The sequence below is a fragment of the Phyllostomus hastatus genome, unplaced genomic scaffold, assembly GCF_019186645.2.
Source record: "Phyllostomus hastatus isolate PE091 unplaced genomic scaffold, TTU_PhHast_1.1 phas_contig_58, whole genome shotgun sequence".
NCBI lineage: Eukaryota > Metazoa > Chordata > Mammalia > Chiroptera > Phyllostomidae > Phyllostomus > Phyllostomus hastatus.
The window spans coordinates 41822099-42362303 of record NW_025333916.1 but is presented as its reverse complement, the minus strand read 5'-3'; the positions used below and the strand labels follow the sequence as shown (position 1 = coordinate 42362303).

Sequence of the window (540205 nt, the reverse complement as noted above, 5' to 3'; positions counted from 1 at the left end):
GTTAAAGTTTCAAGATTACATTGAAAAGGCGAATTCCCTCTAAATCAGGGAAAGATCAACCTGAGACTCCACTGGCAACTAGCACATATCATGATAACTTCAGACGCCCCTTTGGTGACAGATTCACAGACTAGGCATGTGGGTAGAATTTTGGAGACACAGGAGGCAGCCCCCAGACCCAGACCCAGACCCCGACGATGGGCTGTGATTGGCCTTGAAACACACAATCTCTCCCGCAGTCCCTTCACTCGGGCTGCTGAAGTCCCAGCCTAACAAACACACACCTGAACTTCTCAAGCAAACCTGTTCCTGGCAGGTTCTCCTGCGTGTGTTCTGACCAGCGTGCCTGGAGAAGGCCATCAAACCAGAGAAGTGCAGGCACTTCTTCCCACTTTTCAGAGTAAGGAGGGGCACTCTTCCAACTTTGCTGACCAAAGAAACGTTCTCCCAACACAGCTGTTTGGGGTTTTTTAATTGCACGGTGCTCTGCTGATAGATAATTAGAAAGGCGTGGTGCCCGTGAGGGTATCACGTCAAGGACCACGAAAAAAACAGGTGTGACTTTCTCAATGTTGAGTGATTGCTTCAGACAAATAGAATCTAAAACACAGATGGCAAACATAAGGCCCATGGGCCAAGTCCAGCCCTTCACCTTGTTTTATCCAGCGGCAGCACCAAGCTCCTTGCCCCTAGTTAAGTAGTTACGTTTATACAGCCCTAAAATTACATTCGGCCCTTTGAAGGCAACCTCAAGGCTGATGTGGCCCCCGGTGGAAATGAGTTTGACACCCCTGGTCTAAAACTATAGGGGCATAAAGGCATTCTTAATGTAAATGCCAAGCAGTGAGTTTGGGCAGTCTGAAGCAGTCCGGAGGGAGGGTTTTCTCTGCACAAGCACGGGTCCGGGCAGCTCCCTCAGGGGCCTCCCTGCTCCTCTGAGGGGCATAGGCGAGGTGGTTCTAAACACACAGCTGCATGTGCTCTGCCCCCAATTAGTGCGATCTCCGTGGCCCCGGGCGTCCGCGAGACGCCCAAGAATTGAGCAGAAAGAACCAGGCGAGGCTGCTCCAGGAAAGCTTTCATAGGGTCTGCCGGCTGCATGGCTCGGGACGTGTTGAGGGGTTTGAACGTTGGCAGGAACCCCTCACCTGTTTGGAATTCTTTAATTTGGGCCCAGAAAGCCGCTGGTTTACATCACTGCGTACACAGAAAGCCAGACGCAACCCCTCGCTGCTTACCTCAGGCTCATCCACTACCAAAGGTCCTCTTCTGGGTGCGCGCGCGCGCGCGCGTGTGTGTGTGTGTGTGTGTGTGTGTGTGTGTGTGTGTTGCGTTTCAGCACTAGCAGGCGGTTTGGCTTCGGAAATGTCCAAGGGTGAGCCACACCTTCAGAAAGGGAAGAATTTAGAGTTGGGCTAGGTGCATATCCTGGGTGAGGCCAAGTCAAGTTTCGCTAAAAGTAAATGCACTTTTTCACTCCTGGAGTCTCCCAGGAAACAGACACGGGAGGGGCAGGGGCAGAGGCCTGTGGTGAGGGAGGCTCCTCTCCACCACAGTCCCAGCCCCTCCGCTGAGCATCCTCTGGGCCCTGGGTGCTTCCCAGCCAGGGCCGGCTCTGTGCTCCTCCCAAGCAGACTTTTCTGGATCGCTCTCAGGTTTAGGATAGCTGTTCTATCCCCAAATCTCAAAATTACTCAGGGATGTTTTAGAGTAAGAAGTGAAAACAGCCAACAGCTCCCTCCCCTCCGAACCATTCTTCATTTGGGGTCTTTTCTATGGGAACAAAGGGGTGGGAGGAGAGTAACTTTTTATGTGCCCTCAGGTTCTAGAAGCACGATGATTTAAAGACACAATAGTTCTCTATTTTTTTTACTCCAAGCTGAAGTGGGAGAATGAGAATCTGTTGAAAAATAGGAAATATGTGTCCTGTGGTCATTAAATTACATGACCTTGAGAAATATTTTCTCGTATTTAAAAATCTTTCTACTCCAGTAACTCTAATGTGCCCCCAGCTGGCCTGGTTTCTGGCCTCTCAGTTCACAGGTGAGCTGACTTCTAAACTTACGATGGAGTCTCCAAAGTGATGCACAGTCCAGGAAAAGGGGTCTTTGATGACCAACGTCCTGCCCCTTTTTTGAGGGGTGTGGGTAGCCTAAATTGCAATGGGCAGGACTTTCCAAGACACGGTGACTCATTGAGACATCTGTTTTGCACGTGCAGCCGATTCCCTAAAAGCAGCTGCCCCCCACTGCCTGCCTGCTGCACAGCCCCCCACCCCACCTGTGCGGCTCTTTCATGGAAGGCATTTGAGCCACAGAAGAGCGTGTTTGAGCGACGTCTTTGGTAAACACACGCGATCCTCCTCTGTGTGGTTGAGTCTCTGTTTGTGCCATTTGCTGCAGCAGAGCAGCCTGTGACCCGTCAGCTGACCTGACCACACATCACACAGGACGCAGAGGAAGTCTGAGCACAGGCGCACCACAGCCCGGCTGCCTGCCCCGTAAAGGCTGCTCGTCTGAAATGAATGGCGCGATGTTCCAAATTGAGGAACTGTATTATGGAACCAAAGTAACCCCCTTCGAAGTTGGAAAAGGTGGGACATTATGTAGTTTGCTGTCCAATCTCAACACGGAAGATTAATGCAGAGAGGTGGTGAGATGTAGTTTTGAGTTCATTTGCTTCTGCAGAAGGGAGGCTAAAACTGTTGGCCACTGCCGTCAGTGTGCTCAGAACAGCACCGAAGGTGGGCCTCCCAAGTCATTTTTTCAATTACTTTTGCCAAGTCCAAGTAGTTCTGAAAGGACCTTTTTCTCTGCTTCATTTGTAATCCACCAGGGTCTCCCGACTGCACAAGATGCAGGCACTTTCACAGGCCGAGGTCAGCTCCACGCAAATGCAGCACGGTTCCTGAGACAGGGTACCTCTTTTCAGGTTGGGGAACTTAAAGTGAACTTTGCTAACGAAACCTGACAGCAGCTCCTGCAGCCCGTGTACAACAAAAGCGCACAAGAGCTAGGAGCCTGTTTGCTCTCCAGAAGTGTACCTGGTCTCAGGTTAAAGAAGCAGGGAGGTGGAGGCAGACCGGCCAAAAACAGTTGTACCGTTCACAGTCTGGCTTCGTGGAAATTCAGTGGCATGTTGAAACTGGTCATTTACTTTAAGATTTAGAGGTAGATGTTCCCAACCACAAGCCAGGGACAAGAAATGGTGCCTTTGGAGTTGGGAAACATTGCAGCCAGGGGGATTCTGGTTACCTGAAGCATGGGGCCGTGAACACGGGGGACTCACAGTTTCGATGAACCTGCTATTGAAGGCGAACTCCAAAACACCCTGGTCTGACAAAGGGAGTTACAGGGTACACATACACACCACTCAGCACCCGCAGCACGGACCAGTCCCCACGACGCAGGCCCGTTCCCCGGGGGGCCACAGCCACAGGCTGGTGGGGCACATACACAGCTCCTCGGGTCCACGATCTAAAGCTGGAATGACCAAGGAACTAGCTGTAGAGCTTCAGAAGTTTTGACAGAGCCACATGTGGGACTCTGGGCAAGCCAACACTCATTCATTCAAGGAACACTTCCGTGCCGGAGGCCACAGACTCACAGCAGCCCTTCCACGTCACTCACACCTCTCTGACCTCACGGTGGTCACCTGCCTGTCCAGTGAGAGACGGGCTTGGGCCACCCTTCCTCAGGCTCCTTCCTGGGCCAACATCCTGTGGATGATGCAGGGTGTAGAACCTGGTACAGGATCCCACAATGGAAAAATACAATTACCTCATTCTTCATTTCAGATCTGATCATCAGCAGTTATCCAGATTTTTTTAAAATAAAGTTAAGCCCACTGGGAGTCAGGCTGCATGTGCTTGGCTGTCCATTCACAGGCTTTTCAGTTTCACCAAAAAAAACAAACAAACAAAAAACAACCTGTGTCTTTAATTTAAACTGTTGAAACCAAACACGTTAAAATATTTGTGCAGCCTTTAACACAGACCGCAGAGGTCAATGTGAGATGTAAGGTGCATTTAAGCAAGTACTGTGTATGTAATTAACAGATGTAAGTTTCTGCATTGTTAAGAGCATTTGTATATGCTTTTCTTTTTTAAGTTTTTGGGGGATTCATGCTCACCTGTTGTTAAGTAGCTTTCATACTCTAATTTTAGTTTAAGTAAAGCTTCAACAGTTGGCATACAATTGGGATCGCTTTTCTTCATTTTCTTATTCTAACCATTAGTCTGTTTACACATCCCACATCACATGGTTGCTGACTTCAATTTCATTTTTTTTTTGGTCACCAAATAGGAGATATTAAAATTTCATCCTTTGCCTTGGTAGCTAAACTAGCCATTGGGATAGTTCTCTAAACTACCAGTCTCACTTAAATATGACTTATTTCTTCAAATTTTACTCTGCATCAGATTGACCTTTTTACTTCCCATAACTACAGTCATATTGAAAGTACCACTCGGAAGCCAACTTCTCTACAACCTCCCAAAAAGGGTTACCGAATGCAGGCAGGTGTTAGGGAAGCCAGAAGAGCAGAACCCGAAAGCCCACATCTGAGAGACTGTCTTTATCAACCTTTATGCTTTTAACCAAAAGCATTCCCTGACTCGCTTCCGATGGCCTGTTTTCTTTTGAGCTGCTCTAAATTATGTCTTTGACTTAAAATCCCAGGTCTCAGCCCCACCCCTACGATGCTTCCCTTTGCCTCCAATACTACCATGGTCTCGAATTCTGAAAGTCATCTGTCCTTCCGCCCACGGCTCTTGGGCTACGGCTGTCTTCCTGTCCAGCTGTAATGCCAGGCTGCAGAGCCTGCTGGCCTCCAACCACGCATTCTCCCCACAGCAGCAGGACCACCAGGGCAGACCTGCACCCTTCCCACACCCCCTGCTGACAGCCCAGAGGAATCGCTGTATCATGCACCCAGAAATCTACTCCATGATGCCCCACCCCCACCAGTGGGCTCCCACTACCCCCACCTGTTCTCCCTCCTAGTATCTCTCACTTCACCCCTCCTCTGCATCCTCTGCAGTCCCGCTGGCTCAGCTCGGGGGCTCTTGGGTGCTTTGAATCCAAAGTCTAACACAGAATGAACAGATATACTGATTATCATTCAAATTTGCGGTATGCCACACGCCTAAGTTCTTCCTCTCATTCACATGAAAAAGCTGTCTTGCTTTGAAGGCAGGTGGCTGAGAAACTCTGGCTGTGGACTGCTCTGGTCACCCCCAGGCCCCCAGGCCCCCAGGCCCCGGGCCCTGTTAGGACAGAAGCTGCCAAGTTCATGCAGGATGGACTAAAAAAGCACTTTCTTCCCCAGATCTGGCCATGCCACGTCCTGACTCAGCTCTGGTCTTCCTGTCCCCCACCCGCTGCCACTGCCCAGATTCAGCACAGCCTTCCTCCCCCTGCAACTGTTTCTAAAAGCTGTTTAATTCCGCCTTCTTTGGAAAAGAAGAGCAATGGCCCCCATTCCCGGGCCCCAGGCCTGCTCCCACCTTAGTTGGGAATCCAGTTCTACCTGCAGCCAGGTGACCTCCTCTGGGCCTGTTTCCAATTCCAAATGCACATGGTGATCCCCGGGGCTGCTTTCCCAGCCCTGACTTGTTCCTGAGCTTCAAAACAGTCACCTCCCAACGTCTCCGAGTGGGGGCCAGAGAGGCCTTGGCCTCCAGCCCCTCCGGGCACACTTCTCTCCCACCCCTCCCAGGCTTTCTCCTGACAGACAAATCTCATCACTGCCACCCCCCCCACCCCCAGAAACCTACTCCATGCCCCGCCTTCCTCCTCATATCTCTCACTCCCATCCCTCCCTCTGTCCTCTGATGACCAGGTGCTCCTGGTCACCTGGGGCCTGGGATCTGCAGGAGCCTTCTCCAGACTCACGTCCCCCTGGACTGTGAAGTCAACAAGTCCTGGAATCTCACCTTGCACCACCCGCACAACCATTTCCGGCAGTCTGCCCCCTCCCCCGACCTGCCTTTCTAGGCTGGCCCTTCCTCTCGGTTCCGGGCTGCCACCAGGAGGGCCGATCACTGACATGAGCGGGCACCAGGCTGAGCCTGGGCTACAGGCAGCAAATGGGAGCCCAGCCAGAGGGGAGGAGGGCGCTCTCCCACAGAGAGAAGCAGCCAGACAAAATGGGGATCCTGCTGCCGCCCAGCCTCCTGCTGCAGGCATCTCAACGCCCAGCCCCATTCCCAGAGCTTCTCCTTGGCTCTCCTGTTCCTCACCCACCACGAGGGCATAAAGAGACCAGGAGGAGATATTCAGAAAGAGAATCTGTAGACATGGTTTTTGGAGGAGGAGCCCTCTCTTCCCGGGGGCGTGTGCCCGTGTGTGTGTGTGTGTGTGTGTGTGTGTGTATGGCAGGGGATGTCCCTCAATACCTTAGGCCTAGTGATAGGGCTTGGCAGGAGACCCGCAGAGAGCTTGAAATGGGCCCTACTGCAAGGGGATGGCAGGAGAGGGGACACAGGCTGATTGGCACGCACCAAGTCTGATAGGGCCGAGGGTGCTAATGTCTTGCCCATGAACCTGGACCACACAGGTCAACAACCTGACTGGGATCGTCTCAGGTCTGGAGCAGGTCAACAGAGCGCAGAGAGAGAAGCTGGAGGTACCACTGGAGCTGCATTTAGGAGAGTGAAACTTGGCTTGGCCCCGCCCAATATATCCAAACCCAACTCTAAAAGCTTCAGATTCTGAAGGTGTCAGTCACCCCCAGACATTTCCAAAGCCAAACCACCCGCTAGTGCTGAAATGCAACACAAAACACGCAGAACAGAGAGGAGGATCTTGGGTACTAGATGAGTCCAACGTACACAGCGAGCAGGCAAGCCTCCCGGGAGCTGCGAGGGTGGAAGTGGTGAGTCAGAGGAAAGAGCACCGCCGTGATGAGGGGGCTGCCGCTGAGACGCCTTGACATGGGGGCAGGAGGTGGGAACCAGGGGGTCTCCAAAGATCCCTGGAAGAGCCCCAGGCAAGAATGAGGGAATGAGAACTGGCCAGGCCCCAGCAGGGAGGCTGGTTTAGGGCAGCAGCCATCATGACTAAGACTTTCACCACCCTGCCCTCCCACCCTGCCTCCTCCTTCCTGCCACAACCCCGGAGGCCAGACCGGGACTTAGCAATTAGTCATGGCTTTGATTCCTACACGAGATTATTACAACTGGAATAGCATTTGGCAGCTTAAAAGTGATTATCAAGCCTCTTTATGATCCGAGCGTGCTGGGAAAAGTCACGGGATACCCTACGTTGAGTTTTCATCCAAGAGCTGGGGAAATGTTGAATACATCTGAACTGTGGAAAGCCAAAGTTTTGTGACTCTACCCCTGGAGAAATGCCAGTTCAGCTCACAAAGGTTGGACAAGGCAGGAGTGGGCCCGGCGGGGGGGACAGAGTGGGGAGGGCAGGGCTCACTCATCCTGGCACCCCCGAGTCTGGAACTGCGCTGCTCAGAGCGAGCATTCCTCGGTGAATGAATGAAGGCATTCACACGTTCCTTGCCGGAACACACTCTGACCCTAGGTCACCTGCACATCAGCCCTCCCTCCTATAACCTTCTCATCTCCAACCCCTCTTTCTGATGAAGGTCCAGCCCTCTGGGACCTAAGACACCCTGAGCCAGTTCTTGTCACTTGCAACCCAAAGGGCTCGACGAGGATCCCTGACCACCCCTCTCCTACAGACAGGAAAATGGAAAGTATTCCCACATATGCCTGTCTCTTCAGAAGCTGTAACAGATGAGCGAAGGACATGAGCAGATGGCGCCCAGAAAGTGACCCACGAATGACTTCTACAGATGCAAACAGGCTCAGCCTTGCTCCAGCACAGGAATGCAAACTGCAAGTCAAGCTAGCAACACAGCCCACATCAAAGAGTCGGTTAGAGCTCCGCATGGGCAAAGGCCTACGGTACCCGGTACCCGGCACTCCTACTCCCCAGCGGAAATGCCAATTGATTCTTCTTCAGAGGAAAATGCGGCACGATGTTCCAGCACACTCAGCTAAGAGATTACTATCATGGGCAAGTAACATAAGCAAAGCAATGGAGGAAAGAAATACAAGGGACCAGTGTATCCAAGAAAAATGTTTACCATTACTAGGATCAAAACCCAGTTAAAACATGACATCTTTCTCTTTCCACTTTTTTTCTTGCTGAATTGTCCAAGTTAAAAATTAGGGGAGCCCTACTGTCCCCTGGGGACAATGAGGCAGGCTCTCCAGTACCTGCTGCTGACAGTGAAATTCCTGCAACTTTTTTGGAGGATACTTTGGAAATCTATTTCAAGAGCCTTAACCATGATCAACTCAGAGATGCATAAAGATTCACAAATAAGAAGGCTCGTTATAGCACTGCTTATAATTGTGAAAACTGGAAATACTCAGTGATATAATTATGTAATGTTTCTTACAGATTTTTAAAAAACCTTTAGCAGTCATAGTTTCTCGCCATGTCACCCAATTAGGATGCGACCGTGTGAATAAGCTGACAATGATGACGGGTGTGCACGCTTTTTACTTTCTCAGCACTCTGGCATTTTGAGCAGTGCCTTTCCTAAGTGAACAGCACCGTATGTCACAAGAGCATTTCATCTGCCCTAAACTGCATTGTAGTGCTTGACTCGGGGAGATGGTACTACAAGAGTATCTGGAAGGCATTGTCCTAGGTCGTAAGAAATATTCTACATCGTCACAATATGAATGTAAAGGAGTGCCACCGTCACCAGACTTCACAGCCACCCTTGAGGATGGAGGGAAGGGCAGAAGAACCCTCACTCAGCTCCAGGGAGCTGGGGGTGAACGTCTCACCCAGAGCTCTCCCACCCAAGGGCCGGTTCTGTTCTGCCTCTCCGGGGCTGTCCTGGAGGCCAGACGTCTGGAATCAACCCTCCAGGTCCAGAAAGTCAGAAGGTCATTACCAGGCCACTCACACTGAGCCCAGATAAGAGGCGGGGGTCAGAGCGGTGGGGAGGGGAGGCAATTCAGAGAACCTGCAGAAAGAATGCCCAGGTTTCGAGCAAGACAGAGATGGTAGTGAAAATGTCACACACACACACACACAATACAGTTGGTGTTTTCCTGACCTACTGGTGGTTGGGAACGTATTCCCAAGGGCTTCCCTAGGACCCACAGCCTGCATCCGTTTTCCCACTTCCTCGGGCGGCGGAAGGCCACGAGAACTGCCAGCAATGCTGCCCTTGGAACTGGAGCGCCCCGATTCAGGCAAGCCAAGGGGCAAGTAGGTTCTATCTGATACTTCGTTTACCAGCCCATCTGAACGAGGCAGAGGAGGAAGATTGTTGGTGCTGTTTATCGCAGGAAGGCCTTTTTCTGCCCACTGCCAAGCTGGCACTGCCTTCTGACACCCAACCCAAGCCCTGGTTCTCCAGGAGCCCAGCGCCATTTTGCAAAGACTCCGAGACTCAGCAGTTCCTCTGCTACCGGGCAGGCAGGTCCCTGCCGGCTCTTCCTTCATTGCCTGCCCCCAAGAACACTTCTGAGAGCCCACAGTCTCCCCCATCTTCAGATCACTAACTTCGTTCACTGGCAGGCTGATCCACGGGCAATGCACAGAGGTTCCTGCAATCACACTCCTGGGTGCATCTCCATTGGTCGAAGTTTTGAACCCCAAAGAATGCTACATGGACCGCAGGCCTCTCCTTGGCGGACAGTGGGGACAGCTGGGTCTGGACTGTGGCCGCAGCTCCACCTTGCAGGCCCAGACGATCTTCCTATACGTCTCTCAAGTGCTTGCACGTCACTCCACCCCGACCCCCATCTGAGACAGACTGTGTGGTGCAGATGAAGACAGATGGAGGGAGGCCAAGTGGCCGGCCTGGGCTCACCCTAACAGCGGGTGCTGGGACTGCTACTGGCCCCAGACCCAAGTCCAGCACCAGGCACCTAATTTGGGGGAAGGGGGGGCACTTCCAATGGGTTTATGGCTGTGAAGTCGTCAGGAACCCCGGGCCTGTCGCGGTGTTGAAAGTTACAGCACTGGACCCCAGTCCCCCCACGTCCTCAAAGGCAGGCACTGAACCACAGCAACACAGCCAGCCTCCTGAGTTTTCCTTTTCTTGGTTTATTTTCACTTTTTTTCTTTTTTACAATCCTCGGTGGCCAGGCTTCCTTAAAGGGGATTAACAGCAAGCCCTGAGGTGTCTGGGCCTCCATGATGATGAGACTAAACAAGTCACAGAGGACATTCTCACCCCGAGCCGGGGGTCCGGCACAGGTGCAGGTGGGAGGCAAGGCCTCCCTTTTCAGAGCAGGATAATTTTTTAACAAATGTGGACATTCTACATTGTAAACAGACTTGGCTAAAAGAGCCAAGAGGAGCAGGGCCCGGTTCACGCCCTGTGTTCCTGCTGCTCCCTCTCCCTTCCCAGTCCGGCCTACAGGGGGCAGCATCCCCAGGGCAGCAGCCTGGAAGGTTTCCTCTCCAAACTCACATTACAGAAAGCAGAAGATGCTAAAGCGCAGGTGACACCACCAAAACATTTTTATAAAAACAATGGAGACAAGAAGATAACCCATTAAATACATTCATTTTGGCTTAGTCCCCATAGCTAAATACTCGGACGCAACCAAAGCCAACCGTGGGCTGCTGTGGCTCCTGAAAGGCAGGGGCGCCGTATTTTAGCACCATTATATGAAGGCATTCTTCAATACATACAGCTCTTCAAGTTAAATACAAAGTTACTTTGAAGTTCATAATTTCAGTTCAACCACCAGGAAAATGACTGCCAAGCCCAAGATATTTCAAGCCCCGGACTGTTTTTATTCATTACTCGTATTTTGGCAATTTCACCCCTGACTCAGTCTTACACCGAAGAAATCAACAAGACTGAGCTAAAACTCCAGTCAGTGTTCTTCATTAATAGCTCTATTAGTAAGCATTCAAAATTTAAACACACATGTGGCTATAAGGCGTGGGAACAGAGACATATACAATTAACGGTCTGTTGACAGGTCACTGAAATACAGTGAGTACATTTCCACCCTGTATAGTTCAACGATACACCCCAACCACTCCACCATTCCCAGTCCTCCATCCCGAAGTTCCCTCCACATTCTGACGGGTCCCTGCTGTGGCGCCTCCTGCACTTCAGCAAGTCACCATGCAGCTGCAGACCCGCACACATGGCTGCACGCACACACAGTGCTCACGCCCCTCCTGCGCATGGCCAGCCCACCCTGCCCCCAATGTTACTGCCACCAGGGGCTCTGGGCAGGCAAACCAGCTGAGTCGTGTGCTTTTCACGGCTCCAAAGGCTTGGAAACAAAATAATACAAGCCTTAAAACCAATTGCCCGTCTGTATCCTCCGTGCCAATTAGCACTGGCTCCCTGGTCTCTCCACTCCCTCGGAAGAGATCACCAGTGAGGGTCCCCAAAAGTGCTGAGCAATGACACATTACGCTTCTGTCCCGTGGGGACTTCACGTACCCCAGGAAAAGGAGTTTGCAGAATCCAAGCACAGAAATCCTTCCACGCTTTCAGATTTTCATCCTTTTCAAACTTAAGCCCAGGAGGTCTGTCGGGCATCTGTTGTTTCGTTTCTAAGTGCTGTTTTTCACCTAAAATCAGTCCTTTTTCTGCCCACTCCTCACAGTTCTGTGGGCCGTGTTTAAATTGCTTGACCTCATTCCCTGCCTCTGCTCAACTGTTTGGGGGCTCCAGGCCTTTCACACACATTTCAGACTCACTCCACACATGCAGGGTTCCTGCTCTACTGCTTTTTAAGTGGTCACAAATCTCTTTGAAAAGGCATTTATTTTTGTGTGAGCCTACAAGTGAGATTCCCTGGAGGTTTATACTTCAGAAAACACTTTCTGACTTTCAACGGGCAGCACCTGCGAAGTATTGCTTAAGAAAGAGAGAAAGAAAATAATCTAACTTTATTTTAACATCAAAAAGGAGACACAGCCGAGAACTCTACTGGAGCCCTAATACGTGCTGGGACGGTAAGCCTGCTAGGCCATTAAATGCCACACAGCACATCAGAGTCATTATCTGGAAGACCTTCAGAAACTACACTATGCACTCACAGGGAAAACGGCACCTTGGGGAGAGGGTTAGAGCAGGAGGAATAGCACAGCCCCTTAGGAAAAAAAAAACCCAAAACCAAGCACGCAGCTTGGAAAGGTCTTTTCTCTCATCAGAGGTGTTCAACTCAAGTGGCCTGACATTCCACCTGGTAAGATCTAGAATTGGAGGGGAAAGACTAATGGAAGATGATAAAGGCAATGTCTGTTTTCCTTCAAGTGCCATCAGGCATTAACTGAATACCTGATAGTACGATAAAAAGTGAATGGCTACATAAAGAAAGCAGGGTCAGTCTTGTTCTGTGCGTTTACGACATTTTCAGGTTGAAAGGAGAAGAAACTGCAGTATTTTGGATGAGATTCCACCTACGCCCATATGGCAAGGGCAAGACAACACACTGGCCTCTTGTTCTCAGCCGCATTCGCTGATCTGTGTGTGAGTGGAGTGAACGGATGCGGTACATGCAAAAGTAGCGGAGCGGGTGAAGAGGGGAACCAGAAAAAGCTCTGAAGGAGCAATGTTAATTTCATGCAACCTGTTGGATGGAAATCCTTTCAGTCTTAAATGTACCTACTCAAAGGGGTAAGTCACGCCTGGTTAAGGTGATCATCTTCCTGCCAAAATCAATCGTAAGGTACAAAACCTCTGAACTCTTGCTACTCTGGGGTTGAAAGTAAGCACAGTATAGTTCCTACTAACTTTCCTCCTAGAATAGTTTTATTATTTTAGAGATCCCAGAATCCATTTTGGTCTCAATTCAATGTCTAATCTCCCCATGTCACCTGACCAGCCCGAGACCAGGAATGAGAAATGGAATTAGGACTCTGGGTAACCGAAGGTGCATGTTGCAAGAAAGAAACGTTATTTGTCAAGGTGGCCAATCCTCTGTTTCCTGAGGACTGTTGCACTGAAAGCTGTGCTTCTCTTTGGCTCTGACCCCTCTGAGCCTGAACGACAGTCTGAAAGGAGAGTCCAATGTGGGGCCTTGGGACAGAAATTATTTTGAACTCATTCTTTCACATTTATCAGTGTGGTGGTGAAGACCACAATTTCTGCACACACACTATCATCAGTGGAAAATGAGTTCTTGTGTTCTCAAAAGAGAATTTCTTGAGACCTGCACAGGAGGATGTGGTTCTGTGGTGAACTTTTAAGGGGGTTTACCCTTACACCATGTACCATACACAATTAAGGGGGTTCTCCTGACTTCCCAATGTCTAATTCCCTTTTGCTCCCCTTTCCCAGCTAAATACCGATGGTGACAGTGGAGACTGCAATTTCTGCACACACTCTAACAATAACACACATAGGAAGAAGAGAAAAGTATAAAATGTAAACACCTAAGTTGCCCAGAAGTCCAAGTCAAGTTCACTGAGATTAGACTATTTTCAAAACTCAAAGACAGACAATCATGAGTGTTATTATCAGGAGTGTCACTATATTCAATAGTGGGTTTGAACAAACGGTCACATGAACAGAGACCCCTGCTGCCTTGTTCAACCTGACGTTTGAAGTTACGCTTTTAAAAATATTTAAGAATGAATGGTATGTATTTCCTGTTACGTCACAAATACTAAAATGCAGCATCGAAGCCAACAAGAAGTCACTCTGATTACTTGAATTTGGCTTCTAGGCACCTCCTGTCCAAGGCACCACTGCATGTCACAGTGAAAAACACAAGCCTCTGCACTCACACACATTTGGAGCGGAGTCCGACCCAGTGAGGCGGCATCACCAAACCGCGGTGCTCACAGATGAGGTATCTGGGAAAGCACTAACGTAACAGTCTGCATAGTTCTGTGTGTTGAGTTTTCTCCACTAAGAATTTTAATTTTTAAGTGAAAGCAAAGCTTAGGTTAAAAAAAAAGAAGACTGTCCCTCTGAAAGAAAACAATTAGTTTATAAATGTTATTGTATTGGACCAAATAAAGCTTTAAGTTATTCTAAACTAAAGATCAGTACTTCGGGGCAGCACCCCCTCCACAAAGGCTGAGCCAATTCGGGTGCTGCTGGCACTGCCCTGAGGAGCGACGTGTCTGGCTCCTGAGGACAGTGCCCGCGGCCCCGTCTCCCGCGATGGTTCGGGCCCTGAGGCTGACCGTGCTCAGCCAGGCTGCCCGCGGCCCTGCAGCCAGCGCTCGTAGCCTGGACCACTGCCTCCCTCAGGCCTCCCGAACCCAGTCCAGGGCAGATGCAGCTCAGCCACACCTTTGCGCCCAGTTTTAGTACATGCTCCTGCCTAAGCTAACTCATAAGAAACTTCAGGCACTCTGCTGTTACTTGTTCCCTACCAGCAGAGGAGTTTCATGAATTTGGCAAAAAAAAGGCACGAAAAGGGCACAGGAAGACCCAGACCCAGCTCACCCCACCCCTTAAGTCAGATGAGGGGCTGCAGTCATTCGCCCTCGGTCTCCTCCTCTAAAGCAGCAGGTGCCTCTGAGCGCTGTTCTGACCATAACGGTGAACCTACGGGCTGCAGAATAATACACAGCTCCCGACACGAGAGCTCAGTCAGCCACAGGCAGTGCTGCCCCGGCTCACAGAGCGCCACGTGCACCCCACACCAGACCTGGTGTGTCCACTGCCTCAGGCACCTGTCATGTCCTCCCTCCTATCCCAGCACCTCCTCCAGCCTTTAAACAATTCACTTTGGGGCTCAATTCTTAACCTTCTATTAAACGATCTGTCTAGAATTGATTTAATTGGTATGTAAATCCAAACCACGGCTTGATGGGACTAGCAGAGGATGTTCAGCCTGTGCCATTAAAAGACCCTGTCCCAGAATCAGACCGAGTAAGCAGACTGTGTAGCAAGATTGCCACAGAGACCCGCTACCACCGAAACAAAAAAAAATTACTATCTTAAAAAAAAAATCAAAAGCCAGCTGACTATTAGAGAAAGTTTGATTTGAGATATAAAGAACATATTCCTCTCTAAAATAAGTCTCTTTTTACAAAAGTATTTGTTTTATGGAAAAGATACAGTATGCACCTTCCAACAAATGTGCTCTGAAGGCATCCAGGACAACATATTGCTTCATAATGAGGGAAAAACTCAGTTAACTCATTATCAAAGCTAATCTTCAGAACTCCTCAGGCCAGCTTGGTTCACGGGGCGTAAGAGCTCCCATAAGTCACTCCAGGAGACCAGCAGGCCGAGGCCCGAGCCGAGGAGCTGCCTGCACACCGTGGCCCCAAGGCCAGACTGTCTGGGTGCGAGGCCCTCACAGACTCGTCTCCTCACACACTCGGACGGGGATGTTGTAGTGCCGATCGTCCTCGGTGATCAGGGTCACCACTGGCCAGTCCCTGGGTGGGTCTGTGGGGTAGACTGTGATGAACTCTTCAGTGCCGTACTTGGAGAGCCGGTACACCCGGATGGTGTGGCGCACAGCATAGGCGAGAAGGAACATTTCAACCTGGGGGAGCAGAGCAAATGGGTGAGTACAGGGCAGCCATCCTGAAAGACGCCATTTACTACCTGCTCGATGCCAGGTGTCCCAGGCAGTGCACAGCACCACTAAGCCACAACCTTTCTTCCTCTCCACAGGCCCAGCCCCAATCCTCTTTCGTATGGTCATTATAAGCAAACAGGTCACTGAGAATGGATCACATGTCTGATGAGGGACTTATAACCAAAATTTATAAAGAGCTCTTGCAACTCAACAATAAGCCAAAAAATGGCCAGTTTACAAACTGGGCAAGGGATCTGAACAGGCAGTTCTCCCAAGAAGACACGCAAATGGGCCGCATGCACGAGAGAAGTCATCGGGGCAGAACCAACACCACAGGGAGGAGCCCCACATGCCCTCCAGAGCAGCTGGGAGGAGCGAGACTGACAGTGCATGGGAACAGCTGCTCCCCAGGTGTGTGCTTTTCTTGTGGGGTGATGAAATATTCTGGAACTTGATACAGGTGGTAGTCATACAACATTGTAAATGCACCAGAGGCCCCTGAGCTGTACACTTTAAAATGGTTACTTGTATGTTATGTGAGCTCTGCCTCAATAAAAAAGCAGCGTTGGCAAAGATGTGGAGAAATGAGGCTTTGAAACATTGCTAGTAGGAATGACAAATGATACAGTTGCTTTAAGAAACAGTTTGAAAGGAAAAAGGACTCACAGACATGGACAACAGTGTGGTGATTGCTGGGAAGGAGGGTATAAGGGGATTAAATGGTAATGGAAAAAAATATAATGAACATTATATAAAAAATTAAAAAATAAAAAAGTTTGGCAGTTCCTTAAAATTTTAAACAAAGAACTACCATATGACCCAGCAATTCCTAAGAATATACCAAGAGTACTGAAAACATGTCCACACAAAAAACTTGTGCATGAATGTTCACAGCAGGGTTATTCATAATAGCTAAACAACCCAAATGCCCATCAACTGATGAATGGATGAATAAAATGTAAAATGTCCACACAACAGTATTTGTCAACAAAAAGGAATGAAGAACTGACCCATGACGTAACATGCGTGGACCCTGGAAACATTAAGCTATGAAAGAAACCACTCACAAGACCCACATAATATATGGCTGCATTTATATGAAGTGCCCATAGCGGGCAAGTCCATGGGCACAGAAAGCAGACTGCGGCTGCCCAGGACTAGGGAGAGTGGGGGAGGAGTGCCCAAGGGCATGAGGCTTCTTTCGGGGGTGACAAAACGGTCTAAAATTAGACTATTGCGAGGGCAGCAAAACTCTGTAAACACACCAAACACCACTGAGTTGCACACTTTAAAAGGGTAAACGTCATGGTAAGTAAATCATATCTCAATAAAGCTGTTTTTCTTTTTTTTTTTTTAATGGCCTCTCCATGACAGCAGACCTCATGGAGACCCAGGAAGGACTAAGTTCAGTCTAATATGCAAAACACGCTCTACCAGGTTTTTCACTGCAAGGTGTTCACTACCCATTCAGAAGACGCAGGTAACCTACATTACAAGTACAGGCAATTTTTAAAATAATTATCTTCGGTCCTGCCTGACCCAACATGATCATCATCTTTGTTCTTCCCTACAGACCGGGAAAAGGCAAGCCAAAAAGTCGGCCATGAAGTCAGAGGGTAGCATTTTGGAAGGACAGCATCACTGCTACTTCACTGGTTAGCTATTCAAAAACAAAAACAAAACAAAACAAAAACTAAGCCTTCTGGGGCAATGTAATGAACTCACAGAAGACAGACACTTTGGCTCATGGGACAGCACTGCACTGGGTCTCTGTGTAAAACTCCGAACTTAGCTTTTCCGTAAAAGGTCCGAGAGCAGGCTGTGCTCTGCTGGCTAAGGTGACTCCGTTTCTATTTTAAAGGACACCAGCTCATACAGCTACAGCTGCCAAGATGAGACAAGGCCCTTCAGATGCCTCTTCCGAGTGCTCTCGTACGTGTAGACTACCAGAGCCACAACCACCGGTCCCATCCACCGCGCTGCGGAAGCAGGCCCAGGCTGACATAACCGTGGTGGTTCTGAAACAGGTCCCCAGTTCTTTTTCATGCCCTTCCCTTAAGTGTGAGGTCAGTTGGTGACTTGCTAACAAATGTAATACAGTGAAAGTGATTGATTGTGCGTAACTTCCCGGATTAGATCACAAAAGGCAATGTGGCTTCTTCCTCACTCCCTTCTTGAATCACTGTCTGAGAGAAGCCAGTGGCCGTGTTGTGAGGACACTCAAGCAGCCCTGTCCAGAGAAAGCCGAACTGAACAAGGAACCACCACTACCCACCAGGGAGGCACTGAGGCCTCCCGCCAATAGCCAGGTGAGGGAGCCAATCTGGGCATAGGTCCTCCAGCCCTGGTGGAGGCCTCAGCTAACTGCAACCACCTGAGACCCCAAGCCAGAACCACCCAACTAGGCTGTTTCTGAGTTGCTGACCCCAAAAAACTGTGAGATAATGTTTGATAGTTAAAGCTGATGTTTTGGACTAATACACTCCGAAAGGTATAACTCACCTGTTCAAGGCCACCAGTGTGTCCCACCTGGTTTAGATGGTTCCTCAGTAGCTGTCCAGGGTCATTTGATGTGTCCCGAGCAAACAGAAGCACAGAGAAAAATGGCACTTCCTTTCCCTTCTCTTTATCATCATAGAGTTCAATGGCTCTGTTTAGCATTAGAAATTTTACAGCTTCATAAAGGCTATATTCTTCCTCTTCGTTTGTGAACAGTTCATCACAAGCCGTCTGCCTTGCTTCGGCAGTTCTCAGTTCAGCCAGGCCCACCCACTGCAATAAAAAAGTTACAGAATAATTACATGTTTGTTCCAAAAGTCCCTGGTATACTTCCATACTACTAGCACAAAATCATTTTCAAAAGTAGGCAAGCATGGGTCACGGACCCATGCTCACAACGTTCAAGTTCGGGCTCACACAAAGGCACCACTCTTCAGACCACACAAACTCCTCCTTCAGCTCTCGCCCCACTGATGTGAGACACAAGCACAATGCGCCGAGCAGAACCGCTGGGACCGGGAATGACAATTTTGAATCCCTAACATTCCAGGCAGTGAGGCCGAGCCAGTCAATCAGAAACACTCATGGAAGAGCGCACGTGCACGTGTGTGGGGCCGGGGTGTGAAGGTGTGAAGGACAGCCGGGATTACCCCGCTCTGTGAGGGGCTCCCTGGTGCAGTGACCCCGACATCGCAAGCCAACCCTGAAGATGGGCAAGGAAGATTATGGGGTCTCCCGAATACTAGTTTATAAACTTAACCTTACAACCTCTTAAAAATATACATGAGTTTCAAATGAATAAATCCATTCAGGAAGTTCTTATTGACTCCTGACTGAGAACAGAGCAATGCTAGGTATTCAGCTAAAATAGGCAAACTCCTTCCATGCACAATAAAACCCCATAAATACACGTACTTTTAAGTAAATGAGAATAAAAGATGCTGACGTAAAACCAGTCCTTATGAATCACCAGTAACTACTACTCCTGTGAAACACCATTAAAATTGTACATTAAGAGTGAATCTCATGGCAATGGCTGGAGGCACAGGGCTCCCCAATATTTGGGTGGACAGCTGGAACGCCTCACACTTTTCCAGAAGTCGATCCAGTTGCCAGTCAAGAGGAAGGCCCTAAGTCGGAGTCAGGCTGGGAGAGCCGACCGCTGGGCCCGCGCTGTCCCACGTGTAACCACGGCGGTAGCACTCGGGCCGTTGTGAGAAGTAAACACACAGGGCATTTAGTGCACGGCCTGGTCCACAGGAAGTGTTAGTAATGCTGGCTCAGACTGTTAACGAATAACTTTCGTGTTATTTTAAATTGAAATCACTTCAACGTTCCCCAAAATGAGGATGTAGTGACAGCAGACAATTTCCTGAGAACGTAAGAGAGAGAAAAAGGAAACCGTCACCAGTGCTGCTGAGCTGAAGAGCCTTCCCGCTCTCTCACCCCCACGGGGCCAGGGCGCTGCCCTCGACCGCCCCGGACCCGGGAGTGGGTGGCACGGGCTCCAGCCCCCACAACTGCCGCGCTCTGCTCAACGGGCAAGAACAACAGACTCCCCGTGTCCTCCTCTTCCTCCCACTCCTCCCTTGCTAGCGTTCCTTTGACATGCATTTTCCAGTCAGCACTTTGTAAGTACAGACTAGGTTCCAGGAAGGCAGGGTCCTCAGTTCATTCATCGGCAAGGTATTCCTGAATGCCTACTATGTGTCAGGCTCGGGTCTAGGCAGCCTTTCACGGAGCTGAAAGTCTAAGGGGGGTGGTGGCATGAATTCCCATCGCTGATGTTACTGTAAGAAACACGGACCAAATGTATCCCTGAAACTTGCCAGTATGACTTACCACAAAGACTACATTTGTTATGGCTTCCTTTTAAGAAAGTTAAACAATTCATTAAACATAGCATTTCCTCCAAGAATACACGATTTTGATATTTCTCAGTTTTACCAAAGACCTCACCAGAAGAGTTTGTGTTCAGCCAAAACTATTTTGCTTAGAAACAAGCCAAGAGTGTTTGGTAATCCCCTCGGTGAGGACTAAGGAGGGGTCTGCTGGGGCGATTAGGAGCGGGAGCGGCGCGCTTCTCAGGGGAAGGAGGGTACATGTTCCAAACCTTCTTCCTCAGCAGAGTGAGGGACTCCTTAATTTTATCAACCAGGTCCTCGTTCTTCCCCTCAAATTTCAGTCCAAGTTTCCACTGCTTGATCCAGCTGTATTTGCTTACGAGTTTTTCCGGTAACTGGAGTATCGAGAAACAGAGAGAGAAAAAATGTTAAGCTTCCATAAAGTTCATTGCACAGTCCAAGCCATAAGAAACCATGAAGCCTCCAAACCTACCTTCATTTACAGGACTGATCCCTGCAAATCTGTCCTGTGGGTTTAGAACGGATCCCCTAAAGCTGGAAGGCAGGCGCTCAGAAAGTCCCACCCTGGGAGGACTGCTGGAGTGAAATGGTGGTTTGGGTTGAGATACAAGGGCACAACCCACCCCGCCCGGCAACAGCAGCCAGGAGCGCTACACAGCACCTGGTGCGAGTCCCTGAAGGAGCGTCTACACAGAAGCCCCTTGGCTCACTGGCAGCCTGCCCAGTACCCCCCAGTGCCTGACTCTGGAAGGCACTGCTGGGCATGTCACATGGTCCAGGATAAAGCATAAACCTGCTCCCTTCCTGATTAGGAAAATAAAACCTAATTTTGATATTAACACACATACTCAAAGTTTTAACATTCAATGAAACAATTATCTAGTTCAAATGCTTAATCAATACAGTAAGATTTAAAAAAAAATACAGCCAAGAACAAGAAGTGGGGGTTTAGGGAGCTGTGATGGCCCAGCTCACTGAAGAAGCAACAGTGGAACCCGTACTTTGCCTGCTTCCCTTTCTTTTCCTGGAGCATCTGTTCCTTTCCCCTAATCGTCAGTGGAATGTGGAGTCTGAAAGGCAAGCTGGGACACAACTCGACGGGTGACAGCATGGGACTCAGACTCTCCCAGCAGCCCTGGGTGTGTCCACGGAAAAAACTCATATAATTAGGTTGGGAACAGGCATGTCCTGTCACTGCTATAAAATTTAGAAAGGGAAAAAAAGTTTACATTCCAAGTCAAAAGATCATTAAAGAATAATTCTTACACTATCCTAGGAGGAGCACGAGGTTGTTGAACAGTTATAAATAGTTTTAAACGAGACCATATGTTCAGTTCTTCTGGAATCCAAGACCCTGAAGACCTTTTATAAACAGCAGTTCCAGTTTTACCTTCTTAATCTAAAGCAATCATGTAAAACGAAGGCGGTTTCAGGTCCGCAAAAAACAAAACCACAAGAGGGATGTGAATTCCTCTTCAGGTTACCACAGTGAAGCTGACCCACGCTCACTCACTAAGGGGGGAGGGGCTTATCATGATGACAAATGACCACCCTCTCGAGAGCCACCCAGCTCCGTGCCCACACTGTCCTGCATTTCACCAGCATGTGGACAGCTCTGCTGCAAACCTTCAATTAGGTTTTCAGATTTATCGCCAGAACCTAAAATGCCCTCAAGTGGTAGCCAGCTGAAATCACAGCCGGGCACAGGGAAGTGCACGTGAGCAGAAAATTCCCGGCTACACAGCTGTGAGCTGGGAATCGAGAAAAGGGAAGCCCAGAAGCCCCTCTGAGCATCACAGGACACTGTGCAGGTATCTAAAAAACAGGCACAGCATTCAACTGAATTACTCCGGAGACCCCAAAGATCTAACTACACAGCTTTACACAGGTGTGCTGATTGCATACGGGCTGATAAAATGGATAATCAAAGGATGGACAGGTAGTATCTTCCACCCACTTGTCCTGGTTTTGCACTTTGAGGGTGTGTGATCCCTCATTCACCTAAGAGACCTCTAATTAGCTTAGCTGGCCGCCAGTTTTCTCCAAAAGTCCTCCTTATTCTAGCTTCCTTAAACTTCAAACACCCCAGCTCCTCTGGCTGTTCCCAAGGGAGATGAATCATCTTGGTCATACTCCCATCTGTCCCGAGGATGCAGGCACAGAGCTGCACTTGCTCCTTGAGAGGGGAGCTGACCAGCCCAGTTCAAGGCAGGGCTGTCACTGTATTTCAGAAGTGCCCCTTTTAAAACAGAGCTTCCCTATCCACTGCCGACCATCGCATCAGGTGGGCTCACATGGGGACTGCAATCAATTAAGATGCTGATCCCTGTTTTTGCCCCCTCACAAGTTGCTGGTAGTGCGGATCTCCCACAGCCAGCACTTTCGGTTTTGTTTTTCCTTTAAAAAAAATATAAACACCCTGGCTTGTGTGGTTCAGTGAATTCAGTGCTGGCCTGCAAAGCAAAGGGTCGCTAGTTCGAATCCCAGTCAGGGCACATGCCTGGATTGCAGGCCAGGTCCCCAGTGTGGGGCACATGAGAGGCAGCCACATATTGATGTTTCTCTCCCTCTTTCCCCTCTCCCTTCTCCTCTAAAAATAATAAAATCTTTATGTATATATATATATATATATATATGGGCACAGACTTTTGATTTTCTTCCAATTAATGTCATATAGTCAGTTCCGCTCAATCCAAACCCTTTGGGGATATTCTATCATCTAACCTATTATGTGACCTCATCTGAAGTGGGTCATGGACATTTGACACAATAATACATGACTTCCTTGGGAATCACTACCACATGCCAATTTAAAGCACTGGAGAAGGCCTAGCACGGGACACGGCCCCTGCTGAAAGCCCCTGACCTTCACCTCCCCAGGAAGCCTTCCCCAGAGTGACATCAACCTTCCCTCTTCTAGGCTACTGTTCAACCACCTGCTAAGCAAATTCTCCTAACACTATGCAGAGGGCACTGGTTTCTTGGACTAGTGCTAGGATTACAGAAAGCTGCACCCTAAAACCCCAGCAGACTCAATATACATGGGTCTGATAAATGGGTGTATATTGTATAATACACCAGCCCATTCATGCAGATACCCTGAAGTCAAACTGCTCCTAAGTGCTTTTTATAAACTCTAAACACCTGCTAATTCACAGCTCAATTGTTCAAATGAATTTTATCATTTTTCTCTTCTGGGAAATACTATTTTTGGTCACTCTACTATGCAAAATCACCACAACCACACAAAACCAAACGAACCCACACGCTGACATCATTCAGCAGAGAGGGCTATCACAGCGCATGGGCAGAAAAGGGAAGTCTTTCTCACAAAAACGATGGGAAACATTGTGGACTCAAACCTGCAGTGGCAGCGTACCAGCGTGAGCTCCGGAGCCTGCAGCCAGGAGGGCGGCGCTGCCGGCTGGCTCATGGCCTGGAACAGCGTGGCCCTCAGCGCACAGTAATTATCTCCGCGGACTTGCCTGATGGAGGTGAACTTCTGAGATACCTCTTCGTAGCCCTGGGTGAAAGCATCAAAGACTTCAGAATGGTTGTTATAGACTTCAGGGGGAGTTTTATTCCTGTGGAAAAACATGCCCCGTTCCCTGAAAGACTGGAAACAAGACTGGCTGAGTCCCTTGTGTAAGACATTCTAATTCCTTCTTTATTAATCAAAAGACATTAACAGATGCTAATACTGTACAAAATATTGGTGTACATTAACAGATGCAACACACTAGAACATACAAAGTAATACACCAAGTATTATCGAAACACCAACCACTCCCAAAGCTGGAGTTACACGTCCCTTTCTGAGCAACTGTCACAATACTTAGGTATTGATCGACATTCTGTAGGGTTTAATCAGTGTTTAAATTGACCCTAAACCTTAATGAAGAGACAGAAAAGGAGAGATGTATTAAATGTGTATCTCCATAAACACCACCCCCCCCAAATTTCCATGGCACATTGTAAAGTCTACATACGCCCTGGCCAGGTAGGTAGCTTAGTTGGTGAGAGTGTTGCCCCAATATGCCAAGGCTGCAGATCCAACCCCAGGTCGGGGCATATGTACATGAAGCAACCAATGAATGCATAAATAAGTAGAACAACAAATCAATCTCTCTCTGAATAAATTAATTAAAATTTTAAAGCCTGCATGCTAGGAGATATCTGGATAATTCTGTTAGACCTTTTTTAAAAAGTGGATTTAACTGTCACTCTTGTTCAGTCTGGAGGTGAAAGGAGGAAATGAAAATGTTCAGTAACAGACTCATCACTCAGAAATAGCCATCCAGCTGGAACATTTTGAAGCATACTCCCAAAAAGGACACCATAAAATCCTAGCGACCTGGTCCTCAGGCACCCTGATGACCTGACTTCTCTGGCTGGACACTGCTCAGACATCAGAGTCAACTTCACTGCCTCCCCCAAGTAGCTTGCTTCCATCCTGTCCATCCTTCCACTTGTCCTGCTCTTCTTGCCTGCTTCCTGCCTGCACTGCTTCCTGCCTGCACTTACCCAGAGGGAGAAGCGCCACTCTCACCCTGCACACTGTCAACCTGTGGACTGGACCCTCAGTAGCAGTTGTCTTCAAGGTTCAAGCCACAGGACAATGTCCTCAGTAGATATGAAAGTACTTCTTTGTAACAATAAACTTTTGAGAGTCCCATTTTTATGGAGTGGTGCACTCACTGTAACAGATATGGTCTGACAAGCTGACTCATGTCTGCTAACGAGCATCTCTTCCCTGTGGGGGACCCCCAGTTACCCTGAAAACTCACTGATGGCTAGGTCAACAGCAACTGCACCTCTCCAAATGCATAAATTACTCATGCTATTTCAGAAGTGAAGCAAACTTTTAAAACTAAATTTGGATTTATACACACCTCCAAAAGAATATCCAAAACAAAAAGAGACAAAAACAAGGACGGAAGAAAGAACTGAGATCCAAGCTGTGTCAGGCCCTGAGATGCTCTAATGACTGCCATAGGTCCTGCTGTGACGTTTCTCTAACTGATGTGCCTTTGGCACTTTGGTCACTGAAAAGTCCAACCACAGGGCCCAATCTTTCTCTTGAAATAAAATGATGGAGGAGTAATTTCAGCATGTGTCCCAAAATTGGGATATCTGGGAACTTAGGAGTCATCTTCAGCTGTGGAGCTTTAGGTGCCCGTTGTGGGAAGAGATCCTTTAAAGAGACTGAGGTCCTACAATAAAATTGTAAGTCAGCGAGAGCTTTCGTGGGGAGATGAGAAAATGCAGGCACACCTCAGAGGCAGTGCAGGTTCAGTCCCAGACCACCACAATAACGTGAGTTCTCAAAAAGCCAGTCACAGGAATATTTTGGTTTTCCAGAGCATATAAATCTTTACACTATTCCATAGTCTATTAAATGTGCTATATAGCATACTGTCTAAAAAGCAATGTACATAATTTTTTTAAAAAAAACCCCACAAATTGGTAGCTTACAAAACAGTCATGGGGAGGTAAAGTATAGCAGAGGGAATATAGTGAATGATATTATAATAATTGTGTATGATGACAGCTGGGCACAGGAGATATGAGAAACACTGTGTAAAGTGTATGATTATCTAACCTCTATGCTGTACACCTGAAACCAATACAAAGCAATAATGAATTAAGCTATAACTGAAAGTTAAAAATTTTTTAAACAGAATAAAACAACATTTTATTGCTAAAAAAAATGCTAACCATCATCTGAGCCTGCTGGAATCATGGCATTGATACACTGGCTAGATGCAGGGTTGCCACAACACTTCGATTTGCAAAAAATGCAATAAAGCAAAGCACAGTAAAAGGAGGTGTGCCTGTACAGCTTAGACACCTGGTCTACTGGTTGTCCAGTTTGATACCGGGATGGAGGTTGGTAGAAAATCTACACATGGCTGACACCCATATTTAGCAGATGGCCTCACAAGTCTAAATGTACTTAACCTCTGGCAGGATCTGAGGGCCCCTGGTGTTTCACGACTGAGTTCTCTAACAAGGGACTAAGACGCGAAGAGCTGACAGTCCAGACCGGCAGCGAGCAGAGCTGCCATTTGCTCTCAGAGCTTGAAAAGTGGCAGCCACACTCTGAGAAAGATCAGCCCCTTTCCGGGCAGGCCTGGGCAGCACAGGGGCCTGCTGGAAGAGGTGCGCTGCTGTCTACAAAAACAAGCCGAGGAAAGGAACACATGTATTCAAATATTTAAAATCCTAAACAGTACAGTTATAAACAAAAAACATATTAGAACATTTCCATCAAAGATGATATATCAATATCTGTGCATTCGAATTCATAATGTAAATAAACCCAAGAGAAAATGAACAAAGGATATGACACAGTTTACAAGAGGTGGTGGAAGTGTTAGATTGAAATTGTCATTTTTTTTAAATTACTGATTTCAGAGAGAGAGGAAGGAGAGTGGAGAGAAATATTGATGTGAGAAACATCAATCAGTTGCCTCCCATATGTGCCCCAATCAGGGATTGAACCCCCATACCAGGTATTATGCCCTAACTGGGGCTTGAGCTCACAACCACTGGTGTACTGGATGATGCTCCAACCAGCTGAAGCACCCGGCCAGGGCGAAACTATCATTTTTGCAGCTCAGAAAAGTCAAAACGTAGCAATTTTGCATGGTTCACACTACTAAGGAACACAGGATTCAGGGGGCATTCAAGGGCCACCAAGACGGTGTGCTGCTTAGCTAAGCTGAGCAGTGGGAGTGAGTCAAGGGGTCTGACCTGAGCAATGACCCAACCCAGTTACAACAGGACCACATCAAGGGACTCCCGAATGTCCCACAGCCTTGGAGACTCCCTTAGGGTCACCGATCTGTGTGATGGCATTGGGAGAGGGCAGCTCCTGGGCTGCCCTAAATGAAGGCAGGAGCTCCAGATCCCTGGGTGGGATGGACCAGGCCCCCACTGGAGGGCATGAAACCAAACCCGGGGGGGACAGTAGGGACAGGAAATCTTACCTCACTAGGCCAGAAGGGCACTCCCACATGACCCCACGGGCATGGCTGGCCCGACTCTAAAGAGCACAGTCATTTCTGTGGTTTTCAAGGAAATCATGCCACTGAAAAACGGATGCTGATTCTATTTTAATACCATGACCCGAAAAAAGTCCCCTATCTTTGGAATCTGTTTCCTCATCTCTAAATTCAGAACACCAGTATTTACAGAGTATAATTAACAGTTTCATAATTAACATCTAAAAATATAAAAGGATACACTGAATAGTTACCTATGATGGACTGACAGACCTGAAATACATGCATCTAGGCATCATACCTTTTTCATACATGTAGCATTTTGCGTATTTCCCCTCCACTCTTTCTTGCAGTAGTCCATGATATCCACTTCGGGAGCTACACTTAATCTAGGTTCTGCGAGAGAGTCAAACAAAAGGGGAGAGGAGGAAAGAGTGAAACAAAGCATAATCAGAACAATGGTACTGCTCTACGTGGGAATTACTTTTCTCTCACTTCATTCCAAAAAAATCCGGGATCCCACTACTGCCTACCACCACCTGGTCCGGACCACTATCCCTCACTCCTAGGTAACTACAGATGAGCCCCCCAGCGGGTCTCCCTGATCTCTACATGGCAGCCGGACTGATGCTTGTAACCTAGGTTGGACGATACCTACCACTTCTGGGTTCCAAGCACTCCCAGAGCCTCCCATCTCAGCTGGAGCGGAACTGATGTCCTTACTGCCTACAGCGGCCCCGGGCCTGGCCCCTCACTGCCTCTCTGGCCTCAGCTCCCACCACTCCCCGCGCTGCCAACTCCTGGTCCACCTGTAGCCTCCTCCAACACACCTAGCTCTTCCCCAGTACCTGCTCCCACACTGCATGCAGGTGTCCGCTGCTCACCTCTGACACCCTTCTATCATAATATCACACACCTTCATGCTATATTCCTTTTACACTGTTTTGTTCTCTTCTTGGCATTGATTGAAATCCAAAATATTTCTTTTTCGGTATCCCCCTGCCTAGCCTTGCCTCCACACCCACACCCACACATGGACATGGTAAAACATGAGCTTCTAGAGGGCAGGGGCTTGTTTTGCTTCCTGTCTGTGTCCTCAGCACCTGCGACTGGTCGGACACAGGTGTCCATGAATACTGTTTTGATCAATTAAACATGCAACAGTCTGAGCTATAATACATTTAATGACTTGTAATTAGTTTTTCCCACCCATTCTACAAAGAGTTAACACTTCTGTAACAAAACATATACTTGTTTTTATTAATTCATAACCTGTCCTGATCCCCCAAAACTACAAATTATTAGTAATGGGGCTTTCAACGTTAGCTGAACCACAGATCTCACCTGACTCTCAAACACCTCCCCAAAATTAAAAACACAGACTATGATCAGATAAATGATACAGTGGGAGAATGGCCTTTGGACTTTCCTTGTTGCTTGGGGTCTGATTCTGTGGCCTATGCACATGCAGATACACACGTACCGGCATGTCTATGTGTGTGGTTTAGGAAGAAAGGGAAGTGCATTCTCAGGCATATCTTGACTTCCTTTTTAAATTACTGAAGTAAATGTTAGCAAAGAAATCAGGATATAAACATAGAAGTACCTTACAACATATCTACTCCAGAAGAAATGGTACATAAAATAACAATATTATATTCAGCTCAATTCAACAAATATTTACTGAGTGTTAACACACGTCAAGCACTGAGCAAGGAATACGAAGGCAGTAAGACCCAGGTTCTGTCCGGAACGGGTCTGAAGACCACTGAAGAAGAAGGAACCAGGCGCTCACAAGCCGGGGTGATGGGTGCTGGGATGAGTGATGGAGCAGCACAATCGAGGAGCCCCTACGCCCTTCTTGCAGCCCAGGTGAATCAATTTGTTTGATGTTAAATATTAAGAGCTGCCTACTTTTTAAAAGTCTCATGGTGAATTCCTTGATAAGGAAAATAAACCTTGTGTGTAAAGGGGGAAATACTACATATACAGAAAATGCAGATTTATCTGTGGCATTAAGTCAGGATTGGCTTAGAAGTGAACCAGATCCCTGAACCACTCATTATACAGAGACCACAAATTCCACTGCTGCACGGCCAATCTTCAAATAAAGACGGATCATTACTGAAATTCAAGGAACATTTTTTGAGTGTCTACTTAGTAGACAGAAGGGTTGCCTTGTATCTGCCCTTCCACTCACCTCCCCCAAAACCACGAGGAACCACTAATATCCAGAATCGAGGACATTTACTGGGCCATGTCCCACCAGGGGGCCCATGCTTCCTGTGCAGGAGGGGCCTCCTGGGAAGAAAGTCCAGCCTTCCCACTCTGCTCGATTGCAGCCCTCATTCCCGCACATGCCAGGACAAGACCTGGCCCCTGGACAGGGGTGGCAGGCCCACCACCTCGGGACTGAGGGAGGAGGCAGGGGGCCTCACCTGCCCAGAAGGCAGCCATAGGCCACAATCCTGTGCTGAGCCAGATGCGTGAGGTGAGAGGGGGAGGAGATGGGGTACACCCTGCATAGCTGCTGGCACCGAATGGCACTTTCATTCCCATTCCACTGCTCTTTTTTGAGAAGGGGGCTCCAACAGCCACTGCACGCCATCCTCTAGGCCATGGGTGGGAGGCACAGGAGCAGCTTGGAGTGTACACAGCTCCTTTCTTTGTTTAATTGCAACTACATAGACTCTATCAGGGAAGAACATTTCTAATGGGAAAAAGGGGGACAGGGCTGAAAAACAGAGTGGTAACCAGGAGACAAAGTAAACAAAAGGTCTGGTTCTTAACCACCATGTGGTGACAAAGATAAGGATGAAACCCGTGAAAGATGGGATGTGGAAGACGAGCCCCTCCAGAAAGCTGAGGCTCGACAATAAACTGAAAGACCAGGTAAAACTGGGGGGAAAGGGCAAGAATTGCAAACCTTTTTTATAATGAGCCAGACAGAAAATAACGTAGGCTTTGGGGTCCATGAAGTTTCTGTCACAAATACTCAACTTTATCATGCCCAAAAGCTACCCTGGACAATCTGTAAACTAGGAAGACCCAATAAAACTTTGTTTACAAAACCAGGGGGCACATCAATTTGGTTAGGGAGCCATAACATGCTGACTCCTGGAGAAGGTGAAAAAAACCTTTTCACTAACAAAGAGAGAACTTAGGAAAACTTTGTCTTGACCTGGGCTCCGAGGTCAGGGAGAGGAAATCTCCCCTGAGAGTTCTTACCCACCGGCTGGCTCTCACACAGGGACAGGCGTGAATTCAGACTAGCCACAAGACCCTGGAAACACGAGTGTAGATATTCACAGCAAGTGGCCCAAGGGAGGGTGACCTCTGGGTGCCTGGCAGAAACAAGGCCAAATTCTCTTGCACTCAAGCCAAGGCGCACAAACTCCATACAGATACACAAGAGCTGAGCTTATAATTCAAACTTTGAAGAAGCAAGAAATAAGCAAAAAAATATTATAACAATTGGCATAAAAAGACCTACCAGGATTTTCAGAAAATGGAATTAGCAGACCTAGAAAAGCATGTTTAAAATGATTAAAGAAATAAACAAAAATAAAATAAAAAACATTAGCATAGAAAAATAAACTATCAAAAATGACTAGGCAAATTTTGGGTGAAAAAAAAACAGGACGTTTCCAAAACAGAAAGAAAGAGCAAACAGATCTGAATAAGCTGTCCAGAATGCAACAGAGGCTACATCATAAAATATACATACGAAAGCACGTGTCACTGGGAACCTCGGATGACAGAATGAGGGCTCACAAGCATCTAATTAGAGTTCCATTTTTTTTTCTCATTTTAAATACAGTTGTTCTATTGGTTTACACACTCATTAGTCAGTATTTTTTAAAGTATATTTTATTGATTATGCTATTACAGTTTTCCCAATTTTTCCCCCGATTCCCCCTCCGCCCTCCCTTGAGCATTCCTCCCCCTTAGTTCACATCCATGGGATGTACATATAAGTTCTTTGAATTCTCTGTTTCTTGTATCATTCTTAACCACTCCCCATCTATTTAATGTCTACCAATTATGCGTCTTATTCCCTGTACCTTCTTCGTCCCATTCTTCCCCACCCCCACTGAAAACCCTCCATGTGATGTCCACTTCTCTGATTCTGCTCCTGTTCCAGATGTTTGCTTAGTTGTTTTCATTGTTTTTCTTTTTTTTAGGTTCAGTTGTTGAGAGTTGTGAGTTTGTTGTCATTTTCCTGTTCATAGTTTTTGATCTTCTTCAATTTCTTAGATAAGTCCCTTTAACATTTCATATAATAAGGGTTTGGTGATGATGAACTCCTTTAACTTGACCTTATCTGGGAAGCACTTTATCTGCCCTTCCACTCTAAATGATACCTTTGCTTGGATACAGTAATCTTGGGCGTAGGAGTAAATACAGAGAACTGGGAAAAGGCAATATTCACAAAGATAATGACTGAGAATTTTCCCAAATTGAAAACTAGGTACCCAGGGATGCAAACAGAAAAAAATCACATGTAATGTTTAAAAAAAATACATACTTCAAGATATCAAGAAGAAAATCCCAAGACAACGAGAAAAAAAGAGGGAAAAGACAGATTATCTACCAAGGATTAGTCTGATTGCAGTGTTTTTACTATAACAGAAACCAGAAGACAATGCAATAAATCTTTAAAAAGATTAGAGAAACAACTACTCATCTGGAGTTATTCAAGAAAGTGAAATAAAGAAATTTGCAGACAAACAGAGCTTCTTCCCCTCACACCCACACAGAGGCTTTCCCAAAGGATGTTATGTCAGGATGGCAATAAATGAACCCGAAGGGCCAAGATGCAAGAAGGAATATAAATGGGTCCACTTTATCTCAGACTACTACGGGAAGTGACGAGGCCCACTGAAAAACTGAATCACCTGCAGGGGGCTATACTAGTGGACAGAGAGGAACCGCCGTAGAGCCTTCAGAGCGAAAAAGAAAGCGAGAGGTCTCTGCGAATGTAGCAGGAACACAGCGCAGCCAAGCAGATTTCCCGCTCAGGAGCATGACTAGTGAGGACTCTGCAGCAGAACTGAGTTTTGTGCAACTGCGGCAATGGAAGCCAAGCATCCTTGGGTCCTCTGCCGTTTCACGGAGGACCAGAGCCATGTAGTGCAGGGACGCACCTGACCGACCACTGCAAAGAGCCTTCCCGTGGCCACCAGTGAGGACCACCAATGCCTCATTGAAGACGACTTGGAAATTACCAACAAAATCCCACTTTGTATTGTTTCTTCCTTATTACACATACGATAATACTTTTTTACCCTGCAGGGGTAATACTTGTTAACCATGCAAGGGTGTCCAACCCGTGGCCCATGGGGCGCACGCAGCCCAGGATGACTATGAATGCAGCCCCACACAAAATAGTAAATTTGCTTGAAACCTTTTGTTTGCCCATCAGTTTTCGTTAGTGTTTGTGTATTTAATGTGTGGCCAAAGACAACTCTTCTTCCAATATAGCCCAGAGATGCCAAAAGGTTGTACACCCCTGCAAAAAGTAAACAGAAGCTAGTTCTCAAAATGAACCAGTAGAACACACAGATTACACAGGTAAAAAGAGAGAAAATGGCACTTGTGCATCATCTGTGCTGCATCACTAACTGAAGCATTCTCCACAAGGCTAGCTGGAGAAGCCAGGAGACACTTCACACAGCCCTGCCAAGCCGTGCAGACAGTGGAGGAGGCCAGGATGGAATGCCTCACCCTAGTGGCGCTGACTGGTTGGGTGGGAGGAGCTGGCGTGACTGAGCAGAAACATGGACATGAAATCGTGAAATGATGACAGAACCAATGCTACCGATCCCACGACCACTCTTCCTTACAAGTCCATCAAATTCATGTGGCCATGTGATGCAAAGACACGTTTCTCAGCAAGTCCTCCTACTCGATGAACGGTGCACTGCAAATCCAGACCCTCCCTCCAAGAGTGTACAGCAATCAAAAACTGAGAGAGGGTGGTGTCGAGAGATTGAACAAATGTGCACAGATGTGAAAACGACGTGAGTGTAAAGAACACAGGGAAAATATTAATGCTTTATTAAAATGATAAAAACCTCAGGAAACAGCATTCACCAAACAGACTTTAGCAAAATGAATAATCATTGCAGGTAAGACCATATGCATGTCTCCCGGGAAGTACATCTTAATATTTTATGACACTGGATATACCAATTTAACAGCATTTTCTATCACAAACAGTAAGAATTCTATAAATAAAACAATTCCAAACGTACCTGGTAACCCTCTTTCATGTATAGGTAATTCTTTCTCCTTTTTTATTTCATCATCAGAGCGATATATGTCCTCCTCACTGAAATTACACCAAATGAGACATTTCAAAAATTTGTTGCGCTGACATTTTCCCTCTTATCACCAAGTGCAGGTGCTTAAAAATTGACAAGACAGTTAAAGTTTAATTTTTTCATATGACATAATGACAACCTGATCAAATATGGGTCTTTCATCTTAGATGCTCACGTTCCTGTCATTCCACTTCAGAGTGGAAATAAACAAGACCTTTTCCATCACTCGACTCGCCTGGCCCTGGGCTACTTGTGCCTCGTTTGTATATGAAAGCATCTCAGCATGTGTCTTATCAATGAAGCAGTGTCACAATTCTATCAAGTTCCAAGAATAGATATAGTGCTATTAAAAGTATTCTATAAGAATGCAGGCCAATGGCCCACTTTAATGTCACAAGCAAATTTAACAATAGCTACTCTAAAAACAACCATAGGCAAACATCAATTATTAAGCCCCCAAAGCTAAAAAAACCTCCCAAGGCTCCTCCTCTGTGACCCCCATATTCAAGCAGCCACTGGATGTCTGTGGAGCATGTCCCTACTGTCTATGTCCCTTGTCTATGTCCCTACTGTCCCACATACTTCTACTGCTACCATTACCACGGACTCGGTCGGTACTCACACAGCAGCTCCCAAAGGGTCTCTCGTCTCACTCAGTGAACTTACAAGAACCTACTCAGTACCGGAAGGGAGAAAACTCCACTGGGTGGAGCTAGACAAGCATGAAGTGTTCTTGCTTCTGGTTTTGGGGACTTCTGGTTTTTAGGATGCCTTCTCTCCCCTCAACACACACCACGTGACAATGATGGGAAACAGAACCACTATCTTTGCTGAAGCCACAAGACATGCACAAGTCCAAAACTGGACCAAGGAGCAGTAAGTCAGTGCTGGAGGACCAGGAAGCCTCGCTGCCTATGGAAGGGCATCCGCAGAAGGCAAAACCAGCGAACCCTGCAGATCCCCAGAAAGGCTCAGGAAGTGGAGGTGCTAAGTACCTCAGAAGGTACAGAGACACCCAGAGCTGAAAACAAGGAAACTGGCTGATGTAAACCCAAGGAGTTAGCAAGTCCTCAATTCCTTACACTCCGTCCCGATGACAGCACGTCCCCATCCTCACACAAGACGGGACGCTCCAGGCACAATGGAACACAGGAAGGAGTTAACAGGATCAATAGATAATAAGGAATTCAGTGAGCAACTGAAACACTCCCATCCCCAATTCCCTTAGCTCCCCTGACCCCCACCCCGTTCCTTGTCTATGGCCTCGTACAGCTGGGGGAAAAGAGGAAGGGGTGAGAGGGAGAAAGAGAGATAAGGTAGGGGCACTAAGAGAGGTGGCAAATCTAACATCCCTGCCTCTCCCCACCCCACTGAAACCTTCAATGACTCCCAAAGCAGGAAAGGCTAAAATCTGGACCTCACCCACCAGCCTAGCCAGTATTCCCTGGCTTCCCTACACACACCCGCACCAGTCCCAGGTTTCTCAACCTTGAGCTTTCATGCCTGTGGTTGGCTCTGCCTATTCCCTCTGCCCAATGGGCACAGGGCATCACACAGCAGGACACGAACCACCTGGTGACCCTGCTGTGGACTGCCACTGCTGGAGTGGCGACCCCAAGTTAGGAAGTCAGGGTTTAACCACTCCTCACACCAGCCCTTATTAGCTGTGTGTATGAGCATGGAACTAAGGTAACTACACCTCTCAGCCTACATTTAACCACTGGAAGGGAACCCTCCTCAAAAGATTGTTGTAAGGAGATCCATGTAAAAGTTAGCACTCAAAAGTTAGCTCTTCCTATGAATTCTCATACTATACCCACTGGTGCAAAGTATTAATAAACAATTTGCTCAATGACCATTCTCATCCCTCTTTTTTCTCTAAAACAGAGGTAAGGGTGTGTGTGCGCCTATCTTTTTAATATTCTGGGGTTGAGGGGTCATATTAGGGAAAAGGTACTTTCCATGTACTCTGGCTCCAGTCAGATTTCAAGTAAAAGGTGTGATGTCACCCATGAAGCCTGTGCCAGAGTTCAAGGCAAACAGAAACCAGATTCGCAGAGACTATACATCAAACACCTAAAATAAAAAGTGACTAAATGTGTTGGTTCTCCATTCACTAACTTAATGACATCTTTCAGCTACCTTGATAGTTTTGTCAAATATGAGAGAAATTCTGACCCTATAAGACAGACATTCGAGTGAGTCACTTCTGAAGCACTACCAGAAGCACAACTTCGGGCCAGTGCTTCCCTAACCGTGGCCTCCGTCTTCTCACCTTCAAAACGAGACGACTGGACAAGATCTACATTCTGTGTGGTCTACATCAGCGATTTTAAAGCCTTTTCCATCTCCTGGCACACATGAACTAATGACTAAAATTCTGTGGAACAGCAAAAAATATGTTTGCCGATCTGACAAAAATATAGGTATAAATTTTGATCCATTCACACCAGACAGCTACTTTTGTGTCGGCTGATGGCATTTTTTTTAAATTTATTTCACAATCTAAGGGGAAAGAGGTCAGTGCCCCTGTCTAAATAGTCAGGTATTGCATGTTTTAAAATTCTTGTGGCACACCAGTTGAAAATTGCTGATCTGCATGATTCCTTTCCCAGTTCTTACTTCTAAAAGAGGAGGAACCTATTATATGTCAAACATTCTATCGCAAGCGGATTCTGTGGCTATACTGCATGCACATTTGGCTCTACTTCGTCCTCTTCCTTTTCAATCTACAAAATAATCAAAGTGCAATCTCAACACCAGTGCCCAGACGAAGTTCTCTGAACAAACATTTCTCAGTACAGCCACAGGCACGAATTCCCACAAAGGCCAACAGGAGAGGAACGGAAAGAAATCAAAGGGAAGACAGAAACAGAAAGTGAGGTTATTGGAAATTTAAAAAGCAGTGTTTCGTGATATACAAAAGAAGCAAAACAGAAATTGATGAATGGGTCCCAGAGTATATTCAAATTACTTTAGCCACAACTAGATTTCTTTCAGACCGTGTGCACAAAATGTTTGCTAACTTCCAAGGCCACCCCCAAAAATTGTACTATGGCCTTTAAAGTCCACCTAAAAAATTATCCTAAAGTTGTACTTCTTTGGGGAGAAAATAAGTTTTAACAATAAAGCTCAATCAATATGGTGAAAAAAGAAAAGTTTAGAGAAAAATGAGATAGTCATCCAACATAAGAACAATCAACTAAAGAGAGATGTATGAGAACAAGAAAAATTAATTTTACTTCAGAAAATACTTCAGTCAATAAACTTTTGTTTTAACATTTCTTTTTTTAAACCATCACCTGAGGATATGTTTATTGCTTTTGAGAGAGAGAGACACTGATTTGTTGTTCCATTTATTTATGAATCCATTGGCTGCTTCTTTTTTTAACAGGTTTTATTTATTTATTTATTTTTAGAGAGGGGAAGGGAGGGAGAAAGAAAGGAAGAGAAACATCAATGTGTGGTTGCCTCTCACGGACCCCCTATTGGGGACCTGGTCCACAACCCCAGCATGTGCCCTGACTGGGAATAGAACCAGCGACCCTTTGGTTCACAGGCCAGCACTGAGCCACACCAGCCAGGGCTCACTGGTTGCTTCTTGTATGTGCCCTGACCAGGGACTGAACCTGCAACCGTGGCATATTGGGACAATGCTCTAATCAACTGAGCTACTCGGCCAGGGCAATGCTGCGTTCTAAATTACAACCTTCCTCTTGCTCTGTTCAAAGACCTGCATAACAGTGGAATTTTGAAAACTTAATTTAAAAAAGCTTACTACATATAGACAAAATTACACTATTCCTAAGAACAAAAGCTAAGCTAAAAACACAGAGCTCACTGAAGCAGAAGATATTTCTATGAAGCCAATTTTTCAATTTGATACAAGTAAAGATGTCATACGAAAGAAGTCAATGCTGCAAAGCTAACAAGACAGCATTCTTTTTTTGTTTTGTTTTTGTTTTGTTTTGTTTTATTTTATTTTAATCATTGTTCAAGTACAGTTTTCTCCTTTTTACTCCCATTCCAGCCAGCATTCTAATCACACACCATTATGAACCAAGTTGCACCAACTTCCCCTCACTTGTCTAAAAAAATCAAACTGAGTATGACTTTGTTCAGCTCTCTGGACTTGAACACTGCAGTTCATGCTTAACTTGGCCCTGTCCTAGGAAACTAATGGCCCAGGCAGTGGTGGTGAGACGTGTCAACCACTGTGACACTGATGCACCTTACCACACAGGAAGAGCGAAGACCACTCAACCCAGCCTTTCCACACCGCTTACCGGTTCTTAAGACGGTTGAACAACACATCAAATGCAGGAAAGTACCGGCACCCAGGCCAAAATTCCACCTCCCTCCTGAAACTGGACTTTCCACGACTGGCTCATGCTATTCCATGTGACTTCCAAAGGTATCTGGGGACAACCCAGAACCCTCAACAATGAGGTTTGACTCTCAGAGACACCCAGGCTCTGAACCTGGAAGCAGGCTCTGAACCTGGAAGCAGGCTCTACATCTAGGCGGGGGAAATAGTGGGAGGGAGTAGCTGTTACTCCATCAACTATAGATCCTAGGAGCTCCTGAAGTGTGAGGAGGGTAGAACAACACATTGGCACAATAGTGTATTTAGCAACAACCAGGAACAACGGTTTAACAATTTGTTGTTCACAGACCTTTTGCGAATCCACAGCTTTCATCAGAAGCTCGGCCCAGAAAAATATAAATACACACAGAATTTTGCCTTGAATTTCAGATATGCCCCCACCCGCCAACCCACGGTCAGCCTATGGACCCCAGACTCAAGCCCTGGCCCAGTATCAGGCAGACAGAGAAAGGCCATGGAGCCGTCTCACTTCTCAATTTCCTAAGCACGTCTGGCCTGACCACCAACGATGTTTTAAGACCATCTTGGTCAGCAGGGACTATAGTATGGATTAGCTTAGCTAAGAGCAAGAAGTGGATATAGCATAGGTTTCAAATGAGGAATGGAGATAAAGTATAAGAGACCTGCTGATACAAGCAATGAGGAAGCTTCAAAAAAAGTTCAATTGAATCTGGCCAGATCTAAGGTATCTTTAAACACTAAGTTACCTTGTGAGCCATCCTCAGGGCTGTCGGGGGGATGCCGATCAACCACAACTCTCACATGAGGTAAGGAGTAAAGAAAGGAAGGAAGGAGAGGGGAGACAGATAGAGGGAAGATTTAGAAAGTAGCTCATCCACGTGGTTATTAAGTCATTTCTCTCCCTTGCTAAATACAGTGAGCTTAGTCCACAGCAGAGATATTCAACCTGTTTCACCTCATAGTACATGCAACCGAATTACTAAAATGCCATGGCACACCAAAAAATACATTTGCTAATCTGACAAAAAAATAGGTATAATTTTGATTCATTCACACGGGATGGCTATTGTTGTGTTGGCTGTTGTCATTTTTTTATTGGGTAATCAAAGGGGAAAGAAGTCAGTACCCTTGACTAAATGGTCAGTTATTGCATGTTTTTTGTGGTCTTTGTTGCTGTTTTTAATCTTCACCCAAGAATATTTTTTATTACTGATTTTAGGGAGAGGGAAGGGGAGAGGGAGGGGGAGAGAGAGACAGAAATGCAGATTGGCTGCCTCCTGCATGTACCCCAATGGGGGATCAAACCCCCAACCTAGGTATGTGCCCTGATTGGGAATCAAACCCACAACATTGTGGTGCACAGGACGATGCTCCAACCAACTGAATCACCTGGCCAGGGCAGGTATTGAATGTTATAAGAATTCTTGCAGCACACTGGTTGAAAATCACTAGTCTGGAGGAATCCGTGTGTTACAGTACTGCCTGGGAAATGGTCCATCCCTTCCCATACCCATCACCACACTGTGATTCTTTGGAGATGTGATTCATCTCCAAAGAATCACAGCCCATATGATTAATGGCTACCAAGTTGGGCTATGGTTTATGTTAATAATTACTGTCTTTTGAATGCATTAAAAATGACTTCAGGGTATCCCATCTGAAGTTTATGGTATTTCATACATTCAGGTGTGAAAATTTTACTCAATTCCTGTGCAGGCCAAACCCAATTCTTTGAGTGAGAAGAACAGACTTGGCTCCAATGACAGAAAAACACATGTTAAAAATTACTTTAGGTTGTAATTCAGGTATTACACTATTTATTTAAATCTATACCCAACTATTAGGCCGCATATTTCATCATGTAAGAATTGATGTGCACACATTATACTGCAAAGTATAAAATAAGCAGTTTACATGATACAGGAAGCAGTTTCTCCAGCCCTTAAGAAAAGATCACAGAGCAAAGAGAGTGTCTTGCTGCCTACATAACAGGCAAGAAGATTCAAAATACAAGAAGAGAGGTTCAGAATTTGTTGACACCTGAAGTAATCTTCACCTCCCTTCCCTGCCCTCTCTTATGCTCTTATGAGAGTTAAAGGAGAATGAGGTCATCAAAGACAATGAGAGCAGGGAAAAAGGAAATTAAGCCCTAAATAAACCGCAAACTGAAACATCTATTCCAGAAAAGAAAAATCTTAAGTTCACTGTCACAAATCACATCCCTCTGCCTGCACTGCTGAGGAAGCCAGAAAAAGAGGAGAGGAGATTCCTACCCAGACACCAGGGAACTTGGCCCTGAACCTCCTCCCTGTGTCTCCCTGATCAAACTGGACCTATCCATCCACAACTTGGTGTCATAATGTGTAAAATGACACATCTAGGCTGTTTTTTTTAGATTCCTTTCATCACTAAGTCCATAATCCTACTGACAGCAGACAGAAGAGGCCACAAAACCTTTTCATCAGGGAGAAGTGCTTCTTCCGCAACATGACCCATTTCCCCAGGTACTCCGACTCAGGGAACCACATCCAGCAGGAGAAGCTGCCGAATAACTGCATACTTTGAGAAATGTAATTCTGATGTCATAGTTTCTGCATCACGCTACATGGAACTGTTCAGGTGGAGGCTGAGCAGCACCATCCAAGGGCCAGGGCCCTCAGGTAGGGACAAAAGTGAAGCAGTAGCAGTTAGTGGGGTAGGGGCTGTGAGGGGGGAGGGGCAGAGGCAGAAGGGGCTCAGCCTACTTTACCAGCTGGAGTCTGAGGTATGTCTCCAACTTGGGGAGCAAAACTGGAGCCACAGGTCACATCAGCTCACACATGAGCCTGCTCAGTGGTTTCCACTGAGTAAAATAAAATGCTACTGTTGAAAAAATCAGGGCAGTCCACACAACAGTCAGGGTAGCTGGATTTCTTTAAATACAGAAAAGTCTGCCACCGCAATCTGAAACTTAGCAGACCTAACCTGAACAGAGGTGGGCGCTGCTTTCCAGGAACGCCTGTCTAGCTTTACTCAAGTTACCTGCCTCACTCCTGGGGGCCGGAGTTTGAGATACCCTGCTCTAAATACTTCCCAGTGGCCATTTAAGCATGGACCATGACATCCCAAAGGGTATGGTGCTCAATAAATGAGAATGTCATAGCCCACAGTAAAGCAGCATGCAAAGAAGAGTTATAATACACTTTCTGCATAGCAGGCCTGCAATGGGCCCCTTTTAAGGAAATGCAAAGCTAAAAAAAAAAGCACATTTAAGTGCACCTTACAATTCAATTTTCCAGCCAATTAATCTATCTGTCAAACTGGTTATCTGAATGCTTTCCTCAATTTTGCAACTCAAAGGTATTTGTATGGGCCTAGAACTTGGAAAGTGTAGAAAAAGTTTCAGCCTTCAAGTTTATGTTCTGCTTCCACACCCACCCCCTTGCAGAAACTATAAAGGCTTCCGATTTATGCCTTTATGCCGCCTTCTTCACAGTTCTGCAAGGAACTGGCTAACCGGCACAGCACGGCCTTCCGTATTTAACAATAAAGAGGGAGACGGGGTATCTGGTGAAGTCGTTAACAAGCCAAACAGATTTGGGTCAGACTCCGTCCAAAATCTATCCAACAGGTGGGACCATCATCAAGCGACGACTTGCCTCCCCAGAACACACGTGCTGCGTGGCTGAATTTTCCTACTCGGTTGAAGGGAAAATCCACTGGGTGTTAGTTATAATACTCTTCGAGGTTTTGTTTCCCAAGCAGCCGGAGCTTTCTTGGGCTTTAGAGGTATGGAGATAGCCAAAACAGGGAGGAAGAGGCACTAGGTAACCATAATTGTGAGAGAGACCTTCCCGAAAAACATCAGTACTCGGACCCTGGTCACAAGTGTCTTTAAACTCCTCTCTGTCCCCAACTAGCTTGCTTAGAATCAAGGGTACAAAGGATCCTCTGCCGGCTACTCCCTAGTCCACCCCGCGCCCAGGCTTCCAGAGGGAACTGAACCCGGGGCCCCACGCCACCCCCGCAGCGCTCCGCAACTCACTGCTCCGCCTGGCTCAACACCACGACTCTGGCGGGGCCGGGGGGCGCGGCCCCCGCCTCCCGCACCAGCTTCTCCGCACCGCTTGCGCCTGGCCATGCTCCAGGCTGGGGCATGGTCCCCCGACTCATGGGGCAACCTGCGATGGCAGGAGGTCAGCACCTCCGAGCGATCCAGGGCCCTTATCGTCAGAGCGCCCGACAGAAGAAGCAACCGCCGCCGCTGGCGCCGCCTGCTCGGTTCCGAGAGCGCACAGAGCGCTTCCGCGCACGTCACTGCTGCCCGCCCTGTGGCCTCTGACCCTCGCCGAGGGGGGCGCGGCCGGGACTGGTTGTCTGTGGACTGGAAGTCTGTGCCTGCGCATGCGTGGGCTGGGCTGTGGGCGTGGAGGCGTCAGGGACGGCTTCGTCACTGCGCATGCTCCGCCCCTTCTAGCCATCATTTTTCCGCGAATTTGCAGTGCTCTCTGCTTGTCCTCGATGTTTTGGGCATCCTGCGGCATTAGAGGAGGGAAGGAGTCGTTGTGTGGCGGGACTCCTCAATTAGGAGGACCAGAAAAATCTGCCTGAGGGGTAAAGGGCGCTAACGTGTTTGGTCACCACGCAGTGTCACTCTGGTCTTCCGAGTGTCGCTCTACACCGACCTGGGTTTCCTCAACTATGAAGAGAGGGACGTGGGCAGACTGAGGGATGCACGGCTTGCCTGCCTTTTCTTGACAGTTCCTTCAAGATCCGCCTTCTCCCCCTCCCCCAGCCCAGAGGGCTTTGGCCTTGGAGTTCCGGTCACTCCCCTCCAAGACAGCGGGAAAGGCAAACCTCTTCCACTGGACAGTTGAGCAAATGCAGCAGTGTGTGTTCTTGGGATGTATTCTTTCAGAGAGAAATTTTGATTTAAGAAGAACAAGAACAAAGGGAAAATATTAACAGACTTCAAAGATCTGAAAGTGAAAATGATTCATCACTGGGAAGGGAATAGAGGAGTAGCCTCTAAAGATGAGCAGTGGTCATGGGTGCAAGGGGCATTGCTGAGCGATCAGTGCAGAACCGGGTAGAGAAGGAGGGAAGGGCATGGCAATTCAGAAACCTGCAAGCATTTGGGGGCAAAACAAGTAGGTAGCAGGGGATTTTGTTGAAAGATGAAACTGGAAGAAGGATATTGGAGATCAGAACATGAAAAGCCACCTTAGGCTGACTAGGGAGCTTGTGCTTGATCCTTGTTGCAAGACAGGAAGGATGTCATTTTGGAATATCACTCTGTAGTTAGAAGATTGGAAAAGGGCGAGACTGGGAGATTAATCAGTTTAGGGAGATTAATGGTAGTGGGCACGAAAGGGAGAAGCTGGATGGAAAGAATATTTGCATTTTGAGGCAAAGAACTATGGGGTTTTTTTCCCTTTAATTTTACTTGAAATTGTAGTAAATGCCCATGCTTAAAAAATCAAAGAAAAGAATATATGGATTATATTTTATGGATATTAAAAGTGTGGGATAATATTTGGATGAATAGTGTCCCCCAAAAGTCATATCCACCTGGAACCTCAATGTGACCTTGTTTGGAAATAGGTTCTTTGCAGATTTAATCAATTAAGATGAGGCACTGCTGGATTAGTCTGGGCCCTAAATCTAATGACTGGTGTCCTTATAAAAGGAGAGCATGCAGAGATATGTAGACACAGAGGTAATAGAGACACATGGAGATGGAAGAAGATATTGGAGTGGGTAGCTTCAAGCCAAGAAATACCAAGAGCCAGTAGGAACTAGGAAGAGAGAAGGAAAGTTTACGCCAAAGAAACACAGCCCTGCTGACAACTTGAGTTTGGGTAGGTAGTCTCCAGAACTGCAAGAGAGTAAATTTCTGTTGTTTTGAGCCACTCAGTTTGTGCTACTTCTCTATAGCATCCGGAGGAAACTAATTACAGGGATCAAGATAAAGGATTATAAAGTGGTATTGGGCTGAATTTATAGTTCCTTTCATCACTTGACTTCCATCCACCCAAGAATGTCTACACTAAATGAAGTGCCAGAACTGCCTAAGATATTGTAGAGGAATCCATCCAAAGTCATGGGGACATTGGAATAGTAGAGTGTATTTTTTATGTAAGACCTGCTCACCCATCCCAGGAGGGTTCAGAGGACATTACCTTTCACCATGACATTGAAAACTAAATTTGTGAGGGGAGCCCCAGCATCCTTGAAGAAAAATGCAATTGCTGTTCTCTGGAGTCAGATATACGCTAAAGTAGAAACTTCTACCATCAAACTGGATTCCTAAAAGCAGTGCGGATTATGGGATCCCAGGTTGGCATGAACCAAGGGTGTTACTAAGTTGCCAAACACTAGGTGGGCGTGGTTACTGCAATGGACAGCTGAACTAAAGCAGTAATCAGAAATGTTGCAGTTTCTAGACTTGAGTCAGTTTATACACCCAGAACTCTTTGAATGAAGGGAAGGCACAGAGCAAGTGCCTTGCTACATTATCAAAAATGTAAAATGTTATTCTTGTCCCCAGGTTTCCCCAGAGGGTCCTGTGGCCATCTACCAGGGCGACTGTTCAGTGAGGGAAAAGAACTAGTTGGACTTTGGAGGGATTAGAACACAAGGCTCTAATCTGACACTAATTCATGGAAACCCCAAACATCATTGTGCCTCCCTATCACAGTAGGGGCTTAGGGAAATCAAGAGTTCAATGGAGCTTTAGCTCAGGTTCATCTCACATCAGGCCCGGGGCGGGGGAGAGGGGGGTGTCTGAACACATCCTGTGGTTATCTCCCCAGCTCCAGAATGCATGATTAAAAGAGACGTGCTCAGCCACTAGCAGAATCCCCATATTTGTTCCCTGACCTGTAAAGTGAAGGTAGGAAAGGCCAAATGGAAGCCACTAGAACTGTTTCTACATAAAAAAAAAAAAAAAGTAAACCAAAAGCAATACCACATTCATGGAGGAATTGTAAAGACTAGCACCACCATCAAGGACTTGAAAATTGCAGAGGTTGTGCTACCCACCATGCCTGTCTTCAGCTCACCTATTTGGCATGTTCAGAAGACAGCTGGACCTTGGATAACGACAGAGGATTTTTGTAAATCTAATTATGTGGTGATTCCAGTTGCACTGTTTTTCCAGATGTGGTTTCCTTGCTTAAGCAAATCAACACATTCCCTATTACCTGGTACACAGCTATTGATTTGGCAAATGCTTTTTTCCTCTATACTTGTTGAAAAAGACTGCCGGAAGGAATTTAATTCAACTGGCAAGGCCTGCAGTACATTCTCACTGTTCAAACACAGTACAGAGCAACCCTTTGGCCTTGCATCATGATTTAGTCTGCAGGGACCTCCATCCCTCTCTTCTTTCCCTTTCACAGAACATCACACTGCTCTGTCAGATTGATGATGATATGCTGATTAGTCCTGGTAGATAGGAAGTAAAAAATCACTGTACACACATTGATAAGATACTTGCATACTTGAGGATGGGAAATAAATCCCCTAAAATTCAAGTGCCTTCTAACTCAGTGAAATTTCTAGGGGCCCAATGGTGTGGAGTATATCAAGGAAAGGAATAAGTGTCTCTATTTGGCCCCTACTACTACTACTTTAAAAAAGGCACGACAACTAGTGAGAGAAGAGAAAGCTGCAACAGCTCCAGGCTGCTCTGCCACTTGAGTCACATAATCCAGTAGATTTAATGGTGCTTGAAGTGTCAGTGGTACAAAGAGCTGCTATTTTTAGTCTTTGGCAAACACCTAGAAGTGAATTACAATGCACACCCTTAGGATTTTGGAGCAAAGCCCTGTGGATAACTCCTCTACTTTTGAGAAACAGCTTTTGGCTTCCTACCGGGCTGCAGAGGACACTGAATGCTTACCCATGAGCTACCAACTTACCATGTGACCTGAGCTCAGTGAAATATCATGTTAATAGATTGTAACTTTGATGTGATCTGGTGAAAATGACGCTGCCTTTCTGTGATCTTCCCCAAAACCATAATCCCAGGATAACTATGAGAAAAACGTCAGACAAAGGACACATTCCATTAAAGAGGCACCCTGAAAAATGTTTGACTAGCACTCTTTAAAACTGTGAAGGTCATCAAAAACAAAAAAAGTCTGAGGAACTACCACACTCAAGAGCAGCCTAAGGAGACATGACAACTAAATGTGTTGTGATGTCCTGGATGGGATCCTGGAGCAGAAAGGGGTATTAGGTTAAAAGAAGTCTGAATGAACTATTGCCGTTAGTTATTGGATATTAGGTGTAAAAAATGTACCATATTAATGTAGGAAGTTAATAATAGGGCAAACTGGGTGCAGGGTCCATAGAAGCCCTATACTATCTCCTGCATTTTTCTGTGAATCTAAAACTATTTTTAAAAATAATGCCTATTAGGAAAAGATCAAACTCAAATGGCCATGGTACAGTGTTAAACCAAGAGTTTCCAAAATAATGAATATCTAGTTATACTGTTCTTATTTTGAGCTTCAATGGAAAGTTTTAAATTTAAATGTTAATTATTTCATCTTTAATCTTTTAAAATGTCTACTGTGTATATGTTTTACTGCATATATAGTACACAAGTGCACAGGTACATGTGTGCATTTTAATATATGTATATTGGAACATACTAACATTTTTATTAAGATTACAAAAATAAATTATTAGAGAACAAATACAGTAAACTAAATAAGGCGAAAACTAAATTAGGCTTTCTTAGTGGAAATTGTGAGAAGCCCATGAACTGTAATATAATTACAACGAATAGCCTATTCATATGTCAAGATGAATAAATAACAAAAAATTTATAAGTTAAGTAACAACCCATAAAATAACATTGCTAGAGACAATTCCACTTACTCTCCAGCTTCTTTTTAGAATTACATATTCCTAAATTAGATAACTGAAAGTTATATGATGTTATTATACTTTGTAAGTCCTTAGACTTGTTAACTTACATTTTGAATCATCTCAAACTAATAGAGCTACTTCAGTGCACAGAATAGATAATGCACGAAAGACTCGGAGTCCCTCTTCTTTGAACACTCTAGCCGTCACTTACAGACACTGTTCGTGAAGGACACTGCTGAACCATCAGAGTGCTCGTGTCGTTCGTTTGTCTGCTTGATTTTCAATTCTCTGTAAGGACCTTAGTACAAGTGAGGTGCACATCTCCCTTCTTCATACCTTAAATCTCATATTTTACAGCAACGTCAAGACACCCTATTTTTTGCTTTATGGAATTTCCAACTGTCCCAGCAATAAAAAAATAGATTTCAAATGTATTCTGTGTACCAATTTTCAGGTATTCACAGGAAAGCTACTTTTTGGTCTGTGATTTCACAGGTTTGCATACTGCACTCAAGCTTGAAAGGAAGCATGGCTAGTTTCACCCAGAAACGAACTGTTCTAGAAACGTCCGTGTGTTTATTTGGAAGACCTTCTTGATTGTGGGATGTTCACTATTGTCAAACACAAGGGGGACCTACTATGTCTTTGCAGTTCTGAGACTCTAAGATATAACTTTAGAGAGGAAAAAAATAGGAGAAATAGTTTATAAGAAAAAATATCTGGCAGTAATTTAGTTTCCTGGAAACCCCCAAAACTGTCCCTAACAGTTTTCTTTGTGATGCCTCTAGGGCTGAGTTATCCAATACTGAGCACCTGAAATGGAGCTGGTCAGAATTAAGGTTTGTTGTTTGTCTGAAATGCTACAGGATTTCAAGGGCTAAAATCCCTTGATTTACTAAATCCCCTGATTTACTTAAAAACAGAGAGTATAAATTATCCCATTTTTAATTTTTTATATTGAGTGAGTGTTGAAATGATCTGTTGGAAATATTGCATCATATACAACATTAATCTCATGTGTTTCTTTTAGCTTTTAAAAATATAATACTAGGAAATTTAAAATTACCTATTGGCTTACATTGTATTTCCACTGGATGGTGCTGTTCTAGAGTACCAAACAAGGGGACAATTTATTTTTTATGCTTTATTTATTGCCATTTTATTCTTTTTTTAAATTTTATTTTAATCATTGTTCAAGTACAGTTTCCTGTCCTATACTCCCATTCCAGCCCACCCACCCATCCCTCGCCACCTCCCTCCCATTTCCAACCCCCATAGTTTTTGCCCATGTGTCCGTTATATTTGTTCCTGTAAACCCTTCCCATTCTCCCCTGAAATTCCCTCCCCTCTCCCCTCTGGTCACTGTCAGACTGTCCTCTATTTCAGTGTCTTTGACTATATTTTTCTTGTTTGTTTGTTTGCTTTGTTGTTTAGGTTCCTGTTAAAGGTGAGATCATATGGTATTTGTCTTTAACTGCCTGGCTTATTTCACTTAGCATAATGCTTTCCAGCTCCATCCATGCTGTTGCAAAGGGTAGGAGCTCCTTCTCTCTTTCTGCTGCATAGAATTCCATTGTATAAATGTATAGTCTTCTGACCCACTCATTTACTGATGGGCACCTAGGTTGCTTCCAGCACTTAGCTATTGTAACTTGTGCTGCTATGAACATTGGGGTGCATAGGTTCTTTTGGATTGGTGTTTCAGGGTTCTTAGGATATAGTCCCAGCATTGGAATTGCTGGGTCAAAAGGAAGGTTCATTTTTAGTTTTCTGAGGAAGTTCCATACTGTTTTCCATAGTGGTTGTACCAGTCTGCAGTCCCACCAACAGTGTACTAGGGTCCCCTTTTCTCCACAATCTCTCCAACACTTGTTGTCCATTGCTTTGTTTATGATGGCCATTCTGACTAGTGTGAAGTGGTATCTCATTGTGGTTTTAATTTGCATCTCTCTGATGGCTAGCGATATTGAATATCTTTGCATGTGTCTCTGGATCCTCTGTATGTCCTCCTTGGAGAAGTGTCTATTCAAGTCCTTTGCCCATTTTTTTCATTGGGTTACTTGTCTTTTTTAGAGTGGAGTCATGTAAGTTCTTTATATATTTTGGAGATTAAACCTTTGTATCTGAGGTATCATTGGCAAATATATTTTCCCATACAGTTGGTTCTCTTTTTATTTTAATACTGTTTTCTTTTGCCGTGTAGAAGCTTTTTATTTTGATGAGGTCCCACTTATTTATTCTTTACTTTATGTCCCTTCCTCTAGGGGACATGTCAGTAAAAATATTTCTGTGTGAAATATCTGAGATTTTCCTGCCTATGTTCTACAAGGGGACATTTTAAATCTTGCTTTCAGAGAAGCCTCCGAACATAAGACACCAAAAACTTGCATTCAGTCTTCATGTCTTTCCTTTTCTTCTCTCAAGAGAGGAGATTTTGTATTTAAATTGAGTATTTGGTGGATATGTAAATTCTGATACATTGTAGAGTTGGGTTATAATAATGATGGCAACTTCACTCAAAGAAAGCATTTCTCCATTGAGGGAGAGTCTCAAGAGAACGAAGTAAAATAACGGTGAGAAATATCAGTGGCATCTTCTGTCATCCAGATGACACTCAGGCAGGGCTGTTTGCCTGCCTTACTTAGCAATCAGGCTTAGCAGGAGTGTTTGTCAGTGAGATGATTGTGTTGGGGTACTTCCCAGAACCGAGAAAGTGACTGACTCTTGAGTGGATGGATAATCAATTCTTTTGTAGGTCAGGTGGATTCTAATTCATTGCTTTCAACAGATTTGAAGGAGAACCAGAAGTGGTTTGTTGATGACTTAAAATAGTATTTAATGGGAGATTACTATGCTACTTTTGGCATGCAATTCAGAAGTTGAAAGAATTGACTTGAATTATTTAGTTATAACAAAACTCTTTTCATCCACTTTTGAGAACAGTGTTTCTCAGTGTTTGTATCTGTAAAACCCAAAATACAAATAAATTTGAGATTAAATCTTATCTCTAACAAAAAATAACATTCCCCAGTAGATTTTGAAAGGGTTGTATGTATCTAATAAAATTTTACTATGTGAAATAATGTATAATATTTATAATGTAGTGATTCAAGTTTTACTATTAATAATTATAGTAAATAAAAATTTAAGTAATTTTGAGTAAAAATACTTTCAAACATAAAAATATGCTGCATTAAATAAAATTCTGGGAGTGGAAATAAGATTTCAATGAAAAAAGCAATGATGCAAAATTAGTCTGTTTTTATGAATGACAGTGATGTTCTAATAAACATTATTTAGACTCTAGTGGAAACTAAGTCAGGTGATGATTTTATTTTAAAATGTCAATATTTATTTATAACGCAATAGAAATTACATCCTTAAAAACTACTTTTCTATTGGAAAATTTTAGATATCAACTTTCAAGTATGGAAAATTTCCCAGTTTTTCAAAACTCTTTTAGAGGAGAAGGTAAGTAAAAATACTCAGATTACTGCCTTAAATGGCAATTAGTCAAAATTCCTTTTTTTATAGATGTGGCAACTGAAGACCAGAAGTTCTGTGCATGAACCAGAAATCCAAGCCGCACTCAGTCACTGGTTCTGCAGCTCTGTTCTGGCTCCCACGCAGACAAGGCCCACGGATTTTGTGAGGAAGTCCACATGCATCAGTGATGACATATCTCCAAGTAGAGGTCATCTCTCTGAAACGTATTTGGGTTTAGAGTTGCTGTCTAGCATCTGGTGGCAGCCCATTACCACCGTCTCTTCCACTGTCAGGATTCTTTCTAAAGCACAGGTGGCAAACACAAGGCCCGTGGGCCGAATCTGGCCCTCCACCTTGTTTTATCCCACCCAGCACCTTGTTTCTACCCAGTGGCAGCACTGAGCTCTTTGCCCTCAGTTAAGGAGTACTGTATTTTTAGGACTATAAGACACACCGGATGATACGATGTACATAGGTTTTAGAGGAGGAAAATAGGAAAAAATATTTTGAAGCAAAAAATGTGGTAAGATATTTGATAACATAAATAACACAGGCCGCCTCCACCACCCCAACAGTGAGCCAGGTAAGCTACATTCTACTATAAGACACAAACCCCTTTTCCTCCCAGATTTTGGGGGGAAAGTGTGTCTTATAGTCCAAAAAATACAGTAGTTACGTTTATACAGTCCTAAAATTACATTCAGCCCTTTGAAGGCAACTGCGAGGCTAATGTGGCCCACGATGAAAATGAGTTTGACACCTCTGTAAAGCAATCATTCAGAAACATGAGGTGTTCATACATCTACCTTGGCAAGTTGAGATGTCATTTATCTGTCGATTTCCCTACTCAGGCTGGAAGCACCTTGAGGGAGGTACCTCTGCACTGTCTTGGCTCGGGCAGGGCTGCCATAACAAAATACCACAGTCTGGGGGCTTACATGGTTCTGGAAGCTGGAAGCCTGAGACGAGAGTGACGGCAGGGTTGGTTCTGTGAGAGCCCTCTTCCCGGCCTGCAGGCCTTCTCACTGGGCATGCCTGCCGAGGGACAGTGAGGTCTCCATTCTTCTTCTTCTCATAAGGACACTAATGCTATTGGGTCAGGGCCCTCCCCTGTGACCTCATGTAACTTAATTACCTCCATAAAGAGCCTATCTCCACTTACTATTGCATTATGGGTTAGGGCTTCAACATATAGATTTTAGTGGGACATAAATATTCAGTTCATAACACTCATAAATCTTTATGTACTTTTTTCCTAAGCCAATGGGTGGTACCAGTGATCATTAACAAATTTTTGGTGAATGACTTAATATTAATTTTTAATACTGGTATCATAATGGCAATGTAGTATAACAAAGACAAAACTAGCTATATGACCCTGGGCAAGCCATTTAACCTCTCTGAGCCTCAGTTTTTTCAGATATAAAATCTAGATAGTAATGCTTATCCGGTAGATATGTTATGAGGATTAAGGAGCTGTGTCATGGGCCTGGAATAGTGGTATGAAAAAATTGCTGTATCTAATACTTTCGCATAACATATTCAAGTTTATAAAGCACTTTTGTTATACCCCACCCTACAGAGTCAAGGCCTGAATGCCTCAGACACTTGTGGTGCCAAGCCTAGCAATCTGCTCACTATGCCAAGTGACCTGAGACCTCACAGAAAGTGCTGGTTTTAAGATAACCGTGGATGTCACTAGGTCATAACTTCTGTTTTATGAAATGAAGTAATTCACTGAATTGGTCCAGCCCTCAGGGCAACCCAAAGGCCAGGTTAAGAAATCTGCCTGATAGGGAGAGAAAAATGTTAGGTGTTTTAATAGCTGTTTTAAGCAGTTACTTGCAATTTCCTTAAATAAATTACTTTTTAGAGTATTTGTAGTCAAAGCTTTGTGGATAAGTCCAATCATGGACACTAGATGGCATCATAAGAACCTCTCCTGGACCAACCAGTTCCTGCAGGTCCAAAGCTCTTCCCCACCATTTACAGCCTGAAGATTCTGGGCACAGACTAGAATATAGAAAACTTAGAGAAATGCCCTTCCTTTTCTGTGTAGAGTCCATAAGATTTTTTTTCTAAGAGGCTGGTCTTCTACTGTGCATAGTACACAGAGGAACAAGGCTCTTATAGCAAACTACAGGGCGTGACACAAATAATGCCCTTTTTATTACAAAACCTTTTATTATAAAATAATACACATGTAATTCTTAACATAACAATATCACACTCAAGCACATCATAAGACATTTGAGGTGAAATGTTCAAATTAAAACTATAAATTATTACACCCATATTATTACCCTACCAACTACACTCAAGCAGGCGTTCGGGACACTTGACCTGAGTCCTAATGCTGATGTGAAACAGCTGGTTTTCTTGGAGAAAGTCTATTTCCCTCCCTGTGTGCATCTCATCGGGTTCCTGGGAGGACCATGCGAAGTCATGCATGAGAGCTGCCAAGTGCTAATTAAAAACCAAGGTTCTTCCACCTCTGTGGCCCTCCTCTCCCTGGGAGGCGCCTGCCTTGCCCCAGCTCAGGGCCCTGCTCACCCAGCCCCTGCCCACGCTTTACTAACTCCAAGATCACTCTCAACATTTATAAAGGACTCTGACACCAGACCTGTTCATTTCAACATTCACTCGAACAACTGAAACTCAGTCTTTGTGTCCTCCACACCAGTCATGTTCAACCTCTCTTCAGCAGCTCAGTTCAATGGTTACATCCTAGGTCTTTTCATCTTCTGGAAGCAAGCCCCCTTAAAATCATCAGCTTTACCTCCCACTCTAGGTCAGAAGTCACCTCTCCTCCCCCTCTCGAACTTGCTCCTCAAGTTCATCGGGACTTCTAGCTCTTTCACTTCTTCCTTCTCTCCTGTTCATCAGCCTCCACTTCTGTACACACAGAACCCTGTGTTTACTGAGGGGGAGGGGCACAGGCTCAGAATGGAAGTAATCCCTCTGAGAGTCAGGCTTGGGTATTTTAGGTTGATAAGAACATCCTCTCATACGAGAATCAAGAGAGATGATCAATGAAATGAGATTTGTAAAATATATTTTTATCTTTTGCATCTTGCATGTCTATGACCTTTCCCTGTGACCCAGAGGGATCTATCTGGGGGACAAGCAGACGAATGGGTAGACTAGAATGATTAGAATAAAAATGTACCCAGAGGAAGGGTGTAGTTTACCTCCAAAATAGGTAATTTAGACTCAAAGTTAAAGGACTGAGGGAAGTAGGGCTTAGAGATTATGCCAAAATACAGTTTGGAACAACAATATGGAAAGAGCCAGGTACACCTTCCCCATTTGAGCCCTCCGTAACCAGGGAGGATCCTGAGGGCCACAGAGGAGGAGTCTGAGCAGGGCACACCCTCGGAGGAAAAACTCCACGTCCACCTAAGCCTGAAACCAAGGTGTGGCCCTTAACTCCCAGTGCAGGAGGTATAGCAAGGAAATCCACAGCATGTATTAAGATACTTAGTCCTCAAAAATGCCACAAAACCATTATTACCAACATGAAAACAACACCATTTTACTGAATAGGAAGCAAGTGACAGAGTCAGGATTCTAACCAGGCCAGCTGGCTTCAAAGGCCATGCTTCTAACCATCATACACACAGCCTTTCAATAAGCACCAGCTCCCTACACTCAATCCAACCCTTTCTCTGTTAAAATCCACATTAAGAAGCACAGTTCAAAAAGATAGGCTACCATGTGCTTCATGCTATTACCATTTAAAGTCTAAACTCAACTGGACCTTAGGTCCTGCTCCATGACTTGTTTGCTCTCAGTCTGCTCCCTTCCCCCATTCCTGCAATGGACCTCCTAAACCTCCACCATTTCCTGCCCGCCTTACTCGTAGCAATGAACTTGCCTGTGATTCACAGACAGAATCAGTGCCACTAAGAGTGGACACACTCAGCTTCTCTCCTTCTCCCAACTAATGTATCTTCAAGGGCACCCTCTCATCTCTCTTTCCAACCAGTTTCGGTGGAAGAGACAGATGTCTGTCTGTCTATCCTCCTGTTTCAGACCATTCCCTCCTTTGCCCTTTCCCCTCCTTCAGGATTTCCATTGAGTATCTCTTTTCCAATATCTTTAATCAGCCCTCTCTCTGATGGGCTCTTTCAGCATTTAAACAAAGTAAGATCTTACGCTCCCTTCACATTCTTTCCATCCATAATTGTCCCAGACATCAGAAATTTCCAAGTACTAGTCTTTGAACTCTTCCTAACAAGTGATGAAATTTCACAAATTTATTAGAAAAATGAGAAACCTAAGGATAACATAGGGGGTTTCTCATTAAACAAAGGCAATTAAATTTAAATAATTTTCTTTTCTTCTGACAATATACCCTTTCAGAAGCATGAAGACTGTGCATGAGCAAGAAAAAAAGACCTCTTTGCTGTGTTAAGATATGGATGTTTGAGACTTCTTTGTTATTTACATAATCTAGACCAGAAGTTCTCAAACTCTTTGGTCTCTGGAAAACCTCTATACTCTTTGCACTCTTAAAAACTATTAAGGGGACTTCCAGCCAAGATAGAGGCATGGGTAGATACACCGTGCCTCCTCACACAACCAAAAGAAGGACAACAACACATTTAAAAACAAAAAACAGCCAGAACTGCCAGAAAATTGAACTGTGTGGAAGTCTGACAACCAAGGAGTTAAAGAAGAAACACTTATCCAGACTGGTAGAAGGTGTGGAGATGGGCAGCCCAAGTGGAGAGGACATGCGGCGAGGCAGTGGCTGGAAGACTAGAGCAGGCAAAGTTGCAGCTGGTAGACTAGGTGAGGCGGCGGCTGGTGAAGTGGGTGATCCCATATTTGCGTGCAGATAAACTGGAAGGAAAAACTGGGGAGCGAGACAGACCATGCAAACCAGGGTTCTAGTGTGGGGAAATAAAGCCTCAAAGCCTCTAACTAAAAACACCTGTGGGGGTTGAGGCAGCAGCAGGAGAAACTCCCAGCCTCACAGGAGAGTTTGTTGGGGAGACCCACAGGGTACTAGAATGTACACACACTCACCCACCTGGGAATCAGCACCAGAAGGGCCCAATTTGCTTGTGGGTAGGTGGGGACTGAAAACTGGCAGAGAGCAGAGCAAGTGGCACTGTTCCCTCTCAAACCCCTCTTCCGCATGCAGTATCACAACATATAGGTTGCCCCACCCTGGGGAACACCTAAGGCTCCTCCCCTCACTACATAATAGGTGTGACAAGACAAAAAAAATGGCCCAAATAAAATAACAGATCAAAGCTCCAGAAAAAAATGCAACTAAGTGATGAAGAGATAGCCAACCTATCAGATGCAGAATTCAAAACACTGGTAATCAGGATGCTCGCAGAAATGATTGAGTATGGTTGCAAAATAGAGGAAAAAGTAAAGGCTATGAAAAGTTAAATAAAGAAAAATGTACAGGGAACCAACAGTGAAGGGAAGAAAACTGGAACTCAAATTAACGGTTTGGACCAGAAGGAAGAAATAAACATTCAACCAAAATAGAATGAAGAAACAAGAATTCAAAAAATGAGGAGAGGCTTAGGAACCTCCGGGACAACTTTAATCATTCCAATATCCAAATCATAGGGGTGCCAGAAGGAGAAGAGGAAGAGCAAGAAACTGAAAACTTATTTGAAGACATAATGAAGGAGAACTTCCCCAATCTGGCCAAGGAAATAGACTTCCAGGAAGTCCAGGAAGCTCAGAGAGTCCCAAAAAAGTTGGACCCAAGGAAGTACACATCAAAGCACATCATAATTACATTACCCAAGATTAAACGTAAGGAGAGAATCTTAAAAGCAGCAAGAGAAAAGGAGTTCCCTACAAAGGAATGCCCATAAGACTCTCAGCTGATTTCTCAAAAGAAACCTTGCAGGCAAGAAGGGGCTAGAAAGAAGTATTTGAAGTCATGAAAGGCAAGGACCTACATCCAAGATTACTCTATCCAGCAAAGCTATCATTTGGAATAGAAGGGCAGATAAAGTGCTTCCCAGATAAGGTCAGGTTAAAGGAGTTCATCATCACCAAGCCCTTATTATTATATGAAATGTTAAAAGGACTTACCTAAGTAAAAGAATAAGATCAAAACTATGAACAGTAAAATGACAACAAACTCACAACTATCAACAACCAAACATAAAAAAAACAAAAGCAAAAATGATCTAAGCAAAAAACTCTAAGAGGAATAGAATCCCAGAAATGGAGATCACATGGAGGTTATCAGTGGGGAGGGGAGAGGAATGGGAGAAAAGGTACAGGGAATAAGTAGCATAAATGTTAGATACAAAATAGACAGTGGAAGGTTAAGGATAGTATAAGAAATGTAGAAGCCAAAGAACTTATATGTACGACCCATGGACATGAACTAAGGTGGGGAAGTAATGCAGGGCAGAGGGGAATAAATGGGGGAAATGGGACCACTGTAATAGCATAATCAATAAAATATATTTTTAAAAACTATTAAGGACCTGTATTAACTATATTTTTTTTTCTTTCTGTATTAGGAGGTCCTAATGGGCCTCCTTTCTTGATGCTCTGGCATTTGGGACCATGCTGGCCCAGGAGAGATGGCCCCTCCAAGGACTAGGTAGTTCCTGAAGATAAATTACTCACCTATGAACACATGTTCATATGCACACTAACCAATCTTCTAGAGATCACAGTGACATCAAAAATAGGACATAGTTCTTATGTATTTATTTTAAAAAGTAAGTCTACACAGGAATTATTTAGATAAAATGTAAAAAGTATTTCAGATGTCCCTAAGTCTTATGACATTAAAGTACTAGGGCAAAATATATTGAAAGCTATATAAACTAGGTGGAAATTTCAGATATTTGTAATTGAAACTATTATATCACTCTAATTTCTGCCCAACAAAATAAACATTAAAATAAATGTTACTAAATGTCATCTACTATTATGAACAAATTAAAATTTAAATATTTGAATGATTCTCCAGTTATATTGATAGCAATTATTAATTTAAGCAGGAGGAAAAGCATTCTTTTAACTTAAGCTCATAGTGGAGAACTGTCAATATGGGAGAGATGTATTGAATATTTTCAGCTCAGGGCCATGAGAGTTAGGAGATATTTTTTCAACTCAAGGGTAGGTGTTGGATAAATATTGTATCTGGAACTTTTTAAGAGAATAAAACTGATTTCATTTAACTCACTAGATTCTTTTTCTCATTTTGCTTTTCACCAATGGGAAAAACTCTTTTGCAGAAGGTAATAATTTCCAATTAAAGTAGTTTAATCTTTCTCTGATTGTATAAAAGGGATTATTTTCTTGCCAAACAATAGAATTGAAAACAAGAACTTAATAGTTTTAAGGATAGAAAAGAGTTCTGGGCTCCCATTTATTTCTTTCCTGGCTATCATTTTCAAGCAGTGTAATGAGAAAAACACAGTGGTTGAGGTACACCTCTTCTTCTGCAGATACCACATATCCTATGTCACTCAGTTTCACAAACAGGTCTTTTACTAGAAAACCACTAAAATTTTTCTTTCATATAATATTTCCCAACAATTATGTTGTAAATGAATCCCCTGCTTCATAATGAAGCTACTCAGATGAATATTGGAATTCTTATTACATTCTGTGAATAAACCCTGGGAGAGTTGCTGAGGGGGGGATTGGGAAGAATCAGAGAAGGATCACTGGTTTGAAAATAGTCCTTCACATATCAAGAAAGTGAAAAGACAACACACACAATAAGAGAAAATATTTGCAAATGGTATATTTAATACCATTTAATGGTATATTTAATGGGGACTTGCATCTGAAATGCAAAAAGAACTTTTCACCATAACAATAGAAAGAAAAATCACACAACTTTAAAAAAATAGGCAAAAGATTTAAATAGGCCTTTTTCCAAAGAAGAGAACAAATGGCCAGTAAGTGCAGGAAAAGATGCTCAACATCATTAGGCATTAAGGAAATGCTAGTGCAAGTCAAAGCCACAAGATAAAACTTCACACCCACTAGGGTGACTAAAATTAAGAAGAAAGACAATAACAAAGGTTGATAAGGGACATAGAGAAATTTGAATCTTCATACATTGCTTGTTGAAATGTAAAATAGTGCAGCTGCTTGGTATTTAGCAGTTCCTCAAATAATAAAAAGATTATGTTGCCCAGCAACTCTACTCCTAGCTATATACCAAAGGGAACTGAAATCAAATGTCCACAGAAAAAATTCTGCATATCAGTGTTCCTAGCAGAATAGCCAAAATATAGAAACAACTTAAATGTTCATCAGCTAATGAATTAATGAATAAAATGGTATATCCATTCAATGGGTTATCGTTTGTCAATAAAAATTAATAAAATACTGATACATATTACAACATGGATAATTCTCAAAAACATTATGCTACATGAAAGAAGCCAGTCCTGAAAGGCCACATATTGTATGATTCCGTTTATATAAAAGTCCAGAATTGGCAAATCTGTACAGACAGTAAGTAGATTCCTAGTTGCTAGAGGCTGAGGGGATTGGTGTCTCTTTTTAGTAGTAAAAAATGTTCTAAAATTACATAATGATGATAATTCCACAACTTTGTGAATATACTAAAATCTGCTAAATTGCATACCTTAATAAGGTAAATTTAATGCTATGTCAATAATAACTGAACAAAGCTATAATTTAAAAAGAGTCCTTAAAATGTTTGAAAGGTTTTATTTATTTTAATCATTGTTCAAGTACAGTTTCCTGTCCTATACTCCCATTCCAGCCCACCCACCCAACCCTCCCCACTTCCCTCCCATTACCACCGCCCCTAGTTTTTGTCCCTGTGTCCTTTAAATTTGTTCCTGTAAACCCTTCCCATTCTCCCCTGAAATTCCCTCCCTTCTCCCCTCTGTTCACTATCAGCCTGTCCTCTATTTAAGTGTCTTTGGTTATATTTCGCTTGTTTCTTTGTTTTATTGTTTAGGTTCCTGTTAAAGGTGAGATCATATGGTATTTGTCTTTAACTGCCTGGCTTATTTCACTTAGCATAATGCTTTCCAGCTCCATCCATGCTGTTGCAAAGGGTAGAAGGTCCTTCTTTCTTTCTGCTGCATAGGATTCCATTGTGTAAATGTACCATAGTTTTTTGATCCATTCATTTACTAATGGGCATCTAGGTTGCTTCCAGCACCTAGCTATTGTAAATTGTGCTGCTATGAACATCGGGGTGCAAAGGTTCTTTTGTATTGGTGTTTTAGTGTTCTTAGGATATAGTCCCAGCAGTGGAATTGCTGGGTCAAAAGGAAGGTCCATTTTCCGTTTTCTGAGGAAGTTCCATACTGCTTTCCATAAGCGCTTGAAAGTTTTTTATAAGTATAGCATTTATTAATACTATTGCCATTGGAAGTAAAAACCTAGAAGAAAATGTGTGGGAAAATTGGTGAAGGACATCCTCTGACCTATTTTCAACATGTCAGATTCAGCACCAGGGATAGCTCCCTGGCCATTGACGTCCTTTCAGACAGCAGGTCCTGCAAGTTTTTTCTTTCTTTTTTCATTGTTTATCTTTTATTGTTTATGCTATGACAGATGTCCCATTTCCCCCCTTCATCCCTCTCCATCCCCCAACTTTCATGGTCAAGTCACATTTCTACTATAAACTTTTCTTCTTTTCAACACTGCCATATACTATGGAAGCCATGATTATACATTTTGTGAAAATTTGACCAGGAGACTAAAGATCTGCCACATTAATCTACTTAGAAAATTACATGAATTGGTAAGTACCAAGCATTTACTCAGCATGAGATCTTAGACAAGTCATTTGCCTCTCTTAGTTTTATTTCCTTATCCAAAACGTGTGAATAATTACACATGCATGATAACTAAGACAATATTTGTGGCATAAGTCATGTTTTGCATTAATGAAAGGTAGTATCCCTGAACTCTTAATAACATCACCATTGGTAATAGAAGCCTTGAAGAACATATGTACAAAAATTGGTGAAGGCAACCCTCTGACATATTTACACCATGCCAAGTTCAGCACCGGGCACAGCTGAAGTCACCCCATTGCATTGGTAAGCAATTCATTTTTTTCTGGGGCACATAATACTTTGTGAAACCTGGACTAGTATCCTGGATAGACTCAGGCTTAAGATTCTGTTAAGAGTCTTCATGGAAAGAATCATTTTCTTCAGCATGCTTCAGATGGGAGCAAATTGCTAAGACATAACCCTGGGTCTGGCCAGATAATGGGTCTATTTCTAAGGATGAAGAAAGGGTTAAAAGCCATTTTTCTAATTCTTTACCTATTTAAATTTAGTAAGTGAATGAATGAATGAATTCAAAGATGAACTTCAGCTGAAGTGTGACCCCTACACATGTACCTATACTATCAATCCTGTCATAACACAATTTACATGTAAAGTGGATGTTGTTTTTAACCCTATATAACTTGTATAAAGGAATACTATAAGATTTAACACTTCAAAATAAGATATTATATAGCAAAGTTTCACAAATGTGTGAACAGCAAAATTGTGTCAAGCCATGTAAACTTGTGAGTTCACCTGTATGACTGCAAATTTGGTGGGCCAGATGATCTACAAAGATCACTATAAATACGTAGGGTTCCACTTCAGTGTTTTTCATTACTCTCATTCTTACTCAACTGGTTCAACTTTAATTGTCATACAGTAATCATGCTCATGTTTGAATATCAAAATAACTAGCATAGGCTGCTCTGAATGCTGCCAAATACCATAAAGCCAGATGTTGCTTCCTTAAAAAGAATTTAAAAAAACATAAAAAATGATTATTGATTTTTAAAGGGAACTGAGTGGAAGGCAGCCCTTTGATCTCTGGACGTCCATTATTTCCTTTGTTCTGGCTTAAGTAAAAATGTTGTATAAAAGTCAGAGTTCATTTCCTTAGGAACCCTGGGGTTTGTTAACACAAAAGTCATAAATAGTACTTCTCTTCCTGAAGAAAGAAAATGCATCATTTTGAGTAGGCACAAACAGGATCCCCTAACATTCTGAGAAGCTGGGAGATGGATCTTGAGTCCAAATGTTTCCAAAAACCAAAAGCTTCCCATTTCCATTCCATAATGATTCTTTAATTTAATCCTTACCTTTTCCTTCAGTCAATAGCTAGTCTGCTTTTGTGGTCCACAGAATCTCAACAGTCTGCTTCTTTGCGTTAATGATTTCCCCACACTTCCCATCTGCCTACATTCCTCTGCAAGGTTTGAATGTGCCACATCATTTCATATCACTCAGCAACATTTATTATGTTTAGAATACCTTCTTCCCCAAATTCATTAATGTATTTTCTTTCTGGTCAGTCTTAGAGCCCCATTAGAAAAAAAAATAGTTAATACATATTTACAGGAACACAAGAGACTGCAAATAAAAATTATATTGAAAAAATACCTATAAATAAGTCCACAACACCAACTGCTATATCAGTTTCCTTCAGGCTAAAGGCAAGCCATATTATACCTATTATGTTGGGTTTAGGAGCATAAATTCCTTTTCCACAGATTTATGGTGCAACAAACTTGCCCTCTTCAGTGTGGACCCCAGACTCAGAAGTACAGCTGGGTGATACATTGAAGGTGGGCTCTGTATTCTGGGGACACTGAACCATGTGCACATCTCCCCCTGGGGCTTCTCTTTCATTTGCAGTACCAAGGAAGGTATGTTCTGGTCACCCAATGTCCATCAACCCTTCCCAAGAACACCCTAAATTCTTTTGGGGAGGTAGCCCCTCCTCTTTATGTACATGCAATCTCTGTCTAACTGTGATTACAGGAAGCAGCCGTCCTGCTACCAAGACCCTGAGGGGTCCTGAGCACTTCCCAGCAGATCCTGGTGTATCCAGAGAGTGGACAAATGATGAGTCAGGTGCTCCCTTCCAGGACTGAGACACTTGAACCAGTGAGATATAGGTTTGAAGCAAGACTGGAGTTCATTTATTTACTCCAGTGGAAGCCACCTGACCAGACTGTTCCTGTATGGACCATCCCTGGAGTTCCTGCTCCCTCCCTGAGGGAGCTGTCTCGGTTCCAAGACTAATTTTCTGGTCTTCCTAATAATTTTCTTCCCCGTAAGTCAACCAAAGTCCATTACTGCTACTTGCAAGCAAAGAACCTTGACCAGTTCATTTCTTATTTCTAGTGGAGTTTCTCGCCATGTTTAATGACTACTTACAACAATAGCCAGTGTTGCATGCTATTACCAGATAAAGTGCTAGAGCATTGCCAGGCTGAACTGTCTGGGAAGAATTACTACACAAAAGAACTTTGCTTTCCACTCCACAAAACTGGAGATTAAAAGAACTATAAAATACCATATAAAAGAAAACATCGCCAATATTGCCATGGATTCTTTTTGACACTTTTGTGCACATTGTACCATGTGTATGTTTTCATTTTGCCACTCTCCTCCTATTTTAGCCTCACTTTTCCCTCTTACTGCCCATAAATATGCAAATGTTAACAGCCAATATTTATTTTTCCACACTTTCCCCATTCTCAGACTATCATGGATGTATGTATGTGTCGATGGGAGGGGCAGGGAGAGAGAGAGGTTTTAGTTCCTGTTTCCTATACATTGAACAAAACGGAATCATACTGTATTATACAACTCTGCGTGTTGCTGTTTCCACTTCACAATACATCATTACATTCCCTGTGTCAGTTGGGTCTAATTCACTCTTTTTCAAGGGTTTATAGCCCTCTATATTTAATGGCTGGGATTAAATCTACCATATCGCTGTTTGTCTTTATTCATCCCATCTGTTCTCTGCTTACCTTTCCCCCTATTTCCTGCAATTTGGTTTGCTAGCTATACCTGTACATTTTAGTTTTTAGTGGTTGTGCTCATGTTTATAATGTATATCCTGAACTCATCAGGTCTACTTTGAGTAATAATACTGAATGTTTTATAATAACCTTCTAATGGTACACTTCCATTTTCTCCTCTATCCTTTGTGCTGTTGTTGTCATACATTTTGTTTCTGTGTAAGTTATGAACCCCAAAGTATGTTTGCTATTCTTGCTTTTTGTAGGTAATCACTTTTAGAAGACAGTTTAAAATGAAAATAAAATAAATTCATATTTGCCCATGTGTTTACCATTTCTTGTGTTCTCCGTTCCTTTGTGTGGATCCAGTTTGTCTGATTTTATTTTTTCCTGCTTAAAGACCTTCCTTTAACATTACCTACAGTGATTAAAGGGCAAATTCCCTCAGCTTTTGTTTATCGTCAAAAGCCTGTATTTCACTTTAAATTTTAGAGGAGGTTTGCTGGATGTATTGTTCTTTGTTGACAGTATTGGCTTCGTTCTGTTCTTTTCTTTCTGCAACGTAACAGTGACACACCATTGTCTCCCAGCTGCGTCATACCGGAGACGCAATCTGCCCTAATTTTTTTTATCTTTGCTCCTCTGTACCTCAAGTATCTTTTCCCTGGTTGATGTTAAGATTTTCTTCTCTTTATAACTGTTTTTCAGGGATTTGATATGACATGTTTTGATGTGATTTTTTTGTGTGTATGTTTATACTTCTTGAGGTTCATTAAGGTTCTCAGATATGTGGATTCATAGTTTTTATTAAATGTGGAGTTTTTTCAGTCATTATTTCTTTATTTTTCTGTCTCCCTCTCTTCCTTTCCAGCCAACACACACTTTTCTGGGACTCTAATTACACATATGATAAACCAACTGTTTTTATCCACAGGTCATTGAGATCTCATTTATTATTTCCCATCTTTTTTTTTTTCTGTTACAGGCTGAATAATTTGTATGGTTGCATCTTCTAGTTAACTGATCTTTTCTCTTTCCAAGTCTGAGCTGCTGTTAATTCCCACCCAGTGTATTTTTTCCATTTTAGGTATTTTAATTTTCATCTCTATAAGTTCCATTTGGTTCTTTTGGTATCTTCACTATCATTCCTAATTTTATTCATATTATTTTAAGACCCTTAAATACAGGGCCCAGCAGAAGGAAGGCCTGCTTGAGTGTGGTTGGTACAGTAATAATATGGGTATAATAATCTATAATTTTAATTTGAACATTTTACCTAAAGTACCATGTGGTGTGCTTGAGTGTGATTTTGTTATGTCACAATTACACACTTATGCTTTTGTAATAAAAGATTTTGTAGAAAAGAGGCATTATTTGTGCCAGGCCCTGTATATTATGCATGTTTGTAATAGCTATTCCAAGGACTCTATGCTAATTCTATATCTCTGTCATTGGCGGGTCTTTTTCTATTGACTTTTTTCCCTCTGGGTCATGGGTCAAGTTATTCTGATTCTTGGCATTCCAGTAATTTTTTATTGGATGCTGAACATCCTGTTAAGTTATTGAGTATCTTAACTTTGCTATCTTCCTCTAAAGAGCGTAGGGTATGTTCTAGACGGCAGCTACATTACTAGAAGATTAGATTGGTTTGATTCTTTCAAGCCTTCTTTTTAAATTGTTTATGGGTAGGTCTGGAGTAGCCTCTATTCTGAGCTAGTTTAGCCCTAAGACTAAGGTGTGACCCTCTGGGTCTCTTGAAGAGTCACTTTGGAAACTGGGTCTCCTGAAGGCATAATGTGGAAAGTCCCTCGCTTGACCTTGGCAAAAAGATTCATACAATCTTCTCTCAGTGTTGGTAAAGCTGGAGACGAAAGAGTTGTTGTGAGGAAACGTGGAACATAAGGTTGGCTACAGCTGTATAGATGGACCAAACATATGGCTAGTGCTTAGAAACAGAATGCTCCTGTAAAGAAAGGTATCTGTCCGACAGTCAATCATTAATCACAAGGTCAGTAATTCAGCGTGATACTTGATCCTCTTTACACATAAGGATTTGACAGCTTTCTGGCCTGCCACGTGTCAGTGATGCTGAACTTCCTGGTCCCTGCTGGGATACAGTGACACTGAAGATTGCATTAATCTAACTATGCATCTTCTTTCCAACCATCAACCTACAAATAGAACTCTGAGGTGTTGTTATACTTTTGAGGAGAGTGTTTCTCATCATGTGTCTTTGCATACATTCCTTTACAAACCTCTTTAAATAGTTTTATGGAAAGGCACTCCTTTCTAGTTCATATTTAAAAAGAAACTAAAATGGTAATGGAAAAACATAGTAAAGATTACATATTTTTTAAAAATAAACTTTTTATCCATTTGAAAATAATTTTGGTTACAATCCCTGCTCCTTATTCAACACAATAATTGACTGTGAAAATCTCAGTATTTGGAGGTGATTTAGAGATAAAGTGGGGGACATGGCTTTGGAACCAACTGAAATTATTTCACTGTATTTATTTAATTTTTCCTGAGTTGAAGTAACTAACTATGGGTACAGCACCAAAAATATCTGTTTTATAAGGCACTTGTTTCTTCCCACATGGATATTCAGCTGAGGTTAGAATGAAGCTTTAAGTCTGACTGTCTTATTACTGTGGTTTGTACAGCATTGTTCAACACATTTACCCATTCACTAGGTCTTTCTGATCATCAGCTTGTAAGAAATATTTCCTCTTTTCCATATTTATTTTTAAGCCATGCTGCCCTAACTGTGGCTTGCTAAGTTGCACTGATAACCTTTGAAATGTAGAAGTTTAATGTCTCCAACACAGGTTGGTCCAGAGAGAGATTTAGTGTACTACTCATTTATAATACCAAACTATCTCTTCTGTTTTCCCTGAGGTTCTTCCCAAGGCTTACCACTGTTTTTATTTACTTAATTTATAGAAAACCACAAATGCAATCTGACCAATATTATTAACAACCACTAGGTTTAACTTTCTAAAGGTTTGGCTGCTCTGCTCTGTTCCCTGGCCCCAGGCTGTACCTCAACAATTAAAATATCCTCTAGAAATCATAATAGGCACGGGGAAAACAGTATCTCCTTACAGTAAACACAAAACTAACCTGTAAGGGAGCTATTGGGAATTCTGTGCAGAAGTTTCCACACAATCAGATTTGACCTTTGTGCTTATTATGCTTCAGAGTGGAGGAGCCAATTTCCACTGCTGGTCAGAATTTACTACCCATGGCACAAAGAAAACAACACATTAAGGAAATCGTCATGGAACCTGGAGGAAGCAGACAATGCCAAGTCCACCTTTGCCACAGGAAGTTCAAGTCCGGGAGCCAGAATGCTTGATAGAGCTAACCAACTGCAGGCCCAAGATGTGGCTGGAAATGCACCTAGGTAATGGGTGGAGGACAAAGAAGAACTGTAATTCACTTTTTATCAAAACGCTGCAGAACTCACAGCACTGTGGCTTGCATTGTACAAACAGCATATGTGTACCTTTTTGGCTCTTTGCCTTATCCACAGCAACAAAACTGCACATGAAGGGATTAACCTGTGCACCCATATCCTTTTCTTTTTATCTTCCACCCCGACCCCTGAGAAGAGTACTTCGTGAGGGCAACTTTGTGTGATTGCTACCCTCACTGCCACCTCAGATCGGCCTTTGTTCTTCTCCAGTGACCTCATCAGCATTTCTTTCAGTGAGGACAGTGATTGGATGGTTACCAACCTTAACTGTTCACTACATTCTTCATCCATCACTGAAGGTCACTGCTGTGTGACTCTCCACACGTAGTACATGTGGTTTGAGGCACATCTTGCTCGTGCCCTCTTCCCAGGACTTTGAATCTGTGCTACCGGCCACCAGGCAGGCCCTGACCACAGATGACTGGATAGAGTTGAGAATGTAGTTCAAAGGCCACAGGTGGGCCGAGCTAATCAGACTCTACTTCTCAGGAATTTGAACTGATGACCTAAGATGCAGTTTTCTTCCACGGTAGGAGCTGCCTTCTATACCAGGAGGATGAAGAGTAGGGGACAGAGGTGGGCAGCAACAAAGAGAGTGCAGGAGAGAGAGAACATGTAGAGTGAGGCTGGGAAATCTTGAGCAATGAGACCAGTGGTCACATGGACCGTGAGAGACGACGCATCTGGGAAACTTAATTCTTGGCTCTCTAGGTCATAGCAACTTCCCACCCTGTCACTCTGTGGGATTCTCCCTAACAAATGCACCTGAATGGTTTTCCCTCTCCCCACACCCTACACTGCTTGAATAGAATCTAAGGTATGTTAGAAACTTATTTCTTGCATTTCTGGCACGACTAACTTAAGCTCAGGCAATATTTCACACTAATCATAAAGCAGCAACCTAAGCTTGTAAGCATTTGTTGTGCACACAATGAAGCCCACACAGAATTGGAATTCATGGGCTTGCCCAAAGCTTTCTTACTCTGGACATTTGGCCTGTGCCCTGTGTTCAGTCCGCCGTCCGAGGCCAGCAGAGGCCAAGTACAGCATTTGTCTTTCAGAGGCGTGAAGACTGTCAGGAGGATGACAGTCTTCCTCCTGACACCCCCGGGGGGATGGATGTGTCTGGGTTCATACAGTCTGGGGGAGAAGAGACCACTGCATGCCTCCTGTTGTTTAAGAACTCCCTCCTCCCCTACTTGCTGCCAAAAGGTGTTTTCCCCTGTGTTGGTGATAAGCTTATCTGGGACTTCATTTTTCCTGATTTCAGCTGTGCACCTTGGGTGTTTCCTTGTTTTTGGCTTTGACATCTATTTGAGGTGGACCCAAGTGTTCCTGCTATAGCCCTTCCAATTCAGTTTGCCTGTGCCCTCGCTTCCTGTTTGTCATGCCAGCCTGACCCTACGCTGCAGTCTCCAACCTGGGACCCGCAGGGAGGCTCCGTGGCATCCAGACCAGGGTCAGGCCTCTTCCACAGGCAGTGGAATGCGGCACGTGTGTTCCCTGGACACCTTAAGGTTCTTTCTGTTCTTTCTTAGGAGTCCCTGACCCCAATAAATGTTTTTCAGGAGCCATCTTTGTTTAAGAACCTGCTTCTGGGTGAACTCAATGTCCTTGGTTAATTTTAACCTTGCTAGAGATACAATGTCAGCAAAAGTTGGTTTGACCTCTAATACCTATTGTAGCTACTCCGTAGGTCGCACTGACTTGATGAATATGCCAAGACATCACAAATTTCAGGAAGCTCCTCTCCCAGGACTACACCTAAAAACTTGCTCTCTTCAAGTCCCAGATCAACAAAAATAAATTCCAGGGGAAAATAATCACATTCTTAGATACTTTGTTTAAGTAACAGCTGAACTTGGCTGTCATAAACTTGCCATTCAGAATTCAAATGATATCTGTATGACCACTGTCATTGTCACAGTGACATAAGGTGTATATCCCTTCCCACAGGAGCTTGAAATCCAGTAAAAAGGTAAAATGTGGTGATGAAGAGTTTTGTAACACACAAAGAACTGATATAAAAGTGAGATTCTTGCTGACTTCTGCTAAGAGAATGTAGAAATCCGTGAAGGCCTTCCCACATCAGTAGAGTCCTACTGCAAATGCAAGCTGACCCGAGGACCTCTGCCCAGCAGGACTTTTACACAAGTGTGGGCCTCAAACAAATAGCCAGATGCTTCTCCAGAAAAATGGGTTTATTTGGGAACCACGAGGCATCACAGTTCAGGACGTACTTCTAATGGTGAACATGTGCAAGTCCAGGGAAACGAAGGAGAGGCATGCCCTTTTTTGAACTTGGGAGGGGGGCTCTTGTAATTGAAGGGTCCATTGGAGGAAACTGTACTTGGAACCGTGGTGACTTTTCATCGGCCGAGTTTCGGCTGTCTCCCATTGGCTGAGCTGTTACTGGGTGAAGAGGAATCTGTTCTTGCCCCTGCTGGGTGCTGGAGATGCAAAGTACCTACCTGTCTTCCTGTTGGGGTCAGCGGTCTGTGTTGAGTGACCTATACGTGAGTTCTCTCTTCTTGCCTCCTGACTCCACTTTAAATGAGGTTTCTGTTGATTCATCTTCACACAAGTCAGGAAAAGGTAGCCCCACTGGTACAGGACTTGGTCAGTGACCTGATCCTCGTTGGTAGAAAAAGACACCCCTCCCACGGGGGCAATGACATTCTCTCGCTCAAGGGCCAAGGTTGGAAGGGCAGGTCCCAGCCCCCGCTCACTTCCTCAGTCAAGTGCCCTGAGCCAGGCACACACTGCACAGCTCCTCCCAGCAGCCTTGTCTGGACAAGAAAGGAAGGAGGGAGACACCGAGGGAGGAGGGAAGAAGCTGCCCTCCCACCTCCTGCACCAAACCCCAGACAAATAGCCTCGGAATCTATCGGTTCGTGCCTGAAACTCCTGCTTCAGTGCCGCTGAAGAGTGCTCTACAGACCAGCGTGACGCTGAGAACTCTTTCACCAGTCTTCACAAACACATACGGAAACTGAGGGAGGGTTTAAAAACTGTCACAGCAGTTTGATCTTGGTGCAACACTTTCATTGTATTTTACAAAAGTGCCAGTCTGCAAGGGTTGGGAAATTTTAAAACACTTGTTCACAACCGCAGATAGTTTTAAAAGCACTGCTCTGCCACAACTAATTTTCAGAGAGAAAAAGCCATTTTACATCCTGCTCTAAACAGAGGATCACATGGTGTTTCCTTTTCCTGTACAACACATAGAGGATCTTTCAATTTGCTTGCCCCTAAGAAATACAGTAGGGACGGGTGGAAGCTCAACTACTGACAGAGCTGGTCTCATGAGCACGCTGAAGTGTTCCAGTATCACCTTGTGAAATACAAACTGGGTGGGAAAATTAGTGTCTCTCATTTACCATTAGCTGGTTAATGAACTAAACGTCTACCACATAGACACTGGTGCTGAGTTTTTCTTTTAATCTATCTAGCATGTTTAATTGTAGCTAAAAGTAGCTTCTGATAAGACATAAACGTTTATCTTTCCTATTTACCTATGACATGAATGTTTTATAACAAACATCATTTTCAATGTGCATCATTTCACCTCTGCTCCTTTTTAAGGGAATCCAAAATGTGTCTATTTGGAATCCCAGAAAGTTCCGGAACATTCGAGCAGCCTTTCAGGTTTCCGCCCCAGCTGTTAGTTCGCACCAGCTGCTTCCCTGCACCTGTCCTCGGGGTCCTTTCCCACGAAGCTCCGTCCAACAGACAAGCCGGCCCCCAAGGGAAGTCCATGCGTGGTGGACAAAAGCCGAGATCTGACAGGTACAGGGAGTAGATCCCAGGTTGCTTCCCTGATTTTGTCTTTGGGGGTGGCAGTATGGCAAGAAATGGGACCAGGAGAGTCTCCAACTTCTGTGATTGCCCTTAGAAACTTGTATGATAAGGCAATGGAGGAAAGTTACCCACTGTCCATGAAGCCTCCTGGCATTCGTGATCGGACCCTTGTCCCACCTTTTCTAACGTGTGGGGGAGCAAAACGAGATTGTAAACCGCTCTGCTGATACTTAGTTTTAATTACTCTCAGTTTGGTTCCTTTTAGATATTCTGTCTGAGGTTTTATAAGTTAGGAACAAGTAAATATGCTTTGTTTGCAAATATGCTATTTCAGTGGAAAAATATTTCTGTACTTCAGGAATGCTTCCCTGTTCAAACACATTCCGGGTTTACGTAAACTACCTGTCCAGAAAGCCTTTTATAACCCATCTAGACTAAGCTGAAAATATGTAAAGCAAACCCTTTTTAATTTTAGAAAACTCTCTTGATTAAACTTTCCAAATTATTATTAAAAATAGGTGACACTGGTGGCATTAACATGACTTAAAAAGCAATCTAAGACCCGATGACATTGAATATAAGGACCAAGAGACCAATTATATACAGAGATTGTTTTTATAAACCGAGAGTGTTATTTTACATCCCACACACAGTCCCATTGTCCACGATGGCTGAACCACGCTTGCCACGCCGCTCTCGTCTGCTCGCACACACCCTGTGACCTCCATAGGAAGACGCGCAGCACAGCTCTGGCTGTGCTGCGGTGCACTTTGGTCTGGGGGCTGTGAACGTGTGGGTGAGCGGCTTCTCCGTCGGCCATGAACCATGTGGACATGGAGCATCAGTGTGGTCCGCCAAGTGTTTGTTCTCTTGGCCCACGGGAGTACGGCAGGGTTAGTGCTAAAGTGAACTTGGGGCAGACCCATCTATTTTGAACAAATAAAACAAAGGTGATTGTACTGTTTGGACCCACTTAACTTTGTGTCTGACTATAAAAACATTGTGATAAAAATGGAATTTGAAGAAAACAATAGTACAGAGAAAAGTATACCTGAGTGTGGCCAATACTTAGGTAATGCACCATCATTCAGTTCGTGACAGGAAACCCAATGGACGGTTGAAGTTTTAGATCCATAAAACTATAGATTTTATTTTAATAGCAAACTACAGAAATGATCCCTGAAAGTACAGTCTTTAGATTTTATTTTAAAATTTTACACAGCAACAAGCATTATGCAGTGTGAAACACATTCTTATAAAAAGATTACACAGCTTTAGCAACTTGCCATTTAAAACTAAGATGACTGAATTAGTCCTCCTTTTCTCAAATTTGCACAGGTTTTCACATGTCAGGTTAGATATCAACCTAAAAAGATTCACCTTCTTTCATGTGGAATTCCCAACATTTTCAGAGTACTCAAAATCAAATAGTTTCCTCCCCAAGACCAACCAGCTTAGACAAAAGTAAGCTGGTCTTTCTCTGGTCTCACTGAAATCTGAGGAAATCACCTGATCTACGACAACAACAAATATTTCCGCCCAAAGCTCATCCACAGGGAAGGCCTCGGAAATGTGCCGTGAAGGCCCCCCGAGGGAGCGCTCCTGCCCTGGCCTGGTCTGGCCGAGGGCTCTCCTTGCGCTAGCGAAGGCCCAGGGGTCAAGGCTGTGAAGGTCCACAGCCAGGCAATTCAAGTCTCCTGGCGGCCCTGAGTTAGCATGGTCTCCTGGGAGAAGCTTTCAAATGAGCGCGCCCCTAGGATGAAGCCAGAAGCCACCCGTGGTTATTTCTTTACTTTACAGATGAAGTGAAACCTGATTTGCCTGATCCATTCATTCGGTCACCTAAACCTCCCTCACATTGGACATCCGCACTGGGGATCGTTTAAGTCGGAAAGAAATACTCAGATGAGAAGGGCATGGCATAAAGATGAGGTGAAAAGGAAAAGAAAAAAAATCCAGTTACCAGGCGGGGAAATTCCACTTGCCTCCTAGTAAAGTCAGTCTTGAAGAGGACAAAGTTCTGAGGGTGGGCGGTGGCGATGGTCGCACAACAGCATGAAGGCACCTGACACCACTGGGCCGCGTATTTACAGATGGTCACAATGCTATGCTTTATGGGAAGTATATTTTACCACAATAAGGAAAACCAGTCCTGTACTGATACTCATACAACTCCTCAGGATGGACACACATGCCCAAATTTCGAGAGAAACATTCTAAAATCAGAAAAAAGACAAGGGTGTATGTTTTCCTTTTTCCTATAATTCTCTTCTCACTGAAAACAAGTGAGGTTATAAATATACTTAATGTTGGTGTAACATGGCAATTCCCCTCCATCGCTGTCATTTTAAAGTGGTGCTAATTTATTTGCAGTCCCTTAGAATTAGTTTGTTACAGTCCATATACAACTAATTTTTTTAAAAAATAACAAAACACCTAATATCTCCTCCTGTAAAATCTTCTGTTTTGATGCCTTTCTCAAAATAGCAACTATTTAAAGGTCTTCTTTACTTTTTCCTTTCATGGCATTAGAATGTCCTGTTTTCACAAGTTAACCTTGCCCCTCTGTTTAAAGAATTCTCGCCCCACCCTGCCCTGTCCCTACACAGTTAAGGGTACACAGAACGGGTTGATCCGTCACAGAGATACAGGCTGCCGGTCCCCGTGAAAGAGTTCTCCCTTTCAGTCTCGGACTGACGTGGAAATAATTACACTGGGTAAGGAGATGAAAGATGAGTGGAAATACACAAAAGCCAGGCAAGTACCTGGACGGCCGCACTGGAGCCAGAAGTCCAGAGTGGCAATTCTAGGAGTATCAGTCACAGCCTGCCACAGGCTCTCATTGTGTGTGGTTGTGAAGCGAAGGGTCGAGTTCATTTTTCTAGGTCACATCAAGGGGATAACTTCCAACAGTGTCCATTAAATGATGGGGTTGTGCAAGGCCACAGACACTTCCAAGCAGAACAGGACAGTAGAGGTTAATTAAGAACTCTCATTTTGTTTATGTGGTCTCAAGGTAATGCAAGGCCCCTTGGTCTAAGCTCACTACTCTCCAACCAGAAGACAAAATGACGGCAGGTGTAATACAATGCATGGACACCTGGCTTCCGTAGTGCATACAGGTGATTACCCCCATTGAAAAGTCTGAATATTATTTTCGTACACCACAGCGTTTAACATACCTCTTTTTGGTTGTAATTTTATTTATTTTTTAGAGAGAGAAGGGAAGGAGAAAGAGAGAACCATCAATGTGCAAGAGAAACATCTACAGACTGCCTCTCCCGGCCTGTAACTCGGGCATGTGGCCTGACCGGGAATCAAACCAACAACATCTTGGTTCACAAGCAGGCACTCAAACCACTGAGCCACACTGGCCAGGAAAACATACCTCTTTTTTAATTTATAGTAGAAACTATATGAAAAAAGTGAGAAAACGCCAGCCTCAAACATGTTAAGGAAGCCATTTCTCAGGAGGGATTTGTAACTTAAAAGTTATTTTGTATTTATTGAAATTCACAACAGATTTAGTAAAGTACCTCCAAAATGAAGATTATCAGAATAAACTAGAAAAGTATTTCCAAAATAAAGATAACCAAAACTTAGTTCACCTGAGTATTGTCTATCATTGCTGTAACACATTACCACGAACTTAGCGACTTAACACGAATTTGTTCTCTCACAGTCCTGGGGGTCCGAGGTCTCACCCAGGTCTCCCTGGGCTGGACTCACAGCGTTGGTAGGGCCGTGTTCCCTCCTGGCGGCTCCAGGAGAGAATCCATTCCCTTGCCTTTTCCCGCTTCCAGAGGCCACTCCCATTCCTTGGCTGTGGCTCCTTCCTCCCTGGTCAACGTCAGCACGTTGCGTCCCTCTGTACTGTCCTTCCAGATTTCCCATTTCCCTCTGACTATGACACGCTTCCAATCCCCCTTCCTCGTTCACGGACCCTTGTGATTACATTGCATTCACCTGAAAAACCCAGAACAATCTCCCTAAAACAAGGTGAACAGATTAGTACCTTAATTCTACCTGCAACTTGATTCTCCTTTGCCATTTAACCAACAACATATTCACAGGTTCTGTGGATTAGGATGTAACATATTTCTGAGCGGGGAGGGGGGGGGGCAGGCATGACTCTACCTCCCACACATTAAATACATGTGTCAATACACCACAGGTTAATTTTTTTGTGACAGTTCAATAGTTGTCATTCATTTGCCTCAAACTACAGAATTTATCTGTTTCATCTATAGAAAATGTATTAAGCTGGCCAGATGTAATAACAAAAAATGTAAAGAGATATAAAACAAACTGTACATTACAAAGTAGTGGTTATCTGTGTATGTGTTTATATGTGTATATATAAAACTATACATGTATACATTGGGGCATGAGTATATATGTGTACATACACTGCCCTGCCCCCCATAATTTTATAGTTAATCAAGTGGTTTTAGAAAAGTCAAGATACCATAAAGATTCCTGGGAAGGTCATGCTTATAAAATAAGACTATGTTTATGAGGATCCAAAATCAACCAAAGGCAAGATTCTTAATGAAGAATATAAAAGCTAGACACAAATTCATTCTTTCTAGGTTAGTCTTTTTTCCTACTTGTCTTCTCCATGTTTTCCTGTTGTTTTCGTCCAAATTAAATGTTCTCATGCTCTTAAAAGCCCCCAGGTGTGGAGGGACCCCAGCTCTTATGAACAAGGTCAAACCGCGCACCCACAAATGTATTAGTGCAACTGCTCTGGAGGAAACCACTGAGAAACAAAGAAAGGCCGTGTGTGTGCCGCTGCGTCCAGTGTACCTGGCATTCTGGAGAAGGTCCTACTTCCTTCAGTGGCTACACCACCAGCTTTGGTTTTCCCGGAACACTGCACTTGCCAGCATGACCACTGTCACTGGCGGGTATCTGGTCCACGCCAGACTTAAAAGACGGGAATGTGGTAATGGCGGTCATTCTCGGTCAGCAGGGAGATCTCAGGCCACTCCCTGAGTGGCTCCTCTGGGTAGCAGACTTCAAAGTCCCTGGAGTTAAACTTGAACAGTCTGAACACTTTTATCTTGACTTCAAGTGCATACCCAAGTATAAACATATCAATCTGGGAAAGAGATGAAAGAGAGGTCACAATACACATTTCAAACTCCTGCCCTCCCACCAGTGGGGGGAGCATGTTCTTCGTCGTCAGCTTGTGAAATAATGTACTTCTCTGCAGACCCGCGCATGACCCACAGAGTGGCCATGGGCCAAGAACAAGTGTGCACTACATGGAAGGCAGGGGACCAGCGGAGGAACATCTCTCAAGACTAGTCCAAAGAAATCACAGGGAAAGCTATGTGGACAAAAACTAATAAAAAAATTAAGGAATGCTTATAATAAAAAGTACACTGTTTTCCCTTCTGGCTGGTGTGGCTCGGCTGGTTGGAGTGTAATCGAGTAAACCGAAATGTCACGGGTTTGAGTCCAGGTCAGGGCGCATGCCTAGGTTGTGGGTTCGGTTCCCTGTGGGGCACGATCCATGTCTCTCTCCTTCCCTTCTCCTCTCTCCAAAATCAATGAGCATGTCCTCGGGTGAGGATAAACAAAATGTGTTTAATTTTAAAAACTACACTGTTTTCCAACCAGTTTTATATCATTTTAAATCAATTTGTGTAAAAAGTTAAGATGATTTTGTATACCTCCTAGGAAAGCAAAACAAAACAAAACAAAAACCCTTTGGGGGACATAAAAGCATTTTCTGGGTTTTAAAAAAACTGAAATAATTTCTATTTATCTGCAGTAAGTAACCAAATGCTTTCCCAAACCTTATCTCACTTTCCAAGTGGGATTTCTCCTGGTTAACCTCTGCTGTGGGAGACCCTATTGTCAACTGAGAAGCAGCGTGCAAGGTCAGAAAGACAGCCCAGCAAGGGTGTCCTTCAGCCACAGGGGTGAGACACACGGCAACCAGCTTGGAGCGGTGAGGCTGTTACTCTTCTCTGCTGCATTTCTGGGGCTATAACGTCAACCCACCGCTCTGCGAGCGCAGCCAGTCTCACCACTGCGGAACGCAAAGACCGAGCCCCTGCGTGTTCCAGGATTGCCAAGATAATCCTTGATCAAACACACACGATTCTCCCCACCCCCCACCATACCTGCTCTAGTCCACACGTGTCGCCTACAGAATTTAGGTGATTCATCATGAAGCTCAAAGGATCAGACGATGTTTCCCGGGAAAACAGGAGTCTGAAAAGACTGGGAATGACCTTTTTCGTCTTCATTTGTTCATAAGCTTCAGTGACTTGATAAAGCATGATGAACTTCAAAGCTTCATACAGTTTGTATTCCAAAATGGCATCAGAGAAAAGGATGTTGCACATACTTCCTCTCTTGTGATAGTCTTTAATCCCACTGAATTCAGTCCACTAAAAACACAGACGGAACAGTAAAATTTTGAAGGGTAAGGATGAATACGTATACCCCTGCATAACGTTTAAAGTGCATACAATACTTATAACATAAAACAAAGGTTAATAGAGGAAAATAGAACTTTCACTTTTCATTTTATATCTTTTGACATGGACTTTTTAAAACATAAGCATACATTACTTTTACAATAACAAACTAGCTTCAATAAAATGTTTTTTCACAAAAGTACCACCCTCCAGGGAAACCACTAAGCAAGTCGGTTTTCTTCCACTGCCAATGACGGCTGCGCTGCACAAAGGTCGCTACGGCGCCCAGCAGTGCTGGCCCGCCCTCTGGAACGCCTGCTGAGTGCCAGGCACAGTGTAGGGCACACTGTGTGTGTATTAACTCACTGAATCCTCACAGGAACCATGCAGGGTCGATACTATGTACAGTTCCGTTTTACAGATGAGAAAACTATGGCCCAGAAAGGTTATGGTGCTTCCCAAGGAGGATTCATTCCAACAATCCAAAATCTGTTTTTACTAAAAGACCGGAAAATCTCTGCTGAGTCAAATTATAACATCTCTGCTGTTGCCAAGTTACTAACAGGGCACATTCCAGAAGAGCATTTCTGAGTGCCTTGTCTGGAACTTGCACCCCATTTCTCTGGGGAAACAAAGGTACGTGCTTGTTAAGGTTTCTGGGCCAGCCCTGCAAAGGGCCTCTTAGTCCGCGAAGGACCGAACTATCGGATTGTGTAGAACAACACTGCTCTCATTCATCGCTTGAAGGAGTATGAAGATCAAGGGGAAGGAATCTCAGGCACTTGAAGCAGTGTTTCTGCCTGCACTCCCTACGCAGCTAACATAGAGTGATGTGCCTGACACGGGAGAAAAGTGGTGAAGTGTGGGACGGGTGCTTTCGTTCCCAGCCTTTCACCCCAGCTGCCAAACTCTCACCTGTGTCTTCAATAATTCCACACATTTACGCAATTTTCCAAACACATTGGAACCTGTATACTTCTCAGGACCAAAACTGTATTGCTGGATCCAATTACAACCTTGTGAAAAGAGCAGTTTCTCAGGAAGCTTGAAAAAGAAGATGCCAACAGTGATTAGTGTCTCAACATTTATTATGCACAATTTGGAATGTGTCAAAGCACATAATCTCACCTCATTTAGCAATCTTCATTTATTTTTAAATTTTTAAAAAATTTTTTAATTTACTTATTTTTAGACAGCAGGGAAAGGAGGGAGAAAGAAAAGAGAGAGAAACATCAATGGGTGGTTGCCTCTCGCATGGCCCCCACCAGGGACCTGGCTTGAAACCCAGGCACGTGCCCTGACTGGGAATCGAACCAACGACCCTTTGGTTCAAAGGCTGGCAGCACTCAATCTACTGAGCCACACCAACCAGGGCCAATCTTCATTTAAAAAGACTATAACCTCAGTAAAGGAAAAATATATAGTCATTTTCTTTTAGACTTCTGGATTCTGTGATTTGGATCATACTCTTAATTCATAATTTCATAACTGGTAAAAACTTAAATATAAGATTAAGTCCATAGAAACAACCTTTTGGGATATAACATTTCCCAAACTACCTAGATATAGGTACTACTTAGATATAATAATTTCTACCCTTTAGAAATTATCTTTAACCAGACAATGTGAAAGCAACACAGCACATCCGGGAACAGGCGGGTTTGGGGATGGTGCTTGTTAGGGCTCAAACCCAGCTGTGTAAATCACCTGCTGGGAAGTTACTCAACCAGCAGGTCATTTCATGGCTCAGCTGCATCCTCCACTATAAATCAAGGACAGTTTTATAGGACTCGGGTTGGGGTTGAATAAGATCACAGCGTACGTAAGAATCTGATCCACCATAGGCATCCAATGCATTTCCCACCAGATTCACCATGTGCAACCCAGGCTCCCAGGGGCAGTCTCTGTCCTCAGCCATGAGCAGCTGGGCTGGCACACTGAATACACCTGACAAGCATTTGTGAGATAAAATAAAACTAATAAAAACATCTCTAGATTAAAAATGATAAGGAAATAGAACATGAGAGCTATCTATATAAGCATACACTTCATATTTCTTTGCTCCTCCAACTTAAATGTACATCCTACATTAGGATACTGCATTCAAAATAAAAATTCAGGTTAGCACCAAGAATGTATTGGTTTACACTGTTAAGAAAATGAAAAACAAGGAAAGGACTGGAAGAAAATATCTGTAAATCACATATATGATAAAGCACTTGCATTCAAGATATATAAAGAATTCTCCAAACTCAATCAATAACAAAAACAAGACAATAAAAATATGGGCAAAAGATTTGAACAGACACTTCTCCAAAAAGAACATAAGGATAGCAAATAAGCAGAGGAAAAGATGCTCAACATCGTAACTCACCAGGGGAATGCAAACTAAAAGCACAATGATACTAATGCACACCTATCAGAATGGCAGAAACAAAAACAAAGGTGAAAATAAATGAACAAAAAACCTGACAATCCCAGGGTGCTGGTGAGAATGTGGAGCAACTGGAACCCTGACACATTTGTGGTGCGAATGCATCGTGGTACAGACATTTGGAAAATGGTTTGGCAGTTTCTTATAAAGTAAGCATACACCTGCCATAAGACCCAGTGATCCCACCAGAAAGGAATGAAAACTTATGTGCACACAAAATCCTGTATGGGAACATTTATAACAGCTTCATTCATAGTATTAACTGTCACATTGCTGTCAAGCAACACCACTCAACAATAAAAAGGAATGAACAACATATTCACGGACCACCTGGGTGAACTGCAAATTCATTATGCTAAGTGAAAGACCTCACTTCAAAAGGCTGCACTCGGGATGGTTCCATTTAGATAGCATTCTGGAAAAGGCAACAGCACAGGGACACATGACCCATCAGTGGTTGCAGGAGACGGGAGTGAGAGGAGGACTGACTGTGGTGGAAAATGAGGGGGTATGTGGGGTGGTAGGCACACATCGCGTTTGTCAAAACTCAGATAACTACAGAGTACAAAAGTGAGTTTCAGTAGACTGCCTTCCCTGGAACTGGCAGAGAGCATTAAAGATGATGCCAGGAAAAGACGATGGCATTAACACGCATTAACACGATGGGTCTGACCATCTTTCTGGGACGGTCTGTGGACAAACTGACATGGGAGTCAGAGGGCCTGGTCAGCAGTCCTCTCCGAGTTCAGCCTCGGGACCCCTGCGTACAGAGCTGCCCACGGCAAACCCAGAGCGGCAGGGTTACTGTTGTCACCAAGGGGACTCTCAAGTGTTTCTGGTGGGGGGACATACCTTAACGATGTCTTTCTCCTTCATCCAGGATGGAAAAGAAAGGCCCTGGCTGAATATCTGGAACAACACAGATCTCAGTGCATCATAGTTGTCTCTCTTCACTTGTCGGACACATTTAATGTGACACCGCCAGAACAGCTCCTCGTAAGCCTATTTAGCACAAAAACAGAAAGCTGCTCTTTAATTCTATTGGATAAGAAATAGGGAAAGTGATTTCAATGTACTATCTAATGAGGTGTGCTTCTACATAAAGCAGACAACAGAAATAAAACAATTCTAAATTATGAATTGGACCACATGTCATTTCATGTCATCGTGTGTGTGGAGAGACGAGGGTCCCGTGCTACCCTACACGGTAAGTTCCTGGAGCTCAGCCCAGGGAATGTCACTGTGGGGAGATCACGGGTACGGCTCGGTCACAGTGGGAAATACTGTGCACTTCAAAACCATGCTAAGGACTATTTTAAATGTAATATACCCCCCTTTTTTTTTTCCTTTGCTAGTGACAAGTTTGGGCAGCACTGCTGGGAATATTTCCCAAGACTGATCCAATGGAAAACTCTAAAAATCCTCAAAATATTTTTATCAAGGGGCCAAATCCCTTCAAGGACAGAAGTCACCCACACAGTCACAGAGGTTTGGTCGGCCTGGCCAGCAGAGAGCCGAAAGGAGCTGATTCCCGTTTTCTGAACTCACAGACTGAACTTCACCCCAGTCGTCGTAGGCACTGGCTCTGGGCAAAAGGCCCAAAGCCAATGTCTAGCAGCTGTTTGGCTTTTAAATTAGCGCCACAGTTGTCCCTTATGTCACATTCAGTTTCAGTTAGTCTCTGGGTCCATAAAACAGAGTGGAATGTTTGTTTACACACAAATTCTCCATCCTCCATGACCTTTACAAACCTTCCTCATCAGCTTGGCACGGGGTGTCTCCCCTTTCCACTCCCTTGCGCAATAGCTGAGTAAGTCGACTTCCGCCTCCACGCTGAGGTTCCCTGAATCAAAAATAGAGGGTAGTTAATTTTCCCTTTCTTCTTCCTTCCTCTTGAACCCTCTCTGCATCTTAAAAACAAGGACAGATGCACACAAAAATACTTACTTTTGAATTTTCTTTGCAGATATCCACTCCACCTGAAATAAAAAGGAAACAATAACACCAAAAATACTACCTTCACGACAAGAATGTTTTAGATATTCCAAGGATGACGCAGCCACCCACCATTTCAGCCGGTGGCCTAGGTGTAAATTCAGCCGTCGGAAGTAGCAGAGGGTGGCCAGCAGCAGCGAGACTGCCAGCATCACGGAGCCCTTCGCTATTCCCCACACAGTATCTAAGGCTTGGCTGGTGACGAGTGTCCAGGAGTGAACTTGGTCATTTCCTACAAAAATTTAATTGAAAAAAAATCACGTCACAATTACACAAGTCTGCTTTGTTTAAGGGGGAAAAAGATACAATGGATAACTATCTGCAAAGGGTCTATGGTTGATTTATATAAACATATTAAAAGCATTCAAAAATGCCATCTGAAAATTAAAGAAATGCCTCGTTCCAATATAATCAGGGCCACATATAAGAATATCTTTGTCCCCAAAATCCAAGAGGAAGAGTGAACATAAAGAATGTAGGTTTCGCAATCCCTCCAACCTGAACTCAAAGCCTGCTTCTCCTACTCACCTAGCTGTGTGCCTGTTGGGAACCCACTTCTCCTATCCTGACTTGTCTCAGCTGTGAAGTGGGTAAAATCCTGACCTCGCTGAGGAAAGACAGAATGAAATGATTTATGAACCAGCACCATGCCCTGTGCTGAGTATCTGCTGAATCCAGAAACGATGCCGCCCCATCCCCTTCTGCCCACTTTGGTATTTTTTTTTTTTTAAGTATATCCCTTAGTTCACATCCATGGGTTGTACATGTAAGTTCTTTGGCTTCTCCATTTCCCATACTATTCTTAACCTCCCCCTGTCTATTTTGTGGTTACCAATCACACTTTTTTTCTGAAGTTTTTTTTTAAAGATTTTATTTATTTATTTTTAGAGAGGGAAGGGAGAGAGGGAGAGAGAGAGAGACAGAGAAACATCAATGTGTGGTTGGTGGGGGCCGTGGCCTGCAACCCAGGCATGTGCCCTGACAGGGAATTGAACCTGCGACACTTTGGTCCGCAGCCCACGCTGAATCCACTGAGCTACACCTGCCAGGGCCCAATTATGCTTCTTATTCCCTGTACCTTTTCCCCCATTCTCCCCCTTCCACCTCCCCACTGATAACCCTCCATGTGATCTTCATCTCTGTGATTCTGTTCCTGTTCTAGTTGTTTGCTTTCTAGTTGTTTTTTAAGGTTCAGTTGTTGATAATTGTGAGTTTGTTGTCACTTCACTGTTCATAGTTTTGATCTTCTTTTTTGTAGATAAGTCCCTTCAACACTTCATACACGGGCCATAACACATGGCATCACCTTACCACACGGAACCAGCGACTCAAACAGCAGGCACACAGACATCGTTTCCAGCAAGTGGCCCCTTAAAAGAACAGTCATGAGACAGAGATGGATGTGCTGCGGGTGGTGCACGCTCTCATTCCTGATTCGACAGGGGGGAAGTGATCAGGCCTGAAGAACCCAAACTGGGTACTTGCGATATTTTACTAAGGCAGGAGATTCCTAACGGTATTATGTTTGGGCGTGGAACCATGCTGAAGCACAAATGAGGAAGAGGACTTCTGGGGTTCACCGTGAAACAGTGTCCTCCACAGCGCAGGGTTTAGTAAAATCCCCATGACTAATGCAGTAAAAGCCTCATCCATTTGGAATCTACACTTTTAGTATTTTTTTAAAGAGAAAAATACTTTAATGCAGAGCATTTTTTATTATCTTTGATGTGTATTTACACTTTCAGTAAAGAATTTACCAGGAGATAAAGAAATGGAAAAAGTTACTAGCAAATAAAAATGCCTATTTTTTATATCATTACTTAAAAAGACATTTTCAAACACAGGTGTTTATTGTTTAGGATTAGCTATTTATTATAGACTTATTCCCACCTAGCAATTTAGTAATATATTTTATAAATTGTTTAAAAATGTAGAGCCATACTGCCTTTACACCTATGATTTAGACTCTTATTAATTCAGTCTGGTTTCCCAACTTTGAAAATTCTCACATATGCACATATTTTTAGTAAGTCCTTAAAGTCACAGAAGAACTAGAACATGGTCTATGATACATGATTTCTCCTATTGCAGTCACAGACATTTTCTAGAAACATGCAAAATTGCGCAAGACAGTACAGTTTGTTTTCTTCATATTGATGTCATATCAAATTACAAGTTGACCATCTTTTCATATCACTACGTATAGATCCACATTGTTCTCTCTGAAGATTGCTATAGTACTTTGTACTGTAACACTGCAGTACAAAGATAGACCATCACTGCTGTAATCACGGCCTAATTACTAACCATTGCTTGCTTCCACTTTCCACTTACGAACATGGCTGAGACAAGTATTTTCCACCAGCTCATGTGTGTGGCTCATGGTGGCTCTTAGGACAATTTCAGCAAGGGGATACTCTGGGTCTAAGGGTTTGCACATTTTTAGTGTTGACGGATGTTGACACAGTGCCTTCCAAAACAACACTGGACACTCCCCCCTGGGGCGCTGGAGCACCCGTTTCCCTGAATCCCACACCAGTTACGGACTCTCACTGCAGCCTGCAGTTCTGAGCAACATGCTCTCATTTCTTCCTTTGTGAAGGGCCTTCCAGAGCTTCTGTCTGCTTTCCACTGGGTGGGGCTCACCTGTATGGGGACTTGAGGGCCCCAGTCTCTACACTGGGGCCTGGCTGCCACCCTTGGTGGGGCACTGCTCTCACTGGTCACGGACTCCCTCTGACCCGCTGCATTCCTCTAAGTCGACATCTGGCCACTAGGGCATTTGATTTGAGACCCCAAATGAGGGCCTTCTCCGCAGCTGCACAGGGAGGACCCACTGCAGACCATGGCTCTCCCTGCTCTAACACACACACATGCACGCACACATGCACACTTCCCCAGCCTGCTGCCCTTATCCTCAAAATGAAACCCTGCCCACAGCCCGAGAAAGGGTGGTAGTATCAACTTAGCAGGAAAAAAGCGACATGAGGCTCAATACGCCCTTTCCAGGCACACCTAGAACAGAAGCCTGAACTCCCGGATCGCATGGACCTGACACAAGAGCCCCTTCTGGGCAGGTACTCCAACTACAAATCGCAGCCAGTCCCGAGGGGCCCCCAGATGATGTTATCAGGACAGGGCTTCTAAGTCAAAGGAGAGGAAGTACTGTACAATGTTTTAGTAGGAACAGGTATGGCTTCATTGATCATTAAAACAGTTACAGTTGAAGTTTGGCTATGTGCCAGCTCCCGTGCCAAGAGTTTCACAGGGATTATCTCATTTGCTCCGGAGCTCCAGGGTGTGGGTCCCATCCGGCGCTGCACACACGCTGGGTGAGGGCCTTCACCTCCGAGGCCTCTGTTCCCTAACCCAGAGATGGCCCAGTGAGGGCCAAGTGGTGTCCGCCTCTCAGAGCTGTTGTGGGATTGGAGGGTGTAACGGGAAGACAGGTATAAGGCTGTCGGGAGTACTGTAAGCACCCAACAAGTGGTCATAATTATTTTTATTGCTATTACTCTAATCACCCCATTTTTTAAAATGAGAAAACTGTGAGGGACAGGGATGAAACCAGTGGTCAAGCCAGAATTCAGAGACAGGGTGACATGGTGCCAGCAGCTGCACGTCTCGTCTCCGGGCTATCCTGCCTTTGAATTATGTAGCTGAGGAAATCTTTAAATCAGTGTTGCTAGATTAGGTATAGAATAAAGCCTTTAAAAAGAGAATTTTTATTTTTTATTTTTTTTTAGAATTTATTTATTTATTTTTAGAGAGGGAATGGAAGGAGAAAGAGAGAGAGAGAGAGAGAGAGAGAGAGAGAAACATCAATGTGTGGTTGCTGGGGGTCATGGCCTGCAACCTAGGCATGTGCCCTGACTGGGAATCGAACCTGCGATGCCTGGTTCACAGCCCGCACTCAATCCACTGAGCTAAACCAGCCAGGGCTAAAAAGAGAATTTAAAAAAATTTTCCTGCATGTGTCAATAACTGGATGACAACTCAAAAAAAGCAAACAGAGCCCTGGCTGGTGTGGTTCAGTGGATTGAGTGCTGGCCTGTGAACACAAGGGTTGCCGGTTCGATTCCCAGTCAAGGCACGTGCCTGAGTTGTGAGCCAGATCCCGAGTGGGGGTTGCGTGAGAGGCAACCACACATTGATGTTTCTCACCCTCTCCTTCTCCCTCCTTTCTCCTCTCTAAAAATAAATAAATAAAATCTTTAAAAGAAAAAAGACTTAAAAAGAAAGAAAGCACACAGAGAACGCCATAAATTAGGAGCCTAGCAAAACACTATCACGATCACAACTCTGATAATCCTGTGAGTCAAATCTCACTTCCCCAAGCACTACTGAGAGTGAATCAAACTTTCCGTGTCGGAGTCTTCACCAGGGTCCCCCTGCTGCCGGCCTGCCCAGGAGAACTCAGCACTGGTCTGCCCGCCTTCCCCTCCCCCTGCGCTGGGGAAGCCCTGGCCTCACAGGGGGCTGGCCTCATGGGATGCCGACTGGACTGGTCAGAAGGAAAAGAAGGTTCCCCCACGAGGGAGTCAATCATTCAACATAATGAAAAGAGGTACCAGAACAAGGGAAACAAGCAAAAAGAGGGTGGGTGGCAGGAGGTTTTGGACGTGGAGAATCTCCAGAAAGTGAGGGTTACAAGAAGACGCAGTAAACAGAAGCAATTGCCAGGAATTACAAATTTGACCTTCTTTAATGTTCATCAAGTGACAAAAAATGAAATTTCTTTTTTAATACTTTCGGACTGGACCACTGGGGTGGTGGCTGAAGGAGGTTCTATGTAAGCACCGTGCATTTCTATTATTTTAGAAAGTGGATTAACTCGGTCTCACTCATTTCCCCAATCATCACCACCCAAACATTCCCAGAGACCCCAATCCAGACTCCCAGAAGTAACACTTCAGATATCTTTGAATAATTACCCCACAACCTCCTGAAATCAACAGCATGACTATTTGAAACTAAAGTCTGATCTGTGATTCTCTCAGACTATATATGGCAGATGAGACCACTGACTAGAAGCAAAAAAAAATTTAAAAAGCCACTGTTTTTTGTGGTAGAATTCTACTTAGATTTTTTTCCGTTCTCTAAAATGTACCAAAGCTGAAATAATTCAAACATTCAAACAGGAAACCAAAAAGAAAAAAAAACCCAAAAACAAAACTAAAAGACACTGAAGATCCGGAAACCGGGTGAGTACCCGGACAGCAGATCCGCCGGGAGCCCCGGAGCCCCGGAGCCCCTGGCTCACCCCCACGGAATCCCGTCCGTGTGTGGTTGGCCTCCCAACGTGCACTGTTGTTCCAGGTCCTTTTCTACCCCCATCTCCCCACGGTCCGCCACACTGTCTTCCCCACTTCCTTTCCCAGCCGTATGCAGCACAGCAGTGCATGGGGCTTTCTCCCTGCACAGCTACACTGTCACCTGCGTCTAGCATGGGGACTTTCTCCAGAAGCAGAGATGGTGGACAGAAGGATGCCCAGTGCACCATGAAGGGGAAAATAATAAGGCCTGAGCTAAAAGGCAATTTAATTTCGATGTCTGAGACAGCAGAGCCAATGAAGATATATAGGCATACATTAAAATCATCTTGTTAAGAAAATTTAAGGTAAAAAATACCAGCTTTAATGTAATAAATACAACAGGTATTTCTACCTGCTGCAGTGCCATGTTACGGTGAATCACCAGATGAAAGACAGAGAGGCCAAGAGACACGGGTGGAAACAAGCCGAGAGAGCGGCTGCGGAAGGCAGCCATCCCCAGACAGCGGTGCCCTCCCTGCGGCCAGAGCAGTGGAAGGGTGGGGGTGGGGTGCAGCGGGGAGGGCCCAGACCGGCAGAGGTGCTAGGTGAACTTTTCACACTTTCTGAGCTGTGCTGTGGAATGCTACTTACTCCCTCTGAAAAGGTGAATGTGGCTTTTGGGTAGTTCTGATCCGGGAGGGAGGTGCTGCAGGGAGGGGCAGGCTGAGGCCAGGTGGGACAGTGGGCAGAGAAGGGCCCGCAAAGCCCCTCTTTCCTCTCCCCTCACCCTCTGCTTATCCTTCTTCCCACGGGCGCCGGACGCCGGGCTGGCAGTGAAGCGACGTGGAAGACACACAGCCTGCCCTCAGGGAGCTCGTGCTCCAGGGGCACGATGCCCTCCCGTCGGGAAAGGCTACTGGTCAGCTCGTCCCAGGCCCACAGGGCCACGGCCTGCGCTCCCCGGGCTCAGCCCGTTTTGGTGTGGGCACCTGGCCAGCACACAGAATAACACAAGGCCCTGTGATGCCCCGGTGGCCAGCAGACCTCCCTTCCACAGTGGGTCACCGCTCTCAGAGGTTAGTGCTGAAAACTCAGAGGCTCCAGAACAAAGCAAAACATCACCCATTAGTCCAAACAAAGAAACCAAGCAATATGCAAACTGAATGACAGACACGCAGAACAAATCCTATTAAGTCATCAAGGTTTCTAAATAATTGAGAGCACTGGAAGACCACTGGAGAATGCTAAAGAGTCAGCACGGCCCTGGCCGGGGGGCTCGGTTGGTCAGAGTGTCGTCCCGTACACCAGTGCACAAAAACACGGCAGGTTCGATCCCCAGTCAGGGCCTGTTATCTAGGTAGTGCATTCGGTCCCCAGTCGGGGTGTGCACAGGAGGCAGCCAGTCGATGTTTCTCACATCAATGTTTCTCTCCCTCTCTCACTTCCTTCCTCTCTCTCTCAAATCAGTAAAAAAATATCCTTGAGTAAGGATTTAAAAAAAATAATAGCAATAACAAAGGGTCAGCACAGCAGTGTGAGAATGGGTTTTAAGCAGTCTTGGTTCTTTAAAAAACATAGGTCAATTATTTTATGTCAGTTATGGGGGAAATATTTAGAAAAAAATATCCTCTTAATAAATCTTTGAAATGGTGAAGTCAAAAGACTTCCTTTGCTTTTGTATGTCAGGTATCAGTTCTGGCTCAATTAAGAAACGAGTCTTCCACTTAGTGAAATACTACAACCAACAACTACAAGATCAGTTATCACTGAGGAAGAGAACCACCGAGTGAAAGGTTTTTATCTGGAAAGTCACGACCAGTAAGGCACTCAGCTGCAGCCCTGTCGTGCAGCATTCTTAAGTGTTCAGCACACCCCCCGAGGGACCGGGCTCCTGCGAAACTAGGAGTGTCAGTGACACGACAGGAAACTGCTCCTTGCCCAGCGCCCAAGCGAACTGTGTGTGTATTTAATAACATCATAACTCAGGTGTGTTTTTGGTGTTTTTTTTTTTCATTTACTGGGCACATCTTTAGGAGTATTAAATGCAAGCCATCATGTTAAAAGGTATAAGTTTGTTTTTCTAATCGTATGGAGAGGTTTTAAAACCCGCCCAATTATTAAAACACAAAAGCTGTAGGTGGGATAAGCTTAGGTGGAAAAGCGAGCTGGAATTCCTCCCTGGGAAACCCCAGAGCCCGAGGATCACTTTGCCCAGGCAGGCTCCCGGGCTGGGTAGAGACAACTGGTTTGGCAAGACGGGCCCAGGGCTCTGTCTTCACTCTGCCGTGTTCTAGCTGCAGGACCTCCTCGGACAAATTACGTGGCCTCAGTGATCCCCAAAAGCCTCCCCAGTGGCGGAGAACAGCAGTGACGACAGAGAGCTGGAACGCAATGCACACAGTGAGCCCCGAGAGAGTGCTCACAACCGAGAAGGTCCTGCCGCAGTCTCTCCGCCACCTAGTCTGGGGCCGCCGGTTGCATACCTCTCCTGGGGTGGGGGGACTCACTCCCTTTTGGGGGAACCCATTTCCTTTTCTGGAACGTTTCTCTCCGTCCCGATCAAAATCTATTATTATTCTATGAATACAGATCAAGCTCCTCTGGCAGGCAAGGCACCGTGCCAAGAGCTGATGCTACAGCTGTGAACGCAACAGACTGGAATGTTCTGGCATCGATTCTCAGGTGGACGCTCCAGGTGCGTCTGGATCACAGTCAAGGATGGCCCAGGAGAAAGGGATGTGGCTCTGTCAGCAGGGGTAACATGGGCACCTGGCCTAGACCTGCGTCAGATGAGGGGCAGAGCTGGAACCACAGGATGGACAAGAGCCCGTGGGGCCAGGAAAGTGAGGGGAGGCCAGCCGGGCTCAGATCGGCAGGACCTTTAGATGCTGTGGGAGACGCTGATGCTCAGCTGAGGAGCAAGCAAGAGGCTTCTGTGATCAGATCTGTAACCAGAATTTAAATCGTTATTACTTGGGTCATGAGGCACTTCTGATTCCTCCTCTGTAGGATAACCTTTTATATCTCTCACAGAATCACAGAATGCTTCAGGCTAAAGGTGCTGGATTTCCACTTGCTTTCCAAGGCCTGATTCTTACCAGCCTCTCCGCAGAAGAACTCCCTCAACCAGGTGCCCCCTCTGCCCTCTGTCTACACTGCAGGCAGGTGTACTCAGGACGTGTCCCCGACTGGCCTGAAGGCACCTCTAAGGTGAAAGCTGCCTCTTCATTCACTGTGCACCTGGACATCGGATGAGCTGTCACGCACATCTTTGACATGAAGAAACGAAGCCCAGAGAAAGCAAGAAGTCTGAATTTGAACCCACGTGTTCTGACTCAAGGTCAGCGTGCCCTCTAAATTAACCACATACATAACTGCCTCCACTGAGTGATTCTCATCAAGCATTCAAAACAATGAACGAGTGGGAGCGTAGATACCATTTCCACCGTGCCTGTTTCCCTTCCAGATTAAACACTCTCTCCACCAGTTCTCACATGACATGGCTGGCACTATCTCAGTCTCTTCTCTCTTCACTGTGTCTTCACCGTCCCAGTCACTCTTCTCTGAACCCCATTCCACACTCACGTTAGACCCCTCATCAGAATACAATGTCCCGAGTGCAGCCCGACCAGAAGAGTGATCAATGTCATGACCACTTCTTCATTCTTGATCAGCGGTCAGCAAGTTCTCTGGGTAGGGTCAGAGAGGAAGAATTTCAGGCCTCGCCCGCCATCTGGTCTCTCCCCGACTCCTCGAACCTGCCCTGAGAGCGTGAACGCAGCCAGCAGACAACACGCAGCGGGGCTGAGTTCCAAGAGAACTTACGAACACTGAGATCTGAATTCCATATAAGTTGCACATGTCAGGAAATGGTAATCTTCTTTTGATTTCTTCCCAACTATTAAAAAATGTAAAACTATTCTCAGGTTGTAGGTCATATAATGAAAAAAAAACAAACCCAAAAGCTGAGTGGGACTGACATGGCCCAGGGGCTGTGGTTTGCCGAACCTCATTCTGGATGATACATTCCAGTTGATGTATCACCTGTGATTGTGTTGGAATTATAGAGCCGAGGAATAAACGCGCCATCAACTCACATTCAGCCTGCCGTCAACTGAAAGCCTTCAGACCTGTTGCTGGAGTGTGTCGCTCCCACTTCGGAGGAAAGAGCGGGGAGAGGAGCCTTCATCCCGGCATCCTCCCATTTCCAGGCAGAAGGCTTTCCTGGAGCTCTGGCGCTGCCCTTCACCTCCTGCCCCCACCCAGGGTCTCACTTTACTCCTTCCCCAGGGAGACACGTGACATGACGGAGAAGTTCAGGAGAGTCTGCCCAGCTCAGCTCCTCCTCTCCAGGTCTGCCCGCCTTCAGGGAGGTGCCCTCGGGCCTGTGTCTCCCTGGGAGAGAGGCCTGGCCTTTTATGGTTAACTTCAGCTCCGCACTGCTAGCAAGGCCCTCTGGCCACACAACTTAGACCTATGGATTTTATCAGTGAGCTTACATTTAAAAATCTCTGACTCCTGTGTCTACCTTTCAGTTCATTCAGAACCTGGCAAGGGAAGCAAGGTTGTGTGCAAGTTCTGTGTGCTGTGGACCCAGGTGCTGATGTGTCTTCCTGCTACATTTTATGTCACTGGATGGGGCTCACTGCTCCAACCTGCCATCGCCTGTGTGGTTCTCTCTCTCTGTCTCTTCTTAGATGTTTAAGATTAAGCTTGTCTTCTATATCCTAATACAATCATTCATGAACATGTGACAAAAGAGAACTAAAGGGACATTCTGGGACAAGCCACTCTCCACTTTCACCCTGTGGTGACTTTTCCACTCATCAGAATCATTTGGGCTCCGTCGCTAATGGTCACTAGTCCTTCCCGTTAGCTCCCCTCCCCCCGGTGCCGTCTTCCCCCTGTGGCAGTGGTGAGTTTTCTGGGGAGGTGGGGGCAGCAGGGAATGGGGTTGCTTTGTTTTGTGTTTATACTCAATGGATGTGTTCTGTCTTATTTAAAAATCTTTGTGGTTTTTGTTACTTGTAGGAAAAACCCAAACTCTGGCAGCCAGTGTCCACGGTGCGAGGGAAAGGACACACCACCCAGTGCTGCATTCTAGCCAGAGGCCTCCAGATGTTCTTCTGGAACCAGGCACCTTGCCTTGGAACCAGATGAGGAGTCAGCACGTGCCCACTGCCGAAGGAAGCACATGGCTGAAGCCTCCCCGTCCTCTACCCCAAATCTTTCCCTCTCTTTCCTCCCACAAACCCATCTGTCTTTACATGACCCTTGAAGTCTCCTCTCCTAAAGAGCAACCAGTGACATCAAAACAAACTCATCAAGTGTTAGAGAGCTTTGTACTCAAAGTCTATGCACCAGAAACATCCACACCACCTGGGCACTTAGACGTACAGATCCTCAGGCAGAGTCCGTGTCCACAAGAGCCTGCACCTACAAGACCCCCACAAACCCTCGGCGACGCCCAGGCACACGGAGTCTGAGGGGCACAGTCTCTCAGAGCCGAGAATCGCCCTGCCCTGGCTCCCCTGCGAATTTTCCCACGTGAAGGGCTGGGGCCCAGTCAGCCCTTTTAAGTTCCCCCGTGATCCTAGGATGTTGCCGGGGCTGAAAAACGCCACTCCAGGGTAAGGGTTTCCTCCACATTTGGCCGTTGCTGTTATCTCCACTGTACTATCACATGCCACTTAAATTCTCAAAGTACAGTTAAGAGAAATCATGCCAGATAAAGGAAAGTCTCACTAATGTTATCCAACTAGACGTAAGTATGGCCTATGCTTTGCACCTCTCTCCTTTGGTCCACGAGAGGGGCTACTTTTCGCAGTCAGTGGTTGTCTTCTTTGGCTGGCCAGCCATGCTTCTGTACAGAGGAACTTTGCTGAAATTCACAATAAAGGAACCCAACTATTAACGTGACCTTCAGGGAGGGTGACCAACTCATCCAAGCTGGCCTGGGACTTTCCCAGGGTTAGCACTGAGGGTTCCATGTCCCAGGACATTCCTCAGTCCCAGACAAACCAGGACGGGTGGTTGCCCTGCCCCCAGGGTATTTGGGGTCCCCCACCTCCAGGGTTCTTGGGGTCTAATCCGGGCTCCCCAGTACCTTCTCACCTCTTCCCCTTCCCCTTCCCCGAGATTACTGGCCGTTCCCCTGTCCCTCATGCCTGCCGCCACTGCCACGCCCCCATCCTCTGCCTCTCAGCTCAAACGTCACTTCCTCAGGCAAAGCTTCTCGGACCCTTTCCCAGCCCCCAGGACTGACCAAATCCCCGCCACGCTCTCCCACGGCACACGGTGTCCCTTCCCACCACAGCACTCATCACGGTTTATACAAGCATGTTTGTGTTTGGTTCGTGTCTGCCTCCCTTTGTAGGTAAACGTCGTCAGGACTGGAATTGTGTCTGTTTTCTCTCTGCTTTCTCGGTGCCTCGGCACACTACAGACCATTAATAAATATTTGTTGAATAAATAAAAGGAACCCGTGTCATCAGGATCTAGTCCAGGATCTAGACTGCCTGCCAGCAGCCATCCTCTCTTCTTCCACAGAAACAGAATCCTGACTTGTGGCTGGATGCACAGCTCCATCCCACCCTCTGTGGGTGCTAGGTACAGCCGCGTGAGTGAATTCTGGCTAGGAGGTATGACTGGCGATTTTCAGAAGGCTCTGTTGAGAGGGGTATATTCCTTGCCCTTGCTCCTCCAGACTAAGCTGGGATGTAAGTGTGGTGATAGGATGTTCATCCTGGATGAGGAAGCAGCTGTGGGCACGGAAGCCACGCAGGGTAGAAACAAAGTGGAAGGAGTCTGGGCCTCTGACACCGTGGAGCCCGCCACAGCCCTGGGGAGCCACCTCCAAGCTCTGACCTGGGAGAACCTGATTCACTTATTTGAAATTGTTCGGTTATTCTACTATACCTGGTCCTCACCAACAGCCTTGATCTTGGTGGTCCCTCCTGACTTTTAACACGTATGTCAGAAACAGTGAGCCACCAGTGTGGTTTCTCTTCCCTTAATTCCACGCACGTAAATGTAAAGTAGGAAATGAGACTGCAAAGCGGTCACCTTGTGGGCTGGTTTCAAGGTAGCGGAGTCAGCAGACACCAGGGAGTCAGGAATGCAGGGTCTCGTCCTGGAGAGCTGAGCGACTCTGGACCACAGCTTCCTCCCCTCTGGGCCAGCATCCAGGGGCCGGGCCATTAACCCCTACTTGCCTCTACAGGCCTCTTAATGTTAACGCGTTTCAGAATTACTCTGGAGGTAATCACGTTGGGGCACAAGGCACTGGGTTTGAAGTAGTTGTGAAACAAATGAAGTTCAACTAAACTTAAAACATTGCTCAAAACTGGCACCACAGGAAATATGCCCAGAGCACGTACAGTACGTACTGGAGGCACTGACCTGCCAATACTCCACCCTTTAGCAGTGCAAACTTAGTTCTGCAGCTCTACTATGTCAGTTAACGTGAACTACAGTTGTTTTGGTAAAATCCTCACCAGAGGACATTTTTTCATTGCTTTTAGAGAAAGGGGGAGAGAGAGATAGAAACACTGATGGGAGAAACACCAATTGGTCACCACCTCATATGCGCCCCGAGTGGTTACTGTACCTGCAACCTGGGTATGTGCCCTGATCGGGAATCGAACTCATGACCTTTTGGTCTACAGGACAATGTGCCAACTAACTGAGCCATACCAGCCATGGCCTGATCCACAGTTTTGATAAAGAGCCTTTTCCACAAGGGCTTCCATGGAGGTGACCAGTTTCTAAAAAAGTGGCAAGAAAACAAGGAAGACAGAGAAGACTGAAACAAAGGCAAGAGGGGGAACTGGACCTTCACCTGCTACAGGCTCCACATTGTGAATGAATCAGTCACTGAGGTGTAAGTGGGGAAGAATGCTGGGATATTAAAGCATGATAAAATGACAGGACAGGGTAGGACAGCAAGCACTGCTGTATGGGTCCCAACAGGGCTATCAGCCGAGTACTCAGAACTGAGTTTGGAGATATACCATGAACAAACCATGGGAAAAAGTGCCCTAATAAACTCCCTCTCAGTTCGGGTGATTCTTTTCCCTGTTTTAGATTCCAGAGGAAGGAACCGACCTGCCTGAGTGTCCCACACTGCAGGTGCAAAATGGAGAGACCCAACATTTAGACTAATAATTCCATGGGCTACACTTGGGTTTCCAGGGGAGCAGCCAAACTAATCCTTAGCTACAAACTGAACTCCAAGTTCATTTTCTAAATGCCAAGTCAAATGACAAAGAGCTGATCTTGTCCACTGCCATCAGAGCCACCCAGCCCTTCGTGTCCAGATGGTGACTGACTATACTCAGCCCACGCAGGCACTGGCTTGCCTCTCTTCCACTTCCCCTTTCCTACCAGCCGTTCTGCTTCCTCTGCAGCACTTCGACCTGTCCTAGCAGTCGATTTGGAAGACAGAGCATTCAGTTCTCCTGTCACTCTGGAGATCTCACAGGGGAGCTGAGGCCTTCTTGTCACCAGTCAGCAAATGTGCCTATGATGTGCCAGGTGTTACTCTAAGACCTACAGACACACTCTCTGTTTACCTGACAAGAAAGAAGCTAGTTCACTTCTCTTACACCTGGGAGATTAAATGCTCCAGGGAATACTCCTTGTCCTGGCTTAGAGAAGGAGACCCAAATTGTTCCAAGCATGCACCCTGATGAGCTCCCACCACCAGCTCCCCAGCCCACCTCTGTTCCTGAGCCACCTGGGACCTGGTCTGTGTGCACTAAGTCTCTGCCACACCTGGAGAGAGCAGGGAGTCCATGCCCACTGTGATGGGGACGAGAGAGGGCAGTCTACCTCTCTTTTCTTGGCCCTTGACATTGAATGAGATTCTGCTTCTCTCTCAATCTGGGGAGGTCTCTCTTGAGAAACTGACTTCCAATTACTTTATCACCCATCCCCCACAAGACTAACCCTATATTCATTAAAAAACCAATAACAGGATATGCAGAAAAAGACTTGATGTTATTTTAAGTTACTATGTATCTATCACTCAATAATTCCATATAGACTCAAAGTCATAATCCCCTGGTAAATCAATGATGAAAGACTTTATTAAATTCTGAACTCAGGATTTATTGAGGATAGCATTTTATATGCTATGGTTTCTGCAATTTGGGTTTATTACCTGGGAACCCCAGTACTAACAGACAATAGTACTTAGTCTCCCAGAAAAGAACATGGAATGTTTCATCATCCGTCCATTTTAAACATGATGCTACCTGTCTACTCTGGCTCCAGTCACACGAGACAGCAGAAAAATGGAGCATGCCTAGAACAAAAGATCACCGGCACAATGAGTGCAGAAACAAAAACTGTTGATTCACTATGAAGTGACATCTAAGTGTTCTTCCATTAAACTAATTACAAATTAATGAATGTGCACACAATCTCAATTTTCAGAAAGGATTGTGCTAAGTGACTGAGTATTTACCAGAGGATTCAAGTGGACAAGAGAAAAAGGCCAAATTCACTAGTCCAGTAACTCCTCCAAAAGTTACAGAGAGACCTAAATAGCCATGTATAAGGAGCTGTGCATGTAGAAGTTTTGGCTTAATAATGATAACTTTTCATAATCTCTCTTCACCTATACCTCAGACCTGAGACTCATCTTGAGCGACAACAATGGTATAAAGATGATAGCCCAATTTAATTTGGAACAGCTGAGTGTGAGGAGGTTCCCTGGGGAACTAGGGCGCTCCCAGGAACGAGCTTGCGCTGTCTCAGGAGACAGAAGCTGGCAGATAACCCGCTGAGGTAGAATCCCACTGCCTGAGTTTGAATCCTGCCGCCTCTTCCTTTAGCTGGGAACTTTGAGCAAATTCTGGAACCACTCCGCGCGTCAGTGTCGCGCTTGGAAAGGTTACGTACGACTATCTGTGGGCAGTGCCTCCCTGTCCAGCACCACAAAGAGAACTCAAATGCCCAGCCGTTGTGGCGGGGACAACACTGGACGCCACAGGCACACAGGACAGTACCCACCCACTCCAGGGCAAAGGTCATTTCAATTCAATAACTGTGCCAATTAAGGATTTTGACCTAGCTCAAACATGTGGTGTCAAAAGTTACATTTTATTTGATATTTAACCTATCTATCAGAAATGTTAAAAGTAGAAGTATAAAGTGGGGATAAATAGGCTGGCAAAAATATCAACTATGGAGCATTTAAAGCATTCTGTTGTGTGTTAATTGCAATGTTTTTTCCTAAGCCCTCAAACTGTCTTTTAAAGAAGGAAAATATTTCTCTTTAAGGTTACAACTAGCACATGAAGAACCACAGCTCTCCCCTTTGGCACACACTGCCTAGCCAGGGCCCCCTCTGCTCCTTATTCAGCTCCTTGACAGCAATAGCTTTGAGAGCACTAAAAGAAGGTTCTAGAACAAGCAAACAATTCTAAGCACCCTTTGCAGCCTGTGTTGAGGAGGGAATGTCTGCGCCCTCCCATCCTCATAACTGCGCTTGCTGCTGACCAGCCACTGGGTTCCGATTTGCCCTCTCCCTTTGACACAGAAGCACTCACCAGGTAAACTCACCTGCCTACCTAGTGTGGTACCTGTGACTCCCCATGGGGACCGGTTGGACTGCTTATGGCAGGTCAGAAGCATCTGCTTCATACATACAGTCAGTCACCCTTGAGTGGCTTTGGAATAACAGGACCCATGATATTAAGGAATACACTTTTTAACTAGCAGGAAAGTCTGGGTAAGAAGTTGGAAGGAGGGGTTTTGTACCAGTTCATATGTGACTCAATTTCCCAAAAAGAGGATTGAAAATAACAACTACCTCATGTATAAGGCAATGATAATAACAGCAGCTAACCTGGGTACCTACTGTGGTCCATGCACGGTTCTCAGTACTTTATAGGCAATAAATGAGCTAACACATAAGCAGCACTCAAAAACACTAGTCATTACCATTATTTCTAAACTTTTGTTGAGCATTAGGCCCTTCTCTCTGAACAAAATCTTACCTAGAACAGCATATCAAACAAGAGATGGGGAGCAGAGGTGTTCCACATATAGCTGGAGTGGGGGGATCTGGCCGATGGGTCTCCCATTCCACACTGGGCATTCCGCCCCTGGGGGCCACCACAGAGTCCTGTGGCTCCCAAGAACATCACTGAAGACCCAAGAGTCTCGGGTCTCCCCTCACATTTCTACCAAACAAGTGGACAGTGAGTTAGCAATGGTAAATAAGAACCACAGCTCACTGAAAAAGAAATAGTAAAAATGGCTACCAAAAACCTCTGTCCACCTCTGCCCGATCTGCGAGTTTTCTCCTGCTATTCTGTTTGCTTTTTATTGTCAAGTATTCCTTGCTATCATTTGCTATTTTCTCAAAAGCAAATCTTGGTCTCTCTCTTACCAAAAGAGTTAGGGTAGGTTAAAAAGCTGTGGCATCTTAGCTTTGGCAAGTGATTTTAAACTCCACCACCCCAAAAAAACATCACTGGCAAAGAAAGGAAACTATGCTCCTAAGTCCCTGGAGGTTGTTTGGGAGAGAAAAGTTTTCCATAACCTGATCCTTGAAACACATTCTTCCACCACCGCACACAAACTGCAGACGCCACAGGCTGGAACAAAGAATTCTTGCTGGGTTCACAATGTGGGCACACCTTGAACTTGGTGTATTGGAAGGAAAAACTCCTGGTGATTATGTTAAGCCCAGAACAGGCACCTTTCCACCTCCCAGAGCAGCTTTTTCCAGCTGTGCCCCTACCCCCATTTCCAACTTTGCTTTCTCTGCCAAAATAAAGCAGGGAGAAGGGAAGAAAATAATCTAATAAAAAGTTCAAATGAATACACCCACAGGAAGTATTTGGCTAATTCCATAATAATCCAAGGTGCAGAAAGGTTTGAAAATGAGTTCATTCTCCAAGCTTTTGAGAGTGGGAGGATCACTCTCAATTACAGAGTTCTAGAGTGGAAGGGCCTTAGGGATCGGCCTTATGGAAGTCCCGAGTGGTTGTGGCTTGTAGGCATGCAGTGCTGGGCAACACGATGTCTAAAACGCATGTCCTGATCTCAGAGGGTGCCGCTTCCACTACACCCAGCAGCAAAACCCCCAACTATTTTCTGTGTGGATCAACACTCCTGCTGGGAACCAAGAATGGCAATTAATAAGTAGACCTGGCATCTGCCAACTTCCCATAAATACTGCAGTACCTAGAGTCCAAAACTCTGTGTGTGCAAACAGACATGCTCCCCAAATTCACTGTGGGCTCACACCCCTCGGGTGGTCACCAGAGTTACAGAAAGGGAATGTGTTCAAAGATGAGAAGCAATTATGCTCATCTTCTTGGAGCTAGGACTCCAAGGCACAACTGAAGGATGGCAAGGAAAAAACCCTCACTTCTAAGGTGGGGAGGACCCAGCTGCCAAAGCAGAGGGTGAAGACGCAGAGACACAGGTGGTGTGCCCCAGACCTCAGAGATCCGACTAGTTCACAACCTGTGCCATACTGTGCTGCTGCCTTGTCCTTGGTGACAGTTTTGTTAAGAAGCCAGTTTTCTGTTGTAGAGAGAGTCTCGATTGCAGCGACGGTGTGGCCCACATCCTCTGCCAGCAAAGCGCGAAACCCATCAACTTCCCTCCGACAACAATCAAGTTCTCAGAGGGGACACCGAGCAGGGGACACCCCGCTCCTCGGAGGCAGGGCCCGACACCAACTGCTGCCTGGACCCCTCACCTTGCCCCTCCCCACCCCGCAAGACGGCTTTCTCTTTTCAGGACCTGTCTTCCCCACCTAGACAGATGACTCGCTGCCTGGACCCAAACAGCTCTCCCTGGCGAGGACATTCATTGTTCCTTATTCAGATACGACCCCAGTCCCCGACGGATGCCCAAACCCTGCAGCGGGTGTGGAGGTGCAGCCCGTCACCGTCTGCGCCTTGGCCAGGGGTCCAGAGTCTCCCACCGCTCAGAGCGCGGGCCTCGTACCCCAAACCCGCGGGAGTGGGGACTGCAGGCGGAGGAAAGCGCGTCCCAGGCTGCCCACTGCCCCCCCTCCCGCCTCGCCCCGCCCCATCGCCCCGCCCGGGGCCCACCTGCGGCGAGGGTACTAGACCGTTCTGGCTCCCGCGCCTGCGGGGGGCTCCTCCGCGCCGCCATGCCGGCCGCGCGCCGCGGACGGGCGCGGAGCCTCGGCCCGTGGGTCTTTCAGTTGCGGCGGCCGCCCGCCGGCGCCCGGGTTAAGCTTCCCGGCGGCAGGCGGGCACGGGAGAATCGGGGCCAGGGGTGGCGGTCCACGCTCCCGCCCCAGGTGCTGTGGCGGCCGACTGACGCACGGTTCCACCAATGGGAGGCCGCTGCGGAGCCTGGGGGCGGGCCCTAGCGGGGATGGGCGTGACCTCAGGGTGGAGTCAGAGTCGCAAGCCAGGGTTGAGCCCTGCGTTGGATGCAGGATAGTAGTTCGGAGGCTGCTCCTGCGATCCAGGCGCTTATCCAAGGAAAACAGCCTGGGATTTCCACCTGGATGGATCCCGCGATCTCCCTGGTGCTTTACACGGATGGCCTGTTGAGTGGGAAGGAGAGAAACCTGGAGGGTGGGATGATGGCGGAGAGGAACCAGTGCCTTTTTCCTCTCCGCTGCAAAATAATAGGATTCCCTTTCTGGCCCTTAGGTCACAACGCTGGGGTGTGTTAGCCAAGGGAGGGCGAAACTGGAATCCAGATGTAGCTGTTGGCCCAGGGCCAGTTTCACTAGAGTGGGCAACTTTTCTGATCTTTATTTCCCTCTGGGTCAGCAGAACCGGTTCGTGCTTACTTAGAACTTACAGTTTACTTTAGGAGCGGGAATGTGTGGGTTATTGGCAAAATTAATCCTCCGACAAAATGATTTAAAAAGGAAAAAATATGGCAGTAGCAAACAGTAACAATGAACAGCCCAACAATAAAAAGATCCTCACAACAAGGTTCTTTTGCCCCCATTTCCTACTCAGATGGACACCCCCCTTTTCTTTTTCAGAAGAAAAGGGAAGGAAAAATCCAGTGAACACTTCCTCTTTTTCCTGTATACACCATTCCAGAGACAGACTTTCTTGTGCCTGTTTTGGCACCTTTTGAAACAGAAATTTCATAGCAACAGAAAGGTGTGGAAAACACCCTGAAATTCTAGGTGGCTCCAAGTGCACCTAGGACCATGTCTACAAGTAACAGAATCACTGTCCCCCTTTTCAGAATCTCAGAGCGAATGACGCAATCACAGTGGTTGGCAAATGCAATAAAAATTCTGAATCACGGCAACCAGCAGTTAATACAATGTTAGGCATTTACTGGCAGGTGACATCAAGCCAGCCACTAGGGTAATCCATTTACCTATATTTTATGTATTATTTCACCTAATGAGGTAGGTACTGCTATCATCGACAGTTCATAGATGAAGAAACTGAGGCTCAGTAAATGTTAGTGCAGTGTCTAAACCTAGATCTGATCTCTCAACCACCCCACCTACTGCAACCATGACTCAGAAGATAATAAAAATGTTCCCAAATTTGGCTGCATGTTTAAAAAAAAATCCCTTTTATCCAAATCAGATTTTAACATAGAGGGTAGTTTTCTACAGCCATAAACCAAAACTGCTGTGTATAGATCTGTGTTACTCATATAAAACAAATGACTTTAAATTGCTGTGCCTAATTAAAGCTAAACAAAGTTATGAGCAGTGATGAGTACAGCTGTCTATTTTAGAAGCCGTAAATAGTAGGACTAATTTTTTGTGGTGAAAAAATACAATAAAATTTACTTAAGTCTTTAAACCACAAAACAAATTAGCCAGTAACTTTCCTCCTCCTCCAGCAAGATAATATTTATGAACCATGTTTGGACTCAGCCTACACTCTTTTCAACTCATTCGTGCTTAGGGTTTTGTGATTTGCTGTTCATTGTCACTCAGAAAGCTGAGTGGGAGGCCCATGGCGTGGTACTTACTGACCTAGACCTAAAAGCCAGATGGCCTAGTGTGGCTGCAGGTTAGCCATAGTCTTATGCAATTATTTAACGCTTTGTGCCTCAGTTTCCTCATCTGTAAAACAGCATTCATAAAAGAGTATCTTCTTCATGGGGTTGTTATGGGGATAAAGTGACTAAATATGTATAAAATCCTTAGAGTGATGCTTTGACGTAATAAACACTATAAAAATATTCAGCAAATAAAGAGGATGTCACTACACAGATTTGTGAGTGACTTTCTGAACTACCCATGTGTGATTCACCAGATGTCTTAACAGTGATAAGGTTATTGATTTTTTAAATAAAATACCTGGATGGTGAGCTCTTTGAGGACAAGAACTCTGATCTCTAATGCCTAGTGTCTAGCTTAGAGTTGGGGGGGGGGAACAAAGCAAACAAACAAACAAACAAAAAAGAACCTGATGAATACCTGTTTGCAAATATTTTCTTGGAATTTTTCTTTTCACAAAGTTTTGGCCATTTGAACTCTGAAAATGAAATGTCAACCTCCAGAATGCTTGAAGACATTGCAAAATGTATTTTCTATTTCTATGCCAAGCCCTTCATTTTGCTCCAGGGTCACTCATGCATACTTGAGTCAGCCTCAAACTAGGACAAGTGGACATGGGGAACCCACTATACCTTTGGGCAGTGATTGCACCTTCATTTCTGTTGAGAGTTCCCTTGGTTGATTGACTTCCGCTTAAAAACCGTCCTCGAATAAGGACATTGCAAAGGAAGTTGCTGGTCAGTTGCTGTAATTCCTGTACCATGAATGGTACCTGGCGCATGGAAGTTCCTCTCAACATTCATTCAATGAAAATACGAGTGAATGTGTGAGTGAAGGTAATGACTGGACTTACCACTAAGAATCAATGAAATTTTCCCACCTGTGCTCACTTCCAATTGTGCTTATCCGAATTCATTGTCTTTGTGTGTGTGTGGTGAAATAGAAAAAATACAGTTTACCATTTTAACCAGCTTTTCAATGTAAAGTTGAGTGATATCAAGTCCATTCACACTGCTGTGCAAATATCACCAACTGTCCATCTGCAGAACTCTTTACACCTCCCCAAACTGACACTCTGCGCCCATTAAATGTAACAAACACTCCTTTTCTCTCCCTCCCTCACACTCAGCTCCTGCACCCATCATTCCACTCTCTGTCTTTGACTACTTCCTGAATTTGACTATTCTAGGTACTTCATACAAGTGGAATAATACAGTATTTGTCCTTTTGTGACTGGCTTATTTCACTTGGCATAATAATGTCTTCAAGATTATTCCACACTGTAGCATGTGTCAGAATTTTCTTCCCTTTTAAGGCTGAATAATATTCCATTCTATGGATATACCACTTTTTGCTTATCCATTCATCCATCAGTGGGCACTTAGGTTGTTTCCACATTTTGGCTATTGTGAATAATGCTATGAACATAGGTGTACAAAAATTTTTTGAGTCTTTGCTTTCGGTTGTTTTGGGTGTAAACCCAGAAATGGAACTGCTGGGTCATACGGTATTTCCACGTTTAACTTCGTGAGGAGCAGCCATTCTGTTTTCCACAGCAGAAAACCCTCCTACCAGCAACGCGTAAGGGTCCCAGTCTCTCCACATCCACATCAACACTTGTTCTTCTCTGTTTTTTAATACAGGGTAGGGCAAAAGTAGGATTACAGTTGCGAGAACACAAAACACAAAGTTTATTCTTATATTATTATGTATCAGTTACTGTATTATTTTTCATACAAACAACTGTACACCTTCTTTTGCCCCACCCTATAACAGCCGTGCTAATGGGTGTGGAGTGGTATTTCATTGTGGTTTTCACTTGTGTTTTCCTAACGATTTATGGGACATCTGGAGGCTGAGCATCTTTCTATGTGCTTGTTAGACATGTGCATATTCTCTTCGAGGAAATGTCATTTAAGTCTTTTGACTATTCATTGTCTTTGAAAACATTATGTCACCACTGTAGATATCCATCAAAATTAAAATTTGAGCAACCCTCATCTTTCTACTTTTATTCTGCCTTGTATCTGAGAATAACTACATGAAGTCCCTGAATAACTACAGAAACTTTTATTCCAAAATCAGTTAGGGTTAGTTTTTCTAACAGAGGACAATGTGTAGAGGTTGATAGGTGAGGATAAAGAAGAAGAAGAAGAGGAGGAGGAGGAGGAGGAAGAACACGATGACAGTAGAGTATAACTGAGCACTTACATGGTGCCAGCCCCTGTTAAGTGCTCTACATGTATTAATTAACTCAACTCCAGCCCACCCACTTGAGATATGTACCATTATTATTCCCAATATACAAACAAAGAAACTGAGGCACAAAGGGTTTAAAGTGTTTGGTGCTAGGTCTTCCCACTATTAAATGGCAGCCCAGGATTTGAACTCAGCTTCCAGGACCATATAGCAAGTATCCTGTAAGAAAATACTTATTTCTCAGGAACTCAATGACTCCCCAAAAGCCCCGTCCAATCTCTTTCCTGGATGAGCCGAGGCTAGGCGAACCGGCCCACCTTGGAACACGCCAGCCCAGGGCACAGGCGAGCTGCCCCATGTCCACCATCACAGCGTGAGGATGAGCTGGTGCTGCAATGGTGAACCTAGTGTGAGGCCAAGACCCACTTCACAACCAGTGCTGAGAAACCCCGAGTCCAAGGCAGAGATAGGGAAGCCAGGGTGGGGAGCCTACACAGGCAGGGAAACCAGGAGAGTTCTTGAGAGGCGCCCGGGTGGCAGGAGCAGAAACAAGCCCGAAGAACCCTGAAGCCGTCCAGCAGGCACTGGCAGAAGCTTCCGTGACTCCTTTCCACTGGGTCCTTTCAGCTGGCCAAGCTGGGGCCTCACGCTACAATTCAAAATGTGTTCCTTGGTCTGAGATTCAGTCTACTGTAAATATAATCCAAATCCACTAAATGACAACACTATCCTGCAAGTCATTTGCACCTCAGTGTCAACAAGCCTTGGCTCTTCCTAAGAACAGATGTGCAGAAGGAGTGCACAAAAAGAGCTTCATGCTGGCTAGAGGGGTGAGGAGGTCAGCTGAGAGCACTAAAGGGAACTGAAAGATGCAGGGGTGGTGTGTGTGGAAAAGAACTTCATGATTTGTGTACATCCAGACCAGAACTTGGCATTTTCTTATTTTTTTTTAAAAGAAAAGTAGACAGCTTCACTGTTTCCCAGATTCCTCTTATTTGCCCTGCCTGCAAGTTGCATAGGGTGGTGCTCACTCACTATCTCTGGCCTTTGAAAATGGCGTTTGAACTACCTGGGTCCTGGCTGGCCCCTGTGGTTTTTCCAAACTGCTCCCATTTGGCAAGCCATCCTGGACCACCCATGATGAGTAAGCAACCCAGCTCCACCACCTGCCCGTGCATTCCCCGTGTTCCCACTGCATCCACCGGGTGTGCCGGGAGCTCCTTGTCCAAGTTCTCAGCTCTCCCAACCTGATTGTGAGGTCTGGGGGCCAGAGACAAAGATCTCAGCGTCCCCTGAGTCTCCTGTTCAGTGTCTGCAGGACACTGAATAAGTGCTTTCCAAGTAAGGGTTTACACTCTGCTTTTCTCCTCAACACCAGGTTCAGTGAGCCTGCAAGTAGATTTCTTTCCTTTCTTTGTGAACGGGCTCTGAGTACTTCAGATGTCCTTGCTGAGGAACTCTCCTGAAGGATGGCACTTCCTCCTTCAGGCCTGGTAAGTTTTTTAAGACTGCGGGGACAGCCGGATCCTGGCCACATGAAATATACAAATGAAGAAACAATTTTGCCATGTAATCTGACGATCAAGTAAAAATATACGGACAGCTGCAATCCCTAAAATTTAGGGACCTTCCACTGATCTGGCAGTTCTGATTAACCAACAAAGCACTTTAAAAAATATTTAGTTAAAGAGGAACAAACAAACGGCAGCCTTTGTGGCTTTGTCTACCCTCACCCCGCCCCCATTTTTAGAAGTAAATCCAAGAATAGGAAAGAAAACCAGATTGCTGTTATTCTCCAATTCCCTTAGCTCTCAGAAGCCGCAGGTAGGCACACTCAGTTTGCGGACTGTTTTTCTGGCCTGACATTTTGCTTCATAGTTGAAACATAAGAGAGAACAGCTGGCAGAAGAAAGTGAATCTTGGAACCACCTAGATCTGCCTCCCCACTGTCAATTACTTGAATAATAATGGGAAATCACTTACCCTTTTTGGACCTCTCTTTCCTCCGCTGAGAGGAATAAAATGTGCTGGTGGATCTCTCAAACCCCATTGAACCTTATAATCATGATCTGAGATGAAAATTTCCTCAAAAAGTTTGGTTTAAAACCTCTGGTGCATCTAAAAGATCACATATCACACAGCAGATAAATAGCTAATAATCTTGATCATATGTAATGGATATTATATTCCTGGTACTTCTCAGTGCTTTACCTCCAACATCTCACCCATCACCTCCTTACCCCAAACCTCACAGAGCAGGTAAGATAATTACCCCCATTTTACAGATGAGGAAAGAGAGACACAGAGATGTAACAAGATGCTCTGAGGTTGTATCAGGGAACAAGAAAGAATCCTTGGAAATTAAAAATGTGATAATTCAAATAGAACATTCAACAATGTCTTGTCAATTTTTGCAAAAATGTCATAGTACAATTTTAATCAATGTTAATTATTGCTTTGGACCATTTGCTTTCTGGTTGCACTTTCTTATTCCACTACTGTTTTATGATCAACACCAAGATCTAAGTCAAAGCACCTTTTATATTACAAGTTCCTATTGGACACAGTGTAAGATTTTAGGATCTTGGATAACCTGGCTCCCAAGTTACTGCCCTTCCATCTGATGTCTTGTCTTGGTTGCACGCAGCAGTGGGCATGCAAGTTGGGGCGGCTCAGCTCTTTCTTTCAAGAAACACGCACCATCCCCTGGTCTGTGATGTCTTGAGTGGGATGCCAATCCCAGGGGCCATCAGAGCATCCTCAGTGCTTCTGGTCAAGAAGGGGCCAATGGCCCACAAAGAGCTAACAGGAATCTTCTCTGGATTTGGGATGTAGACATTAGAATAAAGAAGTCACCTTTCATGAGGGTTGCTAGTGTAGGGAATGGAAAATAATCTTTTTCCTTTACTCATCTTTGGTTCCCTAGTTGGGGTCCTCTGAATTAGACACGTCAAAAATGGATTAACAGGCAAAGAATAAACAGAAGTTTATTTATAAGTGCATTACTCATATACATGGGAATGCCCAGCAGTGAGTGAGCCAAAGACGTGTCTAGAATTTGGGCTTATATACTCCCTGAGGCTAAACAAAAAAAAGGGGTATGAGGCTTCTGGGCCAGGGAAGCAAGTTATAGGAAGGTGATCAGGAAAAGTATAGTAAACAAGGTTTGTTCAGTAAGGTTTGTTATGCATGTTTAAGTTGGTGCCTTCTCCATTGATAAGAGTTAAGAGTCCTCCACTTCCTGGTAGAGGAGAGGGAGACAGACTGACAAAGGGAAATTTATAAATATAAATTTCCTTTACAAAAGGACAACTTGTGCCTTGTTTTTGGAGGTTTTCCTGTGTCTGCTGATTCTCAACAGAATTTAGCTCAAAAGAATCCTTTTTGCAAAGAGGCATGTTTTGGGGTGGTATGTTCTGGTACCCTTCATTTATCAGGAAGAATCTTTGAAGAGAGTGGCCGCAGGCTTCTCATGGTGTGAAGTGTGATGCCAGGTTGACATAGGCTATGGAGACAGAGACAAAGAGCCTCGATAACACCCCTGAGCATGGCCAAAGGCAGTCCCTGGATGACGGCTGGGCAGCCAGTCTAGCAATCAGCCAGTGCAATTGAGACAGGAAGCCAGAAGGTTCTGGAAGGGAGGACTCCAGGGAGAAGAATGGAATTGGTTGTGCATTAATGCATTTGAGCTTTTGGAGAATTATATGATAGGTATCTGATAAACCTGATGGCACACTTGGAAAAAGAAATAAATATGGGTGCCTAGAAAACTAAGCAAGTGGACAAAAGGGAGGCAATGAACTCAGGAAGAACACACAGTTGTACAAGAAGGGGAACATCCTGCTTCTTGGCTCAGCAATAAGCAATATTGACATAGTTATAATAAGGCTAAAACATTGTGACGGCCATATTGGTAGAATGGAAGGAGATAAAAATGAGAGAAAGGGTAAGAGACAAATTTTCCTCTTGTAACAGGAAGTCGAAAGATAATATCTGAAACGATAAAGGGTAGAAAAGGCATGTCATTTAGATATAGGAAAAGAACTACCAGACAAACTAGGAAAAGAGCTGACAGTTTTAAGCAAGAAGTTTGGGAGTTTTGCTGCTGTTTAAAAGCAAACTATGTAGTTTTTAAAACCATATTTATTTACTATTGAGGTATGTAGTATACCTGAATAGTAAATATATATAAAACCATATACACTGTTATTTTAAATAGAGTAAATATATATACATATATATTCATGTTATATTTTTCCAAAATGTACATGTTTCAAATATACATATATATATATTAAAATAGAAGATAATCAGTAGTCCCTAACAAACCATAAGTGTGGGTCATATCATGACCTTAATAATATTTTTAAAATTTAATCTTTATTGTATTTTTTCATTACCATTTAGTCCCCTTATACTCCCTCCCCCCAGCAATCACCACACTGCCATCCACCTCCGTGAGTCCCTCTTCCGTTTTGACTCCACCCCTCTTCTGCCGAACCCCCCTTGTTCCATTAAAGTGAGTCAGCAAGTATAAACACAAGAAACAAAGAACACATGCTTCCTTCAGACACGAGTCTCTGTGAGTGCAGTGAAATTTAATGATATGGTGAGAAGTAAAGGCCAGGGAAGAAAAGGAGTTTTCATGAAACCTCTTTATGACAAAATGGCCCAGAAATGCGAGCAGAGATCTTTGTCTGGACAGTGGCCCAGGAGCCTCAGCGGAGGGGGAGTGAGCCTGTGAGCAGGAGGAGGCAGGTTATAGCCCCATGTCCTTTAGAACATCATGTTCAAGGGCAGGGCAGAGATCTCGGTACACAAACATTTAAACATCTTAAAAATAATAGCTATAAAAGTGTGTGCATGCATGCATCCATGCCAGAGGAGAGTGAAAAGTTTCCACTTTTCCGGAACTCCATCTTCTCAAGTCTGCTTTCCTTGGTGCAGTCCTGGGACTGTCTCCCTGTAATCCTGTCCCTTTGGTCCCAGCCCTCCAGAGTCCTGCCAGTAATGTGTGGGCGTGTGTGATGCTCTCCGTTCTGCCTTGAAGGTCCAGAGGAGATTCCCCAGAGGGGACTGCTCGGTTGCCTTTACACCCAGGCTGACCTCCAAAACCGTGAGGGGGTGTGATTTAGGCAATCCTTCCAAACCCTGGGTCTAGACTACTCTAGACCCACTCTAACCTCACCAGGAGGAGCTTTTCCACCAGGAGATCACATAAGGACAAAAGATCTAATAACAATGACAGACCCATCCTGTAGAGTGTGGCTTATGCACTAAAGTATAAATCAGGACCACGTGGTCACCAGTGACAGAATCCCAATCAACACTAGCACATGTTAAAAAAGGAATACATTGATTCCATTAACTGGGAAGTCCAAGGGGTAGCTCTGGCTCCAAGCATAACTCCTTCCCAGGTTCATTACTGTCCTGGTCTCTGTCTCAGTCTCTACTTTTGTCTCTCTCCGATCGAGGCTCCTGGGACTCTTAGCACACACAGTCTCACAGGAAGATTCTCCCTTCCCCAGCAGCCACAGACATCCTACAGAATGGGTTGTGGTCCCACAGTAGACACCATACACACACACGTGTGCACACATACACACACAAGCACACATGCACACACTCACAGGCACACTTCTGGAACAATCATCGCATTGACGCAGCCTGGATCATGAGCCCGGAGGAGGAGGGGTGGCAGGCCCTTGGGGTGGCAGCCCCTCCGAGTAGGGGACAAGCCGTCTCCAGACTGGACAGGCCCATCTGTTACCACAGAGAGGGAAGGAATTGCAGGCAGGCAAAAACTATAAAATCCATGTTCTTAAAAAATATAACTTAAGTTTAACTCTGACTTAAGCATAATTATATACTTAATAGAGTGTTATTGTGGCATTAAGTAATTATCACTCCTTACCAGGAAATCGGTGAAATCCATTGCCAGGAACAAGCTGCTTTCCCGGGCCTTTCAGATTTCCTCCCTTTGTCCTGCTAACTCCACAGCATCTCCTAGCCCCCGTTCGTCCTCATAAAATCGTATTCCCGGTCATCTTCAGAGCTCTTCCCGCTCATACTGTGGCCCGGGGTTTCTCCTGCTCTCTGTCAGCAGTCGCTTAGGGAACATAGCTGAGCTCCATTGACTGCATTTTTCTAAGTCTTGTTCTGCCTATTCTTGTGAACATTTACAAAGCAACCTGCAAATGGTGGAATACAGGAAGTCAGCTCTTCTTCAAAGATTTTAATGATTTTTTAACATATTCAGGTCACTGACTTTTGGATAAGGAGGTAGATCCTGTGAGTTCCCATTTATGTTCTTGAACTCATGCTGGCATATTTCCAGTGCTGGCTGCACACTATGTCCCATCCCAGTGACATTCTACAATGCCACCTTGCCACCCTCCCATCAAGAGGCATAGTCATACCTCTTCCTGTGGAAATGATGTTGTGTGTCACAGGTGATGCCACTTCCCCCTTGTTCTCTGGAACACTTGCACTGGGACCACCAAGCTGCCTTGCAAGAAGTGTGAACGGCTGTGTCCGCCATGCTGGGAAGAAGTCCCGTTACATGGAGAGGCCCCGCGTGAGCACTCTGGTAGGCAGCCCTTCGTCTTTGCTGCCCCCAGCCCGTGCTACGCACCACAGTGAGAGTGAACACGCCTTGCAACGAGGTCAGCTCCCAGCCGTCAAGCCACACCAAGCCTTCCCAGCTGAGGCCTCACAATACATTGTGGAGCAGAGACGGGTCCCTGCTCTGCCTTTTCCAAATTCCTGGCTCACCAAACCCATACATGTAATTAAAGGGTGGTAGCTTATGCAGCAATAGTAACTATAACTACCTCCTGAACAAACCCCCCAAGGGGAAGGCACAGAACTTATAGCACCATGGAGTTGCCCCATAGTTCTGTGATGTCCAGAAGGGATCCTTGTGGAGCGTTGCCGGGATTCAGAGACTGTGACTATGCAGAGCATAGGGGCCCTGGAGTCCGTCTCACTTTACACGCAAAGAAACTGAGTCTGCGACCTGGGAAGCTGAGTCACACAACAGTCCTTTTCATTAGGGATTGGAGGCCTAGTGATCTGAATAATGTCAATCCAGGTTGGCTGGAGAAGTATAAATTAGAGGCAGATGCGTTGCACTACCTAATGCCTTCCTCAAGGAAGTACAACTAGAAAGTTCATTAACCATCCCTTTCTGTGCTTCTGTTTCAATATATTAAGAGCCATTTGAGGTAATGCTTTAGGCTTGGGAGCTACCTGGACCAAAGTGATGAGTTGGCTCTTTGCATGGGCCATTTGACTTCCGTGGGCCCAAGGTGAGAAATTTAATTTGTACACCGCAGGTTGCCTGTCTTGGAAATGCATGTGTCAGCTCACAAAATGAGCTGAGCAGGAGGGCCTAGGTCAATGGGGACCAGATTAGTTTTGTCATTGGTCCTGAGACTCCAAGGTCAGATGCTGCATATGAACCCTGGTTTCACTGCTGGCTCACTCTGCAACCTTGGGCAAGTGGCTCAGCCTTCCTGAGCCTCAGGGTCTCAGGTGGAACACCAGGGTCACAGCAGCGCCTCCCTTGTTGGGGTGGTACAGATGGAATGAAGTTGTGCATGGGAAGCACCAGGAGCTTGCCTGACACATGGCAAGCATCCGATCATGTGGGCTCTGATGATGGATACGACATGCTGCTCCGTGGTCCATATAACCATGCTTTCCTACAAATCGTAACAGTGCCTTAGCTGAGAGAGGCAGGCTTTGCATCCAGAGCACCTGGGTTCAAAGACTGACTCTACCATTTGGTAGCTGGGTGACCTTGGCTATGTCACTTACGCTCTTTATTGCCTCAATTTCTAACTCTGCAGAACGGGGATAACAGCAGTGCCTACTCACAGCAGTGATGGGAGTTAACCTGCGTGAAGCCTGGAGCCTGTGCCTGGCAGGTGGTGATAAATGTTAGTCATTTTTACTGTAAACAAGTCCTCTGCTTTATAATTTGAAGCCTCCCCTGACTCTTAGACGCTCCGAGTTGGCTGTTTGATCTAAAGGCACTGGCTTGAATGTAAGGCCAAAGGTTAGGGTGGCGACGGCGGGGCTCTGGCTCCCAGCCCGCAGCCTGCGCTCATGGGGCTCCAGAAACACCGACTGAGGCCACGAGTCTCGCACTCGGCTCCTCCGTGAGCATTGCCTCTGACTCAAAAATCCTCCACTTTTCCATTCAACCGGAGAAAAAGGCCCACAGTTGGGATAAACAATCACAACACTTCCATCAGTGCCCCATAATACACAGCCAGGCTTAAAGAAATCCAGACCCCTGGCCCTTTAGGAAGGGGGGGGGTCCCACAACTGACCCCCTCTCTTTCCCCATCTCCCTTCTCATCTCCCTTTTTTCCTTCATCTTGATTGAGATATGCCTGACTTATAACGTTGTGTAACTGTAAGGTATACAGTGGGTGGATCTGATATACTTATGTGCTGCAAAATGGTTGCTCCCGTAGGTGAGCGAACACTTGCATCACGCCGCACAATTACCATTTCTTTTTTGTGGTGAGCGCACCGTCTCCCCTCTTGGCTCACATAATCGATACCTCTGCCCTACTCCCTTTCAATCTCCCACGTTTCTTCTTCATCCCTAAGAACTGAAGAGGACACTGAAATAAGGTCACTGCTCCCTGACCCATGTGGACAGAGGTCAGGGTATTTCTCTCCATCGCTCATCCCATACACGTTCAGGAGGGGAGAGAGTTTGGGCTCAGAGGCAGAGATGGAGGGTGGCTGGTAACAACCTCCGGAGTGACTTCTGAATGAAGAGGGTGTGGAACCCAAGTTTCAGTGGTTTTCGCTCTCAGGTTGGCAGCTTGAACTTCTACCTCCTGGTAAGCACGCCCACGCCCACGCCCATTCCGGATCCCCACGGCAGCTAGTTAACCCTTATCTGCTCCTTAGCAAGAAGCTATTGTTCTGGCCCCACCATCTGTCCTCTGCCAGGAGAGCAGCTTGGGCAAACAGAAGCATTGGGCAGGAGGGGCAGGAAAGAGCCCTAATAACCCCCGACTGGAAACACTGGGCAGAGATGAAGGACCTCAGGCTGGCGGGGCACAGCAGGGCAGGAGCAGGGAGTCTCACCCTGCAGGGCCCACAGGAAGCCGGGGAGGAACCGAGTTCACCACACCAGGCACACCATTGGCTCTAATGGGTTTGCTTTGAAGCAAAGTCTCACAACACATTTCAGCAGCCACTCAAAGAAAAACCATAACATAAATTGTGGAATAAGTGTCGCTCCGTCCTGTTGCTAGACAGCCTTATAGTCAAGCATGGAGATTTTTCTTTTCTCTCTTTCTCTTTCTCCACTTCCTTAAAAACCAGTAACAGTAGTCAGTGGCCATATCCATTCAGGTTTCCTTTTGGGGGGTTGATTTGAGGCTTGCTATGGCAAATTGGGCTCAGTCCCCAGAGTCACTCTTCTGCCCCTCAGCTCCCGTGGCCGCCTCCTGCAGTCTGCCGGGGCACCTGCGGGCACAGACACAAGCCAGAGCAGCACGTGCGCGGGAGGACACGCACTCTCTGCCTTCTTTTCTTTTTGAAAATCTTTACCTCCGCAAGTGGAAGGCTTGAGAGTTGGAATAATGTAGTGCTTGCACTAATTACAACTCTAGGATTTTTCTGGTGGAATTCACTTGGGTAACCTGAGAGGTCTGAGGCGTATGGGCAGCCTCTGTGACTTGCAGACGTCTCGGATGGAACTGGGGGAGTCCGAGAGCAAGGCCATTCCCCGGTGGTTTGCTCCCTGGGAGAGCCCCACAGACCTGCAGCTTCTGCTAGGGCGGTCTGCTGTCCCTGCTGATGAAGAAACAGAAAAGGGAGGAGAGACTCGAGGTGCACTGATCAAGGGGAGAGAGCTGGGCGAGACCTGGCATGTGGGTGTCCCCTCTCCCCTCCTCTGGGCCAGGTTCACAAAAGTGCAGTTTCTCCAAGGGTTAGACTGAGGCTGGTGTGTGGGAAAGGAAGGGACCCAGATCACCTTAGAAACCATGGGGCTTTGTGGGCAAACTGTGCCTGAGCCAGTGCTGGTCATGTGCGATACCGTGTTTGTTGAATGACTAAACACAGAATCGTGAAAGGGACCCAGGTTCTTCTCAGGTGAAATACTCTCTTTGAGGTTCACACACCCTCCTTGAAGGTGAGTACGATGCTGGCCTGAAGTTCAGGTTCTCCCCCAGGACTGTTTCCCCTCTGTAAGGCGGTTCTCTTTCCCTCTGCTTTTTTAAGAAGGCAGGTTCGGGGAAGCTACAGCCACTAAGGGGTCTCTCTGCCACTTCCTCCATGTCCTCACTTGTCCCTTCTGTAGAGTGGTTGACAACCCGGTGTTTGGGGTGGTGCCAGTGTGCATGACCCCATGAGGCCTGCTCCTTACCTCTTGCCTTGCATTCTGCAGCCACCTTGTCCTGCTCGTCTGCTGGTCCGTGCACTGGTCAGCCCCCGTGTCCTCCCCCCCATGGTGGCATGCAGCAGCTTCTGGGGCAACATACACATGCTTCAGAGTTCCGGTGCTACTCAAGACCCCTCTAGCTGGGCGCCTCCTTCCACCCTCCCAGCACCACCTTCCTGTGCCTTGTGGAATGTGGCGGGGAGTGGGGCCCTGGCCTAGGTGCTTCTGGCTTTCCCCCAGCCCCTCTGCAGGTACTGCACAGGCACCTCAGGCCCTCGCGGCGCCATGCTCAGCCATTCCTAGTCTGGGGGGATGGATATTGGCTGTGGTCTGGTGCCCACACGAGGCTTGCCCTGAGAGGCATTCAGTCTTTCCCCTTGGCCTGCCCTGGGGCAGCTGAGAACATGCCTTCTGCGCACGGAATCCCTGCCCCACCTCTCCCACCTGCCTTGGTGTGTCTGCTCATCTTCACCTCCATGGGATTTTGATCCCAAGAATCAGTGGAGTCTCTCTCCTTCTCCCTCTGGTGTGTTGGGGCTTCTCTTACACGGATCCTTCTTCCCTGTTTTGGCCTCAGGACAAGCTCTTTTCTCCCGGAGGGAAGGTGGGGACGGGGGGAGGAGAAGGAGAAACAACCCAGGGGATCAAGAGGAAAATTCATTTGTAGGCATTTCAAAAACAGCTTCCTCGTTACATCACAGTGATGGAAACTTTCCTCATTTCCTAGTTGCTGAGTGAGAAATCAGCAAGCAAGGAGCGACAGGAGCCCTGAACTACTTCTGTGTTTTTCTCTTGTGCCCCCAGGAAGGCTTTGTGGCAGCTCAGGCGGGAGGTCAGGACCAGTGGCCGTGCTGACTACCCCAGTGTAACTACTGGGTGACCAGAGACCCCCCTGCTCCCTGCACCAGGGAGGGTCAGCCGAACACCACCGCTGGCCCGAGGTAACCAGAGTCCCAGAACGAGGAGTGGAACTCCAACACTTCATAGCGTATGCTCAAGTGAGGAGGGGCACATGATTTAATCCAGATCTTTCCCTTTCAAGCAATGATCAAACGTAGGTCTTATGTGAAGCTTCCAAAATTACGCACAGTAAAGAACCACTACCCTGACCTATCCTGCTCTGGACCCCTCTTTGCCCATTAGAAGCCTGTGGTTTATACCCATGGGCAGGTCGCGCTGTCTCTCCAGACTTTCTAGGGCATTCCCCACCCCCAGCCTTCTGGCAAAGTTCCCACCAACAGAAAATCGAGAAGTAGTTATGTAACATTGTCTGTTGAATTTCCTCTTTGAGGGGCTGCCTGTCCCTTTCAGCGGTTGCAAAACAGGAGGAGCTCCCCAGCACTGTTTGGAGATTTTCAAGTGTTCTTCCCCAGCTGTGGGTCTGGAAAAGCTGGCAGAATTGCATTGGCTTACACTGTTCGGACCGGCATGGCTATTATGCCGTAAGACATCTGCAAAGAGGGCAAAATACCCAATTCCCAGCAACAAAAAAGCACCGTAGGATGATCTATGCTTTAAGGATGGTCTAATGGTTCACGTGTGATGGGAAAAATGCATTTGTAATTTTATATAAGATTGTAGCTCACAAAATACTAGTCATGTGGCAATGGAAGTTGATATTCTTGAAGGGGGGGCTGCCCTCTGTCCCTGCTGTTGTGAGGAGGCTTAACAGTGTGACCCAGGATGCAACACAGAACCACCTAGTTCCATACAAGGATGGAGGGGACCGAGGCCATGCAAACCTGCATGGTGGGGCAAAGAGAGAAAAGCACGGGCTGGACTGAGACGGAGCCCGTCTTTTCCTGGGCATACCGGGTGCCCACAGATCTCCAGTGTGATTTACAACAGCACCCCACTGGCTAGGCTGTGCAAGGTACTGTTTATGTTTGTCTGTAAACTTTTTAGGGCTCGTGCAGCTGTGAGTGGCAGAGATATAACTCAGGCAAAAGCGAGAGTTCATGGCTCATGTTACTAACACATCTGGTCGCTCTTGGCTTTGGCCATGGCTGGGTCTTGTGTTGAAACGGTGTCGTCAGCCCACCGCAGGGAATGCAAACAAACACTTGAAAACCCTTAACCTGCAAACTTTCCAAAGCTGGGTGTCACGCACGCAGAGCACATTTTACCGGAGAAATAACGCTGGGAACAGCAGGCGGGTCCCAGGCTGACCACACAAGTCTACTGAACCCACTGGGGGCCACATGGCGTCCTTGTTGTGGGCCGGACCAGAGAAAAAGCAGAAGAGTGAAAAGCCAGGGGTTTCCGTCTCTGTCTCTCCCTCTAGAGTTCATGTGTTTGAAGAACAGTGGGCTGAATGAATGGAGAATCAGGAAGTACATGGAGTAACAGTTTCTTTCTGTCTTTTACAATCACGAAGAGAAATCGTGGCCCTCGTGAGCACTTTAGTAACCAAAGCACTGGTTCTGTGCAGTGTCTACTCTCGGCTGAAGGTGGGGGGTGGGTGTGTGAGAGAGAAAATGGGAGGGCTCACTGTATGGATACGTACGGAGACGTATAAGATACATACTGTTAGTTACCCCACCACACTCAGCCGCAATGCATGCCACCTTCTTCATTTTTTATTTTTTAATTTAATTTTTTTTCAAATTTTATTTTTTTAAAGATTTTATTTACTTATTTTTTAGAGAGAAGGGAAGAGAGAGAGAAAGACAGGGAGAGAAATGTCAATGTGTGGTTGCCTTTCATGTGCCCCTCCACTGGGGACCCAGCCCATAACCCAGGCATGTGCCCTGACTGGGAATCGATCCAGCAACTCTTTGGTTCACAGGGTGGCGCTCAATCCACTGAGCCACACCAGTCAGGGACCTTCTTCATTTTTTAAATCACAACTCTGACTCGGTCTGCTCCTGTAAGAGAAATGGCAAGAAAATCTATCTCACTTACGTGGGAGGGGAAGTCCCCCTTCACTCCCAGGGCGTTGTATAGAAATTCCTTGAATTAATGCTGTCTAAGAATTATGGGGCAGAGCCTCTGCCGTCCCTGTAAATAGTAACAATATACCAATGGGTGCCTGACACTGCTCTAGAGACTTCATCTGTGATGACTCCTTTCGTTCTCACGCAGCAGCCCGAGGGGCTGAGTGCCCACTGTCCCCATTTTACCAACCTGAAAGCTGAGGCACCGGACTTCTGCTGGCAGGTGGGGCTTACCCACTGTGCTGGGCCGCCTCCCACTTCCTGCGCCCCAGGGCCATGCAGGACCAGGCAGGTCCGAGCCACCAGGGCCCTGCTCTCCACCCAGGACGCTCAGCGGCATGTGGAGGGTGGGGTGGGACCGGCAGGGGAGGGTGGTCAGAGCAGAAAGATAACTGGCTATCGCTGTGAGCAAAACCCACTCACCGGAATGTAGGGATGTGGCGACGGTCAGCTACGGATGTTTTGCCTGCTTTTCAGAATTGAGGGTGCACCAGATGGAGGGACATAGGTCATACGATGAAACATGTATTAAAAAGTTGAAGTTTACAAACAAATGGAAAAACATTCCAGGTTATTAATATTCACTTCAGCTGAAGGGATGATACATGAGCATTTTAGCCTATTACATAAGCAGTTATTTCAAAGAAATAAACCTGACTCTGTAACTCTAAAAAAAGTCACTCACTGGCTGGAGTCGTTAACTCCAAAAAGACCAGGATAACTTCACTCAAAATGATAAGAAAGTGTTATAATTGATTTCTGTACTGTAAGACCCAGGGGTGCATAAAGGACACATACAGTTGAACGCTGTCGCCTCAGCTGGTCGCTCAGGCACGGCGTCCCCTCCCGTGTTACGGGCCCTTACGTGTCCTACCGGGGGCTTGGGGATCAGGGTGTACACTCTCCCCATTCCTGTTTTTACCCAAATAGGTGGTCTCTCCCCCGTTCTACATGTGTTTTAAAAAAGCATATGATCTACTTAGTAGAACGTTCCATATCGTTCACGCCCCCTTTCCCCAGGGAATGAGACTGCGGTCATACATAGAAACAGGGAGAGCGAGTTGGGAGACGCCCACTTTCAAAGGCTGTAGGGAAGTAACTGCACTCACAGTGTATGAATCACGCCAGACAGAACAACTTCTCCAGCCTCACTGCCGCTAAACCCAACAGGACATAATCTGTTGGGGTAATTATTTATCAGCTTACAAACAGTGACTCCATCAAACCATGGGGGATGTGTGGTTAGAGAGCTGAGCTTCCAAATCAAAGATGTCTAAAAGTTTAGACACATAGGCTGAGCGTAAGGGTCCTGTCCCAGTGCCAGAGGAAGAAGCTGCCTCCAGCCAGGCAGGGGCACCCTGTGAAGGGGCTGGACGTGTGTGTGTTGGGGGGGGGGCAGGGGTGGCGGTGAAGCACAGTCTCTGCCTGTCCCTGTCTCTCTCCATCTCTGGAACTCCAATGGGGGCAAGTCAGGAGAAGGAGGCAGTTAGAAGCAGGAGCAGAAACTTCTAAGGGGGCCTGGAGGTCAGGGCTGAACTGCTAGGATGTGCGTGTGTGAGCACCTGAGGCAGAGGAATTGTGAGGGGCCCAGAGAACCATGGTGATGGTGGGGCCCTGGAGAGCAGGTCCCCAGGGCTTGCTGCTGAGATCCCCAGGGGCTGCCTGGAGTCCCAAGCAGGTCTCATTTCTGTCTCCACGTGGTCCATCTTCACGTCCATCTGCCCAGACGTCCCCGAACTGCCCTCCTGTCACCACCTGCAGTGCAGGGGCTGACGTTTTGGGTTTTGTTTAAGTCTTAACGTGGTGTGAGCAGGAAGAGTTAACTCTAGATGCAAGGGCACTAGGGAAGCCAAGGGAATGTTCCAGGGAGCTCCTTAATTAAAAACAGGAAGCATTTTCAAGGATTTTTCAAGAAAGCTTTTCCAAATAAAAGAGTTTTAAAAACACCGCCCTGAGGTTTGCATGGGGGACAGGTGGACCTACGAGTGGGAAGTGTCCCCCTACCCTTTTCTTTCCCAAGTGTGGGTTTCTGTCAGCCCAGGCTCAGCTCTGTGGACTCTCGGACTCAGACCCAAGCAGTGCTAGCAGAACGCCTGCCGCTGGGTGCCAGGAACCCGCCGGGGCTGTTCTGCACAAGCCCGGTTAGTCCCTGTTCACAGGTCAGTAGGATGACCATTTGTCCTGGTTCGCCCCGGACTGAGGGGTTCCTCAGGGTGCCCAAACCAGGACAGCCGTAGGGAAACCAGGATGAACTGGTCACCCTAACACGACACTGAGACAGAAGTGACTCCTCCACTTGCTCCTGTCCTCCCCACGCCCCTGGACCCACCAGATGACTTCATCAGGAACACTGCTGCCCCGCTTGACTATCAGGTCTTAGTCCTCTGATCGTCTTAACGCGAACGAACTTCCTGTGACTTCCTCCACCAAGTTCCACCTTGCTGCTACTAGGACTTCTAGCCCAAGAAGAAGCGAAATCTCAAATTCTATCTTCCTAAAAAATGTTTGCAACCGAAACTAATGCGTGAAATATTTGAGCATTGTTTTAATTTGTAGTCACTGGCTTTCGTGATCGAACGTTTAATTGTAACGTTAGTACCGATGTAACAGAGGAAGGATACTGAGAGCGGGTGGCAAGGCCTTTGCTGTGTTGGGGGATGTGAATCCCCTTTTCTCTCGTTCCCGAGGGCCTACCCTCCGTGCAGTCTGGCAGCGCAGTTCTCCAGAGTCCTGTCCCTGGCCAAAGGCCTTGATTTCCTTCCAAGTTGCTGCTGTAATTACAGATTAACCACTCCTTCCTCCGGCAGGACGTTGTTTGATGAGCTGTGTATGGCGCGATGTTTTGTTTACCGTGGGAGACTCACAGAGCCCGGCGTGTTTACCTCCCTGGAAGAAGCGTGGCTGTGCGGAGGGAGACAGGGCGAAGGTCCGTCTGAGTCACCACCGCTCCCACGCCGACTTTGTTCTCTCCCCAGCCCCGCTCCAGAAGTCCCCAACCACTCATCTCTGGGTATAAACGCTGGGGATGCTTTGTGTTACTCCGGCTGACTTTCCACTCTCGTCTTTGTTATTTTAAAAACTCCGCCTGGACGAGTGAAGACTAAGATTGCATCTTTGTGTCTGTGTTCTTGACGATATATCGATATATCGGCCTGAATCTCGGAGTCTCACAGCCACAGAGCCACCACAGAAAGGTGGAGGGTGGCGCCCTCCGCCCCACGTGGCCAGCTCAGACTCTCCTGAGCGCGCAGCTCTAAGGATTCAGGTTCGGATCCCGTAGGTCTGGGATTGAGGCCTGATGTTCTGCTCTTTTTTTCAGGCTGAAATACATTTTATTTAATTCTGCATTCATTATAGATTCGCATGGAGAGAAACACTAGGCCATGGAAGAAGTAATGAGAAGGCGGGATCAGCCCCCTTTCTGTAGATGGGCCTGTTCAATCACTTCTGTCTCCCTCGGCTTACACACTCTGCTGCAGCAACGAATCGCGGGTCGTGGTGTGCAGGATGCAATCCTAAACTCTTTTCACCACATGGATTTTTACATTGAACACTAAACTTTATACACGCTTTACACATTCCACAAGTGAAAAACCGCACGATGCGCTTTACTTTTGGCTGAAAGGAGAGACTGCCTGGAGCTAGTTCTCCAGGTAGGAGGTGACATTCCGCATTTCCAGCCAGCTCCTCGGTGATGTCGATGCTGCTGGACTAGGGACCACGTTTTGAGCAGTGACACAGTTGAGAATGACAGAAGCCCAGGGCTGAGGGGCCAGGAAGAAGCTAACAACCCAACTCTTCATACCACGCAGGCAGACTTGAACACCTGCAACCATTAGACCATGGACTCTGCAACCTGAAAGCTTGTGTTGTCGCCAATTAATAGGATCGATTAAATGTGGTTATGACAGTTAAATAAAAATAACACGCAAACTCCTCCCCTGCATTCAGGGGTCCACACAAACTGTCTTGCACTGTGCTTTTATTTTTAAAAATTAATTGTAGTCATTATTCCAAATTCACACAGACAAATGACCTTACTGATACAATGACTAGTATAGTATTCCCTTGTATAAATGCGCTTTGATTTATTCAGCCGATCCTGCACGAGTAACCCTTGAGTCGGTTTGTATGTACCTTCAGCAGCTTTCCGAACGCCCTGGAACTGGCTGCATCACTGCCCCAGACAGTCGACGGAGGCCCTGACGGTAGTGCCCCCAGCAACCCGAGGGGTGCTCCGGTGCCGGCCTAAGCTTGGCGGGGGGGTGGGGGTGGGGGTGGGGGGTTGAGGGGGTCACAGAAATAATGCCAATCTTGTTGGCCACACTGCACATTTTCCAAAAGGAAGTTATTCAAAGGAAAACTTAGAAAAACATATTCTTAAAGCAACAGTGATATCACTTTCTGGAGAACAAGGTATGGCTTCACCCCTGCCTCCCTCCCTCACCTACCACGCTCTCTGCCCTCTTTTCTTCACAGGGATGGTGTAGGGACCTTTGGCCTCCGCATTCTGAGGGTGTGACCTGAGGGTGCGGCCCAGGTCTTTCTCCTGAGTACCAGCCACTTACTGGAAGGTACTAATTCCAGGATCTTCTCTCAAGCAGCCATGGTCTCTGTGAATTCTGGGGCAACCTAGAGAAGCCGGAGACCACCCACTGGGCTGGTGTCAACCACACAGTGTCCTGACTGCTGGCATTTTGTGCCAGGTCTTGGTCGTGTAAGTGCTTTAGCCTCACTGCTCTTCAAGATTGCTTTGGCTTTTTATGGTCTTTTGCATTTTCATACACATTTTAGAACTGGCTTGTTAATTTCCACAAAAACAAACAACAAACAAACAAACAACAGCCAGGGCTGTGATTGGGATTGTATTGAACTGACAGGTGAATTTAAGGACAATTTACATTGTCACAGTGCTGATCCACCCAATTTGTGAACAACATGGTATTTCTCTCTATTGTTTGATACTTTTTAAGTTTCTTAACATCCCTTCATTGTTTTCAGCAATAAGGTCTTGCACAGCTTCTGTAAGATTTTTCTTGGGTATTTTATTTTTAAAAATCATTAGAAATGAACCAGTTTTCATTTGTAAAGGACCCTGGATACTATCTCCCAAAGCCTACTTACATCTACTTAAAACATTTTTAAAACTTCAAACGGAACTATAGCTTCCTTACTTGGGGCCTATTCACTTCTCCCTGAAACATAAATGCCCTGGGGACACTGGGAGCCACTGATAGAAAAGGTAAATTTCACAGTGACTCTTTACTATTGACGATTAGTTTTCCAAGGAACCAAAGCACCAAGGGGGAAAAGACACCGAAGTGTGGAAAAGAACCCATCTGAGGAATGGGTTTTGCACATGCCAATGGCCATACACAATGACCACATCACACTCGGCCCTCTCGGCTTCTCAAGTCCTGCTTAGAAGTTTTCTGCAGAAACATTCCTCCCTTCACCTGCTGTCCCAACTTGGGAGCACTGCAGGGTGTGAGGTGCAAATAGGTAATCAGTGTGCGGAACTGGACACTCTTGCCTAGAGGCAGGGCTCTCACACCACGGTGTTCCACGTCCAGGCCAGAATCTGTCGATGTCCATTGTGGAGCCCTGCTGAGGGGAACCACCGCTGGGTGCCGCGAGCAAAGACCTGCGGGGAGACCAGGCTCCGCGATCAGCAGTGCTGCTCAGCTTTGCACGGATGGAAACCTGTGTCCAAGCCTCAGTTTAGAGACGGAAGCGATTTGTTTGAGTCTTTTCTTTTTTTTTTTTTTGAGTCTTTTTGTGCGCTTTATTCAGATGGCTGGAGTTCTAAGAAAGCCCTTTTTTCTTATAATTACTTTGCTTATCTTCATTATCTCCATTCCCTGCCTGGGCAGCCATTTAAGTTAACAGAAATGACTGCTAGGCTCCCTGGCAAAAGACCGTATGCCCTCTGAAGGCAATGCTAGGACAGACTGGTTCTCCTTCGTGTCACTGAAAAAGTGAAAGGCAGTTTGTGGATTAAAATAGCGTATGGAACTCACTGCAAGGAAATGGTCTTTTCCATTTAGTGTTACAGGCCTAAATTGCTTTTCTTAATTAGTAAATCTATGCTCTTACTTTTCTGGCTCTTGCAGAATGATAAAACAGCTCTAAGAAAAAGTCTTTTTTTTAAACTTGACAATTTTTAAGCAAACACATGAGAATTTTAGGTTCCTTGCAGAAGCAAGTCATCTTGCAAATGCAAATATAAAATTTGAGTCCTGGCTGGGGAGCTCAGCTGGTTAGAGCATTGTCCCCATACACCAAGGTTACATGTTTGATTCCCAGTTAGGGAACGTAAAAGAAACAGCCAATGAATGTATAAATAAGTGGAACACAAGTTTCTCTCTCTCTCTCTCTCTCTCTTTCTCTCTCTCCCTCTTCCTGTCTCTCTAAAATCATAAAGAAAAAATTTGAAGATGGTGCCATCATTAAAAACAACCCCACAGAATCAACATATAGTATGTGGTGGAAGCTTCCCTGACACTTGGCAGATAGATGAAGGTTTTCTCATGGGGTTTATGTTCGGATGAGCATGACCCATGGTTTTCCACGTCAACAGAGCACAGCAGGTCCCCGTTTCTAAGCTGGGTTGTAGTCCAATTGGAAACAGGAGTTACGAATAAAATTTCCTATATAAGAAATGGCGTAGAGGTAATGGTTAGCTTCCCAGGGTAGCCTGCAGCCCACTAAAGCCATAAAGTACCTGGGACTCCTTTTCCAATTGGCCAGAGGAAGGCAGATGCCCTCAGGAACTCCAGGTTTGAACTCTGCCTGGAAGTTTGGCTCAAGGAACTTTCCATCGAAAAAGTTAGCCCTGGTTCTGCAGTGCCAGGTTGGGCCTGGAATAGGGCTTGGGGAGGGGAGCCCAGTGGCCCAGTGAGTGATGGAGTGCAGCTGCTCTGTGCTGGCCGAGGGGGAGGAGGCGCCCTGCAGCTCCTGAGGACGGACATCCCTGGGCTGTCTCCTTGGCCCCACACCACTGACCCTATCCTGGCCTCACACTGGCCTGGCAGGGGGAGGGGTAAAGGGCAGGCAGGGACTGGACTGAGGGAAGGGGCCGGCATTGGCTTTGCAGGGATCCCCCAGAGATCCCCCAGGGAAGGGACTTCTGGCTATCGCATCAGCAGAAAAGGGTGTTACTTCCTTGGAAGCCTTGTTCCAGCGTCTGTTTGACTCAGGGATGTTCATTGGTCCAGGGGAGCCTGTGCCCAGTGGTCTGGAAATGGGGTGCATGACACGTCTTGACCTTGTGAGAGGATGGTTGTTTATTGTGCACCAACGGACTCCTGAGAAACAGTGATGGAGAAGACAGGTAAGATCCCCGCCTGCATGGAGTTTACCATCTAAAAGTGGAGTTGGGGGAAGCAGAAATGAAACACGTAAAAAAAATGCATCACTTAATGCACGGAAGTGCAGCGCAGAAAAGAACAGGGCACGCGAGGGACTAAAAGAGGCCAGCTCTTGGGGGCCAGAAGGACTTACCTTCAAGGACATCTACCTTGAGGTCGGAGGTGAGAAGGCAGTCAGGTCAAGGTTGGTGGGTGAGCGTGGGGGTCCAGAGGGCGTAGGTAGACACAGGATGGTGTGTGAAGGCCCCGAGGTAAGATGGGAGCATGCTTGAGGCCCTGAGCGAACCAAGTGTTTGGAGCCAAGGCAGCGAGGAGATAATGGCATGTGGTGAGGCAGAGGCACCGTAGGGGCCGACGTCATCCTCACAGACCCCAAGTTTAGGCAGGGATTTTGATTGCATTTCCTCAGACTGACTCTGCTCTGGGCAGGTAAAGGATGAAAAGTGGGCAGCAGTGGAAGTCACGGGTCCAGTTAGGGGGCCTCTGTGGGGCGCATAGGGACATAGAAGGAGGTGATGGAGGGAGAGGAAGGGCCAAGGGGGTGTTTTGGGAGGTGGATGAAATGCAAATGGCAGGGGAAAGCCAGGACAAACACTGGTTTCAAGATTTCTGGCCTAGAATCTGGGCAGATATGGTGTGGGTGTTAGGTAAACACTGAATTTCAGTGTCTAAGCAGAGTTAGGTATAGGGGAGGAAGAGTAATTTTTCCTCTACCTTTGTGAGTTATTGCCTCAGACTCCTGAATTGAAAGACAAACTAACAAGAGGAAAAAAACCTAAGTTTGTTAGCATGTAAACCTCATGGGTACATAGGAGACATCTAAGGAAAACTGAGTAACTCAAGGAACGGCTTAGAGTGTTGGCTTATATGGCATCTTCCATAAAGAACAAGAAGTCTGTGGAGAAACGAGAGGACAAAGAAACAGCTTTAGGCTTCCAAAGCAAATGTAAAGGTTAGTTAGTAAAATTTGTTATGTAGATTCCTCTAATGTCAACTCAAGGCTGACAGGTCTAATGTTTTCTCCAGCGGCTGACTTCCGTCTTTCCTGGCTGGTGGAGAGGGGAGGGGGACACCTTTGGCCACTTAGGTTCTGCTTTTAGGTTGACGAAGGGGAGGGCAGGGAACTTTCCTTACATCTGCTATTTTCCAACTGCCTTCAGCTAAAAGCAATCCTTACGCCCAATTGGCGTATCTGATCCTTTTCCTTGGTATGTGACCTGGAGCACAGGGAACTTGGCTGGGGACACAGAGTTAGGAATTGTTGGTGCAGAGATGGTGTGGCGTGTTGAAAAAAAAAAAAAGGTCCATCCTCCAAAAGACATCTGTGTCCTAATCCCTGGAACCTGCGAAGGTTACCTTATATGGCAAAGATGTGATTAAGTTAAGGATCTTGAGGTAGAGAGATTATCCACAGGAGTTCTATACATGCCAGGGCAAGGGTCCTTCTGAGAGAGAGAGGCAGAGGGGTTTAACCCACACACGTGGAGGGGAAGGCAGTGTGAGGACGGAGCAGAAAGATCTGAAGGCGCTGGCCTTAGAAACTGGCTTGACGTGGCCACAAGCCAAAGGGTGGCGGGAGCTATTAGATGCGGGAAGAGGGAGGGAACGAGCCTTCCCGGGTGCCCAGGGCGTGCAGCCCCCGCCGCCACCTTAACTTCAGCCCAGCGATGCTGAAATTGGACCGTTTGCCTCCAGAACTGGGAGAAAACACACTTCTCTTGCTTTGGGCCACCACGTTTGTGATGATTTGTTAAAAAGCCACAGGTGACTAGCATGGTGTTACACACAAAGGAGCAAGATCGACTGAGGCCACCTGGGAGGAGAGCCTGTGTCGTTGTCGTCAGAGGTGGCCCCTGGCTGAGGTCTGAGCAAAGTCCCACAGGGGAGGAGACGGCCTCAAAGAAAAGCAGGATGGTCCAGAGGGGTACAGCGGGTGAATTTAACACCCACCCAGCCGTGACGCCTACTCTCATTTATTATACCCCTATTCTGCACCTTCGGCCATGAAATCGGAAAACACGGAGTTCTTCCCACGCTCGGTGAGCCCACAGAAATGGCTCCGGCTGGGCTGAGCTTAGCGGGGAAGGTCATTTTCATGTTTGCAAAAGACTGATGCTTTGCATCATTTCTCTTCATGTAAGAGTTTTGAAGTAGACATGAAAATCAGGTCACTACCGCATCCTAACAAGCCAGCTGTATGGGCACATCTCAAATTATCAATAGGGTGTGTCTCAAAAATCTGTTTTTACGTCGCTTGGCCTGACACATTCTTTCCTGTGTGAGCACGTTCACATGAGATAAATTTAGTCATAAAGACACTGATGGACGGGGTGAGATTGAGTAAAGGAGGCCTTTTTGGACACTCCGTATCATTTTATATTAGCTCCAGGGGCACAGCACAGTGGCGACGCCATTATGTATGTCACTTCCGAGGTGACTCCCACTGCCCACGCCCCGAGTGTGTCTAGCACCCACCTGGCACCCCACACGTGGGGTAAAAGAGGTTTTAAAGTTAAAAATGGAGCAGAGATGCATGTTTTCTACAAGCAGTCACTGTAAATAAGAAAATGAGTTTTAAAACCTGAACTGTCCCCGGGTTTTGTGAGGGGCTCAGCCTTGTGCACCCTCCGACTTTCCTGCACTCTGGGAGGAGGCAGGGGAAGGCTCTGGGAAATGCAGAAGCGATGCCTCTGAACTGGGGTTGCAGTAGAAGGGAGCCGCACAGTGAAAGATGAACCCCTAAAAACTTTTGACTTGTAAATAGGTTGCCAGTGGAAGAAAGAGACCCGAGGAAGCAAATGTGCTGCTGCCTCGGATTACACCGGAATCCTGCCCTCCTCTCCTGAGTCCGTGCCCTGCTGCCAGGGCGACTGCACGCTGGGACCCTTCCTGGGGCCGCTGCCCGGAACTCTGCTCTCCCTTCCAGCCCACGTGCGCGTTCCTTTCTTTTGTTCCTTCAGAATTCCTATTGGACAGTTCATTGCATTCCCCTTCTAGAGGTTCCCTGAGTCAGTCTTTTTCTCCAGACACATCCTGAGAAGCCAGCCGACTGTTGCATCCCCTCCAGCCCCGCAGCGTGCACAGCTGTGAGCGAGCAGCCAGGGCTGGCTGGGCCATTCCTGCTCGGCACCCTGGCCAGGCCTCACTTACCTTCCCTTGCCAGTTATCCTTCCCCGGATGTTCCGTCCGGTTACTGTGCAGTGGGAGTGGAATACTAGTGCTGGTAGTTAAATGAGATTTCAAATAGAAGTGAGTACAGCAGAAAAGTGCAACGAACTTAAAAACGCTGGTGAAGTCAAATGCTGGTGTGTAGTTCCCCCTTTTATAACTGAGAAAATCGGTCACTTTGCAAGTGAGATTAAGTGGTTGTTTCGTGCCCACCTCAGGAGACCAACATCACAGAATCCTAAACCAACAAACAAAAAGAGATGCAGGTCTGGGAAGCTGGGGTGCAGAGATGTTTCCTGTCCCACTGGAATTGCCAACGGCTGCAGACAACAGCAGTCCCAACAAAACCCTGCTCTCCCTAGACAAAGGACCAGGAGAGGGGCAACCTAGCAAGACAGAAAGCTTTCAGACAGCAACTGCTGCTCTAGCCAGACACCGCAGAACACGTGCAGAGGCTCCCACCTCTGCTCCATCAGCAAAGACTGAGTGGGGAGCCTGCATTGCCACCATTGCCGGGTTGTCCTGGGTCACCCAACCCCCTGGGTGCCCCATTGCTGTAAGTGGGATTACGTGGGGAGCCTAGATTTCCGTATTGTATTTATGGATTGGAATACTTAACATAGTAAAAGGTATTGATTCTCCCTGAATTAATATACAAATTTAATGCACTTCCATCTGTATTTTGCTTTGGGCAGTGATCACAGGTAAACACCTATGTGCAAATGTATTGAGTTATATACTTAAGATTTGTGTGCTTTTTGTAAATTGCACACACACACACCCCACCCCCACACTCAGAGCATCCTATTAGTCCCACACGTTATTTTTGTCCTCAAAATTAAGTCTCACAAATGCACAGTTGAAAACATGTTTCCTCCCAGTGGTCTAATATCCTTTGGATTAATGGTTGCTGTTAAGATGATGCTTATAATTTATTGTAAATTGTGGTGGCCATGCGACACATTCTGGGGCCCAAGACCCCGCCTGCGTGCTGTTGCAGGGGCTAACACCAACCTTACATTTCTGTCCCTCCAGAGCCTGTGCAGCCACCTGTGTCCTGGCACTTAGAGGAGGTGCCACCTCAGGGCGAGCATCTGTCTCGCTGACTTAGGGTCTCAGGACACATGCTGTCCTTTCACGCCCGTCTTACCTTCAGGATTTCAGCAAACAGATGAAAAATGAATCCTGCTCCCCAAGTCCCCCAGGACAAGGTGACCTCCATATGGGGTGGAGTTGGGGGGCTCTTCACAGGGGCAGGATCTTTGGTTGGCTTGTAACACGGGTGCTTGGACCTAAGCGCTTCCTTTTCCTCACTCCGTCTGGACAAGGTTAACTTTAGGATGCAGCAGCTCTCTCCTCTGCTCTGACTCCACACCCATCAAGGAACAGGGCGCCTTAGATATTCTAACCGGGACAAGGGGTAGCCCCAGGGTAAGCAGCTGGCATTCTGGTTTACACACCTGTGTCCGGGTTCTGTGAACCAGCCTGGCCACACTCGGCCAAGTCCCAGTCCGGGAGACTCTCCCCCGGAGCGCCCCCTCCCTGACCCCCGAGGGGCCCCCCCTTCAGCCTCTCCCTCAGTGATCTCTTTGATTCAATAATGACCACTTCAAATAAAAGGCCTAACACAAAATCAGGCAAATATGTTTAATTTTTTAAAATAACTGATGGCAAAATAAAATATTTACATCACATCATACTGTGTAAACATGTAAGGTCTCTGTACAAAGAAATATACATGCAAAATAACGTAAAAATTTAACTGAAATGATAAAAGAAACAATACACAAATAAAAGTTGTGAGGTTACGAATACACATCCAGTTTTGAATCCAATTTCTTTTAAAAAGTTTCTGTACAATTTTACAAGAAACAAACAAAACCCAACAAAAGAATAAATAAAATACATTGGAAGCTGCAAGTCTTAACTATGCCACTTTATGGCTCAAGACCCAGGTGTCTGGCTGGCTCGGGAAGCAGCTGGCCTCCGTGTTAGTGTATTTCACACAACAAAGATAAGAAGACACCCCCAAAAATTCAAGCGTGCCCAGAAACCCAGCGTCTTTTGTGGAAGGCTGCCCCTCACCAGCGTGACTCTGCCACAGTGACTCAGCCAGGGGGCGCTGGCCTCGAGGCTGCTAGTGCTGAATCGGCTTTTATTTCTTACCAAAAGCTCAAAGGCTAGCCAATTGGTATACCGAAAGTTGAATGTCAAAAAGTCTAAAAAGTAGTAAATGTCCAGACTGATTTTGGGGAAAAAAAAATAATACTTTGGCATTCTGAATAATAGCATAGTAAAATTTAAAACATTACCCTATTGTCCAGTTTTATATTCAGAGTATGAAATCGCTTTTTACAATCCTCAAAACTGACCACTTTCACAAAGAGTTAGGTCTCCTTGAACGGATGGCACCGGGCTACGACCCCCCACCCCTCACCCCACCCCCGACACACACACAAAACCATAAAGCTCACCGTACGAAGTATGTGCTTTTTCTATATATTTATTACAGGTACAACAGAGGTCTTCATAAATAGTTGCATAAAATGTTAAAGCCACGACATTGCACATGATATGAAATAAAACCAAAAAACCCCCCAATGAGTGCATTTACAGTATTTTCATCGGACTGTGTACTGCTCAACAATCTGATTGACGGCTTGGGGGTGGGGGCGGCAGGGCAGGGCCCGGCCTGATGTCCTCGGTGGTGGGCAGAACCCGCTGACCCCCAAAGGGTGCCCCAGGCAGAGGGCAGGGTGTGGGAGAAAAGGCAGGTGGGAAGAGGACAGACCGAAGGCAGGACCAGTCTTATATACAAGTAAGGCCTACATTTCATCAGAGCAAAACAATTCATTCTATTTTTTATGCAAAGGTTTGAGGTTGGATGCACGTTTCAGAAACCTGGTCTGGCATCCCAGAGAGACGCGCACAGACCAGGCAGCTGGCAAGGCTCAGAGCTGGGCGGATGCCAAGCTCCGGCCCAGGCCGCGGGCCGGCCGCCACGGGCCGGTGGGTCTTCCCCAGAGGTGTCCAGTATCTCCGTTTTGTCCGTCAACGCCAGTGGTTGAACACAGGCATTTCGTTTCCTTGAATAAGTCTTGGAAAATGATAAATTTGCAAAATTCTATTTGAGTTTGTTTAAAAAAAGTTTCTTTTTGTTTTTTGCAGAAACCTGAATGAAAGACTGTGACACAGCAATGCTGTCTCCGCCCTCAGAGTGCAAGAGAAGGTCCTCCACCCCAGCACGGCTGGCAGCCCGAGCCCCGAGCACAGCCCAGCGCGGCCGGCTCGGGGGGTGAGTTCCACACGATGAACATACGGCAGCTGAGCAGTCACGTTGGTTTGTGTCTCTCTTCAAAGTTCAAATGGACAGCTGATTGGCAGGTGAAAGAGAATGAGAAAGAACTTCAAGACAGGTCAAACCCTAGGCAAAAGCCTGCTCTGTAAGAAGTTTTTAATGCTACGAATCGGTCGAACATCGTTCTGGTGTTTGCGCCGCTCAATGAAGGAAGTCAGTCTGGACGTGTCGAGGACGCCCGCGCCTTTGCCGTCGCCGTGGCCCGCCTGCAGCCACTGCTCCTGGAGGGCCAGCGCAGCCGAGGGACGCTTGGCGGGGTCCTCCTGTAGGAGGAAGCACACGAAATCCTTGGCCTTCTGGCTTACTCCTTTAAAGTAGTCATCTGGGAAGCTAAAGTCTAGTCGGCAAATGTTCAGGCAGGTCTCTTCCACGCTGTCGTCCAGGAAGGGGGACACGCCACTAAGAAGTACATATGTGAGCACTCCAACACTCCACGTATCCGAGGTCAGGGAGACCGGGTTCCCCAGGATGATTTCGGGGGCTGCAAACTCGGGGTTCCCCAGGAGCTGGTGGATGTAGTAGGTCGTGTTGAGTTGGACGGCATCTCCGAAGTCAGCCAGTTTAATTGTGGGCTTGGCTGAACTCTGGTCCACCAGGATGTTTTCGGGCTGGAAGACAGGACAAGGCAACTGTCATTTTCATCAACCCCAGTCTTCAGCTTAAGCACGATGCTCACTGGAACGTGTGAGGTCGACTGGAACAAACTGTTACGTGCAAAACAGGATGCAATTCCCGGCTCACAGGCCCATGGGAGGAGGAAAAAGCAGCAACGCAGAGGAGCCGCCGCTGCCCTGGTGCAGCGCACACCGGCCCTTTCTGGGGGTTAGCGTAAGGCAGCGCCTTCCATGTGCCGGCTCACGACGCTGGGCGGTCACTTCCCCTCCCAGCACCTTCCTTTCGCCATCCACGCCAAACCAGCCCCACACCAGACCAGCAAAACCCCCATAACCTCCTGAAATCCCATGAAATGTGTGGAAATCTCACACTGCCGAAAGCAAACTCTTAAAAACAAGAGTTTGGAAGTCAGTGTTCCCATTTCCCACCTTCTCAGATTCATCCCCAGCCCCTCTTGGGGCATGTGGCCTGGGATCAGAGGACAAGCGGAGGGTGGACCCCCACACGCTGCTGTCCCGGGAGCCCTGGGACTCACCTTTAGGTCCAGGTGTGCTACCCTGCAGTTGTGAAGGTATCGGACGGCTTCCAGAACCTCCCCCAGGTACGCTCTGATCTTCCCTTCGGTGAGGTTTCCCCATCGCACCACGCAGTCGAGGAGACGCCCCTGGTCAGCCCTGTGGAGGGAGGAACGTGCACGCCTGTCATCGCGCTGCTGGTTCACTTCAGAGACCTCTCTGGCCTCGTGCGAAACAGACGCGCCTTCTCCGGCCCCACTGTTAGTGCCCTGTCGGCATTGGAAGATCCTGCTCCACCTGAAGGTGCAACTGCACTGGGAGGGCGATTTCTTGTTAACAGCAGGGTGGTGACAGGCGACGCGCACGCACGTGTGTGTGTGTGTGTGGGGGGGGGACAGGGCTGGCAAACCCGCAGAGGGAAGCGGAGGCACCTGCCCAGCCGGCTCCATTCAAACCCGGAGCCACAGTTCTGTCACCTGTAGAATGGGGGGACGGGAAGGCTGTACAGACAACGGAGGTGGAGGCAGGCAAAAGGCAACACAGTAAGGGCTGCACACTGGTCTTCCTGCTATGGATTTACTTTTAATATTTGAAAAACACATACACAAAAGAAGTAAAAAATTAATAAAAAACACTTATACACAGCTGCCCATATGCTGGGGTCTAAATACCTTCTATTGATTCATGTAATTTTCTGAGAAGAGTGTTTTATTTTCCCATTTTATGGATGAGGAACCTGAGGCCCAGAGAAGGTATGTAACTTGGCTCCGAGGTCACACAGCTCGTAACTGAAGGCTGGAATTGAGGTGAGGTAGTCCGGCCCCGACCTTTCTGACCACTGGTCTATGATGCCCTCTTTGTTTGCAAAACAGAAACTTATAGGAAGATCAGCCACTTGACTGATAATGCGGAGTAATCAAGAAAAACTTTACGGTAATTTGGTAGGGAATAACTTCATAGTATTGTTATGGAATAAATCCTAGTAACACTACGATGAGGCCAAAACCTTCAGTTTCCCAAGCAAAGGGAAACGACGGCCCAACGCACTAAAGCCTCTAAACCAGAAACGGCGGTCTCGTCGGTTTTCGCCGGGGACTCCAGGCCCGTCACGTGTGCACCCCCAGGGAAGACGGGCACTTCCCAGCCATCAGGCTCCCAGAGCTGGAAAGGACCCAGCCGGGTACTGAAGGCCCGTAGAAGCCAGGTCCCTGCTTGGACGTCATTTTAGCCCCACAACAACCAGGACCAGGCAGAGCTCTGAGGACCTGTGGGGACCAGGTAGCATCTCCGGGCTGGCTGAGACCGAGCAGGAGCCCGGATGGTGATGCCAGCCTTGCTGCTCCCGTGTGGGACGGCACCTACCTAAAGGCTGTGCTGGGAAGGTGTAAAACGGTGCTCTGAGCATAGACACGCTTTTGAGAAGTTCTGTGAACCCCACAATCCCGATTTCTACACGAAGCAACAGTAAAACACTCAATGCTGAGGCTGATGGTTACAGAGAGAGGACACAAGTCCAGGTGTACGCACATTTCCAAAACCAGGACGTAGCTGGTGGGGGTCTCAAAGGTGTCCAGGAGGCCGACCAGGAGCGGGTGCTGGACGTTCTGCAGGACTCCAAGCTCGTGGGTGACCTGGTCACGCTTCATCAACTTCTTGTTCACGAACTTCGTGGCCACTGCTCGTTTGGTTCCCTTCTGGTCACACTTCTTCACGACAGAGAACCTGCCCCTGGAACACAGATTGGGAGGGACTGTCAGGCCTCCGAATATCATGGAGAAGAGGCTCAGAGAGCCCCCATGGCCGGTGAGCCTCCTGACCGAGCCTGTCCACGCACCCTGCGACGGCCCCGAGGCAGCCCGCCTGTGTCCAAGCCCCCCGGCCGGGTGACGGTCTCTCCTGCTCCCCCAGGCAGACTCCGCTCGCCAGGTCTGGCCAGGCCCCGTGACTCCCCCGCCTGCTGAGTGCAGCAGGAGCCGCACGGTGAGACCCACTGCGCAGACCCCACCCTGGCTCTCACAGAGAAGTTTCCTCATCGTGTGTGAAGCTCCGGAGGGGCTACTTGGTGCCTCCTGGTCACCACCCCCCCCATCAACAGGCGTGTCACTGCCATTCTGACTTTGCAGGTGCGTGTGCAGGCCACTCGTCGCTTGTTTGCGGCTGCCAGAGCTGCACCCCAGGGACCACGCCCAAGAAGCCTCGATGGCCCCTCGACACACTCTGGACCACAGGGTCTCGGACCTCAGGTCTGAGCCTGCTGCCGTAGTTGGCTGAGATGTGGGAGTGTGGAGGGGGTGGGACATTGAGGAATGGAAACTAACCTGTGGCCAGGGCAGGCTGTGGCAGGTTAAGAGGGCCGCACTCCTTTGCTCACCCTCCTGCTGGGGGGGGGGGGGCGTGGAGTGTGTGCGTGTGTGCGTGCGGGGGTCTCTCTCTCCTCCCTGGAACCTGGGCTGGGTGGGGGCTAGTTGTGACCTGCAGAATTTGGAGGGAGTGTGGTTGCTGATTTCTGAGCTGAGTCTTAAAGAGGCCTCACACTTCCTCTTTTGCTCTCTTGGAGTGCTTTTGCCGCCACATGAGAAAGCGCTGGGGACCATGTCCCAGGTGAGGCTGCAGACATGGGGCGAGGCCCAGGAGAGGCCAACAGAATGACTGCCGATCAGGAACTTGATGCAGGTGTGGTGGATCCCTGCTGCTCTGAGGTGGCTGCCCCGTGCGGCGTGGTTCCTGACAGCCACCCCCACCCCGCCCACAGCATGGCCACCTGAGTGTAAGAGGCTGCTGCTGGGGGACAGAATTTTTGAAAGGGACCAGCTCAGCCGTCAAGCTTCTGACCTCCTTCTTGCCACATAGCACGTGACGTGCGATGTGGATGGGTGTGTGCGGCAGGGCAGTTGAAAGGGGCCTGGGTGCCTGAGGACACTGTCTGAGTCCAGGCCGCCCCTCCCCGCTGAGCCTTCTCCCTGCTGTGCTCGAGTCCCCCGCTCCTCCGCCCTCAGCTCCCTGTGCAGCTGGATCCGGAGGGGCGCCTTCAGCCTTTCTCACCCTCGACTCCAGGGGAGAATGAAGTCCCACAGGAAAGGGGCGGGTGACTCCTCCCTGAGTTCCCTAAGGATGGGTTGTGGGCGTGTTGCCCCGGGGGCACAGCGGGAGTCACTCCGTTACATCAGTGGCAGCTCAGGGCACTGGGTCTTAATTTTCTCTCAGAACCTCAGCTGAAAATGTCTCCGTTACTTCCTGGCCATTGGGTATTGAATGGCGATTATAGGCTGTGTTGCAAATGCAGTATCTGTAACTTCTGCCCACTGGCAAACACACCGTTTATCTTCATTGTCTACCCTTACAGGGAGTATGTCTCATGCGCTGCTCTCTCGACAGGGGCCCTGGCTCGTACCTGCCGAGCTCAGCCACTTCACTGTAGAAGGAGTCAAAGTTGTCCTTCCAGGTCACCATGATCCCATCGCTCCCTGGACCTGCAAGAAGAGCAGCACCTGCCCTGAGCTTGGTGTATGCGGCACGCCGCAGGGAACCAGCCCACAGAGCTGTGCCACCCCGGCAGGCACACATGGCTGCTGGGCATCCGCGGCTCCTCGCAAGGAGCACATGCTGCCCGAGGCACATGCGCGCTGCATGCTGGGACTCGGCGTGGGCAAAGGGGGACTTATGTGACCGAAATGAACTCACACCTCCACTTCCATGATTTTCTCACTCACTTCCCCACGTGTCAAAATCTCCCCCTTAGCTTTCACTCGTGATTTGTTTTTTAAAAAGTCACCTGCAGAATTCTGTGACATTTTTTAAAAATTAGAACATCGGTGATTCTTCACTATCAAATTGAAGACTTTCTTGTGCCATAACCCCCAAATCAGAATTACTTCCTTTCTCTGACTTAAGGGGGTTGAAATATTTAGGATTAAAGCATCACCAAGCCCTTATTATATGAAATGTTAAAGGGACTTATATAAGAAAAAGATCAAAATATGAACAGTAAAATGACAACAAACTCCCAGCTTCAACTACTAAACGTAAAAACAAAAACAAACTAAGCAAACAACTGGAACAGGAAGATTCACAGAAATATTGATCACATGGGGAGGGGGCGGGGGGAGAATTGGGGAGAAGGTACAGGGAAAAGCAGCATAAATGGTAGGCACAAAATAGACAGGGGGAGGTTTAGTATGGGAAGTGGAAAAGCCAAAGAACTTATATGCACGACCCATGGATATGAACTAAGGTGGGGATACTGGTGGGAGGGGGGTAGAGGGTAGAGGGGAGTGAAGGGGAGAAAAAAACTAGACAACTATAATAGCATGATCAATAAAATATATTTTAAAAAAAGGTAATGTGAAGTAAGAGTTCTAAGACAATTCTGTTTATTGTCTACACACAAGGTGCTCCATACTCAATTCGCCTTTCAGTATGGATTTTTATTCTTGTTCTTGGAAGCAGCTTCTAATACCTGGCACAGCTATAGGATCAGGAAGAAATCGCAACAGCGCCTACTGCACAGCTGGCCATGAATGAGATGGTGGTTGGAGGTCAAGAAACACGGGTTGCTACCGAGCATCTCCATGTGTCCAGTGAAACCACTGGGAAATCTGAAAGGCTTACAACGTGGCCTCTGCCTTCAACAGCGCACAGTTCAGTGGGCAGAGAGAACAAGGCCTTGCCAGGCAATGGCGAGAGCAGGGGTTCACACCAGAGACTTGGACCCCGTTGAGGCTGCCTTGAGCTCATGGAAGGGACAGGGGGACACACCCACCAGACGGGTCTTTGTTAGGGTCCAAGACAGGCACAGAGCCCGCACAAGCCTCAAGCACACTCCCCCCTTCCCTCCCTTCCTTCTCACTCATACTTCACGAGACCGACTGAGATCAGATTCCCTTAGAGCTAAAGCGACAACTGAATGACTAGATTGAAGAGAAACTGGGTGCAGGAATGTGTTTTGATGACTCAGAGCACAGAACACACCTCGTTCCAACCCAGAAGCTCAAGTGCCCAGTGGCCGAGGTCCGAGGTCAACCACCGCCCGATGACCCAAAGACTGCGGCCTGCTACTGGCAGCTCTTGCTGGGGAGGCCCGCAGTGACACACTGCCGTATTTTTCTGGCCGTGCTGTGGGTGGGGGGGCTCTGGACTTGAGACTCCAGCTCAGGAGCGCAGCTTACCTAGAACCCTCAGACTGGCCGAACACGAGGCTGAGCCCATGTCATTCACCGCGATGCACGTGTAGATGCCGTCGTCCTCTGTGGTCACGCCGACGATCTTCAGAGCGGCCTCTCCTAAGTCACTGATGCGCAGGCGAGAACACGCGTGTCAGACAGGCTGCCCCCAACCTCTCTCCGTCAGGTCACAGAAAAGTAGGGGCTCAAGGACCGAGGAGGGATTTCAAGTGGAGTTTTAATTTTAGCCGCACACCCAGGTAACCCAGTGTTTGTTCCCTCATGGGAAGCATCCCAGTGAGAAAGGCGACCCTGGGCCTCAGTGACGTGACGCCGGCCACAGCGAAACCAGCCTGCGAAACCGGCCCACAAGCGAGCCCCGCTCACCTGTAGGAGATGCTGTAGTGGCCATCGTTGTTCAAGGTGTTGTGTTCAGGGCCTTTCCAGGTGATCGAGGCCTTCGGGCGTCCACAAACTCGACATCTAAGAACAACGGTCTCCCCTGTCTCACACGTGACTTCGCTCAAGGGAATGACGAATTCTGGGGGAACTGCACGAGAAGGGGGTCAGTGTCATGGGATCTCTGGGCTCTCCATCACACCTGCCAGTGCCTCCTGGACACATGAGCAGGACCTCAGTTCCTGCCTGAGCCCCGAGCCCCAGGAGACCCGTTCCCCCAAGTCACACTTGAGTGTTCTGAGACGCACCCCCGGACCTACAACCTGTGCGACCAGAAGGAAGAGAGAACGGCACTCACCGTCATAAATGTAGTTGGGATTGAGAAGCTGAAAGGGAAAGAACACACCAGTATTAGCCAAAAACAGGGCTATTTGAGATACACCACTTTCATTCCAAGGCTACAATGATCACTGAATGATAAGCATAAATACGACTTGGTTTGCCTCGGTTTCATTCACAATCAACCACATTTTCACTCCTTTAAACACACTTGAAGCTTCTTGCCACAAGAACTGGGGTGAATTTAAAACACAAAAGCGCTGCTGAAACTCGGAGACGTTCATTTTTCTCCTCCTTCGAGCTGAGTCCAGCCAGGCCTGGACCTTTCCTTCTGCAGGACGGCCCGTGTCCTGACCCAGGGTCCCTGGATTCCCATTGGGGAATACTTTCTTCTTCTCCAGGCAAACCCCCACAGGTTGAAAGCAATCTGATTATAAAGAGTAAATCTACTGGAGCCAGGGAGTTTGCGCCAAGGAACGTGTCGGCCGGCATCTAATCACTGCCCCCGGGGTCTGAGGAGGCCACTGAAGGAAGTCCGAGCCGCAGCTGCTCTGCACTGTCTGCTCCCCGGGATCCAGTCTCGGCTTCTTCTGGGGACCCGACAGCATTTTTTTAGTAAAAGCCAGGTGTGCACCCGGTGAGGTGTCTGCTGCATGTATTCCCGGTTCCTCAGAATACACACGTGTGCCGACGCCAGCCAACACTGCCCCCGAGAGCCCTCTGCAAAGCCAGGCAGGATCTGCTGGTGCCAAGCAGGACGGGCCCCTGGCCTGGGGCGCACCACCCTCCACGATGCTCCTGCGTCAGCGCTGGCCCCTCCCGCCACTGCGTCCCAGAGACACCTGAACCCACCTTCACAGATACCTTGTTGCTGAGGCCTTCCCTCGATTTCCGATAACCGTTCTCTAACTTGCCTTCCCGTTTGCCGTCTTTATCTTTTTTCTCAGATTTTTTCCTTAAACGGAGTGCTGTGTGCCAAGATGTTGACTTCCTAGGGGGAAGTTAATGCATTGTTAATATCCTGCCTTTCCAGTGTTCAGCAAATGATTCCGGAAAGCTTTGGAGAAAGAGGACTAGGCAACTCACGCAGACATAGGGTGGAGGAGAAAACTTCCTAACAGTGATCTCTGCTGAGAACACTTTCCCGTGTGTCTCAACGACCAGGAGATGAAACCGACACTCTCTTAAATCAAATTTGGAGAATAAAATACAAAGATGCCTGTAATGGTTGACTTTAGGTATCAACTTGACTGGGCCATTGGGTGCTCAGCAATTTGGTCAAACAGTATTCTGGGTGAGTCAAACATACATTGGTCAAACATATTTCTGGATGAGATTAACATTTAATATTTTTAAAGATTTAATTTATTTATTTTCAGAGAGGAGGGAAGGGATGGAGAAAGAGAGGAAGAGAAACATCAGTGTGTGAGAGAATCATCGATTGGTTGTCACACTCCCAACCGGGGACCTGGCCCGCAACCCAGGCATATGCCCTGACGGGGAATCAAACTGGTGACCCTTTGGTTCATAGGCTGGTGCTCAATCCACTGGGCCACACTAGCGAGGGCTGGGTGAGATTAACATTTTAAATGGTAAAGCCAGTTACCCTTGATGCAATGGTGGGCCGTACCCAATCAGTTGAAGGCCCAACTAAACCAAAAAGCCTCCTTGAACAAGGGGAAGGGGAAAGATTTTCTAGCAGATTGCCTTCAGATTTTATCCGCACCATGGGCTCCTCTGGGTCTCTAGCCTGCTGGCCCACCTCTCTAACTGCAAGAGCCAGTTCCTTATAATGAACCTCTTTGTCTCTCTCTACACACACACACACACAATATTCTATCTCTCTGGAGAAGCCTAATAAAGAGCCCAAGAACATTATTGGAGAAAACAAAGCATAAAATTAGAATTTTCAAACAATGTACTAGAATAAAACGTTTCTGTGCGCCAAGGAGATGTGACCAAGGAGAAACAGGACAAGAGATTGGTGTTGGCGCTAGGCTCTCTGTAGCCTGAACTCCAGCCCAGCCCCACTTGTGGGGTGCGGGTGAGGGTCCACAGCTGAACCCAGAGGCACAGCCTGGGCTGCAAACTCGGCCAAGGGCAGAGCCAAGCTTGGAGAGGACCACGACCACCACTGGTGCCTTCGGGTCTGGGCTCCTGAAGCCTTCGGAACTTCTGAAACCATTGAGTCCCACAATGCTTCCCAGAAGCCATGTGGCTAGCCTTGACCACAGCCAGAGAGATTCAGTGAAGGGAAGTTTTTCAATCCAGCACCCAACTTTAGTGTTCTTTAAAGTAACATTTAATGCAACACACCTGTTTTCACGTTTCTTAACTAAACTAACCTTCCAGTACATATAAGTTACCTTATATCTTTACCTGTAGCTTACAGAATGAACACCTTTTTTAAAAAAAAAAAAGATTTTATTTATTTATTTATTTTTAGAGAGAAGGGAAGGGAGGGAGAAAGAGAGGGAGAGAAACCAATGTGTGGCTGCCTCTTGCACACCCCCAACTGGGGACTTGGCCCACAAAAATCCAGGCACGTGCCCTGATTGGGAATCGAACTGGAGACCCTTTGGTTCGCAGGCCGGCACTCAATTCACCAGCTAGGGCCAGAATGAGTATCCTCACTGATGCACATCAATAGTAAGTTAGGGGTCCTTGGAAAGTCCTGTAGAAATGCCCCTACCGCCTGGATATCCAGGAACTAAAATACCGCCACTGTCTTTCTAATAGCTTGGAACAGCTGTGTAGTTCACAAGTGCAGCCATTAAAAGAGCCTGTAGGGCAAGTCGGAGCGATGGAAAGCCATCTTCACTCTGGGGTTCCACCCTGTGCTTGGAGAGGAACCTGAACTCACAGAGAAGAGCCCCGCTTTCCCTCACTGCCTTTCGGCTTCCCGGGGCCCTCCTCACGCCTGCCCCACCGGGCACTCACTTGAGGGTCCCGTCGGGGTTCTCCATGATGACTGTGCTGGTGTGCCCCAGGACGAAGCCTGGAATCCAGCCCTCAGCTGCGGGGCACTGGTCAGTGGCGGCTCGGAACACCAGAAACATGTTCTGCTGATTGCTGGCCAGAATCTGAACGACCTCTCCTTGATAGACGTTGATCTCATCCTCCTTCACTGCCGTGTAATCGTGTGTCACCAACATGGTGGAGATGTTGCTACTGCTGCTACTTTCACTCTGCAGGCGGGGAGATGGAGAGAAAAGAGGCAGAGGGACCTGAAACGAGGCTGGGGACGGGACTCACTCATCGGTGCGCGTCATGGCACGGCGACTCAAAGCAGGGCTCACTGGATGGACACGGAGGACGCCACACTCTCTGCTACTTTGTGCTTTTTCAATAATCGAAAACCAGAGTTTAAGCAGTTTAGGAACAATCTTAAAAAAAAAAACAGTACAATGATGACACTTGACTTTGGAAGCTTTTATTTCAGCCCCATTACTTTAGCCCCACCTCCTTGCACCGTGGAAGGAACGGCTTGGGTCTTGTGTTCATGCCACGTTGGGTTCCTCCTATGTCACAGCAATGCCACTGCAACTGCCATGCTCACTGAAACTGCTACTGAATTAAAGAGCTGTGAACAGCAGCCCTTCAGTGCACGGACAGATCAGACCATGGAGGAGCCCCCAAATCTGCTAGATGATAAAATGTTCATTGCGGACGCATATGCCAGGACCCTGCCAAGCTGCTGGTGTAATCATCTCCTCCTCCTTATCCCTTCTAAACGAACAATGTGTGATACCTAAAAAGTAAATCAAGCTCGACTCTGCTCTCAGGGATAGCTGCTCTGCCTCCTCCTCGTGTCTCTTGGTGGGTGGCCTTCTTGTGAGCTTGCGATGCAAGCGTCCCAAAGGCACTGTGGCTGTGTGAACACATCATCACAGAGGACCTTTGAACACTACTGGCCCCGAGACTGGAGCGTCAGGGACAGACTCTTTCAAGTGAAAGCCCACGCCACACTTAACCTGCAGCCCCAGTGGTGCCCGATCTCTCTGGGACACTACAGGGTCTTCAGAGCCCAGCACAGCGACCGACATGTAATAGGCACTCGATACATGTTCAGTAACACAGTCAACAAGGCAAGATTGCAAACGTGAAACAAAGATCATTTCTAAGGCCATCTCCCCAGGCCCACAGCTGAGTGCTACTGGCTAGAGAGTAGAAAAACACAAATGGCAGTATTTGTCCCAAGGTATCATTTACCAAGTGATCTATTTGTTTTGGAGGAGGAGGAGGCGGGAGAGGGGGAGAAAACTGAGACCACTGCCCAACCCTAAGCTGCATCTTGCCCAATCCCCTCTATCAACAGCCAGGGTGCAGGGAATGGCAGCGGGTGCCCTGCTCCCATTTGCTCTCAGAGGCTTCCACCCAGGGTGCTGTCCAGACATTCCCGGATCCCCAGGACTCTGATGACGCCAGCCTGTGCTGGGCTCTCGGACACCTGGAACAGGTGTAGATGTGACTGTCAGACAATACTGCCACGTGTCTGTCCGCCCCAGGTTACTGCACTGGTGTGAGGATGCGCTGGGGCTGAGGTGAACCACTGCCAACAAGCTGGTGCACTGCGAACCCACAGGACGGGCTTTGAACCTGGATGGCAGTGGTGCTGAACTTCAACACACCACTGCGGGGGGTGGGGGTGGGGGGGAGAGGGTGCGAGCTGTCCCTCCTGTCTCACTGGGGACACTTGTGCGTTCCTGCCCCTTGTGGAAACCCACACTGTCCTGTGGGGCTTTGGCACCTGCACACTCATTTATAGTCTTATCCTTACAGTGTGTATTTTAGTAGTCTGGCTTATCCAGCGACACCCAATAGCTTTGAGATTACAAGATCAAATTTGCTGAAAAACATAAACAGAAGACAACTTCTGGCACAGCTGCTTTTGGTAATGTAGCATAACAGATTATGTCTCATAATCTGAGTATTTTCCACAATCATAATAGCTATTTTAGAAATTCTTCCTATGTACCAGACTAAGTAATAAGGACATCCAAAATCTGTGTCATTTAATGCTCACAACCACCCCAGGGTCCTCACCCCTATAGGATGGGAGGTTAGGAATCTGCATGGGCCACCTGGCCTCGGAGGGAAAGGCAGGGCTGCCCTTTCAGTGCTGCCCAGGTGGGCGTGTGCAGGGGGTTATGCGCTCATGTTTGGGGACCGGCACAGTCACCATTTGGGTTGACCCACATCCACTCCTGTTCTCTGTAACTCTCCAGAAGGTGCCCATAGAAAGGAGGAAGGAGAACCTGGGACGTGGGCTAGGCACAGCTGCTGACTGTGACCGCAGACAGTTCCACGGAAGTGGTCAGGAGGAAGGAGGCCGCTGCCGACTGACCAGCCAGGGGATAAGGTGGCCCAAGTGGGTGGGAACAGGGCAGTGCAACAGTTCCTTTTGACTGAAATACTTAAAGAGTCCAGAGGCCAAACCCCCATCTGAGGCCTCTAGTGGTCTTCTCGGGCATCTAGGGCATTCCTGTAAATCATTCTGACCCGTCAAAAACTCGGGTAATTTCCTTGTTACCTGCCACATAAGAAAAACCGAGAAACAGAAATAAGAGGTAAATTTCGCAACCTAAAACTGCCGGACTATGCACCACGTGTGACCGTGCCTGTCTCAGTGGACATTCCGGGAGAGAGCCAGGGGGTGGCCGTCATGCTGTGTGCGCTCCCAGGCGCCCAGAGTCCGGCACGGGCTCCTGGGCTGGAGTAGCTGGGTGTTCACCCTGAAACACCGACTCTGAGCACTCCTCGGGGGCTTGGGGAGAGTGTCCAGGTTAGGATGAGCTCACATCTGGGAGATGGGCCTGGCCACTGGGCCCTCTGCATCTTCTCCTCTGGCTGGAATCCAGTGCTGACGCTCACCTGCATACCAGCACTGCGGGCCGAACGAAGGGGCCAAACTACTCTGCAGGACACGGCAAGGCAGCCACCCTGTGGTCACTGGCGATGGCCACTGCAGGGGGCGCCTGCTCAACTGTCTGCTTTTGAGAATAAGACTCAGGGTAAATAAATGTGCCAAGACCCACCTCCTAATTTCTTCCTCAATTAAATGCAGAGTTTAACAACATACAAGAAACAATAGGAGTAAAGGATAAGGCCATGTCAACCCGAACAAGGAATTAATAGAAGTCCAGAGAGAGAAAGACATGCAAAAGACATTTTTTTATATATATAAAGAGAGACACAGACCCTTTTAGGGAAATGTATTTAAAATTTTATAAAGTGATCACACATACACTCATTAGAACAGTTGTATCCTCTCACGCATGCCTTCAGGAAGGTGTTATGGGTCAGACCATCTACTATGGAGGACAACAGTTGGGCAGGAGAGTGAGGAGGCCACAGAATGGGAGGAAAGCCCACCACCGCAACCCTTCTGCTTGAGATCATCACAACACAGGTGTCAGAATGAGGGTGAGGATGCAGTCCGCACTGCGCCCCCTGCTGGACAGAATGCAGACACGCTCCCACTCTAGTTTCCTGGGCCTCTGCTCCCAGCTGCTGGCAGGAGCCCCATCTCCAGAAGCCCTTAAAGCAGTCTCTCTCTTCGCGAGTGAAACTGTAGGGGGAGCAAATATTTTCACTGGAGAGATTCCTGCCCCCCCATATTGTCAGTTTAGTTTGCTTTGAGTAGCTGTTGGAAGTTTTCTTGAGGAATTTTTTTTTCAGCAGATGAGTCAAAAATGCTGCAAGGATAATTTAAGGCATAAAAGAGCACGACCAAGGGACGAGCAACAAGCTTATCAAATGTAGGTTTCAAACTAAACAGGAGGGAGGCAGCAGGGACACTGACCCCTCTAAAAAAAGTGAGTGAGGAAGGCAGGGCCAAAAAGAAAGTTCCAAGAGAGTCTGCTGGTCGGACACGGAAAAGACTTACAGATGCTGCATTCAAAAGGTTAATGACCGGCTTCCCCATATTAGGAGACACAAAGCAAGGAGCGAGTTAGTAGAGATGAGAGCAGCGCTGTCCCCGGAGCAGGAGGGGTTAGGAGGCGCTCCTGTGTCGGCTGGGCCGTGGCACGTCCAGGCCTGCAGACAGCGGACGCACACACACAGAGCTACACGTGGTTTACGTGGTCAGTGCGCCGACGGAGGCCCGGAGGAGCTGGTTACTGCGGTGCGGCGCGGAGAGCCAGGAGTTAGTACGAAGAGAGCGGCAGCGGCGGGAGGTTTAGAGGAGCTGGCGGGACAGAGGCGGTGGGGCAGACGGGCGGAGGCTGCCGGGCGTTCTTACCCCATTGCTCTGGGCAGACTGCACGGACTGCTCGCTGGCCGAGGAGCACGTGCTCATGCGGTCCGTGTCCTTGCTGGGGGCTGCGTGGCGGTGCGCCTGCCGCTGGAGGGAGTCACTGTCTCCCGGGAAGGTGAAGGAGCCCGGCCGGCTGGCAGGGGAGGCGGGGATGGAGCTCCAGAAGGAGCCCCCCTTCTGCAGGGGGCTGCTGGGGGCAAAGGGCTCCTTGCCCAGTGGAGAAGGGAACGTGGTGGAGAGAGGAGAGTTCAGTGGCGAGATAGCCCCAGGCCTGGGCTTTCCCAGGGGCAGGGAGCCCAGGCCGCTCCGTGAGCGGCCATCTTCCTTGGCATTTCCATCCTGGCTGGCACCTGCAGCGTTCCCAGTGGACTTCCTGGGGCTGTCAATCACCTTCATCTTGGGTATCTGCTCCGCTTCTCTCTCAGGACCTTCAGAGTGGCTGCCAGGGGGATGCCTGCTGGGCTGGCCGGGGCCAGCCTCCAGAGTGAGGCTGCTGCTGGGAGGAGGCAGTGAAGGGCCGGGAGTGGACATACCTGACATCTTGTCTGCCTCTGCCTGGCTTGAGGCTGCAGAGGAGACCAGCACAGGGGAGTGGTGTCGGACAGGCTGGGGGATCCGGGAGGGTCTGCTTCTGCTGGAGCTGGGGAGGCCACTGCAGCTGCTGGGGCCACTGCTGTGGTTGCTACCACTGCTGCCGCCACCGGGGGTCGCACCTCCGCTGCCCCCGCCTGCGCTGCCCCCACTGTGGTTCCTCTGATACTCGATTGGTGATGTCAAGGCTGTAAAACAGGCAATACACAGAAGAGAATCAGGGCGCTGAGGAAACTGTTGTCTCAGGCAAAGCAAAAGGAACTTGGTGTGATCCAAAGGGAGTGCTGGATGTGAACTCCCCCAGTCGCCCTAGGGTAATTACCATCATAGTCACCTTCAAACCTCCCAACAGCCACCCACCTGGCTGCAGCAGACTGACGCCAGCCAGCAGTAAAGGAAAAGGTCTTCAAGGCCACTGTCCAGTCCAAGGACGAATTAAATGAACTTGATGGAGGGCAGTGGGCATGTGTGAGTGGGCAGGCAGCCGGAGAACGCCAAGGGTACGGAAGGACAGAGTAAATGAAGACAAGGGTGAGGGAGACGTTCATGGCCTCAGAGCGGCGGCAAGCAGAGCCTTAGCATCCCTGCCAAGTGGAAAGGAGTCGAACTGGCTGGAGGTCCTGGGCAAACCGCCAATGTCAAAGGGAGGCCCCATGCTGCCAGGAGTCTCCACGGGGACTCCACCGGCACCAGCTGGCTCCTGTGTGGGGGAAGTTTACTCCAGCTGCTGCAAAGAGAAGCTGGCTAGGAGCTGAGGAATCCCTTGGTCACCAGGGAGGAGGCAGGGGTCTGGACCACCTCTGTTTTTCAGACTGGACACGAGAGACAAGGGGTGGAAAAGCACTCCACGCACTCCCTTCTGGGTCATGAAGCTGTCTCAGCTATAGTGATTTAATCTGTTACACAACCGTCTGCAGGGAACCTCAGGAAACATGCCAAGTGAGATACATGGAAACACTAACACAAACACTTAAGGTGCAAACACCTTTGAGAAAGGCAACAATCAGACACAGCTCCTTTCTGCCTGGGGCAATCAGGCACGTGTGAAATAGTGCCCTGGAGCCAAATGACATTTCACAAACTCTGCACCTGCCATGGCCTCTCACAGGAATGGAGGCGGGGGAGCAGAAGTGTGGCAACCCGCCCCCAGCTACAGCTCCACTCCTGACCTTGTCCAGTCCTCCAGTACTGCTATTATCCTACCTAGACTGAGGGTCCAGGGAACTAGAGCAGCCTAGCTGACTCATGCTGGTGATTTGGAGGCAGTTCATTTTACTTTAAAGAAGAAGGTAAAAGTGTAGAGATTTCCCAAAAGTTACATGCTACAGATTGGCATTTAATACAACACGTAAGAACAACACATTAAAAGAGGCCTCGCTGCATTTGCTCACTGCCACACAGTGAAACGTTTTTCTGCGTGCATAGGGGCCGCTGTCCCTTGACCCCGCGCATCTAATTCCAATAGCAAACGTAAAATAAGGTCCGTCTACGATCTGGACAGGACCTTGGAGCTAACATCCAGGCAGCTCATTTCTCACGGAGGCTCCTGAGTGTCATGCAAGGTGGAAAGACGGTTTTGTGGCAAAAGCAATTACAACGCCCTATTGGACTGGGGCACAGACACTGACCATGAACATGGAGAAAAGAACAAAGAAAAGCCATTAAGTAAGTATTTTAACTTCTGACGGAATTCTTGAAGGTCTTCAGTGATCACTGAATCACTGAAGAAAGCAGAGTCGAAGTCAGAGCGACAAAAAGAAGCAAGCAGTTTCAGGTCACACATATAAAGCCATAATAATTATCTGCAATGGAAGGCCCATTGCTCCCCTGTAACCGCTCATGTCATGGAGCTGGGGAGTGCATGCAGAACATGTCTTGTTTTCTAATGGCGTCGGGACGTGTAGATGCGTGATGCCATGGAACACAGACTTCACAGTGGCACTGGAGGACGTCCCCATTCCCCTGCTGCTGAGCCTTTCCTCACGCACGGCCGTCCCCGGACGGGGCTCTGGTGCACACAGGGCACGAGAGACCGTGCGGGACAGGGTGAAACAGGGCAGCAGCGCGGGGCCCGTGTCTGAGAGCCAGGCGGTCTGCTTAGAATCCTGACTGTGCCACCGACAATCTGTGGGACTTGGGGCAAATTACTAATCCACTTACTCCATGCCTTGGTTTCCTCGTCTATAAAATGGGAACAACAAGAGTGCCTGTCACACAGAGGCGCTGTGCGGAGGGAATGACGCAGTAGACGGCCAGCGCTGAGAACCGTGCCTGCCACACGGAAGGGCTGAGTCAGTCCCGTCGTCACGGTTCGCGTGTGGTGGGAGAGGGCAGAAGAACAGCAACGCGCACGTTGGGGACAGACAACACACGCCCAGCAGCGGGGCACAGATTACCGTTTAGAAAATTGCGCTGGTTTTCTAAAATCTGGTTGATTTCATGGATCCATGTTTGCCGGACACTTGGACTGGACGAATGCAAAACGAAGGTCTCCACCACGTCACCCGTCCTCGACGTCAGGGCAAATTTACAGGGATCGTTTTCCACGTTTTCCTCGAGGCAAAGGCAACTCACCTGAAAAATATTAAAGCATGAGTCTCAATGGCCAAAAGGTGGGAGGTGAGTGTTGATGAACGAAAATGGCCTATCCATACAATGGAACTTATTCAGTCTGAGAAAGGAAGGGCAGTCCTGGCTGGCCAGCTCAGGCGGTTAGTGTCCTGATACGCCAAGGTTGTGGGTTTGATCCCCGGTCAGGGCACATACGAGAAACAACAAATAATAAATGCATAAATAAGTGGAGCAACAAAGTGATGCTCTCTTTCTCTCTCCCTTTCTTTTTCTCTAAAATCAACAAACAAAAAAAACTTTTTTAATTATTCCAAAGGAAGGGCACTTTGACACATTACCTTGTGGATGAACCTCAAGCACATCAGGCTAAGTGAAAAAAGCCAGCCACAAAAAGACAGACACTGCCGTGATCCCACTTAGAGCAGGTCCCCAGAGCAGTCAAGTCCGCAGAGACAGAAAGGACGGTAGCTGCCCAGGGCGGTGAAGGTGGACAGGGGACTTAGTGCCTCAGGAGCACGGAGCTTCCGTTTGCGAGATGCAGAGTCCTGGACCGGGAGGGCGGCGATGGCCGCGCCACAGTGTGAGTGCACTTAATGCCACTGCGCTGTGTATTTTAAAATGAGCAAGGCAGTGCATTTTATGTTACATGTATTTTCAAATAAAAAAATAAAGTGCATTCATTCCTATTGCTCAGGAGCAAAGTAACGTTTAGCCTATGTCAATGCTGAAACCAGCACACTTCAGGATGTGAAGAGTACAGGCAATAGATGGGTGAATTTAAAGGTTCTGAAATGCTGAATATTTACTGAAAAAAGCATCGGGACACATTGTCGTTAAAGAGGAGACAGTCCATCAGTGTGATGGGCACACACACTAGCGCATGAGGAAACACGCCAACACACATCACCTTGATACTGTTCTTGAACAGGAATCCTGGCATGGAGAAGCCCTTCTTTTTATCCAGTGGCTCACTGAAAATGACGATCTGCTCGAAGAGGAAGACCCGCCTCTCTCTGCAGCGAGGCAGGAGCCCTGCGTCTTGGTCTGTGACCAAGAACGTATCCTGTAAGAGCAGCTTGCCCTGGGCAACAATTTTACCCTAAAACAAGGGAACGGGGGGCAAAGGAGGAAGAGAAGAAAACATTGCATTCTAAGTTAAGATACACAAAGTTCTGTTTTCTTTAGATATCCTCCCACAAAACCATACCTATTTCTTCTATTAATTTATAGAGCTTAAAATTTTATTTATTTTCACCAGTCCTTAGCTCTAAAGAGAACTGATATCTAATTAAAATTCTATCCAACTTCTGTGTAAACCACTGGCCTCCGTGGCAAGCACAGACTGAAAGTGGACCTGGAGTGCCCAGGTCACTGGGAATAGGGTTCTGCAGGCTCGGCCTCTGCGCCCGAGGCACGGCCATCCTCTGGCAGGACGCAGGGGCAAGAGCCTGTGTTTTCGGAAGCCCTGTGGGGGCTTTGTGTGTGCTTTCTTGAGAACCACAGCAAAAGAACTTTAAGCCCAAATCTCTAGCAAAGCAGTAGACAAGAAAAGTAACAACTTCTTCCCTGTCCTTATTCAACAAATTTTAAAAGGTTGCTGGTCCTGAAATATCCTGAGGACACTAACAGGTAATAAATATGTGACAGGAGTCATCCGGCAACTCACAGAAACGCTGGTTAGACTAGCGATGAACACAGGGACCCTGAGGTCAAACTCCCGGGGTGACGGGTGGACGGAGCCCTCCACTTCCGCCACCTGCCAGCAAGGCAACTCTGCTCTTACGGCAGCAGAGAACCCAGGAGACAGAGCAGAGTAAGGTCCCCCCAAAAGCAAATCAAATGCACCAAAAAGGGGTTGAAAGAAAATATCTGTTTGAAGTAAAGTGAGAGAAGATAGAAAGCCGAGCACAAAAGGATCAGTTTCCTGCCCACACAGATAAACAATCCGGCTCAGGGGACGGCGGTGGAAGCCCGAGGGGCAGGTTAGAGAAGAAGAGCGCATTACATCGAATCCCTGCAGCCGCCCCACGTTCATCATGTCGTTGCAGCGCTTCGGCACGATGCACATGACTTCCACGGCTCTCTGGGGGCGGGGACAGAGCAGTCAGCGGTCAGCCCGCAGCCACACCTCCGAGTGCAGCTCCCGCCCCTCCCACCCTCCAGCCTGCAGAGGGACAACCTGGTGCTGGGGAGACCACCGCCACCCATGGCAATGACCCCTCCCAGGGACAGACCCCTCGGGGACAGCAGGTGGCTTCAGAGACATGCGGAAACAGCCTGGGGAAGACCGGGCCGGGCCAGCAGGGTGCACGCACCTCTAGTTCCGACGTATCCAGGCTGGCTTTTTTGGAATACTTGAGGAAGTCCTGCAAGGGAAATGGAGAGGACGTGAGCAGGTGACGTCATGGCAGCAGCTCACTTTTGATCACTCCTGACACGCTGGGCACTGGCTGAAGAGCTTTAGTTCTGATTTTTCATTTTCCCCCTCCCAGTAACACAAGAGAAAGGTGGGTTTCCAGCTGCAGCAAAGCACAGTTGGAGCAAAACCGTCGAAGCAGGTGACGGCTGCTGTTTCCATCCTAAACAAGCTCTTGGTCTCTCTCTTTATATCCACTTCATATGCAAGAAAAGTCTCAGTGCACTTAAACGGTCACGTTCCTCATGGAAAACAGCCCCTACGCCTTTAGCTGTGCTGAGCCAACAGAGATGAACGGGCAATGAGGAAAAATTTCATTCTATCTAAGGCTCCAAGAGGGCCAGGGAATGTGTAAGGTCAACAGAGCTAAAGAAGAGCCATTGGCTTTCAAAGGTCCGTGGTGGGGAAGAGGTTCATTGTAACTGACACTTTGATTTCGAACTTGATGTAAATGAAAAACTGAGAAAACAGTGTGGGGTGTCTTATTAAATTAAAAAAAAAACTATTCTGAAACATTTAAAATCAGAAGTAACAAGACTGCTTTATGGTTTTGTACAAAAAAGACTCCCCTCACCTGCCCATCCCTCCCCCCCGCCCCCCCACCACGTCTCCCCTCACCGGACACACTCCCGACACCAGAACCTGCACCCGTGAGTCCGTACCTTCAGTAACAGCTGGTATTTCATAATTCTCTGCACTGGCTTGATTAACAAATCTGTGAGTTGCAACCTATGGCCCAGGCGCTGCTTTAAGTCCTGTGATTTTCAAGGAGAAAGAAAGGTCAGTGTTGTCTTTTAAAGAGCAACTTGTGAGCCCTCAGGCTGGCCAGAAATGCTGCCCCCCCCCCTCCCCCCGAGGGAAAGTGCTGAGCAGGGGCCACGCTGCTCGGACCCCAGTTAGTGGGCACTTTTTCTCAGAGGGTCCGAAGTTTACACTTCAGCCTTTCAAGCTATTTTTCAAAATAATCTTTAATACTTGTTTAAAGACCTGCTTTCAACTGCCTTCTTTATCCATCCACATATTTGTTTTGGGCTAAAAATTTAGTAGATCATGAATTATTCTGAATTTGTGCCGAGCATCAAGTTTAATGCTGATGTTTTAAAAAAAACCTATTTTCGCAATGATCCCAATTTTCTGAATGCTGAGGGATATGATCCCAGATTGAATTGATACCCACTTCTCTCATTTACAGGAAAGAAACATGGGTTCGACTTTCTTATAATTGAGGCTAACTTCCTGAATACTCCTGGGCAACAATTAATATTTAAAGTTTTGAAAAGCAACGATAACAAAAGATTCAGAAATGTTTTGTTTCTGTCTTAGATCTTACCTCAAAAAAGGTATCGATGTATTCTGAGACAATGTGCTCAGACTTTGGTTTATTTTGACAATAAACTATGTACATGTGCAACCTTCTCTCCTAGGAATGAAAAAGGCAAACAGATGGGTTAAGACAATTAGAAGGTCACTAGACTACAAGAGCACACACACATTTTAGCACGTCCAGAGAGGCGATTTTCTTGAAAGGAAATGGCACAGATCCAACTCGGTGGGGCACATTCCTGATGCAGGCCGGCCCCCTTCTCAAGGCCCCCTGGCTGCGGCCGATCAAGCCCCTCACTCCACGGGGCAAACACCAGGAGCAGTGGAAGGACGGGGTTCTTAGTACTAAAGGAAGGACTACTCCCGCTCCTTCACCCCTCCCAATCGTCCTGGGAAGTCTGGCTGTTTTAAATAGGGAAGAAAAAGCTCCTTGGTCTCACACATGAAGGCAGGAAAAAGCAGACAGTGAGCCATCCCTAACCTGGGGAACCTCCTAGTGTGGTGTGCACGCCCCCGGGGTCCCCGAGGTCTTTCAGGGGGCCCGTTCAAAACTGTCTTCCAAGCAACACTAACACGTCAGTGGCCCTTTGCACTGTGCTACCCTGCGCACCGAGGTGCAAATCCAATGGTGGGCGAAACCACGGGCATCTCAGCAAATGTCCGTCTCCACCACACAAGTGCAGTGAAAACAACCGCCAGTTTCACCTCGGAATGTCCTCGTGAAGTAATGCAAATACATTTTATGAAACTCAATCATGCAGCGTGCATCTTTTGAACATTCTCGCAACACAATGGAGGTCCCGCACCAGGGGTGGAGCACACGCTCGCTGTGTCCAGGGAGAGCACTTGTGTGAGGGCTGGGGGCTGAGCCACCGTTTCCACTTGAAAGAATGCTGGACACCAACTACAGTTATGTTCGCTCGGGTACCTGGTGGACACCTTCGTGAACAGGAACAAAATGAGCTTACTGTTTCAAGGCAAATAGCACTGTCTGGTAATAATGACTCTGCCACCGTGAACTTGACAATGCTTAAAAAAAAAGAGAGACTTTTCTGAAGAGATGGGTGGTACTATTAACGAGTCTCATTTCTGATACTGTGTAGTGAGATGTCCAGCATCTGGGAGACTTGTCTAAGTCGGTGTGGCAGTGTTTTCTGAACGATCGATGCATGATGCCACATGCTAGCACACGGGTGGCAGAGCTGGGACTTGCAATACAGTTCAGTGGCTTCTGGTGTTACAGCAGGTGAGAAAGGTCACTTATTGGTTTTCAGGTTCTAAGCTGCAACTAACCTTTAAGAAGTCATCACCCAGTCCCCCAACCCCCCTCCTTTCTGGCAACCCTCAGTCTGCTGTTCTCTGTGTTCATAAGCCTGCTTCTCTTCACCTGTCCAGGTTCGGGGCAATATCTAAGAAATCTCTCTATATTGATCTGAAAAAGCTATAAAAAGGGTCAGCCCTTTCCAACCATATATCTGTGGGAGAACAGACTTATTTTAACTAAAAAATAGCACAACAGAATGAACACATAAGCAGATAGGAAAATCCATCTGTCTTCTAGTAAGCTAGACCAGCGTTTTTCAACCTTTTTCATCTCATAGCGCACATAAACTAATTACTAAAATTCTGCAGCACACCAAAATATATATTTTTGCCAATATGAAAAAAGTAGGTATTATTTTGATTGATTTACAAAAAACAGTAATAGTAATTATCTACCCTTTTTGTTCCAAAGTAACTTTTTTAAAAATCAGATACCTATACTTGTATATAAGGATTTCTAGTATCAAGAATTAAGCAATCAGATGCAACCTTATTATGCAATGTGACCAATAAGATGCAACTCTATTACATGACCTACATATGTATGGTTCAAGACGGGGGAATTCACACCCAGTGGCTACTTGTGTTGGCTGTTGTCATTTTTTATTTGACAATCTAAGGGGAAAGAGGTAATTCTTCTGCCACATCGGCTGAAATTTGCTGAGCTAGACATTAAAGAGATTTGCAAAAATACAACTATTGTCATGAATGTTTTGAAGATAGAATCATTTTTCACTAAAAAAAAACAAAATAAAACAAAAAACAACCCTTTAATGTCAGTAGAGTTATTTTACAGGTACACACACATTTGGCTACCATGTCTAGGTATGCCACCATCTCCCCCACACACCTGTTTGCCCACAGACACCCCCAAATACGTTTGTGCTTCTGGTCTGGCTCTGGTCCCCTTCTGCCTTCTCTGTACCGTTGTGAGTTTAAGAGTCAGCTGTGGCCAGGTGACCACGAAGGCTGATCATTCATATGTAAAAGAGCTAGTGAGGACTTTGCTTTCAATTCTCTGACACGATGTAGTTTGACTTTATTCTTAACACAGGCACTTTTGTAAACTGTGAATTCCCCTGTAGTCTGACAAACCAATGACTAAACATGACAATATCAGAACAGAATCTAAATAGCAGTATTATACTTACATGCTTCACAAAAAGGGATCCTAGCTTTTCTGGATCTTCAAGGCACTTCTCCAACTCTCCTAAAAAAAAGCTGAAACGAGAGAAGTATTAGAACCATTTCCAATTTGGCCTTCTAATTTTAGATTGCGGTTCATAATTCCAGAGCAGTCTGTTTGGGCATGAGCTGCCGAGAAGTGTCGAGTATAGACACAGAGTTAGGACAAGAGAGCAAAAGGCGACAGTTTAAAAAGACAAAGCAGATCGACAGCATCCTTTCGCTGGCTGGCAACTTTCCCTTCCTTTGGGCAATTAGCATTTTTGTCTCACTTTTTAAAAAATGACACATGCAATAATATCCTGGCTGAATACTGAGAAAAAAATAAATGTTTCAAAGCAATGTTTATTTCAAAACACTTGATCCTTGTACCTGTAAGATTCATATTCTTCTATTACATTTTTAAGAGGCTCATATTGAATAACATGGAAAATACATGTAAAATCTTTGACAGTTTTATGAAGTTTTCTCAAACATCATCAAAATCAGCTTCTAGGTCATAAACATGAGCTCCCATGCAGATCAAGATCAGGTATGATCACAGACAGAAACACAACAGCTGTGGGCCATTGCTCCTCATCTCCTGGGCTGTAGCTGTTTGCCAGAGGGATGCCTACCTACTGTCATCTACATGTCTTGATATTTATGCTCGGTGTTTTATTAACCTGCAAACCTGTATACCAATTAATGCTGTGTTGAATGGTCTAGTTTTTGGGTTAAAAATACTCCTAGTTCTGCAGATGTCATGACAGACACAATCTCCGGGTGCCAATTTCTCTGTCGGATTAGCCAGGACCACTGTGTTATTTTCCTCTTCTCTGTCACAGCTTAAAAGCCAGCCTTGGGAGTAGAAGTCTAGCTGATAGTACCAAGTATCCCTTTTTAAATTTACTGTAGACTCTTGGTAAGTCTACAGAGTCGTAAATTAGAGTGCTGTTTCTAAAGCTGGTTGGTCATTTTTATCTGAGTCTGGCTAAGTTAGGTATTATAGGAAATATAAAAATTAAGACCCTGTGCCTGGGTTCAAGAGTTTCATGTTCTATTAGGACAGATAAGTATTGAAATAATAAAACACCGCTAGATACACATCATGGTGATCCCTCCTTATATCTGTGGAGTATGTTACACCTTTAAAAGCACTTGTACATGTGCTTATCTGCAAGGAGGAGAGAGCACGTCTGATGGGAGTGGTCAGGGCTCCAGGGAAGTGTGCACTTGACTTGGGTTCAGAGGCTGAGGACAGTGTGTTCTATGCTTCGGGCAGCCATGCACGTAGAGGCAGGAAAGCAGGAGGCCTGTCCATGCAACGGGGACCAGAACAGCACAGTTGCAATGCTCCACAATAATAGCAGCAGCTGGCACAGAGCAATCCCCAAATGATTAAAGATTTTTAAAACCAGGAGCGAGGTGACCTGAGGGGACAGATATGCAGTGGCCAGCCCTGGCAGGCTGTGGCAGCTGCTGTGGAATCAGCCCCCACAAGGATCTCCTTCTCGTTAGAACAGGCGTGGCAATGTAATGGGGTCAGTTTGATTTTCACGGGCAAGCCATGTCTACTTTTTCCATTAAAAATCGGCTGGAAAAATGAGCATCTTCCAAACTCTCTAGGAACAACCTGGATTTATTTATTCAAGAGGTGGCTGCAATTCTTTAGAACCATTTATCAAGGCTCACTCAACGCGGGTGGTGTTCTAAGTGCTTCACATGGAACAATTCAGTTTATGAAAATCCCAGGTCCGGCCCAGGCTGAGAACCCGGCAGTCAGGCCCGGCGCCCCCACACAAATGCCCTGGACAGACCAGCGTGAAGGAGATAAGATTCCTCCGCGGGCCATGAGATGCTGCCACAACTCCTCGGCCCACAAATGTTTCCTCTGCACTGGCTACCTCCACCAGCTACATGGTTAATAAATAAGACGAAATGAACCAATGAATACCCGTCCCCACTTGTGGACACGCTGCCCGTCTGGCAGGTGACGCTGTGTGCACACCCTCGGGCATGAGGTGGGTTTTACGTACTCTCGGTGCCAGTCATAAATCTGGTGGATGTTGCCAAACACGATCTTGTCTTTTCCTTTCATGTCATCGGGAACGCCATCTTCTTTCATAAGTGCCATGTAGCCCTAGAATTATTTAAAAACACATTTCTTTCATTGAACACGTTTGAATAATGGTTTTAGTAAAAGTCATAGAGGATAAAACAGACATGCACCGTGTCTTGGAAACAACTCTTTATTTAAAAACAAACAAAAATCCTATATGAAAAGTGCCCTTAACTGGCACTTGAAATAGATTTGATCACCGAGTAACACAGGGGTTCAGGGGTGCCAACCCCCACCTCAAAAAATCCAGGTATAACTTGATTCCTTAAAAACTTAATAGCCTGCCGTGACCAGAAGCCTCCCCAATAACAGTAACTTGGTTAACACATACTTTCTATTTATATGTATTATACACTGCATTGTTAAAGTAAGCTAGAGAAAAGAAATGTTATGAGAAGAATCAAGAAAAAGAGCGAATACATCGACAGTGTTTACTGAGAAAAGTCCAGGTATAAGGGACCCACGCAGCTCACACCCCTGAAGGCTGAGGGTGGGTTCACATAGACTGCAACTACTGTTCCAGCCACGGCCGTGATTTCCGCTCCCTGACCTGTTGGGCATGCACAGTCAAAATTCTTCTAAGGAGCTGAAGAAGTTTAATGAATGTAAATGGTTTACACATCTTATCATAAAACAAATCTTATCAGTTTATAAATATCACATTTTTGGCCAGAAACATTTTTTCTGTTTTCAGCATTTCTTATATAAACTGACATTTCTCCTTTTAAATTAAATAATTTGTTAAATCAGGATTTTTTAACAATGACTGATTGAATACATTGCTGAAATGAGATGAAAACTTCCCTTTAATGCCAAAGAAATTCAGCCTGTACCAGAACCACTTACATATTCAACTGACTTATCTCACTGTTAACAATGACTGTGGACAAAGCAAGTGTGTATGGTAAGTCTTTCCAGTTACACCATGAACTTATTAGCCATGACTTTTAATTGAATGGAGACCCAAAAATCATTGTCCAGTACATGTCTGCAAAGCTGAGAGAGCAGTGGTGAGACTTTACACTGTAACAACAGCTTCTGAGGGGCCGAGTGTAAGAGGACGACGACGCCCTGAACCTAAGGGCAGGGAAAGCCTGGGGATGGCCCTCCATCCGGTGTGACAGGCAGTGGTTTTCTGGTGGCTACTCAGGACACAGCAACTTCTGGGCAGTGAAAAGGGTGAGACCATCAGTTGTTCTGAGGAAACACTGAGCAGCGATCTGGTGCGTCCACCGACATCCCCTGAACCGGGGAAGGTGCGGGATGGGAGTGAACCACAGCCGGACACCCTGACTCTGGTGACCAGTGACGTTCTCGTTTCTGTGGTGACACCCACTGAGGTAAAGAAATTAAAGGCTCCCATATGAGGGAGACAATGGTTGGATACCATAATTTTAAAACTTAATTATTAAAAAATTATTATATCAGGTATGTTAGGCAAAAAGAGGCCTTTAAAAGTGAATACAGACTATTAAGATTAATTGGCTAAACTTTATTTTTCAAAAACACTTTCTTTTTTGTCAAAAATGTTTTTCAAAGCTTTCGGGAAGGTGTGGGTGCTAAACTGTAACACGACATCCCTTTGTAGACCCTGGGGGCTGATAAAGGTCATGGCATCTCTGAAAACATACCTCAACCACGTAGCCGAGGTCCCGCACATAGTCACGCTCTGTCTCCACTAATTCTTGCAAAACGTAGCTGGAGAGAGAAAAAGTGTTTACAATCCAAACTCTTTGATTTCTACACGAATTCTTTCACACTTCTGCTTCTGTCAGGTGAAGACTCCCCCAGGACTGAACAGGAACGGATCGAGCCTGCACACCTGAGTGCCCAATTCTGAGTGTCCTGAATGCTGACAGGCTCATGTGGGTGACCCTGACAGCTGCGGGGGTCGCAATACAGTTCCCTGTCAGGGTGAACTCCCACCACCGGACTTGGGTCACACACACGAACACCCGAGAGCAGCTCAGACATACCGCGGTGACCTGGCATGACGTGACAGGGAGCAGGCTCTGGTTTTCATTTTGTGGTGTTCTGTTTGGTAAGCTTCATTGGACATATGAGAAAAAATTTAACTCAGAAGTGTGTGTTTGGAAAAAATTTAACTTGGAAGGTTTAGACACTGCTTAAGGCCCCTCAGATAACAGAAGGCAATTACTTGATCAGTAGAGCACCTCCTCTGGCCTGAAGTCATTCCTTCCTTTGTTCACTCATTCATTCAACCAGCCAGTGCTGACCGAACACCTCCTGTGCACCCTGGGTCACTCCAGGTGCCGGGGAGGACGCCGTGTGCAGAACGGCCCTGCCTCTGCCCTCGTGCAGTCTCCCCGGTTCCCTCTCTCCAGAGGCAAGTTTAAACCTCATATTTACCAGGACTCCTTTTTTTTCTTTTACTGTAAGATGCTTTACTGGAGCTGAGAAACACCACCACTAACGTGCAGTTGAAAAAATATTACAGTTTCTGGGACTGTATTTAATTTTATGTTGCCTTCTTTTTCCTTCACAACCATGTACATGACAGAAAGTATAGGAGTTTCTCAGCAGAAGTGACAGAAGGTATTCTTGCCCGAAACTATTTGTACTTAATGAATAAAGTATAATATACAAACAAAACCATAAAAACTGCAGTGCTGGCTTACTGAGCCCTTCTGAGGCCTGAGCGCTTTTCAAACACACACAGTGGCTCAGAGACCCTGGGTCTCCTCACTGTGCCCAGTTAGACGTGAGTCCCAGACGTAAGACAGGTCTGAAGGTCACAATGATGGGAGGAAAGCCACCCGAACAATGACAACAAAAACATTTGTGTCTTACTGCCGTCTCTTTAGGGAGCTGGACTTCCTCTCTTCCATCTCATCAATCGGCGAGGAGGAGGAGAGAAGGGAATTGTCTGAAGGGTTGAAGGAGGGGCTGCTGCTGTCTCCCTGGTCGACTAGGAGTGAGCTGGGACGGTCCTCCAGGGCCTGAAAGAAAGGACACCCTCAGTCACGTTTCTGCCTCATCGGAGCCCAGGGCAGGATGGGAAAATCTCACACTGGGGAGATACAGAAGGCCTGCCCACAAAGTTAGAAACTCTGTGTTTGTGAAGTTGCACAGTATTTAATAACAACTCCCCTCAATGTTAATTTTAACACCGAGTAAGAGGAGCTGGGTAAAAAAGGAAAGTTAAAATGGAAAAAAAAAGTGAATTTATATACACTGATATAGTCTATTCATGATCGCACATAATTAGAAAAACATACAACGTGTTTACATCAGAGCACCACACCCATTTTAAATCCAGCAATTTTCGGTTACATTCCTGCAGAACAGAAGCATGATCATGATACATCCACCCATGAGCCTTGGTGGCCCATGCAACAGTATCAGCTGCCTATGTTTTAGTTTAAATAAAACTGGTTCAGTTCTTGATCACCTATGAAGCCTTGACCCACACTTTGGGGCACACAGACCACTCAGCTAAAAACAGTACCTATCTCCGGGACACCCGTTCTTGCCATCCTCTCTCTCCTGGAGGAAGCAGTTGCCGAGCTGGCCTCGACTGCTAGTGGAGAGCTCCCTGCTTCTATCTGCCGCCCCCCCACCCCTGCCCCATTCCCAGGATTTCAGTTTTTTCAGGTAACAGTTTTTGTTGTTGTACCTCCTGGAGAACCTCCAGCAAAGCTTTGTGGGTGATCAATACATCTCTAAGTATTGGTGACATCTTTCCTTGGATTAGTGTGACAATGATTTGCAATCGATTACTTTCTAATTGGTACATACCCATTTTCTTCCTTAGCCTGAATTCACAAAATATAGGTTATAGTTTTAGAAGTTCCAAAGCAACCCAGCTGGACATACAGAGATGATCAAGAAGTACTTGGCGACTGAACTGGAAAAATGCGATCAACTTATCTTCAAACAAAAAGCCCAGTACAAACTGCAAGAACACAGTATTTCCTATCAAACCAAACCTCTAACACTTGTCCCATTTTCTCCCCTTTAGAGGACAGGCTGATGCCGACTCCATCACCAGGCACAGCTCAGAGGACAACGTCCATACGTGCAGTCTTGCCCACCACACACCACACCCACGGAGCTGTGGAAACACTTCAAGTGCTGCTCTGACTTAGGGAAGACAGTTGAGGAACAGGGTTTAACGAGCAGACAACCCTCTCATTTTTAAAGAATTTGCTATTGACCTTTACTGGAAGCAAGTGTTTTGCAGTGAGCAGCAGAGCCTGACCACGTTCCTTGGTTCTGGAGGTCTTTGGCAAGAGGCTAGAGTGTGAAGAATGAGGGGGAGGAAGGCCTGAACTGTCTCCCATCTAGATTTGCAAGGAAACAGCTGAAGCTCCTCAGTTTTAACTCTGTTCACTTGAATGGTGAGAAAAAAAAGGAAAGAGACATGCCCCAGAGGCACCCTCTCTCTGAGGAGGGAGGGATGAGGTCAACTCCTGGGGTCGGGGATGTCTGTGAGGCTGGTCTACTATAGCTGGGGGATGGGCTGTCTGGCCCAGACATGGGTGGGCATCCAGGCAGAGACACGGGTGCAGACACCCACACAGGGCGCAGCCGGGGTTATGAGTTCCCGTCACATTTACGCCGTCCACTCCCTGCACCACAAAGCTGGATCGGACCCGAAATGCCTGGGACTTGACACACTCAGATAAATTACTTGTGAAGTCCTCTGGGTCTGGTGGTGTTTTGGCGGGTAGGTTTTTGTCAGCTTTCTCTGTTTCTTAGATGAAGACGGATCTGTACAGCTATTTTCTCTTCTGAGGTTTTGGTCAATTACATCTCTTAAAAATTGTCTGTTTTGTCCAGGTTTACAAATTTACTTTCAAAGAGTTGAACAAAGTAATGTGTTATGACTGCTTCAATTTCTTCAGTTTAATGATCCCTCATCATTTTTCATTTTGTGAATTTGTGCTTTCTTTCTATTTTCTTCAGGAGCTTACCTGATATATATATTTTTGAAGGAACAAAGTTTTGGCTTTATTATTTTACTATTTTTCTGTTTTCTAACTCAGTGATTCCTGTTTTTATCTCTACGAACTCATTCTTTCTTCTTTGCTTTATTTTGTTATTGTTCTACTACCTTGAGTTATATATTTACTTCATGAATTGTCATTCTTTCTTGTATCTTTCTTAAAATTTAGATTAATGCAAAGAAGAAAACCCCAAAGTCAAATTCAGACAGCCACTGTGGCTGTCCACTGCTGCTGCTGTGTCAGAGATGCTGCGGAAGGACACGCTGCCTCTGAGTGGTGGCTGGATCAGGAACGTGGGGACGAGAGAGAGGGGCAAACCCCAGGGAGCAGGTTTCTGGGGGACTCTGACTTTCTGGATCGAATCCTCAGGTTTTTGGGTGAAGAGGTTCTGTTCCACGATTATGTAACCGTTGAGCACTTTCCCCCTTATCCTCCCCAGTCCGATCCATTTGCACACAGCTTCTGAGGCATGAACCGGCCAGTCTTCCAATCCTGTCAGGGAGGCGCTCTAGCCTACAGACCCCCCCCCCCACCCAAGAAGACAAATGTGATGACTAAGGATCTATAGCACGTGGTAAGACAGGCAGGAGTAACTCAAGAGTCACAGGGACCAGAATGGGGGGAAGAATATTAAATGATTGCATTGAGTTGGTATCGACAAAGAGTAGCTCCTGTTTGTCATTAGAGAGTTAGTGACAGGACATTAATACCAAGTTATGTTTCTCTTGGACCAGAAAAAGAGGCAGAATCTAGATTACATTCCATGGACGATGAAGAAGGGGTGAGTCCATCATACAAACACAAGTATGGTTCTCCAACGGGGAAGAGGAGGCATGCGTGAATGCCCACATGATGCAACCCTTAGAAGTAGAACAAGCCGCACTTCATGATCCCCAGTTCACCGCTGAAGGACAAGTTCGAGTGGCTGCAGCACTAAGTGGGAGAGTCTGAACCCTGGTCTACCTGACTCCAAAACCTATGCCCTTCCCACAGTACTAATAACTTTGTTAGGAAGAGACATATAGGAGTAGAACTGGAAAGGGGGAATAAGCAAGTAAGAGCTGAAAGAGATAAGCCGTAGAACTCCTCTCCATTTGGAAGTCTATCTAAATTAACTACAAATGAATCTCAGACCACTCAAGATGGAACGCAATTTAAATGTGTAGAATAGTGACTAGCAAGCTGACAAAATGTTGCCATACAGCATTCCTTGGGAATGCTACTTCAATTCATAGACAAGACTGACTTTAATGGTTATATATAATTGATGTGATGAATGGCTGTTTTAAAAATGTTTAAGGATGCTTGAAACTCACTGAATACAATTTGAGCATCCTTTGTTTGAATTATTAATCAACTTCTGTCAAAGAGACAGCCAGGATGTGCTTTAACTCAATTCACACTGACATGACCCCAAATTCTTGACCATGGAGTCAAGTTCTTGAGTTATCTGCCAACTCCCAGCAGCCCTCCTTGTCTAACTTCCTGTCTAACTGCCAAGCCCACTGCATCCTTTTCAGAAGACAGCACGACTACCCGAGGGGGCATTCCAGGTACGGCAGGGCAACAGTGTCAGTCTGAGGTTTTCTTGATATACTTCCTATTTGTCCCAGTTAACTAGTTTCATTAGAAGCTGGTTAGGAGTTGGAGAAGAAATTGGAATGATGTATATGGTACCTACCATACTGACTGAAGGAAAATACATTTCTAACTTAGAAAGTATATACCCTTTGATGTAGCAACTCCAGTGCTAAAAATTCATCCTACAGATACGTGAATAATCACAGACACAACAAGCGTGGATATTTATAATAGTAAAAAGCTGAAAAAACAACTTAATATATATTAGTATGAAATTTCTTTAAACAAATTATAGTATGATCATGTCTCTGTCCTTTATTAGCCAGCCAGATTTTTAAACATTCTGTGTGCCTCAGTTTCTGCATCTGTAAAATGGGATAACAGCTGTGTGTGCCTACCTAATAAAGCTATTGTGGGGAGTATTTACATTAAAACATGCTTGGCACTTAGAATAGCTCCTAGTTTAGAATAAGCCCTTGGTGGTATTATCACTGAATCCATTAGTAGAATATTATACAGTTAGTAAAAGGACTGAGATAAATCTATAGGTCCTGACATGAGAAGATCCTTAAGATAGTTGAGAATTTTAAAGCCCGAATGAGTCCATTTTGAAAGAAAAGGCACGCGCACACACACAGCCACGTGTGCCTGTACCGTGACGGAAACGTGCCCAATGGTTCAAAGTGGCTACCTCTGCAGACCGGACTGGTGGGAGAGGTCGGGGGCTTTTAGTTTGGGAGAGGTGACTTTTAAAAGACGTTAAATAACTCTACGGGGTAGTATAATATACTACTCTAAAAAGTAATTACCATTAGTGATTTTTCCACTTTGTAGTTAGGAACACTGAAGAAACACGGAAATATTTGAATCAGAAGCAATGCACACCTGTCTAACTTCAAAAAATCAACACCTGCTTTGGGCTTTAATAAAGGAATCTGTGTCGACCAACTGACAATGCAGAAGTCACTAAGAAGTAAAGCCTGCACATAACCATCACATACACTGCAAATGTGTGTCCTCTCTCACACACTGTAAATCCAAACGGAAGATCTTGGAGACAGCAAAAGGAAAGTGTCAACCTATGTGAGTAACCAGTGACTATGGCCACATCCTTACACAAGACTGGAATTAACCACATTTGTTACGAAGGGGCCGACACTGAAGACAATGTAGGTGAAGGAAAGGATCAACCTTGGCTCCAGGAGGTACCTCACTTGGGAGGTACCTCACTTGGGGGCTTTGGGCCAAGATGGGTATGCTAACAATGTAATTTTGGTGGGGGCTTTGAGCCATGTGTTATCTTGATCTCTGGAGGGGCATGGGTCAAAGGTGAGCCATGCAAGCAGTCAATCTTGTACACGTGACTGAGCCCCCATAAATGTCTGAATACCAACACCTGGGTAAATGCCCCTGGTTGGCAACACTCTGTACATAATGCCAGACATTGTCGCTAGGGGACGTCAGCACTGTCCACACTGACTCCACTGGGTGAGGACAATGGGCGGCTTGAACCCAGAACCTTCCTGGGCCCTGCCCCACATCTCCTTCCTGGCTGATTTTAATCCGTGTCTTTCCATGCAGTATAGTGCAACTGTGGCTTTTCTAAAGTTCTCAGTCCCTCAAGTGAACTATTGAACCTGAGGATGGTCTTGGGGACCCCAAACTGAGCAGGACGTCAGACTCCTTCTGTAGCCCAGAGCGACACACGGCCAAGGGCACATCCACTTGCAGCAGTGCCGTGGAGCAGCTTCCGAAGCTCAGACTTTCTCTGGGGAGCCTTACCATCTTGCTTTTCACGAGTTCCTCAATTGCACTGACAAGCTCGGCTGCACTCGGCGTTTCGGAGCTGGTGGGGCGGACTAAGAGCCGAGAAGAGGCCTATGGAAGAAGTTAAGAAAGAGAAAGGGAGGGGGGAGGGGAACGCCTTATGTTAGTCACTGGACAGACAGTAAATTCTCCTGCAAGCTCAAGCTTTTTAAAAAGTAATTCCAGACAGAAAGACCACAAGTTTGTCTTTGTTTGCATTTATTTAAAGTCATCCTTTTAAATTTACAATATTCTGACATGAAATATTAAATAAAACCTGTCTCGGATACATGTGGAAAGCAGACAATGTCTGTTTTTAATCCGCAGTCATGTAACATCATAGTGTTTTTCAGAGAGGCGACTGGGCACAGGGAAATTCTAGCTACAGCGTTTGCCAGCCACTGGCTAGGCTATTGGCGGAGGAGGAAAAAAATACAGGGTCTGACCAGTGGGAGCATGGAAGGGTTAAGGTCTAATGAGTGAATCCTTAAATAACCAGGAAACAAAACAAGATACTAAAAATGGCTTTACTATGCTTATGGGGTTAAAAGAAAGAAATGAGAAAGGAAAGGAACCAGGGTGCGCTGACCAGACAGGGAGGAGGGGGACGCGCTCACCATTTTCTGTGCCATCCACTTCCCCAATGATTAGTGCAGAGTACAGAAGATCTGTGGCCGCACAAGCTACCAGATGCCGTTTACGGCTAGAATCAGGGTGCACAGGGGTGACAGTTAAGGATCTGGGGGAAGGGCTACTGAGTTCAAGTTCAGTAATTAGCAAACAGGGTGTGTTTGCAGATTACTTGCGCTGTTCACTGATTGGAAACTAGAAGGGGGTGTAATATGAACCTCGCTTCATATTAAGGACAGCAGAGATGCATGCGACACACAGCTAGCTGTCCTAACGACGCGCTTCTCACAGCAGACAGAAATGGATTTATGCATTTACAACGAGGCTGTTACGTATGTGGACTCAGGTATGCGCTTTGCAAAACGAATGTTGGCTTGGTCTAATGGAATCTGGAATATGAGGTGAAGAAAACAAGGAAAAAAATTCAAATGGAGAGGTAAGGAAACTGAGCCAAAACAGACACAGAACACAAATCAACATAATGCTGCAGTGAAAGTTTACAAAAAGAGAAAACAGAACAAAACAAAATATTAGTCACAAGATAATATACTCTCTGGGAACAATCACTATAAATTTTTGTAAAGGAAGAATTGCTGTTGACAATACCTAGTGAGATAACAACTAACCAATAAATGATTTTAGCAAACAGAAGAATACAGTGTGACCCCCGGTTTAAGCAGAGAAACATGCTCTTATTTGGTAAATAGCCAGGTTTAGCACCTCACTTTTGTCTACTGTCCGAATTCAAGCCATTTCAGTTTTCTGCTTTTGAAGAATGGGACAGCTTCAAAAACTACACACCAGCTTCGGAATTGTCAGAGAAACAACGCAGCCCAGTTTCCTGCTGAGTCCACTGTGGGCAGCGGGGGGGTGAGGTCCTCCTCTCATCTCGGGTCCCACCCACCCCCAACAACACGGGGCACGCCCCAAACTTCAGATGCAAACCCAAGCTACATCCTTCCGCCCAGACCTGCAGCTCCCTGCCTGTGTACTGAGCGCCACAAAGGGAGGAGGTGAGTTCTACAGCAAAGGCGCTGGAGAAATATCTGCCTTAGGTTGGACTTCTGTGTGATCTGCCTCGTCAGCTGTCAATCACTGGGCCCTGGCTGACCCCCGCCATAAAACAGGCAACTTAGCAAGGGATCGTGATAGCACTGAGGAGGGAGCCAGGAAAGGAAAATGGGGAAGGATGGAGAAAACTGATGCAGACATCTGTTTTATTCCTAGAACAGTTATTGCCAAAAAATTAAAAAATAAAAATCACCAGTCATGACTTCACAGCACGGTTTTCAACACCGGACAATTGGGAGGAGCACAATGGGCCAGGATGCAAGAGGCCGTGTAAGCCAGCCATCAGGTTTCCTTTTTGATATTTTAGGGTTCTACAATCGGGACATATTAAATAATTATAGATTATGTACGGACTCTAAGACACAGCGAGGAAAGACTGACTTGGCTTGAAGCCTCCGCATTGATCCAAGGAGCAGGTTCTGAACTGACTCTGGCCCTTGGACGCCTATCCCCACAGTCCAGAGCCGTCCCGGTTCCTGGCACGTGGGAGAAAGGGGGTGGACGGCAACAGCATTTCGTCTGAACCAACACCCCTGAGCAAAAACATCTAACGGGGAGAACAAGAAGGCCTAACGCTCAGTGAGAACGCAGTCACGCAGACTGCGCGTGACTCTCTGCTCTCTCGGGGACCCTGGTCAGGACAGTAAAAAAAAAAAAGAACATTATTTAAAAAGTAGCAATTACTGTGATACCATGAATACAAACGCACGTGTATGAGAAACTATACACATCGGCCTATTACTTAGTCTAGCTGGACTCTATCATCCACAAAGGTTTTGGGGTAAAAACCAGTAGAATCTGCCTGGAAACGCAGCACGCTTCCCAGCTGCCCCTGCACAGCCCCCGAGTCACCTATGTCCTGCAAGGAGGCTGGAGCAGGGCAGCTACTGCACGGCCCTCCCCTCGTGCGGGCAGCCTGGCCGCCTACCTTGTCGTCCTGCGAGTCTGGCTGGAGCAGGCTGTGCTGCTGGATGGCCATGGGCGGGGGCAGAGGCACGGCGTCGGCCCCCTCCTCCCCTTCTTCTTCTCCGCAGCTCTGCATGCCGGAGGACGAGGACTTGGAGAGCGTGCCGCTGCTCAGGCCCTCGTTGCGGCCCCTCTGAAATGGAATCAACATTCGCTCGTTACACTCCAGGCCCTGATTGCCCGTGTCAGTTCACAGAAACGAGCCCTGAGGGGTTAACTGGAAAAACTCGGCCTGGACAGAAACTCGGATGGGTCGCAGCAACAAGCTCTTTCCAACCCTGGAGGTAACTTCGCATCCCTTCCTGCAACCCGGCCACCTCGCTTGCCAACTTGGACGAGAGAAGAGCCACTGAGTGTGCCTTTTGAAGGGGCTGCCAATGGTATCCATTAGGCTTTGAACACATCATCTCATCTTCAAGAAGGAAAAAAAAACGTTAAAAATTTGAACCATAACCGTCACAGTGATTCAGGTCCTTTGGCCCATGCTCTCCTCACTTTCGGTATCTTGCTGGAACAAACTTCATGGAAATAATAATGGCATAAAAAATGCAATCCAAGGTGCATTTTTAAGAATCTGAATTATCTCATGAATATTCCTCTATTCTTACTTTAAGAAAAAATTTCAGTATTATTTCTGCTAAAAGAACACAGATTTAGAAAAAATGGGGTAACATGAATCACACATCCCAATGCAAACTCGTGGCAGAACATGCCCAGGGAAAAAGGGAGCAGAAAACCCGTATCTGCAAAATAAATTAAATGATACAGAGCTTGTCTTTTCTCTCCATCTGCCCCTTTCTTTTCGAGTCTATGAGCGATCCTGGTGGGCCCGGTGAAAAACTCCGTGGGCCCCTCGCCGACACCACCAGGGCTTCTGGCCCAACTTGGGGATCAGGAAAGAATTTTGTTTAAGGTATAATTTAAAGTCCCCTTGTCCCTGACAAAAGGAAATGAAAAAAAAAAAAAATCCCTGGCTGACCGACATACATTTTGTCTTTGAAGACATGGGGCTAACCCGGTGTTCACCACTGGGTTAGCGAAGTGAATTATCGGGGCATTTCCTACTCAGGACAGATGTGAGTGTGAGTATGGTGGTAGGGGAATAATTGGACGATGCACATATTTCTCTAGTCCTTCCGCGTCTGACACTGGTGCGTTCCCTGCAATGTGCTGCTCCCGGGGTCTCGTGCTAACCTCACTAAATCTTTGTGGCTGCTCAAACCTTGGGCAGCACAGGCCAGGACTGGTCGGCACCCCCTGATCTCGCCCTAGTTGAATGAGGAGGAGAAGGGCTGCGGTGGCATGGCACCCGCTTGCTCTGGAGCAGGCCTGGGGTGCACAGGCTCTGGGAGGGAGGGTCACGGTCCTCTGATTTGTTCATGACCCTGCCGACATGGAAGCAGCTCTTCCTGGAGCTTGTCCCCACACTGGGAGTTGGGTGGGCTCCCTGACACCTCCAGGCACACACAGAACACAGAAGCAAACGAGAGCTGTCGCCCGACCAGCAGCTATGCCTGCGACCGGGGTCCTGACCTCTTCGACGGTCTCGTCCTGGGGGGTGGCCGCGCTGTCGTCGGAGTCCTTCTGCGAGCCAGCGTCGGCGCTCTTGCGGACCTCCCTGCTCTTCTTGTGCTTGTGCGCCAGCTTCTTCACGTGCCCGTCCGCCTTGCCGCTGCTCAGACGCCGCACCGGGCTCGTCAGCCACTTGCGCAGAGTGTTGCCCGGGCGCTTGGGGCCCGGGGAGCTCTGGGCCCCCATCATGTGGGGTTGAAGGGAGGCCACGGAGGCAGGTGGGCTGGCATCGTTGCTGGAGACGGACAGCGAGTCTGAAGGGATGACAGAGAGATAGCAAGCATGACTGAATGGCTCGAGAACGCTCCCAAATGTCCAAGTGGAGCCATTCTGCCCACAAGCCTCAGCAGCGCCGGGTGAATGTGGAGATCGAGGGACGGCTGAAAGCTGCACCCACCGGCTCACCCTACCGTGCAGAAACATCACAGAAGGCCCACCCATCCCTGGGACACACACTTTTCAAATGTTTACCAAACCTGAGTTACGCTAGAGATGCTTTTACTCAAGATGTTCTGCCCCTTCCAAGAAACCCCAAGTGTCCCATCCAGTAGTATTATCACAGATTTAAACTGTCAGTATCACTTAAAAGGCCACAGACATCGGCAGACAGAATGTTTAATTATTTTTACCCATTTTCTGGATAAACGAAAAATAAGAAAGAATGGTTTAAAGAAGAACTTAAAGGAAATTAAAAACTAATCCTGATGGGTAAATGTTACTAGCCTGATTCACTCCCAGTGAATAAAAGTACAACTCAATAAATGAATGTACTTATGTGTGTGCATGTAAATCAGTCTAGATTTGACCGGGTCAGACTTTGTGGCAGATGGCAGCCTTCTGGCAAGTTCAGTGTCAAAGGCACACAGTGGCTGTGGCAAAGCCGAGGGGTGTCCTGGGAGACCCAGTCACGACCCCTTGTTCGCAGCCAGACTTGGAAACCACACAGATGTGCGCATCTTTGCTTTCAGCCTCAGCGAAGTTACTTCACACGCTGGAGTACACACCAGCAACAATTAACAAAACAACAACACATTTTTAAAAGAAATATGCAAGGAGGAGGAGTTCTTCCCCAACCAAAATGCTGTACAGAAAATATATCCAATCTTCTTATTGGATCTTAAAAATGAAATACAGTCAACCCCGAGTGGATGATTTTTCAGGAGAACAAAGGAAATATATAAAACTTAGGTTACAGCTGATACTCAGCGGACCCATGGAGCTATGTGAGGCGTAAATTAATTTACAAATTGAAAACCAGGGTCCACAAACCGAACCCTGGCCCTTTCCCGAGTGCTCTGATCTGGAACTTCACCACAGTATTTCACTGTGTTTACTCCATTTTGGAGTAAACACTTTACTTTAGGAAATGGCATGAGGAAGGAGATCATTTACTATGCTTGCTACTTTCTGAATCTTTTGAAGTCTTCACAATAAACTAAAACAAATCCATTGAAGATTCTTTTCACATGGACACCTGTACTAGCTGCATTTACCTCCGCTGGCACCGCGGACCATTATGCGACGCAGGTAGAAAGAAAGGGCGTTAATTCCCCCCAATCCTGTGATTACAGCGAGAGTCACGGCAGTTTCCCACTCATGCTCCAGACGCCAGGACGAGACAGCGGAAGCCCGTCTAATTGCTGTCCTGTGGCTGTCCCGGCCCAACCTCGAGCGGCAGAGGGTATAATCTTCCATAAACAGATGCGGCATTTTAAGCAGGATCTTGAATCTTAAGAATCTAGATTTTCTCAGGGGCTGACTTTGGTTCAAAACTAATCAGAATAGCATTCTGTTGAAGAGTAATAATCTTTCCCCCTCTATATGTTTTTATACACATTTTTAATTTTTTTTTAAATGAGTTACTACTAAAACATTTCCACATTAGTCTTATTTTCCTCAGGTACCATCTGGACGAGGCAGAAAAGAATGCCACCATTAAGGTGGTATTTATCAAGTAAGTACTTCTGAGGGACTGTCTCAGGGACTGAGAAAAGGCAAACGAAGGAGACCCGGTCCCTCGCCTTGGAAACTCTTGGTGCTAGTGACAACAGGAAGGACCAAAGGAAGAGGAAGGTTTGAGTAATCCATATAGCAGATGATAATTTATTCAACTGAAGTTTTTTTTTAAAGTACTATTAGCAAGGCACAGTGACATATTTCACAGTCATTTAGTATGCTGTGACTCAGAGCCGAGCCCTGTACTCGCCACTGGGCAGAGATGAATGAAACCTACTTCCTTTACTCGTGGGGCTCACCACATAGTGTTTTCTGGAATTGCATAACTATCACACAGGCAAGAATGGGCACAAGCTAGAAGCGAGTCCAAACACTGTTAGAGGCTGAGAAGAAAGGGAACTGGCTGGAGTGATCACGGAGGGCTTTGTGAAGGAGGCGGCACTGAAGCTGGCCTTTGCATGAGCTCAGCCTGATGCTCAGGGGCTAGAGAGTGTAAGCTCCATGAGGGCAGGGGCCTCATCTGTTTGTTACTTGATGTACGCCTCAGGCCTCACCTACGATAGGTGCTTATTAAGTACCCAAAGGAAACCTCAGAAATCTCCAGCCTAAAGAAACAGAGCATGCTGAATCGCAGCCCACAGTTCAAGGACAGTCATTTCTTCAATGGGTATGCCCTCAGCTGAATGACTGCACAGGACAAAGACCTAGGAAGGTGGCACACGAGTGGAGGTGGGGCCCCATCCTGGGCAGGCTGACTTGGGCCTGGGTGTCACTGAGGGAAGTCCGCTGTGCCTTGCAGGGACTGGGGCAGGCAGGAGAAAGACTGAGGCTGTCTACTTTAATAAAACTACATCAATTACAGGTCTTAACACTCATAAGCAGAATATGCAGACATCAGAAGTAATGGGGAATACCACCTAAGTCAGCAAATGAATTTCACGTGTATTTCTGTGCCTAAACATGAGAAACTGGCGGGTTTTGGCATGGGAGCAATGCAGCACACAACATGACTTTTAAGTGCAAAGAGGACACCTATGAGGAATTCTGAGTCTCTTTGTCCACTAACACTCACAGGGTTACAGAAAAGTGAGGGGGCTCTTAGATGGGGTGAGAAATGTGGGCAGGGCACCCCCACCCCTGAAGGTACAGACCTCTCCACCGACCAGCAGGCCCAGCAGGCCTCAGCAGGCAGCACACAAGTACTACAGTCAATCAGTGATGCTTTGGGGGCCCTGTGGCTTTAGGAGGATGATTCTTAGGACATCTTGCCTTGCCTAGGAAAGGAGTTGGTGGTTGTACCTACTGGTTCTAAAGAAAAAGAAATCAGAGACGTTGTTTCTTAGCTTCTGTCCCTGGGTTCAGCTGTGTAGGATCTGGTTCTCTGCACTTCGGAAAGCAGGTTCAAAAGATAGCTCCTCATCTGGCGGGCCGAGCATTACAAACTCGGCCAGGAACGGGCCATCTCAGAGCCAGCAAGGGGAGGAGCTGCCCGTCGGAGCTCAGGATGCTACAGGCAGACTGATGCTCTGAAGGCGGCAGCGCGTCTCTCCCTGAGCTGCGCCCCATCAAATCGCTGAAGTGGCATCATTTCACGGAACTGGAATATTTCTGACCTAGGAAAAAACCCTAACTGCAATTATAAACTAAAAAAGAAATTATTGTCAATTTTTAAGTTATATCTTGAAAAACAATTTTGTTTCAGAAGTCAGAGTATGTAGAGGAGAAATTTCATCATATGTCTCTCAGATCATCAGATATTTTGTCCTGGTGCAGATCTGATACACTTGTCACAATTCTGGTGATGAATGAAAAAAAAAATAGCCAAAAGCAAAATAGATAAATGATTCCTCTTCCACTTTGTTTTTAACAGTAATGTTCCATTCTTTATGCTTTTGACATTCTCTGAAAAACCAATAAATTGTATTCTATTTCTTTCTTTTCAATACACAAACTCTTTTTTCCAAAATCAATGGATTATAATAGTCCATTTGTCTACTCTTTACTGGATTGTGATGTAATGCATAAAGCAGTTTTAAAAACTTAAAAATTATTTAAATACAATCTTTAACAGGATGAAATAAGGTGCCTGCTATTACTTTTAGTTACCTGAAGAACAGACCTTGCTCATGAGCCCAACTGCTCTCTTGTAAATTTGAAATTAAGTGAACAGGTCCTGACGACATCCAGTAGGATTGAGTTTCTGATGTTACTGAGCATTAAGGGAGAGTGTAAATCACACAGTAAACAACCAGCTTTAGAAAGTCTCCTTGGGAAGAGCTTAAATTACTGTCTGCAGCTGGTGACTTTCCCAGGAGAGCGCCTGGTGGCTGAGATGCGCTGCGTCTGCAGAGCCTGCTCGGGCCTAAGTGCTGCTTGGGGGCCTTTCCCGTGAGACCTTGCATTTCTGCCCTGAATGGGACTGCGGACAGCTCGGGCCCATGACAGGAGCGGTCCTCGGGCAGAGAGCCTGCATCCAGAGCTCTATAAAACCATTACAGGACAGCCCCTTCCCAGCTGAGTAACTGTCAAGACAGGGAGCCGCTGTGACCTTGACTCCAGGCTTCACGGTGGAGGGTGCTGGGCCTGCTTTGTGTACAGCCACTGGCCCCGCTGCCCGCAGGCTGTGTGGCAGAACCTGGGGGTCTAAAGGGTGCATGTGGAGTGGATGATGATGGGGCGGATGAGCGAGTCGATGGCCAGCTGCTGACCAAGTCCCGGCCTCCGAGTCCTGCCCAATGACTCAGGCCCCACGTGCATGGCGATGTCTTGCTGTGGGGCATCCCCCGTCAGTGTTGAGATGAGCTACTAGTAACGTTTATTTTTAGTGAAGTTCCAAGTTTATGAGTTATTACTTATGAACGGTAATTCGGAATAGCTCAAGGCTAGTCTTGTAATGGCCTGCACTATACAACACTTTCTTGCAAGACAGAGCCAGGCTAGCTGCCCCTCAGTGAGGGTGGTGTGCACAGGAATATTACCCACCACGAGTGGTGGGGGCGCACGGGCAGAAATAGAGTACGGGAATGAACTGCTGGAGAAACAGAGCGGAAAACTCATCCGCCACTCTGTTACATTCCCCTCAGCTTCCACACTCTTGGAAAAAATACTGAACACTCAGTGCTGTGCTTTTCAGCACATGAACTTTCACCTCGGTAAGAACGCCTGCAGCTCAGGCCCGGCTTTGCTTGGGAGTGTGCCTTCCTTTTTTCAGCTTGGGGAAGCTCCCCTGATTCGAGGTCCAGATGGAAGACCAATTAAGGATGTCAGAGAAACTCCGGACTCGTCAAGGGTCTGAGTCTGTGCCCGGCTCTCCCACTCAGCGGCCACGACCCCACACCGAAATGCTGGCATCTGAGTTTCCTCATCTCACACGGCTGCAAGAAGATCACGTGAAGCCATGGGAATGAATGAGCTTTACAAACGGCCAAGCACTATTTACAAATGCAGGGCAGCTGAAGCACCGTCCTCCTGGCCTCCCCGGTCTTCCAGGACTTAACTACACTGTATGCATGCAAACTGCGAGTACCCAGAACACGGGGCTTTGCTCCAGTCACTTTTGTAGTCACAGGCCCAGCATGCTCAGACACACTCAGAGCCATTTTTAGATGTATGAAGGATGAATGAGTCGCTCTGTTACTTTGTTTTCAAAATAACTTGTCCCTTATGAAGGGGACAGAGGAAATTTTAGCATAAAGAGACACAATCAGAACATCACAGCCATTTAAAAAGATGTTTAAGTAAGTGTGTGTGAGAAAGTCATTTGTGATCTGCCTGAAGCCCTAAGAGAGAAAAGTCAGTAAGTTGACCTCTCCTTATTTCGAGGAGGAAAACAACTCCAAGAAGACGGCTTCTTGGCTGAAGTCAGGGTTCACACAAAGTCCATGCTAGATTTCTTCTTAAAATAATGAAAAAGCTAAAGAAAGGAGGGTAAAGCTGGAGCCCTGACCCTCAGCCCCACACAGGAAAGAATTCCACCATGGAATACACACACATGCACACACACCACTGAAATTGCTGCGAGAGGAGAAATCGCTTGCTATTCCCAGACTGTAAATTTGAGACATCTGTGATTAATAAAGCACTTTTTAAAAAAATGTAAGAAGAAAAGGAAAAGAGTCCATATCCTGCTAGATGCAGACTAAGAAGGATCAAATTTCACTTTAACCCTCTCCTCATTTTTGGAATGGTAAAGACTTAAAGATGTTTGCTCTTGTTCTAGAGTACAACCTGGATTGCTGAGTAGGGCTGTGCACCGAGTTACAAACGCCAGCCTCTGAATCGGACTCTGAATGTGTCGCCACCAACGTCTGTCCATGCCCTTGCAGGCTCTGTTGTATCTCCGCCACTACGGTCTCGACAACATGCTCCAGCAGGGCAGAGATTTTTGCTGCTCGTTTACGCTGGATCTCTAGAGTTTAAAACCTGCCTTCACCTTAAAGGGATCCCTTTACAGACGAATGGTCATTCAAAAGCAACGGGGCCAAGTTCCAACCCCACTGTGGGGGGTCACGCACTGGGCCTTTTACAAGGCTTTCATTTCCTGATTGTGCAATGACTGATTCCTCAGCAGGCTGCTGGGGAAAGGAACAGAAATGGTCTTTGTAAACTGATAGCCTAACAGGAACATGAAGCAATAGTTATATTTTTGCAGAGAAAAGGAAATAGCCAATGACACGTTAGAATTCGGGGCTAAGTGGAGCCGGGAGATGTGCACAGACCCATCTGGGAGACGAGGTTCCAGCAGCGGGAAGACAGAGCAGTCGGGACAGTGAAGCCCGGTCGCTTTGACCGGGCTTCGTGTCTCAGTGCTCCCCTAGTCCCTGCACGTCTGCTGGGACAGGCACCCCCCACACCACATGCCGTCAGCCAAACGCGAGCATGTGGGACCAGTGCTGACCCCGCAGCACGTCGGAGGAGGCACGGCCGCCACATGGATGCATGCATTCCGCCCGCACTGGGAGACTTTCCAATAAACAGCTGTCTCACATTTCAAATTCTCCTCCACAGTCTCCAAGAACAAATTTAGCGAGTTCATTTTAAAGAAAGATGTTTCCATCTTTCTGTCCATTGTAGGTGTTTGAAAATATCGGTCGCGTGAGCAGTGCAGTGATGGCCTAGCATGTACAGTCTGACTCGGGTAAGCCCAACGCAGAGCTGGGCTCACTTCCGAGGCAAAGTGCGCATTTACAACTCTGGCTGGAAGGACTTCGGAAACTGTTTATCAGTTGTTTCGATGTGCAAGAGAAAGATAATTCAAGGACACTTTGGGGCAGTTGCTTCTGAAATCTGAAGGTAATCCCATCAGACTATGTTAGAACAGACTGGGACAGGATTTAATCAGGGACACCTGGCTTACTAAACCTCTATCTTATCAAGAATCCAATGCAGCAAACCATGTTTTTATTTAGGAGATTCTTCAACCACATCAGGAAGGTGGAAATGTACATGTGGAAATAAGACCAATAAATTGCTTATGAAGTGAAGAGCAAATAAGTTGTTAGCTTAGGACTGCTGCCTAGGTTGGTTCGAATAAACTGGAGCAAAATTTTGAGTAAATGATTCTCATCTCTATGCTTTTAAAACTGGATTTTGATCCCCTGCTTTTGGGTTCAAGGTGAACTTTTGTTGGAATAAAAATAACAACAACAACCACCACAAAAAAGGAACACGACACTCTAGAAATCCTCTTGAAGATCACATAAAATGCAAGATAATCTGTAAATTATTCTTCCAGGTGCATTTCTAGGGTCACATCATCTCTAGATTTTACAGTGATCACGTCACCTCCACGTCTAGGTGTAGTGATTGATGATGGTGAAGAGTAAGTCGAAGCTAGGGCGTCAACTGGGGAATTCCAGGAAACTGACCTGCCCAGATATGGTGATGCTTTTGGTGGTTCAGAATATAGCAGATCTTTTTAGACTATTTTTCCAAGTTTAAATCTACATGCAATTTGTGAATAAGTGTCTGAAAACCCAACTGACTTCTAGTTTTTCATTCTAGCTACCTTACTGCTACACATGTGTCACTTGTCTTCCCTGTGCGAGCCAGTGACTCTGGGTTCCTGGGCGCATGGACAGTCATCGGGGACTGAAACTCAGACTTGAACTGGACGCTGCATCCTCGGTGAGTGGCTACTTCTCTGCACACACCTGGCTTCGGGTGCTCTCAGGCTCCAGGGCTTTACTCCACACTCTGTCATGCACATTCATGTGGACACGGGAAAGAATCTTTTTAAAAAGTCAGAAGCTGGGTGGAGGCACTGGGCCCTAGTTTGCAGGATGACGGCTGGAAATATGGCAAGAAAACACTGGAAGCAGATTTCACAAAATTTCACAATTTAGTGACACAGTTCACAGTGGGTCCTTAAAGGCAAACATGTGAACTCTGTGTTTGCTTTCAAATACGAAGTGAACACAGAAAAGATGATGAAGAAAGATCAATTTCCCCAACTTTAAAAAAAAAAAAAATCCCCAGATTCAACCAGAGGTCCAGCAGAGCGCGGCCCACGGCTCTCACACTGTAATGAAGAACACATGGTCTTTGCTGCCTGAGAAAATGCACATAAATGACCTCCACATTCATGCTGCCCCCCCCCTCCACAATTCACAGGGGAGCCTTCACTTGCAGCCCACCTGGGGACCCCTGAATAAAAGAACACAATGCAATCACTGGCATTAATTAAAACAGACTCAGCTAGAAACAATGGGCTCCATGAGGAACAACTGCTCTACCTTTGTGTGAGGGTTGAAGGCCAGAGTGTGGGCTGGGTGCACACACAGCAATTTCTCTGCTCTGTGCTCCAGGCTGAGGGGCCGTGTTTGGCAGGGAACAGCCCCCTCTACACCCCCGAAGGGGGAGCAGGAGAGGGAGGGGCCTGGTACATCCATCCAACCTAACAAAACGTGCAGACAGAGGCTGCATGGGCACACGTTTGCTCTTCTCACTCTCAGGGAAGCTCTGAGTGCCGCCCATTCCTGGGGTGGTTTCTGAAAACAGTTAAAACATTACAGAATCATTGGAAAATGTGGCTATGTCAACAAAGGCAAAACTCCAAGCATCATTTTTCCTCTCAAACTCCTTCTTGTGAGGGGATGGGAGTGCTAGCTAACCTGTCAGAATCTCTAGTCAGAAAACCATCTCATTTTAAAAGTCCTTCACCATTTGAATTTCACCACTTGCATTTCCAATAAAGAAATGTAAAGACATTTAATGAAAGCAGATGGCATAAGCCTTTGCTCGGCCAATCAGATAAACAGCATATTGCATACTGCTGACGTGCAGATCTGAAAGCACCTCAGAAATAAAATAAGGAGCAGGGTCATTACTGATAGTGAATAACGAAAAGAATGGGCGAGTTTTGGTCACCGTGGGAATTTAATGCAAATCTGCTGACGAGAGTCACCCAGGCCCTGAACAAAACAGGACCTGCCTCATCTGCTGCATGAGGGGTGCTCCAGGGTGCCAGTGGGGCTGGGGCTGCTGGTTTCCAGAAAAAGAGGAGCTTGGTAGATGTCATGGTTAGTGACCCGCAAGCTGGGCAGGGGCAGCTCTAGCCAGAGGCAAACTGGCCCCCAGCAAAGCTGAAGCTGAGGCGACATCCTACTAGCACTGCTTGGGGGGTGGGGACCGGCAGGCCCGACAGCCCTTCCGGCAGGTGGGTTCACACCTGGGTCAGCGGCTCGTCAGGTGCAGACATCCACACACTGCTAAAACCACGCAGTTACAGAACACAACTGTTGTCTAGAAGTTCTCCTCTTTTAAACTCTGCTTTAGGCCGGAGCCTGCTTCTCAGTGTGATCCTTCTCCCCTCAGTCCAGACACTAGCCTTGTTCCGGGACAGTTTTGAGCCTATAGGCCCATCTTCTTGGAACGGCAGGGCCATTTTCTCTGCTTTTTATGGGAGCTGCAGCCCTTGAAATATACTCTTTAGGAGAGGAAGAGCAGGCTTTTTCTGCAACTAAAAGTCTAAGCTGTCACAAAAGGAAGAGAAATCCCCCAGGGAGGAGACCTGGGCTCATTACTGACTTTTACACAAGGACAAAAGCAGATGTTTCAAGATATCCTTGCTGGATGAAAGAAAAGACAACTTTTCCAAAAAATTATATAAAATTGAGGCCGGAAACACACACTCAAATCCTGCACGCTGCAGGCATTAATGTCTACCAGAGTTTTCTGACGCCTCCCCACCGGGCCCTCAGGCTCTGAATGCATGAGCCACAGGGCCCTTCAGTGCCACTGGCCAGACGAACTGACTCGTGAGAGGAGGTTTCCTGTCAGCCCTCACGTGCGAAGTTCTCCAGCCAGCCAGTGGCCCCACTGCCCACACCAAGCCCCACGGTGGCACTGCTCCACATGCAGTCCTGGGCAGCAGAAGAGACCGGGGCTGGCCTGACAGTGCTGAGCACAGAGGCTGAGGTGAAGAAGTCCTTGACGCCTCACCTGATCCCACCCCCCACCCCCCACCGTGCTCAGAGCCCCCCACCCCCCACAGGATGAAGCAAAAGGTGTAATAAGCCCCAGCCCAGGCTGCTCCACGGAGGCTCTGCAGGAGGGGGTGCTGCATGCGACTGCACGGCCACCCAGGGCCCCGCTGCGCAGGTGGTTAATGACATCCTGTGGCATGCTGATCTTGGCCTGGTCTGCTTACAGGCTCACAGACCAGGAAAACTTCTGAATGCCCCTCTATTCAGCTGGTTTTTACAGAGGCTGAGACCCTCTGTGTTCCCAAGAAGTCAAATGATTAATATCACTTACACAAAGGAAGACTAAAAAACAAATCCTGTCTGTTTATCAGATTACTTAGCATTTAGTATACTGCTGACTTAGGGATAATGAGGTTGCTCTGTGATAAAATAATGTGTTCTTGATTAATTCCTTCATTTGGGAAGTCACTTCCAAGGCAATACAGTATTTGTTCTTGTTCTGAATAGATAATCATTCTTTGAAAGAACAGAAAGTGAATTTGAGGGGAAACAAGCAACCACAGGACGCTCACACAACATTCCCTCCATCTGATTCTGCCTTTCAGAGGTTCTGACACTAAGAAACATGAATATTTAACCTGTGGACAGTTACTCCTGATATTAAACACAAAGTGTTAGTTGTTGAAGTTCTACTCTTAGTTGAAGGAGGTTTACATTTGGAACTATGTTCTTCCTGATGAATATTTATGCTTTTGATTAATGTCTTTTTATTACTCATTGAAAAAAAATGAAGTAACTTAGGTAACCTACTTAAAGAAGAAACCAAAGATATTTTTTAGGGGTGATATGTAGATTTTCAAAGTTGCAAGTGTCTTTAAATGAAGACAAAAACATCCCATGTAAAATGGTTTAAAAGAACATTCTGCAGTTAGCAATTTAAACTATGTGACTGATTTATTTCAGGTGGTGATAGCTTTCTCTTCATTTATATATAAATTGATTATTTTTAAATTAAGACCAGATTCAGAATACTAACATGCAAAAGTCTTTTTCCTACAATCTAGAAAATGCATGAATTGCATAAGAATGCACCTAACCAAAATATGCTATAAACCACACAAACTTATGTTTTCATAAAGCCACATAACTCATTTCATACACCCATATACTCATTTTTATACAGCATTAACTAAAGCAAACCTGGCCTTGGAATGTTCTGCTGGGAGCTTGCCAAACTGTATCACTCTTCACATCATCTACCCGCAGGTTAGCTGAAGCTTCAGTCTCCAGGGATGGAGTATTAGTTTAGAAAGAGTTACAGCTGTGCAGAATCAGGAAATGGATGATCTCCCCCCACCCCAAACCACAAAGCAAATATCTAGGACATTATATTCTAGGGTCCCTGGTGGTTTGGTTCAAAAACAAAGAAATGGAAAGCCCTAACCAATTAGGAATTCCTTTCACAAGTATATTTTCGTAGCACCCCTACCAAAAGTCAAATGCTGCTCTAACTAAAGCTAAGCATGGGATTAAAGTGTGAACCGCACAGACGAAAAGGCGAAAAGCCCAACATGTCCACTTCCAAGAACACGGGGGGTACGGGTTGCAATCTTACCACCTCATCTAGATCTGATTTTATGACATCCTGCCCCCCAGTCCCATACAAGAACTGAATGGCACTGAATTTTAGTTTTCAAATTATGATTTTGTAATTTCTTGAGGACTGCCTGCTCTCTTTCCAGGAGCTCACACGCTAAAACAACAAAAGCCAAAACAACAACAACGACAACAACCACCACCACAACAAAACACCCCAACCCAGAAATAAGAGAGGGTTGGAGCAACTGCTGCTGGTTTATTCATGTATCCAGTTCGGGACCTGAAATCTCCATCTGCAATGCGCCTCTGGAGGAGTGACTGAGTCCAGGACAAGGCAGCTTCTAAGAACGCCCCGCACCTCCTCACCAATAAGTTGCCCTTTTAGGAACTCTTCATATGGTGGCAGCTGAGCAACTACAGTGAGAAGGAAGGAAGGAAGGAGGGCAGGAGGTTGGAACTACTCCAGGAAGGAACAAAGCAGGCATAGAGACAAAGGGAATGAAAAGAACGCCTCTGCTAGGAACGCCAATTAATGCACAAATTCTGCCTTTGGCTTTAATTAGTGCCCGTGTGACAGAATGGCACTGCCAGGGCAGAGAGCGAAGGAGGGAAGCAATGTAGGAAATAACCAAATAGCCTCTGCCTGGGGAGTGGGGTGGGGGGTGGGGATTAGGGAGGTGGGAAGAATGACCTGGGTAAGTGCTGTATGTTGGCTTTCTTTCCAGCTGGAGAAAGACAAAGGAAAAATATCCAGTTTTCAGTTCTCATAATAAGCACTTTCCCTTCTTGTTACTAAAGACTCCTTACTCAACTTCACAAGGGCTACTGGGCCTTTGGGCCACTTCTTCCAGTAACTCATCCCACCTTAGGAGACAAAAGAGGAAGGGGAGTTGCCTTAGGGCTATACCCTTTGGTCCAGAAGTTTCTGGGTGGCTGTACCCTTAGACAGAACAACTCTAGGCACGCTGCCACGGTGTAGGTCCATTTTCACGAGGACATGGATTGGCACTAATTTTAACACGATGCAACAGTAGAAATTTCTTCAACTTTGCATTTGAGAAGACAAACCATAGAAAGGATTGAGATGACTTCTTTTAGTCAAATTTAAAAAGTATAAATAAAAGATGTATTCCTTTACACACAAAAAGATTGGAAGAACACGTGTCCAAATATTATCTGTGGTTGTCTATGGGTGTTATTTCCCCCTTTGCAGGCTACACGTGTCTGTGAATTTTCCAATTCTTTTTTCTTCTTTTACAATTTGCATATGATTTCAGAGAAACGATGTATTTTGGGCCCGACACACTTTGTTCATGTTTGTGAAGTTTTATGTGAGAACTGTAAAAAATGACTAGGGCTGTGGTTCCTCCCAGTCCCCTGCCCCCGCCAGTCCCTGGAGACAGGAAGAGGAAGTGGAGGGAGCCTCCAGGCCTGGATTCCATGGCTCATTACCCACCGGGCAGACCGCGCCGGGTTTATAGACTTGCTCACCCACCCCCGAGGCCAACTTTCAGCACCTGGAGGAAATTCTTCAGAGTAAAAAAGCCATAAATTCATGTTTCCCTGAAGCCTAGCTAAAGGGAAGTGCTCAGAAGGACCACATACCGAAGAGAGACCACGGCTGGAGAGGAGGAGGCTGCTCCCTGTCCAGAGGAGGAGGAATTCCGGAACCCGAGAGGTCATTTCCTCCAAAGGCACCTGACTGGGGACCTCCAGGTTTCTAGGGCACTTTGAGGGAACACTGCAGCCTATTTCTTAAATTTGAAGTTCTTAAATTAAAACTTCAAAAAGTCTTAATATTTCAACTTTTTATATTTGCCCTAAAGAAGGCCAAATAATTTTAAGTTTCTTTGATTTTTTGGCTGGAAATGTATATAAATTCAGTGTGCAACCCTCCCCTGCCCCAAACTGTCGTCATAAGCTCAGAGTGACAATTAAATACAGCTCTGATCAGTGCAAAGTGAGAAAACAAATTAAAATTACTTTAAAATTGCAGTCTTCTTAAAAGGAAACTGAACCTTTTGTGTAGTATTAGAGAACATCACCAGGACAAGCATAGTTTTCTTTTTTTTTGTCATTGTCGTTTTTGGATGAGGAAACTGCAGTTGAGCAACAGTAACAAGGACTTAGCCAAGGTCACACTGGCAGGGGTGAGCCGAGACGAGAACACTGGTGGTCTGACTTGCACAGCAGCACACTATTCACATTGCATTACGCATATTGTGTCCTAAACTCTGACTCATTTAAACATACTGAAAGAGCAGAACTCTCTGAGACAGAATTTAGTTTGCACAGTAACTTATGTGAAACGACCAGTCTTCACAGCTGCAACAATACGGTGTTGTGCTGAGTGCTGGCGTGGCTTCCGCTCACTCCCAGGAAACCGACTGTCCCGGACACCAGTGTCCTCGTGTGAAGGGGGCCCTGCAGGTGACCGACTTGCACACTTTCAAAGTGGGCTCACACTATATTTCAGCAAAGAAATGTCTTTCCTACACTTAGTCTTTGAAATATTTTCCTTCATTTTTAAAAATTGCACTGGTGAGAATGCACACTCCTCATCGAAAACCAAGAAGACTGGAAAGAGAGCTCAGGAATGAGAAGGCACAGAGTTCGCGCTCTCTGTATACGGATCTGTTTAATGTCAAGGGAGATCGCTGCGTTTACGCTCTTCCTGACTCAGGGGGCCATGTCCAGCACTGGGGCAGGTTCCCTATGTTTTATAAAAGGGTATACTTATTTCAGAATGAGAACAAATTTAGTATTCCACTTTTGTATCAGTATAACCAGATTCTCCCACTGGAACCCTCTTAAAAGATAATCTGTAGCTCTTCTGGACCCCACCCGCCATCTCTTGAGTTCTTGTCCTAACGATCATTTAGCAGGGAAACTGCACAGGCTCACGGCCATGCAAGGGTTCGGCAACAGCAACATCTGCAAATACAAACATGCTTCCATGCAGATGACTCCGAGCCAGACTGATGTGGACAAGGAGGATGCCCCAGTGAGTGTGTGAGAAGCAGACAAACGGTCTACTCCCAAGGCACTTCAACAAAGGACCCCCAGCCTGCTTGCGGGGGCGGGGGTGGGGTGGGGGGAGAAAGGCTTTGTTAGCCCTCTCTCTGATTTCACCAAACATTTTAAAGTTGCTTTAGGATTTATTCCTGGAATATTACTCAAAGTCATTTCTTCCTTTCCAAAAAGATGCATGTATATTTCCCCACAACCAATTAAGTGGAATCAGACTGTATTAAAATATCATTCATATAACATGGTATTTAGGAAATTGTCTTAGAATCACTATGAAGGTTTGGAAAGAAATGGACATATTTCTCCAGGAAAAAAAATCAAACTAGAGTTTTGCTTTCTCTCAGCTATCTTTTACTGTAAAGAGATTTTTTTCCCCATGAAAATTCCAGAAGACATCAATTTCTGTCTAAATCTGCGTTAGCTCAAAACGATTGTGGTGACAGCTTGGGTAACATCACCTGCAGTTTCCATTATAGTCTGAGAACTGCCAGAACAAAACGGTATCTAGAGAAAAGCAAAAATATACTAATGTAGCTATCCTCCAGTGTTTAAAAAGTCAAGTTAATAATGTTTCTCCAGAAGAATGCCTAGGGAACTAAAATACTGCTATGATTCAAAATTCCCTGTATAAGAAAAATGATGTTTTCTTAAAATCCCTGACTTTTTTTTTAAATCCTCACTCAAGGATATGTTTATTGATTGTAGAGAGGGAGGGAGGGAAGAGGAGGGGATGAGGGAGAGGGGAGCGGGAAGAGCGAGAGAGGGAGAGAGAAACATTGCTGTGAGAGAGAAACATTGATTACTTGCTTCCTTATGTGGCCGGACTGGGGATTGAACCCACAACCTGGGTATGTGCCCCGACCAGGGATCGGAATCCACAACCTTCTGGTGTAACAGGACAATACTCTTATCTACTGAACCAGGCTAAAATCCGTTACTTCCTGGCAAAATGTTGGGGATGTTTATAATATACCGACAGGGGTGCTCTGTTGTTATTCCCATTCTGCAGGCAAAGAAAGTAAGCTCAGAGAGAGAAGGTACTTGACCAGAGACCAGCAGCTACTGAGTGGCTGATTCAGAACCAGACTGTTGGTGTGGTCAACTGTTCTCTTCACGGCACAGCCGTCACTCCCTTCAGGAGAGACCACATGGAGCACCTGGCCCTTGCCCACCCCGCACAAGGTGCCCAGTGCACAGCGCCACTAATGGGCACCCCAGCTTCAACACCTGCAGGGAAGGAAGCTGCTCTCGAGCGGTTTGATGAGCATAAATAAGAAAAATGTTATGGTCAGTGACTTTTAAAATGTTTTGATAGCTCTGTGAAAAATGCAAGAGATGTTATCAAAAACAATGTTTACATGAGCAAATTTAGTATCCACACAGCCAACACTTTTCCCCTTCCGGACCTGTCAATCGAAGGGGATTTTGTCGCTTCCCTTCGGTATTTCACGAGGAAACATGTCAACGGTGCCACTTCCCCTTCACGGGCTGCAAGACGTGTCTGAGCCTCCCTCTCCCTTGGATCCCCCTTCTTTTCTGGGTCCCTCCTCCTCAGCCCTTCCCTACTGAGCTCCCGGTACCACTGGCCTGCCCGGCCTGCACCAGGTCCCCACGGGGACCCCCACCCCCCCGCTCCTTCTCGCTCCCACTTCTGAGACACGTGTGAATAATGCTGGCAGCGAGTGGAGGCAAACGTTAAAAGTGCACCAGGTCAGGAGTGAAATTCCGGCAGGGGCCGTCTCTGCGGGTCTGCAGGCGACAGCCTGTGAGAAACTCGCTTTAACGACTGCACAGCTTGCTCAGATGTCAAAGGTTACCGCTGGAGAGGGAGCGGCCTCTGGGGCGCTGCAGGGGCTCTGCCGGGACCCACCGACCTACCGGGCTTCCTCCCCCCACTTCATCCTCTTATATTCGACTGCCTTTTCCTCAAATGGAGGAAAGCTTATTTACTTGGCATGAACCGTGTTTTCTTGTCTGGATTCCAGTTCTGTGTAAAACTCCAGAGGCTGGCACACGCACTCCCTGGAAATATGCTGGTGGTTACCGGGAGACCCTTCCCCCACATAACTTCACAGTATCTTATTATATGGCTGTAGTGCTTAAGAGAAGGAACAAGAGAGTCTAAATATAAACGCGGGACACTGCAATTTTCTTGAATAATCTGAAAAGTCCCAAACAAAATTGAACCTGAAACAGACATCAGGCCAACTAAAATCCCAAGAAGGCAACCAGCAGCTCAGATGACTTGAGACTGCTCGCACGTCGTCTATGAGAAGAAAGGGGTGATCGGAGGCAGTCCCCAGATATGAGGAGTGCCTCACAACCGAGCAATCAGCACACAGGCACACAGGGCAGAGCCCCCCACAACCACCCCCCAGCACAGCCCCCTCTCGCACACAGTCAGCACCTATCCCTCCAGCACACGACATTTCAGAGTGGGGCGCACAGCGACCGTCCCGGCAGCCACCTGGCAGGCAGCAGCAGAGGGTGCGTGTGAGGGAGCACAGGTACCTAGGTCGAGGATCCAGTACTTGCAGGTGCCGGGCTGCCCACTGCTGCGGTAGGCTGAGCCGACGGAGGAGAGCGAGTCCAGAGGATCAACTGGCTTAACACCGTTGGGCATGGTGCGTGCTGAGTGAACTGGAGGCTGAAGGCTCTGTCCCTTACCCGCTCTGACCCTATGAGCAGCCAGAGTAAGCCACTCTTCGGCAAAACCAGAGAGCGGTGGACAAGCCCTCAGCAGCAGGCTGGGACGGCCACAGTGGCAGGCACACCGGCAGGGACACGCAGCCCTGGGGCCCAGCCACAGGCGACCCGCAGCTCCTCTCCTGGTGGACAGCCACTCCCTCTGCCTGCTTCTCAGCTCTGCTGTACAGTTGGGTTTCACATGGGGGAATATCCAGACGCCCTGGATTACATTCTACCACAGTGACTCTAATTGGAGCTCAAGGAAATTCTGAGGGCGCAGCGAGAGCCAGATGTTTCTCCTCCCCTCCACCAGCCAGAGCTGCGGTCTCTTTACTCAGAGTGAAATGTCAGGTGATGGATCCACGCCAGGCTTTCTGACTTGGGCTTTGTGAGTGTTTGGACGGAGGTCTTCTCTGAGACATACAACAAACAGTGCCTCCCGATGTGACTTGATAGCAGAGAGAAACCAGTTACATCACTGTGATACAATGCCACTCCTCACTTATTAGAAACATATCTTCATTCGTCCTTACAAGCAGCAGCCATGCAAAGTGAAAATAAATACTCCTATTTGTGACTTGTAAAGGCATTTTTTTAGTAAGGCATCTTAAAGGCTCATTTTTGTCCTTTTGGGAAATTGGATATTTTCTTTAGCTGACATAAATTCTTGCTCTTTATTTGAAAGTTTCCATGTGTTCTCTCCCTTGTCTTACCCTGCACAATGGCTCAGAGGATATCCATGGTTTCACAGCCACGAAGCCTGACTTTCCACCCTCTCTGGTGAGTGTCTACACTCTCATTTCTCATCAACTCCAGAAGCACACCCCTCACTCTCCAACCTGTATGGGGACGGCCCACCTCCTGCTGTGAGGCGGTCACCTGGGGTGTTTTTCACATATCTGAAACTGGGAGGTGGCCCTCAGTGACCCAAACGTTTTCAGAGGGGGCGTTACATGCTGAAGCCTACACCTGCCTTAACAGAGTCATGTGCTACCTCTCTGAGTTCATTTTATTAACAATTCTTCTCATTTCTGCTTTATATAACCTGATTGTATGAATGATTAGGTGTTGTATTATTGCTTTACTAAGAAAAATGTTGTCTTTTTTAGTTCCTTAGTTAAAAAAAAAAAGTCAGCCCTGGACAGTGCGGTTCAGTTGATTGGGTGTCGTCCAGCACACCTAAAGGTCACGGGTTCGATTTCTGGTCCGGGAACATGTCTGGGTTGTGGGTTCCATCCTGGTTGGGGCATGTACAAAAGGCAATTGATCATGTTTTTCTCTCACACTGGTGTTCCTTTTCCTCTCTTCCCCCCCCTCTAAAATCAATAAGCATGTCCTTGTGTGAGGATTAAAAAGGCAAAAAAAAAAAAAAAAGTTAATCTTGGGTTCTCCCTCCATTCCCTCTTGCAAAGTAAATTTAAAAAATTCTTAAACTGAAAAACGTGAAAATAGCATAGATTTCTAGTTGGGTACCAAACTGCAACCTGTTGGTGTATGGGATGACACTCCCATCAACTGAGCGCCTCGGGCAGGGCGGCCTCTTCTTCTTTTTAAAAGACCAAGAGCAAAGCCAAAGTGGCTTCTCCCTGCAAACGGTCCCGTGGCCGATCCAGATGGTGTGCCTCGACCACGACCAACCAAGAGGTGGAGTTCTGCACAGAGCACTTTTTATGCAAGAAAAGAAAACTTTATTGCCAAATAAATAATCTTTCTTGTTGGAAAAAAAAAGCAGTGAAAATTATGTCCTAAAGGAAATCAAGTTAATTGACATTCTAAGGTTTCATTTACTACAACATTTATTAAATATTTCACTTTGACCCCTTCCAAAAACACAGACTGCCAAGCCAGGGCCATTAATTAAAAATTAAAAAAAAAAAAGAGTTGTCAGGAAAATTAATTATTTTATATGTAATATATGTTCTCTACCAAAGAGGAAGGGAACGATGCTTTAAAGTGAGTAAAATGCTTTGGCTAAGATGTATGGGGAACTTCTCCAGTGACTGCCCTCTTCCAACTTCAAGCCCACATCTGTCAGAGAAATGGAGCGTAGCAGGAGTCAGGAGGAAGCTTTTCTCACCCCCTTCTTCTTCCCGTTCATGCAGCGTGAGACAACAGAGTGCTCACCGTGTGATCCGGCACTTTACAAAGCAAGTGAAGATCAACTGCAGCAGGCGAAGGTACCACGTGATCCTGACCGGGAGGGACTGGTAATCCAACCCACCGGGCCGACAACCATGGAACCAACAGAGTACCGATGTTACTGAGGGAAAGGGACATGCAAGGAGCTGAGGTGAACGTGGGAAGGGAGAAAGTTCCCGCAAGTGGCAAAGCGTCCCTTGGTGGTGTGACTGGGAATCTGTTCTAGGAGTCTGAACCAAGTTCAAGTGAGAAAGACCCGAGGGTGGCCTTGGCAGACTGTGGGAAGGAAAGCCCGGCGGGAACCGTGGCCGGGAGGGGTGGGAAGGGGAAGGTGAGAATGGGGGCCAGTGGCTTCAGTTAGCAGGAAGAAGTCTTAGGAGACGTGATGACCAGGAAGAAGATGGGGAACGACTGAGAAGCTCGAGCATGAGGGGGACCAGAGTATCTGCAGGGTGAGTGCATCATCAAGTGGAAAGGTGGTCAGGAAACAAGGACAACGGGCTGAGATTTAAATGACCAGGACCCAGGAAAGGAACGGAGCGGTCAGATCGGTCTAGAGAAGGTGCAGGTGAGGTGGGCAATGAAAGAAGGCACAAACACTGATTAAATGAGGGTGGGTTAAGGACAAGCATTTTAGGCATTTGGCAGAACAGGAGATACACAATGTAAAAATTAAAAGAGTAGAGTTTGTGAAAGAAAACAAGAAATGGTTTTTCAGTATTTTTATATGCTTTTGATGTTTTCATCTGATGGCTGGACATAGGTTTACTAACATCACATACACAGAGAGAGACAGAGAGGGGAGACAGAATATGAATAAAGACACGTGTTCACATGCCTGTCTTCTGAGAGGACCTAACAGTCATGACACCACATGGCAACAAGCACACTTAGCACCAGATTTTGGTTTTTAATTCTACTCTCCAATAAAGGAACCAGGCTACCCTGGAGAAATGATGGATCCAGGACTATAGCAAAGAAAACCCAGGATAGCCAGGAGCATCCTGTATTGACAGAAAGCAAGGAAGTGCTCCAAAAGTGATGAGGGTGTATCCAAAGTACACAGAGGCCAGCCTGAAAGAGCTCCTGACAGCCAGAGGTGGAACAATTTGAGCAATAAAATAAACAATGACAGTATTGGATTATGACCCATAGAATACAATAGGTACCCATGACTCCACACTGATAGAAATAATTAAATGAATAAAGGAAGCAGAGGGAGCACTCTTTCCTACAGAATCCAGTTAATAGATTTAAAAGAAATGAGAAAAACAAAATCACCAGCAGGCAACCACCACAGCAAAAACTGTTGCAAGTCAGAACCATGCTGCACGCTGACCTGAGTACGTAAAGGCACGATAAGAAACAGGATCTGCATCCAAGTATCTCCCACAAGGTATTTATTAATCACAAAGAGAGAAACAGTAACTTCACAGAGGAAAATGCTGCAGGCGCTACTTTAACCACTACCAGCAGTGCGACGTATGAGGCCCTGGAGGAGGCCCTCTTGTGCCCCCTGATATGAGGCCGAGAAGGTCCCATTGCTTTTGTGGCATTTATGCCCAAAATGCATGCATTTCACTTAATCAAAAGAAGCATCAGATAAACCCAAATCAGGAAACATCTAACCAAATAAAAGACCAAAAAGACCTCAAAAGTGTCAAGGTCATGAAAAACAAACAAACAAAAAAGATGTTGGAACCATGTCAGCTGGAAGAACGCTAAATGTGATGCGGGTCCTGGATTGGATCCTGGGCCAGAAAAAAAGACATTAAATCAAAATATGAAACAAGGTCTGGCTTGGTTAGCAGGGCTCAGCGGGGCTGGTGTCCTGGGTTTGATCACAAAATCAGGGTCATGTGACAAGTAACACCAAGGGGGCTTGGCAGGGGGGCGGGCGGGAGCGGGTAGAGGAATTCTCTGTACTAGTTTTGCAACTTTTCTGTACGTCTAAGATTATATCAACATAAGGAGTTCTGAAAAATAAAAATATCGAGTATTATGTTATATAGATGAACATTGCTAAAGAAATTAGAAGTATAAAGAGTCATCAGAGAAAAATAGGCAATGTCAGAGGAGAAATTTTGTGCCAAGAAAAATATATTAGGTAAATTAATTACCTGTGAATAAAGGGATGCGTGACTGATTGAAAAAATACACTGTAGGAATATAAAATCATTATTTGTCTGTACATTTATAAGACAAAATTGTAACAGCCAATTGCATTCTCATGAAAATAAAGGCATTTTCACTTAGGTTGGCTGAAAGAAATTCTTTTGCTCAAAATGAATACTCCTCCAAAACTGCTTTTCATATAATCTTCTTTTATGATAATATGCCTGAAATGTTTAAAACTAAAATATGAGTGTTCAAGTGCCTGTTATTTATGTGTCCATAAAAAATGAGACAAGGTCGTTTTTGCCAATGAAGATCTCAAAAAAAAAATCCAGTGAAACAGGTCCATATACAAATGATACTTTTAAAATCAGGAGGAAAATATACTTAAAAGAAAAGAAAGTTACTTGTACAACTAAAACTGAGATGAGCCAGAGGACCCCATGCCTTCCCACTGAGGTCACGGCACAGTCTGTGGTGGAAATGAGCACTGATAATCAGGCCGTTGATGAGAGGAGGAAAAGGCCCCCCAAATCTTACAAACAAAAGACACATAAAAACAGTGCCAGCTACATTTTATGATTGCGACTCAAATGATATAACTATTAGAAATATTGTTTATAACTTCCTCTAAAAACCAGTGATGATGAGTGGAGGCCTGAAACATCTGTAATACTGATAAATGGTCAGTGGTCTGTCCTGCAGCCGGTGTGACACCCCTGTCATTCACAGCAGAGAGTGTCTGCGGTTGGGGGTGGGACCTGGGAGAGCCCTGTGGCTTCATCAGCACAGTGACTCCAGGCGGGTTTCCGCCCAGCCTCCCAGCCCTGGTTTTCTCCCCTGCGTTTCCTTCACGCTCAGCCCCAGCGTGTCCGCAGGGCCGGCCTCCACACAGCTGCACCAGCAGGATCGCGTTTCTCAGGCCCCACGCACAAAGATACCCCTGTTTGGAGGACGTTTTGTGCAGTTCCTCACCCCACAGATAACACCTCCCGCTCTGGAGGGAAGGGGCTGGATGACTAAATCCTGCTTCTTAGGGGTCCATTCAGCACATTATTTCCTGCTGCTTTCCAGCACAGTGGCCAATCCACAAAAGCACCTTTATTGGGCATTCAACCACTTCATCTGGGTGCCAAAACCCCGATAGGCTCCTTTTCATGGCTTTACTTACTATCCTTTCACAAGCAATGATGTGAGTCTTTCTCTTTCTTTAACAAAACAAACATTCAAATACGCCTTTTTTACCCTGCACTTTAACTCGGTATGTGACATTCTCTGTTTGCATCAGCACTAAGCACGATTTGCAGAATGGCAATATGAGATGGTAACCTCCAAACGTGTTCCCTAAGAAAATAACAGAAACAACAGTGTTCAAAAGATTAGAGCCATGCCACCACCCCGAGAGCCACAAAGAGCTTGTGATGTCCCAATTCTGTCCGACCTCAGAGAGTGAGTGACATGGGCCACCTCTCGCTCAGGGACAGGCCGGGGCGGAAGACCTGACAGGAAGCCACGCTCCCCAGGTCTTTCCAGGAAGCACTGTGGCGGCCATGCAGATGGTTTTAATTACTTTTTTGGCGGGGGTGGGGGGAGGATATGGGTTGTGGAGCAAAAACCTTCTGCTCTGGGATGCAAATGGTTTAAAGAAACTGTTTTTACTTTGAGACTGGTTCTTCTGTTCATGGACTCACAACAAGCCCACTGTGACTTGAGTTCTGGGCTGAACCAGAGGAGGGAGAACAGAGAAGTAGCTCACAGGAGGGAAAGGAACCGATTCCCATTACGATGACTTCTCTGGGTGACGGAAGGCTGTTGGATTTGTCGTATCATAATTCAGATCGGAAGAGAACCGAGGCATGGGATCATGGAACAGACTGACAGCTGTCAGAGGGGCAGGAAAAAGTGGGGACTGACTGAAAGAAGGTGAAGGGATTGGTCAAAGAACATACATGAAGGATGTGTGCACATGGACAACATGGTGGGACTGACTGTGGGAGTGCGGGATGGGCTGGGTGGGGGACAGTGAAGAGGGAAAAATGGGACGCCTGTAATAGCATAAACCAAACCAAAACAAAACAAAAGGAAAGAAGCTGAACACGGATCTGCTGTCAGAGCAAAGGTGTGCTGCTGGGGGGCTGTGGCCTCTCAAGAAGGGACGAAGCCCCAGGACGCAGCCACAGTCTTGCATGCGGTGGGCTTTGGAGACCAGCTTCTGGAATCAGCCGTTCCACAAGCGGCGAGGCCTGAGCAACTGAGGATCTCTTGAGGCTACAGCTTCCACCCTGCACCCAACATTCCTTCCAGCTTGTAGGGGGTGTAAGGTGGTCACTGGTTAAGGACTTGAGCTCTGAAGTCTCACTGTCACTTTTAAAATCCCACTTTCTATCACCTGCTAAGCGTGGTCGAGTTAATTTCTGTGCCTCTGCCTCTCATAGACTGCTCTGGGAGGCCCTGGGGGTTAAAAAGTAGACAAAAGCAGCACAGTGCCTGGCTCACTGCAAGCCCCCAACACACCCTGTTTGTTATTACTATTCATTTTCTAAGGGTCCCACAGTACCCTTGGCATGGGCCGACTGTCCCCCCCAGATCTGTACGTTGAGGTCCTAATGCCCAGCGCGTCAGAATGTAACCGTGTAGGGCCTTTAAAGAGGGGACTAAGTTACAGTGAAGCTGTTGGGGTGGGTCCCCATCTAATACGACCATGTCCTACTGGAAAGAGAAAACTCAGACAGAGACATGGAGGTGTGCACCAAGAGAAAAGCCCGCGTGAGGACACAGCAAGAAGGTGGCCGTCTGCAGGCCAACAGGAGGCCTCAGAAGAAACCCAACCTGCCAGCCCCTCCATCTTAGATTTCTAGCTCCCAGAACTGTGAAAACAGAAACCTCGGCTGCTGAAGCCCTGCAGTCTGTGGTATTTTGCTCTGGGAGCCTGCGCTGACCGACACACCCCCTTTCCCTCCTCTGCTCACAGTCTGTGCTGTAATCCAGGACTGAAATGGTCCTATTGTTTTTGAGACAGCAGGATAACCAATCCATCTCTAAGAACAGAACAGAACAGAACAGAACAAAATATTAAAATATTCCTTCCCTCTAGTAAATTCCAAGTTCTACAGACTCTGGAAAGGGGGTGGGGGAGGGAAAGGATGGACTCAAACACAAAGGGCTACATTACAATTAAATGTAATATGGGGTTCCAGAGCTGCCTTGCGATGTCGTCAAGGTGGGTGAGCCTGTTTACTGTCCTCCGCAGTGTTTGGAAAGGCCCTTCGAACCATAAACACCCGTCCTGCGTCTGGCTAGGGGATTCCGGGGAAACGATGACCCCTCGAACAGCTGGCCCTGTGCAACGCCCCAGCTGCCCACAGCACTCCCACTGCTGCGGCTCAGACCACACCAGGTTGTGCCTTGACTGCTCAAGCATGGAAGCATCACACAAGTTTCCAGGGTGGCCGCTCTGATCCATTCAGAACACCAGAAAGGGCAGCCAGGACCCTTCTCCTACACAAAGCTGGCTGCGGGGGTCAGAGTTCAAAGACCAGCCCCCTTAACCCTCTGAAGGGCCTCCAGCCCTCCATCTCTCTCCTCTGTCCCCTCCCAAATCCTTCCACGGTGTCAGTAAAGAAGGGAATTGAGACTGGGGTGGGCTTGAAAAACAGTGTTTTTAAAAAATTTGCTGTGAAGTGTTATGATAAGAGTCCTTATGAACACAAATCCTTCAGAAAGCACTCAGGTTATACGGAGACTTATAGGCCCGTTCGGGAAACCACAGACGGCGTGTCTCGGGAATGTTTCCTGCGGAGACGCTGCGGTCTGGGCTCACAAGCAGCTTCACCTGCGTGGAAGGCACCCCCGAAGCTGTTTTTACACACTCAGGGGAAGTTACTGGTTCTCCGGAAACCATCCCCTTTGGTGGCATACTCCCACTTCGCAGCCCTTTAACAGAACCTATAATAAAAACGCAGGAATTGGTGAAACGTGATCTACGCTAACATCTCACTGCATGCTCCTGGTAGAGAGCCCCACAGGAAAATGTCCATCAAAGCCTGGCCTCATGGAAGCCACACGGAGACTGGTGATTTAATTTAGGTGAATAATTTTAATTTAAAGAGTAACCTTATTCAAAGAGGACAGTTTTTTTTTCCCTAAGTGGGTAAAATGAAATTGAGAATTCAAGGGGTTTGGTATAGCCCAGACATCATTAAAATATATAAAGCAAAACATATAAAAGCAAATGTCATTATACAGTATGTTTATTATGACTTTTCTGATGTAGTTAATTTATGACCCCAGGGATTCTTCTTTAGAAGTTTGCTCTCTACAGATGCATTTACCCTTTATCTCATCCACCCTGGTCTCGAATTCCGTCTGACAGACACACCTGATCGTGGATGGAGTATCACTGCCTGGTGGCCCACGGTGGCTCTGTGTGCCCTACGGTTGGCAGCCCGCACTGTTCGCACATGAAGTGCCGTCCCTCCGTGAAAGAGTGAGGCTGGTCTCTGCACTGGCATGGAGTCCTTTCTAAAGGGTGTGACCAGGTGAAAAAGAAAAAGCAGGAGCTAAACAATACCCTAACTTTTATGTAAGAAAATGGAGGGAGGAATGAGTATGTTTGTATTTGTCTAACGAAGTCCCACCAGAAGCGGGAATTAGAAATGAATGAAGTTTATTACACATGACAAATCAGACTGTGGGAATAAGACTGCTCATTTGTACCTTTTCTTGGAAAGTCAGTTTTGAAATTTGGGTTCTCTTCTCTTCTGTACAAAAGAAGTCACAGAAATTGTATGCAGAAGTTTTGTATTCATGTATGTTATTCCTGTGAGAAGAGGACCCATCGCCTTCGTCAGATTTGATCAGGGTTCGTGATTCAAACCCCTCCGAGCCCGCTGCTCAGAGTGAGCCAGAACCTGTGACGGCATTGGCCCTCTCAGCGCAGGTGCGGCTCAGCTATGAGGATCAACAGTGGGACAGATCAAACTTCTAGGTCTTTATGGGAAAGCTTGCTCTGGAAACACAAGACACTTACAACATCACCCCAGGCTTCCCTTAAAGGAGCGAGCAGAGGCGAAAGCTGAAGCCCACCATGGTCTGTCAGGCACACACTTCTTAGGAGCTGTTTTACCAGAGCCACAGCCCACTGCATCACGAGGCCAAGTGCAAACTGACCCAGAGGAACACAGAATTGTTTGCCTCCATGCACAGCACTCATCCATTTTCAAAACACTTAATGCCATCCAGCACCCTGAACTCTCCAGCACGCTCTTAGCAAATACCTCATTGCTTTGTAATTTTTCACAGCTAATTAGAGTGAACAAGTTTAAAAGCGAACCCCCAGTCTGTCTCAATAGCAAAGTCAGATAAATACGAATGTCAGAAAGGACCCAGTTGAAAAGCAGAGTCCACGGAGAGGGAGGAAGTGGACGCCCCCGCCCTGTACCTGCCCTGAGCCCGGCCCCACCGCAGGTCACCCTGAGCAGGGCGGGCTTCTGTCACCCCTGGTGATGTCTTCTCTGATTATAGATCTTCCGAAACACTTGTCGTGGCCATTTGAAGCCGAGTGTGGGAAGGCAGTTTTCTCACTGTTTATGACTTTGCTATCTATGTAATTTTGTGATCTAATATGGGCAGTGTCAATACTTGGTCCTGGCTTTCTCCTGTTTTAATAAACACTTTAATGTAAAGCTGGAACAGGAAAACACCTCCACCGCGGAGCTTTCGGCAGAGTGACGGCCCGTTTCTGCGGCTCCGTAATTACACACTGCACACAGCTCGCTCCGTAATCACGGGGCTCGGGCTGATCGCCTCGCCTGGAGCCGCAGTCCGCAGGGGGGATGATGTCTTTGTTCTCGGTGGGACTCCGCTTTTCTCAGAGCTGTTTCCCACGGGGACTGATAATAGCAGCTGGCCAAAGAAACTAAAAACTGCCCTAGAAAAGGCTCATTAAAAAAATATTTAGATCTTCCATTATGCGTATTTTAAAAAGACGGCGTGGGCATGCGCAGGTTTGAAATGTCTGCATGTGTGTGCCTAGGTGCGTTTTCTGATTGAGAAGGGCGATCTGGCACCACGAGTATACCAGAACCACAATACATTCAACCAAATTTTTTAATGCCAATGAAGTATTTTGAATGCCCTACATTTTTTGAAAACCGATTAGGTCACTGCAATGTCATCACCAGTTGTAAGAGGTAGGAGACATGATCCACCTTTGGGCCAGAGTGGTTCGCAGTTTGGGAGAGACGACATTGGCACCGAACAGACTCGGACCAGGGAGCTCTGTGTTTGGTCACACGGATTTCTGGAGAAGGCATAGAAGCCCCTCCAGCTCACAGAGCTGCTGCTTTTCTGGGCGGTGGTGACGTCGGGGGGTCAGGGGGCGGCGAGCACTGGTGGAGGCCGTGGCCCTGAGCAGAGGCTGGCCCTCTGTCGCTGGACTGGCCTGGGCCGTTGCTGTGCCGGGAACTGGGAAGGCAGTTGGACAGGGGCCCGGCATCTCAGTGACTGCGCGCACTCCACGGAGGGAAGCAGCTTGAAAGTACTCTGAGCTGGAGGCCCACTGAACCCCGACAAAGGGAACAGGCTGGGAACACAGGTGGTGAGGCCCAGGCATGGGGTTCCCAGGAGAGGACACCCCCGGTAACCTTCTGAGGCCTGTCCTTCCATTATCTGGTCTTCCATTATCTGTCACCTGGTCTCATCGGCATGAGTCGGCGATCAAGGGCCAGGGAGCTGAGGGAAGAGAATGGCTGACTCCAAAAGCCGTGGAGCGGGCAGTGCGGGGCGGCCCCAGGCAAACAGGTGGAGCCACGAGCTCGCAGGCCCAGCAGCTTATACAGAAGGCGGAGGAAAGGGCGAGGGGAGGACAACAGCCCTGGAGGGAAGATGACAGGGGCTCACGAGGGAACCTCTCCCTAATTTCACACTCTCACGGTGGCTACCTTGAGAACAGAGGTGGAGCTTAACTCCTCCACGCACGGGGTGTGGGCACTTTCATGCACTTTAAGAAATGACAAGTGATCCCGAGGAGTGACCCTTGGTTACATATCTATATAAAGGGCGTAACTTCAAAGTCAAACAGAACAGAGCCTGGCAGAGTGGGCCACAACGAGCTGCTCTCATCTGCCCACCAGCACCCTGGCTGGAGATGGCGTTCCATCTGAGGACCACTCACCTCCGCCCCCCGTGACGGGCCTCATTTAAAGCTCCCCTGGGCCCTGTGTCTGTTCTCTCAGTGCTGGCTGCACGAGCAGGTTCGCTGCCCCTCATCAGTCCTGGTGTTTGAACTGGTGTGATTTGTATTTCATCCGCCACATTTCTAGGTCTGCACCATATCTGCACCCACCCCTCTTATTAAAATCTGCTTCAGAGTCATTTCAGTGAGTTCCCACGTGGTCTTCAGGGGCCCCTGGAGCTCATCTCATTGGGACCGCCCCTCTCAGGTTGCCCTGGTGTCGGGCACTGTGCCGACATACTCATTGTCTGCACCAGGATTTATTCCGTGCCCCCTCACCACCACAGACTCACTGGGTAAATTAATTTTTTTCCTTTAGGACTTTTCATTTTTTACTTATTTGGTAAGAACTGACAGAGAATGTCTGGGAGGGGTGAGGGACTAAGGAAAAAAGCCTCCACTACTTGACGTACTAAAGCAAGGGGTGAGAGAGGTTGTTTGCACACACGTTTGTGTGTGTGTGTGCGTGCATGTGCATACCTGTGCACACACGTGAGGTGCAGGCCTTGTAGGACATGCTAGGAACCTGCGATGTTATTCTGTGACCAACAGCAATCCCGAGGGAACTGAAGCAGGAGCCTATGTTGATGGCTTTGTGTCTCAGCTGCAGTGAGAGAGGCTAAGAGGGGTGAGGCTGGGAGACCCGGGGGGCGAGAGGTGACGGTGGTGTTGGAAAGGGAATATGTTGGAAATATATCATTTAGACAATGGCCACAAGAAATGTGGGCGTGCTCAAAGGTTAAAACTGGAATTACCCAGCGATCCCACTGGCAGGTGTGTTCCCGAAACACCGAAGGCAGGGACCGGAAGAGGGATTTACCGCCTGGGGTTCAGAGCAGCATCACTCCCGGTGGCCGGAAGGCGGACGCGGCTCCAGAGTCCATCAGCAGCTACATGGATAAACAAAATGTGTTCTCTACACACGATGGAATATATTTGGCCTTAAAAAGGGAGGACATGTCACAACTTGAATGCACCTTGAAGACATTATGCTAAGTGGAACAAGCCAGTCACAAAAAGAGAAATACTGTACGATTCTGCTCACATGAGGTGCCTGCAGAGGCCGAACCCACAGACACAGAAAGTAGAGGGGGGAGTGCCAGGGGACGGGGGCACTGAGGAGTGCCTGTTCAGGGGGACAGAGGCGTCACTCGGGAAGAGCGTGCTGTGGAGGGACGGCGCCGCTGGGAGCACAACAGTGGGAATGTGCTTCGCGCCCTTATACACTTAACAATGGTTAAGTTGGTAAATTTTATGTTTTGTATACTTTACTGCGATTAGAAAAAAATATGGTGGGCAGTGAAGAGAGCCTCAAGTGTGCTGCCGTCTTCTGGACGAATAAACGGGGCCCTCCCACTTTCGGAGAGGGGCCAGCAGAGGGAATGTAAATGTTACTGGTGTGAAGAGGGGGGTGAGGCAGTCCAGTCAGAGCCAGGTGTTCGTGTGGACAGAGCAGGATGGACAGGAGACTCTGGGCAGGGACTTCGGAGAGAGAGGCGTGCAGGCAGCCCAGGGTGGAGCCCGGAGGAAGCCCTGCATTTCAGGTACCTTCTCATGAAAACATCTCTTTCCTCATTTTGAGTTAAAGCAGATACCACTTTACTGATCACAATCACATACCGCTGATTTATGAGAAACAATTCCTGGGTGCTCTCTTTTAGAGCGCAGCCGGTCCGGCCACGGCGGAGACCTGCTCCGGCCAGCGCCCGCTTCCTGCAGGTGCTGCGGCGCCCAGGGAGCCCGGGGGCCGGCTTCTGGGGCGGGTTTCGGTAACTACAGGGGTCGAGATAAAGCCCCTCAGTGTTGAGGCTCGAGTGCCAACAAGCAAGAGGTTTTACTTTTGTTCCCTTGTTTTGTCATGAAGAATTCAGAGTGAAAGAATCATGATTTTTTACTTCTTCAAAACAAAATGCAAGTACTGGGCTGTGCACTATCCAAAGGAGAAAGAACTTTAGAGATTTCAGCTAGTAAGGTTTTTAAGTGGGTATTTTCTTCTAAATATAGCAAAGAACTAGTAAAAGACCACCTGCCACCTCACTGCGGGTTAGTGAAAGGAAAAGGGAGAGGTTTGGAACCGGCCCCTACTCAGAAAGGCCTCCTAAGCAATATAAACCTAGAACGTCGGAGCCGGCGAGGACCTCGGATAGCACCTACTGCCCTCCGACCCCAGGTCCGGAGCTGCAGGGTCGCCAGAGAAGGGGATGGTCTCAGAACTCGGTTCTTCCAATGAGAAGCACAGGCCTTGTGATTTCAACTCATGGCCTCTTCTGAAAGCTCCGGCCATACGCTCAGAGGGCTTCTCTTCAAGCCGAAGGTTAGCAAAAAAGAATTCAGTGGGGGAAGAAAGTGACTTTTCAAATTCAACCCAAACTGCACCAGTCCAGGTAACGGCGGAATGTGAGTGACAGGCAGTGTCACGACAGTCACAAGGCGGTTTTTCAGGTGCAATGAGCTGGGTGTGAGCACAGCAGAAGGACCACCTGAAGACCAACGATGGACCCCAGTCTCACCCTTAGAAACAGAGAAGATGGTCAGATGTTGCCTCTGTGCACTTCAGACACGTGCCCCGAAGAAAGTACGCGGTGCTACTTTGTCTAGGTTACTGCAGACAACCCCGCTTTTACTGAGTATCCTCCATGCCCGCCACCACCAACTCTGGGCACTGCGCCCCGTGCACTGCCCTAGGTAAGCCTGTCGGGCTGCCACCTCAGCCACGGAGCTAAACTCTCAAACACTATCACGCATGGTAGGTAGTTTGGGTTGTGAAAAAGAGAAAAGCTGAGTTACTCGGTCCAGGGTAGAATAAAAAGGTTGATGTTTTAAATTGCCCTGGTTGGCAATACAGCCGTTTCTAATATCCCTGTTTACTTTCTGTGACCAACACCAAGTAAACAGAGAAAAGTGACAAGTTATACAAGTTGAGACAGTAGGAAAGAAAAATCCCTCGGATTTACTAAGAGATCAGAGATAATTACGTGGTACCCACTCTAGGAGTCAACCAACGCCTCCGACGCAGGGGCTGGGGGAGAACAGAGCTCCTCCGTCCGGATGCAGGGGAGACGCGCTGGGGCCCAGATGCAAACTCGGCACCCCAGGCCCCGGTGGCCCCAGGGGCTGCTGTGATGGTAGATGGCACAAACCACAAACACAATGAGGCTGCATGAGCACGAGGAGTTGCCGAATCCTTATTCTACTGTGATGTGCTGGCTGGCTGTCTGATTTGTGACTGAGATGCCATGAAGAAGGGAGAGTGGCTGCCAGAGCAAGACGAGAGTGAAACACCAAGCCGGCCTGTCTGCAGAGACTGTCCCCACGGCAACCTCCCGATGCCGGCCTTGCCCACACACTGGACAGCAGTTTCCAGAGGAATGATGTTCACACTGGAGCCTAGTTTCAGACACAGAAATAACTTCTTGAAAAACAAACTGTACAATTACATTCCTTGTTCATTTAAAATAAGTTATACTTTAATCATCTGCCCACATCACCCAGAGACACAGAGCATGACAAAAGAAAATGAGTGCTCACAAATTCCACGTATCCTCTTTGTCCCACAGACTTCCAATCCCAGCTGCGCTGCAAAGCCACGGAGGGGCCCTGGGCAGCGCTCCCACTGAGCTCTGAGAGCTTCTTGGCTGATGTGAGTATTCACGGTCACACTACAAATTCTTAGAATACTTTACAATCAAAGAAATAGATATTTGACCTTAGCAGGCATGTTTTTTACATTTGAAATGTATGGAAATTTAAGTTGATTGGACTGGGGAGTTATTAGAAAATACTGAGGCAACAAGGCTGAGAAAACTCTAGAGCCAGAGGTAAATAAATGTGCTCCTTCCTCCTGCTGGAAGGTCAGAATGGTGAGCATCAAACACACAAAGCTATCTTTAGAGATCAACAGCAAGTGACTGGAAGCAAAGACATAATGACAGCTCCCTAATGCACAGGAGTTTTTAAGTGTGTGAAGGGCAAGACCTCTTCCCTGTCTGAGACAGAGGAGACCCATATGGTGACAGACACCAAGTTCTGTGAGAAAAGAGGTAGCATTTACCTCCTTCCTGCAGTACCCATTAAGCCCAGTGTGGCTCCCCAAATGAACAGGGGCTCAAAACGAGACGATGCCTAAGCAAAGGCAGATCAAGATCTCTCGTGTCCCCAGTGGCAGTGGCCTTTTCCCCCAGAGTCTCTATGTCTTCTTTTGGACTCTGCTCCTAGATCCCCATCCCCTGCTGTCCGGACTATCGATGAAGGCCTCCTCTCTGAGATGGTGACCCTGGTCACAGCTGCCTGCTTGCTTGGACTTGCCCATGGACAGGAGGCTCTGGGAGAGGCTTGTCAAAGCGCCCCAAGTAGGCCTTACTGCTCGCCCAAAATCTAGCGCCTACGTCCTGACACTGCAGGGGAACAGGTACTCTTCGGATTCCTTGCATTATATGAAAAATAATGGGGAAAGAACAGATAAGGTTTGAGTCCCTATCTACTCACTGGCTGTTAGTCCACACAGGTTATGCTCAATGAAGAAACACCTTCTTGGAAAGACAGAGCATTAGACAGAGGGGCAAGGAGTAACTCTTCTAGAATGTAACAGACTCTCAAAGAAAAAAGGGCTCAGAAAACAAAATGGCACTTGAACTGAAAAACAACCGAGAAACCCAACCCCCATAAGAAGTTTTTGGGACAAAGTCAAGTGTGATAAATACACAGTTCTTTCCTCTCTGCTGGCCTGCAATTACAAACCCCAGGGAGGAAAGAGCACACCACGGGACAGGCACATATAAAAGGAAATCTTCCAGAACGAGTGTTATTTGTAGTACGTTAAGTTCACCAGGGCTCCTTTGTATAAAAGATCAGCTTTAGAAAAAAAGCAGTGGATTTTATTTTCTAAAACCTAAGGCTTCAAGTGCATTGTGCAACTCGGGAAACACTCCGGCAGTGGGCTACTGGGCAGCCCCGCACAGACTTGTACTCGACCCCCAGTGTCACGTTAGGGGACGTCCGATGCTGCTCTGAACCCACGGACAGCTTCTCCAGAAATAAAAGCAGATGCCTCGGCTTTTGGCCAAACTCTGAAGATCCTGTCTTTTTTTTTTTTTTGATTCTTTAAGAAATAATAGTTGAATTTTTGTACTTCTTACTAAGGTGACAGTAAGGTCCTAGCTAGGCCACAAGGGACCTGGAACACAGCTGGGCCTTTCACCAAGGAGAGGAGCTCCTCAGGGGGCGTCCTGCACAGCGTCACTTAGCTCGAGGCTGTGACTGACCTCCGTGGCCAGAGGATAGACTCCAGGACACGCTGTGATGAGTGTGAAGAGGGCACAGATGACAAGGGGAGGGAGCAACTGGAATGTTTCAGAATTAACAGAAAAGTACTTAAATACAGCAGACTGTAGTGATCTCTCTCGGGAAGGGAAAACAAACTGTATTGCCCCCAAATTTAGAAAACTGGCCATTTTCTAGTATTGCAAGGAAATTAAGACTGTGACATAATACGGTTCAAAGTACGTAAACGCGACCCATCCTGCACTGTTTTAGACGATACAGACTGATGTGTCTTAAAAAAGGCTTGAGGCCTCAAATTAGCTTCCCGCTAGAAGAAAGATTAAATGAGCACGGTCCGACAGAAACACAGTGCAAGTTCATGTATAGCGTGTTCTAGTAGCCATAACTTAAGCTAAAAAGAAACAGGTGTAATTAACTTTAATAACACATTGTATTTAACCTGCTCTATGACATACACAGGGCCCAGCAGAAGTAATGCCCCGGAGTGTGGTTGGGAGGTATGTGACTGTCACACGCGAGATGGACAGCAATTCGAACATTTCACCTAAAATATCACACGGTGTGCTTGAGTGTGATGTTGTGTCACAGAATTACATGCTTATGTTTCGTAATAAAAGATTTTTATGGAATAAAAAGGGGCGTTATTTGTGCCAGACCCCTGTATTATCAATTTAACATGTAATAGATACAAAATAATTACATGTTCTTTTCCGACTAGATTCTGAAATAGGTGTGTATTTCACACCTGCAGGTCACCTCAGTCCAGAACATCTCCACAGCCACACCTGCCCAGTGGCTGCCCAGTGGGCGTTCAGGAGAAGCAGACTCACACTCCCCCCGGAAGCCCAGTTTTGGTCCGTCTAGACCCCCCCGGAGAAGCAGGCCAGCTGCAGTTACCTTTACCTGAAGGGATCACCACAGGCACGCCTGAAACTACTACAAAATAAAGCCAAATGTCCACTGTGATGGAAAAACAAAATACAGAAAATTAAGGAAGGACTGAAGAATATGAAACGCCGTTCTGTCCACACGCCCTGTTATTTCCACCTTCCTTCCTGAGCCCCTCTCTCGTTGCAGCCGCAGCCGCCGGACCAACACCGAGCCCTGCGGGACTATGCGGCCTCTCTGGGTGCCCGGCTTCGCACCCTGTCCATGCAGGGGGCCAGGGGGACTGAGGGTGTCCTCAGACACCGCACTGCTATGAAGATGGCGTGGCTACACTCTCAGGGCCTGCATGCTTGACTTTCTGGGATTTTACACTAACAAAATAAAGAACCTGCAATGGGGAAACCTGATAAGGAGATGCTGCTTTTAACATCGCCTGGGCGAGAACAGTGCCCTCTCTGTGTTCTCCATTTGTAAGTGACACTGGCCCAAAAAGAACGGCCCCCTGCCCCTTCGCTAAACTAGTATTTTATTACACCGTTGTGGGAAATGAGGCAATCATTCATTATTTCTGAGTAACAAGTGAAATCCTCATTTCCACTTTAGCTCCTGATGGATTAAAAGGGCCCCGAGACACAGTGATGAGGGCCTGAAGCAGGAGAGGCAGGAGCCGTACCTATCACAGGGTTGCGAAGACGCGGGGACAGAAGCAGTGTCATTCCCACGTGCACCTGCCACCCAGGCCCAGGGAGCCCTACCTTTGTGGTTGAAGATGCCCTCCATTTCCATGCTGCTTCTCGAGTGGGCAATGCATAGGGAGCCGCAGGGGACCAGGCCTTCTGCCGCGGGCGACCGGTCGGTGGTGCGCACCAGACACCAGTCGGGCTTGTCGTGGGGCCGCTCCAACACCTCCACGGTCTGGCCGCGGCGGATGGTCAGCTCGGTGCTGTTGCAGGCCGTGAAGTCGTGGATCACCACGGTCAGCTCGCAGCCGCCAGAGAGCTAGGGAGGGAGAGGGACACGTCAGCGGGCTGAGGACACGGGACGTCTGTGGTGAGGCTGTGCACTGGGCCAGGACTCTACTTTCTGTCCTGCAGTCGGGTCAGCGACAGCGAGAACCACCTGAGGGACGGCTCTCCACTCTCACTGTCCCTTAATTCTTTCTCCCTCGGAGTCACATCACATACTTATGTGCGATGATGCGCTTCTAAGTGTTTCACTGTAAGAATCTGATACAATTGTTCATATGAAAAATTTTTCATATGAGCATCCAAATCTCTTGTACCTGAGACATTATTCTCTGTAAGTGCTATCTACTCATTTTTAAACTTAGGGCAAACTAATAAAAATTTGGTTTGAAGGCCATCGGGTGATTGCTGTGAAATGTGCTGAAAAAAGGGAGAGTTTTGTTCCCAATTCAGTACCCGAATGCTCCGAGCTCTCTGTCAGCCTGGGGGCTCTCACACATGCCTCGGGGAGACCAAAAAGTCAACGGGCTCAAGATCCCAACACAGGGCAGGGTGACACCTTTCTCTCTTTAAAACCCTTCAGGATACTCCTCAGAGGGCGTTCGGACCCTCTGGCATCTGTCCCTGGACCCTTTCCAGGCTCCCTTCCCACTCCATGCCTCCCATGTTCTGTAGGCACTGGCTTGTTTTCCACAGGCCACATCTTTTCTGGTCTGAAAGTCCTTTTCCCGCTGCTTTCCTTTAAGCTCAGTCCTGTTTTCTTTTTATCAAAACCCCATGAACTCTTTGGGCCTCTGAAGCACATCTGCACTCCATAGACACAACAGAGCCCTGGCTGGTCTGGGTCAGTGGGCTGAGTGCTGGCCTGTGAACCAGAAGGTTGCTGGTTCGATTCCCAGTCAGGGTTCATGCTTGGGAAGTGGGCCAGGTCCCTGGGTGGGGGCATGTGAGAGGTAACCACACACTGATGTTTCTCTCCCTCTCTTCCCCTCTCATCACTGAAAATAAATACAAATTTTTGAAGTTATTAAAGGAGAAAAAGATACCCCTCATGGAAGGCTGGTGCATGGTGCTGGTCCATGACCATTCACTCCCTCTGGCCTGCGCCCCTGTGTCTTCCCCCGGACTGGATGTTCCCGAGCAGCCTCCTTGCTGGGGGCTCCAGGCTCACCTTCCAGGCTATCGCAGCACCACTCCCAGTTCCCGGTGTAAAGTGGGAGCCCCCCATGCAAATATGCCGTCCTCTTGTTCGAGAACCTCAGACACCAACTCCTTAACACAGGATTCGAGGTCCCCACACCAGGTCCCAGCCCACCTTGCCAGTGCGGCCAGTGGCTTCTCCTCATGTGCGTCCCAGCCCAGCGACCATGTCCTCCTTTGGAGGGGGGTCCTGCGTGCTCCACGCTACCCTTTCTGCTCAGAGCTCCCCATCAGTAGGCATCACTCCTGTATCGACCACCCTTAACGTTTTATAAATAAGCAAATTATGTCTCACTTCTGAAATGAGCTGTGTCCTGGGCTGTACGCACACGTGTGTGACTGCCCTCAGCACGCGAGAGCAGTTTGTGTTGCTCCTCTGTGAACTTCCCATGCCCTGTCCGTGGGGGGAGAGAGCGGGCCCGTCTCAGCCGCCACCGCTGAGCCCCCGGTGCCAACAATGCAAGCACAGGACTCGTGCCAGGAAGTCCCTGGAGAGCATCTCCAAAGGCCTACCTCACACAGCACTGTGTATCCAGCAAGTAGTCAAACACTGGATGAAGTGGAAAAGGCAAGACTGATTTGCTCTTAAGAAAAAGAGAAAGGCAGCTCTGCATTTAAAAAAATCAAAATGAATCATGGGTTTCCCTGGTGATTTCAGGAGCTAACTCTGCCTGTGTCTAACCTCAGACACACCCAGTCTCCCTGAAGGACACCAGCACAGAGGAGAGAAGGGACAGAACAGCAGACAGCTGGGCTGCGGTGCTTGAGAGGAGGGAATGGCGGGGTCTCCTGCGGGGGGACATCCCTGGTCCAGGGTGGCCACCCGGCCCCAGTCCACTTGCAGAGGACTGGGGATCGAGCCTGCCGCTCAGGCTCACGGCCGGCAGTGTCCTCGGGCCGCCGGGCCCACCACGGACCGCGCCTGCCAGCCCTGTGTGCTGCCCTGTGCTGTTCATTACCCTCCTGCTCCAACAGCCTGCCTTTCAAGAGAAAGTTGAGATATTTAGAATAAGAAACACATGTCCATTGGACAACCACAGAAACCAAACCAAAACAAACTCTTCCGTAATAAAGCACAGACATGACAAAACGAATCGTCTTTGCTCAGCCACAAAGGGAATTTTTCACAAATGTCTAATCCCCTTCTACATTTTACAAATTGCTCTGTGGGAAATCCTCGCAAATCTCACACGTTTCCCAGTGAACGACCGAGGAGGTTAATGCCACAAGGTGACAGGTAGAGGCCTGGAGGGTGGAGAAGCGTTGCTGGAAGCGGTTCACCCCTGTAATGCAAAGGAGGAGTGTTTCCTGTTCCAGGGAACTCGCGAGCAGCCACGCGGCCCTGACGTGGCGTCCAGCTCGCTGAGGCCCCGCAGAACGGTGCTTCCCATGGACCCTGTCCTGCCTGCTCACGCCTGCGTGCGCCCAGCGTGCCGCCACCCCCCGCCCCCGAGCCCCGCAGCACAAGCCCCTCACGCTGCCTTGACACTTCTCCACCCCCAGCCCTGGGAAACGGAACTTCAAGACGCACCGTCTCGTCACTAGCCCTTGGCCGTTTCATTCTCGAGTTTTATTAATTTTTCAGACTGCTTGAAGACACATGGTGCTTTCTGTGGATGGGGGAGGGGTGGGAAGGGAGAGGGGGACTGTCCAGGGAGAGTTAAGTTAGACCTTATTTCTGGCACTGGTTTTTTTAGCCCCTCACAGAGTAATAAAAACACTATTGGAAACATCTGTGTACTTGACAGAGCATGAGAAATAAAAGCCCAGCCTGCTCTGACAAAGAACTGCATACTGAGTTAAAAAACTCTTTTTCAACGGCTTTAGAGAACTCAGTAACAGAATCTAGTACCAGAAGACTGTTTTCAAACAGCTCTAAAATTATCATTAAGAGAAAATATGTACCTTTTTGGCTTTACCCCTAAGAATCAACTGGCGTTTCCCATAAGAATCTCCCGCACAGATCTTTAAGAGGAGGATTAAATGGATGTTTTCTAGTCCAGAGAAAAGACATCTGTGGATTCCTGTCTCAATGTTCACATTTGAACATGTTAAACTTATTATAAAACCTCTCTTTAAAACCAGGTTTGGAAATTTAAAAAAATGACATTTTTGTATAAAGGACTTCAAATAGCTATTTTGCGGAAGGGATGCAAGTTACTGCCGCATTCCCATCAGAAAAAGTTCAGACAACGCATTACACACCACTAAGTACAGCCCAGGTCTTACTTGCTTTCAATGGCTTTCTGACCCTCAGTGGCCCAATTTCATTACTATGTTGAGTTACCATTCCATTTGTCTAGTTTAAAATTCACTTTTTCCTTTCCAGTGATGCCTTGTGAAAGTTTTCAAAGTATCTTCTTTACTTCCGTACAGGTCATGAATTTCTACCACGGGCTCCTAAACACGTGCATTTAGTTTAGGATTGCAAGTTATGAAAACACCAATTTCTGTGACTCACATTAACACTCCTGTGAGATTCACACCACAAGAGATTTTGAAAAACTCTGCTTTTCACCTTTAAAAAATGAACATGGTAACTAAACAGCATGAGAGTAAAATGCCCTTACTTGGGGCATGGACCAGGGACCGCCCCCCCGCCTCGGCCCTTCTAAAGGGCTGCCGTGACCCAGTCCCTTCTAAAGGACATCGGTGACCCAGACGCACAGACTGTTTACCAAACCCAAGCAGGTCCCTGTGCCCGAGACCCCGCCAGAATGACTGAAAGCGCACAAATTGATGTGTTTCACCCGGAAGAATGAAACACTCATCTCTGGTCGCAGGCATGCAAACCTTCAACAATCAGCACAAAACACAGTTTTACTTTATGTTTCCTGGAGAAACCAAGTGACAGCACGGCTTTGCCAGAACTCAGTTAATGGCAGCAACTAAAACAGACCCACGGGTGGGGTTCCTCACCCACTGCTCCTCCGAGCAGCCCCTCCCGGACACACCAGGTCGGGCCAGCTTTCTGTCTGGACGGACAGTTCTGAGAGACGAGGGCAGACACCTGGCTGGACCGGCCAGACGCCCAGAGCAGCTCTGGGGTGGCTCCGCCCGAGGAAGAGAGGGCTCTTTGCCACTGGCCTGGTGGATGACTCGGTCTGCTCTGCAAGCGATTCTACTTCAAGCACCCAAGATCACTTGCAGGTGGGTGTCTGGCCAATTTTCTGAGAGCAATTCAAAAAGAAAGGGGAATGGGTCTAATAAAAGCTGTTTTCCGCTGAAGAACAAAGTGTGTCAACTCTTGTGAACAGTCACATCCTACAGCCCAATGCAGTTCAGCTAACTTAGAAACCTCACAAAAGGGCCTCGCAGTTTCGTGGAGGTTTCACACTGAGCGGACCAAAGACTGACTGATGGCTTGGTTAAGGGGATTAGGGAGCACAGCCCCATTCCTGGCAGGGGCAGCAGGGAAAGGCAACCATCGGCAGTCAGAACCACACTCCAAGGAAGTGAATCACACCCCGAGGCCTCACCCGCCCACGTTCCGGACGGGCAGCTCCACAGAGGCTTGAGCTGCACAGCAGCCAGCCAGTCATCCGGAGGGCAGAACAGCAGGCCCCTGTGCTCGGCCGGACAGAGACCAAGCTGACAGAGACCAAGCTCGCAGAAGCGTTCTCCAGAACCTGTGGCCGAGTTTCAAGGAGGACAATTTCGACCACCTCTCACTTTGGAGGTACATAAAGAAATTTGTGAGAACTGAGAAACAGTTAAGGTGATAAATTTTTTTTTAACACCAAATAAAGAGTCTGTAAGAAAGATGTTTTCAAAAGCAGTAACTTACCCTATCCAACATTTTATCCAGAAAACAAACAGTGAGTACAGTACTCAGACACTATCCTCTACCCTTTACTAAGGCGACCACACGCCGGTTTTCTGACATGAAGGCAGCTCTTGGAAGGCTTCCCCGGCTGTGTGATGCACACGAGGTGGAACGGAAAATGAGATGTAAGGAAGTTAAAGGGGCAAACTTTAACATAAAATGTTAAATAAACCAGAGAGATAGGACAGCCATTATGCACCAGGCATCAAGGGGTCAGGGAGCCGATGCGACTGCGTGTCCCCACGCCCTGAACACACGCGAGTGAGAAAGGCCACCACACACTGAACGGGACCGCGGGCTCTCCCGCAGGAAGCGGAGTGAGGGCTGGGAAGGCGGAGACCGTTGAAAACCACCTGCATCGCTCTACGTCTCCAGACCCTAGAAAACAGAAAGTTCCTCAGGACAGCTTAACCCAAAGAAATCCATTTACTGCATTTCCTGAGTGAGCATGACCGTCTTCTATCCAGAAAAGTTCATCTGAAATGTCTCCTTCTGTCTGTAACAAAGGGACACCGATCCCACGAATGCAGACGTGAGAGCTGGTTGACCAGCTGACGGGCCCCTCCCAACGAGGAAGACCAGCTGGAGTAAGCCTCCTGCCTCAGTCTGCATGGAACTGTGCCATGGTCCTCAACGGGAACTCTAACTCTGATGGGCAGTTTAAAATTTACATTAAAAGGCACTTTTCAATGCACCAGTACTCCTATAAATGCTTCTGTTACATTTCTACCCAACCTTTATATAAAAAAACCCTTTGAAATCGAGGCTTTCCACTTCAGCACGGGGGAACTTTGTTTTCCTGAGTAACTACAATGATCAAAGACAACATTCATTTTGTGGTTTTAGGAGAGTCCTTAAAAACTGGTTAAAAGTTACAGAAAACCACAGTCACTTACCAAAATAAAAAACAAAGATTAGCAAAAGGAGAAAACAAAGGCAGGTGCAGGAGGACTTGTCTCCTCGCCCCTCCCTGTGCTGAGGCGCCTGTCCTGGGCTGGCTCACGGGGCTGACGCGCAGTACTCATGAATGAAGGTCTACCTTGTGAACAGCATGAAGTCATTTTACATACATGTGGCCACCGTGCAGCTGACTGGGTAGGAGCAAAGGTGGGTAGCTTGAAAAATGTTTTAATCAAACACCTGATTAAATGTTTAATCTCTTCTTCAGCAGCTGCCCATTCAATATGTGGCCAGTATTTTGCTGTTGAGGCAACAAAAGGAGTAACTCCAAGTGCTAAGGCTGAGCAACTCATCCTTAGGACAGCTTCTAGCTCCTTACAAACAAGACCAGCCGTCAAGAGTGCCCAAGTAAGAGGAAACAGAGGCTGGTATAGACAGTTATCTGCAATAGCTAGTACTAACATCAGCAACTCAAGAGGGAGGGAGGAGGAAGCAATTTTTAAAATGAAGACACAGCAGCTGTGCATGTATTCAGTGCTCTCAGTGCATGCTGGGCGCCACACTAAACACACTGCACATTTTTAATGCGCACAGCCTATGCGGTAGCATTATCCCCGTTTATAGATGAGGACACGGAGGCACAGAGAGGTGACTTGCCCGAGGCCACCAGTCGCTGAGAGGCAGAGCCCGGGGTCTGCTGGTGAGCACGTCCTGGTTCTCAACCACCTGCTGTTTGGTGTTCAGTACTCTGCGGAACCCCAGTCAGTCAGCCCTCACTGACCTCGTGGATAGGCTCTGTGACTTTGGGTGGACCGAGGTGTAATGACACCAACTTTTACCACAGGCTAATCGTGATAGACAAGACTTGGATTCCCACGACATCCTCAACATTGTAACTATATGGTGTTAATGGAAACGACATTTTCGAGGACCTGCTTGCTTGTACCCTGTTACACTCTGAGCAGAGAAGGCTAATGGACGTCTGGAGGGCTCTGTCTGAGGAGATTAAAGCCACGTGCCATGCTGCAGAAAAAGCTTCTGAATTAAATGACTCGATTTCATGCCAACACGGGGCAACCCTACACGAGGTCCTGGGAGACCTGGAGAGCTCTGGCGAGGCGCCTATGAGCAAACGTGCCCTGTGGCTTTCAGACGCTTCGGCCAGAGGGGAGAGGGCTGAGCAACGGACCTGGGCTCATCTCCACTGCTGCTCTGTGCCAGGTATGCAAGGGGCAGAGGCTGGATGACGGAGGGTGGCATTCTCTAAGTAGGCAGAAGACAAGTTTCCTCCTTCAAAAACATGAATTCAGCCACATTTTAAAATGGATCAGCATTAAATGCTTTATATACTATCGCAACACTGCAATTTCCATAAATCCAACCTAGTTTTATGGTGTAGAACGTCACTTCGCAGAGAAAGTTGACTTTTTAAACTACACGAAATCTCAGGTCCCCAGCAGAGAGCTGTGGCTTTATCAAGAGTAACCGAAACCATTTATAGTTTTAAATATGTGGATTCATATATTCCTGTTAAGCTCAGGAAATTCATGCCAAGTACTCATCCACCAACTTTCCCATTCCCTGAAAATCAGAGCGGAGTTACCTTAGGTCCAGAAGCAACCTCACACCTGGCCCCTACTGGCGTGGGCCGGCCTCCCTCCACAGACACCTCATCGTGCCCTGGCGATGTTTTTCATCTCGACCTCGAGATGCTTTGTTTCACAGTAGCCTATGTCTTAGTCCATGTTTTCTATTTTCCTCATAATATAAATTTTTATTGTAGGAAATAATACATCATGGACTGATAATAAGGCAGAGAAAGAAAAACACTTAAAAATTCTTCTTTATTATGCTGAAAAATATTCGGCTTCCTATGCAGCTCTTGTGTGAAGTAATACCAAAGAGTTATTAGACCCACATTCCATCCCCGGCTTTCTTGCGCTGGTGCTGAGCAGCCCTGCGAGGGTCAGCAGCCACTGTCATTTGCTCACCGCCCCAGGGGCTGGCTCAGCACTCTCCGCCCCACCTCTGGGGACAAGCTCCGGGCAAATGAGAGAAGGGTCTGGCAAGCACTTGATTTCTTTGGAACCCAAATTACGCTTTCATAAGCTCATTTTTGTCAGCCTAAGTGCTCTGAATGTGGGCAAGAATCAGTGCTAAGCTCACTTGTAGAACAAAGAGATGGCATCGTCTACAACTGGTGTTTGCAGAGAAAGGAGCGTGCTTTTGGGGCATGTGGTTTGTATCAGTGAGCAGCCTCCCTGGCTCTTCTGACAGCGCTCCCTGGGAGGAGGGCGTCTCTGGGAGCCCCTCCTTAACAGGCTCCTCCAAAAACCTTCTGCGCCTCATCGGAGAATTACCCAGCCCTGGGCAGATAACTCTTCCTTAAGAACTCTCCAAGAGGCTCGGTCAAAAACATCCCCCCACCCAGTTTGTGCAATGGAATCAAATTCCATGATAACAAGTAATTCATAACAGACATCATAAATTAAGTCCCACAGGCAGAATGTGGTTGAGTAATTTCCCTCGACAGATATATCTACCTGTGTCATCAGGGGCTGTCTAGACCTGAAGAATGCACGGTGGAAAGGACCTTGAGACATAAGAAAAGTTCCTGTCATCTGAGGAAGAGAAGGGGACTTTCCGCCTAGGACTCGTTCAGAGAAACTGCATTTTACAAACTGACTCAGGAAAGAATGCAGTTTCCCGATTTTCAAAATGCATTCTCCTGAATCGTCTACTGAACCCAACATGCCCTACCAGAGAAGTGCAGAAAGGGAGATGGCCGTAAGACACCTCCCTGCAGAGAACACACAAATGCAGGCGTGGGTGGGAGCAAACACGCACCCTCTCTTCAGAAGGCCTTGTGGGTGCAGGTTCACGCCAACTCTAAACTCCAAACTCCAAATGCTCACTTATCTCTGCTAAGCCCCGCATCCTGTTTAGTCTCATCCCCAACGCAGACCCCAAGAACGGAAGATAACCCATTGCAAGTCTATGATCTTAGGAAGATGTTTCATCCCTTTTTCATACTTTTGAGCCTGTTAAGGACCGATGGTCTCAGCGAGGGGTATTAAAGTAAATACGTGCCACACCCACTTAAAACTGAGTTTTGGAGTGTCATTACTTCAAGATGGGTGAGAATCATGAGAACGTTGAGCTGAGTGCTGCTGAGTGACAGAATATTGTCACAGTTTCACTCAGGAGCATCAGGGGACGCCTTCACAGAGCTCAGGTGGGGACAGTGGCTGCCTTCACAGAAGTGGTCCTGCAGGGCTGACTGGGCTATGGAATGAAGCTTAGAGATAATGCATTAGATGAGATGGACAGAAATTGGTGAATTATCTTGATGGATAAAATACCTGATAGGCAGTTCTTCAAAAACTCTAATGTCCCAGTAAACTCCTGGGCAGAATGATCAATTTCTGCAAACCTACACTTTTCTCTTAGTGATTTATTCTTCCTCTTTCACTGGATACAAATAGAATTTGCTGTCTGAATGGCAACAGCCCTTCAGATCATGCCTGATTTTACTACAGGAGTAATGCAGGCTGGGTTCCAGGTTCACAAAAGCCTGTTAAGCCAGAATGGATCTGAAGCAGAACTAGTTCTGCAGTTCCTAATGCCAGGAGAGAGCCTGATTTCTGTGGCAAACCTCCTGTAGACTCCAGTCGGCCACACCCCAGGGGCCAGGGCTGCACTGGGTGCTAGTACCCGAATTCTCCACATGTGAGGAGGTGCGTGGGAGCCCCTCAGCTCATCCAGGGGTCAGTTCTAGATCCCCACCACCACCCATTTATATATAAGCTGCATGAAAAAACCAAGTCAGCATTTCTTCTTGGAATGACCTCCAGAGGAGTCTTAACACACTTTCCAAAGGCAGAACTTCTTACATTTACTTGTCTCTTTGGCAATGTCAAATAACTTTAAAAAAATAAACTTTAAACTCATGTCTAGGTAAACCCAGACCAGATCCGTGAGGACATATCTGGGAAGAATGAATTTTGGGCTTGATGGGCCTACAGCTGGAGCGGTGAATCTCAGCCAAGGCAAGTTGAGGAACAGTCTGAAAGAGCACGGCCACTCCCCTCGACCTGAGCTTCTACTACTTCCTATAACTATTAAGAATTATTACTGTAATTCTTATGCAAACTGTGTACTGAAATTACTCAATTGCCTCAATTATTGTTTTTTTTTAAAGAAAATAATCAGAATTACTCTAATGAAATGTTTCCAAGTTTAAACTTTATTTTCCTAAGGGCCGTGGGGTGGGGCCGCGGGGAGAGATGCTATTAAGAACGAAAAGCAGGAACATGTAATTTATCTTATTCCTCACTATTACTACTGGCAAGAGATATGTGCTGAATGCTAACACACTGAGCTCTGAAAAGAATGAAATGAGACATTGTTTTTATTCTTCAGTGCTGATACTCTAAGCATTTGAAGTTCTAGGAGTTACTATTAAGTGAACTCAAAAAATGGAATAAGAAACAACTGATTATTCAAACTAGAAGGATTTTGAAAATAAGATCCCTGAAGAAAGGCAATATTTTAAAACCTACTTAACTTGTGTCTTGGAAATTACATCAAATACCATGAGTTCTTCTGTAAACTTAGTGAGAAAAGACTAAAGTCTAAAACCGTAAGAACTGCCATCTGAAAATAGCCCCAATACGGGACCCTCTTCTCTGTCAGGAATCATTCCCAGATGACGGTGAAGTCGGGGCACTTCCTTGCTCCTAAGGAGCTTCGCAAAGAGCTCCTGCATCTCACGGCCAGGATGAGGGTCTCACACGGGAAAGCACAGCTCACACGAGGCAGTGAGAAACTCAGGAACTCTGAACTGATGATGGTAAGTTAAATAAAACCCCTATTTATTGTCAAATACTTCTTTTTTTTTTTGTTAAGAAGTTGGTCTCAAATTCTAGAAAAAGAACAGAACAGGCGCTCCTATCAGCAGAACAGAAGGCTTGGTCGAGATGAATGCCCTGGCTTTTACGGAGGACATCTGTGCATCATGTAAGCCCAGGATTCCAGCTTCTCCTGTTAATTTACTTTGTAGGTTTTGTGACTCTGTCAAGACAGAATCAGGGGATCCTCCAGGCCACAACTGTGGACTTTGATACAATCAGGTCTCTCTCGATACCAGTCAGCACCGGCGCAGGCCCAGCCCAGGGCACACTTCCTGTTTCTGTTGTGTTGGCCAAAAAGTCCACTACGCTTTTTTTTCCATAAAATAAAAGGCACAATCTTCATTTTCACCAATCACTTTATTGGTTTAAGTATTTTGAGTATGTTAGCTATCTCCCACTATGGGCTTCTAGTATAGGCCAGGGCTGCTGCTAAACATCTTCCAGTGCATAAGACAGCCCCACACCAAAGAGTAATTTGGCCAAAATGTCAGTGGTACCAAGAAACTTTACAAACCACTTTGACATGTTCAGTCAGTCACAGCACCTTCTCCATACACTACACAATTTTTTTGTGTGTGTTTCAGTTGCATTTTTACCTTTCTTGAAATAATAAAGCATAATATGCTGAAAATGTCTATTTTCTTCCATCTTCAATATTATAATGGCTGCACAAAATTCACCAATTTTGATAAGTTTTTTTTAAATGCACGCTGATATGACAGCCGCCACAATACAATCTAACAAAATTGTTTCAAATGACATTGAAGACAACCGAGCACTACTAGAGCCATCGTACAGAAAAAACCACAATGGACTTTTTGGCCCACCCAGCAGAAGGCTCCTCGGGGCCAAGGTGGAGGGGGCCGGTGCCCCTGCTTTATCAACTGAATGCTTCCGCTTTTCCGTGCCAGGGCTCTGTGTAATACTATTTCAAAATAATAGGTTCTTCTGCTTAATATAAAATTAAAAAGCTTAAATGCACTGCCTGCGACACCCTGACAGAAAAGCAGGTGACAGCACTGGGAAGGGCAAGTGATTTTTTTTGAATCCTCAGGGTCAACGTCTTCTAACCCTGACAGCCCCGAGTCTTCACCCTGGGACTGAGTCCTGACCCCGCTCTGAGCACATGGCAGCTGGTTGAGCCTGCTGATGACACCAGTCGCTGACAGACAGAGAGAGGCTACTTCACATCAGACCCCCGCCTAGCTGCATTCGCGCCCCACCCCCCCCACCCCCCGAAAGGCTGGGTGTGGCTCACCTTATCACTGTCCAGTGTGTTCTGAGACGTCCGGGAGGCGATTGAAATTGTGTCGGGCTGGCTGCTGCCATCACCTTGGCTGTCCAGGTCCTCGCCATCCCTGGAGACATAAGACACTTTGGCTTTCTGACTCTGCTGGAGTCGTTTTTCAAGGCTGGTGAAGATCATCCACCAGTCATTGGAGACAGAACAGATGTGTTTAAAGACATGCAAGTGAGTCTTCGTGGTTGCTGCTACCCCACTGCACTCACAAGGACTGGTCACGCTTTACTGGCACAGGCTTTTTGCCAGGCACTGGGCCAAGCATCTAACCTATCTCATTCCATTCAATTTACAGAAAAAAATACAGTTGATACGATTCTTTCCGGTTTAGAAATGAGAACAAAAATGGCTACTGTGACTTGTCCAAGGCCATGTGCACGATTTGCACATGTGCCCAGACTCACCCTGGGTGGGAAAGGGAAGTGACCGGGGATTTGTGCCTAGCCCTTTAATTACTTTAAGCTGCAGCAGGATCTTGTCTTGATAAAGTGATTTCATTGCTAAGAATGTGACATATAAATGGTGTTTAAAAAAAAAAAATTCCTCAAAGTGTCTGACAACTTCTGAAAAATATGAAGTTAACATTGCCTTGTTCCTTCCCCATTCAAAACACAAACTCGCCGGAAGTTCCCGCAGCACACTCACCTCCTGCCCTTCTGTCTGGTGGCCGGGGCTGTTTTGGGGATGTGAATGGGCTCCTTCAGGGCGCCTTTCAGGTGGATGGTCCGCTCCTGTATGACTTCCCGGATGTGCTTGATCCAGTCCTGCTTGTTTTCTATGCTGGAGGCCTTAACGAGGCGTGAGAACCCATCAGGACACGGAAGGGGCCCTCTCCGGATCCTGCGCTAACCACGGGCAGGCCTCCTGCATTCCTGGGGTTTCCCATTTTAAAAATACCTTCCCAGCAGAGAAGCAACCACATCCTATGTTTGATGTGCCACCAAACCAATGATCCTGGTTTTGAGTATTTTTTCATCAAAACCGTTTTTATTTTTTAGCATTTATATCATTTCAGATCTCTGGATATTCTAATCATCAATCATTCCCTGGCCCCAAGACATTAAAAGCAGCCCTGGGAAAATACGAAAACACAGCCACCCCAAACCAAAACTTCTCTAAGGCTATTTAGGCCAAGAGTAGTGGTCAGTGGCTACTGAAGCGTCAGTGGAACTGAACTAATGCCCACGAGTCGTGTTGCCCTGTCCGCTGGACTCATTGAACAGCTGCAGCGGCCGCAGCACAGCACCTGCATCCTCCGCTCACCCCATGAGCTCCGTGTGGGTCAGGCCTCCCGATCCTCGAGGGACCACGGCGTGGACACCAAGCCACACTACCAGCAGGTGAAGGAGCTGGAGTTGTTCCAAGAGTGCATGACAGAGCCTGCCCCTCAGCTCTGCATTAATGTCCCTCTGCTTATAAACTGGAATGAACCACCAGAGTAAACCAGTGCAACCTCCTGCCAACTCCACATGGTGGACGTGCCTCAACTTGATTACAGCTGTGGAGAAAGATTCTCCGAACATGACACATAGTAGATACTCAATAAGCATCTGCTGAACGAACACACATGGCATCACTTTTTCCAGACTTCTTTCCTTGCACTGTGCCTCAAAGGAGGTGGTTTGTTTTTCCTTTTTACATGTGCTGGGCCTTAGTAATAGTTTTTAATTTCCTTACAGAAAACACCAACCTCCTGTGATATAAACAGGATTCCCTGTAAATGATTAAAACAATCATCACTGGGATTTGTAGATGAGATCACAGAAGGGAGGGGACCCACTGCTTTCTCACAGTGGGCCTTGTTTTGGAAACAAGAAAGCCGAAGCCTGTGGGGGGAAGGGAAATTAAAATTGAGAACTCTCTGGACAAAATTCTTTCTCTGGAGCACATGTCTGCAAAGTCATTGTAGGGCAGTGACGGGGACAGGAAGGATAAGAGGAGCCTGTCGCTTCCATCACAGAGCCGCTCCCAGGAGAGGAGAGGACAGCAGTCGGACCCACTGCTTCGGGGCGGGAGGCAGGGTGGCCAGGGGACAGAGGCGTGGGTCTGAGAAACAAGCGTCTCGGGCCGGCACTCAGAACATGCAGGTCTCCTGGAATCTAAGCGCCTGATGCAAACGTTCGGGAGGAGGAGCACGGAGAAGCACCTGAGGAAGGACGCTGGGCAGTGCTGGGAGCCGACGGAGAAAAACTGCCGCCGTGGCTCAGAAACGCACAGCAAATTCATCGCCACATTTATGGAGTGCAGATCTCTTAGTAGTCTCAGTCTGTTCAAGGGAGGACTTAGAAATAAAATTCTCCCTTGTGGACGATAAAAGTAAAAAGAAAACAAAAGGCCACAATTTTGTGTTCCAGTTCCTGGGCCGTCACCACCACGCCCACGCCCTCCTCTGGCACCACCGCCACCTCACTGCTGCCCCCACCAAAAGCTCCAGCATCTTCTCAGCCATCATGGTCACCTCTGCCCCCGCCTATTCCAGAGCCACCGTCACTACCACCTCCATTGCCACCACCTCCACCACGGCACCACAGAGCAGTCTCCGAAGTTAACGAGGACATCATTCCCTTTAGTCTCTACTTGGAAGCCAGAAAAATCTTCCTCAAAATTCCCTAGAAAACCTTCATCTGGTAAAGCCCACAGGAAGTCTTATTCTTCAATTGCACCATGAGCATTTTATCATGTCCTAAGTGAGAGTAATCCATATCTGGTTAAGACATCTGGCACTCTTTTTTAGACACACCCTTTGGCATCTGTCACTACAACTAATCTGGAAAAACACTTAATATAAGCTGGAACTTTTAGGTCTTCAGTATACTTTAAAATTGTATGCCTTAAAGAAGTTCAGTTATCTACATTTTAGTTAACAGTGCAATTAATACTTTACAGGGCTTTATGCCACTATTAACAAGAACACACTGGTCTGGTAATCATATACTCACTGCAAAAACAATTCATCCTTTCTATGTGACTAAGCACCTTGATGCACAATGGTGTAACAGTCAGCGGTCACTAAAGTACAGGCTGCACAAGAGTGACACGCTGCTGAATAATCATGGGTGCTGGAAATACCACAGGGAGATTAGAATGAATGCACAAGACAAAATCGCTGACATGCAAGTTCACACACCAGAGTCCTATTAAGCTTTTGGCTCATCTCCCAATTTCTACAAATCTCTGCCTACATCTTCCCCTAGAAAGTCCTTCAGTGGACTATGGTCTTTCCAGACAGCTCAAAAACAGACAGTTCCATCTGTATTTTCTCAAACACAGAGGGAGGGAAGGAAGTTATTTAAGACACTCCTAAGAGTCCTCTGCCATGCCTAGGAGACACCAGAACAATCAAAACAGAGCTCAAATCAAATATTCAAAGGTATTTCCCTCCCCCAAAGAACCCTTAGTGTTTTTCAACACTGGAAATCAAAGCATTATCAAAACCCCTGTGTCTGGCAATTATCCCCCTTTTCCCTCTGCCCCCAAACTAGAAAGTGAAAGAGTCTTAGGGCCCCACAGAGACTCCTGGCATGTTCCACCTTGAAGCTCTCAGAGGCCGTCACAATTCCATCAGGTACCCGTCTCCTTCTGGAAACCCGAGGTCAAGTGTGTAGTGCAAGCTGTGGGTCCATACCCCTTTCCTCCTCTGTCTTATCTTCCTGCATCTCTTCAGGAATGTACTAATTCTTTCTAGGGCTGGAAGTATGGGAGAAGTCTGATGACTTGCTCTATTCGGTCTTTAGTAGGTAAGCAAGAGTTCAGCTCACATTCCTTCAACCCTGGAATACTGAACTGAATGCATTCTACCCTCCTTTCTGTGGTACTCACTGATCCCAACAGGACATTAAAGGAAGCCATAAAACCATATGAAAATTAGTGTGTTCCAACCACAGGGGGAGAAAAGCATACACCGCCATGATAAACTTGTCACACAGCACATCCCCGAGCTCCAAGTGAACGTACCTTAAGGACAATCTTATTATCTGAAGTTGGCGTCCTCCCCACCCACAGTGCAAACTTGCAAGGATCTCCTTCCACGTGTTCTGTGACACCCAACTCTGAGGTCTGGAGAAAAAGACAAGCATGAGTAGTTGAGAGTACAATTCAAAGACCCAAACTAAAACAAACAAATAAAAACCCCACAAAATGTTTTTGGTGACTTGTGGTCATGCTAGGTTATAACAACACAGTTTGTTAACATGTTAATAGGAAATCTTTAGGCCCCATTTTAGTTAAAATAAGAAAATTTTGTTCTTTGGCTAAAACTATGGGTTTTATCTTTTTTTAAATTTCCTCTGAGCACCTCTACTGGAGATTCTAATGCAAGCCAACAAGTATATCCAGAGAAAGCAAAGCAAAGCAAAATATCTGAAGGCTCTATTACCTGGAAAATCAAGAGTGGACTAATTTCAACCTTATAAGTAACAAAATGAGTTTGTTCTAGTTGTAAAAGCTGTCACCTTCCATTTTTAGCATCAGTTGAGTAGCTTCACATAGGGCAAATGATGTCCACTTTGTTTATCAATAGCATTACCTTTTAGCATTTCACTAATAATTGCAAGGACTGAGAGACAAAACTGCCCTCTGTAATATATGCAGCTGTAACATGCAGAGCACGGAAGAGTATAGATGAAGGTCAACATCTTCAGCCCCCACACCCCACCATGATCAAGTTCACCCTGAATGTGTTCTTCTCCCTCCGGCAAAGGAAGTGATTCATAAGTTGTAGCTCCAGAGGTGGACTCTGAGGGAACCCTAACTTTTCGAAGATAAATTAAGTGAAGATGTATCAGCTTCTAAAACAGACTAGCTTGGTCTCAAAGGATAAATTAAAGCCAGCTAGTGAAATCACTAGCCAGCAACGCTGCACTTTTCCTTTGCAGTGAGAATATGATCTAAAATGACGTCAGGCGGGCTGCGATCCAAAGGACAATCTCAAACCGGGTGTCGGCCAAAGAAAATGGTATGAAAACCATTAGTTTGAACTTGCAAAGTCCAGATTATTATTCAGATGATTTCTACACTTGGTAGTATTTTATTACTTTGGGAATTTGATTAACATATGGATATCATAAAAATGTATAATATAAATTATCCAAATTCCAAACATCTACCAATATTTATAAGCAATCTGCCATACCTTGTATCAAGAAACCAAACTCTGCTGTATTTTCTATTCTTTCTCTGATGGTGACTTTTCCTTAGTTTTGCCCAAACCACCGCTGCCTGACCCTGCCCGGCTATTTGTTTGGTGACAGTCCTCTGAGGTACTGCCCACCAAGGGAAGAAGGAAATCCAGGGGGCCCAGGGGACGACATGGGCCTGAGACTTCTCTGAGCATCAAGTGTGATTCTACAGAGAGACTGGGTGGGCGCTACTAATGAAAAAACAAAACAAAACAAAAAAAAACAAGGCACCAGGTGTGTTTCTCTTGCCAGGAAGTACACTGACAAGTAAGAATTCAAATGTTTCATTGTATCTATCAAGCACCCAAGGACAGCTGCCTCTAAATAGGTGGGATTGCAGACCTTTAAAACTATTATTGCTTACATATATTTTCCTCCAATAACCATATTTTACTATTGTTAACCCATATATTTATTACACACTTATTTTTAGTGAAAAAATTCTCAAATCTCATCAAGATCCCATAGTGAGCCACCTAGTAAGGCTGCTTAAATATATTCCAATGTTGGTGAAGAAAAATGTAATTATAATAATATGAGAACTTATTCACAGCCTGATATGATCATTTTATGTATTTATAAAGCTAGGAAAGGTACACGGGAGGTATAGGATTTAATTCACTTACAAAGTGTTTTCTTACCCTGTCGTTAGATTCTCTGGAATTTGGAAAAAAAACAAGTGTCCTGAGTCTAGGAAGCGCACACGCAGGAGCGCTCTCTAGTGGACCCAGGCTGTCAAAGAATTTCACCGAAGATGAAAACAGGACAATTTTGGACTTTCGCATTTTAGGATGGCTGGGGAGGTTAAACTGAAGGTGACAAATAGTGATTTTTCCCCCATCTACAGAAAAGTTGCAATTGTGTGACCTTTAAACTTAAAATTCTGCATGTCTATACTTACAAACAATTTGCTTTTATAAAGGTACTTGCTTCTCCCACTGGAATCTTTCACTTCTTTACTAAACACTAAGGACATTTCAAAAAGGAAGAGATGCCGCTCTCGACCCTTTCGAATTAAGGTTTTTGGGTCCCACACTTGGAAGGATTCCTGCAGGATGAGTTCTCCCTGAGACTCAATATTTTCATCAAACCCTGCAATGTAAAAAGAGGAGGCACAATCAACTTAAAACAAAAATTAAAAAGACAGCATTATGACTACTTAAACATTTGTGAAATGCCCATTGATTAAATGTCAGAAGACCGTTTCCCATTAGGGCCCCTGACTCCAGTCTCCCCAGCACTGACCCATCCATCCGCAAAGGACAGTTCTTTCTGAAACAAGTCTTCACATGTATTTTCCATAGTTCAAAAAAAAAATTTTTTTTTGCAGGGATTCCTCCTGGTTTATTCTTCAAGTTCTATCTCCTTAGGGTTCTCACCATCTGGGACTGGCTTAACTCTCTACCAGGTTGCCCGGGTTGCCCTTCACTCACGGACTCCACCATACTGACCTCCTCCTCTTCCCAGAATGGCCCCCTGACTTCCCACAGGCCCTCTCCTACTCCAGCCTGTCTTGATCCTCTGCTTCCTCAGCCTAGAACACCCTCCCCACACATTCAACGGCAGTTCAGGCATTCTTCAAGGCCTTGGCTAGCCTTCTTTCTGGGAAATGTCCCTGGCTACTCATCTTTGGTGGAGTTCTCCTTCCTTTGAATATAAAACTCTGCATGTGAACCGGTCATGCTCTGGCCCCTGGCTGGCTCTCCCTAACACTCATCTCTTCATGGAAGTGACCCATTATATGGACTTGAAGATACCTGGGGCAGGTAGGAGCTGCTAGTTATCTCCCGGCTTCCACTCTGGCCCTCTTCCCTAATAGCAGACGCCCCCTTCAAGGAGGCAGGAGGCAGCACTGCATTTCCCCAGCACCTTCTGCAGTTTGGGGCAGCCACACGCCTATGCTCAGGCCAGGTGCGGACAGTCATGTGTACGACATCTAGTTTCTGCCCTTCTAGCTGTCCCCTGCCCTCCCTCTCCCCCTCTTCCTGCCAGACGGAAGGTGAACACGGTCTCAACACATCCTGAACCCAGCCAGCCAGCCAGACAACACCCAAGGAGTGGAGAGAAATAAGGTGGAACAGCGCCCGAGCCCCAGACATCATGAAGGGCTGCCGCACCAGCTCAGGGTTTCACATCAGAGAAGGAGAAAGCCATGTCTCTTGGCCTCTGATTTTGGGGTCTCTGCAACAAAGAGCAAGCAGCACCTCTGCCCTAACTAGTGTGCTATCAAGGTGACAGCGAGAACGACACTGGCCACCACAGGCTTCTTATAAAGATTTCTGTGTAACCTGATCATAACAATTTAGCTCTGTAACACAGAATGAGCTTTTGTGAACAGAGGCATTCACAGAAATTGTAACTGTGACACAAATTTTTATGTGTGTTTATCTGATTTTCTACTGTGTTATAACGCCATGTGGAACTGCACAACCAGGTATATGATACCTGCTATATTCAAGGTTTCAGCGAATGATGCAAGGAACACAGAGATGAGGAAGCAACAAGCTCTTTTAAGGATTTTATGGTCTTGGGGGACTGACCTATCCCGCCTTCCACCCACCCGCCTGTCACAGAGACCAGGCAGATGACACAAAGTGCCCCTGGGGCTCAGGGTATGCAGAGGCAATTCTCCAGGAATGAATAGGGACAGGCGTTTAGAGAGATGGAGGTGGTTCATGTGATCTTTAGGGGAAGCAATGAAACCAGTTTGTTAAAAAAGAAGACATTTACATCTACACTCTTGGATTCTAAGCAAACACAGAGGCACGCAGCCATGATTTTCAGGACACGGGAAATTCCTTTACCGACGTCGGCAGAGAGCACACCAGTGCGCTCTGGGGACGCGGGGTCCCGTTACCTTCCAGCATGCTTAGGTGCATGGCGTCGTTGGCCCGCTTGGGCACACTGAGCATCACCTCCAGGCCGTCTTTGATCTCCCCCTTTCCTTCCTCGCAGCACGTGAGCAGCTCCTGCGGAAGACCAAGCCCGTGAGCTGGCCCCAAACTGCGAAATTCTCGACCACTGTGATCTTTGCAGAAATGAGAGTCTACAAAGATCCATGGTTTTCAAGATAAAAAACGGACTATGGTCTACTGGGCATATATTCTCATAGAAAATGAATTACTGCCCATACATCACATCAGAATATACCAGGGGTAGTAAAAATTTAATATAAAATTAGTGTACACATTAACTATCAAGCCTCAAAAAAGATAAGTAAAAATATTTGATTAGCAGAGCGGAGCACAGTCAGCTCCTGGTTGTATCTGAAGGTCACACCAGAGTCCGGCTGGTGCTGCTATGCTTCCCGCAGGCCCCCAGTGCGGTTTTGAAGCTCTCGTGCCATGCGCACAGCACCATCGAACCTGGAACCGCCACACAGCACAGCAGGAGCAGTAACGCTGCGGGAATGTCCACAGAGAACCAGCTTTCCGTTGTGTGGGGGAGGTTTGGAAAACGCTCCAATGACTGCACTACACTCCCGGGTGCGAGTACATCTCAGATCTCAGCGGAACATCGGTGTGACATGAACGTGTCACAGGGACAACAAGTCTGATTCTTCTGTACTCCAAGATATCGCACCAGTGCATTAGTGACTATTAATCGGTGAGGGGCAGTGTCAACAGCTTTTTGTGTCCCCGTGTTCAATAGAGGGACGTGACAGTGCAGTCAGCTTTGGTGTCACACTGGATGGCTGAGAGCAACCCAGCTACCCAACAACCACCTTTACTCATGGCCAGAGGATGCTTATCTATTATTTTGAACAACATGGCAAAAAAGTGCTCCAAAAGCACATGGAGATTAACTGCACTGGCGGAAAACCGCACGTCTGTTCTCCACGAGAACCGCTCAGCAGAATCAAGACTGGTTTATAAATTAAAGCACCAGTCTAACTGTGAGTGACTGGACAGGAGGTCACACAAAAAGAGATCTTTAGCGGAACCACAGGCCAGAAAGAAAATCCTTAGGGCCTGGGGACATCAAGAGGTAAACTGCTTTTGTGGAATTAGAAGGCAAAGAGCAAACATTAATATAAGTGGCTTAGCCTCCTGGCTTCTATTTCACGCTCACAGCGCCCACATGTCCTGCACAGGGGGGCAGACCAGCGCTCAGCGAGGTTCTGATGCCAAAGTGCAGGAGGTCTGTTCTGACAGAGAAGTTCCAGGATGGTCTCACTTTCACAAAAGAACGCAGCTACTTCTTAACTGTTTCTAGATTTTTCTGACCAACAAAAAGAGTAAAGAGTTTTCGTAACTCCAGGTACTCATAGCTCCTGATTTCATTGTCACCTCCTATTGCTGTGCTGGGGGTGAACTGGGGACAGCCGGAGTCGTAAATACTGTCCCTGGGATGAATGGATGGTTGGTATAGTCTAAGGCTTAGTTAATAACATTCACCAGCCAGGGAAATGGCAGGGAAACATCAGATAGAGGCTGTAGATTATTTTTCTTGTAGTCAGGAAAACACATATTGATTATGCATGTAACAAATTCTTTGATATTCTTATCACAAATTCTAAGTTTTCTTTACCATGCTATTGTCAAGCTAATAGTGATTATTAAATTTTTACCAGTGTGATTTTAATTGTGATCATTCAAAACCAAAAAAAAAAGCAGAGGCCAGTGTAACTCACATGCTTGTGATCTGTACGAAGAATACGCGTGAATCTGTGCGACAAATGGACAAATGACTAGCTAGAGATAAGGGGGAGGAAGCTCCTGAGGGCGAGTTCTCCCTGGCTTCATTGGAAAACCCAGGCATCAGCCTGACCTGAGTGCAGAGCCACACACCCTGGTGGTGGGATCCAGTGACAATGCTGGGCACAAACCACGCCCTCAGGGGGCAGTTGGCACCTGTAGCCGAGCACCCTGCAGATTAGCCTCACCCTGTGAGGCTAACTTAACCTACACACGTGCACAGCACAGCACAGCACAGCACAGCGGCTGGCCCACAGTCAGCCGCCACCGTAGGAACAATGGTCTAAAATATCCAGGGCTGACAGACGTCTCTCTCCTTTCTCATTCTGTGCTGGGGACTACGACTGCTCAGTGATGTTGAGGTGCATGATGAAGGAATATACTCTTAGTTACCTGCTACACTAAGAAACTGGGCAGGGAAATAAATGGCAATGCATTTTAAAATAAAAACAATATGCTGGGTATTATTTTAAAAATTCAGAGTACTTTACATAGAAAGAAAATGGTCAGAAGAGTAATGCATAAATCAACATTTTGCAGGCTGAAGATGCTTCATACATACTTTTAAAAGGAGCTGATACTTTGTTATTCGCTGAACTGGTTTAATAAGGTAGGAAGAGATGGAATTGGCTAATCCGTGCCGCTGCTGTATCTCCTGAATGAAACAAAAATCACATATATAAATAAAAACATCACTGTGTAAGTTAGATAGCACCAACTAAAAGTTTACATTTATTTTCCCCACAATGAATATACACAGATGATTTTTCTGTAAGTATACAGCAGAAATAACTGATTATTCTTTTAATGTGGTCAACCTAAAAATAATAAAGCTCAGCCAAGTTATCACTTTGAACCCAGAGGGCAGCAGCGTTTGCTCTGTGCTACTGGCTCTCCGGTGCAGAGATCAAACAGGCCACACCCGAGTCAGGGACTGACTCACCTCCTCTCCCGAGGCTTCCCCTGCTGAGTCACAGACCACCTCTTGCTACAAGAGGCCTCCTCCTTCCATCTCTGCACTATTAAGGAATTCTGCTCTCCTACGCACGCTGGTTACTCAACTAGCTTCAAGCCCAGAATTTCCACACCAAAACTGTGTCTGCATTTTCTTAGTTCTCAGCATCCTTCTTGGAAATTTTTAAAAAACACCAGTTATCATCTGACAGTCTACGCTTCAGCTTCACTGATGGATTTAGAAGCCACCACACACCCCTGTGACCCCTGGCGGTCTGTCATTTAGGTTAGGCTCCCCAGGACAAACGGACTAGAGGGTGAGTCCTGTGAAGTGCCACCGCAGGAATCGCCCAACCACTTGGCATCCAGCAGATTAAATGGAAAACCTGACGATTCCTCCTCTGGCTCCCAGGTCATAAATAAGTTTTTGAGAGTTTCTTTTCAACTGGCAAAGATGAAAAAATATGCAATTCAAGATGTAATGATGGTTACACACCAGCGTCATTTAATATCACATCTAAAGGATTTCTTTTCACACACAGTATAATTCAAAGTCTTAAGGACAGGTCATTGAGTTCTGGACAGTGTTAACCCACTTGTAACCAACTCCCAAACAACGACACAGAACATTTCTGCTGTCACGGAAAGTCCTCTCATGCCCCTTTCCGATCACTTCCTCCCAGCCCTACACCCCCGCCGCCACCAAGAGGTGGAGACACAGTCATCCTTGTTGGAGATTCTGTCACCACAGATTGGCTTTGCACATTCTGAAAGCTCATATAAAAGGAATCATGCAGAACAGAATTCCTTTACATCTAGCTGCTTTCAGGCCACATTTTTAAGATTAATTCATGTTGTTCATGTAGCAAGAGCTGACCCATCGCATGGCTGAGCAGCAGCCCCTCTCCTGGACGTGCCACAACACACGGAAAACACAGCACACTGTCTTCTTGGTGCACCCTGTTCCAACAGCATTGCCAGAACTGCGTCTCCAGTGTTTCTAAACATGGGTCTCTTCTGTTGACATCCTTATTACCTCATCATAGAATTATACAATTGAAAAATGGTTGTAAAATCACAGTAGTCTTCTAAAATACCTGACAAAGATTTAATCCTGCTGAAATTAATAAAGTTTCCCTTTTCTGAAATTTCTTTTCCTATAAAATTTTACTTTGGATGGGAGGGTGCAGAGAGCTGGGGGTAAAAGGAGTTTCTAGCTCCCTGGTCAGCGGCATATATATCCGAGGCCAGGATTTCTCCTTTGCATTTATAACTAAGTCATTTACAGGCAATAAAGTCCTGGCTGTTTTCACTCCTCTCTGCACAGGTGGGCGCCCTGTGTTATTCCCACTCTCTGCACAGACCCTGAGAGTCCAAGGAACCCCTGACAGATGAGCAAAAACACTGCACAAGGAAAACTACAGACATGTAACCTGCGAAATCTCTAAATTAGACAAACATGATTTCCTGTGTTCCTGAAAACTTTTAGGGCAAAGGGCTTTTAAAAAATGGCTCTGGTTCCAAGCCTTAAATGTGCCACATGTTCTCACTGCTTAGGCCTTAAATCGTTCTAACACTACATGTAGCCACAGAGTGTGGGGTTTCTTCTCATGGTGAAGACCCAGGGTTCTGTGAGATACTGAGAAGAAATGGCAGCGCTGGCCTGGGAGCAGACTTCGTGTTTATGAAGGCAGTGATGTGGGAGTGCTGGTCCTGAGAATGACGGCGAAGACAGGGCCACCTGCAGGTGGGGCCTCCCCTCAGAGACAGGAGCTAAACTGTGTTCTGCCCCCTGAGGCGGTCAGAGAAGGGCAGGTTATCTATCACCGCTGGCCTTGCGCAAGCGTGCCCACGAAAACACCCAATATCCTGGTGGCCTAGTGCACCAAATCGTGCATCATGTTCAAAAGCACCTCCTCTTTCAATGAAGATTTATTTGGCACATATTTGACTGCATTCAGGAAACCCAAAAGGCATTCTACATGTTATGCCGTAAGAGTCCATTCCTTTCTGTAGTAAGTCACTACCCTGTAATATCTTTTAAAAACAAAGATGAGCTACCTCTGTGCTTACACCAATGAGAATACAACTGATAAACCTCCCACTGTGCCTAGCTGTTACAGTGCCATTTGTAAAATTGTATGGGTAGGTCACTTTTGGAAAATAGTAACACCATGAAATTAAAATGGAAAAAATAAATGATTTAAAAAGATTCAAAGTTACCCTTTTAAGAGGGAGGAAAGGCTTAATTTAATAGTTTATGTCTTTGATACAAAATTTTACATGTAAAAATTTATGATTATATAAAAATAATAGTAACGATGTACACGTGCATATAAAATCTGAATTTCTGGCAGGGGAGAGCAAGGGGGGGAAATGGGGACAACTGTAATTGAGTAACAATAAAAAATGTTTTAAATATATGAATTTCTTACTGATACACAACTTGCTATACTTTAGAAGGAGCTTTTAAAAACAGAAGGAAATATAAGAATATCCCACCATATATGTGATAGACAAAAATGAAAATATTGTCCCATGAATCGGGTGAAAGCCATGAATAATTCTGCATTTGGGGCATGCTGAATATAACTTAGGAAATTTCACCATCTCCTTAGCTGTTCATGACTTACATCAAAGTAGGATCCTGCATGCTCCAGTATCAGCTGAGTAGAATCAGGCTTGTTTTTGCAGTAAGTGACATACATTTGAAACTTGTCTGCCTATAAATAAAGAGAAATTAGACTATCACTGTCAAATGGCTGCACATCAAAGTATGATAAACTTTTATGAAGAAAAGAAATGGTGTGGATTAAAGGTATTTAATCCCCAAATTAAAGAAACACTATTTTATAAAGACACCTATTAAAATAAGAAGCACCTCCCGCTGATACCACAAACCTCCAGAAGCCTCCCCTGACCCAGCAAGCTGGGGCCGGGCACCTCTCTCCCCCCTCAGTGGTGTGTGAAATGCAGGCAGTGTGCTTCGATGGCACGATCACCAGGTCACTTGCTCGCCTTCCCTCAGGACTGGGTGACCCCTCTGTTCCCCCTGCCCCACCTGGGACCGGCACTCACGGCAAGCCGAGAATTCCCAGGCCACACAGAGGTCCGGCACACTACAAGGTCTATTTCAGACCATCACTACTGCCAATAATAAGCTCACTCTGCATTAATAACTAGCTGGGGAATGGAATTCTTTGAGACAAAGCCTGCTTCTCTATGCAGCTACCAGTAGAAGATGGTGACAGAAAAGACATGAACACCGCTCCCTCTAACTTCCTTCCAAGACACCAAGTAATTGTGGGACGAGAAGCCGAGGTTTCATTACCCAAGTGACAAAGCAATGCCCAACGTCCTCCGGCAGCTGCTCGTATTTTTCCAGCTCTTTCAGGAATATGCTATAGAAGATAAAAACATTATCATATTACTAAGAGATTTTAAAACATTTTAGTAGTGAAATATGGTAGAAATTTGACCAAGCATACCATGGCTTCAGGGCAAAACCTGAAGTTCATCATTTTAATCATGTGCAGTGAAAAATGTGTACCCTCTAGATTTTGAGATTTAACAAAATGTATAGCTCTTAACTAGGCTAAGTTATTGTGACTTTCAGCTAATCAGTTCAGCATTTAAACATTGTCTAATATAAATTCATCCTAGGGGCTCACTTCCGGGAAGGTGCTATGTTTAGTAGCCAGGGGCATAATGTAGAGAGGTAAGTGTCCGATTGGAAGAAGCCCTTTAGATGCTAGTGTCTTTTGTTGGGGTGGGAGCCGGGGAGTGAGGACGACCCTGGGAGCTCTGGCCCCACATTATCTTTCCGCAGACTCTACCTAAAGGAGCTTCTGCTGCTTTTTACAAATTTCTTGGAAACAAGACTGTGTGCCTCCTCTGACCAAGGGAAAGTATATTTAGTTTGCACAAACCACGCATCGGCTCCATCCTCAGTTCCTCCTTCCCTCTTCTCCGAAAAGACCAAACATGAGCCTGCCACCCACGGAAATCTCTTCCTTCTTTTAACCCTATGAAACAACTTATGTAGCAGCTGATAGCACATAAGCTAGAGAGAGGCTCAGGTTCTCACAAAGGCAGTTTTCACCGTTCTCCTAGTCTTATTTCTGCAGAAACTGAGCACAGATATAAAACTGAGTCTGGATTAAGGCAGTCTCGAGAACGTCAGTCTTTCTGAAGAACGCCAGACAGGATTCACTCAGATTTCAAGAGTCACTGAAACCAATGTGTGCTTCTCTCGGAACCCCTGATTTCTTGTTATGAAAGGTCAGCACAGGACCAAGATTCCCGGAGCAACGACCCACGGATCCCCAAAGATAAAGCCACTCACTTGTTGTGGAACTCATAGATTTCCTGCATGTTCCCGAAGATGATGAGTTCTTTGTTCACAATGCCCGGGGGGATCTCCTCCACGCCGCTGGTCATTTCCCACAGGTAGGTCTGGCCGGGAGGGAAGCAGAGGCGTTAGACAGAAACCAACACCCCATTTTTAAGAAACAGATGTTCATGACATCTGTACATACAGACCCAGAGTTAATGTATACCTGAACACATACCTTAAGAATGGAATCTTTCAAACAAGCATTAAAAAAACTGGTGGGGGGCGGGAGAGCTCCCCAGTTGCTGTAATACTTGAGAATAGTCCCTATACTTTTCTGCTCTAAACTTACTTCCAGCTTTGAATGACCTAGTCCACAAGGCACAACAAATATTCATAACACTGAGCACTAGTTGTCAATTATAATTAGGAGGCACGCTTCTCGGAAGCTGCTGTAAAACTCTGCACAAAGGGACTGTCAGCCAGGCCGTCATGGGACAAACGGAACACGAGGATTAATGCTGCGTCATCCCCGCACTGAGCAGAAAACAAGCCCGGAACTTCACAGAAGTGCGGAAACATGAGACTGGCAGCTTACACACACTTTAAATCTCAAAAACAATGAAAAAGTGAGACTATAAGAATTACTACTGGGAAGGAATAAATACAAGATTACACTCAGTCTAAAGAAACAAGTTACAAAACTTACTTACATCCATACACTCCCGGAGGTCTCTGACGTAAGCCTTTTCTGTCTGAATTAACTCAGCCATTATGAACCTTAAACAGAGGAAGACAGCAAGTAGTTCAGTTCACAGGCACGATACACTACCCACTTTTATGGTTTATGAAATAATAAAGGGGTTTAAAAATCACCAGGCAGTAATGTTTTTTTTTTCACAATTAAATCAAGAATAGATAGAACGACAGTAGTATCCAGCCACCATTCAAAGGGAAAAACAGTTTAGACTTGGGCAATTTATCCGGGGCCAGACAGTGCTTTGCGGGGGGCTGTCCTGTGCCTTGTGGGACGGTTAGCAGCCTCCCTGGTTGCCACCCACCAGGTGCCAGGAGCAACCCTCCCCCACCACCTGAGTGGCAACCAAAAATGTCTCCCCACATTGCAGTGTCCCCCAGGAGACAAAACTGCCCCTGACTGAGAATCATTGGTTTAGAACTACCTTTTTGTCATATTAATATCTAGTATAGTTCAGAGTTGGCAATGTTTAAACACCTCTACTTGTATTACTAATTTCTTCTCCTTAGTACTGCTACTCATGACCTATTGATGATGAATGATAGTAAGTCAAGTTGTCAGCCCCATTTGAAACAGGGGCACGGGGATAAAAATAATGAGGTACTATTTCTGACGTAGGTGGTAAGGGTCAGTGCACGCAGTAAAGTCTGAGCTGCAAAAACTAAGCACATTCAGGACAAGAAGTCATAATGCCATTTGGTTTCAGAGCACATGCAGAACAAGCATGTTTGTCCAAGTGACGTTTTCTTGACTTTTTCAATAAATCTGGCAGGTTCTTAAAGACCAGCTTACTCTTTCCTGCGGGCAGATTTCCGTTTTTCTTCATTAAGCTCATGAGCGGCATCACGCAATTTCACCTCTGACCCAGGGATACTGGCTGGAATGATATCTAGCTGAAGACTTTTACTCTGTGGAACAAGAGAGTCAGTGAACTTCAGGGAACTTCAGTGAACTGAATCAACAAAGGGGATTCGAAGAGCACCGCGATTTATTCAGTTCGCACAAAGCAATTTACCGATTTGTTGGAATCTGAAGAAATCCCCAGGGCTTTCTCCAAAGAGGTCCTGTACTTCTCCATCCGCAAAGAGAAATCTCTGTACCTCTTATCCACGGCAGTGACACATTTTTTTATCTCTGCCGCATGGGCATGCCCTTTTTCACAAAAGCCATCAGCTAGCTGTATCAATAGCTTCACCCTCTCTTTGGTTTGCTGCAAAAAAACAACACAACAGGGAAGTATTATGAAGCTAATGAACCCAACTGCCAGGGATCAGAAACACCAGTAACTTGCCTAGAATTCAGCTCTAAACCAGAAAAACACCGCTGGTGACAGAAGCCCAGACTCCCGTCCCAAGTCCACCTGGTTCATCTCCCTGGGCGGAGACGAGCTCCTTCCTCAGCTCCTCCACCACGAAGGGTATTTTTAAGACCCAGGCTAAAACAAAATCTAGACTTTCAATGTCTTCATCTGGTCAGTGATCAGTAAAAATCTGTGGAATGCAAAATGAATGTGCACTCGGGACGTGCTCCCCGTGAATCTAAGACTATCCTCCTTTGAATGTACACGTGTGGGTTGCAGAGACCGTCCCTGAGTTATGTATGTTTACTCTGTGTGCCCAGTGCGACCACAAGTTCGATCAGGGCAGCAGCCACCCAAGATTCTGCTTTTCCTGATGCACACGCGTGGCCAAGGGTCTCCCGCCTCGCGGCGGACACTCAGCAGAATCCCTGATGCAGCTCCTCTGCATCAGACGTTCCTGTCTCTTTCCACTCTTGGGGGATGCCACCAGTCAGGGAATGATGTCTACAGAGGTATTTTAGCTTTTGTTCCCTGTTTAGAACTCTCTCTTTTAAAAAAGTTATTTCAGCCCTGGTTGGTGTGGCTCAGTGGATTAAGCACTGGCTTGGGAACTGAAAGGTCACCAGTTCGATTCCTGGTCAGGGCACATGCCTGGGTTGCGGGCCCAGTCCCCAGTGGTGGGCATGAGACAGGCCACAGGTAGATGTTTCTCTCACACATTGATGTTTCTCTCTTTCTCCTTCCCTCCCCTCTCTCTAAAAATAAATAAATAAAAGCCTTTTAAAGGATCATTTCTTTTTATATATACATAGAGAAAATCTTTTACTAAGTTAGGCATTACATTTCTTACTTCTTGTAAAGTTAAGGACAACTATAAAACACTGTCCTATGTATGTGGCAGTAACTGCACTCAACTTTGATTTTTCTACTGCTCTTCAGCTGCATCCATTTCATTTATCTTTACTATGAGGCTTCCTTCAATGTTCCCACAGGCATTTCAAATGAATATACTCTTCTGCTGTGGAAACTGCTTTTCTCAGATAAGCTTTAACTAGAAAATCTTTATGACCAACGTTCAGGAAATTGACTTTAAAAATCCCCAAAAGAAAGGTCAGAGTTCAAAACTGGGATCAATTATCTTGGTTCACACAATAAAATTTTTGAGCCAGAATTCACCAGAGAACCTGTCTAATCAGCTGTAAAGATCTGCCGACCGTACACGAACCCCGGGCGACCTGCCGGGGTCTGAGCACCGAGTGCCCCCCGCCCCCGCCCCCCAGCACCCACATCCACTCTCGCCTTTGGCTATCTGCACAGGTCTCCTGCTGCCTGCGATGCTGGCCCCCAGATGGTGCCATGGCGCCTTCACGTCATTTGCTCCGCCAAAGGGCGCCCTCCACCCTGACCATGCTTCCCCATCCGCTCCACTGTTTCTAACAGCGAGCATGCCACACCTCCCGTCACGGGTGCAATGTACTCATGACATCACTGTCTGCCTCCCTTCTGTTAAATGGTGACGGCCACAGGCCAGGGACACTGGTTTGCTTGCTAACCTCTCCCACGCCTTCCCCGTGTGGCACACAGTGGCCGTTCACCAGATATTTATGGGCAAAATCAACTAACAGGTTCTTATACAAAACTGTGTACACCTGTAACTTTATGGGCACAGAAGTTATGCTTACCAGCATAAATACACATGCTTCAAAAAATATGTGGGGGGGAAAAAAAAACACCCTCAAGGAACATCAATGACCTCTGTGAAAAAATGAATACTGTGGATTCTACAGAAGCTGCTTAGTTGGGAAAAGTCAGCAACACTGAAAACACTCTCCAAGTTTCTAGGGCTTTCGTTCTGTGTGATGATGAACTCTCACAGAGTGAACCACAGGAACACGACCTGCCACACAGACCTTTTGGAATGCCGTCTGTATGGAACCTTTCTGAAGGTAAGACTTGGCCTAATTATAAACTAAGGGAACCAGAAGTCCAAGTTTCACATCTGGAAGCAAAAATTCCAAAAGGAATTAACTGAGAAACACTACCAATCTTATTTAATTTAATTTAAAGATTTTATTTATTTATTTTTAGAGAGAGGGGAAGGGAGGGAGAGAAATGTCAATGTGTGGTTGCCTCCTCTCACACGCCCCCTAGTGGGGACCTGGCCTGCAACCCAGGCATGTGCCCTGACTGGGAATCAAACCCCTTTGGTTCTCAGGCCAGCCCTCAATCCACTGAACCACACCTGCCAGGGAGAAACACTACTAAATTTTAATATCTAAGAGAATTAATATAACCAATGCAGGATTTGTAAAAATTAGGTTGCATTTATCAGCTTTCACTGCTGTGTGCCAAGACGTTAACATGCTAAAAAGCACAGAAAAGTGTTGTTGTCCCAGCACTGAAGCACAAACTACACAGATCTCTTCAGAGGCTAAGGAAGCTAAGTTGTGTTCTAAGTGTTGGAGACAGAGAGGACAAAAAAGATAATGCAGCCTACCTACATTAAAAGAGAAAACAAAACAGCAAGAAATTTCAGGAAGATTTCGGTGTTTGTGTAACATCACAAAACAGACCAGTTGCTGGCATGCAACACCAATACGCTGATGCTGATTACAGGAATGTATTTTAACATGCACTGAGTTACAAATGAATCGAGTTGTTTAGTGAGGAGAGGCTTTATTTTCCTTAGCACTAAAAGTGTTGCAGTACTCATTGCTGTAACAATTGGATTGGAAGATCGTCCTGTCAGAGTGAAGGATTCTCTTTATATAACAGGAGAAAATGATTTCTTAGAAGATGGTCTCACGGGGTGACAGAGGGCAAACAAGAAAGTAGCCTAGTATCAACAGGAGAAACTAAACTACATCTCCAAGCACCAAAGTGGGTACTTTCTGATGGAAAGCCAGCCAGAAAACAAACAAAAAACGTTGCTAAGAAAAAAAGGTGAAGGGTATTTTTTTCAAAACCTACCAGTTCCTCTCATCAATATATCCAATGAAAGAAACAGCTCTGTATATTTGTGAAACAGAAAGTCAGATGCAATCTATGGTTTTAGACGCTTTTTAAAAGATAAAACACAAGGGCAAAAAATAATGCCTGTTTACTACTCATTTTTCCACCAGTTCTCCAAATTTGAGGAAACCAAAAATTTAAGAGTAATAGGAAAACCCTTTCTTTCATACACAGTCCACTAGGAACAAAGCTGCCATGCTCCTCCAACCCAGACAGGGGCATGCACGTCGCACTCTGTGTGCACGGTGGCCCCCGGAGTTGTGCAGTGAACAGGCTGTGTGGCCACGCAGAGCAGCCTGCAGAGTGGGGCTTTACCGAAACTCTCAGTCCGTGAAAAGGGACAATTCTTACATCTATCTCTGAGTGCTATCTTAAGTATTTTCTCCATTCCTTTATATTCAAAGGATATGCAGAGAAAGAAATGCAGATCATACCATGCACACAATAACTATCATTTATGAACCCACCATGAACAAAAGTGAGGATGCCACAGCTAACAATCCACAGTGTTGCATCCAGAGGAAGGAAGAGGCTTGATCCTTACCTGCAGAGGCAGGACAGGCTGGCTCCCCTCTGGGCACCCACGATTCCTCTATCATGGCAAGGCTATCCTGCCTGCCTGCCTGCCTGCCTGCTTGCGCCTGCCCCCCACCCCCCTACCCAATGCTCACGGCGCCCCACGAAGGGCCAGGTCTCTTCACCAGCCCTGCAGTGGTCGGTCTGCCTGTACCTGCACTAGATTACGTGTTTCTTCAGAACAGAACCAGGGGCTCTGAGTGCCCAGTACCCAGAGGCTGAGTGGAAGGAAATTAGCTTAGAGCTTGGACTGGGGGTGGGGGGCAACTGGGAGTGGATGGCTGGGAAGAAGAGGAGGAGTCAGAAACCGTTACAGAAAACATAAAAAAGTACAAATAAACAGAACACAAAGTAGCTGTCTTTATCCCAAACGATTAAAAAATTCCTCTCTGACATGTTTTCAAGCCCAATCTCTTTACTTTATAGGGACACTTCTTTTTAACCAAGAATATTATTTAACTTGATACTTTCTACTCATCAATTTAATTGGTAGCTTTCTCTAATAACTCAACTATTGTGGAAAACAGAGGCACTTTTGAAAATATCACATTAAATTATATTCAAAAACTTTGACAAACAAAAAGGACGCCACGGGCCGAGAAGGAGACTGAGAGAGCTGCAAACTGCCCTGCAGCCAGGGAAGAGGGAGCTCCGCGGGTCCCTGTGGAGACGCTCACATATTAGCTTAGAAACCAGCAACTCCTCCCACAGACTGCCCGTGCCACAGAGGTGTGTAAGATTTTATTTTGATTTCCGGGAGAAAACAGAAAATGCCTCTGGTTTCACAAACCTGTGAACCACCACCTAAGGCACTGACATGAAGCCTGTGGCTAACAAACACAGCCGGCTTGTGCGGGGCTGAGTGGAAACGCTGCAACTGTAACAACTTCCACTGACTCCCGGGAGGAAAGAAAACACCCACGGAACAATTCAAGTCCAGCTGGCAACACCTAACGGTGCTTCAGAAAAAACTGCCGGTACCCCAGAAAACAGAAAAGAAATCAGAAGGAAAAAGAGAATAACAATGAAAAGGACACGAGAGCAATACAAAGGAAGGAGACGGGAAGGACTTGCAGAAATCAGAGGGAGAGCAGCAAACAGATAAACGAAGGGAACAGATAAACTGAGGGCACGCGTGAAAGGCAGTAAGAAGTACCAAAAGATTCATGTGTTAACAATCCATTTCAGTCACCCTGTTTCTTGTTTCACAGAATATTTCTTAAATGAGACTCTGGAGAGTTACTTTGTTGACTCAAAGCACCTGTTCTGGGCTACTCTGCAAAAACCCGAGCGGACCTATGGGCCACTCACTGATTGGACGCGCACAGCCGACCGGACGCACCTTGGCGGTTATCTGGAACTCCTCGTGCTCCTTCAGCAGCTCCTGGGTGTGCTGTATGCTCGAGCCCGTGGAGGTGTGTGTGGACAGGTAGAACTCCCCATTGTCGTGGATCCATTCCAGAGCCTAGGCAGGGAGGGAATAGAAACACGCTCACAGGTGAACAGTGGGGAAGGAGGTTCGAAGTGCTGAGTATCTCGGGGAAATGGGAGGTCACAGGCCGCGGCTGGCGTGCCTCGAGAAGTGTCACCTCAGAGAGACAGACAGCCAAGTTTCTGAACTAAGTGTCATGATGCTAAAACTTAAAAAGAAACCGACAGCCTAGAAAGTTGTCATTGTGTCACTCACATAACAACAGAAAGGTCAAGAGTTCCCTATAATTATGAACCTAAGTCACAAGACAAAGACTAAGGTCCTTCTGCAAGAATATGGGGCAGTGGGGGGTGAAGGGGTGGGCTGACACCCTCGTGTTGTTAAACACTGAGACATTCACGCCACCGGGACTTGACAACCTAACTGAGAAGTTCTAACCCAAAGAAGAGAGCACAGAGGTGAATTCCTAGGTTTCAAAAGTACAGTTTTAACCCTTCTTTTTTTCCCTATCCCTGTGCCTGCTGAACACCCAGACGTGAACCCACTTTGCTCATTTTGAGGGCTCCCGAAGAGGACCCATCACATTCACCCTGCACAAGCCACTGGGCGACACTGGCAGAGGACGTGGCTTAACCCTCCCAGCTGCAGGGGAGAGGTGACCGCGCCTGGAGAGAAGGGGGCCGGCGAGGGTCAGCCTGCAACAGGATGGTGCCGTTCTCACACATCTGCTCTTCCTTGTTAGATGGCAGCTATGTGTTTTCCTTCCATTTCCACATAGCTGAAGTGAGATCGGACTTATTTAAACACACACACTTTCCGCTATGTATGGAAAAGCAGCACGAGAAACTAGAAGCTTTTATATCTGCCCTTCAGATCTCGAAGTTATCCACTGTTGTTTGCTGGTGCTGGAACAGAAACGTTACTGTCCCTACTGGATATTTCACAGCACGTATAGTGCTTTAGGAGAAAAAACAAAAAGAAGCCCACGACCCAGATTACTTGCTATGCAGTTTATTCGCTGGGAATCTACGTTTGTTATGCCTGAGGGTGCCTGTCCCATCTCAGAAACAATGTTAACACAGAGTCTGAATCAAGGCAGAAAGCCATTTGTCAATTTATTCTAAGGTCCCTGGCTTCCCTATCCAAACAGCCAATGGTACCCGAGTGCCTACCATGGAGTCAGGTGCTGGGTGAGGCACCAGGGAAAGAGAGGCTTAGACCCTACTGCTGTGGACCGGGAAGGGGAGAGAGATGAAGTAAGATACACAAAGACAGACGAGAGGGGGAGACCTTGCCTAGAAGGGTGGTCAGTGGAGGGGTAGCAAAGCTGGGACCCTCAGGCTGAGAAGGGATGGGCTCAGGAGGGATGCAGAGAAACTGTACAGGGTGGGGTGGGGTATGGGGGTGAGGGGGAGCACCCCACGGCCTGAGCGGAGGGAGTTGGGTCTACTGCAGGGCGAGGCTGGAGGTGAGGCTGTGGAGGGCAGGGGTTGCTGTGTGGAGAGGGACTAGAGTGAGGAGAAGAAGCCACGCCAGTCAGCACACTGGTCCAGAGGCTCAGACAGGACCCAGCTGGCACGATGGCTCTGGACTTGAGACGGTTAGGCAGATCTGACACTCGTGGGCCGGTTCCACCTACGGGACCGATGAAGGGGCAAAGGTGGGAGACAGGAGTCTCCCTGCAGGATGAGGGGACACAGGGCGCAGTAACTCTTCAGTCCACTTCCACCTCTTGTGAGGCCAAAGTAGAGCCGTGCCAAGAAAGTGGCTGGGATTATCAGTCTGGACTCCACAAATGGAGACCAGGGCTGCAAGACAGCAATGGAGAAGATAAGAGAGGAAAGAGAAACAAGAACAAGCCTCAGCTGAGCCCTGGAGAAAGTCGACAGGCAGAGGCGGAGATAAGGAAGAGGGGGCAGCGGTGGTGTAGACAGCAGAGGGCAGCACTCTCCTGGGGGCCGGGCCGGGCCGGAAGTCCCCTCTCCACCACGGGGGAGGCTGCATCCAGTGAACCTCAGGGCGCCACCCTGAGAACTGCAACCAGCCAGGGCCCTCACAGACAGGTCTGTCATGAGCAACTGTCACTGACCATGGCATTGTGATGATGGCACAGGACAGAGCCCAACAGGTCCGCATGGCCAGTGGGTCACCCTCAGTCGTGGCCTAAACTTAATGATTTTGTATTTGGCAAATGAGCTGACTTTAGGAAAAAGCAGTAACACATCACCCCTGTCGAGGGAATTATTTGCAGGTCTGTTCTGTGTAGCTGAATGAGTGTCTTTTGACAGAGAAATAATACAGACATATGAGAGAGAATTATGAAACAATCTCTAATTAGAAGCAAAGTCAGCCTGCCTTAAATCTAAAACATGGTTGAATTGAACTGTTTTTAAATAAAAGGTTAAGAAAATGCAATTTAAACATTAAAAATACTACTGCTTTCCTCCTCTGCTGGAAATGTGAGAACTACGCCTGGTAAAGTCAGCCAAGACGAGGAAAAGGCCGAGGCGTGAACTCCAGCCAGCAGCCTCTGGGGAGTGAGGCCACCCACCGTGAGACTAACAGTCACCCACAGGGAACAAAATATGCTCCCCAAGTGGGAAGACCGTGTGAGGAAGATACAATCGTCTCAGGCCGTAAGATTTCACCCAACGCCTGCTCTGGGACAGGGACACAGGAGGCAGACGGGTGGATTCGGATGGTGGTCCGCGTCTGACTTGGTTACCGTGGTGATGAAGCTCCTTGACATGAAGCATGTGAGACAGCTCCACAGATTCTTAGGCCACTGTGAAGGCCAAAGAGAAGTGACAGGGATCTCAGTGTTCACGTTAGGGGTCCGACAGACTTCCCCTAAAATGACCTTCCATCACTTCCACTCAGGCAGGAGCACTTCATCCCAAAGTGACTTCGGAGTGGGGGACACTGTAAGTGTGCCTGCACTAGGCAAATGCATGAATGTTTCTGACTAAACTGAACTGTCAGAAACTGTCACATTTCTTATTTAATTTTTGCTCAATTTATCTGAAGAACATTTTATCTTGAACACATAAATACAGCCACATAACAAAACCACCCCCCACAGTATTCACACAAGCACAATACTCTCACTCTAGGATGATCTCTAAATTATCATCATATGTAACGCGTACTCTGCTGTCTTAAATATGAATGAGGTCATGACAGTGGAGATGAGCTGAGTGACATACTTGCTGGGGGCCAAAATCACCCAGTGACACGCTTTCCTGAGGTAGTGGGGTTTTCTTTTTACACCGAAAGGTTAACTACAAGGCACGGCCTGTTCGGATCATCAGAGAGTGGTTCTGAAACTGCTGACTCGAGGTCTGAGTACAGGGTGGAGGGCACCGGGCGGCGGGTGTGACACTGACCTGCTTGGCACTTCGCTCGAAGACCACGTACTGCTGGCACTGGTCCAGCCGCCTCTTCCGCATGGTCCAGTAATGCAATACCCTGTTCTCCCGCTGGAAGAGCTCGTTCAAGATATCTGAGAGAGTGAAGAGAAAGGTGCGTGTTGGTGTCTGCAACTGATGAAAACACCCGCAAAACCTCATTCACTTTGACTTAAAGACTTTTCATTCAAATGCCACTGCAAGACAGATTTTACACGAGCCACACTGCTTGCTTGTCCCGTGTTCCCAACGAGCCTGTCAACCAGAACTCTCCTCAAGTCTTTTACCCCAATTTACCATTGGAAGATCAAGATCCCTCTAAGGCACAGGTGGCAAACACAAGGCCCACGGGATGAATCTGGCCCTCCACCTTGTTTTATCCGGCCCAGCACTTTGTTTCTAACCAGTGGGAGCGCTGAGCTCCTAGCCCCTAGTCAGAAAGTAGTTACATTTACACAGTCCTAAAGTTACATTCGGCCCTTTGAAGGCAACCACGAGGCTGATGTGGCCCCCGGTGAAAATGAGTTTGACACCCTGCTAAGGTTACAGTCGGCCACTAAGACCTCAGGGTCATGGGATCAGTGGGCCACGCTACTGCCTCCCCTGCTGGGCAGTCTGTCAGCATCCGTATTAGCTGTTTCGTTCAGGCCATTGAAACCTTCCCATATATGGAAGGAATTCAGTGCACGTTAAAGGATGTATGTCAAAATGGTGAAGGATTAGAAGAAAACAAAAGGTATTCTTTAAAAAAATATGAAGTAGACAAAGGCCGAAAAACCTTGACTACATAAAAATTAAGACTGTCATCACCAAACAATAACTGCCATAAAAATATTATACCAGTCAAAAAAAAAAAAAAACAGGAAAAAGTATTGGGAAAATATAAGACACTGACCTAATTTACTTAATAGTCAGGAGACAAAGATGAACAATCTGTAGAACATGAAGTTTATGATTTGTAAAAGGTGGCCACCAAACACGTAAACGTGTGAGCTCACTCTGACAAGGAGACCGTCTCTGGCCACCTCTCCGGGCAAGCACTGGGCTGTCATCAGTGCTAGGAGGGGTGGGGGAGGAGCTTGGGCCCCTGTCTTCTTACTGAGGGAGGACAGAGCACAGCCCTTGCAGAGAGCAGCTGGCAACAGGGGGCGACGTTGAGGTGCTTGTCCCCTTGAACCAGGATTTACCTTCCAGGCGGACGGCGCTCACACAAGCAGCCACAATAATTTGTACTCAGATGCATGAACACTGAGGTGCGGCAACTGGGGGACGAGTTAAATCAGTTACAAAATCACTATCCTAGACATTAAAAAGAATAGGGCAGATCTTTAAATCTGATACAAAAATATGACTAAGATATACTACTAAGTGACTGAAGCAAATTGCAGGGAAATATAGTCCCATTTTGGTTAAAAAAAAAAAAAGCAGGATGGGTGAGCAGAATCCACCTATGTTCAGATTTCTCCACATATTTAGACTTATGTGCCAAAACAGGATGCACAAAAAGTCTTGACAGTGGTTATCACCAGCAAAGGGATTGTGTAATTTATATGTATTTGTCACTTTTCAAACTTTTTACAGTAAATCTGTTTTACTCCAGAAGTTTATGAAATAACCATATAAAAAAACTTCAGACAAATGATCTCACCTGTAAGAGGAACCTAATGAACAAAACAAACAAATGAGCAAAAGAGAACCAGAGGCGTGGAAACAAGGAACAGACTGACAGTGACCAGGAGTGGGGAGGGTCTAAGGGGGAAAAAGAAGGGGAAGGGCCTGGTTAAAGAGCATGTATAGCCCTGGCTGGTGTAGCTCAGTGAGTTGAGCGCGGGCTGTGAGCCAGGCATCGCAGGTTCGATTCCCAGTCAGGGCACATGCCTGGGTTGTAGGCCATGGCCCCCAGCATCCACACATTGATGTTTCTCTCTCTCTCTCTCTCTCTCTCTCTCTCCCCCCTCCCTCTCTAAAAAATAAATAAATAAATAAAATCTTTTAAAAAATATCCAAATCAATAAAGTTATATATATATATAAAAAAAAGAGCATGCATAAATGACAACGACCCATGCACATGGAAAACAGCGTGCGGACTGACTGTGGGAACAGTGGGGGGCAGAGGGGGACAGCCCGCAGAGCAGGGGAGAGCAAACAGGGGATATTTGGGACAACTGTAATAGAACAACAATTAAAAAAAAACTTCAAAAGAAAAGTCCTGAGATTGAAATGCAAGTCAAATAGATGGTAACTAGACTATAACCCCACTGTATTGGAGAACTCCACTAAGTGTCCCACCAACGCTCACTGAGTTCTCAGTAGGCTGAGCACTCTGTGCGAAAACAAGAGTCTGTGAGCAGCATCCTTCTCACTCTGCTGAAAACGTGAACTAGTTTCGTAAAACAGATTAAGACTTCAAAATCTGAAACCCATCAAAAAAATTAAGTTACCTCTTAAACAAAAACATCACATGTGAAAATTAACATAAACCTCTGGGTCTTTTCTGCTCTCTGATTTCCCTAGTCTCTGCCTGGGACAGGGCTGACTTGGGGCATGGAAGCCACCCAGCAGAGGGGCGCTCTAGGGCTGCCTGAAGCTCCTGAGGGTTACCCTGATCACGTGGGCTGACCCTTCTCGGCCTGTACCTTCCCCTCTGGCACCGTCATCCTTGCATGAATCTACTGCATTGACCCACCATAAACCTTTTGTCCTCAAGTCTATGGTGAGAGAAAAAGAGCGTTTCTTTTTTAACTCTCCCCAGCACACAGCATGGAGAGAAACACTAGTGAACGCATGATGATTATCTGGTGAGTGAGTACATGAACATACATCCCTCTCGCACATGCATGTACGTATCAAACTAGTACAACCTAGAAAGCTTCCTAGCATCTTCAATTAGAGCAGAGTATGCCCAAAAATCAAAAGCAATATTGAGAGATGGGAGAAAGGAAATGATTTTTCTGTGAAATGAGTCAAGGAAACTGATTACCAATGCACATAACTTGCAGGCAATGAGGATTCCTTTCTGCTGAAAATGACTGCACCTCTTAGTCACTCATTTTTCCCAAGAGAAAAGCCCACTGACTAATAAGTAAATAAATCTCTTCTGTAGAGCTTTGAGGATTGTACCAAAGTGAGACGAAATCCTTCTGGGACAGCAGATGAATCATCACCAAGGAGGAGAATGCAATGCACAAACTTTTTGGCGATCGTGTTGTTTTAAAAAGTGTGGGGTGAATCGTTAGTTAGGCGGTTGTTGCAATTTTTCCCTGTGAAACTCCGCTGCAGGAGTGCGGCTGTGCATGCTCCCTTTCCTCCTACCCCTGGGACCGACTGCCAGGCTCCCGGTGAGGATCACGCAGACAGAATGTGGACTCAGCTCAAGGCTACTTTAAACATCTCTCACCATTTTCTCAGGACCCACTCCCATGTCATTTCAATTGAATTTGCAAAAACTATGATTACATTTGAGTTTAAAATTACTCAATAATTTTGAGTAATTATTGAGTAATAATTACTGCATTTATTGCATTTTCTGACTGCATTTTCTCTGTAAAATAGTCAGAATTCTACAGAGTAGAAGTTTAAGTCCTCTTCACCTGCATCCACACCAATCCTGTTTATCATTTAGTATAAATTTTGCCAGATTTTTTTTGTGTATTTACACAGGTATGTTATATTAAAAACATGGATTTATAGATTTTATACTCAAATGATATCAAACTATGATATTATTTCACAATTTTCCTTAATAATGCTTATATAATAAAATTAATAACACTTTAATTTGCTTGTAGATAACTCTGGTTTTCATTTTTTCCCAATTTATAATATTTTTACTTACTTTAACAAAACAGTCAATGCCAATATATATCATCCTAAATCATGTTTTTTTCTGTTTATATACTTCAACTTTATTCAGTAAATTATGAGTCCATATACAAAGACCAGCAGAAGTATCACCTACTTGAGTGTGGTTGGTAGAGTAATGATATGGGTGTAATAATTTGTAGTTTTAATTTGAACATTTCACCTAAAATGTCATATGGCGTGCTTGAGAGTGATATTGTTATGTTACAGAATTACATGCTTATGACTTTGTAATGAAAGATTTTGTAATAAAAAAGGGACATTATTTGTGCCGGGCCCTGTATTTAATATTCTGTTCTTAACCTAAGATACTCAGTAAGAACTTTAACCACTGGAAACGAGCGTTCAATAAAGTGAAGCCCCGGGCGAAGACTTCCAAGCGCACCCGCCCGGCTCCTCCCGCATCGCCGGCCAGCAAGTCCTGGCCGTACTCACTTTTCACTTGCTGCTCGGGGGCTTTGACGTGAGTCACCATGCCCGGCATGTTCACACTGTTCCTGTGCAGGTACTTCAGGAAGACGTCTGCGTTCCTCCTCGCAAGCGTGCAAGCCTAAGAGCAATGGGGAGTGGTGTGCTGTTAACCTGACTCACACAAACACGGATTTTTGAGTCCTCATGGACACGAGTCGGCTCTAACACACGTCTTTACTGAAAGTGTTCACCTGGCCGGCTGTGGCTTAGAGAATACATAGTTTAAATCACATTTCGATGACAAAAATTATGTGTTGGAGCCCTTGCTCTGATGTAGCCAGCTGCTCTGTTGTAAGCTTCCCTGTGGAGGGGCCTGGGGGCAGGGGTGAGGGCAGCTCTTAGCCAGTGAATAGAGAGCAACCCAGGCCAGCCTCGAGGAGGCCACATCCACGGCCAACCCCTGAATCACAGCCGTGGGAGAGGCCCTGAGCCAGAGGCCCCAGCTGGGCCGGGCCTGGATTTCTGTGAGCAGCAGGCAGTGCAATGCTCTCGGCCTCTGAGTCATACAGTCTGTGTCTCTGCTGTCTCTGCTCGACCCACCACCATGGACGAAAGCGGCCGTGGATGATCCAAGGATGACTGGGGGGATGGATTTACTCTCAGGTCTCGGTGCGCCAATCCCTGGTTTACGCCCTCGAATTTGGGGGTGGTTTGTAATGTGGTATTATTTTGGTAACAGATAACTAATATCACATGTTTATAAACTGAAGGGACCAAAATTCTATCACCCTGAAGCTACTTTCTGAGGATACTGATTTTAAACTGATCATTAACAAATGAAAGACTCAGAAAGAGCCTTTGACCCGCCCCCCTTTTCTGCCCAAGAAAGATAGACTGAGATGCTTCAGAAAGGAAATCTTAGGATGTTTCCTTCACCTAATATGAATTAAGTATGGTAGATAGAAGGTTTCAGGTAGGAGCCTATTAGCTAAATACCCCGTGTGAACTAGAGACATGGAAACAAGCAACAGTCTGACAGCTGTGGCAGTGGAGGGGGGGAGGGGGAGGGGGAAGAGAGGAAGCGGAAGGGACCAGTCAAGAACACGTATGCATGACCCATGGACATGGGCAATGGAGAGGGGTCTGAGTGTGGGGACAGAGGGGCAGACTGGGTAGAGGGGGCAAAAGGTGAAAATTTGGGATAACTAAAATAGAATAAATAATAAGTAAATAAATACCCCATGTGTGCCACTGTTTGAGTCACAAAGCAAGGATGTCCCCGCTATGAGTTCCACTCTTCCTCTACCACCTGTAAACGCCCATTCTCACCTCTGAAATCGAATATTCATCTCCCACCCTTTTCTCCTTTGTCCAAAATGCCTTATACATGTATACTCAACGCTGCCTTGCTGTCTTTGGAATTTTCATGGATTTATCATGTCTATGTGAACTCCCCATGCATGAGTATTAAACCTGGATTTTCTCCTGTGTAATCTGTCTCTGTTAATTTGGTTATTAGCTCAGCCAGAAGAACTTAGAAAAGTGAAGAAAGCGTTAATATGTTTTAGCCCCCACAAAACCACGTAAGTAATTTCATTAATGTATTTTAAAAAAGCAAAAGTTCAGTAAGAGAAATAGAATATAAATATGAAGTGGAAGAAGTTAAGGAAAAAAACACATTGATTATATTTAAATAGGAAATACCTTACACATTTCCTGTCCCAGACCTGGAATTAATCGTTTCTTCAAAGAGCTCTGCCTCACTCTTGTGGTAAGTGGCACTGAGAGACCACAATCTGGGCATGAGGGGTGTGCATTATTATTGGGTAGGTCACTGTTTCTAGGCCTCTCCCATAAATGGAGCTACAACACATTTTTTTAATTAAGCTACAAATATACCCTGCATCTCTACTGTTGAGTCTAAAAGAGCCAAGCATGTACCGTGCCTTTTCTACATAAACTCTATTTTACATGAACCTAACAGCCGAGGGGGTAACAATCCTAGCTAATCAAGGAGGACAGCATGGCAGAATATCACCATTTTGCAACTCCTAAGGAGTGATGTTACCAGTGGCTACTGAACCCATTAGGTGAGAGGCTGGTGGGGACGGGTGTCACGGGTGAGCTGGACTCAACACGTCTGAAGCACTGATGGACCCTCACACTGCAGAGAAGCGGACCTGTGTGCCTCCTGATGCAACACATGGGAAGTGCGAGCACCACCCATCGGGTGTGCTGAGTGCACACACATGTGCACATACGCTCACACACACTCACACCGGACGCTGATCAAGGCTCTCAACCTAAGAGAAATTCAGAGAATCTGGGAAGGTGCTTTCACCGAAATCAGAAAAGTGGGAAACACCCCAGAGTATGAAAAACTTACTTCCTCAATTACAAATGGCAATGAAAGAAAGGGTGGCTTTAGATGAAGAGAGACTTAAGAGGCGTACTAATCAAATCAATGTTTGGACCTCGTTTGGGTCTCGATTAAAACCACGTATAAGAAGGCATTTGCAAGACAATCAGGAACATCTGAACTCTTTGATTTTACATGAACTAGGTTATTATTAATTTTACGATTCGATAGTGGTAATGTGGTTGTTTTAGAACAGCGTAATTTAATGTTTAGATACTTACCAACATGTTTGCAAATAAAATGAGGTAAGGTCTAGAATGTACAACGACCCCGTGAAGGCGGGCACATGCCCGTATGCTGATGGTCACTGAAGCCGGGTGAGATGCACGGGGTTCTCTCTCTCTATCCTCCCTGGTTTTGTACGCATCTTTAAACTGCCATAACGAAACGTTGAAAGGCATCCGACAGAGAAACACTACAGAATTCTAGTGACCAAAGGAATCCAAACAGGCCTGTGATTATTTTTGCTTTTTAATTTTACCGAAATCTTTCTTCCTGGCATTAATCACATAGTATCCAGTTTTGTGTTCCACTAAGTGGAGCCCAGAAAGAGAGAGGCAGACTATGATTCCAAGTCAAAACATCGAACACTGGTCGGCATTTCCCAAACCTGAACAGCAACAAGTCCCATTGGAAACAGTTGCAGTTAGCGACTCCCGGGAAGCTACAGCTGCTTTCCCGCCCTGATTTGCTTCAGTAGAAAATCACCGCGGTGGAAGCTCAAAATCAGTACACCAGGTAAGAATTTTCAGGCAGTTACCATTTATTCCCCCAGACTAAACAATAGCTTTCCCTGTCGGGGCGGACCGTCACCTCAGAAATGAAACAGAAATTATTACATGTAACAGGAAATAGTGTCAGAGAGGTCCGAGTGCTCCAGCAATGAGGAAAACTAAACTTTAATAAAGCAACAGTGAAACAGCAAACACCACACCGGTTTTCAACATGTCTGAGTGCCAGCAAGATCCTCAGAAAATCTGTTGCAAGAGGAAAAGAGTGCAGCGTGGAAACATTCGATGTCAATGCTGCTAAAAACACTCCGGCCACTGTTTAAAGTTTCATTGTTTGAAAGCACATCAGTGACTGAGGCACAAACAGAAAAGTAAATACACACACACACACACACACACACAGCAGGCTTGGAAAAGTCCTCATTTAAAGCTTCTCAGAGGTAAACCTTACAGCCTAGCGCACACTGCGCTCAATTTCTCCTGCAGGAAGCACTTCCGGAGGAAGTAACAGAAACTGATCCTGTAAACCACAAGAGGTGTTCCTGCTTTGTGTCCACACTGGGCTCACATATCTTCTGAAGTACAGTCTTTGTTCCTGAGAAGTAACCTTCCAAAGAAGATTATTTTAAGGCATTTTTGGTTCACCAAATCAATCTCTCTGTCCAGAATCATTTGGCATTATGACTTTGACCTGTTTTTAATTCACAGGCTTCTAGCTTTCTCTGCGAACACTAGAAAGACAACGTACATAACAAAAACATTTTTAAGATTTCTCTGAACAGCTAACCTGTTGCTCACGCGACATGGCCCTGACTACTTTCCACACCAGAGGAGAACCATGGGGTGTGTGGGACCGCCCCTGGAGAGTGACGACGGCACGTGCGCCTGGCGGCACCCACGGTTCTCCGACAGGCCAGCGCTCGCACCCCCTTCAGGAGACCCCCCCCCTTGGATCTGTGCACACTGTGCGGTGAGGCAGCGGCCCCCCAGGAAGCTGGCGCGTACCTTCAGGAATGCTTCCTTTTGTTCAAGGTGCTTGCTGATCATGGGAGTGACGTGATCCGTCTCGGAATTGGGGCCCAGCTTGTCGGCCCCGCCACACCAGTCCTCCTCTCGCTTGTACTCCTGCTCTAGGCTCTCGAGGACACTGCAGACCTGTGGGCAGAAGCAAGGTCCAGGCTCAGAGGGGCCTGCTGGCACCTCAGGGCACGAACCTGCATCTTTGGGGAGCGTTTTCAGTCGGGCTCTGGGCACGAAAGTGCTGGCCCGAGGACCAAGGCCACCGGAAGGAACCAGGGCTCCATCTTATGTGAGGACAGATGCAGGCCATTCGGAATGAGGACAAAATAATGGCTGAGCCTCCTGTCTTTCAGGCCATATACTTAAATGAGAGGAAATGGGGCGCCTTCTTGTGCTTTGATACCTAAGGCAAGCAAAAATTATCTTCAAAGAACACTTCTCTTCTCAGCTGGACCTGGACTTGGCTGGTTCCATCATGACTGAGGAGGTAAAGACTGAGCTGTCCAATGAAATTAAGCTCAAAATAAAACGTCAGTTGGGGGGCCCGGGGCCAGAGCCCCCGCTCCCTACCTGCTCCGAAGTTTTGTAGAAGGCGACGGAGGCGTTCACGAGCTTGAGGCGGTCTTCCATCTTGAGCATGAGCTGCTGCCAGTGAGAGGCCACCTTCTCGGCGCAGTCCCTGATCATGTCCATGTCGTAGTGGTTGGCCTGCAGCATGGCTTCGGCCTTCTGCTGCACCTGCAGTGCGCTCTGATGCGTTTTCTATGGAAGGACAGCGACAGGGGGGCTCCTTTAAATGGGGCGTCACGCACATGCGGAAAGGAACCGGGCGGGCCGCAGTGCTTCTGCACTGCTTGCTTTCATAGAAGCAACCTCAGTTAACACGGATTAGGACACTTCTAAAAACACAGCAGATAGTTTAGTTAAAAAAAAAAAATTAAAGCTCTCATGCCCGGCAATGACTGTTTCTATTTAAATGACCTAATGAAGGATGAAGTGCATGAGGACTTTCCAGAACAGGCCGCAGCAGTGGGGTGCTCAGCTCGAGAGAGCAGGGGCACCTTTCACAGCCAACGTTCTGAAAAAGCTGTTGGAGTGTTGATTATTCCCATTATCCTTCTTATAATAGCAGCTGCAGGCAAATGAACTAGTGGATAAAAAGGGGGGCCAAAGTGAGTACTTTTATTTTCATTTTCAACTTTAACTCTGGACCAGTACAAAAAGTTTTCAAGAACTATTAATTTTTTTTAAAGGAAAACTTAATGAAAAGCTAAGAATAAATGAACTGTTTTCTCTGGAGGTCTGTGCCATAGTGAACCTACCAAAATAACATGACAGTTGGGGAAGACCCCTGAGACCCCCGCTCTTGACCTCCTCACTGGGAGACTGTGGGAGGGGCCGAGGGGCTGGGCTCTCTCTCTCTTACAGACATGCACTGCCGGGCAGGGCAGCAGGCGGGTCTCCTCGGACAGACTCTTTTATTATTTTAACAATAGCCACATTTTATATTGCATCTGCAAAGGAACTGAACTAGCGATTCCATAAAACTCTGTACCCAATATAGTCCTTACACCAGATCCAGGATGTGCTCTGACAGCCTAATTAATAGAAATCACTTGGCACAGTGCACACATTTCAAAAGATTCCTGGGGTCTGGGCTGCAAGAAGAGGTGTTAACAGGTGTCCATGGTACTGATTAGTTAAAAACTAATCTAGGGAATAAATTCAGAGTAATTCCTGGGGCTTCCTTCTCTGGTTGACAATGTTCAGGGTCTGGCACAAACAACGACCCTTTTTATTACAAACTCTTTTATTACAAAATCATAAGCATGTAATTCTGTAACATAACAATATTGCACTCAGGCATACCATGTGATATCTTAGGTGAAATGTTCAAATTAAAACTATAAATTATTGCACTTACATTACCCTACCAACCACACTCAAGCAGGTGTTACTTCTGCCAGACCCTGTATATGTAAAGAGAAAGGGAAGCAAGTTTTCTATAATGAGATGCTCCTTCACCCTTCACTTTATCTTGAGACTGCCTGTCATAATTATTAGTGCCCCCCGCCCCGGAAAGCGGAAAACGGTCATCTCCCTGCTGTGAGAGTGAGTCTGAGCGGGCCTGAAGTGGGTCCGAGCCGCTCTGCTGCAGTGCGGCACAGCACTGCCCCCTCGCTCAGGGGGAGCGCTTTTAGCCAGGCTTGGAGGAGCAGTCTATTGGGAACAGTGAAGTGTGATCTGTGTCTGGTCGTGGTGAGCCACCCGGAGTGCTCTGTTTGGCCAAAGCTGCTTATATAGCAGGGACGTGCCTATGACACCCACAAAATATAGAAAATTCTCAGCCCAGATGCTAACTTGGGCTCCCGGGTGCAGGCTCCTGATCCGGGAAGGTGCCTCCTGCCAGGGCCCGTCTCAGCAGGCCTCAGGGATCCTTGCAGTGAGGCTGTGCTGGCTGGCGTGCACAGCCTCTCCACTGCAGTCACCAGGCTGCGGCCTTTCCCTGGAATAAACTGTCGATTTGTAAGCACTGCCATTTTGGGTCCCACTGGCCCTGTTTTGGCTTCTGGGGTCAGAGCCACATGAGGGGATTAGCGGGCTCCCCTTCAGGCTGGAAAGACCCAATGCAGAGGCGGGCCGAGCGTTCCTACCTCGATGGCATGCTGGAACTGCTCGTGCTCCCTCTGCAGCTGCTCCGCTTCCTGCAGCGAGCTGGCCGTGATGAGTCCTGCGTTCAACATCGACTCTCCGTTGCGGATCCAGCCCAGCACCTGAAACATTACACAGGGTACTCCAAGCAGCGGCCCTTCCCTGGGCAGTCTGTGGGCCAGCAGCAACGCGGTCCAAACTGGCAAGGTGGTCGCGCTGCTCACATCAGCCACAAAGTGCTGGTTTCCTTAGGACCCTACGGCCATCAGCCTGATAACCTGTAGCAGTGTATGATTGTAAGTGCTGCCCTTTTAAATGAACCCTGTTATTTTAGCTGCAAATGGGATCTGGAAGGTAGAGGGTCTAGAGGATGGTTATTAGTCCACAGGTCAAAACAGACTGAGGACCACACATTAGAAACCCTATTACCACGAAGAATTCTCTGATAATATAAAAGAAGTATTTTTCATTCCTTTCAGTCCTGATGAAAATGCAAAATTGGCAAACTGCTTGATAAAAGAACTATTTGGTATCAATAACAAATTTTCCAATTTAACATCAGTATTAAATGGCACAACAACCAAAGTGTGAATGAAGCTGCACTATAGTGCTCAGGGCCACACCACGAGAGTCTCAAATTCATACACAAAGAGAGGTCAACTCTGGCTGCAGAAGTCACAGAGACTGTGGAAGGCCATTCGGTAGTTACGAGTGCCAGGGACCACTCATTACCTATTTTCCTTGTCTCCTTTTCTCAGAAATCTCCAACTTTTGGGAACGGCTTTAAACAAAACCACTTCTTGGCCCCTACTACAGCCTGGCTACAGACACGACATAGTAATTCCAGCCACTGAGATCAAAGCAGCCACCACTGGGGGTTTTTCTGAAAATGTTATTCTGCTATGCATGTTGCCTCTTTCTTGTTATGCTTTCCCTTTCCCGATGTCTGGACCATGGTGGTGATGGTCAGAGCTACAACGCCATTTGGCAACCATGAGAAAAAGGCCACTGTTATCGACCTCACAGCCTAATACATCACGGGGCCGCTGGGTGGACACCAGCAATCCTACCACCTTTTGAGTCGGTACGTGAGGAAATAATTTTTTTAGCCACTGTTTTTGGACTCTGTTACTCATTAGGAAAATGCAATTCCTAATGAATATGTCAGTCTATGCCTTTATTTCTCAGATTGTTTTCTCAAAAATTGTTTTATTTTTGGCAAGAAGGAACACTTTATTAGCTGTTCTTTAAAAGGCAGGTCACATACTTCACTCATTACCCAGGAGATCAGCAGGCACTCTTTTCAAGACCTCTGTTCAATAATGCACCCACTTTAATGTTTAATGTGAGTGCTGCCCACTTACGCACCACACCACTCACAGTCTGGGGGCACCTCAAGGCCCCTCCAATCAGACTAACATGTGCTCTTCTACGAATCTGCCACAAAGCTGTACTGTGCATCGGGCCAGCGTCCAGTGGTTTCGCTGTGCGTGAGATAAAATGTCACGTACATGCTGAACATGGGTGTGCGTGGAATCCCATGGGCTCTGAGCTGAAAGCCATCTCTTCCAAAGGTTCCCCTTTATTTTGCCTTGCTATAAGGCAGAATGGACAACACAAGGAAACCCTAGCCATACGCACAGCCTGTGATCCAGTCCAGATGCGTAACAGTGTAATTAGCAGGAAAACCATACAGTCAGTTGGACCAGGAAGCAACGTGTACAGGGTTTCAAGCAAGAGAGTAGCAATAATGAAACAAGCTAAATGGACGCTCCTCTCAAGGGCTCGCTGGGCGGTGAAGCCCGTTTCTCCTGCAGCAAGAACACACAGCTGTGGGCATTGGGGTGGGGGTGCTGGATCACGTATCAGGGCAGCTGGGTTCTGGTCAGGGCCAAGCTTTCCCAAGGCTTCCACGTCCCAGTTAACAGACCCTTCACAAAGTCCATGTCAGCTGGCTCTCATCCAGCACTGTTTACCTGTTTCACTTCCGCTTGCAGGTGGCGAAGCTGCACACACTGCTCCAGGTGCTTGCGATGCTGCTCCGCCGCTAAGTCCAGTTCTTGCTGCTTTTCGTGAAGAAACTCCAACAAGTCCTGGACTCGGGTGGCCATGTCTACATCTCTGTCGCAAAGCAGCTCCACACCTGCGGACATCAGACGGAGGCCCTAGAATTCAACTAGCATTTCAATTTGTTCTTAAGGGGTGAACGCCAGTCTACCTGTGTGAATCGTGGGCCCAGCAGGAGCCAGGCCATTACTCTGAAGGCCAAGTTCAAGGTCACAGCCAGAAGCGGAGTATTTACCCCTACCTTGGAGCATGCAGATGTGCTTCAGAAAGTGTATTTGACGTGTTAAAGCCAAATGTAATAGTGTCTAGCCAACCACATTAAACCCATTTCCTGTTAGTCTACTTCTCCTATAATAACTGTGAAAACGTGACATCCTTTATAAATGAGTGAAGTTTGACTTGTTTGTGTTATCTGCTGTATACCTAGTTTACTTTTTAGAAAGCATTTAACAGTAAGATTTGTGTAAAATTAGTAACGTACTATGCAGGTTGTAGTTAGGTTTCTAACACTGGAGTTCTTTCTACATTTTTGAGCCTGCAGTGCCATCTCCTGGTAAAACATATATTAAGAAAAATAGAATGTGAAAATATTTTCTTGGGATTTACATTTTGTTCAGGGAGATACAGTAAATAGATCATTTATAAAGTTAAAGTTCATGCTACTTAAAATAACACCTAAGAATATTAAGGGTAAGAGCACTGACTGTAATATTGGATGTGACTGTATTATGCTGGGGAGGGGGTCGGTGGAAGCAAAATGTTTTCCTTTAAAGAGCAGCTATCTACAGCACCTCATCGCAGGGGCCAGCTGAACCTTCAAGTCGCCACACGGAAACAAACTATACGATTCCCCATGGGGCCAGGAAGAAGCCACAGCTGACACAGAACGGAATGCACTTCTTACCAGAGGCCTGCACTTCATTGACATACTGCAAGAGGTCCTGCCCCTGGTGGATGACATCAAAGGTCAAGTTGTTCATGGTCAAAGCTTTGTCTGCGTGGTGCTGGAGGCGCTGTTCCGCTATTGTGAGATCTTCCGTGTCAAAGTCATTCATCTGCTGAGAAAGCTCATCGTTCCAAGACTCGAGGTCTGAGATGATCTGACAGAGGAAAATCTCTGTTTAGGATCAAGACTTAAAAAATAAATATCTGTTGCAACAGCTTCCGTGCCAAGTAAGGAAGACACAGACTCATGTGATCATGCGAAAAGGACAGAAGCTAATTAAAGGCGCTCCCACTGGACAAAGATGGGATGATTAGACACTAAAAAATTAAAAATCACCACAGTTGAATTAAATATACTTAAAAATGTATTATTTCCTAATGATGCTTCAAAAAAAAGAGGAAGAGCTAAAAGCCAAACATTAAATGAAAAAGTATTGGTTTCAATGACACGGAACTAATCTTTATCCTAAAAATTATTTAACTATAGAAGAAAATTATATAAGCATTTAATGGTAAAGGAAAGTTCCCCTTTGTGGATAAGTCTATTTAAAAGTAGAAAAAATTATAAAATCAACATTTTATTCTAATTTTGTTTGAAATTCTAGTAAAATGGGTAATGACCATCAGTGCACAGTAAACCATCACGAGAAAGGCTGATGGGAAACCCCACAACAGAAGATCAGGCTGCCACCTCCTAAACCTGCAGACCAATCTGAGCCTCCCTGGAGGGGCGGGACCAGACAGGACACACCTTCTGATGGGAGGAGCTAGGATGTACCCCCTGTGAAGCAGTCTGGCCCAAACACAGAACCTGAATTCTCATCAGGTCTTTACATCTGACTTGTAAGTTTACAGGAGATACCAGGGAGAGAAAAACAGCTAAACAACCTGGAAGAAATCAAGTGAGCAAATGCAGAAAGGGGGATCATACAACTAATGAAGCTTTCCAACAGGTCATGGCACGGAGGGAGAAAGGGGCGGGGGGAGAGACGACCCTGGATGACAGACAGGGCCGAGCAGCAAATGCAGGCTCGACCCCGCACAGCCCCCGACTCTGAGGCACCTGCAGAAATCTGCACAGAGGCTGGTGTTACAGGACCATCAGCATGGCTGTCAGATGGGGGAGGTGGGCAGTGCACTGTCACTATGTAAGTGACTGGCCTCATTTATTAGGACAGTCTTCAGGGTGAAATGATAGGCTGATCAAGACTTTCTCTAAAGTACTAGAGCTCAACAAAGACAAAAGAAGGGATACCCGAAGCAAGGGGGGCAAAATGATGTTGAATTTGGGCGACAGGCAGTTTATTGTACTGTCTTCACTACTTTTGTGTAGGTATTCTTTAGAGAGGGAAGGGGGGAGGGAGAGAGAGACAGACAGACAGACAGACAGACACATCAATGTGCGGTTGCTGGGGGTCATGGCCTGCAACCCAGGCATGTGCCCTGACTGGGAATCGAACCTGCGACACTTTGAATCACAGCCCGCACTCAATCCACTGAGTTACGCCAGCCAGGGCGTTATAACATACTTTTTAAGAAATTAAGAGTAAAAGTCTAAGATCCAAAAAGGAGGAAAAAACTTCTTGTGGAAGAATATTATACAGTCAACTTGAACAGAATAACATTTCCCATGGTCCCACTTTCCTTTACCCACATGAGCAGCAAGCAAATGACTCTGAAAACTGGCGAAGGTGAGCGTGTGCACAGAACCCAGCGAGGGGATGGGAAATGACACCCAACTTGCGGCTTCCCCAAGCTCCCACTGCACAAATCTTCCTGACTGACTCTTTCATTATAGGGGCCTGTAGACAACATGTCCATTACATTAATTTGTGAAGGTGTACTTATTTATAAATTAACAAGTTTAAATAATATCAACTAGACATAAACCAAAAGGCACTGAGAAAAACATTGTTAAACAGGAAAAAAAAATTACCATGACTTTAATCTTTCTCTCTAAGGGGAATTTTCTTTCCCAAGGTTTGTTCCCTGGCGCTGAGGGTGAAGACACTGAGGTGTGTGTGGTGGGAAGACACGGACCAGTGACAACGCCTCAGTGAGACCCGTCAGGCCCAGACCACACACACTCGGGTAACGGACACCAGACCAGGGGCAGCGTGCCAAGCCAGCAGGGTCTGAACACGCTCCCTGGGCAGAAAGAAACCCTGGCAGTGGCCACGATCAAAGGATCATGGGGAACAGTCCTGTACGAAGGCTAGCATTACAGCTTGTGAGCCACACAGGCCAGCAAAGAAATCAGTGCTAAAGTTCAACAAAGTGGAAGTCATTTCTGAATATTGATTATTTGGAGAAATACCCTGGAAACAATTTTTTCAAATCTCTCCCAGAATATTTTGAGTCTAAATTTTTCTTCCTAAACACACATATAGTGAAGACTGCTTCCCGTACCTAACCTGTCACAGGATGCTGTAGTAATTACCATGTTCTTCCGTCAACGGAGCAGGTTTTACTTGGCTGTCTGGGGGCTGAAATAGCAATATCCTAAGCCACAGAAAATCTCTATCCATCCTTGAGACACGGAGCTGCTACTCCAACTGACATACAGAGATATGGAGGACTTGAAAAAAACTAGCCAAGTAACAGAGGAATGTCTACCAACACCGTAACTCCATGCTTCCCATGGGCAGTGAGATGAGGCCTTTTCCCAGCCGAAACCGTGACTGCTCAGATTTTCACGTTTCAGGACCATTCAAGGAAAACAAGGTTCTAAGGATGTGACACGTTCAAAGCTTTTAAACTTCATCTTAGCTGGCCTGTGACTGAAGAAGAGGTTTCATTTCCTCAGCTCAGGAAAGCACTTGCCCTTAGCCTGGCACCCTGGCTTTGCTGAGGCCAACTGGGATCTTGGGCTTTAGTGTGGGGGGAATGCACGTTCCGGGTTCCTGGTCTCTATTTTTAACACTGGTTCAGTGAAAGTGGAAATGCAATTAATTTTCCCCCTTTTAAGTGCCATTAATACAAGTGAGGCCAATTCCGCCCCCCCCATATCCAAATGTCCCAGAAGGAAAAACTTCAAGTAACGTTTCAGATTGTTTTGTGTCCCTTTAACTGCAACTATTTAATAAGCAGCTAAATTTACAAAGGCAATTCCTTCGAAGCAGAGGTCAGAGAGGAAACCAGGCAGCTGGGGCCCCTGCTCCCACGAGGCTGCAGGCTGGGCCCAGGCGTGGCGGGTCCAAATCCACTGAGGCCAGAGCGATTCTCCGCCACGTGGCTCTAAGTGGACTTACAGGTCAAGACTCTGAGAGGAATATTTTTTAAACCAAGGACATGTGCAGGGCTTAATGCTTTTCTTGTCATTAACTGATGGTGATGATGACGATAACAAACACGGCCAAGAAGGCCTTCCTTTCAAGAGAACAGTGATGGGAGTTTAGACGAGCACGTGACGAAAGGCCCCCAGAGAGGCCTCCTTCGGGCGGGGGGCCTCCCCGCAGCCGAAGGAGCCCCAGGCAGGCTCCACAGAGCCCTGCCATCGCTCTGCCTGTGGTAGCACTTAGGATCTGGGCCCACGTGCCCTCAAGGCACTATTCGAAACCCAGGACGAGACAAAAATGTGCAGAGAGTATCCTCTATTCACCCTGGTCGGCAGTCACGGGGACCTCCCGGGTGGCCTGTCCCTGCCACTCGCTCTGTGGGGCTGAGGGGCAGACCCCAGGAAACCGACCTCCCAGGCTGAAGTGAGTTTTGGTTCCTTTCATCATGTTTCACAGACAGACTTGGTGTTGTCCAATAATACTTCCTTCTGCTTTGCACTTCATCAAGTGCAAAAACAAAAGAGACCTCCCCTGGCACAGAATTAAGAACCACACTCCTTTTTTTTTTGAAGAAAAAGAAAAGAAACCTGAACTGCCTTCTCCTAGTCACACATAAAGTGTAAAAGCCAAGTTTTAAGTAAGAATTACAGACCATCTGAGAACACTTCTGTGGGAAATAAAAATTGGGTTTTCTACTCCCTAAGATGCTATCACCTCATGCTTAGCTCATTCCTAGGCTTGGACAGAGAAGAAGGGGCGAGGGGAGGAAGGGAAGCCAGGGAAGGCGGGAAGGGGAGAGGCTCCCTGCCTTGAGCTTGTGCCCTGCTTCGTGGACAGCCACGTGCTGCTGCGCAGTGAACGGAGTGGTGAGATGTGCTTGTTGTCAGAAGCTCTGCCTTCGACCCCCCTCCACCTGGCCCTGCTCCATCCTGCTGGGCAGTGGGGACCCCGCTGTCCCCTCTGCCTCCACCGGTTTCAACTTCAGATGGAGCGGCTGCGGTCCCAGCTCCCCGCAAGCTGCTGAGGCAGATCGTTTTCCCCTCCTCTCTCCTCTTCATGCCGAGGCCAAGGGAGAGGACCCAGGAAGGGAGCCGGGCAGGGGACAGGAAGGGGACACTGGCGGACATGGGCGAGGCATGGGAACACTCACGTCAATGGCATCCCTCTCAAAGATGCGCAGCTGCAAGAAGAGCTCGAGCTTGATCTTGCGCTCCTGAAAGAGCTCCTCCATCTGGGCCTGGGCCTCGTCCAGCTGCTGCAGCACCGTCTCGATGTGGCTGATGGAGCTGTTGTGTGGGGTCTTGTTGCTGGAGATGGCAGAGTCCCTGCGAGGGAACAGAGCAGGGGAACGGGGGTTGCACAGAGACAAACAGGAGTTGGAGGAGCAGGTCTCAGTGTCAGACACCAGATCCGGAGGCTCGGGGCTGGGGTGAGGGGCGGGGGGAAGAAGGCCAGCAGGAAGCAGGACTGCTTGTCTCAGAAAATGGAACGGGCCGCCCCTCCCGCAGAACAACAGCGGCTTCCTCCTCTGAGCAATGCTCCAGACCTGAGGACGCACCGAAGAATTTCCCATTTCCTCCCCGTCGCTCGTATAAAAAAATCTAACGACTAAGAAAACCTAATCATTTCAGCAGAGTACCATTTCCAGCCAGTTCTCTCCTTAAGGAGAGAGAATAGCTCACACCTGTTTACTATAAAGGGTCGTTATATTGGCGATGAGAGGTTAAACCTGGATGCATCAATTAAGTCTCTGTCAAGTAACTTTTGCCTGACTCTGCAGTCAGCATCACGTGAAGCTACCGCCAAGGATTCAATAAACCGGCCTCTGAGTAACAGAGGCGGGAGACGGCATTTACATAAATGGTCCCTGTGATCCAATAAAAGGAACTTGCTTCTGGCCCCAGTACTGTCCCCTCTTCCTGCCACGAGAGACAGGTGTCACCCCAAAGCCTGGTCTGCCCGGGCCACAACTTGGGGACATCCCACCACACTCTAGAGAGACAGGTCACTCAGGGCCTGAAGGACACAGTCCTAGGGGGGTTAAATTAATCTGGAGTAAAAGCTGAATTCTGGGAAGGTTTATTAGTCAATGCTGTAATGAGAACAATTAGAGAAAAAACTATAAAGGAGAAAAAAAGAAAAAAGAAGCTACTCTCCATTATATCACAGATGCTATTTGTTCCCTATGTAGCTGGACAATGAATTATAGCCAATTCTTCCAGAAAGTGAGGGGAAGGGGAAACTGCTGGCAGCATTTCAAAGTGTCTGCGTTCAGGCTGGAGGACAGGGCGGCGGGCTCACCTCAGCTGCTGGATGAGGTCCTCCCCTTCCTTGATCACGTTGACGGTCACTTGCAGGGTCGTCTGCTGCTGCTGGCCGAAGCGCTTGATGAGGTCCTGCACAGCCTCCACAGACTCGGCGTACACGTCGTCCAGCAGCTCCTTCTGCAGCTCCTCCAGCCATGTCCACAGCTGGGGGAGGAGAGACCAGTGAGGCCGGGCCCCACTCCACCACCACCGGGGCAGGCCCCGTGTGGAGGCTGGGAATGACGGGCGGGGAGGGAAACGGTGGCAGCTTGCCCTGGGGAGGAGGGCGGGGGGAGAAGTACCCCAAACAGTCCAAGAGCCAGCAGAGGAGGCACAAAAAAAACACAGTATGCAACCTCCGCGTGGTGAGAAAGTGAACGGGCAGAGAACCGAAGGGGACTGTTGCAGGAGAGGAAAAAAGAAAGGGACGGAAAGCCACGCTTTGCCACTCTTTCTGGGCTCAGTCTGGGCACAACAGAAATCTGAGAAGACTCCCTCCAACAAGGGAAGCATCTGCTACACGCAATGGGCTTTCTTTCCCGTGTCTTTGGGATGGCTTTTATTTTATTTTTAGCAAGAGCATTACAATGCATTATTAATTATTAAGCCACTGCACAGACACGGGAACTCCGCAATCCTCAGAAAAGGAAGCACTTCGTGTGGTGGAATAAACCCATCACTGGGCCTGGCAGGGGATCCGGATATGGCACTGCTAGGTAACCGCGCCCAGCCAGAACAAGTTCCACCGGGCACAGCTCAGTGTCTGCATGGAAAGAGCGGGCATACTGAAACCACTTAAACAACTCCTTTGTCACCACCATTGAAAATGTGTCCCAGGCTTGGACGGCTAAGACAACTTGGCTTCAGGTCTGGTGGGAGCAGAGCACTCCGCCTGTTTCTGGGAAGTCGGCTACTCCTCCAGGTCCCTGCGGAGCCATTCAGTGAACCAAAAAAGACAGTTAATTAAACCGAATGGGCCCTGGTGGCTTGGAAGTGGTTTGTGAGTGGAGAAGATGCTTCCTGCTTCCTTGGGGATGTAAGAATCACCTCCAGCACCTCACACGTGTGCATCTCCGGCAGCTGCTATTGCCTGAGCTGCGGTGACATGGGGCCCAGAGGTGTCCCTGCCACTGCCCAGCCATGCCGGCCTTGATGGCTCACACAGCACAAGTGCACTCACTAAAACAAGTTGCTTTGCGCATTTGGTCTCATTTCCATGCTCATCATCCTTTTTGAAAACCGCTTTTCTGGGGTGTAAATGCCACACAATAAATTGCACGTATCCAAAGCGTACAGTTGGCTAAAAGTCTGACATGTGTACCTGCCCATGAAATCGTCTCTGCTCTCAATTAAAAATCATATAAGCAGAATTATGCAGTGTATACTCTTTTTGCGGGGGAGGGGCCTGGCTTCTTTCATTCAGCACCATTGTTTTGAGACTCATCCATACTATTGGTGCATCAACAGTTCGTTCCTTTTCATTGCTGAAAAGCACTCGATTTTGCACATATCCCACAATTTGTCACTCATCTGTGGATGACAGCTGGGCTATTCCCAGCTCCTGGCCATTACAAACACAGCTGCTCAAAACACCTGTGCACGGTCTCTGCACACACCTACGCTTTCCATCTTTTAGGTACCTATCTGGGTGGAGAGTGGCTAGAGCATATGGCAGGTATGTGCTTAACTTTTTAACAAACTGCCAAGCTGTTGTGCCAAGTGGCTGTACCACTTCCATTCCCACCAGCAGTGTGTGCGAGTTCCGATTCCTCCGCATCCTCGCTGGTACTGCCAGGGTTGGTCTTCCTATTGCAGCCATTTTAAATGAGTGATGTCCCTATGGCTTTAATTAGCGATTCCCCAAGGACTACTGATGGCAACCCCTTGTGTAGCTCTTACGAGTTCTTTCGTTGTCAAACCAGATCTCAGCGGGAATCAGAGGGCTCTTGTCAGGTCCACAGGTGTTTTAAACATGGCAGGCCAACTGAAAGATGACGGGAGCGCTGGGCCTCAGAGGTCACTGCATCGCTTTGACACTCACTTTGCTACAGCAGAGATGCTCAATGTCAACACCGCCCTCCAGAAGTTATTACAAAGGTGGTCGGAGAGCGAGCAGGACCACTGGTGATCAGCGATGTTCTGTACAAATTTAATTACCCTAAGTATGACGACCCTCTCGAATTAACTGAAGAGGCAAGGTCTGCTAAAGAAACCACACATGTGCCAACAGCCATTTCTGAACAATGCTAAACAGCTCACCAAAACAAGGCTGTAATGTTTGTCCCAGCTGAAATACTCAACCAAAAACATCCATGATACGTTACCCACCAGGGAGACTTTTTGAAAGGTGACATGGTTCCTTCAGCTTCATGGTAACCCGCTTTCCACATGCCGGGGCAGGCGACTGGCCACTCGCTCCCAACAGAGGAAGCCTTTCAGCAGCGCTCGACCACTGTTGCCCTCCCACCCTCTGAATCCTGGCCTACGACGAATATTTATGAAAAAGTGGATTTTTGCAACTGTATTTCTCCTGCTGAAAACAAAGAGAGAAAACCACGTAATGTCGCTCCCTTCTCTCAAACTCTCAATGGTATCTTCCATCTTAGTCCACGTGCTGTGCTGAAGCTGCCCCACCTGGCCAGTGTGTAACGAAGCCCCCAAAACAGGCGTGTCCCCCTCCCCCTGCCCTGCACAGCTGCCTGGGACTCAGCCCCAGCAGCTAACAGGTGCATAGAAAATGGAGAACACTGAAGGAATCAATGGAAGGACACTGCGTTTAAACTGCTGAGTCTTTGGGAATGGTGCTGCCTCAGCATTTTATGCTCATTCAGTGGAGCTAAATGATGTAAGCGAATATACATCCAAAAGAGATTGCTCTTCTCTCGTGTAATCTAAATATCAGCCTCGACGCAAAGAAAGGTAAAGGAGCCAACTCGACCAGAAATACCGAATCTACACCACAGAAGAAGGTGTCTGGCGGACACATGGGACAACAAGCTGGTCTTCGAAGACACTGAGGGCCAGAGCCAACGCAGCCTCCAGTTCTAGCCACAGGATGCTTTTAACAGCTAGGATCTCATAACATTGGTAGAAATTAGAATCACTTCTTTTAAATTTGTCGAGAAAACACAAATGCAGGTTTTTTAAAGCCCACTAGAAAAACACAATGTCAGCAACACAACATGAATTAAGGCAGCTGGAAGAGAATTTGTGGGGCCTGGATAAGACACACCTAGTATACAGGGGTCTCAACTACCCTCTCGCCCCCATTCAAACAGTTGGGTCCAGGATGCAGCGTGTGGTGCCTGCTGGGTGGGGATGTTGCAAAATTCCTCTTCTCCAGCAAAGGCTACACCATTCACTGACACTACCATCACATGCCACTTAAACTGCAAAATCATTATAACAAGTCTGGCTTCTCTACAAACGCACAGCTGTGCTTCTATATGACTCTACTGCCACGGCATAAGAGTTCATGTTTTATCTACAAATCATTAAAGTAAAATATTTCTCATACGAGAGAATGCGGAATTACATTAAGAGCATGGGTTCTGAAGTCAGATTGCTGGAGTTCAAATCCTAACTTATCCTGACCTAATATTTCCTACCTGTGACTTTCGGCAAGTCACTTACCTGGATCCACGTGTCAGTTTATTCTCCTATAAAATGGGCATGGCAATAATGCCTACCTCACAAGTTGCCAGGAAGATTGGATAAGGTGAGGCTCCCCGAGTGAAGAGATAAGGAAATGTTTACCACTACTGTTAGTTCTGGTTTTGCTAGGAACATTCTAATAATAGGAATTACAACGTTTTAAAAATCTTCTTTCTCTAGGTATTATTCAAAATGTATCTAGGTTCCTGCCAATTGTTCAAAATCTGTCACTTAGTCTGGTCAGCTTAACACCATCTCACATTTCCATCTTTTCACACCTAAAAATAGGGCAGCCTGAGGAAAAGGTGCTGCAGTGAGCCTGTTGGAGTCTATAGAAATCACTTCCCCTCGGTTCCAGGGGAAGTGCCGTGTGTACTTGTACGTGAAACCTTTTCCCTTCCTCCTGGTCATTTTTTTAGAAACCGGCTTATTCCCTCAACATCCTGGACCTCTCACACGCGTCCGTGGTGGAAACATGCTCGCCTGCCCGGCGGCCAAGGACCAGGGACGGGCCCCAGCTGTGCGGGAGACGGCAGGGCCCAGGCGGGGATCCGGCAGAGGGAAAGGGAGAAAACCGAGGAAGGAGGAGTGAAGTCACCTCCAAACACATGAGGGTAAAATGCCCAAAGGTCCTCTGCCCCTTTAAAAATTTTCTGTCTGGTCCAAGAAATATTCTCATTCAATTTGGAGGAAAAAGTCTCAGAGGACAGTCTTTTCTAACATCAATTGGAGATGAACTGGTGCATGCTTAATGCGATAGATAGGATTCAGGCAAAGTCTATGTTTAAGCTTCGAGAAGGGTACACACGACTCCTAAAATAACCTTTGAACAAAAGCAGTGAGAAAAAGCCTCTAGAAGGCCTGTGAAATTTTTACCATAAGCTTCCTGAACGTGGAAAAAACTGCACTTTTGTGCATACTGTTAATTTCCCATAAAAGATAATTTTTTGCTGGAGAACAAGAGAGGAGTAGCATCCTATGAAAGCTCTCAGCGGCAAGAGCTCTCAGCAAGGGAACTGTGTGGCCCACAGCCTCCCGCTCCTCAGGCAGCCAGAGTTAGGCAACACTGCTCCCTAGAGGCCCTCTGAGCTGTGGCCAGGAGCATCCCGTGTCAGAGAACTTGAACCCAGCCCCCAAGTGGGTGCAGGTGTGTACATCCTGGTTCACAGACCAGGATCCATAGCGAAGGCTGGGCTATGGGAATACAAGAGGGCTCTGGGGAGACAACTCCTGTGATGAAGACAAGAGAGCCTGGTCCTGGATCCAGCTGGTGTCCAGCCAAGTCAGGCCCAGTTGCACCCTTCCCACAAACTCTGGGCTGGGTGAAACCTGAAGGAGGAACCTCACTCTGCTAGGACCAGAGCCCTGAAAAGCCCCTTGCTCACTGACTGGAGGGGGGGACCCCACCAAAGAAGGCTCCTAGAGGAACTCATTGGGGAGGGGATTCCAGGCAAGGACTGAGCTTCCGGCTAATTTAGTGGTGGGGGTAGGATCAAAGTCCTGAGATTTGGGGGTTGCTCTAGGGACAACCTTTCTCAGATGCACAGTCTGGGCGGAGGCCACAAGCTGGCTCACAGCACACCGGAGGTGAGGCTTGATCCCCTCTGCGACCATGGGAAACCCTTGGAGCTCTCTACCTCCAGTTTTCTCATCTATGCAGTTTTCTCATCTGTATGATCGTCTTATACAGATCTTCCCCACCTGGCGGAGTGAGCCCGAGAGTCCATTACTCCGTGCTCTTTATAAACAGAAGCTACCGCCACTGGGATCTGTTGCCCTGCTCCTGTTTATGACTAAGATCATTCGGGTACCAGCGGGGATGGGTGGCAGTAGGGTGGCGTGAGGAGGAGAAGCAGAAGTAGGTAGTTTCAATGGCAACTCGCAGGTGGAATTTCAGAGGGCAGCCGCCGTGAACACATAATGGGACCCAGTTTCAGGCTGGAGAAGCAGAAATCGAAGCGGAACAGTCCCAGCTGCGAGCAGCACAGCACACTCTCCAGCCTGAAACAACCGACCGCACCTGGGCGCGCACGCCGGTTGCCCTGACTAAGGAAGAGTAAGGGTTTCAGCAGTACTGGTTATTCTCGGTGCACCGCAGACCTCGCCATTCTTGGGTGGGTGATAAAAGATCTCTTAATACGATGATGAGAGGAAATTCATGAAGGGTGACTGGGCAGGGCAAATCAAAGTCAGCAGCATGAACTAATAGCACTGCAGATATGTGTCAGAGGGGAAAAGGGGAGAAGCCAGGAGCACTTCGGGGCGGCCTGCACGTCAAGGAGGGACGGCACGTGAGAGTCACAGCGCTGGAGGGTGGGAGCGCAGTGAAGTGGGAGCGAGGACAAGGAGGGCCTGTGTGACAGGGCTGACATCAAGTTCAAGGTCGGTGCCAGAACCTCAACAACCAGGTGGTTACATGAAGTCTAATTTGCTAAAAAAGGAGATTTTGAGAGGAGAAAAAAAATTTTTATTTCCCAAATCCTTGAAAGATAAGACACACTGCCCAAAGTGCCAAGTTTGGGAAAAGCCCCTCCCCTCCCCAGATCATTCTGGAAGCTACACTGTCTCCCTGAAATAGTTGGCAGTTGGTCCAAGTGTTCATTCCTGTTTAACTCTCCAAATCTTTGGAGGTGGCGCCCCTTTCTGCAGCCTGCCCTCCTTTTCTCAAGGCTAACACTTTACCCCTGAACTCAGCCAGCACTGCGTCATCAGAGTCACCACCAGCTCCCCGTCCCCTGAACTGTCCCCCTGTCAAAGCGGGGGCTGGAGAACTGAAAGCAGCCCACCCCGCTTCAGGATCTTGTGCTTTTTCTCATCGCCGCAGATATGCTGCTTTGGGGCATGACATTATTGTGGACACTGTCCATGACCACATGTAAGATTTCTGTTTGTTTAATGCCTACATGCTCCTTACCCTGTAACCTGCCTAAGGTAGTAGTTCTGACTCAGAACAGATTCATGTATTAAAACCTACAAATGAAATTTCTGTGAAAGATATTGACTTACCCCTGCTGAGATCTTTGGGGCCCTGTTCTATTACCTGACATGTTTGACAGATCCTGCTCTAGACTTCCATAAGCTTGCCTTCTTGGCCGATGCACGACTCACAGGCTTTCTGTACGGGGACAGAGATCAACAGCGCCACTGGACGTGTCCCCCTGCCCTGCTGGCCTCATCCACTGGCCAACCCCTGTCCTGACAGTCTCCCTTGTCAGGGTTTTAATGCAGCCACAGCTGTTTCTGCTACAGCACCAAGACTCTCCTCCCTTTGTGGCAACTTGACCATTTTCAAGACAAACACCTCTCAACATTAGCAAAGGCGAGTTTTCAGGTTCCTGAATTCAGATGAGCGATCTCTCCAGATGTCCCATACGAAGTACAAGTTCTGAGTAAGTTAGTGGCAACAGCCCAAAGGCATGACAAATGTACAGGCTGCTCCCTGATGAAAGGTGACGGCAGGAATTAAGAGCTGTCTGTTGGGCCTCAGGTTCAGCTGGGATGACTGGTCTGCCACCCCCCATCACCACCTTCGTGGACTGTTGGTCTGGACTGGAAATCACTCCCTACTCACACACTGGGTGTGAGTGGTGTCCTGCTATGACACACACTTTCTTCCTGGCATCTGCTTGGAGATCAGTGTGGGAAGATAAGGCAGTCCTGCTCCTGTGTCAGCTGACACCCTCAGCTGACCTTTTGTTACAGCCACTCCGCAGTGGAGTTCCGGTGTGACTGTACCAACAGATGGTCCACGTTTTTCTGTCTTGTCTATAATTTATACGTCAAAGGCCTGGTCAAATGCCCTTCATCAAACCGGAAACATAGTATAGAATGAAATAAAGTTAACACGCTGGGACCTGTTTGTGAACAACTTCCTTTACTGGCTGCTTATAAGCTGTCATTTCTAGAACCCTGTCTGAGATTGCTTCCACCTGAGTAATATGTGGAATCCACCTTCCTAAAAAAGCAAGAGTGTATTTTCAACCTTCTGGCATCTCTTCCCTCTCCTGAAGTTCGTTACTTGGAGAGCAAAAGATCCAACATGGTGATCTAATACCAAGCTCTTTTATTATCTGGGGCACTAATTTATTTTGGAAGAGAGACAAACTCTTAGAAAAAAATAAGTCCTTCCTTATAAAATCGTCACCCATTTTGGTCTTTGGCTTCTTCCAACTCAGTGTGAAGAACAGTCCCCTTGATGAGAAAAAGCTAAAGTGAGAGTTGTGTTTTTCTGCCTTTTCTACTTTGCCCCCATATCCATCCACAGCACTGGGCCTGAGCAGAAAGCCTGACCCTTCTTTGACCTTGTGGCTCTGAATTTTGTGCTTTAAAAAAGGGAGAGAAACCAAACAGCAGCAACAACATCAAAGCCTCATCACTTTCTACCAGCCTGCCTTAGCTGGAGGTTTTAAGCTTTCCTGACAAAGCCCTGACACACTGCTAGTGATCAGTCCTCCTGCCACTTAGTCAATAAGAACAGAAATAACAATGCAAGTCAGAAGTACATATGGATACTTTACTTCTTCTCCCAATTAACTAAGATCTCATCTAGTTTGTGAAGCTGAGTATCAAACTGAGAAAGTAAAAACATTAAAAATACCCTATAAAAAGAAGTCTAGCAAGTAAATGAAACCACATATCCATCCATTTTTAGCTGGGCATTTTAAGATCCATGTTGTTGCATTTCCTGACCTTCTGTGGAAGTGGCTCATCCTTCTAGGACATTCACTGTGGCCAATCTACAGACCACTAACACAGCAGACACCTTCAACTCCACTCAGAGGTGACCTTCAGCAACAGAAGCATAAAATTTAGGAATCAGTAGTTATGTATTTTCAATCCCTGTTGTAATACTGAGTTATAAATAAAGAGACTACCATATATTATTAATTTACCTGATAATTATCCTAAGTGACTCTTAACGCATCAGGTATGTTAGTGGTCCCCCTACGACTTTTTGCATTAATTTCTCTGCTGACATAAAAATATCCTCTATCTGAAAATACAGGGCCAATATTAAGACATAGACTTCATGAATTTAAACAAGTTTTAAACCATTTTATAGAGAAATATAAATATCTTACATGAATTAAGCTATTCTGACAAAAGGACTTTCCTTTTAGATACCAACATCCCTCTTTTCCCATTGGCCAACACGAATGTTTTACATGCATTGACTTAGTGGGGGGAAAAGCATTCATTTATTTCACAGCTTTGGCTGGGAATGAAAGTCCCTAGTGATGTGTACAAAATAGCCTGTGCCCATACGAATGGAGCGGTGAGTAAAGAGGCTTCGTAGCAGCAGCCTGCCCTGTCCTGAAGGACCGAGCCGGAGCTGGAGCTGGAGCTGGGGCCGCGCACATCCCAGAAGGGCTCTGACTTTCGACCTCACAGCAAGGGTCAGCGAGGCGCCTGCTCTGAGAGTGGGAACCAGAGGCAGAGTAAGTAGTTCTTGCTGTTCAAAGGTGAGTGAGCAAAATAGCAGATCATGCCCAGGTACTTACACCTTTGTAATTTATACTTAAATCTCTATCATTTTGTTGATGTTGAGTAAGTTACAATAGGGGTGGGAGGGGAAAATGGCAGCTACAGTGAGACAAGCACTGTGGCATTTTACACCTGTAGTTTCACTCAGTCGCACCCTGTCTCTTGGAGAGTTCATTACTCCCATTCTGTAGAAAGCCAGGGCCACAAAGAGCAACGTGTCTCAGACCTTGCAGCTGGCTAAGGAAGGGGATAATGTGTGCCATAATATACTTTAGTTATTGTAATAAAGGCTGTATTTTTACAGAAAAAGAATCGTACACGATTAGATCTGTTTTATATTCTCGTCTATGGGAAGACCACCTATTATAACTACTATTTTTTAAACAGCACATACTACAGTCTGTGTGAAAACCAAGTGCTAATAAACTGGTAGGCCGCAATGGAATGCCTGAAGTCAAACCTACGGTCCCGTCGTACACGGGCTGGTGACGTGGGAGATGGTTCCAGGGACCTCGCTTCCTCTTGCTTTCTCTGGACTGAGGCCATTTAATTGTCTGTTTGTATCTACCTCAGATAAACAAACAAATCAAACATGTAAGAGTGCCGGTACATGTAAAAAGTTCAGCTAAGGAATCGAATGTTAAAACATAATGACCGAGATTTGATGAATCAAAGCAAATACCCTAAAATATGTGTTGGATCTAAACCTTTCCCTCTGACAAATTTATCAAAGCAACCCTGGAGTTCTGGGATGTGGAGTTCTGGAGATCACCCGTGCATTGCTGAGGGGAGTGTAAAGTGGTACAACCATTCTGGAAAAGTCTGGCACTTCCTTCTAGAGCAACATGCGCTTACAAAGGGCCCAGTGATTGCTTGCACTCACAGAGAAATGGAAAATTGGTCTATGCAAAGCCCACATACATAAACATCCATAGCTTCTCCTTTTCTCACAGCAGGAAACGGAAAACATGGAGCACAACTGTCCTTCAATGGGTATACGGTTGTGCAGGTCGTGTTACTTCTATACTATGAAATGTTACACAGCAATGAAGAGGAAAGAACCACTGATATACACAACAACAGGGTCTCAAGGAAATCATGCTACATAAAAGAGAATGGTCTCAAAAAGTTACATATTGTGGGCTTCCATTTGTATAACATTATTTGAACTAACAAAATTAGAGAGACACAGGACAATGGATTAGTGGTTGCCAGGAGTTAGAGATTGAGTAGGGGCTGCACATGGATACAAGGAGGCAGCCCAAGGGAGCGATGGGACAATTCTGTATGACTGTCCATTTCCTGCGGTGGTTAGTACAGGAATCCACACGTGATAAAACTGCATCGGGCTCCACATGCGTGGGTACAGCACACCTGGGGAAATTGGAATATCTCTGGGGAGTGTAACACAATCACCTCTTTCCTGCTGCGCTAGCCCATGTGGTTGTGTAGGATGTGACCACTGGGGCGGGGGGGGGGGGAGTGGCTGGGAGGGGGGTACATGGACTTCTGGTTTGATTCTTCCCCACACCCAATTTCCAGTGAACTTATAATTATTTCAAAAAAACCCTTTTTTAAAAAAAGCTGGGGAATCATGTTTAAAGATATCACATCTATCTTTGGAGGCATATATGTGGGGCAGAAATAGGAACAAAGGAAACAAGCAAATCATTTTAAAGACTATGTATAGGCAGATGAGTCATCAGCAGCGCTACTGCAAGACAGCCAAAATGAAGGCTTGCGTGTGGAGAGCCAAATTTTAGGGAACTCTGCATGGGAGATAGGAGGAGTCTGGAGGAATTCAATGCTCGAGAGGCCGGGATCACTCAGAGAACAAACCTGTTCCCGTGCAGAACAGAAACAGGCCTTCCCTGGCAAGGGACGTGCGGTGAACAGGCTCTGCTAACGATTACCAGAGTCCACTGGAGGGCAGCTGGTCTATGCCAGGAGGAGGGAGGGAGGGAGGGAGGGAGGGAGGGAGAGAGAGAGAGAGTGTATGTGTTTCTTCGTCAATTTTTTCGAATTAGGTGAACCACCAAGTATCTGATTGGTTTTCTAACTCCCTAAAGGACAGGAGGGAAAAGAAATCTGGACCCTTTAAGACCAGTGGCGAGTTGAGAAAGCAATGGGTGTGTTTTTGGCAGACTCCTGGAGCAAACTAGGTGAGGCTGCGAGAAAGGGCAGCCGCTGGTGCCCGGCTCCCCCAGAAGTGAAGAGGGCTCCAGCTTCTTAGCGTCCCTCCTCCGACCACAGTGTGAGGGCCAGGAAGGCTTCTGCCTGCTCCCCAGGGAGAGTGCGCACTGGCTGAGCATGAAGAAGAAAGTCTGTTTGCTCCAGTGTGAGGCATAAAAATGAAGCCAGACTGGTATAAGGGACCAAGAAATCTCCAGGTGGCTGGGAGGTCTTTATTTCTGACTTCTGAATAAAATGAAAGGTTCCTGTTTTCCCAGGCATTACCCCAAACAAAAACTTGTCCCAGTTCAGCGTGTACGTTTGCAGAAGTAGAACCAAAAGGCTTCTTAAACGCAGCAAGAATCACAGCCCAATTCAAATGAGAACAATCTTTCCTGGGAAACCAAGGCTACTGGGAATGGCGTGAACAAAAACCGACTCAGGGCCACTGACTCAGTTCCAGAAATGGACTCCAGCAGAGACTTCAGTGTGACCACCTGGTGGCCTCAAATAACCCGCAAATCTCAACAGTAATTATTAGTTATCTCAGGGCATCATTTTGAGAAGTGAAATGAGTACAAATGAATGAAAATAATTATGCTTTTGCTATATGTAAAAATGGAAATACGTCTCTCAGAACATATGCTAGAAATGACACACCATTATTCTACAAGCATTTGAGTATCTCCTAAGTGTGGCAGGGAAGCTCACGGGCGGGTACGAGGTGAGACGCAGTCTGGTCTTTAAGGAACTTAACATCTACCAAGGGAAGCGAATGGATGTCTAAAATACGTGACGTACACAGAAGCAGGAGTAGGTTCTCCACCGTCACTCACTTGTGCATCACCTCCTTGAACATTACAGCTGGCTTAGGAGACGCTTTGGAATGAATAAGTGAAAGAATGAAAGAATGAGTAAATGAATGGCAGTGGGAAAATGCATTTGAAAGGAAAGGAGGAGAGGTAACAGAAGGCTAATAATGGGGCTACTATAATCAGAAACGATGTGAAGAAAACACTGCAAACAATCCTGAAGGGAACAGAGAGATTGGGAGATGGGAAACAAATAGAGGAGATAAAAGTTCTCCTAAAATAAAATCTAAATTTATGTTAGACTAAACAACAGTTCTTTTAAATACGATTTCAAAAACATTTTTTAAAAAGGCATAGTACCAGTCTTCGTCTTCTAGGAAGTTAAGCATCTCATGGATTCCCTTCAGAGAAAAAAGAGACAGAAGGAGTCCCAGAATGCTTCCAGATCTGAGCTTACAGGTGAAACGGAGGCGGACACCTCCAACAACCACCTTCTGCATGCGACCTCAAGGTATAACATATTTGCCATCTCTGTGGAAACATTTCCTCTTCTCTCTCTTCCCGGAAACAAGTATTCTGCCCGCTGTCCTCTGTCCTCTGGGGGTGAGAGAGTAAAGGGTCTGGAGATCTCGGCACGCTACATGGGAGGACGTGCCTGGTCTGGACGAGCCTCGCAGGCCCAGCCTACTTCTAGGAGTGAATCTTAAAGGGGAGTCCCGAGCTAACACTGAGCAGACGTCACCGAAGCCAGGGTGTCCTTAATTAATGCTGATGTCTTAGTCCTGGCTTTGGCACATTCAGTGTTCTGTGAAATCCACTTTTACTAGTATCTGAGAGTGCCCCTGCAAGTCTGATACAATCAGATGGCAACTGTGACTTCAGCCACACGACGAGCTAACACACAGAAAGGAAACCCGAGAGCTCTGACCACAAGGCGTGGGTTGTCTGTTTATGCTGACATGGGCGCACAGTCTCTCTCCAAGTGAAGGTCCCTCCTTCAGCTCACCTCCTCATCCACACCTCTCCCCAGACACCCAGCCCTCACGGGGCTGCTGCGGACAGACACACAGGCCTCCACCACCCCCGGCAAAGGCATGCATGTGCTCGTGCTGCAAGGCAGGCGTGCAAGAAGTCCAGCTCGGTCCTTGTCCACGCTGACCTGCACAGTGGGAGCAGGCTGTGCATCAGCACCAGCCACCTCTGGTCCATTCTCTCACACCGTGACCAAGCCACAGCCCTTCCAACAAGTTCAAAGACCCCGCAGTCACAGGCTACATCTCCGTCCCCCCGTGTCTTACCTCTTTCACGTGGGTGTGAAAGGACACGGACATGTCCAGGAGGATCTTCCGTTGCTCGACCCGCCGAACAAAGTCTTGTATCCGGTCTTCGAGCTGGTGCGCAGCCTGATAAATCTCTTCGGGGTCACATTCCCCAGTCTGAGCCAGCTGCTCTGCAGCTTCTAGTAACTTGTCCGCATTGGTATATGTGTTCTGCACAAGAGAACAGCCAGAAAAGCACAAGGTGAACAAAACCCAAACCGGCCAGGCTGGGAGCCATAACACTGCATCCGAGTCAGTCTGTGCTACTGATCATTTCTGTAAATCAAGCAGAACACACACGATGCAAGGACTGATTTCGGGAGTTCACTACATCTCTATCAGCAGCCCTTGCCCTGACTGTTGTAGACTGTTAAACCTCGAACCTCATGACCAGCCCTTCCGTCTCCAGCAGTGAGGGGATATCTGCAGGCAGTTGCTGGCTGACTCCTGACTCATCCAGAGCCCTCTGAGCTTTCTGCACCCCCAGAAAACGGCACGGAGCCACAAGGGCCCGCTTCACTTTTTCTCCCGCTTTGGTGACAGCGGAGAGTTCCAGTTTTGTGTCTTTCACTATGATAGACCACCACCTCATGATCACTCCAAGTGCAAGTGGGAAGGTTCACTTACACACAAGCATAAGTTAGTGTCCCTTTTTACATATTTCTACTTCTTGCTCATTCTGTGCTTATCTTTTTTTCTACTTACAGGTACACCTTTTTTGAGAAAAAGGAAATAATAACTACAGTGGCTATAAAGTAGTCAAGAGTTGAGAAGAGTTGGAACTTAGGGCAAACAGGTGTCTCAAATACCTGGAAGATCAGCCCAGTTTTAGCTCTTGCTCGCTGAGGCTGCACACGGGTTCCTGGAATGAACAGGTGTGCCGGAGCCCTGATCCTGTGCAGTGTCAGTGGGAGGCTCGCTAATGGGGGCACGGGAGAGGTCGGGGCAGGTGGAGGACTTCTAAGAAGACCTGGGAACCTTGTGGTCCCCCTGGTGGAAGACAGGCTGGGCCCTTCATGCTCCTCCCCCAGCACTTCAGTCCTGAGGCTGCACAAGGTTGGTGACTCCTCAGTGAGGGTTGGTGGCACCCTGTGTGTGGGAGGCTGTCCCCGTGGGGAGTCCAAGCCTGATGGGGGACATGAAGCTACTAAGTCCAAACACTCAGGACAATGAGAGGCAGGTCCCGCACTTTGGAGGACAGAGTCACACACGCAGAAGAGGAGAAACCTGTGTTAATCGTGTGGGGCAGGACTAGAACTAGAGGTGTCGTCGTGAATGAGGAGTGGAAGCGGCCGATTCCAGGGCTGGGATGGCACAAAGTACAAGGTCACCCTGAAACAGTCCACTGGGCCAAGGCAGGGAAATGCTCCAGAACCACGTACACAGGTCCGGACACGGAGGTCAGCTTCAGGAGGCCGCTGCTGGCCCTAGCAGGGACGATGAGTGTGAACAGTAACAGGGACAGTGTGACCCACTGAACACTACAGGAAGCTGCGAGTCTCCTCTGACACCAACAAATAACACTGGATGAGGAACGGGAGTCCACCGAACTTCAAAGCACCTCCCCACCCAGGACTCACTAATCACAAGGGGCCGGGGGAGAGACTCACTTCACAGGGGAGAAGTCAGGCAGGCTCGCCGCCTTACCCCAGGGTGAGAGTGAACCAGCTGTCACGGGACAAAGGAAAATCACACGCCCCCTGATGAGGTGGCCTGAGAAGGACACAGCTGCACTCCCGGGACACCCCCGATGAAGACAAATAACCACCAGAATCTAATCATGAGGACACATCAGACAAACCCAAAGGGAGGAACCGTCTCCAAACCAGCGGGCTCGAAATCTTCCAAAGTGTCAGATCACAAAAGTCAGGGGAAGACGAAGACTTCTCCAGGCTCAAGCGCCCTGGGGACGTGATAACGGTCTCAGGTGATTCTTCACCGGACCCTTCACCTGTGAAGGGCCTCTTGGGCTCTGAGGGCTACAAGGCCACCAGGTATCGGTGTTAATTTCCTGATTTGGAGGGTAGAATTTTGGTGGTGTGACAGAATGTCCTTTTAAATAGGAAATACACACTGAAATAAATGGTTCAGGGCAAAGCAAGTTCTTTCCACTTTTCCTGCTAGTGTAAAACATGTTTAAACAGCTGTAACACACAGCGTGCTAGGTGTCCGGTGATGCCCACAGCGGTACCGACGCGCATGCGCAGAGCTCGCGCACCCAGTGCGTCAGGGCGCGCTGGGCATAGCCCGCCGCATGCAGGCGGCAATGGGGGTGGATACAGTGTCGGCAGGGTCTAAAGGGATGACAGAGCCCAGCCAAATGTCAGCCTGCTCTCTCTTCATCGCCACCCCCGAGTGCCACAGTCACCAACACGTACTGTGCGTCAGACGTGAATGCCGCCCTTGCACTGGGCTGTCCGGTCCCAGCCACAGCCCTCTTACAACAGGGAAGGAAACTGAGACCGGGAGGCAGCTACTGGGTTCGGGGGACGAGGCTGGCAGGCGCTGGAATCAGGACTCCGGAGCCCGTGCTTACGCCACGCGCATGTCGTCTGGCACCTGGGGCTGCTCCACACGGAGTTTCAGGCTGCCCCGCTCGCTCACCGCTGTGAGGCAGGGCTCACGGTCATCTCCTCCTCCCTGTCCGTCTGGGAGACCATTTTCGGGGGGTCTTTTCACTGCTGGTACTACCCAAAGTCTCATGGGAATACTCTGCACCGTGAGAGAAGGCTCTCTCAGAACTCTTTTTAGAACTAAATGATGGAAGAGATGTCAAAGAATCCCTTAAAATTGACCAGTTATGGCCAGACTTGAAAAATGCTTGTGTGCATTTTACATGTTCTTTGGAATCCAATTATTTGAAATAATTTGAAAAGCACAGTCAGTTCCCCAATCTCACTGTGGGACTTTCAAGAGCTCTGTTTTATACACTATATTGGGTTTTATGTCACTCAGGGTGACATATTTAAAAGCTAAGCTATAATAAGTCCTACATAAAGCAGAAACAGTGAAACTGCCCACTTCAAAAGAACTTGATAACAATGAAAGTATGTTACATAAATGTCCACCCTCCATCCCATGCAATTTTCTAGCCCGCCACGTGCCCTGTGGTGCAGTCTGGCCACCTGCCGATGATGACCGTGACAAGAAGCAGCCCTCCAATGCAGGCTAGGACACTGTCAAACCCCCTTGGAGAAGCAGAGTGACAAGATGGGATGAAGACGGTCTCATCAGAGGCCTGTGTTCCCAGACCAGTCCCGTCACTGACTTTGTGACCCTGAGCCTCGGGCTAGAGAGGAAGGATCACTCCACGCTATGGGATGAACCAGAGAGGAGACAGTCTATGACTGAGGGTCAGACGAATGCCGTAACGATGAGGGAAGGGATGACTGCCATTAACGACGGCAGTAAGAATAATGAGAGAAACAGTAGGAGCCAACAGGAACCTAAGGAGCCTTGACAAAGAGAGAGAATGCAGTATCCTGGGCGTGATCCTGGAAAAGGAGGAGACTAGGGACACCTGAACACAGTATGGGCTTGAGGTAACAACGATACAGCAACATTGGTTCATTAAATGTAACCAAGGTACCATACTAAGAAAGATGATAACAAGAGAGGAAACTGGGGACGGCGTATGGAAACTTTTCTATGTCACTGTCACAATTTTTCTGTAAATCTGAAACTGTTCTACAGAAGCGTATATAAAAACGTGAGTGTGTGTGTGCGCGCGTGTGTGTGTTGGTGTACACACACAGTCCTTCCCCCTGAGATGCTAGCACCTGGCCGCTTAGCACAGACTCTCGGCACAGAGCAAGCTGTCCTGGAGGTGGCTGGCTGCCGGCATCGAGGGCTCCTGCTACAGAGGCCCTGCACACATGCTGCCCACAAAACTCCTCCCATCACCGGAAGCTGCACCGTGACGTGACTCCCAGGCAGGAGGGGCTTCTGGAGAACCATGCTTCCCCTGCTGGGCCTCCCGCAGGACCCACGCCCTGCTCCTCCCAGCAGAGGCACAGCTCACAGAGCACTGTGCTTTATGCTGCACACACACTCATTTTTAAGAGCTGAACCCTCCTTCTTATTGATTGCCACTGCCAGGTGACAGTGCCTCCCAGCAGCTAAACTTTATGGCTCTGAAAGAAAGAGTCCCACCTCTTTGCTAGCAGGTAAAGACATCTGCAAGAATAAATGTCTAAAGGAACAAGTGCATTGTTAGATTATCTGGGCTGCTAAACAGCATCCATTTAGCCCCACTGCTCATTTTGCACTTGAAATGAGCCAGCACCAAGGGTTCATGGCCTCCCCTGCGCACCTTCCCACAAACAGAACCTGCCTCGATCCTTTACCAAGAGAGGTCCCTATGTCACTAACCACGCAGGCCATGAATGCTAACTTCGGCGGAGTACCTACCCCAAGCCCCAAAACAGCTTGAGACGTGGACATTATTTCATTCCCACATCACAAGGGAGGAAACCGAGGCACAGAGAAGTAAAGGAATTAGCCCAAGGCCACCAGTGGAGCTTGGACTATTCACACAGCAAAAGCCTGGGTCAGGGTTCCTCTTACGAGGGAAAACAGTCACTCACGTTCAGACGCGAAGACAGGAGGGGTGGCAGGTAAGAAAGCCATTTTAGAGTCTGAAGAGACTGGATTTCTCCTCGCTCCTACCTGCAGTCCTGTCCCTGGGGGCATCTCTCCAGTCTCTACATGTCTGTGGGTGGGTAACAACCACCGCCACGAGGATCCAAGGAGATAAGTAAGGGCAGGGCCGGGGTGGGGGCCCGACCGTTTCCTCTTTTCTTGAGAATTAAAATTGTGTAACTGCCTGGAGTCAGGAAACAGGGAACCTCTCAAAGGCGGGTCAGACCTTCCTCCTCCTAGTGTCCTGAGGAGGTAAAGCCCCCAGACGGCCAGAGGCTGGGGTAGCAGCCTGGTGGAGCAGATGGGTCTCCTGATCTTAGGAGAAATGGGACAGGAGAAAAACACAAGCATTTCCCGGCCTGAGTTTAGGCAGTGCTACAAATGTGGCCGCATTCCCTACGGCCGCCTGACGACCGCCCGGTACCCTCCTCACAGAAGTGGAGGAGTTCAGTAGGACCAGGGAGTGGGAGAATCGGCCTGCATATCTTCTGAAAATCTAGAATGGCAGGTAAGGTTTCCTGCTTTCGAAATCCCACACCTCTTTGTCCTGGGAGACAAGATAATTACATGGCACTTATAAAATGCTGTTGACAGAAATGGCTTCATGGAGAATGACTTCCTGACAGGTTATGTCTTTGGAAGGTAATTTGAATCCCGAGGGACTAGCGGGCAGGAGAGCAGGCAGTGGAAGAACTCGAAGAGTAGGCAAGTACGGGAAGATGCGCTGCCAGCAGCTCACTAATCAATCATTTTAAAGAAATCTGTGCTCTTAAAATCCGTGTCTTCCCTGAACCAGAGTTTTCTGGGCTTTAGTGGCTTCTGTATTCAAGGCTTCTTCCATCCAAAAGGGAACATGAACACAGATGACTATCAGAGAGCATCTTCCTCTCCGTCAGTCATCTGCAAAAAGCTTCACGTGGAAAGCATTTTAATTTTTTTTAAGCTCCTACATGAAGCATTCAACATGGCTGTGCATACCACACCATAAATTCATAAGCACGGATTCATTCAACAGGACGTGTCTACTCATAATCCCTGTACCAAATAAAGAAGGAAGGGATCTTCAGGTTGGTGTGGGTGGTCTTTGGCTCTGCAAAATTGCGTGCAAAAATGATGCAAGTGCTTCCTCACATGGCTACAGTGGCCTTGGAAACAAAGCCGTAGGCCAGGCTCTGCAGTGAAAGTCTGTGTCCTGCAGAAGTGATGCCCAGCTGTACAGCTCGCTTCCACCAAGCACACAGGAGGGCCCTTTCGGGTTCCTCCTTACAGCACTAGAATTGTTCTACATGATGAATCTATATTTAGTGCATTTCAAAGGAATTCAGCCAGAAGACTTTCGCCACTTCCTTTCTGAACCTGTTGTGTTACTTCATGCCACAGCTCACTACTTTGAAGAAGCTGATTATAAACAGAAATTATTAAATAAATTGCTAATTCAACACCTCTGAACTAAAAACAATTTAGAATGTATTTTACAAAGGATCTTTCAAAACACAACCATAAGAAACAAACTAAACAACTTCAAACTTAACTACTAAAGGACATTTCTTCTCCCTAAAACCAAAACTGGCTTTATCTTTGTGAATAGGTTTCAGAAAATGAAATTAGCTCCTTGTTAAGCACTGAAGTACCTGTTTCCATTTTTAAGGTGCCCCCAAAGGCTATACTGTCAAAAAAAAATACATAGATCTAAAATACGAACTTAGATCTCTGCCATAATGCCTTCTATTATAATTTGCTTTGACAGAAAGCAGTCACAGACACACAGGGCAGGGAAGGAAATTTGGGGAAGGGAGTGATTCATGTCCGTGGACCTTGCTTCCCCTCTGCTAAAGCGAGACTCCGGTCATTCTGTTGTTTGGGACAAGCTAGGGGGCTGTCATTGAATGAAGCTACAAACACAAGCATAAATAATCTTTACTAAACCAGGTAGAGAGGCTGCAGAGAAGGCCACCCTGTTTTTTCAGGTCTTATGGCTCCCTCCCTACCTTACCACATTTAATCTGTGGCTAGTTCTGGTTGCAGAGGGTGGCCCCTCAGCCTACACGGCCTGATGGTGTACTCTGAGGCACAGCAAACCCCTCCCAGAACAACCCTGGAGTGGTTCAGAGGTGTTCTCTGTGATGTAGGAGGCCCCCAGGCTCCCGGCTGGAGTGGCCAGATTCCTGAGCTCTGTCAGTGACCACCTGGGGCCTTTCACACAACAGGAGTCTCCACAGGCTTGCGGGAGGGCAGAATCAGGGCTTTTCACTCTGACGCCAGTGGAGGGAAATTATATGAGCCGCTGGGTTAACTGTGATAGACTTCTGAATGTCTACAATGAGCAATGGCGATCACTGTGGGCCTAGTGCACCTGGGCTGCTGGCAACAGTGGGTGACGAGCAGGCAGAAGGTGGCATCTAAGACACGGCACAATCAAGTGCCGTTCTTCAAGAGAGGGGGTGGTCTGTAAACATTTATTGCTGGAAAGAAAAGAACTAAGAGTGGGAAAAGCTGAAAATGCTGGGAGAAGAGGCCGACTTGCAGGCTCCAGGTCTGGGCAGTGAGGTGGGAGGAGAGTGCAAGCAGAGAGGGCACGCTGAGCCGTGAAAAGGGGAAAAAACGCGGTGCAGCCAGGTGCGGGGCGAGCACTCTGAGCCTGATCCCGGTGGTGGGGTCTGCAAAGGAGAGAGGCCCACGGAGAGAGGAGGCTCCCAGGAGTCCACCCTGCAGCCTTCCAGGCCACGTGGCGATGCTGCCCAGCAGTCCTACCTCTGACCCCCAGGCCTGCCTCTCACATCCTGTTCTTTGTCCCCAAGCAGAATTTTACTAATTTGTGGGTCTTGGCTTAGCCAGCAAACCTACCAGGGAAAGCCCTCTGACAGGTGGCCACACCTATTCAGGAGGTCTGGGCCTGGCCTACCTACCCCCACCCCCACCCCCCAGTGCCTGGCAGAAAGAATGCCTGACACATGACAGGTGGATTATTTGAAACCAGAGAGAGAAAAAGTGGGCAAAGAAGTTTACAAAGTGAGTAAAAGGTGTTCACATTTAAGGTTTCTTTTCATGCACAACTCAGATATAGGTTTTTAAGTCCTTTCAATTTAAGGAAAAGTGAGCCCAGCACCCCTTAGAATCCCAGGGGCAGTGAGCAGAGATGACAGGAGAGGACTGAAACCCAGGTGAGTGGAGTGCGGAGCAAGCGAACACCTGCCTTTCTCCCAGTCAGTGGTGAGAAGCAGGCCACGGCTCAGGGCGCTACCCTTGGCTTGAGCTTGAGACCTTCAGGCAGAGACATTGCCTACAAAGTGTTCTTGCTCTTGCTCCCCGCCCAAGAACCTGTGCTGACAGCTTTGATGATCACCTCGGACCTCATGAAAAAAGTTGACCAGGAAAACCCAGGGCAAGATTAGTCATCAAGGAGATTTCCCTAATTTAGAATGGGAGGAAGCACAGGAATTGGAGGGAGGAGGGCCCATGGAGTGCTGGACACACTCGAGGACCTTCAGAAGACCCTCATCCTTCCTGTGTGAGAGCGCACTCGGGAAGGGAGGAAGAGACTGGGTGAGTGCACCTGCAGTCCCGCCTCTTACGTTCTTCGGTGTCCGAAGTCTTTGCTCATAGGATACAAATTTCACTCCCATCCTGGAACCACACTGGCTACAGCAGTAGCGTATCTTATAGAGAAAATAAGGGGGAGATAAGAGCACATTCTTCACATATTCTTTGCTACATAAGGAAGGCAAGTATTTTCCAGTATGTACAAGAAGGAGACCACATGTAATGCAGATTAAAAAAACCCAAAGACACATCCACCTGTGGCAAGGCTGCTGAACACTATTCTTAACTGTTTCTTGAGATTCAGAGCAGAAAGGTTGGGATGCTTATCTTTAGTTTACACATGAAGACATGTATAGAAGGTAACATTTTAAAGGCACCGTCACTGAATTGGACTTACCTGCAGTGTGTTCTGTTATCCCACAATTCTAGCCGGTAGTTCCCTGAGTAACTGAGTGCGTGAATGAGCCTTTGTCATATAAAACCTACCCACATGGGAGCCAAGGTCATTGCGGTTTACCTTTGTTTTACAGATTTGAGACCACAGTGTTAGAGGGCTAGTGACACTCCTCCTTCTACAACTGAAGACCCTCCTCATTTCTAATAAGTTTTCATGCTTTTAAGTTTAGTTGCTTACTATTACTATTTCTATGGTAGGTTTTTTTTTTGGGGGGGGGGGGGGTTGGTTATATTTGCCTGGTAGATCTTTTTCTAATACTTTATATATTTTCAAACTTCCTGGGTATTTATATTTTAGGTGTGTCCTTTGGGAAAAAAACAAGCAAGATTCTTAAAAAGTATTCAATTGGATAAATCTTTGTTAACTATAGTCTGTTTTGTGTTTACTGTAATTACAGACACTTATGGACAAATTACTGCACCTTAATTGTTGTTTCTGTCATGATTTTTGTTGTTCTCATTTCTTTTCTTCTACCAGATCCATGTAGTAGGCTTTTATTTACCCAATTTTCTGTATTTCTTTTCCCTTTATACTTATTTTGAGGTGACTTCCACTCCTAAGCTTAGAGTAGCCATTCAAAAAACGCTAACATACACACCTGGATTTGCAAACCTGAGATAAACCACACCCCCCACCCGACTTCTGAGAACCTCTCTCCATCTCCTGTGCTGAGTGGTCTGGTACTTTCGTTCCGTCTTGTTTGTAACTACCCCCAAATTCGATGCCTTTTGTTTAATCACAGGTGGCAAACACAAGGCCCGAGGGCCAAATACGGCCTTCCACCTTGTTTTATCTGGCCTGGCACCTTGTTTCTACCCGGTGGCAGCGCCGAGCTCCTTGCCCCTAGTTAAGGAGTAGTTACATTTATACAGTCCTAAAGTTACATTTGGCCCTTTGAAGGCAACCACAAGGCTGATGTGGCCCCTGGTGAAAATGAGTTTGACACCCCTGGGTTTAAATTTAAATGGTCACTCCACTGAGATTTACAAACATATTTACCAATATCTGTGCTCACTGATGCTGGTGGTCCTTTCTTCTTATACTTTACTTCCTCTCTAGGAGCCTATTCTTCAGGTAAGACATTTAACCTTAAACATTAAGGACACTTTTCCAAAGTCACACAGCTAGAGAGCACTACAGTCAAACCTCGAACGGGACCAAACACCACGGCCTCTGCCCTGTCTCCTAAGCACACACATTTAAAGGAACTGGGAAAAGGACATGAAACGCCCGCCCAACGTTACAGAAGGGCAAGAACTGCTATTCTCTGGTTTGAAATGAAACTTTGCAAAGTAGTCAACAAACACTGGTACAATAAATATGGCAAAAATATTCAAGATTTTTTTTGTTTCAATAACATAACATTTTTCAAAAGGGCCAACTGACTACAGCATCGTTTCGCCTCTGCCATGCAGGTTCCCTCTAAAATCTGAGCACCGTCTCCCGTGAGTCACCTTCAAACATGTGTAGCCGAGGCTAACTCTTCTCAGATGTGGTTAAAAGTGATTTAAAACCATGCACAGAGGTATTTATGGAAAAAAACAGTCACAGCCATTGTTTTACCTGTGCTACTTCTTCAAAATCTTCATGACGTTTCTGCAAAGCTCTGGCCCGATGAAGGGACTTCCCCACACCTGTGTGTTTGCTCAGAAATGCCTCCCCGTGGTTCTCGATCCAGTCCAGCACCTACAGTGGGAACAAGTACACGTGCCATCAAAACGATGTCTTGCCTTGTTCAAGGGTAGGGCTATCTACCGAAGACACACGCTGTTGCCCAACTCTATAAAAAAAAAAGCAAAGAACCAAATGGAGGCAACTGTATGCTAATCTAACACGCTTGAGAATTACATCTTCTATCAGCTTTCCAACACAGTTTTAATCAGCTCTTTAAATGTGTAAATATATATATAAACGTTACAAGCAATGATGGCTGATTTAAACCTCACCGCACTTTATGCATGATGAAGCCACCAAAACTGACTAGATATGATAGTGGTTATCAAGCCACACAGGACCAAGTTAACATTTTTATAAGACTCAGAGCATCACAACTCAGGCAGTTCAAGTTTAACTACAGAGCTAACGTTTTTCTGTCTCTTCCTTAGAAGACTTGAAACATATCAATAAAACCTAAGAAAACAAAACACTTCAACACCTCTGTCCTGGTCTGGAGGTTAATTAATTAATTCTATAAACTAAGCTGTCGTGAAAGCTAAACCTCCTATGGATTTAATTACTTAGGTTGCTGTTGAAATCCACCCCACCGCAGAGAGGGAGGGAAAGCACAGCGCACACCCCAATGCTTTTAGTTCCCGGTTGGGAGCGAGCAGCTCCGTGGCGCTCGGGCTGGAGAAAACACTGGCGGTAGCACAATGTCAAGTGCATGCTCTGTCACTTTCTGCTGGGGGAATGTAACTAGCAAAAAACTAAGTCAGTGACATCTTTGGCTAAAAACAGAAAGATATCACTTAAATATTTAAATACACTTGCTAATATGCCGCCAAAGTGCTGAAGGCTGCCTTGAACTTGCATTGAGGTAAATATGGTAACTGCATATGGATCGAGGTGATTTGGGACTGAAGAAGCCACTGGGCAGGCACAGCGGGGACAATGGTCTAGAGGGCCACCTGGAAGCACAGCGGTAACAGCGAAATAGAAGGGGCCTCCGTGTGGGGTCCATGGCTGTGAAGGGGGTTCCTGGCACTTTGTTCCCTGCACTATGGAGAGGTCAGTGGCACTGCCAGATACCTAGGAGGGGCAGTCAGGGCCACAGGCCCCAGCCCAGGGACAACAGGACTTGTGCTCCACTGCTCCAAACCAGCACTTTCTGAAGCCGAGGGTCTGAGGGGTCCTCTCTACACAGGTGGAGCGACATTAGCAGTGCATGTAGTAAAATGGCTTGCAAACCAGAATAATTCTCTGGTGGGCCGCTGTGAAGACCCTTGCAGACAGCAGGAGCTGAGAGCAGAAGTGTGTGTTCAAGGGGGAGGGTGGGGTGGGGCATGGAGGCCCAGCCTTGCAGGGGGTGCCCAGGTCAAAGCTACCTGGTCAAAGTAAAAAGTTGGTTACCTTTTACTAGTTTGTTTCTGACACTTTTGTCAACGCCACCACTTTACCAGTCAGTCACCTGGGGTCTCACTATCAGAGGAAGTGTTACTGGATCTATTTGTATTGCCTATCAGCTCAGTCCACCTGAAAGCTCTCTCGTCTCCCCCCTGCATGCCAACACAGGGTCTAGCTGTGTGCTCTTAGGCAAGTTCCTCACAGTTTCTGAGCTGCAGCTTCCTTACCTGCGCAGTGGTGATATCATACAGGCGTTCAGTGATAGCTGTGTTAAGCACCGTAACATCCGAGTGGCAAATATACAGAGCGTGTGTGCCCCCACCCATAAACTGTGCCCGAGGCAGGCTCCCATCAAGGTGTAAGCACTCCAGTGGCACAGCTAAAAAGATTCCATTGCTTTTTAACTAGTCTGCTTTAGTACATCTCTTTTACTTCCAGAGACAGAGACAGAGAGACAGAGAAGCACTCAGTATTGTCCTGCCATTAGAAGGTAGTGCCACACTCACTGACTGACTTCAAGGCAGACATGAAGCTGCTGAGTTGTTCATACCACGGGCTCTTAGTACACATTTTAAAACACATATTTTAAAATCCACTCCTAAAAAATGTCCAATGACAGCTTCAAGACATCTCAGCCTCCAAGAATGGATACGGTAAATGGAATGTGCTTCTGGGCATGAGGCCAACAGCATGCAGAAGACAGGGATCACATATTTTAAGAATGAAAAGAATTTGGAGCTACATAAGTAACATCTGTGCCTCGGTCCACCTGCCCATCAGATTTGCATGAAGGGCTGGATGACATTCTTTACTGTAATTATAGTACATTCGGTATATTCCTTGACCGTAAAGAAAAAAAGGAAGCCATGGATATGCAGCAAACCTTATGACTGCTGGTAGCTCAGTACAGACTTGAAATAAGGCACAATTTCAAAAAGTAAAAGGTAAACATTGTTTTTTGGTAGTAAGGGCTCGGAACGCAAAAACACAATAATTTGAAAGTAATTATAATTTGTTTTTTAAGCCTAAGAAAAGTTAGAAGTAGAAGATATTATACACCGACCACTCAAGGTTATCCTGGGCATTTTTCTTTTATCAGTGCTTCCTTTAGACAAAAATTGTAAATACTGGGTCAAATTACATTTCCAACAGATACGAATGCAATTCAAAGAGTGTACAAATTTCCAAGCACTTTATTAAAAGAGTAGCAGGTGGTTATGAAATCCATCCAGCTAGCGTTCAAAATGCAACTCCCTCACAGGCTTTATTTTGCACAAGCCTGCCAATATTTCCTGGATGGCTAAGGAATCCGGAATCAATAGACTGGCCCGAGGAGCATTTCAAAGGCATGCTTGTGGATCCTATCAACTCAAAACATGCATATAGGGGAGGCTTCATCAACCTCATCCAGCCGGCCACTACTGACCTCAGCTCTGGCGGCAGTGGCTGCCATCTCTCTGCCCTGTGACCTCGAGCCCAGGAACAACGAGGACTGCACATAGGATCTGCTGTGTGGCTGCCAGACTCGGGGAAAAGGGCAAAAGCTGATCCCTCCCGGCAGTCTACCTGGCTCCAGGCACAGGGCAAAGCTGGGAGGGCAGTTTCTGTTCAGAGGATGCAATAGGAGGTCACGCCCCTGCGTGCCAGTGCCCTCTAAAAGACACGGTGACAGCTCTGAGGTCAAGGTCACTCCAAAGGGAGCCACCAACACTTACATGTTTCACAGCATCAAATGACAGATGTGCAGGAAATCCTATGGATTGTTTAGCTTAATTCTCAGGTTGTCATTACACAATTGAACATGATGCTGGTAAGTACGATTGTGTACCTAGAGCTGTCTAGGATGCTGATTATGAAAACAAGGTAAGACCTCTGACACTAGACAACCAAGAACACTCAAGGCAATCTATTTTTACTGGTATTTGAGGACCCAAAGCGTATTCAGAGAAAATATACAAACATCTGTCAATTTCAGCTACTGTCTGAAAGAGACAGTACATGGTAATGTTTTCTGTCAGAGTAAGGAGAGCCCCTTCTAAGTCACGTTATATGCATATAAAAGTGAAAATAAGCTCTTTTGATTCTATATTCAGTTAAAAATAACGATGATTACATGAAACAAATGCAAAACAAAGGTACTTCTAAAATACTCTGCATTTGTTCTTTTTTTAACATAAAATCAGATTTTTTTCCAGTTGTAAAATATGAATTTTTCCACACCCTACCCTACATTCCCTACCAAACCAAAATTAACCTACTTTCACTTATTTTAGTTACTTCCCTGTTCAATCTGTTGGCTTTTATTTAAACCACTGGAGATGCCAATGTAGACAGAAATGTGCCTAATGAGTTTCTAGCTGTGCTTTTAAGTAAGCACTGCAGAAAGAAACATTTACTGTATTTCGCCATATATAATGTGCATCCATGGTGCTGTGTGCATCATACATGGGATTATCACACTCATTACTATACCCATAAGTAACCATCATACCCATGTATAATGCATATCAGCATTTTTTTCCTCAAAAATTTGGGCAAAAAAGTGAGCAGTACACATGGCAGAATGTGAACCTTCATTATGATCATATCAATGTTATGTTAGTGATTCTAATGAAGGACAGCTGATCAACCTAACAATGTCATTTCAAATTTACTGAAGGTAAATAGGTGACCAAACAGGCGGCCTTCGCTTAGAAAATGTTCGTTTTTATTACAGGCTGGTGTTTAGCATCACTGTCAAGTTACCTAACACGTACCTTACCCATGAAGTTTAAAATCACAAATGAAGAAACGCTCTGAGCGCACATTACTGGCCTCTACATGCTCATCCTATGTTGGGCTGCCTGACACTTTTTTGCCCCACAAGCTCAGAGTATATTTTGCTCCTGAAGCCAGTGTCTGAGTGGTGCTCTCTCCGCCCCCGAGGAGGCCAGGCTACCTGACCCACACTGCATGGAGAAGACGCAAGGCCCCGGCTGGCTGGGAAGGGCTGGGCTCCAGGTTGCTGGGAGGCGTTCATGCCCTTGCTCTCTCCGGTTCCATTATCCACTCCTAAGGTGATGGGCTACACTTCAAAATGTTGTTTGTTTTTTTAAGTCTCCTTGAGTAGCTATTTTCCTTCACTCTTGGGGATGGGCAGTGGCAGCTGCTGAGAAAGCCCTTTTCCCTAACAACTTCTGAAAAAGCCCCCTTTCCAGCCCAGAAAGCCCTACTTAAACAGTCCTTCCTAAGTAACAGGTCGATTCAATTTTACTCTCTGATCAGCTCATAAATGAAGCATCCCCCTCGGGTCAACAGCGACAAAGGAGTTAAAAACCCACTAGCCTTCTGGGAGCCTCGCCAAGTCCCCTGACTTCTTTGAGGCTCTGTTAGATTACCTGGAAAATGAGGGGCCAGCACGACACAACTTCTGCAGTGAAAGGAAACAGACACGAAAGCCACACGCATCTCTGGGCTTTGGGACTGAAGGGAGGAGGAGGAACTTAGGTCCAGCATTTTCAGCTGCCTGGCAATAATGACAGTCTCCCGCACCATCCCCTGCTTCTTTATTTCTCTCCACTGGGGCCAGGGACACTCGTTTCTTCATTCATTGCATTTCAAAAGTAAATTAAGTTTGTCCTAAATATATATATTCTTAATATGAAAATATCTTTTTAAAAAAGTGGTTTCTAGAACACTACAAAATCTACTAAGCCAAATCACTTGGGGATAAAAAAGCTATCAAAAAAACAAACACCCTGGCTGGTGTGGCTCAGTGCACTGAGCACTGGGCTGCAAACCAAAGGGTTGCCAGTTTGATTCCCAGTCAGGGTATATGCCTGGGTTGCAGGCCAGGTCCCCATTAGGGGGCAAAGACAGGCAACCACACATTGATGTTTCTCTCCCTCTCTTTCTCCCACCCTTCCTCTCTCTAAATATAAACAAATGAAATCTTAAAAAAAAACAACCCCAAAACCAAAACTCTCAGTTAAGTTACACACAGGAAATATATGGCACAAAACCAAAATGCTCTGCGTTGCAAGAGCTGCTTTTGTTTAACAACATGTTCCTATGAAATCTCACTCCATGCACTTTCTTGACTGAAAGTATGGGTGAAACCCATGAAGAAGGGCTCGCAAAGAGGTTAAAAGACTTTTAAACTTTTACATCATCTGTCTGTCTTTTAAAAAAGAAACCACCAGTTCTAGTATTAAACTAGTTTTAATTACATAAGTACATAAAATTTCTTAAGGAAAACAAAGAACTTAGAAAGAGGGAGGGAAGAAGAAAAGTAGGTAGGTTATTATTAAAATAAATAGTCTTACCTTGGATATCCCCATAAAACCCTAACCAAGCAAACCACCCCTCTACCAACACTGGTTAATCCTTTCAGTAATTTTATAAACATTTAAAAATTATTTTTTCATTCTTGGTTTAGAAATGAATATAAAACAGTCCAAAGTTGTCCAGAAAACTACCTTCCTATGCCCAGATAACTTTATCTGGGAAAACAAAGTTATTCAGCACAGATTAAGTCTACACGTTGAACTATATAGATATATACACATACACAGGTACGCCTTATGCATGCCTGTCAGCTTCCCTTTCCAGCTCATCCTCAGGCACTGTCCTCACAGGGGGCCCTGGCAATGGGCTGGCGCTCAGTGAAAGGGAGTCCCAAGCTGTCTGGGGTTTGGTCTGGGCTCTGCTTACTCCTTATCGTTCCGGCTTTTAGCAACTGCAAACTCAAGGGCTCAAAGGCCTCAGCTCCTCGTTGACTTTCAATTTACCCCAGTCACTTGAGCTCCTGTTCCAGTTCCCCTGGAGCACAGTGGCAGCTCCCGCACCCTGTGCTCTTGTCTTATGTCTGCTCTGAGGTAGGGATTCACCCATTTTCCCACTTTCTTACCTCCCGCCATTGAACATTCAGCTCTCTCCAAGCTGTGGTTACTAAGGTTACTCTGACAGTCATGTCTCTTCTGGGTTCACTAGGACAAAAGGTAATTAAAGCCAGCTCAAAACCAAAAGTCTCAGTTAAAACTCACACCAGGAGGCGTGGTCAGCCTCAATCTGCTGTCAGCAGGTTACCAATCCCAAACGCTTGCACTCCAGGACTTCCTAATTCTAATTGTAAAACTCTCATAAAAGACAGCAATCCTTTACAGTCTAAACCATTCTTATCAAGAGCCGCAATTGGAACTGCGACCTTTGACCGTGGGAATGTGAGCAGAAGAGAATGTTAAATAGCTGGGGCTCTATAATGAGTCTGATGAGTGGGATGAGAAAAACCCACCTTCCTGGCTTCATGAGCAAAGACACATGAGGTTCAGGAACCTTCACTTAAGGAGTAGGCCCAGTGTCTGTGGTGCCACCTAGATTGAGCCGCTGAGTCAGCCATCACGGGGAAATGGCTTTTACTGGCAAAGGATGGCAGCCTAGGACCCAGGTAAACCCATGAAATCACTTCTCTGTGGACCAAAAGAGCATTTCTTTGCCTCTTTGGCATATCCTGACTTCCCTCTCTCTGCTAGAACCGGGCAGTTAGGACCCTCATTTTGCATTCAGGTACCGAAATCTTTAATGTTTTAAAAATCTCATGACGCTTGCAAAACTCCTACACACTGAAATTATCCCTTCCTTCCTAAGTCCCTAACTTCCGACATCAATCAAAGCTCCTGTTTCTGCAGGACCCCCCCAGCTGGATTATTTAATTCCAATAAGGCCAACTACCCCACCCCCCATTCCAGAATAAAGAAATTTTTAGCCCAAAAGAGTCTTTTAGCAAAATTGGGGAATTCCTTCAATTCCTTCATTCACTCATTAACTCACTCAACAAACACTGAGCATCTAGTCTATCCCAGGCACTTGGGAAACACCAGGGAATAAAAAAACACAGAACAGATCACTGCCCCCGAGGACCTTACGGTTCTGCTAAGATTTCTCCATGGCTGACATGGACGTCCACAATGGGAACTTCATCTGTCTCCTTACATAGAGTCTGGCTCATCACATCGCAACCAGAGCAATCTTTCTAAGGCAAGTAGCATCATGTCACCCACCCCCCACTGCCCACAGCATCGAGTCAAAATGCTCTGCCGACAGGCCCTTCACAGTGTGAACCAAGGTGGTGAAATGGGAAACGCACTCGCTCTTCAGCAGGCTCGCTGTGAGCATCAAGTGAGTGTTAAGAAAGGACAGATACCTACAGGTCAGTGAACACTCACAAAGCACCAAGATGTATGAGATATCATACAGAGGTTCCCTCGTAGCCACACACAAGTCACTCCAGGCCCTGGCACCAATTCACAGCCCTTAGTCAGGGTTTGCTGTGTCCCTGCAGTGGTGTCCTAAATCTTACAGCAATAAGTCCCAAGTGTTCATCCTGGAGGTCACCTCTCCTGCAGCAGCCCCAGCTCATGCCTCCACCTCTCTACACAGGGCCACCTCATACTCTTTGATTAGACCCTGCCCTTCCATGTCTCTGGTCTCTTTGCAATTCCTGTTGCCCATTCCTCGACTTACTGAGGTCCTTCAAAGATCAGCTCCCATGAAGCCTTTCCTGGTGTCCAACAACTGCTACTTGCAAATCTATTACAGGACTTGTCATTTCCCTTGTTTACTAGACCCTTGACGTTTGAGAAGAACACAGACAAAACTCTCGGGAACACCCAAATCTGGACAAGTCACTAACTCACAGATCTGTCCCCTCAGAGCACATGCACAAGGTAGGCGGATAAGAGATGAGGGTAGCCAGTTTCATTTACACTCTCACTCCAGGTAACACCCTGGTGGGCATGACTCAAACCAAATACGTAAGTGCCAAACCTGAGCATGTTGTGGTCTACTTTACTAGACTATTAAACCATCTATCCCTTGATTATAACTCCTTGAGAAGAGGAACTGTGAGATACTCAACGTATTTACTTCTGCACCTCTCACAATGTGACACATTCAATTAATATATTTTGAGGGGGAAAAAAATAAGTATGGATGAGAAGAATCTAGTGTGACCAGATCTGTTTGACTATCTTTTCACAATCTTAGTTAATGGCCCAGCATGAACCTGGAGAAAGTTCTTTAAGAGATACTTCATCAGGGCTACGCTACCACACAAGAAGTGCTGCTGGGGAAGCCAGAGGTCCTTTTAGGGAAAGGTCTTTCTGAGGGGCTTCTCTGGGGGAGCCAGCCTGCACAGGGCGAGTCACCTCACCTGCGAGTTGGAGTAACTAGCCCCCACCCATCCAAGAGGCAGGCGGGCTGGACTGGTGAGTCAAAAGGCAGGTTTGATAGAACCCTGCTTCCCAACTATCACCCCATTTGAATGAACACAACAAAAATACACTACCCTGCTATAGTACACTAAAGCATACTCTAAACTGAATAACACCGTTTAGCAGGTACCCAGCCACTCATGAATTCAACCAAACATCCACCGAGCGCTGCTCTAACAGCCAACGGAAGGCAATGGGGATGCGTACTACGTGACCATCGGGATGAACGGCCCAAAGATCACCGACTTCGCTTTTAGGTAGGCAATGAAAAAGCTTAGTGCTGAATGTCGGTCAGTAGCTAGCACGTGGGCGGAGCAAGTCTCCGGCCAGTCTTCCCACCCGCCCTTTGATATGGGCAAGTGCTAAAGTGTTATGTAAAGCGGCTTCACCTGCCCCCACACCGCAGCACCTGACTCTCATCCCAAACACCTTCCATAAAGAAATTACAAAATGGCCTTTGCTTGTCGTGGAAAAAAAATAACCACGAGGACAAAATTACTCGTGTTTTAAAGATCAAATGCCCCTGCCACGTCCCCACTGCCCCCGTCCTGCTGAACACCTGGCAGGCTGCCTAGAGCCCCGTCTCCCAAGCACTTCTTTTCAGACAGGTGCCTGCCCCTCAGGAGGCCTGTTTCCCTTGAAATGCCGTCATTCCACACTGACTGTGTGCTAAGCTGCTGCTTTTTTTTCCCTCAGCAGCATGTATAGATGCTTCCTCCTAAACCAAAACAACCAGACAAAAACTTGTGGCATCTCCAGTTGGCTTATGATGTTTCTGTGGATTCTGATTCTTTTTATCTTCACAAATTTATTTCTGTTGACCGCGTCTTTCTGAAGTACTACAGTTTCTTTTTTCACTTATTCTCAGCTTAACTCTCCTACTCCTGCTCAATATGGCAAAAATTTCCACATGCTGTAACTTCTTGAGTTTTGAAAACACAATTTTGGTTCTGACATCCTATGCGCCCCTTCAAGGTAAAAAGACTTTGCTTCATCTTGCAACTTTGCTCCAGACTTCCCAAGTCAAGCCTGTGTAGCCGTTTCCTGTACGCATAACAAGTCCTAACCATTCCCGATGACTTAATCGGCAAAACCTTCCCCTCCAAAGCACCTACCAGGTGTCTACGGAGGGCTGAGCATTCTGGGTTCTGCAGAACACTTCCTCCTGCTGACACCCCACCCTGCCAACTGCTCCTGAGGAGAAAAGCTAGCTGAAAGAACTGGCCTCATTACTGTCACAACTACCTTTCTAATATAACAATCATTATTTGCTGTGTTCAAATTCAAGTGCATTAAGTACATGGTGCCAAATTAGACTAGACTCCCACAGGCTGCCTTTCCTCGTGCCTCCCGACATAAACAGTTCAGTGGCTTATCCTTCCATGACTGGGCCCCCAGGAGCTGTCGGCAGTGAGGGTAAGAAAGGGGGGAACACCTTGCTGCCGCTGCAGACACAATCCACAAGTGTGTTGGTCCACGGTTGTGGAATGAATACTTGATCCAACAGCCAGAGAGGTGGGTAGGAAAGTCCCCTAACAGTCACATTTCATGGCGTGTGAAAGCTTTTGGACAATTAAGAAAAACTAGTCCTCATGTTTCCAACCTTACCATTTCAGTCCACAGAGTAACTCCTAGACCTGGACTCCTCCCCCTCACTCCTCGCTCTGTATTCTCTCCCCAGCAATTATCTTCTTGGACTAAAACAACACTGTCAAGAAGCATGAATCACATCAAACCCATGATTCCTGAGGCACTCTGTGTATGCAACCTTCAGAGAACTCAAAAACTGTAAGTCAGCCAAAGCATAGTATGTGAAAATTAAAAATTATGGCACAAGTAAAAGAACTGTGAACTCACCAGGTTCCCATTGCGCAGAGAAGGGTGGTGAACAATGTGGAGAATGTGTGTTTATCAGAACACAGCGTGACTTTCCACAGCCTCAGCCCACTCAGCAGAAAACCTTCTCACCTTCGGATGGTGCTGGGGAGAGTGAAATCTGAGCTCCTGCGTGTCTGAACAAAGCGCCCAGGCTCTCGGACGCTCAGGCAGAGTGGAGTGTCTATCACTGTGGCTTCCAGCCAACTCCCCTGGATGCCGAGCTCCCCTGCACCCCTGAGGATTCCTCATCCCCAGAGCTGACACCTCATTTACACCCTTTCCCCCCTCTACTTCAGAGCAAGGACACAACTATTACCTTATTTACCACTAAGGCAAAGTTGTATTGTATAGGTCCCCCCAGTTTTAATCCTTAAAACGCTGGTAGCGGGACAGCATTCCCTGTTCCACAGTAAGGAGACAAACAGCAAGGGGACTGGGCTTCCTCCTACTTTTTATGACAACAATAACGAAGGGATGTCAACTTCTTAGAAATGAAGAGTCATGAAAGGCCACTTTTCTTTAATTAAACAGCTATTTATTAAGCACCTACTGTGCCCTACAGACTACCAGGTGGGAAAAGAAACACAATTGGCTTATAGTTGAAATAATGGAAGAGCAGATAGACCTTACATTGTAATAGTACGGTGGTATAAGCATCACTGCATTATTTTCACAAATAAATATAACTATGAATGGTCTGTCTCAAGAACAAAACTCAGAGCCCCTCCTCCCCCATTAAGGCCCAGCATCTCTCACGTGTTTCATGCACACGAGATAATTAGTGGCTAAAAACAGCCTGAGCAGGCGTTCTCAGGAGCTGCATGTGTGTTACTGCGCATTTTGTGTTCCCCCGTCATTATCTCCCACTCCCTCCATCAGCACAGACAAGCCCGGCATGGACCCTCCCACCTACACTCTCACTTCAGCACACTCGTTCCCTAGGGGAGCAGCGGCGCATGGAACTGACCTGCTGGACGTCCTGCTGGAACACACACAGCTGCAGCCTCTGGTGGAGCCGCACCTTGCGGTGCTGCCAGATGTTCTCGAGCTGCCGCTGGTGGTGCAGCACCTCATGGATGACATCGAGGACGTGGTGCACGGCCTTGGAGTAGTTGGCAGAGGCTGTGAGGGAATCGGAGCTGCCGGGGGTCAAGGGCCGCTGGAGCTTGTCCAGGAGCGACTTCCCATCCTGGCTCACCTGCCCGCAGAACAGACTCTCGATTAAAAACGAGCAATTACTCAAGATCTGCTGCTCTGCTCAGGCCACGCTGCAGGTTCCGTCCTCAGATGTGTGCACATGTGTGTACACACACTCATGCACAAACATAAGCCATACTGTTATTTGAAGGCATATTTTGTAAAGAACAAAATGATATACTTAGAGCAAACCCATCAGCTATCTGATGGCACCACAAAACCACAGGTGGTGAAACATGGGTTGAAAGAACGCTCATTATCATAAACACCGTAGTAGACACTACTCTTAATGAATAAACATAGTATTTCGCCTTAAATGACATAAGTCAATGGATATAAAATTGCATTGCTGCAATATCCTCAAATTAAAATTTAAAAGTAATAATTTTCCCTTGAGCTATTGCTAGAAAAAAACAATCACAGTGGAGTGAAATTTTAATGTTCAATCTTGAAACCCCATTTTAAAAAAATAATCATTTAGCACTAAGCAAGGAATATGCATGTAAACTTTCTGATGTGGTTGGACAGCAATTTTACTTCACAAAACAAAGAAAATGTTAAGGTGCCACTTTATTTGGTCCATCGACTTTAAAAAGTAATGTTAATTAAAATGTCAGCTTTTGAAAAAGACTTCAGTGCTGTTATTATGGCAGGTGACTATCAAAATACAATTAATGAACAGCACTCAGACTAACTAAAGAAAAGATGAGGATAGAATATGGAAAGAAAAGCATTATGTATTTTTCACTTTTAAGAGATGATGAAGCTGGACGTGGCAGAAAAACCATGTCCAACCAGACAATAAAACAGACACGTCAAGTAACTGGGCTGCGTGATTTGGCGGGCTCTGTACAGCAAGGCCTCCGCCACAGGCCTTGGAGCGCCTGGTGAATCTGCAAACCCCCTCGGATCCCAATGAAGGGCGGAGCATGCAGGGGCCTGGCGAACAAACACGAACAGGACCCAGCGGTGAGCCCTCCACAGAGAAGGGGCGGGGGCAGGGCGGGGGTGGTAAATGGGATGGGCGGACACAGGAAGCCTCTAGCAACTAACTGAGATGGAAAACCAGCAAGAAGCCTCAGGAATTTCCTAATCCCTTCCTTTAATCCTTTTACAACGTTGTCAGGCTGGAATGTAACATTTTTTCCCCATACCTGCTCCTGAGATCTTTGTTGAAGGTGCTGTCTGTTGCTTATAAAGGCTGCTCTTCATAGATTAAAACTGATCTAATACATCAAAATGGCAAAACTTAAGTGGAAACAAGCCAGGCTGACATAAGCAAAGATAAGAGGTACAAAAAAGAACCAAGTGCACCACTGAGGTAGGGCCAGGCACATGTGAAGACAAAACAGAGGAGATGCAAGTCTTCTAAAGCAGGGACACCCCAGAAGTCACTGGAATCTGCATGGGCATTTCTGACAACGTGGCTGGAGGAAGAGGCGGCACAGTGAGTGGTCTGGGGGGCAGGGCATGGAAGTACTGTGATGGATTCAGAGGCACAGGATATTACTTTCAAATGATGAAGAGTGTCTTGCTTTTGGCAATTACCTGAACTAAGCACTAGTTAACATATAAATATGAAGTTCTTTTTTGTCCTCCTTCTTACCTACTCTAACACACACTGATTTTTTTTTCTGGGAATACATTTACCATGTTCACCAAGCAGGCAGTGCTTGGTTTCCTTTGGAGCTTTGTAAGATTTACTTACTACTTCTAAATACCAGCACAATAACACCAGTCTCGGTATTTGAGTCAGCAAATCTAAGTCACGTCCAGTCTGCATGTGCAGTTGCCACACTCACAATGGTTTTAGATAGATGCCCAGCACCTGAATATGTGTTTTTTTCTCTTCCATTGTGCAAATACTTTTATTGACTAACACATTTATGGACTAAAACACATTTTATCATAAGTCACCTTTCTTTCGTCTCTAATTTACACTGTAGCATATATGTAATATGTATATGAACATATACAAGCTTTATATAAAGGTAATCACCCATGCATTCCATTTCAGCAGGCAGCATAACATTTCTGTTAGACAAGAGGCTGCAGCATCCCTTAGGGCTGAGAACCAGTGTTGCAACTCACACATTTCACATTGTACAGAGCCTCGAAAAAAACCCTTACGAGTATTTCCTCTCCGTAGTCCGTACAGGACACGTATGCAGGAAACGTACACCAGAGTGCGATTTGGTAGACAGGTGCCACAGGGACACAGGTCAAAAGGCGTGGCAGAGACTGACGGCTGCCTCCGCAAACGCACTTGCTGCTCCTCAGTAGCCAGACCCCTACAGTCAGGAACGGTAGTACCGCAGGTGTACAGCTCTGTTCCCCAGGCTTGCTTACAAACAGAAGTGGCCCATGTGCAGAACTAAAAAATGTTGGATGCAACTTCCAGAAAAAATGGAATAGTAGGCTGAGCATGCTCATTCCCCCTTGCCTCTTTCTCCCCTCTAAGGCCAAAACTTTGGTGCAGATGGTTGGACTTTCAGTAGCTATTCATGACCTTGTGGTAACCTTAAGGATGGCAGCCGGCTAGGTAAGAGCGGCAACAAAAAATCGAAAGCATCCAGAGATCCTCATACTAAGAGAGCCACCCCGCCAGCCCCGAATGCCAGCCTTGGGGCCTCTACCCGAGCAGAAAGCAAACCTCCACATTAGGCCACTGTTTGGGATCTTATACCAGCAACACAAGATGACGAACAGGTTCCAAGCCCTTACCAAGTCTCCAAAGACATCCATGCAACACCATTCACATTTGACTGCTGAGAAGGAAAGAGTAACCTGAGCAAGAATATCCCAGTGACTCTGGAGTAACGTCCCTGGTGTCTCTGTACCAGCTCGAACGCAGATGCCATTCCCGGGTTTGGAACGCTTGCTCCCGGTGGAGCGATGGTGAGGATGGCGGAGTGTGGAATCACAAATACCGGAACACAAGACGATGCCTTAAGCAAAGCTTTGCCTTCAGGGAACCCCTAAGCAGGGATTGGGATGTCTCTGTGGGCAGCACCGCTGGTACTGCCACTCGGCAGTAGAGATGCAGCAGAAATAGCGGGAAAGATTCTGGGCGAGAAGACACACTTGCACCCATGAGGACCAGGCAGCGTGCACCTCCAGAGGCATGCTCAGACACTGCACTTCTCGCAAAAACCTTTCATTTAATTCCATTTCATCTCAGTGCAGCCTTCACAGACAGGTTTGTCAACTTAAAAGGTATTATTCAAGCACATAAAGGATATCATATATACTTTAGTAGCTCTTAGCAAAATATCTTTGTAAGTACAGTAGTATTATGTAGGAAAAAATATACTTGAATTTTATGAAGACCACTGTTCTATTTTTTAGAAAGAGATTTTTAAATGGTACAGAATGACCAGGAAAAAAATTACTGAAAGAAGAGACTGAAAACTATATAGTGGCCGCCCACAATATTTATACACAATTTAAGTACCAAAACACGTAATACACATAAAGTTTATGGTATGTGACGCAGTTTTGATTTCTTTGCTATAGAACCACAAGAATTAATCTGCTTAAGTCACATGTTTTGTCTAAAAATGTGCATCTAGCTTTCAGGCAGCCAGTGCTGGCCCCACAGGGGCTTTGAGGGACAGAGATCCAGAAAGAAAATCAGCCTTTATCACCCAAAGCAGGACTCACCTTCTGTCATTTCTGAACAGATCAAAGTGGCTCATTTTCTCAAGTCTGCTCTTTTTCTTGGAGTACAGTACCTTGAGGCCTTGAATGGTCACGGAAGTGACATTTTACAAACATTAACATTTTATAAACATATGCCCAATATGCCCAAGTACCTGAATGAGTTAAGAAAAAAATGGAAGTACTAACTAAAGTAAAAGAAAGTGATTAAAGTTTAAAAGGTTACCATATGAAAAGTATGTCTGTTCCTAACATTTAAGAAGAAATTTATTTAACGTCTAATCACAACCTCATGTAAGATTTGTGGCCTGAATTCCTGTACGTCACCCTAAAAACACCCACCAACTCACACAGGGACATGCCACTTCTTATTTCTGGAACTTGGATCGCCGTGTTTCCCATGGAACCAGATCACAATTAGGTCTCTGGCGGGAACATTCTTCGCTTGCACAAAGTAAGCATGTTGCTCCGAGCTAAGGAAACAGTGCTTGGAGATAATTGCTGAAAGGTGCAAAAACCACCACCCAAAGACCAACTAAGATCTACGATATGTTGATTAGGTCGAAATGTGGTGTTGCAGATCTAAAAGTGCGAGGAAATGTTCTTCCAGAGACAGAACCCAAATAAGCGAAATACAGAAAATACATAAAGGCATGGTTAGAAATGACTAGACTTAGCTTGTCATAAAGAAACCATGCATCTTCAAAACTTGCATGTGCGCTCACTCGAACCAACGCCCGTTTTGGTTTTTCGCAGGGCTTGGCTCGCTCTGCCCTGCAGAGGACACACCTCCATGCTGAGACTGGGAATGGTGTCACAGCCACCACTGTGCTTTCCAACTCTTATGTAATTATTTAAAAAAAAAGGTTTTAGCAAAGCAGGAAAGAGTGATAAAGACATCAGCACGTGAGTAACCAGCTTATTTTGTAGCTACGAGAGACACTCCTCAGCCAAACAAGTGAACACTTCGTCTTTGAGGAAGGAGGTTAAACCTGTCTTAGCAGGGCTGCACCAAGAAGCTCCTACCAACAGCACAAGCCACAGATTCCCCTACTGTTTCCATATTCCCCCACGCCTCAGCGAGGCCCCTGGGAGAGGAGAGGCAGCATCCTTCCCTTCAGAGCTTTGGGCTCCCCTCTGAGGTGGTTCTTTCCCTAGGCAAAGGTCTTAGAAATCACCTTGTAGTGATCTAGACTATGTCTTTCAGGTACTGGGTTTCTTACGCAAAACCAGGTCAATCTAACCCTGTTTGATTCTGATACCTCTGAGATTATCAGAAAGGAAAAACCAAAACAAGACCAAAACCAGAAATTGCTGGTTAGTTAAGTCAGATGTATGCAGAGAACACCTGTGTTCTGCAGATTCCACTTGGGCTTGACCTTTTTTGCTCCTGTATTTCAAGCCCTTGCAAAGCTTTAGGTTGAGTCTTGGGGGAAGGAGAGAGACTGCTGCTCGGCCTGTGGGCTCTGATGCTGTGCCAAATGACAGCTCCAGCACCTGCACACCTACTTAAAGCTGCAACACTTAATGAAGCTTTGTAACAACCGCTTCATAGACGTTACTCTGTAGATGAGCTTCCACACACCACAGATACATTATTTTAGTGCATTCACTACGCAGATGACTCACTTTACTGTTTGTTTTTCTCCCATACTAATAACAGATCATGCCATCATCCACTTATCCAGTGTCTTAGAAAGGGAGCTTGACCAGCTTTGCAGCCAGCAAGTCAGTTGCTTCCACAAGGCCCTGTTGGAGTGTGCAACAAGTCAGCACATTTGTTAAATCGAGGAAAAACTGATGCAGAAACTAAACCCTGGAGTCACAGTGGATGGTGTGGGCCAAAGCCCACGTGGAACTTGGCCTCTCTCCTCCAAGAACTGCCACCCGCAGGGGCCTGGACTTGTGCACACACAGTCTTACCTAACAGTTCAGATCCTGGGTATGCAGGTCCGCAGGTTGGCATGGGCATGCTGAGATAACATCATCTGCATGAACTTAGTTTGTTGAAAAAGTAGCTGATGAGTTTGCTTACTTAAAATGTTAAACATAACCACTCTGCATGCTGTTTCTACAACTATAGCTTATCCCAGACGTCCATATTGCTTCACTGTCCTGTGGTCAACTGCATCAGGCACCATGACCCCTAACCTGGCAAGCTGAAGCAAGCAAACGTTTACGAGGCACAGGTACGCTCCTGCTGCTAAAACACAAACAACAACAACATGGGGCAGGTCTAATTAAAACACAGAAAAGCAGGTGTTTGGGTCTTGGAAAAAAGTGGTGGGAAGGTTTCCCACTGCGAACTTGTATCATCAGAGCCTGGAAAGTACAGGCACTGTTTAAAGAGAAAAACTGTGGGATGGAGGGAGGAGAGGAGAGAAAACAGAAGAGTAAGCCTTGACTGTAAAATTCCTACTGGTAAGTGACCCTGCATCCTCAGCAGGGGCACGGTGACCTTTCTGTGGGAGGGGTGTCCCATCTCCTGACTCTGTTGGAGGACCGAGCAGCACGGACACCCCGGCCCCCAGCAAATAAACCCTCTTGAGCACCCAGATCCTAAGTTTCTAAACACCACACAGTAGCACAAGGAACTGCAACTTCTTGGTGAGGCTGTTGATTCCAGGAATGAGGCAGGGAAAGGGCAAGATGAGTCTGGCAACATCTTGTTACACTAGAAAGTGATGCTCACATAATGGTAAGAAATATATTTAGAAAAAAAGCACAAAAAGGGGCTCCTGCTAGCCAAACGTAGATCATTTAGGCATCAATACAGAGTATTGGATTATAACCTGTTGAATATAGAAAGATTTTTGTAAATCCATTCTGAAATAGAATGAATGAGTGAATGAGTAAATAAACAAATAAATAAGAAAGCTCTTCCTTATGGTAGAAAAGGTCACCTAGTAAACTGTTTTACTTAATGATCACACATTATGGAAATTAATGATCAGACAGCCATGGTTGTGGCAAATGGCATGGGCAGGACTCGCCAGTGGATGCTAAGGCCACAGGGAGAAGTCTGAGGAGGAACAGGTGCTGTTCTATCAGTATATCCCTTTGCAGTGTGCTCATCAAAGACAACCTTTCTGATGGTGATTTTCCATTGCAGAAACCAACCTTATCAAGAGGTCAAGGTGAGCATCACCAGTGACAGGATGGGTCTGCTTCCCGGGACCCTGCTGTGACACCCCAGTCCACCCGTAAGGAAAACTGAATGGGGAGGGAGACTGGGGGTCATCCCACATACAGAACGAAAGGCCTGTGTTCTCTGAGACTGTCAGAGACACGAGGCAGAACAAGACTCAAGAAAGTTACACGGGGCAGGAGACATGTCCACCACTGTCATGCAGCTGCAGGGGGCCATCCAAGGCTGGGAAAGAGGAAGGCAGAGCCACAGTGGGAAGGGTGGGAACTATGAATGGGTCTGCAGGCAGGCCGGCCGTGGGGCATCGGCGCTGGCGTGGTGACTGGAGAGACGGGGAAGGAGAGGGAGAGTGAAGCAAACGTGAAATCTTAAAAAGTGGGCAAATCTGGGTTAAGGGAGTGTGGGAGCGCTTCTGTTCTAACGCTTCCGTAGCCTGAAACCATTTCAAAATTTAAATAGTTTAAAAGGAAAATAAAAATTCACTCTGTTCTACAGAAAGTCTTTCCCATTCATCTAGTTCAAATTACTGTCTCCGGGGGTATACAGCCCAAGGACTCAAAATTGCAGCTTAAGACCCCTGCCTGGGAAGCCGTCTACCTGCCATGGAATTATGAGTGCCAATTTAAAATCCAATGAGTCTGCGCCATAGGTAAACGTAAGTTTCCATGTTGAGAGCCCCATTTCCATGGACTGCAGCTTAACAGTGAGAAAAGTCTGCACTTTGCTAGAAGTACTCAGGGCAATGGGCAGACTGAACCGGCCAGCTGGACCAGAGCTGATCAGGTCTCACTGCCTCTGGGCAAGTCACGCAGGCAACGGCAATAGCCCAGCCGCCTTGTGAGCTCCTCAACCCCTCAGTGGTCTGCAACCTGCAAATGCAACCAGAGAGCAGATCCTGGGGCTGCTCTTCGTAGGCAGGTGAACGAAGCCCTCCTTATACCATGGGTAACAAGGTCATTCACTTTCTGAATCACAGGCTGGAATCAGACAATGCAGAGACACGGTACACTTGGGAACTTAACGCTTTTGGAACTCAAAAGCTTCATGAATCTGTGCAATACAAAATCACAGATCTGTCCAAATTTCATATTTACTATAAAAAAGGCTAGCTATCACTTATGTAATTCACATTAAACTAGATAATCAAACTACTTAATAAACAATGGATGCAAAATTCAGAAGCAAAGTATAGATATGGCTATTTTTTAATTCCTTGGACAATGTAAAATAGTGCTAAAAAAGATAAAGGGATCTTGTCAGGCAAAAAGGTGGCCAGAGAAACAAACACATAGATAACAACTCTCATGGGAAGGGGGTCTGACCACATTCCAAAGCATCAGACATCTTCAGTTCCCCCTCGGGCACTCAGAGGTCAGGTAAGGACGGCAGCTTGGGGAAGCAGGACGCGCCAGGCTGAAAAGCGAATGGCCAGTCTCTTCCCCGTAACTTTCACAGTGGTGTGGTTCACATCAAGCAAGAGTTGGATTTATAGGTTTACGAAACATCTACTCTGTGCCCAGCCTTCTGCCAGTGGGTGAGAAACATTTTCTCGCTAACCTCGTAAGCCTCCCACTGACCTTTCCCACTAGCACCCACAGTCTTACAGAGGCTCATTATTCAAGGAGAATGAAGAAAGCCCTGGGAAAAACAAGCACGCACGGAATTCCTATGCACTCCCACTCACCTCCAGGAATTAACCCACGTTGTGAAGGCAGGCTGGCCTGCAGGGCCAGATAACCAAGATGTGACCGAGAGCGGCACGTCTCGACCTTTCTGCAGTCGTCATCATCACTGTGCCTAGCATGTGACAGGACACCACGACAGCTGACAGCACGAAGACGGCCTGCCTGGGCTCACATTCCGGCTCCACTTCCTAGAGCTCTTTGACCTGCACAGGTCATCTCATCGCTGAGCCTCAGTTTCCCCCTTTGTAACAGTGGGGTTAATAATACCACAAGCCCCAGAGTTGGGAGCATTAAATAAGTGATCATATAAAGTCCCTACAGCAAAGCCTGGCATGGAAGAAAGTGGCAGAAAATAGAGTAATTATATTAAATAACTCACCCTAAAACAATAAAGAAAACACCAACACTGAGATTTCGAAAACAGCAAGTAGCGTTACACACTTGAAAGAAAACAACAGCAGGCGCTTTGCAATCCAGAACATGAAGCTCCATCAGGTTTGCCTCTTTTCTGGAAAGTTCCATTCAGGAGGGTTAAATGGAGTTTGGCTAGACTAAATAGCATGCAAATGTGTATTTCCTAAATGCATGTAGACAAGAAGACTGGAAACTCACTTACGTTAGCAGGTGGAGGTCTAGGCCCTCAAAAGGAAATCCACCCATGTGGCAGGGCCATGAGACCTTTGCTCACGGCCCACCATCCTCTTTTCCTCCGTAGCTTTTACCCCCTACTCAAGTCTAAAAGTTACAATAAAATGGTAGTTTCCACTAAAAAAATCGAAAGTGCCTTTATAGGCTAGCCAAAATTTCCATTTTTTTCCCAGCTTTTGTGCTATGACACAAAAATACTGTTGCTTTGCAGCTGAAGGTGAAATGACCACTCACCTCAGAATAAGCCAGGGTGATGTGCTCGTATATCCCCTGGTGGTGATGGATGGCGTCTTCCAGATCCTGCAGCTCCGACGGGAGGTCCACCTCCCCGCAGGCTTTGCACCACGAGTCCACATTGCTCATGTACTTGAAAGGTTAAAAAAAAGAAAAAAAAAGATTGTGTCTATCAATGGCGATGCATAGTGAAAAGTGCCTATTTTTTAACATGGTTTTGAAATGAGGGTAGTTGAGACTTTCTACAAAGATAGCATGGTTGAATCTCTCTCTCAAATGGCTTTCCCGTGAGTTCTCAAACTGGATTCCTGGACTCCACCCCTGAGTTTAGGTCCTAGCAGCACTGGGGCTGGGCCCAGAAATCTGAATTGGAAATAGTGACCTCAGGTGACTCTGTGGCCCACATGTAGGAGCACACCTGGAGCAGCTCTGCCCTGCATTATCTGTTTTGGGCTTCCTGGTTAGTTTCCCACTCCACGTCTGAACTCACATTTCTCACTGTCCTGCCCTGCTGGCTGCAGAGGACCCTCCCAGCCTCAGCCAGACAGCAAGGTGCAACTCTGGGAGCTGGAGTCCAGCCTTCCTGCTTTCCTCTTACATTAAATTGCTGATGTTTTTAATATATATATATGTGTGTGTGTGTGTGTGTGTGTGTGTGTGTGTGTGTGTGTGTATATATATATATATATATATAATATCCAATTCTCCCAACACTATTTCTTGAATAGACTGTCTTTATCCACCTTCTTACACCACATACAAGAATAAACTCCGAATGGACTAAGGACTTAAATGTAAGACTCACAGCTGTGAACGTCCTAGAAGAAAACCCAGGCAACAAAATCTCTGACATTTCTCTTAGCAATATCTTTTCTGATATACCTCCTTGGGCAAGAAAAACAAAAGAAAAGAGTAAATGGGACTATACCAAACTAAAAAGTTTTTGTACCACCAAGGAAACCGTCAATAGCAGCAGCAAAAAGACAGCTTACTGAATGGGAGAAAATATTAGCCAATAGTACATCCAATAAGGGGTTATTACCCAAAATTTATAAAGAACTCAAACAAGAGCAAAAAAAAATCCTATTAAAAAATGGGGAGAGAACCTAAATAGACATTTCTCCAAAGAGGACGTAGAGATGGCCAACAGACATGTGAAAAGATGTTCAGTGTCACTAATCATCAGAGAAATGCAAATTAAAACCACAATGAGGTACTACCTCACACCAGCCAGAATGGCCATCATCAATAAATCAACAAACAACAAGTGCTGGTGAGGGTGTGGAGAAGGGAACCCTATTGCACTATTGGTGGGAATGCAGACTGGTGCAGCTACTATGGATACAGTATGGGGTTTCCTCAAAAAATTAAAAATGGAACTGCCTTATGGACCCAGCCACTCCACTTCTGGGTATATATCCAAAGAAACCCAAAATACTAATTTGGAACAATACTCGTACCCCTATGTTTGTTGCTGTGTTACTTACAGTAGCCAAGATATGAAAGCAACTCAAGTACATAAAATAGAAGAGTAGATAAAAAAGCTGTGGTACATACAGGGTGGGTCAACAGTGGGTTAACACTGTTGTTCATATGGAAAATAATATAAAAATTAATAAATGATGCAGGAATAAACTGTGTAATAAACTGTATTTCATGTCCTCACAACTGTAAACCTACCTTTTCACCCACTCTGTATGTACAAGGGAATATTACTTGGCCACACAAAAAAAAGAAATCTTACCATTTGTGACAGTATGGATAAGCCAAGAGGATATAAGGCTATTATACTATGTGAAATAAGCCTGTCAGACAAATGCCCTAAGACTGCACATACTTGTGGATATAAAGAACAAAAGAAATGAACAAACAAAACAGAAACAGACTCACAGACACTATGAAACAGACTGATGGCTGCCAGAGGGAAGGGGAGTCGGGGAACTGAGTGAAGAATGTGGAGGGACTGAGAAGCACACATTGGCAGTTACAAAGAGTCACGGGAAAGTGAAGTGCAGCATGAGAACGCAGCCCACGGCATCGTCGTAACTGCAGATGGGGCCAGGTGGGCAGCCGAAACACCAGGGGGAACACTTTGTATGGGTGCGACTATCTAACAGCTACACTAACCACCTGGAACTAATGCAAAATAATATTAAACGTAAACTGTAATTTAAAAAAATTTTTTAAATGCTAATGGTAAAATATCTAAAATCATCTCCCTAACATTAGGAAGAACAACAGGCCCATTTTTTCTACCTTTTTAAAAGCAAATGCACACAGGAGTAAAAGAAAACCGAGAAGCCCCCAAACTCCTCAGCTGTGGCCCCTGAATCTAAGGGCAGGCGAGGGGGCACCGCATGGCTCGGGTCTGCCCCACTTTGCATGTGAACAAATAGAGTGCCCGCCGCAGGCTGCAGAGCCAGGCTGCTGACTGCCATTCCCATATCTCCTCAATTTTCTCCACTGCCACCCCCACACCCCCAGGATTCGTCAATAGCTGAGAAACCACTGCCAAATTTCCTAAGGAGTTCCTATCAGCATTCATCACGTTAAGTGTCAAAGGGAAGCAGCAGAAGGCCCAATTAAGGACGCTAATTCAATGAGGCCAAATAGACAGGGACACATTTCCCTGGGTTTCACCTCTTCTACTCCAGTTCTTCACCGTCTTTCTGCCTACCCGGGAATGCAGAGGGTGGCCACTGAAAACAGGGTAACTGATCAGTCACACAGGGAATGCGCTAGGATTCTCTTAAAATACATGCATGAGAACGCTCTCCTACGTACTTATGACATTTTCAGAAACTTAAAATAGACAAGTCATCCAAATAATAACTTTATTAAAATCCTTTTGCTGTAAGGTACTGGCTCAGAAAAATATCTGCATGCAAATCTTCGGGCTTGAAACCAATGCTGCGGCGTGAAATGTCACCTGACAGCACGTGGCTTCTGGTGGCTGCACACGTGACCACACCGGCACTCACACAGGGGAGCGTCCTCATCGCCCTCCCGCACGGCGCCGGCCCAGCATCCTCCAGGCAGCGGAAGTAGTCATAAAGCTCCTTTACACTTCTCTCCCTCCGCATACATGCAGGGATGACTAATCAGGCATATTTTTAAGTATTTCTGGGGTGGGTGTTCTATAAATGTCAATTAGGTCAGGCTGAATGCTTCTAACTATTCTTGATCTTAACTTCACTCTCTCCTCCTTGATTATTGCATTTAACACCACTTATCAAGTTATTATAAACCTTTTTCAACTGTGAATTGACTGAGGTTAACCATCATCATCAATGAATCATCAGGTCAAGTCAGTAAGTCATTGCTCCTACACACTGGTCACTTCGAAGATCCCAAAAAAGAGTTACCACGTATTCTTAAGATGCTAAAAGCCTTCTAATAAAACAAGGTAAGGACAAGTTTTGGTTATATACTACTTCACAAGAAGCAGAAGTCTAAGACTAATATGTATCAAAATGACTAATGAGTATCAAAATGATTAGTAAAATATATTCAACTTCAATTTTTGAAGCAACTAATAAAAACACTCAAGAAGTTTATATACACCTATAATAAAAGTAGTTTACTTATAATTTTTTAATGTATCCTGAGAGTATTTGATTATATGTACCTGAAAAAATGTAGCCACGTTCTAAATACATCGGGAAGGATGGCGTGTCACGTGGACACCTTGTGGAAGGATTCTGCGCATCTAAACTCACGAGGTTAAAATGTCCCAATGACAGAGAAAAACCTGGCCATGGTTTGGCAGGGACTTTAGAGTAAGCACACTTTTTGCCTTAAGAGATGGTGACCCTGGATCCCAGCGGGCAAGCCCCGGCCCTGGATGCTTTCGGAAAGGCTGACGACCCAAAGGGCCTGAGCCCAGGTGCCATGGGCACAGCAGTCCCACTGAGGACCAAGAAAGAGGGTGTTCATAGGTGTTCCACAGAGAAGAAGTGTGCTGGGGCCAAGTCTGGTGGCAAAATGCAGGGGGTACCTATAGAATAGAACCTTTTAGAAACTTGAAAAATGACGATGTGCATGATGCATACGCGGGGGCTAGTATGTTGTTTAAAAACCTCTCCGACTACTCAGCTACATTCCACACACCCCCATACACACCCCTGTTACCACCTTGGAAACAACAGTTTGGGATGGCAACACCAGGGAACCGGTCCAGCACAGAGCCTGATACTTCATGAGGGACAACAGGAGATGGTACCCGGACTCTGGCAAGGTCAGAGAAGCCAGTTAAGTGTCTGATGCTTTAAATTCTGAGGAGATCAAGTATGTGAATGCCCAGCATGTGGCTAGACTGAGGGTAAAGCCAAGGGAGTGCAAAGGAATTAAATGCTTCTCCCTGAATTCAAATCAGGAGCCGGCTTCAGGACTGGGGATTCTAATGGATTCTGATGCTCAGCAGAAGAGTGACCTTTTTAAGGTATGCTGAATGGAAGATAAAGGGAGTCTGGGTCAGCTGGCTGCAAAACTGAAGCACCACAGTTTACCATGTATAATCCACATGTACACGGGATATTATACCCATTTATTATAACCATGGTATGTAATAATTATACCCATGTATAATGCACATCCTTATTTTTCCCTCAAAAATTTGGGTGAAGAAGTATGCATTATACACGGCAGAAAGCAGATGAGGGAAGAGTAAATAATATATAAACTTTAAATAAATAATACAGGGTATATTATGATATATAAATAATATAGGAGCTTGGATGATTAATTGGCAGATTGATTTTCATAAGCATTTATTCCACTAATCTCCCTCTGCTGAGTGAGAGGGAAGGCTTCCAATTTGGGAGCAGCTTGGCCCTCTGGCCCATTTTCCTCCCACCACCCAGGGCTAGGGTCACACCACTCACAGCTAGTGAATTTCACCCCCACCCACCTCTCACCCCCACTGCCACGTGATGGAGTGGCAGCTGAGCACAGGTGACTTAGGAGACAAAGGGACAGAAGCTCCCTAAGATGTAAAGTTTTAAAATGCTTATGTAGGACTTCCAGCCAAGATGGAGGCCTAGGGAGATATACACTTTGCCTCCTTGCACAACCAAAATAAGGACAACAACAAATTTAAAAACAAAAAACAACCAGAACTGCCATAAAATCGAACTGTATGCAAGTCTGACAACCAAGGAGTTAGAAATAATGAAGGAGAACTTCCCCATTCTGGCAAAGGAAACAGACTTCCAGGAAGTCCAGGAAGCTCAGAGAGTCCTAAAGAAGTTGCACCCAAGAAAGCTCGTACCAAGGGACCTCATAATTCCATTAGCCAAGATTAAAGATAAGGAGAGAATCTTAAAAGCAGCAAGAGAGAAGGAGACAGTTACCTACAAAGGTGTTCCCATAAGACTGTCAGCTGATTTCTCAAAAGAAACCTTACAAGCAAGAAGGCGTGGAAAGTAGTATTCAAAGTCATGAAAGGCAAGGACCTGCATCCAAGATTGCTCTATCCAGCAAAGCTATCATTTAGAATGGAAGGACAGATAAAGTGCTTCTCAGACAAGGTCAAGTGAAAGGAGTTCATCAGCACCAAGCCCTTATTATATGAAATGTCAAAGGGACTTATCTAAGAAAAAGAATAAGATAATAAGACCAAAATATGAACAGTAAAATGACAACAAACTCTCAACTTCAACAACTGAACCTAAAAACAAAAATAACAACAAAAACAAATTAAGCAAATTAGAACAAGAACAGAATAATGGAAATGGAGATCACATGGAGGGTTATCAGTGGGGAGGGGGAGGGGGAAAATGGGGGAGAAGGTACAGGGAATAAGCAGCATAATTGGTAGGAACAAAATAGACAGGGGGAGGTTAAGAATAGTACAGAAAATGGAGAAGCTAAAGAGCTTTGATGAATGACCCATGGACATGAACTAAGGGGAGTGGGGTGGGAAGAGGGATGCAGGACAAAAGGGAATAAAGGAGAGAAAAAATGTGACAACTACAATAGCACAATTAATAAAATACACTTAAAAAATAAAATATTTACATAAAAGAATTTTCTCCTCTTTGAAAAAAATCAGGATTGAATATATATATATATATATAAATATATATATAAATATATATATATAAATATATATGATGTCAAAGTTTAGAGTTCTTTTCTAACTTACCTCCAATTTCCTCATTTTCTGTTTTTATTTCTAGGAAATACTACCCTAAGTTTTAATTCATCATACCTACTCCCTGAGTAGTAACCAGCACACTCCCTTCTCCTGGTGCCTCAAAGGGAGACAGGCTTCCACCTCTGCCCAGGGAAGTCACAGGAAGGCTAGGCCCTGACGGCTCCAACAGATAAGCTGGAAAGATGGGTTCAATTTGAACCAAAACGGGCCAATGATCATTCTGAGTACCCTATACCTGAATGATTAATTTTTCATGAATACATTTTTATTATATACACATATATATTTATTTACTCCCATTCTTTTCAATTCCATGAGAACTTTGTTTTACTATAAGCCAAGAACTAGGCCTATGCTTTCAATAAAGTAAAACAACGTTAGGACGTAAACAATTAGATGTGTATTATTTGCCTTAGAAATTCAACAGGGAATACTGAAGCAGTATTATTTTCCTCTGAATTTCAACCCAGACTTATGATAAAATTAGCCAGACAATAACTGTCATATTTACAGTAAATGTTATTTCTAAAGTTTTTATGGAAAGTGAAACTTTATAAGATTATTAATATAAGTGCCTGTTTCTGAAACAGGGACTAAAAGACTGTCATAGGCCTAGTGGAAGTCCAAGCTTGGAGACCACGGGCAAATCACTCCCCACACAGAACACAAGGACACTGCCAGCGGCCCCGTTTACACCACTGGTCTGATTTAAAGAAGCAATGAGATACTGGGTTAAAGAGCTGTAAATTTTAAAGGACTATTGGTTGTTCCTTTATTTTTGGCTATTATCAAATCAGAGCCCCTTAGAGCCCTAGATGAACGAAGGAGATCGGGTTTCCAGTCCACTGTGAAGGTAAACTTCGGCCAGCGCCTGCGCACACAGCGCCCCCTGCAGCGACGGAAATGCGCTCTGTGCTCTGTGCTCCCGGGCACGCAGCAGCCGCAGGCCCCCGAGCCCCCGAGCGTCTGAAATATGGCCTGTGACTAAGGAAGTGAACTTTCATGTAATTCCACTTTTAAATTATTTTAACAGCATATTTTATTGAACTTGAAGGAACTGCTAGAGCTACAGGTGGTGACTGGCTACCATACAGGGCAGTGTGTAGCTCTAGTGAAGATCATATTTTTTAGTAGTAAAAATGAAAGATTTTAAGGTGTAATAAAATTAATTCTCTTTATTTCTTTATTTTTAATCCTCACCTGAGGAAGTGTTTGTTGATTTTAGAGAAAGAAGAAGGCGGGGAGAGAGAGAACCACTGCTGTGAGAGAGAAACATCGATCGACTGCCTCCCATACGGGCCCAACAAGGGGTCGCCGACCCGACAACCTTTTAGTGTGTGGGATGACGCTCCAACCAACTGAACCACCGGCCGGGGCAAGTCACTTTATTTCTTTATGTTATAAAAATGTAATTCTAATATTTGCTATGAGAACTTCTTAATACAAAGGGACTGTCTGGTGGCCATCCCACATGACCAAAAAAGTGAAGGCTGGGGCACCCTACGCCGTCTGCTGGTAAAACGGCTCACACAGAGGTCCTGTCTCCATGGCGACACACCGATATTCTGACTCTGCACAACCTCCACTGGAGATGAGGCCTTGAGAGAGAAAGAATGGCCCAGACATCTTCGGAGAGCAAACACCTATGCAACGTCATTCTCATCTACTTTCAACCTCAAGATTCATGTTTATGAAACCACAGTGAATGCCAACACCAGAACATCCAGAGACAGAGCAGCAAGCTGGGGGGCTCAGTGCTCACATGTCCCTCACCGGGGCTGCAGTTCATTAGACTACTAACCACTGGGTCACAGAGTTCAGTCCTATGACCGACCCCCTCACAAGATTTGAACTCTTAATGAGAATTCTGGATGGTGTTCGAAGAACTGACTATGATGGACGCCTAACTTATGATGTCCAAATGTCTGATCCTTTCCCTACAGAGGTTAGGAAAACAGCTTAAGCGTAACTTGGAAGGTGAAGCATTTAAAAAGAAGGAACAGCCTTGACTGCTGTGGCTCAGTGAGCTGGTTGCTGTCCTGAGAACCAGAAAGTTGCCAGTTCGATTCCCAGTCAGGGCACATGCCTAGATTTCAGGTTCAGTCCCTGGTTGGGGGGCATGTGAGACAACTAATCGATATTTCTATCACACATTGATGTTTCTCTTCTGCTCTTTTTCACTCCCTTCCCCTCTCTCTAAAATATAATAAACAAAATTTTTTAAAAAAAAGAAGGAACAAAGTTGACCTAGTCCCGTGACTGCTTTCCTGGGTAGAGGAAAAACTAGGTTAGTAAATGTGACTGTCTTCCACACATCAGAATTTCAAGGATCTTCCTCTCTTTTATTCAGTGAAGGAGAAGATACACAATGCGTTTTTACTTGAGGGTAAGGAAACACTTTCTGAAGACATCCTAATGTGCTGTGGGCATGTCTCAGCTGCCTGGGCAGGCCTCACTACCTCGGTCAAGGTCCATCAAAGATGCCGGGCTCCTCTCTCACCAGGCCACTCTGTCCCTAAGCTCGGATATGGCCTCTTCTCTGGACACCTGACCTGCACAGAGACCACAAGCACTGGTATTGTTTACGCAGGATACCAAGATACTCCATTCAATAGTATAGTCGTCTAGTTTAGTCTCCTTTGAATCCATAACCTTCAGCCACTCGTTTTATCCAAATAAAAATAGCCCAGACTTCCTCAACTTTGCTGCAAGTATGAAATTTTTAACAATAAAACATGGCAGGGAAAAGTGCCCCATGGCACTCACATTTCTAGATTATTTTCAGGCAGGTCAGAGCAGCAATTAATCTTCTGGGTTCATTTACAATGCTGGATCCTGTCATGTTTATGAAAGAGATTTTCCCTATGAGTTAGTTAGTATGTGTTAGAGATCAGTACTTCCTGCCTTTCACCTCAGTGGCTGGTGGTGCTTCAAATTTGTTCATATCATCTTGGCACACCTTTAAGGGGACCCACTACCAGTTCATACCCCCACTCCAGTTCCAGGGGGCGGCGGTGCCCCGTGCTGGTTACCACACCAGCTGACACGTGGGTGGGCAGCATGCAGCTCACCTGCCTGCTCACAGGAATGTCCGGTGAGCTGTGCACCACTACACTGCACAATGACAGGGACCGCAGCAGGTCACAGAGTCCCGTGGGCAGTACCATTTTATCTCGAAGGGGGTTCCAGTTACTTTAAAAGAGCTGTTTTTGTGTGGGAGCTTTTATTTATCCTTTATTATAAAACTAGTCAATGCATATGGTTAGGAAGCAGAAAAATCTTATGACTGAAACTTGAAAGTCCCTTTTCACAGTGTAGCTTTTATATGAGGCAATTAAGGTTTTTTCTCTTCATATTCCTCTCAGTTTCCTCTCTTGCTTCACACTTTAAAGGTTTCTAGAGTTGAGATCACTACTAATTAGTGTCTTGTGCAACATCTAGCTGCCTTGCCAGAAGCACAGGCAAGCTGGGGCCTCTGTCGTGCCCTCACTGACTCCACTCCTCAATAGAGACCGTTTCTAGATGAAAGAGATAATATTTCCTTCTTAGAAGCACCAGTGCAAATCCCTATGAAAATAGTTCTCTGCAGAATAGCTGAATCAGTATTTTTCCTTTAAAATACAGCAACCATTTGCCTCTTCCCAATATGTCTTTCCAGTGGCTAAAAGTTCCTGTGCTCTTTGTCAACAACCTAAAAAAGAATTCCAGCACAGCTTCCACGCTGGCGTCTGTCACAAGCACATCACTTTCCTTTTGCTACTTTCAGCGCATGTGTATTTAAGCTGGTTTGTTGGAGGAAGGGACTGTGGTGGAGGTGTGGGGAGTGTTCCAGGTACACACCATACAGTACCTCTTAAATCAGCTCTTCTGACCAGTACACCAGCCAGTGAAGCCACTGTGTCAGCATCACACACGTCATTCAGTAATTGTGGCAGACGCTGAAAGCTGCCTGCCCTTCGGCCACTCTTCCGACCAGCCCTTGCTGGGCGAGCCTGCCTGCTGCTGTGGGGCCTAACAAGCTGTAACTGCCCTTTCCGCCCTCCCTCGCACCAGGGTGCAGGTGTACCCCACTGCTGGACTACGGGAAGGCCCTGGGGTGGCGGGAGCCTCTGACAACAACGTTTCCCTGACTAAAGTGAGGGGCAAAAACACTCGGTGCCAGCTCTGCATTGTTGGACACCACGGCTGAAGGGCTGGTGCCAGGAGCTATGGCATACGTCCTGTGACCATGGCGGAAGGTCGAACTGACCAAGAAGAGCAGACCCCAGCCCTGGCATTGTTGTCCAGCTAGAACTCCCTGTCCTTTTTCACTTCTTGTTTCAAGAGGAGAACAAAGCCCTGATATTTAAACCTGATGGTCAGGCCTTCTGTTACTTGCTGCCAAAGCATCCTAACTAGAATCCCGCAGTGATGCTAATGAAGAGGATGGGGAGGAAGAGGAGGAAGAGAGAGAAGAGGGATACAGAACAGCAGCCACCACTGATTAGTACTCACCGTATGCGATGCACTGTACAGGGTACCTCATATGAATTATCTCACTTATATCATAAAATACTCCTCTCAAGCAGAGACTTTTACTCCTACCTCACAATGAGAAAACTAAGGAACAGGGAGGTTGAATCACTTGCGCTAGGTCACAGAGCGAGCAGTGAGACAGCTGGGGCTTTCCCTCGCAGCTAACAGAGCTCAGGTCATTAACTGCCACACAAAAGGCCTCCGGGGATCTGGCCGCAGAGATGGAGGGACCGGAGGAGGCCGTGTTCCGGGCACTGCCTTGTGATGGGCACTGACCTTTTCCGCCTTCTGGTGGAAAACGGAGGACATGTCCAGCAAGGTGCTGCGCTCATCCAGTGCGGCGGCAAATGCCTTCCACTCCTGCTCCAGCTGATTCGCGATCTGCTTAATCTGCTGCGAGGCATAGTGGCCAGACTCCACCAAGCGATTGGCCACTGACATGATCCGGTTTATGTTGACGTACACGTTCTGAGAAAGGGGCAGAGAAAGAGGGCTCCTTAGGGGAGGGCACACAGGAGGCTTCTTTTAAACACACATAAATAGCACTTTCTGAAATACGGCCTATTCCCGTATCACATTTTAAATGGCGGAATCACATGCTACGTAATAGTGCACATATTTGCTAGGTGGAGTTCCATAAACTCTAAGTATTAGTTCCCGCTTCTGTTTTTAAGACTGCAGAATGACAAACCAGCTAGCTGAAAGTCATATTGTCAGGTCCGGAGCAATCAAACGCACAAGTGTGTGCACACAAATATACTATTACTCACTCCTTGGCTCCTGATCCTGAAAAGGGTCCAGATGGCAAGCCTACCAACTAGCAGTCACCCAGAACTGCAGGGACCCAACATTTCGGTCTCTAAACCACTAAATATGTACGTAGCAATCCAAGGCTATTTGTGTAAAAACAAGCTCTCCTTTCTACATAACCCCAAATTGTCTTTTTGATGCCAACTGAAAATATTCTGTAAATGGATCCACTTTCTCCAAGGAGAATGAACTGGGGCACAGAACAATGCTGTGTTCAAATGTTAAATCAAGCTTTTTTACTGTTGAAATTCCTATCTTCAGGTCCACCAGTTTACTTAAAAACTAAGGGAGCAAAGCTTAAAACAAACAAAAAAACCCCTGAATGTTTTGCAAAACAAGTTCTCATCATGGTATTTCCCTTAACACCTTTGATATTCTTCGAGGGTCCTATTATAACCAAGGCTTGGGGGGGGGGGGGGGGCAGGGAGATACACACCTTCAACAAAGCCCAGGCTGTTGTTTTTCACATACTTAGGATTTCTCTGTGGTGCATCAGAACACTGTGCTCTCCATGGGCGCCCCCAAAATCACAGACGCAGCTCTGGCTCCTCCTAGGCTTGCCCCTGCATCTCATCACCTTCGCTATTCAAACTCCTCCACATTTTTCCTCTCTTCTTCCCTTCCTACACTGGTCCTTCGGGCCAGTCTCCCACTGCCCGGCACCCAGACCTGGGCAAGAGCTACGTGGTTGCTACCTGGTCTGCAGCCCACCCGAGTAAGCATCTTGGAGGATTCACTTGTCTGTTCTTTCCCCGTACCTTCTTTCACTCAACTTTTCCTCCATTTCTGACCCAAACCTGAACTAGGTAGAGTCACCCAGATCTGGGATCAGAGAGCCACAGACGTCAGCCGCTGAGATACTTTTCTGGGCTGCATCAGCATGCTAGGATCAGCTAACAGATGGCCGGGTGTCGAGAGCGGCAGGGAGAGAGTACACTCTGTGAGGCTGTGACAGCCAGTGAAGGCCACGATCAGTGGGAAACTGGCCTCGCTGGCTTGTGTGGCATTAATGCTCTCATGAGTGACCTTTAAGTCAAAAGCAGTGCCTCCCTTTCTCATAGCATACTCTCTCTCTAGTGACAGGTAACTATGTCTGCTAATGTTTGCTTTCTCTACGACCTTAAAGAGGAAAATCAACCCGAAAACTCTGTTAGGAACAGTTCAAGCAGAGCTCTCTGTTGGCATCCAGACGAGAACTGTCCATTCCGATGGCTGTACTGTGGGACCCACTGAGGGTACTCATTGCTCCTTGAACCCAGTACAGTGCCCTGAATTACTTTTATGTCCTCCAACAGACTGCACTCACAGAAGGCAGGGTACCGGTCTGTGCATGACACCTTTGCCATGTCTCCATTACGTCTGGTGCACAGCAGCCTGTGCTCAGACACCACAGTCCACACTTCCCTACACTGGAAGTACCCACACCTCCATTCTTACCAGCGCTCCTTTTAAAGTATCTGTGCACACAGGTACACAGGTAAAGAGTGAGCACACTTGCTGGTATCCCTTAATATGCTTTCTTTAAATATTGTCAACTTGGCATATTGGTATTTATCGATAGCATTCTCCTTTTTTCAGAAGCATTTAAAACGCTGTGGGTAATACAGGAAAGGGCTGAGGTGAACAGGCCCTTGTTCTCCATAAACAAATGCCAAGGCTCAGGAGCTACTGAGGGCAAGGGGCAGGGCAGGCCCGGAAGGCTCTCCCCAGCCGTCACCCCGCACGGCACAGGGCTGCCACGTTCTTTTCCTTAACACTTCAACTTAGAAACGTAACAGAAGTGTATTGTAGGAAATCAGAAAGTATGCTTAAGCCAAAAAAGAAAAAACTCATACTTTTCAAAGTTTCTTGTTTTGAAAGTATTTTTAATCAAATTGATGATATCACTGACAGTGGTAACCATTTGTCACATATTTATTATGTGTTCAGCCCTATGCTTAGTGTTTTACATATGCAGAGAAAACAAAATAACATTAACAACATGGAGGGCAGACATTGTCCCCACTTTACAGATCAGTAGGCCAAGGCTCCGAGTTCGGCAGCTGGCCCAAAGCCACACAGTAGGTAGGAGAGGCAGAATTAAAACCCTTTGTATTCGCAACCCACGCTCCTGTCTCCCACCTCACATTTCCTGTTCTGTTGATACCTAAATCTGTCACTAATAATGCCAAAACGTATTTAAATATTTCTAGTTTTTAAAATACATGACAGAATGGACTGAATGTGCTTTTCAATACTAGCTGAAGTTTCAGAATATTTTGAAAAACTGGCAGGAGTTTTTAGGCAGAAATTCATCTAAGAAGCTGCCCCCAAAGGCAAACATTTCAGCTCTCTGTACCTATGCCCAGGTTTGATGATTTACACCAGAAATTTTCTTCCTTAAATTCTAGGACAGTTATCAAATGCTTTGATGATGTCTATTATAAAAATTGTATTGCTAAGTCTTATCTTTGAAACTATCTAATTTGAAGCACTTAGCTGACCAAACTTTAATTAATGGCATCTTAATTAACTTAAACCAAGACCCCATCTATGTACTGCTTCAATGCTCTGAAACAGATGTTACAAGGCCTAACGATGATTAATTCTCACGAGGCTAGTCAAAGTCCAACCCAAACTCCTTGTCCTTGAAGAGGAAATTTCTAGAAGCTTACTTGTCTGTAGAAGCAACTGTCTATCCTGTAGAACACCACATCATTTTTAGTCATATTAACTGCAAAAAATGTAACAAAAGTGGTATTCAGAATTCAGAACTTCGGTTTCTGTGATGCAGTCCTGCAGCGAGCCCTATCTGGTCCCAACAGCCAAGGTGGTCCAGTGACCAAACTCAGGGAGCGCCAGGGGATTCCAGGCAGGCCTGACATCCAGACCCCAGTCCTTCAACGTGGGAGGAAATCTCATGTCTTAGGAGAACTGGAGTATGCTTTTGAGGTTAGAAGCAGGCTGGCTAATTTCTTGGTCTTCAAGAACAGCCAGCACACTGACAGGGTCTCTTCAGGGGATGCACTAGGCTTCCGTCTGAGGAGCTTTTCCAGAACCCTGCTGGCTTCTAAGAGGTAGAGCACAGGAACTGGCATCCACGTGACTGGTTCAAGTTCCACTGGTTTGTCTGCTTGCTCATTTTCATTTTTGTTTGCTGAAAACTGAAAACCAGCTACTTAGACCCTGCTAACACTAAGAGCGTCCCACACTTGGAGGTCAGCTGCCACCATCCAATCAGTGACTCTGCAGGCCCCACAGGGCCTCCCTGCTGCGTGCTGGGCTGTGCTCTGTGTGAATGCCCTCCACGCTCACATACTTTCCCAGGCAGCATACATCGGTTCTGACAGAATCTTACCATACAGTTCATAGCGAAGTGGTTGTGCTGTGTCTGAAGCTCCATTGCATGAGGATGGCTGGTCCCAATCTCAGTGTAGCTGTTCAGAAACAGGCCCTTGTTGTGTGTGATCCAGTCAAACATCTATCGGAACAAAAAAGACAACCTGGAATCACTCCAGAAAGAGAAATGACTGACATGAACCCAGGAACAGGGCCAAACGCAGAAAAGGCAACATCCTTCATTCGAAAACCTCTCAGACATTTGGGCCCGGGAGATTCCTGACTTCTCAGAAGTCAATGCAGCCCTGAACTTGCAGGATCTGTAAGAAAACCTTATATAATGGGTTCCTTTGCAGGTGAAGAATTAAGGAGCAAAGGTCTTCATATTCCCCAGGCTAATTAAGAACTCGAGTCTTTTGACTCTCAACCCAGCTCCCCTGCTACATTCAGCCACTTAGCGGGCCACACTGCTCTTCCATTAACGACCTGGTAGGGGGAAGTGGGGTTACGGTCTCCCAGTGGGCTTTCCCACACCCTCAGGTTACAGAAAGCAATTACAAAGACCGAAAGATCATATTCTTCAATGTAAGAAGTACAAAAGAAACCTGGGAAAATGCAAACAACGCAAATTTACTGTGAAAATGAAAACAGATTGTGAAAACATGAACAAAGACATCTCTCTTAAGGTTCAGGGGAGGTGCTACCTGGAAGAGGATGGCAATTACGTTGTTCACAAGGAAACACTCGGGGTGGGGAAACAGCCTATCAGTTACCATAGCACTGGAGTTAAGACTTGAACCAGAATACCAGAGATGGTCAGCTGCTTTTCTAGTAAATAAAGATTTTCTAGTGTCTCTGACAAGGTGGTGCTTAAAACATAAGTACACTAACAGATGTGTCAAAAGCTTACCAAGTAACAGTACTGGATGGTCACCTTCTAAAAGATCTTTTTATGGCAAAGATTTCTAGTGTCGTTTTTTTAATTTACAAAATATTCCCTATCCGTGAAAAAGTTTCAATAAGCTCAACTAAAGAGAGATCAATTCACCCACATTCATGGCTTGCAACACTGTCCATAAATAAGTGCACTGTTTTCAAATGGCTACGAGTGAGCTACCCAGCAACTGACAAGAATTCTCGTTGACTCGTTGGTTTGTCTGGGGAACAAGAATAAAACATGAAACCATAAACAATTATTGCCTGTATTTCCTAGATGCTATTACTTTTAATGCACTATTGACTTTTATTAGAAAAAAATATCTGAATGGTGTTCAGATATTTGAACTTTTCATATGTGGAAGGGCAGTTATTAGCAAAAGACACATATATGTAATTATTGCTTTCAATAATATAATCCTATAAACTTTTCACTCTTTTAGCCGAAGGTGTCATTTCATCTCTCTTACACACATTTTAAAGCAAGCTATCAGTAATAATAACTCAAAGTTTCTAAAACAGCACTGCACTGCACAAGGAATAACAGGGAAAAGCAGATGCAGGGCGCTCTCTGAACTGACACTTGCTGTTTCTAACCAGTGTCAGGAGAGCACCCTACCCTGCCCCAGCCCTCTCTTCACCACACCGGCCTTGGCTGCTGAGACCTAATGACCCAGGAAGCTTCCCGCCACATCTCATGTTAGCATCCCTCTCCCCTCTCCTTTACCTTCTCAGCATCCTGTTCAAACAGCCTCAGCTGAAAGCACTGGTCCAGCTTCAGTTTCCTCACATGCCACATCTGGTGCAGATGCTGCCGTGTCGAGTGCAGCCTGTCCAACATGGCGGACACCTTGGGCAAGAGGCTCTGCAGGTCTGCATTGCCTGACCCTGAGTTCTTTTTGGGGAAGCTGTCACTGCTCTGAATCCTCTGGAGCAGCTTCTGTCCCTCTAAATCCAAGTCCTCTATGGGGGCCTTAATCACCTTCTTCTTTAGTTGGGAATGTTCCTCGATCATATTCCGAGCCCCATCTAAATCCTGAGGCAACTCCTTCTTGGCTAGGATGTCCTGAAGTTCCTCCAGCCGAGAGAGCATATGGGTTGCATTGCTAATGTAATCTTCAAAAGCAACTCTGATTTCAATCCATTCTTCATGGTTGTATTCCAAGCAGCCATCAAACTCGGGAGTTAGCTGAGAAGGATCAACTACTTTGGTAAGGCCTTCTAAAGAGACCATATTTGTCTTAAGGGGAAAAAAAATATGTATGAGAAGATGAACCAACTCTACACAGTCTTATCATAAAGCAATTAGCAACACTTATCACAGATTTTCAAACTTAAAGCAAGTAACCTATTTATAGAAAACATACCATACCTTGTTCTGGCCCTGTAAAAATAAATGTAAGTAAAAGAAGCATTATAGTAGAGTCAGTGAAAATAAACCTATTAGAGCAACACATATATACTTAGAATCATATATATTTCATGAGTGCTAAAGAAATTTTATTTCTTTCAAAGAATGTGGAAATTAACCCACTATCTTAGGCACATTGACCAAGAAACGTGTTAAAATTGCCAAGTAGAGGGCAGATGATTCAGAAACTTCACTTTTATCAACACAGAATCCCTCATCCATGCCACTCTGCCATCTCACTCTCAACAGAGAACTCTGTCAAGGCTGCTTACTATTTGTGATCAAGCTAACGTCTTGTTCGTGGGCTTCAAACACCCCTTGGAGCACAGCACTTTCCATGAAGGGTAATTATTTGTGGACTGCTTATTAGGTGACTGGTCAACGCCGCTGTGACCAAACCACCCTCATCATTTCTGTTTCCTAAACTCCACCTCCACTGAGTAACAGATGAGGGGATATGAATGACCTTTTCTTAATGTAGAAAATATACAAGGGTCAGCAAGAAAGCTGACAGAAGCTCTTTTCACAATGGGGAAGACAGAACAGTTCATTCACTGCAATAATCTACCACAATTCTGAGCAGCATAAGTGTTGTGCGTACTCTGAACTACGTGACAAAGTTTTAGTCGATTACAACCCAAAGAAGAAATTTTAAACTCACCCTACCTGTCAGGTGTGCTGCAGGATTAATATATGAATTATGCCTCAAGGAAAGCATGGGGGGGGGGGGTCTGGGAGATTAAATGCAAAGACAAAGGTAAAGGAAGAAGATTTGTGGCCTAGACCCAAAAGACAAAAGAGAGAATAGCCCCACCTGTCACCTCCAGCCTTAGAGAAACCTACAGCTGCATCTCTGTGCTGTTTGGCATTAATAAACCGCAAAGGGCAAGAGAGCTAGAAAGAGGGGCTGCTTCTTGTAGAGAATCGACTGTAAGTTCATTCCTTTCTCATTTGCCTGGACTTTTAATAAAGTCCATGGGGACAAACAAGTTGAATAGAAAAACCAGGAACAGACACCTTAAAGGCCTGAGGGAGAGAGCAAATTTAAACTAACTAAAACTTGCATGCATTATTTTGCCAAACCATTATTTCTGCTTAGAACATGCACAGTTAAATACAATGCACTTTAAATTCTGCATCAAGAAAATTGTAAGACCTAATAAATCACTCTCCAAAATCATTTCTAATTGTATATGAAGGTAAAGGCTTACTGGTTCCATGCTTCACCTAAATCTCTTGAATGTAGTTTCAAGTCAAAATTAAATTCAGAATTCAGATGGAAAATCAGTACCATGGAAAGAGTTTTAAAAATGCAGGTAACACACATGTGAAAACATTTTGAAAAGTGTAACATGTAACATAAAGCTTGAGGATTAATACTGGGTGAGGTAGTTAATACTACTAGTGCTGTTGAAGGGGACCAAAGTCTTGCCACGTCAAAATATGTCTTCTGGGATACTGATTTTTAAGCTGGTTATTAAGAAACAATAGACTCGGAAAGAACCTTTGACCCTTTACCTGCCTCAAGGAATACAGATAGAAGAAAACCAAGGAAGAGAACATCACCTTGGCATCATGATATAAACTAAAACTAAGCAAAGACTGTTTGTTGGACTCCTCTCTGTATCCCATTGTTTCTGGGTGGCCCAGCAAAAGTCTGTTTACTAACGAGTTTGCTCTTTATCATCTACCTGTGAATGTCCTGCTTTCCCTTTGAAATCCCTCCTTTCTCCATTGTCCAAAATGGCACATAAACCTCAACTGCCCATTGGGTCTTCAGGTCTCAGATTCCTGCAGCACTCCTGCATGCACATCCAAAGTCGATTTCGAACATTTTCTGTTGGCCTGTCTCATGTTAATTTGGTTATTAGACCAGCCAGAAAAACTTAGAATGGTGAGAGAAAAATTACTTTTTTCCACCCTCACACTGTTTACCTTAAAATACATGAATATAATCAATGAACCCTAATGTTTGGGAAAGTTGTTAGAAGAAGCAAAAGCAATTATTATTACCATCATTAGAAAATATCCAAATTGTATTACAGAATAGGGCATGCATCCAGCTTCGAGCTGGCCAGAACCCTTTTCCCCACATAATCTTCTCATTAAACTAACTGCATCACAGCCTTGCTAGAACCTTGGTAGCTCAAGGAGAGGTTAGAGTGGAAAGACAAGCAAGTTAACAGGTCGAAGTTCGTTTTATACACTGTCTGCAAGGCAGCGACCTTACCCACCACCCAAAACCAAGAGAACAGAAACTAAACCCATCTTGGGTAAAATGATCCACTCGGATAACACAACAAATGAACCTAATTTTGTTATTTCATGCAAAAGCTAATGTTATATATGTACATAAGATATGCAGTTCCCATTTAATATAGGGTTAAAAAACGTTATCAGTCTACATGATGAGGAAAAAGTCATTTTTCAACAAACCACATGTATGGTTGTAGTTGGTCTGGCCACACATGGAAGTTACCTCAAATTCAAATTTAGAACTGCCAAAATTAGTCCTCTGTTTCTGCCAAAAGTTGTCTGGCTTGATTATCAGTGCAACGTGAATGCAGCAGGGGAAGGACTCCTGCAGGATCTTCAGCAGAGGCTTAATGGAATCCCACTTGGACCCACGCATGTCCACAATCACTGTGAAGCCTCGCTTGCAGACTTCTTCACTGGAGGAAAGGAAAACACACGTTCAAGCCACACAACTCTTGCCCTGTTTTCTGGGCGGAGTCCCGCTGGGCGTGGGTAACTCTGCCTATGTCCTCCTGATGTCTGTGGGTCACTGTCAGGTGGGGACCAGAAGGGAAAGGGTACCCCCCCACCCCGGCTCCACAGCCTGGCTGCAGGTCAGCACTGTGGAGAGTAGGGAGGGGTGAGGAAGGACATTGGAAATCAATTCAGAAAGAGGTCAGATCTTACCTGTGGAATCAAACTCTTTCTCACCCTCCCTTGTCATGAAAGAATAGCCATGGCTATTCATGCACCCGAGAACAATGATGGCTTGAAATAGGGTTCAACACTGAAAACATTCAAAACTTCATTTTGTATGTATGGTTTTGCAGCCTGTCTCCCCTTTAGGAGAAAAACAACTCGCATATAAACTGATCGCTCACGCTGCCTAGCACCTACTACAGCAAAGGTCCTTGGTGAGCACTAAATGGGGCCAGACCTGACAGTGTGCACAGCACCCAGGTTGTGTCACAGCCCCGTGAATGGCAGTCACCCAGGACTCTCCAGCCACAGGCGCTAAAACCACCCCCACCAATGTGCTGGCGTGAAAAGTGGGAACTTTCCAATGTCACTTTTTGTTTCTTTTAATTTGTCCCAGGACCCTGGGCTATCTCAGAAGCTCTCCAGTGTGGCCTGCTGGTCCACCCTTGGCACCCTTCTGGCGGAACTGTGGGGTCAGCCTATTTTCACAGTAACACTGAGATTATCTGCCTTTTCACCCGGTTGCAATGATGTTGTAAAGGCGGTGGCGGGAGCTCTGCTCACCCTGAGCACAGATCACGGCAGTGCAGGAAGTCATTGTAACCTTCCTCTCCACGCTCTTACAGAGTGAGCAAACAAAACAAAAAGCCAGTTTTTTTAGAGTGACCTTGATGAAGCAATACAAATTACTAATTTTATTAAATCTCAACCCCTGACTACATGGTAAACACATATAATGCACTTCTGTAATAAAGAATAAACAATAGGCATCAAAGATAAAACACAGGTGAAAGCTTTATCCTCACTTGGCTGTAACTTCAGGATTACACGGCCTTGCACTTAAGGAACAGCCTCACCCTCACCGCCGTGTAGTAAGCACACAGTGCGCAGAGGCTGCTGATGCTGGTGCAGGCATGACCAGGTGATGGCTGCCTGCAAGCGCTTCAGAAATACACCTAAGGCCTCATGAGCACCAACGGGGAGTTTAAGGTTTCCACCTGACATAAATGTAGCGGGACTATGGGAAACGTATTTGACATTTTGTCTGCCTCGTGTAATCACCTGAGAAATTAGTCTAAATGAAAAACTCAGAAAACTAATTGCTATCATAAGTGATGTGAAAAAGCCCCCAAAATTTAAGTCAAAATTAAAACCAATTTCATGCTCTATTGAATGAGTTCACTGCTCTTCCCTCCCCTCCCTTTTCCCCTCACATATGTGGCGCACGCATACACACACACACCCCACACACACATTCTCCTCCTTATCCTGATTCACACCATCAGACTCACTGACACCCCGAGTTTCGCAGATATAGAAGTTCCTCAGACAGCTACATCAGTGTAAGAAGCTGTCAGAGAAATATTCTGGAGAAGTCTGTGGGGACAGAGCCTGAGTGGATGGTGGCTCACAACCCGAGGAACCTGGTGTCGAAAGCCACAAAGAGAAAACGGGCGGACCCAGTGGCCTAGCTCACCAGTCACATGCGGACGACCACAGGGGTGAGCTGATAGTGCCAGTCGCCTGCTCCTACGTGACTCGGAACCTGAAAGGAGTTAACACGCGGATCACACGCTCCTCGTGCTACCCCCTCAGGGTCTCACGTAGGGCCTACCTGGGCTGCAAGCCAGCCAACACCAAAGGCCTCCTTCACAAATCCTAGAGGCAAACAGGGCTTCCAGAAACATCTGAAAATCTCCCACGTTGCTGAAATGAAGGATTCCGGACCTCCGTGGGGTCTAGTGGTGTTTGCACAGTTTCGGGATTCCATTCAGTAGAAATGCCAGGGCCCCGAGGTGGGGGCAAGGCCAGCCCGGGCAGGAAGAGGCCTTGTACCCCATCCAGGCTCCCAGACTCTGCTGCCACACTCGGTGGGACACCACGAATACGTGTGTTTCACTGTTTTATTAGCTGCTGTTCGGTCGACTGCACTTTAAACATCAGTCTTCACCAGATCAAGACAAATTCTCTGGCAGCCCGTCTTCCTCCTCCTCGCACAGCCGACACAGTATGTACATAAAACTGCAAAGCCCCTCCACTTGAAAGCGGCTTAGAAAGAATCCTGAGTAACTCCAGACCTAACAACAGGAATGAGCCAGAGAAGAACACAACTGAAAGGTACCCTGCGCTCGCACAGTTTGCAGAAGGATTAACGATTCGCCCTCCTCCGCAATCAAACTGTTAGCGCCCAGAGACTTCCCGAGAAATGAAAACTGCGCACGCACCAGACTGGGAGCACACACCTTCCGACCCCTCCGTCTTTACCAAGTCCACGCCGGTCATTGTTAGGGAACCTTCCTGAGCCCAGTTCTGCTCATGAGCAGCTAGGGAACATGCGCGGCTGCTGGCCACAGTCCACCGTGAACACGAACGAGCGCACTGGGAAACGTGACTTACGAGGCAGTGCGGTTGGCGGTTTGTCAAAGAGCCTCGCTTTATCTATGGGATACAGAAATTTTAGATAAAACTGAGGTCCCTTCTCAACACAGGTCTCTAAAAAAGAGGAACTCTACTTTCTTTACTTCCTAGAAAGTCCCTTCTTATGTGAAAGTTCATAAACGAATCCATGAAAAATCTCCCCATTGTTTCATTACTGACCGAAGAGAGTCAGAGCAGTTAGTCCATTTAGCTACTATAAATCATTTTAATGTTCTAGAACATACTAAGAACAATAAACACCTAGAGGAGTACCAAGACTGCTGTTGTTTTCATCGCTGCACAGGAATCCCCATTACACCCTCAGGAAGTTCTGCCGTGGCATGATTCTCCTGCACACATTTAACAGAAAGTTTCCTTGCACGTGAATTCTAGGAAAATTGCTTCATCACTCCTTTTTTTAAAGGAGGGGGAGGGGCATGGGAGGTGACCCAAGTAGTAAATAAACCCCAGTGACACCCCTCTCAGATCACATTATGTGGAACTGTGAGGGCCACATTCTGAGAGGCACAGCCTGGAGGCCACGCAGAAGACACGCGAGGTGATCTGGCTCTAGCACACGTCAAAAGGAAAGTAGCCGAAGGAAGGGAGGAGAGCAAACTCGAAAAGATGGAAATTATACGCTAATTCTGAGGCAGCCACTGAAGCCGAGGCACTGCGCTGGGCGTGCACATAAATCATCTTACTCAATACGCACAATGATCCAAAGGAGTGCCGATTAGCATCACAGTTTGTAGATCAGGAAACAGATAAAAGTAATTAAGGAGCTCGTGCCAAGTCACAGTCAGTGTGACTCTACCCGTGCTTTCCAGGATGGCACGCTTCTCCACATTCCGGGATGTGGAGGGACGGAGGGACAGCCAGAGCTACCTTCACATCACAAAAAATTTGGGGAATAATGGACAGGGGAAGAAATCTCGCAGACCCTTAGGGCTGTTTTATACCACTCAGAGAGTACAAGCAAACCCACAAGTCCAAAGAAATTCACACACCATTAATTTTCTGATGACTTTCATCGATCCTGTTGTTTGGCTAAAACAGTCCTCACTAGTTCTTCTGGGGTCAGTGTGGGACCACAGGGTGGGGCTGGCGGTGGGGGGGACCCAGAGAGAACTCGTCCGGTTGCCACTGCTGTCCACCTGGACCACTGGGGAATCTTCCTCCATCATCACTTGGCAAACAAATGCGTCACTTACATGTCATTCCCACCTGTCTATCTGCTCATTAACCAAGGACGAGCAAATGGCATTTCTTGTCCCTTGGAACTGTAAATATAGAAGCAAATCTAGGCAATGAAATGAAGTGACTGTGCTCCATAGTTGGAGGGTCACCCTATGCACTTAATTGTTGATGAGCAAAAGAATAGAATGTTTGGGATTTGTTACAAAATATTCCACAGGGAAAACTCGAGGAAAACAAGACTGGCAAAACTTCGTAACTGTGGAAGCTAGATGACAGGTACGTGATGTTTGCTACTCTGTCTACTTTGGTGTCTGCTCACAATTTCCCAGTGACAAAGTTTTGTGTGTGTGTGTGTGTGTGTTTTAAAGTGGGTCATCCAGGTGATCCAAAACATACCTGAATCAACTTTTTAATAATATTTATACTACTCTGCCTAGAACTCAGGCTGGGTTTCAGCTTTTTTCTAGACAACACAGCACCACACCTTAGAACAGTGAAAACAGTGAAAAATCCCAAACCGCCAGAGCTTAATGTGAATGAAATGAAAAGTTAACTTTTTACATTTACAGTCAAAACAGATTTCGAAACTAGAAAGCAAGTTGACAAAGTTACCTTCAGCAATTCAATTATGTAATTTAAAAAACCACCTTGATGATACCCAATTCAAAGCATTTTCCATTCCACTAGACGACAACTATCATTTTGCTAGGGAAGAATTTTTTTGCCATTGCCCCGTGTATTGCTCTACTTCTTTTTCCATCATTAGCACAGTGCCTGGCACCTCAGAACTCAGTAAATGGCAGCTCTCAACGACACTGTTATTCAGAAGTGATAGTGAGTCATACATAACTTCTAAAATTCTTTCCAGCTGTTTGATTTCAATAGTTCAGCAATCCAAGAAAACACCAGAAGAAGGAGGGAAAACATCTTCTGTATGTGTAAATGGGGCGCTATCCCTTTGTCGCTGATGATACCAAGTGAAAGCCCTCCCATGAAGGACTCCCACACAGAAAACCCAGACCGTCGGCTGCATCCTCCACGGCCGCAGCTGTGCTCCCCGGGTGGCGTCCCAGACCCTGTGCAGGGGAGGGTCTGGTACCTTCACCTCGACCTTCAGAACCTATGATGTTGCCACTGATCATCTCTTATTAAATATGCTCTTGCATAACGTGTTCCTTAAAGTGACCATATACTCCAGCCTCTACTATGACTGAGGGTTTTTTCTTTCATATGTCCTCATTTAGTCACTTAGGAAATGCCATCCTTTAGCATACGTCTTTCTGGAATAAAGATTTCCTTTTCTTCAGAGGGAAGCATCTCTCCAAATCTCAGCACACAACAGTCTCTTGTTTCAGGTGTGGCTATATCCTTGGATGACATCATAGTAGTATTCTACTTCCCAAAAAGTAATCTGAACAATGAAATGGGGATATTAACGTAGGGGGGACTTCTCTCCCTAGTTGTCATCTAGCAGTGCTGTAAGTAAAACCACAATTAGGGCAGAAATGAATATTCTAAATTCCTCAAGTATACACTCAGGCCAATTCCTACGCATCGTTCCTCACTTCAGGGCTCTCCAGAAAATAAAGCTTTGCCTATTGGTGTTCTTTTGCAACCAGATTCCCTGACTATCTCCCTGACTACCACCAATGGTCTCTCAGATTGGGTGAGGCTCCCAAACTTGATGTCCTGTTAGTTGGGAAGGATTTTTAATGCCCCACAAACTTTATGCTACAAACCAATGAGATCATTTATGGACCCACGGCTCAGGAGGAAACAGAAGCGCATCACAAACAGCACTCTCTGGCTCCCAGGGCACAAGTCTGATCTCAGAATTGCCAACCACACTCTCCTTCACTTCTACCCAGGCCCCCGGTCCCAACACCCACCTACGGGCACCCCCACCCACCATCTTACATGCAGCTATTCACTCAAAACACGTCCCTTCTTGTCCTGCCTCCCAGAAGTGCTACAAGCATGACAGAAGGGTCACTAAGTGGAAATACGGAGACAGATCATGACTTTAATTTTGTACTACTTTGTCCACTTGGAACAGAAGCTGGGGTTTAGTTTTTTTCTAGAGAGCACGGTGCCACACCTTAGAAGAGTGAAAACAGTGAGAAGCCCCAGCGCCCCAGAACTTACCTAGGGATACAGGCCAGGTAGGAAATGAGTCTCCTGAGATCCTCCTGTCGTATTCTGTCATGATTGCTGCGGGCTGGAAAGGTTAAAATGGGACCCCCACGTTTATCTCTGCCGCCTGAAAAACAAACATTTGGAGTACACTTAGACAAAACAAGAGAAGACAGCACACTAACGTGCCACTAAGTCCGAGAGCGTCACCCTTGCAGTCACACGAAGCTGTACCTCTGTCAGCCGCATGGCCGGGAAGGACTGCAAAAGGCCGCAGTCCCTGCTCCAGTGGGCCATGGCCAGGCTAGCTGCCCACCCCCAGGCCTCTGTAGAGAAAGGTTGCGTTCTGCACACCACCTGGAAGATGCCACCAAAGGCCCTGTCCTTTTCTTCCACAGTGTCTCCTCCTTTCTCCAGTTTTACGTCTGGAGAGAGAAAAGTTTTCACACACAGGTGCTCACTCACTTAAACAACCAGCCACCTCCCCCCAACCTGCCACTCTCTCCCTCCCCTCTTCATTTTCCCCTCTCATCCCACCCCCACCTGCATTCCGTGCTCTCTCTTTGCCATCACCCAAACTGGGTTTTAAGTCTTGAGAGGGAAAAAGACTGAGATGTTCTTCAAACTTCACGCTGAAGACAACTTTATATAACCTGGAGCTGGGGCAACTTCCTCTCTCCAGGGTGGTACCCAGCCCCATTGGCCAACAATCTCTCACACAAACCCACATCTACCAAAATAGAAAAAAAATGCACGAGGTTGGGAAGTGGAGGGAGCTTTGCATGCAAGAATTATAAAGCAGAACTAAACTAGTTAAGGACTTTAGACAAGTTACATCACATACTAAGTACAAACCTCAGATAATTGGCCTCTGATAGATGTGCAAAAATATTAACAAAGACACAATTCTAATGAAGTCTGCTGGTACCACAGACAATTTTTTGTGAAATTGTCACATATATTTTATTATTTCTATCAGAGTTTTCAGGAAAGAAAACGCAGAATAAAAACTGACCCTTCTCAAGTGGATCCTTCATTTAATTTTATAACTCTGGTCATCTCTCTTTGGAAGCACAGCACTAAGATCTCAAAACTCAAGTCACAATATACAACTCTTAATTATTTTCTCATCTTAATTACTTACCTCATACGCATAGGTAAAATTATAAAGCAAGCAAATAACAACAGAAAACCTGATTCTTTCCTTTTAAAAAGGCCAAGAAGGTATTCAGCAGAATGTTATTTTAAAAATACATTTTATGAATATGGGTGTTTACAATTTCCTGGGACAATTAACACTCTCTCTAAACAGGAATAAACTTAACTCTGATCATTTAAAATAATCCACATATACTGTTCCATTACACGGCCTAGAAAAGTGTTAAATTATATATAAATCCAGTAACTCTGGTATCAAATGAGAACAGCACTAAATCAGAGCCACCAGCACCGAGTCTGTGCACGGTAACCAGCGGTAGACGGCACGTCTGACTGGATCACCACGACGACCCTGTTAAGAGGTCATATCCTTCCAGCTGTGTAATTAAAGATCCAGAGGGTCAAAGAGCTTCCATAAAGACAAAAGGACGTGTCAGCATGGTCATAGCCGGGCCCTTTGCCCTGACAAGAACTTTCGTAACTTTTCAAACTAACAGCTTTAGTTCTTTCTGAAGTAGTAAAAATGTCATGAGGACAACTGAGCGATGGGCTCCTCGGCTTTGTCTGTGAATGGAAAGTACTACTGACAGTGAGAGGCAACACTGCTACAGTGAACAGAACGTCATTAGCAAGGAACAGTCTACAACATCAGACGGTGTTTGCAGGGTGGTATCAACAGCTCTAGTTTCCTGGAATACCTCTTGTCTCCAATATAAGACAGGAAACAATTTTAATATTTTTATTCCCCCACATTTCTCCTTCTTTTCAAAAAGGAATCAATATCCTTATCAAAAACATTACAGCTCAACACATATTATAGAAATTTGACTTTTTAAAAATACAGTATGGTATTTAGATTAAAACATTTACCCCTTCTTGGTAAAGAGAATCATATCTAACATTTTCCTGAACTACCTTTCTGAATTTCTTAAATGCAACAATGCTTGACTCAGGAGGGAGATGAAATGTCAAGGACCTATATTCAGCTCTCCTCTCTCTGGGATCACTGTATCTCCCAATGCAAGCAAGGCAGGGTTTGCCACGGTGTGAAAAGCAAAATCCAAAGCCTGCCCATCCGAGAGAGTCACGTGGGGAGTCCACAGGTGCGCACACTGCACAAGGCCATCCTGGTCACTCCAAGGCAAGAACGCAATGTAAGTGTGAGAGGAAGTACCGGCTGCTTTCGCTAGACTGCTTCACCTTTCAACTAAGATTTTTCCCAGCCTGGCAGCACTGGTAAGGAGCCCCCTGAGACTTACCGGCAAGCTCTGCCCCCAAACAGGCTCTCATTCATGCCCACAAAAAAAAGCATATTTGAACCTAAATTTGAATTTCAAAATAAAGGGGGGAAAATTTCAATTGGTCTGTTTCTTTTTCCCAGAATGGTGCTTCAGAAAACTCCCTAGAGTAGTTTTAAAATTTCATCAAAAATCACCTACGAATTTAAATATTTAAATAAGAATTGCACAGTCTCTGTTTAATTAATCTAAAATTTTGTTTTCACTTGCAATCCCCCCTGCACTGGGGTATATCTTCCAGTCTGTGGTGTGTCACAGTCGGAGACAGGCAGGTACCAAAACCACCCATCTGCTGACCCTCCCGGTGAGGTTAAAAATACACACATTAGAATTGATGAAATGTATTAATTAGTTCAGAGGTTCATGGTGTCTGAGTCTCGAGGAGCTTAAAGGCAATGCCACAGGCGTCTGTTTAGATTACAGGCACCAAGATTTAACTTGTTTGCAAATACCACCAAAGGCACCCAATGGAAAATACTGTCTGGGTTATAAAGCAGAAATGTTACAACTTCCAAGTTCTCATTCCTGAACTAATAAATAATTACAACAATGCTGTCCCTTATAAAAGCATCATCTACTAAGATATACTAATATGTGTCTGATGTCAACCCGCAGCCTCATGGTAAGACAGGCGGGACAGATGTCAGTCCTATTTTACAGACAGGAAACTCAGTACCTTGGGGTGGACAATAAAAAGAAAAGGGCAGGAAATCCATTTCCTGCACCTACCGACGTCACAGGATATCCATGCAGGAGAGTTTCACAGTCTCTGGACCTCTCCAAGTCCGCAATCAAAACCCAACAGCTCATGAGGGATTATCTGCCTACCCAAATGCGTATTAGTCAAAAAACAAAAGAACACAAAAAAGATACTTTTATTTTCAAGTCTTAGAAAAACCACATCCACTCTGCTCTTCCTCTCCCCATTATTTCTGTAGGGCACCTATCACCTTCCAGTCACCTATATAACTTACACATTCTTTGTGTCTGTCTGTCCCTGCCCGCCCCTCCCCCACCCAAGAGCGGAAGCCCACAGAGGCAGGCAACTTGGCTCATTCACGGGTATCAGTGAGCACTCTCAGTGCTTAGTGAGGGACCAAAGAGCACAGAAAAGATGCTCAGTATATGTCTGCTCCACGAATGGATTCCTCTTCTACACGCCACACGAAGTTAATTAAAAATAGAGCGGCACCTTGGACCTCTTCGTTAACTCATTCCAGAACTCCAAAACCGACAAGTACCCCGTGACGAAGCATTTTCTCTCCCAGGACAGCGCCATGACTCACACAAGTTCTCGCAAGGGCGACGAGTCCTGAGCAAGCGCCAAGTGCTCACGCATTTTTTCCTGGTCAAAATGCCACGAGTATGGGGTTTGACGAGGTCCGAAGCCGACGAGTACGGAGGTGTGACTGCACCTCCCTACCATGTCTCAGGAAGTTAAAGAGGGAAATGCCTGAATGTTTTTACAGGAGGAAATATGGATGCTACATCAACTGAGGTTTGTTTTAATATCAGAAACAAGGCTGGAAAGGTCCCACATTATAGCTACAAATGCCTGTGTGATGATTACTTCCTTAAACCCAGTGACACTCATTTCCCTCTTCCAAAAGGCAAAAAACCCTCCAGGGGACTTAGTCTCTTGAGCAGTATGGCCCAGAATGACCAGAGGCAGCTAGATTCAGAGTTGCCCCTTTATCTTTAAATAAATTAGGAAATCACCTTTCACCCAGTGAGAATGGACTTCTCTTGGAAGACATACTTAGTTGGAGAAGCACAATGTAAATTTTAATGAACTCACTGGATTTTCCTCTGTAACGGCCTTACTTGAATTTCTGGATCAGAACACCATTGAAAACCGTTCTTTACGTCTCCCTGAGGAACATTCTAACTCAGGGCCGTGAAAAGCCCTGAAAAGATGTGGTTTATAAAAGAAAAGTTATGGCCACAATCTCTGAGTCTATTAGGTAACAAAACTCTGTTAAAAGGGTGTCCACTGGTCCCCCACCCCAGGGACAGCTAAAGCCGACGGCTCACCAGCCCCATACCTTCGCCGGCTCGCCTCTTCCTGCCGGGTCCTGAGGACCAGAAACCGGCTTACAGACTGCTTCTCATGAAGACTCTAAGGGGTCTCCAGACTTCTGGGAAGGCCCCTGACTGCCTCCCAGGCAGCCACTAAGGACTCGGACTGTACTAGGCGCTCACAAGAACATACGAGATGAAGGGGAGAGACCCCCTTCCCTATCTGTGAAATACAGAACTCCGCAAAACTGCAGCAAGAGGAATTAAGGTCAGTAGTCAGTCACATTACCAACAGCAAACCTCTGGGCAATCAAATCCCACCTTCCTGTCAATACTTCCACTCGCAAAGGTGAATATTCACCTTGCCCCCCAAAAGCTAATCTAAAAAAGTAACCCAGTGTCCATCCATAGGCAAGTCACTGAATAAACTGTTGAGCACATGCACACAGTGCAGTCACATGCGGCTGTGAAAGAAACGAGACCTCCCCATACGCACTGCTTTCTGGAACGCTGTTTAAGTGAAACAAGTGAGGCACAGAAAACAGTGCGTCGTAATCACTGTTTCTCCAAGGGGAGGGGTATGAGACTGGATGAATGAGTAGACAGAATGCTCTTATTTTAAAAGCATAGGAAATAAACAAAACACTAAATAAAACAAAAAATAAAACGTTTCCTATGGGGGAGGGAAGGTACAGGGTGAAAGAGGTAAGGAGGGAAACTAGATTTTACTACATCTTATCTTTACCGTGTTTTAGTTTTTAACCTTGGAGTGAGGTACTCATTGCACTTACTGTTGAAGCCAGATTAGCTGGCTGTTTTTTTAAGCCTTAAAAACATAAAGCAAAATGAAACAAATACCCCTGAGTTTCAAGGTGGAAGGGACTTGATCCACACAGAGAGGGACTATTTTATGTGACTTTGAAAATGCAGGAAGCGGACAGCACACTGCCGGGGGCACACACCCTGGGGCCACAGAACAACAGAAGTCGCATGGTGGCAGTAACATCAGTATTACAGTGTAAACAAGCAACAGTGTTGATGAGGGCAAGGGCTGAGATTTTTAGTGTACAGGAAAGGAGACATAAGTATATAACCAAAAAAAAAAATATCTGTAATGCTAATTGTAAACTGGAAATTTTAATATGGAGTTATAGGACATCTTAACTCATTGGGGGGAAAATGTCTGTGTGTATGTAAATATATACATACACACACATATGTATTTCCCAGATGTGTCCACTGGAGAGACACAGACACGACAACTGTACCAAGAGTGGCAGCCTTCCTAGATCCCGCAGAGGGACCGGTGACTTTAGAAAAACAGCTGGCTGCACATGTGGAGTGGGACACGGACAGGCGGGCATGAACCACTTGGTTACAGCCGCAAAGAGAGAAGGTGGATTACTGCGGTGCAGGGCTGGATTCAGGAGCCCACCTAAAGAGGCTCCCACTGCCCGCAGATGGGAAAATGTTAACGTCATTAAAAGAAAACAGAATGGACAGTGAATTAAAACACATCAAATATATTTAAAATCATGAGCTCGAAAGGATACTTAAAAAGGCTTCATCATTTTTTTTATTAGTCTAAAATGTCTAATGGTCATTTTTCGTAAATCTGAACACTGGTAAAGGACAACAAGCAATCACTTATACTGCTTTTCCCGTATGAACAGTGTTCTCAGGGTCAGCAAGAACCTTTGGGACATCTCTCTCTATGGAATATCCAAGTTGATAAATGAAGAAGAAAAGGGGTGGGTGGGGCAAGGGAGAGTAATGGGGGCAAAATGGGGAGAACTATAATTGAACAATAAAAAATTAAAAAAAAAGAATGTCAGCGTTTTTCAATCCTAGTAAAATGCCAGATCTAAGCAATGATCATCAATAAATGCTTAACCAGACTCTCCCAATAAAACTCCCAGGAGAACTACCCAATACCAGCCATGAAGGATTCTTGCCTCCTTCCCTGCAAAATCTTAAGTCTAATTAAGCCTCAGGATTTAGCTCCTAATTTTACAAGAAATACAGGGAAAGGGGAACATGCTAAATGACCACCCAGGGATACAACCAGCAAAATCTAAAATACAGGAAAACACCTGGTTTCCTCGTGTAGCAAACATAAAGGGGTAAGACAAAAATAGTAAGAAGGAGAAAGAACCTACAAATTAAAAAAGACATCAGACATATCAACTAATTGCAATATGTAGCCTATAAAAACCACACTATACAACAAGCAGGGAAATTTAAATATTAATTGACTTTTTTAATATTTAAAAATCACTACTTATTTTTAGGTCTGTTCATGGAAGTGTGGGGTTTTTAAGCTTATCTTTTAGCCAACTAAATGTTTATAAATAAAATGACATCATATCTGTAATTTAAAGTTATCCTCAGTGAAGGGAGGGGAGGAGTGAACAGGAACACAGGGAAGCAAGGTCACTGACATAGACCACGGGTCCACAGAAACTCACTATACCCGCCTCCCCTGTGCGGGATGTTGGAGCGCCCCATGATAAAGCCAGCGGGGGCAGGGAGGAGGGTAGTGCTCTTAATTCTGGTAGCTGTCTGTGAGTGGTTTTAAAGCTGAAACCCTAGTGGCATAGGAACATGTTGTGGTTGGAACTCCATATAGGATGTCATACAGAATAGATATGGATGTGTATGTATGTGTATATATACACTTATGACATTAAATACGTAATATATACATTAATTATATATACTATAAACACATATAATGCATTAAGTATATATACAATAAACATAAAGTATACACACTATTAGGTAGAAACTACAGGACACTTCTTTTAGTGCCTTCCTTCTGACTTCAAGCATGAACATCTGACTTCAAGCATATGTCATCTAACCTCACTGAATACTACTTTCTGAATGGAGAAAGTTTTGCTCTCCTACTTCAGTGCAGTGAGGATTACGTTTCAGAGTACCTGGAGATGAGACTGAGGGTCAGAAATGCTCGTGTACAAGAAATGCGCACTGGTTTTTAGATCATGACCTAATAAGTAACTCATGGAATCACTGATCTCTTGGCCTGCTTTTTGGAAAGCCCTGGCTATTCCACGTAATTTACTAAAAGCCAGTCACAAGGAGAGTTTTCACAAAGGTACCATAATATCCCCTAGTATTTTAAAAAAATGGGGTCTTAGCAGAAAGATAAGCAACTCCCAGAACTAGCAGGGGGTGGGGTTGGGAATGGCGAACTGGGCATGGGGTTCTTTGGGGGTTAGTAGAAATGTTCCAGAATTAGACTGTGATCATGGTTGCACAACCTTGTAAATACACTAAAATTCACTGAATTGTGCACTATAAAAAAGGTGGATTTTACATTATGTGAGTTACTTCTCAACAACAAAAGAAGAAAACAGATTCACAGGTGAAATTTTTCAAACAATCATTTGTTTTAGTTTCATGGTGTTTTTCCTCTCCCCTTATTACATGAGATAACAGTGAGCCTAAAGCAACCTGCAGGCAGCGCATGCTAACGCAGCCCGACAAATCTGGGCATGGACCAGAAAGCACAACAATACAAAATCGTGGTGGCACCTTTACTGACTGCGCCTTGTTAACACCCATCCTGCCAGCTCTGGCATTGTAACACAGTTGCACATTCATTTTTTGCAATGCAAAACTTCTCTCCCCACTAAAGACAGCCAGCTTTAATTAACCCTGCAAAATTTAAGGTTTTAGCAAAGATTCATGATAACTCTAAATGATTAATCATTTCATTTCTTTAATTCATTAGAAGGGAAAAAGTTTTAGTTTTGACAGAAACTTAGGTAAAAAATGCCATCTAGTAATGTGTTCTGTATTAAATACCTAACAAGTAATGAACACAAATAAAAATCACCTATCCTACCCTTGCGAAGTTTTACATGCCTGTCTCCAGGGACTCAGCAAAAGAAGACCGCAGTACCCAGAGGTCTGGGGACAGAAGAAGGGACAGAAGGGACAGAAGGGACAGAAGGGACAAGTGCTCTCCTCACAAACCCAGACTTTACAATAGAAAACCAATGAACGTGTGGGAATGAAGTTTCTTTAAGCCTTTCTTACTGATGCTTCCAATATTTATCAGTAGAGTCTTTTCATTCTATTGACTGTAAAATCCATCTGTAAACTCCAAAGTCCAGAGTTTCCAAAACCAGCATGAGCCCGTATTATGCAGTGTCAGGAAGTGATTAGAAAACAGCAAAGGCTACTTTTAACACAGTGAATTACAAGCCAAGAGGTGTTTGCGTTTTCATTTTTTAACCATGTGTCCCCATCGATCTAAACCTCCCTGTTTTCATGAACTTCGTATAATCTTCTGTTAACCTTCCAAATGCATTATGCATTAGATTTACTTCAACGAAACCATCAAGCAATGCCTGACAGGGGCCAAGAAATACTGCTGGATGGAAAAGGCAAGGTAAAAGTAACGAAAACACCATAGGAAGCTGCATCCTACTAACTACATGTGAGTTCCACAGACCCAAAGGACACACAAACCACAGAAAAGCAGCCAGTGGTATTACAAATTCAAAACAAAACACGTTCAAGAGGAGACATCAGATCAGCACAGTGGGCCTGTTTGAGAAAGATAAACAGTTATCAAGGGAAGCACATCCAGAAAGACGGTCTAAAAGCATGTGACCATCTTGAGATTTACTTTCTTATAAAACAGAGCAGAAAAAACTTGCAGATCTTTGTTTTGTAAATGGGTGCCAAACAGATGCAGTACCCAGTGGCTGTCCTCTTCATGTAGGAGGGAGCCCCCAAGGACACAACTCTCATAAAGCCCTAAAGCTGACCCTGCATGTGCAGAAGGGAGGGCAATCAAGTGCCCCAAAGCCTGGCGGACTGGTGCGGACTGGCGCCACGCTGCAGGTGCCCCGAGGATGAGGTTCTACAGGTAAGTGGAGGACCCAGCTGGTGAAGATCACCAGGGCTTTCACGATGCACAGCAAGAGGGCTGTAGCAACTCCAGGACCAGAGGCTAACTCATGGCTACATGAGTTTCCAGAGGAAACTCATGGCTACATGAGTTTCCTCACCTCCCCAAAGAGGCGGCAACAGGTAGCTACAAAGTCCAAGAAACCAAAGTGAAAAATCCAGGACACATCAACATATGGTCACACTCCCAACACTTCTGCAGAGATGACAGACTTTTAAAAAAATAGGTTGTTTTACCTAACTGATTGGGGCAAAAGAGGCACACGTCTGCAGAATGACAGACACAAACATTTCAGTCACCAGTGTTATCTGACTTACCCAGTGCCTGCCGGCGAGAGAAAATGCTTTGGGCGCTAATATCTTGAGAAAACGCTACAAGAATAAAGCAGGTAAAAATCCACCCAAACACCCATGCTTCTGTGGCAGGGGCCAGTGAGCTGGGTTAGTATTTCAGACTCTGATGCTGTATCAGAAATAGGGGATCGATAAAGCAGATTAGAAAGTTAAACTTTACCTGAAAGGTACGCAACTTTTTCCTTTAAAATTGGCAAAACATCCATAGCTTTCATTTCATCGTTTTTCCGAAACCCTGAAATACAGAAGAAAATAAAATTACTAGGATGCTTGAGTGACGTTTAATTTCTTAACCATTCTATCCAATGCCAACATAGCAGCTTTCTTCATACTCATTAAATCATCTCTAGAAATGGCATCATTTGAAAACATTTGAATTCTGTGAAGGAAAGTCTCTGATCCCAGAGCAATCGTCTCTTTTAATGTCAAGCAATGATCTGCCCACAGGCCCAGAGGCTACTGCACCAAAGAGGCTCTCAGCCATTTCTAAAATTTCAAAATCCGGTTCCAAAAAGACTAGATATAAAATTAGCCCACATCATTTCAAAAATCTTCATCTTAATCTTGTAGATAAATGCAAATACTGGCAGATAAAGCAGCAACATTGCTTTCAAACACTGCTACCTGTGGCACGCAAAAACCTCTAGGGGGCGCCCAATGCCTCATCCTAGCAGACTTCAGTCTTTAAAAATAAACAGTAGCAGGGAGGACAGAGATTATAAATAGCTGGGAACTGGACACTGCTCCCTGTTGGCTCTGTCCTTCTAGGTTTTCTGGGCCATGCCCCCCTAGAGGAATGTCACTGGCTAATGTGGTAAGATGGCCCAGTGCCACCTGCTTCCGAGGGTGGCCAAGGACCTCTTCTCACTGCAAACTAACTCTCTCCAGGCCCTGCAGTATCTTAGAGGGCCAAGTGGAAATCTTGTGGAAAAGAAGCATGCAGCAGGCAAGTTGGGCCAAGCCAACATCCATCTAAACAAAGTGAATTCTTGCAGCCCAAACGTGTCCAGCCAGCTCATCAGGGTGAATGCCCACAGGGGAGTTTGAGGTCCTAAATGTTCATACCCATGACAACGCCTCAAGATATTTGTCTTGGAGGTCTCTAACAGAGGTCATCTAGGTTCAGGGGTGCTGGCCAAGCTCATCAAAACTAGTCACTATGGTTATTGGCAGAGCATACTCTAGAGAAAAATTAAAGACTGTCCCGTCCCTATTTTCTTGTTTGTTCTTGCCAAAATAGTATGCAAAAACATCCCGAATGCAAGCTTGGTAAAACAATCAATACAAACACGCAGACCTGAACAAGAAGGTAAACAAATGGAGCTTCCAGTTCAGGTCTGTCTGAAGGGCTTCTGAGCCGCCCTATCGGGCCGGCCCTGCCACACTTTAAATCTGCAAACACAGCTAGGTCAAGGGACTGGAGAGTGACCAAAAGCAGGGAGAGACTCTTGGAAAAAGGAAATGACGTCGCGTACACTTCCCCTGTTAGGGCTTAAAACCAGAGGACAGCACCCAGGCTAAATCACACGGAGCTGCTAAAACCAGATTCGGAATCGGAGCACAGCTCAGGGCAACCTGGGGGGGCGGCGGGGGCGGGGGGGGGGGGTGCAAATCATGGAGAGGAAAGAGGGAGCCCCCAAATCAGAATACAAACTTGGACCAAGTCTCAGGCTCCCCACTGAGCCTCACATGTGCAGGGCAAGCTCCAAGCAGCCTAAGCTCTAAACTAAGGATAAGAGATGTGACCACGGTCTGAGCTGCTGTCCACAGCAGAGGAGACAGAGTTTGCAGCTGGAGTCCAGCCAAGTCAGTAGCTGCTAAAGCAGCAAGTGAACAACAAGGAGAGTGGCACCTCGGGGAGGAATACAAAAGAACCCAATCTCTATAACATTATCATTCACAGAAGCAAAGAATGACTATGTTAATGGTGTGGTGGGATTGTTTTAAAGTAAATCTTTTCTGTCCAGTATACAAAGATGGACAATGACATCTCCTGTCACCGGAGACTCTGCACAAGGACGGCAGTAAACAAACCTCGAGGAGGACCCTGAGGTCCAGGAGCCTGAGGGGTGACTACTGAGCTGGTCGGGAAAGGATTCAAAAAAACCTGCCCCTCCAGATCACTAGGCCATTTTGCTTTCCAACACCATGCTCTGTGCTGGCAACCTACCAAGCTTGTAAAACAGTGGCTATTTATGAAAGGCAAAACAAGAGCCAAGAGGTCTGCAATTTCATCCTTAAGGTTCCTTCAAAACCTCTTGAATGGATGTAATCTAGTCTCAGCAATCCACTGCCAGCCATTGGGTAATTCATTGACTGTGTCTACAAGATTGATTACATCCGATTCCTTCTGAGGTGAACACAAGTGGCAGCAGGGCAAATGCAAAGAGAAGTTAGGTCCCACCTCAGGCCTCAAGGAGACAAGCCTTATATACCCATAGAGTAAGGCACAGTGTGAGAAGCTCCCTGGGCAGCACGAAGTGCTAGGGGACCCAGACAAATGTGGAAGCAGACCAAATGATAGAGATTCTAGAAATGAGTAAGCCTTACCCGTAGATCCCAATCTACAGGGATTTGTAAAGGATCCCCCATCTCTCGCTACCGGATAAGAGAAGGTATGCTTCTTACCCTCCCACATAGCCCATGCCCACAGATGTCCTGGCCAGTCACAGCAACGCCCTCTGGCAGCGCCAGCCCAAACTGCAGTCCTGGACTCCCAGACTCCAGAAACAGGGGCCCCGCCCCACCTGTGGGTCTGGCTCCCGCTCACACAACTCTCCACAAGGAGGATGTCCCAACCCCATGCTGGTGCCTCAACAGAGGACTGGGTTACTTCTAATAATCACGGGTGTGCTTGATGATTCCTACTGACTCTCAGAACCACACCTACACACTAACACCTCGATGGAGTGAATGATGGGAGTTACGGCTGCCACGTGCCAGGCCACCCCCCAGGAAGAGCATCACACTGACGTGAAAAGAGGGTGGAGAAAACAAAACTTAACAATGAAAACTGCAATTTTCTATGTCCTATTATAAGCCACAAATTCACTCCCTTGTATCTTCAGTTTCTTAAAACTGTGGTGACAATAGTCTATCACCTGAATTTCTCCCCTAAAAAATCTCAGCCTTTCTAGAAGAGGAAAGGCACATGAATCAATCCTAAATTGGTGCTGACATGTGTTATACTTGTATTGTGATATATGTATGTGTCCAAACACAGGCTAGAATATAAATTTTAAACAGTTTTACCACAATGTTTTTATTCAATATGTCACAGGAAAAGAATTGTTAATGTTATTAAAATTGTCAATTAAAACTTTCTAAACAAGAAAGAAAATGGGGGAATGGCAGAAATATAAAACTAACCACACAAAGAAATTGTTTGTGGCTATTACGGAGGTCATTTAAGCATTATTTTTAATTTCATTTCTGTTTTTAAAGACAGACTCAATAAGCAAAAGACTGAGGAAGTAGGTATACATACTAAAGCCAGATTTAATACACCATGTAACTTTCAATGAAAAGCAGGAAGAACTCAGCCATGAAATATCCTCATATCAAAAAGACAGATTCTGTTCCAAGCCCTGAAGAGCTACTTATGAAAACTGAGTGTGTGACTATTTAAAAAAAAAAATTACAAAGAAATGGCTTCTGTGCTATTCTGCTGATTCTAGATTACACTACAGACACTGCTGCCTTCTTTCTTCACGCGTTGAAGGACCCAGCTGTGGCTCCCGAACTTGTGGAACAAAAGGATGTGCTCAGTGACTATGCCGGGAAGCACACACCTCTCCGCCCACACTCACAGAGAGGGAAAGGAGCAGCCAAAGCCACCGTGGAGCGACACTTCTGAGACCACAGACCAGGAGTGAGCGGCAGTTTTACATCCAACTGTCACCAAGGGAGTTTGAAATTGCCAATAATAGGTGGAAGGGGATACTATGAAGAGACTTTTGCTAAAAAAAAAATTAGAAGAGAAAGGGCAGAAAAAGAGCAACTGGAAAGGGGTAACTGGCCGAAGTCAGAGGACATTTAGTTGTACTCATTTCTTGAATTACTGTATATACTTTTAAAATTACACAGAGCTTATATTGAAGTGTGCAGAAAGACAGATGGGGTTCTTGTTACAATTCAGAGTCCATTTTGCTACCTGAGACAAAGAAGCCAATGTGAATTTTAATGAAATGCTAGCTAGCTTCAGGAGACAGAGCACACAGCCCAGACGGCCGGCAGCCCAGGACGGTCCGCTGGGGCCTAAAAGGCATGCATGCACCGTGTGAGCTTTCCAGCCAAACCTACAAGGAATCTGGTCAGAATGTTCACATGGTTACGTCTGCTCTTCCTCTAAGATCCTGAGATTACTATCCATTGAACACCATTCGGGGAAAGGGGCTTGGGTTAGAAGTCAAATTTTATCATTGTTGATATAAATGCAGATAGCGCTTGATGGTTTCCTTTCTTCCTTCCAGTTTCAAATCAACACAAATAATGCTTTTTCCTAAAACAAGTGAATTTGAATATTTAGAGGTTTTAATATATTCATGTAAAAAGTCTCAGCTCCAAGGCTCAGCATGGTATCACTTCCCAAAATTGATTCTGTAATCACCTTTTAAATGGCTATTTGGTACAGCATCATGTCACTGTCAGAAAAAATTTAAACTCCTCCCAAACTGTTCATGTCTTTAAATGATAAGCATCATGTTGCCCGTAAAGAAATAGTTTTTCCTTTCTCTTTCTCTAAAGCGGCCTGCTAGCCAGAAGATGGCTGTTTTGCTCCCTGGGGTACCCCAGACACCCAGGATAGCGCAGGCACCCCAGGCACAGCGCAGTCTGCAAACATGGGATGGCTGAATGTACGAACGAACGAACAAACGAACATACTTCCCCAGCTCCTGACCCCTGAAGCCCCAGTCAAGCACCACAATGTTCCTCAGCACTTTCTGTTTGAGGCTGTAAAATAAGCTCAGTGTTGGTCAGAGGGTTGCTCCTGCAGTATGATTTATAAGAAGGAAAATTAACCTCTCTGCCCTAGGAGGAAATACTCTACAAGTTATCATTTAACGATAGAAAGTCTTTTAACTGAGTCAATGGTCTGAAACTTCAACTATCTAATACACCTCACTGGTCAAATCAATTTTTCATTTTCATCCTGAGACTCTGCAGAGAGGGCGCTGTGCTGTTATTGTTGACAAATACCTCTTGAAGTGAGTCACTGCTGACCAGAACGGCTCACTCATCTGGTCACTTCCTCAAAAAAGGAACACCCACCCCCCTCCAAGTTTTTTTATAAATTTAAGAAGAAAAAATGCACTGTGGAAATATGTTCACAATGAGTAAAAGCTATTATGCAGCCCACTATCCTACACGTTCTTTTTTTTCTTTTTACATTGTGGTTTAAAAATTTAAGCTGAAATAAACGAGTAAAAACGTAAATCAAATTTTTAAAAAATTTAAACTGAAACGCAGGTTAATTTTTTAACCCCAAATTTCTCCCTGATATTGGTCCTACCCAGTTGTTTCCTGATCATCTGAGCGGAACAGAATGAAGTGGTGCCTTGTTCTGAATTGTCTGTCAGCCTCAGCCCTCTGCCTCCCCTCTGAGGAGACAATCCACAAGACCAGCTGTGCGCCTCATCCATTTCAGAGACCCTGTCAGCTGTACTAATGGGAAAATGGAAAGTGAAAGAAACTGAAGAAAAAAAAAACTCACAAAAACACAGGTTGTAGCAGAAGTAAAAAAAATGTTGATAAATAAAGCAGCATTTGGAAACAACAAAAAGGTACATTAAAAAGTAAGCTGGAGGGTTACTATTTGTACTAAGTCTTGGTGGTAATTACCGAATTTACTCATTAGCTTACCTAGGGGGGAAAGCGGGCGCCACGCACCCCAGAACACAAAGAGCAGGGTGATAAATCTCTGCATCACTGGCGCCGCGCCTGCGCACGCACCAATGGAGGTGACGTCACCCCTTCCAGAAGGGGGTCCGCAGTTCCGACTCCAGGAGCTTCCTCTGCAGTGCCTGCCGGGTTAGTCACAGATCACAGGGAACAGCAGTCTGTGGCACGACGTTGGCGCTAGTAAGGGGTTTAGTTGGGCAAGCATCTAGACCAGTGCTGAGTAGGGAGGAAACATTTTAACTAGCCTGGATCCTCTATGAAAATGTTTAAGGGACAAAGATACCAACTCATCAATCAAATGGTTTCAATGTCTTCTTTTACTAACATATAAAAAATTAAAACATAACACAATGCTTATATTATTTTTACATAGACATAACTATAATCCACATGTACACACTAAAATGCATATAAAGTGAAATAAGTATGTATATCAAGAATACGGGCATATTCACAGACCCCACACAGGAACGTGAATGGGTTATACAGTGCAACACCGTAATTTCTACTTAGAATCTCTAGGGTTATAATAACCACTAGACTGGCTGATTTATTCCTTCACAAAATTTGAGAAGCAATAGCCTGCAACATCATAACTTTAAGGAAGAAAAAGCAACGTTAAGTTTGAATGATTCAAAGGAGTTAGTGCATTTTAACTTACAGTAGCTCTGGTTTCTAATATCTTGAGCACAAAACATAGGGGACGAACCAAAATAACCAAAAAGACGATAACAAAAAGAGTCTTAAACTACATTTTAAGATAAATGAGACGATCTGTAGAATTTTTAACTTTTAATAATTTCATTAGGCATTAACTATGCATTAGAGGTTAATTAAAAAGCGTAACTCAAAGCAATGGAAGGGAATAACTCAACAGCAAAAAAGGCATCATTATAAAAGGGGGTTCTACCTTCTCATGGTTTCATAAATCAAAACAGAATCAGGTGCCCAGATGTGCCATTCATCTCTGTGTCCTCAGGGACCAGCACCAGGCTAAGCACAGAGAAAACACATCCTCATGTTTGCCTAATGCCAAAAAAAGGAGGCATCCATCTGTCTGCACCTGTGAAGCCTGGCAAGAGGTGCCTCTGGGGAAAGCTCACCCAGCCTGGACTCGGGGACCCTTGCCACCCCATCCTAAGCCACACACACACACACACACACATGTATGTGCACACATATGGTTCTGTGATGCTGGCCTACTCCAAAACAGATTTGCTTTACCTAAGAAGCAGCTTCTCAGGAAAGCTGTTTAGAAACTTAACTGGTATCAAATGAACCACCAAGATATAAATGATACAATCGTATCAAATGATCTGATTGCTAGCAAATCAACCAAGGTCCACTGCTAAAAGAAATCTTGTTAATCATTATCTCAAACATTTCACACAGGTTAGCAACCTTATCCTCTGCCAATAAGAAAATAAAAAATTCTAATGTCCACATGTCATTCAATGCAGATCACAATCGTATTCTGTAAAAATAAAGCTATAAATCTTTTCCTTTATACAGATATATTTTTAATTATTACATAAGGTGCAGAAAAGTTTTCAAGTATATACAAGTCACATAACTAGTGACACTAAAACGTCTCTCTGTGCGCACGGACTTGCCCTGCAGTGGGTGGCCTAAAACACAACCAAGACTCAGTCCAACCTTTGTTGAACTTAGTCTATTTGGGAAAGCAACATACACACGTGGCCAGTTCTGTGATACAGGTACTCAGTATGGAAATACCAGGACCAGAGGCATTGGAATGGGAGGGGATTTCCTAGAAGATATAAAAATTTGTGGGGGAGGGGACAGGGGGACAATTATGGTGGGGGTCGACTGCCTAGCTGGGAACTGTCATCACTAGAAAGACACCAGGAAGAAGAGGACACCTGCATGCGTATGGTGCAGCTGTCTCCACCAAATGCCCTAACATACATCCGGGCCTTGGTGGTGTGGCTCAGTTGTGGTTGGGTATTGTCCTGCAAACCAGAGTCACAGGTTCAACTACTGGGCAGGGCAGACACCTGGGCTGCGGGTTCAGTACCCAGTCAGGATGCACACATGAGGCAACAAACTGATGTTACGCTCTCACATTGATATTGCCCTCCCTCTCTTTCTCCCTCCCTTCCCCTCTCTCTAGAATCAGTAAAAAAAACAAACAAAAAAAAAATAAAAAAACATATACCTCCCACCATTTTACTACCCTAAAATTCTTCACATAAAGCCCAGACTCCCTGACATGCCAAAAAGTCCCTCCTAATCTGATGTCTACTCACCTCTGTAGCCTCACTAGTTCCCCATTTTCACCCTCTCGCCACACCCACGCCAGGAATTCCAATCACCGCAGGCAGTAACACACACCCGCGCTCACACTGCTCTCCCAAGTGTCTGAAACACCCTCTCACCTCCCTAGATGCACATGTCTACACACACTAACACTCACACACACACCCTTCACCTTCACAACTCCTCCTGCAAGTCTCAAAGACTCGCCCCTTCTGTGGCACCCCCATTGCTGATCAGACCCCTCATCCTGAACGCCCATGGCACCACGAACCCTTCTCCCACTGCACAGTGATGATCTGAATACGCGCCAGTGCCCCCTCTTTGGAAGGCGAGTCCTTAGAGGGAAGGGGCTGTCCTGTGTCTAACATATGGTGTCCGTGACTGTGCAGCACAGTGCCGTGGCTCGCAGTCGGAGCTCCAACCCCAGCTCGTGAAACCTTCCGGTACATGTGCTTGGAGCAGTTGGAAATTTTAAGTGGCCCTGGCTGACGTGGCTCAGTGAATTCAGTGCTGGCCTGCAAACTGAAAAGTGGCTGGTTCAATTCCCGGTCAAGGTGCACATCTGGGTTGCAGGACAGGTCCCCAGTTGGGGGTGTGCCAGAGGCAACTGATCAACGTATCTCCCTCACATGGACATTCCTCTCCCTCCCTTTCTCCCCCTCTTCCTCTCTAAAAATAAACAAACAAAATCTTTTTAAAAAATGTAAGTGGAAGTTTCCAACCTGGAGTTCTGCTCGAAGCATCCATCTAATCACAGACAGTTAGCAACAGCTCACAACAGTCCACCAGCTGTACACACCCATTCTGAGGAGGCTAAGGTGACTGCGTAGTGCTCTGTCTAGTACATTCAGTGACCAGTACATAAAATTACATTCAGGTATGTGTATCTACATCTGAAAGTAGGAAACGTTGACTTGAGGGTATTTACAATGTAAGTAAAAGTTACTTTCCTACCCCAGCCATCCCTCCAAAAATATTTAATTAACTATGGAACGTGTCCTGATGGGACGAGTAGGCTGTGCTTGGGGAGAAGAGCATCTGGCGGCTTCTCGCTCCACCTCCTCCACCACCGAGAGGAATGCAGAGACCACTTTCAACGGAAGGGCTGAAAAGCTATTTCCATTTGGATTTAATTCCCACATAAACTTACTAGAAAGATACCTCTTTAATATCAACAAAGAATTTGGCAGAACTTTCTACCAGCCAAGTCCTTCAACGAGGCTTAGAATTGGTATTTTTAATCACGTGGCACTCGGGGAGGACTTGTTTACACCCGGTCTCTCTTAAGCACTAGAGGTTCCCCCCAAATGGGATGTCCCTGATTTTAAGGAGCTTACAATCAAAAAACAAAATAAAACACACGGGAGACCAGCAGTGGCCTTAGCAATGTACATGCAACAAGCAAAGTCTGATGGACAAATAAATGTCTTGCAAATACATGTACTGTTATTTATATATGTAAATATAGACCAAAATTAGGCATTGCTGAATTAGGCAAATTCATCTAAAAGTAGTACCTTTGTCACTGAAATCTCGTATCAAATCACAAGCACTAAAATTAAGTCCCATTTTGAAAGGGCTGGAAAATCCTTGCTGCAGAGGATAAAGCCACAAAGCACGAAGTAAATAATAACAGAAAGAATGTGTTCAAAGGTCAACACCATGATGTGTTCATCATTAGAAACCCACTTGGCAACTTAGATGTGGCTGTTCTGCCTAAGTTGTTCAGTTCACCCACTGTGCTTTGACGATTCTCTTCCCGTTCTTCTGAATTACCAGAAGTACACTGTGACGCGTCTGCTGTCCAGGACACAAGTGGGAACAAGCTCAGCCCCGCCCTCCATGGGTCTGCCAGCCAGAAGACAGAGCCGGGAACAGGACTAGACTCCTAGGAGAAGCAATCCTGCCCCCGCTAAACAAGGACAACGACAGAAACTTTGCTTTATAACTTGTTTGTCTTTAGGTTGAATTCTGAGTGCAGCCTGCAGTTAAGGTTGCAGTTTTCATCCAGAACCTCTATTTAGCCTAACGAGATCTGACTGCTCCACAAGTGTGTCAGCCCTGAGGCAGAGCTGCTGGGAGAAGGGCCAATTGACTTTGGTCACAGGTAACGTCACCTGTTTTAAGATGACACCGGTGAGGGCAACCTCAGCCTTTAGGACTCACTGGCTGTTAAGGTGAAAGCAACCCCTTTTGCTCCTGGTAACTCAGGTTGCTGGTGTCCTGCCTTACCCTCACTTCCCAGCCGAGGGAAAAAAATTCTAGTAGAAAGCGCCCTATCATTTACCTTCCTACTGAATTCCTAATAAGAAACTTAAGAAACTACAAAAAAGGGTTGAGAAAAGTAATGCATCTGCTAATGTGAAAAACAAAGGGAAGTTCATCCACTCTCTCCTACCCCTGCTGTCACCTCAAATTCCCTTCTGTGCCCATGCAGGTTTTTAAAAATCTGGTTACAAAGGCGTTTCTTTAAGCCAAATAATTTAGATATACGGATGGGAAAACGAGTTTCTATATAAAAGTGGATTTAATGTGAATTGACTCAGTAGCACTTGGTATTTTTATGCACTTTCATTGACCAGGAGAAAAAGATGCAAATTCACAAGGGAAGGGGGACAGAAGTGCCCCAGGGGGCAGCAACCCTCTGGGAGGGGGCAGGAAGCTAACAGGGAAGGAAATCCCTGCTGGGGACCTGCTGACCTTGAGGAGATTACCAGCCCACAGGGCCGCCTCCCTTGATTCAAGGTCCAGGTGGGAGCTCAGTGAGCAGAAGCCAGCGCGGGCTCAGGGGAGCGTGCACTCTGGCGAGGAGGCTGTGACCCTCACCAGAGGCAAAGCAGCTCCAGCTGTGTGACTGACCACTTAACTTCACCATCCCATCTGGAACAGTGCTGTGCCAGAGGCTTTGATGACAGGTGTCAACTGGGCCTGTGCTGAAGTCACAGGGCCACCTCCTGCTTGCTATGGGGTCCCGGCCATAACAAACCCTGGGAGGAGGAAGGGGGAGGGGAGCGAGGGAGAGGTCAAACTCTCCAGCAAGCTGACTTCTGCAGACTTGGGCCCTGAGAGCCAAAGTCCTATTTGGAATCTGTTTTCCTTTCTTCAACCCCCTAATTGCTAAGTCAGTGTCTCATCTACCAGGAATCCCAGGGAACACTCTTTCCCCAAGTAGCTCAGTATAGAGACACAAATGGCAGTAAGGACATGCAAAATAAGGTGTGTGGTACTCACTCTCCAGTTCCCTCACCTGCAGGACCTCTACAGCATCTGCACAGAGACCTAAATCCACCTGTTAGCCAGGTGTGTGCGACATGCAGGAGATGACAGGGTTACAAGCAACTTCCTTCCAAGGGAGACAGGACACAGACACCAGAGGTGTGGAGAGGAATTCACACCTCACTCCAACAGCATTACGTTATACAGACATCACCCGAGAGCGACAGTGTCCTGACTCAACACTGAAGTCTCTGTCCAGGTACAAGTGCGCCTAGCTCGGAGCCAGGGCTGGGACTCCCTCCACCCCCTACTGCCAGGGAGGAGACCAGGGTGGGCTCTGAGAACTGACTAACCAACAGCACCCAGAGCACGATAATGATTATGGCCACTGACATCTGAGGAAGCAGCTTATTCTTAGATGTGTATGTTTAGTAAGTGCTTTAAATAAATGAACTTGGGGCAGATTTGCCTATTTACTTGCAATTACTACATTCTATAAGGAGATGCATCTTGACTCAAAACAAAACAAAAAAAAATAGAATTGAGACCTGTAGTTATTGTCTAAAGCCACAAAAAAAATTCTTATTTTTTTAAAATCACAGTCATAATAGATTAACCTTGGCAATTTCCTTCTTCTGAGATGGACTATAAATAATTTGAGGAACTAAAAGACAATTAAAAATCAGAACACTCATCTGCCTGACAGTGTTCAGCGGTTTACTCTGAGCCCTTGTCCCACTCTCGCCCAGGGGCACCCCGCCTGCACCTGAGCATTCCTGAGGCCCTTCTACCCTGTTCCCATCTCTTATGGTAAGGGGCAAATCAGGACACATCTAATTAGAAATGACAGACAGATGAGAAAAAAAGTCACCTGAGGGGAATACATTTTTTGGAAGTGATCCCACAACCTCTCTCTAACACAGCGGCAACAAACCCTTTAATAACCCCAAAAGTGCCCCCTTTCTGACACCTTTTCACCACACGCTTCTCAGTTGTCAGAAGCCCCTCCACTAGTGAACGGAGTCCTCCTCTCCTGCTCTGAAGGGCCCGGGGGGGGGGGGGGCGGGGGGGGGGACCACAGCCACGCTATTATCGGAGGCTTTACCAGCCAGGACCTGAGCTCACTCCGAGCCCCTGGACCTGGTGGAAGTGCGAGGATGAGCTGGTGTGTCACCCAGAAGGAAGAGGGCAGCTGGCTCCCAGGTCCAGGCTCTCCGCCGGCACGCGCCCTGTGTCCAGGGCGCCTTTAACTCCAGGAGGAGGTCGCACTCCACCTGTGACACTACCTTGCTCAGGTTTGAGGCCAGAAGGCACAAACAGACCATACTCTCCAACCCCCAATCCTGTCCTCACCTTCCACTTTCAGTCTCTGTCGTTGGTGGACGATGGTCTCTCCTTTTAATAGGTGGACAAGAGCAAACAGGGTTTCCCTGCCCTGACTGGACACGTAGTACACAAACACTGAAACGAACAGCCGCCCGCACTGTCCAAAAAGATGCTGGCCTTTGCACACTCACTGCCCAAGCTGCCCCACCCTCAGCCCCGCTGGTGAAGGCAGAACTCATTCGCAAGTAAGTTTGTAAAGTGGTGAAAACCACACTGTCTTCCTTCTTCGTGCCTTGAGAAAGCAAGCCCAAATGGCCCCGTGGAAGCTCACGGCATGACATCAGTCATCCTGCAGTGCCACCACCTCAAAACCTCAAAGCAGGAGGACAGGTGGGTGCTATTATAGTGAATAACTTCTAAGAGCCCTGATGGCTTTAAGTATTCAATTATTCACTTCATGGTAAAACAAAAAGGCTCTTCAATCAATTTTTCTCATTCTTTCAGCTACTGAAAGGGAAGCCCAAGCAAAAGAGGCCCAGACTGAGAAGCAAGCACGCTGGTCCGCACGAAGGCGGGCTGTGTGGGTCACATATGCACGCACTGGGACTGCCCTCCTGTTCAAGAACCAGGGCGCTGCCAGGGCCTTAGAAGCTTTCTCCACACCTGGCCAGTGGTTCCCGCCTCCTGGCTCCACACCTAACCACTGGGGTGACTTTTAGGATAAACATTTCCTTGCTTTTCTTTATAGTTGTGCCATTTACCAAATCAATCAGCACACATATTCTTTTGCTTGTCTTTGAGCTACACAGAACGTAGTCATACTACATGCATTCTCTTTCGACTTATCTCGGTGTGGACGGTTCATCTACATTGATATGCATGCTGAGTTATACTTAATGCTCTGCTCTAAGACTGTACCACAAGCTTACTGCAATCTTGTTAACGGACATTTGCTCTGCCTCCCATTTTTGCTATTGTAAGTGAGGCTGCCATGAACGGCCCTGCCTGCGCACGCCAGAACGCTGCCAGTGCCCGTCTAGGCCTGGGGATAGGCCAAGGGGAGGCACTGTGGGTCCGAGGGTACATGCCTCTCCAGGTTTATGAGGTGACGCCAAACTGCTTTCCCGAATGGTGGTAACTCTGCATCCTCTGCAGAGGATGCGCTTGCACTGCTGGTCGGATGAGTCATGTATTTTTTTACAGGAGGCAACCATGTGGTCAATTTTACCAAAACGAGTTGAAGAAAACAAAAACAAGCAGATTAAGGGGCAAGAGATTAGTTTAAAATTAATCTGGACTTCTAACCTCTCTGAGCGAAGAGAACAATAAACCAGATTTTCACATTTCACCCTGAAGCTCTGACACTGAAGGAACAGGATACCCCAGATGTTTCCCCTTCTATTTCCATCTCAACCGAGCTCCCCTAATAGTTCCTCCCATTTAAAACTCCGGAGGAGCCACTGCCAGAAAGGAACTGCTCCAGAGACCTGCACAGAAACTCCGCCTCTAGCCTCCAAAAGGCCTGTGTTCCAAAGCTTTGTTAATAAGTTCACCGCTACTGGGTTTCAGGAAAGGATTTCCCCAAGACATAATACTATAGGTTAGTCTTAGGGTGCCAGGGGTTCCCACGAAAGCCTATTTGAAACATAATGACTCGTCCACGCTACTGGTGTCACATGGAGCAGAAACAGGGAGGAGAAGCAGTGGAGACCGAAAATGCAAACCTTCCCGCCTTCTCCAGGGTGGACAGAGCTAAGGCAGCGGCAGGAAGACGGCTCTTGCCTTCACCGTCCTCCCACCTACCAAGCCCCCCTCCCCCGGCTCCCCACCAGCCCGCTGACACAGCGAGCAGCAGATCGCAGAGGCTGTGGTCTCAAGACCCCTTTTCTGTTCATTCTTCCTGTCATCTGTTCATTCCGTCCACATTAGATCTAGATAGCTAACATGGATACCTACAATATTAAAATTAAAACTGAAATAGTTTAAAGGATTAATTTCTTTAAAAATAATATTGTATTAAACCTATTACATGGTAACAATAATACTTTCTATTTAAAATATCAGTATTTTCCAAAGTAATCAGGAAGAAGGCTGGCACTGTTTCATGCTTTTGAGACTGGCTTTAAGCGTGATTTCCACGTCTGCCCCTGCCCTCGATCTGCTGTGACGCCCCGAGCCAACCTGCCGCGGGAGGACAGCCCTCTACACCCGGGGGAGAAAGAGAGTGACAGAAAGCTGAGACTATACAGCAGGTTCTTGAATAACATAAATTTTGTTCAACGTTGTTTCATTATAACGTTGAGGAGATGCCTTAGTTAACTCTTGTTTATGTCCATTATCCTATGGTAAAACTGGTTTTGTTACACGTTGTCTCACTTAAAGTCGCAGAACCTATGGACATTAACTGAGGACTTACTGTATCTGCCTACTGTGAAAACAGCTTTAACTCACAGATCCCCTGAAAAGTTCCTGGGGAGCCTGAGGGATCCTGGAGCCACACTGTGAGAACCACTGCCCTAAAGCAATGCTCCTCAAATGCGTTTGCTCAAGAATCTCACCACCGAAGAATTTTACTACATGCCGCCAATCACGTTACAAACGTACTAGTGTGCTAGTATATTACATAACCCCAGACAGACATTTGAAAATCATAAGGTATAAATAAACATCTGTAGAAAGCTTCTGGCGTTTTCTCCCACACCCAGGAGGCCATGGCGCGCGCCCCGTCTGGTGAACGCAGAGCTCCCGGCCTCCCTGGAACGAGCACTGCCTGTCCTTCAGCAGAGCTCCTCTGGGCACCACGGGGAAGCCAGTAAAACGACAGGGCCGTGTGCATCAGGGACACAAAGTCATGCTGAGACAGAGGGCGCTTCCTTGGCCAAAAAAACAGCTACCCGTGATTCTGAAGCCAGACTCCCCAGTGAGGGCAATGCGGGTGCTGTGTGCAGCTGAACCCCAAGCCCAGGAGCCCTGAGTGTGTGGGCCCGTCCTAGAGGAGAGTGCCCAGGGCTCAGCCGCCCTGCTCTGCACCCCTGTCCCGCCCCCCACATCTCCACAAGTCTGGTGGAGGCGAGGAAGGCTGCACACCGGCCCAGTGCAGGACCTCATCATCCCTCTGCCCCTCTGTAGGGTACTGCAGGGGCCATGCCTTCTGGTTCCCAAACCAGACAAAGTAAAAACCTGTACTGGTTCACGTACGGGCCGCCCAATGCAAGCGGACAAATTCAGACCTGGGAAGGACAGTTTTAAAGGAATGTCCAAGGAATGGTTTAATTCGTTTCTGGAGCTCCCCTGTCCTCTTTTGTTGTTCCTGCTAGAGGTGGCAACAGAAAGCGCAGGGCGTCCCCTAAGAGTCTCACCTTGGAACAGGCCCCACATAGGAACAGGTGAGTCCCTTGGCCACACAGGAGAGGCCACCTGCAGAATGCAACCTGTGGCAGGCTGAGGATGAATACACAAATACGTTTAGGTCACGGCAGAGAAGGTGGGCCGAGGCCAGGCCATCGGGTGAGGCGGCCAGGCCCGGCCGGGAGCAGGGGTGGGAGGGCCGGGGAGAGAAGACTGGATGGAGAAGGACCACAAGCGGAAACAGTCAGAACCGTCACCCGCTGACGTGATGGAGGAGCAAAAGCCCTGACACCCTGAAAATGTCTCCGAAGAGTCTTGCACGGAAGATGCTTAATTTTTAATGAGACGAAATCTTGACACAAAATCACCACAACTGAGTACTGAGTCAGAAAGTGACCTTTTCCTTTTGTAAACAAGTATAAACAAAGCCAAACTGGAATTTGTTTTTATTTCGGCGTCTTATTTGACAAGATCTGGTTAAGGCTAAAAACACAATAGCTTGGGAAGGGCACCTTTGAAAGGGCGGCTCCTTCAGAAGCCTCTGCTAGGGCTTCACTGCCATCTCACAGGCTGGCCACGCGGGGTCGAGGCCCGGTGAGCCATCCCCACAAGTAAGACCACGTCTCCAGGGAACAGACGCTCCCGCCACTGTGGCTGTTCCCAAATGCCCTGGTCTCCTCAAGTCCTTGACCTGAGCTCACCCTCACCCAACCGGCACCTCTTACTTCACCAAGAAAAGCCAGGTTGTAAAATACTAACTAGGTCACTGTATTTTTTCCCTTCCACATCCAAACAGCTCTACTGCTGACTTCCCTTCTGATTGTAGAGAAGAAACAGACACAGTCTTTCCTCGAATATAATCTCCCTCTGATCCTATGGCTTCTGTTGGCACCTGCTTCACCTACTAATGAGGCCACTCTCAGCCCTCACCCCTCACCCCTCTTCCCTACAGATGGACTCAGGGCCCCAGCCATCCCATGCAGGGACAGTCCCCACCCCCCAGGCCGCTGGAGGCTTCAGAGGGGTGACAGCAGGGGAGCACCCACAGGTACGCAGCACTAGCGTTCTGTACAGCCAGCTCGACACTGAACGGGCCCCACACCTTGGTTCTGCGCTATCCGGTCCGGAGCCTGCACTACTGTCCTCAGGGAGAGAGCGCAGCCATCCCAGCCCGGGCGCAGTGAGGCCGCAGGAGGTCATGTGTGCCACGGGGGACCATGCAGCACAGGAGAGTGTTCCTCTCCATCTCCCGTCACCTCAGACTCGAAGTTCTCCAAATAACAATGCACTCTCAGAGCCGGGGATGAAAGCACTGTGATTTTTATCTGCACTGGAGTTAAGCACTGTCACTTCACGTGCAGCCCATGAAAGCTGATCAAAACTGGTGCCGACCAGAGCTTCACGGAAAAGTTCCCAGAGGCATGGGGCCCTCTCGATCACGGAAACCTCGTGAGTCCTTCAATATCAGAGGTCACAGCACCTGACCACTGCAATGACATCACCCAGAAAGCCAGGCACGAGAGTGCAAAGCTGTCTGGATGTCATTAAGCCTCCCTGGCTGGGGACTCACAACACACCCAGGGGCTCTTAACAACTGGCAACAGAACTGCCAAGGTCGCTTGAGGAGAAGGAAGACTCCACACCTAATCTTTCCTTTAAAGGAAAAAAGGCCGCTGGAATCAAATGCAAAGCGCTCCTCTGGCCCAGCTCTGTCTTCCAAGTGGCTCGGCAGCCCCCAGACAGCCCCGCCCCCAGCTGCCGTTTCCTCCCTGCAATGGTGGGTTTCAGAAGCTGTCGGTGAATCTAATGAGCCAACGCAGGAAAGTGTTTCACCCAGAGCTGAACAAATAAGGCCGCAGTCCACTGTAGTGCTTACGTAGCTGCTGCTGCCCTAAGTCAACAACAGGATGGAATGACGACCACAGAGGAAGGACAGCCAAAAGGCAGCCCATGTGGTTGAAAAAGGATGTGCTCCTCCTCGCATGCCGCTGACCGTGGTCGTCTTCCTGTTCACCACCTCATGTGCAGGCTTCAGGTGCGCTGCTGTCAGAACTCACGAGAACACGGGGGGAGGAAGGGAAAAGCCCACGCTGTGAGCATGTTACCCGCTAATAAATAGGCAAGTGGTTGCTAATGGCAACAGAGCCTCCCTCCCCCAATTTTAAACCTGCGCACACACAGTCTCCATGGCTTTCTACAGCAAACTACTCTGGTCATGCTTCTGTGAAAAAGTCGCCCATGGAACATGAAGGCACACACGTGTATAAACAGGACTATGCACAGCCTTGTGAGGAGGAGTGAGGCATTGCAAGAGGAACGCGATTTTAATTCCAAGTGCACAGTCGTTCCAAGCTGATACAGCGCTGGCAGCGCAGAGGTGTCCGTGTGAAGACAGTGACGGCATGCTCGTGCCACGTGGCCGCGGTGAAAAAGATTACATCATCCCCTTTGTGCAAAGATGAGCTGCAGAGAAGCAACTGCTTGCTGGTTTAGGCGCCACACGGGGCTGTGCTACAGTCAGCTGCAGTTTCTGTGAGTGACAGTCGCCCTTATTTCTCCTTTGTGTCAAAAATAAAGCATGCCCCCAAGATGATCAAATCAAGCAGCGTGGATGCTCTAACAAATTCATATTCACCGTTACCCTGTGCCTTCTGAAGTGCACTGTTTATTAACAGGATAATTCCTAAAACTGGAATGGGAAAAGAATAGGTCTTTAAACTAGGTACGACAAAAACTGGCAGAACATTCATTCATTCCAGGACCTACGCCGGCTCTCCACTCAGTGCCAGGTGGCACATTGCGATTTACACCTGGTGGCCACACTCTCTCCCACCGTGAGCTGGAGCTGCTCGGGGCATCGGGGAGCTGAGCTCGGGCAAGTCTTTAAACCAGCCCTCAGGCAGGGCTGTGACCCAGGTCAGAACTCCGCTCTGTTCCTTTTAAAATGATTCTATTACACGGGCACACCATGAGCCGGCTCTGAACGACATTATTACCGAGAACCCTGCTCACAAAATGTGTCCCACAAGCAAATGCCTACCCTCCCCTGAACCTGACCTGCAGCCTTGCAACTGGGTATTGGTGCCCAGGGGTCCGTCCAGCTGTTGACCTGGACACGTGCGAATGAGACTGACACGAAGGAGCAAATGAAGCCCAAACCACCACATGAACATGTTCTCTGTCGGTAAGCCCCTTCTCTAAAGCCCAGAAAGTTCTATTGTTTTTCAAGCCAAAGTAATAATGAGGGTGTTCGCCTCACCCCACCTTTGTAAACAGCCTTGGCCTGGGGTGATGGGCAGTCGGCAAAGGGGTCGGCCTCACCGCGGGCTGAGTGTCATCGGCTTCATAAGGGTGACCTCTTACCCGGTGTCTGGGATGGCTCTAGGTCCCAGAAAGCAACAGAATCAGAAACCTTTTCCCACCTTCCCATCTCCAAGGCTGCTCTACCAACCAGACCGTGTCCACTTCTCTGCATATTTCCACTGCGTTCATCAATGCAGAAGCCGCACGCCCACCTCTGGGAAACGACACACAGGTCAGCCTGCAGAGCACATGCGTGCGTCTGTGTGTCCCACTACGTTCAGTCCATCTTCCAAAACTGGTTCCAAATGGTCAAGAATTTCCTCAGTATAATTTCAGTGTCTGTATTAGCCTATGTTATAGGCTAAACTATAGGGTATAGGGTAAAGAATGAATTCCTTTAAAGACTTCAATTTTTTATAACAGGATGCATCAAAATAAAACTGTTCCCTTAAATTTGAAAATAAGTAAATTGCACATTATTAAAATTTTTTGTAATTCAGACTGATTTTCCCTAGAATTCCAAGGTTTATGTCTACGTATCAAGACAACAGACTGAGGCAGCACAGCTCAAACCCCCTTGTGACAGGAATGGAACATTCCTGTCGTCCCGAACTGGGCTCAGACAGAGGGCAGAGAGGCAAGCGCCCATGCACTCCAACAGCGGACCCCAGGCACATCGCTGAGGGGCCTCCTGGGAGGCACGGAGCCCAGCAGAGCCCTGGTGCCAGCCCCTTGCTCTGCAGGCGAGGGCAGAGAGCGGGTGTAAAGACGCTAGCCACTCCTCCCAGTTTGGAGGGTACACATACTGCTGGTGTGAGTACAGAGGCCAAGGAGAGCGCCCAGGACAGCCCGACGGGACAGGTGGCCTACGGGGGTGGCAGGGGGTGCACCTTCAGGAAGAGAATATCTGGAGAGAAGGTGTAAAAAGGTCACCTCACCAGTGTCTAGGAACATTTCAGGCGCGGGGTGAGGGGTCTCCAAAGAACCCAGGAGACAGGAAGACAGAGGGAGAGAGAAACAGGGAGAGGAAACACGAGGGAATGGCAGGTAACGAAGGTCACCCTTTCCTCTCCCCTGTCCCTCCCCACCTAGAGAGGCTGAAAGGAAAGGGGTTGGGGGTGGGGGAGGGGGGTGATGGGAGGTAAATAGATATGACCCTTTCCCTGTAGCCAGTCTGCTGAAATGGAGGAAGGGGGTAGCGGGGCTGGGGCAGGGGGAGGTTAGAGGCCTGACCTGTGGAAGAAGAGTTTTGAGCTGGATGAAAGAGTGACATTATGGTTTAGACTGGTCTGGTCCCTTAATGCCTAGAGCAGGGCCTTCCTAATAGCCAGAAGAGAACTGTCAGCTACAGGGCCTGCCTGAGAAGCTACCAAGAGGTAGAGACAGGCGGGACAAAGCCTAGCCCGCTCCTGGCTGTGCCTTCCCAGTTCCCACAGCTCAGTGAAGTGGTGTGATGTGACTTTACAGATAGACATGCTATTTTAAACTATGGACAAAGATACTAAGTTCCAGGAGCACATGGACCTCCCAGGCCTGAATGATGTTAAACCTGCCAGTTCCCACCTAGTTTAACACCTAGTAAATGAAGTTTTAAATTTAAGAGAAATTAGGTAGCAAAACTTGGATACTGTTGATCCTGCAATTAAGTTGTATTTTATTTTTCTGTTTTAACGAGGCATTTTGTTTTGAACTTTCACCTTCTGACTTAAATTGTCTTAAAGGCTACAGTGAAATAGTATTGCATATCAGAGAAACAGCTCAAGTTGAGAGGGAAGTAAAATTTACAAGGGGTTTAAGTAAGTCAAGGGGCTGGATAATGTGTTTTTCCCATTACATCATTAAGTAAAATACACTTTCCAGAACGATCAAAGCAGTATTTAATACACACTCGGTGCCTAAGTAGCTACCATTTTTACCTGTTTGGAATAGACGGCACATAGTCAACGCTCAAAATAAGCTATCTAATTCCAAAGCCTCACTTAACCGAAATGCTAACATCTGACAAACGCCCTGGATGGCAGTGGTGACGACAAAACCACAGGCCACCAATTATGCGGGATTCGGATGCACTGAGCCCGAGTACCCCACCCCCTGCACACTCTTCGGCCACTTGTTCTTCTCACCGACCTCTCAGTGCACGGGGTGCAGAGGCCCCTGAGGGGCATGGAGAAGCCCTTCCGAGCCGAGGCACTGCCCCTTCACAACAGCAGAACTGTCCCCAGCGTGGTCTGACATATACCATCATTAAGCAGTGACAGGCAGAGCTCTTAAGAAACCAAGATTTTTGTTAGCAGCTGCCTCAAAAATAAGCTAAGCCTTTCTTTCCTTAATCCAAGAGTGGAGGGGGGTAGTGAAGGAGCAGCAAGCGCAGCCCTGAATAAGGAACGTTGTCGCTGCAGGAAGGACCGAACCGTCTGAAAACTGTGCACTGGTCCTGTCACACCCATTCACAAGGAGTGTTCTGGTTGAAATGAGAACCTGCAGTGAGAGAAGAGCTCCGACTCCTGGGGGGCACTGATGTAGAAATGATGCCAGCATTTTCGACGGGCGCAAAGGAGCTTTCCCGATACCCTAACTCCAATGCCCTGGACAAACGGACACTCGCAGAGCGGAAATGTTAACGGTGGAGAATGGTAAAACCATCAGAGCAGGGGTGTCAAACTCATTTTCACCGGGGGCCACATCAGCCTCGTGGTTGCCTTCAAAGGGCTGAAATAATTTTAGGACTGTATAAATGTAACTACTCCCTAACTATTAAGGAGTTGGAATTCCATTCGGCCCTTTGAAGGCAACCTCGAGGCTGATGTGGCCCCCCCTGGGTGAAAATAAGTTTGACACCCCTGCATTACAGGAAAACAGTATTAGAGATACTTTATCACAACAAATACCATCTTTTCAATGACCCAAAAGATTCACTAGCTTTTTTCAAACTTTATGTCAGCAATGCTTTGTTTGCTGTAGGGAATTTTGTACATGTAGCTCTCAAAGCTAAAATCACACAGGCACAAGCCTCACTCTTCCTGAGCTCCCAGCGACGGTGACTACAACCTCCCCGTAAGCACCAGACCCCACCAGGATCCACCAGGATCCCTTGGGTCGCTAAATCGATGGCAAGGAGCAGAGTGCAGAGCTGCTGGGACACTGCCAAGGACGCTGCTTTTTGCTACATGGGCTTTGCTGTGGCGGGTGGGCAAATGTGGTCCCACTGGCCCATCAGAAGAACTTCAATCTACTTTAATAATTACTGTTTTTCCTCAAATATTATTACTATTGTAATTCAGCCATATTACAGGGTAAGTCTATTTCTAGGGCCTGGCCTGAGAGCCTGGGTCCCAGGAATAATTCTACAGGCAAATACATTCTGGAACGTAAACAACCAACTCAGAAATGTTGGCTGCAGGCTGCCCGTTGGCCCTCTATGTGCTCTTGTGAAAACCTGATGTCCCTAACAGCCTCGCAAGAAAGGATCGGTTTCTACCTACGTTCTCCAGTTTGGAGAGGCGAGCAAGCCTTTTCCAGGGTGTCTGCCCCACGTAGAACAGATGCCGCCAAACCGTAAGTCAGAACTCCTATGCGTTTCTTTTTTTTTTATTATTTTAATCATTGTTCAGATCCAGTTTTCTCCTTTTTACTCCCAATCCAGGCCCCCCTCCCACCCCTCCCCACTTCCCTCCCATTACCACCCTCCCCTTAGTTTTTGACCATGTGTCCTTTAAGTTTGTTCCTGTGAACCCTTCCCACTGTCCCCTTAAATTCCCTCTTCTCTCTTCTGTGGGCACTGTCAGCCTGCCCTCTATTTCAGTGTCTTTGGTTATATTTTGCTTGTTTCTATGCATTTCTATACTGAATGTTGTAATTCAAAAGGAAATAGCAACTCCCGTGTCTTCCCGAAACTGGCAACTTCAAATGCAAAATAACCATCTTTACAAAAAACAGGCTACAGTTTTTACTTACATTAAAGAAACACCAGCACCCATGTTACCCAAATATTCTATTTAAAGACCTCAAAACTTTTCCATGATGGTTTATTTTCCTTATTTGAACTAACGGAACAAAAGCATAAAAGGGCAAATCTACTCACGTTTGTCAGGCAGTGGCTGAGCAGCAGCAGCCCAGACACCCCCGTGTCCCACCCCCCTGCCCCACTGCAGGATGGGAAGGTGGGAGGCACGCCTCCCTCAGGAGGACCCCTCTGCAGCCCCCAGACCATCTGCATCAGGGGTGTTAGTGTGAGCATACTAGCTAGTTTGCTGAACAGCCAGTGGAAAGCTCCGGCGAGCCTTTGCTATTTTTCTGGAAAATATCCTTTATTTGATGAATTAGGAAGCTCTAGGCTCCTGGCATGCCTATTCTGAAAACTGAGCATACAAGACAAAAACTAATGAAAAATACACACAATTAAGGGGAAAATAATGGCTAGCCTACAAAAGTCGATATGGCCTTTTAATGCACCTAATTATCTTCATGGCATGTTTTCCTTATTAAATGTATGAGAAAGCAAAGGCTGGGAAAAACAGAGTTGGCTTACATCCTCCTGCTGAATTTTTTTTTAAAAACTCAGACTACTACATTCATTATAAGACATAATGTTTTCTCATTATCATATCCATTTGGAGTCTATCTTTCCAAAAATCATTTTCTAATTTAAGCGACTCTCATAAGAAAAGTGGCCATTACAGCAGGTACATGAAAACTTTTTAAAATCAAGCACCACAAAGCAAGAAAAATCATCCAAGGACCCTGTAAGCTAAACATAACTTGATGGGGGTGAGGAGAAAGTTTCCTAGCATTAGGGAATATAACCTTAAATCAAAATTAAAGTTAGCTTAAAAAAAAAAAACCACTCCATTCCTAGGAAGAAGGATAAATGTGAATGAAGAGGAAAAGGAGAAGACTGCAAAATAATAAAGAAAAGAGAGAAGCCTGAAGCGTCACAGCGAGGAAGTGGCGGTAACCCTCGGCTGGCACCTCTCCCTGCTCCTCCAGAGCATCTCGCGGGGCGGGGGGAGTGGAAGGAAACAGTCTCCACCCAGCACCTGCCCACTGGCCCCTGCGGCCCAGCCTGAGGGACTCCCCTTGCTTGCTCACCACTGTCTGTGTCCCTTCTGAAAGTCTCCTCTGCTGGAACTTACTAACTAGCAGTTCCAAGTCTCACCTGCAATTCACCTCCCCAAGTAGAGGGGGAGTTTAGAGAGGGTGGGGGTAGCGTTGCTCATTTCTGCTTCATTTTTCCAACAATATCCCGTATGGTGGGAATTTCAGGAATCAAAGGGTAGACAAAAAGTCTCTACATTACCACCTTGTCTTCATGATATTCATCTGTGAAGGAGTATGGATACAAAACCAGAAACCCTTCTATGCCTGGCAAATAGCACTTTATTTTATTCTTGTGAGGATTCCCCAAAGGAAAAACCCTATCACATTTTATAATATTTTTAATCATCAAAATTGACAAGACTTCAGATCTGCACAGGGCGGTCTCGTATGTGTTTCATGTTTAACAACTTTTATCCTGTGTACACACTTTTATTATTATATACATGACACATATATTCATATTCTAAGACCATATCAATATATGCAGAAAAGAACTATCAGTCAGCTGAAAACACCAAACAGAAAATAGTAGCATGTGGTTAAGAGCCAAGGAATAAGACCACATTGCTTGAGTTCGAAACTTGGTTTTGCTACTTCGGAGCCGCGTAGCCTGGGACAAGCCCCAACTTGTCTGAGCCTCCATGTTCATCTCTGAAACGTTACTGTACCTCGCAGTCCTGCACTGGGGCTGCAGCTGAGACAACTCCAGGTTCCGGCCAATGCTGGGTACACGCTAAGAACCACAGTGACCATGGTTGCTGCTGCTGCTATTTTTCACTATTATAATTTAAAATGCCGCTAAAATAATTTCCTTTCAACTTCACAAAAATTTTAACAGTCAAATATACTGAACTGCTACAAATCACTGTTCCAAGCTTCCCAGAAATACAATTTGTCCCACGTCTGGCACCGGTGGGCTGTGCGGCGGACAGAACCGGCGTCACTGGCGTATCGAACGCGCAAAACTGGAAGCAAATACAATGCAGAGGGCGTCCGGGGCAAGAGCAAGAAGCGAGAAGCGAGAAGTTAAAGTGAGCACATGTGCGTTTCAGTGTTACCTGCTTTACTTTCTGCAAACTGTGTTATTTACACAGTGAAGGAAATGAAATGTGAAGGACGCTACGATCAGAGTTTTAGAGCTGAAAATTTCTCTCCATCCACAGCAAAATGAATATAAGTATCAGCCTGTAACAGGAACAGAGTTCTAATTAAATTAAAGGCTCTAAAAACTTTTTTAAAGTACTGGGTTGGCCAGAAAGTCCTTTTAGTTTTTTTCTATAAAATAAAAGACTCATTTTTCATTTTCATTTTCACCAATAACTTTATTGATTTGGATATTTTGAGTATGTCAGCTATCTCCTGCTATTGGCTTCTAGTGGGTAGAGGCCAGGGGCGCTGCTAAACATCTTCCAATGCATGAGACAGCCTCACAGCAAAGAATTATTTGGCCAAAATGTCAGTAGTGCCAAGAAACTTAGCAAACCACTTTTGGCACATTTGATCACTCACAGCACCTTCTCCATACACTGCACAAATCTGTGTGTGTGTGTTTCAGTTGTGTTTTTAACTATCTTGCAATAATAAAGCATAATATGTTGAAAATGTTGCTTATTTTCTTCCATCTTCAACATTAAAATGGCTACACAAAATTTCACCAGTTTTAGTGGTCTTTTTAAATACACATCGATATGACAGCTGTCACAATGTGACCTAACAAAATTGTTTTGAATGAAGTTAAAGACAACTCAGCACTAATGGAGCCATCATACAGAAAAAAACTAAACATTTTTGGCCAACCCAAAACATGGTTTTGCATAGAGACCAGCAGCTGATTCTATCAACTCTCCCAGGCTGTTCCCACGGCATTTGATAGAGATAACCCTAATTGAGTACTTGGGTTTACAACACATAGATTTTATGATCATACTAAACAACCACTAAAAGGTTACAAAATCTTCTGCCTCCTCTGTAATTTCTACCTGGTTTCCCTAAATCAACATCATTCAGTTCCCTATTATGATATAAGGCTAATTTATGATGTTCAAAGGATAATTACCTATGAATTTGAATATGTATGAGACATGCCCCATAAAAGGCCTACATTTGTAGTTAAAAGAAAGGTATTTGGAAAATATTCTTCTTCAAATAAAACTGTCAAATTGTTTTCGAGAGCTTCACCTAAAATAAACCCCATAGCAGGAAGAAGCCTTAATTATAACACTGACAAACAACACAAAAGAATCAAAGTGGCATTTTTGTTTCTTTCAAGGTATTAAAATGCACTGCTATTTCTCCAAAAAATTATCACTGGTATTTTAATCATTCAGACACTCTAGAGACCCAAGAATTACTCTTAAAAACTTCCGTTTCACCGTGATGAGAAAGAAGTACAAATTCCAAAATTTATCATATTATATTTCAAAATGGGTCTTGCTAACAGCTTTAATAAAGAAATCCCATCCCTTCCCAGTCAGGGTACATGCCTGGGTTGCAGGCCACGACCCCCAGCAACCACACATTAATGTTTCTCCTCTCTCTCTCTCTCTCTCTCTCTCTCTGTCTCCCTCCCTTTCCTCTCTAAAAATAAATAAATAAAATCTTTTTTTAAAAAATAAAGACGTCCCATCTTGATTATAAAAAGAAAAATAAAAGAGAAAAGTAGGGAGAAAAATCCAAGGTTGCCATCCTTTCAAATTCAAACCAATTGCTAGATGTGCAGAATTCGCTCAGATATCAGTAACTGGGGTCTTGTTTTCCATAACTTAGAACTTTTCGCCTTCGGCAACATGTACGTCTATGTTGTCTGCAAGTCCGCACGAGGACCCCCGTCCCCAGGGGAGGCAGGCGGGCTGCTTCCTGGACGTCAGAAGCGGGAGGCAGGCAAGCCCACTCCTTGCAGCTGAAAGGGTTTGGAAAATGTCTGGCTGGTTAACAGATGCTTGGCTTGGGTTTCCTCCCAACTACGTTAATGCTGATAAGGCTTAAATGCAACTGTTCACTGTCCGGGACAGGGAGAGGGGAGTGGGAATCTGCTGTTACGCAGAAAGGGGGACAGCCTCAGGACAGCCACTCACCAGCAGGTTCCAGCAACGTTCACACACAGAAACACAGCAGTCGTCCCACTCGGCTTTCCACCTGAACTCCTTTTTCTTCATTTGTCCCCATCGAGAAGCTCGCGATTCGAACGTCTCCCCCACTGAACTGCATTCGCAGATAATAGCTGACCCCATCTTTAGAAGTCACTTATCTGTTAGGATGAGCTGATGGAACCACACTGCATGCACACAAGCAAACGCACTTCATGCCTCACTTGGTTTCTAAAGCCTTACTCCAGAAACCTGTATGATTCCTATTAACTTTTCTTATTAGTATTGGAAAACTTATTACTCACAGACTAAAGACAAAATCCTAAAAAATAGCAAAACTTGGGTTGCAAAGGAAGGAAAGCCACACAGAGATTAGAAGGTACAGTTGGAGAGACAGGAAAACCTAGGGAGCATTTGAGATGGAAAGATGGGGTCCTCTGGAACAATCTATAAGTTATGTGTGAATCACTTCAAAATCAAGAAAAACACTCCTGCTCTTGTAACAGCCCCTCTCCCCACGCCGCCAAAGCATCCTCCTTTTCAGGTCAGTCTCAACGTTCAGGAGGGCTCTCCCAGTGATGGGGAAGCAGGGGGGCAATGCTGTTCCCCGAGACCCTACACGGTATGCAGTTCCCTATCCACCTTTGGTATTGCTGAACTGAACTTTGTACTTCCACTATGAAGTGCACAGTCCTTTATGTTCTTGTACTGTCCCCTCCACAAATGTGAAGGTGAACAATGACTGAAAGAACGTGGGCTTTTAGAAGCTCAGCCTGATCAGAATTCAGTTGTGCAACCAAGTGGCCTTGGGTCTCAGAGTGCCCATCTCTGAAACGGGGTGGTAGCACCTGATGAGGTCAGTGAGGATTAAACAGGAAAAGCAATGACCCAGCACCCAGAATCAAGCACCCAGTTCATGGAAGTCAGTTATATGCGTGTTCACTACATGAACATTTCCTCATCTCTGGGGATTTGGGGGACCAGGGAAGGAGAGTGGGGTGGGATGACACTATTTTTCCCACGTTGGTATGCCAGAGACCCCAACCTTTGGGCACATGAAAGCTGTCACTGCAGCTTGAGGCACTGCATATACCTATAATTCTTATTCTGTACATTTCGACCAAGGATAGGTGGAGAACAGCAGCTGCAGTTTGAAGGACATCCACAAACACACCAGGAAAGGCTGGGGCAGGAGGGGTGGGAGGAGGTCTGTACTGCTAACCAGAACAGATCACAAAGTGACCCTTAGACCTTCTATCAGAAACAAATATATCAGCATGATGTCAAAATGCCCTGTATATATTCTGGGGCTACTCCTGTTAAGGTAGCATTTCCAGTTTCACTATTTTTTACTTCATTGACTCTCTAGGCCACGATCTACAGGAAACAACTTCAGGCAACCTGTCATCCTGTATGAAAATATGGCCCCAACAAAAGCATCATTATCATCGGCATCACCATCACTGAGTTGATACCACGAGCTGGCAATTCTAATTCTACAAAGAGCACGTTTTTATACCCGTCTGCCATGAGACACAGAGGTTTGCGGGGGTTCGCTGACCAGCACAGGCGCCAGAGCTGCAGGACACGGGCCCGGGACTTCTCGGCGTCCACCACGCCATCGAGACTGGGCAGGAAACACTGCAGGCGCACGCCAGGCTCTTCACAAAACTACACGGCAAGACTTAACTGTAGGGGCCACTTTATGAATCAGAGAAAAAAAGGAGCATAAACAGTTACATTAAACAAAATGGGCAAACACTGGATTCTCTTTTTACTCTCATCCTGAGTGATATGCACTTGGAGCATAAAGGAGAAAGACGCTCAACCAGAGCAGGAGACAGGGCACCCGCACAGCCCACCCTCCTGCACGAGCTGCTGGTCACAGGAGGCTGCACACCTGGGCCCGTGTGGGGTGATGGCGCTGACGCTGGGAACCAGTCACAAACGTGGCACAACAGACACCTGGCTTCCACTGGACTTACCACTGAAACGGGGAGGAGACAAACCCTGCCATCGACAGTTACGGATGTTTCTGAGTAATGGGCACGTGAATGAAAAACTTCACATCAGCATTAGAGAAACCTCTGAAATGTTTCTCACCACCAAGGCACCTTCTCACTCACAGGAAGTCCTCCCCAGCACGCAGGTGGTCGGCTTGCCTCCAGCGCCTGCCATACCCCTCCAAACACACACTCGCTGTGCGCGTCTCTAACTTTCACCCCTATTAAAGCCTTCTACACGCCCACTATTTCGAGAAATCTGACCCACACTCAGCTTTCTCACATGTAAATCGTTCTGTACCTCTGACTTAATCTGAGCATTACAATCACTTTCAAACCCAGAGAATATAAAAAGGAAAACATATCTCATACAGTTCTTCCCACACGCTCAGCTGATTGTACTCAGGCAGGAGAGGGGTGCAGTGGCTATTTTAACTAGTCAGAGCAACATCTTTAAAGGTAATCTTGCCCAATGAATTCTTCTAAGAAAGAAGAAGAGGGGTTAGTCATGAATTCTACTTCCAACAGGAGTGACCTCTAAGTTAAACCTAGGCAACTGGTCTGTAAGCTATTTCCCTTTTCAGTGCCTGGCTATAAATTCTGAACCAGCATCAGTGGGCTCTGGATTATTTACCAATCGGAGAGTCGAGGTGGGTGCAGACAAAGTTGATAAGTTCAGGAATCGGCTACACATTTTAAGCACCATGGTGATCAGTGAATTCAGTGACTACGCAGAGGGTTTTATGTCTCATACTCAACTGTGTCCCTCCCATCTGTGTCGAGGCCACAGCTGTTGAGTCCCACCCAACGCCTGCTGGCGCAGCAGGTGCGCCGGGCCATGTGCGCACAAACATCCCCTGCACGCCACGTCAACGCCCTCCCTGCTTCTGACCCTCTGACGTTCAAACAACATGCAAGTCACTTCCTACCAGCCCTGCATCGCACACAGCACACCTCCCACAGCACTACAACGCCAGTGTACCTACTGCTTCTCTATCGCTCTATCGACAACCACATTAGCACCAAAGGAAGGTAACTCTTGGACACTGTCAGAGGGAAAACAAAGAGCTGTAATGCGGACCAGCAGGCAAGAGGTCCCATTCTTCTCTCAGCAGCTTATAAAGGTGCACCAAGTTATCATGCAGCACAACACACAGATGCCTGGAGACCTCCCAGGAACACCTTTCTCAAGCCATGAAAACAGGCTGTCTTATGGGCAAATCCATGGAGAAATAAAGTAGCTGAGCAGATGCCAAGGACTGGAATGGATGGTGAGATTGGAGGGATGAAGGTTAAGGGGGGTAGGGTTTTCTCTGTTATGTTCAAGGTGTTCCAAAATTGACGGCAAGGATGGCTGTACAACTCTGTGATTATGCTTGAATCACACACTTTAAATGGGTGCTTTCAATGCCTCGTCAGTTACATCTCAACAGAACTGCAAAACATGAAAGGCTGTTTGGAAACATTACCAAGCCATTCTACATAAAACATTAGTCTGCACCTGATTAAAAACATACAAACGGAATGGAAAAGAGGTTATTTTCAGTAGATGTAGTGTGATTATTTCTCCTCTCCTTAAAAGCACACAGTTTTGGTATCTGTAATAGCTATTTAGGAATAATGTTTAATACCTTGGCCAAACACTCCTCTGGAGAAGCAAGTGAACATACTCCACACTGACTGCCCCTGAACCCCACGGTTCCTTCTGGAGTACTGAACAGAAAGAGGGCTGCTTACACATTCCTTACCTTTGCTTTGGCGAGTAGTTTACTACGAGACTAAGGCCAGAAAAATAAACATATGGATTTTAAAATTAAGACTTTTTTCCTAAAATGTGTTTTGTTGTATAAAAAAGGCAAACATTGTTTAAGATTCTGAATCTTTGAATTAGCTTCAAAATAGCTAATTCAAACAGTTTTGACCACCAGTAAGCTTTTAGTCTCAAGGGACGACCTTCAGTTCTCTGGGGGTGGGGGGGGAGCTTCATTAAACTGCCTTGTGAAGGGGCAAACCCCCACAATTCCACACCATTTGGGCTTTCACTCTGAGAAACCAACAGTTGCCATCAAATGAGCATGGCTCCTACCGTGAATAAACGGTTGAACAAGCGATCTAACTGACCAGGCCGGTTGGTTGAATCTACAGTCGTAAGTTTTATATTTCATCAAAAATGTATCATTTCATCAGTGAAACCACAAAAAGTCAACATTCCCTTCCCCAAAGCTCCCGACAACTTTCCCGTGAACTCGTTCCATAAGCACATGCTTGTAGATTAAAACAGGTACACGTCAGCGCTTCAACGTCGTTATGGTTTTCACATTTTGGGTTTGGGAGGAAAAAACGATTTCTCCACAGGATTCCCAGTTTTTGTACATCAAACCACATTTGGACCTAGCCAAAAGATCGCTGGCCAATATTCCGCCTTTAAGCCGCCAAAACTATCAACATTTTATACAGTCCTTTCCAGTTTTCAAAGTACTTCCCAGATTTAACTGGCTCACCCAATGACCAAACCCGCCTTTCTGGTCTACAATTTAGAAACCAGGGACTTGGGGGTCACAGATAAGGCATCACCCAAAACTGGCAACAAAGCAGCCGGGAAGCCATAACCGAATCCGTGTCTTCTGACAGCTTCCCCCCACCCACCCACCCCTGCCCCTGCACTCAACCCAGAGCCTGAAATTTTTATCTGATACGTTTTATTTCCTAGAATTTTAGTTTGTATAAGTAAATTAGATCATATCATAAGATGCTTAAAATATACTTTTAAAGTATCAAAAATTACCTGAATTGAAATGTTTTACAAGTAGCCAACTACACTTCCTAGGTTTGCATTACATTTTGAATATGTTACAGGAGAATAGATCATATTTTGTCTTGGTTTTGCTTTGTCTTTCAGAGATACCATTCTCCCCTTAATTCCTTAACAGATCAGAGAATTCACCAAAAAGAATAAATATTCTTCAAGCTTTTATTAATACTGTCCTTAGATTAAATTCTCCAAATTATTATAATATAATTTAGGACAAAGTAAAAATCCCTTTCTTTTATATACCTTTTGAAAGATAACATTTAAAAGAAAAAATAATGTATGTAACCTAAAACAAATTTTTTCTTTCAACATGCTGCATTATAGACATTCCTTGGAATAATGTACTTTTGTAGATGAACTCAAAAAAACTTTTCAAAAGTCATTTCAGACCTTTTCACAAATAAAGCACTTTTAAATGCCCCACACCTCTACTAAATGACCTGATATGACGATCACACTTTCTCCTTCAAACACTGCTGTGTCTGCTTCTGCGTCAGAGCTAAAGACATTTTGTATCCCAGTCTGCAGTCGTTATAATGCTTCCCGTTATTTGTTACAGGTAGAACAGAAACAATTTTCACTATTTCACTCCCTACGCTGTACTAAAAATCATTTTTTAATACTGATTCTCCAACTACAGCTCTCAGAGCGAGTCCCTCGACTGCACTGTGTAGTGAACTTTCCTCAAGCACGGGGGGACACTGAGGTTGCAGAAGCGACTGCTGGGGGCTGTCTGACCGGCAAGCAGTGGGCTCCTCAGCAGCATCACCGCAGCCTCGCCATGTGGAGGAAAACACGACAGACAGCTACCACGCGACCCACGGGTCAGCCAGTGAGCACACATGCCCCATGCACTGGTCTGGCCACCAGCTTCTAAGGTCACAACTGTCTGCTCCCCCTATCCATTGCCCAGCTCGTCCGAATGACACCGCTCATCAGTTGATCTGTTTTGTCCTCTGCCATTCATTCATTCTGCCCCTGAAACTGCCAGTGCTTCCCCTGGGCTTAAAGCAGACCACCGTGTGACGCCGTCATACATTCTTTCTGCAGGAACCTCATCAACATTTGCAAGTATAACAAGGAGTAAATAGTTTAGGTATCTCTGTAAAAAGAATCTGAAACAATCTCATAAAGATGTAACCAAGATCTTAAGAAGGGAAAGAATAAATTGTACTTTATTTCTACTCTAGCTAGAGGTGAGAGAGAGAGAGAAGGAAAAATATTTAGTAAAGGATAAGAGGGGGCAGTCACCTGCTTCCTCAGGGACTCAGCAACCTGTTACCTCAGGATGGTGAAATCTGACACCACCGAGGACTGGTGTGAGACCTACGTCACAGGCAAGTCTCAGCCTTCCTGATGGATCTTAATTTCCCACCACGGGCCCCAGGAACCGGTCTGCTCAGCCGCTCACCCTGCCCCGCGTGAGCCCAGTACTTCCCACTCCAGACCATGCAAGACTCTGAGCAGCCCCACAGTCCGATCCCTGGTTAATTCCTTTCCTCACAGCCTCCCCAGCCTCCAGTGACAAGTGTACTAAGCCTTCTACACATTGATTCTTTGACATGTAAAAGAAAATATTAGAAACTCCATGTTTTAAAAAGTTAAAAGTTTAAAAGAAACTCCATTCTTTAAAGTTCCAATTTTGTGAATTTTTGCAATATACAACGTATATTAAGTAAACAAACACACATGTTGAAAATGTATACTGAATTTTTTTTTTACTGACTTAGTGTGCAGTTTCTCAAAGTTTGTTGCCCACAGCCCGAGGGATGCACACCTCTTACTGCGAGCAACTGTCACTTTCTACTGTGTGTGTAAGTAGCATAGGACATGGTGGACAGAAGTATGTATATCCATTCACTCATTTAATAAATATTTCTGGTACATTCATCATGCTAGGCAATGAGGACAGACAGTTCACACCCTCATGAAGCTAAGAGTCAGGGAAAGCAGATACACATGAAATAACTAACACCATAAATGCAATCCAGTATCAAACTGGGGATTAGAGGAAGTTGAGGGGACATATACCAGGGGTGGGTGGGGGTCACAAAGTTCATTTAAGGGAGCAGGGAATGTCTATCTGCAACAGTAACACCTATGATGAAACTTTCATGATGATTAGAAAGTAACCAAGGCCAGACAGGAGGCAGGGGAAGGGAAGATGTGTTCATTGAAGAGAGAAGTACGAGGCCAGAGGCAAGTAGGTATTTCTGGCTGTCATTCAAGGGCCTCAAGGAAGCCCACTATGGCAGGAATATGCAACCAATGGCAGTGTCAAAAACACAACCTGTGTCCCTATCATCCCTCTGACCTTGAAACCACTCAGCATCTCTCATCTTTAGTTTCTAGCACTATAAAATGAGGTAAACGAGACCTACTTGGCAGGATTGCGGTAAGGACCTCTGCCCACAGGGGCTGTTGCTGCTGCTACTGGTGTTAAGTCCTTATGTTCTCAACTAGACTTTAACACCCAAGGCCAGTCCTGGCTGGGTAGCATAGTTGATTACAGCATTGTCCCAATATGCCAAGGTTGTGGGATGACCTCAACCAATGAATGCATAAATAAGTAGAATAGCAAATCCATGTTTTTTCGGGTTTGAAACACCCCTGAGGCCAGAATGATCTTGTACAAGTATCTGCTCCCAACCCCCATAACCTATGATACTATGAGTAAATAATCAGAAAAAAAAGCCCTGGCTGGTGTGGTTCAGTGGATTGGGTGCCGGCCTGCGAACCACGGGGTCGCTGGTTCGATTCCCAGTCAGAGCACATGCCTGGGTTGTTGGCCGGGTCCCCCGTGGGAGGTGCATGAGAGGCAACCACACACTGATGTTTCCTTCCCTCTCTTTCAAAAAAGAAAAAAAAATTCTAAGCCACTGCTTTATGTTTGTATCAGGGTCTCTCCAGGATCAGAAAGGACCCCCTGCTGAGTCTACAGTAAAATAACTTTCTATAACTTTGCATATTAAAAGCTTAAAATAAGTGTGCTGTAATGGCATACTTTGTTCTTGCATACTTCATGCTCTAACCGTATGATTAAATTAAATTCACCAGGGTGGAGAAGGAAGCTGGTAAGCAGCAGCAGACCTCCGCTGCGGAGAGGGCAGGAGAGTCAGGGAAGAGATCAGACTGCTTGGGAGAGGAAGGCAGGCAGGCCAGGAGGACACGCACCCCCCGGTTTGAGGGAATTAAGTAGTGATTACGACTCATTACTACTCAACTGTGGAATCCACAAAAGTCCACTGAAAACAGCCAACCTTGCTTCGGAAAATATAACCTTGACCCTTGTTTCACACACAACAGTAGTAACACTGCTCCAACATACACTTTAAAACTCACACTGCAGATCATCAAAGGGTCTAGCAGGGTTGGGGGGGCGGGGTAAAAAGGTTAGGGGGCCTTACTGAAAAATGGGCTTGTTCATCAGTACTGAGAGTAACAGGTCACAGAGTGTATTTTTTTTTAAACAAAATACATTTCCTAACTTTTAGGAACCAAAACCATGGTAAACATGGAAAACAATTCTTTGTTTCCCTTCATCGAGATCTGTACCAAGCAGACAGTAGGCAGTGGCAAGTAATGCAAAAGCAGCATCTTGCAAAAGCACCACCGCATGTGAAAAATACTAATGTAGCATTGTAGCATTATGATATATATGCATGAGCCTTAACTCCACCACTTTCTCTCCAGCTCAAAAAGTAAACAACAAAAAGGGAAGTCAATAGAGAAGAGAGTGGTATTAGAAAAAGTACATGGCAAATTTCAGTGCTTTAATTATTACTGGTAATAAATTATTTTCAGCACACCTAACAAACGATAACACTCTCCAGTATGTTGGAACATCAACATAAGAAACTTGAGCCTAGAGAATGATACAAAAGATAAATGGCCACGGGAAATGGGGTGATGCCAGGAAAAGATGGAGACATAAGGGGAAGACAGAGAAGTAGAATACAAGAAAGGGGGAGAAGAGATTCAAGAACAGCTCTGGATTTCTGAGGGAGTTGGGCAGGGGAGAACCTGCTTTCATCTCCTCTCTGCAGGCCATCTGCACCGTCAGACCCCAGAAAAGTACCCATCCAGACATTCAGCCGTGTGATTAACACTCTTCACGATGCTTACCGGAATGCTCCTTTGTCCTATATTTGGAAATCTAATGGGGGTGTCTGCAATTGTTATGTAATGGGGGGGACACTCCTGGCATTTGGAGGATGACGGCCAGGAACACTGGACGGACCCCCAACACACACACGTGCAGGCACCTCTGGTTAAGCACTTTGCCGGACTTCCCAATGTCTCTGTGAGATAATCAAGGAAGTGAAAACCCTGCGCTTGGATCCTAACGGCATTTGGTGCATAAACAGAAACAACGTGGGGCGTGCAGTGTTCATACACGACATTTTTCAGGAGAGTGACTCTCCTGTAAAGGAAGGGAATTTCTACAGCACTTTGGTTTGGAAACGTGCCGAGAGCTGCTCACTTCAGAAAAGCATGCCACCTGCAGCAATGTGGCTCATGGTACCCGAGTCGCCAACACCTCAGTAGCAGTATGGCTGCAAACGCTATTCCACCTGCTAGAGCAGTGCTTCCAAAGGGCGGTCGAAGGGCTGGCTGCAAGTCCACAGGCTCATTAACACCTCTCTGCTCTTAGATAAGGAGTTTTTGCCTCTGGGCTGACCTTTTATTTTTTTCCGCAGCAAGACTCAATGAAGGAAGCTGCTGGGCAATTTAGACTTACATCTCACAGCAGACCAGCAATATCAGTACCCGCTGCTCTAGTACACAGTCGTACCTGAGTATTTACACACTCAAGTTAATGTTTACCTATTTCATTTACTTCATTTCTTCTTCCTTAACTAAAAAGCATTGTGTGGGTTTTGAAGTAAAGGTCTCAGGACAGCACAGGGAGCATTACACAACACGCGATAAACAGGGAGCTGGGCCTGGTGGAGCTGGGGACCACTGCTGTGAGGAGGAGAAGACTCCCGGGGGATCCAGCCTTGAACATGGTCTTCCTAAAGGTACTGGACACCTGTCAAAAGGGGGCGTGGATATCTGCACTGTTCCAACATGCAAACAAATTACATCACCCCAAACTTAAATGAACTCCTGGCTCCAGGTTCTAGAGACTACTGCTGATACTTTATAGCTCACTTCTTCAAAAGTAGCAGAGAGAACAAGAGAGACCGCCTCCCCTCCCAAGCCTTAAAACAACACTGCAGGGAAGGACCAGTCTGTTCTCTACCACACGGCTCCCAAGCAACAACCATGGGGCTAAGCCGCTGGGATGGAGACCCGGTGGGTCCGAACAGCCAAAAACACTTCCTACCTGGCACTTACCAAAAAGAAAGTGCCAACTCATCTTCCAGATCAAACACACCTTGGTGTTTTATTTTTATCTCAAACCTAACTTAAATGTGTAAGGTCTGCGTCAAACAAGGTCATAAATGGGACACCATGGGGGATGTTGGTCTGAGTGTCAGTCTCCCTCACTTTCTGAATGCAGATCTAACATTTCCTGTCCAGATTCTGCTTCGTCACAGGCTACAATCAGAATGGCTTAACCCCACAAATTAGAATTCGAGATATTCAAACATTAATGAGAGAGAAACCTTTTTTCCTACCAAGCAAATTCCTCTAAAGTCAAACAACCCCACAAGCACAAGGGGTGATAAAGCAGGTGTCAAGTTCATCCCGAAGAGCTTACTCAGAATGACCTGTGTTGGAGCAAACTACCTGCACTGATATCCACGCGCACCCTCCTACCAGCTCACGCGACTGTAAGAAACAAGACAGGCTCCAGTGAGGGTGTTTTCCATCTTGGGAGCCCTGAGCTCAGGGAATTCGCGGGTGTATGCTGCTGTGGTTACACCATCCCCTTTCTCTCCTGCATTCCCAGGCCATTTGTCATTGGAGTCCCAGAACACACACCGAAACCCCTGGCGCGTTCTGTCAGCCACGGGCTCACACGTTCACGGATGCAGATCATTGGTCCACTTCAAAAACCGCTGCCACTCGCCAGCACAGTGTGGACCTCGGGAAGACCAGGCAGGAGAGAAAGCCTCACGCTCTGGACATTGTTGCACTATTGATGCTGTCCCTGGCGCACCCACATAAAACATACCAGAATTGAAACTCTGGGTGCAGAAAACTGCATTAAAACAGACACAATTTTCCCCCAGACCTAACCAGATAATAATGAAAACAAACCCAATTTTTTTCCTTTTTCCCTTATTAGGGGCAGAGTTTCCTGCATTTGGAAACCGGCCGCCAGAAACCCTGACTGGGCCCAGCTCTCCATGGCCTCCCTCTGAACTCCCAGAGAGCTCAGACACAAGCCCGCAGGGACCTCTCTTACGGAATGTTTTGCAAAACATTAACATGCACTGTCCTCACTGAGGACATATATGCCCTGCGTTTCAAATACAATACCAGCAAACAACTAGATTCCGATCTTATTCATAAGACTTTCCCATCACACAGGAAAACTAACTCGATTCTTATACCATAATCTCTTAGCTGAGACTGATAAACCAGGCTAAAGTTGTTTCCCTGAATTTTGTTTCTCAATAAACAATTTAAGTGTTGGACTCGTATCACATGGCTTAAAACACACCTTGCAGGTATGATTTCATCATGTTTGGCACAGCATCACCTGCTTCCTTGTATCTGGTCAGAAACCAGACAGGGCTCTCACATGCAGGTCTTCCTTCCCCACCCAGCCCCTCAGGGGCGCTGCCCTTTCCTTCCCTTCTCCTACAGAGCTCAGGGGACAGTCCCGGGAAGACAACACACACTAAGGGGAAATGCCCCCGACTGGCTGCTGCGACTGGCTGCTGCGACACCAAACCAGGGTGTGCCACCCCCTAAAGCTAACCTGCAGTTTTAAAACCCAAACGAGGAAGCCCAGCAGGCGGCAAGGGTCACGCAGTAACCAATGACCTACTAGAGGTTTCCGTTCCACACAGCAGCAAAGGATGGGTGTCCCTGTCCTTCATTGCTAAGGTCGACAGGGGCTGTTTCTTGCTTTTCTCCTCGTGCACTGATTTACAGAACACACCCTCCTTTTAGCTTTCCAAGTGGTGAGCTCAGAGTGAGTCTCCCTCACTTTTATGACACATCAGCTGCTGACATCCACACGTTTCCTGAAAGCTGTGAAGGGGGAACTGACCGAAATGCCTGAAACGCCTCCGGCACTGAGGGGCACAGAGCACAGCAAACCTGGCCTGCAGACGGAGTGCTTCAGGTGACTTAGTATCTCCGATTTGCACCCGTTTCCCTCACAGCTGTCTCACGTGCCTCGACCCTGAACATCCCAGGAGCTGTGAGTTTACTGCCAGTCTCCCCATTTGGAGGGCACCATCCCTCCTCCTGGCCCCACCAAGGCCAGGGAGCAGCTTCAGGGGCACGAGCCTCGGCTCTGCCATTGTCTTTATTACCCCCTCCCCTGGAGCACTGTGGCAGGTGAGCTCTAGGATGGCCCACGACACCCTCCCAGTCCCCTTCCCTTGAGTGTGGGTGGGACAGTTAGTATGATGAACGGTCACTCCTGTGATGAGGCCCACCAATCACTGAGAGCTTAAGACGAGGTGAAGTGTCAGAGAGTTGACCCCTTGGCCACTACAGAGCAAACTGCCACATGGTACAGCCAGCTATGGGGCAAGGACCTTGGAGTGGCCTCAGTTGGTAAGAGTGACCCTTGGCCAGCAAGGAAACCAGGGCTTCAGTTCTTCAACCATGATGAAATAAATTCTGGCAGGGGCCTGAAGGAACTCAGAAGAGGACTCCAGGCTTCAGAAGAGATCATGGTCTGGCCTTGACCTCAGCCAGGGAGACTCCGAGCAGAGAACCCACTTGTGTTGTGCCCAGAGGTCCGACCCACAGGAAACGTGAGATGACAAACGTGTCCTTTTATGTGGTGATTTGTTAGGCAGAACAGAAACCAATACAGGCACCCCCATTAGGTTTTGGTTCCATAGATTTTCATTCCATCTGCCTGCCTTCCTCATGAAGTGTGCTAAAAATCTCCCCTCTGGTCTGCCCCACCCCCCTCGCCGCCATCCACAGAACAGCCCATTAACGCTCTTTGATCAGGGTGTTAAAGCCAATGAGTCCACACTGTTTGTCTAAAATTCAAGTGAAACTTAAGGAAACCCCCTGCTTCAAGTGGCTTGCGGGGTCTCATTACAGAGAGGCATGTAATTTCCGCTGGGCTGTCAAAAATAATGAACACAGCTCAGGACTTTTCTGTTGGATATGAAGAGCACAACCCCTTTCATTCTTAGAAAGGAAGAAACTGAGGCTCAAAGGGTTTAAACACTGAAAGATCAACAGCCCTTTTTATACATAATATTAAAAGCACACAATGTGTATTTAGCACAATGTTATGTATCTTAGCCTATGACATGCTTAACATTCTGATATCCTACCTTTTTCTCTCATTTAAAAACTGGCTGCAAGCTACAGTTCTGGTTTCATTATTATCTCCTATATTTATAATTTCTACGTCCATGCCTACGGCTTTAGGGCCAAGACTTCAGAAAACAACCCAAAGGCCATCATTTTTGTCAGCTGAAATATAACTACTGAGTCCTTCCACTCTGCTTTTCCTATACAGCTCACTTATTGTTTTGCATTGCCTGCTAGCAACTTATAACTCATCCATAAAAGCAAACACCCACTCATCCTTCTGACATTACTCTATCCTTTAAAATCTGTGTGAAGTCAAAATGTTTCAGGTAGTGCTGACATTAAACACTGCATCATCTGCCGTGTAACCTTTAGCATATTCTTCATTTCAGTCCATCTTCACTAAGAAGCCGTAGGTGAACTGAACTCTGTTTCTTCAACTGAGAGTTCTTCCTTCCTCCGGGGAAAACCTAAATGGCAAAATAGCTAATGGATCAGCTCTGCTTCCTTTCAAAATTATTTAAAAAGACAAGTGCAGAACTTCTACTTAGTATCTACAGGTGTCCGCATTGTGGAAAAATGCAGGTTATGATCATTGCAACAGCTTTATTAACTCTGCTTCACGTACTAACAACTGTAAACCTACTTTTGCCCACCCCTGCATGAAGTTAAACAAAAAGATGATTCAGGGTTTTGGTTTCACGTTCTTTCTGAAAATGAAAAATAAAAAATAATGATGTTTCTTCCATTAAAAAAAAAACCAAGAAATGGAAATGAGATTAACATTAAACAAAACTAAACATGTAAATTCTCAAGGTGAGGAGACGGTCTAGCAGGATAGCACAGACGCAGGAGTGCAGCCTCGTTTGAAGACATTCACCCTGTAAATACTATTAAGGCCAAATACAGGTTCTGCCGCTATCTATGGGCTCTGCAGGATACCAAGCAAGAGGAATAGCAGATTTAATCACCTGTAAATACAAGTCAAAAGTTTGGGTACATTAAATGCCAAATGTTGTAAAATCATATTTGAAGAGGACATATATCCCTATAATCCAATTCAGACTAAAATTAAGACTAATCAAAATTAAGACTAAAATTAGATGGGAAGTGGAGTACAGAACGCTACACCTTTTAAAAGAGGAAACACGCGTGCCAGAGACACAGGAGAGAGATGACAATCTGCAAACTAAGAACAAAGTCCTGGTGGGGACCACAGAATGCTCAGCCCCACGGCGCCAGCCCGGCTTCCTGGACACACAGCCATTTCCTCTCGTTCTCACGAATCCCACTGGATGTAACTTCCCGCCTACACACTGTCCGAAGCAGTGGCCTCGTTCTGAAAGAAAACCCTTGTCCCCTTCTTTCCGTGACGAGACGAACCTGAGGCTGTGCAGTCTGAGGGTCGGCCAGCCCAGCTGCGCCATGCCGCGTTCCCAAGCCTGCTGGACTGGACGGGAGGCCAGCGAAGTGGCTGCAATGCGATCTCCACCACTCCTGCTGGCAGGCAGGGCTTGTTCCCCGGAGGAGCTCTCGGAGCAGAGGACGTCTGACCTGGAGGCCTGAGGTGCCCAGTACAATTCTGATTCTGTCTACGTCATTCTCCCCGAGGTGCTCAGAACGCAGGCAGATGTTTTGTTTAGCCAATCAGTATCTCTGTCAGGGTAAGGGACAGGCAATACTACTTCTTCAAGAGAGAGAGAAAAAACACTGCACTTGAAGTCAGGGAGAGATGCTGTCATATAATACCCTTGTTTTACAAAGGATGCAACCAGGCCCAACAAGGGAAGCTGTCACCTAGGACCCCAGAGCTGGCGGCGGAGCTGGACTGGGGTCTGGAGCAGTGACTCCGAACACCATGCGGATGGCCCGCCCCACGGTCCTCCCTGAGGTCCACCCCCGTGCTCTTGCTCCTCACGTCCCTAGCTCCGATCACAAAGGGCATGGGTCTAAAAGGCCAGCCTAGAACCAGCAGCAACAATACTTGCTTCCAAGACAAAATGCTTCAGGCCCAGTCTTCTAAACATTGTCATTTTTAACATCCTATTTCTTTTTCCTGTGAGAGCAACTCCCTCGGTCAGGACCATTTACCTTTTACATCTCGTGCCACCCGATTCCTTCCAAGGAGGGTGGGCTGACCTGGGCGTGTGAGTCCAGGCCCTGCCCTTAGCATCTCTCAGACGGAAGTCACCAAATCAAAGCCCTGTGGCCACGATGTCCTTTGTTAAACGGGGTGAGGTGTCACCTCGCAGACTTGTCGCAACATTTACAACATAAGTGCCTGCAAAGGCAGGTGAATAATTCCTGAAAGGTGGTCCCATAAACACGTGCCCCAGAATCACACAGGACACACTGAAATGCAGGACCCTATGCCTGCCTCCTAGGTCCTGAGGCAGGAGACAGGCTGCACTTTATGTGGTGCCCTGGGAGACTCCAGCGCACGCCCAAGTGTGAGAGCCACAGCCAAGGACAGATTAAAGGCTTCCGGGAATCTTTCATTATTGATGTTCGTCACAAAGTAGATGATTTACTGGCGGGTAAATGATCTCATGGGCTAAGGACTGCAAACGATACAAAAAGATACTGTAATGAGAGGGAACTCAGAGACATCTATTTTACTGGCTTTCATACTCTATTGGCCTTGACCCACAGAAAGAAATACGTTTTACTGTGTAACCCAATACATGAACTTCAGAGTCTCACAAAGTAACTTTTGGTGTGTGAAATTAACTGAAATTTTTCTGTATTATTCTAACCTAAGTTCTTTCTTAATGCTAATAACAAACGACAGCTTGAAATATTTTATTTCCTCTGGAAATGTTTCTTCATCACTAGTTCTCCCATAGAGACCCTGGTGAGATACAGAGTCCTGAGCCCCATCCCAAAGATCTGGGTGCCTCGGGTCCAGCGGGGTTCAGGTGCTGTGATTTCATAGGTACTTCGGGTGATGCTGACCCGAGTGGCCCACCACCCAGGATGAAGAGGCCTGGCCCACACAGATGCCAGGGAGTAGGATGACACAGCCCAAGGAGGCACAGGTGACGGAAGAAGAGGAGACCTGCTGAGACTGTGGGTCTCCAAATCCAGAGGAACTCCTAGGGCCCACCGCCTGAGACAGCACACTCTACGGAAAGCACCTGAACACGAGGGACAACGGATGGCGGTGCCATGGGGATGTCAGCCGATTAGAGATGTGGTGGGAAAAAGCAAATCTTTAAGACCCCTCTGGCTGAGCATTTTGAATGCACTGCTCACAGCGTTCAAAGCAGGGCTCTACAGGAAGCTGTCCAGCTCCATGGGGGAGGGAACAAGGAGACAATTGTCTGGTCAGCTTTTCAAAGAAAAAGCCTCCAAGAAATTATATGAAAAGAAATAAATACTCCTCCACCTACCCCCACCTCACATACCCACACAAAGCACCTGACCCTGAACTTGGTTTTCACATGCCATTGGCATTTAACAAACATTCACCAATGTCATGTCACCACCCTGGCCAGGGCATATTTCTACAAAGTATGAGCCACCTACTTCCACATTGGACCAAGCCTCTCCTTCACCTATGACGGCATCGGAAAGTGAGCACTGTTTTAAACCCTGTAAAATGAACACAAAAGTGCGAGCAGCAGCCTCCCTGGGTGGAGCAGCCACCCCCACAGCACTGTGGAAGAAGGCACGGAGTCACTGGCCCGGCTGACTCCACGAAGACCCCCATCAGCAGGGCCAGTCCTCTTTACAGGATTTGACTCATCCAGGAAAGTTCACGAGCCCTTGAAATGACCGTTTCCCTTGTTTCGCCAGCAGTCCGTGTCCTGTTTAGAGCAGAAGTCCTGGCTCACAGCTGCGGGCAATCCGCTCTGCCCGCAGCCCAGCCTGTGAGGACCACAGGCGGGTGCTGGTGGGGCCGGCCCGAGGCCGAGCCCTCTGCCCTCCCCCATGTCCAAGCTGCCAGAGGTTCTATCTTCCCCTTCCTTACAAACTACCCTTATAATTTATTTATTTTTGATATTCAGTATCAGTTTTCTGGCAGTGCTGAGTCACCAACAGTCAGTTAGATGAGGTCCTTGGATGCTAATTGTTGGAAAGGTTAAAAATGTTTTCAAATTAAATGGCACCACATAAAATAATGAATACTACTTTAACAACCTTGAGACACTTAATCTGCCCCAGGCACCATCCTGAGCTGACGATGCCATCAGATCACCCACAGCCTCCCGCCGTGGGTCACAGCGCAGGCCAGCAAGACCCCATGGCGGCAGCCTGGGGACCCTGTCCACACGGGCCTTCCGCTCACCGAGCCTGCGGGACCACACTCCATCGTCCGCTCTGCTGCTTTTAAAAATATATATGTCAACATGCATAACTTATATAACCCACCAAGGAGGAAAATGCCAAGCACCCTTTATTAAAACGTTATTTAGGTTCCACTTGATTGCTTACTGGAGTGCGATGAAGAGGAAACCTGGTACATAAGTATTTCCTTTATGGAAGTTACATTTTAAAGCCCGACCTGTTTGGAAACAGCAAATGAGAATCATCCTCCTCCCCAAGAGACATAAATTATTCTTTTATTAAAAATCACCGTGGCCAGGTAGTTCAGTTGGTTGGAGCAGCAGTCCCTAAACTTTCTGGCACCAGAGACTGTTTTTCCCACGAACAGGGGTGGGATAGGGTGGGGGCAGGGGGGAGGCAGGAGGTCACTGCTCACCTCCTTCTGTGGAGGGCATTCATGGAGGAGGTGAGCTCAGGTCCAGTTCTTAACAGGCCACAGACCAGCACCCATCCATGGCCCAGGGGTTGGGGACCCCTGAGTTACAGCATCATCCCAATACCCCAAGGTTGCAGGTTTGATCCCCAGTCAGGGCAGACACAAGAAGCAACCAATGAAGACATAAATAAGTGGAACAACAAATCGATGTTTCTCTCTCTCTCTCTCAAATCATTAAATTAAAAGTTTAAAGCAGCTAAGATATCTTTATACCTTTCACAGGAAAAGCAAAGTTTTGTTTCTAAAATTAATTGAATATTTTTAAATATTTAATTTCAAACTTATTAAAGTCACTTAATATTTTCTGAAACCTTAAACTCTTAAATAATTGGCATTAGTAACATGGATGCAGAAGGCATGTTCAGGTTCCCACTTGCAATGCTCTTCTCAGTAAGAAGGAGCGTGGTCCATCGTGACCATGTGCCCCACGGCGTGTCCCCTGGGCTGGCCCTCCCAGTGCTGCGGCCCCGCAATGCCCAGGCTTCTGGAAATGTTGCCCACATTTGAAATAGCTGCTCATGGTCCACCTTTACATTTTCTCATTCACTCGGTCGAGGGTGCCTTTGTCATTGCTGAGAAAAGACAATTTTCCTGTAAATCAGAAATCTAATTTGAACAACTGAAGAGTTTCTGTAACTGAGCAAATGGCACTGAGGTTGGCTGACTGAAGGAAGAAAGCACCAGAATGCTAACACCCAACCTCCCAACACTTTGTACGTGGGGCTGCGGGGGAGGGGCGGGGGAGGGGAGGTGACGGCGATGATGATGATGATGATGATGATGATGATGATGATGATACATGAACATCTAAACAAAATACTCCGGCCCCTCCTGAGTAGACAGGGAAAGGAAAAGGGGACTGTAAGTCCCATGATTAATGATGAGAAAGAGACCCACAAGGGGACTTGGGGTGTAGAGATGGAGTGCGCTTTCTGTGCATTCTGCCGGTGACTGTGCGACAGGGCAGCGTCAGGACACCTGACAGAGTGAGCGCTGCATGGCCAGGGCGCGGTGACCACACACTGCACGGCGGCAGGCGCTGCGGGTTCTGTGCTTAATTCCTGGCTCTGTTCAATCTCAATAGCTATATCAAGTCAAAAGTGGGAGGCATGAAGAGTGGAAAATATGCCAACACAGATGCATCCCCCAGAACTATATGACCAGGACCATTTAACACCCTGGTGCACCTCTCTGGAGGAAGAACTCACAACCCTGTCCTCAGCCCACACATCCCGGCCACTTGGCCCTGTGCTAAGAAGCCGGGGTTCCCAGCAGGCGCTTCACGACACAGGGGATTTTGGATTGCAACTGCGGGTCTTGGGAGAGGCAGCAGAGCAGGTAAGAATGCCAACTCCCCCTTCCCAGCCGTGGGAACTTGGGCTGGCCACCTACCACACCTGGGTAAGCATGACAAATAGGCCAGCGATGAGAAGAGAGGAAACAGAAATGTGCTGGCCGGTTCAGGACACTCCAGGGTAGCTTCCCGCACATCACTGCATCATGCTAACGGTAAGCACGCCTTTGTCCTGCTGCTCCCACACCGGCACAGGCCACGTGGAATGCACGCACAATTAACAGCTTGCTATACGGCACGCAGGGTCTTGACAACCCAAGAGGGCTGGCTGAAATCCACCCTACAAAAGTTTTCACCGCGCACTGGAAGTCCATTCATCAAGACACCTTGGTGTCGCCAGAGAATAGGGATCGCAGGTCGTTTCTAAAGAGCCATCAATACTCCAATGGCCATTCAGTCCTTTCTTAATGGCTGAGTGTGTGACAACCGCCCCAGCACTCCACAAAAGGGGAAGCAAATCCAGGAAAGAGGATAAAAATCTTGTTGTTTGATGTATCCCTTCTTCTTTTCAAATAATCATATAAATAAATGTGCAGACAGAAATAAAAACCGTGATCGGACAAGCATGAATCTATGTTTGGCAGCAAACAAAAGCCGGTCTCGGGGCTCCACGCCCATTCATAAATCTGGGAGAGAAAACTGCTAAGTGTTTCCACAGTCAGACCAGGTCATGGGGCTAGACAGATAGCGGAGGGCAGGTTCAGACACTCCGCCGAACTTATGGGAGGAACAGAGTTTCGGCAGGCTGCCACAACACGAAAAGGACAAAGTCATGATAACAATCTTAACGCCCAACCTGTCAAGTTTTTGCTATGTGTGCAGCTCTGCACGTATTACCTCACTGAACCCTCATGACAACACCAAGTGGATACCACTGCTACTGCTAATTCACAGGAGAGGAAACTGAAGCTCTGAGAAGGTAATTAATTACACGCCCAAGATCAAACAGATATTGAGTGGAGGGGATGGGTTCAAAGCTGACTCCAGAACGCAAGTTCTTAATCACTGAAGTACAAATGAAAAATAATCAAACCAGCACAATGACCAGTTCTCAAAACTAGCTTCTATTCTCAAAACTGCACTGTTTACTTGCAAAGAACAAGACTAGCAATTCGGTTTCTCAAGGTCTACGCCCTTTGCAGGAGCAGAACTGACCCGTGTCAAGGGTGAGTCAAGATCTGGCACACAAGTGAGATCACACACTTTGTGGGATGGCGGGACCTTACAGCTGGAGAGAGCTTGGGGTCACTGAGTACAGAGCCTTCACTTGGTGGACCAAAAACTGAAGTTCAGGGAAACTGAATAATGTTCTCAAGGTCACACATAAAGATTGCAGGTCTCAACAGAGAAAGCCAAAGAGAGACGGAAATCAAATTTTTATCACTAGCACATTGATGAATAAAATATAAAAGCCATAAAGTGTAATACGTTTCCAGATCATGATCGAACCTGTCATTACCACCGGTGAGCACGAACAGTGTGCCGCAGCAACACTAACAAGGAACCCACCACAGAAGAATGTCCCCAAGGGGACTGGGGCAGAAACAAATGTTACAACTCAGCACTCTCTTCATTAGCATCATAGAGAGAAGAGGCAAGCTTTGGAAGTAAGTTTGTTACAATATTTTTTAAACTTAAAACAGTTATAAACAAGATCTGGGAATCCCAAAATTAAAAGCCAGAAAGACAAACACCAAATCATCTCTCTTTAATGGTAGAAAAGCAAAGAAATCTAGGCTATTTGGCTTATATAAATTCACTTCTCTAATCCTGTTGCTGAACTGAACATTAATTGTAGCTTCTCTCTTACATCACGTACAGTAAAAACCAAATATATAAAAGATTAATTTTCATCAAAAATAAATTTCTCATATTACTTTCTTCCAAGTCATTTTTATGTCACTGTAACATATTATTTTTTTAATACAAGAGAAAGAAAAATCACCATAACTGCTGTTCTGAAGCCAAGGAATGGGGCACAATGACCTATAAGAGGATGTGTTCCATTACCTAAGGTGCTCCCTCCACCGTGGTCAGAAGTAGAGCATACCCTTGTCTATACACGTACACCAGATGATGTCACAGACAAATCAATGAGGTCCTGGGTCATCAAACTGAAATGTGACACTCAGGTTAATCCATCCGTTAAAAAATAATTAGGTGAAATAAAGTGCCAACAGGGATTGATTTCTGGTTTGTATGACAATAGGCTTTCATTCCTTCTGCTGTCTTCTTCCAGATTTTCTGGGGAGCTACGGCAGATGTAAACTTTAAATGACACGGGTTTCCTAATCTTCTCAAAAGCCTGTGTGTTGGTCAGGTCACCCTGTCTTTCCAAACTGAGACCACCCTGTGCCCTTCCAGAAGACAGGAGGTAAGGGAACGCCTCTGAGCTGGCAAGCCTGGCGCCTGTGGCGTTCAGGGTGGCCCAACACCTGTGAGACTTGGACAGAAGAGCCCCGTTTCCCTGCCCCTGAAATGAAGCATGGGACGACCCGTCCGGCAGTGGCCCTGCCTAGGTGACCAAGGGCACGTCTGTCCCGAAGGCCTGCAAGTCCATCTGATCACCAATACAAAGGCTCACTGGTCTGCCAGGCTAGCCAGGGGACAACTAAGGCCTACAAGTCACTTTCAGCCTCAGTGGTGGCTGGTCCCCCAGTCCTCTAGTCCCTACACACACATGACTGAAAGGTGAAGGAAACGCACCCCTTGCCGGCAGGAACACACTGTCCACCGTGACCCCCACACGGTGACGGAGTCCCTGCCTGCAGCTGGCCTGTGCAGAAGCCTTGCCTCCTTCTTGGTGTGATCACTAACCGTTTGGTCAGTTAATTTGTAACTAAGTCTGTTGAAGTGGAAAGCCATGAAAAAGACACACATTAAAGATTCTGTTTCTTTCCTCCTCCCAGTCAATATGGACACAATGCTGAGCCCACTTTAAGAGCCTTGCACCTTGCTGTCATCTTCAGACCCGGGCTGAGGTCTTCCTGTGAGTACAGGTGCTGATGGGAAGGCTTCACTGTCTGAACTTGCATCGACCCTGCTATGCCCATTCTGGTCCTCACTTTTAAATGAAGCTGGGAGAGAGAGCGGCTCCAGGGTAAATCTAAGGGTAGAATGCTAATAGATATTTACAAAATTTCCCTTTCGTCAATTGTCTCTCCCACACTTAGTTCGTCAGCTTATTTTACATGCTTTGCCTTTCTGAAGTCTTCCCAAATCATTTAATTGTGCTTTTACAGAAATATTTTCTTCTCCCACTAGCACCTTCAACCTCACTGACCCCTAATGAAGTTCTGCGGCGATGGGGAAAGCGCGCCCGGCTCACACAGGCCGGGACACACACACACACACACACACACACACACACACACACAGTGAAGCCGGGAGAGCAGAGCGCCCAAGCCTGCGGAGCGGCGTGCTCTCCGCTTCCAGCAGCAGCAGTTAATGACAAGGTTAATATTTATTTTTTAAAAGGTGAGGAGGAAGAGAAAAGAGGGAGGAGGAAAACTGAGAGGAAGGAAAAAATGCACTTTCCTTCCCCTTCATTCCACTCCCAGGAATCCCGCTCCAATTCAAACCACTGAGAGTTGTGAGGACGAAGCGGGCTGGTTTCGCTCGCATCCTTACCAGTGTTGGTGAGGTCACTCGCACAAAACGGACGAACCTCTAGGAGGACGAACCCCTCGCCTGTTCGGAACTCCTCTAACATGTGCTGGCAGTGTCACCCAACGGCACCCAAGCCTTTCTTAGGTCGGAAACAATACACTCTAAGTCAGTAGACCAGACCCCTAGCCTCCACTTCATCCCTAGTTGTACACTATTTTCTTCATCCAAACATGGGGAAAACACAGCTTGCCCTACGTGGCCCTTTGGTTGCTAGAAAATAAAGGAACCAGTATGAGCACTGTACAAATAAAAATCATGAGAACCGCTTTCTCAAGGGTTTTTTTGACCCAAATCAAATACAAATACAATCTGTAAATTAAAAAAATAAAGCAGTGGGCACCAAACCCCGTGGTCTTCCTGGCCACACGCAGCAGACTTCACGTACCCTGGTCGGAAGAGAGCCATTTGCTTCGTTCTCCCAATCCCCTCCCTGGCCCTCCTGCTGTTTGTTGTAAGTGGCCCAGACTGGCATGTAAACGTCAGACAAGCTTCGTAAAACAGCCCGCACGCCGGAGACGTGAGTCAGCGACGGCGGCACGCGTGCGTGTCTGAGCACGTGTGCGTGTCTGGACAGGAGAGGCGGTGCTGGGCCGGTGCCTTCGTGAGTCCAAGCCCACAGGACTCACCCATGGAGCTGCTCGCGTGCCACTCTGACACAGCCCTCATAAAGAGGGGCCGCTGTCCTTTCAAGGAGGTAGGAGGGGCGAGAGCAAGAGTTTTTTTAAAATAATTTTAAGAACCAGTGTCACCTTTACATTTATACTTGAAGTGGCATTATACGCGCACTAAAGTCAGAGTATGGGGATCAAGCAAAACATCATTTAAAGCAAGCAATTCAAAACTGCTTTTCTGAAATGCTGAAAATTTTAATATTCTATTTTAATATCTTTTATCCAAAAAAAATAAGCTTGTTCCTCCTATCTACATGAGTGATCAGTTTATGTGCATTCCATGTATAAATACTGGATTACATCAGAGAGAATGCATTTAAAGGAATAAATGTTGTAGCCAATGAGAGAGGAAGGTCTTTTGTCCTTTTTTCCTGGTCATGGATTAAAAACTATACTGATAATATCAAGCTGTGTCTCACAGAAATAATGCTGCACTGATAGTCATCTGTTTGACAGTAGCAAAAAAGACATGAAAAGCACTTTGTGGTACAAGAATCCTCTATCGGTCCTCTTGCACAACATCCCACCCCAACCCAACACACACACTCCGTACCTAGCATTGAATAGACAATGTACTAACTGAGAACCTTTTCAGTGAAAAAGACATCCAAGGGCAAAGCCAGTACAATTCTGACCTTCTCAGAATGTGGTAAGTCAGGTAATGGGGAAATTGAAATCCGGTGTGCAGAGGGTGGCTGGAGGTCGGGCAGAGGCTGCTCTGCTGGGCCGGGCGTGACTCTTCGGAAGGAACCACACAGCCCACTCAGGCTGCGGGCGACCCGGCGAGCAGGAGTCGCCCAGGCCCTTGGAAACCTGTCTGCTGATCCCTGAAGGCATGCGGCTGGCCTACGTCACTCTTTCTAATTCTTTCCCTTCTGAGCCCTCTACAGAAGTGTAAACAATACATTTAGCCACTACTTACTTTACTTTTGTATGTTACATTTCTCTTTATACTTTTTTAGTCCACTGAGAAATTTTCCTTCACGGCACTAACACACTGATTTAATCAGAATACTAAACAAACAAACAAACAAACAAAAACCCCATATTCTGGTCCTGAAACACAAACTGTTGATATCGGTATCCAGATCTAGCCAACAGAGGACATACGTGACAAAGAACATTGTTCTTGCTAATTTCTAAAGAGTGGACCTTAAATTCACATACAAAAAAGAAACATAACCAAGTTCACACAGGAAAGTTCTACATATACTTCAGCTGATAAATGCTTGTTCTGGTATTTTATACTTTCAGTCCCACATGCCACAATATTACATGGTTTCATATTTTAAATCACTGTGTAAGTATCTTCTGTTACAGGTCAATTCACAGCAGGGGCAAGCTTACAATAATAATGATTGCTTATGTTAAGTACACTTAAAGTCAGTAATGGCAAACCATTTCTAAATACGGGCTGCATACCAGTTATGTTTACAAATAGGTCCAAAATACTCATTATTCATTGCATTGCGCGTTAACAGCCGGACTCTCTGCGGCAATTCGTTCAGATGAATTTTTTTGAGGCAGTAAACGTCCACCCCTTTGATTCTCCCACCTTTGAGGAAATGGTTTTGCAGGTCTTATAAATATGAGTCATTAGTCTGACTACAACCTACAGCTCTCATTGGAAAGTCAGAAGATAAAACCAAGAGGTCAGAAAATAACATTATGATGACCTTTTCTTTTCCAGTTATCAGGAATCCCCAAAAGTTCTACCTATTCCTTCAGCAGCATGGCTACAAGTGGCAACCAATAAACCTGAGCAATTCCTAAAAATGCCAAGGAAACAGACCCAAGGTTTGGCCTAAGGGCTCACGACAGACGCATGTACAGGGTGGGAGTGGAGAGGGCAGCAGAAGCGAGGGGGAAACAAAAGAGGTGACCGGAGCCCGGAGGAGGGCTAAGGAAGGTGTTAATGCAAGGGCACTGAGCATCCACCCTTTGGGGGATGGATCATTCTTCAATGTCCACCTCATTTTTGCTGGCTTCAAATTTTAATTTTACTCTAATTTCCAACTACTGGACAGTGAGTAGGGCTAAATCCAGTAAGTTGGCACTTTAAAATCATACCATTATAATAAATGATGAAAAAATGGGGGTGATACCGATGATTCATACTGAAACAAAACATGACTGTTTTCTTTTCCTTCCATGGTTTTCACCCCCAAACAATCATGAAACTAGTAGACAATGTTTCAAAAACGTGTTTGAAAGGATATTTAGAAGAAACAAATACTGCAAAATGACCTCCACTCAACTCTCTCCACAGGTCTGGAAATGAGGCCACTGAGCAGCTCTGATCATGCTGCCTAAGCTAAGGGGAGACGAGCAGCAGTGTCAGGCAGGGGCTAAGTACACAGGGCAGCCGGCTTCCAATGGGGTCAACGAGGAGGTCCGCAGCAAGGGGTGGGGGACGCTGGGGAAACAAGGACACACCAGTTCTGCTCCGAGTTCCCTCCACAGTTGAGTATGTAGCCTCAGGCAAGCCACAGCTTCTGTAGACTGTTTCTCCATCTGGAAATGAGGAAGTCAGACAATATATTGCCCATACAAGTAACATGTGGTTTCTCTAAATGACCATGCCAGTTCACACTTCCAACCTTCTGCACAGATCTGCCCCCATCATCTAATATGTAATTTTCCTTCAAAACTCAACTGAAGGGTCCACCAGCCCCTCCAGAACTCACACCCTCCTCCTCAGGCCCCCCAATCCCATACATAAGGTTCTGGCCTTTGATCATCTGCCCCCTCACCTGGCCAGCCTCCTCCACCACCCTGGGCTCCCAAGGCCAGATGCCCCACAGAAGGGTGCCCACACAAGGGATCAGCCAGCACCCTTGGAACCTCCTCTGCTAGGGCACTGCAATGCTCATACCTCCCAGACCCTTCCCTCCCTGAAACCCGAGCCCTGTAAAATTTCCCAAAGGCTGAAAGACTAACTTTTAATACTGTCTTGAGGGCTGACAAGGTTTTTTTGTTTTGTTTTGTTTTTTAAAGACCTTGGCTATGAAAGAGCTTTGCTCATAAGACACCTAAAGTAATCACATTGTAAGCAAAAAGGGGCGGGGCACAAAAACCAATAATATCTCCGTTTCTAAGTAACAAACTACAAACAGAAAAGAAACAGTTGGATCATATGATCTCACCTTTAACAGGAACCTAATCAACAAAATGAGCAAGCGTGCAAAACATAACCAAAGACACTGAAATTGAGAACAGGCTGACAGTGACCAGAGGGGAGAGGGGAGGGGATTACAGGGGAAAAGGGTGAAGGGTTTGCAGGAACAACTATAAAGGACACATGGACAATAACAAGGAGGGGTGGAAGGAGGGGAGGAAGGTGGGGAGGACTAGGGTGGTACGGAGGGATGGGGGGAAAAGGCAGAAAACTGTACTTGAACAATAAAAAAATGTTGAAAAGAAAAGAAACAGCTAGGCTATTTCTTTCTTCATATATTCTTGGACAAGCACAGCTAGCTAGGACAATTTCTTCTGTGAGTCTTGTGAAACCTTTTTCTTAGAGCACACTTGAACTCACTGGGGAAAACATGGCCTTCCAAACAGCACGGTTCTTCTGGGCCATGGAGCTCAACTAAGGACAGCTGCTCTGGGGAGCAGATGGGCCGCTGGGGTCCGAACACTTGCATGTGGCCACCTGGTCTGCCAGTTATGGGTTCGGAGACCTGAAAGTCACACATCACTGCTGGTCCTCAGTTTCTTCTTCTGGAAAATGGGCATATCATTTAATTCTTAGAATCAGTGTTAGACAGCAAATAGCAAAGGGCTTTATAAATTGCAATCTGTCAAGAAAATCTGATTGTACTCTTGTTTAAAATACGCATTTTAAGTGACTGTACAATGAGCTGTGGTGAACTTACAGCTGTGTGGCCATCGTGACAGTTTTAGAGTTCCTGCCTCACTCCAACGTAACCCTCGTACCTCTCAGCAGGCAACCCTCTGCCCCCACTCCAGGCCAAGGTAACCACTGATGTGTCTTCTGTCTCTGCGGTTCTGCCTTCTTGAGAAATTTCATGTAAATGGAATCACATGATATGCAGTATTTTGTGTCCAGTTTCTTTCACTTAGCATAATGTTGGTGAAGTTCACCCTCTTGGTGGCATGTGTCAGAAGTGTGTTCCTTATTGCCGAATTTCATGGTATGAATATGACACGTCGTGTCTTGTTTATCCACTCAGCAGTTAATGGACACTTAGGCTGTTTGGGTTTTGGCTTTGAGGAGCAATGCTACTGAACACTGGTGTGAAGTCTTTGCAGGGACATATGTTTTCATTTCTCTTGAGACAGACAAGTAGAAATGGAATTGCTGGTTCATATGGTAAGCGTCTGTTTAACTTTTTAAGAAATTGCAAATGGTTTTCCAAAGTGACTGTACCATTTTATATTCCCACCAGTAATTTATGAAGGTTCTAATTTCTTCACATCCTCACCAACACATAGTAGGGTCAATGTCAGTCTTTTTTCATGATAGCCATTCTAGTAAGTGAGCAGAGTGACTTCACTGTGGTTTAAATTTGCACTTTCCCAGTGACTAATGATACTGGACATCTTATCATGAGATTATTTGCCCTCTAGATAGCTTACTTGTTGGAGCGTATATTTAAATCTTGTTATTTTTCAATTTGGTTGTTTGTGTTATTGTTAAGTTGTAAAAGATCTTCATGTGATCAGGTCCTTTATGGGGTTATATGATTTACAAGTATTTTCTCCTGTTCTGTGACTTTTAATTTCATTTTCATTTTCTGAATGGCATGTTTTAAAAAGCAAATTGATTTATCAACGTTTCCTTTTGTTATTCATGCTTTTTGTATCTTAGTTAAGAAATTTTTGCTGAACCCAAAATCACAAAGATTTTCTACTGCAAAATGACCTCTTTAAAAATATGTGAAATATAATTACATATGCTTATATGTAGTTACATACATACAAACATAAATAGAGAAAACCTAAATGGTTATACACGAAAATAGCAGATAGGTACCTATGTTTCAGAGAGTTTTATTTTCTTCTTTTTTGGCAGAGCACAGGAATAACATACAATAAAGTGGTTGGAAAAATGTTACACTCCAAACTGTAGGCTCCGCCTCACCCAGACAGTGAATATATAGCAGTCACGCGCATGTTGCACAAAGATATCATCAAAATGGAATGGCGAATTTCAGGAGCAAGGCAGCCAACTGTCAGGCTGCCTGTGCGCCAGAACAGAAGGGACACGAAAGACGCCCTGGAGGCTGGCAGGCCATTAGGGACAGGGGGCTCCTGGGACCCCAGAGAGCCTCATGGGAAAGAAACTACTAGTGCTACACTTCTGAGTGTAACAAACATCTGGAGGGGCTGACTGCAAGCTGAGTGCCGAGAATGCAAACTTCGCAGGACTGCAGCAAGAATCCAGAGGAACTGAGCAATGTGTTCAATGTTTTTTAAAGACACTTCTTTCCCTAAAGAGTACATTTCTGAAAGGAAAAATTGGTATGTTCTAAAATACGAGTACTTCTGTGTTAACAACATAGAGTGGCCAGAGAATAAACATTAATGAGTTATTATGGAGTGTGATATGCAGCTTTGCATGAATTAAATTTAATTGCAAATACAAACTAGAAGATCCCTGTTTTTGCCAGGAGCTTTTATCCTTCCATCTCTGGCTGATGAACAAAGGATACGAGACAGGTCTTCGCTGTGAACCTAATGGACAGCAGTCTTTACTTGTGAGGTTGCTGCAGTGCTGAGGAACTACTGTCTCCTGTCATGAAGATTTCTGAATGAAACAGTTAACTGTTTTGCCATGCTGATAAATTTTTAATCCCTGTTTCTCTGGATTACATGTTTTCTTTTCCAAACAACTTCCAGGCCACAAAAGACACAGCCGAGGAAGCCTTCAACGGGCGGGCTCCTCCAGCCCCACCGACTCGAGGCTCAGGCCCCGACGCAGACGTTTCCTACAACAATGTTCTTTGCACATCTGGCAACAGCTGACACTTCAGGACAACGAAGTTCTGTGCCCTCCCTAATCCGTGGGCACCTCCCTTTGGTCCACAAATACTGGCCTGCAGGAAGGAAAGCCTGGAAGTAGAGATTTGGAAGAGGGCGACGCCATGCCCACTGGGTTTCTAACAAGTCTGAGAAATAGCCCTGACAAGTGGTGCTAATAAGACACATGCAATGTTTATGTGCCACCAGGGCCTATTCCAGGCAGTTCACAACAGCAGGTGGTCTAATCACCATAGCAAACCTACGTGTGAGTACTTGACTATCCATCCCCACTTTACAGAGAAGAAACTGAGGCAAAGAGAGGTGATGTCCCCTGCCCAGGTCAGAGTCACTGCTCTAAAACCAGGATGCCCTCAGGACAACTCTTCAGGCTACAACACCGTGCCTGTTCTTTACCTCTGTGTCAAAAAGTCTGCCTGACAGTTGACTGGGAGATGGGCTCATCACAGTGCTCTTGTTTAAGACAATCTCTTCCCCAAATCTCTATCATCCATTTCTCCAAACCCCTCTTTAATTAGATATGTTTTCACCATACCTAAGGGCACACTCCCGCATGAGTCCTACACTGACAGTGCAGTGACCACCTGTCTGTGTAGCCCAGAGGGGCCCTGCTTACAGCTGTTACCTGTCATAAAGAAAAGCCAGCGGAAAGGGATCGAGCCACAGTCCTCTGCACCCACAAATGGAGAAGTGTTGGAGCCTTTTCTGCTGTGTACCCCACAGGCTTAGTAACCCAGAACCCAGAACGCTTTGCTCCCTCCACCAGGCTCCCAAGCTACATTGGCAGGAAAAAGGCAGGCCGCTGCCTTCCAAACCAATATTTCATGGTATAAGGTCAGGGTAAAATCTAGTAGCAGCAAAACCACAGATGATGCTCTTTTGGCTTCAAACAAAACACACAATCCAAACAAGCATTTCTTTCCCAAGCATCAGCCACTTTAAAAAGTCTAGAGCCACTGACTGGCAGATCCTAACACTTTCACCAAGGTCTAGAAATAGGCAGGGCACCCTTCAAGACCCTAGAAAGGGAGCTGCGGGGCTTCCTACCTTAGCTGCTTTAACTCAAACACACCAGATGTTTCCTAAGGTGCAAACTAACAACAAAATAATGAAAAGGGAAAAGGCACCAGTTCAGCTTTCTTTTGGGGGGCGGTGCGGAAACCCAGAAACAAACCAGAAAGTACCAGTTTTACTGTATAGCCAACTGGAGCACACTTTCCTCCTCCAACTCTGTGCTGCACTCCTCGCTTGTCCCACAGCCATCAGCCTGCACGCCCCTCACCCCCTGCTGAGGAAGTGACCAGGCCGGGGCAGCTTCCGGGCGATCCCTGAGGGACCCAGGCTCACGCTGAGGACAGGGACAAGGACGCCCTGCTCATGCCCCTGACTCTCCTAGACAGGGCTGGTCGCAAGTCCCTCCAGGACTGTCACATTCTGAGGATGCTGAGAGCACTGGTGGACGGTTCACAAGCAAAACAAAACTGTTGAAAACACTGCTTCTTACAATGTATTACTAGTACACTAAGAATACAAAAAGGTCATTTAAGCAGAAGATCTTTGTCTTCATAACATTATTCCATCATTAAATACAAAACTAGAAATATCCGACCAGAAAACACCTTCTACAGAACACCGCCCCCAATCCGATTCTGGAAAACCACTGTCGGACTGAGGTGGTGACTGCCAGGCGTTTGCAGTCCTGGGCAGGGAGGTGGGCCGGGGACAGGGGTCTGGAAACAAGGAATGAAGCTGTTTGTTTTCCCTCTTATTCTTATTCATTTTTAACAGAGATGCCAAAATAAATACTCCAGCATGTTACCTTCAGAGTGACCACCTCGGGAAGCGCTGGACTACCTCCAGCGCTCACTCCAGAAATGCCGCCAGCACGCAAGGCCATCTGGACGCCCTCTTTCCAAGGTGCCCATTGCTGCCTGTGGCACATTCTCTGGAAACTCTTAATGTTATTCTTTCAGAACAGATTAGAATTTGGGAATTAAGTAAATTATTCAGTGCCAAGTATAGGGAAATACAATAGTGAAACCTGGTTATTCCATTTAAGAAAAAGTTACAAACATACCTGGTGTTATCAGGTATATAATTCCTGCATTACATACCACTCCAAAACTCAGTAGCTCAAAATAAGGACTTTTTATTTCTCACAACTCCATGGGTTGACTGGACCGGACCGTTCTTAAAAATTATAAATAAAATCATAAATAAAAATGGTAAGTGACTAACTGGAGATACATCATTTTTGTGTGTACCAAGAGGAATCATGGTATTTAAAACTGTTTCAGCTTGTGGGTAGGCCCTTAGAATAAGCGAGAAATGCTGGGCTGTCTACATGCCACTTGCGCGGGGTAACAGGACTTTCACTTTTATCTTTGTCCCTAACATTATCACAGCAAAGTAAATGCGGCTGCCATTTTGGTCCATCTATACACACCAATGGGCTCAGATTTTCTATCACTTCTGTGTTTTTGCTTTTATTTATGTAAGTTTGTGATTTGAAGATAATCCATATTTTAAGAAAACTGGGCAATATATTCAGAGTTAATAAGTGAGAAGCAATTCACTAATCTGTTCAAAGTAAATCTGACTGTGTGAAGCAATAAAAAGAACCTCTCCCTTTACCCAAATAAGGCACAGTCTGGGACCATAGCTCCTCCCCTTCCAGGAAAAGGTCCTGTGATGACAGACAGCAGCTCCACTTAATCCTCAAAGCTAACAAACAGTGCAGCCCAACATCTTACAACTGCAGGACATAACATGAGCACAGTGTTGCACTCAAAATGCAGCGTACTTCCCTGCAATCAACTCAGTGTTAGAAGTCCTATTTAAAAACCTGGTTTAACTGTTAAAAATACTTCTATGGTATAGGTGCAATTTTAACTTTTGTTGTATGGTAAACAGAAGCAAAATCTTCTTAAATTAAAAGGAACAGGAGATCAGAAATAAGTTTTCTTTTTTGGATACATTTATCTTTGAAAGAACACTGATTTTTAAAACATTTACATATGGACATAAAATTTTTAGCTGACTTTGAAAAAGCAAAAACTCAGTTAACAAAAAAAAAGAAAAATTAACCCACTAAATGGTGATGTGTTCATATGCTGGTACCGATACTATCCTCTAACACCGGCAACAGCACCAAGCAGAAGCCCAGAGGAGTTCTCTTACTGGACGAATAGCTCGATTATGTACTAAGTTGGCCAAAAAGTTCATTTAGTTTTTTCTGTAAGATGGCTCTAGCAGTGCTTAGTGGTCTTTAACTTCATTTGAAACAATTGTGTTAGCCTGTATTGTGACAGGTGTCATATCAGTGCACATTTTTTTTGAATTATCAAAATTGGTGAATTTGTGTGCAGCCGTTTTGATATTGAAGATAAAGAAAATACGTAACATTTTTGGTGTATGCTTTATTATTTCAAGAAGGGTGAAAATGCAACTGAAACATACACACAAAAAGATTCGTGAGTATATGCAGAAGGTGCTGTGACAGACTAAACATGTCAAAGTGGTTTGTGATATTTCTTGGTACTACTGACATTTTGGCCAAATAATTCTTTGCTGTAGGGCTGTCTTATGTACTAGAAAATGTTTAGCAGCACCCTTGGCCTCTACCCATTAGAAGCCAATAGCAGGAGATAGTCAACATAAAATACCCAAATCAATCAAGTCATTGGTGAAAATGAAAAATGAGTCTTTTATTTTACAGAAAAAACTAAACAGACTTTTTGGCCAATCCGACACTATGAACCAAAAACCCAGTATCTTTCAGTTAAGATCACTCCCCTTACTGTATGTACTTCTGTCTTCCTCCCCCAGCAACTCCACAGCTGTCAGGTCCTTCACTCTCTACTTGCAGATACACCTACCAACTTCTAGGTTGATCCAGGACCACTGGGGAAATACTAAGCCCGACCCACTTAGTGAGCAGATAGATATTTACTAGACACTTACAACTGCCAACACGTCTCAGACCATGGGAGTCCAGACATGAAACAGACATTTAGTCCCTGCTCCCAGAAGCATACCTGTGCTACAGGGGAGACTAAAATGAAACACAATCAACGCAGGAAGTATTCAATTCAGGTGCCAAGTGCAGTGAAAGATTAAGGACAGGATCTATGCAGTGTCTCACAGGGAGTTCCCTGATCTGAGGGGTCAGAGAAATCTTCTTGCAAGTGGCACTTCACTATGAGCTGAGGATGGAGAAGAATGGGTGAGGGGTAGAGTGTGCTGAGGACAGGAGTGTCCTTCGGGGTCAGAATAAAGGTACTTACAGATCGAAGTGAGGGGAGAGCGGAGGGCAGGGCCGCCTGACTGACATACACACCATGCAAAGTCCTTAGTACACAGTGTCTGCCTCCCGGAAAACACTGTCTTCACGGAGGGACGGAATCTGGGGTCAGTCTGAATCACTGGCTTGTGGCAGGCACACTGCGATCATGACCCGCTCTCATCACTCAGTGAACTAACTGTGCTCTGACCCCTGGCTAATGCTACTTCAGGTGGGTCCCTTAACTGTGACCATGGACCTTGGGCACTCCGTAGCCACGCCAGTGCCTGCCGCATTCCCTCCCTCAAGTCTGCCTTGACCCACTCTAAAATGCCCTGTCCCTACCCCTTCTCTCCAGTTCCCCGTCTGGGCACACACACAGCAAGGAGAATGGTCAGGCCAAAGGCAAAAGACAGCTGAGGCTCTGCTCCAGGCCAGCACAACTCTGGTGGTGAGCGTGCCACCGCTGCACAATCTCGAGATCTGGGACAGAAGGGGGAGTGAGAGAGGCAGGGAGCAGAAAAAACAAATGGCAATGAGATAATTCCACAGCTCCAATGAAACGTCTCAAATATCCTCTCCATAAAGGCCAGTCAAAAGAATGACATCCGGAAGAGAAATAATCCTTAATCGCAACAGTCTCTTCTTAGTAAAAGAAGCTGGAACTTGGGTGACTGTGGGAAGGCAGCACATCATTATAATTTTCCAAGAACTAATAGGCTTAAATCATTCAACAAAGAATAATATTTTCTTGAAAGCAAGATAAGACAGTTTTGTGCCTTTCAAAAGAAAGACACCATTCAAAAGAATATTTAGCGATTCTGCCTTAATCCAAATCTAATAGTACCATTTTTTTTATTAAATCAAGGCAAATTCTATTTATATAAATACCTTATAACTGTCTTTAATGGAACATAGAAATATGAATATTTAACACCTTGAGATGCAGGTTTGGGGGTATTTTTAAGAAAAGGTTTTTCAATAGATTTTAATAAATTGAGAGAAGTACATGTCTAGAAAAGTTCTACCTTGCCACTATTCACAAAGATTTGAGTCTGACTGGAAGAATAATTTTGAAAACCAACTTCTGTCTGGGCAAGTACTCCCCAGGGCTCTGTGCCCCTTTGCCCCGCGGCAGCCAGTCTGATTCCGGTGGGTTCTGAGACTGCAGGCGGGGATAAGCGGGAGTGGTCCACGGAGCAACTGTGGGCTTGACCTGACAAGAGCAAGGAGGCCAAGAGGCTCCAAGAACCAGACCCCAGGTTTACCAACCTAGTCAGGGCCTAGCGCTGAGGCCCTTACACTCACGGTTCTGTGTCAGGAGTAGAGTCGCCCAAGCAGTGCAGCTCACCCACCGACTTCGTACAATGCCCCGGGTTCCCACCATCATAGTTCCAAATTAAAGTTGTGTTGTTATTTCCCGGAGTGTTCAGCGAGATGTAATTATGTTAAATGAGAATGTTAACACCTTAAATGAAAGGACTGGACCAAATGATCTGAAACCTCCTGAGTCTCTAAAACTCTGATTCTGCACTAAGTATAATGAAGTGCTGTGCAGAGAGGATGGGGCAAAGATGCTTCACCACATCAGGAAGAACCTCAGCAGCAGGGAAGGGCGAACAGGCACAATATAATGTTCGCCGAAGAAATCAAGTTAAGAGGCAAAGTGTACAATGTTACCAATTTCAATATATACATATTCTATACAACATGGAGATAAAGCACTGAAAGTGTGTACTTTAAACCTTTCACAGTGATTACCTTACAATGGAAAGATTACAGTGACTTATTTTTTATTGTTTTCTAAATTTCCACAATGCATATTGTTGGCAGACAATTTTCCAGGGGTCTCTTGAGACTCTACACCTCATGCCAGCAGAGGCACTGTCTTGGTTCCAGACCATCATTACAGGAATATTTTTACAACAAACAGACTTAGAACAGAGACAGCATCTCCGTCCAGAGCAAGGAGCAGTCATGCTTACAGTATCAGGGGTCTGGACACCCTGACTTCTGGGTTCTTCTCCTGTAACGCAAGCCACTACATGTACAAGTGTCAGCTGGCCCTGCACATCACCTGGTGGAATCAGGGCTTGGAGAACTGGTGCAAACAAAAAGAAAAGCTGATACCATGACTACTGTTACCACCATGAGTAATAAAAGTCCTTTATCTCAGACCCAGGAGTCTCCTGTCTTCTGCCAGCATCCATCAAACTACAGCAGGCAAGTAGGGTAAAAAACTCAGCCCTTTCAGAGATCTTTACAAATATGTACCGCTGATACCATCTGAGATGCTTAGGGTAGAGACATTTTTCTGCTGCTTCTAACCAAAATCCTTGACTAGTGATATACATAATTGCTTTAGGAATCAGATCTTCAGACATTCTTTTAAAAAAAAGCGGGGGGGGGGGGGGGTGTTAAGGATCAAGAGGAACCCTGCCTCTTCCAGATAGCCAGACAGCACTGGGCAGGACAACAGGACAGGACAACGCTGTTCTCGATCTTCCTGCTGTCCTACTCTGGAAGACACTGTGCCAGGAGCTGAGGAGAGAGCTGGGAACAGGACAAACCAGCACCTGGCAGCTATGTGTGTGACTGCTGCCACGTTCACGTGGAATGAAGCAGGACAAGGGGCTCTAAGACAGTAGGAAAGGGGGTCAGCTAGTCCAGCGGACCAGCGAAGGCTTCCCTGACATTCTACAGAGGGCATGTAACAGTGCGCACGCAGATTCTTTCCTCCTGGCAGGCAGTCTTCATTCAGAGTTTACAAAATGAAGAACTGGCACCAACGGACCACGCCTCCATTCTCCCAGACCAAGTATGTTCTGCAGGTGTAGATGAACAGTGTAGTGTAACTACAAGGTGAGCACTAAGCAGCAGACTGGTCTGCATTTCAAAACTATGGTCACCAAGAAACCAATTCAGAGTCACTGGAAGTTACCAATCATCAACCACAGCCAAATAGACTTTGATAACTTTTATATATAAAAATTTGGAATATTATCCAATGAATGGAACCTGCAAATGTAGCCGTGAGGCTCTTTAACAGTTCATATAGTGCTTCGTAGTTAGACGGCACTTAATAAACCAGAACAATATTAAGGGTTTTCTAAGACTACTGGACTCAATAGTCAGATCATCAAATTTACTCTCAATTTACTCATACTTCAGGTAAGTCACTTAAGCTCCCAGGCACTGGATACCTCATCTGTCCTAAGAAAGGACTGGAGCAGATTGTTATGACTTCCTAAATCCTAAAGGTAGAATAATTATTTTTAATTTTTTTACTTACTGATTTTTAGAGAGAACGAGAAGAGGAGAAAGAAACAGAGAAACATTGATTTGTCATTCCACTTACTTATGCATTCATTGGTTGCTTCTTGTATGTGCCCTGACCAGGGACTGAACCCAATGCCCTGGCATATCAGGACAATGCTCTAACCAACTGAGCTACCCGGCCAGCAATGCAGAATAAATATTTCAACTCATCAGATTCGCATATGGTGGCCTTGCTCCAATTTACAATGGAAGCGGCCTGAAGGCTATTACATTCCCCAACCACACAGCTGCCTAACTGGTTACAAAGCACTTTTTAGATGACAGACAGCGACTGACTTGTCTTGTTCTTGACAATGAGAATGAGATGATAGCGAATTATTCCATCATCTGAAAACACTACCTTGAACATAAAGAACTAGCCAGCCTCAGAACAGAGGATACCACTTTTATAAAAGGAAAAGGGTTCATTTTTAAGTGTTCATATTTTAAAAGAATATGTGAACAGAAGATCTGGTCAATGTGTCATCAGTTAAAAGAAAATATTTAAATTAACTAATCCTCAAATAAATTTAGTAATGTATCTTTGCACTATTCTGTCTGTGCCCACGGATATATTTTTTTCCTAAAGTAAAAATGTAAGCAAGAAACAACACTGCTTTGTAAACTGCCCGATGCACTAATGAACAGCAAACATCCCTCTGTGCCAGGGTGCCTTATGATTACTATAGTGGTACTCCACTACCTACATCATTTTAATGGCTGCATAAAAACATACAAAAGAACAGTGAATGTAAACTGTAACTGAAAAATTTTTTAAACATTTTAATCGAAAATATGCATCACACAATAAACATCCATTCAAAATTGTTACTAACAGATACTGCATGGAAATGCAGTTTACAGACGAAATTTCTAAACCTGAACTCCTGCAATGAGACTGATTACTGATACAGATTTCCGAGTTCCTTCCCAGCAGGGCCTCCCTGTCGTTCCTGCCGCCAGCAGAAAGCTTTCTAAAACACCCAGCGTTCTCCAAAGCTCTGGAGCTGGTAAGAACAAGGCCATATATGGCACACTTTCCTTCAACTATAATCACTCTCCTGCCTTCAAAGTAAACTGTGCCTTGCAAAGTGATCATTTCTAACTTGTAAGCCATCGTAAAAATAAATCAATACCACACTCGAGATTCAAAAACTTTGATTTTAAGGGCCATCCAAACTCCGCTGAGGACAGGTAATGTCTATGTAGACTTTCGGTCAATCAGTGCAACAGCCAAGCAGAGAAAGGTGGGGAGCCTCACTCCCCTCCTCCAATTCTGACCTGCAAATGCTCGTGGGAAGGCCAATGCTAGTGACTCAGTACAGTCCCATCACATCCTTTAAGAACTGCTTTACAGGCAATTCTCATTTATACCTATTGTCCCAGCATAGTTATGAACAACACTCCCTTTCATTTTAAAAAACATTCTGGTTTGCACAACAAATAATTTGGGAACCTCCAAGAAGTTACTGAGGTGCTTCCTTCATATGTGAGTGAAACCACCACGTTCACACCACTCAGTAAATGGAAGCGCTCTTTATTGTCGTTGCCATCAGTGTCATCGCTATGATCACAGATGCGAAGTACATTCCTCTTGTTTAAATACAACCACCTTATCTCTGAAAGTTGGATGCACCGTTCTTTCTGAATTTCCTTTCCTTTTTTTTCACATTGAGAGGCATGAACACCTAATTCTAGTTGGTATTACTTTTCTTAAATTCCTTCTAATTTTTTCCACATTTTTGATACATCACCCCCTAATATGTTTGGGTGGGTGAGAAAAAGAGAGACAGAGAGAGACACAGACAGAGAAGTGGGAGTGAGAACACATTAAATAATAATAAGCTCTATTTAGTGTTGTTATTGGATTCAAAGAGGTTACTCAACAAAAATCTAGAATTTGTGGGAAAGAAGCAGAGCCACTAGCTTACGGAAGACATACTAAGCACCACAAAAATTCTCTACAGTAACCATCTTTTCCAGTCTTCAACTTGAGACCGTGGTTTACTTTAATCCTAATTACTGTCTGCTTAGTCATCGGAGTGGGCTTCCTTACTCATTCCACCTGTGGTTTGTTTATCTTAAAAAACATTCTAAGTTACATTTTGTGTGCTACTGATGGAGGAAATGGACAGGTTGCTGTGGCCGGCTGGCAAATGGGGGTAGAAGAATATGCACACTGCCGGACTGGCAGGGGTTTGTGGTCGGTAATGTAGGGATTTCTAGAAAAGTCATTTCCATGTGTACGGGTACAGAGTGCAACATACATACATGCCAAGTAGGTCAGATTGTTGTTGTTTTTTGATAAATATTACAAGAACCTGAAAGTCCCAGCCTTACCCCACGAAGGAGGACCCAGATGCAGACGTACAGTGGGCAGGGCTGCTGGTCAGCACGCCACAGAGCAGAACCCCCTGTCCTGCATCCTTCCTCCTGGTGCGGGGAGGGGTCCCTGCAGGGGGTGCGGGGAGGGGTCCCTGCAGAGGCCGCGGTGCTCCACAGGCCGCGGCCCCCTTTCCAGGAGAACAGGCTGGGCTAGTTAATTAATTATATATGTATCAATCTCAGGGGAAGGGTACTGTTACCTAATTCAGGAGGGAAATCCTAGAACCACTTGTGTGGATACATGCTGATTAAATTACTATGCGGTGTTATTTAGCCTTCTTCTAAAAGCCACAGGTGTCAAATGAAGGGGCGTGCATGTAAATTTGTCCTGAGATACCTTGGAGTAGGTGAGGCCAGCCATTCACTTCTCGAGGAGGAATTTTTTAAAATCTGGGGAGTTCTCTGAAGATCGGGGAGCCAGGTATTTTGCAAAGGATTAGAAGTTCCACAAGTCACCGCCCCAGGGAATTGAATTGGTCTTCAAATGAGTAAATGAGGGGCAGACAGAAAAGGCAAATTAAAGAAGTATTTGTACTTAAGTCGCCGTGCCGTTCAAACAGGCGGGCACTGAGTAAACACACGCAGGTCCATCTGCAGGGCGGCCGCGAGCACGGAGCCCGGAGGGAGCCAACTCCAACCCTCCTCCGACTGACTCCGGGTACCGGCAGGTATTTTGCACACACGTGTTTTTTTAAGTGATCTCCCATGAACAAAGAGGTTCACCGATATTGCTTTTTAAATATTTGTGTAAGCGGTTGATTTTGTGAAGGATGACTCTTTCTTTTCAGAGTATGGCTGGTCAGACAAAGACAAACACCACGTGACTTCCCTCATATGTGGAATCTAATGAACAAAATGGACTAACCAGCAAAAGAGAGACAGACGCACACACAGAGAGCAGGCTGGCTGACGGGGGGCCGGGGTGAGGGGTTGGAGGGGGTGGGGTGAGATGGAGGACGGTAATGGGGGGATAAAATGTGATGGTTGGAGACTCGGCCTGGAGGAGTGAGCACACAATACAGTGTACAGATGATGTGTTGTAGAATTGTGCACCTGAAACCTGTGTAATTTTGTGAACCCGTGTCACCCCAACACATTCAATAAAAAGGAAAAAATGACATTTATGTTCTTGGTCACACCTAGGCTTCCTTACACGGTTGTGCAGTTTTCCCACTCACTGGACGGGGTCGGACCGTGCAGGCCTCCTCCCACCTGGCCCCCGCAGGGCCTAGGTCAGCCATGGCCCCTGGGCTGCAGGAAGCCTTCCCTTTCAACAGACTGCTTCTCCTTTATTCAAGAGTCAGAGCCCCTATTAGCCAAAGCCCATAAACTCTTCTTCACAGACCCATTCACTAACTACTATGTAAACTAGCTCTGTTGACCAAAGAAGGCCATTCGTCTGTGCCAGATATGAACGAACTTCTGAAGCCGTTCAAAACAGCAGCACCTGGCCCTCAGCAGTGCCAGATGAACTGCAGACCCTTTACCGCCTGGGCTGGCAGAAACAGCACAAAATACGCTCCCGAGGGCAAGGAAACGGACTGCACTCACACAGGGGCGTGGGTACAATGGAAGGTGGGAATTCTGTGGGCCACACACTGACATGATGAAGAGGAACTGGCATTTTTGTGTGTTTCAAGATTAATCCTTTTCTGCCCTCTCCAATCCAATGCTACAGAAATACGGGGGGGGGGGGGGGGGTGATAAAAGCTTCAAAAACATTCCATTTGGAGTTGGTCAGTAATTTTTGCTCAAATTTAATAAATACAGCACTAGGGGTGTTAGGTGCTGTGTCAAACCATGGCAGCAGAAGTGCCAGACGTCCCTGTGGTATTCAGAAGGAGACAAATGCCACCAGCCATGTACCGATGTCCTCACTCACTAATGCTTAGGCTTGCCATAGAATAATTTTACATGTAAACCCATTTTAAAATCTCTACAATAGAAAAAAAAATACTAACTTCAATACTAAAAATAGAAATAAACATAATCCCAAAGTCATGTGATTCCAAAACTCTTAAACCAAACTGCCAATTTGTATAAGTTTTTCAAAGGGGGAACCAGAGCCAAACTTGTAACATCTACAGTAAAAAAAAAAACCCAAGACCAACATTAAAGAATTATTCATGGAAAAACATTTTCACTACAATGAGCCAGAGCTCAACTACTAAAAATATATTTAATAGGCACATAAGTGCATGGGTTTATGGAAGTGTTCATTTCACAGTCTTTCCACTTGACCTGCATCACCAAATTCTCCCTGCCCGCGCATGCCCAGGCACCGAGGGATCGGATCTGCAGGATGAACCTGGGAACTGGTGAGAACAGCTGCAGAACATCGATGGGCAATAAGGAGGAAAACTGTATGAGACCGAAAGTTGTTACCAGTGAGCTTGCTTCCTCCTTCTCCCTCGAAACCTCTATTTGTAAGAATCAACAGTGACACAGTGGAAAACGAGGGCAGAAAAATTACTCAAAAATAGAAAACACCTTTCAGAACATTAGACTTCGCGTAAGGTGTGGGAAATAATGGGTACGATTTTATGTCACATAAAAAATAAACTGATTTATACTCGTGTCTACTAAATTATTTAGTTTGAAACAGTTACAGTTAAGGGGTTATGAGTATGGACAATGACCTAGGTGCAAATCACGCCCTTCCCTCACCTAAGCCCACACCTGAGTCTGCTTTCCTCTGTGCCTCCGTCTCCTCACCTGTGGAGTGAGGGTGATGGTGTACTTACCACTCAGTGGCGCCGGCCAGGAGGATGGCCCTGAGAACAGCGGGCGGCGCAGGGCCAGCACCCACGATGGGGGAAGCTGGCATCGTGGTTATTCTAAGGTCACTTGAAACTGTGTCACGAAAGATTTACTCAGATCCCCCAAGTGTACTGTTTCTCATTTTCGTCAAAATGTTTTTAAAACTCTCAGTGCGTGTGTGTGCGAGTAACCTAGCAGATGTCACGAATAAAACAGCACTGATCTGTAAAGTTTGTATTCACAAACCCTAAGTTACAGTCCATCCTGACGATGTTCCAGTGTAACTTCTCGGCTGGCGAGGGGACAAGTGAGGTTATCATTATGAAAAAAAGCAAAGACAGATTCAAGCTTCCTATCAGCAAATAACAGAGCAGTCTGCTCCCCACTCAGCCAGGACGAGCTCAGCAGCAGGACAAATGAAAACTTCAATGACAAAACACATTCGTCCTTGTAAAAAAGGGAGAAGCATTTGTTCTATTATTTTAGTAACTCCTTCCTTCTCTCCTTCTCCTATGTCTCATTCTGTGGTTGTTTTATAAGCAAATACATCATTTTAATAATCAGGAAACACCAATGTTAACACCTAAGTAACAATATCCCTTAAAGCACTGGGAAATACAAATTAAACATTTGAATCACCTTTTACTTAATCGATGTTCTATGTGGAACTGACTTAAAATAAAAATTCAAATGTCAAATCCCATTACAAATGTTCATTTTTGTTCATAAATTCCAAAACTCCAACAACAAAAGAAAACATAATTTGTTCGGATTAAATAAGACTGACCAGGACTGCTATACACACCCCCTGGTATAATAACTTTCAAAACAGATTCAAAGGTACTCTCTGCCCAAGAGCCAATTATTGCATATGCTGGATATTGTGCTAAGGACCGTGGGCAATAAAGCCAAGTCAAACAAAGCCCACGACATGAAGGTTTACAATTTCATAGTAACACAAAGGGAATGGCAATTCTCTTTGTACTGCTGAGCCTCAACAAAACACAACAACAACAAAGACAACCCAGTGACTCTTGTTTTTTCTTAAAAGTCCTTAGTGCCCCAATTAACCGGGCATCAACTTTGCAGTTGTTGCAGTACTATGCTATGTATCACAGTGGTGCATATAATACATTCCAGTACTCACCAACTTATTGTATTTGACATCATAATCAGACACATAAGAAAGACAGCCCACAACTGACATTCCATAAAATACTATCCCATTCCCACTAATCACTTTAGGCTGCTCTGACCAAATACCTTTTTCGTCTCATGACTTGCCCACACTGACGTATCCTGGTATCACCAAGCATTCGTGCTCTGTCTCATCTGCCCAAATATTACTTTTATAAATAAACATGGGTTTACCCACCATGAAAACAGAGTACTGGCCCTAGCTGGTGTGGCTCAGTGGATTGAGCACAGTCTGCGAACCAAAAGGTCACCAGTTCGATTCCTGGTCAGGTCACATGCCTGGGTTGCGGGGCCCGGTCCCCAGTAGGGGGTGTGTGTGAGGCAACCACACACTGTTGCATCTCTCCCTCTCTTTCTCCCTCCCTTCCCCTCTCTAAAAATAAGTAAATAAAATCTTTATTTTAAAACAAAACAGAATATTGGTTCACACCGGTATGACAAAACCATGAGGCTTTATGTCCCAAGAGTCTCAAACGTCAGAAATTGGTTACTGATGTAAAAATGAGGGGCTGTCATTTCAGAAGTGAATGCAGGCAAACCCAAGGGCCTCCGTGCAGGTGAGTCTAACACTGCCCACCCTACTGCTACTCAACAAAGCATCAACCAGAGTGTTCCACTGGGGCACCAAGAATACAGCCTTCACTTCGGTTTCAAATGAGCCCAAATTTAGACTGTGCTCTAGAACAACGTGAAAAACTATCTTGAACTGTTTTTATAGTTCTTTAATATCTACTGGATGACTCACAGTTATGTATCATAGAGGCCAGGTACTTTTAATTCTAAAAAAGGAATATGTTTGAGTCTTGGGGGAGGCTGGCCTACTGCTAAAGCTTGATGACTGGGCAAAAAAAAAAAAAAAGGGGGGGGGGACTAGTTCACCTCTAGCTCAGGAAGAGTGATTCTAAGGACTAAAGCCTCTAAAATGTCACACTTCTCACTTATATGTGGAATGCGGTGAACAAAATTAACTGACAAACAAAACAGAAACAGAGGCCTGGACACACGGAACAAACTGACAGCTGTTGGGGCAGGGGGCTGGATGAAAGAAGGTGCAGGGATCAGCCAAAGAACATATATGCCTGACCCACAGACACTGCAACTGTGCAGTGACGGCCAGAGAGAAAAGGGGCAGCGGCTAGGTGGAGGCAGGCAAACAGGAGTGGGGAGGGAAGCAATGGGGGCATCTGTAATTGTGCCAACAATAGAAATAAAATTTAAAAATAAATTGAATAAAATGTCACACTTAACTCAAATTTGCGATTTATTTTCCAGCATAGTCTCATGAAGCTAGTCAACATTTAAACACTACTCAGTAGTGCTAATGGGTCTACCTCTTAAAAGTCTGTTTAACAAGCTATTCAAAACACCCCAGTCCCAAGTTGCCTAAAAAAATATTTTGAAAACGTTTACCAGGGCATAGTTAGGAATGAGTGTTTCCAATGGCTCTTTCCAGACTGTGGCACTCAAAACAGTTCTCTGATTGGAAGAAAAACCTCCACAATCCCCACCCCCCACCCCATGTCCACCTCCCATAAAGGGTCTGCTCACTGAGGAAGGTTTGTAAGGCTTCAAGGAATCAAGCAAGGAAGTAACAGTTGTCTGTTTCACTTTGCAAATGAGAGAAATCAACCCATTTGTAAGAGCAGCAAGAAAAACATGTTGCTGTTAGATGTTCTACAGATACATACTCAGACTACAAGATCATTCCCCAACTGCCCACAGTTGGTTTATTCTGTGAGTGCAGTCCAAATATAGTATGTCAAATACACATGCAACACCAACGCTCCCTCTGCTGAATCAAACAACCTGTAGCAAAAAGTGATTTGCAGAATAACTGTGGGCAGTACCTATAAGCCATCAAATAAACATTGGAGACTATTATACCTCCTGTTAAAGGTTCTATTACTGGCCACAAACTGTTTAACATACACTTATAACTTCAGGAAAAGCAACACGAAATGTTAAATGCAAGGCTTAAAAAACCTACCTGGCAAAAGTAAAGACTAAAGAAAAACGCAAATGATTTTTTATTTTTTCAACTGACAGTAAGAAAATGATTTACTTAAATGAAAAAATATGTCTTTTGTGTGTGCCCTGACTGGGGATCGAACCCACAACCTCAGTGCATCAGAATGCTCTAATCAACTGAGCTACCTGGCCAGAGCTGAAGAAAACATGCCTGGAATTAGCCGAATTCAGGCAAGCCTATTTCTCTTCCATTAAACCAGCCTCAAAATATGTTGATATTTTCCCCCAAGTGTCCAAGAAGTCACTCCCCTACCACCTTTCCATCAATTTGGTCTTTCCTTCTGTCTTCTCCTAGTCATTATTTCCACTTATTATTTGGCCCCTCCTCACCATTTCCTAGGTGTTTGGTGTAAGAACAGCAATACCCCCAATTCCTCCCTGCTCCTTGGCTCAGAGGATTTCCCTGCATCTGCACATAACAAGACAGGTGCACTCAGGGAAAGTTGCACATGGGGCAGGTGGGCATGGGAATGCACAGGAGATGGGCACACAGTGGGGTGGGTGCGCACACAAGGGAAAGTGTGCGGGGGATGTGGGCACACACCAGGGCAGAAAGAAGCGCATGTGCTCCCCAGGGCGTGGCAGCCAGTCCGGGCCCACAGGCCCGCTCAGAGCCCAGCCAGGACACCTGTTTTCACCGCCGTGCGTACTGACTCTGTGCCACTCAGGCCTTTCACCTGTTCATCGGAGCAGGCCTGGCACCAGCAGGATGTCCAGCCCACTTAGAATGGGAAAGCATGTGCACCACCCGTGTTTTTATGTGTTTACTTTCCAGTTGATATTAACCGTCTTCAGAATTCAATTTGGATGAAAACAACAGGACCAAGCTCTCTGTAACCCTCCATAACTCTGTTTTGTTTCGGGCTTTATTAAAGGGAAGGAAGGAAAGGAATGAGAAAAAGACAGCTCAAAGAAAGGGGAGGACACATATTTTATAGGAAAAAGTAAAAAGATGCAGGAGTTCTGGATTCAGTCACTGAAAATGAGTGAAATGCCTTTGAGACCGGACAGTCCACTTCCATTCTAGGGAGATCAGTCACCCTCGGCACACACACACAATCTCACGCACACCCTGTCCCACGCCAGGACCTGCTGATCGTCTGCCTGTGGGTCATTCCAAGGCTGGTTACGCAAACTGCTCCCTTTTCCACTGAAGTACATCAGCAAATCATTCCTTTCCCCCCTCTATTCTGCATGCTACAGATTATAAGACACATTCAAGATTTAATGACAGCTTTGTATTGGGTAGGGGAGGAGATAGTAACACGTTAAATAAACATCTGTGGTAAGATGCACGAAGATTTCAGAAAGTCACAGTATCTACAGTTACTCATTACCTCAGATACTGTTACAGATAGATACTTGGCTCATAAAAGCATTGATCAATTTTCAGACTAAGTTTTACAAACACTGGAAGTCACAGCAATGGCCCGATGAGGACAGCCACAGAAGTCTAAACTACAGGAATCCTGGGTGTAAAAATCCTACGCACTGAACACTGGGCAAAAATTTTTAAGTACATGAGACGGAAGCTCAGAATTTTTAAATCATGACTAAAATTATGGCAACTGCTACTACAAATAATTATCACTAACAGCTTTAAATAAATGGTCTTTCCCTTTTTCACATCCTCTCTATCTCTGTCACTTCACTCTGTTCATCAACAGGGCAAAACCTAATAATACATGTGCTTTTCTGCAATTGCACATGCACCCACACAAAAGACCCAACAGTCACCAAAAAAATGTTACACCACTTTAAGTTACAAACAAGGTTAGTGAAGTAAAAATGCTGAAGCACCGATGACCACAGGGCACATTCGCACAAACAGATTAAAGTGTGCATTGCTCAAGAGTGAAGTCCATTTACAACCGGCCCTGTCTGTGAGCCACGGGGGGCTGGGACCCTGCACACGAGGCACCTGCCAGGCCTGGCACAGATGTCACACTGTGCATGTGGCTCCCTGACAGCAGGCTGTTCACAGCACGAGTCCAACCTTTAGTTAGGGTTCAGAACTGCAAAAGCGAGTAACAAACACGACAACAACGGAAGCCGAGAAGCGTGGAGACCACGGCAAAGGCAGAGCAGTGCTTGACGTATGCTGAAACAGGGTGAGTGAGAATGAGCCCAGAGAGCGTCTGCCCTCACTCCCACTGACCTAAATTTCTTTTTAAAAAATGTTTCCTGGAACACTAAGAACTTTACACATGCAGTGTGTACCGAAAAGAAACAACAGAATCTTCTATAAAGGAAGTTCTTATCAGGAGCATTTAAAAGAAGTTAAAATGCAATCTTTCCTCTAAAAGGACAAGATTTTAATCATATGAGGACAGGAACAGTTAGCAAGGAAACTGAGGCTCCTCCAAACCAATGAAGTCTGAATTGTAATGCAGCATTCCTATCAAGCAGATGCAAACACAACCCAGCACACTAAAGCTGTATAATTTTCTCAGTATGACAAAAATTGCAAGTCCAAGCCTCGACAACACAGTTAAATACCTTTGGTGGATCAAAGAACAGTGAAAGGCACCTTGCAGGATGGCAGCCCTGTGATCGGATGGCTGGACAGAGGCTGCGGAGCAGGGGCAGCCTCGCAGCCAAAGGACACAGTGTTTCCAGCAGCTGCCAGTTGTCTCTTTGCAGAGAGGACACACTGTGTGTGTATTCCCTTCAGCCCTGCGAATGCTGCTGCTGCTGCTGCTGCTAAGGTGAGCAGCAAAGCTCTTCTAACAAAAACAATCAAAATTCCCAAAGGACAAAGTACGCAAGGACTCAGCTAGCAACTGGCTGGATTTTCCATAGACATGGAACCCAGCTCCCTGAACCAGCAGCTGCTCTGGGACAACTGCTCCTCTGGCTTAGAACTGAGCAGTCAAGGTCAGTGAGAAGTCTTCTTTAAAAGGCCACTGAGCACACAGTGAAGGAGTAAGTCTGTTGGAGGTTAACAGTTGGTAGTGTCCCCCAGGGCCCCAGGACAGCAACAAACCACCTCCAGGGATCTGCGAGGGACTGCTACTACTAAAAAAAGGGGGGGGGGGGGGAGGACACAACCTGTTTAAGTCGCAATGTGGCTTAACAGGTTAACAGAGAGGGAAAACAAATCACAAAAAATGACCTCGCCAGCACAACCACAGTACCACAGAGCCACAGGAGTTCAGAGCTTGGGAGTCATGGCTTCCAGTGAGGGAAACTGAGGCAAGTTTCATTAAGACTGTAGCTTCTGCACAAGCCCAGGCAAGAGGGAGCACACCTGGCTGTGGGGAGGGGCTAGCCACAGGAAAGGGGAAAGGGCAGGCGTCCTTTGGAACACCGTGAGAAGACACCCCACGTCCCCAGACCACAGGGGGCATCTGGGCTCCACCTGCAGGCCCAGGGTGTCGGCCCCAGTGCTGCCCATGGGCCGGGCGAGGAGGACAGGAGCCTGTCCCCGCTCAGAGAAAGGGTGCCACAGCCCAGCACGTCGGAGGGAGGAGGGGGAGTGCCTCTGCCTGCCCTCCCTGCTCCAGAGGGGGGTGATGGCCATGCGGATGGACGTTCTCAGCAGCATTTGTCCCCGTCATCCTTATGAATCCTCCAGAAAAACCGGGGCAGGATTAAAAAAAATCATCGGAAATCCAATGTGCTCCTAGGGAGCACTTCACCTGTCAGGAGAAATGAAGTGAATTCTGAAGTGCTAGTGAGCTTTCCAATAGCTGATTTCTTAGAAAGGAAAACAAAATGTTGAAAAATCATTAGATTGATCATAGAAAAAAGGACATAAACGAGAACACCGTCCTTTTTCATTAAAGATGACTTCCCACTGACTGAGCCTCTACATGCAAACTTCTCACTGATTCTTGTCCTTCAGTTCTTAACAAAATTAAGGCACAGAATTTATGCCATCATCATTCAATCAGGTCCCTATTTATTACAAGAGCGATTGTAAGCCACACCCATGGACAAGAAGAGAAGACGTGCTGAAACGATGGAACCACGGTCTCCTCACTCTGAAAACCTCCCTAGTCCGCCCACGCTCCAACCACAGTTCACATCTGGTGTAAGTTTGTCCTGAGGTCCCACTGTCCCCATCGGGCAACCCAGGAGGCAAGTGCTGCTTCAGTAAAAGATGCATCATCGGGCCGCATGTGTCCCCGCTCCCCCTTGAGCCTGAGTAGGGTCAAGGAGACCGCAAAGAGCAGGCGCCTCCCCATCCCAAACATTTGCCCCTCTCCTTGGAGCCTGCTGGTACAGACTCAGACAAGACGGAAAGCCCTGGTCATCGAACCCTCACCCACACAGCTCAGGGAAATGATTATCGTGCTGGGTGGGAACGCACACTATCCAAAGATCTGAACAGGAAGGACTGAGAACAATAAGATACAATTCAACGATATGTGTCAAGTCGCTTTTACATATGAAATGTTAATAATGTCTTAAGTGCAAGGCAGGAAGGGCCTGTGTGAAAAAAGAAGACAAAGGTACAAAAACAGGGGCGTTCTGGAGTTCTGTGAGCCGGAGCTCTGACAGCAGCAAGTCGTGCCCCGCACGGGTCTCGACGGTGAGGCCTGGGGTTCTGTGTTCTGCATGGGTGCCACCTCCCCGCCACCTCCCTACCAGAGCACAGTGAGGGCAAGTGTGGGTGTCTGAAGAAAGGTCCGAGGCCAGTGAGGACCTGGTCGTGGTGTTCAGATATTTCAAAGGCTCCGTGGAAAACAGCTTCTGCAGTTCCCGACACTTGGACACCAACAGGCAAAACTGGAATAAACTGAAGTTTTAGGGAAAGAAATTTCACCTTCTAAATCATGTTGGCAGAGGGACAGCAAAGAAGAGGCATTTTAAGGGACAAGGTGTTTAAAAATAAATGGTTATAGTTATATTTAGGGATTTCTTCCCTTTCAAGTTCGAGGTGTCTCTCTGGTCTGTGACTGCCACTCAACACTGAGTTCCAGCCCCAGGCCTGGGAAAGGGGTGGGGTCGCCCCACTGTACTGCTGTGCTGTTAGCTGGGGCTCCAGAGCCCAACCGACACTGCCAGTTACAAAAATGAATCCAACAACTACTTCTCTTCTCCTTTCCTGTTGCCCTGCACCATGAGAAACCTACCAGAGCTTTTTTCCATGAAAAGGAAAGCGCCATGTTCCCACCACCACACCTGTCAGCTGCGTGACTGTCATGAGCCCCTGAAGACAAATGAGGATAAGCTGGAAAGAGGAAAGCGCGCCGTTTTTTGAAAACGGAGCCAAAGTTGGACAACTTTCCATAAAAGTCTGTAATCATGGCCCAAAATACATTTGGCAAAACTGGACACCACTAATATATACATCAGGAATCAGGTGAATCCCCAAAGAGGATTTCAGTGTCACTGTTCTTCACCTGTGCTGCCGAGGTTGTGTCGCAGGCCGGCATGGTGGCACGGACCCCGCTCACTCTGCTTCCCCTTCCCCTCGGGGTGAGCACAGACCCGAGAAAGGGCCCTCAAAGTCACTGACACAGCAGCCGTGCCGGCTGGGGTATGCCCACATACCCACCTGGTACGCACCTACCTCCAGCTCAGCTCCAGGGCCGTGCAGGGGCAGCTCTGTCCCAGGGAACTGTCACTGCTCCCCTCCAACCCAGCCTGCCCCGTACTCAGAATCTCCTCCTTTCTGTGCCCTCCTAACCGGGTTGGAGCCACCAGGCACATATTCTTTGTCCCTGGTCATACCTCTCTACCCACACCCCAGGATTTGAGAGCTTAGCTGGAGGAAACATGAAAGTCATAGGAAGGTAACACAGTCCAAAAAAAACCCACACAATAAGCTTCAGAGTTAGACCAAGCCAGGTCCAGATCCCAATACTTCAACATCCACTGGCCTCCTGGCCTTCAGCAAATTAAGAGCTGATGTCACTGAGTTGGTTTATAGCCCTCTCATCTACAAAATAAAGAGAATAACCATATCAGCGGGGTGTTGGAGGGGCGTCCACATAAATGTGAGACCCCAGGCAGAGACCCTTGTTTCTAACCCACACGCAGCCCTCAATGAACAGCAGTCACCGCGCTGACACGCTGTCACAGCCGAGCCAGACCACAAAACCCCTGACCCCTCTCCTGACTTCTGTTCTGTGTCCGGTCATGGCTCCTGATACCCACTCCAATTCTGAACTTGGCCAACATCCTCTAATCTTGTCTTTAAATATGCCCAACGTTGGTCTATAAAGCAAAGCAAGGAAGAGGAAGCCAAGAGTGTTCAGATTGTGCTCAAATAGCCTCAAAAAGCTGCACTGGGGCAACTGTGGCCACGTGTCCCATGTGAGTGGCCCCATGTACCACCTGCAGGACCACCTGGCCCAGAACCCGCTGCACCTAACCACAGATGCTCACAGCCATTCACGACCTGGCAGGAGGGTCATCACAGTTCTCAGACTGGACAAATCACAGGATGACCGTGAGGTTTCTACAAGCTGGTGCCACGATCTCTGGGACCCTGATGACAGCTGCTGGGATCAGATCACCAGCTCCCCGACTCATCTGTGCTCTAGGGAAGCAACTGCTTTCTTGCGGGGCCCACAAAGAGTTGAGTGGAGTTCCACCTTCAGTTTCAGCAGATGCCGAAGCCTTGAGACGGGCACTGGCACGACGTGAACCAGGCCAACATCCGTAAGGACTTCCCTTGGCATTCTCTTGCCACCTCCCAGGGCATTTAAGAACAAACACGGTGTCTGCAGAAACTGCCAACATTCATTCTATACCCTTAAATAAGACGTCTTTTTCATAACGTCAAGAAGGCTGTAGAGTTAGCTGCATGTCCTACAGGGAGAGAGGCAGAGACACAGCGTGAACAGAAGACTAAAACCTGCATTGTAACACCCCACTGTTGGTTATTTTTTTACAATACGTATACTGGAACCAAGGAAAATTCTAAAAGTGAATGTGTATGACTGCCCTTTTCTTGCATGTTCTTTACACCTTTGCTTTTTTATGTGGAATTTTGCTGGACAAAATTAGAGATTTCCATAGATGTAGACAAATAAGCCAACCAAAATAATAAATTTCCCAAGAAAATTAAGACTATCTACTCTTATTCTCATACTCAAAGATCAGACAGTTCTAACACATGTCCTACTTCTCTGATGTTTTTATGCCAAAATCGAGATTCCCACAGGCATCCAGCACAGGTTCCATTTTTATTAACACAAGCCAACCTACCTATTTAGGTATGGGTCCTGGCTGCGGCCAGGACGGCCTCAGTGCTGAGGCGCAGAGAAGGAAGGGGAGTGGGACAGCCAGTCATCCTCTTTGCCCCATCCTCTTCAGAACAACCTTTTTTAATCCAATGAGAATAGGAAGCTCCAGGCAGTATGTCATGATCAGTGTGGAAATTTAGGCCACACAGACTGAAAATATCAGCATGTAACCAGCTTTTTATCTAGGTTATTTTGAGAGGCTGTGCCAGAAAACCAGGGACTAGGAGGCAGCGGCCTGATGATGTCTGTGTCACAGTTAGTTGGCACTTTACCCAGGGTGCGTCTGAAAATCAAGGGAATTTAAAATATATGTGCAATATGCATAAAACTCCAGGTTGCAAGAAAAAGATATGCTTTAGCACATTACTTTTGATTTGTTCCTTTAAACACACCACTGAAGCATTCTGAGGGCAGAAAAAGTTAAAAGAATATATTTTATTTTAAGAGAGTCTTAAAATTCCTTTTAAAAGTGCATTTTAACCTAGCATCACAGAATAATTAAGAACAAGTGCAGACCAACTCCTCTAACATATAGTGACGGTGCCAGGGCTTTATCTGGGGGAATCTAAGTGCAGAAGAACATTCTTCATCCCTCTGGGACACCAGACTGATTCAGGGGGTTGGGGGAAGGGACCAGCGGGAAGCTGGCCAGGAGCAGGAGAGGACTCTGACCAGAATGACTCTACTTACTCAGAGCAGGACTGAAGCTAAAAGGCCTTTCTCACCCCTTTTCTTCTGTGACTGGGGGCGGCGGGGGCGCTAGCACAATGACCCCCTTCTGAGTTCCTCTAAAGAAGGGTGGGATGCAGGCCAGGCCCTGAGTGTTGACAAATCCTGATTCAAGGCTCCAGTCACACTTAGCTCACACACAAAATGCGTGATTCACCCACTCAGGGCGGGGGCGAGGGTGTCTCTGAATGCACTCCAGGTCTGTTTTTAAACAGACCACCATTGACAGAAGCTCTGACTCAGCACCATCCCTTCTGATCACTCTTCTGGGCCAACTGTCAATGCCTGCGTGTGTCCAGCACCAAACTGACCATCATTTTACCCAAGCCAGGGATAACCACAAAACACTCATCGCTGGGAGTCATGAATATCTTAACATGACTCCCATCCTGTGTGTGGAAATTCCAGAACTGTGGTAAAGTCAGGTGACCACCCACCCTGGTTCGACAGGGACAGTTCCAGTTTACACCTATTGTTCCAGGGAAATGATCAGTAACACCCTCTTCCACTCTCAAATGTGTCTCTGTTTGGACCATAAATTATGTGGTCAGCCTATCAGTACGGAATGTCAAGCTAAGGAAACGTCATTAGGCAGGAACACCTGTCTTTTTAAACAGCAGGCCAGGACTGGGCTTTTTAACCAGCCATACAGCACAAGATGTCACGCCAGGCTTCTAAAGTTAAATCTCAGCAATGACTCTGCACCAGCCAACTGAAACGCTGTTCATTTTTCTCTCCAGCCCTTTAAGTGGTGGCATTCCTGTGCTGACAACCAGCACCCTTAGTGACCTCCCTTTGACCTTTGGCACCAAGGGAGAGTCTTCATTGTGTGGTCTTAGCACCACATACACACAAGCTGGCTGCTTCTGCTTGGCAAATAGGAAGTGGTCAGGGCCCAGTAAAATCTCCGCCCTTGGCAGACTTCGGGAAGAACGGCTAAAAGGAGTGGGGAAATGGAGAATTACTCCATGAACTAGAAAAATCATGGGTAGGAGTGTTTGTAAGTTTATACAAATACATATAAAAAGTATACACATACACAAGAAATAGAACGCTACATTTAATGATACATAATAAATATAATGTAGATACATAAAATGGAAAAAGTAAACACTGATAAAATCCTTGCAGAGGGCCAGAGGCAAGCGGTGGGGTAGCCAGGGCAGATGTCATTTCTTTGTTTGAAGTGCAATAAAGGGCCTGCAGCAATTCCAGGGAAAGCTTGACGTTTTTGTACAGATGCAAAGCGACCCCTCCTTCCTGTAGCCAAAATCCTCAGAGGCAATAAAGCAGCAATCAACCAAGAGGAAGGAGGAGGAGCGCTAGGTACCTCACCCCAGTGACAGGAGAAGCAGGCGGGAGCTCTGGGAGCAGCTCTTCCTCCCCAAGGGGCCTGGGCCCTGAGTCCCCACAGACTCCCCCCACACGAGGAGGGAAGTCAGTTAGTCCTGCAGTAGTGGCCCTCTTCCTTTCTCCCCCTCTGCTCCCTGTCAGCTACCTTCTCCAGTTTTACCTTTTAATTTCCTATTTGCTAGTAAACCACAGGCAGCAGTCAGAACCCTCGCTCTCTAAACCTCCAGGTCCCAGGCTCAGAGCTGGCAGGGACGGAGCATGCTGGGGTGGCATGTTTCGGGGCAGGCAGACACCCAGAATCAACATGCAAGTCACACAAAGGCCAGAAATGCCTGGCACTCAAAAGACCTCTGTGTTTGAAATTTTCCACAATAAAACTGTTTTTGTAAAAAGTATCCACTCATATTCCAGTTATCAAAAAAAATTAAAGGGTGACGTGTGAACTTGTGAAATATTATATAAGCCCCAGAAAACAAAATGTAAATGGGGCAGTTTATCTATAAACATTTTAAATAGATAAATATTAATTTGTTTTCAACACCCTGATGGGGGTGTCCAACCTTGCGATGTCTCTGGGCCACACTGGAAGAAGAGTTGTCAACTTGGGCCAAACATCAAATACATTGTGACATATAACCACAAAGGAATCTCATAATGTTTTAAGTAAAGTTAGGATTTTGTGTTGGGCCTCATTCACAGCCATCCTGGGCTGCGTGCAGTCCACGGGCCACAGGCTAGACCCTCCTGCAAAAGATGGCAGAATGAGTCTGTGTGCTCACTCCTGTCAGACTGGGTGCCTTCCTCTCTCGAAGCTCAGGGCAGAGCCTGCAGACGAATCTCTGCTTCGCTAAGGAGAGTGGTGGCAGAGAAATAAAGCGTAAATGGGTTGTTTGTGCTTATCGACAAATATTCTTATGAAAACTAAATTCAAGGGTCAATGTTTCAGAAGACCACTGCATTTATGAAATGAAAATATCTATCTAACACCACTCCTGTAAATATGTGTATCAAATATTCAACAGCCATGAAGATGGGACTTAAAACCCAATCTTCAAGTGGCTCTGCTTTAAAGTAGAATTAAATGCTTTGGCTATCTCTACTTAACTGGCATTAAAATGTTATTTTTGCAAGATTCGATATATCCAAATTTTAAAATCATCTTTAAAAGCTCAAATTGGAATTTTTAAGCCCTGTTTTATAAAAATTGTCATAGAATGCATTTTTAAATAAAAACTAGGATTTATGTTTGTTACTCCAAAATGCATGAACCTCCAGATGGTCTTCACAAATCAGTATTTCCAATTCAGGGAGACACCCTTTTACCGTGATGTGACATTGTGTGAACTTTTCTTTCATAAGCTGTGTTTTCCCCAGCACAGTAGGCACTCTATATACCTACATGTCCCACCCATCTCCATGAATCTCATCCACTGTGCTGAACTTGTCGTACACGGATTCATAGTATGCTGCCCAGGGGACAGGCTACCTCACCCGATAAGGAGTTTCCAATATAGTCATGTATCTTCAATGTGATAAATTTGATATGATTTAAAATGCCCAGGTAATAAATAAAAATAAAATTAAAAAAAAAATAAAACGCCCACGTAGATGTAAGTGACTTGACCTTGAGTCACACCTAACCTTGAGAAACATAGGCTCATGCAACATCATCTTGCTTCCACATCTTGCTCTAATTTGGCCCTGGTGTGTCTCTAAATTTCCATACTGTAAGAATCTAGAATCTTGAGCTCCAAAGAATGTAAAATTTATGCAAGGGACAAACAAACAAATAAGAAAGCCCACGACTACATCTTAAAAGGAAGTAAGAAACATGGAAAGGGAGAATGGAGTTCTAAGTAAAGAGTGGGAAAAACTGGAAAGTTCTAGAAAGCATTTGAATCCTGACAGCCATAAAGAGAAAATCATGGTCTCAATTCCAACTAGCAATTTTGTAGGAGTGTATCTAACTAGTGGCAGTCTGGTGAAACTTAATGGACCTCTTCTGAGAGTACTGTTTTTGAATGTCTAAGAGTATATATAGAAGCTTACACCAAAAACCCAATTATATATTTTAAAGTTATCAGAAAAATTTAACAAATTATGTGCTTCATTACGGCACATTAAGTAAAAAGGCCTAGCAATCAGTGTAGTAACTAGTGTCATTTTGAAGTAGTGATGAGCACAACTGATATTCTGAGAGACTTGCAGTAACTAACTATAATGTAATTTGAAAATACCTGCGATATCCACTGGCGCCAAGGCACAGGTGCTGCCAGAACTACTGCACTACATTCGTAATTTAAAGAAATGCTAGCCCTGGCTGGCGTCGCTCAGTGGATTGAGTGCAGGCTGCAAACCAAAGTATCGCAGGTTCGATTCCCAGTCAGGGTACATGCCTGGGTTGCAGGTCATGACCCCCAGCAACCGCACATTGATATCTCTCTCTCTCTCCCCCTTCCCTCTCTAAAAATAAATGAATAAAATCTTAAAAAAAAAAGAAATGCTGAATTTAGTTGGACAGCTGTAAAGATAGAGCTGTAATTAATTTCTTTCCCATCCAAGTTCATGGCTCTTGACTACAGACCAAAATCTCTTACTTGAGACACTTTGTTACTCATTTGGCTTTTAATCTCTACCTGTGGGAAGAATGTCTTAGAAAGTTACCTAAGGCCATGGCTGGTGTGGCTCAGTGGACTGAGCACTGGCCTGAGAATGGAGAGCCGGCCACCAGTTTGAGTCCTGGTCAGGGCACATGCCTGGTTTGGGGGGCCAGGTCCCCAGTTGGGGGGGTGGATCGATGTTTCTCTCCCGTCCTCCCCCTCTCTCTATTTCAGTAAGGAAGATGGATGAAAAAAAACTTAGAAAGGAAAAAAGAAAGTCACCTCACCCACAGCATCTTCTTTTCTCCAGGGCAAGGGTTCGGGTGGCCGCCCTGTGTGTGCCGTGTGCACCTCCGACCAACTCTGCAGAGGTGTCCTCTGCTCTGAAAACGAGGTCAAGTTGGCTGGGTACACACACAGGCAGACACAAAGGAGACCAGAGGGAGAGGCAGGAAACAGAGGGACTGAGAGCAGCTCTTCTCGGCTCCCACTCCAGCAGCCCCCCAGGGCGGGGGGGGGGCAGTGCACTGAGGCCACACCACCTCCCTGCCCGCTGAGTTGACTCAGAGACTCCCATCCACGTAGGATCAGTTCTACAGTTATGACCAGTTTTGCCCCAAAAGAGCCTTAACTAAGTAAGTCAGGCCTTGGACGTACATGCCAAACTACGTGTGTAAACTACTCACATGTGAACTCCTAAAAACCACTCACAGAGTGTGACATCAGCACAGACGGACGGCGACCAGGGTGAACTTTCCCACAGATCTGCAACATTCTCAAGGAGATCTTTCTAAAAGCTACATGTGATGCTGAACGTCAGCAGACGTATTCCTCTGCCTCACCTCCTGCAGCGGCCTTCCCTCAGCTTACCTACAGTCCTCCACCGTCGCTGCTGATTATTTGGTTGTTTTGGTAGCACCATTACTGCATTTGCAGAGCACAGCCAGGACATACAGACAGCATGTGGCTCTGTATTTATGTGACCACTACAGCAGGGCAGGGGTCACCGAGACAGATACTGCTCATTCGCTATGCGGAGACAAAACCAAACCACACCTCTGTGCCATGATGGCAGTGTTTTTGTTTTTAGCAACAAGCTGATTTCTTCTTGCTTTCTAACATTAGTCCAGGGAGGATGTTTCAGAATGAGAAATAATGCAGGAACAGCAATAAGCCAGCCCTTGAGCCTAGTCGGGTTTCAGATAAACCTATGGTCTATTAGAAAATTATTCTGATGCAACTTCCCTATCTCTGTGTGATTTCTATCTGCACTCTACCAAGTGAGAAGACAGACATAAGAACAGCTATTGGCCAAACCCAAATAATTTAAATTACCTAATTTTGACCTCAGGCTTTTCAGCTTGTGGTTTAGATTCAAAGTTGCAAAATTCAGCTAGGCAGCACTACTTCAAATGGTGCAATTTTAGAGTCTTTCAAAATACTAAAAAACTTAGATTGGCATTCCTATAGTTTTAGTCAAGAATATGAATACTTACAGTAAGCAATGAGACTTAGCCAGTTGGTTTTTCTTATTGTGGCACTATATTTTTGGCAAACTATTATAAAACATTTTGTTTCTTTTACAAGAGTATAATAATTTGCTGTGCATAACGTTTTTCCTAAGCATATAAAAAAAATCAGCTTTTTCTCTGTGGTTGTGCATATTGAAGTAGTAACAAGCCATATGTTTTATTTACTTATTTTCCTGGGCAAATCAGGCTTGGTTGGGTCTTTTGGACTTTCATTTTATTTTATTACTTTATTACTCTAGGATTTTAGTTATTTCCAATTGTCTCCAAATATCTACATGATATTTGACTTTAGGACAAGGCTGGATAGAATTTAAAAATCAGAATGCTAAGTTAGGGTCAAGTCATATTGCAATAATTTCTCATTAGTATAAATTGCTGATGTTCCATTTTCATTGCATCAGATACTAAAATTGTATATCAAGTTAAAAACTGAGAGGTATTTAAGCTGTGTTTTAATATTTTTAATGCAAATGGTTAAAAAGTAGATATATGTATACATATATATATCTTCTTTAAGAACTTCAAGTCAATTTATTTTAACTTACAGGGAAGCTTTACTGTTCCTGACTGCGTGGCACACAGCACACGCTCAGTAAATGATGAACAGATAAGTAAACAAGCATTAATGATTGTTTTAAACAGTGGTTCAACTGCAGGGTGAAGGGTTTGGCGGCTAGCTAAAGATCACCGAAAGTATATACATCCAGTTTTTAAATAAAACCAAAACTTTCTAACCACAGTATACACAAACGACTACCCTCTCTCCACTGAATGTTTTTCATTAAAAAGGAAAAACCTAAATATTATCTACGTTATAAAGTTATCACAGTATCCCTCTTTTATATGGCTAATGTGAAACTTATAAAAAAAATCTTCCATAAACATGTAACAACAGGACTCCCTGGCTCGGGCAGGAGACAGAAAACGTATCCAGGAGTACAGAGGAGTTCTGAGAGGCCCCACCCCAAGTCCCTAACACGTGCCCTGACGGCTCATCCTCCCACCGCAGTCCCCTTTCTCCAGCTTCATCTGCTTTCCATGTGGTCACCTGGGTCCCTGCTTTTCTCATTTACTTTCTCTTTCGCCTATGAAAACAGCTACCATTTGTTTTTAGTAATAAGCTCTTCCTAAAATTGTTTGTCTAATTACCAAATCACTCTACAGCTGGTGACAACACAATTGCATGAATCCAGTACTATCAACTTCCTGGTATTTCCAAACTAACCCTAAAATGCCATTAAGTACTAGTCACTGTTAGTTTTCCAAAAGTGGATTTAAATCCATGGGTGGGTGATCCTTAAGCACTCACTATGAATCCAAGATGAGAAATCATAACTAAGCAGTTTAGAAAACAATTTTATTACTGCAAGTACACAGAATAACCTAAACAAGTTACACTGCATTTCACAGATGTGCGTTTTATAACTCAAGCACTTCTGTGGAATAAAATAAAAAACATGATAGACCTGATAAGCCAACATATAAAAAACTTATGAAACAAGAGCAAGTTTCCTGGGACTCAGTGGTACCATCAGGGCAATAACCCAAAATTTTCATAGTTGAAATAAAATCACTCATTTTAGTCACTAGTAATAATACCAAGATCAAAGGGGAGATATTTAGCCATACCAATCAGAAATGACATTGTCCTTTGAAGGTAAAGGCCATGGAAATGTGGGAATGCACTCTTAAAAATACAACTTTTATACTGTCGAATAAAACTGTGTGAGAAAGAACATGGTGTAAAAGTAAAAATGGGGCCTTCCCATCTGTAAAAGAAAAAAAGAATGAAAAAGGCAGTCAATATCCATTAAGAACACAACAGAGGTGATGAACAAGAGCAGACCAGGATGTCTTAAATTTCCCTTTAATTCTGTCCTACACAAAGAACAAGAAACTTAACCCATGCACTCACCTCAAGTAACCTCATTAAAAAGTAAAAATCAAACGGTAGGAGTCAAAAATCTCACTAAGAGTGGCCCCGAGGACACTGCCTGTGGAGGTCATCTGGAGACCACCAGCAGGGTGTGCAGATCTGGGTGGGAAAGTGGGCAAGGCCTCCTGCCCTGCCCCCACGCTCTGTGCTCACACCCTGGGGACCAAGGCCGAGACCTGCTCCAGGAGAAGCACTCCAGAGAGACTTGGGTTTCCTGGTGACACTGCCCATAATAAATGGGCATGTTAACACAGGTTATTCCATATCTCAGGCTGCAGTACACATCAGTGGTTAAAATAGAAACAAAGTCACATAATAACACGAATGTAATCATTTCTACTGCAGATGGTAGCATGAACTCCTAAACCCTGGCACCACCACCAAGTCAAAGAAGCCAAATACATCAAAAAACTGCAGGCTTGCTCAGCAGGCAGTGTTCCGAATCAGAAGGAGCAGGAGAAGGTAGGCACCCACCAGCACTTCTGGTGCTGGAAGACAGTAAGTACCCAAAGCCTCATGAAAGCAAGCCATTCTGCTAGAGGATAAAATGAACAAATTTATACCATGCTGCATAAGTCACATTCTGTTGCCAGACATTCAAAATCATTGGAGAATCTCCTATTTTAAAAACAGGATGCATTATTTATTTGGGGAATCTCTACCTAGTTCCCCAATGTGGGGCCACCCTATGCAGGGGACTTCCGGGTCAATTCAAAGCGTGCCTCTTGCATTAGGCTATGATGACAACACAGAAAACTCAGTCATGAATTAAATACGTGGCACGTGCGCTCTTCACAGATGATAAGGGCCATAAAATCAGCGATAAGGTGTTTCCCTGATCTCAGGATGATATCTTGGCTGTGATGCTGTGAATGTTTGCACCCGTGAACCAGTTCTCAAAGCTACTCAGGCTTCTTTTCCACTTTACAAGCATAAGACGGTCCTGGTATCTTTTCCCAGGATCATGCCAGCAATGACTACCATGCTTTAAGGGTGTCTACTGCCAGATAAATGTGAAGAACCATCTGGCAAATCCCACCAGTTTCTTCTCTTCATGATTTGCTGTGGTTTAAATACCTTCTCCATATCACACTATCATCAGCTGATTCTGATACACAGATAAAAAGCACAGTCATCCAAAAGGACTTCGGGGATAAGAGATTTAAGTTTCTTACTACTGAGTAAGAAATGAATGTTTGGCAGTTAGGCAAAGCAAAATTACCTGTTCACCTGCAAAAAGCACACCTAGGTCACCCCCCTTGGGTGGAAACCCGCTGTGAATGGTGGGCTGCGAGGGGCGCATTCAGTATCAAGGTGCTTCTCCAGGTCCAGGAACTCCTTACAGGCCTGCACCTGGCCTTTCTCTCTGACCCCCATCGCCGGCCTCACGCCGCGCCTGGCCCACAGCAGGCTCTTCCGGAATGTCGATGGCATCTGGCAGAATTACTCACCGTCCAAGGCCACCCAGAAATTCACGTCTGGCAGTGCTCAGATTCTCAGGCCCTGCCAAAGGTGAAGCTTTGAATATTGGTTATCTCCCGTAAACTACCTTTTTCTTTTAGAGGATAGGGTTGTTTTCTGAAACCCTGCTTTGTAGAAATGTCTTGACCTATTTATGAGAAACTGGGTTGGCCTCATATTGATGTGCATAATTTTAAAAGGCCCTATAACCTGCTTTCAGAGCCATGTAAATAAAGCTTTAAAAGGGCGGGGGGAAGTCCCAGAAATGGGAGTGAAGTATGGAATAAAGGAAAGACCAAGAAGGGCCTAAGACGTTCGCAATGGGCTCATGGAAAGCTCTCCTATACAAACATTCCCAGGAGAAAACCATGCCCGCGCTGTCTCTCCCCAGTGCGACCTTCCCACACTCTGCTCGTGGAGAAACCACCTCATCACAAAAAAAACCATTCAGAGGCGACTGGACCTTACAGCTCAAAAGAAGCCTGATAAATGATGCTTCTTCCCCTCCAGTGTGACTGATCAAACTCAGCCATCAGTCAGCGAATACCGATCAGGGTCTGCCCTGAGCTTGGCCAGAGTAGAGACAAGGATTTCATAGGAGTCACAAGTCCAAGCGCCAGAGGCCTGAGTCCTGAGGATTAATTATTAACAGTAAACAGCGGTTAGCAGATCAATGGCGGCAACCTGAACGCAGCCAAACAAGAAGGGATGGCCACTTCGGCCTGCCTTCTCCAGGGCTGCCCCTGCCCACACTGCACAGGCACACAGCTCACTTACGGTCTTCCAGAGGAGGGGACGCAACGCCAGAGTAACAGGAACACCTGGGCCTCTCACCCACTGGATATGGGGATGCAACATGCATTTCATTGTGCATCTGGTAAACACTTAGTAAGCACCAACTGTGTGCAGGACACTGGGGATACAAATATGAGCTAAGAATTAGCCTCAATGTAAATTACAGCTTAGAAAATAAAATAATCAGCAAGAAATTATATGGCGGCTGTGAGTCGAATGGAATTATAAGAATATTGCCATAGTTTAGGGATAGAGTTTAAATTACCTCCAAAATAAGCACCATCAGCTTTATTTGCTAAAGCAAGATTATTAGAATCGTCACAAAAAGCAAATTTTACATTAGATGAAATGTGGGTAAGGGGATGCGGGAGTGGAGTGGAAAGAGGGTCGGAGTCAGAAGCCCATGCCCAGTGAAGAGGCACAGGAGTAAAGGCAAGAGGGGACACACAGACGTCTCAGATGCAGGGGCCTTCGGACAGAGGGGGAGCGGGTGCCTCTGAGTGCAGCATTCGCAGGTGCCAGTGCATCATCTGGACTCTCCAGAAGTCCCGCCGCAGAACTCGAACTCTTATCTCCGACTGCCTCCCACACAGGGTAGCATGGCGGCGAGCGGCTCTGTTCCTCTCAAGTGGTCAAAGAAGAAAGACAAGAAAAGTCAAGGAAAAGGGAAGAAATGGGGAAAACAAGAATAAAAAAAGAAAGAAAGATTAACAGCCCTAATTAGTGAGGAATAAAAGGTGTCTGTCCATTCAACAAGCCTGCACTCAATGCCTGCACCCCTAGCAGTCACCACGCATCCCATCCTGGCTGATATCACCTCTGACAAATGGGAAAACTAGAGACACAGGACTAAGAAGGATGCTGCCAAACGGGCAGGGGGCACTGACAAGCTTATTTCTGGGTGGACGGAGCTCTGTTTGGGAAGGGCTGCGTCTATTAGGGTGACCTCTGGGTGAGTCACTCTCCTAAACAGAGGAAAGTCCCCCTGGAGGCGCAAGGAGACTCGGAGACTCAGAGACTCAGGAAGAAAAATGGATGGTCAACAAGAAGGATAAATAAAATAAAGCTGGCAGGAGCAGGGTCAGGGTTGCTTTCCTCCACTCGTTTTTCTTGAGCACCCGTCCTGGACTGAGAGGTGGCTACCAGCCCCGCTGTTCTTGTGACCACCGTTCATCCAAGGGCCCACTGGAAAGGGTCCACATGTTCTGCTGCCCATGGCCCTCCACCCTTATGCGCCCTCAGTGTTGCTAACCAGTAATTCAACAGGTGAAATGACGGTGACACTTCGGGGCCCAGGGCCTAGATGTGAAACGCTGGATTTGGATCAAACAGGCAGATACTGCAATAAGGCAACTCCTCCTGCAGAGATAACTGACAAACAAGGGAATAATTTTAGGGGATTCTTAAAAGGAAAAAGAACCCTGACGGAGGTAGCTGAGTTGGATGGGAATCATCCTGCAAAGCAAAAGGTTGCCAGTTTGATTCTAGGTAGGGCACGTGCCTGGGTTGAGAGTTCAGTCCCCGCTTGGGGCACGTATGAGGGGCAAGCAATTGATGTTTCTCCCTCACATCAATGTTTCTCTCCCCCCTTTCTTGCTCCCTTCCCCTCTCTCTAAAAATAAATAAATGATATCTTTAAAAAAAAAAAAAAGACAGTCACATCAACACCAGTGAGCTAGCTGAGAAGGACAAACAGAATTCATTCCAACCCGACCAAAGGCCAAAGATTAGACTTCCCTACTGATGAGAAACAAACGCGTGGAAAGCCACCCAGTGAGTCTCCAAACCCAGAGAGCTGGGAGGAGGTCATCCACCCACCCCAAAACAGTCTGAGCAAAACAAGACCCTGCGCTTGGACACCCTTCTGCCCGTGATGCAAACCGGATCCTGGGCAGAATCTACCATCAGCCTCCCCTCGTTACATGACAGGCGGCTTTACCGAGCCAACTCATCTCCGTGCCCCTAGTCCTGCACTTTGATGCCTGGGCAACTTCATACCAATTCATTCAAGCTGGTTCCAGCAGACAGGACAGTTCCCAGGTGGTTCTGTCAACCTTGCCAAAGGGTGTCTGTGCTTATTAAAGACATTAGGGCCCCCCCCCCCACTCCTCTAATGGTTCTGGGTCCTCTTGATAAAACTGTTTCACAGAATTTTCCAATATTATTACCAAGCCCTTTTAAAAGTTTTTTCTAGCACTGACACAGAGGTGGCAAAGGGCTTAAGGTATCTCAGTGATTGATCCTGAAGGAAGAATGACTGTATCCAAGAGAGCCAGGTTCCCAACGGGCCTTCAGGTGCCACTGCTGAGTGGCACTAGAAGCCTCCACCAACGCCAGCAGCACACGCCGGTGCAAAGTCCTCCTGCAGGCGGAGAAGGGTCCAGGACAAGCGCCCGATGCTGTCAACGCCTGAACTCAGTTTAAAACACACATTCACTTACAAGCAACTCGGGAATTGTCTAGAGACCAGAAAACTTGCTTCTTAACAGTTTCTTCCCAAGAAACTGTTCATGTATGTCACATGATAAATAAGCCATAAAAATGTATGAAGAGACAGCCTGACAAGATTCCTGAATCCTTTCAGCACAATCAGTAAAATATAATAAAAAAAAGAAAAGAAAGAAAAAAGAATGTGAGAATAAAAATCTAAAGATAGGTTAAACATATGTTTTACTACGAGTACTTAAAAAACAAGGTAAGTTCTACTGAATTTTTAAATTACGCTAATAAGATTATCATTTCCTTAATTTGAAGTGGTTTAGATATATACCCACTCTGGTCATTTATACACGTAAATTGTAAGCCACTCCGTGTGTGCGTATCTGTGTGTGTTCACATGTTTGCATCCTAACTCCAGTCGGGTTGCAGTTCCTACTAGAAGAGAGAGAGAGAGAGAAACTGCAGGGTGGGCCTCTCGAAGGAACTACCCTTCACATGCTGATCACACATAAAACACCTTGGAAGTGAACCTACATGATCTTTTCATTCCTCCGTGAACACGTCTCAATTACTACCAGTCCAGGAAATAAAAATTATCCCAGGCTGGTGCTATCAAAAAAATAATAGAGAGTATGAATTCTGTAAGTGGAACCGGGGGGCGGGGGGGGGGGGGGGCGGGAAAGGAGCAAATTACATGTGGGCTCTAAAAGCAAAGGACAAGAGGCCCCCACACCTTCCATCACTGTCATTCTACATTGTGTCTATGGCGTATAAAATACCCATTTAAAATCTTTGAGCACCAGCATTTTTACAGGTAAAAAAACAAAGTAAGAACTGGTATTTTTAAACGTTCTCAAGTAACAGTACAAAGAGTATGGGTTAGTAAAGTGTTAATTTACAAGCCATCTGTTCCGATAATTTACGATGTGATTTCTCTCATCTCCTTCAACACCACATAACATCTCTATGGCAACACGGTGACTTCAAATGCGAGTTCTGAGGGCCGATTGTGCCTTCAGTCTGTTCACACAGAGAAAGCCAGACTGGTCGGTGAGCTCCTCCATGAGCCAAGATCTTTTCCTTCGGCAGGATGTCCCCGTCATAAACTGCCTGAATTCTCTTCCTCCATTCCCTCCATAGATGTTGTAAATGAGAATGGTTCTGCAAACAACACACACCGCACCTTACAGACTGCCTGTGGTCCTGCAACCCCCAACCAATATGTGTGGACAAAACGCAGCGGTGCTAAACCTGGCTGTGCAGCTGACCTCCCAGCAGGGCTTTTTCAAAATACAGGGTCCAGGGCCTTGTTCTGGCTACTAAGTCAAAACCTCTAGGGAATCTGTACTTTTAAAAAACTTCCCAGGCAATTCTGACACAGGCTGGGTTAAGGAACCATGGGTGTAAATCACAACCAGACTCTACTGGGGGCCTGCCCTGAGCTGGTGGCCTGGCGCCTCACCTCACAAGGAACAACCCAAAGGCACCAGAAGGTAGACTACCAGGAGGTAGTCTCCACAAGGTACCACATCAACGCTGATGACCAGCGAGGCCCGGACAGACAGGAGCAGTTTGCCAAAGGAAGTGATGCTTGAGCTGAGTCAGTTAGGGAAACCCAGGAGGGAACACCCAACACAAAGACAGGTTCAAGAGCACGTACACAGACTTGGGTGTGTAATGGGGGCCTGAGAGGCTGACGGGCAAGAAGTCTAGGAGCTTCTGTGAACTGAGGCCAACCCAGATAGGGCAGATAAACTGACCAGGTCTGAAACTCAAAAATTTGTGTTTGTGATTCAACTCTGGCCTTGGTCACAAAGTATCATCAAAAGAAAAAGAGGATTTGGGGGAAGCAGAAAGAGAACTGAAAACGATTCTGACCTATTCTTTACCAAAACCCTCATCTGCGACACTGGAAAAATACTACACATATCAACATATATCAATAAATGTGTGATAAATGAGAACTAATATACTATGTCCTTTTAAGAGCATCTCAAATTTTATGTTCACCTTGAGAACAATTTCAATTAGGCAGACTTGAGCTAGTTGATCACCTGTTATAATTTTAACTCTATATTATTCCCCAGTACATTTTTAAAAGAGGCCAGAAGAGGATCTGCCTAATCATCTCATCTCTTCAGAATACAAGCTCCTGGTGGCCAGAATATTTTCGTCTTTTCCAGCTGTAAGGCACCTGGCATACTGACACTGCCCAAAGGATAAACAATTCACTCATGCCACAGTGCGCACATTAAAGAATGCCCACAGAGTCCTTTGAAGATGAAACCACTTCAAGGGCTAAGAATTCAATAATTCTGAGCTGGGCATTTGAAACTCAGAAACAAAGATGACAGGCCAAACAGCATAAAAAGGTCACTGGCCAGCAGGGAGGCGCTCGTTTGGCCAGAGCTCCGGTCCCTTCGCAGGCGCACTCCACAGCAGACAAAACCCCCACCTGCTTCACCTGCTTTCAATATACAGGATCAGGGGGCAGGTTTCAGATCCCTAAAGAGAACAAAATTCTTCAGTGGTTCATTTCTTTCAAGGACTGTTCCCAAAAGTCATTTCAAAGTCACACAAATTCTCCTTTCTGAGACGTCTCCTTTTAAGTGAGGCTAAAATACTCCAGATGAAGTGTCAACTCAATTCTAAAACAGGCACAATGAAAATTCTTGCAACAGAGCATATGCGATGTTATGCAAATCAACACAGTTTCTATGCAAATCAATACGGTTTCTCTCTTACTCTAGGTCTGGCCCACGTTTGTGAGGGAGCAGAGCTAACTAACTCCAAGGTTCAAGAGTAGAGAACTCACACTAGCGGGACAGCCCTGGCTGCGATTCTTAATGGCAGGACCATTTTCAGCAGGAGGACCTCACAAAGTCGCCTCTGCCTTCACCCTTCCCAGACTTTTATTAGGAAGACTAAAGCATTATCACCTTGAACCATTTCAGAAGTGCCAGTTGCTGTCCCCAAATACACCACCTCCTGGGATGCCAAGTCTGTTCTTTTCGAGACTGAGACTCCCTGAAACTTTTAATGGGAGAGTTAATCCGAAGTGTTCTAAGAAATCACCAAATACACCATCAGATCACCAGTGAAGCCCAGTCAGATCTTCCACAATGCCCTCTTTCAAACAGGGGTGATTCCTTTTTTTCCTCCCTGACACCAAAACGAAGGGAAGCAGAAAGCTCCCCAAATGCAAGTCAGAAGTCTCAGCGTGATGTGCATGGCTCAGCGGGAGGCAGGCAAAGCCTCCTCCCAGGACACCCACTTTTGGAAGAAAACCACTGTGCATTAAGCGTCCTCGCATCTGTCCCTCATAGCTAGTGAGCTGAAGCAAGTTTCTAAAGAGCTCTCTGAGCTCCCTTCCTCATGGATAAAATTAGATGTCACTGCCTACCCACCTTGCAAGGAGCTATGAGAATTAGTAGCTGATGTGTAGTAAGCACTCAGTAAATGAAGCTGTTTAAGAACCTGAAATATGTTGCCTATTTAGCCATGATCTGTTTTCTTTTTGATTCATAGATAACATATCCTATAAAAGTCACCATTTTAAAGTGTACAGTTCAGTGGTTTTTAGTCCAGTCACAGGCTGTGTGACCATCACCACTGGCGAATCTCAGAACATCAGCAACCCTGAGACGCCCCCCAGAGGGCCTGCCCATTAGCAACCATTGCCACTTCCTCACCTCATGACCTTCTACTCTCCAAATTTTCCAAACATAAAAAAGCCTTTTCCCTTTAAAATATTAGTAAGAAAATCATGATTCTTCTTTCTTGCTAAAAAAGTCTAATTGTAGGCAGGGCTTCTAGAAGCAGAGGCCAAACACTCTAGAATGTGACCTAGCAGGCATGAGGACACTTCCAGAAATCACAGAACACAGTATATGACATGAAGACTCTCTCCCCAACTCAAGGGCCTGTGTTCTATGTCGTCTCTGAATACAGAAAAACACCACACAGCGAACACTCATTCTGCCTGTAACACACAATCGGCACTCGCTGGTCCATGACTTCTAGAGCAGCATGCATGCACACTTCCCAGAAACCCCGCACTAGAGCAGGAACCACCCAGCTGTCTTAAACTTACTGCAGCTGGCTTCTGGGAAGAAACGTTTGTAGTCAATGAAAGGCAGCGAGCAAGAGTCTCTCAAGCCATGACTCATGACTGACTCCAACACGACTCCGCTCTATCCCTCCTCACAGAATGTAATGGCTTCCTGAGAAAAGACCTTCCCACCCTCCTGGTCCCACCACACACCCCTTTCCTCCCACCCTCCTCACACAGTCTTATCATCTCAATGCTTGCCTTTTCTTCCTCTCCTCCAGAAATTAACCCGTGCAGCAGGTGAAGATGATAAACTCAGCCACAACAGATGTTGTCTTTATGAGCTCCACTTATTAGGAATTGATCTTTCTTTTGTGGCAACCCCATCTTTTTCAAATGTGAGCATCAATGCCACCGGCAAAGTGAGCTGCTGATGGCGTCTGGCAGCCCTTCTTTCAAACATGCCCCTGGACCTCCCCGCACATGACCTCATCTGGGTTCTCGGGATGACTGACTGACAGGCACTGAGCTGCACGGAACCTGACCACTAACTGCTGATCTGAATAGTTTAAACTGGAAGACGTAGGTTCAGTTATCACAGTGGCATGGGTTAGCATTTTGAAATGACTTTCTGCACATACTAGGATTGAGTAACTCCATAAAGATATTGAGGATAAAGGGAGCCTTCGCTGTCAAAAAAGGGAATTACAAATATAGAAAAGGGAAGACTAAAATGCACCCAGTGATGCTGGACTGGAATTGAAGGCAGGAGTATAAACTCATGGGTTTGATTACAAATAGATAAGTGAAGCAAGAGATATGTATTCATATGTGAAAATGTGTATACTTATGTGCATATACATGTGTGTGCGTGTACACACACACCACACTTCCTAGCCCTGTCCACTGAGAGGTTCTGAAGGCAATGACACCTCTACAGCAATGAGCCCAGACTGTGTTTCTAAACACTGTTCTGTGTTCATGAACAGGGCTCCCTGGAGAAATGGCTGACTCCAGGGCTGGAGCAAGGGAAGTACAACACAAGCCTAGAACACCTTATGTGTCAGAACATGAGAAAGGACTAAACAAATGATAGGGACAAGTCACAAAAGATAAAGGAATGAGGCTGAAAGGACTCTCACTGGCCAAATCTTGAACAATTTGAACATCAAACTAAATAATGATAGCAAAGAACTATAATCTATTGAGTAAGAAGGAACCCATGAGGACAGACATACACCAGGAAGCATGTGGGGCACAAGGAAAAGCTCTTCCTTAGGGAGAAAGCCAGCAAAATACAGAAGAAATGATGAAGTCAGAAAAACACCATTGTGCGACCATCATGGTCACAGATTCGGGCAAAAATCACCAATGGATGCTACTGATAAAACCCAGCAAGTAAAAGTCAGGGAAGATACCGGACTTTACACAGTCTCAAATTATCTGCCCACAAAACACTAACTAATTACAAGGAAAACACAGAGTGGAGGAACTTGGGAATCCCCACCTGAACCAAATGACTTAAACAGACATCCCACAGTGGGACAGCTGACAGCTCTGTCCCTGACGGGGTATCCTGGGAGGACAGAGCCCTCCGGGCAGACATGCACAACAGAGTCCAGTCACAAGGGCTCCCAAACCAAGGGATGGTCTCCAAAAGAACTGACTGTAATCTTCAAAAATATTAAGGTAACAAGACAGACAGACAGACTGGAAAAGATGTTCCAAATTAAAGATAACCAGAGACAACAACTAAATACAATATTGATCCTAGAGAGAATCCTGAACCACAAATATTAATTGCCAAAAAGGATGTTTCTGGAACAATTGGTAAAACCATATTAAAGTCAGTGTTTTGGACAGTAATATTATAGCAAAGTTAATTTCCTGATTTGGATCATTATTTAAGGGAATGTCCTTGCGCCTAGAAAATACGTATCAAACCACCATTTAGATGTAAAGGCATCATCATCGCCGTTGTAACTTATTCTCAAACGGTTCAGAAACAAAACAATATGCAAATTATCTGTGATGCACACATATATGTACATATGTGTGTGTGCATGTGTGTGCACTCCAGTTTATGGGGGCGAGGGGAAGGGGTAACCACTGCGGTGAACAGTCACAGCTGGGAAATCTGAGTCTGAGTTCCTGCTTCTTTGACCATGATGAGTTGGGACTTTTCACAACAAACTTACCTCCCCAGCAAAAGAAAGAAAACAACCTTCAAACAATGAAGACGTGGATTAACACAACAGCCAAAAATTATACAGTGAAATCTCAATTAAACTAAGTTAATACGAATTTGAGCTTATGTCAAAAGCAACACAATCTCACATTCAACAGCAGGCCCATCCTATTCTTTTAATCCAGAAACTTAAAAAGCAAGAGTTAACCAAACAAAACCTTGAAACATAGAAACTCCTTGAACAAACCAGGAGAAAACAAAAAGTATAACTTTTTAGAATGTAATAAACCTTCCAGTTATACAATGCCTGCCCCCAAGATGTCAACAACTTAACCACACTCTGACTAAAATAATGAAAGGCCAAGGCTGGCGGGGACTTCCTCAGAGACACACAGCAGACCAGGTCCCTGTGCAGGATGGTGCTGGGAGGTCCAGGTGGGGGAAAACCGGCGTAAGCATCCCATAAATCAAGCTCCCATGGTGAGAGGGGCTGGATGAGTTGTGAGGGACAAAAATGCACCCCACAGAAGGAAAAACCTAGAACACAGGCCCAGGAATCATCTCACTGGAAGAAAACAGTGAAAAATAACTCCATTCCCCATGACCACACATGGTCATCTACGTTTCGATGAATAACATCAAAGAAATGAGTGGCTGCAACAAACAGCTATATAGAGAGAACCCAGGAGTTACCACACCCACCTTATAAAACTGTCCCCAAAAGAGTAGCTTCACAGCCTACGGCCCCACCCCACCCTACCCCCCACCTCTGTTCCCTTCCTAAAAGAGAAAGGAAGCCCTGGTAATCCTTATAATGTGTCACACACAGCAACGGCTGCAAAACTTCCCTCCCTGGCTAGCCTCTCCAGGCTGTTCCAAATTTCCCTCCACCAACCTCGCTGGCCACAGAGACTTCCTAGCCAGCGCTTCGGTCCAAGTCCGCAGGCCAGGGAAGCAAGGACCCGCGCTTCCACCAGGACTCCTCTAGAGACTTGCAGGGGGGTGGAGAGGCCAGGAAGGGTCACAGAGATGCATGCCTCCAACAGATACCTGGGGTGACTTATTTACGTAAAAGGGAACATCAGTTTTAATTAGCTGAGAGGAGGAAAGGCATAGAGATGAAATTATAGGGCCTGGACCAACATGAGAAAAAGGCTTGCTGTACCCTGGAATCTTCCACTCAACTTTTGTTTGGTGTGAGACTTGTAAATTATAGCTTCGATCCTCGACACACAAAGATATACGTATCCACTTTTAAAGATTTGAAAATTATAACGGAGGGCCTCGTGGGACGCTGAGGGGCATTCCTACCGCCCCTCCATCAGGGAGGGAAGGGAGTCAGCACACTGAGGTTTGGCAGCCTGGGGCTTACATTCCCGCGCAGGCCCACACAGCAGCTCAGCCTGGGGCAGGTCACTCTGCCTCCCCAGAGGCCAGAGTCTTCTTTCTAGCACACCACAACATCCCCCTGCGGGGAGCAGAGATGTGGTTTTATATGAGAAAATGTACATAAAACACCTGCACGGTATTAGAGTCCTAGGCACTCAGATGGCAGCAAATGGTGGCAGCAGTACAGACAACAGTTAAGGGAGACTTTGCCAGGTTTTCTCGGAATACAGAATTGACATTAATGGCATTTGGAGAACACTGACATATTTTACATGTCACCCTATGACCTTACAAGCAGGCATTTGTTTGTTTTCAGCACGTGCTTATTTCACTCCCTTCTGGAGCCTGAGTCCAAAGGTGTTCTCTGACCCCTGGTGTCGAGAGTCCTGGCCGCTCCCTGGAAGCAGCTGTGGAAGATTTAGATTAGAGCAAGATGTGGAGAGCATGGGAGGCCAGCTGGCCACGGCATGGCTGCCCAGCATCCTGGTTTCTCCCCAGAGGCCCCACATCCACACTGCAAGTTGTCACAGAAAATTTACAGTGATCCCCTCTCAATCCTGCACAAAGTCTACAGTCCAAGGTTTCCGGCAATTTGGTTCAGGGGCCAGGTCCTATCTCACAAACAGGCTGAACCCTGCAGAAGCGAGACAGGACCTAATGCACAATGCCATGGGAGAAGAGAAAAATGCTCGACAACAAATCCTGCAAATTTTGCATCTCATGGACTACAGTTGCATACTGGGAAAGAAAGAGGTAAGCAGACCAGCTAACAAACCGCTGAAACTTAGTGGTGACTCTCCCATGAAGCCTCTCCCGTGAGAAGCGGCTCTTGCACAGGCAACCTATCGGGGGACATTTGATCTGAACCATCCCAGGCAGAAAATATATGGCCTGGAAACCACCGAATTAGCACTGGCCCTCAAGGCTCCCGAACCCCAGATATATAGGACAAGTGCAACACGATGCAGATGAAGGGGAAATAACTCCAAATAAAAGAGTGAAACACATTCTGCTTCTCTGAAATCTGGATTTTTGAGCTATTAATGGTCCCTTGCACACAACCTATCATCACTGAGGTACTAGAAAGGGCAGTGAGGGATGGAATTTCTCATAATCATGAGTTTTTTTCCTACAAAGCTGCCTATGAACAAGAAACATCTATTCATTTAGTATGAGGCCAATGAGGAATTCATCCCAGTTATTTGGGTGCCAAGATATTAAGACATTTAAACGTTAAAGATTTTATAATCATGAGTTTTTTTCCTACAAAGCTGCCTATGAACAAGAAACATCTATTCATTTAGTATGAGGCCAATGAGGAATTCATCCCAGTTATTTGGGTGCCAAGATATTAAGACATTTAAACGTTAAAGATTTTATTGTGTGAGACTAGTTAAGGAGAAATATTTATACAACATTCTAGCCAAACTACTTTTCCCAATAATTGTGGGCACCTTCAGAATAAATAATAGAGGAACTGTAATTTTTGGTCCTTATCATTTATCAATAAAAGTAAAACTGATCAAGTTATCCAAATACTAACAAAATTGTTATTCCTGCTGACCCTACCACATTTGTCATGCGGAACAAGGGCAGACTGACCTAGGAGTGTCCTCCCCCAGATCCGCAGAGGCGGGGTGAAAATCAGGAGAAGATCAGAATCCTTGAAGGTGTGGATCAATGTGAGGAAAGGAAGAGGAGCAAGAGGAATAAAAGATGGAAAGAGTGTGTGTGTGTGTGTGTGTGTGTGTGTGTGTGTGTGTTGCTTTGACCAACCTCTTACAGGCATTTCGTATGCATAATATCCAAATTAAAATATTTTGCCTGAAAGCATACATGTCATTTATACCGTCACTTCTTATATACTAGGAGACATGAGTCTTTTTAAAATAGATTTCAAATCCCACAACCTCTTCATAACAGCTCAGCTACTGTAGGACTGTTGTAAGTATCCAACAATTTCCAGAGATGTTATGTACACAGCTGTACCTGATGGAAATCTAACTGTTACCATCCCACATTTTTTTTTCTGACATTCTACTAAAGCAAATTCTAGAAAGTCTGATGTATGTACTCTGCCAGTTAATTCTGCTAATTCTTCAACAAAATTTAACAAAGATGAAGTGTAAAATAAAATACAATTCCAATATTAGTCTCTGATATGTTCGTTCATTCCATCTTGTATTGAAACCACCTGTTCCACAGAACTCCAAAGTGAGGTGTTCTATGACCCTTCCAATATCCATACACACACCTATGCACAGATGGGGGAGGGGGAAAGACAGCAAGAAACACTATATAACAATATTCAAGGACTGTACTTTTAAATTTGCATTGTGTTTTTCTCAAGTTCAAGACTAGCTTTGTTTTAGGGTTATGAACGTTAAGTGAGGGGACTACCACTTTATGAATTCACTCATTAAGCACCAATACTGGAAAATCAGGTAGCTGCAAATTCAGAGGGAAACAGATACTAATGCAGGAGCCGTCCCCAAACTCCCAAAGGAAACCTACCCCTAGAAATGCCTTCTTAACACCAGGAATGCTGGGGCACTGCAGGCCATCCTGCATATACTGTTCTTTTGCTATCTTCTTCTATCTGGACAGCAGCAAAACTCACCTGAGTGAGAAATTTTAAACCAGGAAAAATGGTGACTTGTTTATATCTAAAGATGGCTTTGTTTTTAAGTCTGCAGACTTGGCTTATATGCCATATGGATTCCCCAAGTTAACACTTCTTACAGAACCAAGAAAAGGATCTTTATTTCCCTATAACTATCTTTACAGTCCCCCTAGACTATCCCTACAAGTTGCAGGAAGTTTGGTCCCACATGGGGCAGTCTGAGTGACCATTATTATCTCTCAAATCAACAGGAAATTTTTCCCAAATAACTCAGCTTTGTTCCACTTGACCTAGAGAAATAACTTACACTGCAGTTGGTTTTGTTGGTATCTTGAGGGTCTTTTGTGTTTCCCTGATTGCTAGTAAGGCTGAATATGTACTCGTCGGGCACTACTCGTCGGGCGCCTGTACTTCTTTGAATTGTCTGTGTGCCTTTTTTTCTTTCAGACTGTCTTACAGATTTGAAGGAGCCCTTTTTATTATGTACATGTTTGTCTGTCTGGTTTGTAATAAATGTTTTACTCCTCATTTATTGTTAGCCTTTTTTTTAATGTCAGGTTTAAAATTAACATATAGTAAAACTGGATCTTTGGGAAGGTGGGGCAGTAAAGGTCTATGAATGCTGATACATATCATCACTACAACCAGAATGAAAGAAAGAAAGAAAAAAAAAAAGCTCCATCATCTCCCGAAAGGCCCCTCATACTGCCCCTTTGTATTCACACCCTCACTACCCCTAACTCCTGGCACTCAACCTATCTGTTCTCTCCCTGCGGTCCTGTCTTTCTGAGAATGTCACCTACGTGGAGTCATATAGTACGTAGCCTTTTGGCCGCCTTCCTTCATTCGGCAGTAATTGAGTGGATATAACAGTTTATCAGTTCACTGCTACATTGTTTCCATGCTAGCAATGGCAGCCCCTCCCAGCAGCAAGTTAGTAAAGGACCTCTTTTCCGGAACTGAGGGGTCCACACATGTGTGCCCAAACCCTGCAGAAACCCCTCCTAAGGAGAAACCAAGTGCAATGCATCGCTGCCCATAATAGGACTATACACTGTAATAATAATAATAGAAAGAAGCAGCAGCAGCAAAAGCCAAAGCCACCACCACCAGATTAACTCACACGGACACCACTAACTCACACGGACACCACTAACTCACACGGACACCTCTAGGTCTAGTATCCTAGACCTAGAATCTATTCTTTGTGTTGACTAACGTTTTCATTAAAGCTTTCTGTCAGTGTAATTGCTCAAGTGTACTAATTTATGAGAAATCCCAAATAGGGCAATGCTTCCAAAACACAAGATTTGCTCTACAGATTACTTCACAATCCTTCCCAACCATACAGGAGTAGATACGTGGTTAATCAAAACAGTAACCTAAAACTCAAGTATATTTTTCACCAAAATGAGGCTCTGCCTTCCCACGGCACTTCTGGCATTGGGTCACATCTCACAGGGTCACTATGAAGAAACCCCAGAGGCTGCCCCCTTCTTCCTGCAGCTCAACAACCTCAGCGCCTCAGCTGAGAAGTCCGTACTCTTGCTCTGGACACAGACCTCTCCCAGAGGGCAGGTGATTAATAATTTGGGTTTCAATGGGTTTCCTCATGTGGAGAGGAAACACAAAAGAGGACGTCAGGGTAACAACTATCCCGTAAGCAAATGGAGTGTTTCTATTGGCGAATGAGAAGTGAAGGGGTATGTATATACTTGCTGGTCATTAAACACAACACGGGAACGTGATTTCCCATCAATAAGACTATCTGTCTGTATATAAGGGTTAATAATGTCGAAAGGTTGGGAGGCTACACTGGAAATTTGAGCCAGATGTCGGTTTCCTCTTTATGACGGGCAGAGGTGGTGGACAACTGGGGTCCGGTGGGGACTGGGCACCGCAGCGAGCGAGCAAGCAAAGGCTCTGAGAGGCAACACCTCCACCGTGGGCACCGGAGGCCCTGGATGGAAGAAAAGGGCACAGGGCAAGGCAGCAGAAAGCAAGGCAGTGCAGGGAGGGCCTTGTCTCATTCCTGCCTCTTCACTCCTTTTTCACTTCTTTGCCCTCCGTTCAGAGGAATAGGAAGAGAACTTGCAGAATGACGCCAGCTGAATCATCACCAGCCAAAATCCCTAAGTGCAAGGGACACTGAGAAGATGCCTGGTCCATGCTTGCACCCATGCCCTCTGTTCTGCTGAACCCTCCTCCACTGGCAGAGTCTGGAGTAGGGCAAGAGTGAGGGCTCTGCCCTGCACCAGCTGATCCCTCTTACCCCCTCCTCATCCCGCTCATGGCCCACGATCAGCTCAAACAGGGCTGAGGCACATGGAGAAGACATAAAAGACAGCATCTCCGTCCACAAGACAAGTAACGCAGTCACTCCGCCAGTGCCCCCGGTCTACTCAGCTGACCACACTGGGCTGGGGAGGAAATGAGAAGGGACGTCAGTGCATGCCACCAGCTCCCACCAGAACAGCAGTCTTCTCACCCTACCCTCCATGGTCCATGGAGTCGCTGGCGTTCCTGCCAGTGGCACTACTAGAACTTTGTCAAGACAATGCACTTAAGGAAATAAAAACCAATTCATTATAGAACTGAGGAGGAATGAAGGGGGGTGTTAAGACTGCTCTTTATGGTAGAGTAAAGCACAATTCATCCCTATCAACATAAGTGATTTTACTGGGGAGTAAAGTGTGGCTATTGATTAAGAATTTGACTTCACTCTGGAATTCTGCCAAGGCTATGAGATAAAATTTTATTTTCTCAGTAGGGGAGTCAAGTACTTAAACTTAAAATAAGTATCACATACAGCCAATTTAGATGACAGCTTCAAACACATCTTTCACTTTTCATTAAAAACACACCCCAAATTTATCATAATGTTTAAAAGGTCTAAAAGACCATCTTAATCACCTGTTTTTAACACACGTTTGAAGAACATATGTAAACTACACACGTCATTTTCAACAGAACCTCTGGCTTCAGTTAAATCTTAGTTAATCATTTAAATGGTTCAAATGGCTACATTTAAATGGTTCACATGGCTACATTTAAATCTTCATTTGAATCTGGGATAGTCAAACTGCAAAGGGAATACAGTATCACACGTCAATTCGTCAGTTTACAAGGTCTCAGTGAAAAGTTTCTGGCAATGACTGTTTTACTGCTCTTTGATTTCTTGAAAGTCACTTACAGGATTATTTTTTTTAGCTATCTCTTTGCTTCCTCTATCGTGCCTCACTGTGCCACCGAAACACAAGAGACCAGCATTCACTATCAAATTACATTTTCTTCAGCTTCCCTTTTCAAAACATTGGGAGTAACAAGGGCTGACTCCATAATACAATAATTATTACTGGTGCTCACGAAGACCAAAGCTGCCAGACTGTAAAGGCACACAGAAGTAGCCTGGCAAGCTTGAAGGCCAGCTACTTACATTGTGTCAGAAGCATAAATATGAAGAAACTCTTCCTTTGATCCTCCATGAGGAAACCATCATATCAAAACGTGGAAAGATACCCATGCGGCTCCCTAAGAACCAGACCCACTTTCCTTCGCTTATTCCATTGCAAAGAGAAGGGCAGCTGCCAGGAGCCCCGAATACGATTTAATGATGAAAAAACCCAGTAGGATGGGCCGTGACACTTCAGAAAAACCACAAGCCTTTCTTCTCTGCACATTCATTTAATGCCAACCTAAAACATGCTAGGCAAGTTAAAAATATTGCATTTATGTAAGCACCCACACACGCGCACACACACTTGCAAGGTTAAATAGAGAGCTCTGAACGAATAATTTATTGCCACAAGAACAGAGCCCCAAAATAGATCGGCAATAAAAGTGATTGGTCCCAGTGGGTTTGAGAAATAATGTAAGCCGGAGTCCTGGCCGTGAGAGGCATCCAGGAAGGAGCACCCCCCACCCCTCCCACACCCACCCCACCAGCTTCCCAGCCCTGACCTTGCCGCTACGGGAGACCCATATTCAGGCTCCCTGAAAGCCGTCTGTGAATTAAAAATAATATTAAATAATAAAAACCTGTGCTGGCTCACCTCTGTGGTGTTGTGGGGGGGGGGGGTTGTTTTGTTTTTGCTTTGAAATCTGCTTTATCTTTTTGGTGCCGAGCTCTGTGCAAAGGGAAAAAGTGAGGTCTGGAATTTGCTAACACTTGCAGAAAATCCCAGCTGCCCTTTAACACACGATAACCACGTTTTTCAGCTCAATTCAACACTAAATGACCTGCCAGGTAGTGCCAGATCTATACAAGGGGGGTCAGGACTGCCCAAATGGACCGGAAGTTTCTGTGCCAAGGACCTGAGTGGAGAATGAAATGACAGCATATGAGGCGAGACCCGGAAGAAGGTGGACACTGGGTGCATCCGGTGGGGAAGCGGAGGGGAACCGCAATCATGGCTCCGAAGACCTGCTCTACCCGACGAAAAGCAGAGAACAGCCATTCGGTGCTAGGCGCTCCGAGGGAACCACACGGTATGAGAGGGTGAAACAGCCCTGGGCCATCTCCCCAGACTCAACTCCGGACCTTGGCAGGGGGCGGAGCCCCTGCTTAAGCACTTCCAGTGATGGAGAAATCCAACGGCAGCCCATTCCAACTGCTTAAAAGTCCTACTAAACTATAAAGTCTCCCCCCTTCTTTCATTCAACTATGGGCACCAGTTTTCAATGTGTGACCACAAAGATAAAATTTAGTGCAGCGCAGACAAGGAATATAAAGAAAAAATAAGGTGGCCAAGCAAACAGTTCAGGGCTGAGAAATGAAAACACAATGAGTAGAAACACCTTGTCTAGGGCACACTGGCAATCTCAGGTACCAGGCTCAAAAACACCCTGGAAAAATGTTCACACCTGGAAGTGTCCACCACAGTCGATAGCAGCCAGTTTTCTGTTTCTCCACATCTTAGTAAAGAATGTCACACTTCACTAATGGACTAACCTCCCCATTCAGCCGTCCACATTCAATCAAAACTGCCCAGGAGGCTTCCCTGCCTGAGCCATTCTACCAGCGGTGCTCCCCACCAGCATCCTCCTGCTTCATCTGTCCAGACCAAACCCCTCCCCACCCCCCACCACTCCAACTGAATGGTCCCTCTCTACCTTCTGCTAGACTTCACTGCCCTAGATGCTGGAGCCAAGATCTAGGTCAGGAATTCAGAGCTGCCCAAAGGAGGGAGAAGCACTTTAAAAAGACATTCCAGACTACCCCTGGGATAGGACAGCGCAACTGCTGCCTACTTAAAATCTGCTCTAGCTCCTGACTCCAAGTCAAACAACTAAAGGGATGGTTTGTCAAACCATTTTGGAGAGGGAAAGAATGGAGCAAACCAGTCAACAGCACTGTCTGGTTCTGGGCCACAGTGAACATGAGCAGGAGCCAGGGCTTGGGGGCAAGCGTTGGCTGAGGCATGGCCACCAGCAGGTTCCTCTCCCCAGATGAACCCCAAGGAGCGCCACACTGACACCAAGCAAGTTCACTGTGGGTGTCCAGTCCAACCCGATGTCCGTGGGAGCTCTTACGAACATAAAGTGATTTCTCTAGTACGTACAATAAAGAGGTGAGAAAGCCTGGTCTCACAAGCACCATAAATTCCGGCTGCAGAGCACAGGAGCCTTTCTCACGGAGGAGAGCTGAACTTTGCACAGAATCTATTATTTTGTGACAGGTGGCAGAGTCAGAGAGAAGACAGGCTAGACTTTAGCTTCAGGGCATGAAGAGAAAACGACCCAGTTCTGCTATGAAGAAGTAAAAAGGGACTGCTCAATCCGGCTACGTGGCCAAAAAGAAAAAGGCTTTCATTCCGAGCTCATGGTCTCTTAAACTTTTACTTTCTGCAGGGACATCACGGGGGGGGGGGCACTGAGGAGTATTTTAACCCCGAACTGACAGTGTTGGGTCGGCATATGTCACGCCCAGCCACAACCAAACTGTTAAACTGACTCAAAAATAACCCCGCCTGGCAAAGATCAAGAAATCGAGGGAGAAGACAGTACAAGAGCAGGTACCTACTGTTACTGCTAACTTCTGCCTCTGCCCATCGCTCTCCCGCTGCAAACTGCTCCGTGCGACCCGGATTACCAAAGCGATCTCACCGAATCAAGGGACTGTATTTTGAAAAAGGCCAAGGAGAAGCAGAGCCGCCAACCTCTGGCGCGCGCCCCAGGGCAAGCCGCTCCCCCAGCTGCCCGGGCCACGCCGTCCCGCCGGGGCCGCCACCAGCACCCACACACGCCCAGCCCACCCCGCCCGCCCCAGCCCGGACCTGGCCCGCCCTCCTCGGCTCTCCAACGTCGAGCCGGTCTCCTCCCTGCTCGGCGCCTGGCCCGCCGGGCACTGCGCTTCAGGCTGCAGGTCCCGAAGCCGCGGCCGCCAGCTTCGCTGTCGCCGCCCGGGCGCGGGAGCAGATAGGACTGGGAACGGGGGCCCGGGGATGCGGGCCCGGCTCGCGCGGGATCTGGGCCGGGAGGGAGGAGGCGCCGCCGCCGGGGGCCGGGGGACGCCCTGTCACGCCCCCCGCGCCTCCTCCGGAGCGCAAAGCACGCCTCTCCCGCGGCCACCCCCTCCTCGCCGGAGAGACACCTGGCACTGCCTCCACCTCCAAGCCACCCAGGCAGTGCCCCACGAGCTCACGCCCCGCGCCTCCCCCAGGGCCACCATGTTCCCAGATGTCCCTCCTGGGCCGCCCCCGGAGACCGTGGCTCACCCGCCTCCCGGCCGACCGTGCTGCTTCTCGGCCGCCTCCCTCCACCCCCGGGCGACGTGCTCCATGGCTGCCCCGTTTCACAGAAGTGTAGACCGAGGCCGGGGAGGTGACAGGCTAGAGGGCCGAGCTAAGAAACCTGGATGCTCAGGAGGTCGAAGAAGGGCCAGGTGCAAATCGGCCACGGAGACCGGCCCAGATGAGCTGAGAGCCCGTTTTTCCGGGCCCGGGCCCGCCGCCCCCGTCCGCTCGGCCTCCGGGACTCGAGCCTCCGCCCTCGCCATCCCCGCCGCCCCCTCCTCGGCCCTCCAGAGAAAGAAACAAAGAACCGGCGCCGCAACCCGTAGAGCCGTGGTCGCCGGAGTCGGGAGACCGGGAGGTTTTACTCTGGAACCAGGGCGGGCGCGGGGAAGGACGAGTCGGCGGCGTCCCCGCGGAGGCGCGGCGCGCAGGGCGGCGCGGGTAGCGGGACCGGCTGCTGCGGGTCCAGGAGCCCCGGTGAGGGGCGCAGTGGCCGGGCGAGAGCGCGCCGGGCCCGACCGCCGTGTGAGCGCCGGGCGCGCTGGGGCCGGCGAACCGCGCCTCCCGGAGGTGTCGACCGAGCGCACCGACAGCGCCGCAGCTGCACTCACCGGATCGGAAGAAGGCCGCGATGTCGGCCAGGTCCTTGGCCGCCTCCTCGGCCCCCTCGCCGGCGCCGCCCCCGCAGCCCGAGCCCGCCGCGCTGGCTGTGGCGGCGGGGCTGGAGGACGCGGCGGGGGCGGCGGCGCCGCCGCTGCTGCCGCTCATGGCTGCGGCGGCGGCCGCGCCCGGCTCGGGCCCCGCGCCCCTAGCGCTGCGCGCCGCCCGCTCCGCGCCGGGCCTGGCGGAGCTGAGCGCCCAGCTGCCCGCACCCGGCGCGCGGACGCAGAGCCCCGGGGCGGCGGCGGGCGGCGGCGGCTCGGCCTGAGGAGCGCGCCCACATAGACGAGGACGCCGCCCGATAGCCGCGAGCTGGCCGCGGGGCGGGGGCGCGGAGCCACGGCCTCGGCGGCGCCGGCCGGAGCGCGGGCAGCAGCGCGCGCCGCGCGAGACACGCAGTGGCGAGGGCTGGGGCCCGGGGCCGGCGGGAGCTCCGCGATCACGGACGCCGGGGGCAGCCGCGAGCCTCCATCTTGATTTCAAATGGGGAAGGAAGGAGGGGGAGGGGGGAAATCACGGCCGAGGGAACCCGGGTGAAAGGAAAAGGGAGAGCAGGGAAAGGAGAGGAAGGGAAAAAAGAGGGGCTTCGGCAATTTCCGGCGAACCTCGTCAGGGGCCCGAGCGTGGGCTCGGTGGGAGGGCGGGCCCGGGCGGTGGGCGGGGCCTGGAGGGAGGGCGGAGCCTCGCCCGGCGGCCGGGCGCTCAGAGAACCTGCGGGCCGTTGCGGGAGCGTTCAGCCTGGCTCGTTAGCTCATTCCCCGCAGCTCCGAGCCGTGGAGGAGCGGGAGTGCTCTGGCAGCCTGGGCAGACCTTTCCAGGCCCCGCGTTGCGCACCCCACCGGGCGCTCCTTCCTGCACCGCCAGGACCGTCCTCCCAGCGCTCGAACTGTTTATTGCTCATCTCGCCCGCGAGATCGGGTGGCTCGGGCACAGGGCTGACACTAGCCTGTAATCGGTACTCCGTATAGTTGATGAATGAAGAGACAGATCGTGAAAAGAGGTTAGCTATTGCAGTCCTGAGTGAGGCAAGCCCCTGAACTCCCAGAGGAAGTCTCCTCATCTGTAAAATGAGATTCCGACTCACTCCACCAAAATTCAGAGAATGGGGAAGGCTATGGGACTGGGAAGACCAAAGGAAATGAATGGTAGGTGTCATCCAGCTTTAGGGATGATCCGTGTGAAACCAGCACTTGAGAAATATTCAAACACAAAAACCCTAAGAGGTGGCTGCAAGAAAACTGATCAGAAGGATGGTGTCAGAGTTTAAAGGATCCAACATTGCAGAAAACAAGGAGAAACAGCAACAAGATTCATTTTTTAAAAAAACTGAATGATGAAACCACTATATGTATATACTAGAAATGAACGAATGAATGTCAGATGGATGGTGGATACCAGGTTTCTCACTGTCAGAGAGGGAGGTTACAGATAGGCAAGGGAAGGAAGCTAGAATGATCCATGTGGTACTGGATTAACATTGGAGACATCAGTATCAATTCATGTTTAGTTTAATATAGATACAGGTGGGTACAGGAAACCACATAAAAATTATTTACAGATAGGCATATATACATGCGTTAGTACACATACATAGATTTCCTTGCTCTGTCAGCTAAGTGGTCTTAGAAAAAACACTCCAGTAGCAGTGAGCATGCCTGTCACTCAGATCTTGTTTTAAGCACCACTCTCCAATAAAAGGAACAAAGTCTCTTTGGGAAGATGGCTGAGTTTAGGACTGGGGCAAGAGAAACAGAAGACCAGCCTGGAGTATCTTGTTCTGCCAGCAGGCAAGAAAGTGCTCAAAATAAGATTTGTTTTAACTTAATTTTTTTATTTGTTTATATTTAGAGGAGGAGGGAGGGATAGGAAGAAAAACATCACTGTGTGGTTGCCTCACACGGCCCTACTGGGGACCTGGCCTACAACCTAGGCATGTGCCCTGACTAGGAATTGGACTGGTGACCCCTCAGTTCTCAGGCCGGTGCTCAATCCACTGAGCCACACCAGTGAGGGCTCAAAATAAGGTTTAAAAAAAAAACAACAACAACAAAAACAATGAAGAGGGTCTGTCAAAGGGACACAGGAGTCAATTGAAAGAGCTCCCAGGGCCAAAGCTAGAACAACTTGAGCAAGAAATAAATAAATAAATAAATAAATAAATAAATAAATAAATAAAGCAATACTTGATTATACCCAAAGTATAAAATAAATACCCATTTGTTCATACTGATAAAAATAAGTGATGTGCAAAGTAAACAGAGAGGAGACTAATAACCTGTCATGCAGAGGGACCCCCAGCCATGTGTACAGACACTCTGCCCTCAACGAGATGGGACAGAGTTCCTCTCTCTTTAACTATGGGCTCCACTGCACATTGTGACTTCCATTCAAGGAGCATGAAACAGAAAGAGGGTGGGAAATCACCTTACAGTGGGGAAGGCTGGCAAAACACTACTTGGGCCAGGTGGTCGACACCACGTTAGCATCAACAGTCAGGAATCACGTGGACAGTGTGTGCCCTTGATATCCTGTGAGGAGAACGGCACTTTGTTCTGTGGTCCTCTTCCCCAAAACACGTAACTCCAGTCTCATCATTAGAAAAACATCTTAGAAATCTCAGTTGAGGGACATTCTACAAACTCCCCAACCAGCACTTCCCCAAACTCTCAAGGTCACCAAAAATAAGGAAATCAGAAAACCTGTCGGAACCAAGAGGAGTCCGAGGAAACATGACAACTAAACATAATGGGATTCTGGAACCAGAAAAGGAAATGAGGTAAAAACCAAGAAAATCAGAATAATATATGCACCTTTTTTTTTTTAGTAATAACACACAAATACAGACTCATTAGTTGGGAGTAATGTAGGGGGTCTGAGTGTGGGGTATATAGGAACTCTGTACTGTCTTTGCCACTTTTCTACAAATCTAAATCTACTGTAAGGTAAAACGTTCATTTAAAAATTTTTTTAAATTGTGCAGTATCTCAAAATGAAAAAATGCAGTAGGTCCAAATGCCACAGGCCATTAGCTCAGGTATGCTGACAGTGTTTCTTTTTCCTATTTTTCTGCCAGGTAATTTTTATCTCCAGCTCCCCTTCTTCCTCATGGCAGAAAGCTTAATCCTAGTTCAGGGAAAACTCAATCTCCAGGATTTTTCTTCCTCAGTTGAGTGCTTTCCCCTCCTGCCTTCTACCCAAGCTCCCAGGGGCATTGGTGAGATCACAGCATGGGGTGGGGGTGGAGAGGTTGCCCCTGGGCCCTTGGTCTGCCACCCTCACTAACCTATTCCCAACCACTCAGGAAAACACTCAGCTGCCTGCAGGGGTGCTCAGTTCCCCTTCCCCCTCCCATCCCACTCCAGAGAGTTGAGGCCAAGTTCTCTCCGCTCCCAGATCCCTCAAGCCCACCTGGGCACAGGCGTCCTTCCTCAGAGACTCATGTGGAGGTTTAATGCTGCCCATCACCTCTCCCCCGAACTGCAGAATTATTTCCTATGCAGGAAGAAAACTTCACTCCAGTTTCTTCAGGCATTCTTCCAAATTTATTGTGTTGAGCATAACCTTTGTGTTCTTAGGGGACTCGGTTTTAGTATTGAGAAACCCTTTGCCTCCTGTTGTCCCCTCTGCCACAGGTTCCAGGAGTGCCTTGAAATTCAGGAGTCAAGGGCCGACTTCTTTCTTTCACTTCGTGTTCCTCCCTTGGTAATCCTACTCTGCAGGCAGTGAATATTGAGGCCCTCTCTGCTACCTAAATGGTAGAGAAAGGTCAAGAATTTGAAAAATAAAAACTGCTAGGCGTTGATGGGGCAGATTGTGTATCATAAGCCCACAGAAAATTGGTAATCCCCTAGTGGTGGTACTGGGAAGTGACAATTGGTAAAGGCCAACTTGTGTAGGAGCGTTCTCAGGTGAGGGCAACTTCTGAGTATTGGAAGTTGGCCAGAAAGGGAATGTGACTGAGTGGTAGTACCTGCTGTAGGGATCAGGGTGGGCACAGAACAGGTGCATTGGGGTATGAAGTGCTTTCTAGGGTCGAGACCCATATATTGACCAATTCTTCTATGTCTGGTAGAGTCAATTCCAAGAAAGAGATATAGAAGACTTGTATCTGAGTGTGGCACATGCATGAACGATGACCCAGATTCCAATGAGAAAAAGAAGCTTCACACAGGTTTCTCCCCACCCTGCCATCTGAAGGGGCAATGGAGGGGGTTCTAACCAGGATTTCATGACAGCTGCTGTTGATCTGTTGATCCTACCCAACCTCCAAAATTCAGCTCAGGTGTCATCCCCTTTCATGGCACTCCTACAGAACCCAAATTGATCTGTCCCTTCTCTGTATTCTGCAGCACCAGTCATTCTGGCATTTGAGCGTGTACTGCATTACATTGTGTATGTCATTTGTGTTTAATGTTTTGCCCACAAGGTGAGTAGATCCTTTTTAATCAGTACACAGGCATCAGCATGTCTCCGGTGTGTGCCTAGAACTATACGAGGCTGGAAAACATGAAGCAAAAGGAATGGCAAAAGCCAGCTGGCCCAGACACTGCAAGTTGTCTACTCAATATCCTTCCCCTCTTTCTTAGCAGAGCCCATGCCCCGCTAAAACACTCCATCTCCCAGCTATAGTGGCCATGTGACAGGGTGATGAGATAGAAGTGGAAAGGACTGGGCAGCACTCACAAAAAGTGTTCAGACTCAGCATGTGCTTGCCCTATGCCCTTTGCCCTTTGCCTCTCTTCTCCACAAGACAGATAAGATGCCAGAGGTGAAGAGGCCACTGTGTGACTCTAAGAAGGTGAACATGAGGACAGAAGCTGATGGTACAGTGGCTGAGTGAGCTGCCCACCTCCAGAGTTCTTGTTCCATAGATATATGCAAGGAAAAAAAGACCCAGATTTAGTTAAGTGGCTATAAGTTGTTTGTTCAGTTTTGTGTTCAGCCAAACCAGCTCCTAATAGATAGACCAGCCATGGTTTTTTATTAGTGTTTCTCAAACTTTTCCACTAAAAAAACCCCTGAAGATGAAGGATGGTGAAGAGGCAAGTGAAGGTTGTGTCATTCAGGGGCCAGGAGGAGACCCCAAGCAGCCACCACAAGACAAACATGTCTTCAAAACTGCTAGCTTTCTCACCCTGGCCAGTGTGGCTCAATTGGTTGGGGATCATCCACAAAGCGAAAGGTCACTGGTTCAATTCCTGGACCCAGGGTCCAGTGGTGTTTCTCTTTCTCTCTCTCTCCTGCCCTTCCCCCCTCTCTAAAAATAAATTTAAAAAAATATTTTTTAAAAAAGGTGCTGGTTTTTTCTTAGAAATTCATGTGAATTTTTCCTCTCCTTATACACCTGTTTTTATTTTAATATATTAATAAAGGCTTAACTTACTAGTTGTTTGGGGTTGGATCATGTCCTCTCTCCCCCTCTAAAAAAAGATATCTTGAAGTATGAACCCCCAGTACCTTAAAATGTGAACTTACTTGGAAGCAGTGTCATTGCAGATATAATTAGTTAAGAGGATGTCATACTGGAGTAAGGGTGAGCCCCTAATCTAATGTGACTGGCACTGTTATACGAATGTCTCTGTGAGACAGAGACATTCAGAGCGAATGCCACGTGGACATGGAGGGTTGGAGTAACACATGTACAACCAAAGGAATGCCAAAGATTGCTGGCAAGCCATCCGAAACTGGGAGATGGGCAAGGGAGGCCTTCCGTTCAGGTTTCAGAGGGCTTGCGGCCCTATCAGCGCTTTGATTTCAGACTCGTAACCTCCAGAGCCAAGGCAACACATCTCTGCTGTTCTAAGCCACCAGCGTGTGGTATTTACAGTTATGGCAGCTCAGGAAACACACAAGCTCATCTAGTCCTCCACATTTTTTGAGCGAAACTCTCCTAGAGAGAGAGTTATATACTGATCTTATAGACAGTATTTGATGAGCACTTACAATAAAAGAAAACAAACAACCCAGAAGACCATTGTGAGTTTCAACTTGAGGGCTAATGGAGCAAATTAATGTTCATGAGGACATACTGTAGAAATGTCCAGATGAAAATGTGAGCTCTGGACTTGACCTCTGGCCAGAGTTGAAACATTAACTGTAAATTGGAGCCAAAGAGCATAAAGATCCCTGGACCTTCCAGCCTTGACTAGTTTACCAAGGAGAGATGAGTGTAAAAATGAGCAGAGCATGGTGCCAAGGGCTGGACTGTTATGTTCTGGTAACAGTGGGGAGCTCTGGTAGAGATGTGACTTCAAATGTGCCAAGTGTCCCCAGTTCATCCTGGAGCAGATTAAGAAGCACGTGGAAGGAGAAGAGCAGGCCCACAGGGGCCAGAGCATCTAATTCAGCCAGACCACGCTAAATCTCTTCACAGATGACTCCAGTGAACCCAGCTTCTTGGATTCCTTTGACTTGGGGTGACCTCCACTAAGCTAAGCCACAAAGCCAGAAAAATCCAGGCCAGAGCCCTGCTCGCCCTGCACTGAACCCATATTCACAGGCACCATCCCCAGGAATAGCTGACTGACCTAGAGGGTTGATTAGCAAGAGTCTCTTAGGCCCCTTCACACCAGTACTTTCTCCAGTCATTGAGATAGCGCTGAATATACAGGTCAAACAAAGAGGTCCCAGGTGGGAAGTAGAAAAGGGAATTAGGCGAAATGACCCAGGAAAAGAAACAGGGGATGGCACCTGGAAGCATATAAGGTGCACAGGGGACAACAGTGTGTGTGTGTGTGTGTGTGTGTGCCCCTGAGTGCGCGTGTGCACACACATGTCTGCACATGCTCGTGCCTACCTGCATTGGGGCTAGGAGCTAAGAAAGATCTTGATCTGGCAGCAGGGAAACGCACTAGCACAGGAAGAAAAAAAAAGGCAGACTCAGCTTTGAAGTGAGCTCAGATTTGGAGGTGGCAAGGTTTTATTAGTACCGGTGAGTTAATGAAAAGAATGTCTAGGAGAAGTGATAATATTTATACTTGCTCCTTGGCCTCCAGTTGATCGATGATGTTACAGGCTCATTGCTTAATAACTGCTGAGTTCTTCTTCCTGGCCAGTTGGTCAGAATTCCAAACTGAGCCCCCAACCCAAAACATGCAGAATCTGAAATTCTTCCAGGTGAGATTTATTTGTTCTGCTCCTGGCCAACTTTTGGTCTTCCAGATTTCTTCTTAAAGGATAAGCACTCTGGGGAGCACTAACACCTTAAACCCTTATCACTTAATGCATTATAGAGAGGATTAGTGGATTAGCCCAGGGGTGGCCTGGAGTAATGAGGGATAAAAGAAGGAAAAGAGAGAAGCACCAATAGGAAAAAAAACCCCACCTACTTTGCTTTTGCCTAGAGCTGGTCTTCCTGCTTCTGTCGAGTGTAGCCCCTGAGAAAGTGCTGACCCAGGTTCTTTTGCAGAAATAGTAAAGATTTTTATATTTCAGGGTTATTGGTTATTCACAGATGGCTGCCCTTCCACAGGAAACCATGTAAAGACTTCATGTCCAGTTTGGGGCTTTTCTAGAAATCTTGATTTATTTGTGTAGTAAGCATTTTACTACATAGCTGACACTTTAAAGTTATAGTACCCCAAAACAAGCAAAAATGCTTTCCCTGACAGAGTTAACTTTCCAGAAGGGTGGAGAGAAAAACAATAAACCAGTAAAATGCGTAGTGTTCCAACGATACTACGATACTACGTACAACAGTAAAGAGTGAGACAGGAAACATGAGAAGGTTGGGGTGAGGAGCAGTGGGCAACATCAGATGTGACATTTGAGCAAAGATCAGAATGAGAGAAGGAACCAAGTAGGTTTTTTGGGGGGGCAGCTAGTGCAAAAGCCCCAAGGCAGCCCAGGGTGGTCACCTTTGTGAGGAAGAGAGGGGAGAGCGCTGTGGTTCAGAGTGGAGGAACACAGGAGAAGCAGTAGGTGAGATACAGGAACCTCGTTGTCTGAAATCTCATAGGTGCTTTGGAGGGACTCTGCCTTCCAATCAGAATGAGATGGCAGGTGTGGGTTATTGTATGAGATGATGCGAAGGGATTCAAAGTTGAAAACGGGAGAGTATGTGGACTCATCAGATTGTTGGGAAATAAAGCAGAAGTTTGTAAAAAGGTTTACACAAGACCGTAGTGGAGACAGCCTTAACTGGAAACCAGTGGCGGTCATCAGCCAGCGTGAAGGCTGCAGAAGATGCTGGAAGGCCCTCCTATCCACTAATGGAACCTACACCCAGGCAGGGCAGGCTGGGAGCAGAAGGACACCCACCTGTGAAGGGAGAGCCAGGGCAGCCCAGGTGACTGGCCCGGTCACTGCTGCCCTCCTCCCGCTGACTGGATGTGCTCTGTGGACATGTTCCCTCACAAGCTCAGGGGGTCTGCCCACGCGTCTCCATGCCCCCCACCCATCTGCCTGCTCGTAGGGACCTAGTGAAGAGAAGAGACACAGGAAAGCTACTTTTTAGACAGCACCTCAGCCTGTTTTTACTCCCTGTTTTTCTCAGGCCTCAGAGTGAAACACAAAGCAACGAGGAACCCTGGTTAATGAATTGAATTTCTTTTCAAAACCAGTATAGTTCACTACCTTAGTCTAGAGATGACCAGGTAGATAGCATCGTGGAGGGAAAAGAGGCCCCAGAAGGAACTGGTTTGGGTGCCATCTCGGGCACGGTTTAGTTGTATGATCCTGGGTGAGTGAGAGAGAGAAATGAACGTTGGCTGCCCAACCCCTGCCTTCTGAAACTGCCCTCCTCCCCAGGGAAGGCCCGATATGCAGGCATTGCTTCCACCAGGTAGCCTCCATCTTCTTCCTCCTCTGCCCTGACCTCCCTTCGCTGGAGGGGTAAGAAAGCACCTGAGACAGGCCAGACTGAACTCATTGCTACCGGAATTAGGAAAGTTGGAGGGAAGAGGCTGAGAATGCAGCAGCAGAGGAAGTACAGGGAGCAGGGAGTGAATGAGAGAAGGGGGCTGGTGGAAGGGCTGCCCGGGTTCTGGCCTTTACCCACCTCCTACAATAAACTCCTTTTCTGAGATCATGCACGGTGTTTCTGCTAAAAGCCCCTCACTGGAGCAGTAACCAGTTCCAGCTCTTCACAGCCTCAGAGAAGCAAGGAAAGGAAGAAATATCTATTGCTTGACATATATTATACGGATCCCCCCCCCGCCCCCAAGGTGGTGGGACTGGCATTGGAAGCATTTAAAAGACACTCTTACGTTTATTCACTCTCCCTCATCATCCCAGTCCCCACCTTGGTGACATCTCAGATCCTTGGTCTTCTTGCCTTCCTGTCTCTGACACGATCTAATTGGTGTCCCTTTATATTCATCTTTCCTGAGCTAGAAGGAAGGAGAAGCCAATGACTGGTGAAGCTGAGACTATACTGAACTGCAGGGGAGCAGTGAATCACACATCAATGGACTTCTCCTACCCAGAATTTTACAAGCCACCCTAGACAGAATACGTCCAGATTATTTTACCCTGGAGCCCTGCCAAAATAATGAAGATTTTACATTGTGTGCTCTGCCTTTACTGAGACTCATCTGCATTTGAAAATGCTGGCCTTCTGTTATTTAATTTCCTTTTAATAAATAAAGACCCAGATGCTAGCTGTTTTAGAATTTGGTAGTAGAAAGTTCATCTCTGACAGATGGTTGTGCTTCCTTTTATGAGCTAATGCAAACTATCAATATGAAACTCATTGTGTTTCTTTTTATTCCTTGGAAGTCAAGATGCTCAGAATTACATTAAGTGCTTATTGGAGACCCTGTGTCAGAGTGGTCAGTTAACAAGCCAGGGGAAGTTGAATACTCTCAATAACGGGACATCATTTGTCTCTGTGGTGCCTGAGGCTGGGGACACCTGGGAGTCACAAAGGGTTACAACAACAGGGGAGGGGCATCTGTCCCAGGGAAGGGGCCCTCCCTCTGGACATTCCCCACACCTCAGTGTCCCCCTGTGATTGCCCCTTTGACCATCATCCCGCCAACCTTCCCGAAGTGCAGAGCGGGTTATACCTCTCTTCAAAAATCTTTGATTCGCTCACTCCCTGCCCTTCAGAATGTTATTCAGACTCTTTGCATAACATTAAAGAACCACCTTCTTAGTGTCCCAACTCCTAGAATTTCCTGCAGCCTTTACTTTAAACCCGTATTTTAGAGCCCCTTCCAAGCAGAATGCCCCAGGAGCCCCACAGTCTCAAGGCCCTGACGTCCATACCTGGTGTTGCAGCTGGACAGGAAGGCCCCTGGAACGCCACAACTTCTGTAGACCAGGACCTCAGCCACTCATACATATGGGGCTGGTGGGGTACAGCCAGAGGGCCCCACTGTTCCAGCGCATTCCACCACAACTGTGCTCCCCATGGGACCTCTGCTCTTGACGGTCAGAGGTGAGCACCCCATGCACCCACTCCACACTGTGCGTTGCTGGTCAGAATCACTTCCCCTGTGCAATCCAGTGGGACTTCTCCTGACCGTCTTTCCCACCAGTTCCTGGAGAGTGGAGACGGGTCCATTTGTTCTTTGCGTCCTGCGCTGTTTTTGCTACGCTGCTTCACAGATTTAGAAAACGTTCGAAACATGACTGCTGAAATAACAAATTGCAAATCTGATGTTAGTCACTTATTTTTAAGTAGGAATGTTATTCAAGCTATTGCCTCCCACAAGACAATTTAAACCTTTTCTCCAATTATGCAGCTGAGTGTTTTAGCAGGCCCCGAGATGATTTAGGTTTGGGGAGCCTTGGAGGCCCTTCCTAGGGCCACGGGAACCACACCAGCATCCCCCAAGCACCCCTGCAAGCCACAGAACTCTCCTCCTGCCCCCATCGGCAAGGAAAGGAAAGAGCTAAGGAAAATCTACCAGACCAGAACTTCAGAGTGGCCGGTTTAACCCAGCCCAACCGCTCTGCTTTTCTTAGCATCTCTCTTTTCTTTGCCCCTGATTATGGCCTCCAAACCAACAGCCAAAAATATAGGATGTGGGAACACTTGAGTAAGAGAGCAAAACCAGAATATTTTCAGCTTTGGAGAAGAAAAAAAACCTTTTTTTTTTATTCCTGTTGGTGTTGTTATTGTCTTCTTTCTTAAATTTTAAGACTTATCAGTCATTATTCTAAGTTGATCTGTAGACATTTATAGACACTCTTCTGTGTTAGGTATCATGCCACTAATGAATTTGTGCTCTGGGTCATAATTTACATATCAGTGGTGTTGATGTCTCTAATTTAAACATCTATGTCTGTTTGAAAAACAAAAACTTTCCTCAAGGCAAGTGAAAAATTACCTTACTTATATGAGATTTTCATTGTGTTGGATTCTACAGGAGCTTGCTATGTTCATTTTCTCTTATTTGGGGGCTCACAGACTACAATTCCCAGACTTCCTTGCAGTTAGATGGGACCATGTAACAACATTCTGTCCAATAGAATATGCTTATGAACCTCTATTCTCCACTCTCCATGCATATCAGCTTTGGAGGCCACCTGTCCTAGATGCTGAAAGCACAAGATGAAGCAGAGCTGCCAACCTGTGATAGATGAGGACATGAACGAAAGAAACTTTCACTTTTGATAAGCCTCTGAAATGTGGGAGTCTGTGTATTAGCAAAGCTTTTAGAGTAATAAATATTCTTTCCTTAATTTAATGGTATTTTTTGGTTGATTTGGTGGATTGAAATTCTCTCTAAAGAGCACTGCACCCTTTTTCTTTAGCTCACAAGTCTAGCGCAGTGAATAGTCTTGAGAAGAACTGACGCTCCTTCCCATTTTCCCGTCGGCTTTCCATGATCCGACCTCAGGCAGTTTCGTTGTGAGTCTCCTGGCCCCAACCTCACAAAACACATTTTCCTGGCTTCACTTTTTATATCTTCTGCTAGGAGGTTTATCAAGATCTTATTACGGCCCCTCAAGCTAGGATCATCCTAAAATGCACTTATGACATTAAATTAAACTCTGCAGACACTAGCTCTACCCTATTGGAGTAACCATTCTAACAAAATTTGAAAAAGTTGTGTAGCTTGGTTGTCATCTCCCGCTCACCTCCTGTTCTCTTCCCAGCCTGTGGTAGTCTGGCTTTCCTTCCTCACCAGCCCCCTCCGCACCGCCCCCTGGAGCTCACTAAAACCGAGCAGACACTTTCTACTTCTCCACTGTATGAGTGCGAATGGGAGGGGTGAGTGTATGCTTGCTCCCCGTTCCCAATTCTTTCCCTGTGGGTTGGCCTACCCGACTGGTGATTTTGGGAGGGGGAACTGGGCAGGCCCAGTCTTGCTACTCCTGGTTTTTCTCTTGGGAGCAGCAGCTGTAGGGAGCTCACCTTGTGGCCTGCTCCTTGTCCAGGTCCCTGAGTGGGGAGGCCCGCAGGGGTCCAGCACTGCCTGTGCCTGGGGTGAAGTGGGAGGCCAGGTTTAGTACTTGATGGTACATGACAGCCACACACGTTAGCCAGTGTTGGTTGTCAGCTTTATCATTAATGAAGGTGGTTGTCATTTCTTCGACTAACTATTCCCTTATTTTCTCTTAATCAGTTCAGAATGCATTTAGGGAAAACAGGAAACATTTATTAACCCTTCCATAACCCCCAATATAGTTTACCAGTCTCTCAGATGTCCACATAAAACCCTGTATTCAATGCTACCCTATTCCTATCACACAGTGAACAGTAATTTCCTCTGTACGTCTGTGTACCTCCTGACCGGACCGTGCAATCATGGTGGGCTCTGCACTGCACCGTCCAGACGTCCCTTCAATGACAGATATGTCACCCCAGCTGCTGAGAACACCGTCAGCAAAACAGCTTTCAGCTGTCACCCTCATCAGCGAGTGTCACAGCTGTAGGAAACAGTCTTGCCCAAGGTCATGCCCAATCCTGGGGCAGCCCATAGGCCTGGATATCTCAGCCAAACTCAGGACAACTCTGCTGGGTTATTCTACCTTCTGGAAGTTGGCTGAGACTGTCATTGGACTTTCCTTGCAGCTGACAAGAACCTGACAGCGTTGCGTGGACCAGATAACAACAAGGAATGACCATCTGCAAACTAAAAAATGAGGTTATGCTATGGGCTGAGAGGAGCCGTTGCCCTGGTGTTGGCTGTCTGCGTCCTTGGAGTTCTGTCATTAAAGACGCATTCTGGGACTCTCTGGTCTGAAGTAGATACTTCAGGGAGCAATGTGTCTCATTGTTGTCAGAGAAATGAAATGATGGTAGAAATGCAGGGGTCTCAAGAAAAAATGATGACAATCTGATGGGTGTGGTAGAGGCCCACAGAGCTCTTGCTGGTCACAGACTGAGAAAAACTTTTCATTTCCAATGTGGGGCAAAAAATGGGACCTACCTGGTGTCCTGCTTTACAGAAAGTCAACATAAACCAGAAAGTTATGTATTCCTTCCAGGCTACACTTCTGAATAAAACTCAGCTGGTGTTTTCCTCTGGCTGTAACAACGTCTCATATTTCTAAAATGTGTCACTTTTCTTTCTTTCTTTTTTTTTAATGTATTTACTTTTAGAGACAGGGAAAAGGAGAGAGAAAGAGAGGGGAAGAAACATCAATGTGCAAGATACATGGATCCGTTACCCCTTGCTCACCCCCATCTGGCAACCGAGGCTTGTGCCCTGACTGGGAATCCTGGTTCTTGGGCGTGTGCTCAGTTCACTGAGCCACACCAGCCAGGGCTCAAGTGTGTCACTTTCTTAGTTACATTCCTAGATGCTCAGCCTTTTCATGTGACTCCTTCCAGGTCAAGGACCAGTTCCGCATCCCTCTACACATTCATGCCTCATTCACTCATATTCAGCATCTACTGTGTTGTGCTGTGTGCAACCTCTGTAGGATACAAAATAAGTAAATAAATATGAACATTAAAACAGAGAGAAAAGATCATCCCCCACATTTTCTTCCTTCCTTCCTTCCTTCCTTCCTTCCTTCCTTCCTTCCATCCTCCCTCCCTCCCTCCCTCCCTCCCTCCCTCCCTCCCTCCCTCCCTCCCTTCCTTCACTTCTTCCTACTGATATGAGTATCTGTGTTGAGTTGTGTGCAACCTGTATGGGAAGCAAAAGGAAAAAAAAAAAGAAAGAAAGGTCATTTATGGATCCGCCTTTGAATGAGAATAGAACCTAGTAGAGAAAAATATGTGCATATCAATAATAGACTATAAGAAGAAAGTGGTAGTTGACACAAGATGAACAATTTGGAGGAAATAGAGTCTGTCTGGCCAGCTGAGATGATACTGTCTAGACAGTGACACCTCTTTTCTTGAGCCGGTGAGTGGGCTGTGGCCAGATCACATCTGGGGAAGGAGCCTCCCTGACACCTGGGGAGATCACCTTCTCTCTGAAGGGTGACAACTGACATTATCTTCAAAGCATGTGCTCTTTTTGACACCACACTTCTCACAAACCTTTTTGCAAACCTAATATCTGTCTGCCAGTTGCAGAGGAGAAAGAAGACAGGGCTTTTCAGTTAGACAGACCTGGCTTCCAATTTTATATCAGCCACCTTCTAGCTTCTAGGGCCCTGAGTATATTACTTAACTTTTCTAAGCCTCAGTTTTCTCACCTGGGAAAGGGCTCAGTAAGTCAGGGCTCAGACTCCAGGGGGATTACCTGGAAGGCCTGCAGCATTGAGTTTGGCACATCGGTATGGAAACATTGTTTTCTAATACCTTCTTTCATCAAAAAACCACACCTGAGCAAGTCCCCAGAGCTATTGTCTAGGCTCTCCCAGGTGCTATTGTCCAAGTTCGTGTGTGGCAGTCACTGGGAACTGGCTGGTGCACCTACAGGCTGGCAGGTGGCAGGTTGGTTCCTGAAGATGCCCACCCTTGGTTTTCAGCCCTGGGAGGGATGAGGTGGGGGTGGGGAGGAGGAGGACAGCACAAGGAGCACTCTAACAGATAGAAGCACACTACAGCCTCCTTTCCATATATCAGCTCTGTATTAGCACACCTGCCAGGACTCTTCCATGCTAACTGTCTTTGTGCTGCTGCAATTTACTCCATTCTGAATGTCCCGTCCTGGCCCCTACCCCTCACAATGCATACCAGCCTGTGGCTTCAGGGCAGCCAACATGCATTCGCCTCCGTCATCTGAAGATGGTCTTCAGCCTGCAGACTAGACTCTCTTATCGCAACATCTTCCAGGTGCTTCTTGAACTGTGTTTCCTTAGACGAGTTGTTACGAAAGATCAGCCTCAGAATTCCACCTGTGGGGCTACAGTGCAGGTTTGTGTGTTCATTTCTGTTTTAACCTGATCTTCCTTGCTTCTTTTCAGAAGATGTATTTTTTTAGGAACTACCCCCTCCCCCAGCCCAGAGTAAAAATAAAAAGCATGCGGCTGAGCCCATCAAGCATGAAGTCACTCCCAGTTTTAATCCTGGGCTGTGTCAGCTGGACTCCCATTTGTGCCAACCCCCAGGCCTGACCCTTTGCCTTCACGGCCCAGGTCAGACACCACAGGACTTGTCACATGAAGGCTCTTGATGAGCTGCAGAAACTGTTAAGGGAAAGCTGCGGACAGCAGCTTGGAGATGACTTTTCTTTTCGAATGCTCCTCTGGTGCCCATTTCTCTCTACCTACCGTGTGCTTGTTTTCTTCACCCAGAGTGTTCCGCATGTTGACATCAAATATCTGACAGCGTCAGTGACACAGTGTCCCACCATGAGACACACACCCAGTTTCGAACAGTTCATTTACTTTTAAGACTTGTTCTTTTTCTAGTCCTTACTCAATGGTGGGGTTGGGGGTGCATAAAAGAAGTCAGCATTTTTGCTTATTTGTCCAGCTGGGAGTGCATCCAGGTGGCTGCTTGAAGTTTTCACTACAATGACCACAGTTTGCAGGGAGCTTTGGAGTGAGAGTGTGGAACACACAGTGCATGCCAGCTCGGAGAGGCAGAAGCCACAGAGAGCTAATGGCCTATTGTCAGTGCCCATCGTGCGGCCCCCCCGGGGGCCAGGCCCTCTGTAGACAGAGCTCTGGCTCTTGGCAGCAGCCCCTCAGCTGCTCTGGCAGCCACCAACAGCCACTCCTGGGGACACAGGCACTTCTGTGTCCCTCCCCACTGTAACTCTGCCACGGGCCAAGAGACTGACCCCAGAATCAGCAGCAGCTTTCAACTGGAGCCTTTTGTAATGGAACAATGGTTAACTATGGCTCTCAGAGCGTCTCGGGTCCAGCTCCGTTCACAGCGGGATTTCCTTCTGTGCGGGTTTTTCCAGCTGTCTTTGTCTCTGGTCCTGTCTAACAGATGGCTGTGGCCTTGGAGAGCCTTCTAAAAAAACCAGTGACAGTGGGACTTGGGTCCCTTCCGGGAAAACTGCAGCAAAGGCTCTTGCGGGGTCAGCTGAGGCCTGGGCAAGAATAACATGGGCCGTGGCGGGACCGCACTTGCTGCTCCCCTCCGCGCCCTTCTCCTCCAGGGGCAGCAGAGCACTTGCGGGGACACTTAGGGGATGGCCTCTGGTGCAGGTCCACGGAGATAAATATCAAATTCTGATAATTCCTCCTTTGGAGGCCTCCTGGAAACGTAGAAAGAACTCCTCCAGCATGTGAAATATGAAACCGCAGGGTAAGCTTATTGGTTTTTTAACCAACGGGATTAACCTGCTAGGTCCCTCAAACCAGCGAACTCACTGCAGTCAGGGTTTCGCTGCTTCACACGTGATTGGGTACTCTTCTTTTGGAACTGTTTTCTGAATTAGTCAATTCAATAGTTAAGAGTGAAAACATTGCCAATAACCCAAAAAATTAATAATAGGAAAGGAGAAGGTAAAAAATAGCCTATTACGTAGTCACTAAAATATTGTTTACATAGACTATGGGACTATACTTATGGTAAAATGTGAAGTGAGAAAGGAATATATTAATATACATTAATTATTTCAAATTTATTTCTTTTATTTTTATTTTTTAGATTTTATTTATTTATTTTTAGAGAGGGAAGGGAGGGAGATAGAGTGAGAGAGAGAAACATCAATGTGCAGTTGTTGGGGGTCATGGCCTGCAACCCAGGCATGTACCCTGACTGGGAATCGAACCTGCGACACTTTGGTTCGCAGCCCGAGCTCAATCCACTGAGCTACGCCAGCCAGGGCTTCAAATTTATTTATTTTTTTAAATAAAGTAGACACATTGCTTCTTGGCCTTTTGGCTAAGATCGAGTGTAGAGTAGACACACAGGTAAGACAGGAAGAAAATCCCCCCAATGCTAATAGCAGTTGTATCAAGTCAGTGGAATTGTAGGTGATTGATTTACTTTTTTTTTAATCTTCCAAGTTTTTAGCAGTGTGATTATATGCCTGTGTGATAAAAATATATATATATAATTTTTAAAAAGTCCCATAGCAATTATTACCTGGGGCAGATTAATTTAATAGTCTTAGGAGAAACTTTTAAATTTAAACTTGCAAATACTTTTGGTAAAAATTGCTATCATGCAGCTAATTGCATCTTCTCTGACGCTTGGCTATTTCTAACATTAGATCTACTGTAGCAAGTGGTAAATTTTGCCACCACTGTCCATTTCCAGGAGAGCACAGATTTTTGCCTGTGCTGTTTAGCGATACGATCCCAGGCCTGGGGATCATATGATGCCTAGTAAGACTCCGTAAGTATTTGCTGCATGAATGAACAGCCTGTAGGTTGTAAAAGGAGTTGGAACGTAGGGCAGAGAAGGGGGACTGTAGGATAAAGAGGCCAATCAAAGACAAGAATTGCAAGGAAGGTTTTGCAGACAACACTACCCTGCACACTCCAGGGCTCACCCTGGCCCCTAAGGCCGTCTCTGTGTTGCTGCCTGTCCCTCCCAGCTCCAACTCCCGTTCGCTTCTTGAGGCCCAAAGCTGCTGCTCTTCCTCCAAAGCAGCCCGGGCTGCTGATTTGTCCGCACTGCAGATTCCCGTGAAGGATCAGGCCAAGGCTGCTCTCCCCATCATTGTTTCCCCATTTTCCACTTGGAGGACACGGGGGCGCAGAGTGGCTAAATTACTCACCTTTGTGCATTTGAAGATGCAGCCCCACCTTGAACTGGGTGTTTCTGACTGTCCTCCCTGAGGGGCCTGAAACACCATTCACCATCCCTTCTCCTGGTCTCAAGAATGGCCAGTAAGAAATTAGCACAGACCAACCCAGGGGGTGGAGCAGGGTAGGAGCCACATGGGAAGCATGGCTGGGTCACCCCTGCCCAGTGTGGATAGAGCCAAAGCAGAATCAGGAGGGTCAGGGAGAAAGGCGCCCCCATATGTAAACATGGGGGGAACATTAGAAAGCCAGTCCAAGGTCTGGTGGCCAAGGGCGTGCTGAGTAGAGTAAAGCCAGGATCCTCCCGTGGAAGCCACATTCAGGTCTTTGTGGACAGCCCTTGATCAAGCTCCGAGAGACCTTTTGGTCTTCAAGGACCCGAAATTGGAGTGACGTGTAATGCCTGTTTCCTTTGGAAAGATAATTGTGCCTGAGGAAGAGGAACAGTTTAATGTAAACCCAGAGCTATGTCGAAACATTCTTTTGGTTTAGCACAGGGACGCTGCCCAGTCGGTAGTTGTGGAAACCGTAAGTGGACAAATGGATGACTGTGAACGAACAGAGTTCCCTGAGGGCGAACGAGCTCTCATAGGGGCCTAGGCCATTGGAGACAATGACAGCATGATGCAAATTACATTCCTGGAGGTTCAAGTGTCCACGGGCAGTATAGTGATTCTCTGAGATGAGTATGTGGAGGGAATGAGACAAGCCCAAGCAGGACTGTGACTCCAAGGAGACAGGGTCAGAGGTGGCAGGCAGTGTCCTGGGGGTGTTGAGAAGTGTGGGGTTATACCACAAAGAAATCAGGAAAGTCACTCCAGAGGGAGTACATTTGAATTTGCTATGAAAAAAGTAATATTTCAATAAATGGGATGTGGGAGTGGAATTGGAGCAGGCGCCGGGGAGGCGGGAGAAGAGAAAGCAGAGTCAACCAGGCAGGACGCGTGAGGTGAGAGGTCTAGTTTGATTGGAACGTGGATGCTGGTGAGAAACACTAGAACATCAGGTTTGAGAGAGGGGTTGATTGTGAGCTTCATAAAAAGAACTTTCAGTGTCATGGTGGATTTGAACTGACCTACCTACATACTCTTGCCTGGTACTCACTGAGAGGCTGGGCACCCCTGGGTACACACAGACAACATTGGGAATGGGAAACGAACGGGCGGCTGCACCGGTGACCTGGACCTCAGGAGCGCTCTCATCACTCGGCCTCAAAATGTGTTTGAATTAGGACAGCCTCAGAAGGTATAAAAGGGTATGAATTAGTAAGATAAGGCCAGAAGTGTAACCTTGGCAACAGTTAAAAAAATAAATTGAATGTTACTCTGTGCCCAATTAAACACGGAGTAGCAATGGGGAAATGGAAATTTATCTGCGGGCTGGGTAGCTTTGTTGCAGGTTGTGGCAAAGCTGAGTGCGTTGGGTCAAATTTTCCAAAAATGGCTGCAACAGCAGCTCCCATCCCACATGTTATTCAGCAACGTGACCTTCCCGCTCCCTATCAGGAGGGGCGATTTATTTCTGCATGCCCTGGAATCTGGGTGGGCCCCGTGGTTGCTTTCATCAATAGGATACTGTGGAAACAGGGTTGCCACAGTTGTGAGCGAAGCCCTTGGCTGGCCTGGCAGCCTCTGTGTCCTGTCCTTTGAACCATGTGCTCCTGGAATGCTTCTCTGGAAATTCAGCCACCATGCAGAGAGAAGCCCAAGTCACAGAGCGGGGCTCACATCGGCCCACAGCCACCACTGGGCCTTCATCCTTGTGGGCCGTAGGAGTGGACCGTATGGGAAGTCCAGCCCAGGGGCATCTTCAGGTGACGTAATATCAGGCTGCAAGGCCATGAGAGGCTTTGAGCAAGAGTCACTCTGCTGAGCCCAGTCCACTCACAGAGCTGTGAGGGATCACAGTGAGTTGTTATTTAAGCTTAGAGTGGTTTGGGCTTAGAGTGGTTTGCTCGTTAACAGTATGTTCCTGGGCCACCAAGATCAGGATCGCTGTGGGTGCAGGCCCGTAGTTGTGACGGTGATGGGGCGGTGCAGTGTGAGTGGTCAGAGGACAGATGACCCACGAAGAGCAAGACAGCCCAGGTGAAGGCCCTCGGTGAGGGGATGAATCAGTGGGCAGAGGCTGGGCTGTGGCTGTCAGCCTGAGCTCCCCTTCCTCACTCATAAAGTGGAAATAAATCCTCACCAGGCGTTAGGAGGATTAATCAAGAAGGCTTAAATAAAGGCACTTTGCACGCTGTGAGCCTCCCCTAGAAGATACCCTTGTGATTTCCTACAGACCGTCAGTTGTTAATGACTTGTTAGAATTTAAAGGTGGTGCATCAGGAATGAGTTTCTCTTTGGAATGGTCTGCTCTTAGCAACTCCAAGAAGCACATCTTAAATCTTCATCCTTGGACATGTCCCCCTGCCCCGCCCCGCCTGGAGTCCTATAAAGTTCTCTACATCCATTTATTCAGTCATGTCTTCATTCATTCAATTATTATTTGGATGTCAATTACCTGCCAAACAGTGTTGTAGGCATTGGGCATAGTGCAGTGAGCAACCCTGAAATCGCTTTCCCTTGTGGAACCTGCAGTCTGGTATCAGGGATTATGGTAAAATGCTGCCAACAGTCTTAAACTGTTGGGGGCAGTATAATGTACATGTTCAAGGGTCGGCTAGAACTGGGTTCACATTCTGATTCTACCACTTACGGACTATGAGACCGGGAAATTCCCTTCAGCGTTCTGTACCTCAGTTTCTTCATCTGTGAAGTTAATAATAATAACAACAACAACAACAACAATAATAATAATAATAATTATTATTATTATTTCCCAAGGTTGTTACAAGGACCAAATGAGTTAGCAATGCATGTGGAACAATGATGGATGCAGAATAAGCTGTCACGATAAATATTATTAATGATTATATTATTATTATTTTGTTTCTGTAAAGTAGTTTTCCTATATCTCTTCCTGTTTTCTGATCAATAACATGTTCTCTATGCCATTCGGTGTGGTAACTTTCTCTTTCTTTTCTCTTTGCTGTAGAAGGAAGTATCATGAATGATTTGTGACACGTTTTCCCGCCAAAGTCATCCATGCCTGGCAAGTTTGAGAAAACTCATCTAAATTAGCCCCTAATGAGATTATAAAGCCACAGATTATATTAGCAATTGTTCAGTTGATCCTTGAGCCTAAATTAAGGTTTTTGCTTGTCTCCCTGAGGTCATAACCCCCAGAAGAGCAGAAGGTCTGCGGGGAATTCCGTGAAAGCCAGGAGAGCGAGGGCCCCAGGTCCAGTGGGCCCTGCCCACGCCAGACATGGCGTCCCCTGGAGTTAGGTCACGTGGAGGCCTTAGAAGACCCACTCTATAAAGTCAGGGAAAGCAGGACTGACTATATTTCCTTAAGAAACAAAAGCAGTTTTGAAAAGAAGATAAGGATACTTAAACTCTGAAGGCCATCAGGTTGGCTGCACTGGCGAATTCATGAAAAACCCGCACAGGAGGCTTTCTGTCCTGTCACAGAAGTCCCAAGGCAGGCCGTTCAGGGAGGGTATGACATCCACACCACGTCATCAGGTGGGAATGTTCCCTGCATCTTTCTCCCACCACCCTCAGAGTGTGGCCTCCCTTTCTCAAGGTCTACCTCCAGATACAAAATGACTGCCACAACTCCAGCTATCATGTCCCCATTCCAGGCAGGAAGAAGGAAGCCTGGGGGAACAAAGAGGTCCCTTTCCCGGCTGATTCAGCCCTCCTTTAGAAACTTTTCCAGGGGCTCTGCTCAACAAGTTCCACTTCTGTCTCATTGACCACAGCAGAGTGCAGAAATCGTCCCTGGGGTGTTGCGCTATGTCAGGAAGGACTGAGCTGAACCCTCTGTAATGAAGCGGAATGCTCCAGGCGGCTGCCGTGAAAGCCCTGTCCCTGCTGACACTTTGCCCTCTGAACTCCTTTTGAAGTCAAAACCATCAGATATAAAATATCTGAAGTCCTTAATTATCACAACACTGCAGGCCCTGAAAGTTGGGACTCTTTCTCTGATTTCCAATGAAAAGCATAAATATTTAAACAGTCTTTGTCTTCTCCCTCTGTTCCCACCCATCCTCCTACCTTATCCCCAAACCTGAATTCCTGGATTAATTTTTAATAATGACAGTTCAGGGGAGAATTATAGCATCTATAATTTTTTTTTAAGTTGCTACATTCCTTGGTGGGTTGCTCTACCCATCCCAGCCCTGGGACTTCAGGTGATGCTTCCTGGGGGTCCTTTGTATGAATTTTGTGTTACAAAGCCTGAAAAGTTAGTATTTCCTCCAAATGAGCACAGGACTTTTCAGGTTCTAGTCTCATGATGTCACTCACTCTATTTAGTTAATTAGAGTTTACATAAACTATTCCCAAGAAACTTTTAGGTAATTTACAAAATTGGGCATAATTAACAATAAAAACCTTTGCGATAGAAATAAAACATTTACAAAGAAGAGTGCTGAGGGTGGAGGAATCGAGCCAAAAAAAAAAAAGTAAAAAGGACTCACGGATACAAACAACAGTGTGGTGACTTGGTGATTGCCAGTAGGGAGGGAGAGTACAGGTGGAAGGGGGCTTCAGGGGGATAGATTGTCATGAAAAATACAGTAAAAATAAACTATTAAAATAAAAACATAGGAACATTAAAATACAAAAAATGTAAGGGCGATTATCTTCCTTTTCTCTGACTTGTACAAAGGACAGCACGACATGGAGCTCCTTCAGCATAATGCTGCGTTGAAGTGCAATGAGCTTTCTCCAAGTGCTTTGAGATCCTTCCCGGAAAGGTGTTATGAGCTTCCAGGGCCATGGCTATTAGACACTGTCATTTGAACATAGCTTTAAGCATTCACATCCTACCTGTGATGTAATGTGAACTGGATGCGCAATCTGTAGATTCAAGGGACAAATAACTTCCTAACATCATAACACGCCCCGGCTCTTGCTCCACCCAGTAAGTAATTACCGGAGAAGTGAATGGGCTGAGTGCTGACACAGCCACTGAGGAGGGATTTTGCTCTCTTCCTTAATGATCTTTCTTACAAGCACTTTGAAAACAGTTTCTCTTGATCCTGTTTTTAAAAATTTTTTCCATTGCAGTTTACATTCAGTATTATTTTTGTATTAGTTTCAAGTATAAGCCCAGGGGTTAGATAATCATATACTTTACAAAGCATTCTCTGCGATTTCCAGTACCCATCTGGCACTGTACTTAGCCATAAAAAAGGACAAAATCTTGTAAGCACTTTTTTAAAGGTGCTAGTGTGATAACAGCCTTAAGAAGCTGAAAGCCAGGCCGGCTTCTTAGAGAAGCGTGTTTGCATTGCCTTGTTAGTATACCTTTTAAGGACCCAGGCACAAAGAAGATCCTTTTAAGATACCATCTCTGGCTGATGCTGCAAGAAGAGCAATAAATGATGTCTGTAGACAGGGAGCATTGTGCAGGGAACAGGTCCAAAGGGTTGGATCCTAGACTATTTTGTCACTACCTGGCCGTGAGCCCTTGAAAAAGTCACTTTGATCTCCCTGGATCTTACTTTTCTCTTGTATGAAATACAATGATCTCTTCCAGCTTCATTAATTTATAAACTTATGAGATGCTGAACCTTAGGAATGCTCTGTGAGATCCATCTGCCCCCCACTGTGTGAGAATGGGTGGGACTATCTTCTGCTCCTGAGATGTGATGTGGTTTGTGTATTTCATGATGTCTGTTCACTTCTTGTGTGCGGCGAGCATGAATCAATAATTAACACTTGAATCAAGCTGAATCCTTTTGTATCCTATATCAAGTACATAAAAAAACTTTTTGGGGGGGATAAATAGTTACAAAACATTTAAAAAATCTAAATGGAGGGAAGAAGTGGGTGGAGATTGGAAAGAAGTGGGCAGGACAGATTTACTTTTTTAAAAAACTTTATTTCAGCTGACCTCTGTTTATTAAAGGCAAGGCATTCAACTTTTCATTACTGGTTCCTGATTCACCAACACAGATTCAACACTCAACCAGTGAGAACATTTTATGGCTTTTTAAAAAATGAGGATGCCTATGGAGTGAGGTCTTTCAGATGTAACTTTAAAAAATGAAACTGGGTGTGTTTTAAATCATTAAGATTAAAAACGGTCAAATAGTTTTGTCTTTGTTGTCAGGGCCCAACGCACGTGCTTTGATTAGCGGAGATTACTCATAGCTTGTGAGTGATCTGAGGAAGGAGATAGATGAACTGTTGTTTATTTTCTTCTTTAATCTGTGACAGGTTTCTGTAAACACATGGCTTCTTTAAAATCTCCAGGGCTACAGAAAAAGCACCAAACTAGTGGGAGATTATGGGCACACCTCCCCCTACTGGGCATGATTTGCAACTGCTTACTTGTATGGACCTTGCTGACAGGTGTGTGGATGGTGGAAGAAGGTTGGTTTCCCTGGAAACAGAAACCTTGGGATTCTAACTGTTGTTCAGGAGGTAGTGGGGAATGAAGAGGGTGTGTGTGTGTGTGTGTGTGTGTGTGTGTGTGTGCATGCGCGCGTGTGTGTGTGTGTGTTTCTACTAGACAGGATAAACATCACAGGTAAAGGCATGGAAGCCAGGACATGATTCCTTGTCCATGTTTAACTAGAGAAGAGTATCGTGTAGGAGAAATCATGAGAAAGTCTGGAAAACTAGGTTGGAGCTGGTTGTGGAAGATTTTGAGCCTCAAGCTATAAAATGGGGAGCCACTGAAACAATTTTTTTCTCTACTGAAGCTAATTTTGAACGGAGGAATCCACCTGTCTTTTTGTTTTTCTTTTTAAAAATCTTGTCAGCAGGCATTTGTTGAGCACGTCCCATAAAGCCAGTTGTTTGTTCAATGCTGTACACAAGCGAAGATAAATCCCTCTGAGTCCTGACCTCAAGCAGCTTAGAGTCTAGTAGTTGTAATCAGGCAGGTACCGTAACACAAAGTGTAAAGCGTGTCGCACGAAGTAAAACTAGGAAGTAAAAGAGATTACTCTGAACAGTTTAAGGGAAGGTTGTCATGGCGAACGGCATGTTGATCTTGGCAGTAAGAATGTACTGGAGACTGGAGTGAAAGAACCTAGTCAGATAAACAAATTTTGGGTATATCATGTCTTATATTGAACATATACAATTTCATAACATAACAATTTAGACTACTTCTATGTATGGGATGAATGTGGGTAAACAAACTGTGGTATATTCATACAGTGGAATACTGTTCAGCTATAAAAAGAAACGAACCACTGTACTGATTCGTGCAACAATAGGAATGAATCTCCAGAGATTGTTCTGAATGAGAAAAACAGGACAGAAAAGTGGGAAGACTGTGTGACTGTTTCCATGGTGAAATTCTGGAACAGACAGAAAGAATCTGTATTGGTAGAAATGAGGCCACTGGTTGACTAGGGTGTGGGGGGAGGGGGGAAGGTGTTGACTGAGTTCGGATGAGCTCCTGACACTTTCTGGGCAGATATTCTGCATATTAAGAGGGGGCAGTGGTCACATGGGTGAATACATTTGTCAAATTTCACTTATTGCCACGTAAAAATATGTGAATTTTATTGCTTATAAATAAAAATCAATAAAGTTTACTTGAAAATAAAGAAATGGTGAAGCATAAGAGGTTACTATGGTCAGCAAATACCACATTTTTCGGACCATAAGATTCACCTAGGTTTCAGAGGAGGGAAATAGGAAAAAAAATGTGAAGCAAAAAATGTGGTAAAATATTTAATAACATAAATAACAATATTTCACCAAAGTCAATGTAAACAGAACTCAACAGCAGCAGTAACAACCATTATTCCTCCAAAAATGTTTCTGGGGGAAGTGTGTCTTATAGTCCAAAAAGTGTGGTACTTAATTTCTAATTAGTCATTTTAAAATTTTGTTTATTAGTTACTAAAATGTTGTTTAATAAGGCAAGTAAATCCACTTTAAAAAATTGTAAATTTACTGAAAACAAAACAAACAAAAAGACATGCTAGAGTGAGTCACTCCCACTTTCTGCAGGGGGTGGACGACACAAGGAAGTAAAGGGAATATTCAAAGAAGGAATACTGGAGAATCTCCCAGAACTGATGAAAGACATGAATCTACAGAAAGCATCACATACACCGCCCTGACCAGCATGGCTCCGCTGGTTGAGTGCCATCCTGCAGAGCAAAAGGTCGCTTGTTCGATTCCTGGGCAGGGTACCTGCCTGCGTGGTGGGCCATCCATGTTGGTGAGTGTAAGAGAAGCAACCAATTGATCTTTCTCTTGCTCTCTCACGCATCGATGTTTCTCTCCCTCTCTGTCTCCCTCCTTTCCCCTCTCTCTAAAAATAAACGAATAAAGTCTTTAAAAAAAAGTGTAACACATACCAAGTATGGATAAATAAAAATGCTTATCTCCATTCATGGATTTAATCTACCACAGAAACATAAGGAACACTAGACATTTGAGTGGAAATAAAAAAGAAAAACTAGTGTCGCAGGTTCAATTCCCAGTCAGGCCATATACCTGGGTTGCAGGCCATGGCCCCCAGCAAACACACATTGATGTTTCTCTCTCTCTCTTCCTCCCTCCCTTCCCTCTCTAAAAATAAAATAAATAAAATCTTAAAAAAAAAGAAAAACTGACACACCTAAGTGAATTGAGACAGCCCAGTGGCAACAAGGAGATATGCAAAGATTGAACAGTCATTGCTCTAATTAAACCTTTCAAATGCTTTCTAAATCTGCCCAAGTTTTCATATTCTTGGTACTTTTATTTGAAACCCACCAGGTTTTCTCTGGTGTCCAAGAAAAGTAACTTTTTCATGTGAAGGCAGAATGAGAACTGTGACATTGTAAAGGGAATTACAGTAGGTTTGAGGAACAGTTTTGTTTGCTTTTTCAGTGAAAATTGAAAGAAAATTCCTTGATAGGTAAAATTCCCCATGAAATCTCTCTATTGGAATGAGTACAGTGGAAATTTTCCTCCTTCATTATTCAGGCAAGCTCTCTCTAAATCAGGAAAAATGTTATAGATTTGAAGGTACTTAAAAATAGAATAGGGAATCTTGCCATGAGTTAGTGGTAATGGAGGTTGTTTACTTTGGACATCTGATTTTATTATCCTATAGTCATTTACATAACTCTCTGCTTAAGCCATGCATTCGTACGTGTTCCTCTCATGCGTTCAGATTTAAGGAGTCATTTTCTTTTCTATAAATAGATAAGATAGGGCTAGGAGATAAAGATTTGAAAAAGAGAGAGAGAAATAAATTCAGGCACAAAGTATCTTCCTTTGTCCCTGCCTGTGCCTAGATCCTTGTCCTTATTTATTCCTGCCATTGGCAGAGAGCCCAGAGACCACAGGTTCATTTATTAAGCAAATTCCTTACTGATGACTCTAAGAAAGGGTTTGGTCATGTCTAATCTGGGAGAAATGTGGTAATTTCCATTCATCTGTTCAAAAGCTCCACTGAGGTTAGCGTGCCAATCAAGGTTATTCAGCATTCTAAGAGGGAGTCACTTTCCTCCTTTTCTCTGAAAACAACTAGAGCTTCAGGGTGCTGCCTGCCTTTGAATTGATCTTTTCATGCAAGTCCATGGAGATAATATTTTTTCTTTTTAATAAATTTTTAAATTTAAGTTTACAGTTGATGTACAATATCATATTAGTTTCAGGCATACAACCCAGTGATTAGACACTTAGTAAGTTATGAAGTGATCATCCTGATAAATATAGTTCCCATCTGACACAATACAAAGTTACTACAATTTTACTGGCCGTGTTCCCAACGCTGTACTCTCCATTCCATGACTACTTTGTAACTACCGGTTTGTACACCTTGGTCCCTTCACCGTTTCCACCCATTCCCCCAACTACCCTCCCATCAGGCGATCAACAAAATGTTCTCTGTATCCATTTTATTTGTTAATATACCTTGTTTTTTTAGATTCTATATTTAAGTGAAATCCTATGGCATTTGTCTTTTTCTGTCTGATTTATTTCACTTGGAATAATGCCCTCCAGGCCCATCCATGTTGTTGCAGATGGCAAGATACCATTCTTCTTTGTATGGCTGAGTTATATTCCACTGTATACATTGCACCACTTCTTAATCCAGTCATCTACTGATGGATACTTAGATTGCTTCCAATTATAGAGAGTGCTGAAATGAACATATGGATGAAAGATATGTATTGCCATTTTATTATTCATATATTTGATCTGTTTTTCTTCTTCTTCTTAAAGAAGACCCTTTGATATTTCTTGTAATACAGTTTTAGTGGTGATGAACTCCATTAGTTTTTTCTTGTCTGGGAAGCTCTTTACCTGTTTTTCTAATCTGAATGATAGCTTTGCTTGGTGCAATAATTTTTGTTGTAGGTCCTTGCTTTACATCACTTTGAATATTTCATTCTAACCCCTTCTGGCCTGCAAAGTTTCAGTTGGGAAATCAGCTGACAGTCTTGTGGGAACTCCCTTGCAGGTAATTTGCTGCTTTTAAGACTCTCTTTTTGTCTTTAGCCCGTGGCATTTTAATTATGCTGTGTCTTGGTGTGGGCCTCTTTGGGTTCATATTGTTTGGGACTCTCTGAACTTCCTGGACATTTATGTCTATTTTCCTCACCAGGTTAGGGAATTTTTCAGTCATTATTTTTTTTTCAAATTTTGAAATTCAGTCTTTATGTTTTCATCTCCTTGCTTGCTCTGTCTTTTCTCCTTCCAGCATCCCCATAATGAGAATATTGGTGTGCTTGAATTTGTCCCAGAGGCTGCACAAACAATCCTCATTTTTTGGACTTTTTTCTTTTTGCTGTTCCAATCGGATGTTTTATGTTTACTTATCTTCCAAATTGATGGTTTGATCCTCTGCTTCGTCTACTCTACTTTTGATTCTCTGTAATGTATTCTTCATTTCAGTTAGTGTGTCCCTCATTTCTGACTGGTTCTTTTTCATTTTTATCTCTGTTTTTGTGTCTTATCTTTTTGTTGAAGTTCTCACTGAGATCGTTGAGCATCTTTATAATCAGTGTTTTGAACTCTGTATCTGGTACATTGCTTATCTCTATTCTGTTTAGTTCTTTCTCTAGAATTCTGTTCTGTTCTTTTATGTGGAACATGTCTCTTTGTTTCCTTATTTTGGCTGCCTCCCTGTGTTTGTTTCTATGTATTAGGTGGAGCTGCTGCTACATATCCCAGTCTTGGTAGAGTGATCTTATGTTGTAAGTGTCTCTTAAGGCTTAGTGGCTTAGCCCCAGCAGTCACCTGAGCTGGATGTTTCAGCTGCACCTCTCATGTGGGCTGTGTGTACCCTCCTATTTTAGTTGAGATTTGATTGCTGATGGCATGTCAATGGGAGGGTTTAGCTCAGGTTGAACAGCTATGAGGACTGGCAGTGACCATAGCAGAGGATCTGATGTGTACATGTTGACCCCATGGAGAAGGACTTTCTTCAGTGGGGGTCTGGTGACTGCTGAGTCTGCCCCTTCAGTGTGTCAGTTGTGGAGGTGGTTGGGTAGTGCTTGGGTGCAGTCTAAAGCTGTTCACCAGGTGTATTGTCTCTCAGGCCTCCCAGATGATGCAGGCCAAGGTCACCTGCTGCCCAGCCCAGGGACACCTGGCATGAGTTACAAAGTGATATGCAGATGGCTGCTACTTGTGCTGGGCTTGGAGGTGCTTAAGAGAGGCCCAGCTGTGAACAAGGCCAGGTGCAGCTAGTGCTGGGCCTGGGTCTCCTTATTGAGAGGTATAGGGCACACAAAGGCCAGATGCTGCTTGTTTGTGATTTGTGAACCTTTGAGAGATTTTAGGAAAGTCTGCAGCATGAACTGAGGCAGGTGGTTTCTATAGAAAAGTCACTGGAAACAGCTTAGGTGAGGTCAGGTCTCATGGAATCAATAACGTGGGATGAACAGCGTTATCCAGGTTGATGGAAACTGAGATGTGGTGCCTGCCTGCCAGCTCTGATGGGGGAGGGTTCAGCAAAGGAACAATGGCTTCTGCCAGAACTTCTATCTGGGACAAAGCTGCCCTTCCAGCCCTCATCCTGAAGCTGACAATTCAGTTCCTCCCCATATGTCCCTGGTACCTTTCAAGCTTCTTCCCCAGTGCTAGAGCTCAAAGCAAGCGAGTCAGAGTAAGTCCCTATGTGTGTGCTCTTTAAGAGGACTGCCTGGGACTCCAGAAGCTCTCCTTCTCACTCAACCACAATCCCCACTGGTTTTCATAGCCGACAGTTTTGGGGACCTCTCTTCCCAGCACTAGAACCCTGAGCTGTGGAGTCTCATGATGGATTGGGACTCCTCACTTCTCAGGGGGACCTCTGTAGCTGAGATAGCCCTCCCAATTTTTAGCTGCCACACATGGGTGTAGGATCAGCCCCTTCCAAGTCTCCACCCTTCTATTAGTCTTGATGTGGCCTCTTCTTTACATCCTTAGTTATAGGACTCTGTTCATCTAGGGTTTAGGTGGTTTTGAATGATGATTATTTTGTAGCTTAGTTGTAATTTTGATGTGGTTGTGGGAGGTTCCAAGTACCATGTTTACCTACGTTGCCATCTTGACCTCAAGTTCTTTCTTTTCCCTGAAAAGTGTAGCATGTCTCCAGAGACGTGATATGTACCAAAGGGAGGAGTTCTGAATCCTGTGTGCATAAGCTCACATGGACACCCCTTCACCACAGTTTGTCAATTTTCTTTACTTCTTGTTCAAGAACTCCACTTTCATTGCTCATCAGTCATTAAGGTTCATTGTTAGAAATTTACCTAATTATATCCCCGTGGTGGCAAGAAGGCAGTGAAAAATAGGACATGATCTTCTAAAGATAAACCCTTAAATAGCTGTGCTTTTCTTATTACTGTAAAAAGATCCTTGAATTTATTGGGACCTTGGACCAAATTTTTGAGAGGCAGCTGCTCACAAATCGTTTTTCATTTTTTTAGTGTTTGGGTTGTCCAGCGTCCACTTGCATTAGTGAATGTGACCAGCTTTCTTTTTTTAATGTATTAAATGAATATTTTTAGTGTAAATTTTTTATTCTTTTAATGATTTTCTCTTTTTAAAGATTTTATTTATTCATTTTTAGACAGAAGGGAAGGGAAGGAGAAAGAGAGGGGGAGAAACATCAATGTGTGGTTTCCTCTCACACGACCCATACTGAGGACCTGGCCCACAACCCAGGCATGTGCCCTGACTGGGAATTGAACTGGCAACCCTTTGGTTCACAGCCCGTGCTCAATCCACTGAGCCACACCAGCCAGGGCAAATTCTTTTAAAGATTTTCTTAAACTATATTTTGAGAGTTTTTGGTGATTTTTTCAGAGTTTGCCATATACATGTTAATTTATCAGAATCTACTTCAGATTTGTACTAACATAATTCCAGTTAGATATAGAAATATTCCATTTCACACAAATAGAATCATATAATTTGTGATGGCTTTTTCCACTTGGCATAATGTTTTCAAACTTCATTCATATTTTAACTCATGTCAGTATTCACCTTTCTATTACTGAATAATATTTCATTTAAAACAGATCCATATTTTAAATCTATTTGTCAGTAGATGGGTATTTAGATATTTACCCCTTTTGGGCTATTATGAATAATCCTGCTATAAACATCTGTATGCAAGTTTTTGTATAAATGTATATTTTTAGTTCCTTTGGGTAGATGCTTAAGAAGGGAACTGCTGAGTCATATGGTATCTCTATGTTTAGCATTTTGAAGGATTGCCAAACTATTTTTCAAAGCAGGTGCACCCTTTTACATTCCCACTAGCAATGAGTGAGGGTTCTAATTTTCACATGTTCGTAAGTACTTGTTTTGGTTGTCCCTTTTATTTTAGCCACCCTAGTGGGTGTGACATGGTATCTCATTATGGTTTGATCTGCATTTCCCTTATAACTGGCAACATTAACCATCTTTTCATATGCTTGTTGGCCATTTACATATCTTCTTTGGAGAAGTGTATATTCATATCTTTGCCCATTTTTAAATGGATTTGTTTATTTCCCATTGTTAATACTAGGAATTCTTTATCCATTTTCAATATAAATCCCATGTTGGGTATATGATTTGCATTTTTTTTCATTCTGTACATCGTCTTTTCACTTTCTTGATAGTGTCCATTGAAGCACAAAAGTTTTCATTTCCATATAGTCCCATTTGTCCATTTTTTCTTTTCTTTCTTGAGGTTTTGAGAAATCATTGCCTAATCTGTAATAACAAAGATTTACTTTTGCATTTTCTTTTTTTAAAGATTTATTTATTTATTTATTTATTTATTTATTTATTTATTTATTTTAGAGAGGGAAGGAAGGGAGAAAGAGAGAGAGAGAAACATCAATGTGCGGTTGCTGGGGGTCATGGCCTGCAACCCAGGCATATGCCCTGACTGGGAATTGAACCTGTGACACTATGGTTCACAGCCCATGCTCAATCCACTGAGCTACGCCAGCCAGGGCTACTTTTGCATTTTCTTCCAGGGGCTTTATAGTTTTGGCTCTTTTATTTAGGTCTATGATTAATTTTGAATTAATTTTTTGAATTAATCCTGTGAGGTAGAGGTTCAACTTTAGTTTTTTTCATGTGAGCATCCAGTTGTCCCAGAACCATTGTTGAACAGACTATTCTTCCCTGTTGACTTGTCTTGGAATCCTTGTTGAAAATCAATTGACCATTCATGTCAGGTTTTATTTCTGGACTTCAGAACTATCCCGTCGGTTCCTATGTCCATCCTTATGCCAGTGCCACAATGTCCTTATCACTGTAACTTTGTTGTAAGCCTTTGAATTGGGAAGTGTGTGTCCTCCAACTTTGTTCTTTTCCAGAATTGTTTGGCTAGTCATTCTGGATCCCTTGCATTTTTATATGGATTTTATGATCAGTTCATCTGAGAAAAATCCAGTGGGGATTTTGATAGAGATTACATTGAATCTGTAGATCAGCTTGGAAAGTATTGCCATCTTATCTGTATTAAGTTCTTTGGCCCATGAACATTTTTAGATTTTCCATTATTTAGTTTTTCCATTATTTAGATATTTGATTTAGCCCAACAATGTCTAATAGCTTTCAGAGTACAAATTTTGCACTTGTTTTTTAAAGTTTATTTCCAAATATTCTGTTTTTTAGGATATTGTAGTTGAAACTGTTTTTTTTTTTAAATCTATTTTCGGGTTGTTCCTTGTTAGTCTACAAAAATATAATTGATTTTTAAAAAGATTTTATTTATTTATTTTTAGAGAGGGAGAAAGAGAGGAAGAGAAACATCACTGTGCGGTTGCCCCTCATGCACCCCCTACTGGGGACCTGACCCACAATGCAGGCATGTGCCCTACCTGACTGGGAATTGAACCTGCAACAGTTTGGTTCATAGGCTGGTGCTCAATCCACTGAGCCACACCAGCCAGGGTCCAAATATAATTTATTTTTGTATATTGACTTTGTATCCTGACTTCTGAACTTTTTTTTATTAATGCTAATCATTTTCTAGTGAATTCTTTTAGATTTTGTATATGCAAGATCATGTCATCTGCAAATAGAGATCATTTTGCTTCTTTCTTTTCAATGTGGATACATTTTATTTCTTTTTCTTGCCTAAGTGCTTTGGTTAGGACCTCCAGTACAATGTTGAATAGAAGTGATGAGGGAAGTCAGCTTCATCTCCTTCCTGGTCTTTGGAGGAAAGCTTTCAGTTTGCCTAAAATTAAATCTGATGGTAACTATGGGTTTTCCATACATGTCTTTTATCAATAGGAGGAAGTTCCCTTTTATTCATAGTTTATTGACAAAGTACTATTTAACTACTTTTTGTAAAGAAATTGAATCAATTTCCAATTCCAAAAAGTTTCCTTCTCCCCTCACACTTTTTCCATTTTTCATTTATTTTTTTTAAATTTACTCAGAAAATGTATATTTGGCCTATATGCCATATAGTGTAATTTTTTAAAGGATCATTAACTTTTTAATTAAAGATTTTATTTCTTTATTTTTAGAGAGAAGGGACGGGAGGGAGAGAAACATGGATTGGTTGCTTCTTGCACCCTCCCAACCAGGGACCTGACCCACAACCCAGTCATGTGTCCTGACTAGGAATAGAACTGGCAACCTTTTGGTTTGCAGGATGAATCCCAATCCACTTAGCCACACCAGTCAGGGCAATAAAAAAGTAATTTTAAGAAATTACTCAAGAAATTGATTGTCTAGGAAAGTATTCTCTTTCCCCACCTTCTGCAGGCACCAAAATTTCTCTTTTCGCCTTTTTTTTTCAGTACATGATAAGTTAATAATTTATGCTTAATGTAGAGCTAAATCAAGGTATCATTGGCTGAAGAAGATTGCATTTTTAACCTTTCTCTAAGTGATGTTTCTCTGATGTAAGAAAACATTTTCCAGCTAGGGGAATTCAGACATCAGTAACGATCACTTAGGCTGTCACCCACTCTGGTTAAAGGAAATAAGCTGGCGTTTAATCTGAAGTCATCTTTAGCAAAATGGTATTACAGAAGCTCTTCCAGAGTTTCACAGAATAATTCAGCCACTTTAGTCTGGAGTTCAGTTTCCTATCGGTTTTGTTTCTTTCTTTCTTTTTAAAAGATTTTTATTATTTTTATTTTTTTTAGAGAGGGGAAGGGAGCGAGAAAGAGGGAGAGAAACATCAATATGTGGTTGCCTCTTCCATGCCCCCTACTGAGAACATGTCCTGCAATCCAGGCATGTGCCCTGACTGGGAATCCAACCAGCAACTCTGATTCTACCAATCCATAGTTCACGTGTATTTGTTTTCAGGTAACCATGGTTTAACAGAGTGAGGAGATTATGTATACAGGTCTGGTTCTGGATAACATATGTGACTACTATTTCATGTTTTCTTATTGATCAACCAACCAGATTATTTCCACTAAAATGACTAGTTTATACAACCAATAGGTTTGGAACTAGGAACCTAAATTCCAGGTGGCATAATGGATTCTTCTTCTTACACACATCCTCGTGGCCACTTTGAGGTCGAGGGACCCCAAGTTACATACGTCCTCGTGGCCACTTTGAGGTCGAGGGACCCCGAGTTACACACGTCCTCGTGGCCACTTTGAGGTCGAGGGACCCCACGGTTAATCTACAGAACATCAGCTGCACTGGTTTGTCGATGGGTTTTTTCTGATACACTTTTCACCACTGTGGCAAAACTGAAGTATTTTGGGAGTTTTTAATGAGACCACATCCTGCTTCATGAAGCCCTCTACAGATGCCTCATCACCTTTCCCATGGTTTACATCTCATGCAAAGCTTTTGCATTTGTTATATATGATTCCACTGCAATGGTTGTAAAATCAAGTCCTGACTTTCTTATAAAAAATAAAACTGACCTTGCATTAATTTGCAAAAAGAGATGTTACTCACTTTTACAGAGAAGGGAATAGAGGGAGAAAGAAAGAGAGGGAGAGAAATATCAATGTGTGAACAGAGAAACATCAATGGATTGCCTCTCATATGCACCACGACCAGGAACTGAACTCACAACACAGGCATCAAACCTGTGACCATTGACACATAACCACCTGAGCCACATGGTTGAGGCATGACCTTGCATCTTAGTAGGAAAAAACTGGAGGTTGAATGATAAAATCAGAGCTTTGTTATTAAGTCAGCGAAATAGTCATTACTCCTTTTAGTTTGTTTCTTATCCAGGATGCTTCTTGCACACGCTGCAAAGGCAAATGGAGAATGGTAAGTGGGGGAATACCCTGCCTCTTTGAACCTTCCTCAGGCCCTGATGGGTTCTTTCATTTCAGGCTCCGAAGCAAGGGGTCCCCTTTTTCTAGCTAAGATGGCAGAAAAACATGTATTTTTATAAAAGCGTAAGAGTCTCTGCCACCTACCCCCTAAACGGAAATTATATCTCTTTAACCAATTACAGAAGTTTCATTCTTATGAAATTAGGTCAAATGTTGACTTCACTTACGTTTTCAAGTCAGTGGGGGAGTTCTTTGCATTCTGTTCTTTTAGAGAGAGTGTTTGTTTTCTCACCCTTTATTTCACACTCCTTTTGCTTTCTCTCTTTACCGAGAATATGAAACAAAAAAGAGCATATTTCATCTTTGCAGACATTATCACCAGAGCTATTTTTAACTTTAGTTTCTGTGAATATTCTGCCTCTTCTTTACAGGAGGGAAAGAAATCAGTCTTTCATATTAGAAAACAAGATTGTGTCATAGGGAGTTTGTCTTTATGTGTATTTATTAGAGATTTTAAAGAAGACAAAACCCCAGAAGCTCATAGTATTTGATTTCCCATATCTTGCCTATGTACAATAGCATACCACTGATTGAGCATAAAAAGTGTAAAAATTGCTCAATTTTTTAATTCTTCTTTACCTCCTCCTCTCCCTTCTCCTCCTCTTTTTACCTCATTTTGTGTGGATATTGAGAATAATCTCCCAAAATAATTAGCAGTGGCTATTTCTTTGCCCAGAAATTTGAGACTTGCCTTACCTCAAAGTATACATTGGATAATGCAAGCACTGTTGCATAGCTCAGTGACAGTGACAGAGCCAAGGGTCACCTGTGTGTGACAATTCTAGGCACTCTTTTGTTACAGGGTTTGGTCTCAAGGTACCTGTAACTTAAAAAAAAGGAAACCTCCTTCATTGAAAAACATTCCTTTATTATTGTAAACAAAATGTTCCCAATATTTTAGCAAAAATGTAGGAATTTTTTTAGTAATTGGGAAAAACTAACAAACACAACTTTTCTTTCTATTTAAATTGGAAATTTGTGTTGGACCTAAAATTTGAGAACAGGTGTAATTTTTCATCTTGGGTGCGGAGTAAGACTAAAATCAGAGGCTTGAATATCCTGAGAAATCTATACTTGTGTGTTTTAGGACACGGATCAGTAAAAACCCTTGCCAGAAAGTTTGCTCCAGTATTTATAGAATTGATTTTTCCATCTGACATTAGAGATTGGTGATTATTCAAGCAGTGTCTCTACTTCATATCACTTTATATATTGAATATTTCTGATGGTTACTGAAGTTGAAAAATGGTAGTACCATTTAACCAGCCTGGTAAACAGAAAGGTTAATTAAACATGCCATGATGATCAATTACCAAAAGGAGAAGATAAAACACATTTGCAATATTTGCTATAATCATGTGTTATTTTAAGATTCAGAAAGTGTCTCGGGAGTTTTCCGGGTCATGAATTATTATTATGAATGGCAAGGCTATTAATATTCAGAAATGCTCTTTAATACAGGTGTGATGTGAGGCACCACAGAAACGTGGTTGGTTGAGCATCCTTGCTCCAACTCTTACTGTCTGTGTGATTTCAGACAGGCTGGCTCCATCAGTTACCCATTGCCACCATAGTGCTATGTCACAGATGGCCTTGAAACTCAGTAACATCAAATAACATGAGTCCATGGGTTTGCTTGGCATCGGCTGATCTAGCCTGGGCTCACCTGGCTTTGTCTTGAAGCTGTGATGTGAATCTAGGACTGCTTCACATGTCTCTTATCTTTCTTGGACCAGCAACACCTGCCCAAGACATATTTTTTTTTACAGTAATGACAGAAGTGCAAAAATGGAAGCCCAGTCCTGACTGGTGTGGCTCAGTTGGTTGGAGCACTGTCCTATAGGTTGGAGACTGAAAGGTTGTGGGTTCAGTTCCTGGTCAGGGCACATACCCAGGTTGTGGCTTCAACCCTTGATCAGGGCACGTATGAGAAGGCAATCAATCAATGTTTCTCTCTTACATCGATAATTCTCCCTCTCTCCCCCTTATTCTCTCTCTAAAAGCAATGGAAAAATGTCCTTGGGTGAGGATAAAAAAATGTAAGCCTAACCACGCAATCACATTTCAAGCTTCTACTTGTGTCTTATCCACTAATGTAACTTTATTCAAATTAAATCTCATGGCTCAAGTCCAACAAATACAGACTGGGGAACATTACTTAGTTCATGGAGGTTGAGGGTGTGTGTGAATACTGATTAAGTAGTCATTTTATCTATCATATTTAACCTTTCTAAACCTCCGTATTTCCTATCAGTAAAATTCCAATGAAAGTAATTGCCTCACCGTAATGTGGTGAATGTGAAATGAGACATCATGAAGTACCTAAGTCAGAGATCATAACGAGCAGGATTTCCTGAGATGGCAGATGTTATCATGTTCAAAAGGAATGTGGCAGACTCATGGAACAACACAGCAGGAGGGGAAGGGAAGGCATCGTCTGATATTCAAATGGACAGAAGAGTTGCAAAGTTTGTACAGAGAACTTTTGCCTACACTTGACTCAGATTCACCAGTTCTTGACCTTTTACCACATTTGCTGTTCTGGAACCACTTGAGAGTTGTTTGCAGATATCATGCTTGTTTCTCCCTAGATGCTTCAGTGTGTAGTCCCTAAAACCAACCTGTTATATAGCCACAGTACAAATATAAGTTCAGAAAATTTAACATTGATTCGGTATTATTATCCACAGAGTCCATATTCAGTTTTAGGCACTTTATGGCGATCTCTGCCCCATTCCCCTGGTTTTGGAATGTGGAACCTATTCTAAATCACACATTGTATTCAGCTGTTATGTTTTTTTCCTAACCTTTAATCTGAAACAGCTCTTCAACCTTTTAGTTTGTAATATTTCATGTCATTGCTTTTTAAAGGATTATGGGTCAGTTATTTTGTAGACTGTCCCTTAGTTTGGTTTTGTTGGGTGGTTTTTTCCTAATTATACATTGTGGGCAAAATATTCCATGAGCAATACTGTATTCTTCTCAGTACATCGCCTCAGGGGACACATCTAGCCCGATACTGGAGATACTGCATTGACCTCGATCCCTTCGTTAAGGTGGTGTCTGTCACGTTTCTTCATTAGAAATCACTATTTTCTCCTTTGTAATTTATAAGTAATCTGTCATAAAACACTTTGAGATTATGTAAATATATTGTTCATCATATATTCACCTTCCTTTTTCTAGCTATTGAGAATTCCTCCTTGAATCAGTTCTTACTATGATGGTTAAAATGGGAGGATTTGTTTTTTTCTACATTTATTAGTGAGCATTCTGCTACAAGGAATCACTTCCCCTTTTCCCCATTTATTGATTTAATCAGTATGGATTTTTAGTGAATTTTTACTCTGTTCTATGGATTGGGATATAACATCATTTTTGTTATATTTTGATATTCCAATTGTCCTGTATTTGGCCAGTTTGGAGGCATTGTGAACTGGTTCCTGGGTCCTTTTGAGCACATTCTCACTCTGGGGCTTAACAAGTTGTTCCAGGCTCACGGACTTTCTTGCTCCAGTCATAAAATTCGCTGTTTCTCCAAAGAGCCCAAGTTTAATATGATCTTTTGCCTTCAGGCTGAATTACATCAATTCAGATGAAAATGTAGCCTGTAAGCTCAGTAATGTAGGTTTGATAACATTATCATCAGCACTCTGAGGAACTATATACTCGAACATGTTGTATTGACTTTTACATCAGAATTTCAAGTTGATGATATTATAAAATACAATTTGGCAAATTGACTAATACACAAAAATTGTATCATTCATTAATTTACCACATTAAATACATTTCAATATTATTCAACATAACATAAGAGATGTGACCTACAGATTCCACACTAAATGAAATAGATACATGCTATCATGTAATAGACATGTACACCTGGAAGGTTTCCTGTCCCCAGGAGGAGAACTGTAAATAAACACTGAGACCCAGAGGTCATCGGTTCTTGTGTTTGCCATTGTCTGTGTCCATTAGAGATTCCAGAGTCCCGGTCTTTTTTTTTTTTTTAATCACAAAGAATCAAGTACAGTAAAGAATCTGGACATTGTCTGGCTGCTGTAGGAGAAAAATGTCATCTGCCTGAACATAAGGTAACCTGGAGTGATGGTTTAGCAGCAGTAACTCATAGAGCAGCATTAGTTAGAAGCCCAACTGGTGTGCCTGCTCTCTTAAACCTTCCTACCAACCAAGGAGCCTTTTCATCATGCAGTTCAGGTAGGCAGTGGGTTAGTTACTTACAGATTGATTTCTTCTACCTCCTTCTATTTACTTTCCCTTCTGGATTAGCATTCTGTTTACATTCCCATAATAACACAGCTCCCACCTTCATCTCACACCCCTGAGGGTGCTGGCTTCTCTAACAAGAGGCTGTTTCCTTGGGTTTCCACAGGAGCAGAACACTTGTGGTAGCAACTCATACCCTCTGCTTGTGGCTCTAGAGCTACCAAGACAGAGGGTTTGGAAGGAGCCAGGAGCATCCGCCCAGAATTCCAGCCCTGCCTCAGCCCAGGGGTGACCCGCAGGCATCAGTCCACCAGCCTCCAGTGAGGTGGGGTGGGACTTGAACTTGCCTCTCAGGCTGGGGCAAAGGGAAAAGAGTGAGAGAGGGTGCAGGCATGAAGACAATCCTTTACTGTTCCCATGAAAGTCCTTGAAATAGCCTGTGTTAGTCCTGAACTGTGTGAGCCTCCTTCTTCCCGGTAAATCCCGGGTGCATTTTTATTTATAGTACCGTGCCTGCGGTTGTCATAATATGATTAACTTATATTGTTATTTGAGTACTTGTCTTATCTCGCTGCTTTCCAAGTGGTTATGTAAGCACCTCGACAGCAGCAATGTCTACACGCACCTCTTACCATCATTACGTGATGAAAGTGGTTAATAAATACTATTTCTTGACCTGGAAGTTGATTATACTCTTTATGCCCAATAGCCAATTATGTGATGTATTCATCCTCAGGATTTTTTTCCCTAAAAGTATTTCATTTTTAAACAGGCAACACTCCAGTTTAGGTCCTCATCATTCACGACTAATTGCATTGCTTTGAAAATGGTGATCAGACCCCAGAGTTTGTTTTACCAAGAGGGCTGGCTGTGCAGATCCAAGTGGCCATCACCACTCATTGGCTGTTCAGTGGGCGTTGGAAGGTTCACAGACACCACCTTTCTGAATTAAATGCCTCATCTGTGGTTCTGGAATAGCAGCATATTTATAGCTGTTTGAATAACTTCATGCAGTGTTTAATCCCTAAAGCATAAGTGCTTAATACGTGCTTAATCATTTAAACAAATGATTAAAAATAGGGATTAGAGTTTTTCTTAAAAAGAAGTAACAGTTGAGCATAAACCAGAAATATGAATTCTGTGTCCTCTGACCTCATCATCCTTAAATCTGGGCCAGCTCTGGTACCCAGGCTCTGGGGACCGAGCATCCTGCTTGGACTCCCAGCTCTGCCGCTTCCTGACTATGCCACTCAAACAAGTGTCTTAACCTTTCTCTGACTCCACTTCTTCATCTTTAAAATGGGTGTTGTAACAGTTCATCTATTTCTTTTAACATTGTTGTGAGGCTTAAATAGGTAAACACGGATGAGAAGCTCACCATCGAGCTTTGCATGTGTTAAGCACCAGTAACCGTGAGCTGTTTGGTGAAACTGGGAGGTGTTCTGGGAACGTACACACCACACATGTACGAGCCTACATGCCAAGGCTCTCCCAGGGATGCTCTGGCCTTTTGGAGCCCAGTGTGGTTCTTCTCCTGACATTGAAAACAGCGGAAATCTCTGCACATTGTTGAGGCTGGGGAGGGCTAAACTAGTTTTTTGGGGCTTAAGAATGTTTTTTAGTCTGAGGTTACAGGTTTATGGAATGGAGTTCTCTCCCCTTTGATCCCTAAATCCTTGGGAATCTTGGAGATTCCAGCTGCTGCCCCATGGGTGAGCAAACTATCTTCTGAGAGGACACAGAGGTAGAGGGAGCCAGACCCAGAGATGAGGATCAGGGGGCTTACAAGGAAGAAAGCCACTGGGATGGTGATGACAAGGATGGAGGACCAAGGTACCAAGTGTCAGACTTTTAGCTGAAGTGAAAAGATGCTGTGGGTGATGGTTAGCAGGAGTCAGAACTTGTAAAGACACATGCCCCAGGCTTGAGTGTACATTAGGCAGATTCTGGGGTTTACTCTGCAAGGGCAGCAAGTCTCAGGGATGCTGTAAAACCTCTTTTAAGGAGCCTCCCCACTCACTAACATTCTGCAGTCTCTCTAGAGAGTTAGGACACCTTTCCCTGTGCTTTCCAAAGATAGTCTCCCCTGACCGTCTCTTAGCCTGTCCTGGGAAGCCAGATGCAAACCTAAACTCACGGACCATGAGAGGGATTATGGCCCTCTGTAGGGCTAGGGGTTGTCTTCTGGCCACCAGCCCAGCCCTTCTGGTGTCTCCTGTGGGTTTCCTTGGGGCTGGGATGCTTGGCAATCTGTGGCCTGCCTGCCTTCCTGAGGAGACCACTCTGGGGCTGTCGGGGCCCCAGATACTTGAAGAAACCTGAAAGCAGGTTTTGATGTTCAGGCAATTCTGCGACAAGTGAGTGGCACAGGTTACGTTTGGTCATTCACTGCATGTTCATTTCCATGCTTGTTTTTGTTTGCTTCTCTTGGAGCTATTGTGCTTCAGTGTATTTTGTTTTAGTTACTTCACTTCCTTGACATCCCCAACACTGTATCAGTAATTAAAATCAAATATTGTCTCTCTTCTGTGAGAGAAAAGATACCTGCTTTTTTTTTTTTCTTGAGCAAATGGCTGCTGCGTTTACCTTGACGCCACATGCCTTTTTGAACAGCTATTCCCTTCCCCTCCTGTAACAGCAAGGAACGAACACTTCGAATCCTACAGTGGAATTGTGGAAATGTTTCTCACTCCACAATGCTGAATTGTTAAAATGGCGCAGCATATGAATGGTCTCGTGTCACTAATACAAAATGAAAATCCTGCAGGCAATTGCTTTTCCTGATTCTGTTTGATTTTCCGTGAGCAGATACCATTATTCAAAGCACATACAAAATCATGCACCTGGGCATTTAAATTTGGGACTGACTCTCCCACAGACTGGCGTTTGAAAGAAGGCTTCGGGGAATTAGCATTTCCCAGCATCAGATTTAATAACCCTGAAAAGAGGCTTGCAAGTCCTGCTGTCCATCAAGGAGCTCAGTTGTTTTAAAGGGCACGACAAGGGAAATTGATTCTATTAAGGAGACTTCTCTTCCACTGACAAGGTATTTGCAAATCGTAATAGACATAGAAAATGAATCGTGTTATGAGATGATTTGTAAGGTTTCTGTTAAATATTTCTTCTGGTTTATGCTAGTAGGCACTGCACGTATGCAGTGCCTAAAAAAATGTCTTGGACGGTAGCTTGCTTTGGAAAACTAAAATCCAATCTGTGTGAAACCTATAAAGGGACACCTTTTTTTTTTTACCATCACCCTGCTCTTTCTTATGAATCATTCATTCATTCATCCCTCATTTGGGTTTTATCATTGCTTTCTATGTTAGGTGCAGCATCCATGGTGCATGATGGCTCTTGTGAAAATATGGAAGAACACGCTGAGCATCTCCCTCTTGCATTTCCTTTTCTTGTCATTCTAGAATCATGTGCCTATGGGCCCATGTGTTTGCAAAACTCACATCCAAGTAGGGGAAATAGCATCTGTGGTGTGTGCGGAAGCAGGGAGCTTTGAGGGGGCTGCAACTGGTCCACGACACATGGCAGTCCACCATCTAGCTGTGATTCCAAACAGGACAAGCTTGTAATTCCTTCAGGTCACTTGGACCCAATCTTCAGCTTTTAAGGGGGCATAATCAGTAGAGCTTCTGGATTTTGTAGGATGACTGCCTCAGTTGCTCGCTTTGAATTGTCACTGTAAATTTTAGCTGAGTTCCTTTTATATACTTCTTATTTATAATCACCCATCCATTGACTCAACAAGTATTTACTGGGTATCTAGCAAGTGTCAGGTATGTTCTAGGTGTTGGAGATAAAATGGGGGAAAAATATTCATAGACATGGTCCTCATCCTCGTGCTGCAAAGATGCTAGCTTAGTGGGAAGATAGACATTAAATAAAAGCAACACAAATATGTAATTATGGACTGTGGGAATGGGGCAACTTTGAGGAGAAAAGCTCAGTGTGCACTGAGTGACTCTGGCAGGGAAACTGCTCTAGAATGTGGGGATCAGGGAACCCTCTCTAGAAGTGAATTTATGCAGAGACCTGAAGAATGAGTGGGTGTCGGGCAGGCAAAGAGTTGGGCATGAAAAGGTCGCAGGTAGAAGGAACAGCATGTGGGAAAACCCAGAGTCAGGGCAAATGAAGGCCAGTTTGAGGGGAGAATAGTGAGGGTGGCAGATGCTCTTGGCGGGCCCCTCTTCTCTGTGGCATCCACCAATCTAGTGCATGCACCGGCTTCCTACGGCAAGCCTCTGCGGTTCTCCATTGGAGGGCTTCGCTGGCACGCTCATTCTGCGCAAGCGGAGCAGATGGGAAGAACTGGGTAGAGAAGGTCCCCGCAAGTAGCCACTGGCCAATGGAGATGAGAGTTGGAGGACTAGTGCCCCAGCTTCCTCCGTCCTCAGGTGAGATAAACCCTGAGGCATGCCCTGCTTCACCTCCTAACAGTAGCCAGCAGGACTGAGCCCTCGTTTTCTGCAGGGGTGACCTGCTCATCACATATTGGTGAACCGATATTTTCCAAATGATCAATGCATGATAGTTCACAATCATGCATGGATAAAGGATCCATTCAAAGGGCAAGACAGTCCAGTGGATTTTAAGGGAGGAAATGAAAAGGTCACTGATATGAATTCACATTCTACATTGCAACCAACAATTAAGAAATGACCACATGCTGAGATTTGGCATAGTATTAAAAAAGAATATTCACAGTAATCTGACCACCTATTAAGTATTTCTTTCTTTTCCAACTGCCTGTCTGAGTCCTAGTTATCTTCACACTTATCAGCATAATGTATCAGAACGGACTGAATGCAGATGGGAGAATCCAGATGTTTTCTGTTGTCAGGCACTAGAGATATTTGCAAAAATGTAAAACAAGGCCATTCTTTTTACTAAAAATTGTTTGTTCTGGAAAATAGAGTTAGTCTTTATAAACTTGTTTTTTTCCGTTAATCAGACATGTTACTTATATTAATTATATTAATATGTAATGGTTCTATTATTGTTATTAAAAATATGTTCATAACTAACAGTAATGTTTTCTCAGTTGAACTTTCTAATTTGGTAAGTGTTGATAGATATAACCCACATATACAGAAATTCTTTGAGGTGCTTTACACCTTTTACAGGTGCAATGGGGCTCTGAAATGAAAAAGTTTGAGACCTGCTGCTGGAGAGCCTGCTCGTCGCAGGACGGTGGACTCTCACCAGTTCGGCGGAGAGCCCCTGAAGAGTTTTTAAGCAGGTAAGTTCCAAGTCGAACAGATCTTAAAAGTCATTAACCTTGCACATGGGCTTGTGTGTGTGATTAAAATAAGTTAACAACTTCAGCAGTGATGGAAGGCAGACAGATCCTAATGGGGCGTTTATAATCTGTCCCATCGGGCCCTGCTGGAGAGAGGCACCTTCTCAGCTGCTCTCTCCAGCTGATGTGCAGGGGTCCAGCTCCCTGATACCGGTGAGGTTTCCATTCTTGGTCTTCAATTAACTGCCTGCAAGTCATCCCAGGCCTGCAGAAAGCAGTTAGTCACAAGCCATTTAACAAATACCCACAAGGCGCATGGAGGTGTATGAGGGAGGCACCTGAAAAAGATTAGACAAAGCAGCATCCATTCGAAGCCTCGGGTCTGGGAGGGGAGGGCAGGATCTGCTTTCTCCAGGTGAGTGATTACCACCCTACCCTCCTCCGACTTGCTTTGACCTTACATGCTGTAGTCTCCTAACTTTCTCTTGACCCTCCTCTTTGCTCCCACTGGTAGGGTTCAGTTGAGCCAAAGAAGGGTGAGAAGGAAGATTTAAGTGTGGGAAGCAGGAAGGGAAAAGAACAGAAAAAGGGAGAAAGGCGTTCTGGCTGAGGCACCGTGTTCAATGTGTTGAGAGCACCTTGCTCAGGCCTGCCCCCTTGCCTGGCTGCTCCCACTTCAGGGGCTTCCTTGCGAGTTAAGAAAACAGTGTTTAATGGGGTGAGCAGGGAGTTGTCTTGTTGAACAGCGTCAGACCCCTGCAGTTCCTGCAGGCTGGAGTGGGAAATAGAGGGAATTGTTGTAATATAGGCAACATCTTGCTGGAGTGAATGCAAAGTTTCTGCATTATAGCATGACTGGGTGACTAAGAATGTGCGTACCAGCCTGAACAGGCCGCACACAGAGCTTAGCTCTCTCCATCACAGACAGGACTGGCGGGCCTCTGCAGCTGCCTCTCGCCTGGGGGAAGCTTTGTCCCTGGACGGGATCCTCTGCCTCATTTCCTTTCAGAGGGCCAGCTGGCCTCTGTTGTAAGAGTCCATCCCCTTCAGTGTTATGTTTCAAAAATCCTTTCAGCGATAAGTAATTGGTTGTTTCTTTCTGAGCATGCGTAATAGGATGGGAGGCAAATAAGGTACCTGTTCTCTAGGAAGGGTCATGTAAATTGTGCACGAAAGGCAGAGCACAATTCCTCCTGCAGAGCAGTTTATCTTGAAGGGCATCATCAGTGTCCTGGGGGTTTTTGCCGGGAGCACAGAACGAACACACACATCTGAGATGTGGCCACCTCTGGCCAGGCTCTGGTGCGGCCTCTGTCAGCCTGGAGCTTTCTTCATTTCCTTCCAGAGCAGTGCTGACCTTCCTGCACTGTCTCGCAAAGCCAGCATCAGAGTGGAAACATGCAGCCTGCAGTATATGTTTCTGAAACTCGTTCCTTTCTCTGCATTCCTTTGCAAAAGGGGGAAAGGCCCCAGATGGATACTTCTGGTTTCAGTTTGCTCCTTTATCTTCTTTCCAGGCTTCATTACAGGAAAAAGTTTCATTAGCTCTGGTGGTATCCACAATAAGGACAATTTTATCGTTTAATAGAACGATAATAGCTTTGGAGATGGTGCATTGTGAAGCTTTGCAAAGTTTCTCCAAAGCAGAATGTATTCCTTTGACTCAAACTCTTTAACATCCTGCTGGGGGAGTTGAGAGGCACAGCTGGACAGGGTGGCAGTCTTTGGGCTCCTGCCTGGGTAACCCAGGGGCCAGGGCCTGTGCTTCCTCTCTGCAGAGCCAGCAGGAGCCAGGGGTAATGAAGAAGATGCCCAGGGTTTATGATTTATGAAGGGACTGGATGGAGAGGAGTGGAATGTCCTGAGATGAGATAGGCATGCTGGGTTTTGGGGGGCCTGAAGGAGAATGTGGTGATTTGGGGTTCTGGGACAATCTCAACACCTCTGGAAGTCTAGGCATGAGGCCTTGTGTTGGCCTTCTGGGGTCCAAGGGATTGACCTGCATCAGGCTGTCCTGCCGTAGATTATGCAGCAGATCCAGGCCCCATCCAGGCTGGACTCAGAATTCAGGTGTGTGATGGGGGTTGGGGCTGCCCCAGGGTCACCTTTTTATTTACCACGTGGCTCAGGTGCTGAGATCCAATTCTTGGTGGAAATGTGGCACCCCTTTTCAGAGGCATGGCAGATGTCTTTGGGGGGACCCTTCACTTAAACATCTCTGCCCTTGTAGGACTCCTAGGAAAGTGTAAAGACAGAAAATGCTGTGGCCCCAAGGAAGGTATGATGCTCTCACCACCGGGAGCAGAAGAATTTGTGTCAGAGTGAGACAATGGCTATTTGTACAGGCCCCGTAGAGTTAGGTCATGTCTGGCTTTGATCACTAACCCAAAGCTCCCGTAATGACCCAGCCATTTCCTGTGCACCAAAACTTGCAGCTGCTCTAATGGAATCCTGCTCTCCAAGAGACAGCGTGATGTGGAGAGCCAGCACTTGAAGTCAGACGACACTGAGAATGAATCCCAGCTCTCATCCCCTGTGTTATGTGGCTCTTTTTCTTTCAAATTTAATTTTTATTGCTTTTTCCCCATTACCGTTTAGTCTCCTTAGTGGCTCTTTCATTTATTCATCTCATACTGTCTACCCTGCAGGCGGCAGTGAGAATGGACTGAGGCAATAGGTCAATGGCCCTCAGCATAGGTTCTGCTTCCTGGGCCACACTGAATGTCTGGAAGCCTTTACATGTATAGGAAGGATGGGGATTCAGGTTTAATCAGAAAATTTATTAACCAGACCAAGGCACTGTTGAGGGTGAAAGGAAGGGGGCAATTTAAGAATTGTGCTGGACAGCAGCAGGCATACAGCAGCCCTGGACTGCCTGACCGGGACGCGTGGTCTCTCCGGTTATAAAGAGTCTCCCATCAGAGGAGGCTCGGCCTTGGCCCCGGATTGTTGTGGGAGCCACCACGTAGTGCTGGGTGGCCAAGGGCAGTGCGAGAGAGGGAAGGCGCCTGGATGAAGGCTGTGATGAGGCTTCGGGGGCGCCTGGGCAAAGTACCTGTGATTTAACCCGGGATGGAGGAGCTTCTGCTCAGCGATGGAGATACAAAAAATGAGGAGAGGCACTTAAACTGCAAAGTGGGGGACTTATGGCAGAACCAGGAGCGGTTTGCTGGTGCTGAGAAGGCATTTCCGGGGCTAGCGGTGTTAAGGCCTTCGGGGCCTTTAAAGGCAGAGCTGAGTTTATTCTTCCAAGGCAAAGACCTACCTGCCCCAAAGGAAGCAAGATAAATGAGCAGATGTCTGAGCCCCTTCCATCTAGATCTGGAGATAAAACTGAACTATTGGTTGTAGGAATGTTCCAAAGATGGGCAAAAAAGTTGAAGCCAGATTTGTTGAAAACATTTGTTAAAAAGTAAAGAACAAAACTTGAGAAAGTAAGGAAAAACCTCAACATACATTTTGATAACTATTGGTACTGCAGAAAGAAATAATTCTCATATTTTATTTATGTGGGGTTTAAGAAGAATTACTGTGAGAAAGAATCTCTCTCAGTAGCTTTTCCTCACAAAGATTGTTAACAGCAACTACAGTTTTTCTTGAATATGTATCTAAAGGAGATAATGCTATTTCATATATTACATTAAACAAAATGTTTTCAGCTATAAATTAATTTCTATCAGAATATAATACCAAAGCAAGCATCTAATTATGTATTACCATATTTAACAGACATTTATTTTTCTAGATTTTCTCTTCACATTGTCTAAGGTTTTCATTGTTTTACAACAAAAAGTGGTATCTTGAATATTCCTCAAACCAAAATAGGTAAGATAATTTCAGCCAATTAACAAGTGAATAAAAGATGGCCTGGCCTACTGGTAGCTGTCAGAGGGGAGGGGGTGGGGGGACTGGACGGAAGAAGGTTAGGGATTAGCCAGAAGATATGTGCACATGACACATGGACACTGACAACAGTGTGGTGACAGCCAGAGGGAAAGGCGGGTGGGGACTGGGTAGAGGAGGGCAAAGGCGAGGAATATGGGGACAAAAGAGACTTTGCTTGGGTCTGTGGGTCCTCGATGCAGTGTGCAGATGACGTTTTACGGAGTTGTACTCCTGAAACCTGTATGGTTTTGCAAACCAGTGTCATCCCAATACATTCACTTAAAAAATAAAAAAATAAAGTATACAAGATAACCTAAAAAAAAACATGACCTGGCTGATAGGAAGCCAATTCTAGTTCCAATTTTGGCTGCACTGACAATGTGATATAGAGCAAAGCGATGAACATCTTGGACTCTCAGGTGGGGTTTTGGTATGAAAATCCTTTCTGCTTCAAGTGATAGAAACAGGAATCAAAGCGTTCTGTGCAATAAGGACATCTGCCACCTCACACCAGAGGAAAGCTGGAGACAAAAGGCTCTAGGGAGAGTTGACTGAGAATTGTCAAGGCCAGTACTCTCGGTCTGTGAGCTCTGTCATCCTGTGTCATTGTTATTTGCAGGCTGGTATGGGAACAAGAAGGCCATGGCCGTTCCAGGCATTCCACAGAGACATGATAACATCCAGTGCAGGCAGGACAAGAGACCTTTCTTCTGGGGCTTTTCTTGGATCACCCTTAAGATGTTTCTTTAGATCTCATTGGCTAGGTTGGTCACATGCTCATTTCTGAGTCACTCATTGGCCTGGGAAATGGGGTTACTCTGATGAACTCAGACACGTCCTCTGGGATGGAATAGATGGTGTCAAGTCGACTACAGTGTCCACTAGATGCTGATGTCTGAGAGAAGACGGGAAGACCACCAGGGGATGGATACTTTGTAAATGGTAATACAATCTGAACATGCAAGATGTCACTGTTATTTAAATATTTGTGATATATTTGTCATTCAACTACATAGCCCCTAATGATGAAAGAGAATGCATTAGAATGCTTAACATTTGTTTATCAGAAGAGTATGTTAGATTATAGACGTTTCTTCCCTGAAAAATCTTTCAGGAGAGGACCATCATTTGCAATGGTAAAATAAAGGGACACAAACAGGAATCTCTGTCATCACCCATCACATGCCAGGAGGGGAAGAGAGGGACATCACACTTTGTACTCTGGTCTTGCACGTGATGAGGCTCAGGTTAATATTATAAGGTTCTATGGTCTTACCACAATCAGACCTGAGGCATGTGGCTAGTCGGAGAGGCGGGGTCATGACTGTGAGCTGCTCAGGTGGAGAACCAGCACACAAATCTCAGTTTCTCCACTTACAAATCCCAGACCTCCACACACATCAATTCACTTAACCTCTTGGACCCTCAGTTTCCTAACAATATCTATTTCACTGAATCGGGGGAATTTTATGAAATAATGCTGAAAACCATTAATCATTTATCCATCAGAAAAGCTGATGCTCAAGAAATGCTAGCCATATAGGAGATGTTTTCAAATTACTAATGAATAATAATGAGAGGATGTCCCAGAAAACTTCCAGTCTCAACAAATTCAGTAAATTCAAGTCAGTGGACACTTAACACGCGTCTGCTGTGTGAAAGGTGCTGTGCCCCTTGGTGCCATCTTCTTTTTATTGTGTAAGGGTGGTTCTTGCCTTTGCATTCTTAGGGCTTCCTCCACTCTGTTCAATCTGGAGCCACAGTCGTCCCATAATATAGGAAAGCTGGGAAGTAGCAATGATGGAAGTATCATTAGTTGGCAGGAGCAGAACAGTGTCAGGGGAAGGAAGGAGGTGAAGACTGAGTCTAAGAGTCATTTGGTGGGGCCAGTAGCAAAATAACTAAGCATGGTTGTGTGAATGGGCAGAGAGAAGTGAGTGTGTGTGTGCGCAGGTGTATTTGTTTGTGCTTTGCTCCTGTCCCCTAGCCTCAGGCAGCCATTATTCTTTGTGGTTCCAAAACGTGCCCAGGCCCTCTGGGATGCTACAGCAAACTTAGGCACGTTGGATATTTTAAATTTTTGAGGAAAACACAGAGACATCTCTTGCACACTGTGAAAACTGCTTTTGTGAAGTTGTTTGGACCTACCTACTTACTCAGTAGAGCTGTTAGGTGTTTCTTGTGGCTTAGGCTCCAGGAAAAATTTACTGAGGCACTAATAATAGCATTTGCAAAGCTCCCCCATATTGTTTCATTATATCATTCATTCACATCTCTGAGAGGCGTTTCAATGTAACACAGTTTTTCTAAAGAAAGCTACTATGAGTATTCATACCCAGAACTTTTGGGTACATATGTTTTCATTTTTCTTGGGTAGAAATCTAGAAGCAGCATTTCTAGGTCATATATTAAGTACATGTTCAATTGTTTTCAGAAACTGCCAAAATGTTTTCCAAAGCACAATTTTACACCCCACGTGCTTTACTTCCTTGCCAAAGTGGCATTGGCAGTCTTTTAATTATAGCCATTCCAGTGGGCGTACGGTGCTATCATGTTGTGCTTCCAATTTGCATTTTCCTGATAACTGTTGATGTTGAGAACCTTTTCATGTGTTTATTGGCCATTTGTGCATTTTCTTTATTTTTAAAAGATTTTATTTATTTATTTTAGACAGAGGGGAAGGGAGGAAGAAAGAGGGAGAGAAACATCAACGTGCGGTTGCCTCTCATGCGCCCCCTACGGGGGACCTGACCTGGTTAGCAACCCAGGCATGTGCCCTGACTGGGAACCAAACTGACGACTGTTTGGTTGGCAAGCCAGCACTCAGTCCCCTGAGCACACCAGCCAGGGCTGTATATCTTCTTTAGTAGAAACAGTTCAAATCTTTTGCCCATTTAAAAAAAATTGGCTACTTTGACTTCTTATGATTAAGTTCTAAAAATTTTGCATGTTCATAAGACAAGACTGTTGTTTCTCCCAGCCTGTGGTTTGCCTTTTCATTGTCTTACCAGTGTCTTTCAATGAACAAAAGCTTTCAGTTTTGATGATGTGCATTTAATCAATATTTTCTTTTATGGTTTGTGCTTTTCTGTGTCCTAAGAAATGTTTTTCTACCTCAAGGTCATAAAGATTTTCTCTCATTTTTTTCTCCACGTGTTTTATATGTAGTTTTCGCTTTTATATTTTGGTTAATGATCCATTTTGAGTTAGTTTTTCTGAACGGTGTGAGTTAAGGCTGGAGGTTCATTTTTTTTTTCTTTATGGATATCGAGATACTTAAGCATTTGTTGAAAGGGCTATTCTTTCCCCCATTGAATCACGTTGGCATCTTTGTTGAATATTAAATGACCACATATATGTGGGTCTATTTCTGGATTCTTCCTTTTCTATCCATCTTATAACTGCCCTTTGCCAATACCACGTTGTTGATTACTATAGCTTTATAAAAAGCTACCACAACACTTCCCAGCCTCCTTTGCTACAAGAATGTGGACATGTGACTTAGAGTCCACCAATCAGATGTGCCAGCTGGGACACACTCACCATGTGCCCTGTTCTGACTCCCTCCTTTCTCTCACCCCCACAGCCAATCATTCACCAAGTCTTACTGATTCTGCCCTCGCCCCTCCAAGCATCTTCTGAATCTGTCTGCTTCCTTCTTCCTTACTTTCCTAGCCCTACTCAAACATCATTTCTCACCTGAACTTTGGCAATAGCCTCTAATTGGTCTCTTTTTCCACTCTTGGTCCTCATCTTCCCACTTTTTCACACTGCATCCAGAGTTAGTTTTGAAAGAAAGCAAATCTAATATCATCACATTCTTGTTTAAGACCCTTCAATAGCTCATTGTCACTGTTAGTTTAGAGTTCACACTCTCCAAACTGGTTTCCACAGCCCCGTGCAATCTGCCTCCTGCCTCTCTCATCACATCCACCAGGCACCACACCCTCCTCGCTGCATCTCCAGCTATGCTGGCTTTCTTTCTGTTCCTGGAACGTGCCAGCTCTTTCCCGTCTCCGGCCCTCTCTCATTCGCTGTTCTTACACCTGGAATATGCCCCATTTCCACCCAGCCCACCTTTCCTCGCTCTCAGTGAAGCACTGTACACTCAACTTCAGAGCACTTCTTACAGTTGGAAGTAAATTATCCTTTATTTGGTTGGGTAGGCTGTATAGTTTAGATTGTAACACATGGGTTTTATAGCAGAATGTACTATAGATGTGATTTCTACATTCCCTACATTTGTGGCTTTGGGCAAGTTTTGTTGTCTTTCTGTGCTTTGGTTTCCTCTGCAAAATCGGTATAATAACAATGCTATACCTGCACCTAAGGTTTGTTGTGCTTAGAACAGGGGTTGGCATATTTTCCTGTAAAGGGCTGGGTAATAAATACGTTAGGTTCACGGTCTCTGTCTCAATTACTCAGCGCTGCCGCTGTAGTGCAAAGGTGGCTGTAGACAATAATCCCTAATGAGTAAGTACAGCTGTACTCCAGTGAAACATTACCTACAAGAGCAAGCAGTGGGAAAGGCTCGGCCCATGGACGGAGTTTGCCAACCCTGGCTTTGAACAGGCTTGACACAAAGCGTGTGCTCAGTGTTAGCTGTTTCACTAATTGTTTAATACTTTTCTTTCCCGTTAGAGTGAGCTTCATGACAGCGAGGACTGTGTCTCCCTTCATTGGCACTGTATCCTCAGTGGTACACAGTAGAGGCTCAGTCAATGCACGCTTACTGAGTCTGTCAAGACCCCAGCCCAGAACTCAAGGCAGAGCTGGTACTCAAGAAGCGTTAATTTCCTCATCTCCTTTTAAGAATGGTGCCACTAAAGCATTTTTAAATAAGGCATATATTTATGGGGTTTTTTTTTAGGTGAAGTGGAGGACTTGATTTCCTTAGCACATATTTTCAAGGGCAGAATTTTCTAGTTATAACATGACTTTTATGGCTCTTGATAAATGATAATAATGTTATACATTTTAATGATAATACCTAGAACGTACAGCATAGACACCAGATATTTTAATATAAATCTTTAATCTTCACCACAACCCTGTGAGGAAGGTATTCTCCACTTACAGGTGAAGAAGCTGAGATTTGGAAGGTTAAACATTTCAGCCACTAGTCATTGGTAGAACTGTAGATTAGACCCAGGTGTGTCGTCTTCAAATTCTATTCTCTTTCTACTAAGCTCACTGCAATTATGTTACCAGGTTGCTTCTCAAAGGGGCCAACAGAAATGCTTCCTTACTACCCTGGGTGTTATCATTAAAAAAAATTCCTAATTCATTTGGCAAAACTCCATAACAGTGTAAAATGTTGCAGTTTTTGGTGGTTTCTCAATAAGTTAAAAACATAATCACCGCAGAACCCAGCAAACAAGTAGAAAATGTTCATAGCAGCATTACTCACGATAGCCAAAAAGGGGAAACAACTCAAATGTCCATTAACAGACAAATGGAAAACAAAATGGGGTATCTCCATAGAACAGAGTATTATTCAGCCACAAAAAGGGATAAAGTTCTGATTGATGCTACCACGTGGAGGAACCTGGAAAACACCCCGAGTGAAAGAAGCCAGACATGTCAGGCACATGTCATCTGGTCCCATGCACTGTGCGTGGAAGAGACCGAATAGGTAAATCCATAGACGGAAAACAGCTGGGGGCAGGGCCGGGGGCGGGGGCGGGGCGGGGCCGGGGGCGGGAGAGTGAGGCCTGACTGGCAGTAGGGTTCTTCTGGGGTGACAAACATGTTCTGGAGTGGACAGTGGTGATGGTCGCCCAGCACTGTGAATGCAATCATGTCACTGTAGTGAACTCCCCAAAATGGTGAGTTTTATGTTGTGTATTTTACCACATTTAAACACGTCCATAACAAATTTGGAATGTGATAAGCAAATGATTTCCCACAAATATTAACACCTAGATACTTCCACAACCCTTTCTTACTACTGATCACCCTACCCTTTTTCTTCTTTAAAAAAAAAAATCCTCACCTGAGGATATTTTTCTTGATTCTAGAGAGAGAAGAAGAGAGAGAGAGATGTTTCTATTGATGTGAGAAACATTGATTGATTGCCTCTCCAACACCCCCTGACCGGGGATTGAACCTACACTCTTTTGTTGTCCAGGATGACGCCCCAACCAGGGCATTGTTCTGTTTCTTCAGAGAAACTTTTAGCTTTCTCTCACACAAGCTTGGGTCCAAAGGCCTGAAGACAGCCTCCGTGGGCCATGCCGCCTTCAGCCTCCTCTGCACCTGAGAACGTGCATGCTGTTTATCTCTGCAACGTGTGACTTAGCCTTGCCCGGCCTAGGTGGATTTGCCGAGCCCCATCGGAGAGACGCAGGCTTTGGGCCGATCCGGGAGGCTCGCTCGGACCTGCAGGGTTTCTCTCTAAGGTGCCCTGGGAGCCTCGTGCTCCGCATCCGCCTGTGGCGGAGAGAGGGCACGGAATTCTCTGGTCTGCTTCCGAGGTCTGTGTCAGCTCCAGGACAGCCCTTTGTTCCAACCTGGAGAGTTTCCTTGGTAACTAAGTGAACAGTCAGTCACTCACTGCTCACTGCTTTCAACTCTTCAACTTATTAATGCTTGCTCGCTTTTGAACAGTTTGTCTCACTTGAAAAGAAACTGCAGAAGCTGCACTTTTGTTGTTGCTAATTTTTTTTTTAACGTGGATTCCTGCCAGGCCTTTTAAAGGGCCCCTACACATGCTTGAAAACACAGTTAATGAATACGACAAATTGCACCTACTGTGCATCAGGCTTTCTACATAATCACTCATTTCACCTGCACGACAATCCTGAGGTAGGTACAATTATTTTATTATCTTAATTGTAGAGATGAGGAAATTGAGGCACAGGGAGGTTGAGTCCCTTGCTCAAGTCAACAGGCAGTACCAGTTAGACTATATCGTGGAGTAATTTCTTCAGACCTGTCTGGGTTACCTACATTTTATGGGAGGTCCCTGGAGAGGGACGTCTCAGCATGAAGGATGGACTGTTAGTGATGAAGTGGCAGGCATCATTGCAGGTGTCAGGAGAGAGATTTGGGGGCAGGGGGCCTCTCAGCAGGACTCCTCATATCCCACCCTCTGGGCATTCCCAGTAGCACAAGTAGAATGCCCCTGTTTCTACTGACCTTGGCACATGACAGAGAGGTTTAAAAAGCACAGGCTCTGGGGTCAGGCAGAGCTGGGAACGCCTCCAGCCTCTATCACTTAGTCACTGGGCAAATGACCTTGGAAATTCTTAAGCTGAGGCTGGCCGAGCTAGGAGGAAGTTTTTTTTTTTTTTTCCTGAGCATATGCAAGCTGGACAGGCTTTTGGATTCAACGAGGATTTTTCAACCTTGATATTTGGGCTGCACAATTCTTTGTTAGGAGGCGCTGCCCCAGGTATTGTAGGAGGCTGAGCAGCATCCCTGGCCTCCACAACTCCCTGGATGCCAGCAGCTTCCCCCTAATTGTGATAACTAACAGTGCCTCCAGCTGGAGGCCAAATGTCCCCTGGGGGACACAATTGTCCCTGGTTGAGAACCACACAAGTAGGTGACCTAAAGCTTCTTTCCATTCAGAGATTCTATTGCATTTCCTCAACATGTAGAGCTGTTTTGTGTAAGGTGACTTGTCACCTCGTCAACAGGGAGTGAGATCAGAATTGAGTCACTGTTCAGACACGCAGGAGGGTAACCAGACTTCTGGAATCTGTTATGTGCAGCCGCCTCCTCTCAGTGGCAATGACTTCCGTAACAATTTTGCTCTGTCTCCACTCAGGAAAGCAATCTTGCCAAGCAAGGTAATTCTGTATTTTCTGCTTAAAAACGAAAGCCTCTTCAGTAAACTTCTGTTACCTCAAAGTTCAAAGTTCCTACCAGGCCTTTTCCCACCTGCACTGTTTCTCTTCTCACCTTCCCCCTCCCTGAGAAGTCCCTGGGGCTGGGAGAAGCTTCTGGAACACTGGGGCATGGGGCAGGCAGCTGGTTCTTGGAGCTGGCCTCGGAGGAGATGTGTGTTTTGGTCTTTGGGTGGGACCTCATCTTACTTTCTGTGCATTCTGACTGCTGCAGGGGGCTCGGTGCACACGCCCCCACCCCGCTGCCTGGGCACACCGGCCACAGCCTCCTTCTTGCTCCCAGGTCTGCACTGACACTCCTGGCCTCCTGTGTCTTCTTGCTCCAGTCCTGATGACCTCTGGTGGGCACCTTGATGAAATCCTCAGTTACTTTCTGACCCCCCCAGGGCTCTGGGGATATCCCTGGATCTCCATCGTGCTGGGTGGGGTTTGGGTGACTCTCTCAGGCCATTTCCTTTCCAGATCTACCTTGTCACCATTCCTTCACTCCAGTCTGTTCTCCCGCCTCCCGCCCTCATGTTCCAAGGCTGCCTCCGGCCTGGGCTCTGCGGGGGAAGTGTGGCATGGTCCACCCTGCCCTTGAAACCTCAGTGTTGCAACTGCAGTTCTGGAGAAAAATGGCAATGCAGCTATTTCAGAGTTTACCTTGTGAAATGCTAGCTGAAAGTTTTTAGATTTGACTTTATAACTCCTTTTAATACCCCACTGCAATAAACCCACAGGGATTGCAATCCACTGAACTTACTGCCAGTAATTTATTTCACTGCCTTGGGTCCTCACTTGCCCCCTTTCCCTTCTCCAGGTGAAAGTCCACCCTCAGTCAGTTGTAGACACTTTAGTCCCTTTTCTTCTTTTACTTCACTAAACTCGGCTGATGTATTAGTTGGGGTTCTGCAGAGAAATAGTGTCAACAAATACATGTGTATATATACTTCAAGGAATTGGTTCACAGGATTATGGAGGTGGGCAAGTCCAAAACCTGCAAGGTGGCCTGGCTAATGTTTTGGTTTAAGCACTAAGGTCATTTGCTGGAAGATTCTGTCTTGCTCAGGGGAGGCCAGACTTTGTTCTGTGAAGATGTCCGACTGACTAGATGAGGCCCACCCGCATTACGAAGGGCAATCTGCTTTACCGAGGTCCAGCAGTTTAAGTATAAATTTCATCCAAAAATACTCTCACAGAAACATCCAGAGTAATGTTTGAGCAGTCTGGGTGCTGGGGCCCAGATGAGCTGACATACAAAGGTTATCATCGCAGTTGCCTAAACCACATTCCTGGTCAAACCTACTTGCCATCTGCCCTGATCCTGTCCCCACATAGCTGGAGGTGGTGGGAGTGAGGCACCCACCATTTCTCACTAGAAATGAATAGCCAGTTCAGTAACCCTCAGTGCAGTCAAGCAATTGCACTACTTTCCCTGCTTCAGGCCCTCTCCCACGCTGATTGCACCTCTCTTTCAAACCCTACCCAGTTCTCAGTCTCAGTGGATGACCTTGCTTCTTGCGTTCCAGAGGTAACTTTGCAGGTCTTCACTATCACATCTGTCTCCCTGCAGGCTGGGTTTGTGCTCGCACTCTCTCTCTTTCCCCCTCTTGCCACGGATGAAATGCCCAGGCTGCCCACAAAGGCCCACCCTGCCTTGTGTGATAGGTCTTACCTCTCTCCTCTGCTCACAGTCATTCTCCAACGATTCCTTCCTCTCTCTCTCCTGCATCATCAGTTTTGTCTTTCCTCATTCTTTCCTATTAGTGCACACACTTTTCTTGACCTTGCTTAGAACTCGCATTCTATTTCTCTCTGACTTACAGCAGCACTTCCATTTCTGCTGTCTTCAATTTCTCTCCTCTCACTCTCTTAGCAATTTTTTTTTTACTGTGGTAAAATACACATAACAAAATTTACCATTGTGATTATTTTAAGGTGTCTAATTCAGTGGCACTAAATACATGGATGATGTTGTGCAATCACCACCATTGCCTAGTTTTAGAACTTCCTCCATACAGGAAATTTTGTATCCATTAAGCACATACTCCCTATCTCCACGCCTGCACTAGATCCTTGGTGACCACCAATATGGTGGCCTCTACTGGATATTCTACATTAACGGAATCATACAATGTATGGTGCTTTGGGATTGGCTTCCTTCATTCACCATAATGTTTTTAAGGCTCATGCATGTTGTAGCATGTATCAATACTTCATTCCTCTTAATAGATAAATTGTATTCCATTGTGTAGCTATGCCATGTTTTGTTTACTCATTTATCTGCAGAGGAACGCTTGAGTTGCTTCCACCTGTTGACTATTGTGGGTAATGCTGCAGTGAGCGCAGGTGTACAAATGTCTCTCGGAGTTCCAGGGCCTGTCCTTCGTGTGTTGCTTTGTTGGTTGGGGAGGAAGCTTTAAAAGGAACAGTGTTAGCCCTGGTCTTATCCAAGAATGTGAGGTCAGATGGGTTTCAAAGTTCTGATTTTTCTTATTTTAGAAAGATAATTTCGTTTATATGTGGCACATAGTATATTTTGTAGTGCCTAGGGCATTATTATAAACAGACTACAAGTTACCCCACATTAGTTTTAGGTTTGGTTTTGCAACCAAATGTATTTGCCTCAAATTTATTTTTTAGACCTTTTTAGATTTCAGAATTGTGGATGAGAGATTGTAGACCTTTATCAAAGGTTACCAGTTTGGGGAGATAAAAAAAAAATACATTTTCCCTTCTAACCCATTACTGTCCTCTGTCTGCTTAATCTCTGTATGCAGTTTGGCAGAATTAATTGGTCAATTCAGGGAAGAAGACGGATTGAATTGAAACAACTGATGAAGTAGCTGGTGACTGTGTTGGTGTGGCCAAAGGGCTTCATGGGTGCTCGCCAGTCAACAGGAGCTGTGGGGAGGGTGATGTTTGGACAAAAGTCAGAGGCAGGGAATGAAACAGGCTATTTGAAAATTCAGCTTTTTGAAAATTAAGATTCAAAGTTGAGGTCACGAATGTATTTATAGTTTTACTAAAGAAAGTTGAGAAGAAATGAATGATCCTTGGATAGATGAGAAAATACATTTATTTTGGATTTAACTACCTACTTGTGATGGTTGCGCCATTTTTGAGAACTTACTCTATGTGAAGCTTTACATTACACACCTTAAACAATACATTGCAGCCCTGGATGGCGTAGCTCAGTGGATTGAGTGCGGGCTGCAAACCAAAGTATCGCAGGTTTGATTCCCAGTCAGGGCACATGCCAGGGTTGCAGTCCATGGCCCCCAGCAACCGCACATTGATGTTTCTCTCTCTCTCTTTCTCCCTCCCTTCCCTCTCTAAAAATAAATAAAATAAATATTAAAAAAAAGAAAAAGTATAAAAAAAATAATACACTCCCTTATCGGGGCTGGAAAGTATTCAAAGTCATGAAAGGCAAGGACCTACATCTAAGATTACTCTATCCAATGAAGCTTTCATTTAGAATGGAAGGGCAGATAAAGTGCTTCCCAGATAAGGTCAAGTTAAAGGAGTTCATCATTAACCAAGCCATTATTATATGTTAAAGGGACACATCTAAGAAAACAAAGATTAAAAATATGAGCAGTAAAATGACAAGAAACTCACAACTATCAACAATTGAACCTAAAAAAAAACAAAAATAAAAACAAAAACAAACTAAGCAAACAACTAGAATAGGAACAGAATAACAGAAATGGAGATCACATGGAGAATTATTGGGGGGAAGGGGAGGGAAGGAGGGGGGAAAAGGTACAGGGAATAAGAAGCATAAATGGTAGGTAGAAAATAGACAGAGGGAGGTTAAGAATAGTATAGGAAGTGTAGAAGCCAAAGAACTTACATGGTACGACCCACAGACATGAACTAAAGTGGGGGGAACTCGGGTGAGAGGTGGTGTGCAGGGTGGAGGGGAATAAAGGGGGGAAAATGGGACAACTGTAATAGCATAATCAATAAAATATATTAAAAAAAATAAACACATTCTCTTATTTAATCCTTATAAGTCTCTGCAGTGTATATGTTCCTGTTTCCAAGACAGTCTCTATGTACTTTTTGGAGCTCAGTGGAAAATGAAAATGAGGGACCCCTTGTTCAAAAAGTATTAAGAATTCCAAGATGGCAATCGCAGGGCATTACATCAAGCTTAGGGCCCTTCTAAACGTGGGGCCCTGTGCACCAGCACAAGCTGAAGGCCCAGAAGCTAGATGTCACTGTCCCTATACTTCCCACGAGAACCAGGACAGAGGGCCTATGTCTTGCTCAGGGTCAGACAGCTCTGATCCCAACAGGCAGAGGTCAGGGCGGGCCCTGTTGGTCATTGCACCCCCAGTTTAGGTCAGGGAAGATGCTCAGTGAGTATTAGAGGAGAGCAAATCAAGACAATCCGGCAAGTGCCAAGGAGTGCCTAGAGCGTTTGCAGGTGTTGTTGGGAGCACGAGAGAGCCAGCGAAACCCGCGTTAGTAAATCACTATAAATATGTAGGAAACTCTGTCCTGACTCTCGCCCCAGGCTTTTCTGTTTCATTCCTCTGGGAGGGTAATGTCAGCCATCTAACTTGTGAAGATTTCTCATTAAACCACTATTTGCCTAATTGGGGTAAATCAAACTAAATGCTAATTGGTATCTTCCAAAGAGTAAAAATAGATCTCTAATCACTCACATTATTGCTGAACACAGAGAGCAGCAGGGGACTGTGTTTGCAGAACCTCAGTCTTATTTAACGCTTTACCAATTTCATGCAAGATCCCACGTGTCAGCTGCATAGCAGTAGCTGATACGCAGCCGAGATGCTTGAACACGGTTGACTTCCACAAGGTTGTCATGAGAAGCTCCGTTAGCGGCTACCACTGTGCTTGTGTAATTAATTCTGACAAAGAATTTCCTCCACAACTATGTGGCTAGATAGAATTATGCCAGTGAAATTCAAGTGACAGCTGAAGACGGCAGGATGGAATGAGCATGGCCAAAGGTATGACAAATAGTTACATTCACCGCATATCGTGGCTTGGGGAATGGCTTTGGCAGAGGATGGCACATTTGAACTTCTGTGTTCTCCTTCTGTAAGATTCCCATGAGATAGTTCTGGGACAGCTGACACTACCAGCTGACCTCATATCTGAGAGTCCTGGCTTCCCTGGTCTAAAATTAACATGCTTCTTTGGCCTCCTGTTGACATGGGCCATCTTGGGGATCACTTAGGATGCTCCAGTAAAATCGGCCCAAGCAATGGGCCAGGGTTCTATCATCTCCTCCCAATAAGAATGGAGGGAAGAAGAGTGGGGGATCAGCATCTTGAGGATGTCTCCTCATGTTTCTAGGCCACTGTCCTCAGCATATCAGCTTTCAGCCTCAGTGTTGTCCCTCAAAGTACAAGAAGTCATTTGCTTACAAAACTATGGCCGGGTCTAGGAAGGGTGACTTATTTCAGGTTCCCCCAAAAGCAGAGCCTGATATCATATATTTGGGAGCTGATTTAGGACACAAGAGTGAGGGACAGGGGAGCATGAGGCAGGCAAGGAGGAAAGGCCAACATGAGGGCATGTCATGGAGCTGCTGTGGGTGTCAGGGACTAAGTTCTACTGGGATCTCCCCGGAACCGCACAGAGCGTGGCCAGGGCTGTCCACCTGGAAGACAAGGCTCCTAGAGTCTTCCTCCACGGCTCCTGTTCCCTGACGGCGAGGAGGGTTGAGAAGGCGGGTGTGCGGGGTGGCAGGCAGCACCGTAGAAGCAGACTCAAAGGCAAAAATGCAAAGAGGCTCAGTGCGTGGGCTTGAGGTGGGCTGCAGCCCACTGAGGGTGAAGAAGAGCTCCTGGGAATGCCCACCCTCGTGATGGAATGAAGGGTCAGTTGTACGTGCTGCCTCCATATCTGAAACTGGGAGGGCAAGCTCTCTCCCCAGCTCTGCTCCCACAGATACAGTCCTTTAGCCAAACAGCCCTTCTTATCCCAGGACCAGACCCTGTTCCTGCTCATCCCTGAGTATGGGCTTCCGTTTCCTGCCAGCCCAAAGAATTATTCAGACAAGCCCATTGCACCCTCCTTCAGGGGACAGGGGCACCCTGTCCTCTTGTTACTGTATAGCCTGCCTCCCACAGCCCACTGGTTCGCTCTGTGCCCCAGAGCAGCTCCCACATGACCTGCATGGTGTGCAGTGTCCTCCTCCCCTGGGAGAGAGTATGTGTGACTAATGCATTGCTGTTGCTCTTATCTGTCTTGCATCAGGTATTGTGTTTTCGGCCCTGGTGGGGGGAATCCTTCCTGCTCCTGTGGGGTGAAGAGGAGATGATCAAAACCACTGTAGCTAAGAGCCTTGCCTCTGGCTGAGGTCCAAGCAGGCTCAGGGTGCGCTGGGGCAGGGACCAGAGGTGTTGGCTGTGATGGGAAAGTGGAGTATTTTTCCTTTCTTGTCTCTTTTTATCAGGAGGCTCAGCAATTGTCTCTCATGTCTTACTGGACCAAACTGGGCCACCTGCCTACTTCTGAACCAATCACTGGCAAACAGCAACAGTGTCATGGTGACCAAGTGGAGACCTATCCTAGCTAGCCCTCTTTGGTGCTGGTGGGGCCCACTGTCCACAAACACATTTTTTTCCTCAATGCCTGAATGAAATCAGGGTTCTTTTAGGACAAAATAATAGAGGAATGGCTATTGGGTGGATGATCAACAGAATCTATCCTCTAGATAATGAAGAAACTGTTCAAGGATTTAGCTCCAGAAGTAGTGCCATCTCTATTACATTTGAACTCGAGGGACACTATGTGAAAGAGAATAGAGAGGCAAGAAATTGGAGCAGGTGAACCAGTTAGGTGGCAAGTACATGAACTGAGCACGGTGACCATAGCAAATAGCACATAGTGTGGGACGTTGACCACAACTGAGGAGGAAAAATCCCGGTGGTGACCTTTACAAGACAGAGAAGTTTGTTGGTTCTCAAACGTTAGTGTTCTCAGCAATCACCTTGGCACCTGCCAGAGATTTTGATTCATAAGATTGGGACTGAAGCCTGAGAATGTGCAGTTTCAATTCACACCCCCCCCAGGTGACTGTAAAATAGGTGGTTGGTGCCCACACACTGAGGATCACTCCCTCACTGGGTTACACCCTGGGCTGAATAGGTGCAAACATAGCACACTCCAAAAGGGACGGGAGGCAGGCTTAACCCTCCCTAAAGTTTCGTGGTTCAGCCTTTACTGCAGAATCCATACCAATTGCAACCAGGGTTTCCTGCCCCTGAGCCGAGGTGTCAGGGATGCCCATCAACACAGGCTCTGTGGTGTCAGCGACAAATGTCTCACTCAAGTTGAAGCACTCATTTTGCCCTGGTGCCTCCTGTATAGAGGGTGACCTGGGGTCCACCTGATGATATTTGTACCTGACTCTCTTACACTAGATTGCTATGGTCATGACTTCAGACTGAAATAATTAGGGGCTGAGTTGGCTTGAGCCAAACATCATCCCACGCACAAGCTGCCTTCTTTCATTCTATAAGTATTTATTGAGGAGCCATCTGCCAGGTATTGTTCTGGGCTAGATGGATCCAACATGGAAACAAGTGGGCAGAGTCCCAACTCTCCTGACACTTAAACAACATGAGTCACGCACGAAACAAATAGACACAAAGTCTAATGGGTTGAATTGTGTTCCCCTCAAGTTATGCCCAAGTTCTAATCCTGTTACCTGTAAATGGGATCTTCTATGGAAATAGGGTCTTTGAAGATGTGATAAAGTTAAGGATCTCAAGATAAGATCATCCTGGATTTAGGGTGAGCCCTGGATCCAATGACTGATGTCATTGGACTGACTGACATGTGGCAACACTGATTTTTAAAAACATTTTTCTGTCACCCCCTACTAATAAACCTGAGGGCTGACAAGTGACGTATCCTCATGCCACCAGGTACCTGGCAGGTGCTCAATAACCACTCACTAAAGGAATGAATGGCTCTGGGAGCAAAAGAACACACAGCCTCCATGTAATGCTTTTTCTTGCTTTAAACTGAAAGGGAGAGTGTGACCTCACTCCTGTGATGTGATCATCACAGGAGTGATGAGGGTGACCTGGGGTCCACCCTCTATACACCCTCTCTCTGTGATCATCACAGAGAGAGGTTGGAGACACCAAGACAGATAGAAGAAGGCAGTGTGAACACAGAGGCAGAGACTGGAGTGGTGCTGCCTCAGGTCGAGGAACACCCGGATTCACCGGGACCTGGAGCTGGGCGAGGCAGGAAGGCCCCTCCCCCAGAGCCTTTGGAGGGAGCGCAGCCTGCTGACACCTTGATGTGGGACTTCCAGTCTCCATAAGCAGGACAGAACAAACGTCTCTTGTTTAAGCTCCTCAGTTCAATTGCCAGTGGTAATTTGTTATGACAGCCCCAAGGAAACTAATACTCAGAGTAAGTTGGGTAGTAATAAAAACTGGGGGGAAAAATAAAGCAGGGGCAGGGGAAGGAGGGGGTTGGAGGGGTGGTGGAGATGCTACTCCAGGCAGAACAACCAGGAGCACACTGGCCCTGGCTCATCCTTATGTCTGTTTCCTGGATCAAGGCCTCTCACCTCCCGTCGTATTGTCTCACCCCTGCTGTGTTCACATCACTTGAGTTATGATTTCGCCTCGCACGGATCTGAAGATGCAGCTCAGTGTGGACCCTGTTTACGCTCTGCAGAAACTATTTTGTGGGTGGGTGCAGGGGTCACAAACCTGATGAGGGCCTGGGTGAAGGGCCATGTAGCAGGCACATGCCCTGCCCTGAAGCCCGCGGCGGCTGCTCTGCACCCGCTGAGTGTGGCCACGTGGAGATGAGACCGCCTCTGCCAGACCTTCCGGCTTCTCGGGAGAGGGCCGACGTCTGCTAAAAGTTTCTGATTTTTTATATCTACTTAATAAAATTGAAGTGAAATTGACATAGCATAAAATTATCCATTATAAAGTGGACAGTTCAGTGGCATCTAGCCATTCACAATGTTGTGTAACCACCGCCGCTGTCCAGTGGCAAAACATTCTCAGCACCCGTGAAGGAAACCCCATACCCATGAACTAGGCACTCATCGTTTCCCCCTGTGCCCGGCCGCCGGTAAGCCCCAATCTGTGTTCCGCCTCCATGGATTTACCTGTTCTGGACCGGTCCTGTGAATGGGATCATGCAATTAAGTAACAACAGACAACAACAAACAGACACTGTGCGGATCAAATAAAATGGCCCTCAGATGTCTAGTTTTTTCTTAAGTTTTTATTTTTCAATTACAGTTGATATTCAGTATTGTATGAGTTTCAAGTGTATAGCACAGTGGTTAGACATTCATGTAACTTACGAAGTGATCACTCTGTCAAGTCTGGTAACCCGCTAACACCATCCTAGTTATGACACTATCATTGACCGTACTTCCTATGCTGGTCTTTACATCCCCATAAGGATTTCATAACTCCTTTTTAGTCCCTTCACCTTTTTCATTCAGCTGGACATTCAATTTCTGGCTGTAGACATGTGGCCCCTCATTTCCCAGTGACAAGATGATTTGGCAGCTGTCTCTGTAGCCTGTTTGGATACTGACAGTTGCAGGCAGGGGAGTGTCTGGGAAGGTCTACCCTGGGTAAGTGGCTTTGGTGGCTGTGCTTCGATTCCAATCTTCTCCCCAGGAGGAACCATGGCTGTGACCGCTGGCGCTGGCAGGGCAGCCCCTCCCTGTATGTACAGGGCCCCCAGGGGTTAGAAAGGATGCTCTTCTCTTCTTGGTGGTCCAGGCCAACGTGCCTGTAGATGAAAGAGAGAGTGCTCAGAATGGCATCTGAACAGGTGGGAAGTGGACTGGACCTCATAGCCACAATGGTCCATGTGTTCAAGATTTCCCCTTTACAATGTGACATTCTGCTCTGGAGAGCGAAATGTGTACACTTCACAGGAGTGAGGTCACACTCTCCCTTTCAGTTTAAAGCAAGAAAAAGCATTACATGGAGGCTGTGTGTTCTTTTGCTCCCAGAGCCATTCATTCCTTTAGTGAGTGGTTATTGAGCACCTGCCAGGTACCTGGTGGCATGAGGATACGTCACTTGTCAGCCCTCAGGTTTATTAGTAGGGGGTGACAGAAAAATGTTTTTAAAAATCAGTGTTGCCACATGTCAGCAACAAGGAACCATGGGGGTAAAAGTAGGAAAAAGTTGATTTTACTAGGAAAAGGGGGGAGGGGGTGTGTAGAAAGTTTCATTTACTTCTCAGGCCATTGCATATAGTGCTAGAATTCCATCTCTGCCCAGAAGCAGGGGTGTAGCGGGGGCTGGGGAGGTTTGGAGGAGGCAGGCAGCAGGGGTGAGTGGTGGCTGACCCATTGACTCAGCTCACCCTGCTCTGCACACAGGCTCTGCGCAGCTTTTGCCACGAGGGGGTTCTTTTCCCCATTCCTTTGCCCCAGGGGCCTCCGTTTTAAAATTTGCACTGAGGCACCGTTACACATGGGGCTCCTGGATTAGCATAGTTCTGCTCTGTGCTGTGTGCTGCAGGGTTCCATTCTGCAAAGCCCTTGTTGTTGTTTTTGGAATGTAGGGATATAGAGGATGGTATTTCTGGTTGTTGTAAGTGATCCTTCTCTGGCCAGCTTATTAAAAATACGGCTCCTTTTCCTCGGGCTGAAGTTCTCTTAGGTGTGGTGCTGCCTCCAGCCGAGAGAAGGACACAATGACTCATTTAGGTTCTTTTCCACCGTCTCATTCAATGAATTAGGTTTTCTTCAGAGCCGTGAGTCACTTTCCCTGCTCAGTGACTTGCATGGCAGGGAGGTGAGGTAACCAAGAGCTCGGGGAGCCAGCTGGTAGGTTTTGTGAGGGATTGTGAAAAGAATATGTAGACTTTCAAAGACCTGGGGGAAATCTGGAAGTGTGGACAATGTCGTTATTTATTAATACAGTTCCCGAAACAAGGAAAAGCATCTTCCAAGAGTCATTGAATTTTTCACCTTCTCACATTTCACTTTTGTTTCAGAAGGAAGCCTGACATCACCGGCGTGGTTCGCCGTGTCGGAAATACTGCGGGTGCCTTTGCCAACAGCTGCAGCCCTGGCTCGTGCCCTGCTCCTTGCACAGCCTGGTGACTGTTTTGTCCATTGAGGTTAGAGCCACTCCCTCCCCGCTTAGCTACTCTGCTTTTCGGGCCTGTGTGTAAAACAGATCGTATAGAAAATGCTATTTTAATTGTAACATTATCAGAAGGTAAACTTGAGTAACATGAGGAAATAACTTGTATATCAGAGTACTATTAAATGTGTGTCAGGACAGTGGAGAAAACAGATGTTATCACTTGTTTTCCTTTTAAATTTGAGTTGAACTGTGAAAAAGCTGTTGGGTAAATAAAATGGACACAGTAAAACTTTCAAAGGAATCTGTCCTATTTGTCATGATCTGTGCCCTCAGACAGTTGCTTTTTAAATCAGGGTTTGGTAACTTTCAAAGAAAAAGTTATTTTATGTCTTTCAAGTAAGTCCATTGAAAAGCTATTTGACTGAAGTACACACCGTGTGTGAGGGCAAAATCGCCATATGAAAGACTGAAGAGCCTCTTTAATTGTGGCTATTGATCAGCCTGGCCCTTGGCTAATAATAAGTTTGGCATCCTAAAGAGAAGAAAACCATACAGTGAACTTGTGACATATTCTGGTTGTCCTTTGCTGTGTACCAAACTGCCCCAACACTCACTGGCTTAAAACAACAGCCATTTTTTTTTGTTATGCCTTGTGATTTTGTGGGTGAGGAACTTGGACAGGGCTCAGCTGCTCAATTATTCTGCTGCACGTGGCATTGACTGAGGCCACTTGGTGGTATTCAGCTGGCAGATGGGCAGGTCAGGAGGGTCCAAGACAGCTTCACTCATGAGTCTGGCACCTCAGGGGGGATGGCTGACGGGCCAGCCTCAGCTGGGACTGCCGAATGAGCCCACTGCCAGGCTTCCTAGAGTCTACTTTGGGAAGTCAGGCAGCCTCACTTCCCTGCTCTAGTGTCCGATGCAGTCACAGGCCAGCCAGATTCAAGGGAAGTGGAAATAGCTCCCCTTTCTCAAAAGGAGGAGGGCCAAAGAAGTTTTGGCTGTCTTTAACCCACCACGTGATGTGAGGTATATTTTTAGCCAGGCTCTCAGGAATGCTTGGAAATTCTTATACATTATGCAGATTGGATCCTTTAGTGACCCCCAAAGCAGCTATTTGGAACATTTCAGCTTCCTTCTCTCAAGCCTTCAGCTTAGCACTTCCAGACTAGGAGATGTCTTTATTCCTACTTTCCTGATAAAACAGGGGCCAATGGGCATAAACTCAGTCATGGAAGAAAAGCATAGGTTCTTGAGCCAAAGAACTTATGTTCAAAAGTCATTGTTCACCACCCCTGAGACCTTGAGCAAGTTACTCAACCTTTCTACCTCAGTTGCCTTGGCTGCAGAAAGGGGATAATAATACCCAAGTCACTGGGTGTTACTGATGAGATGTGTACAAAAGTGCTTTATATAAACCTTAGTGAGTGTAATTTCAAGTGTGGTTAACTTTGAGCCCCAATTCTGTCCAAGCCTGTCTCAATGTGGGCTATTTTCCTGACACTGACATTTATTAGAATAAATCACTAAAATTCTGAGAATTTGAATTATGTACAGTGTTGAAGAGATGATTAGAAGTCATCTGATGAGTCAAGAGATGATTAGAAGAGACCCATAGAAGTCTCTGTAGCTGTCAAGTGCATTATAATGATGAGTAACATGCGAACAGTATCATCATCATCAGAGTTGGCTCCTAATTGCTTTGTGTTCTGCATGGCCAGAGTGATTGCCCATTTCGCGGCCCACTGCCTAGTTTCATGGTATTGGAGATACTGTGGAATGAGGAATAGAGGAAAGAAACTTTTTAAGGGGTGGGAACAGACAACATTCACAATAATTTATGTGGTCTAATCATATGTTCATAGTTTACGATTATAATGTAATAACACCCACCCAACTTGATCTGACACATCTAATGTTTCACATAATCCTTGCTTTTACTGCATGGTAATTAGGTATAGAAAGTAAAATTTCAGATAAATAACTGTAATCAGTATTACTTGAATGTCACCAAAGCAAATTTGTAATCATTCTATTTTTGTTATTTTTTCTAGTCTTCATAATTAGTGACAGTGCTAACAGTTTTTCCTGATAACCTGTACAGTTTAGTTCTATTCATTCATTCATGACTCACTCATTCATTCATCAGGTATTTATTGGGTGTCCACTGTATGCCAGGTAGAGTGCTAGGTCCTGTAGAAATAGCTGGTAATGTGGGGACAGACAAGACAAAGGAGATTGCTTCAGTACAGTGTTAACTCTCCTGCAGTAGGATAGTTCAGCATTATAAGAACATACAAAGGGTAAATCATCTAGTTTTGTACTTCCAGTTAGGGCTCCCTGGAGGAGAAGGTGAGCCCTAAAAAGTTTAGCCAGGGCAAGGGATCTGAGGAGGGAAAGAACTGCAAAAGAGAGCACACAACTGAGCTTAGAAATCAAGTGGGCTTGGCCAGGGAGAAGTTGGGAGGGGCCAGATCAGGACCCACCCTACTGGCCGAGTTACACGGGGTGATCCTAGGAATGGAAATATTTAGGAGGTAGCCTTGGCGACTTGCTGCATGTGAAGCCAAGGGAGAAGGGAAACCAAAAAGGACACCCTCAGTTTTGGGTGGTGAAAGGGGTATCTCTGCTGAGACAGGAGGAGGAGCAGCTTTGAGGGGAAGACATTTGTCATGAACATATGAGTGCATTTGCATCTTTTTAGACCCTATCCAAGAGGAACTGCCCTGTTGGCAGTTAATACATGGATCTTGCATGCCTTGCATGTCCAAGATGCTAGGCACCACTCACTTGTTGCTATTTAAATTTAAATCAATTAAAAGGAAATAGAATTTTAAAGGTAGTTCTTCAGTCAGATTAGACACATTTCAAGTGCTCAGCAGCCATGTAGAGCTAGTGGACACAGTGCTGTACAGGGCAGATAGAGGACACTTCCATCGTCTCTGTATTCGGGCTGACATAACAAATTACTATAAAACGGGTGGCTTAAAGCAGCAGAAATTGCTTTTCTCAGAGTTCTGGGTGCTTGAAGTCTGAAATCACAGTGTCAGCAGGGCTGTGCTCCCTCTGGAAGCTCTGAGTAAGAATCTGTTCCATGGTTGTCTCTTAGCTTCTGGTGTTGCCAGCTGCCTGTGGAGTGCCCTCACTGTACACGCGCCTCTCAGTTCCTGCTTCTGTCTTCATGCGAGGTCTTCCCCATGTGTATACCTTCAAATATTTCCTTCTAAGAACACCAGTCATCGGATTTAGGGGCCCACCCTAATCCAATATGACCTCATCTTAGCTCCATGACACATGCAAATACCCTATTTCCAAATAGGGTCATAGTCACAGATATCAAGGGTTAGGACTCGAATATCTTTTGGGGGAACACAAATTACCCCATAACAGCTGCAACAATTATGTTCAGCAGCTCTGCTCTGCAGTCTAGAGGGCAAATTGAAGCCATGGGTGTAGATGGGACCATGCAGGGAGCAGATGGAGAAAGAGAAGGGAAGCATCTTACTGACATTTACAGGGTGGGCAGTGGAAGAGAAACTCCCGAGGGGACTGAGAAGGAGAAGTATGTATGTAGTAATGTGTAATTACTACACATTAATTATGTACATAATATGATGCGCATCCATATTATGCATGTTAATATTAGCACACAATGATACTATTAGCGGACACTTATACAGGGGTGTGTTATGTGCCAGACATGGTCTTAAATGTTTTACCCAGGTAAGTAAAATTAATGCAAGCTTTATAACTGGGTATAATTACATCACCCCCAATTTGTAGATGATGAAACTGAGGCACAGAGAGGTTAGAACTTGCCTGAGGCTGAAAGCTGGTGAGGGTTGGTGTCAGGACTTGAGTCCCTGACCGTGCATTGGCCTGTTTATCCTATAAAGGGTGGAGGGCTGATCCTCAATTGTGTTCAGGACTCTTCCCTGAGAGAGACCAGAAGGAGAAAGGGTGGCCTGAGCTAGAGCAGAGAAAGGGATTTTGAGCCGAAGAAAGGGATGCTGATGGAGGCCGCAGCTCAGAGTGTCTGCTTTTACTGAGAGTGAAATCCATTTTGGAGAGAGAAGGGGGTAGGGATGGCAGTGGGGAGCTGAGAGATGCGGTGAAGGCTGGTGGCAGCTGCAGAGAGGGATGGGAAGGAAGTCATGTACTGATTAGGAAAATGATTGTCAAGAAGCATTCAGAACCCAGCTGTGCGATGGAACACATGAATTTGTAGTGCAGCCACTCAGCTCAGTTAAAATTTTTTGCCATCAGCATTTAGAGAGTTACAACGCAGAATGTGTTGTATTGACCTCAACTCTTCAGTCTACGAATTACTGCCCTATTAAGGCCTCTGACTTACACTCTCCTCCCCCTTCCTTCTCATACGTTTGTGCCTAGTTCTCTGCTTCCACCCTAAAGACTTGAGGCAAAATTTAGGATGTGGATTCCCAGTTAGGACCTCATCACGTGGGGAGCCCTGGGCCAACATGGAGGCTCTGGAGAACCGAGAGCCCAGAAAGAATGGCATTAAGAAGCACAGAGGGTGAGAGGTAGGAGAAAAAGGAAGCCTATATTAAACCAATTGTGTCCTTTATCCCAAGTACTAGAAAGCAACCAAAAGCAATTACCGTCCAGGGTCAGCCTCTGTGTTAGTGTCTTTCCAGGAACATCTGAAAGGAGACCCCAAACACAGATGTTGAGGCAGGTTGAACCAAGTCACTCTTCTTGCCCGAAGGAGAGGAATATTCCAAGCTTCAACATGGCCTAGAATGCAAAACCTAAAAGGACAGATTGGAGCACTGTGGCCACCGGGGGTCCAGGATGTGCTTACAAAGAAACAGAAGCTATTTTGTAAGAAATTTTCCATAGATCTTTTTTGGGTTTAATGTTGTTTTAGATACACTGCTGATTAAGTCCTGGAGGGTAAGTAAAGGTTGAGCAGAGGATGAGAAATTTCTGGAAATAACAGAGGCTCTGCAACCAGACAGTGACATCTGAGAACTGACCAGGTGTAGACAAGAGAGCTAGGGGATGCACAGAGACAGCCGCTAGAAGTGACACGAATCGGGATGATGAAAAGTCTGGCGGGGCCAGCACGGAAAACATTTTCTTACCCTCACATTGTTCCTGGTGGGGAAGTCAGAAATTACTAACTCCAAGTTTATTTCCTCCTACTCTGTATCATTATCTTTTGGGGTGTGTAATTATGCTTAAGTCAACTCCATTGTAAACTACATTTAGTTTTCATCCATGGCGTGAATTCACTCATTCTTACCCATCCGTAAGTATTATTATGGATGACTTTCTGAACTGGGTGGCTCCCTCCTATGTATCAAATTCAAGTTTCTAATTCCCAGAATGAGCAAAACAAGGACATTTGTTGCCTTTACAAATGTTGCCAGTATGAGATAGATTTCATTATGTTAGTATTTATATTCAAGAATGTAATTTGATCTTAAGTCACATGAAGCAATTCCTTCTGCTTTTTTTTACATCTTTACTGATAGTTCTATTTCACATACCATGAAATCCACCCATTTAAAGTATTCAGTTCAGTGGTTTTTAGTATATTCATGGAGTTGTGTAGCTCTCATTTCAATCTAATTTTAGAATATTTTCAACACTCCAGAAACACACCTTTTCCCATTAAGAGTCATTCTCTGTTCCCTCTCTCTTCCTCCTCAATGCTAGGTAATCACTAATTGGCTTCCTGTCTCTGTGGATTCGACTGTTCTGGACATAAATGCAATCATATGATTTTTTTTGTCTTTTGTGATTGGCTTCTTGCACTTAGCATTATGTTTTCAAGGTTCATCCATATTTTAGTATGTATGAGTACCTCATTCCTTTTTAATGCCCAATACTATTCCATTGTGTAGATACCACACTTTGTTTTTCTATTCATCATTTGGACAGATAATGTGGCATTTCCATGCAATGGAATATTATTCAGCAATTGAGGTTATTTCCACATTTGTCTATTATGAATAATGCTGCTGTGAACATTCGTGTTCACATTTTAATTTGAATACATATTTTCATTCCCTTGTGTCCATACTTAAGAGTTGAATAGCTGGGCCATATGCTAAGTCCATGTTTAGCATTTTGAGGACCTACCAGACTGTTACCCAAAGAAGCTGAACTACTTTACATTCCCACCAGCAATGAATGGGGGCTCTAATTTCTCCCCATTCTTACCAACACTTTTTGTTATCTTTTTAAAAATTTTAGCCATCCTAGTATGAAGTGTTACCTAGTATGAAGTGTAGTTTTGATTTTCATTTAATTAATGAATAATGATGTTGAGCATCTTTTCATGTAGTCTCTCTTTCTCTTTCCTCCTCTTACACATGGTTCTCTGTGATGTTATAATCTTGTCAAAGAGACAAAAAAATGGCCAAAGGAGATTCCCAGGTAGTAAAGGAATTGGAGGTTCAGAAACAGTGGTGAAACAAACACACAGGAACAAAAGGGCTAAGAAGAATGATGGGCCTAGGGGGTTCGGGGAGGAAATGGATAGACAGAATGAAATAATTTCTCCCCTTTTATTTCAAATGCAGTGATTTCTGTTTGCTTCTAGGTGATACTGGGAACCAAAATCTCAGTGCTGGAGTCATTGCAAAAGAACTTTAAGTGAGAAATTACTCCAATGAATGAACTTAAAATGGGAGGAATAGCATCCCATGTGCTTATAAAACAGAAAGATTGACTGCTTTATTCATGTGTTTTACTCATTCATTCCATAATCATTTAATGCTATGTGTTCTCAGGTCACTTTAAGAAGAAATTGGGTTAGGAAAAATCAGACCCATAGATTCAGTTACGTACACGGTGTACTGCCCACCCATCTGCCCTAACACAGCCCTCACCCAATAGCTTTACCTATGGTATGTACATGTGGTCATAACTAACTGAGCATCTGCAAATGTTCTTCTCATTACTTTTCTTGATCTGTACACTTTGCACATATGTATTTCTATTGTTTAAGAGTTTCACTGTATTCTATTTATTGGTTGACTGTTGGGTTTTTGAGAGTAGGGGCCATGTTTGTCTTACTTGCCTTGTAAACCATTACCTACACATCTTAGTTCCTGATGTGTAATAGGTGTCTAAAAAAGATTCCAGAACCAGGGACTTAAGGACATTATTTTGTTTAGAAGTTAATATAGAATTATCTTGTGTGTGTGTGTGTGTGTGTGTGTGTGAGAGAGAGAGAGAGAGAGAGAGAGAAAAGCATCTCCTGGGAATCAGAAAATAGAAGAAAAAATTTTGGCAGTAATTGTTTTTTCAACTTACTTTCATAGACTCACAAACATACATGCAAACCATTGTGTAGTCCCAAAGTTCTCCTGGGTAGATATACAAAGGCCCAGGTCCTGAAGTGCCTGAAAGAGTTAGGGAGAATATTTGCCTTATCAGGGCAGGGACTGCACAAAACAAAGTGAAGCACTCACTGGGGTGGTCAGAAAGCCCAGTGTCTAGAATGAGAGTGAAGACCGCAGGGGAGGCTAATTGTTGGTCTGAGATGCCTTATAGTTCTCCTAGTGATTTCAAGGTCTGGAACGGGTTGAATTTATAGATGGGCTGTATTCATAGGGCTGGGAGTGTAACAGACAAGATGTAGAAAGGAGGCAGAGTGTCCAGAAAGAAAAGGTAACTGGACAACCCAACTGCAAAGGACTAGTTATGACTTTAATAGTTGACTGATTATTATCATGTTACCGGATCTGAATGTGGAAGGGGCTATTGATTCTGACTGCAGTTTTGATGGGTGGGTCTTTTCTCCCATACCAAGCAATTCTCTGACACCACCTTGGTGTCCTACAATTCAACTCAATTCTGACACTACCTGGAGATATCATGGAGATCCCACGGGTTCAGGGTCCAGTCCCACAAGACTGCTCTCCCCCAGCATCCCTACCTTTAGATGCCGATGGGAAGTTCAGGTTGTCACTTGTGCTTTTGACCCATCAACTATAGATGGGGGTTCCTATGACCCTCTCCTTGGGTTTAATTTGCTAAAACAGCTCACAGAAGTCAGAGAAACATTTTACTTACTAGATTACTAGTTTATTATAAAAGCATATAACTCAGGGGCAGCCAGATGGAGGAGATATTTAAGGCATGATGGGGAAAGGCCAAGGAGCTCCCACACCCTCTGCAGGAGCAGCATTCTTCCTAAACCTCCCTGTGTTTACAAACCTTTTCAGTTTTTATGAAAGCCACATTAATTGGTATGGTTGATTAAACCATTGGCCACTGGCAACTGAACTTAATCTCCAACCACTCTCACCTCCCTGAAGGTCATGCGATTTTCAGTCCCAACCCTCTAATCATGTGGTTGGTGCTCCTGGCAATCAGCCTCTATCCTTAGCTGGTTTCCCTTGTCACCTCATTAACATAACAAAAGACACCTATATTGTTCTCAGCACAGGAAATTCCAAGAATTTTAGCAATGGGGTCCAAATACATATATTTTTATAAACCACGCTATCATAAAGGATCTTAGAAAAACCTCTAAAACGAGTAGGGAGATACTATTGGATTTTTCACATCCTAGACTATTATTAAACTCTGTCAAAAGGAGGAAAGTTCAGAAGGTGAATCTTTCATAAAATGGATTGATGTATTATTGAACTGTAAGGTCATCACCATTAACTTTTTGTTGTAGAATAATGAAAACAACAACATAATGAATGCTAATCTAAGTGGGATTTGATGATTGTACTTGGGCTCAGCGATCATATGTGATCTTCCATCCACACAGTTCTTGCACTTGAACAACCATCTGCGCTTCTCAGAATTTCAAATCACATGGGATTAAAATACGCATGCTCAAAGTAGCTAGAACATCAACACTCTTCGTTACACCCCCCTTTGTGGCACAGCCACTTAAGCAAGCTAAAATAATGTTGTAGTAAATTGAGAACACTGTATACACATTCTAGTACGTTCTGCCCATGGAATTTGGGAAATAGGCCTTGCCCCATTTTAAGGGACATGTGCCTTTTGGTGTTAACAAAAGTGTTATTGGTGGACATGGAAACATGTTTCTTAGAACTAAACTCTTTAAAAACCCACTTAAGGAAAGCTAGTTTTATTTATTTTTATTTTTAAAAGATTTTTAAAGAAGATTTTATTTATTTATTTTTAGAGAGCGAAGGGAGGGAGAAAGAGAGAGAGAGAAATATCTATGTGCAACCCAGACATGTGCCCTGACTGGGAATCAAACCTGCGATACTTTGGTTCACAGCCCACGCTCAATCCGCTGAGCTACGCCAGCCAGGGTAGAAAGCTAGTTTTAAAAAGAGTGATAGAGTCACTGCATTTCTATCATGAATCTGAGAATGGAGGATTGTTTCTTTAACTTGAACCAGCTCTATACCTTCCCCAGGATTTTGACTCTCACTATCTATGATTCATGTAAAATATACACAACCACTTTTGCAATGGCTTTAGAGGAAAATGAACATTTTGAAAAAGTGGAAACTAAAAAGAGCATTGTATGCTTACTCTCTGCAATAAATTTTCCCCAATACTGGCTTCATTCAATAAATGGTTGTTCTGAAAAATTGTAAAGGGGGTTATATGTAGGTACTTATGACTCTGAAGAATAAAGAGGAAAAAGTAGAATAAATGAAAAGTAAAAAGGAAAAATGTTTAGCTATCCTTTAAACACTACCGAGGAAAGATGTAGTTGAGGTGAAACTAGAGTGGAGTTGAGCATATTAATTAGCATTCACCTGATCTGTGTCTGCTTTCAGCTGCTTAAACTGAAAACATCACCTGCATTACTAAGCCTCCTAGAAGCACAAACAAGGTCTTGGTGGCTTGAGTTTAACCTTCTCAAATCTGCCCTAAAGGTAAGGTAGGAGTTAACAGGAGGGAAGAACTCTAGTGCACCTTTTCCTGGTTTAGTTGCTTACAGAATTTCTACTGGAACATTTACTCGTTTAAATTGCTGCTGAGATAGCTTTTCAGGTGGCGGCCAAAGGCTCCTGGGTGCTCACAAAAACAAGCTGTGACAGCCTTGGGTGTTTTGGGACACTTTCTTGCTGAGCCTCCTCAAACTCAACACCCTTTCTGGCTATATGTCTCCGTTTTCTCACCTTTCTGAAGAAATTCTGCATCTGAACCTAGAATTCCTCAGGACTAACTCTTAACTTGCCCTCTGTGGCTTTGTGGACATTAGCTTTTCCACACTTTTGAGTTCTGCTCCTCCTTGATTCGGGTGCCTGTGGACCTGCAGGTCCAGAGCACCTCGCTAGCTCCTGGCCCTGTCCTGGCCCGGTCAGCCAGGCACCGCCCTCCCTCCTGTCAGATCACTGGGGAGAGAAGGGGCAATTCAGCTAAGGAAAAACTGAGAGAGATTTTCAAATATTTACACACAGTTGCACACACTCACTCACACATCTGTCTTCCTCACTAACTCAGACAAAAGAATGAAATTCAGCATGTAAATAAAAAAGTAAATACATTTATTACTTTTAAATATATACCACAATTAGGCCCAGGGTAGCAAAGCATTACCTAGAAAAACGTCCTGAGGGAATCATATTTGACGAATATATAAGAATGCTTTCCAATTAATGTATCAATGATTTATGAGTACATAGTTCTCTGGAGTGCTTGCAGATATTTGAAGGCCATAATTACTTACAGAAGGATTCAACAGGCTAAACTGTTCCACCTTGGATGAACTTTGTATACAAATTCCCATACTGAACAAATCTCTTCTTTACAAACAATGAGAAGACACACCAGAGCCCAGCCCTTTGTTCGTGTTACTACAAACATCCAGTTTTGTGGAGTCTGAATTATGTATGAGACTTTGTATGTCTAGCATTTTGAGGGGGATCTATTCCCTTGTTTACCTAAGCATGTGGGATTGGAAGGAACTGGGCTTCCCTAAAATCTCACCATTCTTGCCCTGGTGAGCAAAACCCAAGCGGCTGAACAGTAGTTGTCCCAGTCGTGGTAATGACACGTGGCCTAAGAATTGATTCATTTAAGTTTTTAACATTACACTAAAGCCAAAAAAAATTATGTAAATCTATGTACTATATTGCTTAAATCTCTCTCTTAATGTCTGTGAAGTTGAATTACTGTTAAAAACACTTTTTATGCAGGCTTATCTTGATGATCTTAATCTAAGAGAACTAACACAAAGAAGATTATGGCGGCTTGATTGTCAGTCAGTTATGCAATGGAACAAATAAGAAATTGGTTTGAGAGAAATCTAAAATTGTAGTATGCTTGGCCATTAAGGAGAATAGATATATTCCTTGAACTAAAAATGTCCACGTTAGGTCAAGAAATTGAGTGGATTTTTACAAATGCTCTTTCCTTTGACAGTTAGAGAAAGGACAGAGATTGTGTCTTATTCATCTTTTTCCCCCAGTACCACACCTGGCGCGTGGCCAGTGCATACAGCATGTTTGACTGATGGGTGAGTGAATGAAGATACAGATGGAATGTAATGGTGTGAGACGGAGGCTGAGATGTTCAGAGGAAAGTTTTGCATCCTTTCGGTGATCCCACCTGGACTGTTGTGGACACTACTGGGTGTCTGCTTAGTCCATGTCCTTCTTCTCTCCAGTAGGGATGGGTTCCTGGGTCTGTTGTCTTCACTGGCCAGGGCTGACTAGACGAGGGTGTGAACTAGTTTCAAGAATAGGGACTCTCTCCAGGAATTGGGGTTAAGATGTGCTAGTCAGTCCGTGTTTGCTGCAAGCTTCAACTAAGGACCTGTAGACATGGACAACAGTCTCCTGCTGAGCCCACAGAGAGGCAAAGCTCTGTAGGAGGAGGAGCTATTCAGAGAGGAGAACAGAGAGGAGGAGCTTGCAGGTCACCCTGTGGAGACATGGGGGAGCTCACTGGATGCTTCTAGCCTGTCCCCAGGCTACAGCTCCTGCCTTCTGGCTCCTGAGAACTCCTGAATCCTCCCTGTCCCTCATCCTTTTTGCCTAAGCTCATTTGAATGGGTTTCTGTCACTTTGCATCAAAGCAACTTGAAAAAGATGAGGCATTTTGAGATTCCCTTTCCCTTTCTGGATTGAGTTTTCAGAAAAGAGAATATAGATTATGAAGCATGTCAGAGGCATGCAGCACAGTCTCCTTTTTACGGGCAGGAGAAAATGTTTTAGATGCCCCATTTGAGGCATTATCCTGCATTTTGCTTTCAGCTATTCCCCCTGTAGTAGAATTCCGAGGCAGAGGTGCTTCCATTGTTATTTTTGTCAATTGATGGCAGCCAATATACATAATGTTTTCCAAACTCAAAATGGCAGCTGAGACGAAAACTGTTGCAAACAAGGTACATAAATTTTTGTAGACATAATTTATACTTCCTCCCAGGATATACTGTGATCAGTATTCCTGAACCGTTTGCTGGGAGACGTTAAGGAGGTTAAGACTTCCCCCTGGGAAGTTCTGTGCCTCCCTACCCAGCCAACTGACTGCCTTTTGAAGAGTCTGAGGTTAACAGGCATTTTTATATTGTATCATATAAAAATATAATCCAAAAAATTGAAAAGCATGATTCTTATATACATATAATACAGCTTCTGTCAAGATTTATGTAATTTGTTAATGAGAGATCCAGCTAGTTTAAAATGATGGAATGATGTGTGGGTCACCGGCCAGCAGTGATGACGGAAAGCTGTGGATGGCTTTTTGAAACGCAAGAAAAAACATGCACAGAGACAGACCAGTTTCTGTGGAGAAGTAGGGATGGGATGGCCACCCCCTCTAGTGGGAAGCGCACTGATTTACCATCCAAACTGGCTTTTATTGGATTTGTTTTGCATAAGAATTCAGGTAAAGCACATTACTCATTGCGAGGAAGTAAGGATCAAACTAGGTAACAAGGAACTCTGAGGGTCTATTTTGAATCAGGGTCAAAGAGCTGTAAGACTTTAAGGAACAAACTAACTTCTTCCTTGGACCCTTCTCATTCAACTGAGAGCATTCCAAACAAAGAAGGTTTCACAGGATTTTACATATTCTTTCTTAGGCCTGATCACCCGGGGAACCTGCCCTTTTCAGCACAGAGCTGCACCACCCTGTCATTGTTTCAGGCTTAGGTGGAGCAAGGGAACTAAGGCAACCAAGAGATAAAGAGATTTTCTTGCAGAGCAGGAGGACTTGGGCTTTGTCAAAGCCAAAGGGCAAGAGTCCATCACCCCCTTTTGCCATAGCCCCCAAAGTCCTTCTTTTGGGGGCCTCCCACGTGATCGTGCCTGTCCTAGATCATTCCCCCCTTGGGGAATCTTACCCGTCATTGGCTAACCAACCAAGCATTGGGGTCCAGGCAGGGTGAGGTATGAAGGAGCAGAAGTGGCGCTCCAGTCAGGGAGATAAGCTTGTCTCCTTGCTGGCTTACAGTTCCAAGGGCGTTTCCTTAGCCTTAGCCTAGGCAGGGGTTACAGCTTCGGATATCAGGCAGGGCGGTTCCCAACAATGGAAAATGCCGAATGTCATCAATGGAAGATGACAATTAAAAATGCAAATTCAGATACAAAGCTGGTCAATAGTCCTATGTGACCATAACACAGTAGCTTCTCACCGACAGAAATCCTCTAGTTAACCTGTAACTTCAGAGTTTGCACCTTAATCAACGGTAATAATTCAACAAAGGTGTGCTTCCCTAAAAAATTAAACAATCCTTGAGTGGGACAGTTATTAAATGATTCTCCACTCAAAGGCTGAAAGGTCACACAAGCTTCATTCTTTCTTATTTCCAAGCTTTGGAAAAATCTTCATAGCAGTTCCTTTTTTTCTATAAATATCTCTAGCAGAAGGGATATTTTTGAATTGGCTGGCTCTTCTTTTGTGGAAAAGTTGAAATAAAACTTTGACACATGCTCTTTGCAATTTGGCTGAGAATATGCATTAATAATTTGATATTAAAAATTATTAGTGAGGTCATCCAAGTGCCAGAAAGCAGCTGTTTCTTTGATAGAGGATTGCATTTGGTTTTGATAATCTGAGGCCATACCTGAAGGCCTAAACTAAAATATACAATGTAAAGATGATTTAAATAACAAGGAACTATTCATGCCTTTATGGTATTTTTATTTTGCATTATTATTTTTTCAAAATTTATTTGTTTGTTTATTTATTTTATCCTCACAGAGGACATTTTCCCCCCCATAGCTTTTAGAGAGACAAGAAAGGAGATAGGAAAAAGGAGAGAAAAACATCGATATGAGAGAGAAACATCAATTGGTTGCCTTCTGTACATGCCTGGACTGGGGATCATATGTTTGTGGATCAGAGACTGAACTCGCAACCGAGGTATATGCCCTGACAGGGAATCGAAACTACAACTTTTCGATTATGGGATGATACTCTGACCAACTGAGCCACAGCGGCCAGGCCTATTTTTTCCAAACATTCAAGTAATGTATTGGTGATAAGTATTACACTATTGGTAGAAAATATTGTTTTAATAAAAATGTAAACCCTTTTTATGATGGCTTGTTATGTTATTAGAACATTATACCTTGGCAAAAAAAAATAAATGCTAGCATTTAAAACTTATTGTAATTGCACACCCCAAGTTACCTGTTACATTTTACTAGTATACTGAGGTCTGTACGTTGTCTGTGGGTAATACATTCTCCATTCTTAGACAGAAACACAGGGTGGGGCAAAAGTAGGTTTACAGTTGTGAGTACGTGAAATGCAGTTTATTCTTGCACTATTTGTTAATTATTGTATTACTTTCCATATGATCAACTATAAATTTACTTTTGCCTATTCTGTATTTTGGTAAACCATGATTCTATACATACAAAGTACAATGGAAAAGTGTTTGCTGTTTCTTTTTTAGTACATACATTAAAAAAATTACTTATTTTTTTTTAGGGGGAGGTGAAAGAAAGGGAGAAAGAAAGGGAGAAAAATATCGATGTGAGAGATAAATATTGATCAATTGCCTTTTGTATGCACCCCAGTTGGGAACCAAACCCACAACCCAGGCTTGTGCCCTGACCAGGAATTAAACTGGCAACCTTTGACTCTGTGGGACAACGCCCACCCCAACTGAGCCACACCAATCAAGGCGAATGCGTACATTTTTAGTTTAATCCTTTTGTGGCAATTGATATTTTTTCAGATGGATAAAAAAAAAGCATTCATCTTGTGTGTTTAGCTTTGAAGGTTACAAGATTTTATTTTTGGTGGAAAGTCTAAGTTTTAATTATAAAAGTCTTTGTATTTCTAAAATTTTATAAATAATGCCACTCTTGTGTTTGTTTTGTATCAGGTTGCTGTTGAGTAACTGGTGACTTTTGAAAGGCCTTATGGGCAAAGCTGAGGTTGCCTGATGGAGGAGAACTCCTGCCTGTGGGCTGTGGCTTCAGCTCCTGCCCAGGGGTTTCCAGCCTCATCTTCCTGACAGCCTGCCCGGAGGGCTTCAGACTTGCCAGCCCCCACAACTGCTGAAGCCAACTCCTTGAAATAGATCTCTCTCTCTCTCTCTCTCCACACACACACACACACACACACACACACACACACACACACACACAGAGGAGTATGTATATATCCTACTGGTGGTGTTTCTCTAATAGAACTCTGACTGCTAAACCTCTGAAACTAGGAAGCAAGACTAGAAACCAGTGCTCAGCCCCCTCTTCTCTATCTCTATGACGACATTCCATTTGAAGAGCTTAACTCTTAAATTGGGCCCCCACACCTGAGGCTATATTTACTATGCTACTTTAAACCTCTCCTTCCTTGCTTGTGAAATTCCTTTATTTCTTAGTATTCCCAAATTGAATAAAATACCTTGCATACATGACAGCCTCCTGTTAATGTTGTGAAGGTGACGTAAAGGATGAGGCAGTATGGAATGTGTGCAAAAAAAAAAACAAATGTGGGGGAGAAAAGGAATGTATTGAAAGCTATTGGGCAGCTCTGAGGAGCTCAGAAAGTTGGACAGTGAGGCTTGGGGGAATGGCCAGGAGGATCTATCAGCAGCAGCCGGGCCAGGAACGGGTCAGACACCAGCCTGAGTGAGGATGTTGCTGTTCCAGGACTGACAACTGCAGTACTCAGCTTAGGAGGCCTTTGCTGCTGCAACTGCCTTGGAAACTCAGTGCAGGGTTGCTGCTGCCACCCTCTGCCAAAATGTATTCTCTACTCCCCCATGTTCAAGTCCAAGGTGGGTGCATTTGATTGGTTACATCCGAGGCACATGCCGATGCCCTGGCAGTAAAGGGGTCAGGGAGAGTATTCGGTACTTTTTGTTTCCACTGGGGTGGGCTGGGGTGGGGAGGGCTCTGCTTGGTGGGGAATTCTCCAAACACAGAAAGGGGATTTAGGTGGGGGTCAGTCCAAAAGCACAAAGGTCCACTACTGTGCCTTCCGGTGCCACCCCTGTGTGGAAGCCAGCATGACGGTAGCAACCTAGATGCCACGGAGCAGTCCTGATGGAACACCTGCTGATACCAGTGGGGAAACAGATGAGAGAGACCAGGAGGAGCAGGCAGAGTGGTCAGGTGGCTGGACGGCACATGAAGATGGTGCCCTTACGCCTCGTGGAACATGGAGGACCAGAGGGGAAAAGGGCATCTGCTCAGAGTGGCTTAAAGGAGCATCTCTGAATGATGCTTGTAGAGTGGAGCCATGCCCGCATCCCTCCTCGTTACCATGGACAAAAGCATCCCAAGGATGGCTGGCTGCCAGGCGTCTGTTCAACAACCAGCAGGACTGACACCCACCTGTGCCTGGAGGCTTTGTTCAGTCTGTCTTACCTGCATGGGGCAGATATCCCTGTACAGCATCTGAGGGCGCTTGTAAGCCCTCTGATCCTCTTCCTCCAAAACAGAGAGTGGGGTTCTGGGCACCTGGGGAGATGGTGGCAGTCCTGGAGCAGATGAGGTGCCGCCCACCCAGCACCTGCACTTGGGGGGATCTGAACAAAAGCAAATGAGATTTTATTCATGGATTGTTTGAGCCCTGCCACCCCTCCTCCCTTCAGGCTGGGATGGTTTTGAGTTACCTCTGCTTCGTGAGAGTCCAATTCAGAATTCCACTGTTTGTATAAAATGAAGTCGACCTACAAAAACCCAAATGGCTGGTAGTTTCCATATTGTTTAACAATGTTTTCATTTGTAGGGAACAGAAAACACAATCTACAAAGCTTTACACAGAGAGGGGTTTCATTTTCCATGTAGCAAATGGGTCTGGAGTGGCAATTGCTATTGCTGGTTCAGAGACTCAAAGATACTAAAGCTATCATTTTTGTAATTCAAAGAGCTCTTCCCTTATGGTCATTACAATGAACCAAATATTTGTGTTCCCCCCAGATTCATAAGTTGAAACCTTAATCTCAGAGTGATGGTGTTAGGAGGTGGGAGCTTTGGGAGGTAATTAGGTCATGAGGGTGGAGTCTCCATAAATGGGATTAGTGCCCTTATGAGAAGAGGCCAAAAAGCTCAGTAGGTCTCTCTCCTCTATATGAAGATGTAAGGGGAAGTCAGCAGTCTGTGATGTGGAAGAGAGCCCTCACCAGAGAGAGATTACCTGATACCTGATCTTGGACTTCCAGCCTCTAGAATTATGAGAAAAAACCTTCTGTTGTTTGTAAGCCATGCAGCCTACGGATTTTGTTGTAACAGCCTGCATGTACTAAGACAGTCATAACAGGGCTGTGTTTTATAAGGTTTCCAAGAGCTGCAACAGCTCCAGGCATCACGGTCTCATTCCAGAAAGTATGCAGGGGAGAGCTGAATCTATCTTTCATGAGGAAAATAAATGCATTCCCCAAGGCCCATGCAGACTGCCATTTGGGGTTCACGAGCCACAGCCGTGTCATATAACTTCAAGGGAGTTTGGGAAGTATTTACCATGTCCTGCATATCTATGAGAAGCAGGCATAGAAGGATGAAGTGGAAATGTGGGTGAACCAGCCAACAACCATGACTGCTTCCATTGCCAAGTTTTGTAACCTGAATTAATATTGATTTGTGAACTGATCATTTTTTCACTGTCTATAGATGCTTGCTAGCCTACAGTTTATGACAGGC

General features: G+C 46.0%; 3 protein-coding genes and 1 pseudogene across 12 annotated transcripts; all 4 read right to left on the bottom strand.

The window, feature by feature from the left end:
- Nucleotides 1–15007: 15007 nt before the first annotated feature.
- On the bottom strand, nucleotides 15008–41844 carry OTULIN (OTU deubiquitinase with linear linkage specificity). The gene is made up of 7 exons (XM_045848040.1): nucleotides 41584–41844; nucleotides 33143–33219; nucleotides 27187–27281; nucleotides 23258–23401; nucleotides 20127–20252; nucleotides 18017–18286; nucleotides 15008–15478 (listed from the first exon to the last, which is right to left on the bottom strand). Exons 1-7 carry the CDS (start codon nucleotides 41709–41711, stop codon nucleotides 15284–15286), a joined length of 1035 nt encoding a protein of 344 aa, XP_045703996.1. The 5' UTR covers nucleotides 41712–41844; the 3' UTR covers nucleotides 15008–15283.
- Nucleotides 41845–70578: 28734 nt separating this feature from the next.
- Nucleotides 70579–99369, bottom strand: OTULINL (OTU deubiquitinase with linear linkage specificity like). The gene is made up of 8 exons (XM_045848213.1): nucleotides 99168–99369; nucleotides 80903–81062; nucleotides 80783–80814; nucleotides 80587–80678; nucleotides 79688–79837; nucleotides 77317–77445; nucleotides 76102–76371; nucleotides 70579–75068 (listed from the first exon to the last, which is right to left on the bottom strand). Exons 1-8 carry the CDS (start codon nucleotides 99229–99231, stop codon nucleotides 74895–74897), a joined length of 1071 nt encoding a protein of 356 aa, XP_045704169.1. The 5' UTR covers nucleotides 99232–99369; the 3' UTR covers nucleotides 70579–74894.
- LOC123825060 lies at nucleotides 71044–71159 on the bottom strand (annotated as a pseudogene).
- A 29434-nt stretch (nucleotides 99370–128803) lies between the features above and the next one.
- On the bottom strand, nucleotides 128804–454647 carry TRIO (trio Rho guanine nucleotide exchange factor). Of its 10 annotated transcripts, none has more exons than XM_045848128.1 (57): nucleotides 454028–454647; nucleotides 343326–343400; nucleotides 333405–333519; nucleotides 327187–327379; nucleotides 324024–324536; nucleotides 322380–322502; nucleotides 318509–318700; nucleotides 307561–307692; nucleotides 297956–298186; nucleotides 286361–286483; nucleotides 276139–276330; nucleotides 262714–262883; nucleotides 261563–261737; nucleotides 257094–257289; nucleotides 256099–256265; nucleotides 254125–254244; nucleotides 252041–252232; nucleotides 251456–251605; nucleotides 247325–247439; nucleotides 243006–243121; nucleotides 239530–239652; nucleotides 234315–234509; nucleotides 234092–234207; nucleotides 233256–233322; nucleotides 232555–232664; nucleotides 231541–231610; nucleotides 230843–230932; nucleotides 227818–227910; nucleotides 225416–225527; nucleotides 223460–223650; nucleotides 221336–221437; nucleotides 218027–218169; nucleotides 217340–217439; nucleotides 205033–205276; nucleotides 168884–169176; nucleotides 167313–167483; nucleotides 164660–164755; nucleotides 159138–159286; nucleotides 157958–158024; nucleotides 156244–156347; nucleotides 154192–154261; nucleotides 151725–151814; nucleotides 151057–151149; nucleotides 150294–150344; nucleotides 149984–150061; nucleotides 148886–149077; nucleotides 147804–147981; nucleotides 144802–145595; nucleotides 140496–140743; nucleotides 138408–138546; nucleotides 137575–137602; nucleotides 137205–137367; nucleotides 136824–136945; nucleotides 135050–135128; nucleotides 133186–133386; nucleotides 131679–131817; nucleotides 128804–131136 (listed from the first exon to the last, which is right to left on the bottom strand). In XM_045848128.1, exons 1-57 carry the CDS (start codon nucleotides 454182–454184, stop codon nucleotides 130588–130590), a joined length of 9297 nt encoding a protein of 3098 aa, XP_045704084.1. In that variant the 5' UTR covers nucleotides 454185–454647; the 3' UTR covers nucleotides 128804–130587. The 10 variants fall into 10 exon arrangements, with proteins under 10 accessions (XP_045704084.1, XP_045704085.1, XP_045704088.1 ...); XM_045848129.1 differs by having other exon boundaries at nucleotides 138420–138546; XM_045848132.1 differs by lacking the exon at nucleotides 454028–454647 and adding an exon at nucleotides 452958–453000.
- Between the last annotated feature and the right edge of the window lie 85558 nt (nucleotides 454648–540205).

Coding starts and splice junctions, on each gene's coding strand:
- OTULIN (XM_045848040.1), bottom strand. CDS start 41,711: ATGAGTCGGGGGACCATGCCCCAGCCTGGAGCATGGCCAGGCGCAAGC. Junction 27,282..33,142: donor ACATGAAAGAGGGTTACCAG/GTACGTTTGGAA, acceptor ACTCTCTCGCAG/AACCTAGATTAAGTGTAGCT. Junction 23,402..27,186: donor ATGCTACATGTATGAAAAAG/GTATGATGCCTA, acceptor GCTTTCACCCAG/GGCTACGAAGAGGTATCTCA.
- OTULINL (XM_045848213.1), bottom strand. CDS start 99,231: ATGGCGGCGCGGAGGAGCCCCCCGCAGGCGCGGGAGCCAGAACGGTCT. Junction 81,063..99,167: donor GTCTAGTACCCTCGCCGCAG/GTGGGCCCCGGG, acceptor AAATTTTTGTAG/GAAATGACCAAGTTCACTCC. Junction 77,446..79,687: donor AGGAGAAAGACATCGTTAAG/GTATGTCCCCCC, acceptor TTCTTTTTCAAG/CTTCCTGAGAAACTGCTCTT.
- TRIO (XM_045848128.1), bottom strand. CDS start 454,184: ATGAGCGGCAGCAGCGGCGGCGCCGCCGCCCCCGCCGCGTCCTCCAGC. Junction 233,323..234,091: donor AAATCTGCCCGCAGGAAAGA/GTAAGCTGGTCT, acceptor CCTCTGTTTAAG/GTTCATAATGGCTGAGTTAA. Junction 230,933..231,540: donor GGCATTGCTTTGTCACTTGG/GTAATGAAACCT, acceptor CTTTATTTATAG/GCAGACAAGTTTCAAATGTA.